The following is a 486485-nucleotide window of genomic DNA, read 5'->3' as shown; positions in this document are numbered from 1 at the left end:
GCTGTTATGTTTATACCAGGCCGATCTTGGGCTTCATTCATTGACTTTGACCCTTATTCCCCTTGAAGGTTTAATTAAGTTCAACCATTTTCTGTCAACTGTTCCAGTTTCAGTAGAATCTTTTGTTTCTGGTTCATTATAACAAATTGTTCTCTGAAATCTAGTCAGGACTTTCTCTTTATTTGTTGGGCTCTTTGAAATATTATGGCCACTATAACAATATTTTGATATACCCCTTGTAGAGTTGAGAGTCCTTCATAGTTGTATTAAAATTTGGGGTGGGAGGGGGATGTGACTTTGGGGCAGAAAGTGAACAATTTGCCCTCTTGTGAATAATCCCTGAGGTAAGATTAACCACACAAAGTAATGTACCAACACATTTGGTCCATAGGAAGCTCAAACATAATGGTCTCAGGAGGCAGTTGAGGACCCCGGCCCTGGTTTCCCTTTTCCTCTGTGCTGTTTAGGGAAAAGAAGAAGCTAACCACCTCTAATCAAACCAGTTGCCATTGAGCAACCTGGTACCCTAAACTGTTGGGAGGTTGTGTGTTATTGTAGACTGGAAGGAAATTTTGGCCAGGACAACCTGAACTTGAATCCTATTTGTATGACCTGGGCTACTTAACCTCTGGATTGTGAAGCAAGTTTAGTTGTAGAAGGGAGAGCTTGAAAAGACCATGCAGTGTTAGGACAGAGCCATGCTGACATAACCAATCAGACCTAGTTTTGAAGTGTCTGTACTGTAACTACTTACTCTTAATAGAAGTGGACTGTGAGACTGGAGGTCTTTAGCCCAGACAAGTATTTATAAACCTTTCATCGGAAAGAGTGAAAAAGGTATTTTTGTGTGGGCAAGGCCGATTTTAAGGATAATTCCTTAGATGCCAAACTCCAGTCAGCCCCCAAGGCTCTTCTGTGGGAGAGGTGCTGATTGGCAGTGGGCAGGCTACCCCTTGCGAACTTCACATCCACTGGTAGCCTTTTGTCATCTTCCAGGGCCTCCAGAACACCTTTGGGAGAAAAGGAGGGAGCTGCAAGGTGAGAGTTTTTCTATCCCCCAACCACACAACTTGGGATGACCCGTCTCTGGGATTTTTTCCCCAGTCCCGTCCTTCCCAAATACTTTGACCCTCCTTCAAGGTAGCTAACAGGTATGTGCCCTCAGGATATTTTTAATCTGGTGGCTTTTGGTACCACTCTCCATAATCCACTGAGATCCTCTGTGTAAGAATAAGGAGTGAAAGAGGCACCACTTTTGAAGCCTATGCAAGGCCCCAGCTGAGGTAGAGATGGGGAGGGGCCAGCAGTATGAGTCTGGGTCTCACAGTGCCCAATTCCAGTTCCATGGAGCCCACACAGGAGATCACCCCGTATACTTTTGGCAAGGTTCCAGGCTAAAAGCAAAGTGTTGGAGTCAGGAAATGAGAGGTGAGGGGTGTACTGGGTGGCAGCAAGTGTCTGAGGCCTCCCACCACCGCCAGTCCATCTGCTGACGTAATTCCCTTGTGAGGGAGAGGTCCATTTCAGAACAGAGCTCCTGGATGCCTCAGACCCTAGACTAAGGAAGAGAAGCTGGGGCCAGGATACTGGGTCCTTCAACAAAGGGGAACTTGCCGAGGTGCCAGCTGTGCCTTAGCTGTTCACTCTCCTAGGTCAACCTCTTCCAGCTCAGGATTGCCCTGCCCAGGGTGCTTCCAGTCCCACCTCGTCCTGCTGACTCAGTACTCCTAGTGCCCACAGGTGTCTGTCCAAAAGGACCTGCCCCGTGTCCTCTACGCCCATCTCTTGCACTGGCCCAACTTGCAGGGTAGTGAACTAAGACCAGGTTGGGGCTGCTGTTTGTAGCACCTGTGTGATCTTTACTACCTACAAAAATGTCAAGCAGATCTAGTGGTCAGGGGACCCTGAAGCATCCTGGGGGGGGGGCGGGGGCGCGTTACTTTGTGGGTCCCAGTGAAGATGGGCAGTGAGGCAACCACTGGAGCTTAAGGCCCCTTCCCTTTCTGCCTCTTCTATATCCCTCCAACCAGTTGAAGAATTCCTCCCCAACAGTGGGCAAAGGAACTTCCCTACCAGCCATGGACCCTCCAGCTCCACTCACTGCTCATTGCAGTTCCCAGAGTCTCCTTGAGGCCTGTGCCCACTTCTGCCATCCTCGATCCTTCGTGAGTGTCCCGGGTAGAGCAGAATGGGACAAAGAGAGTCAGCCTGGCTCCCGGGTCAGCCTTTCACTCATTCAGCGACCGTATGCCAAGGGCTTGCCATACAGACGCGAACAAGGCATTGTTAGGCATTGGGAGTACAGAGAAGAGATTGATGAGCTAGAATATGAAAGTCAAGGGAAAGTTTAACAGAGAAGGGGGGAAGAATATTCGAAGGAGAGGGAACGAATAAAAAGGTGCAGGGAAAGTGTGTTCAGTGGTCCTTCAAAGTAGGGTGGGAGACACAACTGACCAGATTGGGTAGCCTGGAGCCTAACTGTCTGCTAAAGACCTTGGGCTTTATGCTCTGGGTAGTGGGGAGTGATTGAGGACTTTAAGTAGGAGAGTGCCATGGGATGATTATTCAGAAGGGTGGTAGGAAGTGAAAACGGGCTAGAGGGAGGACCATGGAGACTGGGAAACTATTAGGTTAGTCTAAAACAAAACAGAGTTGGCCTGAACCTGGGCAGGCCACACCCTCAGCAGTTTCCTAGCTATCTGAAGTCTGGGATGCCTGTCAGCACAAGAGACAGGAGTCAGGGGTGGCCTGAGCAGTGGAGAAAGCACATGGCATATGCCTCTCCCTGGCCTGCTCTTGTTTGTCTCCCTAGTGTCCCCGTGTGGTGGCCCCATGATGCCTGATCTGCCACCCAACCCAGCCTCCACCACAGCTACCCACTCCCTATGACCTCATACCCTGGAAAGAGCTAAGCTTCCAGACAAGGGGCTGGCAGAGGACAGGCCTTCAGCCCCCATAAGTCCAAATGGCAGCACTTTCCTCCCCTCCTCCAGGCCCCCTGCGGCCTTGTCAGGTAGTTTCAGCTAATACCCACCCACCAGCAGTGAACAGCACCCAGACCAGCACTGTAAATGGGGCAGGCCTAAGGGTTGGCTCCTAGAAGGGAGGCAAAGGGCCCAGAGAGGCTGGGACCTGGGAGGAGACCTGGCCTGGCCTCTGTGTCCCCTCTCCTCTTCCCGTGGGCTGTCCTGTCCATCCCACTGCAACCCCAGCCCTCCCACTACCTCTCGCGCTGATTCTGCAGGCAATGTTGTTAACGAAAGCTCGGCCTCTCTGTACACCGGTGCCAAATCCAATCTCGGAGACAGAGTTTTGGGTGAAATAAAAAAGACAGCTTTACTACTTTGCCAGGCAAAGGGGACACACTGGACTTCTGCCTCAAAAAACTATGTGTCCCAACCCGGGAGGATTTTATTAGGGTCTTATATGGTTCAGAGGTGGGGGGGGGTCTCTGCCAAGATTAGGGTGTGAGCAGGACTGGCACTCCCTTAATCTCCTCTCAGGTGGTCGGTCTCCTAATCTTGATGAGCTTCTCTGGTCCCTTTAATCTTGCCTCAGGTGGTTTCTTGGCAGCTCCCCCCCACCCCTTGATTAGCAACTGTTCAAATCTGGAACTCAGGGAAGGTCATGGAGGCTGAAGTCTTTTTTTTTTTTTTTTTTTTTTTTTTGCGGTACGCGGGCCTCTCACTGTTGTAGCCTCTCCCGTTGCGGAGCACAGGCTCCGGACGCGCAGGCTCAGCGGCCATGGCTCACGGGCCCAGCCGCTCCGCGGCATGTGGGATCTTCCCGGACCGGGGCACGAACCCGTGTCCCCTGCATCGGCAGGCGGACTCTCAACCACTGCGCCACCAGGGAAGCCCGAGGGTGAAGTCTTGCCTACAAGAAATGGGGGACGAAAGGGCCTCCGTGGCTGGGAGCCCCCACAGGGCCCCACTCGGTTTCAATGTGAGAAGGGCAAGGGTGCCCAAGCCTCCAGTTCCCTGGGTTCCGGGCACCTTTAAGGACTCACCTCCAGCTCTCTCCCTCCCCACAAATACACATATAGACACAGTTGTCACAGTGGAGGCATGAGAAATGGAATATTTCCTGCCATATCAGTAAACAAATGATGTCACAGTCGTCAGCTTGCAGCCCTCCAACGTGAGCTGGTGAGCCCTGAGGAAACTCAGGGCTGAAAAGAATACCTGCCATCTAGCAGCCATCAGACTGCAGCCACTCCCTATGGTGAGCAAGGAGGAAACTCAGGATGTGAAAATACAGGATACTGGCCCCAGATAGCTGAGGTGCATATCAAAGGAATGATTTCAATGAGCCCAGAACTCCTGCATCTTCCCATACATAGAAAAGCACTAAACTCCTTAACTTGGGTTATCTGGTTTTCTTTAACCATAATCTTTTGATGTTCCCAGCTACCTGCCCTTTGTTGCAAAATATCTTTATAACCTGGCTCCCCCCTTCGCCTCCGCTGAGCAGTTCTCTCAGGGTTACTTGAGATGCTGCCTCCCAGGCTTGAAGTCCTAAAAATTCCCGCTGAATAAAACATAACTCTCAACTTTTAGGTTGTGAATAATTTTTTAAGTCCATAGGCATATCATCTCGTTTTTGACCCTGGACCTTCCCCAGGCACCACCTCCAGCCTCTTATCAGGAAATCACATCTCCAGACTCCTTATGTTCTGTCTCCAAGTTTTAGCTGGTAGTGTTAGGGTTAGAGTAGGATAATCAAACAGTTAGCTCAGAAACCCCATTAGGGGATTGTAGATAGAGAGAAAACTTCAGGGGGCTTTGGCAGACCACAGTAAGATTAATGATCACTCAAGAAATGAATGGGAAAATCCTGCAACAATGTGGGCTTACTTGACTCATAAACCAGAGCAAATCATTTAGCATCAAAGCCAGATTGGCTCGCTTAACAAAACCAAGCTAACTTGATTAGCAACAAAAGCATACAACAGGAGAATGAGACATGCCTCAAAACAATTAAACAATGGTGACTTGAGACCCACATCCTTCCCAGTGAGCTCAGTTAGTTAATGACCCACAAGACATGTTCTTTGGCCCCTAGGACATGCTCTTTGCACACAAAAAAACAATCATTATGGAAAGGGAAAGACCCTCATTGTACTGAGACCTGAAATAATTTTTCCAAAGTGCCATGGCAGTCCTGGCCTGACCATGTAGGGACAAAACTCCCCTGCCCAAACTGGAGGAGGAGTTGATGATGGAAGTGTGACACCTACTCAAGAAAGACAAAGAAGGTCTCCCCCTCCCCTCTCTTCCTTTGATTAGAAAAATGTAACCCACTAAGTACTTGGGGCAGCACAACGCTCGCCTGCCTGCTTGTTAGCCTCACAAGCATCCTATTCTAATAAATCACTTCTTATCACTTTGCCTCTCACTGAATTCTTTCTGCATTGAGACATAAAGGACCGGACCTCTTCAGAGCCCCCTGAAACACCACCTATCTGTTTCAGTAGTGCCAGTGGGAGAGGTGTTGCAGGTGACCTCTGGCTGCCCTATTCTCCTGCCTGGGTGGTCTCTCTGACCTTACCACACCCATTCTAGTGACTTGGCCAGGCAGGATGACGGCCGAGGGTGGAGACTGAGGCCCAGGATGGCTCTGGAACCTGTGATGGTGGCAGCAGTCTACCACCACTAATCCCCAGACAAGGGCCTCTTACTGTGTAGGGCAGGCAGCCCAGTAGACCTGGGGCAGCAATGGCTCCATGAGCCCTCTTTAAAGGATTCTCTTAATTCTCCATTTAGGCTTGATTTATTTAATTTCTTTACCCTTTAGTGTAAGGTGATTATCAATTTAAGATTTAAACACATCTTTGGTGTGATATTATGAGGTATAAGAAATATATATTAGGGGCTTCCCTGGTGGCACAGTGGATAAGAATCTGCCTGCCATTGCAGGGGACACAGGTTGGTTCCCTGGTCCGGGAAGACCCCACATGCCGCGGAGCAACTAAGCCTGTGCGCCACAACTACTGAGCCCGCGAGCCACAACTACTGAAGCCCACGTGCCTAGAGCCCGTGCTCCGCAACAAGAGAAGCCACCACCCGCACACCACAACAAAGAGTAGCCCCTGCTCGCTGCAACTAGAGAAAGCCCACGCGCAGCAACAAAGACCCAACACAGCCAAAAATAAATAAATAAAAATTTTTTTTAAAAAAAGGAAATATATATTTGGTCGTCAGCCCCAGTTCCTGGCCCAGAACTCCTAAAACCCTTAGACTTTCCTGTGATAAGAGCAATAAAGGTGTCTTTTGTTATGTTAATAAGGTGACTTTTGGAAAGCTCCAGGTAACCTAAGGGGGGGGGGTAGTTGCCAGGGGAATCGATCAAGTGGTTAGAGGGTTGGAAATTCCAGTCCCACCCACAGACCTCTGGGGTGGGCAGAGGGGCTGGAGATAGAGTTATGTTAATGCGGTGGTTTGGACCTCACCAAAGGATGGGAGCTGCCAGGAGAGCCAACCTTGTGATTAGATGGATGGAATTTTCAATCCCACCCCCAATCTCCATGGAGGGGAGAGGGGCTGGAGGTTGAGTTCAGTAGATGGCCAATGATTCATGCCTATGTAATGAAGACCTCACAAAAACCCAAAAGTGTTGCAGGAAGGGGGACCCCTTTCAGGGCAAGACAAGAGTGGGCTCTTGTCTTACACTGAGAAATGAATTGTCCAAGGAGACACAGGTGCTGACAAAGCAAGAGACTTTATAGGGAAAGGGTGCCCGGGCAGAGAGCAGCAGGGTAAGGGAACCCAGAACTGCTCTGCCACGTGGCTCGCAGTCTCAGGTTTTATGGTGATGCGGTTAGTTTCCGGGTTGTCTCCGGCCAATCATTCTGACTCAGGGTCCTTCCTGGTGAGGCGCGTATCTCTCAGCCAAGATGGATTCCAGCGAGAAGGATTTTGAGAGGTTGGTAGGACATATGAACTGGAGTCTCCTCTCTCCTTTTGACCTTTCCTGAATTCTTCCCGTTGGTGGGTAGCTTGTTAGTTCCGCATTCCTTACCAGGACCTCCTGTTTAAGATAATTCATGCAAGTGGTTACTACAGTGCCTGGCCAGGGCGGGTGGTTTCAGTCAGTCATTCCCCTAACAAAAGGACTGAGAGCTTACAGAGCCTCCTTGACCTTCCCTGAGTTCCAAAGTGTAGATTCAAACAGTTGCTTATCAAGGAAGGGAGGGAATGCAGAAATGAAGAAGAAGCAGTCAAAAAACAATAGTGCAGCCATAGGGCAGGATTCTGCTTCCTCCTCAAGGGATATACATAACAAAATACCTTTGAGTTCTTCTGCTGGAACAAGGCCCCCACCCAGGTGGAGGATGGTGACTTCAGGCTGAACACAAGACTCCTGGAGCACCACCCTATCACCTCACCACCAACCAATCAGAAGAGAGTCTGCACACAGCAGAAGATAACAAAGACTCTGGACCCCTCCCCAGATGATTCTCCCTTTAAAAACTTCATGGTCAAAGCAGAATCCTCGGAGTTAATCTTTGGACATGAGTCCACCATTTCCCCAGGTTGCCGGCCTCCTGAATAAAGCAAGCTTTCCATTCCTACCAGCACTTGTCTCTCCAGTGTTGGCTTTGGAGTGGCGAGCAGCCCAACCTTCGTTCAGTAACGCTAGGAGGGTGTCGTGGGAACCTCTGACTTATATCCAGTCTGTCAAAAGTACAGGTAACAACCTGGGCTAGTGATAGAGACTGGTGTCTGAAGTGGAAAGAGTGGGGGGATGGAGGGGCACTGGTGGCAGTCATAGGACGATCTTTAACCTGCTGTGGACAAAGAATGTCCTGCCTTTTCAGTAAACAAAGGATGTTGAGGCCATCAAGCCCTTAGCCACTGCAGCTGTGCGAGGGTGCACCCTGAGGGGATTCAGGATGGAGGAAAACAGGATACTGGCCCTATCCTTTGATAGTTAAGGGGTATATCAAAGGAATAATTTCAATAAGCCCAGACTCTTTCATCTTCCCATACATAGAAGAGCTCTAAATTCATTAACCTGAGATGTCTGTTTCTTTAATTAGCCATAATCTTTTGATGTTCCACTAAGTAGGGGTTTTTTGTTTGTTTTTGCAGAAACTCCTATATAGCCTGGTTCCTCCCTTACCTCTTCAGAACAGTCCCTCAGAGTTATCTGAGGAAGCTGTACCTCGGGCTTAAGTCCTCAGTAATGCCCCAAATAAAACATAATTCTCAACTTTTAGGTTGTGCTTTTTTTTTTTTTTTCCGGTATGCGGGCCTCTCACTGTTGTGGCCTCTCCCGTTGCGGAGCACAGGACGCGCAGGCTCAGCAGCCATGGCTCACGGGCCTAGCCGCTCCGCGGCATGTGGGATCTTCCCAGACCGGGGCACGAACCCATGTCCCCTGCATAGGCAGGCGGACTCTCAACCACTGCGCCACCAGGGAAGCCCTAGGTTGTGCTTTTTGTTTCTCAGTCAACACTGGAATCTGACGCAATCTCCAGTAGTGTCAGAATTGAGTTAAATTCTCGGACACCCTGCTGGTGTCTGAGAATCGCTTGTTGAAAGTGTGGGGAAACCCACACAGACATTGGCATTGGGTCAAAGAAACCGAAAGACATGGGGATAAGAGACACAGTGAAAAAACTTATCTGGAAGTCTTGGGTGAAATGAGTTCCCCCAAAATGTTCTGAAGACTTACCCTTTGGATTTTGTGTGTGAAAGCACATCCTCTAAGGGAATTTAATTTCAGGGGGGACACCAGGTCAGCAAATGGAGAAGAGAGAGGAGATGACGGAAAGCTAGACAGGAAAGATTCAAGAGGGGGACAGTCCTCCTCAGCCTCCACCTTCTGACCCCTTTGGGATAAGCAGGAGTCCTGGGGTCTGACCTGATCCTGGTCTGAGAATGAAGGATGTGGAGGCGGTAGATCCCAAGCACCAGTTAATAAAACAGCAGGGGGCTTCCCTGGTGGCGCAGTGGTTAAGACTCCGCGCTCCCAATGCAGGGGACACGGGTACAATCCCTGGTTAGGGAACTAGATCCCACATGCATGCCGCAACTAAAAGTTTGCATGCCACAACTAAGGAGCCCGCGAGCCACAACGAAGGAGCACACCTGCCGAAACTAAGACCCAGTGCAACCAAATAAATTAATTAAATAAATATTAACCAAAAAATACAGCGGGAATCTCAGGCCTCCTGGCTGCCTGCCCCTTCCCCACTCCCACCCCTACTGCTGCCCTTTCAGCTCTGCCATTGAAGCATTGTAGGGCTCCCCAGACAAAGTTCTCACCTCCCAGAAATCAGGGTAGACCAGGCAATACCCATCCCTTAACCTGGACCTGACAGGCCCGAAGAAATCTGACTCTCAGGTCCCCCTCCATAGTTAAAGCTGTCACCAGACACCATTCTGTGCCCCACTCCAAACAGGAAGGACCTTCTGACCACCCTGAGCACCCTCCTGCCACGCTCGGTCTCCACGTGGGGTGTCGGGGTGCTGCTAGCCTGCCAGGCAGAGGGCACAGTGTGGCTGTGTGCCTTCCCGCAACAGACCCCTCCCCCATCTCCTCTGCCTGCCTCCTCTTTTTTTTTTTTTAAGTTTTTTTTTTTAAATTTATATTATTTTTGGCTGGGTTGGGTCTTCATGCTGCACGCCGGCTTCCTCTAGTTGCGGCGAGCGGGGGCTACTCTTCGTTGCGGCGCGCGGGCTTCTCATTGCGGTGGTTTCTCTTGTTGCGGAACATGGGCACTAGCCACGTGGACTTCAGTGGTTGTGGCACGCAGGCTCAGTAGTTGTGGCTTGCGAGCTCTAGAGCACAGGCTCAGTAGTCGTGGTGCACGGGCTCATGTGGGATCTTCCCGGACCAGGGCTTGAACCCGTGTCCCTTGCCTTCGCAGGCAGATTCTTAACCACTGCACCACCAGGGAAGACCCTGCCTCTTCTTTATGAAAGTTGTAGTCTCCCAGGCCTCCCCTGGGTCACAAAATCCTAGCTCAAGAATTAATGAGTGAGGGAATTCCCTGGCGGTCCGGTGGTTAGAACTCTGCTTTCACTGCCGAAGACATGGGTTCAGTCCCTGTTGGGGGAACTAAGATCCCACAAGCCGCATGGCAAGGCCAAGATAAATAAATAAATAAACAGTACAACTTTAAACATTAAAAAAAAAGAAGAAGAATTAATCAGTGAAAGGATGTGAACATGTAGGGACAAAAATAACAGTTGGTCCAGGAGAACTGGTAAGAATTTATACAGTACATCAGCCATATGCTGGTCACAGAATCTTTAGTTCCTCCCTGAAGTACCTAGATAAAAGTATCTGATGCACATTTCCTGAGCTGTTTTACAGATGCTAAAACCCCCACCAAATAGAAGAAGTTAACTACTTGCTGACCATGAGCTTGCAGTCCCCAGACCAGCTGGCGCACGAGGATTGAGAATGTTAACCCCTGTGACACCACCCTATTACCTCACCATCAACCAATCAGAGAGTTATGCGCATTCTGATCACATACCCTGTGACTCCCCTCCCTCACCTTTCCCTTAAAAACTCTTCCCTGAGACCCTTCGGGGAGTTAGGGTCTTTTGAGCATGAGCCACCCTGTTCTCCTTGCATGGCCCTTGCAATAAACCTCTCGCCGCTCCAAACAATGATGTTTCAGTTTGTTTGGCCTCACTGTGCATCAGGCACACAAACTTGGGTTTGACAACAGCGGTACTGCCTGAGCCAGTGCAGCGCTCAGCACAGCACAATGCAGAGGTTTCCCGTGGACATACTCCCAGACCCACCTTCAGGTAGCCAGCAAGGCGGGGGCAAGTCAACCTAAGCACTTAGAGTCGGTTGAATTGGCAGATGCGGAACACGTGGATACGGAGGGCCTACTGTAAAAGCGACTCCTTAATAGTTTGGACAGTAATTGCTGTGGAGCAAGAAAATCTTCTTGTTTGGTTTTTCTCCCAAGATAAAAACCTGCGCAGATTTGGAGGCACTTTTGCCAGTGTTACACAGATGGTTCAAAGTTTTTAAGACTCTCAGAGTCAAGGTTTCTTTTCATTGCAAGTATGTGAATATATCTCTGTAGCTACAGTCTGTATTCAAACTACTGGAATAAAATATCTGCCAGTCAAAAAAAAAAAGGGGGGGGACCAAACTTCCCTGGTGGTCCAGTGGTTAAGAATCCGCCTTCCGATGCAGGGAACACGGGTTCGATTCCTGGTCAGGGAACTAAGATCCCACATGCAGCAGGGCAACTAAGGCCGCGCACTGCAACTAGAGAGAAGCCTGCATGCCACAATTACTGAGCCCGTGTGCCACAACTAGAGAAACCCTTGCGCTGAAACTAGAGAGAAGCCCACGCGTCACAATGAAGACCCAGGGCAGCCAAAAAAAACGGGGGTTGGGGAGCTCAGAGACAGAAGAGAGGGGGAGTTTTTATGACTTACATCTCCTTCAGCCTCTGCGGAAAAGCTAAGGACCGGAGGACTACTGCTATGTGATACTGGCACAAGCGGGGGGGGGGGGGTTTTGCACTGAGTACCTTGTGCCATGATGCCTGGAATTTGATAAGTGTTTAGAGAATGAATAATTGAACCAGCACTGGCCTTCAACCTGTTATCCAACTTCAGGGTTTCTGGAAGAGCCTTGCCCAGTCTCCCTCACCGAGGTGTCCAAGGAATCAAGAAAAGATGGATTCTAGAGTCCCTTTCAGCACTAATTTTCTCTGAGCAGGGTTATTATGTAATCTGGCTGATACGTTAGTGTGCAGGCTGACCTGGAGGGTACAGAGACTAGAGGCAAGAAGATCAGTCAGGAGGCTGGTACAATGCCCTCTTGAGATATACGAGCTAACTCAAAAAAAAAGCTAAGTCAATGTGATAAGGTGTGAAAAGGAAAGCATAAAAACAAAACACAGAGTGATTTTCTTCAGAGAATCAGCCTTTGAAGTAGGATTACTAGATAATATACTAAAAAATTATTTGTTGTTTATCTGAAATTCAAATTTACCTAGTGTCCCAGAGTTTTTTGTTTGCTCTGTTTTCTAAATTTGGCAACCCTACTTCAAACAGTTACCTGAAAGGGCTGTGGCCTAACTTGGGGGCTTCCTGTCTAGACACAGATCATAAACCTCTTTTCCAGCCAAGGCCAGCCCCTGTTCTCTGTCCCTGGCACAGGCCTCAAGGACCTGGCCCTTTTTCCTTTCCTCTTCAACATTCACACCGCTTTGCCCCGGGCTTCCTCTTCTGAAAGCCTGATTAGGAAGCAGGCCGCCGTTGCCCTAGCTACCCCCCTTCCTTGCCACTTACTCCCCAAATAAGCCCCCAGCCTCTCCTGAGAGTTTTACCTCTAATCACTAGAGGGAAAGATAGAGGGAAACAAACACAGTAAACAACAAAAACTGTACAAGGCTTTAAAAGTTGCCACAGTTGGGGTCTCAGGTTTGCAGCTGCTGACCACCACTCTCCCACAGTGATTTAAACACCTTTATTCCTGAGGACGAAACTGTCAATGAAAAAATTAATCAATAGTCAATCTAAGAAATGGAAAAAAATAAAATGGAAAATTTTATTCAAACCAACCTGAGGAGATATATATATATATTTTAACATTTATTTATTTATTTGGCTGCACCGGGTCTTCGCTGCAGCACACAGGCTCTTAGTTGCGGTATGTGGGATCTGTTTCCCTGACCAGGGATTGAACCCAGGTCCCCTGCATTGGGACCGTGGAGTCTTAACCACTGGACCACCAGGGAAGTCTCCAACCTAAGCATGATAAGCTGGAGACAGTCTTTCAGAAACTCTGAGGACTGTTCCAAAGAGCTAAGGTGGGAGGCTAGGACTTAACATGATTTTGACGAAGGGGTATGTGTAATCAAGCTCACGTCTTGGTAGACGGTGACTGCTATTCTCCAGAAATAGAGATCTTAGTTCATGGTTTAGTGCTTTTCTAAGAATGGGAAGATGCAAGAAACTGAGATCATAACATTTTCTCCTGAAAACACATAACTGAGGGCCAGTTCTGCCAGTTTTCCCAGAGCACGAAGTGCCTCATCCTGATTCTAAATTCCCTTCAGGGTGTACTGCAGGTCATTGACCACAGTGGCTAATGACTTGATTCTTATAGAACTGGCTAGTGGGCAACATTCTTTATTTTACAATCCTCTACCTTTCAGTCTTTATTTCAACCAAGGTTTGGGAGGCATTTCATGGCCAGCTTATTTCATGGTGCTAGGAATGCTCATTCCCATGTCAGGAAAGGATTTCATTGATAGGCCAATGTGCTATTACCGGACTAGGCCCTGTCAACAGTAACCAAAAGCCTCTGGACTGTGTCTTACTTGTTTGTTACGGTCTGGATAATGATTCGCTCTTGTTGTTTCTTCCTGTATCTAGAGTTACGCTATTACAATCATTGATCTTATAGAACTATACATTTGGTCAATTGTTTCAAGTTGCCTAGTCATCATTATTTTTATTGGAGGTTCAGTCACACATTTGGTAATGCAAGAAACAATTATCTTGTAAAATAGGCAGAATACAAGTAACATAGTTAGTAACATTAATGAGGTAATAAGTAAACATTTAAGCTAAGAAATTCCATTAGGTATCTTCCCCAGGTCATTTGACCTAGTCTGTCCTGCAAGCAATCTCTGTCGTTAAGGGAAATGATATATTGGTATTGTACATAAAGTTTACCAAAAATATCTGCACGTACAAGGTGAGTGGTGGGTCATCCTGATGCCTTACAGGATTGAGAAAGGAATGTTATCTTCTAAGGAGTTACATGGTTGGCGTCAGAAGAAGAAAAATTTATCTTTATGGTTGAGCTGGTATTTCTGACATTGGAGAGATCTGGTTAATGCATAATGCAGACGCACACTGCACACTAGAGGGAAGAAAAGAGGCCCAAACAGGGAGAGCTTTTTTTTTTTTTTTTACTAGACCAGCAGGGAATTCCCAAGCAGAGAACATTTTCATGTTTAAATTTTTCTTGTTTGCCTTAAAATAGGAGCTTTATTTCATCAAAGCTCAAGGCTGAACATTCTGGTGCCCATTTATTGTGAATCACTGGAACACATTAGGGCTTAAAGGACAGAGGGCTGTGCCTCTTGTTGAGAATTCAACAAGAGATGTAAACGCTCTGGAAAGCCATGAAAAACAAAAGAAAAGTAGGGAAACTTTTGTTGGTTTTTTTTGCGATACGCGGTCCTCACACTGTTGTGGCCTCTGTCGTTGCGGAGCACAGGCTCTGGACACGCAGACTCAGTGGCCATGGCTCACGGGTCCAGCCGCTCCGCGGCATGTGGGATCTTGCCGGTCCGGGCCACGAACCCGTGTGCTCTACATCGGCAAGCGGACTCTCAACCACTGCACCACCAGGGAAGCCCCAACTTTAACCATTTTTAAGTGTACAGTTCAGTGGCATTAAGTAAACTCACATTATGTAACTATCACCACTAGTAGTCTCTAGAACTTTTAAATCATCCCATACTGAAACTCTGTATCCATTAAGCAACAAGTCCCCATTTCCCCTTCCCCCCAGCCGCTGGCAACACTGTTCTTTTTTTTTTTTTTTTCTGGAAAAGTTTTATTGTGCATAGAGGGGAAGGGCTCAGTCCTTCTTGGCTGCCGTCTTCCTCATGGCGGCCAGGACATTGCTCAGCTCCTCTCTCTTCCTCTTGGCACGGATGTGTGTCCCCACCCTCTTCTTGATGAACTTGAGGGCCCACTTGTCCTTGGAGACCTTGAGCAGCTCCATGGCCCGCCGCTCATAAAGGGCAAAGCCGCACACCTCCCGGATCATGTCCCGCACAAACTTCGTGTGCTTGGTGAGGCGTCTGCGGCGGCGGCTGTGCCTCGGCTTGCTCACGTTCTTGGTCACCTTGTGGCCCGTGCTGAGGCCCACCACGGCCATGGGGTAGCGCAGAGCCATGGCTGCCGCTCCTCAATGGCTGCCGCTCCTCAATGGCTGCCACGGCGGAAGGGGCAACACTGTTCTGATCAGGAGATAGAACTACATTTTATCTCCATGAATTTGACTGTTCTACAAACCTCATACAAGCAGAATCATTAAATATTTGTCCTTCTGTGTCTGGCTTATTTCACTTAGCATAATGTCACGTTTAACGCATAGCATGTATCAGAATTTCATTCCTTCTTAAGGCTGAATAGTATTCAGATGCAGTTTTGCACATACTTTAGTGCCATTAAAAAATACACTTAAATTTAGAAATATACTATACTATGACTATCATCTGGCTTTCCCACAAAATTAACATGGGAAAGCTATGGACAACTGGGGACATAAGCATTTATTTTTCACCTTTGGAGAAAACAAAACGTACGCATCCCCAAAATGGTTCCTTCTAGCCCTTGAAATCTGGAGACTTTCAAAACCCGCCACTTCATGGTCTACAAAGAACTACAACTCCCGGTAGCTCTAGGGCCCGGCCCTTCGCCCCGCCCTGCTGGCTCCAGAAACTGCGTTTCCCAGAAATCCCAGGCCGGGGTCGGAGCTGGCACTCCCCGGGCGCTCCCTAGCGGCGCACTTCGGCGGGGTTTCAGTTCCCGGCGGCCCTCGCGGCAGGTTCCGGCCGTAAGGGCAGTTCGTGATGTCGGGAGCTGGTTCCGCCGCTGTGTCCGGGGCAGGAACCCCCGTGGCGGGGCCCGCAGGCCGCGACCTCTTCGCCGAGGGGCTCCTCGAGTTCCTGCGACCGGCTGTGCAGCAGCTTGACTCTCACGTCCACGCCGTCAGGTGCCCAAGAGGGAAGGCTGGGGCGGGACCTCTCCTCGATTTGGTTTTGTAGGGGCGGGGCCAAGAAAGGGCGGAGATAAGACGAGTTCGGCGTTTGGATGGGACTAAGAATTTGGGGAAACTGATTGGAGGCGGGGCAGACCGGCGGAGGGCCTGCCGGTGGGGGCAGAGGCTGGCTTTTCTGAGCACTTAGGAAACATAGGGGACTAGGTTTTTGAGTTCCATTAACTGACCGTGTAGGCCTTGTACCTCTTTGCAGAGAGAGCCAAGTAGAGCTCCGGGAACAAATTGACAACCTAGCTACCGGTGAGTAAGCATCCCTGTATACCCGGGATCCTACAACTCACTATAGGACCTTATGTTTTGCCAACCTCTGGGGCTGGGTTTCTGTCACTTGCTTCCAGGGCTGCCGATGGATTCCTCTTAAGTTTCTAGTGACTGTGCCCATGTGGCACAAGAGTGCTTTCCATAGCATTTACTAGCTTACTTGTTCCAAGAACGAGAAGGCCATTAGGTGTTTAGTTGCATCTTCCTTCCATTTCCCAGAACTGTGCCGTATCAATGAGGATCAGAAAGTGGCCCTGGATCTCGACCCCTATGTGAAGAAGCTCCTTAATGCCCGGCGACGAGTCGTCTTGGTTAATAACATCCTACAGAATGCCCAGGTAAAGGAATTTCCTACCAACAGTAATTCTTTGTTCTTCTAAGTCCTTAAGGTATTCTCCGATTTTCAAGGGGTGTCATGAAGTCCCCAACACAGCGAAAGTCACCGTAATTTTTAGTCTTTTTGGGGAAAGGGAGTTGTCAACTAATGCCAGCCAAAATAGAACTTACTGTTCTTATTCTTAACCCCCAATTACTCTCATTTATGTTCTTACATACCTTAGAAGACGTAACGTTGAGATGAAGCAAGCCTAAGATATTTTCCAGCCTAGTTGACAGCAAGCTCAAATCCTTTCACAGAGCAGTTAATTTGATTCCCAATCTTGTTTTGTAGGAACGGCTGAGGCGGCTAAACCACAGTGTTGCCAAGGAAACAGCCCGAAGGAGGGCAATGCTGGATTCAGGAGTTTACCCCCCTGGTTCCCCAAGCAAGTAACAGGCCAGAAGATGGGCCCATGGCCACAGAATAGCACAAATACCATTCCCCGGCTGCCTGTTTCCTCCAGGACTGCCTGTAGGTGTTGGGACATCAAAAGGGCAGCCCTGTGGTTTGTTGGAAGCACTTCAGTCTTACCCATTTATGTGGGGCCCAAAGAAACCTGTGTAGAGCAGGACTCAGGATCCCAAAGGATTTATTATGGTTCTTGCTTCCAAGAATGAGCTGAGGCCTCTACATTTTTTTTTTTTTTAAGCTCCATACTCAAGGCCCACCTCCTCTACCATCTCCGGGCCTCATTAACAAGGGAGGGGCTTCCTCTATTACGTGCGAGGTTGTTGGACCTGGGCAGAATGTCCTCTACCTGTGACTTCCAATATTCCTTTGTTTACACTAGAAAGGGCAGGCAAAGTCAAGGTGAATGACCACCTACCTTCTTTTGTTGACTGCACTGGCTTGACCACTGTAGCAGTGTTACTAAAACCATTTAATTCAATAAATGCTTAAATGGTATTCCAGTTTACTCTGGTATATGGAAAGGTTCCAAGAGTCTTCTGCATTAATTCAAATATAGATTCAAATTGAGATCTAGTGTTCACAATGAAAAAACTCAAGTATCATTTTCAATGAAGAGTTCATAAAGCAAAAAAAAGGAAGCAAAACAGCTTGCCAGATACCAAGGAAAAACAAGACCAAGAGCCCTACTAGGAAGTACTTTAATCTTTTTTCTTAGTAAAAAAAAAAATTGCAAACACTTACAGTTCACAACATTTCAACAACAAAGTACTGGTTGAGAGAGGTTTCCAGAAGCTCGGGATTCTAGAGTATTAGGGATAAAAGTTGGTACCCTGCTTCACTATAGATGGATGGCATAGGTCATAAATGGGAGACTTCTGGCTACTAAGCCAGTTTCAGAATGCAGTGGAATGACAATTCCTTCTATAGTGTCCTCTGAATCTTCCTTCCTGTCTCCCCTATCCCTCAGAAATGCCACCACATAAAGCCCAGCAGCAGTTAGCTTAGGCTCCAGTCTTCTCCTTGGGTAAGAAAGGGGGTGAAGAGACAGGGAGGTCATTCCTGAGTCTCCATGCTTTCCTCTTCCTCTCCTTGAGGTGGCTCTTCTGTATTCTCCTCCTCTTCCTCTCCTTCCTTCTTCTCTGGTGGCTTCTCATAAGCCTTTTCTGAAGGTGTCACTATCACTCCATCCCAGGTAGATATTTCAGAAGCAAGATCTAGAAGAGAAAAAAGGTGACTTCAGACAAGTAGCCCAACATACAAGTCGTGACCCACACAGTGGAAACAGTAAGACATGAGTAGTGTAGAGTTTCTTTGTAGATCACAGAGTACCGTAAAGAACCCCTGTCCCACAGTGGTCACTCACAGCTGGCATCACCCTCCTGGCCAAGGATCTTCCTAAAGCCACCATGTGAGAGGATTCGGACCAGAGTCTGAGCTGTGTAGCAGACCATATCCTGAGGCAGAGCACAGTAAGGGTAAATTAGCAATGAAAATCAAAATACCTTATTTGACTAACATTCTCATGAAAAGTGAGATAAAAACAACTTCTAATTTCAAGACCAAAGTCTGTGAGAACCCCCAAATCCCTGACCACTAAAAACCACATTCCCTTTGCCTTCTGACCAGATATTCAAGAGTGGGGCACAACAGACCATTTCAGAGCTGTCCCAATACCTGCTGTTCCAGAGTCATGACTGTGTGTACTCTGAAGTTGCCACTCTCACAGGGGTCAGTGATACCCACCGACCCTGGCAGGAAGAGTCCTGCAGCCAGAATCTGCAAGCATCGTCTGAAACATGGAGAGGTATCAGAAGAACACACAAGACAGCTTACATCCAGCCCCAAACCCAAAGCAGCATGCTATACCTGTAGGCCACATTTAGGGCCAAAGGCTGTCTGGTGGGGTTGTTCATCACAGCATAGTGCCCCTAGAAGAAAGTGAATCTGGTAGGTGTGCCATAAAGTGGCAATTCTATCTTCAAACAAAACTTTAAACCATCAAGAAGAAAACTGGTTAATGTCTAGCTAAAATTTTAACGCTGAGAAGCAGTTCTGAAATGACTGCTCGTTCAGTAATTTCTCTCCATTACCACATTAATGAAATGACAGCAGTAATGAGAAAAACAAAGGTGCAGTAATAACTACTCATTTACCTGAATACTCCAAAAGCCCAAAGAAATAATAAACATTGAATCTTTATTGGATTACTTGTCCACTAATGAGATTTCTTTGTTTTTCTTTCCCCTTTCCGCCCCTCCCCCCATTTCTTTTTAATCTGTACCAAATTTCATATTCTGGTAGGTTTCAGAGGAACTACTGTAACATAGGGAGGATCAGGAATTCCAATTGCCCTTCATTACTTACAAGTAGGTCAAGTATCCAGGGAGTGAGGGGCTCAAAGCCAGGGAAACGAATCCTCAGGTCCTTCAGCAGCCTGATGAGCACTTTAACTCTGAAGGTAAGAGGAACCAGGATTAAAAGTAATAACGGATCATGAAACAAACTAGTGAATATAACAAAAAGGAAACAAACTCACAGATATAGAGAACAAACTAGTGGTTACCAGTGGGGAGAGGGAAGAGGGGAGGGGCAAAATAGGAATAGGGGATTAAGAGGTACAAACTACTATGTATAAAATAAGCTACAAGGATATACTGTACAACATGGGGGATACAGCCAATATTTTATAAGAACTATAGATGGAGTATAACCTTTAAAAATTGTGAATTACTATGTCGTATACCTGTAACATAATACTGTACATCAACTATAACTAAAAAAAAAATAAAGTAATAAGATTTTTTACTTCCACACCTAAGGTACAGAGATGAAGCTATTTCCAGAACTATACATTCCCTCCCCTCAACCTAAGTTTGCTTACTTAAGGTAAAAATCAAAATCCAGACAGAAGATCACAGCCAAAAATGTTCTGTGAGAGGAAGTATTGGGGTGGGGGGGTGGGGTATCCTGCTGTTCAATGTAGTTAGAAGGATTAGGATATATCTTCACTCAAACAGGGAGGGACTCACGTAGACTGAGAAGCATTTTCCTCAAACCAGCGGGCATGTCGGATGGCTGCTAAGGCACTCTGCAACACCTTGATATCCACTAGAAGACAAGCATGACATCCACCAAGATGAAACATTCCCATTACTGAGCAAGCAATTCAATCCCACTGCCATAGTCCAAGAATGTGAAAGGAGGACAGGATAACAGAGTAATTCCTTAAACCACCCCCCGTGTTCCCCAGATCAGCAAGTCACCTGTCCAAAAATCACTATTCCTCCCCCAAACCAAATCTGGAAGCATGAAAGAGCCCCAATTTTCTCTGAAAGCCTACCCCCTCCATAAATATTTCCTCAGTCCTTTTTCTTAAATCGTCAAACTGCTTTCTTGGCCATGCTGGCTTTGACAATTTCACTAGCAAGCTGGTAAAAACTGTTTCCAAATTACAGAGGAAGACAGCAAAGTTTGGGGGTAAACATAGTTTGTTGCTATTCCATATGTGACCTTTTGGGACCTAAGTAAACTCAACAACACTTTATACCATGTTTTGAATTTCCCCAAATTTAACAGCAACAGAATAAAAAGACTAACAGTGGAGTTCTGGGTCCAGTTTTCGGAGATTGGGTGGCACTGTTGTAATGAGAATCTTCACTGTAGCATCAGAAGAACTGATTTCAAAGCCAGTTTCATTGGTCAGCATGGTCAAAACTGCAAAAAGAAAAATCGAAAGCTGAAACTCATATTTCCATTAGATGACCAAAGGTAAATCCAGGATGAGGGTGGGGGAACAGATAGGGTTTTTAAAGTTTATTTACTTATTTATCTTTCTGGCCGCACTGTGCGGCATGTGGGATCTTAATTCCCCGACCAAGGATGGAACCCATGCCCCCTGCATTGGGAGCTGGGTATCTTAACCACTAGACCACCAGGGAAGTCCCCTAGATCGATTTTTAAAAACACCAACAGTCCAGAATCAGAACTGAGAATACAGAGTTTAAAAGTAACGGACATCAACTGGATTTTGAACGCTGGCGAACTCTGCCCAAAACTTCCCCAACCTAAAACTCTGCATTCACTCTTCCTTCTAGCCTGACCTGACTTTGTTAAAATGACATTATAATCATAGAACTGGCTCCTGTGACCACTAAATTACATGTTCAGCAACAAACTCAAACCTTCAGAAGGATCCTGTGCCCTTAGGCTCTCCACGACCTTGTTCCCTAGTGCAGCAACGGCTTCCACTAGATTGAAACAACAAGAGATAATGAAGATTACAATTATTTATGTAGATTTTTCTATACATCTCTGCACTCTGATTTCTGCTGGAGCAAGGACAAGCAGCTGAATGAAACTTTTACAAGGGGAAGCTAACACCTGGACAGAGAAATTGGAAGGCTCAGGGAACAGGACACCTCCTCCTATATACACACACCTTTTTCCACAGCAGGGTTTCTTGTCAGTGGGACTAATGCCATATTGGCCTGGATAATTCTTTGTTTGGGGTTGGGAGGTAGCATCTGTCTTGTGTACTGCAGAATGCTTAGCAGCAACCCTGGCCTCTACTCAAAAACATTAGCCCCAAAACATCTCCAGACAATGCCAAATATCCCCTGGGGAGCAAAATCACCCCCAGTTGAGAAACACTGCCTTATAGTAACTGGCCATATTCTTTCAGATACAACACACATTAAAAAACTAAATTTCCCATTTGTCTTCCAAACAGCCTTTCTCACAAGAAATTTGGGCTTTAAAGATCCCTATGCCTCAAATCCAACTACTGTGTTCTGCTCCTAAGGCCAGAGAGAGGTACACTCACATGTTGGCAAAATCTTTAGGATCACCACCAGGTCAGCCACATTGTGTCCTGTAGTCATCGTTCCCTTTTTATATGATCCGACTTGTCGGACTTCTTCAATTTGCTGTTGGAAAAGGGATTTCAAGAAGAAAACTCAGAAGTGAGAAGACTGCCTAGTTCCCCTCAGAACTCAGTTACAACACAGCTTATTACCCGGATTTGGAAGTAGCAGAGTTCAAATCATATCCCCAAATAAGCACATGAAAAGCCTGGTTCATCATGGTTAGCTGACAGTAACGATCTAAGTCTGGTCCCCAAGATCAGCACTACAAAGGAATTCCACTGTACTTTTCTATTTTAAGAGTGGCTTTGAATAGGCATCTGCAGAAATAAGAGACAGGAGCCAAGGAAACTTCCACAAGGCTCCCCTTTCCTAGGACTAAATCATCAAAAACTCACCACTTCAAATGTCCCTGGAGCCACAATCAAATTGTCAATCACATTGTTAATTTTTGTCACCAGAGAAAGGATAGAGGCCTGAAAGACAGCAGGAAACAAAAATACCCTCAGGTGAAACACTGTAAGCAACTTCTCACCAAGCTTGAATATTTTCCCTTAATCCCTTCAACAGGAGATGAAGCAATACCTGCACGGGCTCTGAGAATATCCTGACCCTTCCAGCCTTGAATACTTTTTGATCCCAAAGATAGATTCCCCAGTAAAAATATGAATGCACATGTAATTTGTTTATATATTCACCTGGCGCTCTCCCTCTACCCACAAAGAGAAATAAGGAGAACGATTAAACTTTCTGTGGAGTTTAGGCTCTGATAACAGTAACCTCACCAGTACTTATTTACTTCTTTAGCTTTCTTTGAGGAACCTCAGGAAGGAAGCCAAAATATACCTGTTCAGCAGAGTTAGGAGCAAGGTCCTGATTCCTCTTCAGCAAGGCCTCACTGAAGGAAGTTTCATCAGGCGCTGGCTTGACCCGGGGAAAGGCCATTTCACACTAAACCAGAAATAAACAACTACATACTACTTACCAAAAATAATATACAATAGAGATTTTCTTTCCGTTGCCACAACACAAAAAAATTGAAAACAGAAAATTCTACAGCACTTATTTTTACTCCTTAAGATGTTCAAACAAGGACAGAAGCTGGAGGGAATATCCATAATTTAAGCTCCTACTACTGTTACACTAACAGATAAGCCAGAGATACCATTAACTGTTCAGAACAAAGATTATAACCATGTTACTGCCCACTGTGGCCGAGGGACTGTCTTCCCCTTCCAGCTTACACTGTTTACGTATGTAAAGCGACACACGGCTGACTCAAACCCACCCCCAACTCCACTCACTAATCCCTTTCTCTGCAACTACCACCTGACTTCATTAATAGGGAGACGCTGGGCTCAACCACAGTTGAACAATGGCTAAGGTACTCACCAAATAGAAATCAAATGGGATATGTGGCACAAAGGGCCTGAACCTAAAATACGAAAAACAATCCAAATTACTCACCACAGAAATCAAACCGATTGCGCATAATGGGGCCAAACTCATTTACCAGGAGAGCATGCAAAGAATGCTTCTAACCCACAGCTGGATCTCACAAAGGCAGGTAAGATTAGTCCACTCCAAACTCCTATTCAGATGACTGAAATGGAAACTAACAGCTGCAGAGATGCTAAAAACTGGCACTCACCCTCCTCCGGGGCCTCCTCTGGAACCAAAGCGCCCGCCGCGACCGCGGCCTCTGTCACCCCTAGAAATGCATGAATAGATTTTAACTTTGTTTTGACCTCGTTGAAGCAGTCTCCACCATACCGGCCACATGATTTCGAGTTAGCCTACCTCCATCGCTCTGCACTTCCCTTTGGAAGCCAAGCGATCCCATTCCCACTTACACTTCTCCCCCCCAATCCAAGTGCCCAGCCTCATCCCCCATGACCTCCGCCTTCTGGATAAATTAATCACATCAAACCTCACATTGAATGCTGACGGGGCTCAGTGAGCCCTACAAGAAATGCCCCATAATTGCTGGGACACTCCAACCCTAAGACTTCAGAGACTAACGTGACTGCTCATTTATTCGTTCACGTGGTAAAAGCATCAGGCATATCCTATATGTCAAGCACTTGGCACTGAGGATGCATGAGGCACGTTCCAGCCTTCTCAGTCTAGATCGGGGGGGTGGGGAGTGCCCCTCCTGGGACCTGAGGACACCCCCTCATCTGAACACCCCAGAGACCGAAGTGTCGAACCTGCCTACCCACTCCTGGGCCCCACCCCCATCCCCGGCCCGAGTTTCCCCGCCTCCTCGGGCCCCGACCTCCCCCACTCTCCCAGCCCAGGAGCTCTCAGGTTTCCGTGCAGCCCCTAGATACACGGCCCTTTCAAGTCCTCCGACTTCTTTCAGCCCAACTTCCCACAGTTTTCGGTCGAATACCCGAAACCTCTCTAGAGCACCCCACAGCCCTTACCTCATGGCGTCCTAGAGTCCGAACAATGGAGGCCACACCAACCGCCCCTTTCCTCCGAGGAGCAGACAACTGGAGAGGCGGCCTGCCGGCGTGTCCCAACAAACTCCGGCGCGATTGGCTCCCGCCGTACTCCGCCGCTTGTGCCTATTGGTTTACTTTGGTAAACCGGCTTATGAACCAATGAAAAGCGCCTACTGTGTCAGGAACTAGCCAATAAGAACGGACTTGACAGTAACGACTTTTGCAGACACTAGGGGGTGCTGTGTAAATAAATCAGGATGGGTAGCATTCAGAAAACTTTCTGTACAGTTCATGGAAAATTATTTTTCGAGGTAGCAGAGTGGCGCAGCGGAAGCGTGCTGGGCCCATAACCCAGAGGTCGATGGATCGAAACCATCCTCTGCTATCGGTGTGCTTCCTTGTTTTTCCTTCCTAGCAGTTTTAATTTTAAATTTCTTCAATAAATGTAACAGCCATACTCCTACTTTTTCCTCTCTCAAAAATGCAGGCTTTAGAAGCTGTTTTTGCCATCAGCAAGCGAAATGGAACAGGAAGGGACTTTATGTGACTGTGAACACTACACGTTTGGATGTGGTTCACAGAGGCTAGAAACTTTAGGCAGGAGAAGCGGCTTTGAGTATGTATATTGATTGAATCGGAGGGGGAAAATACTGATGGTGAGGGACTAGCAGGGAAACTGAGACAGCCTTTGCAAAGAGAGCTCAGAAAAAGAGCGCAAGGGAAGTGACAGGAGAGAAGGACCAGACCCCCTGCCATTTGCCCAGTTTCCCCTCATTTCTCTTTTCCTCACTCTACAACCTCTCTGGCGGATTTCACCCTTATACGAAGTTTCACAGCCACAGATATGGATATACTATGGTTGCATTTACATCAAGCATATTACTATGTGCTTTTCGTCCTTCTATAATCCTGTTTCTCCCCCTTCTTGCCTTGTTTTGCATTGATTACTATTTATTATTCCTTCCCTGCCTCTGTCAATTGGGAGTTACACACTCTTTTTCTACTCTTTTAGTGGTTACCCTAAAAATTACAACGTGCCTCCTTGAACTGGCAAGGTCTAATTTTATGTAATACTTTTACCCTCCTCGTGAAAAATGAAGGAATACTTTAATTCCATTTGCCACCGTCACTCCCTCCAGAACTATATATATTGTTGTGTAACTTTTTAAAGTACTATATTGATACTGATATACTAATTGTAGTATTATTTACTACAGCAAAATGCACAGATCTTAAGTCCACAGATCGATTAATTTTGAGTAATGTATTCTGCCCATCACACAGATTAACATAAAGAACATTTTTATCACCTCAAAAAATTCACTCATACCCCTTTGCCCTTCCCTTAGAGACAATCACTATTCCAATTTCTATTATCATAGATTAGTTTCGTCTATTCTTCCCATAAATGGACTCACACCCTATGTACTCTTTTTTGTCTAGCTTCTTTTGCTTGACACATTTCAAGATTCTTCCATGTTTTTGCATTTATCAGCAATTTGTTCCTTTTTATTTCGGAGTAGCATGCCATTGCATAAATATTTCACAGTTTGTTTACCCACTCTCCTGTTGATGAATTCAGGACCTCCAACTGGCTGAGACACAGGCGAGCACATCTGGGCTCTTTCCACTTTGGAGCCATTATGTATAAAGCAGCTATGACCATTTTTGTACAACATTCTTGCGGTGAGATGCAATTGTTCCTCTTGGGTAAGTGTAGGTGTATACGTTTACAGAATTTAAATTCCGTGTATATGTTCAATCCCACAAGACATTAATGCTTATTAATTAAAGCAGTGGTCGTTGAGATTTGCCATTTTTAATGCTCTTTATTCCTTCCTGTATCCCCAACACTCATCTGGAGTAATATTCCTTCCGCTTGAGAATTAGTGCCCTTCTGCTGGTGGCTAACTTTCTTGGTTTTGGTTTTTCTGAATACATCTTTATTTCACCTTTGTTTTTGAAGGACATTTTCTCTAGATATGTAATTCTAAATTGGAAGTCATTTTCTTTCAGCACATTTATAATATTATTTTACTATTTTATGGCTTCCATTTTTGCTGTGAGAAAAATGTTGTTAATCAAATGGTTGCTCCTCCGAAGGCAACCAATCCTCTTTTTTCTGCCTATTTTTAAGATTTTATATTTGGTTTAATTTCCTGCAGCTTCACTCTGATGGCTCCAGGTATGGATTTCTTTTTTTTCTAATCTTGAGATCTGCTGAACTTCTTGAATCTGTGGCTTGATGTATTTCATTTATTTTTTTAAGTTTCTCAGCCATTATCTCTTTAAATATTGCTTCTACCCTATTATTTCCCCCCCTCCTAAGCTCCAAATAAAGGTGTGTCAGACTTTCTCATGGTATCCTTTATATCTCCAACCCCCTCTTTTATATTTTTCATTCCTTTGTATCCATGCTTCATTCTGAGTGGTTTCTTCTGTCCTTTCTTCCAATTCATTACTTACTCCTCAGTTGAGTCCAACTTGCTCTTAAACTCATGAATTGGTTCTTAATTTTGGCTTTTGACTATTTCAGGTCTGGATTTTCTGTTTACTTCTGGTTTATCCTACTCCTAGGTTTCCCCTAGGAGTGCAGCCTTTCAGGATCCTAACCCTAAATAGGAAGGTGGTTTACCTAAGTAATTACCTCTGGGGACATTTGGACTCCAAATTTTGTCTCACTTGCCCCACACAGCCTATTTTCTGCCACCAATTTTGGATCAGCGAATGACTCTAGGGTAAAAGCTCTCCTATTGCTGGTCTGCTTTCCTGTCCTTTCATGCTCTCACTGTCTTTTAGTTCGTTTATTTTAAAAAGCATTTCATCTAACATTTTTAGTTGTCTGCAGCTCAGCTTGAGGATTGGACAAATTATTTAAGTCACCATTGTTGAAAGAGAAGCTCAATTACTAAGTTGGATTTCTAGTCTAGTTCTCCTGAGCTCCAGTTCCACTAATCCAATGGCCTATTGGACACCTCCACTTGGATATCTACAGGCACTTCAAAAGCAATAAACTAAAATGGTTATCTTCGCCCCGAAACCTTTCAGCTTCTTTTAGCTTCTCAACTAATGAGTCAATGTCACCTAGATTTCAGTTATTTGTATGTTCTTCCTGAATTCCAGTTGATTCTACTTAAAAAGCATCTCCCTATAGTGAACAAGACCGTATTATACATTTAAAAATTTGTTAAGAGGGTAGATCTCATGCTAGGTGTTCTTAACACACACTCACGTGCACACACACACACACAAAAGGACACAAGGAAATGTTTGGAGGTGATGGAAATGTTTATTACCTTGGTGTTGTGGTGATGTTTCATGGGCATATGCATATGTCCAAACTCATCAAATTGTATACATTAAATATGTACAGCTTATGGTATAACAATCATATCTCAATAAAACTTAAAAAAAATTTTTCCAACCTCCTATCTACCTCTATAGCCTCTGGAGCCCTCGTTATAGAACAAAGACATTATGCCTGTCCCACAAAAGCTTGCATGATCTGCCCTCTGCTGCCTTTTCTTGCCTCTCCTCCTCAGTCATTCTTACACCCATAAACCTTACATCCTAGATAGATCAGGGTTGAAAACATGCACTGCTAATGAAGCCAGTAACGCAAATGAGTGAACAGGGTGAATAGGAACCGTGATGAGCTAGACTCACTTCAAAGAAGGAATGGATACTTGGTTCCAGATTACTGTTCATGGAGAGATGCAGGACCTAGATTACCAGCTCTCCAATATTTCAAGACAAGTCAGAATTCCAAATATTCATGTGCCATCTGCTGATTTTAAAATGTGGGCAATTAAATTATATATATAATATACATATATAATATATAACATATATATATTTGAGAGAGAGAATACATGCCAGACAAAACATGCCTGCCGTCTGAAGTTGGTCCATGGGCTACTGTTTGCTCTAGACCATAAGAATATTCAAAATTCTCCTAAATATGTAGGAAACAGACTTCAGTATTCTGCTGTCTCTGCACAGAATACCTTTCTCATCCTCCTACCCTTGTTGAATTATTTCTCGTTGGAGATTTTCCTGGCCCTAATGCAAGCAAAATAGCCCTTATCTGGGCCTTTTAGCAATTTACCTATCTCTCTGTTGTAGTATTTAACTTTATGGCTATTTAACATTATGGCTATTTGTCCCAGATAGAGCTCCTCAAATGTATGGACCATACATACATGATATATATGAGATACATATATATACACACACACACACACACATATATATATAGTCTTAATCTTTATACCTTCAGCCGGTGCTTAACACGTACTAGGTCCTCTGGAAATCTGCAGTACGGAAGAAGTTTCCTGATCTTTGGTCTTGCCTAGGTACAGGCTTGCAGAGGTTGGCAGCGCAATACGGTCAACGACTTCTGCTGGCCATTAGAGGGCAGACTGATTCCACAGCTCTCCGGCCCCCAGCCCAGCCGTCAAGGGCCCCAAAATACTCTCCCCAATTTACCCCTCCGCTTGTCATTTCCAACACTGTCTCCCACCGCCCCGACAAATCCCATTTTAATAATCCTCCTCAAGACAAACACACACTCACACGCCGGCAGTGACCCTGAGATCACACCTGTTCGTTCCTCCAGCCACCCGCAAGCTCTCCCTCCCCGTTCCTACAGCCATTGGGGAACTAAAGAGTTAACTCCGCCCTTCTACCTGGTCCTTCTTCTCCGCTAATCCGCTCAATCTGTAAACCGGAGGAGGGGGTGAGATCCTAGATGGACTGGTTACGGGGCCCCTGGATTCACCTACTTTAACGCCTTTTCCAGAAACCGTCACCCTCCCGCACCACCCCGACACACATCCAAACACACACTTTTTCCTACCAAGATCCCAAACCAGCACCTCTTTCTCTCTTCCCCAGACGGAACCAGGTAGGAGGAGAGGGAAAGGTGGGGCGCAAGAGGCCCTCTGTTGTTCCCACACACTTCTCTATTCAGTTCTTCCCGACCCCGCAACAGAGCCCCTTCTACCCGTGCCGCTTCTCGGAGGAGGAAGAAGTTTTGCCACCGAGAAGCGCGAAGAGGGTCTAAAGGAAAGTGCGCAGGCTGAGACTCGGAAGAGCCCGCGACTTCGGGGCGGGGACGAAGGAGTTAAAGATCCAGGATTGGTTCTAAGGTCACGGAGTCTGGGAGGGGAAGCGGCCGGGAGGGAGGGTTCGGAGCTTGGCTTGGGTCCTCCCCAGTCCCCCCCGGACTGCCGGAGACTTGGGCCGGCCGGACGCCCCTTCTGGCACACTCCCTGGGCCAGGCGCTCACGCACACATACAAACACTCACACTCTCCTTTCCCTCCCTGGCGCCCTCTCCCATCCTTCTCCACGGAGCGCTCGCGCTCTCGTTTTCTCTCTCCTAACACACACACACATACACACAAACACACACACATACACACACACACACACGCTCTCGCTCACACTCGCGTCCTCTCGGCCCCCGCGCTCTCCTCGCACCCACCTGCTCTGCAGCGCCCTGGGCGCACCCCTCCGTCGCGCGCCCCTGGCGCTCCTGGCGCAGACTGTAACAGCTAGAAGGAGCAGCGTGCCTCGGGGTGAGCGCCCCCGCCCCGCTCGTCCTCCCTCCCACAGGGGCGCTCCTGGTGCCCAGGACTGGCCGCTGAGCCGGAGGGGACGCCAGAGGCCATGGTGGGAGCGCTTGTCCGCCTCGGTGCCCGCTGAGGCCATGCCGCGCCCCGGCTGCCCCTCCGGCGCCCGCCTGCGTCTGCTTCTGCTCCTGCCGCCGCTGCTGCTGCTCCCGGGCAGCTACGCGGGCAACCTGACGGTGGCCGTGGTGCTACCTCTGGCCAACACCTCGTACCCGTGGTCGTGGGCGCGCGTGGGACCGGCGGTGGAGCTGGCCCTGGCCCGGGTGAAGGCGCGGCCGGACCTGCTGCCGGGCTGGACAGTCCGCACGGTGCTGGGCAGCAGCGAGAGCGCGCTGGGCGTCTGCTCCGACACCGCCGCGCCCCTGGCCGCCGTGGACCTCAAGTGGGAGCACAACCCCGCGGTGTTCCTGGGCCCCGGCTGCGTGTACGCCGCCGCCCCCGTGGGCCGCTTCACTGCGCACTGGCGGGTGCCGCTGCTGACCGCCGGCGCCCCGGCTGTGGGGTTCGGGGCCAAGGACGAGTACGCGCTGACCACCCGCGCCGGGCCCAGCCATGCCAAGCTGGGCGACTTCGTGGCGGCTCTGCACCGACGGCTGGGCTGGGAGCGCCAGGCTCTAGTGCTCTACGCCTACCAGCCCCGCGACGACCAGCCCTGCTTCTTCGTGGTGGAGGGACTGTACATGCAGGTCCGCGACCGCCTCAACATCACGGTGGACCACCTGGAGTTCGCCGAGGGCGACCGCGACCACTACACCATGCTGCTGCGCACCGTGCGACGCAAAGGCCGAGGTGAGACACGGGCACACCCATCCGGCCGCTTTGCCTCCGGGCCTTCCCCGGGACATCCTCTCTCTTCTCCGGGCCAGACTTCTCCTTCCCGCGGCTCCTCATTCCTGTCTCAGCCTCCTCCGCCCTTTCCACCTCTGAGTTTCTATTTCCCTCTCTTTCTCCATGCCCCCCCCCCCCATCCAGTTCCTAGGCTCTCCTCTCTTCTCACCTCCGCACTCCCCCACCTCCTTCCCACCGGTTCCTGCGGAGTTAACGGGAGGGAGAAAATGCCTCCAGCCACCATGACACTTAGTAGGGCCCCAGCTTAGTTCCTATCCCTCATCTCTCCCCCATTTTCCTTCTCTTCCCAGCAGGCTTCTTCCCTCCTCCAACTCTCCTCCCCGTGCTCCCACACGCCCTCTCCTCTTCCAGTCCCCTTTCCAGCTGGCCCTTCTCTGCTCTCCCCCGCTCCTGACCTCACCTTGCCCACCTTTGGCTCCATTATTCCCTCTCTCCCTATCTGGGCTCCTTCCTCCTCCCTCTCCCACCGCCTCCTCCCTCCCTTCACCTTCCTCAGGCCACAGCCCAGACTGAGCCAGGAGTTCCACTTAACTACCTCAGGGTCTCTGAATTTCCTCCCCTGGGTGCCCCGGCTTCAGTTCCCCCTGCACTCCCTGACACTTAGGCTCTTCTCTCTCTCTCTGACCCCCCTTCCTCCCCAGTTGTCTACATCTGCAGCTCCCCAGACACCTTCAGAACCCTGATGCTTCTGGCCCTGGAAGCTGGCCTGAGTGGGGAGGACTATGTTTTCTTCCACCTGGACCTCTTTGGGCAAAGCCTGCAAGGAGCACATGGCCTTGCTCCCCACAGGCCCTGGGAGAGAGGGGATGGGCAGGATGTCAGTGCCCACCAGGCCTTTCAGGTGAGTGTTCAGATTGGAAGCCCAGGCTGTGGGGCTCTGGGCTGGTGGCACATTATGTCTGGGTCCTGGGTCCCTCAGTGTCTGAAAGGATTCCAGAAAAGAGGTTCTGGATGCTCATAGAGAGTTAGGTGACAAAGGGCAGGGGGCTGGGGCAAGGGGTATACAGAGGGCCAGGGGACTTCAGAACCAGGAGGCTAAAAAGATGAGAGAATGCCCTTGAGGTGGGATAATGTTCACATCTCACAGACCATCCGGACTTGGAAAAGCCATCCCAGTTCATCCCCTGCTTTGAAGCAGGCAGCACCTCGCGCAGAACATAGGGTCCAATTTGACGTTGAGCAAGTAGAGATGCAGCTCTGGGAGGTGGGCACCCAGGGTACTGGCAGGACTGGAGTCAGCACCCAGCTCTCCCCTCTCCACTGACCCCTTCCTCAGGCTGCCAAAATCATTACCTATAAAGAGCCGGATAATCCTGAGTACTTGGAATTCCTACAGAAGCTAAAACACTTGGCCCATGAGCAGTTCAACTTCACCATGGAGGATGGCCTGGTAGGAGGGGTTCCTGGGACCCTGCAGCGTGGACCTCCAGCCCCCAGTTCACAGCCCTCTGCCAGTCGCCGCCCTGCTCTCTCAGCCATCCCCGTATTCCCAGGTCTCCCCTTCTTTCCCTTCCCACTGTTCCCATATCTCTCCTGATGATGGAGGGGGGCATTGACAAATTGTTCAACCTCTGAAACTCAAATCCTTATCCGTAAAATGAGGATGCTACGTCCTGCCCTATCTGCCTAGCAGGATTCAGAAGCAGTGATACATGCGGAGCGTCTTAGAAGTAGTAAAATCTCTCTGTGCTGTGAGCGTGTTTTCTCCCATCCTCTTCCAAGCTCCCAGTGCCTCCCATTCCCCACCCCACAGCGCCCCACTCTGTGCCCTTCATACATCCCACCCCAGCCCAGCTCTGCCTGCCCCTGCAGGTGAACACCATCCCAGCGTCCTTCCACGACGGGCTCCTGCTCTATGTCCAGGCAGTGTCGGAGACTCTAGCACATGGGGGAACTGTCACCGATGGGGAGGGCATCACTCAGCGGATGTGGAACCGAAGCTTCCAAGGTCAGGCACTGGAGGTGGCAGGAATGGGCTACCTTGGGGTGCCCCAGGCAGGAAGCAGTGAGAAGCCCCTAGCCCTGCAGTGCAGGTAGTCACTTGCCCACACCAGTCTCTTCTACCTCTCTTCTTCTTTAGGCTCTTTTCCCCATGTCCCTAGTGCCATCAAGAAGTCTTCCTAAGTGCCCAGATCAAAAGATCAACAGACAGAGATGAGGCGTGGGACCCATGAAATTCCACCCTGTCAAAACACAGCCATCTTCCTCCATACCCCCAGGTGTGATGGGATACCTGAAAATGGACAGCAATGGAGATCGGGAGACCGACTTCTCCCTCTGGGATATGGATCCTGACACTGGCGCCTTCAGGGTAAGGCTGTGCCCCCAGAAGACAGTGCCAACTGGGAATGACATTTCACCCTCCCACCGCCCTGGATAAGAGAGAGCCCTGGATAAAAGAGATCCAGCCAATCTGGAGGAGCAACCAGAACGATAGGGACACACAGGTGTTATGCTTGGGGAACTCCATGTCTGAGGAGGGAGCACAGTGCTGCCCTCAGGAAACTCCATGTCTCCAAAGGCAGGCAGGATCCCCTCCCAGCGGAGACAGACTGACTCAGGGCCAAGATGAATGCACATCATCTTGCTCTATAAGTGCAACAGGAACAGGAAGGGCTTGAGACCACAGGCACCAAGGAGCAGATCATCCAGGGAAGGCTTCCTGGACGAGGGGTGCCTGGATTAGGCCTGGGAATGTGGACCGAGAACACTGCATTTTCCTGTCTCCTGTGTGCTTCAATCCAAGATTATAAACTCCCTGAGTGTAGGGCTGTGATTCTATACGGAGTTTTCTTTATAAAACCTTTAAGTCATTTTCAAGTTTGTCCCCTCTGATAACATGGGGCATGGGTATGAGGCTCTCTGTATCCAGTCACGGCAGGGACTCGTTGAATAGCTGACAGTGCAGACACAGTCCCTGGCAGCAGAGATGGGGTAGGTGGGGGGCAGGATTTCTCCCTTGGACGGGAGGCCTCACCAAGGGCCCTTGCCCACCGACCGCTCCTGCCCTCCCATAGGTTGTTCTGAACTTCAATGGAACCTCCCAAGAGCTGGTGACCGTGTCAGGGCGCAAACTGAACTGGCCTCTGGGGTATCCACCTCCTGATGTGCCCAAATGTGGTTTTGACAATGAGGACCCAGCCTGCAACCAAGGTGACTGCCCCTTGCCTTCCAAGCCTCCATTATGGAGATGCTGCCTCCTTCCTGCTCAGGGAGTCAAATACGTGCTCCTCTCCCACACTGAGGGGGTCCTGGAGAGACTCCTCCTGCCTTTTTCTTCCCTTCATCCATCATCCCAGTTCACTGATTGAATATTTTTTTAACTTTTTATTTTATTTCATTATTATATTACTTTTATTTATTTATTTACTGGCTGTGTTGGGTCTTCGTTGCTGTGCACGGGCTTCGTCTAGTTGTGGCGAGCGGGGGCTACTCTTTGTTGCGGTGTGGGGGCTTCTCATTGCGGTGGCTTCTCTTGTTGCGGAGCACGGGCTCTAGAGCGCAGGCTCAGTAGTTGTGGCCCACGGGCTTAATTGCTCCACGGCACGTGGGACCTTCCTGAATCAGGGATCAAACCCGTGTCCCCTGCATTGGCAGACGGATTCTTAACACTGCGCCACCAGGGAAGTCCCTAATTGAATATTAAAAGGTTCTTCAGGGAATTCCCTGATGGTCCAGTGGTTCGGACTCCACGCTTCCACTTCAGGGGGCCTGGGTTCGATCCCTGGTCAGGAAACTAAAGATCCCACATGCCTGTGCGGTGCAGCCAAAAAAATTTAAAAATAAAAAAAATAAAGGTTCTTCCTCTTGCTGTCCAATGTCTAACCCAAATCTCTCTCGCTGCAACTTGGACTCTCCCCTACAGACCACTTTTCCACCCTGGAGGTGCTGGCTTTGGTGGGCAGCCTCTCCCTGCTCAGCATTCTGATCATCTCCTTCTTCATATACAGGTAAGCCTTGGAATGAGGGTGGTGATTGAGGCTGGGAGACCTAAAGAACCAATAGCAGAGGAGGTGGCAGGGACCCAGAGGGAAGAGGGAGGGGTAAAGGGTCAGCACAGCAAGGCCCAGGGAGATGGGGGAGAAAAGACACTAAAAAGCCTCAGGACACCTGGAAGAGAGAAGGAGGAGGGGACAGAGGTGGAGTGGCCGGGGAGGATCCGGGAGATCCAAGAAGGAGCAGATCTGTTGGGGGCATTGTAGGGTGTGGATTCCGTTTATCCTCCCTTCCTGCTGGTACAGACCAGATGGGAAGCAGTGGACCAACACCTGTGGGGTTGGGCCTATATTCGTTGAGCAGGGATGAAGGCTCTGCTGTGTACCAAGTGCTGAACCCAGAGTGGAGGAGAGAGAGAAGGAAGCCCCACTCCTGCCTTCCAGTGGGAGGCTGACAGGAAAATGCAGGAAAAGTTAAAGACAGGGAAGCAAGGAGGGAGAGAAGGAAATCAATGCTGGTCAAGCATATACTGTGTGCCAGGCACTTCCACACACAGTTTTTCTTTTCATTCTTGTAACAATGCTTTGAAATAAATGTCGAGGTCCCCAATTTCCAAATGAGGACATTTAGACATGAACCTGAGACTCAGAGAAGTGGAGTGACTACCCCAAGGTCCCCAGTGAGGCAGAATTTCACCCAAGCCTCCTGACTGTCAACCAAGAGGATGTTAATTGCCCCACCCATCTCTTAGCAACTGCAGTGGTCCCAGGGCTCTGAGGAGAGGCTGCTGAGCACCCCCCAACCCTGGGTCAGGGGCTCAGACATGGACTTAGGTGCACGTTTCATGCCTCAGAAAGATGCAGCTGGAGAAGGAACTGGCCTCAGAGCTGTGGCGGGTGCGTTGGGAGGACCTGCAGCCCAGCAGCCTAGAGAGGCACCTCCGGAGTGCAGGCAGCCGGCTGACCCTGAGCGGGGTAAGAACTCCGGTACTGGGGGGAGGGGGCAGAGTTGGGAATGGGCGTGTGGGTAGTGCCTGATGGGTAGGGTAGAAAGCAGGCTTCTAGTCCCAGCCCTGCCTTCAATCGCTCTATGACCTTGGGCAAGTCACATTCCCTCTCTGAGACTACCGCAGGTAATGATTACATCTACAGAGCTCCCTCACAGGGCTCTTTCAAAAGTTAGAGATAGCATATGTGAAAATACATTTTATTTTATTTGTTTGTTTTTTTGTATAATCATCTGAAAGTTTCTGCATACTTTTTTTTTTAATTGGGGTATAGTTGTTTTACAATGTTGTGTTAGTTTCTACTGTACAGCGAAGTAGTAGAGTTCCCTGTGCTATACAGCATGTTCTTATTAGTTATCTATTTTATACATATCAGTGTATATATGTCAATCCCAGTCTCCCAGTTCATCCCACCCCCCACGCCCCACCCCCCTGAAAATACTTTTTTTTTTTTTTTCCGGTACTTGGGCCTCTCACTATTGTGGCCTCTCCCGTTGCGGAGCACAGGCTCCGGACGCGCAGGCTCAGACGCCATGGCTCACGGGCCCAGCCGCTCCGCGGCATGTGGGATCTTCCCAGTCCGGGGCACGAACCCATGTCCCCTGCGTCGGCAGGCGGACTCTCAACGACTGCGCCACCAGGGAAGCCCCTGAAGATACATTTTTAAAAAGTAAATAAATGAGGAAAGGATTTTATGATGTGGAATGAGAGGCAGGGCAACACAAAGATAAGGCAGGGTAGTGAAGACCAGAGCTCAAGCAACCAGGATGGAGAGCCGGGTCCATGGGCTGACCACCCCTCCTGCACTCTGTCCCTTCAGAGAGGCTCCAATTACGGCTCCCTGCTGACCACAGAGGGCCAGTTCCAAATCTTTGCCAAGACAGCATATTATAAGGTGGGTCTGGGGAAAGACCACTGGTCCTCAGGACTGGGGCAGGGCTTTCCTATGATGGAGGACTGGAGACGGTCTTAGCACAGGGGTGGGCTGTCAGGGCTGGGCCATCCCCTTACAGTGACAATCTCCATTCCTCACTCAGGGCAACCTCGTGGCTGTGAAACGTGTGAACCGTAAACGCATCGAGCTGACGCGGGAAGTCCTGTTTGAGCTGAAGCATGTAATGTGGGGAAGGAGGCAATGGCCTAGGGAAGAATCTAGGGACACAGGGGAGGTTGGCCAACAGAATGGGTTTGGAGGGACTGCAGGGTATCCTAGGAAGGGATGAGCACTGTAGCCCTGGGATGGGCCCCTGTGTGTTGTGGGTACGAGTAGGGGAATCATAGATGGGAGAAGGGCTGGAGATTTTGTAGGGGCTCCATTGGATAGGCTTAGGAAGCAGAGGGAGTAGGGAGCAGGTTCTGGGGAAGGGTTCTTTAGAACAGGAGTGGGAATCACCGGGGAAGGTCCTAGAATGTCTGCAGAGAATGCATAGGGACTTAAGGAGAGTGAGGGGTCCCCAAGGGTGGGGGCAACTTGGCAAGGAGTGAGGTCTCTGTCAGGCTCTGATGCTGGCTCTCACCTGCAGATGCGGGATGTGCAGAATGAACACCTGACCAGGTTTGTGGGGGCCTGCACTGACCCCCCTAATATCTGTATCCTCACAGAGTACTGTCCCCGTGGGAGCTTGCAGGTGAGGCAACAAGGGAGTGTCAGGACAACTAGGTCTAGCCCCGGGTCTGCCCCTGACTCAACATAAGGCCCTGGGCAAGCCTCTCCTTCTTTCTGACCTTTATTTTCCCCATCTGTAAAATGGGAGTGGGGGGAGGGTGGTGGCACTGGAGTAGATCCAAAGCTTTGTCCCGTTCTGCCAGTTTATGTCAGTGGAACCCCTGCACTCCTCCTCCTGGGGGCATGTGCAGGGTATAGGGCTGACTCTCACTGCCCAGCAGGACATCCTGGAGAATGAGAGCATCACCCTGGACTGGATGTTCCGGTACTCGCTCACCCATGACATCGTCAAGGTAGGCCCAAAAGGCCCACTGGGTGTTGGGGGAGGGGCCAGGCAGTCTTCTCCCCTGGCTGTGGTTGGTTGGAGGTCTCACTCATGCCCGAGACCCCTGCCTCTCCAAATTTCCCAGGGTATGCTGTTCCTGCACAACGGGGCCATTTGCTCTCATGGGAACCTCAAGTCATCCAACTGTGTGGTAGACGGGCGCTTCGTGCTCAAGATCACTGACTACGGGCTGGAGAGCTTCAGGGACCCGGAGCCCGAGCAAGGACACACCCTCTATGCCAGTGAGCCCCGACCTAACTCTGACCCCTACCACCACTCCCAGCACAGCCCAGTGGGGATGCTGATGCCTGGCCTATGGTGGGCTCGGGCCCACCTTTCCTGACTCCCTGCTCAATTCATCATCAGTAGAAAGCGGAGTCAGACGAAATGGTCTCAAGGCCCCTTCTAGCCCTAGCAACCCCTGTGATGTCTCCAGATCAGTCCCAGTCACATCCTCTGGGACCTTGTTTCCCCTCATCCCTTAGCTTTGGGGCCCTTCACCCTGTGACTCCTGACCTCTGACCTGCAGAAAAGTTGTGGACAGCCCCTGAGCTCCTGCGAATGGCCTCACCCCCTGCCCGGGGCTCCCAGGCTGGTGACGTGTACAGCTTTGGGATCATCCTTCAGGAGATTGCCCTGAGGAGTGGTGTCTTCCACGTGGAAGGTTTGGATCTCAGTCCCAAAGGTGAGAGGACCACGCTTTCCCCTAATGCTGCCACAGTCAACTAACCCCAGCTCCAGAGAGAGGGAACCCTGGAAATGCCACCACCCTTTGCTCCACTGCTGCCAATGACCCTGAGCATGACTAGCCCAGTTCCCTGCAGGGCTCCCCACCCCGTTTCTCAACAGGCCCCGGGCTGAACCTACCCCTCGGCCTCTCTTCCCCCACCACACAGAGATCATCGAGCGTGTGACTCGGGGTGAGCAGCCCCCCTTCCGGCCCTCCCTGGCCCTGCAGAGTCACCTGGAGGAACTGGGGCAGCTGATGCAGCGCTGCTGGGCCGAGGACCCGCAGGAGCGGCCACCCTTCCAACAGATCCGCCTGATGCTGCGCAAATTTAACAGGTCGCTGGCATTAGCCCTGAATCCCCCCAGCCTCCTCTATCCCCCACAGCGACCGCGTGCCTCACACTTGAAGTCTTATCCCTGTGGTGGCAGAGCCCACACATAGCCCCTGCATACACAGCCTGCTCCAGCCCGCCACAGCCTCGCAGCCCCCTCTGTGAATACTGTAGGACCCAGCTGGTCCCACAGTCCCCTACCTCTCATACCCCGCTCCTCCAGCGGCCCCTACTCCATCAGCCTTCAGTGGCCGCAGAGTAAATGGCCTCCCACCTCCTCCCTACACCTCTCTGCCCTCCGTGGGAGCTCCCACCCGGCCCTTTGATCCCCTTTCCCAGTGTGCCCCTGGGGGCCGGTTCCTCCAGGCACACCCCTCTGCCAGCCTGTGTGCCCTCACTCCGTTCTCGAGTGGTCCCTGTCCCTTTCTGCCTCTTCTACCTCCTTCTAAGCCACTTGTGTTCAACAAAGATGTTCAAAATAGCCAATATGTCTGAAGCTTGAAACTTGACCCTGGGGTCTCAGGGATGAATTGGACTTTCCTCCGACCCTTTTCCCCTGCCACCCCCATCCTGCTGTGCCCCCCAACCCTGACTCTCGCCAGGGACTCCACTGCAGTGGGCTGACATTAAGTCTGGGTAGGGTGAGAGCCTGGGGGAGGCGCTTCAGGGTAGGGCGTGCTGCTCCTCTCTCACCACCACCCCTTCCACCGCCCCTGTCCCCAGAGAGAACAGCAGCAACATCCTGGATAACCTGCTGTCGCGCATGGAACAGTACGCCAACAACCTGGAAGAGCTGGTGGAGGAGCGGACCCAGGCCTACCTGGAGGAGAAGCGCAAGGCGGAGGCCCTGCTCTACCAGATTCTGCCTCAGTGAGTGCCCCTGCTTGATGCTCCCGCCACCCCTGTCCCAGCCCCACCTCACCTTCTGATCCTGCACCTGTCCCTGACCCCTCAGCTCAGTGGCTGAGCAGCTGAAGCGTGGGGAGACGGTCCAGGCCGAAGCCTTTGACAGCGTCACCATCTACTTCAGCGACATTGTGGGTTTCACAGCCCTGTCGGCGGAGAGCACGCCCATGCAGGTAAGTCAGGCACAGCCCCAGGTGTCGGAGCAGCCAGGTGTGCTCGGCTTGGCACCTGCATCCCATAGGCCTGCCTTCTGGTTCCGCTTTTCCCACCCGAGCCCAGGTGGGGCCCCGGGGCCCCTTACTCCCCACCCCTTTTGGCTTCTGTTTTCTTCCAGGTGGTGACCCTGCTCAACGACCTGTACACTTGCTTTGATGCTGTCATAGACAACTTTGATGTCTACAAGGTGAGTAAAGATGGGAGGGGACAGACAGACGGATGTGGAGGGCAGAATGACATAGTCTTAAGCAGGAAGACCAAGAGACGTGGACAAAGACAGTGTCACAGGGAGGGAGGTGTCACAGGGAGACCCAGGAACAGGCAGAAAAACCGCGCGGGGGCTAGGGGATGAGCGAACACAGTGGCTGGTAGATGGGGGGTGGGGACAGGAAGGCGGTGCCCACAGTGTGGGGGCCGCACCGGGAGAAAGTTCCAGTCCTCAGGTCCGGCACCCTCTCGCGGCCCTCACAGGTGGAGACCATTGGTGACGCCTACATGGTGGTGTCCGGGCTCCCAGTGCGGAACGGGAGGCTGCACGCCCGCGAGGTGGCCCGCATGGCCCTGGCGCTGCTGGACGCGGTGCGCTCCTTCCGCATCCGCCACCGGCCCCAGGAGCAGCTGCGCTTGCGCATCGGCATCCACACAGGTGAGGCCGCCGGAGGGGCGGGGAGGGGGCTCCCACAGGCTGGAGCTGCAGATGAGGGACGAGCCGGCCGCGTCGCCACCGCTCCCCGTGCGCGCGTACACCTACACCTCTGGGCTCCCACCGACAGCAGGTCCCACCTGCTGCCTCTCCTGGAGCGCTCTAGCCCCGTCCTATGGCCACCCTCCGTTCCTCCCACCTACTTCCCTAAACTGATGGGTTTCCCTCACTGATGGGCTTCCGCTCCCTCCAGGACCCGTGTGTGCAGGTGTGGTAGGGCTGAAGATGCCCCGTTACTGTCTTTTTGGGGACACAGTAAACACGGCCTCAAGAATGGAGTCTAACGGGGAAGGTATGCTGGGTCCCCGAGGCAGGACAGGGAGGGAAGGGTGGCTGTGGCTGAGGAATGCCCTCCTGGCAGTGGGTGCCTATCCAATCCATGTTCTGTCTCCTCCCAGGCTCCCTTCTCATAAGGGTTCAACCTGGCCACATCACCTTGAATCTAATCAGAGACTCAGGTCCCAGCTGCGCCCTCTTGGCAAATGATTGAAAAGTCTTTCCAGGCCAATGTCCAGCAGTTCCCAGCTGGGAACTACCTTTAGGACCCTCTTGGGTGTGGTAAAAAGGGCTCCAGAGCAGCCCACTTGGGTGTGAATCTCAGCTCTACAACCGACTCAGCTGTGTCAGTTTGCTACACCTCCCTGAGCCTCTGTTTTCCTCACCTGGAAAATGAGAATTAAATATCTACCTCAGAAGAGTTACGTGAGAAAGTCATATAACACGACTAGCAGATAATTGTCATTCAACTTTTCTGAGCCTTAGCTGTTTATGTTTTTTTTTTTTAATTAATTAATTTATGGCTGCCTTGGGTCTTCGTTGCTGTGCGCAGGCTTTGTCTAGTTGTGGCGAGTGGAGGCTAGTCTTAGTTGCGGTGCGCGGGCTTCTCATTCTGGTGGCTTCTCTTGTTGCAGAGCAGGGACTTTAGGTGTGCGGGCTTCAGCAGTTGTGGCACGCGGGCTTCAGTAGTTGTGGTTCGCGTCCTCTAGAGTGCAGGCTCAGTAGTTGTGGCGCACAGGCTTCGTTGCTGCGCGGCATGTGGGATCTCCCCAGACCAGGGCTCGAACCCATGTCCCCTGCATTGGCGGGCAGATTCTTAACCACTGCGCCACCAGGGAAGTCCCTGTTTATCTTTAAAATGATGCCTGTCTCAGTGTTCTAAAAAACATAGCCCAAGCCCTGGAACACAGTAGGTACCAAATAAATGCTTGCTCCCACCTCTTCCCTTGGGCTTGCTTCCTGTTGATCTTCTGCCTCCTGCTGTAGTCAACACAATTCAATTCAGTAAATATTTATTGAGTAACTACTGAGTACCAGGCCTTGGAATACTAAGACGACCCAGACCAAAGCTTGCTAGGGAGTCCACGCGGACCCCAGCTAAGCCTTGTGGTGGGCAAAGGGCTTCTTGGGAGCCCAGAGGGGGTCTGGTTCAGCAGATATTCCCTGGACACTGTGTTGAGGGCGTCGAGGTGGAGAAAGCTTCTCACTGAGGTTCAGTCCTCAAGGAGCACATTCTCAGAAACCGTTTAACAGCAGAAAAGGGCCTCTGCGATGCAGACCCCAGGAGTGGTAGGGGCGAGTTCAGAGGGAGGTCAAAGAAGGGCTGTGGGGAACAGCAGTCAGGAGTCAGGAGTCTGGGCAGACCTCAGCAGATTTGGGCAGGTCTCCTCCCCGAGGCCTGGGCTCCCTCAGCCCTGAAATGAGGGTGTTGAGTTAAGGAACGATGATAGCAAACACTCGTATAGTGCCTCCTAAGGGCCAGACTCTTTTAAAATGCGTAATGAATAATGTTAAATTTAATCCTCACCAGAAAGCTTTGAGATGGGTCCTGTTGCTATCAGCATTTTGTAGAGTAGGTAACTGAGGCCCAGATAGTTTATACTACTTCCCCGAGCAAGTGTCCAAGCTGGGATTCATCCTAGGCAGAGCAGGCTCCGATGTCTGAGCTCCTGACCTCTACACTCTATTGTCTGTCTAGAGCCTGGTGATGCGCTGGAGTGCTGTCCAATAGAACTTTCTGCAGTAATGGAAATGTTCTATGCTGTGCTGTCCAATATGGTAGCCTCTGAGGCATTGCATTTTTCACTATATTTCAATTACAGTTTAAATAGCCACAGGTGACTAATGGCTTTCATGGTGGACAGCACAGTTCTAGAGTTCTTAGGGAGAGGCCTGTGTAGTCAGACACTACATGGAGGGGGTGGGACTTTGAATTAGGAGGCTTTCTGGGCCAAAGGAAGGAGGGAGAGCATGTTTCTAGCCCCACAGTCCCTGATCTCCTGCTCCCATCTCTTGCTTCTCTCATCTCCCTTCTCCTACCCAGCCCTGAAGATCCACTTGTCTTCTGAGACCAAGGCTGTCCTGGAGGAGTTTGGTGGTTTCGAGCTGGAGCTTCGAGGGGATGTAGAAATGAAGGTAAAAAAGGAAGTCCCTACCCTTACCACCCCTTAGGGTCCCCGAAGGGCTTACCCTCCCCCAGGCCCCTTCTCAAGCAGCCAACCCCACTCCCAACATTTGGGAAAGTGGATGAGTCACTCCCCACCCCAAACTCCTCTTTTTCCCTCCAGGGCAAAGGCAAAGTTCGGACCTACTGGCTACTGGGGGAGCGGGCGAGTAGCACCCGAGGCTGACCTGGCTCCCCTCCTGGCCTTCCACACCTCCCTTCCCTGTGCCAGAGGTGACAGAGAGGTGCCAGGCCTCAGCCTCGCCTGCAGTATCCCCACCATTGCCAAAGAAGTAGTTTGAACAGCTCAGATGTGCAGACCCCAGTGGAGACACCAGACATTACCTCTGAAAGTAGACTGGTATTGGGGGAGAACTTGGAGCTCACAGGACTGGACCAAAACTCACAGCCATGCCCAGGGACACACACACACACACACACACACACACACACGTAGGCACACGCACCCACTCTCCACCCTGACTCAGGCCAGGCCAGGCTGGGACGTGGATTCCTGGATCCTCCTGCCCCTCCCTGTGCCCTCTTCCCTCAACCGTGCTACACTGTGACTTTTATGGGGAGGAGGAAAAGGCAAAGGGATTATATGTGACTCAAGGGGCTGGGGGGAGTCCACATCTGGGCCTAGCCCAGATGGGCCACAAACACCACCACCCCCGTCCCCCACCACCCAACCTAGGATGCAATGCACAGGGGAGAAAGGGAAGGACAGAGGGCTGTGGGCTTGTGTGCCTTGCTTCTCCTGTGAGGGAGACCATTAAAATCTTTATTCCAGTGACAGTGTGTTTCTTGAGGGAGAGCGGGTTGCCAGAAAACACAGTCATATTCTCCATCCTGTGCTTCAAATAAGGTGTTTCTCAAGTTGGAATGCAGTATCTGAAAAAGGCTGCAGTGCCCCTTCCGTTTTGAGGAGCCAGTGTAACAGCCTGCGAATTACCCCAGCAGTGCTGGTGCTGTTGGTCTCAGGACCCATTTACTCCCTTAAAAGCTACTGAGGGCCCCAAAGAGCTTTTGTTTATGTGGGTCATATCTATCAGTATATTCTGTATTAGAAATTAAAACAAGTCTTTATTAACTCATTTAAAATAACTATAATAAATCCATCACATGTTCAGTTTTTACGGCTTTATCAAAGACAGTCTTAAGAGAAACTGGCTTTTTTTGAAGACCACAGTGACTAGTTTGGTGCTACTGCCTTCATTTATGCTAAGACACCAGCAAGTTTTAACCCCACTGTTTTCGCACCATCAGTGCAAATATCAACACAGTCAATAAGGCAAATAACATAATTAGTAGGAGTGTGAAAATTTCGTGTGTGTGTGTGTGTGTGTGTGTGTGTGTGTGTGTGTGTCTTGAGGGATCTTAGTTCCCCGACCAGGGATTGAACCCGGGGCCCCTGGCAGTGAAAGCACCGAGTCCTAACCACTGGACTGCCAGGGAATTCCCATGAACATCATTTTGACCTCATCCATCCCCTGAAAGGATCTTGGGGACCCACAGAATCTGTGGACTGCACTTTGAGAACTGCTCTATTACCCAATGCCCAGCATACAGTAGGACTATAAGGAGTGTGGACTGAGTGGGGAGTCCTGGCATCTGCCCCAGGAGGCCTGGGAGCCAAGAAGCAGGGGTGAGGTGGGAACATATGGATCCCTTTTGACCTCAGTTGAAATGTGGGAATTGTCCACCTGCCCATCCACCCCCACACCAGTGTAGACAAATGTGAGTGATAGTTTACAACGTGACTCTCAGCTGGGCTAAGGGCCCTCCTTCCCCTGCTCTAGCCACGCACCCCACCCCCTTCCTGAGCAGGCAGGCAGGAATGCGAATGCGGGGGAGAGGTGGCTGCAGCTTCACCTCCCCCATGGGGAAAGAAAGTGCCAGACATTTCTTCAGTACCATCCATCAAGTGCAGACAGGCCCCTCCTGCGACCTCCCCAAGCCTCTTACTGGAGTCCACGCCCAGCGCCCAGCGGGACTGGAGGTCGGTGTGGGCTATGGAGAGCTTGGACGTCTGCCTTCGGGACGGGGCGCCCTGATACACAAATGGTGGTCTGGAGGTGAAGAAAGGATAATTCGTTCTCCCTTTGTCTAATGACCCTTCCTGATGTCCTGTGCTCTCTTCCCACCCTTTTTGGCCTCAGTCAGATTTGATTTATTGGGAGAAGGAGCTAACATAGTCAAGTCCTCAGCTGGGGATGAATAGCTCTGGGAGGGCCTAACAGAAGGGTGGTTGCCTTGGTAACCACAGCACACCCACCTTCCTGGTGGGCCCTGGTGGCCATGTTGACTCCCAAGCCCCCATTCCTCCTCGCAGGTAGTGGCAGTCCCAGAAGGGAGTAGAAATACTAGAGAACTGTGGGACCTAAGAAGTCAGATCAGGGACTTCCCTAGTGGCACAGTGGTTAAGAATCCGCCTGCCAGTGCAGGGGACAGGGGTTCCAGCCCTAGTCCAGGAAGATCCCACATGCCGCGGAGCAACAAAGCCCGTGCGCCACAACTACTGAGCCTGCGCTCTAGAGCCCACAAGCCACAACTACTGAGCCCGCGTGCCACAACTACTGAGCCTGCGTGCCACAACTACTGAAGCCTGCGCACCTAAAGTCCATGCTCCACAACAAGAGAAGCCCGCGCACTGCAACAAAGAGTAGCCCCCCTCGCCGCAAGTAGAGAAAGCCCGCTCATGGCAACGAAGACCCAATGCAGCCAAATATAAATTAAAAAATAATAATTAAAAAAATAAGATCAGGCTGGAGGCTGGGATATCTAGAGAGACTGGGGTTTGGGGAGGGGAGACTGTAAGAGATGAGGTGGGGAAGGTGGGGAAGGTGGGGAAGGAGGGGCGGGTAGCTGATTGACTGAGGAGCCCCAGTAAGACAATTGTAGGAAATTGCCGGTCAGATCCTTCCGGGGCAGCCTGGCTCCACTGCGGGCACTTGGAGGGGAGGGGGCTGAGGGAGTGGGCGTGAGGAGAGGCCCAAGGAGTCGATGACTTCAGCAGCTCAAGAACTTTCACTGGAACTGAGGAGATTTCCTTCCGGAGGAAGGCCCCCGAAGCCAGGAAGGACTGGGAAAGCCATTACTGAGGGGAGGTGTGGGCGGCTGGGGTGGGGGGCGGTGTTCTGAGGGTAGCAGTAGCGCCCCTCCTGCTAGCCAGGGAGACGGATTTGCGCCAGAACCTCCGCCCACGTGGGAGGGGCTGTCTAGCCTCGCTGAGTGTCCCAGGCTGTCCTGCGTAGGTCTGGGAGGGTGGGGGGCAACAGGGTTTCCCTGGAGTATGATAAGAATAATAACAACAGTAATCATTGGCATTCGATTGTGCCTTGCAGTTGACAAAGGCTTTCACATACATTATCTCATCAGCCCACATGACACCATTGGAAGGGAAGGGCAGGGAGTGCAGCTGAGGTAGGAGGGCCCAGCTGTGGTCCAGCTGTGGGTAGGAGGGCCCACTGTAGAGAGTGTGCAGAGGGAACCAGCCCTGTGCAAGGCTGGAACCCAGAAAAAAAAAAAAAAAAAGCTGATAGAAGGAGACAAATATCCTCCCCCTACCCCCTCGTTTCTCTATATCAAAGAGCTTGGGTAATTTATTTATCATAACAGTACATTTAGTGATAATTTTTTTTTAATGATTTATACATTTCAGGACAGATCCATGGAATCTAATTAGCAGTGGAGGCCGGTTTGGCATCCTGAAAGTCATTTTTTCATTAAATTGCAAGAGCTGTAAAAATACAAAAATAAGTAAATTAACCATAAAGAAAAACCCTAATGCTGTCCAGGGAGATTTAATCTCATTGAGCTGGAACACAAGAAAAATTCCAGGTGAGGTGTTTACCATCAAGATGCTGATGAATTTGGATACTGGTGAGGATGATGAGGCCAAAGGAAGAGAGGAGGTGCGGGGGCAGGAACCCTGATAGTGCTAACTCCAGGTTTAGTGAGTGGGACCAGATAGGGAAAAAACCCACCCACCCAGTTCCCTATCACACATGTTGTACCAGTGAGTGGGTAGGTGGGCTGATTGCCCTTTAAGAACCTTTCCACAGCAAAGATTCCATAACCAAATACATCTGTTAATCACTGTGGTACCCCTTCTGGATGCAGCCATCCCACTGTTACTCTCTGCCTTTGGCTTTCAAATGTGGACTGCATATGGCATACCTTCACTGCTGATAATGTCCTATGATCAGGTTGGCTTATGTTTTCTCAGCCCACCAAACTCCCAGCAGGCCAGAACCAGGCCAAAATTCCACATCTCAGTATTCAGAACTGGAGTAATTTCAAACGTCTATCAAGTGAGAGGCAGTGTGATGCTGGGTAAGAGACTAACTCTGGATTCAAACCCAGCTCTGCCACCTACAATCCATGTGGCTTTGGGCAAATTTCTCAACTTCTCTAAGCCTCAGTTTTCTGCTCTAACATGGGAATGGTCATAATAAGACCTACCCCACAGGGTTGCCTGGAGGATTATAAGAGGTTTTTCCCACTACATCCTTAGAACACTGAAGGGCAGGTAGTAAGAACTAGTTGTTTACTAGTGTTATTAAGAGTCTACATTATGCAAACCATTATGCTAGATGTAAGGAGTTCCTGATGTCCAGGGAACAGTTGGAAGCAAAATGCAGCACATGATTAGACCCCTCAATGAGAGGTAAGATCTAAAAATCTTAGAAGAAAAACTAGGGGTTATGCACTCCAACCGCTTATCCAGGGCTGAAATCCTTTTAAAAACATCTGTGTAACTTCCATGTTCTATTGGAAAACTTTCAGGGACTTGGAACTAAGACCATTCTGTTTTTGAACAGCTGTAATTAGAATGTTCTTCCTGATATAAGAAGATGGAGATATTTCTATCATCAGAATTGCTTTTGAGGAAATCATCTTTGTTTATGGACAAGGAAGCATGCTCATTCTCCTTCAGCTGCCACCTAAGGAAGGCACATCTTGTTGGATGAAGGGTCCTTTGTTTTGTTTTTTTTAATTTATTTTTATTTATTTATCCTTGGCTGCATTGGGTCTTCGTTGCTGTGTGCGGGCTTTCTCTAGTTATGGCGAGCGGGGGCTGCTCAGCAGTTGTGGCACAGGGGCTCAGCTGCTCCGCAGCATGTGGGATCTTCCGGGGCCAGGGCTCGAACCCGTGTCCCCCGCATTGGCAGGCAGATTCTTAACCACTGAGCCACCAGGGAAGTCCTGGGTCCTTTGTTTTGCTGAGCCTGGAGCTGAGTTTTTATATAAATTGTGAAGCTCAGGACGAGCTTGTCTGATAAATGCACTTGTGTGACAGTTGAAAGAAGAAGCAAGGGTAGAGGTATTCCAGTAGCTGAATTGAGACTTTGCAGACCACCTATAGCTAATAGAGACTTAAAAAAAAAAAAGACTAGTGTGATGGGAATTCCCTGGCCGTCCAGTGGTTAGGACTTGGCTTCCCTGGTCGGTCGGAGAACTAGGATCCCACAAGCGCCGCCAAAAAACCCCAAAAAACAAAAACTTGTGACTTTATTGTTTTCTAGAAATGACACACACTTCTATAAAGAGGTACAGAGAAGACTGTGCCTTGTCATATGAAAAAGCCATCATGGTTAAGTGGTTAAGAATCCGCCTGACAATTAAAATTCTGCCATTGAATAGTTATTGTTAACATTTGATGAACATCATTCCAATGTGAATTAAAAATTGTTTGGGGGCGTCCCTGGTGGCTCAGTGGTTGAGAGTCCGCCTGCCGGGGCAGGGGACACGGGTTCGTGCCCTGGTCCGGGAAGATCCCACATGCCACGGAGCGGCTGGGCCTGTGAACCATGGCCGCTGAGCCTGCGCATCCGGAGCCTGTGCTCTGCAACAGGAGAGGCCACAGCAGTGAGAGGCCCGCGTACCGCAAAAAAAAAAAAAATTGTTTGATATTGGGTATTTAATACAAATTCCCTTTATGTTTATGGAAAGGCCAATCTGCCTCTTACTACCTCTTCCACTGGCCCTACCACTGCCATTCCTAGCTCTGTAAAGTCTCCTCTCTCTTCCAACAACAGCTAACCCCTCCACCGCCTCCCCCCATTTCCCCGACTCCCACCCCCGCCCCATATTGGAGCCTTAGCCATATAACATCACTAGTTTCTTTAGAGATTTCTCTAAGATCTGACTGCAAACTCTGTACCATTCTGGGTGAGCTCCTGTGGGTTCACCTGGTTCGTCAACCTCCCTTTGACAGCCTGCCTCCCTGTCAGGAGCAGAATCATCCAGGTGCAGTCTGAGGAGTACAGAGATCAGGCAACTCTCACCTCCTTGCCTCTGTCACACAATGGGCTATTGTGGAACTTGTGGTTACACATACCTCTCCCTTCCCCCACCTCCACAGTTTTTCTCACATTGCTGCTGTTAATCCAAGTCTCTCCCACCTTGTACTCTGTTAAATTTTAAAGTGAAAAATACCCATTTTACTAAAGATTTCATATAAGAGATGAAGAAGAGGAGGGTTATGTCACTAAGAGCGCAGTGTTTCTACCTAAATACTCATTAGACAGGCTTACTGTCTCCTCAGAGTCCCTCTCCAGCTGGCCCCCAGCCAGGATGGATCCAGGTTTTGTGGGGCTTGAAGTTTATACAATCTGGTAGGTCCTCTTTGAGAAAGAGAGTACAGGGCTTCCCTGGTGGTGCAGTGGTTAAGAATCCGCCTGCCATGCAGGGGACACAGGTTCGAGCCCTGGCCCGGGAAGATCCCACGTGCCGTGGAGCAGCTAAGCCCACGCACCACAGTTACTGAGCCTGTGCTTTAGAGCCCTTGAAGCCTGTGCGCCTAGAGCCCATACTCTGCAGCAAAAGAAGCCCCTGTGCACCGCAATGAAGAGTAGCCCTGACTCACCTCAACTAGAGAAAGCCCGCGCGCAGCAACAAAGACCCAATGCAGCCAAAAAAAAAAATCAATAAAATAAATAAATTAAAAATTAAAAAAAGAGAATACAAAATTAGGTATGAAATATTTAATTAGAATGTGAAGATAAATTACAACAAATTTAAAATTTTGAAAAGCTTCCAAACATACCAAAACCTAGAAAAATAACAATATCTTTTTTTTCCATTATGCTTTATTACAAGATATTGAATATAGTTCCCTGTGCTATACAGTAGAACCTTGTTATTTATCTTTTTTTTTTTTTTTTTTTTCCCGGTACGCGGGCCTCTCACTGTTGTGGCCTCTCCCATTATGGAGTATAGGCTCCGGACGCGCAGGCTCAGAGGCCATGGCTCACTGGCCTAGCCGCTCCGCGGCATGTGGGATCTTCCTGGTCCGGGGCACGAACCCGTGTTCCCTGCATCGGCAGGCGGACTCTCAACCACTGCGCCACCAGGAAAGCCCTTTTTGTTTTTTTGACTGAAGCATAGTTGACTGACAATGTTGTGTTAGTTAAGGTGTGATTTCAGCAAAGTGATTCATATATATATGAATATATATATAATATCTTTTATTCCTTTCTATATCCTTTCTATTGTTGATGGACTTTTGGATTATTTCTAGTTTTTTTTAAAAAAGACTATTTTTTAGAGTAGTTTTAGGTTCACAATTGTTTCTAGTTTTTTGCTGTAATAAATAATGCTACTGGCCACACCACTTGGCATGTGGAACTTCCCTGATCAGGGATCAAACACGCCCCGCCCCGCCCCCCCTGCAGTGGAAGCGGAGAGTCTTAACCACTGGACCACCAGGGAAGTCCTATGAACTTTCTTATACATGCCTTTTAGTGGACACATACACTAATTTCTCTTGGCTGTAAACTTAGAGTGGAACTATTATGTCCTGGGACAGGCAACTGTTTAACTTCGGTAGATACTCTTCAATGGTTTACTAAAGTGATTAGACTAATTTCCACACCATCCAGCAGTGTATGATAGTGCCAATCACTGGACATCCTCACCAACACTTGGTATTGTCAGTCTTTTCATTCTCGTAAGTGTTTAGTGGTATCTCATAAGTTTCTCTTTGAAATTTTAAAAAATTGAAGTAATTTTTAATTTACAGAACTGTTGCAAGAAGGGTACAAAGAACTTCTGTACACCCTTCAACTAGATTTACCCATTAACATTTTACCACATCTTCTTTATCATTCTCTTTCTCTCCCTTTCTATCTACCTATCTGTATACATCTATATATCTATAACATAAAGGGATAGGATTATATATATATAAGTATAAATATACATATTAATATATTATTTTAGATATGTATAAATTATATATGACATTCTCTTACATAACCATTAGTTATTTGTCAAAATCAGGAAATGTACTTCTATCTAGTCTATAGCATGTTTTCAAATTTCCAATTGTTCCAATAATGTACATTATAGAAAACATTTTTTTTTTCAGTCCAAGATCCAGTCCAAGATCACACATTACATATAGTTGTCATGTCTCGGTATTTTTTAATCTAGAAGAGTCCTTCAGTGTTAGGTCTAAATGACCTTAACATTTTGGACAGGGCAGTTATGTTTTAGAATGTCTCTCAATTTGGGTTTCTCTGATTCTTGCTTAAATCATTATTACTATAATTTTTGTCAAATGGTGATTATTTTCATTGTAGTTTTTTTAAATTATTTTTTACTGTGGTAAAATACATGCAACACAAAATTTGCCATTTTAACCATTTTTAAGTGTGTAAGTCAGTGACATTAATTACATTCACAATGTTGTATAACCATCAACATTATTCCCAAAATGTATTCATCACCTCAAAAAGAAAGTCTATAACCACTAAACAATGATTTCCCATTCCCACCTCCCCTAACCCCTGGTAACCTCTAATCTACTTTCTATTTTTATGAATTTGTCTATTGTAGATGTTTCATATAACTGGAATCATGCAATAATTATCCTTTCCTGTCTGGATTACTTCACTTAACATATTGTTTTTAAGGTTCATCCATGTTGTAACATGCATTTGCTTTGTATTTCTCTTATTACTAATGATGTTGACCATCTTTGCATGTGCTTATTGGCCATTTGTATATCTTCTTTGGGCAAACATCTATTCAAGTCCTCTGCCCATTTTCTAATTGGGTGGTTTGTTTTTTTGTTTTTGAGTTTTAGGAGTTCTTTATATATTCTGGATATTAAACCCTCATATGACATGAAAATATTTTCTCCCTTTCTATGGGTTGTCTTTTAACTTTCTCGATAATATCCTTTGATGTACAAAAGTTTTAAATTTTAATGAAGCCCAGTTTATTTCTTTTTACTTTTTTTGTTCATGCTTTTGGTATTATATCTAAGAATCCATTGCCAGATTCAATGTCATAATGCTTTTTTTTTTCTTTTTTTGGTGGGGGGCGGTACGCGGGCCTCTCACTGTTGTGGCCTCTCCCGTTGCGGAGCACAGGCTCCGGACGAGCAGGCTCAGTGGCCATGGCTCATGGGCCCAGCCGCTCCGCGGCATGTGGGATCTTCCCGGACCGGGGCACGAATCCGTGTCCCCTGCATCGGCAGGAGGACTCTCAACCACTGCGCCACCAGGGAAGCCCTTCACTAATTTTTTAATATTAATTTCAGGAACTCACATTTATCCCTGTTTGTTTTAAATCCTTTCTATTGGGTTGGCCAAAAGGCTCATTCCATTTTTTCCGTAAGATGGCTCTAGTAGCACTTAGTTGTCTTTAACTTCATTCGAAACAATTTTGTTAGATTGTATGTGACAGCTGTCATATCAGTCTGCATTTAAAAAAAGACTTATCAAAATTGGTGAATTTTTATGTAGCCATTTTAATATTGAAGATGGAAGAACAAAAGCAACATTTTCGGCATATTATGCTTTATTATTTCAAGAAAGGTAGAAACGCAACTGAAATGCAAAAAGATGTGTGCAGTATATGGAGAAGGTGCTGTGACTGATCGAACGTGTCAAAAGTGGTTTGCAAAGTTTCGTGCTGGAGATTCTCGCTGGACGATGCTCCACAATCGGGTAGACCAGTTGAAGTTGATAGCGATCAGATCGAGACATTAATTGACAACAGTCAACGTTATACCACGCGGGAGATAGCCAACATACTCAAAATATCCAAGTCAAGCCTTGAAAATCATTTGCACCATCTTGGTTATATTCATCACTTTGATGTTTGGGTCAACATAAGTTAAGCAAAAAAAACCTTCTTGACCATATTTCCGCATGCGATTTTCTACTTAAACGTAACGAAAACGTTCCGTTTTTAAAACAAATTGTGACGGGCGATGAAAAGTGGATACTGTACAAGAATGTGAAACAGAAAAGATCGTGGGGCAAGTGAAAGGAACCACCACCAACCACACCAAAGGCTGGTCTTCATCCAAAGAAGGTGATGGTGTGTATATGGTGGGATTGGAAGGGAGTCCTCCATTATGAGCTCCTTCTGGAAGATCAAACGATTAATTCCAACAAGTACTGCTCCCAGTTAGACCAACTGAAAGCAGGACTTGACAAAAAGTGTCCGGAATTAGCCAACAGAAAACGCATACTCTTCCATCAGGATAACACAAGACCGCATGTTTCTGTGATGACCAGGCAAAAACTGTTACAGCTTGGCTGGGAAGTTCTGATTCATCCACTGTATTCACCAGGCATTGCACCTTCAGATTTTCATTTATTTCAGTCTTTACAAAATTCTCTTAGTGGAAAAAATTTCAATTCCCTGGAAGACTGTAAAAGGCACTTGGAACAGTTCTTTGCTCAAAAAGATAAAAAGTTTTGGGAAGATGGAATTATGAAGCTGCCTGAAAAATGGCAGAAGTTAGTGGAACAAAACGGTGAATACATTGTTCAATAAAGTTCTTGATGAAAAATTAAAAATGTGTCTTTTATTTTTACTTAAAAACCAAAAGCACTTTTTGGCTTTTAACCCAATAGTATAAGGCCTAGGCATGTAAATAAGCACATTTTTCATTATTAAATATCTTCTTGTTCAGTTCATTCCCTAATCTCATTAACAACCTTTTCAGTGCAATCTGGCAATCCATTCTATTAGCTAGTAGTCTCAGCTTTATGTTTTTCTGTATATTTTATAAGCATGCCTTTTTAGTCTTTACCCAGATCCTTTCTTTAATTCATCATTCTGTCTGAGGTAGGGAGAAATCCTCCATTATCACAACCCAAAAGCCTCTCAGGATTATTAGGCATTGGGTTGTTTTTCTCCCTGATGGAGGAACTTTCTGCAGCACTGTGAGTCTTTTTATTTTTTCTTGATTCTAGGGCCTTATTATTGATTTGATCTTATTAATGATAACTATAGTTTCCCCTGCCTCCAAAAAAAAACTTTCTATTTGTAATCTCAATTACCTTCAACACAGGGTAGATTTTGACAAATGGAAGGTCTTTTGTTCTAGAAATCAACTAGGTGGGGGCAGGATCAGGGAAGAGCTCAATTTCTTCAGAGGAGAGGAGGAGAATATTTTGAGGTTGTTAAATAGAATAAAGTAGATTTCCATGTTTTGATTTTGGGGAAAAAATTGCCAGGATATAAATGTTAATTGAGCAAGAAGCAAGAAATTGTAAACCATGATTTTATTTTTGCTAAAAACCAAATGAAAACAACCAAAGAAATAAACTGTGGATATGTGTTTATGCATGTTTGAAAAAGTAGGGAAAGATATACAACAAATTAGTGACACTGATGACTCAAGAGAAGTAAGACTGGAGGGGTGAAAAGGAAAAAAGAAGGTTCACTTCAACTTTAATATTTGAATTGTTATGAGTTTTTATTATTGGCATTGTTTTTTTTTAAATGATAGGAAGTTAAGGTCTTGGGAGACTATATTGATTAGGTAGGGATGAGTCAGATAGGTTTACTAAGGATTTGGGAAATTTAGAAAGTGCCTGAGAGGGTAGTTTAGTAAGATTAGAGAAGTGGCAGAATGTTGAATGGATTAGAATCCATTGTAACCCCTAAAGATATACTATATATATATATACACATATATAGGCTAGAGAGGAAGAAATTCCAGAGATATTTCTTTTTTTTTTTTTAATTTTTGGCTGTGTTAGGTCTCTGTTGCTGCGTGTGGGCTTTATCTAGTTGCGTGGAGCGGGGGCTACTCTTCATTGAGGTGCGCGGGCTTATTGCGGTGGCTTCTCTTGTTGCAGAGCACGGGCTGTAGGCATGCGGGCTCCAGTACTTGTGGCACGCAGGATCAGTAGTTGTGCCTTGTGGGCTCTAGAGCGCAGGCTGGGTAGTTTTGGTGCACTGAGCTGCTCCGCGGGATGTGGGGTCTTCCCAGACCAGGGCTCCAACCCGTGTTCCCTGCATTGGCAGACAGATTCTTAACCACTGCACCACCAGGGAAGCCACCAGTGACATTTCTAAGAAAAAAATCAAACAGCCTTTAGTGACTGAATACGGGAGGAAAACAATGAATGTCAAAAACAAGCTTCCACACTGGGCTTCTGGGGGCAAATGCTGACACGATCACAGATAAGGCAGGAGGACAATATAGGGCTTCCAGAAGCCTTTCTAATAATGAATCCATGCACGATTCTAATGAATCAGCGCACGATTCTAGTACACAGGTGGGTCCATGAACTTTTTTTTTTTTTTTTTTGGCAACGTCCGGCTGATAACTGCATTTGCATGAACGCATACACTGGCTTGTGTGACGTACTCTTAGCTCCGGGAGCTGGCTGCACACCATCCGATGACACTTGCTCTGGGACTGCTTAAGGGTTAGGGCTCCACTTCCTACGAATTGATACTGAATGCACTATCAATTCGTAGCTAGCCTTCGGGTTTCCCAAAGCTACCTAGAAACAGCGCCGGGCTCCCGTACCCACCCGAGCTTCCGAATAAGTGAGGAAAAGAGGGCGGAGGCCAGCGCCGCGCACGCGCTTTAATACACGCAGGCGCAGCCTCTCTCCTTCCTGATAATCTCTCACAGCCGCCCCACCTCCGGGAAGTAGTTCCGTCCCGCCCCCCGAGTGCAAAGGAGGGATGCTATTGGGCACACCGGTTGTCCATCAGGCCGGTCTCTCTTCTGCTCAATACCATTGGCAGCCCGGGAAAAGGCCAGCGGGCCGACGTCGGCCTACCCCTTCGAGACTCAGCGCCACCGCGGAAGCCGCTATTGGCGGAGGCCAGGGACCGCAACTGCTCACTTCCGGCGCGGGCCTCCACGATTCCTCCCCCTCCCCCGCCGTCGCCCTCGGTCTTCCCACCCCCCGCCCTTCCACCATGGCCGCGTCTGTGTGGTGTAGGGAGAAGCTGGTCCTCCTATAGCGCTTACTGCCTCACCCTCACTCCTGGGGGCCGGAACCAAAGGAACCTCGCTCCCCAACCCTTGGGGCACCAGCCAGGAAGGTTTCCTACCCCATGCTTCAGGGGCAGGACTTCTCTTTCCCCCACCTCCTGAGGCAGAAACTTAGGGTTTTCGCTGCTTCTCTTAGGGTCAGAAGCCAGAAAGGGCTCCTCTTCCACTTCTTCAGGACAGAAGCCTCTCCTACCCTTCCTGTAGGGGTGCAGACCCTTACCCCAGCATACTTAAGAGCTAACGGTGTTTCCTCAGCACTGCCACTCCAGAGGCAGGACCTGGAGGCCCGTCTGCCTTGCCTTCTGCACGGGAGCGGCCCTTCGGAGAGGAGGGAGGAGTGGAGAGGCCAGGGAACCTTTCCTTCCCCTCCCCCACTTGTCCCTCTTTCCCCCCAGTCCCTGGCAATCCCCAATTCCCCCTTTCTAGGACTTCCCATCCATCCACTCCCTGGCCTTTTCCCGTCTCCCGGCTGCAGCCATGGAGTTACAGAAGGGAAAGGGGGCGGCGGCAGCAGCAGCAGCAGCAGCTGCTTCGGGAGCAGCGGGAGGTGGAGGAGGAGCGGGAGCAGGAGCCCCAGGAGGGGGGAGGCTGCTACTTGCAACCAGTTTGGATGCCAAGGATGAGTTAGAGGAGGTAGGTGTGGGGGGGTGGGGAAGGGAGTTAAGAAATGGGGTTGAGGAGGGAAACTGGAGCGAATACGGGGTGGGGGTGGGGGAGGAGGCCTTCACGTGTTTTCTAAGACAGCACAAACACTGCTACAGACTTCCTGCTTGTGAAGGAGGAAGTGTGGGCCAACTTCCTGGACGGGTCGAAACAGCAGCTACTAGTGTGAAAATGGTGGGGGGGTGTTGATGAGGAAGGGATACAGCATCCAGATCAACTGAATTTATCTTTGACATTCCTTTCCCATTACAGGCCACAGCTATTATTAATATTTACCCTGTTTCATCTTAGGTCATACATTGAGTTGAGATGTAACGTATGTATGTGTAGGTGTCTGGGGGGCTGATAGGAGCTTGCAGTAGACCGTGGACCCTTCCCGTTAGATAGTATTGACTTCATGTAGACACCATCAATTGCCGGTGATGTTAACTGGGCATTGAGAATGAGTGAGGACTTAAGGAAAAGTGAGTTGTGTTTTGTTAGGTAGTGGGGTGAGGTGCGGGGTGAATGGGACCTAGGGGACTCTCCTTCAGAACCAGATAGCACACACACAAAGGAGAGAACACATAGATGCTGAGAAAGAGGGTAGGATGAGGCGATGCAGTGGGCCTGAATGGGGATTTTAGACTACTGAATAATTGACCCGACCCTCCCCGACTTGTTCCTCTTGCCCTGTCCCTGACAATCCAGAGTTGATCATTTATCCCTTTCCACTGCTGTACATGAAAAGACATACTTAGGAATATGAGACCCAGAAGTGGGACATGATTGCTGGACTGTTTGTAAGACCTAATGCATTCAACTTAGTGGTTATCCAGGGACAGGATGAGTAAATTATTAGGCTCTGGCTCTTCACTGGCCATTTCCCTGCTTCTGACTTTGTCACTGCTCTGTATCAGATGTTAGAGGGTGGTCAAGCAGATAGGTGGAGTTCATAGTTTAAATTTGAAAAAAATGTTGGTGCAGATACAAGATGGTGGAACATACACGCAAAAAAGCTTTGTGAATCAAGGAGCGGCTGGATAGCAGCTTTGTGAATTATCCATCGCAAGTGTCTGTTCACAGACCGGCTGGCTTCCCATCATGCTTCTCCCCCATAATTCTGTGTGCATTTAGATGAATCAAAGTTTGTTTTCTGCTGTTGTTTTTATCAGCTAAGGTAGATATAATTAGGAACATAAACAATACTTCTAAAAGTAATGTATTCCCAAAATAAATACAAGTGACTTTGCCAGGATTGCCTGGTAATTTAAATTATCTGCGTTTTTAGAAATGGCCACTGTCACTGTCAAAGTATTTATTGAGCCCTGTGTTCTATCTAGCACTGAAACTCTAGAATTGTAGCAAGAAAGTCATTGACTACCTTTGATCCCTACACCAGTTGGGTAGAGGGGAAGAGACCCCAAGGGTGGCGAAACGGTTTATTCCCCACCCTGATTGCTGGAAAGGTAGTCCTGCTCTAATTTGTACCACAGCATCCTGTTCTTCTGAGTAGTGATACGTTTGCTAGTAAGCGAAATGATATGGCAGAAGGGGACCACAAAAGAGAGGAAGCATTTATTTTCTTGCTTTTTTGGACTGTCTTGAGAGTGAACTTTTAAACTGTTTCCAGAGAGAAGGGGGAGGGAGGGCCTCCTTTTTTTTCTGATATCCTTTGTGGTGTAGATGTTTCCCAGAATGTGTCGGCCTCCCCTCTTTCCTTCTTTGACCTTTGTTCTTTGCATTTGAATTTTCCAACAAGTCTTGCCACTGCTTTTAACCCCATGTATTTGGTTCCCACTAGACCAGAGTGTCTCTAAGGTCAAGACTTACTGGTTTCTTCCTCTGGGTCTCCGCACAGATCTCTGCACACGGAAGTTATCAAAACCTGGTGTTGACTGATCTCAGCTTGTTCTGGCTTGGTTATTTTCCAGTATAGGCCCACCTATTGCCCAGGAATACAGAGGCAGTAGCTTCCTGACCAGATATATACTTACTCTGTGCTGAGTCTGATAGGAAAATAGAATGAGGAAGACCCAAGGCCTGCCTTCCAGAGCTTATCATCTGAAGACTGAGTTAATACGCTCACAAGAAAGGTAAAAACAAAAACCCAGCGAGGGTAGTGAAGAGACTGGAGTCATTACAGCTGGGAGTGATGAGAAAGCCCCTTAGAGGCCTGGAGAATGAAGCACTGGTGAAGAGCATCCCAGGCAGGGACTGTGGCTTTTCTACCCAAGGGAGCATTTGTTGTATCCTTTCTTCTCTTTGGCCCTGTTCTTCTCTTTGAATGGGAATTCTTGCCCACCCCCATCCAGATTTGAGGAATGAGATGAAAATAGTGCCAAAGATTGGAGGGGTTTAAAACATGTAGCTCCTAGTTTCACAAGGCTTCAAAGCTCCCGGTCACTCCTCTGTGGAGAAGGACCCTGTCCACTTTGAAATCAGGCTAAAAGCAGAAGCTGTGGCCCAAACAAGTTAGAACTTCCTCTTAAGCTATGGACAAGTCTCAGGGTTGCATCTGGTTAGAGGTATGTCCCTTCCAGGTTTTCTCCAAGGAGTAATTCACGTCCAGTCTGTGACGATTCTCCAGGGAATGGGCTTTGAGTCATCTCTAATTTTTTTCCCCTTAAATCCTAATTTCACATAAAAGTGACTCTTGGTTGTAGAATACTTGGAACCCAGTTCGTTCAGTAGTTCTTTACTAATGTGGGTCCTTGGGGATTTTGTAGGTCAGATCATATCTTCTTTTCCTTAAGCCTTTGGATTTTAGTCCCTCAAGGCCACTGACTTCCCGTAGAGGGGCAGTATTTAATATACAGGTTTTTTTTAATTAATTATTTTTAGCTGCGTTGGTCTTCGTTGCTGCGTGCAGGCTTTCTCTAGTTGCGGCGAGCGGGGGCTACTCTTCGTTGCAGTGCGCGGGCTTCTCATTGCAGTGGCTTCTCTTGTTGTGGAGCACAGGCTCTAGGCGTGCGGGCTTCAGTAGTTGTGGCTTGCCGGCTCTAGAGCGCAGGCTCAGTAGTTGTGGCGCACGGGCTCAGTTGCTCCGCGGCATGTGGGATCTTCCTAGACCAGGGCTCAAACCCGTGTCCCCTGCATTGGTAGGCAGATTTTTTTTTTTGGAACATGTTGGGGGTAGGAGTTTATTAATTAATTAATTTATTTTTGCTGTGTTGGGTCTTCGTTTCTGTGCGAGGGCTTTCTCTAGTTGTGGCAAGCAGGGGCCACTCTTCATCGCGGTGCGCGGGCCTCTCACTATCACGGCCTCTCTTGTTGCGGAGCACAGACTCCAGATGCGCAGGCTCAGCAGTTGTGGCTCACGAGCGTAGCTGCTCCGCGGCATGTGGGATCTTCCCAGACCAGGGCTTGAACCCGTGTCCCCTGCATTAGCAGGCAGATTCTTAACCACTGAGCCACCAGGGAAGCCCAATATACAGTTTTTAACAAACTGTATGTTCACCTGGCCGAGGGAGGGGAAACTGAGAGGTTAGCAATCCTCAGACTTCAGTCTCCAGCTTCAGGTGTATACTTGCAAACTAGAAGACCTCCCCGCTTTCTACCCCCACTCCATCTACTGCGCTGTCATGGAAACCATGGTCAGGTAATTTTAGTACTAGAAAAATTATTTTAGAAGCTCCTAGAGATGGTAAATATTTACTCAGCTCTGAGGTGCCGTTGTGAAGGGCTTACTCTGAACAGAGTCATTCTGCCAGCAGTTGTTGGCAGGTGCGTGTGTGATTCCATCTTTACAAAGGGCCTCTGGAGACTGGGGGGGAGAGGGGTACTGCTGGTTGATTGTAGGGATCTGGCTTCCTGCAGCCCTCTTTGAGGGGATGTGGTCCTTCAATCATTCTGAATGATTTGTAATTAGTTCTCCCATCTCTGTTTGGGAAAGTAGTTTCTGTAGTTCAGGAAGAGCAGCATCTTTTATATACTTCTACTGCCTAGGAAGGACTGACCCTCACATTTCTTTCCTCATTGCTTTTATCCACGCCTCCAAATTCTGGACTCTCCCACTTTCTACATCCTTAGCTGGGCCTCACTGTTCCAAGAGGCCACTTTTATTTCTTGACCGGGCAGTGACCCATAGAGTTGACTCAGGCCTCTGAGTGGAGCTTAGAATATTGAGGAGGGGCCTAGAGAAACCTGGTTTAGTCCAAGGTCTCTGTGTTACATCACAGCTAGAAACTAGGCCAGCCCATAGGGCTGTGTATCCAGCTTTGCGTGAGGACCTTGGTGCAGGGTCCATCCATCAGGCCTCCTCCCCTCTCCCGTTACTCTTCTCTCATAGAAGGCAAAAGTAGGAGAGGAAGCTTTGCAGCCTGGTCAGGGACTTACCCACGTCCTGTAGTAGGAGGGCTCAGTTTTCAGGGATCTTTGAGGGCATGCCATTAGCAGTAGTGGCAGGGGGCGTTGGGGGGCTGTCTGGTCCTCATGGACTTAGTTGTGTGATCGCTGAGCTTTTTCACAGATGGAATAGAGTCTAATTCAACTGAGGCTACCTGCTAGGTGCTTTCACGTATGTTATCTTGTTTAATCCTCAGAGCAACCTTGTGATATAGGCTTTGTCTCTATTTTTCAGGTAAGAAAACCAGGGTATTATAAGTAAAGGATTAAATAAGTCTTGGTAAGTTAGGTAACTCACCTAGGTAACTTAGCCTAAGGCTTGCCAGTGGTGGAGGGACCCTCTCTTCCTTGCTTGTCAGTTGGCTCCTCAGCCAGCTGCTCTTTTGACTTCCCTCGCATCTCTGTTGATTCAACAGAGATTTCTTCCTTTTGGTAGGAAGTAATATCTAGGGTTTTAGGATGCTGTGCTGCTGCTTGCTCACCGTCTTCCTCCACTCTGAAACTGTTTGTTAACCCAGGCCGGATAAGCAAGGCCTCCCAGAGCTCCCAGCAAGAACACCCTGGATTTAGCAACTGGAGGAACTGGTCCTCCAGTCATTGATAACTATCTGAGGAGGAGAGGGATAAGATTTAAAAAGAGAAAATACAACCTGAGGTTTTTTTCCTCCCTCCCCCTATCATATAGGAGCTGGGCTAGGTAATGATGGATCTCAGAGTTCGTGGGAGAGGTGGGTTGTGAGATTTACAGCTCAGCTTTCCTGTGATCTCACAGCTCCTTTTCACAAGTACGCAGGTGCTGTTGATTAAGGCTCAGCGCGCTTATCTGACCTAATTTGGAGGATAGTCAGACCTGATGCTGGGTAGTGATGTTGTCAAACCTGGGTGGCTTTGGGCCTAATTTAGGTTGAATTTTTGTGGCTATGGGAGCTCCTTGTCTTAACACTCAGTTCTGCTTTGCTCTTAGGTAGGGACGGACGTAGGCAAACTCAGGATGATGGTCAAAGGAGAAACATGGTGGTCTTTCATTCCTAGACCTCTTTCCTGTTGCCCTTATTTGTCGGTTCTTGACAATGTGGTAGTTCTCAACAAGATGTTTTGTGATGACCTTTAGGATTGGGGGAGGTAAATTGTCTGCCTTTGTCCCTGTTTTGCTAGCATCATTATCACTGGGAATTGGTAAGTGGTTTTCTTAAACAGTTTTGGGGTTAATCCTCAAGATAAAATTTTAAAAGACTCAGGAAGTAGTTTAGGTGGTAATAATGGAGAGGCTCACTGACTTAAATGAGATACATTTTGTCAATATTTTCTCAGTGTTTAGTAGTAAATGCTTTGGAACAGGATCAGTGACTTAAGATCTCCTTAGAAGGTTGAGCACATGCTGTCTTAGAGTTAAGCCTTTGTAATTAAGAAGGGTCCTTGGATGGACTTTAATGCAGCTCTCCCCACCTTTGTTTGACTAAAGACCCAGGAAGGTTTTAGTTTGGCCTTTTGTTCTTCATTAGTCCTTTTCTTTCCTACACTCATTTTTATTTTAAAGTTTGTTTTTATCTTTTTGGAGGGACATTTCAAACATAAAAAAATAGAATAGTATAATTGCCCTGGAGCCATCACTCTGCTTCAGTACTTATCAGTACATGGCAATCTTGTCTTATCTCCCTTTAGTCTCCTCTGGATTATTTTGAAGCAAGTCCAAGCTGTATCGTTTCATCTGTAGATATTTCATATGTATGTCTGTGAGAGATGGACTTTTTTCTTTTTAACATAGCCACAGTATCATACCTAAAAACATTAACAATAATTCCTCAATGTAACAATATACTCATTGTTCAAACTGACTGTCTCATAAAATTTTTTTTTAAAGGTTTTTTCCTTAAGTTCCTCAGGTGCTTTATTGTTTGGTTTTTTTTTCCCTGTGTCATGGCTTGCGGGATCTTAGTTCCCCAACCAGGGATTGAACCTGGGCCCACAACAGTGAAAGTGCAGAGTCCTAACCACTGGACCACCAGGGAATTCCCATAAATTCTTTTTATAATTGGTTTTTCAGATCAGTAATCAAACAAGGATCACACATTTGTTGCATTCGGTTGATATATCCCTTTAATTTTTTAATAACTTTTAAAATAATTTCAAGCTTAGAGAAAAATTGTAAGACATAGAACTCTCATATACTCTTCACCCAGATTCACCAATTGTTAACATTTGCTGCATTTGCTTTTTCATTATCTCTCTATATACATGTTATTATTTTAATGTTTTGAGAGTAGGTTGCAGCTGCAGTGCCACTTAAGATTTAAATACTTCCGGGAGTATTTCCTAAGAACAAGGATCCTTTGTTACATAATACCTGTTCTATTTTTTTTTTTGCGGTACGCAGGCCTCTCGCTGTTGTGGCCTCTCCTGTTGCGGAGCGCAGGCTCAGCGGCCATGGCTCACGGGCCCAGCTGCTCTGCAGCACGTGGGATCTTCCCGGACTGGGGCACAAACCCGTGTCCCCTGCATCGGCAGGCGGACTCTCAACCACTGCGCCACCAGGGAAGCCCGATACGTTACTCTTATAGTACATATTCATATTTTACCACTTGTCCCAATTATGTCCATTATAGCAGTCCAGGATCACACATTGCATTTAGGTGTACTGTCTCTTTAATTCTTAGTCCTATCTCTGTCCCTCACCTTAAACACTTTGATAGGCCAGTTATCTTATAAATCTCTCTCAATTTGGGTTGTCAAAATTTCTTCATGATTAGACTGAGATTATTCATTTTGGGCAAGAAAACCATAGAAGTGATGTTTAGCCTTTTCAGTGCACTATATCAGAGATGCGTATGTCAGCTGTCAGTCTGTCTTGTTATTTGGGATATTAACTCTGATCACTTGGTTAAGGCGGTATCCTTCAGGATTTCCTACAGTTATTTTCTCTTTGTAATTAGTATTTTGAACCTATGTAAATATTCTCTTGTGAAAGTTTTGCCTCTGGTTTTACCATTCATTGATGATATTTGCCTGAATCAATTATTATTCCTGTCATTCCTTCTGCAGTTTTAGTTGGCATTCCACTGTAAGGAAGAGCTTTCCCTTCTTTATTTATCATGTATGTACATATCTATCTATCAGCACAGAATCATGGATTCTTATTTTATTCAAGGGGTTGAAATCGTAAGCCTCTTTTTTTTTTTGGCCACACCTCGTGGTTTGTGGGATCTTAGTTCCCCTACCAGGGATCGAACCCAGGCCCTGGCAGTGAAAGCACAGAATCCTAACCACTGGACTGCCAGGGAATTCCCTTAAGATTCTTTTAATACATGGGGTTCTCCCTCCCTGCTTTTTTCCTTGCAATTTAAATGTTAAAGAAATCAGGAAGCCTGTCATGATTTATACATTCTGGACTTTGCTGATTATATCCTCATGGTGACTTGACTTGTAAACTGGTAGTTAGGTCTAGAGACGTGATGAGATTTAAATTTTTAAAAAGCTTTATTGGGGGCCAGAAATACATCACAGGTGGTGGTATGGAGCACTCTGAATTTTTTCTCACCCCTTCACAGAGGTTGGAAAGATGTATGAGCATTGTGACATCGATGACTACTGGTGTCTCAGAGAGAGAGGCCAATGACGCCCTCAATGCCTACGTGAGTATAATACTCTCCCCGTACCCATTTCTGCTTCTTTGAAAGCTTTCAGACATGATCAAAAAGATGGAAAGAAAAAAAAAAAAAAGATGGAAAGACTTCAGTGGTTAAGAACTAGGGGGTTTAAGTTAAGGTCTTGGTTTCCTGAACCAGGCTTCCCAACTCCTCTCTTTCTTTCTTTTATTTATTTATGTACTTTTTATACAGCAGGTTCTTATTAGTTATCTATTTTATATATATTAGTGTATATATGTCAATCCCAATCTCCCAGTTCATCCCACCACCACCCACCTCTCCTCACTTTCTTTCTTAATGTGGGAATCCCATCTGTTGGAGCCTTAGGTGTCTTTGAATAACAACTTTAAAAAATAACTCATAGTTCTGTGGTGGCTTTTTTCTTTGTAAATCATTCTCACATATTTGATCTTTTACATTTCTTAATCAGTCTGTGAGGTTGAAAGGATTCAAAGTAGTACATGTAAAGGATTTAGAGTAGTTTCTGGCACATAGTGAATGTTCAGTAAATATTTCTTACTTCTTAGTAGTAATTATTCTTATTATGTCTTCACCTTACAAATATCAGGGGTTCAGTGATTTGCCCAAGGTCTTGACTTGGTAGGTGCACTTGTTAATCCATGAGTGACTCTTTGTAGCTCCCTTTCTACTAAAGGCTGTTACGGTCTGGTAAAGGTGTGGAGTAGGGTTTTGTTTTTTTTTCTCATTTTAAACACTCTTTATTTTCTGCCTCTATCCTTCATCAAGCCTTGGAGAAAGCAGTATGGGTCCATCCTTTCCCTCCACCTCTCTCCTAAAACAGATGCCCCATCACTTTTAGGAGAAGGGAATCATCAGATTTAACAGTTGATGATTCTCCTTCGCAGGTCACTCAAGAGTCCCAAATTTTCTGGGAGCAGCTGTGCTCAAGAACTTCCCTCCTGTGAGTGACAGCTAGTTTTTTTTTCCCTCATATCCCAGGTATGCAAAGGCCCCCCACAGCACGAGGAAATCTGCCTGGGCCTCTTCACGCTTGTCCTCACCGAACCTGCCCAAGCCCAGAAGGTAAGACTCCCTTCTCTGGACCCACACTCCCTTCTCAGATATGATCTGAGAATATGGTAGAACTTATGGTTTAACTGGAATAGTACCACACCCTTTGACCAGGGCTAGATCATCTTGTTCTCCAAATATAGTTGCAACTCCCTTTTTACTCAGTAAATTGGTCACTCTGACTAAAGTCCTTTCTCTTTTTCCAGATTCTGAAGCTAAAAGGCAAGAAAAGGCAGTTGTGAGAGTGAAAAAGCATTTAGAGAGTTTTAAATTGTAGACTTAGGGGCTTCCCCGGCAGTCCAGTGATTGAGACTGCCCCTTCCAATGCAGGGGGTGTGGGTTGGATCCCTGGGCCGGGAGCTGAGATCCCACATGCCTGGCAGCCAAAAAACCAAAACATAAAACAGAAGCAATATTGTAACAAATTCAATAAAGACTTAAAAAAAAAATTGTAGATTGATGAGTCAAGGCTAAAAGAGGTGGGATTTAATCCAGAGAAGAGCACAAATATAAGCAAGTCTGTTGAGAGTTCTTATCCAGAAGAGCGTGACTTGTAGTTTGCAGGTTTTATCAGTGCAGGTGAACAGAAACCAGGTTTAACATTGCAGCAAGTAGGATTTAAATTAGACAGCTTGGGAGTTCCCTGGTGGCCTAGTGGTTAGGATTCCAGGCTTTCACTGCCGTGGCCCAGGTTCCTGAAAGCCACGCAGGGCAGCCAATAGATAAATAGATAGATAGGTAGATAGATAAATAAATAAGTAAGACAGCTTAATGTTAGGTGAGGCAGTAATAATGTAGTGATTAAGAGTACACTGGAAAAAAAAAAAAAAGAGTACACTGGAGTCAGACTTCCTGAGGAATACCGTATGAAAATTAGTTTGGGGTTCTTCACAAATAGAGGAGTCTCCTTTATGTGGAATGGTTTAAGAGAAGTCCTTCCTGAGGCGAGGGACTGAGCAGGATGATCTCTTTAGATTCCATTCTTTCTATAAGAAAGGAGCAAAATCCTGTCTTTTGCCTCTCTAGATTTCCACTTTCTTTGTCCTTGAATCTTGCATGATGGTTTAGAAACATATGTCTGGTATCTGGCATTAACTGCATGGCACTGACAAGAGAAGAGCTTGGAGAGGGGGAATTCACTGTTCTCCTTGCCCCTTCCTTGAACAAAAGGAGTGTGGAAGGAAACAAACATGCTCTATGTCCAGCATTGTGTTCGGCTCTATCCAGACACATTTCATTTATTTATTTGTTTTTTCTTGGCTGCGTCTGGTCTTCATTGCAGCACACGGGATCTTCGTTGTGGTGCACGGGCTTCTCTCTAGTTGTGGCATGCGGGTTTTCTCTTCTCTAGTTGAGGTGCTCCAGCTCAGTAGTTGTGACGCGCAGGCTTAGTTGCCCTGCGGCATGTGGGATCTTAGCTCCCGGACCAGGGATCGAACCTGTGTCCCCTGCATTGGAAGGCGGATTCTTTTTTTTTTTTTTTAAATATCTTTATTGGAGTATAATTGCTTTACAATGTTGTGTTAGTTTCTGCTGCAGAACAAGTGAATCAGCTATATGTATACATATATCCCCATATCCCCTACCTCTTGCGCCTCCTTTCCACCCTCCCTATCCCACCCTCTAGGTTGTCACAAAGCATCGAGCTGATCTCCCTGTGATATGCAGCAGCTTCCCACTAGCCATCCATTTTACATTTGGTAGTGTATATATGTCAGCGCTACTCTCTCACTTCGCCCCAGCTTCCCCTTCCCTCCTGGAAGGTGGATTCTTTATCACTGGACCACCAGGGAAGTCCCAGACACATTTCATTTAATCCTCTCAAAAAGCCATGTGAAACTGGTGGCTTTGTTCTCTACCCCCAAACCACTCCCAGTGTACCTGTAAGAAACCTGGAGGTCAGACCCATTGTCGTTTGTTCAAGGAAAACCAAGGGAAAATCATTCCTAAGGACAAGGACGGATGCCCATGGTCCCCTGGCCTAGCTGTTGGAATTAACCTCAGGGGAAGGACTTACGGGCGTGGCAACCTGATGTGTTTGTACTCCTGATGCCAACTGGAGCAGGATCTGGGGTGAGGGTGGGTGGTAGGGTAGCAAGTATTCACAAGTTGGTGAATGGCCTTGGGAACCAATGCCCTTGGTTTCCGAGGCCATTTCTGGGCTGGGACATTGTTGAGTTAAATTGGCATTTCAGGGACTTCCCTGGTGGTTCAGTGGCTAAGACTTCGCCTTCCAATGCAAGGGGTGCAGGTTCGATCCCTGGTCAGGGAGTAGAGATCCCTCATGCCTCGCGGAAGCAATATTGTAACAAATTCAATAAAGACTTTAAAAATGGTTCACATCAAAAACATCTTTAAAAAAAAATTTAGCATTTCATTTTCATACTGAATTTATCATCGAGATCCTTGAAGACAAATGAATGTCTCCAATCTAGTGTTGTTAACCAGTAATGTGATCCAGCCTAGCCCCTCTATTTTAAAGAAAGTGTTGGCAAAGATGGCGGTGAAGGGTTGGGGTTAAGGTTTAGTTTTCTCTCACGTGGTGGGTTTTTATACGTACAATTAAAATCTTATTTAGTCATCTTAGTGCAAATTCATCTTGCCCGCTGGTTTTATTTGTGTTTCAGGTGAGATCTGAATCAGCTAGGGTACATCAGTAAACTTCAGTGAAGGGGGCAGGGCCCTGTAGTATTTCTAGCTCTTTGCCTGACCTGGCAGTGAGAGGCCACAGGGCTGTGCGTTATAAATGCTTATTATGTCATGAATTTGGCCATCCAGACATGACAAGGAACTAGAGCACCTTGTCTTTTTTTTGCTCTATGACAGCCCCATGAGGGTGGCCCCAGGCCCTCACCTTGGGTCTCATAGTTGGTTGATAGCTGCACCAGGATTATGTGCACATGCTGGAGGTTTCCAAGTACATCCCCTACCTAGGAGCCTTCTAGGCTGACAGGCCCCCAGGTCAGGCCTTTTCAGACAAAGGGGGTGGAGACAGGACTTAGGAGGATACAGTTTTTTTGTTGTTGTTTTTTGTTTTTTGCGGTATGCGGGCCTCTCACTGTTGTGGCCTCTCCCGTTGCGGAGCACAGGCTCCGGACGTGCAGGCTCAGCAGCCATGGCTCACAGGCCCAGCCGCTCCGCGGCATGTGGGATCTTTCCGGACCGGGGCACGAACCCGTGTCCCCTGCATCGGCAGGCGGACTCTCAACCACTGCGCCACCAGGGAAGCCCAGGAGGATACAGTTTTAGGCAAGTGAGGAACTATCAGGCACTGACTCATTCAGAGGCCTTGAGCCAGGTCAGAGTATGGTAGAAGAATCTGTGACCTCTTACTGCTTTAATCCTTCTCCCTAAAAGGGTGATTATCTTACAAAGTACTTTCTGTACTGCAAAAGTTTTAGGTAGGAGTTACTGTTGAGGACTGATCCTAATGCATTGTTTTAGGCTTCAGTTTAAAACAAGGGGAGTGGGACGTTCCTTAAAAAACTACAAATAGAACTACCATATGACCCAGCAATCCCACTACTGGGCATATACCCTGAGAAAACTATAATTCAAAAAGAGTCATGTACCAAAATGTTCATTGCAGCTCTATTTACAATAGCCCGGAGATGGAAACAACGTAAGTGTCCATCATTGGATGAATGGATCAAGAAGATGTGGCACATATATACAATGGAATATTACTCAGCCATAAAAAGAAACGAAATTGAGCTATTTGTAATGAGGTGGATAGACCTCGAGTCTGTCATACAGAGTGAAGTAAGTCAGAAAGAGAGAGACAAATACCGTATGCTAACATATATATGGAATTTAAGAAAAAAAAAGTCATGAAGAACCTAGGGGTAAAACAGGAATAAAGACACAGACCTACTAGAGAATGGACTTGAGGATATGGGGAGGGGGAAGGGTAAGCTGTGACAAAGCGAGAGAGAGGCATGGACATATATACACTATCAAACTTAAGGTAGATAGCTAGTGGGAAGCAGCCGCATAGCACAGGGAGATCAGCTCGGTGCTTTGTGACCGCCTGGAGGGGTGCGATAGGGAGGGTGGGAGGGAGGGAGACACAAGAGGGAAGAGATATGGGAACATACGTATATATATAACTGATTCATTTTGTTGTAAAGCAGAAACTAACACACCACTGTAAAGCAATTATACTCCAATAAAGATGTTAAAGAAAAAAAAAAAAGGGGGAGAGTGTTTCCTAAGGGTTTATTTGGAGTTAATTCTGTCACTGGAACAGAAACCTCAGGGTGGGTTGGAGATTCTGCTGTTCCTACATCTCCATGGCCTGAGAGGTGGGAGGTGGGGATCCTGGAGAAGGTGGTAGTGGAAACTGAGTCTTGAACACATCAGAAGCCTGCTCTGGGAAGGCATGAGCTGAGCAGCCGCTGTCAGTGCTGGCAGGCAGGTTCAAAGAGTTAGGACCAGCTCTCTGGGACTTCTTAGTAGGTGGAGCTAAACACGAGAACTTAGTTAAGGAGAGAGCAGTCAGGTATTGGTGGAGAGTGGAACATGCATGGCGTGGATCTTGTTCCAGTTCTACCTTCTTAACTTGCGTTGGCAGCTCTTGTGTTTATATTCTTTGAGTTTATTTCCTATTTGATGTCTGAACTGAATAGCTGGGAGCAGGCCTGGCTGGGGGACTGCAATGTGGTGGGAGGCTAAGTTGGAGGCCTTAGCTTCTGTGCAGCCTCTCGCTGTCAGTAGATACAGGTGATAGGAAAGGGTTTAACATTGATGCCAGGTTCCCTCTTCATCAAAGGTCAAGTCCAGGCCCTGGCAGTTCTTGGTTCATGCTTCTCTCAGCAGGCAGCTCCAGAAAGAAAGCTGGGGGCTATGAGGGCCTAGGCTGGAATATCACTACTCCCAACACAGGACAGATACGCTACCTCAGCACCATTCTGTCACCTCTCCTTTCTTTTGAGAGAATACCTCTCCTCTGTTTCCCACTGAGTTTTTTTCCCCATCTACTTATCTTCCAAGCCAGGCAGCAAACTGGCACAGAGTTTGGAGAGACAACTGCAGCATCAGGAATATGATACTCCTGGTACCATGAGCTGCCATGTGTTACCAGCAGTTGTGGTTGATAAGGTCCCAGATGGAGCATGGAATTAGGCAGACAGAATCTGCTTGCTTCATCTGACCCTGTGTCTCCTGAGGGGCTGTCCTCCTTCCCTGTCCTGGGTCTCTTCTGCATTTCTGGGATTTCTGCTTTTGTTTTGAACAGACAGGGCTCCTCTCTGTTCTCCTCTCTGCTCCTCCACTACTGATTAGTAGTGTCTCTATCTTTGGCCTGACATAGGTTTCCCTTCTGCCTCTGCTTCCCTCAATCCTCTGCCCATCCTGTCACTCACTCCTCCAGGGGAGGCTCCAGGGCTGAACCACATTTACTGACCGGCACTTGGCAGTAGGTCACTGGGTTCTCTTATCTCTTTCTTGTTCCCTTGCTTGTACTGTTGATCTCCCAGCCCTCCTTCTGCAGATGCATTCAGAAGATAATCAAATTCTCCTTTGGGTTTGAAAAGTTTATGGCACATGGGGGAATCTCTAAGTGTTCGTATTTTTATCAGATAGATTGTTTTGACTTAAGGACAATAGAGGAAGTGGAAGTAGCAATAGCTAATCTCTTAGGAGTCCCTAGACACACCAAGGCCAGGGAGCAGGGGTCTTGAGGAATATCAGCACTTCTCTTTTGAATGCTTAGGATGAACGAGTTTAGAAATGTAGTAGTCACAAAGCCACTCTAAACGCTTACCTACATCCCCAGCAGCCTCGTTTCCTTTTAGTTATTTCTTTTTTTTTTTTTTTTGCGGTACGCGGGCCTCTCACTGTTGTGGCCTCTCCCGTTGCGGAGCACAGGCTCCGGACGCGCAGGCTCAGCGGCCATGGCCCATGGGCCCAGCCGCTCCGCGGCACGTGGGATCCTCCCGGACCAGGGCGCGAACCCGCGTCCCCTGCATCGGCAGGCGGACTCTCAACCACTGCGCCACCAGGGAAGCCCCTTTTTAGTTATTTCTAATGGTGGTATGGGGTGGTTAAGAGCATGGAGGGTAGAGTTGCAGTGCTGGGACTTGAGTCTTCCTTTTATCTCTAATGTGACCTGGGGCAAATCACTTTGACCTCTCTGTGCCTGTTTCCTCATCTGTAAAAACAGAGATGTTAATAAATAGGGTGATTATGTGATTCAAATGCAATAAAGAGAATATAAAGTTTGTGCACAACGCCAGTGCATGTTCCCTATTATAATTGCTATTATCGTTGATGCTGTCCTTGCTACTGGCCTTCTAAGGTTGTGGGATACTGCCTATCTAAATTTTACCCTTTGTGCTGAGACCCGGACAGCGTAGAACTCAGCAGGCTAAGGAGATTGCTAATGAGGTCCCCTAAGATGGTCCTCCAGGAGTCTGGTCTCTGTAGAGAGACAGGGTGAGAAAAGCTCTAGCGGGAAGAGAAACAAGAGCTCTCAGAGGAAATTGGCATGCTTTCCCTCACCTCCCCCAGAGTTGGGTGTGCTTAAAACCCCTCCTTTTTTAATACTTGGCAGAAGCAAAGGGCAGCCCAGAGAAAAGTAGAAAGGTGTTTAGTTAAGGAAGTTTGGTTTGGTTCTGCCCTTTCTTTCCGGGGTCATGGTCTCTGAAGCCTCTTTCCTTAATACTCCTAGCCTTTTACTTCATCTGGCTGTGTCAATACAAGTCTAAAAATCTCTTTGAGATCCTTTCCAAGCTATTCAACCAAACCCATTCTGCAGTGACCTTTTACTGGCAGATGAAAAGCAGATGGCCTCCACCTGTTTTGCTCAGCTGGTGGCATCAAACAGTATGACGCTTCCTAAGAAGGGAGGTAGGGGACAGGGAGCCTTTCTTAGCAGGCTTTTCTGCCTTATTAGAGTAGGTCAGTCCCTTTTCCCCACCCTGTGTGACGGAGCAAGGGGTAGGCTTGGGGTGGAAGGATGGCATCCAGAGTGGAAAGTCTTTGCGTTGGTGGTACAGTGGTGAACATAGCTGCCTTCCAGAGTGGAAAGTCTTTCATTGCCACTCATATCGCATTGGTGGTATTCAAGTTGGAGAGGCCAGGGGGCAGGGGGCCCACAATGAGTGGGATCAGGAGCCTGTCCTCAGCTTGCTGGCTGCTCACAAACCTCACTTCTCACAGTGTTACCGGGACTTGGCTCTGGTGAGTCGTGACGGCATGAATATTGTCCTGAATAAAATCAACCAGATACTTATGGAGAAGTACTTGAAGTTGCAGGATACCTGCCGTACTCAGGTAAGGCCAGAAAGAAAAGAGAGATCCAGCTCAGAGACTTAACAGAATGGATCCTCTCCTAAGGGGAAGGGAAGGAGGAATCGGGGGTAACATACCACTACCTTTGTACACCTAAATTCTAATGTGATTGGATTAGCCCTTTTCTCAAATTCACAGGACTTTCTCTTCATCTGTCTTTTCCTCTCTCCTTTAGTTGGTGTGGTTGGTACGGGAACTAGTGAAGAGTGGGGTTCTGGGAGCCGATGGTGTTTGCATGACATTCATGAAGCAGATTGCCGGTGAGTTGGATGGCAAGAACGTAAAGAAGAAAGGAGAGCAGCCCAGAGCGTAAATCCAGGCAATGGAGAATGATTAAGTACCTGAGGGACTTGATTCCTGGATTGCTTAGACTCTTTCCTTTTGACCCAGGCATCTTCTGGCCACGTATGTTGCAGAAAGAAATTGAAAAATTACTGGGGGCCTTTTGAAGCAATAAGTCTTGCCTCCTTTTCCTTCCTGCCAAACTCGAGGCCTGGTATAAAATAGTTGACCTATTGTAACCAGTCCTCACTCTGGGGTTTCGTGGCATATTGGATCAGGAAGAATCTGGAAGGAATGGGGAGAGAAGTAAGGGCAAAATAATTGGTTCTCATCACACTGTACTTTCAGAAACCCAGGCATCTTCTCTGGCTCCATCTCAATGTTCTGAACACTTGGGGCCAGTTTGAGGGACGAACTGTGTCACAGAACAGACCCTGACATTTAGGTTTTGTTATCTTCTTGGCATCAGTGACATCTGTCTGAGCCACTGAATATCCAAGAGGCCTGCCCCTGCTACTTCTATCCCCAAAATTACATGTGTTTGTTTAAAAATGACCCTGCCTCTCTATCTCACCATTGCCCCTTGGTTCTTTGCTTCCTCTTCAGGATTTTGTACAACACTGATGCTCCTGTTGTGACGTGTATAAACCTTAATCTATGTGATGTGTGACTCTGTGAACATGGAATTTTTAAATTAGGACCTGGGGCAAGGCATAGCATTGTTGTACTGGCTGTTTTTATCCACTCTCCTGGTACTTTCTTCCCTGTTTGGCTTCTCCCAAATAGGGAGTCCCCACTTCTCATCCTAAGACTTTGGTCTGGCATTACTGAATGTTTAATTCAGCCCCAGGAAGTTTCATAGCAAGCACTCAAGACGGTGATACCTGGAAGCAAGAAACCCTTGGCCTGTCATGAGCCTGACACAGGATTTGGGACATCCAGTGGCTGGACCGCAGCTCTTGCTAGCCACCTGCACTTCTCAGGCCCTGTCTGAAATACCATCCTTTCTTTCCAAGCATGGGCTTTTCATATCTCCTTCCCAGACATTCCCTTTCAGGGGTCAAAGTATTCCCATTCCAACCCCCTGTCTATGGAAAAGTAGCAGTTCTGGTTTCTGGAAAAATCCCAAACTTTCCCTTCCCTTCTCTCTGGAGTCAAAGGGGGAAACTTTAAAGTGTGACAGAACAGAAGACAGTCTTTCCAGCACTCAGAACATCAGTGATGGGATAACAGTTAGGGATGGACCAGTAGGATGGTGAAGAAGTGTACTGGATTAGCTGAGTCACTAATCAGAGCCATTCTGATTCTCTGTTTTCTCCCCCTTTGATCAGGTGGGGATGTTACGGCAAAAAATATCTGGTTGGCAGAGAGTGTTCTGGATATCCTGATGGAGCAGAGGTAGAGTCTATCGTGAAGGGTGGGGCAAGAGCCAGATATGGCCTCAGTGGATGTGAGTGTGGGGAATGGGGATGCAAGGGTTGTGTGAGGACTGTTAGTGGCCCAAGAACACCTTAGGTTAGAGGGGATGAGGTGGGGGAGGGAGAGACCAGTGTATTTGTGGCAAGTGAAGGAATTAATGCCATGGTATGGCTCAGGGATGAAGGAGTGGGAAAGAAGGTCTTTGCTAAAATCTCTCGGAGCCCAGGAAAAACTCGTTTCATCTGATAAGGGTTTATTTTTGATCCAGACCTCCATGGAATGTTTATCTTTTGGGGGGAGGTGGGGGAGAATGAGCTCAGCAGAGTAGGGCCAGCCAGCCACCCAGGCCTGGTAGGTACCCCTTTTCTCCCTTCCAAGACTATCCATCCTACCCATGCCCCCCTTTTGTTGAAGTGGCACAGGCGGTGGTGGGAGTGAGGAGGCCACTGAGACCAGTGGTGCAGAGGGCATGAGGCTTTCCAGCTGATTCTTTCCCTTCCCCATCAAAGTAAAGGACCAGAAAATATGAGGGCTGTTCCATATATGAACTTGTTTGGGGGTGAGGCCTACCTCTGAGTCCTGTGGCCTCAGTCTTCCTGTTGCTTGATTTCAGAGTCTATTCTGGGAGAGGACACCAGAGTAGTCACGTGATTGAGAGGGCTGATAACCTCCATATTTCCGATGGTTTAGAAGAATGGACCTCCTCCCTTATTCACACTTGTGAAAGAGGTGGCTGTGTTCTGTGCTCTGCCGGAGCTTGCAAGCTGGGCCAGGTCTGCCGAGCAGTGCCACCTAGTGCCCTGGGCCTGGATGCGCAGCTGCAGGTGCGGCTGGCGGCACTTCTTCCGTCTTTGGTACCAGCACACAGCACATGAGATCCTAGTGGTTTCTTACCAGGTCTCTGCTTCTCTTAGGTCGCTGTACCTTCCTAACGCCCTGGGTCAGAGGGTTTCACTTTCATCTCTCTTTCTGTTCATTACCCCATCCCAGGATTCAGTTACATTCATCACTAGCAAATCTTTCTAAAAAGTGATTTTTCTCATTTTGTCCCTGGTGCCAGATACCTCCTGTTCCCATACCTTAAAGCAGAATTCCGCTCATTTGGGCAGTTAGAGTGCAGTCTTAGTGTACAGGTGTCAGATAACTGCCCTACCTTTTCTCCTGCCCTCCAAAAAACTCACATCCTTTGATGCAAGTGAGTCCCTAGAAGTTTAAAACTGTCCTCTTCCACACCTTCCCTGTCACTCCTTCCCAAGTGTTTCTAGGGCTATGGAATTAAAAGATAGCAGGTGTGGGAGGGAGACCCATCCCTGTGTCCTTGGCTGCTGCTTTCATTCTGTGAAAGGAAAAGGCCAGAGTCTCTTAATTAGGTGGCTTGAGCACTTTTCCGGAATCAGGATGTTGCCTGGTTGGATTAATTAAACTCCCTGTCTTCTTCCTCTGGTTCCCTGCCTTCCAGCAGGGATGCCAAAGCCCTTAAAAACTACTTGCTTGGGGGAGACAGCTCCCCAGTTTTGGTGCTTTGAGCCAGCATTGGAGTCTTTGTAATCTCCCCACTGTGTCTTAACACCCCTTTTCAAGCAGCAGGGAACGCACAACTCTTTCATTTCCCCCTTTCCTCAGGGAACGTCTAAAACTCCCGGGAAAATAGGTTTGCTATCCAAAATCTCGTTCTTCTTTTCAGGTTATGATTTAAGGCAGGTGACTCATTGACTGGGAGTGTGGGATCAGTGACTAGAGAGCAAGCCAGGGGAAGGTTTGTGACATGGTGGGCTGCTAATGACAAGCTGACACTGTGTGTTCTGAAATCTCCAGGGTCCTGAAAGGGTCTTGGTAATCCCCAGAGGTCCTTGGGCCACACTTTACGAACCACTGACTGAGGGACACTTCCAAACCTTTTTCTTTGTAGTCTGAGCCAGGCAGAAGCTCTGGCTTATCTCTGTCCCTTGTACCTCGACAGTGCTTGGCACACGATAGGCACTCAGTTAATGTTTGAGTGACGGAGTCAACAAACAAAATTATTTTACTGGAAGCTAAGTTCTTACGTGGTAGAGAGATTGCTTTTATTTAGCACTTAACCTTTATCGGGCACTTGTTAGAGTGGGAGGAAGTTGTCCCTACCTTAGCCAGTTAATAGTCCAAGATAGTTAACGACAGCAGGAGTGGCCAATTAAGGAACCAAAAACTTAACTCCCAGTGTTAGTCATCAAACATCTGTGAGGCACTGGAGCCAAGTGTGGGGGTGAATTGGGAGGGTCTAGACGGAGTACAGGTGCCAGTGTCTTCCCTCCCTGCAGGGAATGGGTATTGAAGAGCAGCATCCTCATTGCCATGGCTGTTTACACATACCTCCGCCTCATCGTGGACCACCATGGGACCGCCCAGCTGCAGGCCCTGCGGCAGAAGGAGGTGGACTTCTGCATCTCACTGCTTCGGGAGCGGGTGAGGACAAAAACAGTGTGGGGAAGTGAAACCCAGGATGGGACACCTCTTTCTGTTCTGTGTGGTGACCTGGGGTCAGAGGTGTTGTGTTGGAGAGATGGAGGTGGTTCAAGGTCGGTTGTTTTTTCATCACTCTAAGGCAAATGAGGATAGAAGGATGGAGAAATTAGTGTGGAGTAGCCCTGGTTCCTAGAATGCTGCCGGTTACGCTGGCATCCGAGGGATTTTCCTGGTCAGCTTCATGAACACTGTTGCACAGCACACCACAGACAGAAGCTGTCTTGTGTTCCCACTGTTAGGTTGTCTCCCCCACCTACCCACCTGGGTAATTGCCAGGATCACGTGGGATTGAGAATTGTCCACTGTCAGATCTCCCAAGGGAGACAGATGCTAGAGTTAAGCTGTCTAATGCAGTGGCCGCTAGCCACATGTGGCAATATAAATTAAAATGAATTGAAATTAGGGCCTTCCCTGGCGGTCCAGTGGTTAAGACTCTGTTCTCCCAATGCAGGGGGCGTAGTTCAATCCCTGGTCAGGGAACTAAGATCCTGCATGCCACACAGCATGGCCTAAAAAAAAAAAATTAATTGAAATTAGATAAAAATTTTAAATTCAGTTCCTTAGTTGAATTAGCCACATTTCAAGTGCTCATTAGCCGTCTGTGGCTAATGGGTATCCTTCTGGACAGCACAGATAGAAATCATTTCCATTACCATGGAATGTTCTGTTGGACCAAGCAAGTTCTGGGGTAAGATGTCTGGGGTTCAACTTGCCAGCCCTAGCCTTTTTGAGTCTTAGTATCCCTTGATCTGGAGTGAAACAATTCTCGGAGGACAGGGCAACGGATTAATGTGAAAACCAGCAGGGCTTCCGCAGTTTCCAGTAACCTCTCATCCTTGATATCAGTCCCCCACTTCAGCTATCTTCCCCTGAACAGCTTGGAGCCAACCCTTGGTTCCAGAAAAAATCGTATAACCCCTTCGACCCTCTTTCCTCCCCTGCCTAGAACATGTTGTTCCTTCCTCCCTGCAACAGGTAAACAATCCATGTTTCTATTCTCTTTCCTGTTTCCTGCCGTCCCCCCCATCTAGTTCATGGAATGTTTGATGATTGGTCGAGACCTCGTAAGACTACTTCAGAATGTTGCCAGGATACCAGAATTTGAACTGCTTTGGAAAGATATTATCCATAACCCTCAGGCCTTGAGTCCTCAGTTCACAGGTAAGCAAGGGTTGGGGCAGCCTGTCCTTGAGAGGTGGTGTCAAGAGGGCAGAGGTTGGTGGATAGGAGAGCGTTGGCAGTCAGATTGAGGAAGCTTGGGACTGGGCAGTCTCTGCCAAGCACAGCTGGGTGTAGGAACGGCAGGGCACACAGGCAGTTCAGGTGCTTCCCTCCCAGACAGCCCCTACTCGGCAGGCTCCAGCTGTCATTTAAGAGAAAGTGAGACAGAGAGCTGTGATCCTCCTCCTCCTGTCCCGGCAGCTCTTTGGCTCAAGAGGGGAGCTGATGACCGGTTTCCAGCTTCACTGAGTCTGTCAGGGGTGTCAGAGGTCAGCTTGTGAGACTGAGTCAGCAGAGGGGCTGGAATTTGTCCTGTAAGCGAAGGCTTCTCCCCAGGAGCACTCATGCCTCTGAATTCCAAGGATCCAGCTTGGCCAAAATCCTCTTTGGGGGAGGAAAAGAGTCTCTGTGTGCCTCTGCCAGCAAGGCCCTTTACATTTCCCTTCCCCTTCCCAGGGTCCTCATGGTCTAAACAGTGACTGTGCAGCTTCGCCCACCCCGCGTCCAGCACGCACGTGTGTGCGCGTACATGTGCACACATAACATTAGTGCAGTAGTCAGGAAAGGAGAAGAAAGCCCTGGTTTTACCTTATGTTGTACTGCTCTTATATTGAACGTGTATTGAGTTGTTTTGAGTGCCTGCTGTGTGCTAGGCTCATGTATGTTAACTCATTTAATCCTCAGGACACCCCTGTAAGATGGATATTTTACTTTCCATGTTTACAGGTAAAGAAAATGAGGTTCAAGGAGATTAAGTAATTTGCCCAAGGCCACACAGCTAGTAAGTGTCAGAGGCAGGATTTGGATCCAGGTCTGTCTGACTCCAGAGCTCGTGCTTATGCCACAACCCACATTGATCCCAGGACCCAGTGATGGGACGGTCAGGAGCAGGAAGAGAGGCTAGGGCTCCCCGTATTTTCCCCTAACTTTCCCACATGTTGCCACCTGGAGTGAAGTGAGTAGGGGGCTCTGGATGGCCAGTAGAAGAAAAGAATGAATATATCTTGGTCCTGGGGATGGTGGTTGGTTGGAGCAGATCATTCAGGTGCTGGTTAGAACCCCAACTTATACCTGTGCTCGACCTCTTGGTCATGTCTTAGAATTTCCCCATGAGCAAGACCACTGGCCATCAGTACCTGGCTCAGGTTGCCCACCTGCTTTCTATTCCTTCTGGTCCTCAGCCTTCTCTTTTCTCTTCCCTTGCACCCTTGGTTCAGGTATCCTACAGCTTCTTCAGTCAAGAACATCTCGAAAATTCCTAGCATGTCGTTTAACCCCAGACATGGAGACTAAGCTCCTCTTCATGACATCCCGGGTAAGCTAACCTACTGCAGCAGGAAGAGAAGCTGCAGGTGCTGGCCTAGGCTTCTTCCTTCAGCCTGTAGATGTCTTACGCTTGGTTACTGCCGGGTGGAGGGGTGGTCAAGTGTGTGATTGGGCATGGAGCTAAGAACTGGGGATACAGTGTTGAGCAAGGCTTACAATTCCAGTTCTTGTGAAGCTTTCGGTTTACCTACAGCAGTTATTAAACCAATACTTGTATACAAATAATGTAATTTACAAGTGTGAAATGTGCTATGAAAGGGTAGAGTGAGAGGCTCATTCTGGGAAATTAAACTCACGGTTCCTCTGGGTGAACCATGACCTCTCAGGAAGAGAGCTACGGCCTTTTGGTTTCCAAACATGGCTGAATTATGGCAGCATTGCTTGAGGAGCATGTTAAAAATACATCTTCCTGGGCTTCCCTGGTGGCGCAGTGGTTGAGAGTCTGCCTGCCGATGCAGGGGACACGGGTTCGTGCCCCGGTCCGGGAAGATCCCACATGCTGCGGAGCGGCTGGGCCCGTGAGCCATGGCCGCTGAGCCTGCGCGTCCGGAGCCTGTGCTCCGCAACAGGAGAGGCCACAGCATTGAGAGGCCCGTGTACTGCAAAAAAAAAAAAAAAAATACACCTTCCTGGTCTTACTCTCCCAGAGAATCTACTTGTGGAATCTGTATTTGTAACAGACTTTCCAGGCAGCAATCCCTCTGCAGCCAGTCTGGTGTTAGGGAACCACTGCTCTAGCCAACTTACGGTTTCCCAAGTCATACAGGAGAACTGTCTAGATCTGGGCTGTCGCATGTGGTAGCCACTAGCCACGTGTTGCAATTTAAATTAGTTAAAATTAAATATAATTTAAAATTCAATACCTCAGTTGGAGTAGCTACATTTTAAGCGCTCAATAGCCACCATCTAGAAAGTTGTATTGCAGAAAGTTCTATTGGACGGTGTTGGTTTAGTGTTTTTTTGCTTTTTTTTTTTAACCTTTCTGCTCTCTATTTTGGTTGAATTGGGAATAGAAGAGGAAATCTAGATCTTTCCCCTTAGGGTTGCTATTTGTATCCACTTAGAGTCTGTTTAGGGGAAGGACTTGATGCAAGGTTTGGAGAGTCTGTATGCTTTGGATAATGATCCTGTTAGGTCATTCAGCCTCAGGAAGCTTTCAGTCAGTGCTGCGGAGACAACATTTTTTTTTTTAAATCAAGGAAGATTTAAATCAGGATGTCTTCCCAAAGGCAGGGAGACTTGAGAGACAATACGAATTAATGAATAAGTTGTGGGAAGAAATTGAGGTCTAGGTCAAGCCTAGAGTTGAATGGTGCTCATTTCCCTCTGTCCAGAGACCCCACCCTCCCTTCCCAGCTTTCTTTCTAACATCCTCTTCCCCCAGGTGCGGTTTGGTCAACAAAAGCGATACCAGGATTGGTTCCAGCGCCAGTACCTGTCAACCCCAGACAGTCAGTCTCTGCGCTGTGACCTCATTCGCTACATCTGTGGGGTTGTCCACCCTTCTAATGAAGTGCTGAGTTCAGATATCTTGCCCCGGTGGGCCATCATTGGCTGGCTTCTGACTACATGCACGGTGAGGGGCTGGGCATGGGGTGGAGGCTGCTGGGTGGTGAAGGGCCCCTCTTTCCCTTGTGTCTCACACTTCCATGCTTCTTCCTGACCCTCTGGGCCACCCGACCGCTAAGGACCCTTCTTTCGCTCTCTTCTTCCTGAGTGTCTCAGCCTTTGCCCCGCCTCCCTTAGTGTCTCTAGAAGCTTACTTACACTTTTTATTTCCCATGTGGGTTTAGGGTTGAACAGTTTCGTCTATACCTTTACTGCCAATCTCCAAGCCTGGGTTTCGGAGGCATCCCTGTCTTTCCTATCAGCTTCCAGAAACCACATGTGATTATTCCTCTGAATTGTTCCTGACTCAGATTCAGGTCTTGTGTTCCTTAGACCCTCACTTCCATGCCTTTTGGCATCAGCTCTGGATACTTCCCTTCTCCAAACATAGTGAATCCGCAGTGGAGCCATTTCCTTCCCAGCGTTTCCTCCCTGTGCCCGGGGTGGGAAACTTGTTCTCTGGCATCTAGCTGCCCTCTGACCTCTTCTGACAGAGTTCCCCCTCCCCCGTCTGACTGGGTCCTTGGAATGTGCTGATTCAGATATAACAACAAGCTATGCCTAAGGGTCTTTCCTTCAGGAATGTGCCTGGGGAGCTCAGCACAGGCAGCTGCGGGGCTAGTCTGAGTGTCTCAGCTCAGGGGTGATCAGGGGACCGCCCCGCTAGGCCCAGCTGTTCTCCCTGTGGGATCAAGGATGTGTTCTACTGAATGCGTGAGAACCCAGGCCATTGGTTAGTGAGACCACAGGGTACTCACACTCATATACAGATTTGGGTGCCTTCAACCCTGTGGGGGGTTCTACCCTGTCTCACTGGAAACTGTATTTCATGGATGGAGCAGTCATGTGGGCCCTGGAATCTGCCTTGAGCTTCTGAAGGAAAGGGAGCTGGTTGATGAAACTAGCCCTCTTTTTTCTTCTTTTTTTTCCAGTCAAACGTCGCTGCCTCTAATGCCAAGCTGGCTTTGTTTTACGACTGGCTGTTCTTTAGCCCAGACAAGGATAGCATTATGAACATAGGTATGTGACCAAGACCAGGCAGCAGCACTCCCCATCCCCCAAGCCCTGCTGCCTTGTCTCAGTGATAGCGGCCATAAATCTGAGGGCAGCGTGGTGTGGAGGCAGCTTATCTGGGAGCAGTTCCGTTGTTCCTCATCACTGCTCCCTTGACCTAAAAGGAAAATTGCTTTGATGAGGCTAAGCGATCATTCCACCCGCTTCGCCCCATAGCCTTAGGCTTGGGCTTGAGTGGGGAGGGCCCAGGCAGAGGAAGAGGCTGTGCTAGCTCCTGCTTCTCTTCTCCTACTACCTCCCTCCTCCAAGCTGAATGCTGGGGACAAGAAGGGAGACGAGGGCTATGAGCTGTTTTGGGGGTTGTCTGCTTTTGGGTCTGCTCAGCAGGACGAGGGGGGCGGGGATAGACATAGCTTTCTCTGGAGCCATTCATACATATTGATACCTCATTTTATGGAGGTGGAAATAGACTGTCTGATGTGGGGGGACCCTTTAATTCCACATTCTCCAGAGCCAGCCATCCTGGTCATGCATCACTCTATGAAGCCCCACCCAGCCATCACTGCCACACTCCTGGACTTCATGTGCCGTGTAAGTGCCATAGGCCTTTTTTTCTCCCCATGCTGCCTGAGCAGAGTTAAGTGTGTGTCCCTTCTAACCTTGTAGGTCAGTGCATAGGTCTTCCCAGTGCCCCTTGACTGTGGGAGCAGAAGTGGGTCATGGCCATGGGTCCTATCTCCCAAGTTAGTGAATGCTTCTTTTCCTCATTCCCACTGTCTCCAGTTGAATCTTTCCATGTCTCCACTGGGTTTCTCAGCTTCAAGGATGATGACTCAAGGTAAAATCTGGTCTCCTTGAGGAGCAGCTAGGTTGAGTAAGAGTTTCCCATTTTAGCAGCACAGGACAATCAGGAACATTCCAGTCCTTTCTGCAGCCATACTTCCCAGTGTCTCCTGATTAAAACCAAAGCAGCTTTTTAGATCTAGTTCAGCAGAACACTCTGGATGGAAAGTCCTGTGCTCATTCGCTCCTCCTCTTCTTCCCTTCCAGATCATTCCCAACTTCTATCCACCATTGGAGGGCCATGTGCGGCAGGGTGTCTTTTCCTCACTCAATCACATTGTGGAGAAACGGGTCCTGGCGTAAGGACTTTATGTGTCTGTGGGGCAGGGAAATGGGTTGTTGTCTCATTTTTCACTAGGTCGGGCACATCCAGATACTGCTGTACCACTGCTGACCCTTTCCCTCAAGAGGTATAAAAAGTACTGGCTCCACCGCAGACTGCTAGGCATATGTCCTCTTGACTCTTAGAGGAATTTCTCTCTTGCAGAGGGCACCAAATGCCTTCCCTGTGCCCTGGTGACCCTTCCTAAGGATCTGAGTATGGCCCAATTGTCCCAGTTGGGCTTAAACCTATTTGCTTAACTCCATGTTGCGTTAGAAGTGAGGCGCTCTGATATTGACCTTCATTCATGTTCCCCATTAGGCATTTGGCTCCCCTATTTGACAACCCTAAATTGGATAAGGAGCTACGGGCCATGCTGAGGGAGAAGTTTCCTGAGTTCTGCAGTTCTCCCAGCCCACCTGTGGAAGGTACAGACCCATCCATTCCATCACCTGTTTCAAAAGAGGGATGGAGACATCCAGGGTGCTCAGACTAGAGCCCTTGTTTAGGATGTCATCCCTGTGTAGTGCTCTACCCTGTGACACTGTCCCATTCAATTTTTCTTTCCCTAGTTTTTTCTTTTATTCATTTTTGTGTCATCTTCCTTGGTTCTCCCTCTCCATCTAATCTTATCTGCTTTTCACTAAGCTCTCTTGCTCTCTTAACTCCAATTTTTTTCTCTTACTAACCTCTCCTCAGTAGGTAGAAGGGCTTCATGGAATGTGTGTTTATCTCACTTAAGCTTTGCCCATCTCTTCTCTCTTCTCAGCCCCAGGTCCTGGCCTCTGATGAGAGGCTGTCATATTGGGTCTCAAATCTTGCTTCCAGTTCCAGACACACACGCACACGCACGCGCGCACACACACACACACACACACACACACACACACACACACCCTTCCTTTTCTGTTTTGGGGTAAGGGCTTAAGCCAAGCAGAGCTTCCCAACTTAGTTTTAAATTAAAGAGCACTTGGGACTGTACCTGGTCTTATCTACTCGCTGATCCTCAGCTGAGCATAGAGGAGGCAGGTTCTGTGCTGCTCTCATTCCTAGCAAAATCCCCACCAAAAGCCCTGGAGGGTTAAGGACAAGATGCCTGTCCTTCCAGAATTCATATTCCATTTAGGTCCTGAACTCCTTTTCCTCCCACTTGTCCTTTAGTCTCCCTTTCCCAGGAGCATGGGACAGAGGAGGCCATCAAATAATGCCTTGTCTTTCTTTACTCCCAAGTCAAAATTGAGGAGCCAGTTTCCATGGAGATGGACAACCACATGTCAGACAAGGATGAGAGTTGCTATGACAACGCAGAGGCAGCCTTTAGTGATGATGAGGAGGATCTCAACAGCAAAGGTGAGGCTGGCAGCAGAGGTAGTTCAGGCTTGTGTCAATCCCGAGAGGACTGGTTGGCAGGAGCAGCCTCTCTGCAGTCTCTCTGTCATCTTTGCCTCTGAGTTAGTTTTGTTAACAGAATTCCTGGATGAGACTCCAAGGTGCAGAACCCTGCACTTGGCACTGAAGCAGGAGGGTAAAAAGGAGAAGTGGTCCCTGCCCTCTCTTGCTTCCTGAGGCTAGAACACGCACACGCTCAGGGAAGTGCTTCAGGCACTCACAGCTCTGAGTGAACGGTGCACACGAGGCGCATGTCAGGAGGGCCAGACTGTTCAGGGGGCTGTCTCTGCTTCTCGTGTCTGGGCCAAGTGAATTCTTTCCTAAATCACTCTCTTCAGGAAAGAAGAGAGAGTTTCGCTTCCACCCAATCAAGGAGACAGTGGTGGAAGAGCCAGTCGATATCACCCCTTACCTTGACCAGCTGGATGAGTCCCTGAGGGACAAAGTGCTCCAGCTTCAGAAGGGGAGGTGGGTGCCTGCCCTGCTCTCAAACTCCGGAGGTCCAGCCCTGGGCTTCTACCTGGAGCTTAGTGGGGTGGCAGAGTGGTGGGTTTGGAGGGGATGTGGTGGGGGTGTGTGGAGAGGTGGTTGAAGCTGCATGGGAGATGCCTTCTGCAGTTTGGGTTGGAGGGTGTGGGCTGGGAGGGGGCAGCCATGTTCCCCAGCATCCCAGGCTCTCACTCCAAGGTTCTGAGTAGAAGAGCCTCTGAGACCTGAAGCGCAGGACTATGGGGATTTCCCGTGTCTTTGGCCTCTGCCCAGAGAGCAGCAGATTCTGCCCTGAGGCCTCCTCAGCCACAGCCTGATTCCCACAGAGCTCCTTTGTTTTCTCTGTGCACGGGAGTGTGCTTGAGCACGCTGTTCTGGGTGTGTGTCCTGCCCTCTGCTATCATTTACGTCCCTGAGATTTCCTCTCCCTTCTGCACTGCAGTGATACAGAGGCCCAGTGTGAGGTCATGCAGGAAATCGTGGACCAGGTCCTGGAGGTGAGGAGGAACCCACCCCCTAAGGGAGGAAGCAGCCCAGCCTGCCCAGCTTAAAGCCCCGCAGGCATCTGACTGCCTCCTTCCCCTACTCTAGATGGGTCCCCCTCGGATGGGGGAGGGGCCGGCTGATCCTGGAGGGAGAAGCCGATGAGTTCAGAGGCTCTGGGTAGTGGGGGCAGTGAGGCTTGGGCCTGGGTGGTGATAGTCCCTCCTTGTCTTACCACCCAGGAAGACTTTGACTCGGAGCAGCTGTCTGTCCTCGCTTCCTGCCTACAGGAGCTCTTCAAGGGCCACTTTCGAGGGGAGGTGCTGCCCGAGGAGATCACTGAGGAGTAAGGCTCATCTTTCCTGACTACTCCCCCACCCCACCCCCACCCCTCGGCCTCAGGGAGCTAGAAGGATGACCCAAGTCCTAGAGGCACCTTGCTGAGGACTTGGGAAAAATCATCTCTTCACTTGTTTTTATTCTCACACATACTGATTCATTTAAACGAGGATTTATTTTTTGCCTGCCAAACAGTGAGCGTACTGGGGCAGTGCCCTAGCACCCCTCCTGTGCGTCCTGCTCCTGCTGCTGCACCCAGCAGCCCCAGCCTTTGCTGCTTCAGGTGGGATTGGACCCTTGCCTGGAACCGCCCTGAAGGGCAAGAATCTCACTTGCAATGACAACAACTAGATTTTGGCTCAGTGTTAAGAACCTGATTTCTCTGTAAGCAAGCCTCCGGGGCAGTGGGAAGTTTTACGTTGGTTAGGAAAGGAGCAGGCTGGCATCTAGCCTCAAGCTGGTTGTCCATAATATCTGCCTGCAAGCCACCCTTCCTCCCCTCACATGGACTCTCATATATCACCCTTCTCTTGTAGGTCCCTGGAGGAATCTGTGGGGAAGCCTCTCTACCTAATATTTAGGTAAGCCTCTCTACCTCATGTTTAGGTCCAGCTGTAGGAGATGCTGCTCTGCCATCCATCCTCCCTATCAGCACACTTATGCTTCTGTCCTGGGGTAATGGGGCTCCCTCTCCAGGAGGAGGGGTATGCAGTGGGCACAGACAGCCATGGCCCCTGAAGTGCCACAGGAGAGTCTCCCCCAGGTAAACCTGTCCTCTGTACTCCCATCTCCCACTCCAGGAACCTATGCCAGATGCAGGAAGACAACAGCAGCTTCTCTCTGCTTCTGGACCTTCTCTCTGAGCTGTATCAGAAGCAGCCCAAGATTGGCTACCACCTGCTTTACTACCTAAGGGCCAGGTGGGTGTGGTCCCCACGTTTAAGAAGGTGCTGGGAAGCATCCTGGAGAGCCTCTGTCCTACCATACCTGAGTCCCCGCCCCCTTTGCTGTCATCACCAGGGCCTTCTGTGTGTGTGTGTTAATAACAGCTTTAACGTGTATAATTCAGTGGTTTTTAGTATATTGACAAAGATGCACAACTGTTACTACTGTCTAATTTAGAACGTTGTCATCACCGCAAGAAGAAACCCCACACCCATTAGCAGTCACTTTCCCATTCTCCCTTTCACCCAGCCCATGCAACACTGATCTGCTTTTCTGTTTCTATAGATTTACTTATTCTGGATAGTTCATATAAATGGAATCATACAGTGTTTGATTTTTCATGACTGGCTTTTTTCACCTAGCCTAACGTTTTCAAGGTTTATCCCTGTTGGTAGTGTGTATCCGTACTTCATTCCTTCTTATGGCTAAATAATCCACTGTATGGATATACCACAATTTATTTACCCATTCACTTGTTGACGGACATTTGGGTTGTTTCCACTTTTTTGTCTGTTGTGAATAGAGCTGCTGTGAACATTCATGTACAGCTTTTTGCATGGACAGATGTCTTCAATTTTCCTGAGTATATAGAATTTTTGAGTCCAATGGTAACTGTTTTTAAATTTGTGAGAAACTGCCAAACTGTTTTCCAAAGTGATGCGACCATTTTATGTTCCCACCAGCAGAGTGTGAGCGTTCTGATTTCTCCACATGCACCCCAACACTTGTTGGCTTTTGACTATAGCCAGCCTAATGGGTATGAAGTGGTATCTCATCATTGTTTTGATTTGCATTTCCCTGATGGCTAATGATGTTGAGTATCTTTTCATGCGCTTATTGGCCATTTGCATATTTTCTTTGGAAAAATTTCTGTTCGAATCTCTATTTTTTAATTGGGTATTTTTCTTGTGGATTTTTAAGAGTTCTTCAAACATTCTGGATACATGTCCCTTATCAGATGTATGGTTCGCAAATATTTTCTCCCATTCCGTGGGTTGTCTGTTCAGTTTTTTGATGGTATCCTTTGAAACAGAAAAGTTTTAAATGTTGATCAAGTCCACTTTATTTTTTCTTTTGTCACTTGTGCTTTACTCCTATGTGTTTTTCTAAGAGTTGTGTAGTTTCAGTTCTTACATTTAGGCCTGTGACCCATTTTGAGTTAAGTTTTTTGTATATCGTGTGAGGTAGGAGTCTCGGGGTCTCTATGTGTTATTGCCCTCATTGCTCACAGCCCAAAGAGCAGGAGAGAAAGCTTTCTCTAACCTGACCTGAGCCCTCTCTCTCTCTTGTTCTTTACTGTCACCAGATAGTAGCTTCTTCACTAATTGTGGTTTGAGCCCTGTCTGGAACACTGGGGAAAGATGGGGAGAAAGAAGAGTGTCTCCTAATTCCCATAAGTCACCAAGTCCTTGGGGGGGAGGCAGTGGGGAGGCCATGAGAGAGATTAGCCCAGGGCATCTTGGGCAGCAAAGGGATTCTAGAGTGAGGGTCTACTTAGGAGATGTTTGAGACTGTGGGCTGGGGTCAGGCTGCTGGTTGAGGCCCAACTGGTCTTGCAGCAAAGCCGCCGCAGGGAAGATGAACCTGTACGAGTCATTTGCCCAGGCCACCCAGCTGGGCGACCTGCACACCTGCTTAATGATGGACATGAAGGCCTGCCAGGAGGACGACGTGCGACTGCTGTGCCACCTCACACCCTCCATCTACACAGAGGTCAGCACCTCTATCTGTATCCACGGGGATGGGGCAGCAGTGCCGGCGGGCTCACGGGAGACTGCATTATCTCATGGCACACGACCCTGACCCTCCTCTCCCCATCCCTGCTGGCCTCGGTAGGCCCTTTGCTCCCACACCACAGCCGTCCCCTCCTTCTACCTCTCTTTATCAACTAGAAAAATCTCTAAAACCCCCAGAATTCTTGTTGTGTGAGTTGGGGTCTGGGCCTATACACTTGTCTCCTGTGCTTTGGCCCCATCCTCTGGACCCAGGACAGGGCCCCCGACCAGATCCGTGTTCACGTATCCAAAGCCCTCTTGCCGTCTGATGGCTCACCCTCCAATCTCTCTAATGGTTCTCAAAGACCGGGGCCTCTGTAGTGGAGACTCACCTTTAATTTCCCTGGTTCACTAAGAGTCTCCTCTAGGAACTGGGACATAGGAGGAGGTATCAGCTCTTCCTCCTCTTGATGAAAGTTACCAGGAACAGGGAAATCAGGGCATAACAGGAGGAAGAGTGATGTCAGCCAAAAACTGGAGGGAGGAGGGATGCAGATGCCCAGCTCCCTCCCTAGTGAACTGGCCTCTCCAGAAGGGACCCTGCCTACCCCATACCCTGCACACTCCCCAAATATATACACTCTCTACACTTTCTCGTCTTTGGCAAGAGTTAGTATAGACTGGATTTCTTTGCTGCCAGAGATGCAAATGCTAATTCTGTCACCACTCCACAGAGAGCTAACTAACCACCATGTCCAGTCCCTTTCAGCTCTAGCTTTGTCTCTAGATGGCTCCTCATTCCTTTCCTTACACATGGCACGTGCACACACACACACACACACACACACACACACACACTGTGTGCACACACAGATTTAAAAACTTGGGTTCTTTAAGGATTAAATTCCCAGCTTCATAACTCTTGGATCTTTGTTTAGGGATTTATATTAGGACCCCATGTCTGGCTAGCCCAGCATCCCCTGAGCATGTGGTAGGGAGAGGCGATGAATTATGAGGTGAAAGCTGAGGCGTGCATTTTGGACTTATGCCCTACTTTCCCTCTTTTTCCTCCAGTTTCCAGATGAGACCTTGCGGAGTGGGGAGCTGCTGAACATGATTGTGGCTGTTATTGACTCAGCACAGGTGAACATAGAGCTGTCAACCCGAGAGGCCTGGGGAAACGGGGTTCTGCCTCCCCCTCAGCCTGCAGACAGGGAGCCTGTGTTCTCAGGCACCCTGCTCCTGGCTGCAGCTCTGTGCACCTTAGGCCCTGGGGGCTGGGAAGGAAAGCGGAGCCCCTGGGAGGCGAGCGGGGGCCATGCCAGTCCTGCTTGGAGTTCCCCTTATTGTCCACATTTTGGGGGCACTCCCGTTCTTCCGGGAAGCCGAGGGGATTGTGTTTTTAAGCTCTCAGTCTGTCTTCCCCTTGGCTCAGAATGAAAATGGTCAGACCATCTCTATTTGACCTTTCTATCATGCATAGGTCCCTACGAGGCTGTAGCTTGGCCTGTGTCCCTTCTCAGGCCTCAGCTGGGGTCCCGTTTCTGCTCCTTCTCTCTGCTCATTTGCCCCATTCATAGATGGGGAAGCGTAGCACTCAAGAGCCCTTCCTCCTTTGCTTTTTTCCTACCCGCACCTGTAATCCCGCCCCCCACGGCCCTTCCCTCAGCACAGGCTGGGATGGCTCAGAGGCCCAGACTACATCCAAATAGAGAAGCTGCCTGTTCTCCCTCCGCCATCAGGACACAAGGGGTAGTTTTTCTTAACTATTTTTGCTCCGAATAGGCCTGTGTTTACCACTGAAGCCAGTTGCTCCTTTGCCAGTCCCCTTCATCCTTCAAAGCCCCTGGCATCCGTCATGTGCCATTTCCTCCCCATTCCTTTAAGACTAGGTTTTCACTTCCTCTGGTTTTTTCCCTGAATGAGCCCTCCTGCTTCTGCTTCCATACTAGCTTCCTGGCCTCTTTTAGAACCAAATGGGTTCTGCCTTCTTCCTCTTCTCCCCCTTAGCTCCAGGAGCTGGTCTGCCATGTGATGATGGGGAACCTGGTCATGTTTCGAAAAGACTCAGTCCTCAATATACTCAGTAAGTGAGCAAAGCCCTGAGGTGCCCAGGGAGAAGAGACAGGGGTGGCAGCCCTGTGTATTTTCTAGTAACGGGAAAGCTGGTTCCGGGGCTGAGAATGAGATAGAATGTCATTCCACCCTGCCGTGTGGCCTCAGGCAATGTCTGTCTGGATCTGTTTTTTGCTCTGTGAAAGTCCCTTGGTCCTCCAGCCTCAAGGCTGATGGGACTACAGAAGCTGTATGAGAAGGCTTTGGAACTATGCTTTGTGTGAAAGGGAAAGTTTCTGTAGTCTTAGGATCACTGTCTCCACCCCTATACCATCCCTGCCAGGGGTGCTGATAGTCAGTGGATTAGCCCTGTCTGTGTGTGTGTGTGTGTGTGTATGTGAGAGAGAGAGAGAGAGAGAGAAAGAGAGAGGGAGATTGAGAATATGAATGAGGGTATCTCTTCTCTGTCTCCTCAGTCCAGAGCCTGGACTGGGAAACCTTTGAGCAGTACTGTGCCTGGCAGCTCTTCCTGGCCCACAACATCCCCCTGGAGACCATAATCCCCATCCTGCAGCACCTCAAGTACAAAGGTGAGTCGGGTTGTGGGTGTGGAACACGGCAGGGAGAGGGCACTCCCAGTCCAGCTGCTGCAAGGCTTATGCCTCTGAGCTTCTTTCTAGATGAGCCCAGATCCACCGTCCCCCTTCCCGACAAAGTGCCAAGTGCGAAAAGGCAGGCTCCCTGTCAGTCGCTTCTGCCCTTTAGGTGTATCCTGCAGGCCTCCTCTGAGCCAGGTGCTAGACGGGGGCTCAGGGGGCTCGGGATTTTAGAGGAGTGGGTTAGGGGCTTGCTCTTCCTGGTTTCTTGCTGATTATCTTTGCTCTTTGCAGTGGCTGTTGGTTGGGGGATGGGAGAGGTGCCAGGATTTCTTCCTGGAATTTTGCATTCCTCTGAACAGCCTCTCCCCTCCCCCACAGAGCACCCAGAGGCCCTGTCCTGCCTACTGCTTCAGCTCCGAAGAGAGAAGTGAGTTCCACCCTCGGAGGCTCTTGAGTCCTCAATCTCAACATACCAAGAGATGCTGCCATATAAAGGGCTCCTGTCCTGCTCCTCTGGCTGTGTTTTTTCCTATTGTTGACATCTGCTTATTCTACCCTTCCCCCAAAGTGATTTACAAATAAGCAGCTCCCTTGGGATCTGGGCTTCCTCTCGACTTTACCCCCCTGCCCACCAGGAGCTGCCCTCAGAGGTGGGGGCCGGACATCCCCGTTTCCTGCTGCCACAGCAGTTCTAATCCCCGGTGGCTCCTGCTCCCCTCCCCCGTGCTCCTGAGGCCACCACGCGGCTAATCCAAGAGGAGGAAGGGTCAGAGTAGGGGGGTCAGACACCATCCCCTCGCTCAACCTGCGGAAAGCAGGGCCAGCTGGACCCCCGTGCTCCCTGCCAGGGGTGGGGCAGAGAGGGCGAGAAGGCAGAGGCCCCTCCCTCCATCACAGGCACTTTTCCAGAAGCCCCAGATAAATGGGGCCACAGCTGTATATCTTTTCCTTCCTACCTTCTTGCCTTCCTTCCACCTTTTCTCTTCTCTTGGCTGGGAGAGTAGACACGGTCCAGCGCTTCCTAAAGGAGGCGGGAAGGTTGGAGGGCTGCGTGGGGGCTGTGGCTTCCCGCCACCTCCCCTGTACCTTCCTCGGGCTAGACACCAGGGTGGCCCACCCACCCAGTGGGGCAGGGGTTGGGGAGCACGCACACACCACACACTTGTCCTCCTACCTGCCTGGCCCACTTCCTGACTGTCCTGGGCAAAGTGCGGGAGACTTAGTGGGCCTCCCTGCCGACACATGCACGCGCACACACGCACCTTCAACTGTCACAGAAGCTGAAGAGTCTCACTTCTTGTCTCCTGGCTTCCGCAGAGGATGAAACCAGGCATTCCTTGGCCCAAAGAGAAGGAGGAGAGGGATGTGAGAGTAGGAAGCTGCCGCAAGTTGGGGGTGGTGCAGGGATGGGGAGGCCGAGGTCTGGGGAAAAAGCCAGTGGGAGAGCTCCAGGGGCTCCTGTGGCCAGCTGTGTGAGCAGGGCGCCCCGCTCCCCTCGCCCCCAGGCCCAGCGAGGAGATGGTGAAGATGGTGCTGAGCCGGCCCTGCCACCCCGATGACCAGTTCACCACCAGCATCCTGAGGCACTGGTGCATGAAGCACGACGAGCTGCTGGCTGAGCACATCAAGTCCCTGCTCATCAAGAACAACAGCCTTCCGCGCAAGAGGCAGAGGTGGGACCCTCCATGCCAGGGCTGCCCGCTGTCCACAGGCCGGCACCAGGGCCGTGCAGTTCGGTCCCTGCCTGGCTTGTGGGCGACATCTAGTGGTGTGAAGCTACCTGGCGTGCAGGACCACTGTGGCCCCTTCCCCTCCTTTCCTAGTGCCCTGTCTTTGGTCCCTGTTCCAGGCACACCTCCCTTACCCTGCCGGGCCCTCCCAGCCCTCCTATCCCCTTCTCCATATGGGCTGCCTCTGCCTTAAGGAGGGACCTCAGTGGGGGAGGGTGTCTCATTCTCCTGGAGCCGTCACCCCAAGCTCAGACTCTGGCTCTTGTGACCTCCCTGCAGCCTGAGGAGTTCCAGCAGCAAGCTGGCCCAGCTGACTCTGGAGCAGATCCTAGAGCACTTGGACAACCTGCGTCTCAACCTGACCAACACCAAGCAGAACTGTATGCTTTCTGCCCTCTCCGAGCGCATGGCACTGCCCTGGCTCACACCATCCGTGGATCCGGGTGGGGCAGCTCTCAGACACCTCACTGTTCCTCCCTCCCTGTTCTCCCTCCCTCTAGTTTTCAGCCAGACCCCAATTCTGCAGGCTCTGCAGCATGTCCAGGCGAGCTGTGACGAAGCCCACAAGATGAAGTGAGGCTCCTTGCACTTTGGGCCTTGGGAAGTAGTGGGAGAAGGCCTGGGTGAGGGTGGCCTGCTGGGGACACAAACTTAGTGACCAGCAAGACCATGGAGTTGAGAACAAATGGAGACCCTGGCATGGGGTCAGAGAAAAGGATGGGAGGATGGCCATGGGGCCAGGACCCCCACCCTCTGAGAGCCTGTTCTCTCCCTTAGGTTCAGCGATCTCTTCTCCCTGGCCGAGGAATACGAGGACTCTTCCACCAAGCCACCCAAGAGCCGGCGAAAAGCAGCTCTGTCCAGCCCCCGAAGTCGAAAGAATGCCACACAGCCCCCCAATGCTGAGGAAGAGTCAGGCTCCAGCAGTGCCTCGGTGAGACCCCTGGCCGTGCAAGCCATGCACAGGAGGAAAAGGAGAGTTGGGGTGCAGGTAGAGTTGGGGCCAGCCGCTGCCCAGGCTAGTGATTCCCTCCCCTCCATCTCTTCCAGGAGGAAGAAGACACAAAACCAAAGCCCACCAAGCGGAAACGGAAGGGGTCCTCTGCAGTGGGGTCTGACAGTGACTGAGGCCCTGTGTTCCCCATTCCACCCCCAGTTGGACTGCCCTCCCCTCCTTGGTGAATCAGAGGTTAATAGGGGCTGGGGAGATCGTAGGGGCAACACCCTGTCCCCATCCCAGAGCTCACCCTGGGAGAAGGACGAGCTGCCTCCTTCAGCGCAGCCTGAGAAGCTGCCATGCAGCCCCCCAGTCCCTCCTCCCTCCTCCCTCCTCTCTGGGGCCTCCAGCCGCATCACACTGCTGCTCCCACTGATACTGGGGTTCCCACTGAAACCAGAGGCTGTACAAAACCTGGACTGTGGTGGAAGTCTTCAGCCTCCTGCCCCCTCCCCCAGCTTCCCCCAAAAGTGTTTCAGTAGAGAAGAGAAATGGCAGAGGGGCAGCTGGCCAGAGAGGCTAGGATGAGAGTGAAAACTGTGTGGGTGCCCCTTCCAACTTCCCCCTTCAGGTCTTGATTTGCTCTGAACAGGCATTATATAGTTGCCCTCCATACGCCAGTATGAAGTGGGCATTTAATCTGTGACATGGTCAAGTCGCCTTTTCCTCTCCATGGGCCAGATGCCACAAGTGTTTGGGAAGGAACCTGAGAGGGAGGCCACAGCCCCACCTGGAGGCTTGTGCTGGCCTGAAGCTGGCACCTCAAGTCGGGCCAGAGCCCAGGGAGTCCCAGAGACATGTTCCACAGAACTGTCAAATGGTCACATTTCCTTGGTTCTTTGTTTTCTTTCTTTTTTTTGGCAGAGATAATCGCATTTTAAAAGTTGTTTTTAAATGACAATAAAACAAGCCAGAACCTCTTTTGTGCCGGAGTTGCTGCCCCCACTTACCCTGTGCCCGTGCAGGTGGTCTTGATTTAATGGGCACCCCCCCTTCACAGCTTCCCCTTCTCTCTTCCTGCCCACCTCCTTCTATGTCTGGAGCAGAAGGCTTGGCTTTACTGCCCCAACCTTTTTGCTTCTCTGCCCCCATCCTGGCTGCCACTGGCTGTGCAGGCCAGGCGCTGACCTGGCCAGGCAGAAACTGATACTGGCACCACCTCCCAAAAGGCTGTTTGTCTTTACCCATCTCTCAAGAAACCAGAGGCTTCCAAAAGCCGGTATTTGTCATACTCTGTGCTTACCAACTACTGGAGGATTAAATGCTTGGGGGTGAGGGGAGAGAGTTCAGATACCTGGGAAAAAGAACTCTCTTCCACAGTCTGGCCACTTGCCCATCCATGTGTACCAGCAGAAAAGAGCTCCTTGGCTATGCTTTTGTTCCCCTGCTGTCCTGGGAGGTTGTGAGGGGCAGGCTGAGGAGAGAGGAGTGAAGTTGGGCCGACTGCAGACAGCTCCTCCTGTTCAGCCTGCAAATTTGTCTTTTACAGAATCCAGGTTCTCCCTTCCCTCAAAGCTGCTACTCCTTCCTTTGAACGTTTCAACTCCCGGAGGCCTTTTTTCCTTCCTCGCTCGTTCCCCAGTTTTCTCTGCCGCAATTAAAACTAGGATGGAAAGCATTAGCTGGCTGGCCCCAGTTATTGTACCTTTGCCCAAGGGGAGGGGCTTCCGCCGTGGCCCCTCCAGAAATCTGGCTGTCTGGGCCTCCACCTTTCCCCTACTTCACTCTCGGCTCCCACCCCGCTGGGGTTGCTGCTGCTCCTGGCGGCTGGAGGGAGGGCATAGCTCCGGCTTTCGTGCGGGGACTTGGAGCACCATGTGGGCAAGGGGCCGAGTTCTTCAGTCTCTTTTGGGAGAGCAGTGCCACCCTCCTGTCACGGGTGAAAACGGGAAGAAAGGGAAAGATGGACTTGGATCCTAGTGCCCTGGCTCTCTGGCCGGGGGTCCAAAGTCCAGCCAGATGTCTAGACCTCCCTTGAGGAGAAAACCTAAAACGGCCCCGATCCTGGGATTAAGAGAAGGCGTGAGCACCGCCCAGGACCTGGTAGGGTGCGGGCTGCGAGTCGTCCGGGAGGGAGCGCGCCTAGGGCGGAGCGTAGCTGTGGGGAGGGCCGGGCGTGCGGGGCCGCCCCCCACTAGTACTCCTCCCGGGCCTCTGCTCTCCGCCCGTGGGGAGGGAGGTGGGGGGCTGGGTGGGAAGAGGCGAGTGCCAGCGCGCGCGCTCCCGGGAAGGAGAGGTCTAAGCACTAGAACCAGCGGCCCCAGGTTTCCAGAAGGGAGTATCTGGGCAGTCTGCGAGCGGCTGGGGCCAGACGGGGCCGAGTCGAGGAAGCGGGCACGATGGCCGCCCTCCTGCTGCTACCCCTGCTGCTGCTGCTGCCGCTGCTGCTGCTGAAGCTGCGCCTATGGCCGCAGTTGCGCTGGCTCGCGGCAGACTTGGCCTTCTCGGTGCGCGCCCTACGCTGCAAACGGGCCCTTCGAGCGCGCGCCCTGGCCGCGGCTGCCGCAGACCCGGAAGGTCCAGAGGGGGGCTGCAGCCTGGCCTGGCGCCTCGCGCAGCTGGCCCGGCAGCGCCCCACGCACACCTTTCTCATTCACGGCGCGCAACGCTTTAGCTACGCGGAGGCCGAGCGCCAGAGCAACCGGGCTGCGCGCGCCTTCTTGCGCGCGCGAGGCTGGGACGGGGGGCCCGGTGGCGGCGACAGCGGCGCGGGGGGCGCCGGGGAAGGCGAGCGGGCGGTGCACGGCGTACGAGACTCGGCGGCCGGAAGCGGAGCTGCGCGGCCCGTGCGGGAAGGGGATGGCGCGGCCCCTCTGGCACCTGGGGCCATCGTGGCGCTGTTGCTCCCCGCCTGCCCAGAGTTCCTGTGGCTCTGGTTCGGGCTGGCCAAGGCCGGCCTGCGTGTGGCCTTTGTGCCCACCGCTCTGCGCCGGGGTCCCCTACTGCACTGTCTCCGCAGCTGCGGCGCTCGCGCGCTCGTGCTGGCGCCAGGTAAGGCTGGAGCGCTCGACCGACGGGGGCGGGGCCAGCCACAGAAAGGGGCGTGTCGGAGGGGCGCAAAGAAGGAGTGGGCTGGGAAGGAGGCCAGGGGTTCGGAAAGGGTGAGGAGACGGGTCTCTGGGTTCGAGAAGGGATAAAGCTGGGTCACTGGTTTCCCAAGGATTTCCGAAGACTTGGGCTCCAGGTCCCAGACCCATGATGGCGCGTCCGTACCGTACTCTTCAGCCTCACTCGGGAGCTCTGCGAGGTGGGGGTGGGGGAACAAATGGAGTAAAGTGTGGGGAAGGCTTCTGGGTAGCGGTAGAGCTGTGGAGCTATGCTTTCCCGCCCCATCCAGAGTTCCTGGAGTCCCTGGAGCCTGACCTGCCAGCCCTGAGAGCCATGGGGCTCCACCTGTGGGCTGCAGGCTCTGAAACCCATCCTGCTGGAATCACCGATTTTCTGGCTGAGGCCTCCGCTGAAGTGGATGGGCCAGTGCCCGGGTACCTGTCTGCCCCCCAGAACATAATGGACACGTGCCTGTATATCTTCACCTCTGGCACCACAGGTGAGGGCTGGACACGATATTTACCTCCAAGAAACTGAAGACAAGGAAGGCAGGGGCCTGGGAATAGGAACTGTGACCTCCTCAGCTCGTAGTCCACTTCTCCAAAGCCCCCAGAGAGGAGGCTGATCCCAGCGGCCATATTTTCTGTCTCGCCAACCCTCCCACCCCTCTTCATTTCCCCACCTCTCCGAACTTACCACATTTCTAGGACAACCTGGCCTGCCTTCTTAGTTTCAGCCTTGCCTCTGCCACTTTCTGTGGGAAACCCAACAGGGCCAAAGCGGGAGACAAGGCTTGGAGCTCAGACCCTTCCCCTGATCTCCCGCTCCCCCCAGGCCTCCCCAAGGCTGCTCGGATCAGTCATCTGAAGGTCCTGCAATGCCAAGGATTCTACCAGCTGTGCGGCGCCCACCAGGAGGATGTGATCTACCTTGCCCTCCCACTCTACCACATGTCTGGCTCCCTGTTGGGCATCGTGGGATGCTTGGGCATTGGTCAGTCTCCCCCACCCCAACCCCCCATTCAGCCCTCCGGCAGATGTTTATGCCAGCAAACATTTATTAAGTACCTACTGTGGTGTGCTCACCTGGGGATGCTTCCTCAGTCCTTCAGGGTAGAGAATGCAGAGGAAGGAGGCAGGGCCTCCTCTCCAGGAGCTCCTAGTTCAATGCAGAAGCGTCACTTGCATAGACCTACAGGCTGAGCAACTAGGGCGGCCATGCAGTTCACAGAACTCCAGGCGCCAGGGGAGGGGAGGGCTGTGACTGTCAGCCCAGGAAGAGGCAAATGGAGAAGAGGGTTGTGGCTTGGGGGCAGGGTTCAGACGATGGACTGCTTGGGGATGGGAAGTAGGGAGAGGGCATTAACGGTGGGAAAGGATGAGGGCCAACTTGGCCTTTGGAAAGTGTGAATGTCACAGCCAGGCCTTTCCGGGGAACTACAGTACAGTGATGGCTGATGCCTGAGAAGGAGGGGGTCAGGACTCCTCACGTGACCCCCCACCCCCCAGCTCTTAACCTCACCTCCTTCCTTCCTCCTCACCCTCTCTGATTCTGGCAGGGGCCACAGTGGTGCTGAAGTCCAAGTTCTCAGCTGGTCAGTTCTGGGAGGACTGCCAGCAGCACGGGGTGACGGTGTTCCAGTACATCGGGGAATTATGCCGATACCTTGTGAACCAGCCGCCGGTGCGTGGGCACAGATCCTGGGCAGAGCCACGAAGGCAGGGAGATGGGCAGTTGGCAGGGGACACTGAAACGGTTGTCTGGGAGTTGGAGGGAGAGGAAGCAAGAAGAAAATGGAAAGGGAGGGTAAGGAGCCTGGGCTGGTAGGGTTCTGGTGCTTAGGGCACCTCAAGGAGGTCACGGTGGAAGTGGTGCAAGGAGAGTGGGAGACAGGGCTGCACCTGGGGGAGCTGGCATCTTTGTGTTGAAGCTCCTGCCCCTCCCCCCACTTGTCTCAGAGCAAGGCAGAACATGGACATAAGGTCCGGCTGGTGGTGGGCAGCGGGCTGCGACCAGACACCTGGGAGCGCTTTGTGAGGCGCTTCGGGCCCCTGCAGGTGCTGGAGACGTATGGACTGACAGAGGGCAACGTGGCCACTTTCAACTACACAGGACAGCGGGGTGCTGTGGGGCGCGCCTCCTGGCTTTACAAGGTGAGTTACAGGAGGAAACTGGAGAACCTGTGGAACGTCGGGGGGCTGCGGGGGAGGGGGCTCATGCAACTGAAATGACCCAGTGCCTGGGTCTCCCTTCCCCCAGCATGTCTTCCCCTTCTCTTTGATTCGCTATGATGTCACCACAGGGGAGCCGATTCGGAACACCCAGGGGCTCTGTGTGGCCACATCTCCAGGTTTGTGTCCAGGCGGGGTGGGTAGGGGTGGTGGAGCTGGCTGGCAGAGGAGGATTGGACTTGGAGAGTGTGGTGGGCGGCGGCCCCCTGACCCCAGTGACTCTACCAGGTGAGCCAGGGCTGCTGGTGGCCCCCGTGAACCAGCAGTCACCATTCCTGGGCTATGCTGGGGGGCCAGAGCTGGCCCGGGGAAAGCTGCTGAAGGATGTCTTCCAGCCTGGGGATGTTTTCTTCAACACTGGGGACCTGTTGGTCTGCGACGACCAAGGCTTTCTTCGCTTCCACGATCGTACTGGAGACACCTTCAGGTATCTGCCCCTAACTCTCTGATTTCTCTCCTGGGCATCCCATCTCTGTGACCCAAACCCTCTAAACCTCCACTCCCTAATCTGCCCCAACCCAGCTTCTCACCTAAGCTCTCATCTCCAACCTCCTAAACACGTCTTCCCCAAGACCTTCTGGCACCTCGCCCTCATCACTGACCTCTTTCTCTCCCCACCAATCTCATTAGGCCCTGACCCCTGACTCCCAGTTTCCAATTTCTGCTCTCTGGCAGGTGGAAGGGGGAGAATGTGGCCACGACCGAGGTGGCTGAGGCCTTGGAGGCCCTGGATTTTCTTCAGGAGGTGAACGTCTACGGAGTCACTGTGCCAGGTGCCCAGCCATGGGGCGGCGGGGACCCGGCCCACCACCCTGAAGTGGTGTTACTTGGGCGCAGGGAGCATGAGGCCTCGTGGTGGTCAGCTACCACGGCTGACCCTGCCCCCCACGCCCACCAGGGCACGAAGGCAGGGCTGGGATGGCAGCCCTGGTTCTGCGTCCCCCCCACTCTTTGGACCTTGTGCAGCTCTACGTCCGTGTTTCCGAGAACTTGCCACCTTATGCCCGGCCTCGATTCCTAAGGCTTCAGGTAACCAGCCACTCCTGCCCTGACCCTTTACCTCACCCCGTATATCTGCAGCAGTCAGTGGCTCCCAAACCCCACAAAGGGACCCCCACGTAATACATTCTGTGAAGAGAAAGAACAGTTCCTTCCCAGACACATGCTTCTCATCCCCTCCATCCTCCAGGCCTGGCCCCTTCTCTTCCCTGTCACCCCCTCCCCTAAACCCTGACCTCATCCCCCCCTTCCCCCAGACCTGCCCCTTAACGAAACTCAGGCGATTTCCCTGAGCCACTGGGGCAGAATACCCCTTCCTTCAGCCCCCTTTGACCCCTCCCCCTCCCCAGGAGTCACTGGCCACCACAGAGACCTTCAAGCAGCAGAAGGTTCGGATGGCAAAGGAGGGCTTTGACCCAAGCGCACTGTCCGACCCCCTCTACATTCTGGACCAGGCTGGGGGCGCCTACCTGCCCCTCACACCTGCCCGGTACAGTGCCCTCCTGGCCGGGGACCTTCGCATCTGAGAGCCTCCACACCAGTGTGCCTGAGGGAGGGACTTTGTGGGGTGGGGTTATTGCAGGTGTATCAGCCGCCGTCAGGGATCTCTTCTATACCAGGTTTGTAATCTTTATTTTGTAATAAATGTGGCCAGAGCCCATCTGGCTCTGTCTTTCTCATCTACAATATTCGCTTCCCTGTCTGTCTGTGGAACTGCTTTTCCCGCAGACATTTTCACCCGCCCGGAGCCACAGGCGCTCCTGCCCTGACCATGTGGCCTGAGCTCAGTGTCTGGACCTCAGTGTTTTTCCTCTCAGGTGACCCCGTGTGATCCTTGTCCTTGGAAAACCCCTGATGACTGATGTCTGTCTGTGCTTGTGGATATCCTGTCCCAGTTTCACTCCCTGAGTGCAGGGCCCCCACTGCTCTCTCTGGGGAGCCAGAGGACCCAAGGGATTGGTTCAAATGGCCGAAGTGGACAGAGGCACAAATGCTACCCCTGTGGACAGCCAAAACATCTCCACAGACTCACGTGTGGTTGGGGCCTGGGGAAGGGTCTCAACCGGGCAAAACAGAGGTTTGATTTTGGAACCTCTCTCCCCCTGGCTTTGATAAGCCAGCCAGTGAGGGGGAAGGGTGCGGCCACTCAGCCCCCAACTCAAACGTTCCCGATTTTACCCACTCTTAGTTCTATATTCCCAGAAGTAGCAGCCCAGGGTGGGGCCCCTCAGGTTCTGGGGAGACTCTGACTGAGGCCCGTCTTGGAGCAGGGCTCAGAGTGCATGTATGCATGTGGTGGCAGAGGGATGGGGGAATCAAAAGGGAAAAGTCCTGTCCTTGGCCCCTAAATGAGGCGTCAAAAAAGTTAGTCAGGGGCTTCCCTGGTGGCGCATCGGTTGAGAGTCTGCCTGCCGATGCAGGGGACGGGGGTTCATGCCCTGGTCCGGGAGGATCCCACATGCTGCGGAGCGGCTGGGCCCGTGAGCCATGGCCGCTGGGCCTGCGCGTCCGCAAAAAAAAAAAAAAAAAGTTAATCATCAGGGAGTTCCCTGGTGGTCTAGTGGTTAGGATTTGCGCTTTCACTGCTGTGGCCTGGGTTCATTCCCTGGTTGGGGAACTGAGATCCCGAAAGCTGTGTGGCCAAAAAGAAAAAGAAAAAAAGTTTTTAAATAAATAAATAAAACTATGATTCAAGATAGGTTAAAAAAAAAAAAAGTTAATCATCTAAAAGCTTGCAATGCTGAAACTGCTGCTTGTCTTAGAACTAAAACCCCTCCCCCTGTTTTAAGCTGTGGGTCCTCAAAAAATTCTACTACGTTCCCTTGGGTTATCTTTCCCCTTCCAACCCCTCTCCCCAACCTGAGAGGTCTGGGAACGCACCCCATCACCAATTTTGGGTCCTTATGGCTAACCCTTCTGTTCCAAAACATACACCTTTTCCCACCCTCCACCAACAAACCCAGTTCAGCGTCACCAACAGACTAGAGGCACACACAATCCCTGTTTCATTTGGTCGAAATCTGTGCTGTACAATATGGTAGCCGCCAGCTGCATGTGCCCAGTGAGCGCTTGAGATGTGGCTGGTCTGCAGCAAGATGTGCCGTGAGTGTGAAATGCACACCGGGTTTTAAAGACTTAGCATCAAAAATAAAATAAATTTCAGGGAATTCCCTGGCGGTCCAGTGGTTAGGACTTGGCACTCTCACTGCTGGGGCCCAGGTTCTCAATCCCTGGTTGGGGAACTAAGTTCCCGCAAGCCACTCAGCCAAAAAATAAAAGAAAAAATATTTCATTAATAATTGTTTATATTGCTTACATGTTGAAATACTATTTTGGATGTATTGGGTTAAATAAAATATATTAAGATGAATATACTTTTGTAAATTTGGCTACTAGAAAATGCAGAATTACATATCAGCCACGTTATATTTCTACTGAAAAGCGCTGGCCTAAGTCCTGTCCCCAAGTCTCCCTCTGCAAACACACAAATACTGAGTGTAATATGTCAGCTGTCCCTGTTTGATGCCTGCTTTTGTGCAGCTGCACTTTAGCAAGGACAGTGAGAGGAGGGGCTTCTGTTCCAATAGGCCGATCCAGGTGGCTGGGCCTGGCATGCTGCCCTCCAGAGTCGTAGCTCTTTGAACCAGCTTTGTCACAGAGGCTACATAACTAGTGCTAGAAATTGAGAGCTGCAAGAACACACAGTTTGGATCCGAAAGAATTAGGTTTTCCGTTTACCACAATTAAAAATAAAGTAAAATGCACTTTAAAAGAATTGTTTTCCTACCCTACCCAAAAAAAATCCAGTGAAATAAAATAAAATGGAATTATGAGAAATTTGCCAAGATCAAATAGGTTGGTCCTCAGGTGGTGAGTTCCCTTTCTGAGGAGTCTTGTCCCTGAGACTTTGGACGCTGGAGTGGGAGGGTGGTGGAATCAGAGAACTGTCTCACCCCATCCTCAGACCAAGGCAATGGTCTCAGCTTTGCGTCTGTGGATTCCCCGGGCTACTTAGGCCACGTGTCCTTGACAAATACCGGGCACTGTATTTTACCAGTGTAAAAAGGCACTGACGTAGGCAAACCACGCTGTCTTTTTACAGCCCGTGGCTAAGAATAGTTTTTATGTTTTTACATGGCTGAAGAAATCAAAAGAAGACTATTTCATGACATGTATGGGATTCAGACTTCAGAGTCCATGAGTAGTTCTATTGGAACAGGCCACGGGCATTCCTTTACATACTGTCTATGGCTGCTTCTGTACTACAGAAACAGAGTTGAGTAGTTGTGACAGAGACCATATGGCCTGAAAAGCATAAACTATTTACCGTGTGGCCCTTGACAGAAAGACTGCCCACGCCTGTTCTAGGGCCTCATCCCTACCCCGCAGCCGGGCTGCAGTTTTCCCCGCGCGCAGGGACAGGGAGTGTCAGGAGGAGCCCCCCGGCGATGCTTGGTGACCGCTCCCTGTAGGGCTTGGCAGAAAGCTCCCAGGACGGGGTGCTGCCTGAACCGATTATGTGGGGAAAGGCAGTAACGCGCCCCTAGTCCTGCTCATTCCCGAGCGCCCACGCGCTGGCAGGCTCCAGGTGGCGGCTACGCACACTTGCGGAAACCTAAGCTGGGCCGCAAGCAGGGATTGGCGCCGGCTGACTCGCCGCAGCCCACGTCCCCGCGCACGAGGGAGGCGGGGCAAGCCGGGGAATGGGAGGAGTCATCCTGCATGGGCGGGGCGAAGCCCCTCCGCGCCTTCCGACGCAGAAAGACGCCTGCGCACTGCCGCCGCCCCGAGCTCCCGGTAAAATTAAGAGAAGAACGGAGGGGCAGGGTCAAGGTAACTGAAGTTCTCCTCTTTGGGCCTCTAGGGAACAAATGCGGAAATTTTTTTTTTTTTAATTGAGCTATAATGCAAGTGCCATAAAATTCACCCATTTAAAGAGTAAAGTTGTATTCATAGAACATAGCCACTATCTAATTTAGAACATTTTCATAACCCCCGAAGAAATCCCTACCCATTAGCATTCCTCCGTCACCCAGTTTCTGGCAACCACCAGTCTGCATTCTGTCTCTATGGATTTGTCTATTCGGAACATTTCATATAAACGGAGTCATATATGTGACCTTTTGTGTACTAGTGGCTTTCACTTAGCGTAATATTTTCGAGGTAGGTTCATCCCCGTTGTGGCGTGTATCAGTACTTCTTTGCTTCTTATGGCCTAATAATATTCTCTTGGAGGTATATACCACAGTTTGTTTATCTGTTCATTAGCTGATGGAATTTGGGCTGTTTCCACTTTTTGGCTATTTGAACAGTACTGCTGTAAACATTTGTGTACAAGTTTTTGGACAAAATATTTTCAATTCTTTTGTGTGTATACCTAGAAATGGAATTGCTGGGTTTTATAGAAACTCTGTGTTTGACTTTGAGAGGAACTACCAAACTATTTTCCACAGTGGCTGCACAATTTTACATTCCCACCAGCAATGTATGAGGGTTCCAATTTTTCTACATTTAAAAAAAAATATTTATTTACTTATATATTTTGGCTGTGCCGGGTCTCAGTTGCGGCATGCGGACTCTCAGTTGCAGCATGCATGTGGGATCCAGTTCCCCGACCAGGGATGGAACCCGGGCCCCCTGCGTTGGGAGCACGGAGTCCCACTCACTGGACCACCAGGGAAGTCCCTCTACATCGTCACTAACACTTTTTATTGTCTTTTGACTGTAGCAGTCACGGTGGGTGTGATATGGTATCTTGTTGTGGTTTTGATTTGCATTTCCCTGATGGCTAATAATGTTGAACATCTTTTTATGTGCTTATTGGCCATTTGAATATTTTCTTTGGAGAAATGTCTTTCCAAATTATTTCCTTGTTTTTTAATCGTGTTATTTGCCTTTTTACTGTTGAGTTGTGAGAGGGTTTTGTTTTGTTTTTTGTTTTGTTTTTATAATGTACTGGACTCAAATTCCCTATCTCATATAAGAGTTGCAAATATTTTCTCTCATTCTGTGGTTTGTTTTTTTGCTTCCTTGATAGTGTCCTTTGAAACACAAAGATTTTACAGTTTGATGAAGTACAGGTTGTCTACTTTTTTATACAGGGAGAATATTGCAAGAGTTAGTCTTTCCCTAAGGACAAATAAAGATATAAAGATATGTTACATTTCATTTGGTAGTGTACATGTTAGTAGAATTGGTATTATTTGAAACTATGGCATATTGTATAATAATAAACATTAGGAGTCATTGTTTCCAGACCAAGAGAAAAGAAGATATAAGTATAAAAAAAAATAAGTGAAGTAAAAATCTTATAATGTCACTGAAAAAGCCTAGAAGCAACGGACAGTTTGACAACAGTGAGATCTCCCAGCACCCAGGTCCTTGGAGGAAAGGTTGGTTCCAGGTCGGCGGGAAATACTCAGGATGAGCATTGGGGCATCTTGTGCTGGAAAGCAAAGATATCAAGAAATGGGGTAACAGCAAAAGGACACCGAGCTCCCATTGCCTAAGATAGGGCAATCTGAACTGTCAAAAAGATTAATGGAGGCCCTTGAAACATTGAACATACAAAATGTAGCCATTCAGAGTGATACTAAAAGGGGCTAGGAGGATAAAAGGCTAGAGGGGGAGAGAAACATGTGGGGTAGGACACCAACTCCTTACTCTGAATACTGGCAATTAAAGGAAAGAACTAAGCGTTTGTCCCTCCTTTCCTGCATGAATTGTATTTCAGGGTTACCAAATTGTCCTAGTTGATGAGGGAAAGTTCTTTACAAAAGAACTCCAGTTAATAAGTGAGAAAGGAATTATAGAACTGGAAAATTACCATTTTGCAACCCCTAATGAAATTGAGGCAGGAAATTATCATCAATGAATAAAACTATCAGATGAAAGGCTGATGGGGAATTTTACAAGGGAGCGATCAGGTTGTCACCACCTGAAGCCACCACTCAATCTTATTTATTTATTTATTCATTCATTCATTCATTCTTGGCTGCATTGGGTCTCCGCTGCTGTGTGTGGGCTCTCTCCAGTTGCAGCGAGCGGGGGCCCCTCCTCGTAGCAGTGCACGTGCTTCTCGTTGCGGTGGCTTCTCTCATTGCAGAGCATGGGCTCCAGGCACATGGGCTTCAGTAGTTGTGGCATGCTGGCTCAGTCGTTGTGGCTCACAGGCTCTAGAGCGCAGGCTCAGTGGTTGTGGTGCACGGGCTTAGTTGCTCCGCAGCATGTGGGATCTTCCCGGACCAGGGCTCAAACCTGTGTTCCCTACACTGGCAGGCGGATTCCCAACCACTTCACCACCAGGGAAGTCCCACCACCACTCAATCTTAAAATCACTAAAAGTGGAACCACAAGGCATCACTTGCCTCCTGAAGAGATGCAGTATGCAGCACACAGCACTGCCTATAAGGTTTTCTTTCTTAGAAGTGGAGCCTGAAGCTAACCAAGCCTCCAGGGCCAATATCCATTTACAGAGGAACATATATAATAACCAAAGAAATAAAACAGATCCAGAATACAGGGACTTCTACTGGAAATTTTAAACAGTCTCTTCAACAACTCAATGATATATGAGAGAGGCGGAGTGGGGGCAGGGCTTGCCTCAATTAGATCCTTAAGACATAACCAAATGTAGCGTAGCTATGGACCTTGTTATGACTGAAAAAAAAAGAGTAAAAAGACACTTTTGAGACAATTAGGAAAATTTGATTATGGACTAGTTATTAGGTGATATTAAGAAATTATTGTTACTATCATAGGGAAGAAACTATTCTACTACAAGTTAACCACTAAAGGGATGTTGCCTATAAGCTTCGATTATACATAATGGCCCATCTCTGGGAACCCTGCCTTCCAGGAAAAGATAATTAAGCTAAAATACCTTTGATTAGCTCACAGAAAACATCCTGACCAGGCCCACCTGGGAATGGCTTCAAGAAGAGAGAAATTAACACATCCTGGAACCAGGACTTTACTCCCTCCCCCTTAGTATAAAAGAATCCTGAATTCTAATTCGGAGAAGGTGGTGCTTTGGGAAGTTAACCCGCCGTCTTCTCGGTCTGCTGGCTTTCCGAATAAAGTCACTGTTCCTTGTCCCAGCAACACATCTCTCAATTGATTGGCCTGTCGTTCGGCAAGCAGTATGAGCTTGGACTCGGTAAAAAATTTTGGTGAAACCATCTAGGACTCTTGTGCTAGGGGCCAGCCAACGCAGTTGGGGAATTTTCGGGTAAGGCCCTAGCAGCTACCAGGATCACTTGTCCTGAGGATCTTCCCCTCAAAGTTCCCCAAAATGGCACTGGCTGCCCCAGCACTTGGCAGTTGGAGCAAAGAATCAACATCCGGGAGGCGACGGGCTCAATACAGCAGGGTAAGTCGCTTGCTCTGGTGTGCAGCTGGAACTCGATTACCTCTGTTTGGGGCTTTTTTTCCTCTGGAATAAGCCAGTTTGTTTTGTATTCGAGTGGGGTACCCTGTTAGAGGAAATAATTGCTGTTTTTTTGTACCCAATTTGGATGTGGTTTGTTTGTTTCTTTGGATGCTAGCACGTGTGTGCGCCATTTGGTTTTTTTTTGTTTGCTGTTTTTTGGCTGCATTGGGTTTTCATTGCTGAGCACAGGCTTTCTCTAGTTGTGGCACACGGGCTTAGTTGCTCTGTGGCATGGGGGATCTTCCTGGAACAGGGCTTGAACCCGTGTCCCCTGCATTGGCAGGCGGATTCTTAACCACTGCGCCACCAGGGAAATCCTGCCCCTTGGGTTTTGTTTGTCTTGTATTTCTGTCTTTAAAAATTGGGGAATGTTTCAACTCTCCATAAAGAAAGTCCTCTGGGGCGCATTTTGGATAAGTGACCTGATGACAGCTATGAAGCCATGACTGAGAGGAAGATGATATTTTATTGCAACAATGTAGCCGTAGTACCTGTTAGGATCTCCACAAGGGGTTTAGGCAGGTTTACTTTGGGAGCCTGTGCACCATGTACCCTCACCTTTGCTGTGTTAATTATGTTGTTTGTGGTCTCCTGTGTTGTTGGTCTGGATCCAACAGCTCTCCGAGGCGTCACAGTCACATTACGTGGGGTTGAGTTGATGGTTCTTGTGATATGTAAAAAACCCCAAGACCAAACTTGAGGGTTTACTTAGGGTTTTCTGTTCTTTGGGGTTTTCATTTCATTTTGTTTTGGTACCATTTCTCCACTTACAGACTGATGTCAGTGGAGGAAAGGACATTCCCAGGGAGAAGAGAAAGGTTCCACTTGGTTTCTAAAATCACCAAAAGCCCCACCCCAGAACCCAGTCCGGCTGGTGGATGCCAAGGCAAAAGGTATCCTTCTAATGGTTACGGTGGCCTTTGAATGGCTCTGTACCTATTCTGTGAAGAAGTGGGGAAGAATAGTGAAATTTTCTTTGTGCAAGCATTTGTGCTGTTACATCAGGGTGAGAAAAAGTCAGACAGTTGTCACTTTATGGTAAAAGAAACCCAAGGGAAAATCTGTCATGCAGGAAGAAAAGAAAGGGAATGAGGGTGAGGGTATGTTGCTCCAACCTCCGGCCAAGCTGGCTGTCCAGCTGCTCCAGCTGTTATGCCAATATGTCCACCCTTTCCACCGCCTCCCATTCCTATCCAGCCCCAATTCCCAACGCTGGGGCTCAGGAAGCGGTCAGACTGTCTCCCCCTCCTTACAGGGCTCAGTTAGAAAATCCTGTGTTTAGTTCCTGGGGCACAGGGACCTGGTTTGGTAACACCATCTAAAAGCCGACCGGACACCCAGTTTGGGCCAAGAGCCACTCCCAGAGCAGGACAATTTTCCTTACGCAGTTATTTAGGGGATCTAAATGCAAATGGCCAGCCGGCTATGTTTCTACGGGCTTTCTCCACCTCAGACTTGTCTAATTGGTGACCCCTCTTATAGGGAGGATCCTCTAGATGAAAGGAGAATGGTCACTGGTAAGGCCAGGTAAGAAGCATACCAGCTCCACCTAGCAGACCCAAATGGTACACCTGAAGCCCACTTGGCAGTACCCACAGCTGAACCAAACTGGGACCCCAATGAGGGAGGAATGCCCTTATTAGAGCACTGCCTTAAATGCATCTTGGCAGGACTTTGAAAGGGGAACCAAAGCAAAAGAGTTTGAACAAAATTCAAGAAATTCAGCAAAAAACAAATGAATAGTTACCAGCTCTACAGACGTTACACTCTTGCAGATCCTGAGACCCCTGAAAATACTAGAATGGTAAATTTATCCTTTTCTGGGCAAAGCACCTCAGATATCAGGAGAAAGCTGCAAAAATTAGGTGGTGCTTTTTTTTTTTTCTATTTTTCGGCCGTGTGGCCATGTGGGATCTCAGTTCCCTGACCGGGGATCAAACCCATGCCCCCTGTAGTGGAAGAGCAGTGTCTTAACCACTAGACTGCCAGGGAAGTCCCTAGATGGGTTCGTTCCCAATGTACCTTCTCAGTTGGTAGCATCAACAGGGAACAATGACAGAAGAAAGAAGAGGGCAAAATGTAACACCACTTTTCTGACAGCAGCATTGGATTCCTGGAAGGCGAGTAACCCAAAGAGAGGTGAGCCACCACTGGGGAACAAACAATATGCTTACTGTAAGGAGGAAGGACATTGGAAAAAAGATTGCCCTAGGCTAAAACATAAGAAAAAGAATTAAAAATCCGGAGCCTCTCATATTGTTAGGGAACCATTGACCAAAGCCGCCTGCCTTGGTCAGGCACGATGGATGATAACAACTTGTCTCACAATAGGAGGTTCCGATAAGGAACATGGTGCTGCCCCAAAAAACTAACTGGGAGAATTCGGTAGGGGCCAAAAGTAGGGAAGAGATGCCAGTCCATAATATTATCCTGCCAACGTCCCAGGATACTTCTCACTGGAATCCATCTTGGCTGAGAGATGCGTGCCGCACGAGGAAGGACCCTGAGTCAGGCCAAACATGGGCCAAGCAAGAGGAATGGCCAGAGACAACCTGGAGACTAACCCCATCACCATAACACCGGAGACTGCGAGCCATGTGGCAGAGCAGTCCTCCTAGTTTCCCTTACCCTGTGGCTCTCCGCCCCAGCGCCCCTTCCCAATAAAGTCTCTTGCTTTGTCAGCACGTGGGTCTCCTCGGACAATTCATCTCCAAGTGTTAGACAAGCACCCACTCTCAGACCGTGGAAGGGCGTCCCCCTTCCTGCAACAATGAGGTGGAAAGAGAGAAACACCCTGATTTAATGGAGTGGCCCAGGGGCTCCCTTGGACTTGAGGCCCTATCGGACTTGAGGCGCCCAATTCCAATTTCACCACAGGAGCCCCAGGTGAAATTGACAGTGGGGAATGAGCTGATTGACTTTCTGATAAATACAGGTACAGCAGCCTCTGTGGTGAGTGCCAAAGCGGCACAGAAAACCTCTCAATCCATCCCAGTCACTGGAGTCTCCTGAGAAGTACAAAATCGTTCTTACTACCTCTAGAATGCCAACTAGGGGACCTCGATGTCCCTCACCATGGAAAAGGCAACTGGTTAGCTGGCCAAGCACAAAGAGGGCAGCAAAGGAAGGTGGTTATCAAGCCATGATAGGATCACTTCTCCCACAGATTGACTTGTCAAAATACCAGCTGGTGTATTCAGAAAAGGACAAAGAGAGGACCAAAGAGTAGGGTTTCATTCTGATCACACCTCGCCTGACTGGAAATGTAGCACACAAGGAACTGTTTTGATCCCTCAGGCCCTCTTGGACACTGTGCTGCAGCACATTCCTAATGGTACCCATTATGGGAGAGATGCCACCTTACAGAGGAGTCAAAACTATGCAATGGGGCCTAACCTACAAAAGACCAGCCAGCCAGTCACTCAGAATTGCATGATTCGTGCTAAAAATAACCCAAGGAGTGCTGTTAGACCTCCCCGGACAGGGACCCAACACAGAGAAACCTGCCCCACCAAGGACTGGCCAGTAGACTTGACTGCTTTGAGCTGCAGGAAACTTCAAACACCTGCTGGTGTTTAGACCCTGTCTCAGGATGGGTGGAAGCATATCCCATCTGGACCCCAAAAAAAAAAAAAAAAAGCCTCCAAAATGGTTAAAGCTCTCCTTAAGGAAATTATCTCCTGATTTGGATTAAATCATTACCATGAACTGGAACTACATTCATCCTGGAGACCACAATCAATAAGAAAAACCGAGAAAATGAATCCTGCCTTAAAAAGGAGCATCGCTAAAATATGTCAGGAGACTAACTTGGGATAAGGTCTTGCCAGTTGCCCTGCTACAGATCAGAGTGGCTCCCAGAAGCAGGCTTAAATTAAGCCCCTTTGAAATATTGTATGGTAGGCCATTCCAGGTGTCTGCTTGGGCAGAAGAATGTATAAATGCTCTGAAAGACCTAGCAGCTGTCAATTATGTTAGAGCTTTGGGCACTATACTGACCTCTGTTCCTGAGTTTACCTCCAACAGCTCTGCCTATCCAACTGAAGCAGCCTTACATCCTTTTCAACCCAGGGGAGACTTGAGTCCTGCTTAAAACTTGGAGAGAACAAGGGCCTGAACATCAGCTGCTTGCAAGGTGGACAGGACCACATGTCGTATTACTTACCGTGCACTCGTCTGTCGGATTAGCTGGGGTAAAGCCATGGATTCATCACACTCCGATTAAAGCAGCACCACTGTCATCAGAAAACAACCCAACTCCTGTGAGGCCTGGAGAGCAATGGGTTTGTGAACTCTTTGAAGGCTTAAGGTTGCTCTTTAAAAAAAAAAAGGTATTGAGACTGTAACTTCATTGTAGCTGGAGAAGGGTCAACCTACTTGTTTAATCTTACTCAAATGAATAGCACAGGAATCTTGTATAATTATGGCACAGTCCGAAAGTTAAAGTTAATAGGTATGTACGGGCAACTGGAACCAAAACTCCAAGTCTGACTACAAGTTAGACAACAAAGGGCTAAGGGGTTTCATCAGGTTCAAATAGTTGTCCATAAAAAAAGGAAAGAGGAATGTGCTACTGACTAAACGATTCTAATTTCCATTCCATAATCACCTCTTTGTAGGCACAGTTCAGCAGAGTAGAGTGGTCTTCCTCCCTTTTCACACAGGACTGTGGAATGGGTCGTTGACAGTGGGGAACTATAATAGGAAAGGACCTTATAATATCAATAGAATACAAAGTTAATCACTAAAGGGGTGTTGCCTATAAACTTAAATTATACATAATGGGAATCCTGCATCCCAGGTAACGAACCTTAAGGTAAAATACCTTTGTTTAGCTCACATTCCCACCTGGGAATGGCTGCAGGAAGAAATTGACATATCCCCTCCGGAGTCTGGCTGGAACCAGGACTTTCCCACTCCCCTTTTAGTATAGAACTCTAACTAGGAAGATGGTTCTTTGGGGTGCTGGTCTGCCACCTTCTCAGTCGGCAGGCTTTCTGAATGAAGTCGCTACTCCTTGTCCCAACATCTCACCCACTTGCTGCGGGGCAGGCCAACCAATCCAGAGCAGGAGGTTGAACTTGGTAACATTGCTTTTATTAGATATGATAATGCCATTACAGCTACGGAAAAAAAAAAAAGTGTTTTTCAAAAGATGCACATAAGTATATAGGTGTGGAATGAGATGTCCAGGATTTATCTGAAAATGCTTCAACAAAGAAAGGGAAGACTGAGGGAAGATGCGCCCAGCAGATGGAACAGAGAGTGCGGAGCGCCAGAGACCAGCAAGGGCCAAGGCGAGGTGGGGGCGGGTGGGCAGCGGAGGGATTGCCTGGGATCAGGTCCTGCGGAAGAAACATCCCAGGGTGGGGACAGTACCCCCAAGGGCGTGGAGAGCTCAGTAGGAGAGGGACCGTTCGTTCGGGGCGGGGCGGTGTCAGGGCACAGGCACCTTCCGTGGGCGGGAGCAACCTCCCCAGGCTTTCCGCCCAGCTCTGCGCAGGAGAGAGAAGGATGTGCACCAGAGCCGAGGGAGGTCGGGCATGGCTTTGCAAGGCTGGCTGGCTCTCCTTTCATCTTCCCTTTACCCCGTGCTGACAGGGAGTGCCACCTGCTCTGGCTTTGGGCACCCAGCGGGGATCACGTGAAGTCTCTGTCCTGGTGGAGCTCACTCTCCAGCTGGGGAGATGCACAAGAAACCCATGCAGAGGTGAAATGAGGAGTTGGTGTGACAGTGTTGGTGATAGAATATACAGGGATCCTGTAGAGTTTTCTACATGCTGTATCCAGTTACCACAGAAGTAATGGCTTCAGACAACACAGAGTTACTGTCTTAGGGCTCTGTAGTTGGACTTCAGACTTGGGTCCCACCAGGCTAAGAGCAAGGTGTTCCCAGGGCTGCATTCCTACCTGGAGGCTCCAGGGGAGAGTCCATTCCTGCCTTTTCCAGTTTCTAGCGGTCACCCGCGTTCTTCGCCTCTCTGTTCTCTTCCTCTCCAAAATGTGCAACAGCAGCTTGGCTCCCTCTCCCATCACATCACTCTGACCTTTCTCCCTCTGATTTCTGCCAGCCTCTTCCACTTCTAAGGACCCTTGTGATTACATGCACCCACCTGGGTCATCCAGGATCATCTCCTTCTCTTAAAGTCAGGTGACTAGTCACCTTAATTTCATCTTCAACCTTAACTCCCCTTTGCCATGTAACCAAACATATTCATAGGTTCAGGGATGAGGACATGCATCTCTTCAGTTAAGAGACATGGACCTCTTCATCCGCCTGCCACAGATGGGGAGACAGATGGAGATAGAGAAAGATGGAGGAAGAAAAAAGGGTATGAAAAGAGATACAGATCCTGGGTGAGAGGAGGGTTGTGGAGAGAGAGAGAAAAGAGACACCATCCCAGGTGTGCTAGAGGAGTCCTCAGAAGGATTTCGTCTGCTAGGCGGACCTTCCCAGGAAGTTGTTCCAGGAGAGCCTGCGGCTGTTCAGGGTTGGGCCAATTTTTAATTGTCAGGGAGGGAGGAAAAGAGGGCAGCTCTCAGCAGTTCAATCCTGCCAGCATTTCCTGAGCATCAAGGCTATTCGGGAGACTTCCCTGGTGGTCCAGTGGTTAAGACTCTGGGCTCCACTGCAGGGGGTGCCGGTTCGATCCCTGGTCGGGGAACTAAGATCCCGCCTGCCACACAGTGTGGCCAAAAAAAAAAAAAAAGGCTATTTGGAGCCATATTCCTGGGATAGCACCTCCCAACCTGGGGCTCAGGGGGTGTATGCAAATGTAAGTCTCCTTGGTTGGGGGTTGGGGGACGCTTTCCCCAAATTCTTAAAGGGTCCTGGGACCAACAAAGTTAACTCCTGTCTTGAGGGTTATAAAATGAAGTGCTTAGAATGTACCTGGCTGCAGCCACTTTGGAAAACAGCTTGACAGTTCCTCAAAGGGCAGAGTTACCATAGGACCCAGAAATTCCATTCCTAGGTAATGTACCTGAGAGAACTGAAAACACGTCTCCACACAAACTGTACATGAATGTTCACAGCAGCATTATTCATGATAGCCAAAAAGTGGAAACGACCCAAATGTCCATCATCTGGTGAATGGATAAACAAATGTGGTATATAGCCATACAATGGAATAGTGCTCAGCCATAAAAAGGAATGAAGTACTGATACGTGTTCACTACATGGATGAACCTTGAAAACATCATGCTAAGTGAAAGAAGCCAGACACAGAAGACCGTATGTAGTATGAGTCCACTCAGAAGAGGTGTCCAGGATAGGCAAAGACAGAAAACAGCAGAAAGTAGACAGGTGGCCTGGCAGGCGCAGGTGTGAAGGAGGGGGCAGACGGGTAGTGAATGTTAATGGACACAGCGTTTCTTTTGGAGGTGATGAAAATGTTCTAAAATATAGATTGTGGTGGTGGTTGTGCAACTCGGTAAATACCCTAAAGCCATTGAATTGTACAGATTAAATGGGTGAACTTTAAGGTATGTAAATTATCCCTCAAACTGTTCTTAAAAAGGAGGAGGAGGGGGCTTCCCTGGTGGCGCAGTGGTTGAGAGTCCGCCTGCCGATGCAGGGGACACGGGTTCGTGCCCCGGTCCGGGAGGATCCCACGTGCCGCGGAGCGGCTGGGCCCGTGAGCCACGGCCGCTGAGCCTGTGCGTCTGGAGGCTGTGCTCCGCAACGGGAGAGGCCACGGCAGTGAGGGGCCCGCGTACCGCAAAAAAAAAAAAAAAAAAAGAGGAGGAGGAGGAGTGGCTCTTGGCCCTTAAAGTATCAATACAAAGAATTTCACCTGATCATCACAACCCTGAAAGGCGGGCTTGCCCTTCCTCCCATCTTACAGGGGGCGTGTCTCAGAGGTGAGGGATACCAGCCCAAGGCAAGATGGCTGGTTAATGACAGAGCTTGGACTTGAACCCAGGTCTTCTTTATTGGTCCTTCTTTGTCCTGTGGGCCACTCTGGAGTGTGCATTAGGAGGTGACAAGGTAAGTGCAGCAGATAAGGAGACATCTTCTTAGTAGGTGCTGGAGAGGGGTTTTGACAGGAGGAAAACCAGATAGTGGGGCAAGACCAAGCGCTGCAAATGCTCACCTGAGCCACACTCTATCCTAAGCCCTTGCCTCCCTTAATCCTCCCAGTCATGGGGAGAGGTTGTTTCTATCCTGTCCACCCCCATTTTATCAATGAAGCCGGCTCAGAGAGGTAAAGTTGCCTACAAAGCACACAGCTTGTAAGTGATTTGAACCACGTCTTCCTGACCTCAGGGCCTGTGATCCTTTCCCTCTCCAGGCTGCAACTATTCAGGAGGCCACTCCAGGGAAGGGGTGAGAACCTGCATTGGAGGCTTCAGGACAGAGAGATGCAGGGCTGGGTGAGGAAGGCCCAGTGGGGAGGCTGCAGGCTCTCTTCCCACAAGGCAATCTCATTTAGGGGTAGCCCAGGCTCAGTCACCCCCCAGGACTGCGGGTCTAGGAGGAGGGGGCTGAGCTGGGAGAGGCAGTGTCGGATGAGTTGATTCTGAATGCCTGTGCAGGAGGTGGGGAGCCAGAGAGGAGGCTGAACCTGCCAGGGAGAAGGCTGAGGATGGGGCTTTGTTCTGAAGAGATGAGGGGCACAGCCTAAGCTGGGCAAAGCCAAGGAGAAAGAGTGAGGGGAAGGGGACTCGGGGAGACTGGGTCAGGGGCCAGACTGGCTGGAGCTTCTGGGGGCGGAGGCCTGGGTGCTTGTGTCCTTGTGTTCTGCCCCCACTAGATTCCCTACCCTTGCTTTTTCTCCTCATCCTTTCTCACAGACAACCCCTGCTCTCGTCTTTCCAGAAACTTTGCTTTTGAGGGGGAGGCTGCAGTTTAGAGGAGGGAGGTCCTACAGAGATAGTTAGGTCTGAACGTCAGCACCTTCCTGAGTCCCAGGCTCCTCTGGTGGAAGGGCAGTCCCCCACTTTTCGCATGTTTAGATGGTCACCCCGGCGAGGGGAGGGGCCCAGGTTTCTTCCTTCTTATCAGGATGGGGCAATGGAGGCTGGATCCCCACCTCCCCGGCCCGGAAGGCCCCACTCCATTGTCCCAACAAGAATAGAGAGGACAGCTTTGGAAAGTGACACTGTGAATGGTGAGGGGGCTGCTGGGGCCGTGACCAAACTAATGGGATGAGCTCCGTCACGCTGGGCCCGGCTCAGCGCCTGGGACGGCGACTCCTCTAGGAGAGTGGGGCTCTGCGCCCCTCCCCGGGACCCCCAGATCAGACCCCAGGCCTCCCCGTTCTGGCCCTGGACCCCCAGAGTTGGTCTTAGGGGAGCAGATGCCTCTCCCCACCCCCAGAACCTCATTCATCAGTGTTTGAGAGGGAGTGAGGGGTGGGTCTAAGGCTGGGAGAAGATTCTAGAGGCTGGGAAGGGGGCGGGCTCGACCCCCCAGTTTTGCCTTCCTCTCACCGGCCCGCAGCCCTCCCCTGTCACCGCCCCAGTTGTCTCAGTGTCTGGGTCCTGGCCCTGAGAGGAGAGGGCAGTGGGGATGGGGGGGAGGGGCTCAGGCCAGAGGCAGAGAGGGACCCGGCTCCGGGAGAGACAGAGCAGGGACAGCAGCCTCCGGCCCGGCCCCCTCAGACCCCAGGCTCCCTGCAGCAGGGCCAGAGCCCCAACAATGTGCCCCCTGAGTGTGTGGGGTGGGAATGCCTGCAGCCTGGGGCCCCCAGGCTGAAGGCAGAAGGCCAGAGCTGCCTGGGGAGCAGCCGGGGCCGAGGGGGCCAGGCCTGTGGAGACATGGGGCCAGGGCTGCTGCTGCTCCGAGACTGGGGGGTGGGGGCGGGGCCTGAGGGCAGTGGGGGGCAGTGGGCGAATGCCAGGTGGGAGAGGTGAACAGAAGGATAAGGGGGAAGACACGGGGCGGGAGAGTTGGGGGGCAAAGTGGGGGAGGAAGGTGCAGGGCGCCGAGCTGATGAGAGCAGAGGTGCTGGAACTTTGTAGGCAAGCAGGGAGGACAGGTATGTATGTACCTGTGGGCAAGAGCTGTGTAGAGGCAGAGACTGGGGGAACAGACTTTGGCTACAGTCCTGGGGCTGTGCAGTCAGGAGGGGCTGTCGGGCAGAGGGTCTTGGAGAGGCAGGGGTCGAGAGGTCTCCCCGCAGGTGTCCCGAGGGTCCCGAGGCAGCCCAAGCCCTGGGCCTGTGGGCTCTGGCCCCTCCGAGGCTGCTGTCCGCCTCCGCCCTCCGCTGGGCAGGTCCCTGCTCAGCCTCGTAGGCTGAGTTACCATATCCACGCGTGTGCGTGTAGTCAGCGTCTAAGCACCTGGGTTCGCAGCTCTGCTCGTGCATTTCTGGGTCCGGGACATTGGTGTCTGTTGCGTATTTGCGACTTTGAGTCTGTAGGGACATCTCTGTGTGACCTGTGTCTGTATCCTCTGCGAGAGTGTCTGGGATGGAGACTGTGTCTGGGTTATGGGGTAGCCTGTGAGGTTAAGCTTTGCAGTCCAAGTGTGTGTCTGTGAGTATGTGAGTGTGCTCCTTCCCTCATTCAGCGGCTGGGGTCACAGCGGTGGGAGAGGAGAGCCAGGAGTCCTGGGAAGCTGACCCTGTGGGCAGACACGCAGATGGGCGGGCGGGGGAGAGAGGGGACGACCTCATTGTCCCCCGGGGAGCACAATGCCCATGCCTGGGCCCCTGGCCTCGCCATTGTGCCCGCGCCGCCCCCTCCCCGTTGCCAGGGCCCAGCTGAAAGAGGCCATCGATCACGGCGGCCCTGCTCCTCAGACTGCAAGGCCCTCCTCCCCCCTCCTCCCTTGCTGCCCCCAGGTCCCCCCAAACTAAAGTCCTGCCTCCTCACCCCTCGCCCAGGCCGAGAGGGGCTCAAAACTGAGGGGAGGTGTTGGGCCCCAGGAGGCCGCCGCGTCCAGGCCTCGTTGGCTGTCCCTGCGGGTCGCACTGCAGGCTCTGAGCTGGCCTTCTTGCGGGAGCTGGGGGATGTGGTGGCCACACGGGAGCGCCCACTGGTGCTGCCGTGCCGGGTGGAGGGTGAGCTGCCCGTGTCCATTTCCTGGCAGCGGGATGGGCTGGTCCTGGCCAACGACAGCAGTGCCACCCTGATGCCCGACGGCTCCCTGCATCTGGCCACCCCGCCCTCCCACTGGAGCCTCCCCTCCCGCGCCCACAAGTACCACTGCGTGGCCCAGAACCGCTTTGGGCGCCTGGTGAGCCGGCGGGCCTGGGTGCAGCTGGCAAGTAAGTGACTGGGCTGCTCCTGTGTGGGCAGGGGAGACGAGAATGTGCAGGGGTACCCACAGACGGCACCCGCGGGGCACAGAATTGCCCGGGGTGGGCCTGGGCAATGCCTCCTTGGCCGTTAGACGCAGTGTGCACAGTGCCTAGGGCACCAGAAGAAAAAGTGAATATAATAATGAATATATAATAATGCGTTGTTATTTTGTAGTGCTGGATTATATTTGTCTTGATACCAGTGCAAATGTAGAACAGAATTTTAAATGTTGTAGAGGAAGGCAAAGTGCTTATGGCCCAAAGAAATCACAGACGTGAGACTGCAGGGTGCAAGTGAGGCCGTCAGCAGGGAGTGGCAGCCATGGGCACAGACGGGGAGCTGGGGCTCTGGGACAGAGTTGCTGGCGGCAGAGCTGGGGGCCAGCTCTCTATGCTCAGGTGGTCCCTGTGCCCTAGGTCTGTCACGCTTCCATCAACATCCAGAGTCCGTCGAGGTTGAGCTGGGTGGAGTCACTTCCAGTGCCTGATCCGGGAGAGTGCTGGAGCCTTCCGTTTCCTGGGAGCACAACGGCACGACCTTGAGTACTGCCAGCCACCGGCGAGCAGCAGCGAGAAGTGGTGGGGTGGCAGGCTATGGGCCACTGCACAGCCGCGGACCCCCGACTCCTGCATCCTCAGAGTGACGCTGCTGCCTCGTGGCATCCTCCACATCACCAGCGTGAGCTGGGCTGACGTGGGCACCTACCGCTGCGTGGCACACAGTGTGGCCAATACCCGCCACAGCCAGGATGCCTGGCTGATCCTGAAGGGTAAGCAAGGACCAGGGGAATCAGAGTGGGCACTGGGCAGAGAGGAGGGTGTGGGAGCTGGCACCACTGGGAGTGGGTGTGGCCGATGTTGTATGTGGCACAAAGAGTTTTGAGCGCCGACTACGTATGAGGACTGTGCTGGGTGTGGGAACATAGCAGTCAGCAGGCGGAACGGGCTCAGTCCATCGCTGGCTTCCCAGAGCTGGCAACTGAGTAGAGAGGGAGGTGCTATGGGAACCCAGGGCAGGGGCCTCTAACCCAGCCTTGGGTTGTGGGCAAGGGCTGCTCAGGGCCTCAAGAGAAAGCTATACCAAGCTGGCTGTTGAAGGGTGAGCGGAGAGAGGCAGTCCAAGGTCAGGAAGGTGAAGAGGGTGGCATTCCTGGCATTGCTTTGTGCAAAAGCACAAGGGTGAGAATAGCACAGTTCATGCAGACAGTTCCATGCTGCTGGACCACAGAATGGGCAGAATTCAGGGTAACAAAAAATTGATGTAGGAAAGGTAGGCGAGGCCCATCGTGAAAAGGAGTTTGGACTTGATCCAGAGAGCAGTGGGAGCCCTTTATGGGTTGAGCGTGGGCTCCTGTGTCTCGGCTGGGAGTGAATGCCTGCGTGCGCTTGTGTTTGTAAGTGGTGGGCTTAGATGTACATATGCGTGTGTGTGTGTGTGTGCACATTTGCATGTTTCCTCCTTGGGGTGAGGATGAAAATAGCTTTGTACCTGAGATGAAACACCCAGAACGACCCCAAATGCAGGCCATGTGGGGGTGGGAGAGTTTTGTGCCCAAAGTGAGGGTCACAGCAGAGCCCCTGAAGAGTTGGCACCTAACAGGAAACGGAGGTAAGACTGACGCCACAGCCTGAAGCTGAGAGGCCACCGGGGATGTGAAGGAAAGGTGTGCCTGAATCATCCACTAGGGGGCCCCATAGTATAGATAACAAGTGAACCTTGGGCAAGCATCAAGGCAGAATTTCACCAAAGGGTGCTTAGTTTTTAAACTGAAGACTGAAAGGGGAAGAGGGGGATCTGTTGTGTCTCTGCTCTGGAGCTGACTTAGAAACTGAAAGCAAAGGGTGGGGATCAGGGGCTCCTCCCTGAGAGCAGAGGGAAGCCTGGGTGAAGTTCCTCTGGCTTCCCACTTCCTGTTCCCATCAACCATCCGGGGCAGGAGGGCAGGGCGGGATGCCAGGCTTCCATGATGATCAGTACTCCTGGCCAAATGCCGGGCTACGGGCAGGCACAGGTTCTCCATCCTGCTGCATGTAGAGGCGGGAAAATGAATGTCCAGGAGAGCTTCAGGCAGCTGAGAAGCAGCAGGTGCCTGCTGGGCGCAGAGGATCAACCTGTAACTGAGGGTTCGTGGGTTGCCTATATTTTAAATATCAGGAAAGGAGCTGAGGTCAGTGTAGACTCTTCCCCAGGGACAGGAGCTGGGTACCGAAGCCCCAGCCATTCACTCCTAAAACACTTCCCTGGGGCAGGCCTTACCCTGGGCAGGCGCCAGGGACACAGAATTTCCCAGGTTTTCGAGGAGCTCACAGCGGCAAGAGGGGTATGCTGTCAGCTGTCCAGTGCTTCCAAGATCCAGGTTTGTGTTCCGCCTCTGCCAGTTTCTCTGATGTTGAACAAGCTACTTAACCTCTCTGACACTTGCTTTTCTCATCTGTAAACTTGGAGAAATCACTGCCTTCACAGGCTTGTAGTGAGGATTAAAGGGGACAATGCATTTGGGGCTCACAGTATAATGCCTGGCACACGGAGAGGTTCAGCCAGGGATGTGTGAAGTGTCATCACATGGACCAGCTCTACATCACTGAACGGTCTGACCAGGTGGAACATGGTCTCCTTGGCCAAGGCCAGGACATTCCAAGACAGTCCACAGCCTGAACTAGAGCTTGTGGAAGGCAAACTGAGGAGTGCCTGGTACAAAGTTGACCCTCAGTATATGATGGTGGGATGAATGGATGAATGAACGGAGAATGGGTGAAATACTGTTCTAGGCCTTGAGGCAGATTTGAAGATGTGGAAGACTTTATACCAGTCCTTGGGAAACTTTCATTTTAGAGACAAAATTTTGTATGAGTTTTTTTTTTTAATCGTGCGGCTTGTGGGATCCTAGTTCCCCAACCAGGGATCAAATCCAGGCCCCCTGCAGTGGAAGCGCAGAGTCCCAACCACTGGACCACCAGGGAATTCCCGAGGAGTTTTTTTTTTTTTTTTAAATATTTATTTATTTATTTATTTGGTTGCGCCAGGTCTCAGTTGCAGCAGGCGGGCTCATTTGCGGCTAGTGGGCTCCTTAGTTGTGGCATGCGAACTCTTGGTTGCGGTATGCATGTGGGATCTAGTTCCCTGACCAGGGATTGAACCCGGGCCTCCGGCATTGGGAGTGCAGAGTCTTAACCACAGCGCCACCAGGGAAGTCCCCAGAGGAGTTCTTAATAAGGGACATTTATGAAAAGGTTAAAGATACGTTGCAAAGTCTCATAAAATACAAAGTGGTAAAGCAAGAACGGGGGGTGACTGGATAAAGGAAAACAAAGGCTTGTTTCCCCTGTTGTTCACAGCTATTTTTTCCCAGTGTGGGAAGAGCGCCTGGCGTACGGCAGCCCCCCAGTGATGATTCGTTGAAGAACCTAAAAAAATGGGAGAGGGTGGCATAAAATGAAGACCCAAAGAGCAGTGTATTTCAAAAAACATTTGCATCCCTTCTGAGCAGTTGAGACACGCTGACTTCTCAGGGGGGCCTGGGTTTCTTTCTGAGGGAGGGGTCTGCTGCCAGTTTTGTGGGTGACTTAGGGAAGGGGACTAGGCCCCTGGGTATCCCCCCAGGGTACCCCCCTACCTGGCCAGTTCATGTTCTGACACTGCTGCAGGCCCTCCAGGGGCACCCTGTAGCGGGGCATGCTTACACCCTCTCCTCTTTCCGCCCCTCCAGTTTAACTTGGGGCCTGCTTAGTACGCCAGAGCTGCTTAGCCCTGATACAGGCAGACCTCGGAAGTATTGCAGGTTCCGTGCCAGACCACAGCAAATATCACAATAAAGCGAGTCACATAAATTTTTTGGTTTCCCAGTTCATATAAAAATCATGTTTACACTATACTATATCCTATTAAATAGCACTATGTCTAAATAAACAATGTACATACCTCATTTAAAAAATAGTTTATTGCTGAAATTGCTAACCATCATCTGATAACGCAGGATTGCCACAAACCTTCAATTTGTAAAACAAACCAAAAAAAACGCAGTATCTGCGAGGCGCAATAAAATGAGGTACACCTGTACTTACTGCCATAGGACCTTGGGCAAGTGATTTTCTTTATCTGTAAACCAGGAGTAAAATAGCACCTGCTCTGGGGTCTGGTCATTGAGGACTAGAAGGGTCCTCCGGGAGCAGAAGTTTGTCCTGGGTGCAGGGGGAGAGTGCTGCTGCCTGATCCCTCGATTTGCTATTTCCACCTCACAGTGGGATCCCCACGGCTCCTGTAGGAGCCCGAGATTCTGTCTGGACCTCAGAACCTGACGCTCACGGTACACCAAACGGCAGTGCTGGAATGCATCGCCACAGGCCACCCACGGCCACTGGTCTCCTGGAGCCGCCTGGGTGTGAAGCCACCCCGTCCCACCCCGCCTCCTGGAGCCCCCAGCACTTTGCGCTTTCGCAGCTCTGACCCCTCGTCTCCCTGTAGGTGGCCGCTCCATCGGCGTAGAGGGCATCCAAGTCCTGGGCACCGGGAACCTCATGATCTCCGATGTGTCGGTCCAGCACTTAGCCGTCTACGTCTGTGCGGCCAATCGGCCGGGAACCCGGGTCTGACGCACAGCACAGGGCGTCCTGCTCGTGCAGGGTGAGCCCCAAGGGCCAGCCAGGGAGGGTGCTGGGGTGCCCCATCCCCCCATGGGAACCTGAATGGGGAGAGGGGCAGGGGCAGGAGGAAGGTGAGAGGCCAGGCCTCATGGCGCCCTCCACCTGCCATTGCCTGCCCAGCTCCGCCCAAGTTTGTCCAGTGGCCACAATCCTTGTCCAGGCCTCCAGGCAGCAGCGCCATCTTCACCTGCATAGCCCAGGGCGTCCCCGAGCCCTGTCTGGCCTGGTTGAAGAATGGGAAGGGGCTGAGTCCTGGGGATAACATTTGGCTAACCCACAACAACAGGTACCTGAGGTACCCCCGTCTCGCCCCCTCCACCCTGCCTGACTGCCGATGTATCCTCACCTGCCCCAGGCGTCCAGCCCCACCTCCTCACAACACTCTCTACCACCCACTCAAACCCCCTGCATCCACCCCCACCCACGGGAGGCTCTGCCCTGCCTGCTCCATACAAGCAATGTCCACACAAGGTGGTGTGTCCTTTTGCTTCTGGGCAGGTCTGTGGGTCTCACCACCCAACCAGGGCAGGGGACTTGGCGGGAAGGAGCCCCCAGTGGCTACGTCTGTTTTTCCCTTAGCACACTGATGCTGGCGGGGATCTCAGCAGAGGACGAGGCCATCTACCAATGCGTGGCAGAGAACAGTGCGGGCTCCAACCAGGCCAGTACCCGCCTGGCTGTGACAGGGGACCCAGAGCCACCCCCTGCCCCCAGGGGTCTGCAGGCAATGGCTCTCTCCACCTTTGCCATTCGAGTGTTCTGGGAACCACCGCCCTACAATGGGGACGTCACTGGCTATGTGCTGCACCTCTGGCCAGTTGGAGGTGGGTGTGGGTGGGTAGACGGGAATCCCTGACCCCAGCCCACTTCTCCCCTGACTGGGGGTGTCCCTGGGCAAGTTTCTCTCACTCTTAGTGACCCCCAGACCTGTCTGGACACTGGCCGGGCCTCTGGACCTGTGGTCCTCTGGTACTTCCTTCTGCTCTTCAGTCCCTTTCTCATCCTGGCTCCGACTTCTGCAGCCCCCTTCCCTGCTCTCCTTGGAGACCCAGCTGAAGCTTTGTGCCCACTTTGTGGGGGTGGGGGATGTTTGTAGTGAGGGAGAGGGATGCTGGCTGCCAAGCTGCTCTGCTTCTCAGAGCCAGCTGGCCCGGAGCTCCAAGAGGCCGTGGGCAAAGGCACCTTTGAGCATGTCTTCTCCAGTCTGGAGCCTGACACGGTCTACTCTATCCACTTGCGGGCCTACTCAGCAGAGGGTGCCAGCCAGGACCCTGCCTCCATCCACACTTCCACCATGGGCAGCAGTGAGGGACACCCTCTCCAGCCTCGTAGAGCCCCTGGCCTCAGACAGACAGGGCTGCCAAGCAGCTCATCTCATTTCTCTGCAGCCCCTGCTGCCCTTGGCTTCTCCACCAAAGTGCTCAACGCCACCTCTGTTCAGGCCTCCTGGGAGCTGCCATCCCAGCTGGGGCCCATCCAGGGCTTCAAACTCTTTCACTGCAAGCTGCCCGCTGCCCATTTTGAGGGGCCGCTGCTCCTGGCTAGCACTGTCAGTTCCTTCCTCTACACAGATCTGGGTGAGGCCCTGAACCTTCTTGTGGCCCCTCCTCAGTGTGGTCTTGCCCCAGGCACTGAGCTTCCTGGCCCAGCCAGGCCTGTTCCCTTCACAATCTCCTGCTTCTTGCAGAGCCAGCCGCCCTCTATGAGATCAAGCTTCAGGCATTCAGGGGCAACGGGGATGGTAACAGCAGTGCCCATGTTGTCTCTTTGCGTGAAGTGCCCCTAGCCACCCCTGGTGAGTGGGGTCCCGTAGGAGGGTAGCCGGCCCGGGGTCAGAGCAGGCTCTTCCCATAGGACCTACGGCTGTCAGTCTTCAGGGAGGAGGAGGGGCCTGAGCTTTGCCTCCATCCTGGTCCTCTGACAGATGGCACTGTGTCCAGAGTCCAAGGCTGGGTGCTCTTGCAGCCAGGATGAGAAGAGCTCGCTGCCTGGGATTGTGGTGGGCATCCACGTGGGCCTTGCTGCCCTCATCGTTTGCCTCCTCCTGGGCTGGAGACATAGGTAAGGGCCAGGATGGCTATATGTGGAAAACTGCTAGGAAGACAGTCTGCACTATGGTGGCACAGGCCCAAAGAGCAAGAAAGGGCTTTTATCCCTGACTAATCTGTCTTACAAATAAGGACACTGAGGCAGAGAGGGAGGGCCAGTTCTTCTCACAGCTGTGTGGCATCAGAAGTGGGAGGAGGCCTGGTGGGCTGCAGGAAGCGGGGCAGAGAGCACTGGGGCTCCCGAGGCAGAGGGCAGGTGGCAGAAGTGGGCCAGAGCTAGATCCCTGCCATCCTGTGCACGAGGAAGGGGCCCAGCCTCTCCCCGTGGAGTATGGAACAGGATGAAAGGCTGGGACCGATGGATGCTAAGCCAGAGAGAAACCCCAGACAGGTCAGGGTGCTGACCCTCCCTATCCGGGCAGCCTCTTCTGCAGACAGCGGTCCCAAGAGTGCTGGGCAGTGCCTCAGACTGCCTCTGACAGAGCTGGGGGCTGCAGAGGCCAGGCTCCGAGTGGAGGGAAGCCGGAGGAGAAGACTGACTCATCACCCAGGTGAGGGGGATTCAGGTGAGGGGGATTGGGAAGGAGAAAGTAGTGTGCTTTGAGGCTCTGGGGCCGAAGCCTGATCACCGCCTTCCCTCTCAGGTGACCGTGGAGCAGCCGCCCTTAGCCTAGGGCCCTCCAAGTTGGCTCCCTCCCAGGTGCCACTAACTCCGGCCCCACCAAAGAATCTACATCACCTTTCCCTGCCACCCCGGAGTCAAGAAAGAACCAAAGGTCCCTAAGCCCCTCTCCGGGGAGGGTCAGGTCTGACCATAGGGCGAGAGAAGAGGTGGTGATTTCTGTTTCCCCTTCTCAAGAAATGGGGAAATCTGTGTCTTCCCCCACACACCAAATAACCTCAAACTAAACCATGTCAGGTGGGAGTTCTCTCCAACCCATTAGTCCTCCCTCAAAACCCCATCGAATATATCCTCTTGATCCAAATATGAACTACCCAAAGATATATAGCTTTAAAGCACCGCCCCCCCCCACCAAGAAGGGGACTCAGGGCAAGGGGCTCTGTCAGCAACTCCATCTTCCAACCCGAACCCCCAGTCTGAAATCTGTTTGTCTCCTCATGCCTAAGCTGGCGTCTGACCAGGGACAGGCAACCTGCATTCCTGGTGGTCTAAATAGGCAGGTGGACAAAGGGGCTGCCAAGTTCCTTGCCCCCTTGTCCCAACATGAGAAGAGTTCTGAACATCTAAGCTCACACACGCTGCTTCTCTGAGCAACCAAATGCCCATCTCCCCCTTTCCAGAACCAAAGCACTGACCCCTTTTGGGAGGCATGCCTCCTCATTTTTCTATTTTTGAAAGGAGATATTAGTTTGCGTTGAGGTTCTGGTGGCCTTGAATCCCTTGTAGAATGAGCACAGATGCTGTGGAGCACCCCACACATCTATTCCCCTCAATTCTAGGTGTCCAAAGACCACCTCTTCCCCACTCCTCCCTCTGACCTATGGCCCTCCTGGCCTCCTTGTCCCTCCTCGTCCAGCTCTACCACAAACCTAAAACCAAACCCCAGGCTCTCCGTCAATCTGCCTCCCTCCAAGGCTGTCCAGTATTGTGCCCAAAAGGGGGTAGGGTCTTGGAGGAAGGAAAACCCAGGTCTTAGGGGGACCCCAAACACTGTCTCCTCTGTGCTCTTGTAGGATGATGCTCATACCAGTGACAAGACCTCCAGCAAGGCTGGGCCCTGCCCCTCCCCAACTGCACAAGGGGCGTAAGCAGCTTTAACTAATAAATGTGGCAAGGGACCAAGAGGTTAAGAACAGCCCCAAACTTCAGGTCCCTGAGGAAGTAACATCCTCTCCTCTGGGTGGGCCTGGTCTAAGAGCTTTGTTGGAAATAAACCAAAATGGAAAAAATAAATTAGGATCTGGTTAATGTTCTGGATTGAAAGGAAAACCTGGGGAAGTGGGGGTGATGACATGGTAAGACAGAGCGGTTCCAGATCTTTCAGGGCATGTTGCACTGAGGCTGAGGAACTACATATTCTGCAGTTTGCTAAGGAAAGAACAGTGTGAGCTGTTTTAAGGTCCCCACCTGGAGAAACCAGCATGCTACAAAGGATTGTTACTGGAGTCTAGAGCAGTGTGATGAGAAGGGCCAAGGACAGCTAGGGTACACCTCTCCTTAGGACAGGATGGAGATCCAGCCTCTGGGTTAAATGCAGCCTCCTTACGGATACCTTTAGACCTTACGTCATCAGGTAATTTAAGTGGGGTCAGTGGCTTCCAGAACACTGGATCTATATAAAGGTGAGGGGAAGAAGAATACAGAAGTAAGGGCTTTAAATAATCAACACAATTGAAGAAAAGGGCACAAACTAAAGGTACCCCATTGACTGGAGGGGGTATAAGTCATAGCTAATCTCCAGATCGCCCCTAAAATTCTCCCACCAAACTGCCCCCCCCGCCCCCCATGACTAAAGCACAAGCCACAGGAAAGTTTAGAAACCATTCCTTTCTTTATTAAACATAGCTTGCAAGTGATAAATATTACAAAGTTTTTTTTCTTTTAATCCTTTCTCCAAAAATTAGCTTATTATTTGAATCTGTCACTGCTGAAATGCTCAGCAGCATCTGAAACAGATGGGAGTGTATTTGCCTTTTTGAAAACCAGTTTCTATTGGTCTTAGTTTTTTCATTTTAATTCCCAAACACAATGCAGAAAATTAGTTTGTTTTTTGTTTTTTGTTTTTTTTTAAAAAAAGGAAACTTAAAGAGTTGTGCAAAAGGGTCTTGTTCCCCTCCCACCCACCCCATTCAGAGAAGACCATTCCCCATCCCACCTCCCTGCTCCCCACCCCACCACCAATCTATCCTTCCACCTTCACCAGGGCTTCACCCACCATCCTATACCCTCTCCAGGCTTTACCAGCCAAGACCTAGAGTGTGGGAGTACTCAGCCCAGGCTGTGGGGAAATTGGGCCCCTGAAGGAGACAGCTATTCAGACAGCTGCCTTTAGGGGGTTCAGATGAGATCTGAGGGAAGGAGACAAGATGTAGACTATATCTGACCTCTCCTACCAAGAAGTGAGTAAAGTTCTGCATCCTGTAGCTCACAAAGGGTGTGAGTGACCACCAACCTGGGGTATTCAATGGTCAACCACCCTTGAGGGCAGCTGCTTGTGAGGTGGGGCTTGGGGCCTGGTCCCTGCCCTTGGATGACTAGAGACATGAAGGCAAAGATGTCACAGGTTTAACCGATGTCCTAAACATCACTCTGCTGCCTTTCCTAAACCAAAAGGAACAGTAAGGGCCTGGCAGCTCTCCAAGGGTACTGGTCACACATTTACCCACTTCAACACTAGTCACTTTGGTTTCCTCCATGGGTTTTCAGCCCAACACTTTCCTCACCTCAAGTTGTTTTGTAGGTGGGAAAGGAAGCATTTTAAACTTGGTGGCCAGATGATCTCCCCCTGTCTGCCATCACTTCACAAATAAGAAAACTGAGACCCAGAAAATTAACTCTACCAAAGGTCACATAGCAAGTTAGTAGGAAAGCTTGGGACTAAACCCCAGGTCTCCAGACTGTGCCACCACCCACCTCCCTTTGTGTTGTGGTTCTCTTTACTCTCCACAGTCCGGACTAAGAGCCTTAGCTTTTGTAGTAACCCAACCTCACCCCAATTTACAAAGATGGATATGGCTCTCCCTAGGGGAGACTTTCTTAGGATGACTTGTTAAAATCATTTCTATCATCCCATGACAATCCACCCTCAAAGGCCCATGAAACTAGCTTCTTTTTTGGGGTTGGAGGAAATCCCTTGCATAAGAAAGCTTGACACTGAATTTTGTTATATAGGTATATTGTATATATGCTGATGCAATCAGAGGAAAAAAAACAGTGCAAATACAATTACAATTCATAATAATACTTGGTTTCAATGCCCCCGGGAACTGCCCCATTCCTCGGCTACCTCCCAACCCCCAGCACTTCCCCACAGTATCAACCTAATGCTGGGGGGTAGGGAGGGTGGGCAGGTTAGGGTAGGGAGTGGGCTCTGCCAAGGCAGTGCTGGTGACCCGGAGGGACTACTCCAGGGTGGGGAGGCAAGGCACAAATTAGGGGTGGGTGGTGGGGGAGGTGGCATCTCTAAGGAGGGATGGGGTTGGGGCAGCTGCCAGTCTCAGTGTGCTGGGCCCGGCCCACTCCCCTACCCACCCTCCACAGCCCTGCCTCCCTACCCCCGCCCCTTCCCCAGAAACCCTTTTGCACGGATCATACACAAACGGGCACATTACAAAATGACATAACACAGTTTCACAATATCCATGGCTAGGGCTTTTTTTTCTCTTTTTCAGTTTTTTTTTTTTCTACACAATGTACAATTCCTTTTAAATGGATCAAGAAATAGCTTATATACACGAATGAGTCCTTGTTATAACATCTCGGCAGCAAATATCATAAGCTAATGAAGGTCTTGTTGGAGGGGAAGGGAGCCTAGGACTGGGGTGTGGGGTGTGGAGAGAAGGTTATGCCTTCTGGAGAAGTGGGGAGAAAAGGGAGTGGTTGGGGAAAAGGAACAAAAGTAAAATATCAAGAAGCATCTTTACAAAGCAGTTCTATAGCTAATTCCTTTTAAAGGGGAAAGGAAAGGTAACCAAAGCAGGAAAACATTTATCTCTGTGTCTTAAAAAAAAAATTGTCTACCATACATACATCCAAAAAATGTGGAAAAAGTACTTATTCCAGGGATGAAAGAAGTCCAGATGCTGTGGTCAAATGACAAAAAAAAAAAGAAAAAAAAAACCCAATAAGGACCTCTGTCCCTCAGTTTTACCCAAGCCTTACTGCTTATCCACCCATATCAGGCTTCTAGAGAGTAAGCCACTGTCCATAAACTACTACTACTTTTAAAGCCTCTGGGGATGGAGGAAGCCAGGCAAAACTGGTGGGATCCTCACTCTAGTATCACCCTGAGCTTCAATGCTCCAGGGGTAAAATAACTCTGAACAGAGGGTCTTTCCTCCTATCTTTAGGGCATGAGGTTTAGTGTCTATGGGGCCCAAGGCCTGGGGATGGACAGCAACAATAGACTTGGAGGGACACAAGGCAATCAGTGGTGAAAAAGTAGAGAAATGAGGAAAACAGAAGGATGAGGGAGAGGGAGGAAAGGGAGGAGGTGGAAGGCTAATACTTTACCATGATTAGGGGAACCTCACCCCTGTCACTAATCCCTGGGAAGGGTATGAAAATGGGGAGAAGAGAGGGTAAGAAATCAAACCTCAGCGATTGAGCAAAGGGTCACGGAGCTATACTAGTCAACAAGCAGCCTCTGTGTAACTGACCCTGAGGGGATAAAAACAGGGAAGACTCCATCCTCTCCCCTATCGCCTCAGCACCTTGGCAGGCACTCGACTACAGGCTTTCCTTCCCCATCATCCCCCATTCTCGACACATATTACTTCCAAGCCCCATTCAAAGGTGGCCTGGCTCCCAGGGAAGGGACTCAGCTCAGGGCAGGGACACCCCCCAGCCAGACGGTATTGCACATTCTCTGTTCCTTACTTTTAATCTCAATTGACAAACTTGGGTACCTCGTACCTCTGAGCACCTCTGAGCTGGGGGAGGGGAGACATAACAGAAATGGCACTTCATCATGGGGGCTGGGGGGGGAAGAAGCTAGACAGACATGCCACAAGGCAAGATGACTTGCAGGGAAAATATTTTTTAAAAAGCTTCCAATTTTGTGGAAGAGGGAAAAGCAAAACCAAACGATTTATCCAGTGCTTTCAAAGCACAGAGGGCAAAGGAGAGATGTAAGAATATATCTTTATATATATATATATATAATTTTAAAATAATCCCAGACCCAGTTCCACTAACCCCCCTCCCTCTCCCACCACTTACAGTCAGGGGTTCCACATTCCCCAGAAAAATACTCGAAACGACCCCATCACTACCTGTTACTAGCGTCTAGCTTCCAGATCATTTCACCACTGGGGGAGCCCAGACACAGGCTGCATCTCTGCTCCTTTATTAAGTGCTCAATGAATTTGGGGGAAGGGAGGAAAGAAAAAAAAGCCAGGAAGGCCCGTAGGGCCAGTATAATCACCCACAGTGGCTCTGGAGTATGGGGAGTAGAGGCCAGTGTGGGGGGAACTGAGCCTGATTCCAGCTCCTTCTCCCATCCCCTCCCCAAACTTTATGGGGAGGATGTGCAGTTTGTGTGTGTGTTAATTTTAAAAGTGCCTTCTTACTTTAAAAAATTATTTAATTTTAAAAATAAAAGTGGGGGATCTTCTCCAGGTTGCTTTCAAGGGTAAAATGTTAAACTCCTCTCTTCATACCTCTTTGCTGAGAGTATCCCTTCCTTGAACTCTGGCAGCTTCTACGGCTGGAGAGGCAGGTGGGCATACACTATGAGGAGAGCAGAAACCTCTACCTTTAAGGGGCTTCCCTTACCTCAAAAACAGCCTGGTCCCCTCCCCCTTCCCCCACAGTATGGGCAAATGGGATGCTAATCTCCCCAATCCCCAGAACAGCAACATTGCACAATTCAATTCATTCTCTACATTAGTAGCACTTAAGAAAAAAATAAAAACAAACAAAAAAGCAAAATTTATAGAATTCTGGGGAGAAAAAAGACAACATCTACTTGTATAGCACAAGTCCAGGATTGGTTTTGACATGAATTGTCTGGCTTTGAGCGGTTGGCTCTGCAGTTAGTGCAGCAGGGTCAGGGCAGCGCTCCAATCTGTTAGGTGCCCTCACCCTCATCTCCTGGCGCTCAGAAGGTAAAGAGACAAATGGGAAAGTCGCAACTGTTGGGAGGGAAACCCCTCTTTCTTTCTTCCTCTATTTCCTCCCTTTGACATTTCACTCACTCATGTCCATCCAATGTCCAGGACACACAGCAAAGTCAGGCTAGGAATAGCCACTCCTCTATATTACAGATGGGGCTGTGGTTACCAAGGGCAGATTAGGATTTAAAAAAAGAAAAGAAAAGAAAAGAGACAGGGATGGGGGAGAATTTTACAAAGAAAATAAGATGAAATAATTTGGGGCTAGTTGGCCTGGAATAGACTCCTGTGTCTCCACTGGGGTCAGGAGACCAATCTCATTCCCCCAGCATCCAGAAGGCCAGGACCTGGTCTCAGTCCTCCTTGGCTCAACATTATGCTCATTGTCACGCCCCTTTCTCCCCCTTCTTTATGGGTCAATTCTAGGGTGGTTAAGTTTTAAAGCTTCTCCTTCCAGGCTCTTTCCCCTCATTCTTAGAGCCCAACTTCAATACTCAACACTGCCTCCAGAACTGTGCAGCTCAGAGACACCCCAGAGCGGGTGTGCTATTCCTCCTTGTTTGATGCCACCACCTCCCCCTGACCCTGGGGTTAAGTGCATTAAAAACTTCTGCCCCTAACACTCCCAGTCATGTCCTACTTGGCAGTTGGGGACCCTACTGCAATGCTCCTATCACTTAACTGAATATCATTTGTGTTTACCAAAAAAAAAAAAAAGACGAAAGAGAAAAAAAAAAATATTGGGGGGAAAATAGAAAGGTTTAACCGTCCACTGAACAAAGGGACGACACACAACATCATTAAAAATGATAATAATAATTAAAGCATAAAAACAAACTTTAGAAACACACGTCAGAGGGCTTGGATTTCTCCCCAGGACCTCATTCTGACCTCTATCAGAGGCAAAGATCCACCTCACTGTTATAGAAAACTGAAGAGAGAAAGTGGCAGAAGAACAGATCGCAGCAGTGTGAAATAAAGAGGAGGTGGTGGGGCAGGGCGTGTGTTTTCTTGTTGATTTCTACTGTTTGTCTTCTGTTTTTCTGTTTTGTTTTCCGTGTATGGTAGGCACCAGTACAGGCACTGCATGCGACGGAAGTTGGGGGCAATGGGAGAGGAGAGGAGTAAAGGATACAAGGTTGGGGCAGTACAAGTGGAACAGGCGTTATTTCTGTCCACTGATGGACTGCGATATAGACCGGGGAGGGATCATGTCTAAAAGGTATTCCCGCTGTCGGTCTGCCAGACTGGGGGCTTTGTGTCCTCCAATACCAGTGTTCAAGTATGCAATGTTGACACCTAGACCCAGGAGACAAAAGTGGAGCGCAGGTATTAAAAGAGGAAATGACACCTTCTTCCACACTACCCTGGGGCTGCAGTGGTGGAGATGCAGAGGAAACAGAAGTTGTCTACATCTTTGCAGACTCAGTTAAGCTTTATTTCAGTAGCAACTACCCACCCTGCTCCCAAGCTTTAGGAGAGGTCTTCCCAAAACTTCAATCCTACCAGGAATAATAAACAGTTCTGATGGTACAGAAGAGTCAAAGAAAACAGTGGTGAAAGGAAAATAATCAAGACAAAGAGGGAATTACTGAATCTGCTTTGGTTTTGGGCCTGCTGACTGTAAAGAAGCATCCCTGGGTCATTCAAACTGGATCAGGACAGTTAACCCTGCTATTCTGGCCAAAAGAGATCAATAACCACATGCCCACTAAGAGGGCACACTAGACAGGACTGTGTCATTTTCACCACTAAAACCCTAGTGTACTGTGCCTAGCATGTAATATGGATTTAGCAAACCTTTGCCAAATAACAAGAGTGAAGGGAGTAGGGCCTAAAGAAAGAGCAGAAAACAAAAGAAAGAACAATTCACCTAAAGGGGCTGCTAAAGAATTGCATACTAATTAGTCAATCCCTGAGAAAAGTTCTCAGATCAACCCTTCTTACCTGGCATACCAAGGAGGCCACCTGGCACAGACAGCTGGGGTGCCTGTGCAAAGTTGGAAAGCATGGAACGGGCAGACGTGGGTATACCACGCTGGAGACTGCTTTGGGGCTGTGGAGCCTGCAATGAGGAGGAGACAAGCGATCATAACTTTACCATGATGGAAGGTGTAAGGGGGAGGTAAGGATATGGGAGTACAGAAGAGCAGTATGATTTTCGGCAGAAGAAAGGACAAATTGAGATAAATGGCTGACAAAACCTCAAGAGAAATCCTCACCTGTCGAAGCGTATGATGTCTCATTATGGTCTCTTGTTTACTGACACTGGACACAGCTGGAGCCGTAGTGGGGGAGAGTGCTGCCTGCTGCTGTAATCGCTGTTCAATTTCCTGTTGGGAGTCATCAGGTCAAGTTGGGCAGGACAGCACCCAATTTCCTAACCAGAAAACCTAGAGGTCTTCTTATCTCTAATGTTGCCAGCTAGTTGGAGGGATATGGAAAAGGCAAAAGAGTTTGGTGGGGTAGGTGAACTAAGATCTCTGGGTACAAGTAACCTACACACTTCAATGATTAGGAATCCCTCTCTCCAAGAAAGCTGGCTCTCAGAAGTTGGCTGGAGAGATCTGGGTGTTGGCGATGAGCTGCCTAATGTAATTAATTAAGGTTGATGAGTTACTAAGTTTTATTTTTCAACTCTTGTCTACCCATTTTCCAGGAGACCCATGATGCTACCCAGAGGGGTCTGATGGGTGGTGGGGTGGAAAAGAATCTGAGCTTCCCAACACATCTTCCCCACTCCAAGATATTCTCATTCTATTAATACTATATGAGAGTTCACACACTCTAGCAACCACTAATCTTCATTGGGCTACTTTATAATCTACCCTTTCCTTTGTCATTTCTTTGTCAAATATGGACTGCAGATAATTACTTCTCTCAAAGAGATTTCTAGTACAAATATAAATCCCTCTCACCAAAATCCATTTGTTTAAGGAAATGAAATCAAGAATAGAGGAATTATTTAGTACTACCAGGGAAAGCCAAGAGTCTCAAGCCTTTTGTCCCTTTCCCTTAAGCTCAGCCATATGTCATTATGCTCTAACCCAATCAGAAACAGCCAAATGGAAATGGGAAAGGCAGAATGGTAAGAAGAAAAAAAAGGGAACCCAGACCTCTAGGTTCTAGGAACTTAGATTCAGAAACCTAGATCACCTGGACTGTGGGGATCAGAGAGACAACTCCTCTAAACTAGAAAGAACTGTCTTTTGGGAAAACCAAACCTGGGCAGGTGGCTGGTGAGAAGTAGTCAGAATTCTTACCTGTTCCTGCTGTAGGGCTTTAACAAAAGCATTTTTCAGTCGGTTGGTGTGTTCTGCCTTTAGAGCCTTCTTCTGGTTGGAGGTCATACATTGCTCACATAGAATCTTACCATTCTTTTCTTGCTTCCAGTGAGGGGTGAAATCTGTGCGGCACTGGGCACAAACAAAGGGTTCAACCCGCAGGAGTGAGGCACAGCTTTTCCCTAGATGCCAACAAAAAGAATAATCAGTGGTTTCACATTTCCTCTGTATCTCCTCTGTTTCTTTTCATCAGATGATCTTTTTCCAGGAGTTTACTCTGCTGAATTAAGAAGGAGCCTCTATAATTTATAAAATACTTTTATTTCATTTGATTGCAACATCACTTCAGGGAATTAGACAGTACCATCCCCATTTACAAATGAGGAAACTAAGTCTAAGAAACATAGCTCCAAAAGACAAAACTGGGACAAGAACCCAAGTTTTCTGATTTCCTGTTACACCACACTGAGAAGAAAATGTGTGTCAATTCAGTCAAAGGGCTCCACCTAATTCCGCCAGTACTTTTGCTTCTTAGCATCTCTTTACCTCAGTCTACACTTACTCTATCATATACATTCATAATTTTTACCTATCAGTGTCTGAATTATTCACTTTGTGATCTATTTATAGCCAATACTGAGCCCTTTAGGCACTTTCCTCAGGTGTTCCCCTAAGTCCTTATGTTTAGAAATTCAGGCTTAATAACTTTTGTCAGAATAGACTGTGTGATGTTATTAATACTTTATAGTTCAGTGTTGGCTTACAGCTTTTATGTGGTCCTAGTTATCTTTATCAGTCTATTTTCTCAACTAAAAGCACTCAAACAGCAGGGACTGAATATAATAATGCAAGCACAATGCCACATAAACACTAACATTAAAAATAAGTGTTCTAGTCTTCAAATTATGCATGCATCACGCTAGACACATTTAAAAGAGCTAACGATATACTGCAAAAAACAGACAAGATATACAAAATACACAGCAAAAATATTAAGTCTAAGATACACAGACACACAAAAAGCTTTTTGATACGCTGCTCCTAAACAGTTTCCGAATCAGAGACAGGAGGTGGTTTGGCAATAGTAAAGAGAGATTATTTAATATTACACAGTACCATGCGATACTCTGCCCATATCAATCAGGTTTGACAACTTCTTGTTTAGATAAAAAGACTGACCAACAAATAGCCTTACCTTGGCTGTCGATGACACTCTGTACGACTTCTTCCAAGCCTACCATGTAGATGAACTCACTATTGGCTGCACTAGGCAGGAAATGAAGCAAGGGAGCAGGTGGTTTAGGGGGTGGAATCTCCAGGAGTGTCTTTTCCAGCTGTTTGCGAAGAGCCAATTTGGCTGCAGCCTGTGAGTTGGCAGCATCAGTCATGGCGCTGGGGCTAGGAAGTGGTGAGGACACCCTGTTCACGGTCCCTGGCTGAATATGGGAGGCAAGGTTCATATAGATGGCAGAGGATGTTGTACGCTGACAGGGAACAGAAGAACTTGACTGCTGAAACAGATTGAGTATAGGGGTCAGTGATGGTATGTGGGAGAAAGAACCAATTCTTACTTTCGTGGCAGAGAACACTATCTGATCCTAGTCTGAACTACTTAGCTTCCCCCAAGCTCAGAAAAAGACATGAGGTGTCCAACTTCACTGATAAAGGACTCTGGCATGTAAGAAAGGAGAATGATAGTGGCTACGAACTAAAACTGCTGAGAGAGAGACTTCTCTGGTGGCACAGTGGTTAAGACTCCGCGCTCCCAATGCAGGGGGCCCCGGTTCGATCCCTGGTCAGGGAACTAGATGCCACATGCATGCAGCAACTAAGGAGCCCGCCTGCTGCAACTAAGACCCAGTGCAACCAAATAAATAAATAAAAATAAAACTGCTAAGAGAAAAATAAAGATTTGGGATGCTTTGTCATACATCCTTTATGCTTCTTAGATCCCTCTATCTCTTTCTTCTAGGCAGATTTTAGCTTACTGCTGCTCTGCTGCATATAACATTTCTTCTCTACTACTAAATAATTCCTCAGTGTTTCCACTTTGGGGACCACTGTCAACCCACCAAAATTACCTTTGTTGTCCTAGAGTTTCTCAGTGTCCCAAAACTTAAAATCTGTGGTTGTTTCAACAGGGAAAGCAAATAAAAGATTTCTCTGTTTCCCCATGAGGGCTCCCTCTTACCGGTTGGTAATTGATGGCGGGATTCATATTGGGTGTTGTGGTGCGTACAAGGCCAGGCTTAGGTGGGCCCCGCTGACCCTGTAGCTGGGCTGGGTTTGGCGCAATCACACGTTGAGACATTAACATGTGTGGGAGGGTGGTATTGGTCGCTGAACGGATAACACTGTGACCCTGAAGGGGAAGAAGAGGAAAAGATATAGTCATAGCGGTAAAACGCTTCACAAAATGCCAAAGAGAAAACACTGCCTGTAATACATAGCTAAGTAGAAACACAGAAACATAGTCAGACTTGGTAATTTTGTGTAAGGATCTATGGGGATAAATCTACCATGACTATAAAACCTGATTAGTGGTTAGGAATTCCCTAGCTTCTTTGGTATAAACTATTTAACCCTCTATGGAAAAGGGCTAAGCTGGAAACCTCTGGAGAAGAAAGACTACGGTGGGAAGATTAGTTATTCATCCTTCTACTGCAGACTAAATCATGCCATTAAGGACCAAAAGGACTATCTATGGTAATAACACCTCTATCAAGGCCAGGTTCTTCTATGATCTTACAAAAGCCCCAATACAGAGACAGGATAACAGGGCCCCCTGAAACTAAGATCACACTATGGGTCACATACCTGCAATGTCCTCAAATTCTGTTCAACCCCTTGTGCCCCAGGCCGGGATGGAAGCTTGGAGAGGCCTTGCTGTCCCACATGGGCAGGAGATGGCTGAACAATAGATGCTGCATTCTGTACAACTGGAGTCTGGGAGAGAGAAGAGAAAATGAGACAGTGGAAAAGGCTAATAATCGGAGGCAGAAATTTGGTACACTTCTAGACTTTCAAAACTGCTTGTCAGTCTGAAGCTCCTGTTGACCAGGAGGGAAAATAAGAAAAACAGAATCACTGTTTTCTTGATTAAGGCCCAAGACTAAAAAAAAATCACTATTCCTAGAGACTAAAAACCATGGAACCAGAGAAGAATGAGCCACCCAGCTGAATCTACCTGGGGCAGCCCATTCTCAAACCAGTTTTTCTTTGCTTTCTGCTAGTCCCTTATTTCTCGGGCACAGTACCTTCTGGACGACATTCTCTTTCTGTAGCTGACTCTGTCTCAGTTTCTTTAACAGCACCAGTCGGGCTTCTTCCAATCTCAGCTCATCTCTCAGCTGCTTGATGAGCTGCTGCCGTTCCTCAATGCCTTTCCCCTGAGGAAACATGGAGACTATCAGCTATGGTAGCAGTTACTCAGAGTCCTTTCCTGCAAGATGATCTCTTCTTTTAGGTCCCAAACCTCCACCTTCCACAAGAAGCACAAGGGGCAATGGAATTGTTATCTTTGCGTCCCTAGCACAGTCTGGCACAGTGCCTGGTATTCAGTAGGTACTCAAAAACTGCTTACAGAGTGAAAGAAGAGACCACATATAAATGCTAATTAACCAGATTCCTGGCAAAATAGAACAGCCAAAGGGAGATATTGCTTTCCTTTAAAATAATGTTTCTCAATCTTTTAAAGCCATGTTTCCTCTAGAAATACATGAAAACTTAGGAATTCCTCCATATTCCGAGACCCAGGATAGAGTATAGAATGTATCCTTCTAGTTAAGAATTTACTTCACATGACTTGAATTATGAAGTTTTCATTTTCCAAAGAAATTATATTGAATATGCATTTTCAAACTCTCTTCTCCACTTGATTCTAACAGTTCCCTCTAAAAGGGCACACCCTTGAGGTTGAGAATCACATATGAAGAGTTTCATCAATGGGTAGTTTTTAGATCCAAAAAGTAAACACTAAAAAACCAGACATGGGACTCTCAGGGAATTAAAGAGAATAGTAGAAGCAAGAAATGGAGAAAGGAATCTTTCTTTTCTTTACCTTAAACATCTCTAGGTTGGCTGCTTTGAGTCTTTCTTCCATTCGGGAGCTGGAACGGGGACTGGAAGCCTCATTATCAGACAAAACAATGATGTCTGGGGAGGGAGTAAGCCTTCCTCGGTCTGGCTCACTAGACAAGAGAAGAAAAATTAAGGTACTTCCAACAGTGGAAGTTCATAGAAAAGTTCAGAAAACTTTTCTACACTGACCAAAGAAATCCAAGGAAACTTAAGTCTGTCCTGATTCACCCAGGGAAAGACAGAGACATCCAAATCAAAGGATAAAATAGACACCAAGATGTAAGTGACGACAAAACCTCAGCAAAAGTATTTTTCCCATCTAAATTCCTTACAGAAGATGCAGACAGAAAGACACTGACTGGCTTTAGGAATGGGAAAAAGAGATGAGTGTTTTTGTCACACTGATTTTAATCAAAATTCCAAATGTTTTCCTTATATCTCAGTCTCCTTTTGGGTTGTCTTGTTAGTTACAGAGAAGGTCAAGAAAGAAATGGTTAGCTTCACAGGGGAAGAAAGACAAAGGCAGTAGAGCCTACTTGTCCACCCCAAATACAGATGACACACTGCTAAGGAGGCAACCCATGATACTGATAACATGGTCCTGCCTGTCTGATGATTTACAAAAAAGGAGGTTACATGACAACTCCTTTGGCAGTCTATCCTGTCAAGAGTTAAGGCCAAAAGAAGGTACTGTTGTCAATGGCCTGAGAGAATGGACAGTGCTAAGTATAAATGTCTACAGCCTTCTGGAGGACTGAAACTTCAGAATTAAATACATGGGACTTGCATCTACCTGCAAGTTCTACTTAGCATCTTCCCTCAGAAAGAAACTGTCTAGAAATAACTTTGAAATCTAAATCTTCCACACTGGCTATGCCTTATGGCCAATCCTATTTATTAGACAACTCTGGTTTTGGTCTTCCTGGAGCAAGCCTTAAGAGCATCTTGTCCCTCTAAAATCATGAGAAATGGCACTCACTGCGTAAGACCTGGATAACAAGAACCCTGCAAATTCTAATTGCCGTAGGTTCCCAAGTCAGCGGCCATAACCTCTAACTCTCCTCTGATTTCTTAACTCAGAGTTATCTTCGCTGACCCTACTTCTTTGAGATTTATAGTGTATAGTCAGGAGTATGTAGGTCTAAAACAATGTGTTCTTAGATCTTATTTAAACAGGTAACTCAAACCTTTTATAACCACAGATCTTTATAGTCCTGAGAGTCTCTGACCATTTCTCAGGGCCTCTTGTCTCAGGTACTGTTGGGACTAGGATGCCTTTTGCACAAGGCACCCTGGATGGCTGGGACAGGCATTCAATTCCTCAACAGGGTAAAACTGAGTTACTAAAACAACCAAATTTAGCTGAGGAAATAAAGTAGGGAGACAGTCATAATAATGACCATCTTGGGAACTATTAAGTTTGTCTGGATCGCTCTATAACCACTGCTCACAGACACAGCAAGCTGAGAATGTAGGCTTACAGAAAAAGAAGTCACTAGAGGGAGAAAAGAACCTTCCATTCTCTAACCCCAAGTTCCTGGAGTAATGGTCAGGCCTAAATGAAGAGTTTGAATTTTTACTTATCATTTCTATATTCCCTCATGCCCCCCCTTCCCCATCCCTAACAAGAACATGGGTGAACAACTTTGAGGTCTGGTAGATTTCTACTTCTTCTACATGATTCCCCAATGCTTACATCGAGAGTCAGAACTCTTTCCATCCTGGTCCTGGCTGGATACACACCTCACAGATTATTTCTAACCTAAGGAATTCTTCCTTGCTCAAATGAGTGCCACCTACTGCTAAGGACTGTCCAGCAACAGGACAAGCAGAGACATTCCTACATGGAGATTTTGGAATTGAGCGACATTTATAAGGAAGTAGTATCTGAGAAAACCCTAAATGATATTTTATTCCCAGATATAATGAGACTCACATTAGATAGATAGCACAGGTAAGGCAAAGCCCAAGTCAAGTTTCATTCTTCAATTTTTTTTTTTTTAACTTTTGACCTGGAATTCTGGCCTCATTTATTAAGCTTTTCCGGGGACAGAAATTATTTTGCTACTTTCCCAAACACATATATGATTTACAATATTTGGTGTTCTTAAGTATGAAACCCTACCAATTAGATAATATTAAAAGCCAGACTTGCTGCTGACATCATTTTGTGACTCAGACTGGCAAATTCCCAGAAATTATAAAACTCCTAATCCTTATCCAGGTAGTAAAAACAAAACCAGAAAGAAAACTGCCACGTCTCGACAGCATTCCAAAACATAAGCAGTGTTGGTTTCATGCATATCTTATTTCACAGATATCATAACTTGCCCAACTGATGGCAAAAAAAAAAAGATATTTAGGCAATTATGGCTATCACGTCAAGAGCCCTTCCTTCTTTCTGCTTTTAAATTCCAATTCCCTCCTCCTTTTTTATCCACATCAAATAAACCATTGTTCTCCATGCTGAGCAATCTATCAGTCTAGTTCATTCTTACAATAAGCTTGAGGCTAAGTGGAAATAGCTGTCAGTATATCTGGTCTGGTGAAGGGAAGAAGAACGACAGGGGAGATAGGGCCCATTTTTTCACGCAGAATGGGGATCTAGATGGTTTACATCAAGCCTCTTTTCCTGGAGACCATTAAAAACAGTTCCCAGTTTCCAAAGAATCAAGTTTCAAAAGTTCATTCCTCTAATAAAATTAAACACACTGGTAGAGTTTTCAGGGTACTCTTTTCAATACAGAATTTATCTGTGATACACTGTTAATTCCAACAGAACTGAGATCTTATCAAAATGTGTAACAATGTTTCTATGAAAAACACATTTTCAGTTCCAATGTGCATGTAAGGAATCCACCTAACATTTCTCCTCTTCATTGTCCCCAGTGAAGTAGGATTAGTCATTTGCCCCAGAAGGTTAAGGGTGATTATGGGGCAAGTGGGTTACTCAGGTGCATTATCTCATTCACCCACTTTTCTTTTTTTCTAAAAGGATCTAAGGATTAATCTACTTTCATAATACTCTGCCGATACTATGTATAGCTCCCAAGAATTTTTCTCTTCTTCCACAACCACTAGAGAACTTACCTGAAGTTTCCTAAGGGTTTTAATGCTATTACCAAGAACAATGTTCCCCTACTGGGTGTGGTTTAAAAAAATAATTCTGGGACAATACTAATAAGTAAACATTAAAAGGTAGAGAAAGAAACCCAAGTAAGATTGTAAACCATTCCTTCCTTTTTTCTTCTTTCTGCATCAGTCCAGCTTCTTAAGGATCCTGCTTTAGATCAGTCCTAGGACAAAGTCAGCAAGGTCAACTGGAGGGCAATTGAACAGTGAAGAGTAATTCTCATGTCTATCAGGTGTTTCTGAACCATGAATAAACTGAATGTTCTTAAAACTAGGGTTGTCTATACTATGATTCATTGTTCAGGTAGACTCTAACCTCAGCCAGTTCTAGGTACCTCTTTATATTCTGTTCTCCACAGTTCCAAGTACTCAACCTTGACCAAGACCTGTGAAAACATGTGCTTGTGTGCTGTGTGTATGAAAGAGCACAAGCATGAGGGTACTCATATAAGTGAATGTGTATGCACATATGGGGCTTGGGGAATGTGGCACAAATGAAGAATGTAGAGGATTAGCACATAAAGTTCCTTGTTAACACAAGAAAAGACAGGCCCATGCTCTTTGATGTAATAAAAGCTGGGTCTCCATAATAAACACATCCCTAAAACTCTTGGGATGATCTGAAGAAAAGACTGTTCTTCCCTCCTAAAATGGCCATAAGATTAGAGTGAAAGTGTATATTAACTCGCTTCTAACTGGGGTATCAACTCTTAGTGCCTCCTTTATCCAGAAATGGCCACTTTATCTTAAGGGTAATAATTTTTGGAGGCACCTAGTTTCATCTAGAAACAAGAGGAATTCACGGTCAAGCCAGATAGCACAGGTACGTCTTCATTCAAGAAGCTTTAAGTTGAAAAACACCCTCCTCTCATTGGAAGTCATTCATTTTTCATAGGCTTAGTTTATGATGAGACCCTATCTATGGAGGCAGCTGAACCAAGCCATACCTCCGTCTAGCACTCATATCCACAGGCTCATCATTGATGTTTTCTTTGCCTGGCCTTCCAGCAGTCCTGTTGTCTCCATGAGGCCTGAGATTCCCATTGAGCTTCTCTTCATAGCCCTTGACACCACTGCCATCCTGTTTGGTGGGTAACTCATGTGGCACTTCAAGATTTGCCAAATCCTTCCGTTTGAGCAGTGCCAACATTTTCAGACGTTCCATGGCCTCATGCCCCTCCATTTTGAGTCGCTTAGCCAGGACATCATCTCGCTCATCAGCTGGGTCCAAGCTCCGCTTCAACAGATTCAGGCGAAGAGCATCCTCTGTCATTCTATCCATCCTATGGAAAGAAATATACAAGTGCTTTATCAGAATAAAGGCCCTTAAATAGTCCATAAGGAAAGAAGAATCATAGGTATATACATGGAAGGTCAACATTAAATGAGCTAACATTCTACCCTATAACTTCCTAGATGATCTATATTAAAGGAGATTTCATCTCTCAACCTCAGCAGTGAAAGTAAACTTCAAAAGCTTTCCAGTCACTGAGGCTCTTACTGTATAGATGCCTGAAACCAAATACCATGCTCACCTGGATAGTCCATTAAGAGCCTACATCTCTCAAAAAAGTAAACATTCTTTTGTGACTGGCTTTCTGTACATGCATGCTCAAAAGTCAGATGCTTTGGTTTTAATTCTCATACCAAATTCTTCTCCTGGAGAAGACTCTTTTATGAATGGGAAGTTCCTCAGGTCACTCATGCATATCTTTAATTGGCCTATATTACTGATGGAGACCAAGGGCATCTAACAGGAAGCCTCAGTTGTCTGGATACAGCGAGGGTCAGAGGGGCCCATTTATCTGCCCTCAATTCTATATAAATTCAGTATCTTGGCTTTGGTTAATGAAGAACTCAGGCTGATAAAAGGTAATATTTTCTTTACTCATACAGCAAAATTATTACAGACAAGCTAATAATCATTTGTCCTTCTCATTTTGATTTCTTACACTAACAAAATCTAGACACACAATTTCACCAGCACTTTTTAAATCCAGGGTTATCTTCCTGGTAGGAAAAAGCAATGTGACACTGGAAAGAAAAATTTTTGAGTCATCAAAACATAGCTTCAAACTGCTACTTTTACAAGGTCAAATATTTAATAAGTTACTTTACCGCCCCAAGCCTCAATTCCATCTGTAGAAGTGGGCACTTGGAAGAGGGCTCAACAAAATTTAATTCCTATACCCTCAGGATATGACTACTACACCTAAGATACAAGATCAGGCTTGATAATTCATAGATTCAAGTAGTAAGACAGAGAAGATTACCAATGTTAATTGGTGCTCTTGCAAAGAAAAACATGTATACACTTGAGACATCTTCCTTCCTGTAGTGCAGAGTAAAATAAGAGCTATCTGATTTTCTTCTAGTTATAATGAGGAAAAACAGTAACCAACAAAAGAATTTCCAGCAAGAGGAAACAGACCTTTTGGAGACCAGAGAAAAGTCAGAACTCAGATCTCTGAATTTTCAGGTAATGTTTCTTAATTCTCTTTTTTTTTTGGCGGGGGTACGCGGGCCTCTCACTGCTGTGGCCTCTCCCGTTGCAGAGGACATGCTCCGGACGCACAGGCTCAGCGGCCATGGCTCACGGGCCCAGCCGCTCTGTGGCATGTGGGATCTTCCCGGACCGGGGCATGAACCCACGTCCCCTGCATCGGCAGGCGGACTCTCAACCACTGCGCCACCAGGGAAGCCCTCTTTCTCTTTTTTAAAGAACAGTTTTGTTGAGATATAATTCACATATCATACAGTTCACCTATTTAAAGTGTATGATTAAGTGGTTTTCAGTATATTCACAGAGTTGTGCAACCATCACCACATCAGTATTAGAACATTTTCATTATCTCCTCCTTAAAAAAACCCATACCCATTAGCAGTCACTCTCTTCCCCCTTCACCTCTATTCCCCACTAATTTACTTTCTGTCTCTAAATTTGCCTATTTTGGACTTTTTTTTTAAGAGCTCTTTATTGGAGTATAATTGCTTCACAATACTGTGTTAGGTTCTGTTGTACAACAAAGCGAATCAGCCATATGCATACGTATGTCCCCATAACCCCTCCCTCTTGAGCCTCCCTCCCATCCTCCCTATCCCACCCCTCTAGGTCACTGCAAAGCACCGAGCTGATCTCCCTGTGCTATGCTGCTGCCTCCCACCAGCCAACTATTTTACATTCAGTAGTATATATACGTTGATGATACTCTCACTTCACCCCAGCTTCGCCCTCCCACCCCATGTCATCAAGTCCATTCTCTATGTCTAATTCTTTATTCCTGCCCTGCAACTAGGTTCATCAGTAACTTTTTTTTTTTAAGATTCCATATATATGTGTTAGCATACAGTATTTGTTTTTCTCTTTCTGACTTACTTCACTCTGTATGACAGACTCTAGGTCCATCCACCTCACTACAAATAACTCAATTTGGTTTCTTTTTATGGCTGAGAAATATTCCACTGTATATATGTGCCACATCTTCTTTATCCATTCATCTGTCGACGGACACTTAGGTTGCTTCCATGTCCTGGCTATTGTAAATAGAGCTGCAATGAACACTGTGGTACATGACTCTTTTTGAATTATCATTTTCTCAGGGTATATGCCCAGTGGGATTGCTGGGTCGTATGGTAGGTCTATTTTTAGTTTTTTAAGGAACCTCCATACTGTTTTCCATAGTGGTTGTATCAATTTACATTCCCACCAACAGTGTAGGAAGGTTCCCTTTTCACCACACCCTTTCCAGCATTTATTGTTTCTAGCATTTTTGATAATGGCCATTCTGACCGGCGTGAGGTGATACCTCATTGTAGTTTTGACTTGCATTTCTCTAATAATTAGTGATGTTGAGTATCTCTTCATATGCCTCTTGGCCATCTGTGTATGTCTTCCTCGGTGAAATATCTATTTAGGTCTTCCGCCCATTTTTTGGACTTTTTTTGCGGTACGCAGGCCTTTCACTGTTGTGTCTCTCCCGTTGAGGAGCACAGGCTCCGGACACGCAGGCTCAGCGGCCACGGATCACAGGCCCAGCCGCTCTGCGGCACGTGGGATCTTCCCGGACCGAGGCACGAACCCATGTCCCCTGCATCGGCAGGCGGACTCCCAACCACTGCGCCACCAGGGAAGCCCATGTTTTGTTTTTTTTTTAACATCTTTATTGGAATATAATTGCTTTACAATGGTATGTTAGTTTCTGCTTTATAACAAAGTGAATCAGCTATACATATACATATATCCCCATATCTCCTCCCTCTTGCATCTCCCTTTCACCCTCCCTATCCCACTAGCATTATGTTTTTAAGGTTCATTCATGTTGTAGCATATACCATTACTTCATTTTTTTTATGGCCTAATGATATTCCATTGTATGAATATATAATATTTTGTTTATTCATTTATCAATTTATAGACATTTGGTTTGTTTCCCTTTTTTTTTTTTTGGCCACACCATGTGGCAGGTGGGATCCTAGTTCCCCAACCAGGGATCAAACCCATGCCCCTACAGTGGAAGCACAGTTTTAACCACTGGGGCAGCCAGGGAAGTCCCCCACTTTTTACTATTATGAATAATGCTATGAACTTTATAGCATTTATACAAGTTTTTGTATGAACACATGTTTTCAATTCTCTTGGATATATAACTATGAGTAGAACTGCGGGGTCCTAAGGTAACTCTCTTTAACATCTTGAAGAACTGTTACGCTGTTTTCCAAAATGGCTGCAATGAGGGTTCCAATTTCTCCATATCCTCTTAATTCTCTTTTAACAGCTATAGATATGAAACATATTATAGCATATATAAACATTCTTTAGCTGCAGGATCCCCAAAGATTTCTTATTTTGACATGTGTTACTTCTGAAGTGGTTTACCTCTGAAAAATACCCCCAGATGGAGTGACTGGAAAGTTGAATGCTACAGAACATCAAAAGTTAAGCCCTAATTCCACAATAACAATGTCTTGGGTAATTTGATCAACACCTCATATTGAGAGTATGATTGAGAATACCATGAGGAGTTGCAGATGGTAAAAAGTCTGTCACTCAACTAATTATATACCTAGATGAAAAAAGTACTTTAGAAAAGTACACAGCAAAATATATGAGTGTATATTAACACAATACAGTGTTCTAAGTTTTGAGATAAATTATATTTATGAGCACTGAAAGTATATGACAAAATGACAAAATTCAACAACCTGGAGCTGAATGGAATTTGGGATGCCATCATTAGCTTGGCTTCTTCAACTGATAGTTATATGAATAGCTGAAATCAGTTCAAAAAATTTCCCCTTTATTATAATGACATAAATGGGTACACTGGAAGTTGGGAGAAACCAGAACCAGATATTTGAATGTCTGAGGTAAGTAATCTTTCTCAATAGATGGCTTCAGAAATCTGACCAAAATTTCGTTGCCCACTCTTGACTTTACTGGCCCAACTTTATGTACTCATAGCCATGCCTGCTTCAAAATCCAATGAAATATGGATGAATCTTGAAAACAATCATACTAAGTAAAGTCAGCCAGACACTGACTTTACTTAGTCAGAAGGACAACTATTTTATGGTTCCACTTATATAAGGTACCTAAAATAGGCATATTCATAGAGAAAAAGCAGAATAGAGTCCATCAGTGGCTGGGGGTGGAGAGAAGGTAGTAAGGAGTTATTATTTAATGGGAACATCGCATGTCTCTGCGATGAAGAAAAAGTTCTTAAATGGATAGTAGTGATGGCTGCACATTGTGAAAGTACTCAAAGCTGAACTGTACACTTTAAAATGTTTAAAATAGTAAATTTTATTTTATGTATATTTTGCCACAATAAAAAAAATCCAATGTAACAGAGACTGATTAAAAATGGGCAAAAGTGATCTTTTGGGGATGATCTAAAACTTGATTGTAGTGACAGCTGCACAACTCTATCTATCTATCTATCTATCTATCTATCTATTTATTTATTGTCTGCGCCACGAGTTATGTGGGATCTTAGTTCCCTGACCAGGGACTGAACCCACACCCCTGCACTGGAAGCGTGGAGTCTTAACCACTGGACCACCAGGGAAGTCCCTGCACATTTACTTTAAAAAAAAAAAAATCAGGGCTTCCCTGGTGGCGCAGTGGTTGAGAATCTGCCTGCCAATGCAGGGGACACGGGTTCGAGCCCTGGTCTGGGAAGATCCCACATGCCACGGAGCAGCTGGGCCCGTGAGCCACAACTACTGAGCCTGCACGTCTGGAGCCTGTGTTCCACAACAAGGGAGGCCGCGATAGTGAGAGGCCCGCGTACCGCGATGAAGAGTGGGCCCCGCTTGCCTCAACTAGAGAAAGCCCTCGCACAGAAACGAAGACCCAACACAGCCAAAAAATAAATTAATTAATTACTTTAAAAAAAAAATCACTGAATCATACACTTAAATTATACTCCAATGAAGTTGCAAAAATAATATTCAATGTAAGTTTGTCACACACAAATTCCTCTCCAAAAAGTAAAACAAAAATTCTGTAAAATGAATGTTGTATGTTGCCTTTTAATGCCTAATCCAACTTTTCTGTTTCTTCTGGGCTGCAAATAATAACTAATATTTCTTAAGTACCTACTTAAAAGTCAAACATGCTACTAGCTACTAGGCACTTTATTATGTATTCTTATTTAAATTACCTCAACAAGTTACTAAGTGGTACTATTTCTACTTTAGAGGTGGGAAAAAGTGTCAAATCAAGTACCCCAAGACTGCAAAGCTTTGGATAGTGAATCTCGAATTCCAACGCAGGTCTAGCTCACTTCAAAAATCTATTATACATTTTACAGCTATTTCAAAAAAAAAAATCTATTACACAGTACATCTCGCTACTCAGAGAGAGAGAATCTTAAGAAGCAGTGTTGTGTATTCATGTATTTGCACATGCATCTAACACATCCATTCCCCCCCAGACATTACATATATACTATGTGATAAGTTCAGGGTTAGGTACTAGGAGTAAAGGTGAAAACAGACCAGGTCACTGTCTTTAACAATTTCATTCTGATAGGAGACAGATGTGCATATAACTAAAGTACTTAGATGTTACATTTCCTCTGCCTTCCCTATATCCTGCTTTTCTTCCTCATAATGAAGAGAATTCAATTCATCCAGAGGCAAAAGTTAGAAGCCTGGAAATCATCTTTGACTTTTCCAGACTCTTAAATCTAAGTCACCAAGTCCTATCAATTCTATTATCTTCCTCTGAATGAGAAAATATGTAACACTGGTGTGTTGCTTTGGCAGCCACCTTGTGACCATGAGGGAAGGCAGCTTGCAGATAAAGCAGACACTGTGCACAGTAGAATACTGAGAGGAGAGCTAATTACACAGCTGTACCATCAGATCAAACTACTTTGAAGCTAGTCCTGTTACACAGACCAATAAATTCCTTTAATGTTTAAGCCAGTATGAACTCGGTTTTCTGTTACCTAAACTGAAAATATCCTAAAGAATAGATAACTCTGTCAGAAGTGCTGAAATGAAATCAAAGTGGAGATATCCAATAAACAGGTGGATACGAGGCACACAAAGAGAGCCAGAGTTCAGGCCAGAGCTGGAGATAAATATTTGAACAGGTAAAGGAGGTAATTGAAGTAATGTACAGGGATGAGTGAAACTGTCCAGAAAAAGAAATGAATATATACTCAGAAGGAAAAGAGCCAAGGATAGAACCTTGGGCAGTACCTACATTTAAGGATTGGCTGGTCAGAGGAAACTAAGAGAGCTAGTGGAAAACTAGGAAAGCATGACATGTCAACAAATTAAAGAAGAGTAGTTAATTGTGTCCAACAATTTACAGGAGAAAAATGTCCAGCTTTAAATTTACTGTTGACTGTTGTAAAAAACAAGAATGGCCAGATGGTGACAAAGCTTTAGATTCATGCTTGTCAAGTTTTTGACTCATTGTTAGCCCCAAATCAAAATACAGGTCTGCAGTGAAAACTTTTAGAAGATTCTGAGAGGGAAGAGGAGGGATAGAGGTGAGTAAAATGAATTAGTATCTACTGAGCTGCCTTTTATTTACTAGGCAATGTACAAGGCCCTTTATATTTATTCCCTCATTTAATCACATTAGAGAAATACTAATTTATTTTTAGTGAATTAAACTTTACAGATACAGTTGAAGCACTCTGTGTCACTTCCCCACCAAACCATTCTCTATCCTCCCTTCTTCCCTTCCCAGAGAAAGGCATTATGATGGATTTGTTATCATTCTATTACATATATATGTATCCATAAATAGTACATAGTATAGTATTTATTTATTCGTTTGTTTGTTTAGGCCACACCACACCTAAACAATTCCCTAGTTCATGTATTTTTAAAAGTAGCTCTTGGGAGACTTCCCTGGTCGTCCAGTGGCTAGGGCTCCGCGCTCCCAGTGCAGGGGACCTGGGTTTGATCCTTGGTCAGGGAACTAGATCCCACATGCTGCAGCTGGGATTCCACATGCCGCAGCTAAGAGATTCCCGCACATTGAACTAAGACCCGGCAAAGCCAAAAAAAAAAAAAAGTAGCTCTTGTATGTATCCTTTTTCATTTTGCTTTTCAATGTTTAATTTTTTAATATTTAAAATTTATCCAAGTAAATACATGAAGCACCAATTCATTTGTTTTAACTGCTGTGTAGAACTCCACAGCAAAAATATTTGATTCAGTAATCATTCTCCAATTCAACATTTAGGCACCAATATGTTGATGTTTAAACCAATGCTGTGATTTCCACTTCTGGCCAAGATTCTGTAACACAGGACAGATTTGCCCTCTCACCTGAAATAACAAAAAACCTCCAGACAAAATACATGAAACAAGGTTTTCAAGACACTGGACATCAGGCAACAAAGGATAGTGATCCCAGAGGGACAGGAAACAAATGAGGTGAGTTCTACAACTGCACTCGTTTTTGCCATAGGAGAGTTACTTCCTTTTTTTTTTTTTTTAAAAAACCCTTTTATTTATTTATTTTTTGGCCTCATGGCACGTGGGATCATAGTTCCCTGACCAGGAATGGAACCCGCACCCCCCGCAGTGGAAGCGCAGAGCCTTAACCACTGGACTGCCAGGGAACTCTGCCATAGGAGAGTTTCTAGGACATAATGTGGGGAGGGGGAAATGAGGCAGAGCCAGGCAGACTCCTGAGTTCAAGAGAGGGCGATGGGGCTTCCCTGGTGGCGCAGTGGTTGAGAGTCCGCCTGCCGATGCAGGGGACACGGGTTCGTGCCCCGGTCTGGGAAGATCCCACATGCTGCGGAGTGGCTGGGCCCGTGAGCCACGGCCGCTGAGCCTGCGCGTCATCTGGAGCCTGTGCTCCGCAACGGGAGAGGCCACAACAGTGAGAGGCCTGCGTACCGCAAAAAAAAAAAAAAAAAAAGAGTAGCTCCTGCTCGCCACAACTAGAGAAAGCCCGTGCGCAGCAACTAAGACCCAACACAGCCAAAAGAAGAATAAAGAGAAGAAAAGAAGTAACAGTCAAAATGAATAAATGATGAAAACTATAAACCTACAAATCCAAGAACTTCAACAAACCTGAAGCACAAGAAACATGATAAAAACTACACCAAGGGACGTCATAATCAAATTGCTCAAAACTACTATAAAGGGACTTCCTTAGCTGTCCAGTGGTTAAGCCTTTGCCTTCCAATGCAGGGGGTGTGGGTTTGATCCCTGGTCTGGGAGCTAAGATCCCACATGCCTCACGGCCAAAAGAACAAAACATAAAACAGAAGCAAATAAGTAGTGGTACATATATACAATAGAATATTACTCAGCCATAAAAAGGAACGAAATTGAGTCATTTGTTGAGACGTGGATGGATCTAGAGACTGTCATACAGAGTGAAGTAAGTCAGAAAGAGAAAGACAAATATCGTATATTAACGCATTTATGCGGAACCTAGAAAAATGGTACAGATGAACCGGTTTGCAGGGCAGAAGTTGAGACACAGATGTAGAGAACAAACGTTTGGACACCAAGGGGGGAAAGCCGTGGTGGGGTGGGGATGGTGGTGTGCTGAATTGGGTGATTGGGATTGACATGTATACACTGATGTGTATAAAATTGATGACTAATAAGAACCTTCAGTATAAACAAACAAAAACAATAAAAAAACAAGCAATATTGTAACAAATTCAATAAAGACTTAAAAAAAATGGTCCACATCAAAAAAAAAACATGATTACATGTAAAGATAAGGATAACATCAAATTTCTTGCTGGAAACAATGCAAAAGAGAAGACAGCAACATCCTTAAAATACTGAAAGAAAAAAATCTGACAATCTAAAATACCATACCTGTCAAAAAAATACCATTTAAAAACAAAGATGAAATAAAGACTTTTTCAGTCATTTTAAATTTCCTTTATCAATGTTCTCCTTTACAATTTATATTTATTTGTATCTTAAAAAGTTCCCCTAATTATGGTCTCAAAGCTTAGTTTGTCTGAAAACTATATACATAGTTCTACTATAGGTAAAACAGATAAGCAACAAGGATTTACTGTATAGCACAGAACTATATTCAGTATCTTATAATAAACTGTAATGCAAAATAATCTGAAAGTATATATGTAACTGAATCACTTTGCTGTACACCTGAAACACAATATTGTAAATCAACTATACTTCAATTTTTAGAAAAAGTGTTATTAACTATAGTCACCATGCTGTACATTACACCTCCATGATTTATTTTATAACTGGAAGTTTGTACCTTTTGACCACCGTCACCCATTTTTGCTCCATTTCCCCCCAGCCGCCCTGGCAACCACCAATCTGCCCTCTGTATCCATGAGTTGGGGTTTTTTGTTTTGTTTTGTTTTGTTTTGTTTACATTCAACATATAAGATCATACAGTATTTGTCTTTCTCTGTTTCACTTATTTCACTTAGCATAATGCCCTCAAGGTCCATCCATGTTGTCACAAATAGCAAGATTTCCTTCTTTTTAATGACTAAGCCACTTTGTGTGTGTGTGTATACACATATATATCACATTTTCTTTACCTATTCATCCACTGATGGACACTCAGGTTGCTTCCATGTCTTGGCTATTGTAAATACTGCCACAAAAAACATGAAGGTACATTATCTTTTCAAGTTAGTGTTTTTGTTTCCTTTAGATAAATATCCACAAGTGGAGCTGTTGGATCATATGGTAGTTCTAGTTTTAATTTTTTTGAGGAACCTCCATACTGTTTTTCAAAATGGCTGCACCAATTTACATTACCACCAACCGTGCACAAGGATTCCCACTTCCCCATCCTCGCCAACACTAACTTCTTGTCTTTTTGATAACAGCCATTCTAACAAGTGTGAGGAGATAACTCACTGTTATTTTTTTGGGGTTTTTTTGTTTTTAATTTATTTTTGGTTGTGTTGGGTCTTCGTTGCTCTGCGTGGGCTTTCTCTAGTTGCGGCGAGCGGGGGCTACTCTTCGTTGCGGCGCGCGGGCTTCTCACTGTGGTGGCTTCTCTTGTTGCGGAGCACGGGCTCTAGGCTTGTGGGCTTCAGTAGTTGTGGCATGAGGGCTCAGTAGTTGTGGCTTGTGGGCTCTAGAGCGCAGGCTCAGTAGTTGTGGCGCACGGGCTTAGTTGCTCCAAGGCATGTGGGATCTTCCTGGACCAGGGCTCGAATCCGTGTCCCCTGCATTGGCAGGCGGATTCTTAACCACTGCGTCACCAGGGAAACCCTCACTGTGGTTTTGATTTGCATTTCCTTGATGATTAGTGATGATGAACACCTTTTCATGTACCTGTTGGCCATCTGTAATGTCTTTTTTTTTTTTTGGCCGCACGTCTCAGTTCCCCAACCAGGGAAATGAACCCATGCCACAGCAGTGAAAGACCAGAATCCTAACCATTAGGCCTCCAGGGAACTTCCCCATCTGTATGTCTTCATGACCATTTATTCTTACTCTCCCCTTCACTAGTTTCTACTGATATTCCTAATTCTAACTGTATGCATGCCCTTCGGCTCAATCATGTACCTTTTCTTTATTTGCACTCACTCTCTACATAATCTCATATATTCCTATGGCTTTAAAGAGCAACTATATGCTAATTCCAAAATTTATATTCCTGGACCTCACCTCTCCTCTAAAATTCTCTTTATATATTCAACTGCCTAACTGTTATCTCCATTTGGATGTCTAACAGGCATTTTATGAACTTATGTCCAAAACTGAATTTCTGAACTCCTGGGATAAAAACTTTTTCTTCCCCTAGTGCTTCCCACCTCAGTAAACGACACCGCCATTCAACCAATTGCTTAAATCAAACTCTTTGGAGTCATTCTTGGTTTCTCTTTCTCACACCCTACATGCATTCCATCTGTAAATTCTGTCAGTACTCCTTTCCAAATATATTTCAAATCTGACATCTTATCACCACTGTCATGTTATTATTCTAGTCCAAGCTATTGTCATCTCCTGCCCAGACTATTGTAACTTTTTTAAACTCTGCTTCTGCTCTTGCCCTTCTCAGTCTATGTTCCACAGAGAAACAAGAGTGATCTTTCTAAAATTTAATTGAGATCATATCACTCCTCTGCTCAAAATGCTTTTTAATGGCATCTGTAGTGGTTTACAAACACTGTCACCCCAAATTCTTTGAAATTCCTCATATCAAGAGCTGGTGGTGGTGGTGGTGGGGAATCTGTGTCCCCTTCCCTTGAATCTAGGTGGGTTTATGACTGCTTCAACCTGTAGAGTATAGCAGAAGTGATGTTGGGTGACTTCTGCCACTGGGTTATAAAAAGCAATGCAGCTTTTGCCTTATCCTCTGGAACACTGAAGTCTGGAGACCGTTCGAACTGCTTTCTAAGAGGTACAACTACCTTGAGGCTGCCATAGTGTGAAGAAGCAAAGCCTCAGGGAGAAGTCACATGTAGACACTTCAGTTGACAGGCCTACTCTTCAAGTCATCTCAGCCCAGGGCACCAGACATGTAAGTGAATGAACCCTCAGATGATTCCAGCCCCCCACTAATACATCTTCCCCACTTCTGCATCTTCCCAGCTACAGCGCCATTCACTAGAGCAGAAACAAGCAATCACCACTGTGCCCAACCTGAATGAATTACTGACCCACAGAATCCAAGAGCGTAATAAAACAGCTGTTTTAAGTTACTAAGTTTTGGGGTAACTAACTTGTTGCACAGCAATAGTAACCAGAACAGCACTGCAAGTCTTTATCATAGCCTATAAGGCCCTACATAATCTGGCCCACTACCATCTGACTTTATATCTCCCAATACTCTCCCATAAACTCCCTTTCCAGTCAGTTTAGTCTCCTTGATCTCCCCTGATAGCCATGTGGCTTGTTCCCTTATTTCCTTCGTATCTCAGGGAGCCTTTTCCTAATGCATCTATTAGGGAAAACAAACAAACGATAAAAACACAGCACCTTTCATCATTACTCTGTCACCCCCTTATAAAACTTTATTCTTCTTCTTGGTAATTACAACTGCCTGGCCTATTATGTTTATATATGTTGGTCTGTTTCCCACCCACTAAAATATAAGCTCCTTGAGATAGTTTTTTCAGTGCCTGGCCCATAATATGTACTAGATAAATACCTGCTGAATAGAAGACCATAATCTGTACTTTTTAAGATATTCAAGATATTTTTTCAAATCTGTCTCCAAAGTACTTTTTCTTCTCAAATCTTTGTATTTAATAAATACATTTATTTTATGGACTATAGCCAATGGCTCTGTTATCTGAAGTTTTCAATTCCTGCTGCTTATTGTATCTGTGACTCTTGTTCATGGTAAATGAATTGTTTTCTTGTGCTTTTTGTCTTTTTTTTAAGAGCACCTTGTCTTCATTGGGACTTTATCTGTAGGAATCCTGTGTGGTTTGCATTGTGGACCTGTTCCTCCAGAGCAGTTTTTCACGTGCTTCTGCCAGTTACTGCAAGGATATAAAGCATTTCGAATAATTTTTTATATTTATTTCTCAGCTTGGGGATCTCAGACAAAAATAATTTAAATCCATATGAGAGTAGCCTCATACTTAAGTTTTCAGGGGAGATTCCCACCCACCCCTAGTCAGAGCCTAAGCTGAGACCAAAAAGTTTTCTTGTTTCCTTGAACTAGGGGATGGAATTTTTTATGGTCACCTCTCTTCCCTGAACATGAGCCTTTAAGGATCTTGGCTTTATAAGGGGATTCTCATCTCTACCTCTGTTCCATACAGGCCTAAACTTTGTCTATGGACTCCTCATGAGCATTAAGACCAAGGCTTTTAGGGACCTCCCTGGTGGTCCAGTGGTTAAGACTCTGCACTTCCACTGCGGGGGTCCCCGGTCGGGAACTAATATCCTGCATGCCTCGCGGTGCGGCCAAGAAAAAAAAAAAAGACCGAGTCTTTTGGTTACTGAAACTAGAAAAGCCCCCAGAACTGCCACAGCAGTAAGTCACATGCACACTGCTCATTTTCAGTTCCCTTTCATTCATGTGGTTCCTGAGAATTTTCCTTACTTCTTTCAGGCTCAGCTATGTGTTTTAAAAAAAAAAAAAAAGTTTGTTTTACAATATTTTATCCAGCATCACTAGGTGGTGTTTTGCAATGGAATTGCAAACGGTTTTAGTTATATGGTCTGCTATACTCCAGAGTCAAAACGATGGTCTGGAAGTTCAAAATTTATTTTCATAATAACTAGCTCAGTATCCTTTCAGAGCAGATAGGCCACCCAGCTTAAAATAAACAAAAACAACACCAAAGACTACTAACTGCAAAGGGAAAAACACACCTTAACAACAGAAAGATCTTGCTATCACCTTAACCCAGGGACCAAACTTGGCAGTGTAAACAGTGAGACAATCAGATATTATGTGCCTCCTGATGTGCTGCAGTATGAAGTATACAGCATCTTCCATGAGTATTTTTGCCAAAAACATATAAACTTTACACTGAAGTCCAGTTTACGGGACATACAGAGTCCGAGAACAAGCTAAATGATACCATATGGAAACAATCTAACAAATCTACAATGAAGAACATGTTGCAAATAGACTAGTCTGGTCTCTTAAAAAGTTGATATTAAAAGGGGGGCGGCAGGGCTTCCCTGGTGGCGCAGTGGTTGAGAGTCCGCCTGCCGATGCAGGGGACACGGGTTCGTGCCCTGGTCCGGGAAGATCCCACGTGCCGCGGAGCAGCTGGGCCCGTGAGCCACGGCCGCTGAGCCTGCGCGTCCGGAGAGGCCACAACAGTGAGAGGCCCGCATACCGCAAAAAAAAAAAAGGGGGGGGGGCGTCACTGCAGACTGTTCTAAATTAAGAGACACTTACAGACATACCAAATGCAAGGTATGATACTTGACTAAATCTTGGTTTAAAAAGAAAATCTACAAAAAGATATTATGAGGAACAACTGGGGAAATTTCAAATGGACTGGGTATTAGATAATATTAGGGAATTACTATTAATCTTGTTAGGTGTGATAATGGTATTGTGGTTGAATAGAAAATTGTCTTTCTTGTTTGGGGAAGCAAATTACCACAAACTTAGTGGTTTGAACAGTACAAATTTATTATCCTACAGTCTGGAAGTCGGAAGTCTGAAATGGGTCTCACTGGACCAAATTCAGGGCATCAGTCGGGACTCTTTTAATTCCTCCTGGAGTCTCTAGAGGAGTATCTATTTTTGTGCCTTTTCCAGCTAAAGACCACCTGCTTTCCTTGGCTCGTGGCCATTTCCCCATCTTCAAAGCCATCAATGTTGGGCCCACTCCTCATGTTGCCATCTTTCTCTCTTTTGCCTTTTTCCATTTTAAGGACCCATGTGATTACACTGGGCCCACCTGGATAGTCCAGAATAATATCCATATTTTAAGGTTAGCTGATTAGCAACCTTAACGCCATCTGCTGTCTTAATTTCCCTTTGCCATGAAACTGAACATATTCATTGGTTCTGGGGATTAGGCGATAGACATCTTGGGGGAACGGGCATTATTCTGCCTAACACTTCAATCTTAAGTGTTCAGAGGTAACGTCTAAAGCTTACTTTGAAATGATTCAGCAAAAATATGTATATGTTACTACCTATCAATGAGGCAAAACATTCACTGTTGACTCAAGATAGTAACATAGCTGTTCATTGTATTATTCTTCACATTTTTTCTACATATTTAAACATTTTCAAAGTTTTTAAAAATTGAAAAGTTTAAAGATTGTTTTAATTAAAAAAAAAAAAGATAAGCAGAACAGAACAGACTCCTTTTTCAAAAGGAGGCCTTTAACCTGGCTACAGAAAACAGTAATGTGGATATATTTAATACGGACAGTGTGTGACATTCAATAGAGCAGCACTATTAAGGTGAAGTGCATGTAGACTTCCCGATACTGTGGATATGGTTACCAGCTGGGTCTGTAAGGGATTAAGTTGCTCTTTACATGTAGATGACAGGGTCCCACCTGAAAAGTGAGATCATTCCGCGTTAGTTATCACGGTCCTACTAACTGCCTTGGAAAAAAGACACATCAGATGAGAAATCTGGACTCCTTATGTCTTGCTTTTATATTTAAAAAGGAACAGTAGCTTTATAATATTTTTATAAATATAACTTAAAAAATATATATAGGGGCTTCCCTGGTGGCGCAGTGGTTGAGAGTCCGCCTGCCAATGCAGGGGACACGGGTTCGTGCCCTGGCCGGGGAAGATCCCATGTGCCGCGGAGCAGCTGGGCCCGTGAGCCATGGCGGCTGAGCCTGTGCATCCGGAGCCTGTGCTCCGCAACGGGAGAGGCCACAACAGTGAGAGGCCCACGTACCACACACAAAAAATAATAAAATAAAATAATATATATATACATATATATACACACACACATAGCTCTGGCTTGCCTTTGCTACAGTGTCCTTTCATAGAACAAAGATTCCCTTTTCAACTGTAGACACTAATAAAACTCGTTGCAAGTGATAAAATTTTCATGTTAATAAAATATGTAAAGATTAATCACCAAGTCCACTATATTCATCTATTCAAGTCCAAAAAGGACTTGAATAAAAGGTAAAAAGGAAAAAAAGTGATAGAGGGAGAATTCAGACTACAGAAGTCTATGGGGTTCAGAATGGGATAATCCTAGTAAATAAATCCTTATGACAATTATAAACAGGAAGTGCTGAAACATCACCCCTTCTAACATTTTAAGAAGAGGCAATTCCTGGTTTGCTTTCTGCCACTGGGAGGCATCAATCAGCTACAGGTCTACCAAGACCTGTTCACGCCCATGTAATATTTTAAATAACTCCAAATCAGACAATCCAACAACACAGAAAGAAGGCTGGAGGAAATGAGAACCTCCATCTCAATGAAGGGATCAAGTGAAGATTTTCCTGAAATCATTCAAACAGTTCTGAAGCACCGAGTATGTACACAGTAGTAAGAAATACAAGTAATTCAAGGATGAATTCAAGGATCATACAGTAGTTGAGAAATCTGGAGATGTGTTTACCCTCAGAGAAGAAGTGACCTAGTAATAAGAGTGCTATGATATGGATGACTTCAAGAATAGAATCTAAGGGCTTCCCTGGTGGCGCAGTGGTTGAGAGTCTGCCTGTCGATGCAGGGGACACGGGTTTGTGTCCGGTCCGGGAAGATCCCACATGCGGCGGAGCGGCTGGGCCCGTGAGCCATGGCCGCTGAGCCTGCGTGTCCAGAGCCTGTGCTCCGCAACGGGAGGGGCCACAACAGTGAGAGGCCTGCGTACGGCAAAAAAAAAAAAAAGAATCGAATCTAAGTCTCAGACTAGATAGTTGACTTCTTCCCACTTCTTGCAAGATTCTTCTTGCTTCTGCCACATGAGTTACACAATGTGAGGAGGTATCCTTTCCTCTATCAATCTTATTCTTTCTCTTGTATTCCACATTTATAATAGATACCATCATTCCTTTAATCAAGTTAGAAACCCTAAAGTCATGTGAGATGACTCCTTCCTACTTCATTCAAATAATTTTTTCATAGATTCTAATATACATAATTTCCTCTATTTTAACCTCTGATATCAGGGCATATCTTACAATCAATGGCATCTAACAACTGACAGTATTTCTTCTTCCTTATTGGTTCATAAAATATTGACACATCTTAAACCAATGGCATCTTCACGTTTGCAGCAACAAGGATGGACCTAGAGATAGTAAGTCAGAGAAAGACAAATACCATATGGTATCACTTACATGTGGAATCTAAAGTATGACACAAATGAACTTATTTACAAAACAGAAAACAGACTCACAGACATAGAAAACTTATGGTTAACAAAGGGGAAAGGGGGTGGGGGAGGGAGAGATTAGGAGTTTGGGATTAGCAGATACAAACTATTATATATAAAATAGGTAGGGGCTTCCCTGGTGGCGCAGTGGTTAAGAATCCACCTGCCTATGCAGGGGACACAGGTTCGAGCCCTGGTCCGGGAAGATCCCACATGCCTTGGAGCAACTAAGCCTGTGCACCACAACTACTGAGCCCGAGTGCCACAACTACTGAGCCCGTGCACCTACAGCCTGTGCTCCGCAACAAGAGAAGTCACCACAATGAGAAGCCCATGCACCGCAACGAAGAGTAGCCCCTGCTCGCCGCAGCTAGAGAAAAGCCGTGCGCAGCAACAAAGACCCAATGCAACCAAAAATAAATAAAATTAATAAATTTTTTAAAATAAATTAATTAAATAAAATAGATAAACGAGGTCCTACTGTATAGCACAGGGAACTATATTCAATATCCTGTAATAAACCATAATGGAAAAGAATATGAAAAAGAATACATATATATGTATAACTGAATCACTCTGCTGTATACCAGAAAGTAACACAACATTGTAAATCAACTACAGTTCAATTTAAAAACAAATATCAAAGGCATCTTAGATTCCATGAAATACAATATTTATGAAATGCCTAATATTTATTATTAGCATTTTCTAGGCACTCATGGACTTAACATTCTAGTGGGGAAAAGAAACAATAAACAAATAATACGGGCAGGTAAAGCAGTGATAAGTACCTTGAAAATATTTAAGCATGAAAAGGGGATAGAGCGTCAGATCAGGGGAAGAGACTATTCTTAAAAGCACAGTTGGGGGACTTCCCTGGTGGTCCAATGGTTAAGAATCCACCTTCCTGTGCAGGGGACTCGGGTTTGATCTCTGGTCGGGGAACTAAGATCCCATATGCTTCAGGGCAACTAAGCCTGTGTGCTCTAGAGCCCAAGCACCACTAGAAAGCCTTCGTGCTACAACTACTGAGCCTGTGCGCCACAACCAGAGAGAAGCCCCCATGCCAAAACAAAGCGCTGGTGCACCACAACGAAAGATCCTGCATGCCTCCACAAAGATCCCGCGTGCTGCAACTAAGACCCAATGCAGCCAAAAAAAAAAAAAAGCACAGTTGGGAAAGTCCTATCTAAAAAGATAACATTTGAGTTAAATCCTGACTTAAGTGGAAAGTGAGCTATGCATATATATGGGAGAGAATATAACTGGTATGGAAAAAAGCAAGAATGCTGCTTGAGACAGAATGGTGCTTAGTATTATGCTAGAAACAGTAAAAAGGTAAAGATGAAGTGCCATATCCAAGAGGGAGAGTGGCAAGAAAGGAGGTAGGAGAGGTAATCCTGGGGCCAAACCAAGTATCAGGATATACCTTGAAAGAAGAGCCAACAGAAATGTTGGTGTACTGGATGTGAAGCATGAAAAAGAAGGCAGTCAAGGATGACTCCAGGGCTTTATCATCAATGATGATGCCTTTTATGAAAATGGTGAATAACGGCATGTTTAGAGTGAAAAACGAAAAGTGTATTTCTAACATGTTAAGTTTGAAATGCCTATTAGACACAATCTAGAGTTAAGAGGAAATGTTTGGCTGAGGATACATATTCAGGAGTCATAAACATACAGACAGAATTTAGTCACGGGGGTAGACAAAATCATTTAAGGAGTGAATGTAAACAGAGAGATGGTATGAGGGCTGAGCTCTGGGGTACTCCAACATTTATAAATTGAAGAAAATACCTAGCAAATAAGATTGAAGAGTGGTCTGTGAGGTAGGAAGAAAACAGGAGAGCGTGGTGTCCTGGAAGCCAAGTGCCTTTTCCCCCAACAAGTCTAAATATCTCTAAAAGACCTAAATGTCTCTGCAGTCTCTCCATTCTTTCCAACTTTCCTGCCATTCCTTAATTCAGAATATCATCTTTTCTCTCTTAATCTATAGCAAATATTTTAAAAGATCTTGTGGTCTCAGTATCTAAGGTGTCCCCCGCTTCATGTTCCATATAGCCAGTAAAGTGACCTTAAAAAAAAAAAAATCTAATCTTATCATCCCATCCTTAATATCAAACACTTCCCATTATCTACAACACTAGCACACAGGTCCCTACATCAGCTCATCCCAATTTACCTTTGCAACCTTATCTTCTACTACTCCTGCCCTCAAGTATCTCATGCGCTAGGCACACCTACATATTCTTTCTTGCTTCCAAGCTTTTCTATGTGCTATTTTCTTTCCCTAGTAAATCCTCCAACTCTTACTTTAAGACTACATAGAGACATTTATGAATAGGGTGAAATATGTCCTAGTTTGCATGGGACAGTCCCAATTTATACCTGGTGTCCCCTCCTGATGATTAACAATATTCCTTTCACCTTTAACAGTGTCTCAAAATTAGATGGTCATCCTATCTATGAAAACTTCCCTGTTCCCCTAGGCAGTTTTTTCTTCCCATGTGTTCTCAAACCATTTTGAACATGTCAGTACGTGTCTCATTATTGAATTACTTGTCCTTTTCCCTTAAAAAAAACTGTGAGCTCCCAGAGGTCAGGAACCTTATGTATTATTCATTTTCTTATCTCTTGCACCTAACCTGTTCATAAAAGGCAGTCAAAAATTCCTGTTAAAGGAACTCTATCTTCTGCAAACACTCTAAGAACAGGAGGTAGTCAGAGGAGAGAAAGGGTATGGTATTGGGCAGCAAGCCTGAGACTGGGAGCCAGTTGGGAGAAGGGGTAATCTGCTCCAGGATTAAGAGCACAGGACCCATACATGAGAAGGATAAGAAGCTTCAATTCAAAAGAGGGCCTGCCTCCAAAATGTTTCCAATCTATTAGAGAAATATGTTACGTACTTTCAAAAAGTTTTTATCTCAGGCATTACAAAGAAACATTCCAAACTTACATATTTGAAAAATATAAGTATGCTACTGGAGTTCAGAAAAAGACTGCACAAGTCTAGGAAAATGTTTATGAAGCTGGAATTTTGTCAGCTCAGCATACTGCCAACCTTATGTGACAAATATATAACTGAATAGTAAGCTCCTTGTAGTATCTCTATATCCCTAGTTGCTGAAAAAGTCCCTGAACAATAATAAATGTTCAATAAATGTTTCTGATGATTAATGTAACTTACATTAGTTTTTTTAGTTTGCAATGTACTTTTACATACATTACACTTTATATGAAGATAACATCCATATAAGATAGGCAGAGTAGTAAAACTGTCTCAGTTTTATAGATGAAGAAATCAGGCTTCCTGGGATTTGTAGAAGAGACTAGGTTTCTAGCTTGCCAGTTAACACAAACTCATCTTCATTTTCTGAAGAGCAATGCTACTCAAACTGTGGTCCACAGACTGGTGCTGGTCCATGAACTGTTTGTTATCACTCTGCAATAAGATTAAGCATAGAGGTTGCGAGTAAACATTAAGAAACTTTTATTTTAATTTGACAGAGTAATTTTATGCCTGTTGAATCTAACAATACAAAATACTGGGGTTGTATTTGGATATCTTTTTTTATCCCCCTTTTCCAGTAATTCATCTCACTATACGTACAAAAGTATTGGTCCATGCTATATTAGAAAACCAAACAAAAAAAATTTTTTTTAATTAATTAATTTATTTTTGGCAACGTTGGGTCTTCATTGCTGCGTGCGGGCTTTCTTTAGTTGCAGTGAGCGGGGGCTACTCTTCTATGTGGTTGCATGGGCTTCTCGTTGCGGTGGCTTCTCTTGCTGCGGAGCACAGGCGCTAGGCGCACGGGCTTCAGGAGTTGTGGCACGCGGGCTTCGGTAGTTGTGGCTTGCGGCCTCTAGAGCGCAGGCTCAGTAGTTGTGGCGCACAGGCCTAGCTGTTTTGTGGCATGTGGATCTTCCAAGACCAGGGATAGAACGTGTGTCCCCGGCATTGGCAGGCAGATTCTTAACCACTGCGCCACCGGGGAAGTCCCAAAATTTGTTTTTTTTGAAGGTTTGGAGAAGTATCACTAAAGAGGGTAATGTAGACCAATGTGTCACTCATGGATGGAACTCAATAAATTTAATTTTGTCATTTTTCTTTTACTTTAAATCCATGTTTCTCTAAGTATCATTTTAGACCCTACATCAGAATTACTTCAGATATGTGTTTAAAATGTATCCTCCCAGGGCCATTTCAAAGTAATGAACTGGAATTTCTCAGTGAGGAGCCAAGGAATCTGCATTTTATCATATTTTCCTGGTGATTATTATCACTCTATATAGTTGAAGAATGACTGCCTTAAACTTTCACAAAAGAAACAGGGAAGTAAGTAACCTAGGGAGTATATAATTAAATAAAGGAATAGGGGTTAGCCACATTTTTCCAACCTCCTTCAGAGCTTATCTATAACACTCCATTTTTATTTGGGCAAAGTAGAGAAAATGTAGGCTTTCCTTAGGAATATTATAAAAATAATACTTAAAAGAAGAAAACAACAAATTTTTTTTTTCATGTTTTATACCAGGGCACTAATAATAATGGGCGGTAGGAAAGAAGAGTTTTGAACAGTTGTGATCTTTCACACTGCTCTGAAAAACATGATCTCTTAGGTACATTTCATACACACATACTCAGGAGAGCCTCTTCTCAGACAAATCATTTTTTGAGTGATATATTCATCACACAAATCTGAAAACAGTTGGGGGAAAGTGCACTTCAACAGGAAGAGAAGTAACATGGTGTGTACTGGGAGCAAAGGGGCAGGGGATATAGGAGAAAGGAGAATAACATTTGAGCGAGGCTAAATATCAAAACTGTGGGCTAAGAAACACAGAAACAACACTTCATTTAATTCTCAAAACATTCCTATGAGGTCCGCATTATCCCTATCCTGTGAAAGAAGTAATTGAGACTTAGACTAAATAAACTTGTCTGGGACTTCCCTGGTGGCACAGTGGCTAAGAATCCACCTGCCAATGCAGGGGACACGGGTTGGAGCCCTGGTCTGGGAAGATCCCACATGCCACAGAACAACTAAGCCCATGCACCACAACTACTGAGCCTGCACTCTAGAGCCCGTAAGCCACAACTACTGAGCCTATGTGCCACAACTACTGAAGCCCGCGCGCCTAGAGCCCGTGCTCCACAACAAGAGAAGCCATCGCGATGAGAAGCCCGCGCACCGCAAGGAAGAGTAGCCCCCGCTCGCTGCAACTGTAACATTCTGTTCCATCAGTAAAGACTTTTATTCAATTATTGTCTGCCATAGGTACAACATATGAAAGTAGTAGCACACACACCAACTAAATATTTACCATATACACACTCTCATAATCAGACTAGTAAAACCAGAGGTATTTGAATTCAGTGGACTGTGAGGGTAACCGCACTTTGAGGAAACAAGAGCTGGGAGGTGGGCATGAAAGGGAAACAGCAGTGATCTGTAAGCTTTAGGAGAGTCTTACAAAAGTTTTTGGCTTCACAAAAATTTCTCCAGAATATCCCTCAAGGATATTCATAGCTCTGTATACTACATTACTCATAACAGAGAAGGGAGAATGTTATAAGTAGCAGCCTAGCCAGATATTTATTCCACAAAGAGTAGGTCTAATAAAATTTCTGTAATGAAAATTCTTTACTTTAAAGGGATAAACATAACCATACCAATAAATTCTATCTCAATGAAGCTTCTGCGATTAGTAGGCTCATGCCCACTACTTGCAAATGTAAGCTGAATGAATGGCCATTTGACTTCCACCAAACTGGAAGCAAATTGTACTTCCAGGTCCTGGCAAAGATCACAGAGCAATGGTTCTGTTCTGCACATCTCCAAACTACCCTAATGCAAACCAGATAGCTGAGCTCCTTCCAAGCTATCTAATGCTTCCTACTGCCAATTATTCCCAACAATTAACTCCACACTTCCCTAGGATGGAACCTCTCTATTTTAGTTCCCTAAAGGAACTTAAACACATACAAACCAAACTGCAAAACGAATTCCTCAAATGGGGGTAAAAGCCCTTAAGGAAAAACAAAATGGCTACAGAATATGTTAGATGCTACAAAGAGTAAAATTATCTCTGAATGTACCATTTTATTGGATCATCTTAGAAGTTGCTTCCATACAGTCCTAGAGGTAACAACCTCTGGAATTCAACATTTGATGCAACAGAAAAGACTGTGGCCAAGGGCTTGAGAAGAGTATGCATCAATGTGAGTATCTGAGCTCTATTAACTATTTCTCATTAAAAGGAGGTTTCGATAACAGGGAACCAAGAGAGACCACCCTTATCTCTGTATAAGACAAAAAGACACAGGACAGATCATACCCTTAAATGTTTATTATATTACAATATATCTAGCAATATTATCAACCATAGGTTAGAAATAAACCTGACACAACTATAGAAGACACTGGCAGATTACTACAAATATCACTAAAGCTGTTACAAAACATCAAGCCTACAAAGAAGGAAGCTGGGATCCAAAGAAATCACATTTCACTTTTATCAACTTTCTGCTAGTCAAGACTTACTTCTACAAATTAAAGGTGCAAAACTTACATGTATGACACAGAACTTGTCTTAAGCCATTCTTAGGTAGAATATCACGGGTCCCACTTAAATTGATCTACACTGAAAACAAAGGCACATTAACCCTTTCACCCAAATCCTGATTTATTTTTCTGACATAGTATGCATTTGGTTATTGTCTTCCTTCTTCCTCTACTAACTTATAAACACTATGGAGTGAAGGATTTGTCTACTTTGTTCACTGCTATATCCCCAGTTCTGAGATAAGTTCCTGGCACTTAAAAAAAAATCACTCAATGATTACCTGTTAAGTGAATAACTGAGCCCTTCATTTGCATGCTACTTTGGTAGTGGACAATGGAGCAAATGAGACTGAGCAAATGCTACACAATTTTAACTTCAACAGCAGAACTGATTCATTTCTGCTATTTCAGGATTATTCAGCCTTCTTACTAGATGGAGACTTTTGATGATTATTCTCTATGTAAACATCTTCCCATTTCTAAAGCAAGAAGCCTCAACCCCCATACAATATCCCCACACTATTCTAGGTGGTCAGCTAAGTTTTGGCTCCCCATTTTTCATTTGGGTTTGCAGGTCAAGGAGGCAAGGGGATATACCATGCAACTGCCACCCCCTGGGGTCACATTAGAGAAAATTATGTATCAGATACACATATATGGGTAATTAACACCAAGGCACCAAGAGCCCCTAAAATGATTTCTGTGACTAAGATTTAGAGTGGGAAAATAACAACACAGAGCATCAACAGAGAAGGACCTTAAGACCCTTACAGCAGGAGAGAACAGCTTCTCAGCTGGCTTCTTGCTGAATCAATTTATCATATAAATCTGATAAGCCTTCTTGCAGTACAATACCTTCCACTATTACTTACTACCTGGCCCCCTCTACTCTGCCCTCCTAACCAAGTTACTCTGTCCCAATCTTCCAAAAGACAGTTTCACTTCTATATATACATATACTACTCTCCTAGACTTTCCCCTGCCACACTTCTAAGTAAATTTCTGTTCTTTACCTGATAAAACATATTGCCTAGTTAATTAGTCCTATCCAAGTTTTTATTCTTCCAATGTCTTGATACTGTTGCTCACTGCCCATCAAAATTAATCCCCCCCGTCCTTCCATAGTAATGGAAATACTGGCTACCTAGCTGTTCAGCTCACTACATTTCCTAGCCTCCCTTGGTGATTGTTAGGCTAAATTCTTGCCTTGCCGATGGAATAAAGAGGAAGTGATGTGTGCTGCTTTCAGCCCAAGAACTATAAAAAGTAGGCAAACTCTTTCATGCTTTTTCCCCTTCCTGCTGGCTGCAACACAGTTTCAAGCCTGCAGACAAGGACAATACCCTAGAAGTTGATCCCCCTGATAGTGGTATCAGCATCTCTTGGGAATTTGTTGGATATACAAACTCTCGAGCCCCATTCCAAACCCATGAATCAGAAATTCTGGGGAAAGAGACTAGGGACTGTGTTTTATGTTTTAACAAGCATTCCAGGTGACTCTGATGCATGCTAAAGTATAAGAACCATTGTTCTAGGGATCAGCAGGAAAATTAGTATAAAAGAACCTGAGTTCCTGAATTACCACACAAAACAACAGAGCATCAAGAACCAATCACCTTGGGCAATTACATGAAAGAAATACTTTCTATCTTGTTTGCGCCCTTGAGTTTTTGGATCTTTGTTGCAGCTCTTAGGCATACTCTCCCAGTTCTCAAAACTTTTTGGTCTCAGGATCCCTTTAAGAGGACATTCCTAAAAATTAAGACTCCAAAGAGATTTTTTGCTTGTAGTCTATAGCTATCAATAGTCACTGTATTAGAAATTAAAACAGAATTTTAAAAATATTAGTTCATTAGGACTTCCCTGGTGGTGCAGTGGTTAAGAATCCCTGCCAATGCAGGGGACATGGGTTCAAGCCCTGGTCCAGGAAGATCTCCCACGCCGCGGAGCAACTAATCCCGCGCCACAACTACTGAAGCTCACGCGCCTAGAGCCTGTGCTCCACAAGAGAAGCCACCGCAATGAGAAGCCCGTGCACTGCAAGAAGAGTAGCCCCCACTTGCTGCAACTAGAGAAAGCCCGTGTGCAGCAACGAAGACCCAATGCAGACCAAAAAAAAATTTAAAAAACAAAAAAGAAAGCTGGATTCCCATGACTGCTGCTGCATTCAATCTGCTGTGATATGTTGTTTTAGTTGAAGTATATATATATATATATATATATATATATATATATATATATGGAGGAAAAAAACTTTTTTAGTATTTATTACTTATTTGTCTGCATCAGGTCTTAGCTGAGACACGCGGGATCTTTGCTGCTGCAATGTGGGATCTTTAATTGCAGCATGAGAACTTCTTAGTTGCGGCACGTGGGATCTAGTTCCCCGACCAGGGATCAAACCCAGGCCCCCTGCATTGGGAGTGTGCAGTCTTAGCCACTGGACCACCAGGGAAGTCCCCCCAAAAATCTGGTCTTAAACAGATGAGTAGTTAGAAAAAGAAGGGCATTTTTTAAAAATTTAAAATCTTTAATGAACTCATTATTTAAAGAAACTTTTTCAGCTTTGAAATGATTTTAAACTTACAGAAAGTTGCAACAATAGTTCAGAGAAGCCCTACATACTCTTCATCCTGCTCTCCCTAATGTTAACATCTTTTTAAAAAATTATTTTTAAAATTGAAGTATTTTAAAATTATATTTTAACTGAAGTAGAGTTGTAGTGTTGACATCTTACATAACCACAGTACAACATTACTGAAACAAAGAAATGAATATTGGTTTTTCTAAAATTTCTGTTTATTTTTGGCTCTGTTGGGTCCTTGTTGCTGTGCACTGGCTTTCTCTAGTTGCAGCAAGCAGGGGCTACTCTTGTTGCAGTGCGCAGGCTTCTCACTGCGGTGGCTTCTCTTGTTGCAGAGCACGGGCTCTAGGCGCGTGGGCTTCAGTAGTTGTGGCGCACAGGCTTGGTAGTTGTGGTTCACGGGCTCTAGAGTGCAGGCTCAGTAGTTGTGGCACATGGGCTTAGCTGCTCCACAGCATGTGGGATCTTCTTGGACCAGGGATCAAACTCGTGTCCCCTGCATTGGCAGGTGGATTCCCAACCACTGTGGCACCAGAGAAGTCCCCTGAATTGCTGATACAATACTATTAGCTATTCTACAGGCCTTATGCACATTTCACTAGTTTTCCTACTAATATCCTTTTCAGACCCAGGATACAATCCACAATCCCACATAGTATTTAGTTGTCATGTCTCTTTGGTCTCCTTTAACATGTGGCAGTTTATTAGTCTTCCTTACCTTCACATTTTTGAAGAGTACTGGCCAGTTCTTTTGTAAAATATATCTCAATTTGGGTTTGCCTGATGTTTTCACATGATTAGACTGAGTCTATGTATTTTTGACAATGTCACAAAAGTGATGTTGTGGCCTTCTCAGTGTATCATGTCAGGAAGTACATAATGTCAATATGTTGAACTATGGGTGATGTTAACTCTAATCACTTGACTGAGGTGGTGTCTGCCAGGTTTCTCCATTGAAAAATTATTATGGGGAAATACTGGAAGGTTATGCTAAATCCCATTTTGCATCAAACTTCCACCCACTAATTTTAACATCTATAGATAATTTTTCTTTGTTTTTAATATTTATTTATTTATTAGCTGTGTTGGGTCTTAGCTGTGGCACAAAGGCTCTTTCGTTGAAGTGCGGGCTCTTCCCTTCATTGCGGTGCATGGCCTTCTCTCTAATTGTGGTGTGCAGACTTAGTTGCCCCTCGGCATGTGGGATCTTAGTTCCCTGACCAGGGATCGAACGGGCCCCCCCTGCATTGCAAGACAGATTCTTAACCACTGGACCACCAGGGAAGTCCTTACAGGTAATTCTTGCCTGCAGCAATTATTACTGTAGCATTTGCCTAATGTTTCCATCATTCTTATACATTTTGAATTTTACTGGAATAAATAGCTGTCCCCTCTTCCCCATTTACTTATTCAAGTATTTATTTATAGCAGTACGGACTTGTGGATATTTATTTTATCCCATGGGTTATATAGTTCCTTACTATCATTACTTATTTTATTCTTCAAACTGTCCCAGACTTGGTCATTGGAAGCACCTTCAAGTTGACTCTCCATCTTTTTTTTTTTTTAGCATTTCATTACTTTCTGGTTACACATGATATTTCAGATTCATGTGCGTTTTTTCTCTGCCCTAGTCATTTCTCCAAGGAGCTCTGGTTCCTTTTACTGGATACTGGCACCTAGAAACCAAGAACTGGTGTCATATGTGCTTGCTGCGCTATGGTGGTGTCCTCTCAGAACAAGAAATATATGTATGTGCGTACAAACACATGTCCATGTCCATATCTGTATATGTGTATGTGTGCAAAAACATGTATACAGATTAAAACTCGTGAGTTCATACTGATACCAGAGAAAGGTATTCTAATACTCTTTTCAATTGGTCAGAATTGTGGACAACTTCATCTTTGATATACTCAAAGCTCAACACACGTGGGCAAAGGACTTGAATAGATATTTATCCAAAAAATATACTAATGGCCAAAAAGCACACGAAAAGATGCTCAACATCATTAGTCATTAGAGAAATACAAACCAAAACCACAATGAGATACCAATTCATACCTCCCAGGATGACTATAATCAAAAAGACAGAAAATAAGTGTTGGTGAGAATATGGAGAAAGTGTAATTCTAGTATACTGCTGGCAGGAATGTAAAGTGGGACATCTGCTTTGGAAAATGGTCTGGTAGTTCCTCAGAAAGTTAGAATTATCAAAAACATAGAATCATCATATGGCCCAGGAATTCCATTCATAGGTAAATAACTAAAAGAATGGAAAACAGGTATTCAGGACTTCCCTGGTGGCGTAGTGGTTAAGAATCTGCCTGCCAATGCAGGGGACACAGGTTCGATCCCTGGTCTGGGAAGATCTCACATGACACAGAGCAACTAAGCCCATGTGCCACCAACTACTGAGCCTGCACTCTAGAGCCTGTGAGCCACAACTATTGAGCCCACACGCCACAACTACTGAAGCCCATGCACCAAGAGCCCATGCTCCACAACAAGAGAAGCCACCGCAGTGAGAAGCCCACACACCACAACGAACAGTAGCGTCCCCGTCCTCCACTCACCGCAACTAGAGAAAGCCTGTGGGCAGCAACGAAGACCCAACGCAGCCAAAAATAAACAAATAAAAAATAAATTAAAAAAAAAACAGGTATTCAAACAAAAACCTGTACAAAATGTTCGCAGCAGTACTACTTACAATAGCAAAAAAGGTGGAAACCACCCCCAATGTTCACATGAATGTGAACTGATGAATGGATAAGCAAAATGTGGTATATATTATTCAGGCACAAAAATGAATGAAGTACTGATACATGCTACAACATGGATGAACCTCAAAACATGCTAAGTGAAAGAACACAGACAAAAAAAGTCACATACTGGATGGTTCCATTTATATGAAATATCCAAAATAGATAAATCCATGGAGACAGAAAGCAGACTAGTGGTTGCAAGGCGCTGGGAAATGGAGAAATGGGAAGCAACTGCTTACTGGGCACAGGTTTCCTTTTGGGGTAATGAAAATGTTCTGAAATTTGATTTAGGTAGTGGTTGCAGAACACTGTGAATGTACTAAATGCCACCGAATTATACAACTTAAAATAGTTAATTCTGTTACGTGAATTTTACCTCAATTAAAAAAAAAAAACCACAGTCGTTTCTAAAGGTTAGTTGCAAGGTGAAATTTGAAACCTTATCAATAAACTTCATACTGTTACTTTAAAATCCATTGTCTATCGTGTACTCTGAATGGCTCTTTTACCCAAGCATGATTTTTTTACATCATGCATTGATGATCTGGAAAATTCTGGTCCACTAGGTCATGCAGATTTCAAATGCTGACACAGTTCATTATAAAATATATATTTTAAAAAATCACATTTGTCAATACTACCACTAATCTCATCAGAAAAGTATTGATATTTAAGTCCTGGAAGCTGTCAAACTCATGGTTTAATTTTTATTCGAATTTTATAACTGGGCACAAATATAGTCAGTTGCTTTCCCTGAAAAATTTTAAGAATATGTCTGCCAAATACCCAAATCTAAAGATCATAGTTCACTGATTATTCTTTTTTTTTTTTTAATTTTTGTAGACTACACCGTGCAGCATGTGGGATCTTAGTTCCCCGACCAGGGATCAAACCTGTGCCCCCTGCATTGGGAGCACAGTCTTAACCACTGGACCACCAGGGAAGTCCCTAATTATTCTTTCACCAAGTAACAAGTAAAATCAATGTTCTATGAAGAAAGCAGCTAGGTAGCTTGTAGCTTGATTACACTTTTCCTTGAGACAACCATTGTAGCTCAACACGTAGCAAAAGTGCTTTGTAAGTCCTTCTCATTTTATCACACAAAATATTCAAAACCCATGTTCTGAAAGGCCAAGATTAAATAAAATTCATTTTTACTGCTTCATCAAGAACATCCTTAAGTGAAACTAGATTTTTTTTTTTTTACCTGCAAGTTTAAACTGTATGGCAATGAAGAATACAATGACTACTAGTACAGTTTGGTGCCACCGCTTTGATTCATACCAAGGCATCAGAGCAGTTTTACTCCCCACTGTTTTTGGATCATCAGTGCAAATGCCAACACAGGGAAAATGGCAAAATAATGCCTTTGTATTACTATGAAATAGCTTTCATCGCAAGACTCCCTGAAAGGGTCTCAGGGATCCACAAGAGTCCACAGATCACACTTCTATTTTTTTGTGTTGGTTTCTACTTTATAACAAAGTGAATCAGCTATACATATACATATATCCCCGAATCTCATCCCTCTTGCGTCTCCCTCCCTCCCTATCCCGCCCCTCTAGGTGGTCACAAAGCACCGAGCTGATCTCCCTGTGCTACGAGGCTGCTTCCCACTAGCTATCGATTTTACATTTAATAGTTGTATATATGTCCATGCCACTCTCTCTTTGTCCCAGCTTACCCTTCCCCCTCCCCGTGTCCTCAAGTCCATTCTCTAGTAGGTCTGCGTCTTTATTCCCGTCCTGCCCCTAGGTTCTTCATAACCTTTTTTTTTTTTTTTTTAGATTCCATATATATGTGTTAGCATACAGTATTTGTTTTTCTCTTTCTGACTTACTTTACTCTGTATGACAGACTCTAGGTCCATCCATCTCACTACAAATAACTCAATTTCGTTTCTTTTTATGGCTGAGTAATATTCCATTGTATATATGTGCCACATCTTCTTTATCCATTCATCTGTCGATGGACACTTAGGTTGCTTCCATGTCATGGCTATTGTAAATAGAGCTGCAATGAACATTGTGGTATATGACTCTTTTTGAATTATGGTTTTCTCAGGGCATATGCCCACTAGTGGGATTGCTGGGTCATATGGTAGTTCTATTTGTAGTTTTTTAAGGAACCTCCATACTGTTCTCCACAGTGGCTGTATCAATCTACATTCCCACCAACAGTGCAAGAGGGTTCCCTTTTCTCCACAACCTCTCCAGCATTTATTGTTTGTAGATTGTTTGATGATGGCCATTCTGACTGGTGTGAGGTGATACTTCACTGTAGTTTTGATTTGCATTTCTCTAATGATTAGTGATGTTGAGCATCCTTTCATGTGTTTGTTGGCAATCTGTATATCTTCTTTGGAGAAATGTCTATTTAGGTCTTTTGCCCATTTTTGGATTGGGTTGTTTGTTTTTTTGATATTGAGCTGCATGAGCTGCTTGTAAATTTTGGAGATTAATCCTTTGTCACTTGCTTCATTTGTAAATATTTTCTCCCATTCTGAGGGTTGTCTTTTCGTCTTGTTTATGGTTTCCTTTGCTGTGCAAAAGCTTTTAAGTTTCATTAGGTCCCATTTGTTTATTTTTGTTTTTATTTCCATTTCTCTAGAAGGTGGGTCAAAAAGGTAGATCACACTTCTAATACACTTGTTAGAGTAACCTACCAATTCATACTATTTTTCAGGTTTAATGCAAACTCCTTGGCAGCAAATCTCTCCTTTGTACCTCCCTTATTACCCACTACTATGAAATGCCCCAACAGACCATGTAAGCACTGTTATTGCCTAACCAATTCCAAATGGTACTTTCTTTCACCTAACTCGTATCAGCTACGTCAACGGACCTCTTCCCACTATTTCCCAGGCTAAAGAATCCCATTCCTAAAAGCCTGAAATGATTAATTCCTTCTGGTCCATTTAAATCTAGTCTATTTTAATTACTTCCTTTTGATTTCCAGAACTTGCTTTCTGGTTCACTTTTCTTAAAAAAAAAAAAAAGGACTCTTGATTTAGAACAGGAGTCTGCAAACTTTTTCTGTAAAGGGTCAGACAGTAAATATTTTAGACTTCGTGGGCTAACTTCTCAACTCTGCTGTTGTAAGCAAAAGGGTGTGGCTGTGTTCTAGTAAAACTTTATTTATAAAACCAGGCAGTAGCTGTAGTTTCTGACTCCTGATCTAGACTCTTCCGACATATATGTCAATCAACCCAGTGTAACTCAGAAGATGCCAAAAGTTTAAAAAGGATATAGTTACAGACTGACTAAAGAAACTTATAGGAACACTGAAAACAGTACACACAAACCCAATAGATAGGAATATTAGTAACAGCTGCTAACACTCAATGAGGTCTTATTATTTGCTAAGCACTGTGCTAAAGTGCTTCACAATGCATTACTTCATTTAAGCCCTTTAAAGGAGGGCTTTAATAATTTAAATAATTCTCCTTTTACAGAAGAGAAAACAGAAACAGATAAGGTCTCATAGTTTGTAAGTAGCTAAGCCTGACTCAAACACAGGTCTTTCTTACTGCACGGCCCATGTTCCTAATCATCAGACTATGCTGTCTATATTGTCGTTTTTAAAAAAATAATCCTTTTTTTAAAATAGATTTTATTTATTTATTTATTATTTATTTATTTATGGCTGTGTTGGGTCTTCATTGCCGGGCTTTCTCTAGTTGCAGCAAGCGGGGGCTGCTCTTCGTTGCGGTGTGTGGGCTTCTCATTGCGGTGGCTTCTCTCACTGCAGAGCACAGGCTCTAGGCGCGCAGGTTTCAGTATTTGTGGCTTGCGGGCTCTAGAGCGCAGCCTCAGTAGTTATGATGCACGGGATTAGTTGCTCCGCAGCATGTGGGATCTTCCCGGACCACGGCTCGAACCCATGTCCCCTGCGTTGGCTGGAGGATTCTTAACCACTGCGCCACCACGGAAGCCCCCTATTTTTAGTTTTTTAATCTAAACTGCTAAGGCAGTAATTCTAAATAAAAACAGACTGTCACTGTTTCAACAGTCTCTTCTATTTCATTGAGTTTACTGCACAAACCTTGGCTCACATCCTTGAATGGAAGAGCCTAGGTGACCTTGCCTTAGATGACACACCGTTCTCTTTAATACACAACAAGGATCATAAAGGCTCCTATGCTTAAATGAGACAAGTTAGGATGTGCTGCCTAAAAAGCTCATGAATAGGAGGTAAGCAGCCCGCTCCCACTATCACCTTATAAAAAATCAGCACAAATATATTATCTTATTATATTAATATATTTTATAATAATATATATTATAAAGAATTATAATAAATCAGCAGAAAAGTTCTGATATATATCAAAGGAAAGCTGCCAGACATTATTTAAAATATTAGAATGGGGAGATCAGCTCGGTGCTTTGTGACCACCTAGAGGGGTAGGATAGGGAGGGTGGGAGGGAGAAGAAAGAGGGAGCAGATATGGGGATATATGTATATGTATAGCTGATTCACTTTGTTATAAAGCAGAAACTAACACACCATTGTAAAGCAATTACACTCCAATAAAGATGCTAAAAAAATATATAAAACATTAGAATGAAGGAGACAGAGGTGGTTAAAGGGCATATTTTTCACACATCCTTCAAAACTACTCTTCAGTCACTCCTAAACAGTAACTAGGGCCTATGGGAATTAAGAAAAAAAAAAAAATCTGTCCATTGATAGAATATGCTAACTTATGCCTCACTGATTTTAACTACCTAACCGTAGATTATCCTTACTAATCTGCTTCCAGGTACAAAGAAAAAAGTTAAAAGTAAAAGACTGCAAAATATTTCTGAAACCTATCAGTCGAATAAGCAAGCATCCTATAGATAGAATTAAAACATAACAATACTATACATATGCACCTGCAAAATGGCTGGTTCCCATGGAGGACATTACAAATAATATTCGGTTGGCCAAAAAGTGCCTTCAGTTTTAAAGTGAAAATAAAAGACACATTTTTCATTTTCACCGAGAACTTTACTGAACAACGTATTCACCCTTTTGTTCCACTACCTTCTGCCATTTTTCAGGCAACTGCATAATTCTATCTTCCCAAAACTTTTTTTTTCAATTTTTGGCTGCATTGGGTCTTCGTTGCTGTGCGTGGGCTTTCTCTAGTTGCGGCGTGCGGGGGCTACTCTTCTGTGTGGTGCGTGGGTTTCTCATTGCGGTGGCTTCTCTTTTTGCAGAGCACGGGCTCTAGGCATAGGCTTCAGTAGTTGTGGCTTGTGGGCTCAGTAGTTGTGGCTCGCAGGCTCAGTAGTTGTGGCGCATGGGCTTACTTGCTCTGAGACATGTGAGATCTTCCTGGACCAGGAATCGAACCTGTGTCCCCTGCATTGGCAGGCAGATTCTTAACCACTGCACCACCAACGAAGTCCCCCAAAACTTTTCATCTTTTTGAGCAAAGAACTGTTCCAGGTGCCTTTTACAGTCTTCCAGGGAACTGAATTTTTTTCCATTAAGAGAATTTTGTAGGGACTTCCCTGGTAGCACAGTGGTTAAGAATCCGTCTGCCAATGCAGGGGACACGGGTTCGAGCCCTGGTCCGGGAAGATCCCACATGCCGCAGAGCAACTAAGCCCATGCACCACAACTACTGAGGCTGCACTCTAGAGCCCGCGAGCCACAACTACTGAGGCTGCGTGCCACAACTACTGAAGCCCGCATGCCTAGAGCCTGTGCTCTGCAACAAGAGAAGCCACCACAATGAGAAGCCTATGCACCACAATGAAGAGTAGCCCCCGCTCGCCGCAACTAGAGAAAGCCCACACAGCAACGAAGACCTAATGCAGCTAAAAATAAATAAATCAATCAATAAATTTAAAAAAAAAAAGAGAGAGAATTTTGTAAAGACCAAAATAAATGGAAATCCAAAGGTGCAATGTCTGGTAAATACAGTGGATGAATCCGAACTTCCCAGCCAAGCTGTAACAGTTTTTGCCTGGTCATCAAAGAAACATGTGGTCTTGCATTATCTTGATGGAAGAGTATGCGTTTTCTGTTGACTAATTCCGGACACTTTTTGTCGAGTCCTGCTTTCAGTTTGTCTAACTGGGAGCAGTACTTGTTGAAATTAATCGCTGGGTTTTCCGGAAGGAGCTCATAATAGAGGACTCCCTTCCAATCCCACCATATACACACCATCACCTTCTTTGGATGAAGACCAGCCTCTGGTGTGGTTGGTGGTGGTTCCTTTCACTTGCCCCACGATCTCTTCTGTTCCACATTCTTGTACAGTATCCACTTTTCATCGCCCATCACAATTTGTTTTAAAAATGGAACATTTTCATTACGTTTAAGTAGAGAATCGCATGTGGAAATACGGTCAAGAAAGTTTTTTTTCACTTAACTTATTTGGAACCCAAACACCAAAGCAATTAACATAACCAAGCTGGTGCAAATGACTTTCAACGCTTGATTTGGATATTTTGAGTATGTCGGCTATCTCCCGCGTGGTATAACGTTGATTGTTCTCAATTAATATCTCGATTTGATCGCTATCAACTTCAACTGGTCTATCCGACTGTGGAGCATCGTCCAGCGATAAGTCTCCAGTACGAAACTTCGCAAACCATTTTTGACACATTCGATCAGTCACAGCACCTCTCCATACACTGCACAAATCTATTTTTGCATTTCAGTTGCATTTTTACCTTTCTTGAAATAATAAAGCATAATATACTAAAAATGTTGTTTTCTTCCATTGTCAACATTAAAATGGCTACACAAAAATTCACCAATTTTGATGTCTTTTTTTAAATTCACGTTGATATGACAGCTGTCACATACAATCTAACAAAACTGTTTTGAATGAAGTTGAAGACAACTAAGTGCTACTAGAGCCATCTTACGGAAAAAACTGAGCGAACCTTTTGGCCAACCCAATAGTATAAGAGGATAATATCAACTCAAAAAGGTAATTATTACTTCCAAGAACTAGGGAATCACACAACTTGGAATGAATCTTTATCTAGCCTTTAGGTTTGAGCTAGGCTGGTCTCTGTTGCTGTTTTGTCTTTAGTATTCAACTGACAGGGGAAAAAAATCTCCCTTAATCAAAATGGACATTTGGAAGAGTGAGATCCAGCTACTTGTGGTGGGGAAATAACTGGGGGCAGCCTAGGGAATAAGCAGGCCAGCCACTCTTCTAAGTCCCAACCAGCAACCCTTAAAGAAAGTACAACTTCATATGCACCTCCTCACACTTGTATCAACACTCACATATCAAAGAGAAAAATATACACAGTATATTCAAAGATTGTTGCTTGTGAAAACATGGCAAGAACACAAATTCATGGGCCATAACATAAAGAGTCAAAAAGACTGAATTAAGGAACTTCCTCTTGACTGCAGCATGACAAACCTTATTATAGGATAAACTAGTTCAAAAGTTCTCTCTTACTCTAAACTCTCCCTACCCACTTACTGCACATCAGCATCATTACTCCAAATAGACAGGAGCAAAAATAAACTTACATAAAATGACTGTTAACAGTATGACCTTCTTTTATTCACTAACACACTTTATTTTACATTTCCACTTAACACAAGAGCTGTTTCATATATACGTTAACACACCTAAGAAGCACATAAAGAGAAATTAAGAAACTAGGAAAAAAGGCACCATGGTAAATTAGTGGTAAATTGAAATACAATTTCTAAATGAGCTCTTAACGACCAATTAAAGATACAATCACTCCAACTGAATCCCAAAATCGTAACACTTGCAATGTCTGGAAGCTTAGATCTTTCATTTTTCCTTCCTTTCACATGCTGTTTGACCTTCCCTTTGAACAATCCTAACTCTGCAGCAGATGGCAGGGGGAGACTACTGCATTTCTGTAATACACGAAATAAAACAAAAACAAGAAATAAAGAGAAAAGAGGGAGAGGACTCAAAGGAATAGCTAATAGATAGTATTTGCTCTATTACCTGGCCTTTTGCTTCTCCGTAAGAGCACCTCCCCCAGGACTTCCCTGGTGGTGCAGTGGTGAAGAATCCACCTGCCAATGCAGGGGACACAGGTTCGATCCCTGGTCTGGGAAGATCCCACATGCCGCGAAGCAACTAAGCCCGTGCGCCACAACTACTCAGCCTGTGCTCTAGAGCCTGCGAGCCACAACTACTGAAGCCCACAGGCCTAGAGCCCGTGCTCCGCAACTAGAGAAGCCACTGCAATGAGAAGCCCGCGCACCGCAACAAAGAGTAGCCCCCACTTGCTGCAACCAGAGAAAGCCCATGTGCAGCAATGAAGACCCAACGCAACCAAAAATAAATAAATAAGTTTCTAAAAGAAAAAAAAAAAAAGAGCACCTCCCCACCTCACCCCGTACCCTTGGCAATCCTGAATGATTAGAAACAGTCTGGAAAAAAAGAAAAAAGTATCTAACAAATTATAGCTGTTAAATTCAGGAGGCATTTCTCTTCTAGTCACCCCTCTTCCTCAAGCACACACACCTCCGAATCGGGGCAGGAAGAAGAGACTCAGAACAAACTGCTTCACCTCCCAGAAGAGTTATTACTATACTTCACTAGGAACAAGGTCACTACCACCTGGACAGAGAAGCCCTGTCTCATTTTGCCACAACAGAAATATGTGTTTTTTTGTTTTGTTTTTTTTAAATAAAGACAGGAAGGAAAAAAGTGTGTGTATGTATATACATCAAAAGGGTATTTTTCTTGCCCTCCCCCTGTTCCTTGTCCATCAGCACAAGTAAGCAGAGATGACGCAGACTTCCTTATATAATAGCCTGTGATTTCCTAGACTGCAGGCTTTTCCCTTTGTGTTCTGTACACACTTACACATGCGAGTGCGCGCACATTCTCATTGCTTTGCAGCCCCTGGCACGATGCCAGCACTCAGTCAGCTGGTTGACTCCATTCACAGAGCAGCATCGGAGCTGACACGGGAAGGGGGGGTGGGTAGTGAGGATAAGGGGGAGCTAGAACCATCACTGCTACAGACAAAAGAAATTTAAAAAAAGAAAAAGAAGACCTTAGCATAACATTCCTCTCACAGCTTCAGCTTGAAGAAAACTAGAATCCAGAGACCATTATAGCAAAAGGATGAAGTAGAAGGGTTGAGGATCCAAACCAAAAGGAGCTTTGTATGAGAAACAATTATCCTGCAACAAATTTTTAAAAGCAACAGTACTTATTACTTCAACCCCATCAGAAACCTCAGCGTATCACCTTCTACACATAGTGAGGAAAAGGCTGTGAAGAACTGAGTTTCTGCTTTTAGAAAAAGGGGAAATGGGCGGGGGGTGGAGCGGGCAAGACAGTTAAATGTACTTACAGGTATACATTTTTCTGCTCCCTCCTTTAGCTGCCAGGAAAGCTGGAGACAAGAAAGGGGAGGAAACAGAAAAAGGAGGAAAAAAAGGAATAAGAGATGGGTTTAGGTTTGTTTGTTTTGTTTTGTTTTTTTGGGGGGGTTCCCTTTCTCTCTTCTATCGTAAGAGAAGCTCTTTCTATTGCACAGGGGAGGCCTCATACGTGCCAGCCCCCCTGGGAGACCTGCACAAACCCGGTCTCCAAGCGGGCACTGCCCTGCCAATCACATGGCGTACTGTTATATTAAACAAAAGAAACAGGGGGATGCTTACTTTTACCCATGATGCCTAGCGGGGGCAGGAGCGGGGTGGGGGGGATAAAAACCAGCTGTAGCCGGTTTATAACCTCAGGACATGGAATTCTCTCTTAATTTTTAAAAGTCATTTGTGGTACAAAAGTCAGTCTCCCCACCCTAACTATCACCCCCATTATTCTGGACTAGTGCCAAACTTTGCCTTCATTCATGAGAGCCAGTTTCCTCTCAAATCATGATGCTTTAACTGTTTAGTTTCCAAAGCCAACATCCAAGACAGGAAATCACAGCATCAATACCAAACCCCAAATTACCAAAAAATGAAGACATATTGGCAACCAAGCTCCTTTTCTTTATCCCTTATTGCTAGTGCTAGGGAACAGACACTGATAAGACACTAGATAAATTCACTAAAGATTTTTTTCCTGAAGCTGTCTCACAGGTAGTTAGCTCATTTAGCCCTATCAATTCACACCACTCAGGGCAGTTGAATCCACATCTAACAAAAATCATATAGCAAGGTTTCACAGCTAAGTAGTCATAACAGTACATGCAAACTATAAAAATGGCTTAGGTCCTTGTAATATATATTTTACAACAATTTCTCCTAATTAACATTTTTTTTGTTTTAGAACAAATGTCTCCAATCACTTTATAAGGAGTTTGTATTTCCCAAGAGTACTGATTAGGGGTCAGAAAGCGGTGGGAAAGAAATCCAAGACAACCAAAGAGGAGGTAAGGCAGTGTAACTGTTTTGGCGGTCTACTAGCTTGAGGACCTTTACTCTAGGATCTCTGCAAGAAAATAATCTTTATAAACAGTAACAGGGAATGATGGGGGCAGGGGAGAGATTTCCTTACTTTTCAATTGATACCTCTTATCAATATATCCCCCAAATACCTGCCTCATTTGGGCCTCTGAAACTCAAATCATAACTGTACTTATTCCATCAGAATCTCTCACAAGGGACTTCCTTGGTGGTCCAGTGGGTAAGACTCCATGCTCCCAATGCAGGGGGCCCGGGTTCGATCCCTGGTCAGGGAACTAGATCCCACATGCATGCCGCAACTAAGAAGTCCGCATGCCGCAACTAAAAAAAAAAAAAAAAACCCGCATGCCGCAACTAAGACAAATAAATAAACATGTTTAAAATGCCTTAAAAAAAAAGAATCTCCTACAAAACTCTTGTTTTGCCCAAATATTAAAGCTTCTAGAGTCTAGAGAAAATAATTGACACCCTACCCAAAGATACTAATTTGTAAATAAAAGTTTTCCTGAGCAATCTAATATTAACTTCAATTTTCAGAAAAGGAATACTGAGCTAAATCTGAAATAGGTAGTATTGATCACTGGCATAAGACATTCAATAATTTACAAACTACAAAGGAAAACCCTACATCTACATCTACACCAAGCTAAGCTTCAAGTGATTGATGTTGTACCACCTCAGTCACAATAAGCTGTACTTAATAGGAGCCCATCAGAGGTCTCCAGATCTAGATACTATCATTTTAGGAGATAAAGGAAAACATGATGTCTGTGATAAATGCGGGAAAGAAAATAATCAATTTTTCTCTTAACACATTTCCACAAGAGACCAACTATGAATTTCAAACTGAAGTTCACTAGTTTCATGTTTAATCAGGGTAGGGAAGACTGTCCATCTTTTAACAATCATTCAGAGGTCATGCCCATTTAAATCCATACATTTGACTGCATTTAAACATTGGTCAGCCCGTGTGCCACAACTAGAGAGCCCGCGTGCCGCAATGAAGAGCCCGCATGCTGCAACGAAAGATCCTGCATGCTGCAGTGAAGACCCTGTATGCCGCCACAACTAAGACCTGACGCAGCCAAATAAATAAATAAATATTAAAATAAATAAATTTTTTAAAAAACACTGGTTATCAGTGTTTAAGATAACATAAAAGGGTTAGATACAGTTAAGCTGTCGGGAGTGATTACCTTTAGCAAAGAGTTAATTCTCCAACAGTGTACAGGCTAAGACAGTATACTATGTTTACTACAATGCCTGCCTTTATATTAAACTGATTAGTAGTCCAGAGGTACCAGAGATGCTCTCAAACCAACAGGTATTTTTCCTCAGATCCTCAAAAATTAACAACTATCTGGTAGCCAGTGACCCTGCTCTTTTCAGCTAAATCATCATCCTCCAAAACCAAAGGTATTTAATTGTGTAAACTGAAAACTTTAAATTTAGAAATACTCCTCGGTAAATGTTATCCAAGTTGTGATGCTCTGAAGAATATCAAATTCTTTAAGAAAAAGAAAAGATCTAACATTCACTGAGCATTTAATACACTAAATATTTATTTAATCCACGCAACAAACCAGAAAAGTGAGGTCCTTTCCCCGTTTTATAGATATGGAAACTAACTTGGTAAAATTAAGAAATTTGAATGAAGTCGGTCATTCAGCTAACTCATTCAGTAGATGCTGGCTCCAATGTCCACACTTGGTCCACTACAGCATGATGACTTCAGCATTTCTTGGCCAAAACTCAAGAGCCCAGTTCACTATGCTTGCTGTGCCAATCTCCATTCTATGCCACTGGACTAAAGAAAATATCAGCCAAATACAACTGAAGTAAAAAATACAAACTCTTTGATTTCTAATCCTAGAAGACTTCATCCAGGACTTCTTCTGAAAGGCTAATAAACATATACAATCTAGATACGTACAAAAGACATCTGATAGATAAACATCTGGGAAGGTCAAATTATAAAGGGTAATAATCATCGTGAGGAAAAAGGTGATTATCTATCAGGAAACAAGATTCAAATTAATTATAACTAAAAGCTGGAAGGTACTCCTAAAAGACAAATATGAACTTCAGAGAATCAAATACTTTTTTAAAAACCTCAGCAATATCAGAAACAAATTTACAAAAACTATTTAGTTCCCCATCTCTGCTCTTTACAAATTTTATAAGTAATTTGCTAAATTTTTTGTGCCAGTTTTTTTTTTTTTTTTTTTTGGCGGTACGCGGGCCTCTCACTGTTGTGGCCTCTCCCATTGCAGAGCACAGGCTCCGGACGCGCAGGCTCAGCGGCCATGGCTCACGGGCCTAGCCGCTCGGCGGCATGTGGGATCTTCCCAGACTGGGGCACAAACCTGTGTCCCCTGCATCGGCAGGCGGACTCTCAACCACTGTGCCACCAGGGAAGCCCTGTGCCAGTTTTGATATAATATCCTTGGGCTCAGAGAACAAATGGATCAAAATTAGAACCACTGCTAAGGTTAAAAAATAAGATCTAGTTTTTCTTTTTTTACCCCCACCCACCATAAAAATCTATTTTTTTAAAAAAGCCAACTTAAAAATTTTAACATACACCTAAGATTATTTTGTATAAAATTCACAAGCTATTTATTGGTGTCAAAAGCAAACAAAAAAACAAAACAAACAAAAACCCCCCCAAACCAAGCTAAAGTTAAAAATCCCAAGCTAAAAACCCAAGCTGCATAGCTGTTAGTCCTCTCCTGCAAACTCCTTATAGTTCTGTTTTCAGCGGGTCTAGTCTATTTGGAGAAATCAGCTCATGATTTCGAAATTACTACTATTACAGTAACAATCAGATCAAAGAAGAGTAGAACCCCATTCATATGATCAATAAGCTTCCATTTTTTCATTAAGTGTAGATAAGCTCAACTAATCAAAATGAGAAGTTAATTCTTAAGGCATGGGAGTTCTTCTCCACATATTTAGAAACAGTACATGCAATCAAGCAGTACTACAAAGAAAACCATTTTGCTGTCCCAAGCTTGATGCACAAATTGGGAATTACTTCCAGAATAATGCACTGATTTAGTCTTTAAAAACAGGTGATTTATGCTCATTAAGTAAAACAGAATAATTCCTATTTTAATGGAGAAAAAAATCAGTCTTCAATTACTTCAGAGTTATAAATTAGTGATTGATGATACTGAAGTATCTACCACTAATTGGGAGGATGTATTTATTAAAAATTTGGTTAAAGCAAATAAAAACTAACTACACTGATACAGCAGAATATGGACTGGGTCTTCTTACACAGGTACTAAAGAAAATGAGAACAAGATTTCCTGTTCTGAGATAGTATCTAAATTAAGGAGTACTGTTTTTTTTTTTTCCAAAGTAGTATTCCTCAATGTGTTCCGTCCTGGGTTTATAGGAAATAAAATTGTTGTAGAGGGAACTCACTGGTGGTCCAGCGATTAGGACTGGGTGCTTTCACTACCAGGTCCCAGGTTCAATCCCTGGTCGGGGAACTAAGATCCTGCAAGCCACGTGGTGAGGCCATAAAAAAAAAAAAATTGTAGAGACGACAAACATCTCTACTGTTCAAGTTCTGCAAATAATAAAAAGTTACTCTTATACCCTACTCTCAGTGACTTAATCAGCATATAGAAGAAGCAAATTACATCCACTATTTCATCTCTCATGAGACATAAAATGTTCCTAGACCAGTCTTTTCTATGAGGATGGTTTACCCTCCCAAGGGCACTGGGGAATTTCACTGTCTATCCCTAGGAAAAAGAAACATGAAAATCATCTAGAGCATTAAGTTAGTATTTAACAACTACAAAATAATAATTCTCTTCCAAAAAACAAAGCAACTCCAGGGGGATCCACAAGGTATCTAACTAGTATAGTCTCAGGGACTTCCCTGATGGCGCAGTGGTTAAGAATCCACCTGCCAATGCAGGGGACACAGGTTTGAGCCCTGATCCGGGAAGATCCCATGTGCCATGGAGCAACTAAGCCCGTGCGCCACAACTATTGAGCCTGCGCTCTAGAGTCCGCAAGCCACAACTACTGAGTCTGTGTGCCACAACTACTAAAGCCCACGCGCCTGGAGCCCATGCTCTGCAACAGAAGCCACCGCAATGAGAAGCCCACGCACCGCAACGAAGGGTTCCCGCCGCTCACCGCAACTAGACAAAGCCCGTGCGCAGCAACAAAGACCCAATGCAGCCATTAATTAATTAATTAATTAAATTTTAAATAAATAAATAAATAAATACTATAGTCTCAAATCCCTAACTTATTCTCATCCTTGTATCAGCAGCATGCTATTGATTCCTAGGGACCAGGCCTGAGAACATCTCCTTTCTTAATACTTGACTGCTGTTTTCATTCTCTCCTATTTGTACCTTCCCTGTACCTTTATAGGGGTGCCAAGTTCTTTTCAGACAAGTTACATTTAAATGTTCACACACATCTGACAATAAAAATGCAACTCAAGGGACTTCCCTGGCAGTCCAGTGGTTAAGACTCCACGCTTCCACTGCAGGGGGCATAGGTTCCATCCCTGGTCAGGGAACTAAGATTCCGCATGCCACGTGGCACAGCCAAAAAACTAAAATAAACAAACAGACGAACAAAAATTTCAACCCAAACATCCTAAACACCTGTCATCAACTATGTGCCACAGAGAAAAGACATGTTTTACTAGTCAAATTAACATTTTGCCATAGATTTTCTAAGCACATGGATTCTTTTTGACTAGGTATCCACCAGTGTCTCTCCCTCTCTAGTTTTCAAAGGGTAGAGCTCCTAGTCTATGAGCAGCTTTGCTTAAAGCTTCAGATATTTTACTCTGCATTAAGCTTCTCATCTTTCGCTTCTGTTGCAAAGACTGCTCTTAGCTTTATCACTAAATCACAGACAATGCCTATAATGCATATATTATATATACACACACGCGCACACGCACACGCACACACACACAGAGCTACCCTCTATATGCTCATGTTCCACTCAATCTCTGATTTTAAAAGAGCCTCCAGGAACTTCCCTGGTGGTCCAGTGGTTAAGACTGAGCTCCCAATGCAGGGGGCCTGGGTTCAGTCCCTGGTCGGGGAACTAGATCCCTGCATGCTGCAACTAAGAGCCCACATGCCGCAACTAAAAGATCCTGCACGCCACAATGAAGATCCCTCGTGCCACAACTAAGACCTGGCGCAGCCAAATAAATAGACATTAAAAAAAAAAAAAAGAGCCTCCAACAAGGAGGAATCTAAGATAAAATAAATTATCACAGCTACACGACTTCCATAAACTTTAAAAATCTATCCTCTACTTTAATAATTACCACACTGAATTCCTCTGCTCAACAGGCTATGCTAGAACTAGATCTAACTATCCATTAATGATCAGAGATGGAGAAATTGCTTTGGAATCTAACCTACTGTCCTGACTGGGCAAGTTAAGAATTCACTTCAATCTGTGACAATCTTGGTACACTTATGAGACAACCAGTTACTAGAATTTCAGGACAACCACCTCATATAACACTAATGAGATAAATGGAGGCCAACATAAAAGGAAAGATTTGGAAAGAGAAAAGTGGTAAATGTCTGATTGTCAAATTTAAATATCTTCAAAGTATGTTCTCTATATTTTCAACATTAAAATTAACAACCTCAGTAATAGTGGCACTTTGGGCCAGATAATTCTTTGTTCTAGGGTCTGTCCTGTGCACTGTAGGATGCTTACTCTGGCCTCTACACACTAGACGCCAGTAGTAGTACCACCACCACCAGTTTTGAGAACCAAAAATGTCCCCATACACAGCCAAATGTCCTGTAGAGGGCAAAATCCTTCCCAGTTAAGAACCATTAGATTAGAGTGAACACCACCAACATGATTTTACTCTCAAAGAGGTCTGTGGCTAGTGTTACCAACAACCTCAACCCTGAAGTTTAACACAAATACTATCAGAGGAAGTAAGAAAAGTAATAGTGTCAAATACCTTTAGGGGTGGGGAAGGATAATGACTAGGAGGGAGCATGAAAAAGGCTCCTGGGTGGAGGTAATCTTCTATATCTCTATCTAGGTGGTCACCTTACAAAACATTTTCTGTATTTATACTACACCTCAATTAAAAAAAAAAGTTTACCAAAAAAACCCAAAACAAAACAGAGGGACTTCCCTGGTGGCGCAGTGGTTAAGAATACGCCTGCCGGGCTTCCCTGGTGGCGCAGTGGTTGAGAGTCTGCCCGCTGATGCAGGGGACACGGGTTCGTGCCCCAGTCCGGGAAGATCCCACATGCTACGGAGCGGCTGGGCCCGTGAGCCATGGCCGCTGAGCCTGCGCGACCGGAGCCTGCGCTCCGCAACGGAAGAGGCCGCAGCAGTGAGAGGCCCGCGTACCGCAAAAAAAAAAAAGAATACACGTGCCAATGCAGGGGACATAGGTCTGATCCCTGGTCTGGGAAGATCCCACATGCCATGGAGCAACTAAGCCCGTGCACCACAACTACCGAACCTGCACTCTAGAGCCCACGAGCCACAACTACTGAGCCTGTGCGCTGCAACTACTGAAGCCTGCACGCTCTAGAGCCTGCGTGCTGCAACTACTGAAGCCTGCGTGCAACAAAGAATTATCTGGCCCAAAGTGTCACTATTACTGAGGTTGTCAATTTTAATGTTGAAAATACAGAGAGCATATTTTAAAAAGCCCATGCTCCGTAACAAGAGAGGCCACCACAATGAGAAGCCCGCACATCGCAACGAAGAATAGCCCCCGCTCGCCATAACCAGAGAAAGCCCGCACACAGCAATAAAGAACCAATGCAGCCAAAAAAATAATAATAAAATAAATAAATTAAAAAAAAAACTGATAGGCAAGAAGCTTGATAGTATTTCCTTGCTTCAGTGCTGCTAGAAATCAGGTGCAAAAGGTACAGAACCAAAACATCTGAGGAGCAGGGAGATGAGTACCTAAATATTTCTTGATGATGCAATGATTTACTCTTGAATTCAAGAGAGTTGACAGTATTCAGGTCCTTCCTTTAGCACACAGCTCCAATTACTCATTCTTTTTTACCTACAAAGCTTTCTAAGATTGATAATCACATCTGAGATTAGGGTCATATATATCCTGTTCACTGAGACTTTCATACCTTTGATTTTGGAAGTTAAGAATGGCCCTTCAGGGCTTCCCTGGTGGCACAGTGGTTGAGAGTCTGCCTGCCGATGCAGGGGACACGGGTTCGTGCCCTGGTCCGGGAGGATCCCACCTGCCGCGGAGTGGCTGGGCCCATGAGCCATGGCCGCTGAGCCAGCGCATCCGCAGCCTCTGCTCCACAGCCTCTGCTCCGCAGCAGGAGAGGCCACAACGGTGAGAGGCCCGCGTACCGCAAAAAAAAAAAAAAAAAAAGAATGGTCCTTCAAAAACCCCTCTAACAAGAAAATCTCTAAGTAGCATTAAAGAGGTCTGCATGAGATCAGGTATGAAATATATTGGCTCCTAACACTAAGACAGTTTGCTTATCCCCAAGCAAAAACCCCACTCAAACAGGAACTGGATTCTCTACTCCAACAAGTAGGGCAGATAAAAGGGATAATCTGAAACAAAAAGGAAAGTAGGAGGGATCATAAAAACTGAACAGCTTGTGAACCTGTAAGAGTGGACCGCAATATTTTCAGACCAAGAAAGCAATTCCTAATACTGACTGAAATATTAACTACAGAGAAGTTTAGAAGATCTTCCTATATCCTACTTGTACATCCATAAATTTCTTAGGAAAAAAAAATGTCATCAGACCAGATATTTTATGCTTCATTGCTTTTTATATCCAAGGCAACAGTATTAAGATCCCTTTTTGAAGGGTCTTTTAAAAAAGAAAAATTCATTAACCAAACATTTCCAGTTGAATAAAAAATACTGTAGCTATGGCTTTGAAAACTAAAACAATATCGCTTAAAACACCTTTTATAAGGAAGAAAAAATGAAGAGCACTGATTTTATTTTTCCGTTTCTTCTAATATAATGAGAGCAGAACAGTCTTATGTAACCTGGGGAGAATGTGAACAAGACAGTTACCTCAAATAGGATTACTTGACTTTTGGCGCTGAATGTCTCAGACTACCCAATGGAGTGCAAGGGAAAGATTAACGTTTCTCAGGGAAATAAGTCATGACGTTTTTACAAATAATCAAAATTACATCATGTTGCCCTGAAGTGGAAGTATCTGCATAAGAAAAATTTCTTCTGTAGGGACCTAGCACTATGTCTTTAAAAAACATCAACTATACTGCAATGGATTCGAAACACCACTACTGCTATATAGGTTAAGTTCCCAAAACTAAACACTTGGCCAAAGTTTAATACACCTAAATGTAAAAGAAGGATTACTGAAAGAGATGTCCCTACTTCAGTGACTTTGTATGTTTGCATATTCAAATATTACATTCCTTTAAAATGCTGCTGCTCTACTGAAAATTGTCGGAAATAATAAACAATAAGCTACCAAAACACCAATCCCAAAGCTCTGGTAGGTATTTAAAACTGTCAAATATCCAAGGTTATCAGGAACTTTAATAATAAGCAAGTTAAGGAGTGATTCAAAGGGGGAAAATACATTAGACTTAGACTTACTCAAGAAGATAAGACTACTACTGGGCAACCTTTTTTTTTAATTTTAAAATATTTATTTATCTATTTATTTATTTAGGTTGTGCTGGGTCTTAGCTGCAGCACGTGGGGTTGCAGCATGCGGGGTATTTGTTGTCCCATGAGGGCTCTTTAGTTGCAGCATGCGGACCTCTTAGTTGCGGCATGCAAACTCTTAGTTGCAGCACGCAAACTCTTAGTTGCAGCACACGTGTGGGATCTAGTTCCCTAACAAGGGCCCCCTGCATTGGGAGCACCGAGTCTTACTCACTGGACCACCAGGGAAGTCCCTGGGCAACCATTTTTAAAACTTCCATGAAAGTCAACATCCGGCTGACTTTTCTTTGATTTGTATGTTCTTTCAAAAAACACAATCTGGGGATAACTACCTCCAACTTATTACAAGTATTCACCAAATAGCAGCTCATCTGCCCAGTTATATCACCATTATTCTAGGAAAAGAATTCATCTATACCACAGATTGGCCTTTTTCTGTAGAGGGCCAGACAGTAAATATTTTAGGCTTTGAGGGCCTTATCCTTCTTTTTTTTGCGGTACGCGGGCCTCTCACTGTTGTGGCCTCTCCCGTTGCGGAGCACAGGCTCTGGACGCGCAGGCTCAGCAGCCATGGCTCACAGGCCCAGCCGCTCCGCGGCATGTGGGATCTTCCCGGACCGAGGCACGAACCCGTGTCCCCTGCATCGACAGGCGGACTCTCAACCACCGTGCCACCAGGGAAGCCCAGGGCCTTATCTCTGTTGTGACTATTAACTCTGATATTGTAGCAGTGTGAAAGCTGTCATCGACAATATGTAATAAGGGTGATAATTTCCAATGAAACTTTATTTATGGACACCAAAATCAGAATTTTCTATAATTTTCACATATCATGAAATATCCTTCTTTTGATTTTGTTCAACCATTTAAAACCATAAAAAGCATTCAAAATTCTTAGCTCATGGACTGGACAAAAACAAGCAGCAAGCAAAATCTGGTCTACCAGCCCTTAGTTTTGCTGACTCCTGATCTATACTTCTCATTTACCTTTTTTTAAAAATAAATTTATTTTACTTTCAGCTGTGTTGGGTCTTTGTTGCTATGCGCGGGCTCTCTCTAGTTGCGGCAAGCGGGGGCTACTCCTCATTGCAGTGTGCAGGCTTCTCAATGCGGTGGCTTCTCTTGTTGTGGAGCACTGGCTCTAGGTGCATGGGCTCAGTAGTTGTGGCTCGTGGGGTCTAGAGCACAGGCTCAATGGTTGTGGTGTATGGGCTTAGTTGCTCCGTGGCACATGGGATCTTCCCAGACCAGGGATAGAACCTGTGTCCCCTGCATTGGCAGGCGGATTCTTAACCACTGCACCAACCAGAGAAGTCCCCCTCTCATTTATTTTTTTTTCAATTTATTTATTTTATTTATTAATCTTTGGCTGCATTGGGTCTTCGTTGCTGCACGCGGGCTTTCTCTAGTTTCCGTGAGTGGGGGCTACTCTTTCTTGCGGTGCGCGGGCTTCTCATTGCAGTGGCTTCTCTTGTTGCGGAGCAGGGCTCTAGGCACGTGGGCTTCAGTAGTTGTGGATTGAGGGCTCTAGAGCGCAGGCTCAGCAGTTGTGGCGCACGGGCTTAGTTGCTCCCCGGCATGTGGGATCTTCCTGTACCAGGGCTCAAACCCATGTCCCCTGCATTGGCAGGCAGATTCTTAACCACTGCGCCACCAGGGAAGCCCTCTCATTTACTTTTATTAAACACTTCAAATTCACAAAAAAGTGTAGAGAATAATATAACAACCATTTACTTATCACACTAGCTTAAGAGATATAACATTACAAATAAAACTGAAGGTAAGGGCTTCGCTGGTGGCGCCGTGGTTGAGAGTCCGCCTGCCGATGCAGGGGACGCGGGTTCTTGCTCCGGTCCAGGAAGATCCCACATGCCACGGAGCGGCTAGGCCCGTGAGCCATGGCCACTGAGCCTGCGCGTCTGGAACCTGTGTTCCGCAACAGGAGAGGCCACAACAGTGAGAGGCCCGCGTACCGCAAAAAAAACAAAACTGAAGCTAAGTATTCCAATCCTATTTCTCTCTTCCTTTCCCCAAAGGTAACCACTACACTGAATTTGTTTGTTTTTGTTTTTTTTCTTGCGGTACACGGGTCTCTCACTGTTGTGGCCTCTCCCGTTGCGGAGCACAAGCTCCAGACGTGCAGGCTCAGCGGCCATGGCTCACGGGCCCAACCGCTCCGCGACATGTGGGATCTTCCCGGACCGGGACACGAACCCATGTCCCCTGCATCGGCAGGCGGACTCTCAACCACTGCGCCACCAGGGAAGCCCTGTGGGTTTTTTTAGTACTTTTACTTTATGTGTGCAGGTATAACTACATAAAACATATCATTTTTCAAGTTTAAAATTTTTATGGGATTATATAATATACATTTGTATATCACTTTGCAACTTACTTTTTTAACATTACCTTTGATAATTCATCCAGGTTGATACATGTAACTAGTTCATTCATCTTATATGGTATACAGAATGCCAACTATGGGATATCACAATTTAGTTTTCTACTTCCTGTTCACTCAACAAATTAATTACATAGTATATGGCAGGAATTGTTTTAGGTGCAAGGGCTACAACAGTGAATAAGGCAAAATTCTTCTCTCCATGGAGTTTACTCTGATAGACACTAGCACTTGCTCTTTACTGATATTACCTCTTTAAAAGTGAAGTCTCAAAAGTGACCCTAACCTAATTTTATCCAAAGCATAAAAGAAAGTGGAAAAAAAAAAGCCATCAATTTTACTTAGTAAATGGAAGAGAAATCCTTTCTCCTTCATTAAGGTTTGTTTAAAGATATTTCTTGCTAAGCTAAAAGAGATAAAAGAAAACTTCAAGAATAAATTTCACCCCAAATATCAAAATCTTTAAGCTTCTAACATTTTAAAATTAGAACCCAGGGCTTCCCTGGTGGTGCAGTGATTAAGAATCGCCTGCCAATGCAGGGGACACGGGTTCGAGCCCTGGTCTAGGAAGATCCCACATGCTGCGGAGCAACTAAGCCTGAGCGTCACAACGACTGAGCCTGTGCTCTAGAGCCCGCGAGCCACAACTACTGAAGCCTGTGCACCTAAAGCCCGTGCTGCACAACAAGAGAAGCCACCGCAATGAGAAGCCCACACACTGCAACGAAGAGTAGCCCCTGCTCACCGCAACTAGAGAAAGCCCACACGCAGCAACGAAGACCCAAAACAGCCAAAAATAAATAAATAAAATAAATTTATTAAAAAAAAAATGGAACCCCATTCACAGTTGCCTTCATTTAGACTTACACTACAAACAGGGAGTACTCATGATAAGACATCTGGAGCTTCCAGTTTCTGTTCCTCTTCATTTCCCAAAACCAGTGTCAAGCAATAAGGAAGATAAAGATGAGCAGTGGATCTAAATCTTTTGGTCAACAGAAGGAAATATTATAGTAATCCAAAACTTAATAGAACTGATATTAACAGGCCTAAAAGACAAGTTTTGCTCCTTGGAAATAAAATGACAGACTTCCTGAGTAGGAATTAAACAAGACATCACCACCAACAATAATAAATTAATGAAACAGTCTCCAATGCTCTTTTAATTCCAAAGGAGATGGTAACTTTGAACACATCTCATACCCTTGAATTAGTCAAATTTCCTATCACTGCTTAAGGATGTGTACGAAAACTAAGTTTGTTTCATTTTACTGCTGCCAGTAGGCCATGAATGTGGGATAAAATAAAGAATGTATGTAGGGTGATGGTACCACCAAAGGTAATCCCCTACTCTGGGCAAGTGAAGGCCTACTAATAAGTTCTAAGTTCACTAAACAAAATTTAAATCTATTGAATAGAACGAATCACTTCACCCTAAAAACAGAGAAATGCAATGAAGAAGAAGATAAATAACTGAACAATGAGCAGAAAACTAGTTGGAAAGGAAATGAGTCGTAAAAGGCATTTGGTCTTATTTGTCTTAACATCCCCATTCCCTAAAAACCATATAACCCTGCTGATTTAGCAGTGTTTGGCTTTCTGCCTCTGCCTACTGGGAGTTTAACAAGAACTCCAGTAAGGAGTTTCCATGAGAACAGTCAGCTGGGAACTATATATGCTCCTTATTCCTGAAGTCGTCCTGATTTTAAAAGATTGTGGTGACAAGAAATCAACTTGTCAAAACTTTTACATTTAGACTGACAATTGAGAGGTTTGAAGGACGTTTCAAAAAAGTAAAATTTGCTTCTAAAATGCATACTCCTCTTCCCAACAACTGGCTACAGTTACATGGCCAATAATCAAAATCCAAAGATATCTGCATTTAAGGAAGGAAATTCTAATAAGGCACAAAAGTGCTTTCAAAGGCACTTGAAGACAGTACTCATCACTGTCCAGCCACACTACTTCCCTCAAATTTAGATTTAAATTGAGTTGTTTTAGAAACTCTCATAGCCTGTTGGTGTGAATATATTAAATATAAATACAAATTATTGGAAGATAATTTAGTATCTAACAAAATTTTAAATGTGCATGCCCTTTGGTCTAGTAATTGTATGTCTAGGAATTTTACCTACAGATATACTAAAATGTATAAAGATGTATGTAAGATGTTTCACTGGAACCCTGGTTATGACAGTATTCCCACACACTGGAAACACCCTAAATGTTCCTCAGAGGGGACAGATTAAGTACAAATTAAAATATATCCATACAATGAAATATTGCACAGCCACTAAAACAATGACAAACATTGTATAATACACACATACACACGAAGAGTACAGCATAATGCTCAACAATTTTTTTTTTTTTTTTTTTGCGGCACACAGGCCTCTCACTGTTGTGGCCTCTCCCGTTGCAGAGCACAGGCTCCGGACGCACAGGCTCAGCGGCCATGGCTCACGGGCCTAGCCGCTCCGCGGCACGTGGAATTTTCCCGGACCGGGGCACGAACCTGTGTCCCCTGCATCGGCAGTCGGACTCTCAACCACTGCGCCACCAGGGAAGCCCCAATACTCAAGAATTTAAGCGTAACAGTCAAACTTCCTGATTTTGTGTCCCAGCTCTTTTACTGACTAGGTATGTGACCTTAGGCAAATCACTTAAGCTCTCTACGCCTCAGTATTTTTAATCTGTAAAATGGGAATGATGACAGCGTCTACCTTTAGAGTATTGTGAGGATTAAACAAGTTAATCAATGTGAAGTGCTTAAAATAGTGCCTGCACATAGAAAAGCCCAGTAAATGTTAGTTATTCCTAAAAACATATCCAAGGGAACTCCCTGGCGGTCCAGTGGTTAGGACTTGGAGCTTTCAGTGCCGTGGGCATGGGTTCAATCCCTGGTTGGGGAACTAAGATCCTGCAAGCCGCACAGTGCAGCCAGAAAAAACAAAAACAAAGAAACCACATATCCAAGGTATTAAATGGACATGGGCAAACAATTACAATGGCTAAAACTAAAACAACAGAAGTTGGGAAAGACACAGATAGATGGAATAAAGAGAGGTTTTGAAAATAGAATTTTCAGGATTTGGTAAGCTTAACTCACACTCTGACCCAAGTTGTAAAAGGTGCTGATATGTTGTTCCTCTTATGCTGGTTACTTAATTTATAAATACATTGTATCTAGTATTGCAGTTATTTTAATACCTGTCTTCTCTTCTGTACTATGTATCTTCTTGAGGACTGAGGCTGTATCATTTATCTTTACATACTCTACAACACCTATGTGTATGTCTTTTACACAGTAGGTGTACAATAAACACCTAATACCTACGAATGTTCATATGAATATATGAATGGTCAGGCTTTTTCAGTTCCCCACAACCAGCCGATTTAAGTGGTTACAAAGTAAACAGAGCTCCACGGAAAAGAGACCCAAGTTTTCTCTTTAACTGTCATTTTCCTAAACCAAACCAGTCTAGGAGAGAGAAAACCACCTGCGGTCTATACTCCAGGAAATGGAAAAATAACCCTGTTATCACTGATCAGGGCCTAGGATTTTCTGACATAATTTGGGATTTAGGATTACCGATGAAATTACAAAACAGACTTTATGAACTACGTAATCAGCATTCCTACAATAAGTTTAATAACCTAGCAGTACTCGAATTATGTTTACTCAATGCTGACTAAGAGAATAATAGCAATGAAAGTTATTAAAGAGCAAGACCTGCAGGCAATAGGAAAGGTATACAGCCATAAAGTCGAATATTCTTTCCCAACGAAGTTCTGGTATCCATGAAAAGATTTTCACCCTTAAAATTTTCATTTAAAGAATAAGTAAATTCTCTATATATAGATTTGAAAAAAATCTCCTATGTTATTAAATGAAAAAAAGCAAGACGTGGAAAACTATGCCATCTTTTGCGTAAAAAGAAAAACTAAAAATAAATTCACATTTGCTTGCATATATATAAAAAACTCTGAAATGATAGAAAAGAAAGGAATAACAATGATGGGGCTTAAAACTAAGCAGGTGAGGGCTTCCCTGGTGGTGCAGTGGTTGAGAGTCCGCCTGCCGATGCAGGGGACACGGGTTCGTGCCCCAGTCCGGGAAGATCCCACATGCCGCAGAGCGGCTAGGCCCGTGAGCCATGGCCGCTGAGCCTGCACGTCCGGAGCCTGTGCTCCGCAACGGGAGAGGCCACAACAGTGAGAGGTCCACATACAGCAAAAACAAACAAACAAACAAACAAAAAAACTAAGCAGGTGAGAAACAATGATGAAAAACTTTTCACTGTGTATCTTGATTTTTTTTTAAATTTGAACCAAACTTTTAACAATAAATAAAATGTTCCAACCATAACAAACAAATTCATTTACAAGAACGAAAGCTATTTGGAGTAACCTTGTTTCTAATACCATAGAGAAAAATACTGTGATCCAAGGAGCTAGGTGAAATTAAAACTCTCCATGATAGGAATCAGCTGCCATATTATAGTAACAGCATCCCATTCAGTTTAGTTTTATACTGTTTGGCCCAAAATAAAAAAGGATGTGAACAGAAAAACCCAGTCTAAAATTCTGGCATCTCAAGGGATCCCAAATAGCCAAAACAATCTTGAAAAAGAAGAGGAGTCAGAGGACTTACACCTCCTGACTTCAAAATTTACTACAAAGCTAGAGTAACTGAAACAGTGTGGTACTGGCATAAAGACAGACATACAGATGAATGGAACAGAACAGAGACTCCAGAAATAAAGCCTTGCATATATGGTCAAATGATTATCAACAAGGGTGTCAAGGCCATTCAATGGAGAAGGGACTGTCTTTTCAACAAATGGTGCTGGAAAAACTGGATATCCACATGCCAAACAATAAAACTGGACCCTTACCTTAGAGCATATACAAACATTAACTCAAAATGGATCAAAGACCTAAATGTAAGAACTAAAAGTATAAAACTCTTAGAAGGAAACAGAGGAGGAAAAAGCTCATGACATTGGAGTTGGCAAAAATTTCTTAATACAACACAAAAAATAGGCAACAAAAGAAAAAGTAAACTGGATCTCATCAAAATTAAAAATTTTGGGGACTTCCCTGGTGGTCCAGTGGTTAAGACTCCGTGCTCCCAATGCAGGGTGCCCAGGTTCGATCCCTGGTGAGGGAACTAGATCCCGCATGCCGCAACTGAAAGATTCCACATGCCGCAACTAAGACCTGGTGCAGCCAAATAAACAATTTTTTAAAAAATTAAAAATTTTTGTGCATCAAAGGACACTATCAACAGAGTAAAAGAATAACCCACAAAATGGGAGAAAACATTTGCAAATCATATATCTGATACAGGATTAATATCTAGTATAAGGAACTCCTACCACTCAACAACAAGAAAACAAACAACCCAATTAAAAAATGGGCAAGGCCTTGAATAGACACTTCTCTACAGAAGATATACGAATGACCAATAAGCACATAAAAAGATGCTCAAAATCACTAATCATTAGAGAAATGCAAATCAAAACAATGAGATACCACTCCATAGCAATTAGGATGGCTTTTATAAAAACAAAAATTAAAAAAAAAAAGAAAGAAAATAGCCAAGTGTTGGTAATAAGAACATAGAGAAATTGGGATCCTCGTACACTGCTGATGGGAATGTAAATGATATAGTCACTGTAGAAAACAGTATGACAATTCCTCAAAAAATTAAACATAGAATTGCCATATGATCCAGCAATTCCAATTCTGGGTATACACCCAAAAGAACTGAAAGCAGGGACTCAAACAGATGTCTGTACACTCATGTTCACTGCAGCATCATACACAATAGCCAAAAGGTGGAAACAACCGAAATGTCCGTTGACAGATGAACAAATAAACAAAACGCGGTAAAGTGTGTGTACACACGCACACACACACACACACACACACACAATGGAATATTAGTCAGCCTTAAAAAGGAATGAAATTCTGACACACGCTACAACATGATGAACCTTGAAGGCATTATGCTAAAATGAAATGAGCCAAACACAAAAGGACAAAAATTGTATGATTCTACTTACGTGAAGTCCTTAGAGTAGTCAAATTTACAGAGACAAAGTAGAATAGTGGTTGCCAGGGGCTAAGGGGAGGAATAACATGGAATTATTTTTTAATGGGTACAGAGTTACTATTTGCCAGGCAGAAAGAAGTTAAAGGTCTTACAACTAGTAAGCAGCAAAGTAGAAATTTGAACCTAGGACTTTCCAACTGCAGAGCTATACTTTTAAAAGTGACCAAAACTTATTCTAGTTTAACCAAAGAAGGAAAGATTTCAACTAATTATGTAAAAATACCCCCAAGATTAGTACCAATACTAGACTATTTTCTCATATCCAGACACCAGAATTAAATGTATGCACAACACCAAGAATGGTTGGTTCTGAAGGAGAACATCAGAGAGTGCAAAGTTTTTCAGAATAACCAGCAAAACCTAATGTAACACTCTAGGCAACACATGAAAGATGTGCTAAGCAGCCCCAGTAACAACAAAATTAAAATGACCACTTTCAAAGGCTTCTTCAGATAATTCTTAAAGCTATAAAACAAGGAGTAAAAATCTCACTGTTCTCCTCCAATACACCTCTGCACCATAAAAGTGCCCCTTATAGTCATCTTCACACTCTCAACCAAACTGAATCTAGAAGACAGCAAAGAAGTCACACATAACTAGAGACACTTCTAAGTTTTAATTTTTGATACAACTCTATCATATTGTATTTTACTCCCTCCTGTGAATATTATCAGGTATTCAGCCAGCCAGAATAGAAGGTTTAATCTGGAAATAGAAACTGCTCAGATTCTAACCTTGGTTATACTCTTCTGTGACATCTACCACTCTGTCTCTGACAAAACTGGGAACCTACAATTTAATACCAGATATATATCAAGACTTCGGTAGTATGAATGCAACAGTCAAAACAGTTCATTACAGATGGTACCCCTTCGTGTATAATAATTTATTAAATCTCAAAAAAAAAAATTTTACACCACTATTTAAGCTAGAGACATCTTATTCCCTTGAACCCTCAAGGGTTTTCAAAGTTGCACTTGCTATTTTTAAGATGTCTCTGTCCACTGCAAGCACAGCTGTAAAAGATCCTTTTCCAGTCACCCATACTCCTTGAAAGCTTTCAGTTCAATATTAATGCATTATACAGAACTCAACTGGGAAATAGCTCTCCAAGCAGAAGGTGAAGAGTTAAAAATGGAGGCTAATGAAAACTTAAGACTGAATCCTAGTGCAGTAAGAGACCCATATTCTGGGCTTCCCTGGTGGCGCAGTGGTTCAGAATCCGCCTGCCAACGCAGGGAACACGGGTTGGAGAGCTGGTCCAGGAAGATCCCACATGCCGCAGAGCAACTAAGCCCGTGTGCCATAACTACTGAGCCTGCGCTCTAGAGCCCGCAAGCCACAACTACTGAAGCCCGCGTGCCTAGAGCCCGTGCTCCGCAACGAGAAGCCACTGAAATGAGAAGCCCGCACACTGCAACGAAGAGTAGCCCCCGCTCGCTGCAACTAGAGAAAGCCCGCGCGCAGCAACGAAGACCCAACGCAGTCAAAATTAATAAATAAAATTAATAAATTTATATATTAAAAAAAGAGAGACCCATATTCTAGTTTCCATTCACTTGGCAGAAAATATCTGGATTTAATATACTCTTAAGAAAGCAAAACTTTCAAATTCACAATGCACTCAGACAAGGAACTCAGCAAGCATTCTTTACTAACTGAATTATAAAATGAGAAAAGAAGAGCATTAGAGTAACATAATAATTATTCATGGACACTACTACATGAGAAGAGTGTCATACTACTCATATCAGATTTCCATAGAATCTAATATAGGGTCTTCTAGCCAACCTGTCCAGGGCAGTAACAACACACATGACCAACTGCTTCAATCCATTTGATAGCAACAATCAATCTAGCCATATAAATGTTAAAGAGTGGTTAGAAAAGTGCCCCTCCCTCCAAAAGATGTTATCCTCTTGGGGAAATATTTTCAACGTTTTTCACTGGTAGCTCAACCTATTTAGTGGTGCACACCATTCAGGTAACCTTTATGCCTTTAAAGAACATAGGACAAATTTCTCAAAGTTTTGTTTTAATTTCAAGACTAATGTATCATCTTTAAAGGACCGAAAAAAATCAAAGGTATTGTTCCTTCTTGCCTCTGATCCCCAGGTCTGCCTGCATGACTCACAGAAGAGAAAGAATGGGGGGCTTTACAGATTTCTTAGTGTGATACTACCATCTTTACAGAAAGGAAGGGTTTCTTGCTCCTGGCTCAAGGGATTCTGCTCACTCACAAAGCTGAAACCTTACTCTCCTGCTTCCTAGAACGTTAGATGAAAGAAGGTGGGGGCAGCAGCTCAGTAACAGTTATCCTCCTGAGAACTCACTGAAGGTGAGGGCCAAGCTGGATGAGCTGTGCCATTTGCCTTAGAAGATTCATAAGGAAAAAAACTGCAGCCTCCGAACCAGTGAAGTTTCTAAAATATACCTAGTCTAAGGCCACCATACTAGTTCTCTGAAAAACCAGCACACTAAAGCAGTCAATTCCCTCATTCAAGAGTGACAACCCTTAAACAACAACAACAACAACAACAACCCATGAAGAACTACAGGGAAGCAGAATATCAAGGTGCAGTACTGTCTTCTCGAAGAGATGCTCTTTCATGGTCAAATAATTTCCAGAAGCTTTGCATCCTTTAGCCATTCTTTTACCACTCCTAATACACAATGTATATTTAGGCACGCAAGGCTCTGGACATTATGTTGTAAAGAAATCTGCCTTAACGCAGAATTTTTCAAAACCCTATTTGACATTATATTTTCATATAAGACCTATTAATATTGAGGAAAACTATCTTTCTTTTGTTTGTTTTGTTTTTGTAAAGGCAAAACAAAACTCTGTAAGAAGCGTTAGGAGAATGGTAAGATCACAACTTTTGGAGTCAGGCAAAGTTGTTCAAATACTGGATTCACCACTTTTATTAATTTTTGAGATTCTAGCAAAATGACAACCTCTCTGGGAATTGAGTTTTCTCATCTGTAAAGTGATCATAATATCTCCCTCACAAGAGTTACTGTAAGAATTTAAATAGCATAAAGCCTTACACAAAGAAAGTGCTCAACAAATGAGTTTATATTTACATTTTAAAAATTCCCTTCAGGGACTTCCCTGGTGGCGCAGTGGTTAAGAATCTGCCTGCCAATGCAGGGAACACGGTTCGAGCCCTGGTCCAGGAAGATCTCACATGCCGCGGAGCAACTAAGCCCATGAGCCACAACTACTGAGCCTGAGCTCTAGAGCCCACGAGCCACAACTACTGAGCCCGTGTGCCACAACTACTGAAGCCGGCACACCTAGGGCCCGTGCTCTGCAACAAGAGAAGCCACCGCGATGAGAAGCCCATGCACTGCAATGAACAGTAGCACCTGCTCGCTGCAACCAGAGAAAGCCCCCATGCAAGAAACACCCAACGCAGCCAAAAATAAATTAAATAAATAAATAATTTAAAAAATTCCCTTCAAGTTCCAAAAGTTGCAAAAATGCAATTTTTTAAAATCTGAGGGAAAAATTACAGAATCCATGACTGAAGTACTCCCTGAGAAGTGTAATTTCTCAGGATTTTGCAAACTTTTTAATCCACTGGACTGAGAAAGCCTTTAAATTTGCCACATTTAAGATGATATAGGGGGACTTCCCTGGTGGCACAGTGCATAAGACTCTGCACTCCCAATGCAGGATGTCCAAGTTCAACCTCTGGTCAAGGAACTATATCCCACATGCATGCTGCAACTGAGAGTTCAAACGCCATAACTAAGGAGCTGGCGAGCTGCAACTAAGGAGATGCCTGCCACAACTAGGACCTGGTGCAACCAAATAAATAGTATTTAAAAAAAAAAGAATGATATACAGGAACACACTACACCTACTGATAAAAATGGATATGAACAGAACACATGTTGTAGAAGAGTATTTATGGTTTCAGTGATAAAAAGGGCCTTACATGAATATAAACAAGAAAAAATGAGTTGTGAGAAAAGCTCAGCTTGTGTCAGTACATAATAACTAACAACTGTACAGTGTTTTAGCTTATCATGCATAATCTCATTTGACTGACAAAGAGACCTAGTTAAACAGATAAAGCAGCTACTGATCCTCATTTCTACGCTGAGAAAACTATGGCTTGGAGACTTCAAGTGACTCAACCAAGGTCACACAGATGATAAAAAGAACCAAGACTCCAAACTTGTTCTTCTGCTCCCAGAACATAACAAATAGGGCATCTTCTAAATGTACGCAGCATTTTCTCAACCCACAGAATTATTCATATTTTAAAATACTTTTTGGGTGACAGGCACCATGATAGGCACTGGAGACACAAAAGTAAAAAGACATGCTATCTCTTTATTTCAGAATGTTGTCAGACCACTGGGGGAGACAAGCAATATTTATAAATTACAGTGAGATCAAAGAAGAAAGCATATCTAAGTCTCTTTGGGCAAGTCAAGGAAGGCTTCCCAGAGACAGCAGCATTTGAGATGAAATTTGGTAGCTGATCTGGGAACTGAAAGAACTGTATCTGGAGGACTTCCATGGTGGCACAGTGGTTGGGAGTCAGCCCGCCAATGCAGGGGACATGGGTTTGAGCCCTGGTCCAGGAAGATCCCACATGCCACAGAGCAACTAAGCCCGTGCACCACAGCTGCTGAGCCTGCTCTCTAGAGCGTGCAAGCCACAACTACTGAGCCCGTGTGCCAAGAGCCCGTACTCTGCAACAATAGAAGCCACCGCAATGAGCAACCCACACACCGCAACGAAGAGTAGCCCCTGCTCACCGCAACTAGAGAAAGCCCGCACACAGCGATGAAGACCCAACGCAGCCAAAAATAAATAAATTTTTAAAAAAAAGAATAAAAGAACTGTATTTGCTCATGTATAAACTGTAAAGGGAGAAAAGTAAGGCTGGATAGAAAAACAAAGGTCAAGATTTACAAAGGGGCTTTGATATTATGCAGAGTACCTTTAAATGATTGGAAACTATTGAATACCTTTGAGAAGGCCAAGTAGAATAATCAGATCTCCATTAGACTATTCTGAAGAGAATATGATTGAGAGTTTAAAAGGAAACGACTAAAAACAGAACTGTAAGAGATCATGGCAATATTCCAAATAAGAGTTGCTGTGGTCCTGAATTAGGAGACCCGCAACGGAGATACAGAAAAAAGGTATAGATTCAGAAATATTTGGAAAGTAATGGATAAGGGAGAGAGAGAGAATTGACAATGATGCTCTCATTTCTGGCTTAGGTGACTCAATGAATCACAAAATGGGAATAGATGATGAAAATGCTGAGCTTGAGGTACCAATGGAATACAGAGATGGATATGTCTAGCACAAAGTAGACAACTGGAAACAGAGGGCTGGAGTTTAGGAGATGTGATAATATATGTGAATATATATGAAGATTTTTTTCCACAATCAAGTGTTATTTACCATTTCAATGGGAAGGCAATCATTTTATCATCGTTATTTGTATAATGCTTCAAAGTTCAAAAAACATTTTAATATCCTGTATCATACCACATTTCATAGTTTTGTTATAAACAAATACGAAGTTTGGAAAAGTTATTATTATTCCTATTTGATCAAGAAATAGTTATTGAGTATTAACTATATGCCAAACACTGCACTAGGCATTAAACAAAACACCAGAGTAAATCCATGCTTTCATAGACCTTCCATCATACCAGGGGAATCAATAAGCAATAAATGTAACAAATAAGTGTGTTAGAAAGCTGTAAGTGCTGTATGAAAAAGAAAGAACAGAGAAGGATTACAAGTGAGGGGTGGAAGCTAAAGGTGAAATTTTAAATAGGGGTAGGATAAAGTCTCATTGAAAAGGTGACATTTAAACAAAGGCTTGACTGAGGAAGGTAAGAAAATTAGTCATTTGTATTATCTCTGTGGGAAAAACTAGTGATTTCCCACTAGAGGGAATAACTAGTGCAAAGGTCCTGAGATAGAGTGTGGCTAATGCACTTAAGGAACAAGTCAATGTGGCTGGAATGGAGTGAGCAAAAGGGAGGATGACAGGAGATCAAAAAGAGGAGAATAGGGAGAGGCAGATCATGTAAGACCTTAGAGCCCAAGGTAAAGACTGGCTTTTACTGTGCAAGAAACGGGAGTTCAAAAATTTGGAGGCTTGGGAATTCCCTGGCGGTCTGGTGGTTAGGACTCCGTGCTTTCACTGCTGAGGGCCTGGGTTCGATCCCACAAGCCACGCGGCCAAAAAAAAAAAAAAAAAAATTTAGGAGGTTTACCCAAAATCCTGTATCAAATAAATGGTAAAGCTAGGATTTGACCCGGGATTTCTAGACTCTATGCTTGTGTTCTGCTATTCCAATTTGCCACTTATTAGCCCACAAACTCCCTCCAAGGAAGTCTGAATTTAAATATCCTCAAGAAGCTAACTTTATAACTACCTTCTAGGTTAGAGATGCACAACCTCTCCAATTAACATTTCTAATCCCTCACAACCATAATGAGAATTTACTAATCCTAAAGTCTAATCTAAATCCTAATATCCAGCCTATTTTTTGGTAGATTACAAACTCCACCTTCCCCATAAATGAGACAAGATCAAGAAAGCTTTATTAGGAGGCTTAAAGCATGACTTTCAGGTTCAAGTAACTGAATTACTTTTAAAAATGTATACTAGCCAGATGTGAAAAAAGAACAAGAGAATGGCTCAGGAATGCCAAAGTATTGTCATTTTCCTTAATAGTTTACTGTTAGTATTAATAACAACTAAGTTCACATGTAGTCAAAGAAGCTTCTGCAATTATTATGACTCTTTAAGGTCTGGGATTTGACCATTTCATACCTCAAAATTAACAAAATATGTGTCCTCATTCATCTGTTGCTTTTGGTACAAGCCAGAACTCTTGATAGCGTCTTGCCGGTTGATGGCAACTTATGGCAAACACCAGAGGATTGTGAGGGAGACATCAGACATTACTGAGATACCATCTAGAAGTATATCAGACTGGTTAAGCCCTTAATGACCCTGGGTCACTCCTTTCCTACTGAATAAACTCAAACCGTATAGGGATATTTCATATATCCATAAAAGAGAAGGTAAAAGATGGAACATGAAGAAGGAGCACTTCAAATCAAATCTACTCTTCAGAGGCTTTCATCACTACTACGCAAATATAGGAGGCTCTCTGCTTCATGGACTCTGGAGCCACCAAAATCCCCAACCAGTACCTACAGAAAAAACATCACAGGGATTACTGAAGATAAACTATATGGCTAACAGAAGCTTCCCCCCACCAAAGCCAGTTCTTTTCAACAGAAGCTGAACTTCCTTATGTATCCAATTCCCAGGATTGCTTGCTTAGCCAATGCAAGAGAACTGCAACTTCGTGTGGCACTGCCTGATAGGCTGGATTTTTCCTGAGCAAAAGGTGAACAGCTTTATGCCAGGACTAGATTTATAGTCAATCTGACTCTGTCTTTTTTTTCTTCCCCTCTAAATTGTCTCAGAAAATGCCTGGCTATTGTGCCTTAATATGTAATGAAGCAGAGCTTTAAGTACTGCAAGTGGTCTGGAGAAGAAAGTCCTTCAGTTCCAGTATGGCTCAAATCATGATTTATCGAGCAATTGTTTTAATCAACCAAAGCTGGTTTGGCTTTTCTCAATGAACTAAATGAGCATCCTGAGCTGAGTGCAGAGGGGCTACTTGTCAGCATGACTCCCAATGAGGTGGCTAACATGGAATAAGCTCCAGAGTCTAGAAACCAGGACAGCACAGCTGCTGTTCCCCTAAATATGCACCTTCAGCTTGATGGGTGGGGGAGGTAAGGAAGAAAGGAAGAATCAGTAAATTGAAACAAGAGGGACATCCCTGGTGGCACAGTGGTTAAGAAGCCGCCTGCCAATGCAGGGAACACGGGTTCGAGCCCTGGTCCAGGAAGATCCCACATGCCTTGCAGCAACTACACCCGTGCGCCACAACTACTGAGCCTGCGCTCTAGAGCCCACGAGCCACAACTACTGAGCCCACGAGCCACAACTACTGAAGCCCACATGCCTAGAGCCTGTGCTCCACAACAAGAGAAGCCACCGCAATGAGAAGCCTGCGCACTGCAACGAAGAGTAGCCCTGGCTCTGGGCAACTAGAGAAAGCCCTCGCACAGCAAGGAAGACTCAACATAGCCAAAAATAAATAAATTAAATTAAATTAAAATAACAACAGGCCTAGTTTACATACAACATACGAGATAATGCTTAATCCAGAGGTCCCAGCAGAAGATTAGGATACTATTATTGACACACTGACTCTTCTTCCACACTGCTGTTCTCTAAACAAAACCCAACCTGGAGATCTGGGTGGGGGTGGGGGGAAGGTGGGGGTGGTGGGTGGTAAGGAGAGACATTAGTCCAAAAAAGGGGAGGCAGGCAGCACACAGACTTTTGAATGTACTTTTAAGACTGAAATTCAGAACAGAATTCTCACGTTTCCCTTCCCCACCACCCTACGGCCTTACGCTAAACACGGCAGTAAAAGTTACTGCCATAACTTACATCTGAAGTGCTGATCAGGGAACCTGGTTAACGTTGTTCCTAGACAAGTATTTGAATGTAGCCTCTATTCAGACCCTACTGGGACTGCCTCTAAACAGGAAGTTAACAGACATCACACATAGGCAGGGAAGGCAAACCACAGTGTCAAAAAGATGGATTCTGCTGTCAGCTACTCATCACTCTCACCTCATCAAAAGTGTTTTCAAGTCAGGAATAGGCAGGTCAAAAGTCCATAAGCCTCACCTCTTCTCAAACTGGGTCACTCAGCCTAAAGGTCCAGCCTTCTGATTCCTGCTAATTAATACTTATCTACTTCATTCCTTACCATGATGACTACCACTGCCACTAGACTAAAAAACTATATTCCTCTTAAAACGGAATACAGTACTACCAAATCAGTACTCCCATTAACTCGTTATTTATACAGCCCATCTGCTTAAAAACCCCAAGGAAAGACTATTCTTGACCCAGCCCATTCCAAAACAGTCAGAGACTGAATATCAGTCACAAAAAAGCAGCACCATTTCCAACAGGTGTGGGCCTTCGCTCAAAATATATTGAGCCTGTCCAAAGCACCACCTTTACCAGCTCCAGCAGTAGCCTCTTTCCCAACCAAGCACCAACAGAAATGCTACTACAGGACAATACCCTACCGAGACTGCTCCAACACCAAAAATATGAATCCAAATGGTTATCTCAAGGAAGAGTTTAAATCAGTGTATCAAAGAAGGAGCAGTAAAGTTAGCACTAAACTCCCAAATAGGATAATCTCCAACATACAGACAACAACATATAGACAGCCCGCTGCTGCAAGAAAACAACCAGAAGTCATCTGTACTGGGATGGGGACTGGATGGCTGGAGAACACAGGTGAGAGAGAGAGAGACTTCTTTTCACTTTGTATCACATGCATGCATTGTCTTTTTTAAAAATAATTTTGAGAGAAAAATGTTTTAAAAACTCAAAAGCATCAGCTCTTCTCCCAACACAGATCTGTTAAACCGGCTTTTACTCCAGCTGCTGCAAGTTCAAATCTCTTTCAGTCTGGCCTGAAAGCACTACTCTTTTCCTTTGCTGAAACACACTACGTTAAGCATCTCCCTGCTCTCTTCACACGCACACAAAAGCCCTCTAAATAATCATTTATTAGAAATGAGAAAACTGGTTCTCGGAAGGCTACCTGATTCTCCAGATGACAGCAGCAGAAAAGGCTGATAGCTAGCTCAGTTAGCATCCACATGCCACCAACCCACCATCAATGCCTCCATCTCCACTTCAGGGCCAGCCCTATGAACTAACACCTTGTGTGTGGAGGGAAGTTGATGCTAGGGAAGAATCCAAGGAGGCTACCATACCTTTATGAAGGGGAAAAGTGCCTGGGCCGGCGAATGGCACCGAAAGCTCTGCACTCATAGGAGTGGCTAGCTCCTTAGAGCAGGGAGGCAAAAAGTACTCTAAGTCCGGATTTGGTTTAGTAAAAGGTAAGTTCTAGTTCCATCGACCCTCAGGCACTGAACTGGGATACAGATCCAGTGGGTCCCAGAAGCCCGGCTGAAGAAAGGGGTAGTTTAGTCCCTACAGAAGACAAGTACCCACACAGGCTTAGACAATTCCCTTCTAAGGGAGGACGAGGGAACGGTGGACGATGAAATAAAGGAGTAAGGTTCTGCGTTCCAGATCCCTTCGCCTTAAGAAAGGTAATCATCCCGTGCTTCCTTCACCCTTAAGGATCCCCCATTTGTCCCAACCGCCAGCAAACACAAGACTGAGAGCAGGGAGCGGCCCCCGCACCCTGAGGGCACCACTGGGGGTGGAGAGAGTTAAGGGGGGGCGCGCTAGAGAGGAAGGAGGGGAGCATGGCGGGCCTGAGGCACTGAGTGAAAGCGGGGAAGGCGGGGGAAACGGGGCGCGAGGGAGGGGAGAAAGAGTAAAAGGAGAAGAAATGAAGGGACACGAGCTGGGGGCGCGCGAGGCCGAAGTGAAAGACCGGGGCGCGCGCGCGGAGCGGGGGGAGGGGATGAGGTGAAGGGGGAGCGCGAGGCGGGGGCGCGCGGTGCCGGGGTGGGGGGAGGGGGACGCAAGGCGGGGGCGCGCGGGCGGGCGTCGGCTCGCGGGCGCTTCCCCTCCCCCCGCCCCTCCACCTTTCCCTTCCCCCACCTCCGCCACCACCGCCTCCTCCCAGCCTCCCTCCCTTCCTCGCTCCTCACCGCCCCCGGGCGGGCGGGCGGCCAGGCTGGCCTAGGCCAAAGCTCCTCACCTGGCGGTGGCGGTGTAACTCCCGGCTAGCTCGCCTCCCCAGGCGGCGGCGGCGGCGTCGAAAAAGGAAGAGGCTACGGCACAGTAGGTTCCGGACCCCGCTGACGGGACCGGGGGCGGGGGTGGGAGAGGGGGGCGGGCCGGACCCGGGCGGGCGGGCGGAGCAGACACTGCGGTACAGACGGGGGCAGCGGCGGCGGCGGCGGCTGCACCGGCGGCGGCGGCACCACACAAACAAGGACGCTGATTGGGCAGCTGCCAAGCGCCTCGACTCCGCCTTCCCCACACGCCACGACGCCCATTGGGCGACCTGAGCCGGCCTCCCCGCCCTCCTCTTCTCGGCCATACCAATAGGAGACAGGATGCCGGGGCTACACCCCACCCTTGAAGAGTGAGTGGCTGAAGAAGTGATGATTGGCGTACCTAAGACCCAATCGTAAACGGAGGAGGGGGATGGTCTAGCGGGGGCGCGTTAATGGGTACCTCGGCCAGTCCCAGACACATCCGGGTCTTCAGCAGCCCATTAAGTGTCGGGGGTCAAAAAATCGCTTCAGGCTGCAACTTTACCTTAGAGACGTTTTGGTCCCCAGGCAGCCGCCGTACCCCAGTATCCCAAAACCGGGATTCCCCTTTGGCCTGTTCTCATTCTTCCAATTCTAAAGATGGAGACGGGCGAACGGCGCTGGGCTCTGTGTTGGATGGTGTTTCATCCCGACAGAATCCAGAAATTTCACGATAGAAGTAGCTTGAGGCGCTCAGGCCTTGCAGTCTATTTGGGGCGTGGCCTGTCTCCATCTGCCAAAGGCCTTGAGCTTCCTGGTCTTCATTGTATCCCAGCATGGTCCTGTCGTGACTGAACCACGACAGGAGAAAAAAAGGCAGCTAGCCAAATTGCTGAGAAATTACGCCGTGCAGAGCCCTCGCAGCTCCTCTCGGGATCTCTTGGTCTGGTCAGGTTCACAGTGAGGGAAACAGCTTCCCACTCCACCGACTCCACTTAACTCAAGGCCCAACTCCTGCTAGCCTCCCTACTTCCCAAAAGCAGTTAGGCCCACCTAAACTCTCAGCGTTTCTCGAGCACTTACCACAAGTATTGTTCTTGAGCATCTGAGGATAGGGACCAAGTATCAGAGTCAGTGTGTTGAAGGAATAATAATAGCTAACGTTTTGGGAAAAGAGACTGAGGCACTGTGCTCTATATGCATCCTTATTTATTCTTTTAAGAGCTATGCGTGGGTTATTTTATTTATTCCTCATAACTCTGTGGGGTAGATGCTGTTATCCCCATTTTACAGATGAGGAAAATGAGGTACAAACCAAATGACTTGCCCAAAGTTACACATGGTAAGTGGCAGAGCTGAAATTTGAATCCAGGTAGATCAAGAAACAGGTTCAGGGGCTTCCCTGGTGGCGCAGTGGTTGGGAGTCCGCCTGCCAATGCAGGGGACACGGGTTCGTGCCCCGGTCCGGGAGGATCCCACATGCCGCGGAGCGGCTGGGCCCGTGGGCCATGGCCAATGAGTCTGCGCGTCCGGAGCCTGTGCTCCGCAACGGGAGAGGCCACGTTAGTGAGAGGCCCGCGTACCGCAAGAAAAAAAAAGGTTCAGAGAGGCTAAGGAACTTGAAAAGGTCAGACAGCTAATTAGTGACTAAGCAGTGGTTTGAACCCAGAAATAACTGGTTCCAGAAGCACTAGAATGTGTTTTTTCGAATCATTTAGAAGTCATGCTGTGCAATAGAAATGAAACTAATGAAGGACATGTCCACAAAAATACAGGTGGGCCCCTGAACACACACACATGCAGAGGCATGCCCCAATTCTAAAGTGGATAAAACACCTTCTCTTTCCAAGAACATGGTCTCTGGAGTCCAACTGTCTGGGTTTGGATCTCTTACCAGTTGTGTGATTTGGGTGCAAGTTACTTAACCTCTAGTTTCTATGCCCTACTTTCCCTATCTTTAAAATGGGAATGCTTGATGAGTACCTAGTTCATAGGGTAATGGTGAGGATTATAAAATATACATTTTAGATGTTCAGAGGGGTGCTTCCCTGGTGGCGCAGGGTAAGACCTCATGCTCCCAATGCAGGGGGCCTGGGTTCGATCCCTGGTCAGGGAACTATATCCCCCGTGCATGCTGCAACTAAGAGTTTGCATGCCACAACTAAGGAGCCCACGAGTCGCAACTAAGGAGCCCATGTGCTGCAACTAAGGAGCTCGCCTGCTGCAACTAAGACCTGGTGCAAACAAATAAATATTTTTTTTAAAAAAAGCTCAGGATAGTGCTAAGCACATAGTAAGTACTCAGTAAACATTAACTATTACGAGAATTTTCCTGACTTTTCCAGGAATTTCACCCTCTTAGTTCAAAATTCAGCTTCGATTGGTATTCTACCTGTAGTACCTGTCTTTTACCACACTGAAAATTATGTCATTTTAATTCCTTCACTGGCTCGGTTATTTCACACACGATAGAAGACCTATTATGTGACTAGATACTCTTCTATGTGCTGGGGATATACAGTAAATGGGACAAAGTCACTGCCCTCATGGAAGGTACAGCCCTCTTTCCCTAACCTGCTGCTTTGTCCATTATCAGTCCAGGGCACTCTCTGCTGTCTGAAGGGCCATTCTTCAAGGGCTGCAAGGATATGAGAAACACAGTGGTGGAAGATACTAGCCTGAGGAAGATACTAGTGAGGCCTGAGAAAATGCCTTTCAGCAAAATTAAAATCAGGCCGTGGAGGGGGAACTTTCAATCTGGAGCGATCAAGCTCCAAGACAGACAGGTAAGCAAGGCCACTGGTGTAGTAGACGTGACTTTGCCCTATGCAGGCTCTGTTTGTTCGTTTTCTTTTTGTGGCTAACATTTATTGAGTGTGTTTAGCACTTTATGTAGATTATATAATTAATCTTTGAACAACCTCCCCAATTTGCAGATGAGGAAAAACTGAGGCACAGCAGTTAAGTAACTTGTCTGATGTAATAAAATTAGTAAGTGCCAGAGACAAGATTTAACTAAAATTTGTCATACTTGAACCTACACACTCTAAAGTCAGGGAAAAGAAATGGGGCCAGGTAATTTGGACTTATCCTGCCCCTCATACAGTTCCCTAAGCCACAGGACAGAGATGTCAGATGCTGTGGTGAGTACTTTGCTATTGGAATCCGCAGGTTAAAGAATTCTGTAGTTCCACCCATCTGACTACAGGCCTGTTGAAAAATGAGCAGCATAAGCTGGGAGGCAGAGTCATCATTGGGGCATTCTAGACCAGGAAGACTGTATGCTCTATTAAGGTAGGGACTGAGCCCCAAAATTCGCTCTATAATTCCAGATGGTTCAGTGCACAGCTGGGCATGCTACACTCAACAGAAACTTATGTTTTCAGGAAGGAAGTCACTCAACTTTGCAGAAGGTTGTTGGGGATGATACAGGGAAAGTTTGACTCTAGGGAGTGAGGTCTGATCAGAACCTGGGGTGACATGAGGGTTCCCCTCTGAAGAAGGCATCTCCTAGTCCCTGGCAAAAACAGATGGCATTTCCTAAGCCCCTCCTTTGCAGCTCCTTTAGGACACTGCTCAAGTTAGGATGGGGACGCATCCTCTGGCTTGAAGGTCCCAGAATTCAGAAGTAGTATGGCTCTCTTCATCCACCGATATCCACCCCCAGGAATTTGCGCTAGAGGCTCATGTAAGTTATTTCCTCCATTGACACTCCTGCCCTCCTTCCCCAAGATATTTCTGTTTTGTTGGCTAATTCCCTTTGGTAATTGATTTTGCAGCTCTGTTAGAAGTGTTTCCTGTGTTTATTTCATTATATAGGAAAGAAAGGGAGAACTCCGAGTGGACCAAAAGGATTAGAAAAATGATGCCTGGATGCCTGGCGCCCACACGCAGTGAGCCCCTTAATCCTTGCCCCTGTCTTCCTGGTGCTGTCCCCAGGTTGAGTCCCTGGTTGGAAGAGTACTGCCTTCAACTAGAGCAACTAAGGAGGCCTAGAATGAGATCCAGGGCTCCCAGGATGCGTGAGAGCTGCCCTGTGGAGGTACTGGAGAAGTTGGGAGGGGGAAGCTGTGGGGAGAGGAAAGAAGGCAGAGATGAGCTCAGGGCCCCCAGAGAATGGAGTCTTTGTGTGGGGTACAGATGAGGGACAAGGGGCTGATTGTGTGGGAGGGCCGGAAGTACCACACAGACTGGCACCACCATAGCCAGCACCGGATTCACCCCTCTCCTGCTCCAAGAACTCCCTGTGCCCCAAGGGACCAGAACCAGACCTGGTCAGGGAAAGCAGTGCGTGCCTGAAGGCAGCAAGGGATGCAAAGGTGGAAAGGAGGATGTGCAGCCAGGAGAAAAAGTGAGGTATCCCCCACCATTATCCCAGACTCAGAGAACAGGAGGCAGAAGGAAAAAGACAGAAGCAGCTTTTACTATATTACATCCAACAAAACTTCGCAAGGAACAATCCTTATTGCACAGTCAGGGCCCTGGGTGGGTGAAGCATTCCCCAAGGTGGAGTGGACAGAAAGGATCAGGACCAGAGGGGCACCAGTTTTTCCTAAGGGGAGCCTGGGACTCCTCTAGCTCCCACCTCCTAACTTTCAAGGAGCTACAAACCACTGGACCACGTGGGCCCATTTCCCTTCTCTTTCTCACTGTCCATAAGAACCTCATAAGCAAGGGGGCTGTGGCTCCAGAATAAATAACTTAAAATAAAATACAAACACTAAGGTAGAAAAGCATGGAGAGCCTTGGGCTCCTTCGGCAACTCTAGGGAAGCGGGACCATCATTGGTGGGGAATGACATCCCTCCCTCCCATTCAGGGCAAAGGCTCAGTAGCTGTGTATCTTTCTAGTTGTTTTTTAAAACAAAAACTTATAAAATGACCAGGGCAGTGCAGATCTGTGGGTACCCTGGAGAGGAGTTCCTGGTATAGGATGAGGCGGAACAGAGATGTGCCAGCTCCCCCCAGGCCTCCTCCAACATCAACATGAGCACAGAGGGCAGGTTGGAGATAGGGGAATTGTGACTTTTGGTAACAGTGGGTCCCTCTTCCTGCTGCCCCCATTCAGAGCCTACGGCTCGGCATGCTTCCCAGCCTATTCCCAACTCCTCTATGAAAGCAACAGGGAAGCAGGTTATCTCTAGAATCCATTCTCCCTCACCTCCTCAGCCCAGGCTGGAGAAGGAAGCTTAAGGGTCCCTAGCATTCCAGAGGTGCTCCAAAATATTTTCGGCAGTCAATGGCCTTTGGGGTGGGCATCTGTGCCCGCCGCTGCCTCAGTTCCTCCTTGCCCGTGCTGCTGGCCAGCTTGTTAAAGGCGGACTTGTACTTCTTGTCGAAGGCCACTAGGAAAGAGGGTGGAGGTAGGTCAGTATATTAGGATTCCAAGCTTCCACACCTGGCCCCAGATCCCTAAACTCCTCAGCCCCCTGCCTGCTCCCTCACCTATGTCCACGTGGTCCTTGCCCAGAGCAGCCAATGTCAGGAATAAGATCTCACGGTAGATGCCCCTGGAGTGGAGGCAAAAGGGTATAAGTGAGATAAAGGGGGTATGGAGCCCAGGACAGACCAGGGACCTCTCAGATAGGAACACGATACCTCTGCAGGTGCAGGCCAGTGGGAGGGGGCCCTAGAGTTTCCAGCAGGAGCCCTATAGCCTTGTGCACCTCATTGAGACCGACATGGCGCAGCACGGACTCCAGCAATGCTAGACTAAGGGATGCAGGTACTGGGCCTGGCCATACCACCCGCTGGGGGATCTGGCCTGGGTGAAAAAAAAGAAGGTAGCCAGGATTATTGAGCCCTCTAAGTCTGGGACCTTCCCCTTCCCATCCTAGGCCAAATACCAGACTTACTGTGGACCCTCCAGAGCACATAGAGAGGTGGGCAGCTGTTGGGGTCAGGGGTCAGGACATCCCACAGCAGCCGCACCTGCACAGATGCTGGATCAGGCATTATCCAAGGAGATGGGGCCTGCGGGGAGCCAAGATAAAGGAGAGAGGCTCATGGGGTGGGAGGCAGGGGACAGGAAATGGACAGGCGTTATTCCAAGAGACAGGAACATTACAGGACATAGCCAAAGAGAAGAGAGAAAGGAACTCTTGTTCCCCGTGGGAATGCAAGCTCTATTGAGAGCAAGGACTCTGTTTTGTAATCTGCTACATCCCTAGTGCCTAAAACTCTGCCTGGAACCTAAAAGGTGCTCAATAAATATTGGTGCAGTGAATAGAGCAATAAATAGATGAACATTAACAAATTATTGTCTGGGTACCAGGCACTACACTAGGTGCCTTAACAACAGCCCTGTCTGTGGGGGTGGGGGGGCGGCACTTATGCCATTTTACAGATGAGAAATTGTAGCTCAGAGTAGTGAAGTGAAAGGGCCGGGAGTCAAACCAGGTACAACCAACTCCAAAGCCTGTGCTCCTTCTATAGCACTGAAGACACAGACGACTGAGAAACAGAGCTGGGAGATGAGGAAGCAGGGACCATATCAGGGAACTGACCTGGGGAGGTGGGGGGCCATCACAGGAGGCCAGCACCAGGCATGGCAGAATACTGGGCAGGCGTAGCCGCTGGAAATACCACAGAAGGTTCCAGAAGATGATGGGGTGAGCAGCAGGCAGCTCAGGCAACGCCAGTACCTCACTGCCCTCATTCTCTACCAGCGACTCCAGTTCCTTACGCAGCACCAGCGGGCTCAGATACGCCCATGCCCCACTCTCGACACGCCGGGAGGTACCCTGTCAGGCACAAAGTGGGAGGGCAATGGAGGGCATGTACCACAGCGCCATCCTCAGAGCCACAATTCCCACTGGGCCACCATGTCCAACAGCTTCTGGGACGTCCCTTGCCCTCAATGCCTACCTCTCCCCAGCACCACTGGGGCCACCCACAGGGCAACACACACACACACACACACACACACACACACACACACACACACACACACACACACACACACACTGCTTGTGCCCCTTTGGCCCAGCCCTTACCCCCACGTGTCCGTTGCAAAGCTGGGGCTCATCCAGGGCAAGGCAGAGCCTGCGGTCACTGAGCACAGGGCCTGGGCCCCCAGGGACAGGAGCATCTTTGCTGCCACTGGCACCAGCAGAGGCAGGCTTGGGGCTGGGGGCACTGCAGCGAGATAGCAGGAGGGTCAGCCCTCAGACCTCCACCTCCCTGCCCCACCCACAGCACTCGCCCTGCTTTGGGCACCTTGGTCGGGAATCAAAGGTCTGGACACTGAGTAGGGGCACAAAGGGGCAGGTGCAGAAGGGACAGGTTGTGTTGAGGTTGGAGTCATCAGGTGCCCAGCCAGCCATGATCTCCTCATCATACACCAGGGAATCACAGGCGCGGCACAAGGAGCAGCTAGACAGCAGGATCTGCAGGCAAGGAGACCCCAGGAAGCAGGCCCCTTTTGGCCTCTAGGCTCTGGAGCCCGTGCTCCTTCCCCAGCCCCTCTCATCTTCACATCCCAGCCCAGGCTCCTCCCACCTCCTCCCCAACCCCTGCCTTTGACAGAGTGAATGGGTGTGGTGCATGTGTGTGTTCAAGCACATCTGCGTGGAAGGGATTATCCTCACTTCCAGGGAAGGTGGCTGCAAGGATCCAGGGGTGTCACTGAGGCGCTCTGAGGAATGGCGAAGGCTCACGCTGCTGAGAGAAGATTCTGAGAGGTCCCACTCACTGCCCAGAGAGGCTGAGCTCTGCCATTACATGAGAAAGCATAGTTAGCCACACCCATGCTCCTCTTCACCCAGGATGCTGGCTTCAGCCACCCCTCAAGGCCCTCTCTGGGCACTCCTGGTTAGCAGCTCCTCCCCAGGCCTCCCGGTGCTAAAGTGTCTGGACCCTCCCCTCACTGGCTACCTCGGATGCAGTGGATCCAGGGCGCTCCCGTGGGCGCAGAAGGCTGTCCATGGGGCTGCGGCGGGTTGGGGGAGGCAGGTCAGGGGGCAGCTCAGGCGGAGGAACACGAGAGGCAGGGGAGCGGCGGGAAGGAGTGAGCAGCTGTTGGAGGCGGGCACCCAGCCCTCTTCGGGGGGTGCTGGCCTCATCCTGATGCCAGCCAGCCTTGGGTACCCGCCCACTTGGCCCTTGCAGGGTTTCAGTGGACTGGGTACTCAGGGCTGAGCCTGCGTCCCCTGGGCTGCCTCCAGGTGCCGGCTCCTCCCCGGTCAGGCTCAGGTCTGAGAGGCTTCCATCGTGCCAGGGCACAGGTGATCCCCGGGGTTCCAGTACCCCCAAGGCCTCTATCACTACAGGGCAGAAAAGAATCAGGGAAGATGGAGGCCAGTCCCTCCTCCAGGAACTGAGTAAACACAATTCCTGGCTGTACAGACTCTGGCACCACAGCCCCCACCATGGTGACAGTCCAGGCAAGATTCCCTCAGCGCCTACAGTGCCCACCACAAAGCACCACCCGTCCATCCTGGCTCTGGCCTTCCCCGCTTTCACTGGCAAGTGGTCAGGGAAGCTGACGGGGCTGAGGGTTGGGGTGTGGGACGAGGGCACTCACTGTGGGCCACGGCAGCCTCCACAGTGGGCTGTGCCCCTCGGGCACTACCCAGGCTGCCACTCTTCACCAGGCGCCCCGCAGGCGAGGCAGGGTCCCTCAGGCTTCGCCCAGCCCAGGTGGTCTGGCGCTGAAGGGGGCGGGTAGGGGAGGGGCGCTCCAGATAGGGCTCTGTAAAAGATAGAGAGGGGACTGAAAGGCAGCCAGCTAGAAACCCAGCCCCCAGTTCCGAAACAGAGCTCCTTAAGTGGACCTGGATTTATGGGGCTCCTCCCAGGCAGAACTTCACCTCTTTTGTTACCAGCCAAGTATAGTTTATCCACTCTGAGAACGCCCAGTGCCAGCCACTAGGCCAGCCCCAGCTCTCCACGCCTATCCCCCTGCCCGTGTCACCAGCCCCTACCCACCTGTCTGGGAGCCGCCTGCCTCTTGTGCTGCCGTCTCTGCCTCCTCCTCCTGCTTCTGACGCTGCCACCGCTGCCGCCGTTCTCTCAAGGGCTGGCGGAACTGAGCAGCCCCCAGGACCACGTTCCGGAGCTTGGCCCAGCGCAGGCGCCCACCCGGTGTACCAGACGGCCACTTGCCTTCCAGCACGGCCTGCCAAGCACAGTGCCCGTGAAGATGGCCTACTTCCATACCCTGGCCTCAGCCTGACGCCAACTGCCTGACCTGGAGCCCCAGGGACCACCTTCTCCTCCAGACATCCTGCCTAGGACTGTCCTGCCAATGGCTCAGCCGGGAGCAAGAGCCCAGAAGAGACAGTTGGCAGCTGCCACCCTGAGGGGTTCTAGAGGAAGCCAGAAGCAGTGGAGACAACCTGGATCCAGACTCTGCTGTTTATAAACTATGGGCTTTGAAGAAATCGGTTCATTTTTTGGGTCATTAGTTTCCTCATCTAAAAAACAGGAAATATAGGTTAGTATCATGGTTAAGGGCCTGAATTCAGGAAACATTGGCGTGCCTGTGTGCATCTCCTAACTCCCTAACTTACTCACTGTGGTACCTCGGACAAGTTACTAAGCCCCTGCAACCTCATGGCCTCATCTGTAAGATGGGGACAATAATCATTCCACTTCATGGGGCTGTGGTAAAGATAAAATGATTTGATGTGGGCTTCCCTGGTGGCGCAGTGGTTGTGAGTCTGCCTGCCGATGCAGGGGACACGGGCTCGTGCCCCGGTCTGGGAAGATCCCACATGCTGTGGAGCGGCTGGGCCCCTGAGCCATGGCCACTGAGCCTGCGCGTCTGGAGCTGTGCTCCGCAACAGGAGAGGCCACGACAGTGAGAGGCCCGCGTACCACAAAAAGAAAAAAGAAAAAAAAAAAAAAAGATTTGATGTGGAAAATGTATTTGGAACAGGGCCTGGCATATTGGCTCCCACTATTAGCTATCATCGGGAGGTAGCAGTACTCGCCCAACCTCCTTGTCAGGGGTATTGTGGGTGAAGATCAAAGCGGCCAAGTATGAGAAAACCGTCTGTAGGTGCTAAGGCACTAGAGGAGCACAATGGGTGACAATGGTGACAGGACCTTGTTGGATTGTATGGACCCAACCTCCAAGGAGAGGGGAGAGCGGCAGGTGTCAGGGAGCAGCATCCTTCCCACACACCTACCCGGCACAGGCTGCCATCCCCCCCCTCACCCCAAATTAGGTACCTTGTTATAGTAGCCGTAGGTGATGGTGTTGGGCACGATGCCTGCCCGCCGCATGTCCAGCATGACCCGCACGGACAACACAGGCTGCCCATAGTGTGAGCAGAGCTGCATCAACACCCGGTAACACACCTGGGCCAGGAGACGTGCAGGATGAGAGCGGACTCACTCCCAACCCAAATCCTCAAGTCTCAGCAAGCACCCTTCTCCAGCCTCCCCAATTCTCACAGACTTCACTGGCTCCTGGCAGCTCCTGGGCTTGCCTCAGAGCCACCTACCCTTCCTGCTGACCCTGCCACCCTGCAGTCTCTACTGCTACACCCTGAACATGTTCATTAATTCAGTGAATGTGATGGAGCTCTCAACTTGTGCCCGTGCTCCCCATCTGCTTTCCATGGTCACCAAGTTTCCCTCTCACAGCTCCCATGCCTGCACAAGCCCCTGGGACTGGGCGCAGGTGCCCACCTCGTCGGGCAGCACCACCTTGCGGCTCTCCATCTGGCGCAGCACCTGGTAAGCCGTTTGCAGTGCCCGCACCCTGGAGGGCGCCGACCGCACGTAGGCAGGCAGACACAGGAACCACAGCCCATAGCAGTGGCCCAGCAGGCACCGGGCCCAGAGTTCAGGCACAGCTGCTGACTTCTGCGCCATCCGCTGTGCGATCTTCATCTCCTAGGTAGGGCAGGGGACACACCTGGGTGAGTACAATGCCAGGGCAGGGCAGGTCTTAAAATAGTGTGGGAGAAACAGCACCCTCCCTGAGGAAGGGTCTGTGCACTGACGAGGCAGGAGAGATGCTGCACACACAGCCCAGGATCCCCAAGCAGAGATGCCTAGCTTGAGCTCGGGCAGGTGCCCTGGTTTCCCAGAGTGCTCAGAAAATGAAGATGAGGATGATGACAGTGGTAACAATAGCTAATATTTCATGTGCCAGACATAACTGAAACCTTCCAACAACCTTATGGGGTAAATACTATTATACCCATTTTACAGATGAAGAAACTGAAGCAGCAGCCCTTGGCCTGAGCCAGATGCCTCTGGGGGGCCCACCTGCGGGTTACCTGTTTGGTACGGCGAGGGGCAGGACTGCTGGGGGCACTACGGGATGGACCTGGCACAGGCAGAGCCCCGGGTTGCTCTTGAGGAGACTCAAACAGCTCAGCCCGTAGTTCGGGGAACCCATCGTAGCTGGAGGGGCAGAGAAAGGCAACATCAGGAGCAGTCGGCACTAAGTCAGCCCATGGGGCCTCACAACAAGTGAGGGGACAAGAGGCTCTCACCAGTACTGGGGGGTAGATTCATTGCCCTCTGGCGCCGGCGGCTCCTCGGGAGGTGTGATAAAGACAGTGAGCTCACTTCCTGACAGCTCCTCCAGCTCCACCAAGGGTGTTGGCTCCGGCTTCTCCTGCTCTGGGTGGACCTGGAGCAGGATGGTAAGAGAATGAGCATCTCGCAGGAAAGCATAGCCACAGGGAAGGAGGTAGTGGGTCCAGATTCCACCAAGGCCCTGGAGACAGAGCTGGGGGATGGAGTGAGGAATGGGAAGACAGTACGTCTATGAGGCCGGTCACGTATGCTGCATAGGCTGTGCCCTGTATAACTCCAGGGGCACCATCCCTGCCACAGATGAGATGTAGAGTGTTGATACCTGGGATAACAGAGACTGCCAAGAGGAGAGCAGAGGGCAAAGGGCATGAAGAGAAGGGATAATGCCCAATACCTTGTCAACACAAGAGTCAAAGAATTCCAGGGCAGCATGCCGAGCAGAGCCAAAAGAACATTCCTCAATGAACTGCGAGAACATCTGTGTGTGCAGCAGCTGGGAGTACAGCTTGTGGCTGGAGCGTTCTCGGGATTTGAGGAAGCCTGACAGATGAGAGTGGGGCAGAGAGGAAGGTTACCAGGGGTCCCTACCACAGGCACCCCCTTCCGAACCCTTTTCTCGGCTCCCTGCCAACTTGGCGTCCAAGGCCATCAAAGTCATCCCCTCTTTGGCCCCTCTGGCACCACTACACCACACGCCAAGCCGAGCAGCTCAGCTACCCCAGCACCACAGTCCCACGAAATCCCTCCCTTTTATCTGTTGGCACCTAGGACCTCAGACTGGGGAGTCTCCAAGGGAAGAGAGTTTCACCCATGGGGGCGGCTCACCACAGGCGTCACTGTGTCCCCACCAAGCCCAAGGCTTCCCAGAGGGCAGGGCCACAGCTGGTTCATCTTTGTACCCTTATCCCCTCTCCAAGCCCAGAAGAGCATACAGCTCAAAGCTGGTGCCCACAAAAACGTGTGCTGAGTGAAGGAACAAGAAACTGTGTGATTCCTCGTCCCCCCGGGCTTCCCCATGGAGCCCAGCCCCTGGCCACCCCTCCCGTGACCCCCGCCCCAAGCAGAGACAGGGCCCCTTTACCCTGCAGGAAGAAGAGGTTGTCGACATCACGAGACCCCTCAGAGGGGGCCTGGGTGAGCGGGCGTAGGAAGTCCCGGTAGCCCTTGAGCAGGCAGGCCATGAAGCGGAGGAAGGCTCCCTGGACCTCGCGCTCCAGCTGGGCCCGGCGGCCGCACACTGCCTCATAGTCTGTCAGCAGGAATTCCAGGGAGGCCTCCTCCTCGGGTCCAGTATATGCTGGGGACCAGGGCAGCCTGAGAATCAGGGCCAGCACCCGTAGGGCTTGCCTCAACCCTGCCCTTCACACAGAAGTCACTGTTGCTACCCCACCACCGGCAGGTCCTAACAGACCTGGTACCAATAGTAACTAAAAAGTTACCTTCAGGGACTTCCCTGGGGGTGCAGTGGTTAAGAATCCACCTGCCAATGCAGGGGACACGGGTTCGAGCCCTAGTCCGGGAAGATCCCACATGCCACGGAGCAACTAAGCCTGTGCGCCACAACTACTGAGCCTGCGCTCTAGAGCCCGCGAGCCACAACTACTGAAGCCCACATGCCTAGAACCCGTGCTCCACAACAAGAGAAGCCACCGCAATGAGAAGCCCATGCACCGCAACAAAGAGTAGCCCCCGCTCGCCACAACTAGAAAAAAGCCCGCACGCAGCAATGAAGACCCGATGCAGCCAAAAATAAATAAGTTAATTCATTAAAAAAAAAAAAAGAATTTACAAAAAAAAAAAGTTACCTTCAGGTAACAGTTTCAAGCCTCCCCAATGACAAGCTCAACCTCCCTGACATATTCAGGAATATTAACGTGACATTCGCTTCCGTCTTGCTTAAACTGGAATTTGAATTCCTCTCACTTCCACCAAATGAAAGCCTAACTCCTCTAACCTCCTCAGGTAAGGTCAGCTCCCCACAGGCCTCCCCAAACTGGAGGTTCAAGGTCAATGACAGTTTCCAGCCTCCCACCCCCACCCACGCTCCTCACTCTGATCCAGCTGCTGGTATAGGTTTGTCAGTGTAGTCAGCAGAACCTTGTAGGGTCTGCGGGGCAGGATCCGAGGGGAGAGGGGCTTCTTTTCCTCAGTGCTGTGAGATAAACAGAAGGAAGAAAGGGTGATGGGGCTCCTCGCCAGCCTCCTCCACGTTTTGCCTGAGGCTCCTTTTGAGCAGGTACACTGCATACACCAGCCCTCTCCTGCCCCCCACCTCGAAAACCCCTGGACAAGACCCAGCCCTCTTACTGGAAGAGTGTGTTGGTATCAAGATCAACACAGATGACATCCACAGGTGGGTCATGCAGATCGAAGTAACTGGAGTGGATACCCACAATGAAGGGCACGGGGGCGCTCAGCACGTCTGCCAGCACTAGCGGGCACAGCGGAATGTAGGGGCACTGCCAGTGCAGCGGGAAGATCATCTAAAGCATCAAGGAGTGAGCACCAGTGAGCAGGGCGTAGGGGCAGCAGGAGAGGGGGCCTTGGCCCTGGGGGGTGGTGCCTATTGAGAGAAGCTGTGGGAGTTGGGCTCCAAAGAAGAGCTCCTGACGGAAGCTGTATGTCCTGTAGGTCGTGCCCAAGGGTAAAAGGCTGAGGAACCCTCCCCAAGAAAAGAAAAGTAAGGAGAATCTAGGTAGGGACCGGGGCACCAGAAGGAACACTCTAGGCAAGGCAGTCTGGGCAGGGTAGCACTCACAGAGACGAGGGCTTCGCAGACGCTGGTGAGCAGGTCCGGCCGCAGTGAGTGGACTAGCAGTTTGTGCTCCGTGAGCACAGCCAGCAGCAGCGTGATAGCCAGCTCTGGGCCCAGGCTCTGCAGCAGCTGCAGGAAGCTGGCACCACTGCGGGCAATGCCAAGGTGGGGGAAGAGTCAGCAGGAGGCCTTTCCCTAGTCACTGGGCACAGACGCCACCTGGGCCCAGCCTGCATAGACCTCAACACCTGTGCCCATCTGCCTGGCACCTACCATGTCCTTGGTCATCAAAGCCCCCCCAACCTGGGCACATACCTGAGGGGCAGGGGTGAGGATACAGGCTGGCAGAGGAGCAGGTTGTCATAGGGAGACATCTGGGAGACAGAAGAGCCACAAGTCAGGATGGTGAAGACTAGCCCCTGGCAGTTCTCCTCCTCCCATCCAGCCCCAGCCTCAGCCTCAGCTCTCACCTGCACCAGGATGCGGGGTCTCTGTGGGGAAGGGAAGGGGACATTGTGAATGAAGTGGGAGATGTGCCTGGGGGAGAGAGGGGTCCAGTCAGAGGCAGACTCCCAGTCTACTTCATTCAGCCACATTTGCTCTTCTCCTTCACCTGTCCACAAGAACCTTACTCCTCCCTGAGATCCACCTCGAGAATGGTGTCAGCCATCAGAGCCTCCATTATGTACAGCATTTATGCAAATCAGAAAAGAGATTCCCTCTGGGCCTGCACAGCCCCTGGCCAGGACTTAGCTAGCAAGTGTAGCCTGGATTTCAGGCCCCACTCAGCCCCTCAGCCAGGGGCACTTTTGCAGTGGACCAACTCTCCAGCCACACACTACAGCCCCATCCCCACTCCTCTGCCCACCCAGGTCCCCCCACCCCCAGCTCCAGCCTAATCTCGTCCACCTCTCCTGGCCTCCCGAGATCCCCTCATAACCCTTCCCAGTGCCGGGGAAGTCTCGTGCTCACGCTTCCAGGGGCAGGCGGTGGGGGCCTGAGACGGAGTAGCGGTAGAGGAAGGTGAGGAAGGCGCGGAAGGCAGGGAAGGCAGGCCAGCGGGACAGCACAGCGATGGCACGGCGGCTGCGCACAGCTCGGCCCCCCAGTGCCCGGCCCCGCTCCACGGCGCTCAGCAGGCCCAGGGCCCGCGCTTGCCGCTCCGAGAGTCTGGTCCTCGGGAATGCCTCGTAGAACTGCAAGGCAGCACCGTACACCTGGCAGGGGCAGAGGGGCAGTCAGGCGGGCCCTGTGGAGCCCGGACCCCTGACCACACTCTGCACACCCACCTTATCACCAGCTGCACCCGTGAGCACAAAGGTGGAGAAGACGGGCACGGGGTACTTGGTCTGGGCAGGCCAGCACTCGATAGTGGCCCCCATGGGCAGGCAGAAGACGGGCACTGACTCGGGCAGCGGGAACGCCTCATTGTCCTCCTCTGGGTAGCGGCCCAGCAGCTCTGCACCCCCGGCAGAGTGGGGGTACCCAAAAGGAGTAGGGTCAATCAGACTCCAGGGGAAGGAAGCAGGGGATCCCAGAGACGGGCCAAGCGGCAAAGGGGAAGTGAGTTCTGTGGACACTGAAGGTACCAGCCAAGAGGCACCAGGGCAGAGGGACACAGAGGGTCAAGGGGTTGGAGAGACAGAGGGGCTACTCACCTGCCTCATACACCAGCGTGTTGGCCTTGGCCAGGCCCACCTTGTAGCACAGGTACACTGCTGGGCCCCACTGCCCCAGAAATGGCAAGAGACAAGCAGACACACAGCTAACAAAGGTTTCTGGGGTTCATTTTCTCCACCACCCCCACGTGGTCTTTGTCTTTATCACTCCCACTAATCCCAGTCCCCCAAGACGAGAGTCACGCCTCTGGGCCCCGCCCCGCCATTAGACGCCTTGGTCCTAGGATACCCTTTGTGCCCAGGGTCCACACCGTCACACAGAGATGGGGCAGGTCTCAGCTTCTGGCTCGGGGCCCCACTCACCATGCCAGGGTTGAGGTTGCGGGGCAATCGGCAGTAAGTATGAGGCGTGCCCTCGCCCTTGCTGGGCAGCACCAGGCAGAGGTCAGTGATGCCCAGGGCATGCAACCCTGCCCCCTCTGCTGCCCGCCGGTAAGTGAGGTAGGTGCGGGGGTGCCCAGGGCCTGGAGGGGCCAGGTTGGCTGAGTGGCTGTAGGGTGTCGTAGCTAGCACTTGGAAGCCAGGCTTGGGACGTTCCTTCCCCTCATACAACACCCTTGGCACAGAGAACAGAAAGAGATGTCAAAAGTCCAATACAGAGGAGCAAGACCCCAGTCCTGCTAGATCTGCCTACCTAGTCCTACCTACTCAGCCTAGTCAAACCCCAACACCAGGGCCCACTTCTCGCTGAACTCTGCCCTCCAAAATCCTGTGCCCCTCTTCTGCCCTTGGCTCTACTTCTTGATCAGTAACAACTCCTCAAACCTGCCATGGTTCTCAAGCTCATTAATAAATACTAAGAATAAAAGCTACCATTTATTGACTCTGTGCTAAGTCCCTTATATGGATTATCTCACTTAATCTTCTCAACCACGCTATGAGGAGGTATTATTTTCCCCAATTTACAGATGAGGGAAAAGGCTCAGAGGGGCTCAATAACCTGCCTAAGGTCACATAGCTAGCAAGTAGCAGCACTAGTATATGCACCCAAATCTGTGTGAGAACTAAGTACGCACAACTTCAGGCCCTTCTCCCTGGCCTGTAGCCCACTCCCTTCCCATTCCCATTGCACATCCCTCATCCCATACCCCTACCTCTCCCTGCCTCACCCCAGTTCTCCTCCCAGCCTCCCTTGGTGTCAGCATGGGTAGGTGCACACACCCCAGCTCAACGAGGGGGGGCCTGTCACGCCCCCTCCGGTAGCAGATGACTGGTTGAGTTCCACCCAGGAGCCCAGCACTGAGTTCCAAGGGGTGGCCCCCGGCAGAAGCCTGGATGCATGTGTAGCCCTGGGGCACCTCCTCGCCCAGGGCCCTAGCGATGACTGCCACATCTGTGATGGGCTCAGCTGGCCGGGGAGGGCGAAGGGGCCCACTGGGTTCAGGAACCCACGTTTCCTCAGGGATGGGCGCTCCGTTCCCTGCAAGCCCAGCTATCACGAAGTAATCCACCAGCCGGGGGGGCCGCTCCTCCGCCATGGCCCCCCCCTCACTCACTGCATCTGGAATGGTCAAGTGGGGGAGAGATGAAGCAAGGAAGGCTGGTGTTGCCATGGCAACCAGGGAGTTCCCCCCTCTTGCTTCCCTCCTCTTTCTAGTCCTTTCGAGGAAAAGCAGGATCAGTGGTCAGCCAATCCTAAACTCTCCCGCCTGTGACATCACCAGGCCCTCACAGCCCACCACAGCTCCTTAAAGAGACCAGGACCCTCCCTCTTGGTGGTACCAGCCCTCTTCCCAAAGAACCCAAACTCCACTCCACCACACACAGCTAACCTGGGCTCTGACATCATAGTTTCTGTGTCCTTTTTAAAGACTCCACCCCACTTCACTCCCTAACATAACAGAGATCACAGTCTTTTCTGTAATGGCCTGCAATGACATCATTCCTTCTGGCCATGACATCATGCCAACTACAGTCTTTTTATGGGTTTCTGGCCTTCCTACTCAAGTTGACAATCTAAGAACCTCATGAGCCAGCTAATGTTCTTAAAGAGCCCACTTCTAGGTTTTTGTGAGGACTCCACAAAACCCAAACTTTAAGCGTCTTTTTGCCAGACTCAAGTGTCCTTTTTTCCTAACTTAGCTCCACTATCTGACAAAAAAACCACTGCCCTCCAACCTCCAGGATCCTTAGGTATCCCCAGTTAAGTCCAAAGCAGAGTGGGAGACAGTCCCAGAAATCCCCAAGCCCTCCTCCATGAAGCCCAGAGACAGAAACAGGCCCACAACGGGTCTTCAGTAACTCTTCTCACCTGCCTTCATGGCCCAACCCCAGGGAGTAGGAGCCCCAAGGGTCCCGGGGTGCCCCAGGGTGCAGAAGCTGGGAAAGAGCTTGGTGGGTGGCTTGCAGCTGAGGACCGAAGGCGTGGGGGCCGCTTCAGAGGGGAAGGGAGGTGACTTCCTGAAACAGTGGAGGGGAAGCTGCAGCTCAGCGGAAGCCAGCCTATGGGTGTGTGAGTGTGTGTGTGCGCGCGTGTGCTGGGGGGGGGGTACCGTTGAAGGTGCCAACACAGCATCATTCCAAGTTGGAACCTTAGACTAAAGGACCCGGAGCAAGGCAGAGGAGGCTCAGCCTGGATCCAGGATGTACAATCCTACCTAACCTCCCACCCTTGCCAAGAGAAGAGGGGGCAAAGGAAGCTCAGTAGCCAAGCTGGCTCTCCTTAATCTGGCCTCTGGCCTCACACACATACACACACCAACTCCAGCTTAATTTAGTCTCTACCTCTGCGAGGTGAGGCCAGGAGTTAGCGTCAGCCTCCTGATTTAGCTCTGGGACACAGCCCTATGCCTCGTCCCGTGCTGGCGAATGGGAGGGAGCCCTATGCCCTATGCCCTATGCCCAAGGCAGCAGGCGGGAGCCATGAGGTTGAGACCAGCAGAAGAGCGAGTGGCCCCCATCGGCAGGACCTCCGCACCCGGGCCTCTCCTCACCGAGCCAGGGAAGAGTCCTGCAGAAGGCAGCCCTTTCTCCCTGGGGAACGCAAGGGGCAGGGGCGCCACTCCGGGTCGCAACGCCCACAAGCCGGGCGGCGGGAAGTTCGCGTTGGGGCAGAGGGCGCGCCGAGCGGGAGGAGGGTGAGGAAGGAGCAGGAGGGCAGAGAGGAGCGGGCGCGCAGGCGGCCGGAGACGTGACGGCAGCAGCACCGGCCGCCGCGTGACCCGAGCGGAGGGAGGGGTGCTCGAGCTCTAGGACCCGCGGGCGCAGGAGGGGTGCAGGGCGCCAGGGCACTGCTAGCTAACTCCGGGCTGCGCCCTCCCCTCCACTTTCACTTCCCCAGGAGAGAGGAACCGGAACCAGATGTGCAGCGCCGGAGAACAGCTGGGGGAGAGCCCCCGCCCCGCCGGCGCTCCCTCCCTTCCTTCCCCGCCCGCCGCCCCGCCCGGTCCAGCCCCTACCTGCCTGCCCCGCGACTCCCCCGCCGGCCGGCCCGCGGGCGGGTGGCTCGGAAGGCGGGTTGGCTGGCCGGCGGGCGGCGCGGCTACCCGGCCCCGGACATGTCGCACCCGACTCGGGCGCCGCTCCCGCCGGGGCGACGTGAAGGAAGAAGAAGCGGCCGAGGGCGCCGGGGCGCGGGGCGCCGTGAAGGGAGATCCGGGCGATCCCAGCGTCCCCGCTGCGCTGCGCCACGCGGGGACTGTGCTGCCGCGCCGCTCGCTCGCGCCGCACGGCCCTTCCGGCTCCTGCTGCGCTGGGGGCCGGGTGCTCCTCCGCGCGCCCCGCTTTCTCTGCTCCCCCCACCCCCCCTCCCCCCTCCCGGACCGCGGGCGCCGCGGCTCCCCCCAACCCCCAACCTCCCGGGCCGGCGGCCGTGACCCTGGCAGCGCCTGCCCAGCGCCCGACCGCCTGCAGCGCGACCCCTGGCGGCTGGGAGGGCCCCTTGCACCCAGGCGGCTTCTCACCAACCAACAATTGCCGCAGGACACTGACCCCTGAAGTCTGGGGCGCGCTCCCGTCCCACCCTCGGTCCTACTCAGACGTGGCTTTCCTGCCTGGGTGAAGGCCCTGAAAGCCTAGTTTGCGGAGACCCAGGTGGCTGCCCCTACTTCCAGGTTTAGGGCACACCGCATTCTCTTCCAGCCTAAGCCAGAAGCTCCGAGTTCTCTTTTCTGAAAATGACAAGTTTTGGAAAGAGGAAGAAAGGCCAGCACTGTAGGGTGTGGGAGAGCAGAAGAGGTGGGGGTAATGGAGAAGGGGCACTACTCTTCTGTGCTGCATGGGGGGAGAGAATAGAGGGCAGAAGCTCAGATGGTCAGAGGGCTAGCAACCCAAGCCAGAGAGAGGAAACCTCTTCAGAACAGGTTAGCACTCAAGCATCTGAATGAATGAGTGGAGAAGAGTGGGGAGGGTGAAGTGAATTCATGCATTGTGAGGGGGCAGGAATGAGACCTAGGAGCATGGGGTCAGAGGCTGGCCAGGTATCACTGCTAACTTCCAGGTCCTCTGGGCTTAAAGGGCCATAAAGAAGAGGGAGCCAACCTGAGACCTACCTGGCGTCAGTAGTTTTTAAATCCTCTCTCCTTAGGAGCCTTAGCACTGAGGCCAGCTACCCGGGAAAACTGGGATCATTCTACCAGAAAAATCCAGAGCCGAGAGCTCAGCCAGCAGTCACCTCTTCATCTCCTGACTCACTGCCAGGCCCTCAGGGTTGAGAAAGAGCAGTAACTTGTCCGGCCAGTCACAGCCCCTGTCCCCTGATGCTGCAGCAAGGCCCTGGACAGATGAGAGGGCCCGTGCCCCAAGAACTCCCTCGATCCCGACCTGCATCCCAAACAGCAGCCAACGACACCAAGGGTTTGATATGATTTTTTTATTAACATAATATATTTAATAAAAAATAATATTCACTCTGGCTCTCTCCTCCATTGCAAGGGGAAGAGTGGTGAGGAGGGGCTGGCACTGCCCACCCCTAGGCATCCGGACAAGCCCTGCCTCCAGGGCTCCCCTCTACCCCCTGCTTTCCAACAGGCTCTGACCTCCAGACAGACGGTTCAAAGTTACAAGTGCTTTAGGCCCTCCCTTGAGCTCCCCCAAGCCCCATCCCTTGTGCAGAATTCAGGGGCCACCTGGACAAACCCCTTGCCTTTTCTCATTCTTGGGATCCTCCGTTCATGTTAGAAAGAGGATCTGGGGGCAGAGAGTGAAGTCTCTACTGGCCAGGGGGAAGGGAGGAAAGGGACAGTGATGGGGGACAGGGCCAAGAAGAGGGATGTCGATGAGGTGCCCTCACTGCAGCCGGTCACTGCGGAACGAGTCCTCCACAGCAGGGTCAGGCAGCAGGGCACAGGGGTCACTCAGCATGTTGAGCCCCTCCAGGCCCAGAGGCTCCATGCGCAGCTCCTCCTCCAGCCCCAGCCCCAGCTCCAGCCCAGCTGCTGACACCTCAAAACCGGGCACTCCAGCCAGGGCCGCTGAAATCTCCTTAGAGAAACCGGGGGAAGGGTCTCCTGTGTGGGCAGAAGAGATGAGTGAGGACCCCATGTCTTGCGAACTCTCCCAAGACCCCCTCAGTCTCCTGCTGTGCCACCAAATGTATCACGCCCTCCTTCCATCCCCCATCACCACCCACACCTCTTACCTGTGAGGATGATGTTAGGCCCTGAGCCATGGCGGGAACAGTGGGTTAAGTTCTGGTGGTTGAGGGCATGGGGGTCCTGGGGGCCACTCACTGGCCCCTCACCGCCTAAAAATCCAGGCCCTTCGGAAAAGCCAGGGGGATCCAGCGCCAGGCTGGTTGATGGGTTCTCCATGCTGAACTGCTCCAGCTATGGACACACAGACAGGCCTTGAGAAAGTAGGCTTCAGAACAGGGTGGTCCTGCCTGCCTTTGCCTAGCTCTGCTAACACATCCTCTTTGCCCAGTAATATTCATACACCTCCCCCTACCCCACCCCGCTTCCCACCTCCACCATGGGAACAAAAGCAGAGACGGCGGGAGATGGCCACAAGCACAGCGACAGAAGTGAGCACGGGGCCCAAAGTAGGTGTGGGCACCGTACCTACTGGGACAGAGCATGCGCGTGCCAGGAAGACAACGGGTCAAAGCAGTAGTCATCAAAGAGCAAGCTGCACGGAGGTAGCTGGGGGAGAGGGGCAGGAGTCGGGGTCAAATGCAGGAAGAGAGGAGCCCCAAGTTGGCGGTACTGTGTTACCTGGGGGCAGGTAAGAAGGCTCTCCCCCACCTAGATCTCCCAGTTCAAAATGCCCCCCTCGATACCACTCAGGCTCTTTTGGCCCACTCCCAGCCCCTCCCCTGCTTCTGAGCTAGGGACCCGGGTACTCACGTTCCCCAGGCTGAAGTCACTCATCGGCCGGTGGTAAGACTGTTGCCCATGCCCACTGGGGCTGGGTGGGTACAGTGTCCCATAGTGCAGCTGCCTGCCTGGGGGCTGCCCACCGGAGGGCTGCACTGAGCAGGCCTGAGAGGGCAGCCCTGGCTGCTGCAGAGGCTTTGGGGTGGGTGGCTGGGTGGGCAGAACCAAACTTGGGGGACTGTACGGGTATGGAGGCAGCCGCTGGTCACTGGGCAGCTTACTGGTGTCCAGGGCGACGCCCTGAAGAAAAGCAAGGAGAAAGGGGGAAGCTTACCCCTCAATGTGCCCCCTGAGAGGAGCTCTTTGTCAGGGCTTCCCACCCTTTTAAGCTGCGACCATTGTCAACACAAACCCAAAAGCGTTCCATTGGGCATCGCTGGGGTGCAACTACTCTCAAAAATGCGTCTCAGGATGAAAGTGACTGAGAGAGGTTAACACAAGGATAATTTTGAATCCACTCCAGGAGTCAACTATTCCTAAACCTTGGTACTTTAACTACTGTTAGTAATCAACTACTTGTGACACACCTCACAAGGGACTGATCACACAACAGTGACCTTGAGAATGGCTGTTCTAAAGCCTTGAAGAGGCCAGAGGGACTGTGAGAGGAAGGAGGGAGGAAGGAGGGAAGCTAGGCTTTTAGTCCAAGTTCCCAGAGAGCAGAGCCCTTGCTGGCCTGACCTCAGTCTTTCCTACAGAAAAGGGGACCTGCATAAAGATGGAACATAGAACACACATTCCAGGGAAGAACAACAGAGAAAGAAAGGGAAAGTAGGGGAGAGGAGAGGGGAAGAAGAGCGTTAGGGTGAAAGAAGGGGAGCAGAGAGAACAGAAAAGGGGAGAAGTATGGGGAGGGAGGGAAGAGCTAAGAATGTTGACACTGAGGAAAAAACCCTAAACCAAGAATTTTTAGTAATGGTCCCAACTCTTCCCTAACATGCTGTGTAAACTTGGACAAGTCACTTCCCTTCTGGGCCCCAGCCTCCTCATCTGTAAGATGAAGGGACTGGGCTCCATCCTCTGACAGTCTCTGACTCTATGAAATCTATGAAAGAAGGAGAGGAGATGGGAGAGCGGATGGGACAGGATGGAGGCAGGAGAAAAAAGACAGACAAGGAAAGAAGGATCGGAACAAAAAAGAGAGAAAAGGGAAAGGACAAGCTATCATTTGTCGAGCATGCACCCGGGCTAGGCATGGTGCTGCGTACTTTCCGTATGTGATTTCCTTTGATTCTTACATTGCTGTCCTGGTTTTACAGACGAGGGTGCTGAGGCTCAAAGAAGTTAAATAACTGTCCAAGGAGACTGCTAGTAAGAGGTGGGGCCAGGATTTGAAATCAGAAAACTTAACCCCAGGGTTTGTATTCTTAAGCCAAGAGGAGACAAGGTGGCTAAGAGTGGGGCAGGCAGAGGACGGAGGAATGCAAGGGGATGGATGACAGCAGGAGTACAGGAGTTAAGAAGAGGTATTTGAGGAAAGCAGGGTGGGAGGGAGAGAACTTGGCAGGAGAAGGAAGGGAAGGGAGACAGACATGTAGGGAAGGCAGCCACGCATACCTGAGTGATGGAAGACAAGGTGGGTGACATTGTTGGCGAAAACTGTTTGGGCAGTTGCTGTTGGGACCTTCTGGCGTCGGCTGGGCCCGCGGGCAAACTCAGGGGACTGAGGGGCACACGGCGGTGGCGGGGAGAGGCCCCAGGGGTAGAAGCTGGGTAAGGGGGGGCACCCAGCACCGGAGATGAAGCAGAAGAGGAGGAAGAGGAGGAGGAGAGGGCCGGGGCGCTGAGTGAGGGGTGACCCAGGGAGGTGGTGGACAGTGCATGGCGGGCCAAGGAGGAGGCAGGCAGTGAGGGGTGACTGTGGGAGCCCTGGAGCTGGGGCTGAGGACTGCTCAGGGAAGCCTGGAGGTTGGGATTGCTTAGGGAAGACTGCAAGGATGGGTGGCTGAGAGGTGAATGAAGTCCTGTAGGCACAGACAAAAAACCAGAGATGCCAACATTACTGATGGGAACTGGGCCCCTTTCTGCCCAGAATGGGTAGCAGTGGCCAGACTATGGAAGTGGCAACACAATGTCCTCCCTACTCTGTCCCTGACAGTCAGGATGGCATTGCCCGCTTGGGGGTTGCTCTCCATCTTCTTTCTAGGAAAAGCCACACCTACCAGTTCTCACTGGCAGAAAACTGCTGTGAGGGAATCCTGGGGTACACAGGTGAAGGGCTGGTGTGGGCAGTCACAGGAGAATCCCAAGGTGCTCGAGCCTCCCACCCCTTCGTCCCTCCAGCTAGACAGCACCCCAGGGACACACAGCCAAGACAGCCACTCACCTGGTGCATCATAGCCTGGGCCCAGGCCCAGGCCCCCGCTGATGCCCAGGTGGGTCATGGTGTGGGTCAAATTGGAGGTACTGTTGCCCCCACTCAGGCTGGGGTAGACTGTCTCCTCTGGGTCCAGGGGGGTGGGCAGCGGTGGGGGAAAGTGCAGGTTGGTGAGGTCAGGTAGGGAGCCTCCCGTGTTCATGGCAGGTGGGAGGACAGGCACAGTGGCAGGCTGGTCAGGAGATGGAAAGATGCTGGGGAAGGAGAGGAAAAGATGTAAATGGGGATGGGGGGCAGTGGTCAGGGAAGGGCAGAGATCAGCCCCCACATTTCCCTTTGCTTCCCTCCTCCACCCGCTCAGCTGACCTCCGAGAGATACGTACTTAATTCCAGGGACTTCACAGGACCGAGGTCGGGAGGAGGATGAGGACAGCTGAGGAAAGAAGGAAGAAGGTGGCAAATGAGGACAGAGCTCAGTGGAGGACCCTGAAGACCCGTCCCATGGAAAGAAGAGGGACAGTGGGCCACGCCTACCTTCTTAGCATCCCATGGTTTCAGCAAATGCTTGTCATCTGGCAAGTTCTCCTCAATAGCAGGGACTTGAAAGAGAAAGACTGGTGATGAGAGGGTTGAAGAAGAAGGCAGGACAGGAAGCAGACGCAAGTGGAAGGGCTCCCACCCCCTGGCCCTGAACAAAGCTCCCAACACCAGCCCAGAGATTCTCTGGCATTCAGTACCCGCACATATCAAATGCGGTGAGGAACACATACCTTTGGAGTCCATTTCGCCATCCAGAAAACCTGCAAAGGATACGGCGGAGCTGGCTGCAGTGCCCACTTGCCTACCTGCTTCAAACAAAAGCTCCACGGCTACTCCCTCCCCTGGGACATGGCCACTTACCTCCCCGGCGGCTGGGCAGGACGCTGGGGGGTGCAGGGCCTGGATAAGTGTCCTGAGGGCTGGGGTTCATCACACTTGTGTGAAGGGCAGAGTCAGAGCTTGTCCTGTGGGGGGAAAAGAGATGAGCTGCCACCTGTGACAGTCTTCCTGGTCCTCATGCCCTGCTCAGTAGGGGAAAACACTAGCTGGGCTGGGACAGGGTGGGGTGAGAGAGCAGGGCCCCAGAAACTACAGATAAGAAGAGATGTGGCCTAAAGAAGGCAAGGGCCATCACCTGTTAAGTGCAGATGGTAGTCGAAACAACTGCCCCTTCTCTGCAGGGAAATTGCCCCAGGGCATTGTCCTGGGATGGAAAAACAAAGTGATGAGGAGGAAGGCTAGCAATGGACCAGAGGGCAGGCATGGGGGTTGGAAAGTGTGGGGCAGCCAAGAGGGCTGGGCACCCAGGATCATCATGCCTCTTTCTTTCTGGTTCTGCTGATATCTGTGATCCGTGAACCCTCTCCCCAAACAACCTAGGAGATCTGGAAATAACTCCTCTCTGCCAGGACAAGCTGAATAGGAATCCTGGAGCCCAGCCACTGTGCTGGGTGTAAGTCTTAGGGATGAGATGGACAGGGGAAGGGTTCAGAAATCTGAATGCCAGAACACTGCACCTGGCACCCACTCTTGACAGGAGGCAGCCATTTTCACCTGCCACCCTACCATTCTCCCCTCCCCCCACACACACCCCAGCTGCCATTAGTCCTGCTCTGGCTGGACTGGGAGGCTTGGCCACACGTGTCAACATGGCCAAGACTGGACTCTGACCCACCTACTCCACCTACCCCCACCCCTCCCAGCCCTGCCATTACGGGAGGAGGTACTGCTGAAAGCCTGGCCCAGCGGGCCCAAACCCAAGCCCAGCTCCCGCCAGAGACAAGTCAGAGAGTGGGCAGGAGATCCTGCCCGCCCTGGACACTGACCTCCGCCAGCTGGACTCCGGGGGAGGAGATAAGTAGGCAGGACTATAGGGAGAGCTGTCAATGTGAAGAGCACCAGTTAAGGGAAAAAGTGAGGAGGGGGTGGACGGGAGAGAGACCAGATGAGAGAAAAATAACAGAAGGCAGCAGACGAGTTGTTTCAGGAAACAAACACCTTTCTCCTCCTCTACAAGGGGCAACAATAGGGGCAAAGAATGGAAGAGAAAAAGGAGCTGGAAAATATAGGTGAATATCTAGGCAGGGTTTGGGGGAGACAGGTCTGTGGAGGTCTCTGAGACTGAAAGCTATGAACAGAAATGTGAGCAGGAGGGAAGCAAAATCCCTGTGGCATGAGACATATCACGGAGCCCTGCCTCTAGCAGCCAACAGCAAGCTGAAGTGAGGACGGTCAGAGATGGAGGACACAGTCTCAGGAGGCGCAGCTCCCTGTCACAGCAGCCAGTGCTGAAACACGCACCAAATGTCACTTTTCAGGGAACCTGGGTAAAGGAGAGCTCCCGCAGGATGGCACTGGACAACACTTCAGGTCCCTTTTCCTACCATGAGTTCCTGAGGAACCCCACCCCATTGCCCTCCAGACTCCGCAGCCCCTCAGTGAAGGATATGTGGCGGGGGTAGCGGCGAAGTGGGGACACCATTCTTCGGGGATCTCGCTGCACCCGTTCCACCAGCCCGTGGTGCCGAGTGCTCCGGGATGAATCCAAAGGGGAGTGGAGGGGGCTCTGCCAAAAGAGACAGGCAAGTCAACAGAGGGAGGTGCGTGAGAGCCTGCGCTCCCCCAGCTGGTGTCCACTCACCTGGAACTCAGCCAGGCCACAGCCAATCTGGTTCACGTTGGGCAGAGAGCCACCATAATGGGAGCTCCTTGTGTATGCCAGTCGCAGTTTTTGGGCCTGTAACTGAGACATGGAGGACAAATGGGAATGTCAGGGAGGGTCCTGAGCACTGTTCCTGTGGCCATCCTTGCCATCCCTGTCTCCAGGACATGCTACTATTGCTGCTGCTTTTAAGAGATCTGCCAGAAGAAAAGCCAGTACTGGGGAGGAGGTCCACTGAGACCTGGTGCAAACAATCTGCCCTAGCTCTTCCTCAGGCTGCCCCCATCAATGCTATCACTAATGCCTGGCATCACCCTGCCAGGTGGAGCCTGATACTCTGCTCAGGGCCTGTCCTAGTCGGCATCAGTCTAAACAGAGTCCCTGAGGGGTTGCCAGGAGCCCCTAGGCTAGTCACATGGGTTAACTCCTGGGGAAGGGTGCCTATTAGGCACCTCTGCTTTCCCTTCCAGATGTGTCCAGGACTAACTGGAAGACAAGGGAAGGGCCACAGGTGGATGCCATAGAGCCATAGCTGCCAGCCTCTTTCCTCCCCACTCTGGAGGGCAGGCACAAGCTCCTGGGCTCTGCCATTTGCCCAGCCTCAGGAAGGCTACACAGAGCCTGTACCTCCCAAACTAGAAGAACTAAGGAATGATGGCTCTTCGAACTGGAAAAACAGTGCCAAAACAAAGAAGCATTCTTCTACATAGTCCTAAAGCCCCTGAATTGGTAGGGGAGCCTGGAGAATGGGGGTGAGAAAAGCAGTAGCCCACTCCAGCCTGGCCCAGAGCTGTCTCCTTGGCCTCATCCTCACTTTGGGGAGATACGTCTGGCACCGGAGTAAGACACCACAACCCTCAGCCTGGCATGGTTTTAGTCTGCCTAAAGGTCTCATGTCCCTCTGTGAGAGGTGAGCACCTACTTCTAAGACTCAGCTACTGCCACCCCAGCCAAATGAGACCCAGGGCAGCTGATGAGTGGTTAAGATTCTAAGAGCTTCCAGGGGTCACACCGTTGTGCATAGGGCAACAACAGAATTGACTTTCTGTTCCAAGAGGTCAGTCCAGTGAGTTTAGCAGGCACTATGCTGACCTTTGGGCCACTTCAAGACTGCTACTAATATACATGATAACCCCAGTTTCCAGGAGTATAGGCCCCAAAGGCCACATCTGCCTCAAATGAGACTTCCCAGCTGGCCAGATAACAGGCTGAGCTCCAGGTCTCTAATCCCTAGCTTTAGACTCTTGGGTCCCCAGGCCCTGGACATGTATGCCCACTAGATTTTTTTATGTGCAGAAGAAAAGTTACCCAACAGGGGCAAGGTGAGTGGAGGGGACCTTTTGACAGACCAAGGCACCACAAAGAAAGAAGGCCCAGTTTTGAGCTTTTGTTTGTACCTATAAGCCCTAAGATCCCACCATTCCTCCGTTGTCAGATGGAGGTCAGCCTCTGGCCCACCTTCCTGCCTCTGCCCCCACTTTGATCAAAAGCTCCTAAAGGGGGGACAGTCCACAGTTAGATCATGGTCCTCACGGCAGCTAGAGGGGGTTATGCACACACACACACACACACACACACACACACACACGATTTGCTTCCCCACCTAACTTTCTCTGTTCTGACTCCCAAAAACTAGGACACATGGTCTCTAGAGACTTAAAAGAGTAAAAAACACAAAAAAGACTAACAGAGTCAAGGGAGACACACACAAAAATACAATCAGAGTTACAGTCATAGGCAGGTTCAATCAAAGGCAGTCAGACGAGCAGAAAGAACTTTGAAATGTGGTATTTATGTTCGGCCATCCATCACCCCTTAAATTCCTTCTAGCTCCCTGCCATAAGGGATCACTGCAATATCCTCACCTGCTGTTTTGAGAATAATGTGTCCCTAAATTAGGACTGCATACCAGCTGGGCAAACTCCCACCCCTCTCTCTCTCTGACATCCAGCCCTGGGAAGCAAGAAACCAAGATCAGGGGGCTTCAGAAGCAACGCCGCCAGGATTCCTTCTTTCTGGAACTTCCCAGGAATGAATATTCCCTACACACAGAAGACCCTCCAAGGCACCCCATAACTGACCCACAAAACAGTCATCTCTCTAGAAAGTTCAGCTAACCATCAGGTTCCACATAACCTATAGCCAACTGGTTACCCTCTTTCAAGATCCAAAGCCCTATCTCTCCTCCAAGGCGGCCAGGGCAAAATACCACCAGTCTGTGAGCAATGGACCTCACCTTCATTCACGTCAGGAAACCACAAGAAGTATTTGAAAAAGGAAGCAACGGGACGGGACGCAGGAGGGGACTTCCTGGCCCACTATACCCAGCGCTGCCGTTCAAACCACTCAAGGGGCCCTTTCCCGGAGATACTAACTGCCAAGAGTAGCACAACAGGGCAGAGGGACCAGATGAGAGGAGATCACCAACTGAGAAGAGCCAGACTAGGGCAAGCAGGCCATCCCCCAACCCCATAACCCGACATAGAATATGCTTCAGCAGAGTCCCTGAGAGAACTCAATCAGAGATGCACAAGGACCACCCACCTCCTACCTCCGCCGGGCTTCGGGGACCATCTCGTCTCTCTGTCCACTCCTGCCTCACTTTCTCAGTTCCCATTCGTTCCCAAACCCTCCAGCCTATCTGGAGTTTCGACCTCCTCCCGCAAAACCCGTCTTCCTGCCCCCCGGCCCTCCACCCGTGCCTCCCAGACGGAGGCGCCCGCTACCCCGGCCGCGTTCCGCCTCTTTCGCTGCGGCTCCCGCCCCCGCCCCGCCTCTCGGCTCCCCGTTCGAGAAGTGCTCTGCTCCGCTCCCGCTTGCCGGCGCGGCCCCTCACCCGGGTGGAGCCGATGTCCATCATCACCTCCTCGAAGGCCGCCGTCTCCTCGGCCTGACGCTGCTTCTGCAGCGCGATCTTCTCACTAAACTTGCGCGGATTGGAAGCTGAGGCCGTGGCCGAGCCGGGCCCGTTCGCCCCCGACGTCGCCATCTTCCTCCCCCGTCCCTCCCCGCCACCCTCCCAATACAAGCCACGGCCTGCGCCGCGGGCCCCGGCCCGGCTCTTCCAGCCGTAGCCGCCGCCGCCGCCGCCGCCGCCGCCGCCGCCGCCGCCGCCGCCGCCGCCGCCTCAGCAAGCACCGCGAACCCGGCCCCAGCCTAGCCCTGACCTGCTGCGCGCGGGGACCGCCGGGAATTATAGTTTGTTTACGTGACTCCTTCGCAGCCGCAGTCACGCAATACGGGAGAGGAAACGGACACCATTTCCCAGCTGCCCTGTTGACTCCGTGAACTGGGGACTTTGCTCCTCCCTCTCGGCTCCTCCCTGCGCGGGGCAAACTGGGAAGAGTAGTTCTGCATTGGTCCCGAGCCTACAAACGCGAAGGGGCGAGGGATTAAAGAGAGGAAAGGAAAAGGGAGGAAAGGGAAGGGGTGGAGACAGGGAAGGGGTGGAGACAGGGAAGGAAGCAGGAAGAGACAAGAGGAAAAATTTGGTCATCTTCAGGGAAGGGAACTAGAGGGGCCTGAATGTAAACAGTGAGATCAGGGATATTCAAACAGCCCTAAACATCTGGGAGTCAGGCCCTCTCAGACTTGCCATGTGCCCACCCCTTTCCCAAGACAAATGAATCAGATACCGTACAGATGTGTAGAAACTTGTTTTATTTGGGTAACATGTCCCAAAACAGGTCAGTTAGTAAAATAGATTCTAGAATATATGGCCCTATGCACAGCCCTCCCGCCCCAAAAAATAACCCTGGGGGCGAGCCTTCCCCTTCCCCCTTGGGATCCTCTGGTATAAAAAAGTTTTGGCATCTCAGTGTTTATCATCTAGGCACGGGGCACCATGTCCATTTTCAGTATTCCTAGGGTACAGCAGTAGTGGGGGACGGTAGCTCTGCCAACCTGCCCCCCACCCCACCTCAGCAAACATTTCTGTCCCACCCCACAATCTGGGACCAAAACAAAGAGCAAGCAGACCCCTTCCACTGAGGTGCTGGGCAGGGCTCAGTGCCATCACTTGTGCTTTGAGAAAGTGGGAGGGGATTTATTTGGCACTTTAAAAATACAGGAGTGACCAGGGCTGGAGAAGCCAGAGAAGGTACCAAAACTGGCAGGAAGATGCCATTTGGCAATAGTCCCCTGGGAGAAGGGAAGAGGAAGATAGATATGAAAGTAGGAGCTAAGAAAAGTTGGAGGGGTCCACTCCAAGTGACAGAGGGCTGAAATGGGCTAGAACCAACAGGACTGCTGACTCTGGGCCTATGCCCTCTCTATACCTCTATCCCACAGCAGCTGGGTACCCACCTCTGGCCTCCCAACTACCAGCTTGTCCCTATGTGTAGTGCCTGATCCCTGATACCAGCACTCAGTGTCTTCCCCAATACTAATGTCCCTTGATCATGTCTCTAGTGACTTGACCATCTTTTGTCCCTTGGGCCTGGGGGCCAGGCTCTTGTCTGCCCACTTCCCTCTCATTGGCCAAATAGTGCCAAAGGCTCCATCCTTACCTCCCAGAGAACTCTTTGGTCCTCAGTACCTCCCTTCCCCACTCCTTCCTATTCCCCACACACTGGGAGAGGGGGAGGAAGGTCAAGGGCACGTGATACCCAACCTCCCGTGCGTATCTTGGAGCCCCCTAGACTTGGATAAAGAGCAGGCCAGTGAGCAGGGCAAAGCCTCCTAGGAGCAGAATGACCTTGAGGATTCTCTGCTCAGAAGTGGCCAGCTCCTGGGGCAGGATTTCCAGGAAGGTGATATAGAGAAAGGTGCCAGCCGCCATGCCCTCCAGCACAGACTGAGCCAGCTGGTGCAGTGGCCCTGCTGACTCTGCCAGAGCTGCACCCAGTCCAATGCCCAGGGGTGTCATGCATGAGAAGAGGATCCCACAGCCAGCCACAACCTGTGCTCGCAGGTGGCTCTGCAGCAGCCGCAGGGATAAGCTGACTGCCAGGATACCCTTGTGGAGCAGCAAAGCCAGGCACAACTCCATGGCCCGAGCCCGGTCTCGCTGCAGCCCCACTGCCAGTCCCTCAAACACTGAATGCAGGGCCAGGGAGAAGACCAGTACACAGGCACGTAGGGCTGAGGGGGCTGCCGGGGCTCCACCTGCCTGTGGGACCTCTGGTCTGTCATTCCAGTGCTGCAGCCCACCATTCGCTGTTCCCAGCAAAGCCCTCATGTCCTCTCGAGGCGGTGGCCCCGACTGTTCCTTGTAAGCCATCGTGATCTGCTCCATCACCAGGACCAGGAAGAAGCCCATGGCCAGGATGAACTCTTGTAGGGGGAACTGGAGCTGTGGGCAAAGGGGACAGCGTGGACTTCAGGAGACAGGCCAAGAATGGGGAGGAAGAGTCAGATGCAGAGTTTAGTGGAGTCCCAGTTACACAGACCTGAGTTCCCACACACAGAGCCACTCTCAGTTACACAAAAATATAGTCACTTGGTGCCATAGATACCATACAGATTATGGTGTCACTCCCAGTGTTACATGTAGATCATGGTTTCTCAACTTTAGTACTATTAACATTTCGGATTGGATAATTCTTTGATGTAGAGGGCTGTCCTGTGCACTGTAGGATGTTTAGCAGCATCCCTAGCCTATACCCATTAGATGCCAGTTAGCAAGCCCTCCTTCCCTGAGTTGGGACAACCAAAAAGTCTCCAGACATTATCGAATGTTTTCTGGGGAGGTGGGGGTGAGGGTGGGAGGATGACAGGGGTGGGCAAAACCACCCCCAGCTGAAAGTCACTGAGGTAGATGGACACAAAGTGTCACATGTAGGCCACACATTGGCCCACTTTCCCAAATGCTCACACACAGAGCCACATACTGTCATGGGGACAATCAGGCTTACACACAGTCACACAGAGACACAAGTCACTCAGTCACAGACGAACAGTTACATTCAGTGTTACTTCTTCACTTCCTCCAACTGTCTCAGTTTTTCCAATAAGACTGTCCTATGCCTTGGACTTAATCTTCCCCACATCCTACTTCTTTGAGTTATGTAGCCTTTTGGTCAGCAACACCGGGTCCCTGGAAATTGCCTCCTACCTGTCCCAGGCCTGTAGGGACCTCTATCTCCAGCCCTTCAGGAAAGGGTGAAGGGTGAAGATGATTCTTGGAGGGCTATTAACTTCCTGGAGGCTGAAACTAGAGAAACCTTACAGATAGGTCACACACCTGGTAATAGGGTTCCTCACACTGTCACAAAGGGCACATAGGGGTCACATAGGGACTGAGAGGGTGAGAACCTATAGAAAGAGTTATGCTCTATGACTAAAAATCACAGCTCATGGGGTCACAAGCCAAGAGCCTTCCATACAGTTGTGGAGTGACACATGGACAGATCCATACAAACCACCGCTCCCAGAGGTATGTGATTGAACACCACATACAAAGGGTCACATGCAGATGACCGGGGCTCACCGTCACATGAAGGGCTGCCAGGGCCTCATCTATGGCAGCCAGGTAGTCAGGCAGCAGGTCCAGGAGACATGTGGCCAGAAAGACACCACCCGCAAAGCAGCTTACCAGACTCAGGGCTTTTTGGCGGGAGGCTGGGCAGGAGTGGAGCACAGAAGGGAATGAGCAAATGAGCCCCACTACCCAACCTAAGCAATAGTCACTCTTGCCGTCCCCTCTTAGGTCACCTTCCTTAGCCCCAGAGCCTTCCCTCCTCCAAGCGTCCATGGCAGCAGGGAAAAGGAGAGGCTTACCTGAGGCTTCAGGGTTAGCGCCGGGCCGGCGCAGCACACAGATGGGCACCAGACTGCAGATGAGAGTGAGTACCAGCAACAACACCAGGGCCCCCAACTTCACCTCCAGTCCCATGGGCACTGGGGGCTCCGAGGCTGCTGCCTCGGGGCGCCACACCAGGAGCTCTGGCTCTCCCCAGGGCCCCATGGCGGCTGTGGTAGCTCCAATGACTCTCAGACCTAGGAAGACAGGGTGAGTGGGGGAGTGGTCACAAGGGAAATATGGGGCCAAGGAAAGGGGAAGGCTGGTAAGCAGAACGCAGCTCCCTCACCCCAGCCACTCTGTGACCTTCCCTATCCCAGTGTGACTCATCCACTCCTGTACTGGGAATATCACTCTTTCCCCTCAGACTTTATCCCTTTCAAGTGACTTTTTCAAGTGACTCATTCAGGGACCTAGCAAGGGGGAAACTGAGGCATGAGGACTGTGTGGATATCTCATTACCCTTTCACGCGGAGCTCCCAGAAAACTAGAGAGCTGGGGTCCTCTAAGCAAAGGAGAAGTCAAGCCTCCTTTCCAGGAAGGAATGGATGAAGCGAAGAGGGTTCAGGAAGAGATGTCATGGGTAGCTTCGTGGACCACCTGAACAGGGAGAGCTGGGGTGCTCTCCCGCTCCCATTTCCCCAGCGCCATCCCCCCGAGAGCAGAGAGCGACCGTTTCAGGCCACAGGCTGGGATGTCGGGGCAAATGACCAAAGAGGGGCCCTAGGCGTCTGGGGTCCCGGGACGGGCTGACCCAACAACTGAGGGCGGTGTCTGGAAGTCCGGGCTCCGGGAGGCGGGGTTTGAGGCCGCCAGCGTGCCGGGAAGCTGAAGAAGAACGTGAGAGCCCGGACTCCAGCTCGTAGGCCCCGAGAAGCCTGGGCGGCCGACCCAGATCCCGCTCTCTGGGATCCCGCACTCACCTCTCGAGGGTCTCACTACAAGGCACCCGCTCTGTTCCGGCCTCCAGTCGGGAATTCCCGCCCCCTCCCCATCGTTTACCCCTCCCCCCGCAGCCGCGGCGTACCGACCCCCCCAGTAGCCAATAACAGCGCCCAGAGGGCGGGGCCATACTGGGAGTGACGTGAGCTAGGAGCAATCAGAGACCAGCAGCCAGAGCCCGGCTGAGCCGAAGACAACCGGGGCGGGGCAAGGGAAAGGAATTCGGAGAGCACCTAGGGGCTGAGGGGTTGAGGGGCTGAGGGCCTGGGACGCTGTGGTGGAGGTCTGACCAGCGAACGTGGCCGGTCAACGAAGGCTTCCGATCCTTTGAAGATTCTAAAAGAGGAAGCTAGAAACCCCGCGGTCAAGGCTGGTGCGCCATACGCAACCCCCGCATTCCCAAGTCTTCCGCCTCCCACATCTCTGAGGATATCTGCCTGGTCTTGGGCCGAAGTCTTCCTATCTCTCTTAGAAGATTCTAAGATCCCCTTCTGGGCACCTGGGCACCAAAGGGAAAGCATTCCCTTCTTAGGACTGACTTTCTTGCTTGACTCCCTCGCCAGCACCCACAAGGAAGAAAAAGGACAAGGAAGAATTGGAAAAGGGGAATAGCAAAGTGAGAGTATTTCTTGAAAAGCAACCCTTCTTGAACTACCAATGGCCGGAGCTGACTTCTCTGCACCTTCTGCCTGCAAGTGGGTAAAAAAGTGGCGGGACCCTTCTCAGAGGTTGCTGAAACCCCACTCAGTGAGGAGCTTCTCTCGGCACACTCCAGCTTATCACCCTTACCGTGCCTCGAGGCATCTGGCCAGGGTTCTCTCCAGTCTCATCTGGAACTCTCCAACTTCTCTCCCTCCAGCCCTGTGGGCCTCCTTTCTGTTTTCTGTTCTTTGAATGAACCAGGGTATTTTCGACTCTGGACCTTCACTGCTTCCTTAGCCTGGATACTCTTGGCCCACATCACTGTGCTATCCGAATCCTCTTCTAGTTTCATGGGAGGGTAGGGTGCAAAGGAGGAAAATGAAGGGGGGGGTCAGTCTATTTTTTTTTGCAAATGTGAAAAGGCCTCACCTAAAGAAGGGACATGGTGATGCCTCTGAGAAGGCTCTGGAAATGCAGGCCAGCAACTTCCTTAAGAAAAGGGAATATCAGGACTTCTTGGTGGAGGGGGTCTAGGAGAAAAGAATCATACAGGATTCTAAGATCAGGATGTAAGTGAAATGTGGTATTGGTGTCCTGTCACTTAATGAAAGTATCGTTGCTGTTCCAAGCTCTTCATTAAAAGATAAAAATTACTGGGACTTCCCTGGTGGTCCAGTGGGTAAGACTGCACATTCCCAATACAGGGGGCCCAGGTTCGATCCCTGGTCGGGGAACTAAGATCCCACATGCTGCGGGGCAACTAAGCCCACGTGCCACAACTACTGAGCCCACACGCTCTGGAGCCCACACGCTGCAACTAGAGAAGCCCATGTGCCACAACAAAAGATCCCGCCTGCCACAACTAAGACCCGACACAGCCAAATTAAAAAAAAAAAAAAAAAAAAAAAGTCCGGGGCTTCCCTGGTGGTGCAGTGGTTGAGAATCTGCCTGCCAATGCAGGGGACATGGGTTCGAGCCCTGGTCTGGGAAGATCCCACATGCCGCGGAGCAACTAGGCCTGTGAGCCACAACTACCGAGCCTGTGCATCTGGAGCTTGTACTCCGCAACAAGAGAGGCCGCGACAGTGAGAGGCCCGCACACCGTGATGAAGAGTGGCCCCCGCTCACTGCAACTAGAGAAAGCCCTCGCACAGAAACGAAGACCCAACACAGCCAAAAATAAATAAATAAATAAATATTAAAGAAAAGTCCGTATATCGCAACTAAGAAGCCCACATGCCACAACTATAAGCCCACATGACCCAGCAAAGATCCCATGTGCCGCAACTATGACCCAGCTCAGCCAAAATAAATAAATATTTTAAAATAAAAAAGATAAAAATTACTATTAGGGAAAACTCCAGATTATTCAAGGGAATAATATGCATGCACTGGTTTGTCTGTCACAAATTATGCTTTCAAGATTACTGTTAATTAGTAAATTAACAAGGAATCATGGACTGGGAGTCAGGACACTTGGGTTCTAGTCCCAGCTCTACCTTAATTGATGTGTGATCTTAGGCAAGTCATTTTCCCTCTCAGGAGCTTGATAAATCAGGTGGAAGAGGGAAGTTAGACTAGCAGATGATGCCAGAGTTTCCATCCAGTTCTAACAGAGGCTGAGAGCAGTCAGCCCTCCCTATTCACAGATGCGGAACTGCTACCACGAATACAGAGGGCTGCCTGTACTACATCATTTTACTTAAGGGACTTGAACATTTGAGGACTTTGGTGTCCGAGGGGGATCTTGGAACCTATCCCCCACAGATAAGCAGGGATGACTGTATATCTTCCACTTAATCATCTCTACACATGCAGCCTGCAGGAAGCCCTTTGAAAACTTTCTTCCTCTAGGAAAGATCTCAGCAAGGACAGCTCCGCTTTCCTTAGAGCTCTGCATGAATCTAGGAAGCCTGCTTTGTCTCCTCACTACTTGAGCAAGATGCGGGGAGATGAGCAGGAAAGCCAGAGTGGGAAAATTTGAGAAAGCCCCAGCAAGGTAGCTTCGTATAGTGCAAAGAATATGGGCTCAGGCATCCAAATCTTGGTTCAGCTACTTACAAAGTGTGAATGAAAAATGTTGCCTGCCATGTGAGTAAACAAAGGATGTTGCAGCCATCAAGCCACTACAGGCGCCTGGTAAGCCCAGAGAGAACTCAGGATGGATAGGAATGGGCTGCCCTGCTGCCAGGCCCTCAGCCACTGCAGCCACCTCCAAAGGTGTGCCCTGAGGGACTTGGGATGGGATAGAACAGGAAACTGGCCCTAGAGAGCTAAGGTGTAAATCAAAGGAATAATTTCAGTGAGCCCAAGCTCTTACATTTTCCCATACATAGAGTGCTAACTTCATTAACTTGAGATATCTGGTTTTCTTTAATTAATAATAATCCTTTGATGTTCCTAATACCTGGTCTTTGTTGCAAAAACTGCTGTATATCCTGGTTCCTCCCTTACCTCTTTGGAGCAGTCCCTTAGAGCCATCTGAGAGGCTGCCTCCCAGGCTTGAAGTCCTCAGAAAGACTGCCAAATAAAACAAAATTCTCAACTTTTAGGTTGTGCAATGTTTTTCAGTCAACAAGAGTAATCTTGAGAAAGTTACTTAACTTCTTTCTGCCAGCTGTGAGTTGTTATGAGAATTGTATGAGTAACATGAAAATACCTGACCATATATCAGTTACTTAATAAATATTATATCCTGTTCTTGTCTTCACCCTCAGCTCATTTAAATTTTCACGGGAAGAATACCAGTTTGAACTCTGGATCAACCCAAATTTTTGTGCTTTATTCACTCAGCTATCCTTTATTTGAAGTACTGATGGGGAGGCAGGCAGATGAAAAATCATACCTATATCAGTATTATCCTATATCCATTATTTTATTTAAAGTGAATTCCTGGGTCATCAGTCTCTGGACCAAGGCAAAATGCCCTGAGTTTCGGTATTACTACATTCTAGTCACGTATCTGTCTTCTCATTGGTAAAGTTAGTAAAACATTACCTGCCCTGTCTACCTCAGCGCTGTTGTGTATTAAATGAGGAACAATGCTTACAAAAAACATTTTGTAAACTATACAAATGCAGGACACATATTGCATATTGTCGTTGGTAATCATACGCAAAAAATAAGTCATTCCCAAACCAAATCCGAATGATTTTTTAACCTCTTGCAGTTTTCTAGGCCCTTGTCCCTCCGTTAGTTAACAGAGAGTCCTGTGAGTGTGCGTATATAAGTGCTGTTCTTTATCAGTAGCATAATGCATGGATTACGGATTTGGACAACCTGCGATTGCGCGACTTTCCGGCCCGCTGAGTCAAAGTGCTGTCACGTAACTTGGGTCAACAGGTTATTTACTCCCTAACACTTCGGAGTCACGTGGCAAGTGAAACCAAACCAAGCCTCAGCCCACATTCCGGAAGTTCCCCCGGCGCCCCCCCACACATACCCCACCCCTTCCCTACAGTAAGTCTTCTGGCTCTTACCCTCCCTCAGAACCAAACCCCCGCCAGACAAATAAGTGCTCCGGCCGCATTGGCCCCACTCCTTCTCTGACAGCCCGTTCCGACCAGTTACGGTGGAGCCTGCCTCGAGACGGTAATCCCATTGGCTCAATGCACTACCCCTCAAAACCTCTGGATGTCTTTAGCGTCCAATCAGACTCAAGTGTGGGAAGAGCGCCACGGGGTGGGGGAAGGGATGCCTCTGTCAGTCTTCGGTAATCCTATGGACTCTTCCCTCCTTTGTTTTCGACCCCGCCGTGGTTTCCCGCCTGTAAAACTGACGTCCAGAGGACAGGCACTCAAGCGTCCTGTGCTCCAGTCACAGCCATCTCTATCCTTCCCTGAGGAGCCAGCAAACCCTCAGGAAGATTTGCTATCGCTAGGAGAAACTGAGGCAGAAAGGGCAGGCTGCTGTTTTAAGACCGGTTTGTGCACGCTCCTCCTCTTAACCCCCTGCTCCAGCTACTGCGCCCCTATCGTGGCTCCTGGCTAGGTGCAGCCCACTTACGTAGTGTAAGGCTGGGGGCGGGGTTTGGCTAGGCAGGTCCAGGATGCGAGATCCTGGAGGAAAGAAAAGGTGTAGTGTTTGGGGCCATCAACGGGCTAGGCTGGCTTGGCAGGGCTGGGCTCTTCGGAACAGGTAATACCTAGGGGGGTGCCTGTTGGTCTGAACCAGAGAGATAAGGCCGAAGGCGAGAGCTCCGGGTGACAGGTGAGGGGGCTGCACAGGTGAGGAAGGGGGATAATGGAAGAGGGAGAGGAGCCCAGAAACTGTGGGGGGTGGGGGAGGGGGAGAGCCATCATTCTCCTTCTGCAACTGCCCCCCTTCCCCCCCCATGCCTCCCCGCAGAAGCATGGATTTCAGAACCCCTGACCTGCTGGAAATGTGGCTGGAGCCTCCAGAAGACGTCTTCTCAACAGGATCCTTCCTGGAGCTGGGACTCCATGGTCCACCTTCAGAGGTCCCAGTAACTAGGCTACAGGAACAGGGGCTGCAAGGCTGGGAGTCCAGTGGGGGCCATGGCTGTGTGAGTGTGATGAATGGTAGTGGGTGTGGGTTGAGACAACTCTGTGATAAGAAGTCCAAGAGGCTTCAGCTTCCGCTTAGAAGTCTGAAGACAGAGCCCCTAAAATAGACATGAGCTGTAACTATCCTCATGTCCAAGGACAGAAGGGACTGAAACTGAAGCATGAAGGATCTAGTTTTGACGTCAGATAGGACTTCCAGAATTCTTCCTTATCCACATATACACCCTCTTCTACTGTAGGGTCTTCAAGAGAGTGAGCCTGAAGATTTCCTGAAACTTTTCATTGATCCCAATGAAGTGTACAGCTCAGAAGCCTCTCCTGGCAGTGACAGTGGAAGCTCTGAGGATCCTCGCCATCCAGACAGTCCCCCTGCCCCCAAGCCACCCAGTTCCCCTGCCCTCTATGAGGTTGTCTATGAGGCAGGGACCCTAGAGAGGATGCAGGGGGAAGCTGGGCCAGCTGTAGGGCTCATCTCCATCCAAATAGGTCAGTGTTCTTTGTGGGAAGCGGACAATGGCCCTTCAGGCCCAGCCCTAACCCTGGGGTTAAGGGAGTTTCCCCAACCTGTGCCACTACCCAGGGCCTGCGGCCATCCATCTCCTTTCTCCCAGCCACCTATGTTTCCCTCAGATCAGTGGAGCCCACCGTTTATGGTGCCTGATGCCTGTGTGGTCAGTGAGCTGCCTCCCGATGCTCATGCCCACATCCTGCCCAGAGCAGGCCCTGTAAACTCAGTGCCTCCTGCAGCCCTGGTGAGTCCTGGGGGTCAGCTGGGTTCAGTACTCCCTGATACACAGAACTGGGGAGAAGGGGATGAGGGAGGGGAAAACTGATGCTGAACACTGTCTTTGCCCTAATTTTTGTGGCATCAGGCCTGAATGCCAGGGAGATGTGGGCAACTTTAAGAGCAGGAAAAGACAAGAGAGACAGAATCCCTTGGGGGTAAGGGGGTGATGCCTCAGTTAAGGAGAGGGTGGGCTGAGCGAATCCAGGGATAGGGTTTGGAGAAAGCCCAGACCCATGAGCATTGCCTGCTCAGCTAGGGCCATCGTCTCGGCTTTGGGTCAGGATGTGGAAATGTGACAGGCCACCTGGGAATCCAACTGGTTACTGGGCACAGAATGTAGAAGCAACTGCAACTACATTTTTTACTGGAACAATGGTTCACCAGGCACCCACTGCCCATGGTTACAGTGTAGGGGAGTAACACATCACATACCTTCCCAAGGCTAGTTGGGCTGGTTCCTGCAGCGGGGATGAGGAGGGGGTCTTGCCCAGGTCACTGTTCCTCCCTTTATCCTGAAAAGAACTCCTTGTGTGCAAAAGGCAGGGAATAGGTTCTAGCCTCCCTGAAAATCTGTGGTTGAAGCTGAGACCAGAAGCCAAGCCAAGCATCTTAGAATCTTGGGCTGAGGAATCTTAAAAAGTCTGAGGCATCTAAATTTGAGTGTGCGTCAGAAACACTGGGGAGTTTGTACTGGACCACCGGGGAAGTCCTGGTTTTGTTTTGTTTTGTTTTTGGTTTTGTCCCTGGTGGTGCAGTGGTTGAGAGTCCGCCTGCCGATGCAGGGGACACGGGTTCGTGCCCCAGTCCGGGAAGATCCCACATGCCGCGGAGCGGCTGGGCCCGTGAGCCGTGGCCGCTGAGCCTGCGCGTCGCAGCCTGTGCTCTGCAACGGGAGAGGCCACAACAGTGAGAGGCCCGTGTACCGAAAAAAAAATAATAATAATAAAATAAAATAAAACCCTCTAGGGGAATTCCCTGGCAGTCCAGTGGTTAGGACTCTGTGCTTCCACTGCAGGGGGCACGGGTTCCATCCCTGGTCAGGAACTAAGATCCCACAAGCCACACGGCACGGCCAAAAATACATACATACGTACACACATAAATACCCCTAGACCTCATTTTTAGAGATTTTGATTAGGTGGATTGGGAGGGACACCCCTCTAACGATTCACCAAATAGTCACAGAGGCAAGAAGGGAACATCAGAATAAGGCAGAGATAGAAGTGGTTTAGCTAAAAGCCAAAGACCATCAACAGGCAAAAGCAAATTCCTCTTGAGTCACAAAGTGAAGCCTAAATCGTTCAAAAAGAAGTATTAGTTAGAAAAGCAAGTTACTCAGTTGATGGGCTCACATTAACCAGACACCTGTCTATGTTCCCCACATACTTTGTTATGAGAAGTTGTTCAGTCTGGTTGCCTTTGGGGAATTCTTTGAGAGGGGACAGAACTTCAGTCTGAAAGTTAGGGCTCAGCCCCTAGGGGAGGATGGGCCATCGCCCCAGGGATCTCCTTGTGGTTGGCAGGTCATGGTAACACTGTGCCAAGCTGAAGTTAATGGCTGACAATGAATCATTTGCCTGCTGTAAGGTCAAGCAAACCCTACCTTAGTGAGTTACTCCACATCCTCTTCCAATACCCACAAGGTCTCCGCAAATGTGGACCAGAATAGGCCCTTCCTAACTTGCTGTGATTGCCAAGGTCTTAAGTCTGTGGGCAAAAATATGACAAAACCACCTTTCTCCCTTGTCAGCCTCAGGAAGTCCCTGTGGTTTAATCAACAGTCTGTCTGCATGAAGGTCCCTGCCCCTCATCTCATTTTACGGTTTGTTATTCCTCAGTGCAAATAGGAAACTCTCTCCAGGAGGCATGCAAGGGGAACAGCATGAGTACTGAAAATGGGATGACCCTCTCTCCATTCTCATCTTCTCTCGTCCCCCACCAGCTGCCCTGTCAAACCTTGTTCCTGACAGAAGAGGAGAAGCGTCTGCTGGGACAGGAAGGGGTGTCCCTACCCTCTCACCTGCCCCTCACCAAGGTAACACGCTTCCCCAAAGGGTATCGTAACCCAGCGGCTCTACCATGGCCTCTGAGGAACCAGGATAGCAGGGGAAGAGTTGAGGAGTTGGGGGAGGTTAAGGGCCCGGGACTGACACACCCTGGGCCCCCAGGCAGAGGAGAGGGTCCTCAAGAAGGTCAGGAGGAAAATCCGTAACAAGCAGTCAGCTCAGGACAGTCGGCGGCGGAAGAAAGAGTACATCGATGGACTAGAGAGCAGGTATGTTTGGACTCACATTTCTGGATTCACGACTGGGCCCCCTTCCTCACCAAGGCAGGCAAGGTCAGGGACTCATGATTACAGAGCCTTATCCTACCTTTCCACCCTTCCTAGGGTGGCTGCCTGTTCTGCACAGAACCAGGAACTACAGAAAAAAGTCCAGGAGCTGGAGAGGCACAACATGTGAGTGAAAACATAGTGCGTGTGTTGGGGTAAGGGTGCAGCACACAGGGATACCATTCTTGGGCCCTGGTTCCCAGGAGATCTAACTCTTCATTCCTCGTTTCCCAGCTCCCTGGTGACTCAGCTCCGCCAGCTGCAGATGCTTATTGTTCAAACCTCCAACAAAGCTGCCCAGACTAGCACTTGTGTTCTGGTACCATTAATCTATTTCCCATCTCCCCTGCCACCTCCTCCATCTTCTGCCAGGTTGCCATCCTGATGCCCCCACTCCATAGCCAGACCTATCTTCCCATCCCTGATGACCCCAACTGCCCCCTAGTCACTCTGCCCTCTACTCCCTTCCCTTATTGTCCCCACAGCCCAAATGTCCTCTTGCTTCTTCCCAGATCCTTCTTTTCTCCTTGGCTCTCATCATCCTGCCCAGTTTCAGCCCCTTTCAGGGCTTACCAGAAGCTGGGCCTGAGGATTACCAGCCTCATGGAGGTGAGAGGCAAGGGCAGGAAAGGACTCTGTTTTCCAGAGTAGTCAAGAAGTGGGAGGGAGGTCCTGTTCTGTCTAGGATCCCCAACCAAGGGAGCACTATTCTACTGCCCTTTTTCCTTCACCCCACAGTGATTTCCAGAAACATCCTGACTCACAAGGACATGACAGAAAATCTGGAGAATCCAGCAGTGGAGTCCAGATTGGAGGGGTCACCTGGGGCCAAGGGTGTAAATGGCTCAACAAGGACACTGCTTGAGAAGACAGGAGGGAGGGCAGGCCCCAGCAGGCACATCAGAACTGTGCTGCATGCAGATGAGATGTGAGCTGTAACACCTCCTGGCCCACTTCCCAATCACAATAAGGAATCCAGGGCTCCGCTGGCTGTGGTTCTGCTTCCTCCTGGGGTTCCCACTCAGGGCTGTTTGGCCTCAGGGGTCTGAATCACATCAGGATGCCCTAGATGTCTGTACCCCATGGCTCAGTCTGCCTATGTCAAGGGGCACCTCAAATACTTTTGTCATGTATCTGTGATTTTATTTCTTCTTTGGGGATAGGGTTGAGGGGAAACTGACATTTTGGCTGAGAAATAAATTTTTTTTGCTAAAATTGTATCCTGACAGTTTTAAGTAATAGTAGAAGAGGGAGGAAGATAGGTACCTGGTAAACTGAGGCCTAAAGTTGCCACCCCCTTTCCCTCTCTACCCCCATGACTTCCTGCCCCAAACCAAATTACGCTAGGGAAGGAAACGATTTTACTCTTTTTATTCTGCTCATTAATGATTTAGACGAGGAAGATGGGAGAAAGGGGGTGCCACCACAAGGTTCCAGAGAACCAGGGGCACGAGTCAGTTCATTCCCCTTTCTGTCTGAGGTAGGGTCTCTAAGACCCAGATGAAAGGGGAGGAGGTAGCTATATGGACTCAATTTGCTTCCGGACCTTTTCCAGCGCCTTTCTGTCCAGTTGTCGCTGACGAACAATGACAAGGCAAGCAAAGACCAAGGCCACACCTATGACAGTCCCTTCGAATTTCCAGAATAAGTGTTGTTCCATCAGAGCTGAGCGGCAGCTGAGGGCAAGAAGAAACAGTTATCCCCAGGGAAGACCAGACTGCCTCTCCCTCTAATCTCCCTCCTGTTTCATCCTCACCAAGATACATCTGAGGAGAAAAGAGGAAACCAGCGTCAGCCTTCTAAAGTGTTGACAGTACAGGGACTTCCCTGATGCCCCAGTGGTTAAGACTCCGCGCTTCCACTACAGGGAGCACAGGTTCGATCCCTGGTCGGGGAACTAAGATCCAGCATGCCACATGGTGCGGCCAAAAATAAAGATAAAGGGTTTACAGTACATTAATCCCATTCAAATATTTAATTTATTTTCTGGTGAGATAAGCAGAGCTGGTATTAACCAGTTTTAATGATGAGAAAATATGGCCAATAATATAGTGCTGAGGAGTAGAGCTGGGACTTCGGTTCAAGTAATTTGCCTCCAAATCCCCTCCCCTTTCCAATATGCCATGCTACCTCCATACAAAGAGGAAGAGGCAGGACTATCTACCTAAAGTCACAGAAGCAAAGGGGTGATCTAGGAGGATTCAAGAAGAGAAACAGCACTTGCCTTTTGAACTCGCTCCTCTTAGTTGAGCTGCATGTGATTTTCTCCACATACCCTGTGGAACCACACTCGGGGGTGGTTTTCTGCCAGGAGGAAAGGACCAAAGCACTTGTTAGGAAGGGGCAGCAGGAGAAACAGGAAGGCTGCCATTCAGAATGGGCAGGTGTCCAAGTGCTACGGCTCAGAGCTGGTAGGCAACAGAGAACTAATGAAGAGTTCTCACGGGGGTGATGAGGTGGTGGTTACAGGATGAGAAGTACATGTTACTAAGAACACTTCAGGGTCAATAGTCTACGAGAGGCAAGGGCAGGTTCCAGAACCTACTAGATTAAAAATGAACAGAACACGGTTATTAGCTGAACGTTGCCATTAACTTGGAAAGAAAAGGGCACATTTTCAGGGGCAAGACCAGTTTAGATTTGGACTCACACTGAGACTGCAAGGAAAAAAGACGAAAAGACAATGCAAAGGCATACTTAGATAGACAGTCCCTGTCTGATTCGATGTAAGAAGAAGGGGAAAGAAAACAGATACTCACAGCCTGGAAATTAGAACATGGAACACACTCTTCCGCCACCACAAATTCTTCCACCAGCCAGCACGGCAAATTTGAGGTGCTCACTAGAGAGGGAGAGAAATGCAAGCCCCAGACCTCGTTCAGAAAATATTTCTCCCCTAAGTTCTGCCCATCAACTTCCCATCACAGCTGAATGCCCTCGCTCCACGTGGTGCCGCCCTTTTCCACCTGATCTGTAGGTATATGGGAGGAGGTCAAAACAAAACAAAACAACTATAGGGGCGTCGGGTTCCCAGACCATCACCCACCTGACAGCTTCTCCTCCCGCACGGGAGCTTCTGCTTGGCTGAAGCGGGTGAGGGGGGGAAATGGGCAAAAGTCAGAAGCCGGAAAACAGGGAACCTCCCCCCACCCCACCCCCCCACCTCCACGGTCCAGGGACACAGGGGGCGGGGACGATCCGATCCTCCCGTCCCCTCCTTTTCCCTGCCCTCAGCCCCTCCTTACCAGAGCCTTAAAGTGAAAGCGCAGAGCAACCAGCAGAGGTGGCGGCCCTGGGGGAGGCCACGCCTCCCCGCGCCCGCTGGCATGGAGTGCTCAGTGTCCCACCTGTCGGGACAGAGGGACCTGCCTGACTGGCCTCCTGCCTCGGTCGGAACGCAGAGACCGCGCTTACACTGCAGTCCTCGGGGAGGTTCCAAGTCAGGGCTGCGAAATGCTGGGGTTGCCTATCAGATCAAAGGCTCTGTCAGTACGCCCCCATGGTCACGGCGAGAAAAGGCAGTACGCATTTTTCGGGTCCATGAGCTTCCTTCTTCGGACTGGTACGGTCCTCACGGAAGGCCGAGGGGGCGTAGAGCCTAGCACCTCCTCCGCTCCGCTTCCGCTCCCGGCGCGGCCATCTTGCGCGCGGAGGATCCTGGGCGCGGGCAGGTTTTCCAGAGCTAGGCCAGTCATCGGAAGAAGAGGCCCTTGGCTTGCCTGATGGGCCTCGTAGTCTTCCGCTCGCTGCTCCCTGGGAATTGGATCTCCCTGCATGTGTGCAGCGAGATGCGACCCATTGGCTCGGCGCACCGTTGCATTATGGTCCTGGTAGTCTTTTGCCGGAACCGAGAAGATGGTGGCTGTCAGGCTTGTGGTCGTTCTCGATGCTCCATGGGCTTACGCCTTTTTGCCCCTCTGGGCTACGTGAACAGCGAGACATAAAAAGGAACTATACGTCGCCCTCTCAGGACTTTCCTCCCTCTTTAAAATCCGAAGACTCACCATTAAGCATCAGGCTTTCCGATACCCCGCCCGCTTCCCGCCTCGAACGATGGTCTAGGGGAGAAGCTGGGTTGGCGGTCCAGGGATGGAGGTGAAACTGCACTTCCTCCTCCCTCCAGGGGCAGGAATACCAGAGACTCTCTGTGAATGAAGCCTTCCCCTGTCTCCGGGCTCCCACTCAGCTCTACTCAGATGTCACCTTCTTGCATGTTAATTGCTAAGTTACTCCCCAGAACCGGTCCTTTGAATAACCTCCTTAAATGTTCTCAGCTCTCCCTTGCTCCTACCTAATGCAATCAGAAGAGCGTGAGATTTGAAATCCCAAGAAGCGTTGAGTTTAGGTTCATAGGTTCAGGTGCTTATTAGCTACGTGACTTTAGGACGGTATCTGGCAGTCAATCTTCTGTGGAAAATGGAAATGCTAATGTGCATTTTCTAGGTTTATTTTTTTTTGCGAGATGCAAATGAAATGTGTATGAAAATCCTTTATTCTCTTCTAATTATATTGCCTCACATTTCTATTGTACTTTTTGAATTCAACGTTTAACTCATTTTGATCCTTTTCAGTAATCCTGAGGAATCAGAGTTGATATTATCCCTATTTGATGAATAAGCTCAGAGTGTGTCACTTGTCCAAGGGCACACAGCTAGTAGGAGAGCTGCGACCTAAGCCTAGACTTTCAACCCCCAGGCCACACATTTGTGCCTGCTTTCCCTCCCCATGGAGCCAAACCTTGACATATATCCAGAACTGCAGCGACTTGACCCACATTCTGGGTTCATGCTTTACTGTCTGGTAATGTATTAGTCACTATCCTAATTCTGCCAGAAATTTCCTCCTAGTTTTACATACATGTATGTCTGCAGCCTCTCAGACAACTGGACTATGAGTTTAGTTTTCGTAGTTGCTCAGTAGATAGATAGGAGGTATTTGAAATAAACTTCATATAAATCTAGGCACTATTAATAATCTGTATCCCACTTCTTAAGATCAAAGTACTTATCCCCATGCTTTCTTCTTTTTTTTTTTTTTTTAATTTTTTCCCATGCTTTCTTCTTAACTCTGCTCCACACTCTTCTCCCTCAGGAAGTCTTTCTAGCCTAAAGATCACAGCTACTCCCCTACCCCCACAGCCCTAAGAGCTAGCGCACTTTTGGAGATCAACAGTATATCTGGTGCTACATCCCATAAATTCTCTCTTCCCAGCAGACTAAAATCTGGCTGCTCAAGAGCAAGAACTAACAGACTGGAAAGATCACTGGGCGGGAGCTGAAAAAACAGCCACCACCTGGTGAGGGCTAAGCTTTAAGTTTGCTTGTAACTATTTGTTCCTTTAAGTTATTATTTGTCTGTATATTTCAATAGTTGTATGTTATAGAAAGTAGGATATGGGTTTTTTTCCCAGTATTTTTTAGCCATAATAAAAGTTTTGGCTGAAATACTGTATTCTGTTACTCCTTACCCAATCCCACTGTGCCTCATGACAAGCCGGAAGATTTTGTAAGATCTCACTTCCAGTAGCCGTACCAAGCAACTGAATAGGGTCTCCGTGCTGAAACTGGATTTTAAAATATCTGCTCTGGAGTATGACAAAGATGTTGGTCAGTCTTCTTCCTGGGATTCACAAAATGCAAGTCTTTCCTCATCTCTTGAGCAAATTAAACTAGCTGAGCAGTTGACTACAGAGCTCACACATAAGCCACAGGTAAGGATCATCACCCCATCGAAGCTTGGATACATAATACATTTATCAAATTATTTTCCACATTTATCAAATTATTTTCTGAGTCCTTTTCCTGGCACTGTCAGACTTTTTTCTGAGTGTTGTCTTTTACCAACAGAAACAGCAGCACACAAAAAGGCTTTGCTGATAGCTCCAGGGTTGTGCCATCCACTTCCACACTGCAGGCTTGGGGATTTCTTAAATGCCTTGAACATCATATCCATGAATAAAACTTCTAATGGTACTTTGTCTAAACCAAATCTGACATTTTCATTATCCTGATAAAAGATCAAGTCTGTGAGATAATTTTGCTGTTTAAAAATACTGTGTAGGGGCTTCCCTGGTGGCGCAGTGGTTGGGAGTCTGCCTGCCGATGTGGGGGATGCGGGTTCGTGCCCCGGTCTGGGAAGATCCCACATGCCGCGGAGCGGCTGGGCCCGTGAGCCATGGCCACTGAGCCTGCGCGTCCGGAGCCTGTGCTCCGCAGCGGGAGAGGCCAGAACAGTGAGAGGCCCGCGTACCGCAAAAAAAAAAAAAAAAAAAAAAAAAAAACCTGTAAGAGTGAAAGGGGTCTACGTATACTTAAGGGAACTCAAGTCTAAGGTTTTGGGGGTTTTTTTGGCCACACCATGCAGCATGCAGGATGTTAGTTCCCTGACCAGGGATCAAACCTGTGCCCCCTGCATTGGGAGTGGTCCCAATGGGAGTGGGAGTCTTAACCACTGTACCACCAGGGAAGTCCCAAGTCTAAGTTTCTTTTTCGTGGTTCTTTTGCATGCCAATAGTTTTGCTTCTTTGTTATTCAGTAGTTATGGGCAGTTTTTGTTAAATTTTACTAGTCCCTTTTCTAGTAAGTACCACCCAGAGGTTATATTAACTTGACCATTGTGCTTGGCACATAGTAGATGCTCAATAAATATTTATGACTAAATGAACCTCTTCTGTGTCTCATTTTCCTCACCTATAAAAGCAGATAATAATGCTTACTAGTTACTTAAAGGGATTCCTGGCAGAATCAAAGATGCTAGCAGAAATCACTGGATAAAAAATACTGGTTCTGCTATTTCCCTGAGGCTAGGGCTGTCACTCCTCTGGGGAGGCCCAAGAAAGAGTCCTGCTCTTTTAGAATCTCCTGGACAAGACTCTGCACACAAGGATCCTCTAAATCCCATGCTGGAAAGAGGATGTCCAGACCTTCAGTTTCAAAGAAACTCTGCTCCTTATTTCCCTCATCAATTAAACAGCTGGGGAAGGGAGAGCTGTAGGATTAGGCATCCCAGGAACTCAGCCAGATTCAAGCAGACCAACAACCTCAGAGAGACAAGAATTAGGTTTATGAGTAGAGAGCAATTCCGACAATGATGAAAGTTACCCAAACCAGGGACATTTGTGCAAATGGTGGCCTTTAATACTGAGAAAGACCATGCAGAGTGACAGGATAGGACCAAACCTTCAGACAGTGGTGCTGAGCCAGCCTCTCATAGGACCCTAAAGCCTGCTCCAGTAACAGAATAAATCAATTATGTATTTACATTTATATTTGCCCTGGAAACCCAGAGAAGGTCTGAGGCTTAGGGCCATCGATCCTTCCTTTCCTCCTCCCTCTCTTCCTACCTCCTTTTCACCTTCTTTCACTTTCTCAATTCTTTCCCTTCTTCTTGCCTCTCCTTCCCTCTCTAGTCTACCTCCTTCTTTTCCTCTTTCCTACTCGCTCCTTCCTTTTTTTCTTCTCCATATTCTCCCCATTCTTCCACCATCTACCCATCTCTATCCCTCCAAGCCCCACGTGCTACTTCTCCCCTGCCCGGCCCCTTAGCCCTGCCTCCCTCAGGTTCAGCCTCCAGGCTTAGGGCGGATAGGCAGAAGGGGAGTCCTCAGCCCAGGGAGCACTTGTTGGTGTTCTTCTTGTCACAAGTTTTCAGGTCAGTGCTGGGGGGCTTGTTGCTGTTTCCCTAGAGGGAGAAGGGTACAGGGGTCAGGGTGAGAATGGCTAGCTGGGATCTGGGGTCACCCTTGTGGGCAGTCTTAGCACTGCTCTCCTCGTCAGTTTTTACTCCCAACGCGCGCGTGCACAACATGCACACGCACATGCGCGCGCGCACACACACACACACACACACACTCACACTCACATGCACAGTTGTACTTAGCCCAGCAGAACCAACTCACTGATCTCCGGCCTCCTGACTTGAGTAAGATGTCCCGGGCCAGGGAACTGAAAGCCTAATGGGGAAAGTAGAGATTGATCAGAACAGGTTGGAGGGGAGGCTAAGTCTATCTTCCAATACCTCGTCTCTTTGAGGGATGAAGGATGTGGTGTGTCTCACCTCATCTACATTCATGCTGGATTTAGCACTTGTCTCGAAAAATCGGATTCCATGCTCCTGAGCCAACTGCACGGAGTGAAGCGGTAAAAAGAGAGTTGGATGAAGGGCAGCAGCCGAGTCCCTGCAATCTGGCCTCATATTGGCCCTCCTGGCCCAGTTCTAGAACATTGCCCAGCCTGCTCTTACCTTATCGGCCTGCTCCTTCTGGACCTTCCTCTTGGCCTCCATATCACACTTGTTCCCCAGTAAGAGGCGCTCTACCCCAGCCGAGGCATTCTGGGACAAGAGGTAAGAGTAAAAGTTGGGTCCTGCTCATTTTCACAGTCTCCTTCATCCTCCAGGTTCTACCCAATTCCCCTGTCTCTCTGGGAGGGTCCTCACCTCTTTGATGCTCTTCATCCAGTTCTGAATATTCTCGAAGGATTTCTCATCTGTGATGTCATATACTAGGATAATGCCCTGGGGAATGGCAGAGTTCACAATGGAGCCTTGTACCATATTCCCCTGTTTAGGCTTCCCACCGCCCTCTAAGTGACCCTGCAAATTCTATCCACAAGTCTAATCACTAGGCCACATGGGGCCTTCTGCAACCCATACTGTGCCCCTCCCCATTTTTCTCTGCCCCAACTCCTGTCCCTCTATATTCATACATTCTAGTGCCTCATGCCTCATCCCTTGTCCAGAACCACACTTCATACCATGGCTCCACGGTAATAGGCAGTAGTTATCGTCTTGAATCGCTCTTGGCCAGCTGTGTCCCTGAAGAGGTGGAATATTTCATGGGGTGGGATACAGGGAAGAGGTCTCCAAAGAGAGACTCCCACCCCCACCCCCTAAGAATTTAGCTTTTGCAACTGAAAGGAACAGAATCAGGAAACAGTAAAGGAAGAAAGGGATAAAAGACAGTTGAGCTGATACTGAGTGATGGTAAAGGCCTAAGAAACAGGTCTTTCTGTTTTATTCATTGTTTACTCTGTGCCAAGCACTGTGTATATATCATTTTATTTGTGTCATTTTATGTAATCTTCACTCTATCCTTGTGAGACATGTTTTATTGTCTCTATTTTACAAATGAGGAAACAGATTTAGAGAGGCCAAATAACTGATGAAGGTCATTCTGTACCAGAACCAGGATTGAACCACATTCTCCTCTTATCTGTTGTATCATAATGCCTCCATTAAGCCTTTTACCACTTGACACCCTTAGGGTCTCCAGCTTCCTCAGGGCAGTCAGGTCAAACCTCTACACTTGGCTTTATGGCCTCTCCACTAGATTGAGAGTCAAGTCTTAATTCTGCTATTTGCTATTTAACTGTTTAGAGCCTGTTTCCACATTATAGTTCAACAGACAATTGATCTAGCTAGACAGTTGCCAAGTTCAGAGGATGCTCCAGGTCCAGGAGAGGCAAGAGAATTACAAAAAAGCTGAAAATAGTTGAGTAAGCAGGAAGAGAGATGAAAGGACATCTGAATGAGGTGACAGAAATGGATTAGAAAATGTACTGGAAGGAGCATTGGGAAAGGGAGAGAAATGAAGCTAAAAAGAAGTGAAACACCTATAGGAGGTAAATGAGGTAGTCTGGCTTAGGAGTCCTGAGGGATTCACTCACCAGACTTGCAGTTTGATCTTTTTCCCCTCTATATCCACAGTGCGGATCTTGAAATCAATTCCTAGAGGTGGAGAGTGTACACTGAAATTGAGACATGCATATACATGCATGTAAAAGTGTGTGGTGAGAGGGACAGGAATGGAGCAGTGGCAGTGCCAGAAATTCTGCAGGGCAGGCACTTGGGAAGTAATCTTGTAGGAAGTGTAAAACTAGGGGGATTTTCTCAAAGCTGTATTTGTATAGCAAGCATATTGTTTTTACTTAGATTTTACAGGCTTTGTAGGGGAGAAGGTGATGAAAATTCTGCAAGGAGGCTTAAGGCCTCTAAGGCATTTGTATTGGGTCCGCTTAGCCATGCCAGCTGACAACTCTCTCAATTCAATCTGTCTCCCCCAAAATATTACTTTCAGATTCCTTTTTCTTTCTGTTTTCTTAGAACCCTCTACTCCCAGTTCTCCTACCTACCCTCCTGGCCCTACAGGGTAAAGAGCAAGGAAAAAGGTAACTGATGACAGTCTATGTGAATTAACTAGTAGGCCAGGCTTGGAAACAAGAAAATTTGAGGCTAAACAAGATTCCCCCAAGACTGAATTAGGAGAGAGGAGCATTTTTCTCTCCTCTTTCTAACCAGAATGTCTTGATACTCTCCTTGTCTTATTTCCCAGGCCAGAGGAGATTAAGAATGATGAGAGGGGGGCTTCCCTGGTGGCACAGTGATTAAGAATCCACCTGCCAATGCAGGGGACATGGGTTTGAGCCCTGGCCCGGGAAGATCCCACATGCCGCAGAGCAACAAAGCCCGTGCACCGCAACTACTGAGCCTGTGCTCTAGAGCCCGCGTGCCACAACTACTGAGCCCGAGTGCCACAGCTACTGAAGTCCGCGCACCTAGAGCCCATGCTCTGCAACAGGAGAAGCCACCGCAGTGAGTAGCCTGTGCACCTCAAGGAAGAGTAGCCCTGCTCGCCGCAACTAGAGAAAGGCCGTGCGCAGCAACAAAGACCCAACACAGCCGAAAATAAATAAATAAAATAAATAAATTTTTTAAAAAAATGATGAGGGGGAGGAGGGGAGACAACGTTCTTAGTGGAAACTTGTGCACCTCCCCCAAGCCTGAGGAGGCTGAGTCACCAGGCTGACTCAGAGACCCCAAAAGTCCCCTCACTCTGGCTTCCTCACCAGGCTGACTGCATATTCCTGATCACAGTCCTTGGGCCACTCTCCAGCATACCCAGCCACTCTGTTCCATCTTCCCCAACCCCTATTAAGTTGAGGGGCAGGGAGACTGCAAAGTAGATGGTAAGGTGGGAATGTAATGGGAGAGTATGCAAACTCAGTGGGACAGAAAGAGGCTGGCAGAATTGGGAGACAGATGTTCAGGGAGAGGGGATACAGGAAATGTGGAGAGTGGATCAAGAGTTCTAGGTGGATGGGGGTGGGGGAAGAGGAGCTGAGAGGGAAATAAAGAAGGGTTCATGTGGTTTTGGGGAGACAAGGGAAACAGGTGGTACCAAGAAAATAAGGGGCTGGCACAACTGAGGAGTAACCTGGAGGTCTCAGAGAGGTTAGAGGTTTGGGTACTATCCGGAGACATGTAAGGGGGATGGGTCTGAGACGGGGTTCAGGGACTGGAGTTCAGAAGCCTGACTCTAAGGGGACTTAAAAGTGGGCCACAAGTAATCCAAGAGCCTGAGGATGAGGGCATGGGGGAGTCGGGGATCTAGGGTATGGCCAGTGGGCTCACCGATGGTGGAGATGTAAGTGTTGTTGAAGTTGTCCTCTGCAAAGCGAATGATCAGACAAGTCTTGCCCACCCCTGAGTCCCCGATCAGCAGCAACTTGAAGAGGTGGTCGTAGGCTTTGGCCATGGCGGACACTGGGGGTGCCGGGAGAGGGGTGGGGAAGCGCTGTGCACGGGTAGGCGGGATTGGAGGGTTGGCAAACAGAGCAGCCCCGGAGCCCAGGCCAGGAAGTTTTCCTCCCTCTCCGCCCAGGCTCCGGGAAAAAGGAGAGGCGGCACTCCTCTGGGCCCCACCCCCTGCCCGCCCACCCCTTTCTGCTGGCCAAGGAGGCCAGCCCAGACTTCGGCTCTCTGGGCTTTCCCTTCCCAGCCAACACTGGCCTGTCTCCCTAGCCATTTCCCATAGCTTTTTGCTTACTATCGTCCCCCTTTAAAAAAAAAAAAAATTATTTATTTATTTACTTATTTTATTTTTGGCTGTGTTGGGTCTTTGTTGCTGCGCGCGGGCTTTCTCTGGTTGCAGCGAGCGGGGGCTACTCTTCGTTGCAGTGCGCGGGCTTCTCATTGCGGTGGCTTCTCTTGTTACAGGCTCTAGGCGCGTGGGCTTCCGTAGTTGTGGCACGCGGGCTCAGGAGTTGTGGCACACGGGCTTAGTTGCTCTGCGGCATGTGGGATCTCCTGGACCAGGGTTCGAACCCGTGTCCCCTTCACTGGCAGATGGATTCTTAACCACTGCGCCACCAGGGAAGCCCCCGTCCCCCCTCTTTTGACTTCACTCTTCCAGTCTGAAGCCAGAGACGCTGGGGTGATGTGAAGTAGAAGTTTAATCAAAATGACCAGGGGAAGAGGAATTTTAGACGAATTAAGGGAAAGGGAAGTTTGGGGGAATAAGGGTGAAGGCCAGGACAGCACTGGGAGTTGCCAAAAATTGGGGACTGATTTTTGGAGGGGCGACTCAGGGAAAACAGAATCCTTCTGGGGCAGTTCTAGAATTCTGGTGTTAGTGTCCCAAGCCCTTAGTTTTAGAATCCCAATTCCTTTTGAAAAAAGCGGGATGCCTGGAGTTGGTGGCTATTCGTTGAGTCAGTCTGCCCCCTGGTGGAACAGAGTGAAAATTAAAAGTAATTACACTATAGAAATCAGCACATACACACACACACACACACACACACACACACAGAGACACAGACACACACAGACACACACACACACACGCAGACTTCACCTAGATACATTCTGGAGCTTCATTTTGAACAGTCTTTCTTCTGGGACCCTGTGTGTGAATTCTCTGACATGCCAGCTCAGGAAGACAGAGATTGGGACTACAAATGTCTGGTCTCGTTCTTTTCATGAGATCTGGATCTTTTAACACAGCCCTGAGACAGTACTCCTGACACCCCACTGAACAGACTGTGAATGTGTAGCCTTGGCAACCAGGAAGCTGAAATATGGAGAACACAGCTATAAAGAAACAAATTTATCTTTGCCTTTGGAAAAAATTACTCAAAATATCTGCTTTTCTAATAGCAGATCAGTAGAATAGTTCCTGTATAAGGATAGCGTACTGGTTGTGAGAAGGCATCTCTTGTCACTTTACTTATCCTCCGTTACCTTGTGTGCAAATGTTCGTCCTTTCTCAAACACAACTATTCAATCCCCTTTTGTCCTTTATCTCACCAGCCATTATGTCTTCAAGCTGTATTACAAACCTTGAGTGTCCTCTATTTCTCGCTGGCCAAACCATCTCTCTCCAGCCCTTTAAATTACTCTTCAATGTTCATGGATTGTTCTGATAAAAATCCATCAATTCTTTTTCATTTCATTTTATTTTGTCTGGATCTGGACTCTTCATACCCAGCAATATATTTTCTTTTTCACCTCTCTAAATTGTACTTATGCTGCTGTATACGTGCTTTCACTGGAGCCTCATCTCCATAGTACTCTCCCCCTAGCTCTCTGAGCTTCTGCAACAATGCCTTCCCCACCCCCTCAATTTTGGCAGGTTCATTCGGTCTCTGGTTTTATATTCACAAGCTCTTCCCTCAGCCTAGAATTCTATTCCCCCAAACTGCTGCTTGGTTGATTCCTTGTCTTTCAGATTTCAGCTTAAATGTCACTTCCTCAGAGGTTTTTCTCACCCGTCAGTAGTGTGCTGGAACCAATCCTTAGTGGCTCATGAGAACAGATTGTGCTTATCTCTTTCCAAATCCGTGTTTAATGATATCACATTGATAGTCTGAAATTGGCCACGGTGGGAGTATTTACGCCATTGAAATTAGCAAAGACAACAAATCAGGGCTCCCCTCCCATATAGTCAGGTGTTAAACGTTTACCAGTACAGTCTTGACTAGAACTCACATCCCTTGCCCTATTCCTTTCCTTTGGAATTAAACAGGTCCCCAGATGCCATTTGGGTCATCTTCGCCCCTCCTTTATGACAAATGGACATTCTAACCCTTTGATCATTACTGTAGAAGACCATGATTTGTTCTTCATTTTTTTCTTCTCATTCCCTGTCAAGAGTGTCGATGCTGCCAAGATTAGAAATCTTGGAAAGGCGGTGCTGATGAAAGTGTGGGGGAAAGGATGTGGGAATGTAAACTGGCACAACCTTTTTGGAAGGCAGTTTAGTAGCATACTTTGGACAATTTGTTTAATGTCTCTGGACATCACTTTCCCCATCTGTAAAATGTGGATAATAATAGTATCAACCTGATGGAGTTGTTGTGACGATTAATTAACATGTGAAAAGCAGTCAGAACAATGCACAAATAAGTACTACATAAGTGAGTGATGTAATTAGTATTAGAGGGAAAGATGGAAAGGAGAGAATAAAATTTAACAATGGTTAGCCCTAGGAATAGGCTGGAGGTGCGGAAAATATGAGGACTTCCTTTTTTTATGTTTACATTTCTGAATTGTTAAAAATGGGCAAACTAAACCAATTTTAAAATAGTAAAGAAATTTAATAAGTCCCAGACATGGCTCAGTCTCGCTGTTTTCCTAAGCAGTTCCCATTGTTAAAGTGCAGCGCGAAATTTAAAAATTGTCCATTTACCCCTCAATAGAGATCAAACGCTGACCTTAAGAGAACATGCTCTCTCTCTCAACATGGCGACTCATCTATGTTCTGTCATTTAGAGACCTTCCAAAGATGGCAGTCCCCTCCTCGCCCCGCCGCCCACACACCGTGAGAGGACCTTCCCAACATGGCGGCAGAAGGCCCAGGCGTCACTTCCTGCGGGACGGCGGATTTAAGGAGCAGAATTTCCGCTTTCGCTCTTTTCCGACGGTGACGACCTGCACATGAGAACATGCCTGTGAGTTCCTTGGTGCAGGTTTCCGTGGAGATCTCGCTCTTCTGTCCGCACTCTCCCCTCACGCTGACTTCGGATCGCAGAGGTCTCTCACTTGCTCTCCGCACTTTGCAGAGGCCCGTGGGGCCTCCTGCATAGATAGGAGCGGAAAGGCGATAAGATGGCGGCCCAGCTGCGCAGACAGCAGGGGCGGCGAGGGGCGAGCTCTCCCCGGTGTGTGGCAGTGGGGGCTGTTTTCGATCATCCCGTGTTCGCCGATGGTTTCTAAATCTCTGCATTTCTGCCTCTCTTAGCTCGCAAAGGATCTCCTTCATCCCTCTCCAGAAGAGGAGAAGAGGAAACACAAGAAGAAGCGCCTGGTGCAGAGCCCCAATTCCTATTTCATGGATGTGAAATGCCCAGGTGAGGAGATAACTTGCAGTAGTGGGGAAAGCACTGGACCCCAAGGAAAAAGGTATCCTTGAAACGGTTCTGATTTCTTAAAATTTGACTGAGATGGGTAAAATTTTGCATTTCAGGAACAGTGATCCATAGTGATCTCCCTTCAAAACTTTATGTGCAGACCGTAACATCTCTTTGTGTTGAGAAACACTGGAATGTTACGTTGGGCTTCTGCTGTGGTCATTTATATACTTGTACCTGGAGACAAGGGAGTGGATACGTTGACCAGTTACTGAGCCTCTTCCCTCACCAAATAGAGGATTGTCTATATTTTAACTCTCGGATAGTTTTTTTGGATGATGGTGGTAACGCATTAACAAAAAAAATCATAGGTGGGGGCAGATAGTCCAGGTTGCTTTTAAGTTGGCTTTAATGTATACCTAGAGCCAAGTAATCGATTTAGAATAGGAAAGTAAATTTCAAGAATTTACATAACATGCTTGTTTTACAGTTAATATATGACAGCATATGTTTAAATGAATAAAGGTTTGGGGAAAATGGGGTAACTCGCTGTTTTTTCACAGGATGCTATAAAATCACCACCGTCTTTAGCCATGCACAAACAGTAGTTTTGTGTGTTGGCTGCTCTACTGTCCTCTGCCAGCCTACAGGAGGAAAAGCAAGGCTTACAGAAGGTAAATGGTTTAATTAATGTTGTGATTTTGGGGTTTGAATCTTGAGAGAGGTCATGTATAATGTAAATTATCAGGCTGTCTTGCAAAGAGAGTTGGGTTTGATAGTCTTTTTTTTTTTTTCTCTCTCTCCAAAAGCATAATTAGAAAGCACTAATCTCAGTGCTCCTGTCTAAGGCTGGGGTGGATGGGTGATAAAGGGGGCTTCATATGAACTGAAGCAGATGTTGTCTTAAAGTGAGTAGGTAGGAGCTAAAAGAGTTGAGAAAACTACAGATGTAGGTTTCCTGTGGGTATCAGGCATCATTTTGTTTTGTGGGGGTGGGACAGGGTAAGTAGGCTGCTGTCAGTTAACCTTTGGAACTTGTTCTTGCAGGGTGCTCTTTCAGACGGAAGCAGCACTAAAAGCCCCTGGAATCAAGATGAATGGGAAACCATCCGAATAAACACATTTTGGATACGTCCTGTTTATTGTCTTGTTTTACTGCTAGGAAGTTCCTACCTCACGTATTCAGGGCCAATCAGAAGAGTGGACTGTAGAGTCATTTGGGGCAAGTAAGTGGCAAATACTTAAAAAGTCCATTTGGGACATTCCTATCCGTAGGCTCATTGAATAAATCTGCAGAGCTTGGTTAAAAACTGGAATGGTATATAAATGGGGTATTTGCTTTCACTTTTATGTTTTCTTAGAATTAAGAACTGACAGTTGATCTTTAAAACGCGATCCAGCACACCACTTTAACACAAAACAGCCTAGGATCCTTTATTTACAGTTCTCAGAAGGCTTGTTTGGAGGCTTATGAGTGTAGAGGTTGGTGCTAGGCTCCTGGTCTAGGGCTAGAAATTTCCAGCCCCCTGCAGTTAAGGGGACTTGTCCAAGCAGAGGTTAGTGCCTTGTACTCCAGAGCCAATGTTGTAGCCGACGCTGCGCTGGTGGGGGTTGTGGACTCGTGAAGGGAGGGGGAGAACGTGTGGATGTGTAAGAACCTAGAAGTAAAGGAGGAAGGGAGATAGATGAAGGGTGAATAAAAGTGAATGAGGATGATACCTGAGCTTTTCAGTGATAAAGATGGTGATTCTTTACCTGGTTGTGGTGCACCTAGAGTTGGTATATAAACAACTGGAACTGTCTGTATCTTGTTTAGGAAGGCATTGTATGCTGGAAAAAGAATAAGGGAGATGTCACCAAAGAGAACTGTTTTCACTGGAGGAAGGCCTTAAGGGGACAAGTATTGCTATAAAAAAAGGCTTCAAATTAAATAATTATACTTACAGGAAATTTTTATTCAATGAATTTTAGAGGTATTCCAACTTCTGGTTGAGAGATGGGGAATGCACGTGTAGATGATAGTACGTGTTGTGTTGCTTGAATCATCTCTAGCTATGTGTTTGAGCAAAACTAGCTATAATCTAAGGTTTAGCAGTAATTTCCACTTCTGAGTGGTATTTACTGGCCACATGCAGTTCATTGCTTCCTAGTAAGTTGGGCGGGATCTTTGGTCCACTAGTGACTAGGGTTAGGGAGGCTAAATCAGTTTCAGTTGCATGTCCCAAATTAGATGTGATAAACAGCTAATTTTCATCCTCATTTAGTTTGTGAAATAAAATGAAGGCAGTTTCCAAGTCAAAAGGCCACGGTGCTGAATATAAGGACTTCTTACCTAGAAAGAGGAAAGCTGTTGGTGCCAACACCGCAAAGAGGGTAAAGAAAATCTGGTAAGAACCCATGAGCTTCTGGAGGACACGTGAATCTTCACATTGATCTACACATTGGCAGAATAAAAGAAGATTATAGTTATCCAGGACAGATGTTGCATTTAAAAACTTGTGTGGTCCTAAGAGTATCTAGCTGAAACAGTCAAAACCCAGCCCTCTAGGAAATTCTTTTGCTTCTTACCAGAGAAAAAGGGGTGAACTGAACTTAGCTCCTCTTACCTTTTTTTGGTTTTTTATCTCTCTAACAGTGAATTACAATTCTTGAGTCTCATTTCTTTTCAGCTTACAAAAGAATATTTAAATTCTTTGCCACTTTAAAATGCCTGTTACCTTTCCTGTGCACTTTAACTCCATGTGACTGCTTTCCTTCACCAAGTTTGTGATAGTCTATCACAATCAAAAGGTGATTCAAGTTCTCCTTTTAATCCCTCTAACCTGAATGAAATATTTCGTTGGATCACCAATAACCTCTTAAATGCAGGGGCTACTTGTCCATTTTTATTCAGGTACATTCTGATATGTTTATAAACTTGTCCTCAATAAAACGTCAGACTTCTGTGTTTGAAGCATGCTTGGCGCTTGCCTTTGGTTATTTCAAACTTTTCAGTGTCTAGAAATGAACTCTTCCCTGCCCCACAAAACTGCCTGAATTTAACTGGCCTTCCCAGGTAAACTGTCACCAGGGCCTTGGACCTAGTTCCTATTCTGCATCCCTTACATAGGTCCTCTACCTCTGGGCTCTTAACTGGTCTTACCTCTCACCAGACTCTGTTTCACAACTGTTGTAACAACTTCCCACTGTTTACAAACTGCTTCACTCTGAAGACTAATTTGAGGTTGCTTACTAGTAGAAACAAGACTATATTAATCCTTGATCAGGTCCCACTGTTGGGAGTCCCAATAAAACTTAGGCACGTTAATTTATAGCACCCCTTTGTTCTGGCTGCATTGAACTAATTCCTGTCTTAGTTGGGCCCTGTCTTTTTAAAATATTTGTTATGTATTTGGCTGTGCCGGGTCTTAGTTGCGGCTTGTGGGATCTTTTTAGTTGTGGCATGTGAACTCTTAGTTGCAGCATGTGGCATCTAGTTCCCTGACCAGGGTTCGAACCGAGGCCCCCTGCATTGGAAGTGTGGAGTCTTAGCCACTGTACCACCAGGGAAGTCCCTGGACCCTGTCTTAAATCTGATTTCTGCAAGTAGGGACCGTGCTTGGCACATAACAGTAGGCACACACTTGTATGAATGAGCTGAAGGTTGGATGTTTGTATCTAAAGACTCCCACCCACTCTGATCGTACTGTTACACTGCTTGTCTTTCTTATCTCTAAGAAGTGCAGGGGTTCTTAACTTTTTTTTTTGCCATGGGCAACTTCAGCAGTCTGATAAAGTCAATGGATCCCAACTCAGAATGTTTTTAAATGCAAAAGATAAAATGTAGGAATAAAGGAAACCAATTAATATCAAGAGTTGATGAAAATAGGGAAAAAACCTAATTTGTAATATACAGTTAGCAAAATGTTCAAAGGCCTAATTTGTGATACAGTAGTATGTGTGCTCTATTAATAAAAAACTTGTAGCTTTAGGTCTGATAACTACTGTAATTTTGATGTAATTTTGAAATGAAATGTTTTGAGATGTGACAGTTGGAACATGAGAACATCTATGGTTTCCCTTGGTGACAAAGTCACATATAATACCGCTGTGATTTGTTGCTTATACTCATAATCAATGGAAATGCGAACTTTCAGTTAGAGGTTAATTGAAAATAAAGATGCAATTTTTTTTCCCCATTCAAGGCATGGACACCTTGAGTTCTATCTGTGGACCTTTGTGGAGATCCATGAACTCTAGATTTAAAAAGTGCTCTCAGGGCTTCCCTGGTGGCGCAGTGGTTGAGAGTCCGCCTGCCGATGCAGGGGACACGGGTTCGTGCCCTGGTCTGGGAAGATCCCACATGCCGCGGAGCGGCTGGGCCCGTGAGCCATGGCCGCTGAGTCTGCGCGTCCAGAGCCTGTGCTCCGCAACGGGAAAGGCCACAACAGTGAGAGGCCCGCGTACCGCAAAAAAAAAAAAAAAATGCTTTCACAGAAAGGACAGATTGGAGTTGAACACTTTCTAGTTGGTGGGACCCTGAACACCAATTTTCTCAACTCTTTAAAGGGAAAAACATCTTTATAAAGTTTTAGAAAACTCTTTAGAATCATGAGAATTAAAATGCATATAAATATGCTTAGAATATTTATTGACCCGTACAGATTGGGTGCTTATAGAAGCAAAAACCTTTCTCCCATTAGATGTACTAAGGTTCAGCCTAATTCACTCCCAGTAATTAAGAGAAATACTGTTTCCCTTGAGGCATGGGCAAGTGGGAGTGACACATATAAGGAGGATGGTTCTCTCGCTTTCCTAATACCTCTTTCCGTAACGGTTCCCATCCCACCCAAACTTGACATCATTTCTAAACTGGGTAATGGTAGAATCAGGATTTGGGGAAGCTAAGTCTTGGTTCTAGGGTTACCACCATTTGCCCATTGATGCACAAAGGTTTGCTAAATACTTTTGAAGTAAGTGAAACATTTATCAAGAGGTTTAAAACACGGTAAGTAGTATACTTACGAAGCTGACAAACTGACGTAACATGTATTTAAGTATAACATCTAGCCAGTGATAAGAAAGCTACCTGAAGGTTATATTTTATAGAGTAGGCTTGGAGAATAAAGATCCATGTCCCAGCTAGTTTGAATAATGTTGGTCAAGTGGCTGAATGTTTCCCATTGACTAAATCATAATGCATTCTTTTTGCCTCTAGATTAAAAATAGGCACCCCCAATGCTCACCTGTACCACACTTGCCTTTCATAGCTCTCACTCGCACAGCCTCAATTTGACTGGTGAGCACACAGGAAATATTGATGAAAACAGGTGATGCCATCTGCTGGAGGGAAGTGAAGTTGACTACTTTTATGGGGTAGATAGCCAGACCACGTGTGAGGGAAGAGTGCCTTTGGCCAGAGACCGCTAGAACTGGGGAGCTGGGGAAGACCTTGGAGAAAAGGAGATGGAACATGCTTGAAAGAAAAGTCACTTTTGTGTCAATACATGCCAAAAATCAACATATACAGTAAGACATCTGGATTTCTAGTTCTAGCTAGCTGTCTGACAAGTCACTTTTTCTCACTTAGATGTGTTGAAGGATAAGGGAAGATGATCTGTGAGAATAATACAGCCTTCAAAAAAAGTTTTAAGCTAGCATTCTAAAATTGTTTCAAGCCAGCATTGGTGTTTTTTATATATATATATATATATATACACACACAAAAAAGTATTTGTGTTATCTTCCAGACTGACAAGGCTCTTGACCTAGAGTTTGGACTCTGGGGCCCCCCCTGGCATTGTGAAGGGGACAGATTTTCTTCATTTTGTTTAAGAATTTCCTGTGGTGAATTTTATCAAGTCATTCAGTAACTGTTCCTTTACCCTGGACTGAGAATGAAAAATCTCTTTTTCAAAACCCTGACCTGTGTTGCTTCAGTCCTTAACATACCTCTAGTTTCTCAAGAACTCTGTCCACTCCCAGTACTCTTAGCTCCCCGATGTCTTTTTTGTGGCTAAGAACCAATTCTGATTGATTGATGTAAAAGGCTGGGATAAAAGGAATGAGGATTCTTTGCATTCCATTCTTGCTATGCTCACTGACAAGCGAGGCCCAACCATAGATTGAGGTGTCAGCCGTGCTGAGGGCCTGGAGTAGCTCCTCTGACTGGGGTCGAACCTTGATTAGGCAGACATAAACCCCTGAAGAAAAGACGAAAAACTGAGCAGGAAGGTTCAGAGGCTCTATTTAGCCAACTGGATTAGGATAGGAAGGAAAAATATTTACATGCAAATTCAGAATGTGAACTCAAGTTTTGAGTATTCACTATTAGCATACTGTTGGCCACTATGGAGGAGTTTACCAAAGATGAAACAGTCCCAGGGAACCCACAGTTGAACTTAAGGATACCATTATTGGTAAATTGACATGTCAGGGAGTATTAAATAATACAGTGTAAATGGAAATTAAGGTGATATAGGATGAAGTAGTCAGAGTTGGATCAGTAAAGGGTTTTGTGGAAGAAAGGCAAGCTTTGAACATGGTTTAATCACTTCTCTATCAAACCACCTCTTGATGGCCTTATTTCTGTCAATAGTATTGTTTTTCTAGTTACCCATGCTCAACCTCAGTTGTGTTTTGACATCTATTCCTTCATTCCTATATCCAGATCTTGCTAACTCGTCCTTTGAAATGTCTCACATCTGGCCCCTCTGTTAGTATTTCTCTGTTAGTCTGGTCTAGACACTCATCAATTCATGCTTGGATTATTGCAATGTAAATTGCATTTACTAGTCTCCTTGCCTCTCATTCTTTCTTATCCATTCTGGGTACTGCCACTGTGTACTTTTTTTTTTTGTTTTGCAGTACGCGGGCCTCTCACTGTTGTGGCCTCTCCCGTTGCAGAGCACAGGCTCCAGACGCGCAGGCTCAGCGGCCATGGCTCACGGGCTTAGTTGCTCCGCGGCATGTGGGATCTTCCCGGACCGGGGCACAAACCCGTGTCCCCTGCATCGGCAGGCGGACTCTCAACCACTGCGCCACCAGGGAAGCCCTTAGCCCTGCCATTGTATACTTTAAACTTATTTTTGAAAACTTTTCCAGGGCTGTATGTTGCCTGGAATGTCCTGTTCTCTTCACATCTACCTCAGTCCTAGTCATCCTTCTAAAGGTTATTTCCTCTGTAAAACCTCACACTGACTGCCAGGTTTGATGTAGATACTCCTTTCTTTCTGGCGTCCTAGCATCCCATGTATATCTTTATTCTATAACTAATCGCCCTGTGCAATTCTAGTAAGAGTTAAAAGCCTTGTCTTACTTCGCTGTACCTCCAGGGCCTGTCCTGGTACCAGGCATTCTGTTTGGTGCTCAACGGTTTGCTGAATGAACCTTCCATCAGTGGTTTCTCATTACTCATACCATTCAAACTGCCTGACCTTGGAGTAGAAGCTCTTCCATGATACAGCATTACCTATTTACATTTGACATGAATTGTCTCATTTTAAATCAGTCGACTGATTTATTTAAAGTCCTCCCAGTGTCATGCCTGTTTCTGCTTTCCACTTGTTAATGCTGTTCTGCTTGGAATATCCTTCAGTTCAGCAACATTCAAACACTGTGCTACTAGTTGGGGATAAAAGATGAATGAGACATAATCCAAGCCCTCACAAAGATAACAGGCTAACAAAGGAGAAAGTAGTAAGTTACAATAGAAAAGCATAGTATATTATAGACATGTGTTAAAAGTTTGTTGAATGGATAGAATAAAAATGCTGACTGAGAAAGATTCCACAGTTACATAGCAGATGAAACTGGCAAGTAGAAATGCAATCCAATAAGAAAGTGACATTTGCACAAATGTGAAAACAAGGGGGAAACCAGATTCAACTGGTGGAACCCACCTTTCTCCATGCTGAAATCGGAATGGACATGAAAGACTTTACTTGCTGGAATGTCTAGTAAAGTATTACTGAACTGTACATGGCACAGCATGAGGGTCTCTGGAAGAAGTGTTGTTGTAATGGCCAAGGCCTGACTTGGGGTGCAGGATCCTAATGAGCAGAAGAGAGATAAATAGCTCTCACTAAGGGGAATTTGTAAAAGGGGAGGCTATTATATAGAGGCAGTTTGGTACTAAAAAAAACAAACAAAACAAAGGGTCAGTTCTCCTTGACTTGCTACAGCTGTCTACTTGCCAGCTCTGTTGCGTCCTACCACAATCAAGGTGAAAGAGGATTGTAAGACCCTTGCTTCTGCTAGTTTGTGACTATAATGGGGCTTCTATTATCAATATCATAGCTGCTGTCCTCTTTCAAAGGTTTTTGGAATTCATCAGTGGGAATAAGATTACACGGAAATTGGACAGTTGTTGGAAATAAAGTGCTACACTTGGGAGGTAGCTTTTAAGTCTAGGAAGGTTTGTTTTCCAAAACATACTGTTTTGCAGCATGATTCAAGTCAAAGATCTCTAGAAGTTCATTACAAGTGGTGCCTTAAACAGGAGCCACATAGCCAGCAAGAAACACTGGCACCAAGGTTGGGTCAGCTGCAATGGATGCATTTTAAATTAAATAGGAACTATGTCTTGTTAACAGGATTTTCCCCTGCACAGTTTCTTAACGGTCTTAGTTTGCTACAGCTCTTTCTCAGTTGCCAGCAGTCTAGGGACCATTCTCATCTTTTGGAGACTATCAGCAATATCAAAAGAACTGTTACATGAGGTTTCATAATAGTTGTGGTTTTAGAAAGATTCTGCTGGGGTGGGGGTGGGGGGGAATTACAGTCTCCTTGTAAAATTTAATAAGGTAGACAACAATGAGTGAATATGTTACGAAGAAACATTTAATACTTTGTAAAAGAACCTGGAGAATTTTAAAGATCAAGTGTTCTTATTTATATATACATAGTTAGATTGTATTTTTAAGATTAAATACCTACTGTGAAAAGAAAATATATTAAGTGCTTAAAATTGAAGGATAAAAAGGACAATTAGAGTTTAAATTATCTTGTTTTATAAACAGTTATATTCTGTTATATTCTGGACTTCTCTGGTTGGTTTGTGTTTTCTCGCCCCCTACCCTCTCCCCACCCCTTACCTTCCCCCTGCCCCCAAATCTGGAATTTGTTCTTTAAAAAAAGAGGAATGAAAGGATGTACATGGACTTTGGAGTGGAGCATATCCACCACTCCTGCCACTAACTGGTTGTTACCTTGTACAAATTACTTGCTCTTAGACTTAGTGTTCTCATCTTTTTTTTTTCCCGACCAGGGATTGAACCCAGGCCCTTGATGGTGAGAGCGTAGAATCCTAACCACTGGACTGCCAGGCAATTCCCAGTATTCTCATCTTTAAAATGATGATAATTACTACATGATGAGATTGTTAAATGAGATAAAAGATATAAAAATTCCTAACATAGCATTTGGAATCTATTAGAAGCTTCTTGTATTTTAGTTATCTTTCCTCCCCCTTTTTTTTGACAGTAAATCATGGCCCAATACAGAATGAAAAAAGAAAAGCACAAGGCAAATTTGCTGAGCGAATAACATTTCAGATATCATCTAGTCCAACAATTCTCAAGTCTTGGGAAGCTTTAAAAGAATTGTATCTTGGACTTCCCTGGTGGTGCAGTGGTTAAGAATCCACCTGCCAATGCAGGGGACACGGGTTCGAGCCCTGGTCCGGGAAGATCCCACATGCTGCGGAGTAACTAAGCCTTTGCGCCACAACTACTGAAGCCTGTGTGCTCCAGGGCCCGCATGCTGCAGCTACTGAAGCCCGTGCGCCTAGAGCCTGTGCTCTGCAACAAGAGAAGCCACTGCAACGAGAAGCCCGTGCACTGCAATGAAGAGTAGACCCCGCTCACCACCACTAGAGAAAGCCCATACGCAGCAACAAAGACCCAATGCAACCAAAAAAAAAAAAAAATTGTATCCTAGGCTCTATCCCAAATTTATTAAATCTGGATGGAGCCTAAGAATCTATTTTTTAAAAATTTCTTTGGATAACCTTAAAAATCAGCCATGTTTGGAAATCCTTGGTCTAGGCTACCTCCTGATCTCAGGGTTATAACTAAAAAGACAACAGTGACTAGGTTGAGCCTATTTCAAAACCTTAATCCAGTCATAATTTCTGAGGTCTCATAGTGCTCAATGATTTTTTTTTTTTTTTTTAATCATTTGGCTGCGTCGGGTCTTGGTTGCGGCATGTGGGATCTTTCCTTGCAGCTCGCGGGCTCTTCCTTACAGCACACGGGCTTCTCCCTAGTTATGGCGTGCGGGTTTTTCTCTAGCTGTGGCGCGCGGGCCTCAGAGCATGCGGGCTCCAGAGCGCGTGGGCTCTGTAGTTTGCAGCATGCAGGCTCTCTTGTTGAGGCGCAAGGGCTCAGTAGTTGTGGCTCACGGGCTTAGTTGTTCCCCAGCCAGGGATCAAACCCGCGTCCCCTGCATTGGAAGGCAGATTCTTTACCACTGGACCACCGTGGAAGTCCCTCAGTGACTTCTTTGTAAAAGTAGAATCAATTTTGAAATGAAAGAAAACTTGTATTGCTAATTCAAAGGGGCAAATGAGGGAGAATGGGAAAGGTGGGAATAATCACCCAGAACTATAAAGAGATTGCTGACCTTTAAGATTGACACCATTTCCGCCAGTGGTGATGAAGAGCTTGAACACAGTTGAATTGAGGGTATTGGTGAGATAAGTCTTAAGGTCATAAGTGAGTGTTAACCTTGATGATGCATGGATCACCACCTGTCAGCAAACCAAAGGAAAATTGGTACCTAAGTTATTAGAGAATCTGGTTCCCTTCTTCTCCATCCCTCATAACTTATTTAGCTGAAAGCAGTTTCACACAAGAGCAAATTGCCCTTCTAGTGATCACATATTTGAGAACCACAAAATTTGTTTACTTTTGAGAAGAAAATAACATTTTTTTCTAAAAGGAGGTCTTTGTGCATTATTCCTTCTGACATATATTCCCTTTGTATGATTCCCTATTAGATGTCTTTGAAGACAGTTGCAATTTCCTTTAGAAAGTTTTCTTTTTCTCTCTTTAGTTGCATATAATCTCAACTTTTCTGAAACCTCAAAGTATTGTTTCTCTCAAAATACTTGTAATGTTCTGCCTTATATTGTAGGTATTTTTATACTTGTTAAAATCCCTCCCATTAGATTCTACGTTTCAACTTAGAACCCTAACATATCTTTGTACATCCTGTATTGTGCCTTGAATATAAGGCAAGTGCTTAATGATTAGATTGAGAGAAGATGGTGATAATGGTGGCCCTTCCCCCCAAATACCTTCAACTTATTGGTTTATTTATTTATTTTTGGATTCTAACTCCTTTGGGTATCCTTGCCCTCTTTGTTTTTTTTGGCTGTGGCACACAGCATGCAGGATCTTACTTCTTAGTTCCCCAACCAGGGATCAAACCCATGCCCCCTGCAGTGGAAGCGCAGAGTCCTAACCACTGCACCACCAGGGGATTCCTCCCAAATTCTTTCAATTTAAATGCAGTGTACTGTCCAGTCTCCTCAGTACTACCATAGTTTTTTATTTTTTCATATATTCAAGGACCTTAAAACTGTAATAGGGAAGAACCTTTTGTATTCTACTACAAGTTAATCACTAAAGGGATGTTGCCTACAAGCTTAAATTATACATAAAGGCCCATCTCTGGGAACCCTGCTTCCCAGGAAATGAGCATTAAGCTAAAATACCTTTGTTTAGCTCACAGGAAACATCTTGACCAGGCCCGCCTGTGAGCGACTGCAAGGATGAAAAAATGAACACGTCCCCCCGCTGGAGGCTGATGGGAACCAGGAAGTGTTTGACTTTGCCCCCTCCCCTTTGAGTATGGATATGGAACCTGAATTCTAACTTAGGCAACATGGTTCTTTGGGGCAGGAGCCCACCACCTTCTCAATTTGCTAGCTTTCCAAATGAAGTCGTTATTCCTTGCCCCCCCCCCAACAACTTGCCTCTCAATTACTGGCTTGTCGTGCAGCGAGCAGTACGAGCTTAGACTCGGTAACTAAATCAAGTTAGTTATGTTAAGAGCTCAGTGAGGAAAGGAGTTTTGTCTTTTTCTCTTTGTATTTCCAGAGCCTAGCATAATCACTGACATATAACAGGCCTCAGTGATTGCCTACCAGTTAGTGAATAATTAAATGAGCATTTTTACGAAGTACACCAACTGAAATATGACCTTTTGACTTATCTGTAGCCTCTGACATCATAGCGCATTCTCTCCCTTGCCTTTGTGACACCTTTCTCCTTGCTTTTCTAGCACCTAGAACCTTCTCAGCCCCTTTTTCTAGTTGTCTTCTCATGCTGCCTTTCTCCTCAACCCTCTTATCTGCTCATGATACAAGTTCTCTTTGAATGTTATCCAATTTTTCCCTCTCTACCCTTAAAACTTACGCTGAAGCCACCCTGATTTATTCATTGGTCTTCAAACACAACATATACTTTTTATTTGCCTTTGTACATATATGCCTTCTCCCTTTCTTTTCTGCCAAATTCCTAATCCCAGGATTCAGTTTAAATGTCATTTGTGGAAAATTTAGCCTTAATGTCTAGGCAGAATTAGTGACTTTCTTCTGTATTTATTCTAAGAGCATTTCTGACGTGATCATTTATGTTATCATGCCATCTATATGTAATTATTTATGTTACGACTAGAGCTCTATAAAAGAAGGTACCAGATACCATGTGGGCACTTATTGGGCAATTTACTCATTTATAAAATTGGGATAATACTTTGCAGGGTTGAGAAGATTAAAAATGGTAGTTGAAAAAAAAAAAAATGGTAGTTGTACTGTATATAAAATTAAAAATGAAAAAAAATAGATGCAGAGTGCCAAGCCCATAGTAGATGCTCAAAAAATAATAGCTATTAAGAGGAATGAAAAGAGGAACAAACAGATTCTTTGGGCACAGAGGAAGGAGATGTTACATATATTTAAGGGGGAAATAGGAAAGGCTTTATAAAGCTTACCTATTCACTTGTTCACCCATCTCACCTACTCAAGGGTATCACTTAAGCAATTCTCCCTACTCCTACATCAAATTTTCCTTCTCTACTGAATCATTTCCTAAGGCATTATTTCTCCCATTTTAAAAAACAATCAACAAAACAAACTCGACTCCAGTTCCTTGAAGAGGACTGTCTCCAAGTCCTCTTTTTCAATTCTCCAATCAAACTTCCAGTCCCTTTATTCCACTGAAGCTACTCCTCAAAGTCACCAGCCTCCATATTGCAAAAAACGATCAGTCATTTCTCAGTTTTCATATTTGACCCATCAATAGCTTTCATGTGGTTGATCTCCCCCTCCCTCCTTGAAATACCTTCTTCACTTGGCTTCCCGGACACCAGGATTCCCGGGTTTTCCTCCCATTGCCCATTCTTTCTTTTTTTTAAATAAATTTTTTCTTTTCTTTAATTTTTATTTATTTATCTTTTTTTGGCTGCATTGGGTCTTCATTGCTGCATGCAGGCTTTCTCTAGCTGCAGAGAGCGGGGGCTACTCTTTGTTGCAGTGCGCAGGCTTCTCATTGCGATGGCTTCTCTTGTTGCGGAGCACAGGCTCTAGGCGCACAGGCTTCAGTAGTTGTGGTGTACGGGCTTTGTTGCTCTGCAGCATGTGGGATCTTCCCAAACCAGGTATCAAACCCATGTCCCCTACATTGGCAGGCGGATTCTTAACCACAGCGCCACCAGGGAAGTCCCATTCCCTGGTCATTCTATAAATCTTATAAATTCCTATAAATTTCTTTTGTTCCTATTCTTCTTTCAGAGCTCTTAATATTGGAGTGTCCCCAGAACTTAGTCCTTGGACCTCTTCTCTATTTACACTCATTCTCTTGATGATCTTATGGCTTTTTTTTTTTGGCTGTGTTGGGTCTTTCTTGCTGTACGTGGGCTTTCTCTAGTTGTGGCAAGTGGGGGCTACTCTTCGTTGCGGTGCATGGGCTTCTCATTGCAGTGGCTTCTCTTGTTGTAGAGCACAGGCTCTAGGCACACGGGCTTCAGTAGTTGCAGCATGTGGGCTCAGTAGTTGTGGCACTCAGGCCCTAGAGCTTGTGGTCTTCCGTAGTTGTGGCGTGTGGGCTCAGTAGTTGCAGCACACAGGCTTCCATTGCAGTGGCTTCTCTTGTTGCAGAACACGGGCTCTAGGCGCACAGGCTTCAGTAGTTGTGGCACGCAGGCTCAGTAGTTGTGGCTTGCAGGCTCTAGAGCGCAGGCTCAGTAGTTGTGGTGCATGGGCTTAGTTGCTTCTCAGCATGTGGGATCTTCCCGGACCAGGGCTCGAACCCGTGTCGCCTGCATTGGCAGGTGGATTCTTAACCACTGCACCACCAGGGGAGTCCGATCTTACGGCTTTAAATATCTATGCCAATGACTCTCAGACTTTTCTATCTAGCTACCTCAACACATCCATTTGACTGACATCTAATAGACATCCAGCTTTACATGTCCAAAACTGACCTTCTCTCCAAAACTGTTCCACCTACAGTCTTACGCATTTCAGTTGATGGCAATTCTGTCCTTTTAGTTGTTCAATCAAAAATCTTAAGTCATTCTTGATTCTTTCACACTCTACATATAGTAATCTATTGGGAAATTGTATCAACTATACCTATAAAATATATTTAGAATCTGATCAACTTTTTACCACCTCCTCTATTATCACCCTGATCCATCATACTCAGCTGCGTTACTGCAATTATAACCTCCCAACTTGTCTCTCAGCTCCTACTCTTTTTTGTTTCTTGGCTGCGTTGGGTCTTTGTTGCTGCGTGCGGGCTTTCTTTAGTTGTGGCGAGCGGGGGCTACTCTTCGTTGCGGTGCGCAGGCTTCTCATTGTGGTGGCTTCTCTTGTTGCGGAGCACAGGCTCTAGGCGCACAGGCTTCAGTAGTTGTGGCTCACGGGCTCTAGAGCGCAGGCTCAGTAGTTGTGGCACACGGGCTTAGTTGCTCTGCAGCATGTGGGATCTTCCCAGGCCAGGGATCGAACCCATTTCTCCTGCATTGGCAGGCGGATTCTTAACCACTGATCACCAGGGTAGCCCTCAGCTCCTACTCTTGCCCCTACAGTTTAGTACCAACCAGTAGCCATGGTGATATATATATATATATATATATATATATATATATGTTTAAATTAATTTTTGGCTGTGTTGGGTCTTTATTGCTGCGCGTGGGCTTTCTCTGGCAAGCGGGGGTTCCTCTTCATTATGGTGCGTGGGCTTCTCATTGCGGTGGCTTCTCTTTGTTGTGGAGCACGGGCTCTAGGCATGCAGGCTGCAGTAGTTGCAGCATGCGGGCTCAGTAGTTGTGGCTGGCGGGCTCTAGAGCACAGGATCAGTAGTTGTGGCGCATGGGCTTAGTTGCTCCATGGCATGTGGGATCTTCCCGGACCAGGGCTCGAACCCGTGTCCCCTGCATTGGCAGGAGGATTCTTAACCACTGTGCCACCAGGGACTCCCTCATGGTGATATTTTAAATTATAAATCAGACTAGTCATTCTTTTGGTTAAGAACCTTAATCACGATTTACCTTTATGTTCCAGTAAAGTTTGTTGGCTGGCTTTATATCTGATATGTGAGTGTATTTCTTTTCATAGGATGTGCTCTCTATATGCATATTCCCATATATTGAAATAGTTACTCTAGACTCTTCAACTCTTTTTTTTTTGGCCACGTCACATGGCTTGCAGGATCTTAGTTCACTGACCAGGGATTGAACCCAGGCCACGGCTGTGAAAGCCTGGAATCCTAACCACTAAGCCACCAGGGAACTCCCATGAACCCTTCAACTCATAACATTAGGTTTACCTCTCGATATGTTTTCACTAGTCCTGGAATGTCATGAAAAATTGTTGCTATTCCTGGACTCCTGGCCACTCCTACCCCAGTGACAATGTCTGTTTGTAGAATATTGTCATTAGCGGAAATCATCCACATCCCGGGTTCACCTAGGAAAAAACAAGAGAAAGCACTTGGCTGCAACCTTTGATATGATATAAATTGGTCACTCTAACCTTACTCAGAATCCAAGTCAGTAGACCATTCAAGCATACATATCCCTTCCCAGGAGGAGCACCCAGCTTTGAGGGTAACTTTGTTTTTTTTCTTTAAAAAAAAATTTTTTTGGCCACGTCACGTGGCACGTGGGATCTTAATTCCCCGACCAGGGATCGAGCCCAGGCCCCCTGCATTGGAAACGCAGGGTCTTAACCACTGGACCGCCAGGGAAGTCCCTAACATTGTTTTCTTAATGTCGGGTTCCCCTTCGTATGTCATGCCAGCAAAATAAAACAGGAACTGCTGACCTTCACAATCACAAAAGAAGCTACTTAGTTGGAGAATGTAACCGTTCTCCTTAGGAAAAAGAAAAATGCTTTTTACACATAGGAATAACACTCTGATTAAACTTTGTATAGACCCTGCTAAGGATGACTCTGCTTTGACCTACTGATTGATATCAGCAGGAAGACTGCAAGCAAGTGTCAACTGGCAGAAGAGAGGATTCGTTTACTTAGGTTTAAGTCCCAAGGTGGCAGAGGAATGTCAAATATTAGATTAGATTACTGATCCTGGCATGTGGCCCTTCTGCTTCCTCATCCAAAGTGGTATGGATTTGAGATGCCCAAAAAATTCCAGAATGGAAGACAGAGGGACAGTCCTGACAGAACCTAGGAAAAGGGAGTAAAAAAAGCCTCTGGTTCACTGACAAAAGATTAACAATCATGGTATTGTAAGCACAGTTAGCTCACTGGCCATGGATTACATGTTAGTAAGTAGTGGTTGCTTACAAGTCAACTTTTACAGGACTGGAGGATTTGACCTAGGCTGAATAGAGTTTGCTTTGTATCAAGTCCAAAATATACAGTTAATGTCCAGTATTACATCACTTTACCCAAACATATGTATCCATAGTTCCCCAAAGAGGACGCAAAGCCCAAGCCACATACCACCCCAGCCAGCCTTACTTGGATGGATTATTTGGTTGCATATACCCAGTCAGTATATACCATTTTGGGATATGCTACCTGGAAGCCTAAAGATATAACACACATTTCCTAACCCAAGACTGATTTTCTGTAACTCAGTAGTACTTCTTAGAACAGAAATGCTTTGCTGATCAAGAGTATAGTGTAGCCTGGTACAAGGCCAAACCTTCTTACAGTGATGGTATATGTAGAAGTTAGGCCTTCAGATGTGCCTCACAAAACAGTGTACACACAATTGGTTCTTAGAACTAAAGCCTTATTGCCCTTTCCTTTTATTTCATCCTTTCCTGATGTTCAGCTTAGCAGTTACCCTCCTTCAGAAGCCGGGAATGGAGGAGAAGGCACAGTACTCTACACTGCCTATATATTCAGTACACACTTGGTAAATATTACTGGCTGACCTCTAATTGGCTGGCTATGGAGAGAAATGGGCACTAAACTGAGAATTATCAGTTAACATGAAAAATAAAACACACAAAAGTATTTTCTTTCTCAGAGAGCCCCTTAGATTTTAGATAATTTGGAAAAAAAAAAAATCATCTAAGGGATGAGTTGCTTTCTAATCCTGTCAGTTGTGAGGTTGAGACAGGGAAGGTATCCAAACCATTCTGGTTGAGGAGGTGAGTACTGAAGCAGATGACATCTCCGACAAAGGTAAGCTTGGTGTCTGGCTCGATGGCGTGCTCTACAGAAACAGGAATATAATCTGCCATGCCAGGATGTCTCTGGTCCCAGAGCCTCACAAGTGTCACCCCTCTGTTCACAGCCTGAGCCATGTAAGTATAGTTCCTATTCCCTGGTCCAATAAGCAGCAGGTCATCTCTGAAAGCAGACATGAAAGGTAGAAATCTCTGAAAAGAGTCAATAGTTAGGAAACAGTTCTGGAGGCAGACCCTATCACAACATTTTATATTCAATAGCTCAAAAGTTCAGATGGAGTTCTACAATGGAGAGTAAGCAACTAGGGCCAGGGATCAGGTCTATTACATTTATATATATAGTGCCCAGCTAGGCTTTTTTAAAATCATTATTAATTAATTAATTAATTAATTTGGCTGTGCCCGGTCTTAGTTGCAGCACGTGGGATCTTTGCTGTGGCATGTGGGACCTAGTTCCCTGACCAGGGATCGAACCTGTGCCCCCTGCATTGGGAGCACAGTGTCTTAACTGGACCACCAGGGAAGTCCCTAGGCTTTTTTTTTTTAATTAAAAAAAATTGTTTTTTCAGTATGGCTTCTTCTTTTTTTTTTTTTTTTTTTTTTTAGTATGGCCTTTTGATAATACTCCAATTGGCTCCCTACAGGAGCTTTGTATGAACTAGGACTTGTCAAATTCAAAACATACTGAAGTTTTTATTCATTGAACAACTAATTCTGTTTTTTTTCCCATCTTAATGAAAGAAAGAAAGATCAGATTCCAACTGCAGGATATGAGAGGAATTTATTGGAGCTTTTAGGTAATACCAGGTTAATCAATAAGATGTCTACCACAATGTCAACATCATTCCTTTGCCTTCCATACCTGTTCAAAGCCAGATAAAGCTGGGTATTGTGTGTGTGGAATTTCTCTCCAACGCTATTGTAAAACTGAACAGTGAAGGTGAGAGACATGCCCAAGGGAAAGGCTGATAGGGTCCTTCCTTGAGCTGTGTATAGCTTGGGGTGGCTGCTCATTCGCAGGTATGTCACTGGTGCTACCTGTGGGAGACAAAACCTACTAGTACAGAGAAGGATGCATTGGAGAGGAGCTGAGACCATATTCTGAGACTTATAATCAATGATAAAAATGGTGTTCCTCTTTTGTAGGAAATAGTTAGCTCTTGATTTCAGATGACAGAGTGAAAAAGAAATATGACATAGGGAGGGAGACGCAAGAGGGAAGACATATGGGAACATGTGTTTATGTATGACTGATTCACTTTGTTATGGAGCAGAAACTAACACACCATTGTAAAGCAATTGTACCCCAATAAAGATGTTAAAAAAAAAAAAAAAAGAAATATGACAGTACAGGAAATGGCTTTTTAATTACTAAAACAGTGGAAATGTGAAAAGAAGCTGGAGCTTTTTGAGGAAAGGACTGCATTTCTTCTTATTTTGTGCCAAGTGTCAATATTTATTGTTAAATAATTGATCATTTATCAAGAATACTGTAAATTTTGTTTTCACACTGCAAGAGATAAATAAACTGTGATACAGTAAGGGAAGTCCAGGTTTGAATCCTAGCTTTATTATTTCATATCTTCATCTAATCATTCTAGGTTTCATATTTATCATCAGTTTAATAGGGCTAATAATGCCTATCTCATAGGGTTTTTGTGGTAGTTAAAAAAGATAATATACGTAAAAGGAGCAACACAGAAGCTGGAATATACTAGATTTTTAACACAAAAAACATTTTTTTGTTTGTTTTAGACTAACTTACCTCTAAGGTCTCTTCTAATTTAAAAAAAAAAAATTCTAAAAACAAAGCCTAATTTTGATAGCAATGGTTCTACGCTTCTCCCACACCAACCCTTTTGCCAAATCTGCTCAGAAGACATTCATACCAATTTGAGGCTAATCTCTTTTATAACAAGGACTGTAAAGTCCACTTTAATTTGATGGTTCATGTCAAGATTGTCCTCTTATCTTACAGTTCATTTCTGACTTCCAGAGAAGTTTCTAGTTCTTAAAAAAGGAAATCTGCCTCTTAAGGCCATGGTATTCCTTTTATTTTTTTGAGTAAGTCCCTGAACTCACCTGAACCCCAGTTACAGTTGTTTGGTTGACTCCAAAAGGTTCTATAGAAGTGACTTCCAACACAGCAGTACCTGCAATGGAACCAGCTTTCAGGAGCCCTTCACCGTCCTCCTCAATGACAGATGAATTAGGGAAACACTTGAGAACACGGGAACTCACAAAGGCGGCCCCTACCCTAGGGAATAAACGGAGCAAATGGCATCTCTTGGGGGCTCTGTTTGACAAGAAAGAAAGGAGTAGCGATTGCCAGGATTACTGTTAGCTGTACTCTGAGAAAACTGCTTGCCATTCTCCATGTTGTGTAGTTATTTTTTCCTCAGGTAAAAGTCAGCCTTTGGATTATGCTTATCTCTTTAAAAATTAAATACTATTACATATTTATCATTAAAAAATTATTTGGTTAAAAGAATTGAAAACAGGTACAGTCAGCTTTTCATATCCATCGGTTTTGCATCTGCAGATTCAACCAAGCACAGGCTGAAAATTTCAAAAAGTTCCAAAAAGCAAAATTTGAACTTGCCTTGGACTGGCAGTTATTTACATAATGTTTACATTGTATTAGGTATTATAAGTAATTTAGAAATAGTTTAAAGTATACAGGAGGATGTGCATATATGCAAATATTACACCATTTTTATAGACTGGATTTTTGCATCTGCAGATTTTGGTGGGAGTGCGAGTCCTGGAGCCAATCCCTGGTGGATACCAAGGGCCAACTGTATTCAAACAAATACTTGCACGTGAATGTTCATAGCAGCACTATCCACAATAGCTAAAAGGGGAAAACAAACCAAAGTCCACAATAGCTAAAAGGGGAAAACAAACCAAAGTCCACCAACAGATGACTGGGTAAACAATGTGTTACATTCATACAATGGAATATCATTCAGTCATGAAAAGGAATGAAGTACCAATACATGCTAACCAATACATGCTACAATGTGGATGAACCTCGAAAACATGTTAACTGCAAGAAGCCGACAGAAAAGGTCACGTATTGTATGATTTCATTTACATGAAATACACAATATTTAAATTCACAGAGACAGCTGATTAGTTGATTGCTAGGGACTGAGAGAAGGGGAGAATGGTGAGAGACTGCTTAATGGGTATGGGCCTCCTTTGGTGGTAATGAAAATGTTTTGGAACTAGAGGTGATGGTTGTATAATACTGTGTATGTACTAAACGCCAGTGAATTGTACAATTTAATTTTATGTTATATGAATTTCACTTCAACTAAAAAAAATTATTTGTGGGTTAGAAAAATCACCTTAGAAGGCAATGTTTTTTTCCATGTGCAGTGTTTCTCTGAGGGTAAAGTTGGATCCTGGCCTGTCTTCTTCTCCATTCTCCTTACCTGTTGGTATGGAGTTTGAGCTGAGAATTCATGGGCATCAGAATTTGTTCAGGTTGGCACTCTGGGTAGAAAAGTTGGAGTTTTTCAAACACCTAGAATGAGAAAATGATGTTTTCCTCATTTCCGGAAAAGACAAATGATGACCTTTACTCACAAATGGACAACTACAAATCAAGTCTGCCCAATTTCAATTTAGCCCAATGTCCCACAGTTCTGCTTTCCAAAATGGGCCAGGCATTTAAAACTTATTTAGGTAGTGTAGAATATATAACCTAATATTAGCCCTGCTTCTGACTACAAGGGACTGGGCATAGTTTACACTTACCACATCCCCTATATTACTTAGATATTAGGTATGAAATAATTTTGAAATTTCTAATTTTTTAAAATAAATTTATTTATCTTATTTATATTTGGCTGTGTTGGGTCTTTGTTGCTGTGTGCAGGCTTTCTCTACTTGTGGCTCGTGGGCTCTAGAGCTCAGGCTCAGCAGTTGTGGTGCACGGGCTCAGCTGCTCCGCGGCATGTGGGATCCTCCCGGACCAGGGCTCGAACCTGTGCCCCTGCATTGGCAGGCGGATTCTTAACCACTGCACCACAAGGGAAGTCCCATTGAAATTTCTAATTTTAGTTCTAATAACCTGAAAAGAGATTTGAGAATGAAGAACCTGTAGTATTTAATTAGCAAGGGCACTATTCTGGTCTTCTGCCTTCTGGTAAAGTGCTTTTTCCTCTACCCTCACTGAATCAGGGAACCAAAGCCAAAATAAAGGAAAGAAAAAAAAATTAGTCCCAAATTCAGAGGTAGAGAAACTTATTTGCCCCACACAAAAAACAGTTTTTCTTTGAGTTCTAAAAACAATAGGGCCATGTAGCTTTCAGCTTGAGAACATCTGTAGAAACTATTTGTACTCTCATACCTTACCAGAAGTTAGGATAGGATTTCATTCTACCTGTGAGTATAGCTAAGTGGACTGTATCATAATATCTGTGTTAGGCAGAACAAATCAGAAATTAATTCCTCTTTAGTTATTATGTGTTCATATACTGTATTCACTGCGTTGGGAGTTGAGGGGAGTGCATGTGCTGTAGTTTCTAATGTCAGTGCTCATAGAAGCAATTAGCAGGAATAACAAAGATCTAGAAACCATAAGCCTATTCCAGAGATCCCTTTAGCAATTTCTCTATCTCTATACAGACTAAGCTCTTCATGGATGGTAAGAGAATATAACTTTCTTCTCCTTGATATACAGAAACAAGATTTAGCTTTGGGACCTTACCAGGATCTGAACTTCATCAGACAGTTCCAACAAATTCCCCTCAAACTGCCCAGAGGAACTGTTCATACAGCGGACAGTGACTTTGATACTGGTCCGACCAGCTGCTTTTGTGTGGACAACCATGGCAAAGTTATTCTCTGCTGGGAGTTGTAGAAAAACCTAGACCGTAAAGGGAAGGATTAAGAAATATTCATGAATAAACACTGTGCCCTTCCCTCTTTGTTGAAAATAGCTATGTAGAAAAATTAGAGTTCCAGGCTTATCTTCCCTCCCCTTCCCTTCCCTTCCCTTCCCTTCCCTTCCCTTCCCTTCCCTTCCCTCCCCTCCCCTCCCCTCCCCTTCCTTCCTCCTTTCCTTCCCTCCCTCCTTCCTCCCTCCCTTCTTTCTTTCTCTCTCTTCCTTCATTCCTCCCTTCCTTCCTTCCTTCCTTTCTCTGCACCTTGAGGCTTGTGGGATCTTAGTTCCCCAACCAGGGATTGAACCCGAGCCCCTGCAGTGAAAGTGCCAAGTCCTAACCACTGGATCACCAGAGAATTCCCCCAGGGTTTATTTTCATATTTGTTTATTTTCATATTCCCAGAAACATAGTCACCCCTAAAGTAAACTTCTGTGTTCAGTGCTCAACTAATTCTGGAAAGACCCCTATGCAAGAATTCTTATCTTGCAAGAAGTCAATTCATTGATAGGAGAAGAATGGAAATGAAGGAAGGGGTATCCTCAGTAGGTTGAAACAGTAGAACTTGAGATGAGAGAAGTGAGGTAATCTACTCCTGGAGTTCAGAGTGGTAGCAAGGAAGGAAGAGGACAAGAAAGGGAAGCTGTTGTTTTAGGATTGTGTTAAACTAGCTGACCATTTCCTCACTTGCTTCACTCACCATTCTAGTCTAGATTGGATAAGGATTAGGCCTTGACAGATTTCTGGTAAGAGGGAAGGGAGGGCCAACACCAAGGCAAATGTTATTTAGTTATTTGTTTGTTTGTTTATCAGGTCTTAGTTGTGGCAGGCGGGCTCCTTAGTTGCGGCTCGCCAGTTCCTTAGTTATGGCATGTGAACTCTTAGTTGCAGCATGCATGTGGGATCAAGTTACTGGACCAGGGATCAAACCCAGGCCCCCTGCATTGGGAGCGCGGAGTCTTAAGCACTGCGCCACCAGGGAAGTCCCCTAAGGCAAATATTGAAGTAGGCACTTGCCTACCTTTTTGGCACTCGTTTCATGTTCTATCTCCTCTGCATTTTTGCTGTCTGGAGCGCTCAAGACCTTCCTTCACTCTCTTGACTCATACAGAGTTCCAAGTTCCAAATTCACCTTTCCCTTCTCCCCTACATAAAAATTCCCATCTCCTTTGTGCAGATTTCAATCAATTGTCTGGAAGCAAGTCTTATGCTAAAGAATGAGTGGTTTATAATTGTTTAATCCAAGTGAATTTCTAAATGGTGACACCACAGTGCAGGAAGTCTACCTTGTAGGGCATTAGAGACCTTTCTATTGAGGTCGAAGGCAGGGGAAGAAAATCTTTGTATGGCTCTCAATCATTTCTTCCGTCAGAGTGATTATTTAGATAAGAAAATTAGAGAAAGGGAGAAGTAGAATAGATGCTAAGACCTAGGTCATCCCCTCCTTTCACACAATTCCTATTTGCTATTCAAGAAAAAAAGCCAAATCCTTCTGCAGAACTCTACCAAACTAAGTACAGTTCTATCTCTCCTCAGTTCCAAGTATAACCAGGCTCTGTGCAGTCCATGACAGATAGAAGACTCAACCACTAGAGTTTCCCTAGATTACAGATCTAGGATATTTTAAGAAAATTGGAAATTTTAAATTTTTTCCAGACTTTTCTTTTTAGCTGGCTCCAGAAATGACCTAATTCTAGCTTCTGTAACCACTCTGATCTCTCTCAAGGTCTAATTCTTTGTTTTTGTGGGCACTGAGTTGTGACCTACTGGGTACCTTGGCCCCAGGTTCCTTCTTCCTAAGGTAAAGCTCAGACCTAAGTGGCTGCCACTGATCCTGGACCATCTTGGGTGGGTTCCATTAAACTGATGATCAGGTAACAACGTTGTGAAGTAGGTAAAGTTTGTAGCATCCACCTCTTTTTTTTTTTTTTCTTTTTCAGGTTTCAGAGTAAGGTTTAGTGCTATATGTATTAAAACATCAAAGCTATTTTAAAAAACATAAAGACTCATGTTGCAGTGTGGATTTCCTCAATAGCCATCCTGAGGGCTTTGGCCATTCCAGATGCAGCAGGTGAATTGGGAGGAGCCGGTACCACCAAAGGGAACCGTGGAGGAGTTTAATTAATTGTCCTTCTTAAATTTGCCATTGATATAAGGTCCAGAATCAGCTGCCAGTTGGTGGCCCACAACAGCCCCATGACACCCATGGCACCCTTCATGCTCAAGGTAGGATTCCAGTTCTTCCCCAGCTCCTAGTAGTGTGGGCCCAGGAGTGTGCTCAGCAACCACCTTTCTTTCTTTTTTTTTTTTTTTTGCGGTATGCGGGCCTCTCACTGCTGTGGCCTTTCCCGTTGCAGAGCACAGGCTCTGGACCCGCAGGCTCAGCGGCCATGGCTCACGGGCCCAGACGCTCCACGGCACGTGGGATCTTCCAGACCAGGGCACGAACCTGTGTCCCCTGCATCGGCAGGCGGACTCTCAACCACTGCGCCACCAGGGAAGCCCGCAACCACCTTTCTTAATGTCAACTGCCCATCATGCACTACAAACATGATTATTAATATAATTGTGTCTGAACATGTTGAAAGATTATATATTTAAACTTTATGTATAAATACTTTATATTCATAATGTGTTATTCATGTAACACAGTATCTGCTCACAAATACAACATTATACAACAACAAATACATCAAAGGAAGCATTGCTTTGTTGAGAGCTCTTTCCAGCAAAGTATGTTAAACATCATATAGTATTATCTGAATACTCAAATTTGGATTCTTCATATGATTTTCAGGTTTCCAGCATTCACAGAACAATTGGAAAAAGAGTAAGTAATAATCTTGTGTAGTTTAGAAGTGAGTTAGTCTAAAATTTATGATGAAATAAAATAAATTTAGTATCAAGATCCCTAAGGTAATATAATAAACAGATAAGTTTATACCTCTGAATGCCTGGGCACTAGATCCAATACGTCCCTTTTGCTCATGGACCAATGGAATGTGAGCCCAGGGTTGGCATTGCTGAAGGAGAAAGGGGTCTGGGTACTGGTCACTCCCATGACATAAACTGGCATCTGAAAATGAAGAGTGGTTTTGTGCTATACATCCTGTCCAGCTGACATTATCAAAGTAATGAACCTGGAACAGAGCCATCCTACTGACCTCAGTAGCTGTGATGAGTCGAGTTGCAGCTGCAAGGATCCTAACAGCCCTTAGCTGCACAACTTCAATCTGCACTTCATCCTGCTCAACAGGGTGGAGAGCAAGCTTAGGCTAAGAGGGAGTGTCTGTGGGGTGGATGCTTATGATAACTAGTTTGTTTGTTGTTGTTTGGGGCATTCAACAACAACAACAAACATGCCATAGATATAGGTTTTTTGTTTGTTTGTTTTTGTTTGTTTTGTATTTGTTCTTGAAACAATTCCTTAAGTATAGGGACTATGTCTTATAACAATGCCAAGTACTCTGTGGGTTTTTCACTGAAGATTACATATTTCCCATGCCTGGTTAAGAGAATACCAAATGAGGGGACTGAAAAGACTTCCCTGGGCTGTTGACACCCTCCCCATCACTATTTCTTCCTCTACCTCCCAGTGATTCCCCGATGGAGGAGTAGAAGCAGAGCAGAACGAAGAACCAATACCTGGGAAAACACAATGACTTTTCCAGTATCTTCATTTACTGTCTGGATGGTGCCATGGACCACAGCTCTGCCAACTACCTTCCCTGTAACTTGGCCCCTCCTATTAACAACAGCCACGGTCTGATTACTGATGGAGAAGTGAATGATAGATTGAGGCTGAGGGCCACCTTCAGACATTACCTGGAATGTAAACACACCAGTGAATGCCTGGACCTTGGGGAGAAGTCACATCTCCTTTCCCAACCTTTTGTCCAAATAACTCGACTTTTTCATCTTCCCCCACTTTCCAACCAGCATATGCCACATCACCTCAAATGCACATGAGATGGAAGTGCTATAAATGATCCATGGGATTCCAAGAATTAGTTCATACCATGTTTCTCATAGAACAAAGAAAATACTAATTTTCTTCTTTATCAAATCCTGTTGTACTTGGCTGAGAGTAGACAAGGGAAGGTCAACAGGTAGAGGTGTATGTGTATGTGTGTGTTGGGGTGGAGCAGAGGTGGGATTGGGAGAAAGCCTCATTTCTGGCTTTTGGATCACCTGCATCATATTAGTTGGAATCAGTGTCATTTTCTCTGGAACAAGTCTGAATGGAGGAAACACCTTGAAGGAGAAAACCAAAAGGACAACAGTGATTAACTACAGTCAGGTTCATAGTAAATGATCACGTAGCTTATTCTAAGGAAAAAAATCCTAATTATGTACAATGAAGTTATATACAAAAATGTATTTTATTTATAAATGCAAATTTTATTTATAATAGCAAAAAATTATAAATTACTTAAGTGAGAATGATTAAATAAGTTATTACGTATCCACTCACTGTAATAAAAGTGGTCATTAAGATTATATTTACACAATGAGATATCATCTCACACCAGTCAGAATGGCCATCATCAAAAAATCTAGAAACAATAAATGCTAGAGAGGGTGTGGAGAAGAGGGAACACTCTTGCACTGCTGGTGGGAATGTGAATTGGTACAGCCACTATGCAGAACAGTATGGAGGTTCCTTAAAAAACTACAAATAGAACTACCATATGACTCAGCAATCCCACTACTGGGCATATACCCTGAGAAAACCATAATTCAAAAAGAGTCATGTACCAAAATGTTCATTGCAGCTCTATTTACAATAGCCTGGAGATGGAAACAACCTACGTGTCCATCATCGGATGAATAGATAAAGAAGATGTGGCACATATATACAATGGAATATTACTCAGCCATAAAAAGAAACGAAATTGAGCTATTTGTAATGAGGTGGATGGACCTAGAGTCTGTCATACAGAGTGAAGTAAGTCAGAAAGAGAAAGACAAATACCATATGCTAACACATATATATGGAATTTAAGGAAAAAAAATGTCATGAAGAACCTAGGGGTAAGACAGGAATAAAGACACAGACCTACTTGAGAGTGGACTTGAGGATATGGGGAGCGGGAAGGGTAAGCTGTGACAAAGCGAGAGAGAGGCATGGACATATATACACTACCAAACGTTAAGGTAGATAGCTAGTGGGAAGCAGCCGCATAGCACAGGGAGATCAGCTAGGTGCTTTGTGACCGCCTGGAGGGGGGGGATAGGGAGGGTGGGTGGGAGGGAGACGCAAGAGGGAAGAGATATGGGAACATATGTATATGTATAACTGATTCACTTTGTTATGAAGCAGAAACTAACACACCATTGTAAAGCAATTATACTCCAATAAAGATGTAAAAAATAAATAAAAAAAGATTATATTTACAATTACCTTTCTTTTCTACTTTTTTTCTTTTTTTGGACATGCCTCACAGCTTGAGGGATCTTAGTTCCCGGACCAGGGATGGAACCTGCGCCCTCAGCAGTGAAAGCGCAGAGCCCTAACCACTGGAAATTTATAAAATTTATAAAGAAGACGAAGTATGAATTTTGGATGAGATAATTTCCTTACTTCAATTTGCCGAGGAGCCGATGTGAATTTTCTCCCCATCTTGTCCCTGGCAATAGCTACAAGTGTGGTTTGCCCAATAGTGATAGCTCGAAGGATATAATTTTCAGAGTATTCGTCCTGTTTCTCCATTAGCCTGCAAAGACCCACAAATTTCTAGGTGAGAAAAATTTGGTTTTAAGAGTAGACAGTTATGCATCTTTCTAAGGTGCTTAACATTTTCTGCTTTCTTTTCTTTTCTTTTTTTTTTTTTTGGCCATGTGGTGCAGCTTGTGGGATCTTAGTTCCCCGACCAGGGATTGAACCCGGGCCCACGGCCCTGAAAGCGAAGAGTCCTAATCACTGGACCACCAGGGAATTCCCAATCTTCTGCTCATATTAACTCAGCTTAGAAGGAACTACCAGAAAATAACTTCCAGAGTCAAGACAAAGTTCATAGCAATGGCAGAAGGCTCCTGAAGGGCAAAAATTTGTTCTTGGTCTCCAAAGGGATAAGAGCAATATAAACATAGACTGGCAAAACTGCAAATGCTAAATTGCCTCAGAATTCCTGTATCTTCCCTTTTGCAGAGGGCAATACCAGTGCCTCTACTTCTAGATTTTTTAAAGGTCCTCAAGTCTGAAGCACCCCCAAAGGATATCATCCAAGGAGAAGTTTCATATAATGGAAATATTAATGAGACACATGATTTTAGGCCCAAAATAAGACATCTGAGGATCTGGAAGGGGTATTTTGTAGAGAGCTGAATATGGGAAGAGAGTATGGGCTGAAAGGTACCGTTACAAAAAAAGGAAAGAAGAAAATCTGAAATAACCTAAGGGAGAGCTAACCAGGCTACCAGGAGGGATATTCTTGTGGTATTAAGCATAGGGAGAAAGAAGTATATTTTTTAAAGATTTATTTATCATTTATTTATTTTATTTTATTTATTTGTGGCTGCGTCAGGTCTTAGTTGCGGCAAACGGGATCTTCACGCTGGCTTCTCTCCAGTTGTGGCACACAGGCTCCAGAGCGCGTGGGCTCTGTAGTTTGCAGCACGCAGGCTCTCTAGCTGAAGCACACAAGCTCAGTAGTTGTGGCACATGGACTTAGTTGCCCCGCGGCATGAGGGATCTTAGTTCCCTGACCAGGGATTTAATCCACGTCCCCTGCATTGTAAGGCGAATTGGTTTTTAAAATAAATTTATTTATTTATTTATTTTTGGCTGTGTTGGGTCTTCACTGCTGCGCGCGGGCTTTCTCTAGTTGCAGCGAGAGGGGGCAACTCTTCATTGCGGTGTGTGGGCTTCTCACTGAGGTGGCTTCTCTTGTTGTGGAGCACGGGCTCTAGGTGCGCGGGCTTCAGTAGTTGTGGCGCACGGGCTTAGTTGCTTCGCGGCATGTGGGATATTCCCCGACCAGAGATAAAACCCGTGTCCCCTGCATTGGCAGGCGGATTCTTAACCACTGCACCACCAGGGAAGTCCCTAAGGCGGATTCTTTACCACTGGACCACCAGGGAAGTCCCCAAGAAAGGAGTATTGAAATGGTACTCACGTCAGGGTGACAATGGCAGAAGCCAACTGCAGTTTGAGCTCCATATTCCTGAAGTATTTATTTTGGAACGGGCGTTTGGAAGGGCCAAGAACCCTCACAGTTGCTAACACAGCTTTACCTATTTCAACCTAGTGGTTAAAAAACAAAAATTAAAAAAAATAATTTTTTAAAGGTAATTTTAGTAGAGATGTCTCATTCACCTAGGGCCGTTTAACTCTTAGAGGTGGCAAGCTCTTTTTTTCATGCTAAATGTTCCTGGTCAGACTTTGATCTAGTAAGCCTAATCTATGTGTATTCTTTTAAGTTGTTCTTTTTTTTTTTAACTTTTTTTTTTTTTTGGCCATGCCCTGTGGCACATGGGATCTTAGTACCCTGACCAGGGATCGAACCCACACCCACTGCATTGGAAGCATGGAGTCTTAAACACTGGACCACCAGGGAAGTCCCTAAGTTGTGCTTTAACACTCTATTTATCTTCATCATGTTTAGTGTTGGAATTGTGTTCTTTAAGGGCAGGTATTTCCATTAATATCATCAAAGGGCCTGGTATACACACATGGTAGCTGAGCACAGACTATATTAGGTGATGCTAACAAGTGAGAATGACGCCTGCTTCATTTAAGAGAGAAAGCAAACATCTCTCACCTTATCAATCAAATCAAGCTCCAGCTCTTGCATGTCTGACACTGTGAGGTGAGCCATTGCTGGACCCAAGAAAGCCAAACACAGGTCATAGACCTCCAAGCTGAGAAATCCTGGATGTACTGGAACTAACTAGAAGGAAGAAGATGGTAGCTGGGTAAAGAAGCAAACATGCTCCAAGCATAATCATAGCAATTATTTCCACCCAAAGTGGAAAATACAATATCTTACTTTCTTTGTGATGGGAACTCTGAGAGGTCACATTATATGTTTCAGGCATAGCACAATATGTACCCTTAAAGTGATGTTTCAGTTTGTGGCAAAATATGTACCCTTAACAAATACTAACTGATAAAGAGCAGAGTTTAAATTGATTGATTTCAAGCAGAATCCAACATACATATCCAGCTTCTTAATTATGAACAGGGAAAGGATTCAGGAAGAAAATCATGTACATTTATATGCAATCACAAGGAGGGAGAGAAAATACTGGGTGGACTGATACTTTGTTTTTCCTTCTTGTACTACAGCTCCTGCACAGCAGCATGGTTTTTCACATGCTTTGCCCATAGGGCCTCAATCTCCTCTTTTAAAAAGCAACATTATGACTACAGTAAGTTACATTCCTTTGAGCTCTTTGAAGGAAATAAATACATATGTTAATATAATATATTTTTTTATTATTACAAGTCAACTAAAAGCAAATCTCTTGGCATATTGACTATGGAGTCAGCTTAATATTTTAAGTTGCCATGTCCTGGCTGAAAATACCATATACTCAAATTATAAAGTCAATAGTATATCTAACTATCCACACAGCTCTGTGCTTTTAAATTTATAAAAATTAACCTTCTTTTAATGGAAATCTTATAATTAGATGTCTCCTACACTGTTTCCATTCAATCAGAGCCAAAAATTGCCACATATTGTAGCTAGTTACAGAAAAAAACAAACAAAAAAACCCTCTTTTTTTCTTGAAGAATCTATGATGTAGGTTAAAAAAGGAAAAAGACACAAATGTTATTTTTTGTAAAAAGTTTGAGACACCCAATAAAAATTTTCCAATCATTCTCCTAAGAATGAGCTTTGACCTGAGACCATCAGTCTGGGAATATCTCTAGAACTCACCTGGACAGAGCTTTCTGCTTCCAGGTAAGTGATGGTGGCAATGTCTTGCTCACTACTGTTGACTAAAAAATAACCAGATCCTTCCACAAGGCTAAATATTTCCTATGGAAAAATCAGACAAACAATATTCTGTTCCCTTTGGTTTATAAAAAATTCAAAGAAAGTAACTTCTACTTACCTAAGAAAGAGTATGAAATTAAAAGATTACGGTCAGTGGACAAAAGACAAAATATGACTATTAAAGTATTACTGCTAAGGATAATTATTATATATGCATTATATATGTGAATCGCTGATTTTCAACACATAAGTGAGCTTTTTTATTGTTATACTATTAATTTTAATAACCTCTCCCCTCCAATATGATTCCATTTAGCTAGACCCGTATAGCTTCTACCTTCACATCAGGGTGGTTATAGATGGTAGCATTCTCAGGCGATACTGTTACATCATCTACCAGGAGCAGCTCTACAGCTGCAGATCTGGGCAAGTTGGAAAGTTCCTAGAAATGTAATAAGAACCACAAAGGTAAATACAAACTTTTAATTCCTCAGCTCAGTGAGTGAAGATTCCAGTACTCTTTCAAGTGCCAAAGATAACAGATTCATAGAGGTGCATAGTTCTCAGATTTACATCAGTTATATAAATGACTTCTAAGGAGCCTTAAATTTCAGTTAATTAATATTTTTTATATAATAGTCTCCATTTACCTTTGGACTTTCCTTCTCTGAATAGCCCACAAAATTGACTCCAATGAGTACAGTCCCTTTTATCTGATGTACTTTAAGGATTCTTTGACCTGGAGACATGCAAAAAAGTACCCTGTGAGAAACAATAACATGTAGAATACAAAAGTGTCTCTAGAAAACCAAAAATCTGCCCTAATTTTTTCCAAATGGTGTTTTATTTCAGGGAGAAAAACAAAAACAAACCCAAAAAACAGTGAATAAGGAAATACACAAGAAACAGAAAACTGGGGTTCTATGCTGACTCTGCAATTATATTCCTATGTGACCTTGGGCAATCACTTTATTTCTCAGTTCCTTTATTAAATGAGGGGTTGGGACAGACAAAATCTAAAATTCTTTCCAGCTCTAATGGTTTGTGAGTCCAAAAATAAGCTGACAAGAGGGTATGGGAAAATTTTTGTTTGATTTAAAAATAAAAGTGAGAAATAAAGAGATTGTCCTTTGGGACTTTTCATGCTTCTAATCTGTTTTGTGTATGTAAATGTCATGTCAGTCCCTTACTCAAAAATTTTAAATGAAAAAAAAATTTTTTTTAATCGCTAACTAGTCCTTATTAGAGCAATTCAAACTACTTAAACTAGTACTTGAAGCTGTCCATAATCTGATCCTGCTTTACTCATTCATTCTTTTTTCTTTCTTTTTAATTTAACTAACATGAATGTGCCACTTTACTTAGGACAACTCTTATTTTATCCTCAACACATGATGATCATGCGTAAAACTGTAAAGCATTTTCTCATGATGTTACATTCTTTCATTTAACAAAGATTTATTAAGGGCCTAACTATATGCTAGGCACTATGACAAGTAATTAGGATACAGAGATGAAGAAGAAAACAACACAGTTCTTGCCTTCAAAGAAACCCACAGCTTAGGAGGGTGGCTGAGAGGTAAACCAACCACTGCAATACAGTGTGATAAGTACTATTATAGAAGTATGTACAGAGCACATAATACAGAATATATAAGAACACAAAGAAGGAATATTCTCCTTAGATTGGGAATATAGAGGAACAGAAAACTCCTAGATTACTAGAGGAAGATTTTAGCCTAGTGAAGATGCAAGTAAAGAGAAAATAAAACATATGCAAAGGAAAGAGGTATGACAAGCCTTTTCATGGTTAAGGATCTAAAATTGTTGAGTATGAGAAAAATGTAGAATACATGTGGGTGGTAATAAGAAGTGAAGCCAAAGAAGTAGGCAGGGGTCGGTATGTTAAGCTGCAACATATGAACTTTATCCAGAAAGACACAATGACAATGCGTGTCACTGTGGGCTTAGTTACCCTGCAGCATGTGGGATCTTAGTTCCCTGACCGGGGATTGAACCCACGTTCCCTGCATTGTAAGGCAGATTCTTTACCACTGGATCACCAGGGAAGTCCCCAGATTTGTATTTTAGAAAGATTGTTCTGGGGACTTCCGTGGTGGTCCAGTGGGCAATACTCTGTGCTCCCAATGCAGGGGGCCCGGGTTCGATCCCTGGTCAGGGAACTAGATCCTACATGCATGCCTCAACTAAGAGTTTGCATGCCACAACTAAGAGTCCACATGTTGCAACTAAAGATCCCACATGCCGCAACTAAGATCCGGAGCAGCCAAAATAAATAAATAAATAAATTTTTTTTAAAAAGAAAAGAAAGATCATTCTGGACAGTAGTATGGAGGGTGGATTAGAGGGTAGGAGAGACACATTGAGATCAGTTAGGAGGCTACTATGGTGATGTAGGATAGAGGTTATGAGGACATTAGTGATAAAGTTAGAGAGGAAGAGAGAAAACCTTTAGAAAATAAAATGGATGGTATTTGGTGATTGATTGTTACAGATATAAGGAGCATCTCTTTCTTCCCTACCACTTTTTACATTAACTGTATCATATTATTGGTATTCTGGTGTTATAGTATCATATACATATTAATATTATGTTATCATACTCTCTAGTTAAGCCCTTAAACTTGTCCTGAGTATAAACTCCCTGTGGGTAAGGGAAAGCTTAAATCTTATTTCTTTAATGTTTCTTATTGAATTGAATAGTTATCTAAATGGGAAAAGAATTTGAAACAGAACAGACACATGTATATGTATAACTAAATCACTCTGCTGTACACCTGAAACTAACACATTATTAATCAACTATACTCCGATATAAAATAAAAAGTGAGAAGAAAAGAATAGTTACCAAATACTCATACCAGAAACCTAAAAGTTACCCTTTGTGCCACTGTCTTCTTTACTTTTGGGATTGATTTGTGGTAGATTGTTATTTTTTTTTTTTTTTTTTTTTTGCGGTACGTGGGCCTCTCACTGTTGTGGCCTCTCCTGCTGCAGAGCAACAGGCTCTGGATGCACAGGCTCAGTGGCCACGGCTCACGGGCCCAGCCGCTCCACAGCACGTGGGATCTTCCCGGACCGGGGCACGAACCCGCGTCCCCTGCATCGGCAGGCGGACTCTCAACCACTGCGCCACCAGGGAAGCCCTAGATTGTTATATTAATGTCTTGTGGTGAATCATGCCTGGTGGTATCCATGCTCTTGAGTAGTCCTGGCCTACCTTGACTCTGGTTTTGGCCAGGTGACTTGCTTTGGAGAATAGGACCTCAGCAAATGTGATACAAGCAAAGGCTTGATGGGCTACTGCCCCTGAGGGCTTGTTGCCCTCTTAGAACCTCATCTTGCGCCTCTTGCCCCGTCTCTAAGTCAGTCTCACTTCACTTATTTAGTTCATTCTCTCTATTTCCTCTTTCTGCCATCTCTTCAGGTCTCAGAGTACATGCAACTTTCTTAGGGCAGTCTTCTCTGATCTAAACTAGGTTAGGTTCTCCTGTTATAAGCTCTTAATGAATCCCATATTTGCCCTTCAAAACACCTAACACAATGTAATGTTTAAAGTCCAGTTTCCCCAACTGGACTGTAAGTCTATGAGGGCAAAAGCTGTGAGTGTCTCATTTACCATTATATCTCCAAGTGCCTAACAGAGGGCTTTACATGTAGTAGCCACTCAATAAACACAGCCTAACAAATGAATAATATTTCCAAAGTTTTAGGTAAATAATAGGTAACCAATACATTTTAAAATTAATTTTGTGTTCTTGTGAGAAACGTTGGACTCTAGGCCCTAGCTTTGCAAACAAGGGAATCTACCTTTATGTTTTCTAAAAAATACGAAGATCAAAGGTGAAAGGTGAGACAGGATAAATAGACTGTCACCCACAAGGAAATATTTAGTGCAGAACCATTTAGTAGATATATGAAAGGATTCATAAATATTTACAATACCATGTAGCCGGGTCTGCCCACTGCCATCATCCTTTGCTACCATCTCCATTGAATTGTAATTTTCAAAATGAGCTAGTGTTTCATTTGAGGATTTCCATTCTAGCATCAGTGAACTGAAATTATCAAACTTTCTCCTGTGTTGATCAAACACTACCAGTTCCAGGACTGTGTCTCTCAGGCTTGATACAGGAATCTGTATTAAAATAAAAAGTAAAAAAAGAAAAGAAACAATAGTTTAAGAGGTGGTAAGATATTCCTGAAGCCAGGGATCATGTTTTCTCCCAATATTTTTTCTTTGACAGTTTTCAAAGGTACAGATATGGTATAGTGAATACCATAAAAGAATGGTAGAGTGAATACCTATATATACTTCATCTCAATCCACCATTTGCTTTCTCTATCTCTCCCTCTACTTTCATACTCTCTGTGTCCGTATTTGTATGTGTGTGTGTCTTTTTTTTTTTTTCCAAATGATTTAGGTATCATGGCACTTTACCCCTAAATATTTCAGCATGCATTTCCTAAGAATGAGTAGCAAAAACTACATTATCACACATAAGAATATTAACATTAATTCAGTGTTACATACTGTATAGTCAATATTTCAATTTCCCCAAATGTCCCCCAGAACGTCTTTTATACCTGTTTTAAATTTTTGATCTAAATTTGATCTTGACAGACTTCCCCGGTGGCGCAGTGGTTAAGAATCCACCTGCCAATGCAGGGGACATGGGTTCGTGCCCTGGTCCGGGAAGATCCCACATGCCGTGGAGCAAGTAGCCCATGAGCCACAACTACTGAGCCTGTGCTCTAGAGCCCATGTCCACGACTACTGAGCCCGCATGTCACAACTACTGAAGTCTGCATGCCTAGAGCCCGTGCTCCGCAACAAGAGAAGCCACCACAATGAGAAGCCTATGCACCACAATGAAGAGTAGCACCTACTCGCTGCAAGTAGAGAAAGCCCGCGTGCAGCAACGAAGACCCAATGCAGCCATAAATAAATAAATAAATAAATAAATAAATAAAAGAAATTGGCTGGTCTTTGTCCCCAGTTCTTGAGAAGCAACCCTAAACCCTTGGAATTTCCTGAGTGATAGGAGTGTATCTGTTATTCATGATGGACTCCTTGGATCACAGTTGAGTTTATACTTATAAGGTGACTCAGGATGGGGGCTGGTCATGCTAGAAAAACCAGCCATGTGATTATAGTGATGGGACTTTGAGCCAGGTGATACCAACCTGACCTCCAGGGAGGGGAGGGGGGTTAGAAGTCAAGTTTAAACATGTGGTCAATGATTTAATAATCATGTTTATGTAATAAAACCCCTATAAAAGTTCTGGACACCAAAACTCTGAGGACCTAAATGAAGCCTAAATGAAATAGGAAAATTCAAAATATACAAGCAAGCAAAACTGACTCAATAAGAAATAAAAAATCTGACTAGATCTGTAACAAGTAAAGAGATTGAATAAGTAATTTAAAAAAACAACACAACATCCCACAACAAAAATCCTAGGCCCAGATAGCTTCACTGGTGAATTGTACCAAATGTTTAAAGAGTAATGAATACCAATTCTTCACAAACTCTTCAAACAAGTAGAAGGGAAGTTAATACTCCCCAACTCATTCTGTGAGGCCAGTATTACTCTGATACCAAACCAAAGATACCACAAGAAAATAAAACTACAGATTAAAATCTCTTCTGAATATAGATGCAAAAATCTTCTACCAAATACTAGCAAGCTGAAGGAGTATATAAAAAGGTTTATACAGGATAAACAAGTGGAATTTATCCCAGGAATGCAGGGTTGGTTCAACACATGAAAATCAATCAATGTAACACACCATATTAATAGAATAAAAGGGAGAAAAACACACAATCATCTCAACAGATACAGAAAGAACATTGAACAAAACGTGAAACTCTTTGGTGATAAAAACATTCCACAGACTAAACTTCCTCAACCTATATAGGGCATCTATGAAAAATCCACATCCAATATCATACTTAATAGTTATAGATTGGAAGCTTTGCCCCTAAGATCAGGTATAAGATAAGATGTCTGTCCTTGCCACTTCTACTGAACATTGTGCTGGGGGTTCTAGCTAGGGAAACTAGTCAAGAAGACAAAAAGAAGGCATCCAGATTGGAAAGGGAGAAGTCTGACTGTCTCTATTTTCAGATGACATTATCTTGTGTATAGAAAACCCTAAGGATCCCACCAAAAAAACTATTAGATCTAATAAATGAGGTCAGCAGTGTTGTAAGATACAAGATTAACATGCAAAAACCAGCTGTATTTCTATACAAGAGCAACAATCTGAAAATGAAATAAATAATTATCTTTATGATAGCATCAAAAAGAATAAAATATTTAGGAATAAATCTAACAAAAGGAGTGCAAGTGTCTACTCTAAACCAGGTGTTCCCAACCCCTGGGCCACGGACCAGTACCGGTCCGCGGCCTGTTTGGAACCGGACCACACAGCAGGAGGTGAGAGGCGGGCAAGGGAGCAAAACTTCATCTGCCGCTCCCCATCGCTCACGTTACCACCTGAACCATCGCTCCCATTACTGCCTGAAACATCCCCCCACACACCCTCTCAACCCCATCTGTGGAAAAATTGTCTTCCACAAAACCAGTCCCTGGTGCCAAAAAGCTTGGGACCACTGCTCTAAACTACAAAAATTGTTGAATGAAATTAAAGAAACCCTAAATAAATGAATCAGAAGACAATATTGTTAAGATGGTAATGCTCTCCAAATGAATCTACAGATTCAATGAAATTCCTGTCAAAACCCCTGCTAGGGGCTTCCCTGGTGGCGCAGTGGTTGAGAGTCCGCCTGCCAATGCAGGGGACACGGGTTCGTGCCCCGGTCCAGGAAGATCCCACATGCCACGGAGCGGCTAGGCCCGTGAGCCATGGCCACTGAGCCTGCGCGTCCGGAGCCTGTGCTCCACAATGGGAGAGGCCACAGCATTGAGAGGCCCGCGTACTGCAATAAAACCGAAAAAACAAACAAAAAAACCCTGCTAGTTTCTTTGCAGAAATTGACAAAGGAATCCTAAAATTCATATGCAAATGCAAGGGACTCAGAATAGCCAAAACAATATTGAAAAAGAAGAATAGAGTTGGAGGACACATACTTCCCAATTTCAAAACTTACCACAAAGCTACAGTAATCAAGATAGTATGGTACTGGCATAAGGACAGACGTATGGATTAGTTGAAGAGATTTGTGAGCCCAGGAATAAATCCTCACATTTATGGTTAGTAGATTTTCAACAAGAGTGCCAAGATGATTCAAAGGAGAAGGAATAATCTTTTTAATAGATGGTGCTGGATCAACTGGATATCCACATGCAAAAGAATGAAGATGGACTCCAAATTCACACGATATACAAAAATAAACTCAAAATGGATTAGAGGCCTAAAGTAAGGACTAAAACTACAAAACTCTTAGAAGTCAAAAGCGTAAATACTCATGCCCTTGGATTAGACAATGGTTTCTTAGATATAACATCAAAAATACAAACAAAAACAACAACAGAAGTGATGAATTGGATATTGTTAAATAAAACCTTTTGTGCTTCAAAATACACCATCAAGAAAGTGAAAGTTTAAAAAAGAAAGTGAAAGTACTCGCTTCAGCAGCACATATACTAAAATTGGAATGATACAGAGAAGATTAGCATAGCCCTTGCACAAGGCTGACCTGCAAATTCGTGAAGCATTCCATATTTTTAATAGACTGGTGGTTGCCAAGGGGGAGGGGGTGGGAGATGGATGGATTGGCAGTTTGGGATTAGCAGATGCAAACTGGTATATATAGAATGGATAAACAAGAAAGCCCTACTGTATAGTACAGGGAACGATATTCAATATCCTGTGATAAACCTTAATGGAAAAGAATATGAAAAAGAATGCATATGTATGTCCAATAAAAAATTTTTAAAAAAGAATGTAGATATATGTATAACTGAGTCACTTTGCTGTACAGCAATAATTAACACAGCATTGTAAATCAAATATACTTCAATTAAAAATTGCAAAACAATCAAAAAAGAAAGTGAAAGACAATCCATAAGATGGAAGAAAAGTTTTGAAAATCACATATCTCAAAAAGACTTGTATTTAGGATACATGAAGAACTTGTATAACAATAACAAAAGATGAACAACCCATAAGATTGGAATAGACATTCTCCAAAGAAGATATACAACTGGCCAATAAGCACATGGAAAGGTGCACAATGTCATAAGTCATTGAGAAATGTAAATCAAAACCACTATAACATACCACTTCTCACACATTAGAAAGGACATAATCAAAATGACAAACATTAACAAGTATTGGCAAATGTGGAGAAATTGGAATTCTCATACGTTGGTAACAGAAATGTAAAATGAGGTAGCCATTTTGGAAAACAGCTGGAAGTTCTTCAAACAGCTAAACATAGAGTTACCATATGACCCAGCACTTCCACTCCTAAATATATACTCAAGAGAGCTGAAAATATATTCACACAAAAATCTGTACATGAATGTTCATTGTAGCATTATTCATAAGAGCCAAAAAATGGGAACCACCCATATATCTATCAACTGACAAATGGATGAACAAAATGTAGTATATCTATATAACAGAACTCAGCCTTAAAAAAATAATGCAGTAGTGATTCATTCTACAACCTGGATGAATCTTAAGAACATGCTAAATGCAAGAAGCAACATGTAAACACCACATATTGTATGATTCCATTTATATGAAGTGTCCAGAATAGGCAAATCTATAGAGAAAGAAAGTATATTAGTGGTTTTCAGGGACTTAGGGGAGGGGGAAGTGGGAAGTGACTGCTAATGGGTGTGGTGTTTCTTTTTGGGGAAATGAAGATGTTCTGAAGGTAGATGGTGGTGATGGTTGCACAACTCTGATTTGCACACTTTTTAAAATTGAAGTAGAGCTTAGTTAACAATATTACTTGTACACTTTTAAACAGGTGAATTTTATGGTATGTGAATTATACTCAAATACAAAAAAAGAAATAAATACTAAAGTATGGAGGATCATGTTTGTAACTTACTCTTAAATGGTTCCAGGAAAAAAGTTGTACTTTTCCTGGAAATTTAAATTATTTCAAATGAAAAAAAAGATATTGAATGACAATGCCATTATAGAGATAACTTCTATTCTGCTCCATCTAAGTGCTTTTTAAAAAAGTGAATAATTTATAAAGTTCAAATAATAGTATTTAATGTTGAATTTGGTTCTGAAAAAAAAATGAGTTCCTAAACTGCAACATCTCATAAGTTCTTTTATAATAAAAAGGCAGTATAGCAAGGAAGTTAATAATGTGTGCTTTGGAGTCAGATGGAAAATGCTACTTTCTAGCTTTATGACCTTGGGAAAATAACTCAACTTCTAGGATCCTCAGTTTCTTCATCTGTAAAATGGGAATAATTAATGGATTGTTCTATTCTGCAAAGGCTAAGAAATGACTTCTATTTTCCCATGCTTGTAATCACAGTTAACCTCATTTAGTGTATAGTCTGATGTTCTAGTTTCTAGGTTAGATAACTCATTTATTCCTCATTTCCTGTTGCCTACCTTCTAGCTATGCTATTGCTTATCATTATTCTTCATATGGGTTTGGAGTAGAGGTAAATCCTATAAGTTACTAATAATGCTAATAAAAGATTTAGTAGGGAAGGATACTAGCAAACCAATTTGGAAGTTATTTAGAGAGTTCTCAATTGCCTATTGTCACAGTTACAAGCTGACTATGTACCTAAGTACAACAAGCAAAGTCACTAAGTGTCACTAAGTATAGCCAACTCTAACCTAATTGAATCACCACTTCTCAGACACTATCAGAGATTGGATAACAAATAAAAGAGTTTCCTTAACTTCAATAAGACAAAAGCTACATTTCAGACCATTTATCTTAAAGCAGGTTAGAGAAAATGTAAATTAGTTGGAGACACTGTACTCACCAGTTGTTTGTTATGCTGTGGCAGAGGACATGGCTGGGCACCAGCTGGCACCTTATATACCGGAGTTACTGATATGCTGGCAGGGTGGGCACATATGAAGCGTACCTGCACAACTTCTACAGCTGGACTAGGGTTCAGGACACCTGGATGATTTCCAATTTGGAATGTCAGAATCTTTAAGAAAACACAAGGGCAAGAGATAATTGTGGGTAGACACTTGATGTCAGTTGTGCCAATCTAAACGTGTTCGAATTATTCAAATTCCAGTATAGAGTCCCTTTGGACATTATAATCAGGCAAATCCCTTAAAGACACTATAGTTCTTAATTATCTGTGCTAAGAGAAACAAGGGTATCATAGAAACAAAGGGAACATTAAAAAAATCTAACTGACCAATTACTTCAGTCTTTTCCTCCACCAAATCTTTTGTTACCAGTTGGCAAAAAGTGGAAAAACTAATTTGTGTTTCAACTCATTTCTGGTGGAAATACTAATGAATAACAATGTGAAAACAAAAAGAAGCTAGAGAGCTTCAAAAGGGGGTAATTAGGATTGAAATCACTAATAGCTAGTCATATATACAATACAGTACACTAGAGATATTAAAATGAAGCTCAATTGATTACAGCACAGTTCTTATTAAGTTAAAATCATACATGGATTCCCTGGGGGCTGGTTAGCTGGGCTATGCCTCATAGTCATACTTTAAATTCTCAATCCTGGTCAAACTGAAAACCTTTGCTACTGGTTTTGGTAGAAGCAGGGTGCAGCTATGGATAAAGCCATCACTACCTCTAAAAATAATCAAAACTAATTAAACTGATAAAGGGCAATATACTAATTACTCTTATCAACACAGATCTAACTCATTCTTCAAAATTGATAACCATAGATGACACTTTAAATTTCCCTTCCTCACATTCTTTGGAGGTGGAAAACTATATATCCTCTAGTCTAGGCAACAGGAAATGAATTATAGTGATAAAATGATTGAAATAAGCCCCCTACTACAAAAAAATCTTGAACCATTTGGTTGGTGAACTGTTAGAATTCTCAGATGAGTAAACCAAAACCTTTGGTGTACATTTAAAGAATAGTAAGCTTTAAAAAAAAAAGATCTTTTAATCAATAATTAGAATTTTCCCATCTAGTACATAAACTAAATCCATTAGAATCTGAAAAGGAATGGCTAGAAGTACAAAAGATTTGGAGTATTATTGCTAAAAGAAATGTTAGAAAAAGATCATTTCCGTACTTGTTCCCCTAAATCCAGGCACAGGACCCGATAGATGTACTGATTCTGTTTTCTCTGAGCTGGCAGCCGGACTTGTGTTATTCTAATTTTCTCTGTCTTCTCCATGCTCAGCTCCAAAAAGAATCGTGAGGGCTCCAAGATCCATGGACGAGGGCCCCCTTCAAATATCATTTCCTTTACAGAGTGCCATGTCACCAGTGCCACTTCCACAGGGTTTAGAGCCTGATGACATTTAAAGAAATTAACCCCTGATTAGTTAGAGAATTCAACAGTTTTCTAAAGTGAAAAACTGGTTATATAACTATAATGTAAATGACATTAGACTTAATTCCCAAATTAGGAAACATATGTTATGCCTCTTACTTGGAATGCTTCTCAACCTCTGTACTAATTTAGATCCCACCTATCATTCAGCCTAACTCATGTGTCAAGAGAATCCATTAATTTATGTCTAATCATTCCAGACCACAACCACGTCTGCATCCTCTAAGCTCTTATAGTAATTATCTCTACCATTAATTTGTATAATTGTTTATCCCCTAATGCTATTTAAATATGTCACATATTCATATATATACATCTAATAATTCTTGTTACACTGTCTAGTTATGTAAACTTCTTAAGAGAAAAGAGTATCTTATACCCCAAATTTTTGAAAGAATCTCTCTTCCTCAGTGGGATTTAGTACAATGCTGTGCACATAAAAAGTATTGATAAATAAGTGCATAAACATTTTTCATTTTTCTCTTTTTTAAAAAATTGAAGTATAACTGGCATATAATATTACACTTGTCTCAGGTGTGTAACATAATGATTTGATATTTTTATACACTACAAAATGGTCACCACAATAAGTCTAGGTACCATCTGTCACCATATTACATAAGAATTTTAAATGGATATTTTACTAAAGTATCAAAGAACTCCTGCCCTAAAAATATGAAAATAATACATCTATACAGTTCATTTGTTTCTCAAAGAACTCTCACCTAAGAGGTAGTCAAGACAGGTATTATTCACTCCAGTAAACAGAGGAGTTGTATCCTACTTATAGATGAGGAAACTGGTTTTTGGGGAATGAAGTATTCTCAAAGTGTAGGGGTTTTTTTGTATGGTACACAGTGTCTACAACAGTGACTAAGTGACAAAATGAAGTATAGAGTTGAAGCAATCATTCTGAAAATGTAAGCAAACCATGTTTTAATATTTCTTTCCTGAACTAGTCAATCACATTTAATATTGAATACTATTAACATTAAACATTCCTATGTCTAATGGCAGTATTCTCTTAAAAATGTATATATAATTCAATTTAACAAATATTCATTGATGGCCCACTGGTGATACAGTAATAGAAAGCCAAAATAAGGTCCTGCCTCACAGTGGAGCTAATAGTCTGGAAAAGACAGATTTGAAGTAGGTAAAGAGTATAATGAGTGTTACAAAAAAGCACAGTACAGAGTGCCAAACAAGCCTCAAATAGAAGAAATTAAACTAGTCAGAGGCTTCATGGAAGGCTTTCTGAGAAAGCAAAACTGGAGTTATTCCTTTTTCCTAGATGTATATAGTCCAAAATTAATCAGATCAACTGAATTGAAATGATGTATAAAAGGACAAATTGAGAACTATATACCATGTACCGAAACATAAGATTGATAGCAAAAGTAAAACATACATATATTTTTCAGCAGCTAAAGAAAAAGATACATGACCTAAGTACTAGGTAGAAAAAGAAAATCATCATCTTACTTCCTTTCCTTTAAGGATAGTTTTCATTCAGGGGAGATCTGATTTGTGGGACATTCAATAAATATAAAATTAGGGTAAGGATAATGATAAAACTAAGAAAAAACCTCATGAAATGACCAGGGGTTGCAGCCTAGCACTTTCACTTAATTAGGCAAGTAGGATGATTCATCCACTAAGAGAATGAGTGAAATATGCTCAAACCATATGTTTAATACTTAGGCTGCACAATGTACAATGAGGCCAACTTAAAATGCAAATATATATATATATATATATATATATTTTTTTTTTTTTTTTTTTTCGGTACGCAGGCCTCTCACTGCTGTGGCCTCTCCCGTTGCAGAGCACAGGCTCCGGACGCGCAGGCCCAACGTTCACGGCTCACAGGCCCAGCCGCTCCGTGGCGCGTGGGATCTTCCCGGACTGGGGCACAAACCCGTGTCCCCTGTATCGGCAGGTGGACTCTCAACCACTGCGCCACCAGGGAAGCCCAAAATGCAAATATTAATGAACAAGTTATCTTTTTAATATTAATAGCTTACCTTGCTTCTTTCATTGACAACTTTTTCCCTGTGGATGCCTCCTCATCCTAAGAGGCACTGAGTCAGTATTTGTCAATATGTATCAGCAAGAACTTGTAGACATCAATTTTTTTTGTTGTTTATTTTTAAAATTTTATTTTACTTTCTATTATTTTTGGCTGGGTTGGGTCTTCGTTGCTGCGTGCGGGCTTTTCTCTGGTTGCGGCGAGTGGGGGCTACTCTTCGTTGCGGTGCGCGGGCTTCTCATTGCGGTGGCTTCTCTTGTTGACGAGAACAGGCTCTAGGCGCGCGGGCTTCAGTAGTTGTGGCTCACAGGCTATAGAGCGCAGGCTCAACACTTGTGGCTCACAGGCTTAGTTGCTCTGCGGCATGTGGGATCTTCCCGGACCAGGGCTCAAACCCGTGTCCCCTGCATCAGCAGGTGGATTCTTAACCACTGTGCCACCAGGGAAGCCCCTAGACATCAATTTTAGCTCCTGAAGGACTCAAATATATAGAAAGTATGCCAGGCTCTATCTACTTTTTTTTTTTTTTTTTTTTTGCGGTACGCGGGCCTCTCACTGTTGTGGCCTCTCCTGTTGCGGAGCACAGGCTCCGGACGCACAGGCTCAGCGGCCAGGGCTCACAGGCCTAGCCGCTCCCCGGCATGTGGGATCTTCCCGGACCAGGGCACGAACCCGTGTCCCCTGCATCAGCAGGCGGACTCTCAACCACTGCGCCACCAGGGAACCCCTCTATCTACTTTTATCTTTTTATTTTTAAAATTATTTATTTACTTATTTAGGCTGCTCTTAGTTGCAGCACGCAGGATCTTCGTTGCGGCGTGCGGGATCTTCAGTTGCAGCATGTGGACTTCTTAGTTATGGCATGAATGTGGGGATCTAGTTCCCAGACCAGGGATTGAATCTGGGCCCCCTGCATTGGGAGCATGGAGTCCTACCCACTGGACCACCAGGGACGTCCCTATCTACTTTTATTTTGAACTGCCACCTGTCGTAATATCCCAATTATAATGGACCAATCCTTGGGGGCAAAAATGATGACTGTTGTGCTGAAAATTTGTAAGTATAAAGGGTAAAAGATGATTGACTTCCCTCCCTAGGGTGGAAGGTTTTCTTTCAGAGTTCTTCAAAAGAGAGTATACTAATATTCTATATCTTCTTCCAGGTGGTGTTACAAAGATACGTACATATGTGAAAATTCAAACAGTCCCTTAAGAGACTTCCCTGGTGGTCCAGTGGCTAAGACTCCGCGTTCCCAATGCAGGGGGCCCGGGTTTGATCCCTGGTCAGGGAACTAGATTCCACATGCTGCAACTAAGAGTTCGTGTGCCGCAACTAAAGATCCTGCAACTAAGACCTGGTGCAGCCAAACAAACAAAAAAAATAGTACCTTAAGATTAGTGTACTTTACTATATGTTTTTTATATCTCAGTAAAAAAGAGAAAAAAAAGAGGAAAGAAAGCAAAATATCTAAAACTTGTTGGGACTTCCCTGGTGGTCCAGTGGTAAAGAATCTGCCTTCCAGGGGCTTCCCTGGTGGCACAGTGGCTAAGAATCCGCCTGCCAATGCAGGGGACACGAGTTCGAGCCCTGGTCTGGGAAGATCCCACATGCCACAACTACTGAGCCTGCGCTCTAGAGCCCAAGAGTCACAACTGCTGAGCCCGCGTGCCACAACTACTGAAGCCCGTGCGCCCCAGAGCCCGTTCTCTGCAATAACAGAAGCCACCACGATGAGAAGCCCGCGCACCACAATGAAGAGTAGCCCCCACTCACCACAACTAGAGAAAGCCCGCACACAGCAACAAAGACCCAAGGCAGCCAAAAATAAATAAATAAATTTATTTAAAAAAAAAAAAAGAATCCGCCTTCCAATGCAGGGGACACGGGTTTGATCCCTGTTTGGGGAACTAAGATCCCACATGCCGCGGCGCAACTAAACCCGCGCGTGCCACCCGCCACAACTAGAGAGAAGCTGGCATACCACAACTAGAGAGAAGCCTGTACACTGCAACAAAGAGCCCATGTACCACAACTAAGAGCCGACACAGCCCCACCCCCAAATAAATAAATAAATAAATAATAAAACTTGCTGATACAACTTATAAATATTCCTGTGGCTGAAACATGATAGCATAAACTCCCTGATACTCAGATTTGATGAGGGAGTTGTGGGTCTAAAAACAAGAGAGTGGTAAGTAAAGAGAACATAAATATCACTGATCTTTAATAGAGATCACAGATAGGTAGGAAGCCCCCAAGTGGACATGGTGGGGTCCATGAAAAGATATGGCAGTTCTTTAGCGTGAAATATCTCACCTTTAGGGGTTCATAAGCAGCAAATGTGGCACTGCTCTCCAAATACTCTTCATATTCAGTCACACTAACTGTTACCAAAGTATGGCCCAGAGATTTGGCTGCTATATGTACACTGGAACAGTGTGTTGGTCCTGGTCTTTGAATACCTGCAAATCAAAAACCTTGACTTCAGTAGGGTAATAAGCCATCGGTCCTCAAGGAAATCAGTCTATAGAAATACAAGAATTTTAATATTTTAAAAAATTCTTAATCTCACACACTACTAGACACCAATTATTTATATTAAGTTGATATAAAATAATGTTCCTTCTATTAACAGATATATATCATGTAAGACACAGTTCTATGTATGGTGAGGATACAAATATGAGCAAAGATCCTGACCTCAAGGCATATATAGTTTAGAAGGGGAGGGTGAACATTTACATAAATTAAACTATTAGTAGAAAATGATAAGCATTATAGAAGTCTAGAAAACAGAATGATTACTTTTAGCTGGAGAGATCAAGAAAGGTTTAGATATGCAGAAGAGAGTATCTTAAGCTGACAAATAAATGAACAAAGATAGAAATATAAATGAGATACAAATGAGTATATGAAAGAGATTTATGGGAAATTTTAACTAAAGTAGTTAGTTTAGCTAGAGCCATACATGAAGCCAAAGCATGAAGCTCCAAAAAGTAGGTTGGGTTACACTGTAGAGGGCCTTTAATACTAAACTAAAAGGATTTTGGCTGTTGTCCACGGGCAGGGAGAAGCCTCTCAAATTTTTTTTTTTAATTGAATTGTATACTTTTTAAAATAATTAATTAATTAATTAATTTTTATTTTTGGCTGTTTTGGGTCTTTGTTGCTGTGCACGGGCTTTCTCTAGTTGTGGCGAGCAGGGGCTACTCTTCGTTGCGGTGCGGGGGCTTCTCATTGTGGTTGCTTCTCTTGTTGCGGAGCACAGGCTCTAGGTGCGCAGGCTTCAGTAGTCGTGGCATGTGGGCTCAGTAGTTGTGGCTTGCAGGCTCTAGAGCGCAGGCTCAGTAGTTGTGGCACACAGGCTTACTTGCTCCACGGCATGTGGGATCTTCCCGGACCAGGGCTCAAACCCGTGTCCCCTGCATTGGCAGGCAGATTCTTAACCAGCGCGCCACCAGGGAAGTCCACCTCTCAAAATTTTTGAGCAGGAAAATTAATTTTGAAATTGAGCTTCATGAAGATCTATCTGGTAGCCATGATTATCAAAGGCAAGAACAGTTAGGAGGATATCGTTAAATTCTCAGTGAGAGATAATGAGGGCCTAAAAATGGGGAGAGACAGCCTAAAAACAGAGGAGAGGTGAGAGATATTGTATAGTATAATTAACAAGGGCAAAAGAGAAGTCCAAGTTGATATCAACCTTATAGATGCATTGTGAGAATTAAATGAGTTAGTATATGAAAAGTATTCAGAACAGAGCCTAGGAAATAGAAATGCTAAACAAATGTTAGATGGTACTACTGTCATTATTATTGATGAAAAAACAATGGTGATCAGGATAAAATATGAAGTTCCACAACGGTAAATGATATTGATCCATATGGATAGTTTATTCATATTCTTTTCTTATTAAAAAGGTATTTTCTTTTTCAGAATAAATTTAATATATACAGACATTAAATGGCAATACAGTCCTCTTAGAAAGAGGTGTAGTACATATATTAAAGAAAGAAAGAACAAAAGAAAGAAAGAAGAGCTTGAGGCTGGAAAGAGAAGCCTTTAATATGACTAAAAACTGATATTGTCTGGCCACAATGAACCCTGGACATGTTATTCAATTTTTGTGCCTTTGTTTCTACATCATATTGTAACACCTAATACAGGCAGTTGACAGAATAAATAAAAGTATTATAAAGAAAGGTAATATCTAAATTTAATTTTTAATTTTTTTGGCCACACCGCGCAGTTCGTGGGATCTTAGTCCCCCGACCAGGGACTGAAACCAGGCCCTTGGCAGTGAAAGCCCAGTGTCCCTACCACTGGACCACTAGGGAATCCCCAATGTGTGAATTTAGACTGTAATTCATAGTTTCTGAATTGTTGATTGGTCCTTTAATTCAAAGACAAAGAAAGGAAAAAATAAAAAGCCTACTCTTACCTTCTTTGAGAAGAGTGAAGACTCCTTGCTTATCCATGTTCAAATCCAAGGATAAATGAGAGCAGTCTGTGAACGCGATGGCCTCTTTGGTTTCCTTATTTACATGATACATGGCAATGGGGATTTCTATAATCTGGCCAATCTCTACATCAGCATGAAATGGTAACATTTTCATTTTGTTCAGTTTCAGAACACATATCTGGAGGGGAATAAAATTAATCTTTCAAGAAAGTTATGTTAGGAAAGTCTTAGAATAAAAGAAAGCATTTCTTTTTTTTGTGGTACGCGGGCCTCTCACTGTTGTGGCCTCTCCCGTTGCGGAGCATAGGCTCCGGACGCACAGGCTCAGTGGCCATGGCTCACGGGCCCAGCTGCTCCACAACATGTGGGATCTTCCTGGACCGGGGCACGAACCCGTGTCCTCTGCATCAGCAGGTGGACTCTCAACCACTGCGCCACCAGGGAAGCCCAGAAAGCATTTCTTAAATATTTAAATATACATATACATAACATATATGTATGTTTTGTGTTTGTGTGTTAGGTGCTGAACCTGTCACTCATTTCATTCTTTAACCAATCGACCTCTCTAAAGCATCTAACACCATTCAACACGAGTCTGGCAAAATATGACCAATGCACAATTTTCTTGACTTTTGTAAGCTAAGAATGGCTTTTACATTTTTAAAGGGCTGTAAAATAAAAAGCAACGATGACAAAAAAGAAGACTATGAGATAGAGACTGTATGTGGCCTACAAATACTAACATATTTATAACTTAAAAATTTTTTTTAAATTTATTTGTTTTATTTATTTATTTTTGGCTGCATTGCTATGCTTCTTTGCTGTGTGTGGGCTTTCTCTAGGTGCGGCGAGCGGGGGCTACTCCTTGTTGCACGGTGTGGGCTTCTCATTGTGGTGGCTTGTCTTGTTGCAGAGCACGGACTCCAGTAGTTGTGGCACGTGGGCTCAGTAGTTGTGGCTCGAGGGCTCTAGAGCGCAGGCTCGGTAGTTGTGGTGCACGGGCTTAGTTGCTCCACGACATGTGGGATCTTCCCGGACCAGGGCTCAAACCCATGTCGCCTGCATTGGCAGGTGGATTCCTAACCACTGTGCCACCAGGGAAGCCCTAACATATTTACTACCTGGCCCTTTTTAACTAAAAATTTGCTGACCTCTGACATAGAGCACTTCCTCTTACTTGATATCTTTAAAAAAAATACATTTTGTTTTTGCTATAGACTGAAGGTTTGTGTCCCCCCAAATTCATATGTAGAAATCGAACACGCAAAATGATGGTATTAGGAGGTGGGGCCTTTGGGAGGTGGTTAGGTCATGAGAGTGGAGCCCTCATGAATGGGATTAATGCCCTTAAAAAAGGGACCCCCTAGAGCTCCCTAGTCCCTACTGCCATATGAGGTTAAGGCAAAAAACAGTCTTCTATGAACCAGGATGCTTTCCCTCACTATACACTGAATCTGCTGGTGCCTCGATTCTGGACTTTCCAGCCTCCAAAACTGCGAGAAATAAATTTCTGTTATGTATAAGCCACCCAGTTTATGGTATTCTGTTATAGCAGCCTGAATGGACTAATAGAGTCTTTTTTTGGTCACTTTCTATGTGTCGTTTGCTAGTTACTCTTACTCTGCCAATGTCTCTTAAAATGACACATAAATCTTACCCAGTTCCAAAACTTCAATGACCAACCATATGCTGATCACTCCAAATTTTTATCTCTAGCCCTAATCTTTCTGTTGTACTTCAGATGCCTATTTCCACTTTTAAACATTCATCTGGATGCTCCATAGGTGAACCACACTAAATGTTTGGGTTTTTTGTTTTTGTTTTTGCGGTACGTGGGCCTCTCAGTGTTGTGGCCTCTCCCGTTGCGGAGCACAGGCTCCGGACGCGCAGGCTCAGCGGCCATGGCTCACGGGCCCAGCAGCTCCGCCGCATGTGGGATCTTCCCGGACCGGGGCACGAACCCGTGTCCCCTGCATTGGCAGGCGGACTCTCAACCACTGTGCCACCAGGGAAGCCCGTTTGGGTTTTTTTTTTTTTTTTTTTGGCAGTGCGCGAGGCATGCAGGATCTTAGCTCCCCAACCAAGGATCGAACCTGTGCCCCAGTGGAAGAGCAGAGTCTTAACCATTGGACCACCAGGGTAGTCCCACACTAAATGTATCCAAAACTGAATTCATTATCTTCCTCTTATTCTTTTTCCTTTTCTTGTTTTTTTTTGGCGAGGGTAGCGGGGCACTGTGCCACATGGCTTGTGGGATCTCAGTTCCCCGAAAAGGGATTGAACCCAGGCCACGGAAGTGAAAGCGCCAAATCCTAACTACTAGACCACCAAGGAACTCCCCTTTTCTTGTGTTTTCTATCCACCAAGCTGCCAAAGCTTAATCTTTCACTTTTTCCCACCCCACTACGCATCAAATCTGATTAATCTACCTCTAAAATAACCCTGAATTTGTCCTCTTTTCTTTATTCTCAATACCATTTTGTTAGTTTAGGCTTAACTGGATACTTTGCCTTCACTTTCTTCTTTCATTCTATTCTAGTCTACTAGTATAAAGCTCCAGAAACTATCTTTCATTCCTTTTAAAAAAATATAGTTGTTGTTGTCTGGCTATAAAAATAATTAGATATCTTTCTAAACACAGGCTTTACCATATTATTATTTTTTTTAACATCTTTATTGGAGTATAATTGCTTTACAATGGTGTGTTAGTTTCTGCTTTACAACAAAGTGAATCAGTTATACATATACATATGTTCCCATATCTCTTCCCTCTTGCGTCTCCCTCCCTCCTACCCTCCCTATTCCACCCCTCTAGGTGGTCACAAACCACCTAGCTGATCTCCCTGTGCCATGCGGCTGCTTCCCACTAGCTATCCACCCTACATTTGGCAGTGTATATATATGTCCATGCCACTCTCTCACTTTGTCACAGCTTACCCTTCCCCCTCCCCATATCCTCAAGTCCATGCTTTAGTAGGTCTGTGTCTTTATTCCCGTCCTACCCCTAGGCTCTTCATGACATTTTTTTTCTTAGATTCCATATATATGTGTTAGCATACGGTATTTGTTTTTCTCCTTCTGATTTACTTCACTCTGTATGACAGACTCCAGGTCTATCCACCTCACTACAAATAACTCAATTTCGTTTCTTTTGGTGGCTAATATTCCATTGTATATATGTGCCACATCTTCTTTATCCATTCATCTGTCGATGGACACTTAGGTTGCTTCCATATCCTGGCTATTGTAAACAGAGCTGCAGTGAACATTTTGGTACATGACTCTTTGTTTTATTTTGTTTTGTTTTGTTTTGTTTTGCGGTACGCGGGCCTCTCACTGTTGTGGCCTCTCCCGTTGCGGAGCACAGGCTCCAGACGCTCAGGCTCAGCGGCCATGGCTCACGGGCCCAGCCGCTCCGTGGCATGTGGGATCCTCCCAGACCGGGGCACAAACCCATGTCCCCTGCATCGGCAGGCGGACTCCCAACCACTGCACCACCAGGGAAGCCCACTATTTTTAGTTTTTTAAGGAACCTCCATACTGTTCTCCATAGTGGCTGTAACAATTTACATTCCCACCAACAGTGCAAGAGTATTACCTTTTCTCCACACCCTCTCCAGCATTTACTGTTTCTAGATTTTTTGATGATGGCCATTCTGACCAGTGTGAGATGATATCTCATTGTAGTTTTGATTTGCATTTCTCTAATGATTAATGATGTTGAGCATTCTTTCATGTGTTTGTTGACAATCTGTATATCTTCTTTGGAGAAATGTCTATTTAGGTCTTCTGCCCATTTTTGGATTGGGTTGTTTGTTTATTTGTTATTGAGCTGCATGAGCTGCTTGTAAATTTTGGCAATTAATCCTTTGTCAGTTGCTTCATTTGCAAATATTTTCTCCCATTCTGAGGGTTGTCTTTTGGTCTTATTTATGGTTTCCTTTGCTGTGCAAAAGCTTTTAAGTTTCATTAGGTCCCATTTGTTTATTTTTGTTTTTATTTCCATTCCTCTAGGAGGTGGGTCAAAAAGGATCTTGCTGTGATTTATGTTATAGAGTGTTCTGCCTATGTTTTCCTCTAAGAGTTTGATAGTGTCTGGCCTTACATTTAGGTCTTTAATCCATTTTGAGTTTATTTTTGTGTATGGTGTTAGGGAGTGTTCTAATTTCATATTTTACATGTACCTGTCCAGTTTTCCCAGCACCACTTATTGAAGAGGATGTCTTTTTTCCACTGTATATTCTTTTTTGGTTCTTTTTTTTGGGGGGGGGGTTTGCGCTACACGGGCCTCTCACTGCTGTGGCCTCTCCTGCTGCGGAGCACAGGCTCCGGATGCGCAGGCCCAGCGGCCATGGCTCATGGGCCCAGCTGCTCCACAGCATGTGGGATCTTCCCGGACCGGGGCACGAACCCGCATCCCCTGCATCGGCAGGCAGACTCTCAACCACTGCGCCACCAGGGAAGCCCTCCACTGTATATTCTTGCCTCCTTTATCAAAAATAAGGTGACCATATGTTCATGGGTTTATCTCTGGGCTTTCTATCCTGTTCTATTGATCTATCTTTCTGTTTTTGTGCCAGTACCATACTGTCTTGATTACTGTAGCTTTGTAGTATAGTCTGAAGTCAGGGAGCCTGATTCCACTAGCTCCATTTTTCATTCTCAAGATTGCTTTGGCTATTCGGGGTCTTTTGTGTTTCCATAAAAATTGTGAAATTTTTTGTTCTAGTTCTGTAAAAAATGCCAGTGGTAGTGTGATAGGGATTGCATTGAATCTATAGATTACTTTGGGTAGTAGAGTCATTTTCACAATGTTGATTCTTCCAATCCAAGAACATGGTATATCTCTTCATCTATTTGTATAATCTTTCATTTCTTTCATCAGTGTCTTATAATTTTCTGCATACAGGTCTTTTGTCTCCTTAGGTAGGTTTATTCCTAGATATTTTATTTTTTGTTGCAGTGGTAAATGGGAGTGTTTTCTTAATTTCACTTTCAGATTTTTCATCCTTAGTGGAGAGGAATGCCAGAGATTTCTGTGCATTAATTTTGTATCCTGCTACTTTACCAAATTCATTGATTAGCTCTAGTAGTTTTCTGGTAGCATCTTTAGGATTCTCTATGTATAGTATCATGTCATCTGCAAACAGCGACAGTTTTACTTCTTCTTTTCTGATTTGGATTCCTTTTATTTCTTTTTCTTCTCTGATTGCTGTGGCTAGAACTTCCAAAACTTTTGAATAAGAGTGGTGAGAGTGGGCAACCTTGTCTTGTTCCTGATCTTAGTGGAAATGGTTTCAGTTTTTCACCATTGAGGATGATGTTGGCTGTGGGTTTGTCATATATGGCCTTTTATTATGTTGAGGAAAGTTCCCTCTATGCCTACTTTCTGCAGGGTTTTTATCATAAATGGGTGTTGAATTTTGTCGAAAGCTTTCTCTGCATCTATTGAGATGATCATATGCTTTTTCTCCTTCAATTTGTTAATATGGTGTATCACGTTGATTCATTTGCGTGTATTGAAGAATCCTTGCATTCCTGGAATAAACCCCACTTGATCATGGTGTATGATCCTTTTAATGTGCTGTTGGATTTTGTTTGCTAGTATTTTGTTGAGGATTTTTGCATCTATGTTCATCAGTGATATTGGCCTGTAGTTTTCTTTCTTTGTGTTTACCATATTATTGACCTTAGGAAAAATCTGTGTTGGCTTCCCATTGTTGACAGCAGGGGATCTTAGTTCCCTGACTAGGGATCAAACCCATGCCCCCTGCCTTGGAAGCACAGAGTCTTAACCACTGGACCACTAGGGAAGTCCTGAGGATCATTTTAAAACAACCAACTTGAAAAAGAAAAAAAAAATTTTAACGTGTTACTGTACTTAAATTTAGACAGTAATGTCTCAGAGGAGATATGAACGTTTTTTGGAGAGTTGCTTACCTTAATTTCCCCATATCGAAAAGGATTTTGTACATCTCGGGCCAAAACAGTGCTATTCCCCCTGACCTGACCAGCTGTCGTCACCACTCCTTTAGTGGTTACCATGGCCACTGTTTCATTAGAAGAGGTCCAGGTGAAATTGCCACTACCACCCTCTACCTATGAAAAAAATACACCCTTATATTTAATTAATATAGGAAGAAAATTGGAATTTAACTGAAGATGTAAAATCTGGTGAAATAAAGTTTAGGAAATAATAAAACTATACAATAAATTATTTCTGGAACATTAAGAAACTGTGATGCTATATTAAAGTAACTAAATGGGGAAGGGTAATACTAAAGGGGGATTATGTAATGGCAGTATCACAAAATGTCAAAAAAGAGCACAAGGGAGCTTGACAAAACTTTATAAAACTCACAAGGAAAGGATATATGGAAGAGAAGGAAAGTACACCAAGTATTCTTAGGATGACAGTATTCAAGAGCATGATTTGGTTGTCACCCAAAACTGAGTTATACTGCTAGGATTAGGGGGAAATAAGATTTAACATTAACCTTCAATAAATTAAGCTATCAGAGAAACTGACATTTCTTTGTGAATTCTCATTATAAGACATCATACCTGTACTTTATAACGATATAACATTCCCATGGGATGATGAGGAAATGCCAGAAAGTTGGGTGTAAGCTTGATGGGAAAATAAATCTTCACTTCTTGCTGATGTATAATTGGAAATTTTATAGGCTGAATATCTTTATTCTATAAGAGCAGGAAAAAAGGAGCAAAACAGATTTTATAAGGACTGTTCTTATGGTCCACATTCACATATAAAGCATCAGCAAAATGGTGTGTTAATAAATTACTCAACCAGTTTCTATCAATAAAAGAAAGAAAGAAACGTTCCTGTTCATTAGTGACGCACAGCTACTACAGTTCAATAATAATGAAAGGGATTTTGATAGACCTATAAGAAGTATCACAGTCATGGAAAGCAGTTTAAATTTCCTGAAATAAGAGTTTTATCAACATAGAAAGGGCAATCATAGTTTCAGAAAGAAAGATCCTTGGACATCTATCAGTTAAGTATATAAATTGTAAAGGCAAAGGAATATTACAAGCTATTCAGAAGAAAATAAAGAGAACATTTAAAGATGCTGGGGTAAGATATTCCCATCCTGCTTAAAAACAAGAGCAGGGTTTAGGGGGGTACCCATACAGGTAAAATAGGGTCCTCACACTCAACTATGTTGGCCTTTTTTCTTTGAAGGAAAACTCTACCTACCTACCTATCTATCTATTTTTTAAAGAAGCCCTGAAATATTTAGCAACTGTGTCACATCTGCAGTAATGGCTCTGATTTTCTCTTCACTCTCTTAAGATGGCTAGCTGGATGTTCTTTCAGTTTAAAAGAACATCATTGGGGCTTCCCTGGTGGCGCAGTGGTTGAGAGTCCGCCTGCCGATGCAGGGGACAAGGGTTCGTGCCCCGGTCCAGGAAGATCCCACATGCCGCGGAGAGGCTGGGCCCATGAGCCATGGCTGCTGAGCCTGCGCGTCTGGAGCCTGTACTCCTCAGCGGGAGAGGCCACAACAGTGAGAGGCCCGCGTACGGCAAAAAAAACAAAAAAGGTAATAAAAATTTTAAACGTCTGACTTCCCTGGTGGCACAGTGCTTAGGAATCCGCTTGCCAATGCAGGAGACACGGGTTCAAGCCCTGATCCAGGAAGATCCCACATGCCATGGAGCAACTAAGCCCATGCGCCACAACTACTGAGCCTGAGCTCTAGAGCCCATGAGCCACAACTACTGAGCCCACATGCCACAACTACTGAAGCTCGTGCGCCTAGAGCCCGTGCTCTGCAACAAGAGAAGCCACGATGATGAGAAGCCCAAGCACTGCAAGGAAGAATAGCCCCTGCTCACCTCAACTAGAGAAAGCCCGTGCACAGCAATGAAGACCCAACACAGCCAAAAATAAAACAAACAAATTAATTAATTAATAAAATAAAAAATAAATTGCATTATGATTGCAGAACAAGGAAATATTGTAATAAGGGCTTCTTTTAGGGTAGTCATAAAATCTTTTAGATTTCTTAGGTGGATCTTAAGTTGGGAATTCAAAGCCCTGAACTAACCATTTTCTTTCCCAAAGTTACCCAGCACACTTAGAAACAACAATCAATAAACCCTATTATATCCCAGACTTTCACTAACATGTTTTATGGCAGCAACTACCTGGTTACCAAAAGCTTTGCCTTCTACACGCACTTAACTATAGTGTCTACAGGTGATAATTTAAGTAGCTGTTTTGCTATTGCATACCATGAACTATCAATGCTCACTTCTTAATCACAAGAAACAGGATCAGTAATGCCTTTAAATCTAATAATAGAGAACCCAGAATCAACTTGGAGATGCGAGTCTCCAAGATGGCCTCCACTGATCCCCACCCCCTGGTATTCACATCCTTGTGTAGTTCCCTCTACATTGTGTCAGGAATGGTTTGAATGACCAATAGAATGTGGTAGAAGTGCTTATATTAAAAAGAAGAAAGATATAAAACCGGTGATCCACTGTAAGATTCTTCCACAATAAGAAACTTAAAAAAGAAACGCATTTTAAATCCAAAGTAAGGAAAAGAAATAGAATAACAAAGGTAAAGGCATAAATCAATGAAAGAGAAAGTAGATAAAGAACTGGAAAAAAGTCAATGAAACCAAAAGCTTGTTCTTTGTAAAAAGCAATAAAATTGATAAATGTCTAGCTGGATTCATGAAGAAAACAAGAGAAACACGAATAACCAATATCTGGAATGAAAGAGACAACATTGCTACAGATCCTACAGACATAAAAATTAATAAGGCAATATTTTGAACAACTTTATGTGATTAATTCAACAATTAGATTAAACAGAAATTCCTTCAGAGACACAACCTACCAAATTTCACTCAAGAAGAAATAACCTGTATAGTTGTATATAAATTTTAAAAATTGAATTCATAGTTTTAAACCTTCCCATACACCAATCATTAGAGGAATGTAAATTAAAATCACAGTGATATACTACTTCATACCCATTAGAATGGCTATTATCAAAAATAGAAAATAGCAAGTGTTGGTAAGAATGTGGAGAAATCACAAACCTTGTGCATTGTTGCTGGAATGTAAAATGACAGCCACTGTGGAAAACAGTATGACAATTCCTCAAAAAGTCAAATATAGAATTGCTATATGATCCAGCAATTCCAATTCTGGGTATACACCCAAAAGAATTGAAAGCAAGGATTTGACAAAATATTTGTATACCCATGTTCATAGCAGCATTATTCACAATAGACAAAAGGTGGAAACAACCCAAGTGTCTATCAATGGATAAATAATAAACAAAATGCAGTATATGCATTTAATAGAATATTATTTAGCCTTAAAAAGGAATGAAATTCTGACATGCTACATCACGGATGAACCCTAATGACATGCTAAGTGAAACAAGCCAAACACAAAAAAGACAAATATTGTATGAGTCCACCTTTTTTTTTTTTTTTTTTTGGCAGTGCTGTGTGGCTTGTGGGATCTTAGTTCCCTGACCAGGGATTGAGTCCACACCCTCAGCAGTGAAGGCGCAGAGTCCTAACCACTGGACTGCCAGGGAATTCCCTGTACGATTCCACTTATATGAGGTAACTAGATTAGTCAAATTCATAGAGAAAGAAAATAGAATGGTGGTTACCAGGGAATGGGGATGGGGTGTTCGGGGGGTGTTATTGTTTAAGGGGTAGAGAGAATCAGTCTGGAAAGATTATAAAGGTCTGGAGAGAGATGGTGGTAATGGTTGCACAACATGAATATACTTAATGCCACTGAACTGTACACCTAAAAATGGTTAAAATGGTAAATTTTATGTTATGTATATTTTATCACTATAATAATAAAAGACTTTCCATAAAAAATTCCAAGCTCAAATAGTTTCATTGTGAATTCTACCAAATATTTATGGAAGAAATAACACTAATTCTACAAAACTCTTCCAGAAAATAGAAAAGAATACTTCCCAACCCATTTTATAAAGCCAATATTATCCTAACACCCAAACCTGACAAATACATTACAATAAAAAACAGAAGGAAAAAAAAAGCTATAGGCCCTGAAAAACATATATGCAAAAGTCATTAACAGAATTTTAGCAAATTAAATCCTGTAATGTATAAGAGGATAACAAATCATAAGCAAGTGAGGTTTATCCTGAGAATGCAAGATTGGTTTAATATTAGAGAATCAATCAATGTAATTAATTCACCATATTTAAAAGACTAGAAAAGAAAAACTATATTGATCACCTCAATAGAGGCAGAAGAGCACTGACAAAATTCAGCACCAATTCGTGATGAAAATTCTCAATAAACTAGGAATAGAAAGGGACTTCTTCAACCTAAGGATGAGCATCTACACAAAATCTATAGTCAACATCATACTCAGTGGTGAAAGGGTGAATGCTTTCCACTTAAGGTCAGGAATAAGGCAAACATGTCTACTCTTAACAGTTCTATCCAGTATTGTAGTAGAGGTCCTAGCCAGTGCAGTGAGGCAAGAAAAAGAACTAAAAGGCATATTTATTGGAATGAAAAGGGTTAACTGTCTTTATTACATATAACATAACTGTATATATAGGAATTCCTAAGGAATCTACAAAAAATTACTAGAATAAGTGAATTCAGCAAGCTTTCAAGATTCAAGGTAACATACAAAAAACCACTGTATTTCTATATACTAGCATGATCAAGTAAAAGGAGAAAATTTAAAAATACATATATAGCTTAAAAACATAAAACAGGGACAAATTTAATAAAATATCTTCAAGACCTGTATGATGAAAACTATAAGACATTGCTGAAAGAAAATTTTAAAGTCCTAAATAAGTTGAAAAAATACCACGTTCATAAATCCTAATAAAAAATACCAGCAGGTGGGAGATGTCTGCAAAAGTGTCAAAGTAGGGAACTCCAAGAACCTGTCCCCCCATAGAAATGCAAAAAAAAAAAAAAAAAAAGTCAGAATTAACTTTGGAAAATACTCAAAAATACTCAAAGGTTTACAGCAACCAAATGTATGCCGAATCAAGAAAAAGGTGACTTTTTATTCATATATATAATTTTTAATTTTTATTTATTTATTTATTTTTGGCTGAGTTGGGTCTCTGTTGCTGCACGTGGGCTTTCTCTAGTTGCAGGGAGCAGGGGCTACTCTTCACTGCAGTGCACGGGCTTCTCATTGCGGTGGCTTCTCTTGTTGTAGAGCACGGGCTCTAGGTGTGTGGGCTTCAGTAGTTGTGGCACATGGGCTCAGTAGTTGTGGCTCACGGGCTCCAGAGCTCAGGCTCAGTAGCTGTGGCACATGGGCTTAGTTGCTCTGCGGCATGTGGGATCTTCCCGGACCAGGGCTCAAACCCATGTCCCTTGCATTAGCAGGCAGATTCTTAACCACTGCACCACCAGGGAAGCCCCAAGAAAAAGGTGACTTAAGGCATTAAAGAAATTATTTGTCAAACCACTAACTGCCTACAAGCTAAAGGAATTGAGATTTTATACTACAGATGACAACACAATCTTCAACAAATAGTTTAGAAAACTCACTAAACATACAAGCAACTACAACCCACATCAAGCAATAACAACACACCCAGAGGAAAGGGAAGAATGTGATTTCCAAAGTTACCACATTATACAGTTGACCTTTAAACAATGTGGGGTTTAGGAGTGCCAACCCTCTGTGCAGTCAAAATCCATGTATAACTTTACAGTCAGCCCTCCATATCCATGGTACCATATTTGCAGACCACCACGGATTATGTTGTATTGTAGTATGTATTAAAAGTGAAAAAATGTATAAGTGGAACTGTGCAATTCAAACCTATGTTGTTCAAGGGTCCACTGTAATATCAAAATGTTAGCTTTTCAACAACAAAAAAATTATAAGGTATGCAAAGAAACAAGAAAATATGGTCCATTCATAGAAAAAAAGAAATTAACACAATCGGTCTCTGAGGAAACACAGATATTGGACTTACTAAACAAAGATTTTAAATTGAAGAGCTAAAGGAAACAATGTACATCACTCCAGAAGAATGATGTTTCACCAAGTAGAGAATATCGATGAAGAGATAGAAATTATAAAAAAGGAATCAAACAGATATTCTGAAGCTAAAAGTACAATAACTGAAATGAAAACTTCACTAGAAGAACTTCACAGCAGATTTGAGCTGGCAGAAGAAAGAATCAGCAAACTTGAAGAGAGGTCCATTGAAGTTATTCAGAGTAGCAAAAAGAAAAAATAATGAAGAAAAATAACCAAGCCTTAAAGACCAGTGGAGCACATCAAGTAAATCAATATATACAAAACAGGAGTCCCAGAAGTAGGGAAAGAAAGGCACAGAAAGAATATTTGAAGAAATAATGATGAAAATGTCTCAAATTTGGGCTTCCCTGGTAGCGCAGTGGTTGAGAGTCTGCCTGCTAATGCAGGGGACACGGGTTCGAGCCCTGGTCTGGGAAGATCCCACATGCCGCGGAGCAACTGGGCCTGTGAGCCACAACTACTGAGCCTGTGCATCTGGAGCCTGTGCTCCGCAACAAGAGAGGCCATGACAGTGAGAGGCCCGCACACCACGATGAAAAGTGGCCCCCGCTTGCCACAACTAGAGAAAGCCCTTGCATAGAAACGAAGACCCAACTCAGCCAAAAATAAAAAATAAATAAATTAAAAGAAGGCTCAACATTAAAAAAAAAGTCTCAAATTTGATAAAAGACATGAACCTACAAAAATCAATTAAACACAAAAGAAGTCAGTAATAGAAGAAATTAATTACCAAAAAAAGTCACATAGAAACAAATACCAAAATAGCAGAAGTCTTTCCTTATCAGTAACTATTTTAAATGTAAATAAATTAAACTCTCCAATTAAAAGGCAGAGGTTGACAGAATGGATAAAGAAGAACATGATCCAATTATATGCTATCTGTAAGAGATTCATGTTAGATTCATGAATGAAAGTGAAAGAAGGGAAAAATATATTCCATGCAAATAATTACCAAAAGAGAGTTGGGGGAGCAGTCTATATTAATGTCAAACAAAATAGATTTTAAAAAATTGTTACAAGAGACAAAGGTCATTATAAATTGATAAAAGGGTCAATTCATCAAGACAATATAACAATTATAAACATATACCTACCTAACAAAAGAGCCCCCCCACAAAATGAAGCAAAAATGCACAAAACTGAAGGGAGAAACAGACAGTTTTACAATAGTTGAATTTTAATACCTCAGTTTCAATAATGGATAGAACAACCAGAACAAAAGATCAATATGGAAATGGAGGACTTGACCAACACTATACACCAACTAGACCTAGCAGACATATACAGAATAGTCCACCCCAAAACAACAAAATGCTCATTCTTCTCAAGTGCACGTGGAACGTTCTCCAGGATAGGCCATATGTTAAACCACAAAACAAGTCTCAATAAATTTAAAAACACTGAAATCATATGAAGTATCTTCTTCAACCAAAATGGACTAAAACTAGAATTCACATGGGGAAAACTAGACAATTCACAAATATGTGGAAATTAAACAACCCTCTAAACAACCAGTGGGTCAAAGAAGAAATCATAAGGAACATTAGGAAATTCTGAGATGAAGGAAAACAAAAATACAACATGCCAAAACTTACAGGATGCAGTGAAAGCAATGCTCAGAGGAAAACTTATAGTTGTAAACATGTGTATTAAAAAAGAAGACAGAGTTCCCTGGAGGTCCAGTAGTTAGGACTTGGTGCTTTCACTGCCGTGGCCCGGGTTCAATCCCTGGTTGGGGAACTAAGATCCTGTAAACTGGGCACAGTGTGACCAAAAAAAGAAGAAAAATCTCAAATCAATAATCTGACTGTATAGCTAAAGGAACTAGAAAAGGAAGAGCAAACTAAACGTAAAACTAGCAGAAGGAAGGACATAATAAAGATTTTTTTAGAGCAGTGATTTAAAAAACTGAGAGTAGAAAATCAGTACACAAAATCAAAAAAACCAAAATTTGGTTCTTCAAAACGATCAACAAAATTGAGTTTAGCTAGAGTGACTAAGAAAAAAATAGAGAGAATACTCAAATTACTAAAATCAGAAATGAAAGTGGGGACATTACTACCAACTTTACAGAAATAAAAAGGATTCTAAGAGAATACTATGAACAATTGTCCACCAACAAATTAGACAACCTAGATCAAATGGACAAATTCCTAGAAGCACATCAATTAAAAAAACTGACCCAGGGCTTCCCTGGTGGCACAGTGGTTGAGAGTCCGCCTGCCGATGCAGGGGACATGGGTTTGTGCCCCGGTCCGGGAAGATCCCACATGCCGCGGAGCGGCTAGGCTCGTGAGTCGTGGCCACTGAGCCTGCGCGTCCGGAGCCTGTGCTCCGCAGCGGGAGAGGGCACAGCAGTGAGAGGCCCGCGTACCAAAAAAAAACAAAAAAAAACTGACCCAGTAGAAGTAGAAAATTTGACCAGACCTATAGCAAGCAAAGAGATTGAATCGGTAATCAAAAATTTTCCAGCAAAGAAAAGCCCAGACCTAGATGGCTTCGGTTCTAAATTTTCTTTTTTCTTTCTTTCTTTTTTTTTTTTGCGGTACGCGGGCCTCTCACTGTTGTGGCCTTTCCCGTTGCGGAGCACAGGCTCCGGACGCGCAGGCTCAGTGGCCATGGCTCACTGTCCTAGCCGCACAGCGGCATGTGGGATCTTCCCGCACCGGGGCACGAACCCGTGTCCCCTGCATCGGCAGGAGGTTTCTCAACCACTACGCCACCAGGGAAGCCCCGGTTGTAAATTTTCACAAACATTTAAAGAAGAATTAACACCAATGCTTCTCAAACCTTAAAAAAAAAGAAAAAAGAAGAACAAGATGATGAAGAAAAAAAGAAAAAGGAGGGAACTCTTCCTAACTCATTCTAAGAGGCCAGCATTTGCCCTGATACCAAAATCAAAGACATCACAAAAAAAGAAAACTACAGACCAGTATACTTTAAGAATATAAATACAAAACTCCTGAAGAAAACAATGGCAAACCAAATCCAGCAGCATGTTAATAGGATTGTACACCATGACCAAGTGGGATTTTTCCCAGGAATTCAAAAGCAGTATGATATATAAACGTCAGTCAATGTAATATACCAACTAGTAGGATGAAAGAAAAAAATATGCTTAAAGACATTTGAGAAAAATCCAACGCCCTTTCACAGTAAAAACACTCAACAACCAGGAGTGGAAAAGAACTTCTTCGATATGATAAAGGCCACATATGAAAACTCCACAGCTAACATCATACTCAATGGTGAAAGAATGACAGTTTTTGCCCTAAGATCAAGAACAAGACAAGGATGCCCACTATTGCCACTTTTATTCAATATTGTACTATAAGTTCTAGCCAGAGAAATTAGGCAGGAATATGAAATAAAAGGTATCAAAATGGGAAAGGGAGGAGCAAAATCATCACTATTTGCAGGTGATATGATCTTATATATGAAAGATCCTATAGAATCCAGGAAAAATACTAGAGCTAATAAACTAATTCAGCAAAGTTGCAGCATAGCAGATCAACACATAAATATCAGTTGTACTTCTATACATTAGCAATAAACAAACTAGAAAGGTAAATTAAGAAAAAAATTCATTACAATATCATCAAAAAAGAATAAACTACTTAGGAATAAATTCAACCAAGGAGGCGCAGGACTTGTACACTGAAGACTACAAAATATTGCTTAAATAAATTAAAGACAATCTGAATAAATGGAAAGACATCCCATGTTCACGTATTGGAAGACCTAATATTGTTAAGATTGCAACCCTCTCAAAAGTGATCTACAGGGCTTCCCTGGTGGCACAGTGGTTGAGAATCCACCTGCCAATGCAGGGGACACGGGTTTGATCCCTGGTCCGGGAAGATCCCACATGCCGCAGGGCAACTAAGCCTGTGCGCCACAACTACTGAGCCTGTGCTCTAGAGCCCAAGAGCCACAACTACTGAGCCTATGTGCCCCAAGTACTGAAGCCCGCGTGCCTAGAGCCTGTGCTGTGCAACAAGAGAAGCCACCTCAATGAGAAGCTCACGCACCTCAACAAAGAGTAGCCCCCGCTCACCACAACTAGAGAGAAAAGCCCACGTGCAAAAACGAAGACCCAACACAGCCAAAAATAAATAAATAAATAAAGGAGTATGGGTGAGCTCAGATTTTAAAACATAACATTTTTTAAAAGCAGGATTGGTGGGATTGAAGAATAATTGCAGAATAGAGTCAAACTGCCAGAAATACCATAACAATGGATTTTAAAAATCACTGTGTATTAAATATTGTTAAAAAACTGGATATATTTTAATACTGAATATAGATCTATACCTGACCATAACTAATCCAAACACCATTCATTCATTTAACAAATACTTATTTGTATCAACTGTATGTTTAGTCACTCAGATGTTAGGGCAACAGCTGTGAATACAGTAGGCATAATCTTTGCCCTCAAAGTTTATAATCTGATGAAAGAAGCAAATAATAACAATAAACTACGATGAATATTTTGATCTGAGAAGTTCAGGGAGCTCTAAGAACATATGAAAGGTGAAAACATGCCTGAGGAACCAACGTTAAGCTAGCCCTGTGCATTGAGTAGGGAGAAAGCGTTGTAGACAAAAGGAATTATATTTGTTTATAAAAAATGAAAATAAAATAGAGGCAAAAAGAGACATTTTTTAGAAACTGAAAGTTCAGTATGGCTGAAACATAAGAGAGGAAGCGTGACAAGACCTGAGGCTGGAGAAGTTGTCAGGGGCCAATCATATAGAGTCACAAACTCAAACGCCTACAGGTATCAGGTAGATATTATAAACAGGTTTATTAAGCTGAATATAAAATAACAGGGAATGGCAGGAAACACAGCAGACTGAAAAGTATAGTCTAAATGTTGTAGCCACTATCTCTTCCGGCTAATCACTGTCAGATTTTCATATAATCTAGAGAATCAGAAATCTTGGATTTTATTTGAAATTTCCCAATTAAAAAGAAACTTACACACCTAAATAAAAAACAAGATTACAAACCAAGATAGTCTGCAGGCCACCAGATTGTGATCTCTGTCATAGAGGGTCCTATAAAACTACACTAAGAAGTTTAAACTTTACCGTAAAATCAATGGGAAGCCACCAAAGGAATTTAAATAGTAAATACATAATAATTTTTGTAGTTTTTGGAATATCATTCTAGCCACGGACAATATTGGAGGTCGGAATATCAGTTTAGAAGCTACTGTGAAAGTCTAGGTGAAAGACAGCAATGTCTTCTTCACCTAGTAAGAAATGGGTTTGAGAGACATTTAGAAGAACTGACATGGCATTCAATAATGTACTGAATGTAGAAGGTGAAGGAGAAGGCAGAGTCAAGGGTGACTCTTGGGATTTTGTCTTAAACAGCTGGGCAAAAGGATCACTGGAGAAAAAGTAGGTTTGGGAGAGGGAAACAAATTTGACAGACAGTTAAAAATCAGATACTTACACATTTTAGACGCATTAGAAACATTCATTCCTTATCCCTTTACCTTGTAACTCCATTTCTGTTATTATACCATAAGATAATTAACCAAAAGGAATAAGAATTATACAAAGATACACAGCTTTGCCACTTACAAAGTAAAAAAACTGTTAAAAATGCAAAAGTTCAAAGTTGGTGGCATGGTTGAACAATTGGCATATTAACCCTTTGGATTTTTAGAATAGAAAGTACTCCTATGTGGACCTGATGACACAAGGAAACGTGCACATGAAATAATTTTTTTTTTTTTTTGCGGTACGCGGGCCTCTCTCACTGTTGTGGCCTCTCGTGGAGCACAGGCTCCGGACGTGCAGGCTCAGCGGCCATGGCTCACGGGCCCAGCCGCTCCGTGGCATGTGGGATCTTCCCGGACCGGGGCACGAACCTGTGTCCCCTGCATCGGCAGGCAGATTCTCAACCACTGCGCCACCACGGAAGCCCTGAAATAATTTTTAAAGGACCTTCAAATGACATACATACACAATGACCACAAATGCAGATATATGCATTAACAGAAATTGGAACAGAAAATTTGTAGAGGTATAAACTACTAAGTGTACTGTTTATTAGTTTATTTTGTGAAAGATAAAGGTGGGATATGCCATATATGTGCTTGCAAATCAACAAGTCAGGCAAGTCTGGTCAGTGTTCTCAGGATTCAAAGACCATCCTTTTAATTCCTACCTGGTAAATGATGGAAGTCAGGGATGCATTTATCATGACCACACCATGTTTCAGGGCTTTCACTACATTGTAAGATCCATTCACAGTAGTCAGCTGCTCTTCAAAATACTCTCTTGGGAATTGGTACATAATCCTGAGATTCTGAAAATCAGCCCAAAATCAACACAAACCTGAAGACATGCTTTTTCCCTAAAGCCATCTTAATCCCAAAGCATTAAAAAAAAAAGTGTGGCTATGCATTCTGGGGCTTAAAGAAACAAAAACAAAATCTTTGCTCTCCCTCACCAAATGCTAAGTTGGAAAGATGTCATTTTAAAATGGTACTAGTTTTTGAAAGATCCATTAATGGCAAGTAATCAAAAATAGGAAGAGTCGAAGCTTATATAAATTTTAGTGTAATCTGTGCTATTCCATAAATTGACAGTTCTCAGGGGAAAAAAAAATGGACACTGGAGAGTGACTACAACACTTCACATTTAATGGTCACACTATTACTCTCACCACTATAAAACTCTGGTGACCATCTCTGAAATGAAGTTGTAAAATGAGGATTCCCTCCAAAGTGTTATCATTGGTGTCAACTTCATCTCTCTTCTATAATTCTAACCAGATTATATCTTTTACTTCTGGTTTAGCATTACTCAAGGATAGAACTATTTAATAATAATAATAATAAAGTAGTAACTTTCATTTTCAAAGGTAAAATCTGGAAGCAAAAGAAAAAAAGTCTTCCTAGCCAAAAAGATTGCCCACTCAAGGAGTTATCCTTAAAGGGGCTAGAAAAATACAAAAGAGAGACTCACATCTGAAATATAGACTTTTGTGCTGCTTTTATCAAATACTTCTACTGTAATAACATACACCTGCCCCACCTCTAGACTCCAACGATCTCCAGGTTGGACTGTGAAACCTGTACACAAATCAAGAAACAAAAGTATTAGAAGAGGCCAACATTTTTCTACAATGAATTTAAAAATACAAACTTTAAAAAGCCATTTAAAGAGCAAAACTCAATAATAGGTGGAGATGGTTTCCAAAGTAGATCCTTTAGTTGCCTCTATAAAATTGTATAATAATTTGGAGTTCCAAAGATCCTGGCTTAACTTAGCTCATCTCAGGTATAAAGGAAACACTCTCACTTATATCTGTATACAAATGCCACTCCACCCCCAAACCAACAATTTTGCTCATTTCTGATATGTCAGGCAAGATTTCAGCTGATTTCAGTCAGATTCATTGTTTCATATGGCTTAAGGACATTAGGTTTCTTTTTTCCTTGTATAAAGTCTCTTTTTCTAACCCAACGTTGTATTACATGGAGCTTCATGTTTTATAACAATGTTTCAAGATGCTTTACTCTTGCAGATAGCATTTAACCAAAACAATGTGAGAAAACATGTCAAGTAAGGTTGAATTTGAAATTAGTTAAGTCTCAAAATGAAGCACTCTAGTCTTTAATGCACTCATTTCAGTGAAATACTTTAAGCTATTCAGCTTTCTGAAAATTATTATCTAAAAATACCTAGAAATCCAGGCTCTACAACATATATGGTGCAATTTGGGAGTCCAGACAAAGATCGCATATGGACATCTTAATTTTTGCTTAAGGAAATTGTATGAGCTAGTTGGGTGAAAAGAGAAATATGAGTTACCAAAAATAAATAAATAAGTCCACAAATGAAAGCAAATAAAAATTCTATCTTTTATTATCCACTGGAAAGCAAAACTTAAATGTGTATATTCTGAGAAAAATCTGAGGGCTCAGCAATCACAGGAATCAGGTATTCTTGAATTTCAAATATGAGGAAGATGAAATGAGAGAAAAAAGATCATGCTCCATGTTTTTAATATTCATTTAGCTGTGGAACTCTTTCCTCCTGCAAAATTCTTACATAGGAGCCCATTATGGAAAGCAGGACAAAGTGGCATTGCCCTGGCTAAAGAAATGGTCAGTGGTGGATGGAGAGGGAGGGAGAGGCATGACTTGCCATCCAGCCCAGCAACTTGCCTTGGGCTCTGCAGACAGTTTTAAAAATCACTAGTTGATTTTCTATTATCTGTGGCAATTCTTTAATACCAAAATGTTTTCTCTTTGCCACCAAAGATACTTCTAGGTCACACATCATACCACCCATTATTCCCTTTTGTTAAATTTTAGCAGGAGACTTCCCTGGTTGTCCAGTGGTTAAGAATCCACCTTCCAATGCAGGGGACTCGGGTTCGAGCCCTGGTCGGGGAACTAAGATCCCACATGCCGCAGGGCAACTAAGCCTAGGTCGCCATAACTACTGAGCCCATGCGCTCTGGAGCCCCTGTGCTGCAACAAAGAGCCCGCCCTCCGCAACTAAGACCCGACGTAGCCAAAGAAGTAAATAATTTTTAAAAATTTTAGCAGAAATAAAAATTTATTCTGTTAGCCTATACACAATCTAATTAGTAACGTATTTTCCTCTCAAAAATATACTACATCCAAAAGCTAAGAAGAAATTATTTCTGCTCTGAGAAATATACTTCTGAAACGACTTAATGGAAAACACTCATTATTTCAAAGTACACTAATTTAGAAGTTCTATTAATTCAGTCATGCACTAGGCTATAGTTTAGCACTACATTATCTATAGTGATAATGAAAGCAAAATATTTAATCTATTTCAGGGATCAAACTTTTAAAGCTGTCCCAGTACTCCAAATGAGCTACTAATATACATACAATTGATATGATAATTAAAATTACTTTTTATCTATTCATTAGAGCAAATCTTTTAAACACTGTAGGCAACTCTGTGCCAATCTAGGTTTGGTTTTGCTTATGTACTGTATTCATAAAATATAAAAGCTAGAAGGAATTCAGGAGTACATCATTCCTTTCGCTTTTACAGACAAGGAAACGGATCTCGATAGGTCTCTACACCAGTTCATTCCTCCATTATCAGAATAAGATATCTTCCTTTCACCTAATCCTTCCATCTGTTCTGAATCTCATTTTCTCTTGCCCCTCAGAAATCTTACTCCATCGGCTGGCCTTCTTTTCTTCCATATCTCTGCCATCTCTCTGTTTAACTTATAGACATATTCAAGTTTCTCTTAACTTAAAAAAGTTCTCATGCCTTTTTCAAAGTTCTACCTTTTTGCCTCCTTCTTTTTAAAGCCAAGCTGTTTTTATTGAAAAAGTGATCCAAGACTTACTGGTTACTACAGTCTTTCAGTCTTTATCTTAGTCTTTATCTCTGCCTATTTCACCTGAGGAACATTCTCTTTGTAAATTCCTCACTTGGTTATCATGAAACCTCTCTCCTGGTTTTCCTACTACTTTTTTTTTTTTTAAGATTTTTTTGATGTGGAACATTTTTAAACTCTTTATTGAATTTGTTACAATATTGCTTCTGATTTATGTTTTGGTTTTTTGTCTGCGAGGCACGTGGGATCTTAGCTCCCCGACCAGGGATAGAACCCATACATACCCCCTGCACTGGAAGGTGAAGTCTTAACCACTGGACCGCCAGAGAAATCCCTCCTACTACTTTTTATATTTTATTTATTTATTTATTTATTTTGTTGTGCTGGGTCTTAGTTGTGGCAGGCGGCTCATTAGTTGTGGCATGCGAACTCTTACTTGCGGCATGCATGTGGGATCTAATTCCCTGACCAGAGATCGAACCTGGGCCCCCTGCAGTGGGAGCACGGAGTCTTATCCACTGCGCCACTAGGGAAGTCCCCTTCCTACTACTTTTTTTGTTGTTGTTAATTTTTTTTTTTAATTTTTATTTTTGGCTGTGCTGGGTCTTTGTTGTTGCACGTGGGCTTTTCTCTAGTCGTGGTGAGCAGGGGCTACTCTTCGTTGTGGTGCATGGGCTTCTCATTGCAGTGGCTTCTCTCGTTGTGGAGCATGGGCTCTAGGTGTGTGGGCTTCAGTAGTTGCAGCACACGGGCTCAGTAGTTGTGGCATGTGAGCTCCAGAGCATGCGGGCTTCAGTAGTTGTGGCTTGCGGGCTCAGCAGTTGTGGCTCTCAGGCTCTAGAGCACAGGCTCAGTTGTTCCGTGGCATGTGGGATCTTCCGGGACCAGGGCTCCAACCTGTGTCCCCTGCATTGGCAGGCAGATTCTTAACCACTGCGCCACCAGGGAAGTCCCCTCCTACTACTTTTTAAACATTCTTTCTGGGCCTCCTTAAAGTCCCTCCTCTTCCATATGAACCTTACAAGCTAACATTCCACAGTTCTGTCTTCAGCTCTCTTCTCCTCTCACTCTGTATATTCTCCCTAGGTGATTTTGTCTACAACAACAGCTTCAACTATCACCTGGCTATAAACTGATAACTTTCAAATATCTGTCTTCATCTTGAATCTTTCTCCTCCAGATGCATTTCTGCTTGGATGTCTATCCCACAGATACTTCAAGTTAACATGTGAAAAACTAAACTAGTTTCCTTTTCCCTTAAACCTGCTCCTTCTTTTATATTACCCATCTCTATGAACAACGGTACCACCAGCCACCCTAAGGCAGGTGCTGGAACAAACTATGAATAGTCACCATCCATGTCAAGAGATAAATGTAGTATATTTTAATAGTTACTACTTTGAAATAAATAATGATATGAACTGAGAATATGAAAAAAAAATCATGGTAAGTCTGCCTGGGGAATTCAGGGTAGTGCCTGACACACAGCTGGGGCTCAGTAGGTATCAAATGTCTTAGTTTACTTTGTAGGTACTATTGTATTTGTTCACAAATGTCCTAGGCACCTTAAAATGACTAGAGAACAAACAACTTTGAACCAAACCTCTCCTGAGTGTTTTAGACAAATAATATAATCAGCTAATTAACAAATACTATTCTATAAGAAATACTGTACCTTTCAAGACTGATAGGTTCTTACTCAGAGTTAAGCCTACTAAGCCCTACATAATTACTCCCTCTCCTACTCTATTACCTCTTCTACTACTTTCCCCTTATTCTCTGCACTCAGCAGCAGTGTCTTCCTTGCTCTTCTGTAAACATGCCAAACATGCTTCTGCTTCAGAACCTTTGCAATTGCTATTTCCTCTTCCTGGAGCTCTTTCACCCAGATATCTGTATGGTTCATTGCTCTGATGTGGCCTTATCAGAGAGGATTTCCCTAACTACCCTGAGTAAAATAGTCTGTATGCTTAGCACTTAGAGCAATGTTGAACATATAGTAGAAATATAACAGATATTTGCTGAATAAATTAAGTTATTTGAGATTCAAAGATTCAAAAATAGGAAATATTTCAATATCAAACACTGAGAATTTTATGAATTTCCTGAAAATTTCAGTTTTCTGAGAATTTTAATCTTTATACTGTTTTGTTTTCATTGACTGTAGTAGAGCTCTATGTATCTCTCTTTGTTCAATCTTACAGAGCAGGTTTAGTGAATTTTTTAAAATTTTATTTATTTATTTTTGGCTGCACTGGGTCTTCATTGCTGCACGTGGGCTTTCTATAGTTGTGTCGAGCGGGGGCTGCTTTTTGTTGCGGTGCACGGGCTTCTCATTGCGGTGGCTTCTCTTGCCGTGGAGCACGGGCTTTAGGCACGCAGGCTTCAGTAGTTGTGGCACACGGGCTCAGTAGTTGTGGCTTGCGGGCTCTAGAGAGCAGGCTCAGTAGATGTGGTGCCCAGGCTTAGTTGCTCCACGGCATGTGGGATCTTCCTGGACCAGGGCTCGAACCTGTGTCCCCTGCATTGGCAGGCGGATTCTTAACCACTGCACCACCAGGGAAGCCCAAGTTTAGTGAATTTTTAAAAATTACTCTCAATTTAACAAATATTAATTAAGTAGCCACTTCAGACAATACCATCTTTTCTCAATTATTCATGTGAAAATAGGAAAGAACAAATTAAATAACATTTACACAAGTTCCTCCAAACTGTTTTCCCCAGTCTCCTATTTATAATTTGATTGAGGTTGCACATACGCTCTGAAGTCAACAGGTTCCAAGTTCCAACTACTCTTCTGTACCTACCCTTTGTTAGAAATTATGACAAAAATAATTTATAGTGCTTTGTTAAAAATAGAACCTATAGAAAATAAATGTAGTAGTATTATAATCATGCTTAACTAATTATTTTACCAAGGAACATGTATAGCATGCTCAAGGAAATATAGATTGGCAGCGAAAACTTGAGCAAAAGGATACTTTTATGGATAAAGACAAGGTTAGCGTGGCCCAGTTGGACAGCAGTCACCATGGCTGTTTTCTCATCCAGTAAAGCCACTTTCCCAGGAAGAGACATATTACATGAAACTCTGTGGTTTTGCAATTCCAGTGTATAATGTTCCAGGGGAAATTTCACCTCTGTAAGACATGAAAGATACATAAATGTAACGAGGGCAGCCATTCCAACGGACAATGGTGTATTGTTGGATTATAAGAGGAAGCAGGTCTAAATAAGAGTACAATCTGCTTTTAATTTCCCTCACTACGATGAATTTCTACACGTAGCCATTTTGAGGAGAATACTATATGAGTTTATTGTTGGTATTGCTTATATTCTTAAAACTCAGTGAACTGAGAGTAGGAGGCGGGATCCTCACTAAAGTAAGTAAAGGACTAATGTTAATGGAGCAAATGCACACTTTATAAATTCAGTGGGACTTTGGGGGTCAGTAGAGTATTAAGTTTTTTAGTTAATGAACTGAGTTTCTCAATAAACACCTTTTGCAAAGATCATTCAAGTCCCTTCTGGTAAAGTTTCTTCACTTGCCCTCTAAAAGCTAGTAAACTTTTGGTTGTTGTTTTAATAGACAATTCAGATGTCTATGGGCACTGAAGCTAAGCAGCATTAGCCGGTTTAAGACATGGAGACTATCTCTGCTCAGTATTAGCTCAAGTACAGCAATTAAGGGATATAGCTAACAATGCAGGGGTTAGAGGAACTGATACCACCCCCCACTCCCTGATCACCATGCAGTTGAAAATCCGCATATTAGTCAATCCTCCGTAACCCCAGTTCTGCACTCATGCACTCAGCCAACCACGCATCGTGTAGTACTGTAGTATTTATTGAAGAAAATCCGTGTATAAGTGGACCTGCACAGTTCAAACCCATGTTGTTCAAGGGTAAACTGTACTTGATCACAAAATCTAAAGACAGAAAGAAGTATTTTGCATACATAATGTGGAGTTGCTTCTCTTGTCAGCAGAAAGGATTTGGGAAATGTTAGTCTTAGGAAAAGATAAGATATTTACCTGTCATTCTTCCCTGAACCATTTTTGCAACTCGATATTTAATATATGCTCCTACTAAGAGATAAATATCATGGGATGGTATAAGAAATATATTCTCCAAAACAAGCAGACGTATCAATGCTGCTGCCACTTTCTAAAAGAAGAAGGAAAAAAACACAAAGTTTCCATAGGCAAAATCCTCAAGGTCATCTTCCTCATTAAAGTTTACTTTTAATAAGTTTCTTCTAAAATATTTTATCAAGATTTAAAAAATGCTTTCTTAATCACAGATCATAATTTCAATTAGCCTTAAAAAGTGATCATGGGACTTCCCTGGTGGCGCAGTAGTTAAGAATCTGCCTGCCAATGCAGGGGACATGGGTTCGAGCCGTGGTCTGGGAAGATGCCACATGCTGTGGAGTAACTAAACCTGTGTGCCACAACTACTGAGTCTGTGCTCTAGAGCCCACGAGCCACAACTACTGAAGCCCGCGCACCTAGAGCCTGCACACCTAGAGCCTGTGCTCCGCAACAAGAGAAGCCACCGCGATGAGAAGCCCGAGCACTGCAAGGAAGAGTAGCCCCCGCTTGCAGCAACTAGAGAAAGCCTGTGCGCAGCAACAAAAACCAAACACAGCCAGAAACAAATAAATTAATTAATTTTTAAAAAGTGATCATGTCAGCTCGGTGCTTTGTGACCACCTAGAGGGGTGGGATAGGGAGGATGGGAGGGAGGGAGATGCAAGAGGGAAGAGATATTGGAACATATGTATATGTATAACTGATTCACTTTGTTATAAAGCAGAAACTAACACACCATTGTAAAGCAATTATACTCCAATAAGGATGTTAAAAAAAAAGTGATCATGAATATTAATACTATATTAACTTTCTAAGTCACTCAAACAAAGAATAGAAAATGACAAGCTTTCTAAAGGAGAAGAGTAGGTAAATAAAAAGGCACTATGCTAAAATGGAAAAAGGTAAGACTTAACGGTATGCCATGGAAACTCTTTTTTTTTTTTTTTTTTGCGGTACGCGGGCCTCTCACTGTTGTGGCCTCTCCCATTGCGGAGCACAGGCTCAGCGGCCATGGCTCACGGACCCAGCCGCTCCATGGCATGTGGGATCTTCCCGGACCGGGGCACGAACCCATGTCCCCTGCATCGGCAGGTGGACTCTCAACCACTGCGCCACCAGGGAAGCCCCATGGAAACTCTTTTAACCAACTTCCAGTGAACTGAATTAGATTAAGTTACTCTATATCCCTTGTTGAACGTATTGATTCTTGTGAAGGCTTACCCAATACAAGGTTAATAGGCTGCTCTCTAGATGTCCACACACCTTCCTGCCACTTGAATTAAATGCTTACCAAAATGACATTTGTTTTTCCCAACCCTGTTTATGTCAGTTGCACTTTTAATTATAATTACATTAAAAAACAATTATATGAAAAGAGTTGTTTCTATAAAAATTTAAATGTTTTGAAAAGAAGTTAAAGGTAAGCTGCTAAAATGTACTGCTATCAAATTAGGTGTAGGTGAGAAATGTAAAAGACTGGGGGAAAATCCTTGAAAAATATAGAATCCTGCACTCAAATTGTTTCACAAATGTGTAATTTTTCACTTGACCATAAAATAAAATGAAAAATGAAAAAAAAAGAAACTAGAAGCTGTAATTTATGTAAGAACCAGTATGTATATTTCTAACCAGTGAACTCACAGCCAAAGTTCTTGGACCTACACTTCAAAGCATTGGTGAATAAAATGCAGTTACATGTTTTAAGAGAAAATGTCAGTTGTAATTGGGTAATAACATGTTTAAGGAAGACAAGTTTGTAAAAAATGTTTATCCATTTCAAATGACTTTTTCAATTGGCCCAAATCATATCAGGTTAGAAGGCTTCTACTAAGAAAAACATAAAAACTATGTATTCCATAGGCAAGACTATTAAATGAAAGTTTATAGCACAAACATTTTACCTTATAGAATGGTTCAGAAATTCGAACTTTTACAACAGCAGCACCAGTTCTAATCCCAGACACCAAAATCATATCTCCTTGTTTCTCTTCCTTTTCCATCTCAGCTATATACACAGGGGGAGAATATTCTGCTTCAGAGTATTTCAAAATCCTAAAGAGATAAAATAAGGTTTGTTTCTAGTAAATTAATGAGTCTTCTTCCAAAAGGCTCTGAGAGACTTTAAACATAATCTCTTCAATGTCTATATAGTGTCAAAAGTTTTAAATTTCCACCTGGACTAGATAGAAGAAAAATACTTAATATGCTTCTGGCTAAAACTGTTGTAGGACTAAAACTTGCATTGTCTGAGAGCTATTACTTGGTACTGAAGACAAAACTTCATACTATTATCCACTCACTGTATTTCGGCATGCATAGATAGCTTGAACAATAAAACTGGCAGAAGATACACCTGACAAATAATTGTACAGTCCTGAGCTCATGAACTCTTCTGCAGTGGCTCAAATTAAACTATCATAAAGATACCTAAATCCATGCCATATGTCATTCTACCAAAGACATTTCCCCCTGATAAATTTATCTGTTCCAAAAAGTTCCAGATAGAAAGATTATCAAAGCCCACACAAATGACTGCTCTTCAGTGTGGTACCCAAAGGCATATGTCTCCTTCAAAGTCAGATGGTTATGTTTGATTTCAAGGTTACCTAATTTTGCTAGACAGTTCTTCTCTTGCTGATTCATTATCCTGGGCAATGCTCCACTCAAAAGTCATCCCTGCCAAACTACTAAAAGTATTTCCTGTAGAGCAAGCCAAAAGCAGACAAGACAGAATCACATATTCAAAAATATTCAGGTATCTTTAACAAGAAAGGGAAACCTAACTAGAAAATTATTTTTAGGCTTCTTTCATTAACAAATAGAAGCACTATCATTAATGAATTAAAACACAAATACCAGGAAGACCCCTACACGAACAATGTAAGTACTGTTGTTGTATAAGCCTTCTAAAAGTGAAAAGGACTCTGATTAAATTCTGGTTGACAAAATTATGGCACTCTTTCTGTTCCTTTCGACATAAAGGCCACCTTATAGTCTACCTCAGGGTTGACAGGTATCTCTAAATCCTGATCCCTTCAATAAAAATTTTTATATAAACTAGAGTTGAATATTTCTAATACCTTAAGTTTTCAGATTTATAAAAATCACTCTTTACTAGTTTACAAAGAAAGAAGCAATGCATTTAAATGTTCTTTTTTTTACATATTACATTAATATAGTATATTAAAAGCATGTAAAATCAGTCTCAAGAAAGATAAACTTAAAATTATAAAACTTTTTCACAGGTTTACATTTAATTTTCCTGGCCTATGGAAAGTAGACTGATCAAAACAGAGCTAAAAATAAATTCCAAAAAGTGTTCTTAATTGTTGATCTAGGGACCATTAAAACTCAGTGGCAGAATCTGGATTTTAATTAGGAAATTTTAATGAAAGTATGTAGCTAATACATCATACCATACTCAGAATTATTAATTCCTCATGTACATGAACTTCATATGAGAAAATAAATATTATTTCCAATCTACTTTTATCTCTCAAATTGCTGTTTCCAAATGCTAAACACAAAGGTGTTTATTCTATTTAATTTTGTTGAATCCTTTGACATTCTTTACCTTCAGCATCCAATGCCCTCACCATCAGTTCCAGTGGTGAATCATCTACATAGAGTTCCCGGGTTCGAGATATAATTTCAATGCTGTCTATCACATCAACCTTAACATCACAGCGCAGTTCATGGTCAGTCACTACAATGAACCCCAAAACTGAGAATTTAGTTCAACAGGTCATGAATCTTTTAAATGTCTCATACACTCAGGAGCTTATTCTAAATACTAAGAAAAAGAAAGGTTGTAACAGTTCCTTTCAACCTGTGGAAGAAAACAGCATAGCAACAAAATATAAAGGCATCTGTTTACAAAAAGAGACACTAGACAAGTGATTCCCAAATACTGATCTATAATGATGTTTTCATTCATCCATGGAAAAATAGAAAAAATAAGAATTTTAAAACAGTAATAAAATTAAATATATTCACTTCAAAGGAATATACTTTATCCTTACATTCTATATTATTTTTTAAAAATTTTGTTTATTTATTTATTTATTCATTTTTAGCTGTGTTGGGTCTTTGCTGCTGCCTGTGGGCTTTTTCTAGTTGCGGTGAGCCGGGGCTACTCTTCGCTGCTGTGCGCAGGCTTCTCATCACGGTGGCTTCTCTTGCTGCCGAGCACGGGCTCTAGGCACGCAGGCTTCAGTAGTTGTGGCACACGGGCTTAGCTGCTCCATGGCACGTGGGATCTTCCCAGACCAGGGCTCCAACCCGTGTCCCCTACATTGGCAGGAGGATTCTTAACCACTGCGCCACCAGGGAAGTCCCTGTATATTACTTTTGAAGTGTTAAAAAAAATTTTTTTTAACGAAATTATGGTAAGAGTAGATTTTAAAAATATATTTAATTAGGAAAGTAAGAGGGTGGCAACCATATGTCAGTCCTGCCTGCCAATAAATTTTTCTCTCTCACTTTCTTTCATTTTTTATTTTTCTGGACCGTGAGATTAAAAAACCTGAGAATCAGGGGCTTCCCTGGTGGCGCAGTGGTTAAGAATCCGCCTGCCAATGCAGGGGACACGGGTTGGAGCCCTGGTCCAGGAAGATCCCACATCCCGCGGAGCAACTAAGCCCGTGCGCCACAACTACTGAGCCTGCGCTCTAGAGCCCGAGCGCCACAACTACTGAAGCCTGCGTGCCTAGAGCCCGTGCTCCACAACAAGAGAAGCCACTGCAATGAGAAGCCCCTACTCGCCGCAACTAGAGAAAGCCCGTGCCCAGCAACGAAGACCCAACACAGCCAAAAAAAAAAAAAAAAGTGAGGAAGGCGACTTCCGTTGTGGTCCAGTGGTTAAGAATCTGCCTTCCAATGCAGAGGACGCGGGTTCGATCCCTGGTCGGGGAAGTACGATCCACGCGCGGTGGGGCAACTATGGCTGTGCGCAGCAACTACTGAGCCTGCACGCTCCAGAGCCCGCGCGTGCCACAACTAGAGAGAAGCCTGTGCGCCGCCACAAAGATCCAACACAGCCAAAATAAATAAATAAAATAAAGATGTTTTTAAAAAAAAGATAAGTGAGGAAGGAATGAGGGAAAGAGAAAATCACCATTAGAACTCTACAGTAATAACTGCTACAGTCAAGATTCATAGATAAATGCAAAAACTAGTGGATGAAACTTTAAAGAGAAACAGGATATATCAAAGTATCTCTCCCAAATACTTATTAGTTACTGTGGTGGTATTTAATGTATGTCCACAAATTCTTTGACACACCTCCCTCCAGGAGGTGAAGATTAATTTCTCTTCCTTTGAATGAACTGAAATTAGTGATCATTTTTAATGAACAGCATATGGAGAGAGAAAAATGGTAACTTTACAGTAGATAAACCTGATTGGCATTACCTTAACCAAGTGATCAAGGTTAAAATCACTAGTGATAAGTCATGTTGATATCATGTATCCCCTGATATAATGCAATAAGAAGGCTTCTTCACTTCTGAGGTTTTCCTTCTAAAAATCTATAACAAAAAAAGTGTCAAGGTCATGAAAGACAAAGAAAGGCTGAGAAACTGTCACAGATCAGAGGAGACTAAGGTAAGATAACAATTTAGTTTAGTAATGTGGTATCTTGGAGTGAATCCTAGAGCAGAAAAAGGACATTAGTGGAACATTAGGGGAGACTGGGTGAAGGGTATATGGGAAATCTTTGTACTATCTTTGCATCTCTTCTGTAAATCTAAAATTATTTTAAAATAAAATGTTTTAAAAATTAAATTAATCTTCTACTTGACTAACATTTAACTGAAGGGACTTCCCTGGTGGCTCAGTGGTTAAGAATCCACCTGCCAATGCAGGGGACACGGGTTTGAGCCCTGGTCTGGGAAGATCCCACATGTTGAGGAGCAACTAAGCCCGTGTGCCACAACTACTGAGCCTGTGCTCTAGAGCCTGTGAGCCACAACTACTGAAGTCCGCACGCCTAGAGCCCGTGCTCTGCAACGAGAAGCCACCACAATGAGAAGTCCACGCACCGCAACAAAGAGTGGCTCCCTCTCACCACAACTAGAGAAAGCCCGTGTGCAGCAACGAAGACCCCACACAGCCAAAAACAAATAATCACTTAATTTAAAAAAAAATTTAACTGAAGAGCAGAACCTGAAATTAAAAGAATTGAAGACCAAGATATGAGACCTATGAACAAGAATCAAGAGAAGTTGAAATCTCACAGAATCTGCTAGTAGAATATACCATTAAGGAAATCTTCCAGGGATGGCAAAGGAAGGAAAGAAGGGTGAGCTTAAATAATATACACTAGATAATCAGGCATTGGATAATATAGCATCAATAAAATGTGAAATTAAATTCTTCTGTGGAGAAATGTGAAGCAGCTGTGAACTTACATAAATAATATGAAAAACCTTGTGTACATAATGCCTATCCATCTGACTACTTCAGTAGCAGAAAGCTTTTCAATATAGGGCCATTGACCATAAAGAAAAAAAAATTACCTTGTATGATTTATAAATAAATTTAGAGTGATTAGGAGAAATATCAAACATTTAACTTACCTGTTTTTAAAGATAAAAAGAAACAAATAACTTTAGTAAATAATATAATGAATATTCTTATTTACATGTCCATATTACTTCAGGTTCATACAGTAATGAGGTAATAAAGAAAAATTTATGAGGCAGAGACGAGGAGAGGTGATCCAGGAAGAAGGAAGGAGAAAAAAATAAGAGAATGAAGCCAAGACTGAGAGAACCAAAGGGATGCAGTGCCAGAGGCAAAACAGAGGGAGCAGAAATAACAAATATTTCTGCTCTGATTCTCATATTTATCCTAGCTTCCAAATCAACTCCTCTTGATTTTATGATTACAACACACTGCAGCAAATAAGTATTTACTGAACGTTAACCACATGCTGAGCACAGTGTGAAACGTACTGATCACCCCATTCTACTCTCTCCACCGAAATCATCCAGTTGTCCAAACCCTTTCTTCATCCTCCATGTGAGCTTTTTTACCTAAAATTATACCCTCATCTCCAAACTCCTCTACCTGTTCTGTACCTAAGGTTGAAAATCTAGATATCCCACTACAAAGAGACATATTCATAGACTACCTCTGGAAGGATACAGAAAAGTGGTTGTCTCTTGGAGAAATGAGATTAGAGATTTACTTTTAACTATATAAACTTTTATATATATATATTTTTATAACCTTTTATATTCTTTAAAGATTTTACTAAAGGGAGGTAACACCTAGTCAAAACAAAACAAACAAACAATCAAAAGAAATCTGGCACTCTTACCAAATAGAATATGCCCACCTTGTCTCTCACCTCTATCCATTTTCTCTGTCATAACCACTAATTTTCTTTACTACACTATCACCAAAAACATCATAATCAAAATCCTAAGCACCTAAACACCAATGGAGTGCTTAAATCTTTTAACCCTTACAGAAGCCTCATAGTTAGTAGGCAATTCAATAAATATTTGTCAAACAAATGAACAGTTTCTCTTAAAGCATGCTCTTCCCTTTCAAAATGTCCCTTCCCCCACCTCCCATTTCACAGTACCAGTTCCCATTCAGATGAGAATGCACCTGGTAGGACACCAAGACTGCCATTCATTACTGGGAGTCTCCATCACCTATGTACACAATTGTATTAATAGCAAAATTGGGAAAGTTGATTTGAAAGATATTTAACTTTGGAATATTTACAAGTCAGATGAAACAAAGCTGAGAGCCAGATTTGACATTTTCCCTAGCAATTGTGTGAATGAATCTTTCAATATCAGAATGAATTTATGTAGTTAAGAGTAATTACATTAAAAATAGCATATGTGACAAAAGCAATGCTTTTTTTCTGACCTTGGTATCCTTCTCTATCTATTATAGCTGCACTGCATGATATGGTCCTCAAAGATTCTCATCTTTGAGATCTCATAGTTCATTGATTCTAAGACACTCATTTTTTTGACATTTTAACATCTCTGAAATTGGGATTTTATAACTGATGACATCTTAGAATTGTCAGCCAGGCAGCAGTCATGACATAGTTGTCATTGAATGCATATGTGAGAACTTTAAAAGGGCTAACATCAAACTTGCAGAATGGGTATTAGTAGTTGGAAGAAAACATGGTGAACAATGGTGGAGCACTCTTTTTCCCTTGGAACCAAATGGTTAAAGAGACAGGGTGGGAAAGGTGGTGACTCAGATGTGCTAGGAACCTTTTCAAAGCTGGAGACAAAAACAGACCAGCTCTATATAATTGCAAAGCCAACTCATGAGCCCAATACTAATACCTTTTAGCTGGTTTTGGTTTTAAGTGATTCTTTTAAGAAATGCTATGTCACTAACAGTCTTGATGGCACAAAGGACAATGTTGTGGGGATAAACACAGACACTGATGATTCCCAGTCAAAAAGTGATTCAGATGAGGCAAAATGTTAAATTTGTCTTAGGAATATTTTATCCAGTTAATTTTATTTATATTTTCCTTTTTATCAGGCATGAGAGTGATACATAATAAAAATAACCATCTAAGTCAAAGAGTTCTTCAGTAGGTATAAAGTAAGAATTCTAAGTGAAGAAAAGCATAGTTTAGTTGGCAATGTTGTTCTTTCATAGTGGTACATTAAAAATAGCTTTACAATAGATGGCATCTTCAATAATAAGAAATATGGTATACCAAACATCTTGAATTTCTCTTTAAGAATATAGTATAGATATATAACTTATCAAAATATTTAAAAGCCATACATTGGGACTTCCCTGGTGGCGAGGTGGGTGAGAATCCGCCTGCCAATGCAGGGGACATGGGTTCGATCCCTGGTCCAGGAAGATGCCACATGCCTCAAAGCAACTCAGCCCGTGCGCCACAACTACTGAGCCCCCGTGCTGAAACTACTGAAGACCGTGAGCCTAGAGCCTGTGTTCCGCAACAAGAGAAGCCACCACAGTGAGAAGCCTGCCCACCGCAACAAAGAGTAGCCCCTGCTCGACGCAACTAGAGAAAGCCCACGCACAGCAATGAAGACCCAATGCAGCCAAATATAAATAAGTGAAAAAAATAAGTAAATAAAAATAAAAGCCATACAGATATTTCTGGCCTATCAATATGACAATATCAAGTGCCAGAAATTCAGGGATACAAAGAGCCCTGCTCTGATTTTGGATACAGATAGCGTTTCTCTTTTTAAAATTTAATTTAATTAAATTAATTAATTTATTTTTTGGCTGCATTGGGTCTTCGTTGTGGCACGCGGGCTTTCTCTAGTTGCGGCGAGCGGGAGCTACTCTTCATTGTGGTGCACAGTCTTCTCATTGCAGTGGCTTCTCTTGTTGCGGAGCACAGGCTCTAGGTGCGTGGGCTTCAGTAGTTGTGGCACACGGGTCCAGTAGTTGTGGTTCACGGGCTCTAGAGCGCAGGCTCAGTAGTTGTGGCCCACGGGCTTAGTTGCTCCGCAGCATGTGTGGATCTTCCCGGAGCAGGGCTTGAACCTATGTCCCCTGCATTGGCAGGCGGATTCCCAACCACTGTGCCACAAATAGCATTTCTTAAGCTGCTCTGATCTAAAATAGACTGGTGCAGTGCTTCCCAAACTTTAGTCTGTATGAGAATCACCTGGAGAGCTTGTTCAAAATACAGATCTCTGGGTTCACTCCAGAGATTCTGATACAGCAGATCTAAGGTGGGGCCTGAGAATTTACATTTCTAACAAGCTCCCAGGTGATGCTTATGATGCAGATGCTAGATTCATAGATGACACTTTGAGAAGTACTAGTTTTTATACTGCCTTTTGCCTCACTCAAGACCAACCTCAGACCTTAACACCCAAGCTAGCTCTGATAAATAGTTCCTTCCTTTCACCACTGATTCAAACAACCAGTTTCCACTCTGTATCAGGCACCATGCCAGGGGCTGGATGTACCAAAAAAAAAAAAAAAAGAAAAAAAATCACAGAATAGGATGTCAAAATTGCAGGAATCCTTTTTTCTACCTCTTATCATTTGAAGCCAACACTGTCTCTGTTAACCATCTATAAAAGATATCAGATTATTCTATTCTTGATGAACTGTTACATAGTGTGTTTTGTCTCAACATACCTATCTCTCGAGCAAGAATAATACTGCTGAGGCGTATTGGTTGGGTAGATTCAGCAATGAGCACAGCTTTTTGGGAACATAAGGTGCCATTTTCATATAAAGGCTCAACAGTTACTGCATCATGATGGGTGGAATGCCTGCCAGAATAAAATACTTAAGAGTATGAAATAAGAATGTGGGTTAAAATTAACTTTTGGTATAACATAGATTCCTATAGTTTTTCCATGTTACACACTACCAGGTGTATTTAAATGATTCTTTAAAATAGAAACATTGCTTAGGGACACAAGATTTAAGTGGGAGAGGCTAATCAGAACATTTTCCAGTGATCCCTTGTGCCAAGTTACATTCCTCCCTCAATATTTAAAATAAGATTTTTACTTTCTTCCCTCAGTATGTAAAAATAGGATTGATGTTGTTTTTCCAAAAATGAGAGACCTGGCTTCTCACACTCTGAGGAATGAATTTCCTCTGATCCTAGAAATTGGGCTGCTGCTTTCTAAGGTGGAAATGTTGCCCAAATTATGAGGTGTGAGTCCAACTCAAAATACAATTTAAAAAATCATTAATATTTTTAGATGGATGGAAGGAATGGCTTTCAATGCTAGATTCATGCCTTCCATCATCCTCAGTCAGGAAATAAATCACACTGGACCATCATATAAGCCTGATTCCCTTGTACTTCCTCATAAAATGCGAGGTGAACTTCTTACACTCTGGACAAACCTTAGTGCTTCTCTTAAGTGATGGTAAAGGGAAATCTACTCCAGTTAGGATGAGCCCTCTGATACTTTGGAACCCACTTCCGTTAGGTTCCCTCACACCTTAGGAAACCACACCACCTATGTTTGGGTCCTCTCACACCAGAAAATCATGTCTTTCCACCCCCAGTCAGAAAGTCATCCCCCCAGAGTTGATTACCCCAAAGTTGAGTGTACACTTTGAGAGTACTCTCATATAAGGGGGGAAACATAATATAACAGGCAGATCTCATCTCCACCCAAAATACATCTTCTCATATTACGAGAATATACTTCATGGTGTCTATGCCTCAATTCATTCATCTTTAAAATGGGAATAATAATACTTCATAAGACTGTAAAAACCGAATGAGTTAACACATGCAAAGTGCTTAGTTAAGTATGCAATAATTAGTTGTGTTTTTACACTGAAAACCCCACCTTATTTAGTTTGTAGAGAACTCACAACCTAAGCCTCTCTAGCCCCTCAATAAATTTCCTCACACCTTGGGAACTTCCTCTCTAGCTGTTTACACTGAAAGTTCTTCGCATTGGGTAGCCATCAATGCCTGAGGCCTCCAACACAGGGCTTCCTTGCGCCCTGACAGCTGTTCACACAGTGACTACCCCTCCCAACACACAATAAGAAGGCCAGTCTCACACCCTAACTGCTCATATAAGGCCCCACACATAAGCTGAAGACATCCCACACAACGAGGACAGGCCACTTCAGGAGGGCTGGCCACTGCACTCCCACTGACACCCCACTCCCAGCCCCTACGGGCAAGGGGCTCTTCAGGCCGAGTGACCGCAAAGCATTCCTGTGGCGTCTTCGGTTGAGGAACCCCTCCCATTCTTCCTGGGTGGCGTTGGGGGTGCATACCCTCGTGACCCTCTACCCCTCACCAAGTGTAACAGCCCCGCTGCGCCTCCAGCAGGAAAGGAACCCGGCCTGGCTCCCGGCCAAAGGGCAATAACACCTGTGGCACGTTAAGTTTGTTGGCCAGGGTTCCAAGCAAAAAGAGAAGCAGCAACAGGAGGCGCTGCAGAGGAAAGCAAAACAGCCCGTCGCTTCGGGGCCCGGGTGATCCAACAGCCTTCATGGCAACTGCCAGCTCTCGGTTCCCGCTCAACTACAGCCGCGCCCTCAGCCCCAACGTCAGCCAATCCGCAGGCGTGACGTCATCAGGAGGTGGGCCTTCGTTCTGCGGGGAATTATGGGAATGTTTTTATGAAGCGCTCCAGCAAGCCGTTATGGAAACTTTAAGGCACATACCCAGCTACCCACTTAAAGGGCTACTTTCTTAAATATTGAGTGGCAGATTTTTTTAATAGTAAAGAACAAGCAGAGCAGTCTAAAAAAATAGTCTCTCACAGCTAAATTTCTCCTTCTGTTGCCTACTACGTTTGGCTCCTAGAGCAACTCCCTGCCCCCCCCTTTTTTTGGCAGTAATTTCCAGTCAGCATCGGCCCATACATATAAACGGAAAAAATGTTCCAGTCTCTAGTATAAACAGCTGGACGTTGTCAAGGAAGCTGTCATTTTTACTAGGAAGTCCGTTTCATGTCCAGCCTCAAGGCCAGAGTGCAGGAAATGCCAGGCACTGGCGTCTCACAGGCAGCTTAGAAAGCTATCCACTCACGCTGCCTGTCTGTTAAGCAAATACTCTGAGAGGACCTCTTGTTAAATTGTTTTCTCCAAATATCCAACAGAGTATCAGCTCGAAGCCTGTCTCAGGACGGTTTACTAAAACCACAAATGTATAGGAGTATGTAATCCGTGTCATATATTGTTGAAGTTGTTTAGGGAGCAGAGCCTAATAAATCCAGATTTATAAGAAAGAATCAATAGTTATAAAGGAAATGTATAGCTCACCCTGAAGACGCCAGTGTTAAGGTCCAGCACATAAATATTTCTAATCTTCACATTTACCCTAACAATACATATTATCTTTATTTTACAGATAATGAAACTAAATGACTGACATCAGAATACACAACTAGGGATCTGAGAGCTGAGTTCTGACCCCAGTTTTGGTCACCTTCCAAAATGTGTGCTCTACATCAAATCCTGTTGCTTCCACCCACAAAGGTCTGATTTTTACCCAAACTTCATAGCTCCTGTGTAGAAAGCCCATTTGGATTAGGAAATAAAAGCAAGCACCTCTGAGGGTTGGAGGGACTGGTTCTTTATTTCAAAAAGACATTTATCAATGTTCAGTATCAAAACAGTTACACTATTGTTTTTTCTTTCTCCCAATCGGCCCCCAAAGAGACCACACCAAAGGGGAGTACATTTTAAGCCAATTAAGCTGTAGGATGCACACCTAACTGACCTCACTGAAACCTCACCAAAAAGGGGGGACTGGGTAGGGAAAGAAACGTTAAAAGATCAGCACACTGCCAGCCCAGACTGTAGAGGGCTGTCACAGCCAGATGGGGTGACCAGTGTGCCCCAACCCCAAAGGAGCAAAGTTTCAAAATAATATAAAATTTAAAAACAATTTTGTACATAAGCTATTCAAGATTTCTCCAGCACTAACTGATACAATGCACAATGAGATGGCACTTTTATTAGAGACAGCAGCTTCAGACCCAGAAAAGGGTGATGAGATGAGTTTCATATGGCTAAATCAGTGGTAAAACATAATTTTCTTTCCTTTCTTTCAAGGAGGCGGGAGAGCAAATAAGTGGTTGCCTCAAAATAAGGGGCACATGATCCATTCTGTGAGCGGCTGGGAATAGGGGAGAGCTGGGACAAGGATTTGGTCTCAGAGGTCTCACCATCTTGATTTCATCTGGTCACTTCTGGTGGAAAAGTTGCCCAAAGATACCGTAAAGCTGAAAACCTGAACAGCGCTTTTTTTTTTTTTTTTTTTTGGCTAACTCCTTCTGGAATCACCTTTCTGGTTTGGCGGGTACTTTTTACAGAGCAATAAGGTTTCCCAAAACGGAGTCCTCTGGGCTGTTTGGCTCTCTGTAAGGCAGGCCCATACCTTTTCCCCTCCTCTACGGAGAGGGCAATATGCATTAAGCTGAAAAGTTACCTTCCAAAAGTGAGAAAGGGATTAGACTGCTGCTTCAGAACTATGGAATTATCTGGAATGTTTTACAAATGGCTGCTACATCAACAACAACAGAAAAGGTAATTACAAAATGTGTACATCACAACATGCTTTTAAAGACACTTAGCATTGTGCTCACATTCCCTTAAACGTTGTTCCCAAAGGTGCTCAGCCTCTAGCCCAAATGGAATCTCTGGGGAGAGGCAGAGACAGTTTGGCGAAAAGGACACAGGGGTGGGGGTGGGAGAGGTGGCGAAAGGAGAAAGCAGCCTTCCAGTTAAAGGTCAGCCCTCAGTTTAAAGGTCAGCTTCGGGCAGGCTGGCCTCAGCGGAGTCGGGTCAGAGGGAGGAGCAGCGGCAGGATGGGACTGGGGTGCTCTACATCTCATTCAGGTCAAGCAGAGTCTGGTCCAGCATCCTTTGTGTACAGAGGTGCTCCTCTTTGGTGCATTTCAGTTTATCTAATGGGGGTAAAGGAGAGACGTTATAAAAACTAGAAGTAAATTTCAAGGTCTACCCACTCTGAGAATTGCTCCTGTTGCAGAGAAACTGCAGACTAATAAAGCAGCTGCCTTCTCAGCCACAGAAGTGAGCTATTGCATCACTCAGTTTTGCAGGGCCTCAGGCTTGCCTACTGAAGTTACAGGTGTTACTGTACTTCTGGGGGAGGGAGCTGGGGACCTTATCAGTCATTTCCTCTCCTCCCCACACCCAACCAAGGCTTTCAGCTTTCAGTCACTGAAGGAGGTGGCCTTAAACACCAGCCATCCACTCTTCTAGTCTCTGCCCACGGGACAACACCTACTCGAAATAGCTCGCTGGAGCTTGACACATTGAGAACAAGGATGGGCATATTTCTATCAGTAGACAGCAGAACAGCAGAACCTCAACTTGAAAAGAGTACAGGAGGATCCTCATGCACTACAGGCTTTCCTCAACAAGTAGAGAGGAAAGGAATAACTAGTGGGATAAATAAAAGAACCCCCATAGCTAAGTCAGAGAATCTCAAAAGAAAACAAAGTCAAGAATACTACAAAACATCCTTGTAAGCAAACCCTTAACAGATTTTTGCAGAGCTATTCTTCAGAACTAGCCTGTGACATAGTTACTTACAATTAAACATAATACCAGGAAAAAGCAGCAAGAGGAAAAATGTCAGGAAGAAAACCGGCAGCTGAACATCACGGAGAATCAAAGCTTCCCAGCAAGTAAACCACTCACTGCTCTAGGGAGGTGGGGAAAATACCCTTCAACTCAGAGAAGGGGATGACAACGCAGACCTATTCATATCCCACACCCCTTTCTTTCCCTTCCCTTTTTTCTACCCGGTCAGAAGGGCCCATCCCTGGGCCTGCAGACGAAGCAGTTACAACATCTTGTCAAGTCAGTCCTTTTATTGTTAGAAAACATCCATGCAAGGGAACATATCCTACAGTCAGTGCACAAGTGAAAAAGCAGCAAGTAAAGGTGGAAAACAGAAAATTCTCCCAGGTTTTCTCACTATCTCTCAGGTCCCTCCCTTCATCACCCACAATCTCTTGAAAAGGGACAGAAAGACAGTATTAATCTTAACTGTTCCCACTTTACAGTGCAGTTAGGAAGTCGACACTATTCTAACTGTCCCAACTAAAAAGAAATTTGCTTAGGGCAAAATAATAACTTTTAAAAGACAATCAGCTTTTTGCTGGGGTCCAGGTCAGTGGTGTGAGCCGTAAGCTCGGTTTAATGGGCATCAGTGAGCCCTGCCCATCAGTCACACAGATCATGCAGCGTTAGCTTCAGCTCATTAGAAAGCAGGCGGTTTCGCTCAAGTTGGCTGTAGAGACGCTCTGCAGCAGCAATGGAGAGGAGAGAAAACAAGAGAAGGAGAGGAAAAAGAGGAGGAGAAAGAGAAAAAGGGAAGGTTAGTAGAGTACCAGAAGTAAATTTTGAGACTTTTAACTACCTGGTATACATAACATGTATCTGTAAGGCAGGATGGATGCGAGGAGGATTAGGTCAGTTGGTGGAAAGACCAACAGAGGAATAAAATAAAAAATGCAGACTGACAAGTTGAAAGAATGACATTTTGAGGGAGAAAAGTATCTCCTTCACCGTATTTATTCCCTGGGTTGAGAAACTGAGACAAGTGAAACACGGCAAAGGAAGGAATACACCTGGCTTATAAGAAATACATTTATAATAATCGGGGTCTGTAAGGAACCAGAGTGAATGGTTGAACATTTTTCTGTAAAAGCATTCAGTACAGTATTATGAATGGGAGACTGGGATCAATATCCCTACACTCACTCAATCCTGTACTTTCTAATGCTTCTTGTTGTAGGTGTTGGGTGACAGGCCCATCATAGTGGCACAGTGAATCAAAACCCAACTTCACCTTTTCTAAAAGAACCCCAAACCTGTCTGAGCCAACAGTGTGTCCAGCCAGCCCCAGGTAAGGTGAATTACTGGTACAAGCCAACCAAGACTATCCTGTTTCTCCAGCCTCATTGGCAGCTTGGGGGGATCATGTGATCCAGTTTTGGCCAATGAGATGTAGGGGGTAGTCTGTCAGGGGCTTCTAGAAAAACTTTAGCTTTCTTTCTTGCCTTGAACATGGATGTGATGACTAGAGTTGCAAATTTCAACCTTAAAAGAAAGGGCCGTGAGAATCACAGAAATCCCAACTATATCAGGCCACAGTTGCTCAAATCAAGACTTTTTATTATGAGAGAAAAATAAATCCCATATTTATTTAAGCTGCTATTAAGATGTTTCTTATAACCAAAAGCATTCCTGATACAAGTAATTAAGCGCTCAAATCCCCTGGCTTTATCTGGATTTTCTACTTGGAGCACATCTTAAAGAGGTGTAGAGTGGTGATCGTTTTGTAATGCATAGAAATATCAAATCACTATGTTGTGCACCAGGAACTAACGTAGTGTTGTAGGTCAATTATACTTCAACAAACAAAGCCATAGAAAAGAGATCAGAGTTGTGGTTACCAGAGGTGGGAAGTGGGGGGAGGGGGAATGGGATGAAGGTAGTCAAAAGGTATAAACTTCCAGTTATAAGATAAAGAAGTACCAGGGATGAAATGTACAACATAATATAATTAATACTGCTGTATGTTATACATGAAAGGTGTTAAGAAAGTCATCCTAAGAGTTCTCATCACAAGAAAAAAAATTTTTTTTAATAAATAAAAAAGAGGAGGTAGAGAGAATCCAAATCCATGTGACCAACACAGAGGTAATGGCAACTGGGGATGGATCTTCCTGGGTCTACTCCTAATGTCAGCCTCTGGTGTTCATAAACAAGTTTCTTTCTATGTTTTACAGTCTGTTTCAAAATGGTCTCAGGACTTCAATATGAAAAAGACTTTTCTGCCTTACATCTGTGGGCTGACTGTGGGCATTGCTCAGGTACCTTGCCTTCTGGGCTGAGGTTTTCCCAGTTCCACCTGGAAGCAGGGGGCCAGTATGTTCCCAATAATACTTGTCACTCTGTACCCAATCAAAACAGAAAGCATATATGTACAAAAAGATCCTGGGCGGAATAAACAAAAAACAAGAGTCGTATTAAGGGGCAGAATTGGAGGGAATTTTTAAAATTGCACTTCCCACTAAACCAGTATCTCAATAGGAGGAATACTGCCCCTCCCCTCCGCTAGAGGGGAATTTAGAAATGTGTAATTGTCACAATAACTGGAGGGCCCCACAGATATGTATTGGGCAGGGGACAACAAAAAATAGGATTGTTCTGTATATCCCAGAATTATCCTGGCTTAAAGGACTAAAGTTCATCATTGAGAAACACTGTACTAGTCTACACTAGTCCATGAGGCCTGGGATTCAACCTGTCTTATTCACTGGGGCAACTCTGACAAATAGTAGGGGTTCAAATTATGTTGAACTCTCATTTCTTGAACTTTCTGGTGTTATATTACATATAAAGACCATATGCAACCTGACTGATCCATAGCATCTATATCCAAGTTAGTCGGTGTGACTCCCACATCCTTGGGAAAGAAGGGTGTTATCAGGATCATATCCCTAAAAACAGCCAGTTCAATGAGGGTTTTGTTCCACTTAGGGAAGAAATAAAGAGACAGAGAAGAAGTGGGAGCATTTTATTGCCTAATTAAATCCCAGAACTTATAGTTCCTTAAGAATTGCAGAAGGTCAGAAAGATAAATGTGGTTGTTCTCTCACCTTGAACTTAGTAATAAGTAAGGTTTCTAACGCTGTTATTTCTAGTAACTAAAAATTCAGGACCAGACACTAGTTCATTAAAGTTCTTGGTTCCCTGATAAGAGTAAATGAAACAAACAAACAAAAAAACAAGCCAGAGAATCCCCATTTGATCTGATTTTCCTTTCAGGGAATAATCCCATGGATGCTACACATCCTTCACTGGTCTGAATCAGGTCAATTTCATTCTGTAACAGGAAAAGGAAAAAGGGTGCGGGTGCTTGGGGTAAAGGGAACTCTATCAGTTTTAAAGCCTCAAAGTTCAAGGAATGAGGTAGAAAAAACAGATTTTGCTCTTTTATGTTTTTTTTAAACTCCCCTCTCATGTTAAGGCTAAGGAGTATTTAATATGTGAATGGAAGAAACTGGGTGTGACTAAGACAAGGTTGCCTAACATAACAGGTCAGTTCCACCCATCAGGTAACTTGGGGTCCAATCACATTTTGTTTTATTCCTCATCCCAACAACGGTAATGAGGAAGGGAAGAATGGGCTCCAACACAACAGCCTGTGGTTCTTTCTTAGAAATTAAGATGAGGAGAGAAAGTTAAGAGATGAAGCACTTTGCTCTGATTACCAATGATGCTTCACCCCATTTCCACAGCTAGTCCTGGCTCAAGTAACATAGGATGGTTTCTATAAGGATACAAAGCATTAAACAAAAGAGTGAATTTATCATGGTACAGTATTGCAAATTTCACTCTGCTACCCTGGCTTCTTGGTCTCTATCCTTGCTCACACGAGTCATGCCATGGGGAAAGACAGGAGCTACCAGAGTATAACACCTCATTTTTCTTCTAATCTCTCTCTACTCTCTCTTCTTTCCTTTGTAAGAAGCCTTTCTCTGTACCAAAGTCAACTCCTTCTGCCTACATACTAAAACATCTAGAATTGTACTATCCAATGAATGCAGCAGCCACTAGCCACATGTGGCTAATTAAATTTAGATGAACTAAGAGTAAATGAGAATTTAGCTCCTGGGTCACACTAGCCACACTGAGTGTTCAATAGCCACATGTGGCTAGTGGCTACTATACTGGAAATCACTGCCAAAAGTTCTATTGGACTTTGTATAGACTATAGACTATACTTCGTGCCTTTATTTTCTTTCCACCAATTCACTCTTCTGTTCCTTGAAATATGGCTCCTCTCCTTGTCCTTAATGTCCAGTATATACCCTCAGATTAATAAAACATCAGTGACAATGTCCTCTTTTCAGTTATCTTCCTTCTCTATCTGAAGTTGACAATCACTGGAAATCACCCAGCCTTGAAGTTTTTAAAGTATCAAAGTTACTCGTTCTCCTTCTATCCCTCCAACCAATTCCACTTGGCTTCGTTCTCTACACAGATTTTCCTCTGCCTATGTTTTTCTTTTTATATTTGCAATTGTCTTTTAGGGTTCAAATTTACTTCCATGGCCTAAACTGCCTGCCAACCTCATGGATTCCTAAATCTCTCATATCAATTTCTCCCCCTCAAGTCTTAGGATTTTGTTTTCATCTTGGATACTTGCCAGTTTTTCAGACTTATACTCTTCTCTACTTTCCCGTGCCTCCCCAAACCAAGACCACGTGACCTCTGTACACCTTTAATACTACATTTTCCTAGGCTCCAAGTCAGTCATCCTTGACACTTCCTTCTTGCATTTAGTGACCAGGCCCTTCACAATGCCCAGGTTTAGCACCATCCCCTACTACCACTACTCTAGTTCAGATTATTATCTCTGGGAAACTGCAACAACCTAACCCAGTATTTCCTAAAGTGTGCTACAGTCACTGCTAGTGATATGTGAGAAGACTGCAGACAGTATATACATTTGTGAACTTAAAAAAAATGTATTAGCTGTATTATTTTAATGTGCATTAGAAAAAAACACTAGCACACGTCAAAACTTTTGATTTCAAATTAGAATTTTGTAGCGTAAGAACAAATCTGAAAAGAAGTAAATTAAAAAAATAATGTAGGCTGCACGTGAATATGGCAAAAGCCATCAAAAGTGGTATGCAGGGCTTCCCTGGTGGCACAGTGGTTGAGAGTCCGCCTGCCGATGCAGGGGACACGGGTTCGTGCCCCGGTCCGGGAAGATCCCACATGCCGCGGAGCGGCTAGGCCCGTGAGCCATGGCCGCTGAGCCTGCACGTCCGGAGCCTGTGCTCCACAACGGGAGAGGCCACAACAGTGAGAGGCCCGCGTACCGCAAAAAAAAAAAGTGGTATGCAAATGAATGAAATTTGGGAATCATTGTCTTAATGGATCACTTTGATAATCTGCTCTTCTAACATATTAGTAGTTGCCAAATTAACTCTTCTTATATGCTACTCAGAACATATCCTTGTTCAAAATCTCCAGTGGCACCCCCATTACCTACAAAATTAAAACTCCCCAGCCTGATACAGCACATACCTGTTCCCTACTGTAACTAAATGGTTATAGCTCTGGTGTCCTTCCCAACTCTATGCCTTTATTCTTTTGCTTCTCTTTAATGAAGATACTCAATATCCACTTTCCTTCAACCAGATTCTGGTTGTCAAAAATCCAATCTTTTGGAATCCAATAAAAATGAAGAGGAAAATTTTAACATGTTTATTAAGTACCTTTTACGTGCCTCCTACCATGAGACTTTTTTAATCATCTCCACTGCAATCAACCTCTTCCCCGTCTCTGAACTCCCACAAAACTTCATTATTTGGGGCACATATCACACATCATCTTTAGTTTTATACATATGTTCTCTCCCCTACTGGATTCTGAGCAACCTGAGAGTAGGGATGATGCCTCCGTCTTTGGTTATTTCTGTCCCCACCTTAATACCCTGTGCCTAAATTAACAATAACTTAACCTGCACCTTAATCACAAAGGCTGTGTGGCAAAAAGAAATGGTATAGACAGAAAGAAACCTGAATTTGATGAGACCCAAAGTTTTAAAGTAGGGAAAACCTCTCTACCTGGCTGTATCTGTTTAAAAGAAAGGCAAGTTTTAAATATATACTCCACTGAGAAACTGAAATACTAAGTGAACAATTCTTAGGTGCTTAGATAAGTACAACCGATGACTACACTACCCAGATTCAACTATCTCTGCTGTGTAAATTAGCGTAGGAATTTCCGAAAGGTTGATATTTAATTCTACAACATAAACTAGGAACAATCTTACTAGAAGCAATTAACCATATTTATGCATGTAATAAATTACTACCTTGTGTATAATATTTGAAATATGCATGATTTTTATTTTTCCAGTAACAGTCATTTATCACTTGTCTTATATCCCGGTAGCACATACTAGCAGGCAAATGGTAGTGAGCCTCACGTATGTAAGAAAGGTTTAAAGAAGACATAAAACTGCTGGAAATTCTACCTCTTACGTATTTTCTGTGACTTGGGATAATATAATTAGTCAATTTTAGTGGTAACATATTTGGGTTCATTGGGTATTCCAAGGATGCACCAGTTGAACCACTGGTAAAACGGTAGAGAATATATATTGGGAGGTACTTCTGTGGTCTCTCAAAGGAGGAGAACCTAAAGAGAAGACAAACATTCCAGAAGGGATGATTTAAGAACCTGGAAGTAAAGGACTTAGACGATCTTATTCAGCTTGAGTGTAAGACTAGAGCTCCTATTCTAAGGAACTTCTCCTAGTCCACCACTCTGATAGATTCAGATCAGTTGAATTTAAATGTCAAGAAAAAATAGACACACACAAAAGTGGCTTTGATTATATAAGTCAGAGGAGGGAGAGCCTACAATAGCTGCTCCCCACATTACACCCCCAAGGCTCCTTTTTAGGGACAGCAGCAGCTTTGTCAATGACACAAATGCAGGGTGGCATGAGGCTTCCGGCAGCTTAACATTTTAATTTGGGGTGAGGGGTGGAAGAGAATACATAAGTTGCTTTGTGGTCCCCCCGCCCATCCTAATGCCTTGGGGGTCAGCCAGGCTGACCCAAATGGAATCCAGAGCGAGAGTGGGGCGTTGGGTTCCCCGAGGAAAGAGGGCAGATCCAGAACAGAGCAGAAACGGTGATAATTATCTGTGTGAAAAAGTAAGGAGACTCTAGGTGAGAAGGACTAGCATCAATCTAGACAGCAATCTGGGAGAAAGGAAGAGGAGAAAAAGGAAGAGGTGGCAGTAGGAATGATAAAAGAGAGCCAGACACTACAACCTGAGTTATTTGGCTTCTTTTCAGGGTTAGTGGGAAAAAGGCAGATTAGCATCAAGGATCAGGGATCCACAGCAAACAGATAAAGTCCCCAACAACTCATTTTGGTGCTTTTTACTACCTGGCTTGCTCTGGGACTCAGCTCGATTTTTAGGTGAATTTGGTATTTTCAATCATGGGTGTTTCCTCTAAACTTTAATATCAGGGCATCATATACACCCATGAAGTCTGAGTTTTGCTGTAAGATGCTAGGGCCCAAGTCACTGGCTCTCTGGGCCCTAGTTCCTTAAATTATATGATGACATGATTCTATCTTCATCAGTAGCCCTTCTGAGACTAAATTTGAGAAACAGATAGAAAAATCCTGGTGTCATAATGAAGGGACTATGAATAAAAAATACAAAAATTACACGTAGATCAGGGTGCTACCACTGATCCAGGATTAAATGCCTCCCCAGCTTTTGCCAACAAGTAACCAGCACCAATGTTTTAAAGATAAGAGTGGAGATTCTAGTTTTCAGAAGACAAAACCAGAGCACACTATGCACAGCCTACACCCCCACCCACCCACAAGCCAAGGTCCCAGCCCCACTCTGCTGTCAGATAGTTACATAGAGGTCATGTCATTGAGGGCGTGGTCCAGCTCCTCGCTAATGGCCTTGTACTTCAGTTTCTGGGCATAGAGCTCATCTGGACAGGCACAGGAACCACAGGGAGGAATGAGGGGACAGATAAAAGGTATCAGAAGCAGATGAAGAGAGGGAATCATTAGAAATTAGGGAAAGTGTGACCATGGGTCTAATCCCACAGTTAGGAGAACATCTATCCTGGTTGCCATGACTGGCCATTTTCAGATCCACTGTCCCCAGGACCAACGGGACTTCTTGACGCCTCTAATCAACTGCAGTAAAGGTTGAGAACCTGGGCATAGTCATGACTAGAAATTCCAATCACCAATGGCACTCAAGAGGATACCACTCCCACCCAGTTAACCCAATTCTTAGCAGTGATAATGCTGAATTTAACATAGAAAAAGGAGAAAATACACATTAACATTCAGACACTTCTTTACCTACCCATCGTGACCAATATTGTTGGCCCCTTTGCTCTACAGGTTGCCTCCACAAAACTCTCCCAGAGAATATCCTGCTACCCAGAGTGTACCAAAGGAGCATATCTCAGAGTTCTCAGAGCAATACAAACTTTCCCTTGTTAGGGTAGATACAGTTGCCAAATTATGGGGGCAGGAAGTATTCAGAAAGCCCCTGGCATTGGTCAGCTCTGAGAAGTGGTCATTCCACTGCTGCATCTCTTGGTGAGGTCCCCCACAACTTGAGTGGTGAACAAGATTGCCAAGAGTAGCCATGGGGTGACATGGAGGTACATGCTATTACCAGTCTCCTCTAAGGGAAGGATGCAAATTCCAGAATATTAGGTAAAGTCTTATTACAGGAAGAGTAAGTGTAAAAATCCACTTCCAGGATTTGACCCACTTCACCTAGCTGTGGCACAGGGCAGGGCGTAGGATGCATGCCAAGTCATTACCAACTCCTTTGGTGTACAGGGAAAGAGGCTAACGGTCAAAGGGCAAGGTCATCCTCTAGATTTCTTTATTTTAATCCCTCACCCAGGCTCCATACCTTCCAAATCATCAATTGTCTTTTCCAGCTTGGCTACCGATCTCTCAGCAAACTCAGCACGGGTCTCTGCCTGGGAGAAACATGAAATCAGTCAGAATCAGAGATGAGTAAGACAGAGAAGGATCTCTACTTCTTCCACCTTCTACTTCTATACCTTTCAGAACCAAAGCCAGCTAGTCTAAGTCTACATTAATGCCTTACATGCCTCTAAATGTTTTGGGTCCTTCCTTATAATCCCCTCAGCTCACCTCCTTGAGTTTATCAGTAAGAATCTTTATCTCTTCCTCATATTTGTCTTCTTTTAGAGAGTACTGTAAGAGAAGTAGAATAAACATTTCAGAATAGAAATTACTCACACAGACAATACCCCCCCTCCTGACATTTACTTTTACACTGAACATCCTCTTGGATTTAATGTGCTGAATGATCCATGAGAAAGAGCAAGGCCGTTTTGGGACAACAGTCCTTAAAATCCATAAATCAATGTCCTTAGAGCCATGATACCCTCAGAATCCTCCAGGACCTTTATTTATTTTAAAAATTGTTTTATTTTTGGCAGAGTGGCATGCAGGATCTTAGCTCCCCGACCAGGGATCGAACCTGTGCCCCCGGAACTGGGAGCATGGAGTCTTAACCACCAGGCCACCACGGAAGTCCCCAGGACCTTTATTTTTTAAATGGACCTAAGCTTTGATCTTATTCAGATCAACCCAGGAAGGTATTCTTCCTGCCTCCAGGTTAATGAGTAGGTGTGGTGACACCCTGACGCCACATGGCTGAAAGAGTCCCACAAGAAGATAAAGACAAGTCATCTGTCTTGACTGCTCATTAGGTCTCAGATCTGATACTTTTTGTTGTCCCCTTCTGTCAGCATAGCAGTATCAGCCAGAGGAGAACATGACCCCAGTCACCTGAGACCAAGAAGTCATTTTAACTACAGCAATCAAAGTGCACAGGAATTAGCATTAAACCCAGAATCTGGAGAGAGTAGGTGGATACTTCTCACTGGATTATATAAGGAATGGGTTTCTCCAGTCTTTCATCAAGGGCAGGGCTGGGCCCAGGCCCCAAAGCCTGTCACTTTTACAAACCAGCCCCTACCTTCTCCGCCTGAGCCTCAAGAGACTTGAGGTTGTTGGTGACATTCTTCAGCTCCTCCTCCAGCTCAGAACACTTACTGTGAATATTTTAAATACCGCAGGAAAGGAAAGGGGAAGAAGAGAATAAAAAAAAAGGAGAGAGACACACAGACATGAATTGTACCTATATGTAGAGAGAGTTGGAAGGCACACTGGGGAAAAGAGAAGTTCCCAGGTAATCTGAGCAAGCATCAACCCTCCTCCCTCTACCACAGAACATGTCAGGAGCTGGACCCTCCTGGGCTGGGACTCAGAATGTTTGGATACCAATAAAGAAAACACTTGACAGAAATCACTACCAGGAACAAATCATAACTGCTACCTGGGGTGGAGGTGGGAACGGATGCCCAACCCAAATAGTCCCCAAAATCACCCAAGGGAAGGTGAGACCCTGTGGAGAGGCAGTGAAGCAATTAGGAAAGAAGAGATGAAAGATGCCAAGTAAGTGGAGAGGAATGGAGCATTCCATGAAGAGATGAAAAAGCACTCAACAAATCAACCAGTGGAGGGGAGGCAGCTGCAAAACAAAACAAAACCAAACAAAACCACACCATATGTATAACCTCTCTGTGGGTTCAATGGTTAGTACCTTTTCTTCAGCAGCACTCAGACACTTCAGGTTCTGGTCCATCAGTCTGATCTGCTCATCCATCTCTCGGCAACGGCTGTTAGTGATAGTCACAGGGATCGCACAAGCCAGGTTGTGGGGAGGGAGAAAGGTCAAAAAGGAACACAGCAAGGAAACAAGCAGCAAAATGGGAAAAAAAATTTAAAAAATCAAAAAATGGGAAGAAAACATCACCATGGTCATGATATGTCACGTCTAGGAGAGGGGAATGCAAGGGAAGCACAAATAAATATGCATCAGCACGGACTTTGTTAAACAAGGCCCAGAAGGTGCCAACAGGGGAGCAGGTCATGTCTGCCTTTGCCCTAAAGTTCCCCAGCAGCCTGGCAAAGTGGTAAAAACAGAGACAGATCTTAAGTCGGCACAGCGACTTCAATGCCTCAAGGAGAAGCAGAACCCAGTTGGGTGTGCCGGTTAACATTTCACCATTTTTTTAGGTTTCATTTTCTTCTCAATGAAGAAGCCTCATTTGTCACTTGTCACTAGTTAAGAGAGTAAGAAAGCCCAAAGCCATTCTTAAGGCTAAAAAAAAAAAAAAAAAAAAGCATTCTAGATGACTCCCACTCTCTAGGTCCTGTTTAACAAGGTTGAAGGAATGCTAGTTTATTCACATTAGTGCCCAAGCCAAAGGGGAAGGAACAGAATGGTATGGCAAGATTTGGGGAGCAAGATACTCACGACTCTGCCAGCTCAGCTCGCTCCTCTGTGCGTTCCAAGTCTCCCTCAATAATCACCAACTTACGAGCCACCTACGGGACAAGACGCAGGTACAGCTCAGTGAAGCAAAGGAGGAGCCATTTCCCTCTCATGATTCTTTTCAGAAGCCCAATATCGCTGAAGAGAGAGGGACAAGCTAAAAGCGTCTTACCTCTTCATACTTCCTATCTGCCTCTTCTGCAATGTGCTTAGCTTCTTTGAGTTGGATTTCCTGGAGTTCCATTTTTTCTTCATCTTTTAAGGCTCGGTTTTCAATAACCTTCATACCTCTGCCAGAAACAATACGGACAAATGTGGCACTGACAGCCTGGGGAGCCTGTCATCAACTCAACTCCAAGGGACCCAGAATTGCACCTTTTAAAGCACATTCCTCTCTGCTTGTCACTCAAAAAGAATTTCCATAGCACCTCCAACCTTAGTTTAATTATTTTGTTTAAAACTTTCTTATAAAAATAATACACTTATTAAAAATATTTAAGTGTATAGTCTAGCATAAAGCAAAAAGTAAGCCTCCCTAATTCTAGTCCTGCTCATCAGAAGTAATCTCTTAATTCATAATCCTTCCAGAAATGTTTTATATGCCAAAAATCTCATCTCCATTTCCCCACACCCCAAAGGAATTATACTACACACTGCTCTGCAACTGGTTTTCCTCTTTCTATAATTTGGACACTACTCTGTAATAGTACACACATAACTGTCTTATTTATTTTCACAGCTGCACTGCGTTAATGTACTCCCAACAGGGTATTTTTAATTCTGAAAGTCTTAGTTTGATCCCATCCAAGTCATCACACACCTTTGTTCTCATTTAACTCACACATGACAAGGAGCCAATTGGCTATTTTCGACAAAAAATGAGTTGGTTCAAGGACTGTGGTTCTCAACCCTGGGCACATATTAAAATTATTGGAGGAGGGAGTTCCCAGGTGGCCTAGTGGTTAGAATTCCAGGCTTTCACTGCCGGGGCCCAGGTTCAATTCCTGGTTGGGGAACTGAGATCCTGCAAGCCTCTCAGCGCGGCCCCCCACCCCCAAAAAAATTATCGGAGGAGCTTTAAAAACATTAATGCCCAGATCTCTTTTGCAATGGATTCTAACTGATCTGGGATGGGACCCAGGCATTCTGAGAGATTATATATATATATAAAATAAATTTATTTATTTATGGCTGTGTTGGGTCTTCGTTGCTACACGAGGGCTTTCTCTAGTTGCGGTGCGCGGGCTTCTCATGGCGGTGGCTTCTCTTGTTGCGGAGCACAGGCCCTAGGCACACGGACTTCAGTAGTTGTGGCATGTGGGCTCAGCAGTTGTGGCTTGCGGCCTCTAGAGCACAGGCTCAGTAGTTGTGGTGCACAGGCTTAGTTGCTCCATGGCATGTGGGATCTTCCCGGACCAGGGCTCAAACCCATGTGCCTTGCATTGGCAGGCGGATTCTTAACCACTGCGCCACCAGGGAAGTCCCTGATATATTTTTTAAACTCCCCAAAGATCCCCACCACACACTCCCATGATTCCAACAGTGCAGCCAGGGTTGAGAGCTTATTAAAACACTGATTGCTGGGCTCCACCTCAAGAGTCTCTGATTCGTAGATGAGGGGTAGAGGCTGCTGAGGATTTGAGTTTCTACCAAGTTCCCAGGTGCTGCTGGTCTGGAACCTCACTTTGAGAACTGCTATGGGTGGGTGCTGTCTAAGTGGAGGTCATCCTGGTGACCCCATTTAAGGATTATTAGGTCAATTTATAGAGAAACACCAATTATAAAAGGGTCACAGGTCCAGGTAACCCCTACTCTGTCGGTCTTCATAAGGAGAGAATATGCAGAAGGAAAGAAGATCCTATAAAAATAGGTTACGGTTTTAAAAAACGGGTTTATAAGAAACCTGTTTGATCAGAGCCATTATGAACTTCTTTTGAAATCCACACTTCATCAGGCCCCTCTACACACCTCTCACTCTCATCAGCAGCTTTCTCAGCTTCCTCCAGCTTTTGCAGGGCAGTGGCCAGGCGCTCTTGAGCGCGGTCCAGCTCCTCTTCAACCAGCTGGATCCTACGGTTCAAGGAGGCCACCTCAGCCTCAGCCTGTGTTTAAATGAAAGAATGGGAAAAGGAAGCAGAGGCATGGTGAAAAGAAACTGAACTAATTATGACACTAAGATTGGGGCTGACTACCACCATGAGGAAGCCAGAGCCTTGCAGGGTAGAACGTGACTTAACTCAGATGCACATAAGACCTAGCAGACATGATTTTATATTCTATAATATTACATGTATTTTCCTCCCTTTCCCATCAACGAATTCCCATTTGTTCCACAGGAAAAGTGTTTTCAAAACTCAGCTCCTTGCCCAGCCCAGTGTCAGTTAATACCAGTTCAAATTCCTGAACACGCTAGTGTCAGAAAAGGTAGCCAGTAAAGGGGTCCTTCTGCCTGAGCTCTGGCTTAAAGGTGTATCTCACTCTGCAGCAGCTTTCTCATAAGTGTCACACAAAGTGGAAAAATAAGAAAGGTTTCTTAAAGAGGGAATCTTGGATTATCTATTAATTTGTTGCTTAACTCAAGTTGTTAAACCTCTGATCAGCTTACCCTAACACCAGGAGGATGATTAGCTAAAAGAATAATGTTTTCCAGAAGAACCTTCCAGAACAGAAAAAGCAAAAGGATGGAATATTGGGATACCTACCTCCTACCCTTTCAACTTGCCCCCTCCTCCCACCTTTTAAAAGTTGGCTACAAGGAGCTTCTTCTGGCTAAAATTATCTGCTCTGATGGCATTATCAAAAAAACTGGGGGCAGAAGAGAATGTTTCCTTCATGCCCACCACCAACCCTCCAAATTTCTGAATTGTGACTCCTTTCTATTCCTCAAGTCATCCCTTTAGCCTAACCCTCCAGTACGGCATGACAATCCTCTCCCTGGCCTCCACCCCACAATAAAGCACAGGCTAGAGTCCAAGTAATCCCATACCTCCTCCTTGGCAATGGAATAAGAAACAAGGAAAGAAGAAGGCAGCTGCATGTGCATGAATTCTACTGGTAGAAAATCTTCCCTCCTCTGACTGCCTTTCCCCTCCCCAGACCTTTACTGGTGGCAAGTACACTGACCGCCACAACCGCACAAGAATTTAATCTGCCCTGCACACTCCCCAGTTCAGATGCTTATCCAAGTGCTTGGTAAACACGATCTCTCTTCTACAGCCCAGATTGTGCCTGAATTCTATTACCCTGATTTCCTCCTGGCAGTCAGGGGTGGGGGTAGCTAGAGAAATAATCTGGGCCACCAGCCCCTATGGGAAGGGATATAGCCCAAAACACTCCTGTTAAGAATCAGGTAATTTGGCACAAAAATTTCCAAATACAAACATGGGAGATTCGAGGCACTGCAGGGGCTGGGGCTATATAACCACTGACCTACAGGAAAAGAAAATCAAGACATCTATATAAGCTGAAATTACTAAGAAACCATTTGTGTCTCTATTCAAAATAACACAAAGACAAGTATTCTCTGGTCCTGTCTCAGGAAACCAGATGCGCCCTAAGACAACACACATTTCGCCTCACAAGCTCAAAAAGGCTGACAGGTCAAGATTATGAGAACGAGTCTGCCTATCAGCCAAGAACTATGCAACACTGCCAGTACAATGATTTATCCCACCCCGCTCCCTTCAGATGCCTAGAACTAAAGAAAAAAAAAAAAAAAGGGAACAACATCAAACCCAGATTTGAAGGAAGCTCATGAAATCTATGTCCCCACCCAGCTCACCAGAAGTTACCCAAATGAAGTAAAGATAACAGGCTACGGGGGCGGGGGTGTACAGTTTCCATGACAACAAGCTGGCTCGGGCAGTTTCTCCCACAAATCAGCATTTACAATAGAATTCTTCGCAAGGCTGAAAAGGGAGGAGGAGAAAACACATCTTGATGTCCTAACTAGAGCATGCGCACATTGAACAAGCCTGTACCAAAAACAGAACCCAGGATGGGAGTCCCAGCAAAAGCTTTGGAGACCCCGGTGGGGAGGGAAGGGAGGAGGGCAGTCACTATCCTCTTTTTTCTCCTCCCACAGAGGATCAGTTTTCTTTACAATGAAATAAAAGCTTGCAAAATCAAGATCTGTTTAATGTTTAAAGGAACAAGGGAAGACACCTACCTGACTTTTCCTTCCAGCCAGAACCTATGCACAATGCCTATCCCTTTCAGGTCAATCAAGTGGTACCAAGAGACTGAGTGGGACTAACTTCTGCAGATGAGAATGGGAAACATGGCCCTGAGAAACATTAACTTTATATGCTCTTCTGTCACCCTAGGTTTAGCATGCCTAGATGTGGTTTTGATCTTTCAGCTTGCCCACCTCTGCCCAGCTTGGAGGTACACTGTGAGGTCCTTCCTTCAACTAATAATAGGATTCTCCATTACCCAAGAAGCAAAAATCCCAAAGCCGGAGAGGGGAACACAGCAGCGATTCAGTCATATCAGAAGATGGCTGACAACAGCTTCAGCTATGAAATGAGTTTGGTTTAAATGCTACCATCCTCCACACTGAAGAGATTCCCCAAGCACACTATACCCGTCAAGGCAAGAAACGGACAGGGGACTGGTGTTCAGAGGCAGATCAGGGCCAAGGACAGAAGGGGATTAGCCTATATCTGGCATTCTGCCACTCTGGGGTTTCTCTTTTTAGACAAAAGCCACAGATGAAATGCAAAGGAAAAGAGTAATGAAAAAGTTAGGATTGAGCCCTGTGAGTAATGGACTGCCCCAGTTCACTGTGTTCACAAATATTATCTACCCAGGGAGATACTGTGTCCTTGGGGACTTTAAATTTCATCAAGGGGCAGGCAAGTTGGAAGGAAGGAAGCAGAGTTATCTGTCCCAGAGTAAACAAAGGTGGAGTCTAAGCAGAGGCACTCAGAGCAAAGGGCTATTTGGCTCTCCCCTATGAGTATGTGCTCTAGTATGAAGGTAAGAGAAAGGTACTCAGCGGGAAAGCAAACCTAAACCAAAGAAAGGTGATAAAGCCAGTTGCTTACTCCACCAGACCCTATGAACAGGAGAGAGCCACACAACAGTCAGACATTCTAACCACGGCCACCCACCCCCTGCAGATTAGGAATTTGGGAATAAGGCCACAATCGAAACTGCTAGTCAAAGCCCACTCACTCCCTCAGTAGTATTCCTAAATTTTTTACACCAGGAAAAAAAAGAGACAGAGAGAGAAATACCCGCGGAAGTTAGGAGACAGGTATTAACAACAAATAAGGTGAACTGTACACTTAAAAACGGTTAAAATGGTAAATACTTACCATTGTGTATTTTTACCACAACACACACACACACACACACACAGAGAAGGAAAAACACTGCATTTAAATATTATGTTGCAGTCTGTTTCAGTTTCGCAAAAAGTGCAAAGGAGATTCAAAATCAAAAGTGGATTTGACAAGGTGCTACATTATAAAAGGTCAATCTCCAGACCAAGAGCAGAAAAGACAGATGTATTCCAGAACTCGGTCTCTGCTTTGGACTCATCCAGCTTCCCAACAAGGGTTGGATGTTCACACAAAGCAACCAGAAAAGGAATTAAGTGACAATCCCACTAACAGCATGCGATACCATCAGGGAGTGCAGAGCTTCCAGCTCCAGGAGGGAGGAGCCTGCAAAACCCACATTCCAGAATGCCCTAAGAGGATAACAGACAGTTCAAGCACCACTCTCCTCCCTTCCCACAAGTGTGTCTCCTCAGGAGGAATTCAAAGTTCACTAGAGCAGAAAGTCGAAAGATTAGGCTCCCTCAAGCTAGAGAGTAGAAGATACCGGTTTCATAAATCTTTAACACTACTTCCCCATCTGAGGGCTTTCTCACTAGATCTCACTCAGCTCAATAAGCAAATTTGGCAGGCTCTGAGGGAGAAGCTTAAGAAACATCTGAAGCTGCTCCCTCTGCTGCCTATTACCCTAGAGTCACCAAGGGTGGGGAAAAAAGGAGTTAAATTTTCCTGCAAGAAAAATTACCAAATCCTCGGGGCAGTGGGTGAGGATCCTAGGGGGAAAACAAAATCCTGGGGGCTGTTGCTGGGGGGACAACATCATCTATCCTAGAACTATTCCTAGCATGCCCCTACTTTGAGCCTGATTCTGGAGCTCAACACATGGCTAGTTCCTTCAGGCCATCCCTGTCTTCCCCTTTAAGGGGATCTGGTCTCCAGAACAAAGGAGATGAGAAGCTGTCGCTAGTCGTAAAGAGTCACCCAGCCAGTCCATCTCACTTGAATTGATAATTAGAAGTTACGGGCATAATGAACGGAGGAAATATCCACTGAGAAATGGGTGACTGAGAAAGACAAGCTCCCAGCACTTCCATGCCCAGTTATAAAAAGAAATGACTATTCTAACAATCTTTAAGTATTAACCTGGAGAGCAGCTGTTTTCCCCCTTTCCCCCCCAAAACATTAATTCTCAGCCACTCCCTGAAGGAGCAGCCAGAAAGGGGGGGGGGAACTTACCAAGGGAAAGAACAACAAGGAATACCAATAAACCACAAGAGTTCTTTCACTAGGTCTTCAAATTTTAGCAACAGTTACTTTCCAGCCTCAAGATCCTCCAAAACCAAAACCTCAACTCAGGAGATCAGCTCCACCCAATGGACTGCGCCCTAGACCTTGGAAAATCTTATGGCTTACTAAAACTAGTCCACCACTTCTAAAGAGAAAGCAGTTTCAAGAATCACCACTCAATCCATTAACATTTTAAGTGCCAACCTTCAGCTGAACAAATATTTATTGAACTTAAATTTAAAAAAAGACACGGTAATGGGTAATTGGGAAAGTAGCAGAGTAACATCACTTCGGAACTCATTATTTTGTCTCCATCAACCATACTGCCTAGGTCAACCAGAAACTTTGACAGAAATCGGCACTCCATCAGATTCTCTACCACATACACTCGCTTATCAGCTCTGCTTGGAAGAAGTGTTCATAACCGGTTCAACTTGCACTCTTCACACTTCAGCAATAAACGCCTGAATCTGGCAGAAGTTCCTGCCTTCCAGGTCATCATAGCAAGTTCTGTTGGTTCCTACATTTGCACTAACAGAGAGAGTGAAGTACCGTCTCCTCCCCTCCTGCTTCACTACGACAGAAAGAGTGGGTTTAGCAGTTGCAAGGGCTCCCCCTAAGAGGAAAGGGCCCCAGGACGGAGGATGGGGCGGTGCTGTGGCCTCAACCTCCTCCAGGGAGGGCACCGCGCTTCCTCTCAGCCGACTGCTGCCTCATTTCCTGAGCAGGAGGAGGGAGCGGAAAAGCTGCCAGCAGGCCACGCCGGGGGCTTTCCGGCGGTTCCCACCCCTCCACTCCCCACCCTTTCACAGTAAGTTCGGCTCTGCCCCCACCCAGACCAGAGAGGAATCCACCTACTCTCACCCCTAGAGCCAGAAACCTTAAACGAGAGCACAATCCCCGCCCCCCGCCACGGGGAAGTGGGGGAGGGAGAGGCCGCTGAGCCCCTCCCCTGACCGCGCCCGACTCGGAGGGACTGAATGAATGAGCAGGGAGAAAAGAGGAGGAGGAGGAAGAAAACCACCCGCCAGTCCCAGTGAAGCTCAATTCCTTCAAAGGTCAAGCCTGCTCGCTCGAGCACCCAGTTCCCCCTCACCCGCTCGAGGTCCAAATGAAGCTAAGCCCCACCCATCCTCCGAGCTCCAACTTCATCTTCGAGTATGCTGGCCCCCTAAGGACCGTGCTCCACCGCAAAAATGGAACCCACTTCTGTCCCATCTTCTCCAGCGCCTGCCCCTCCTTCACGCGCCTCGCCCTCTCCGTACCTGTTCCCGGGCCCGCCTTTCTCCCTCCACTTCCCGCTGGAGGCGCTCGGCCCTCTCCTCTGCATCATCGGCCTGCTGCTGCAGAACCTGGATCTTGCGCTTCACCGCCTCGATGGTGGTGATCCCGGCCATGGTCCCCACCCAGCCCCTGCTTGCCTTCGGGTTCCTGCCTCCTCCGCTCGGCGTTGCAGCCACTTCTCACCCTACTTCCGCCTGCTCCGCCCTGAAATACCGGAACTCACCCACCCGCCCGGATGTGACGCCACCACTGCCGCGCCCTCCCACCGCAGGCAGGCGGGAAGGCCGTCCACCGGAGGGAGACCCGCGGCTGGGAGCGAGGGGCGGGACCTCGCTGTAGCCCTAGGCGACCGCTCCCAGCCTTTCCCTCGGGCCAGCAAAGGGGGGCGGGGTTGGGAAGAGGGAAGGCTACCATGGTAACCGGAAGGCGCGTCGTGGTTAAGCCTCTCCAGTCGCTGGGCAGGCTGCCCAATGGTTGGCCTGTGCGGCCTTTACACCCGCCGTTGACCCCTCACTCCCTCAGTGCTGATCCGCCACCACCTACCCGCTAGGGCACCCTGTGTCCTCTCCACAACATAAACACCCTACAAGCCTCTACTTCCACGCACCCCACAAATGCTCCAAACCCAGGTACTAAGAAAAGCCTAGACTTTCTGGGTCTCATCTTCAAAAGACGATGACCTCCAGCCTCCTTTTAAAGTCTGCTCAGGTAGGTTCTCTCCCATCTCCTGAAAATCAATGAAAGAAATTAATGGGGGATGAAGAGATGGGCGGGTTGACAAAGTTCTCAATCTATTTGGCATCAGTTATGAACATAAGTGTTCTATTTACAGTACTGGTCTTTTCCCCTGTTACTTTTGAGAGTCAATATGCACCAGTGATTTGCCAGCCTCTCCAAACCTTGAATGATTCAGGACTTGGTAATTAATCATCGCTTACAATTCCTTTTGTAGGAATTGGAAGATATCTTATGCCTCCATTTTGTCAGAAGGAATCCTCTATTACAGACTACTGTTACCAGATCCTTTGTGCAACAGCATGATATGAGCACCTGAAAAACTATAGTAATGTGGAACTCAGCCTCCATTCTCTGTTATAACTCACCAATTTCACACCGCTCTGCTTCCAGGTACCCCAAGGAGCTATTTATGAGTTAGAAACTGCCCCTACAGACATTGCCATGCAGGATTTTTAGGAGCACAGTAGTAAAGGGCCTTGGAGATTTTACTGTTCCCTCTTATTTCTTTGTGTTCCTGCCACCTTCTCAGTAAGTAATAGTAATAAGTCTCTCCTGTGATGCAGCTCTCTTTTCCTCTGGAGAATGAGGGTGTAGAAGAGGATTTTAAATTAAGGATCCTAATCCCCAAAAAGATTGATAGGTAAGTCAGGTGCTGCACTCAATGCCTGGTTCTGAAGATACTCCCACCAGAGGGTGTGTCTTCAACTATCTCCATTTAGAAATACTGAGCATTGAGACTATTCAGAGGAAACAGAAACAATGCAAACAATAAGTAATTTGCTTGATAGAGTTACCTGTACACTCTGATTACCCCACCCCACCCCAGGAATTGGAAAGAAAAAGCAGGGTTTGAAGCCTCAGTAAACTGCCCTGATGGCCTAAGAATTGTTACAACTCTCTTTGGAGAAACCTGATGAGAGAGACTATGGAAACAAAAATGAGACTTTGTCATCTGGGTGCTGATCAGCAGGGGGCAGTATTGCACGCACACGCACGCACACACACACACACACACACACACACACACACACACACACACAGCGCGTCCCCGCCCTTTGCCCTACTGAAGAATCAGAAGACCTCATCTTAAACAAACCAAAGGAGTGGTGAGAGCACCACTGCATTCTTGAGGCTGGTAGATTTGAACAGATAATCTTCTCTTGATCCCAGGAAACAGGTGGATTGACTCCTAATGACCTTTAAAAGCATGATGGATGGGCAGCAAGGGGCCCAGTGCTACTGCCTTCCTGGTAACCAACAATACAACAGTATATCAACAGGTGTATATGTCTGTCCTGTCCCTCTTCCCCCCATCCCTTTCACCTCCTGTCCTTAAAAAAGGGTGTTATGACTCTCATGTCCAAACTATTGCACTCTTCTTTCCCCTTATTTTACCTTCAATAGCTTCTCATTTCATCTCAGATTAAAGGAACCCTAGACATGGTTGCACAACAGTGTGAATGTTCTTACTGCCACTGACTTGTACACTTAAAAATGGTTAAAATAGCAAATTTTATGTTATGTATATATTTTCCACAATTAAAAAACAAACAAATAGGACCTTGGATGAACACAGGGAGGAAATAAGTTTAGTCTGATCTTGCCACACCCTCACCCTTTCTTTGTTCAGGGAGTCCTGGCAAATCCTACACTTTCCAAAAAGGCTTCTCAGATAACCAGAACTCACTGCGTAAACATGCAGTTATTGATTCCCTCCTCCTTCTCTTTCCCTTATATCTACATTAAAGTAATATGCTCTGTTTACTTGTTTATTAATCTCAAGGGCAAAAGCTGAGTTGTGAACTCCCTTCGTATTAGACAGAGCACCCTCCCCTCAAAGATGCATATATTATGTTGCTGCTGACTCTGACCCTTGCTTCCTACTTTTAACCTGTTGCCTCCTCCTTATTCAGCACTTTTCCCAATTCCCATAAACACCTCACTTTCCCTCTTCGACCCCTTGAGGCAGGAGTCAGCGAACTTTTTCTGTAAAGGGCCAGACAGTAAATATTTCTGATTTTGTGGGCCATAGGGTGTGGCTACCACTCCTTTGTAGGGAAAAAGCCTGTAGGCGATATGTAAATGAATGGGCATGCAATGTTCCAATAAAACTTTGTACAAAAGCAGGCTGCGGCAGGATTTACTCCACAGGTGGTAGTTTGCTGACCCCACCTTTGAGAAAAGACACCTTTCTTCCTGGGGCTTCCCTGGTGGCGCAGTGGTTAAGAGTCCACCTGCCAATGCAGGGGACACAGGTTCGAGCCCTGGTCCGGGAAGATTCCACATGCTATGGAGCAACTAAGCCCGTGCACCACAACTGCTGAGCCTGGGCTCTAGAGCCCACGAGCCACAACTACTGAAGCCTGCGCCTAGAGCCCGTGCTCTGCAACAAGAGAAGCCACTCAATGAGAGGCCCATGTACCACAACAAAGAGTAGCCCCCGCTTTCTGCAACTAGAGAAAAGCCCCCACGCAGCAACAAAGACCCAACACAGCCAAAAATAGAAAAAAAATTTTTTTAAAAACCTTTCTTCCTGTTTCCATCTTAACCCAGGACTAACAGATGTTTGCCTCTTGCCTACAACCTTCCCCTCCTATTTCTTGTTCTCCTACGTATCTCTGAGGGTACTTAATGACTGTTGGGAAAGCTAACAAGGGGGAGAGAAGTTGAATGAGTTTTTTTACTCATACTTTATGTATTTAAAAGTTTTTGGTGGATTCCTATATAAATATGAGAAGTTTCTTTCAAATGAATGTACTGAGTAGACCCTGTCTAGGTGGGGGCTGACGTGTGTGTGTATGTGTAAGGACAGATAGAATTCATCCCCAGCAAATTCCTTTATCTTCCCAATGATATGGGCATATTGTTTAGAGCCTCTATGTCGTTCTTTCGCCCCCAAGATCTCAGGTTAGACTTGTTGGCTCTTCTCATTGTTCCTGGAAACACCTCCTCAAGCCCACATACTAGCTGTTTCAGCCTAAGGACTTTCTCAGAGAGTTGTTACTCAACCTCTCACAAAATTGTTATCAACCTGACATTGTGTCAGTTTGTGAAAACTTACTCCCATGCCCGTTTATTAGAACCAGAGAAATCTATCCATCTATACCTAGAACCTAGGTTAGGCAACTCCAGTAGGTCATCAAGCATTTGCCCAAAGTCCTGGGATTAACCTGTGTTGCTCACAGTTTTGCAAGAAGGGAGAATTAATTAATAGTTTGCAGTGGCCTAAACTTTTGGAAACTATGAACATGTATAATGTATATGATATGCTTTGTGTCTCTGACCTCTGGCATGATATATTCAACAACCCTCACCACTTCCCCAGGCCCCTGAAAGTGGCAGAAAGCCAAAGAGGAGATCAGAAACCTAATAGCAAAGCGTTTGAAAGTGAGGATCCGAAAACATTTCTGAACGGCCTACTCTGTCTCTAGCTGTTTTCCGAAACCAAATGGAATTTTAAAAAACACATGTTCCTATTAACCCAGTGCTGAGAATTGACTGTATTTCCATCAATACTGGGACATTCTTTTGTTGCTGTTAAGATTCCTATGTTACTTGTTTTTGTTTTTTTTTTTTGCGGCACGCGGGCCTCTCACCGCTGTGGCCTCTCCCGCTGCGGAGCACAGGCTCCGGACGCGCAGGCTCAGCGGCCACGGCTCACGGGCCCGGCCCAGCCGCTCCGCGGCACGTGGGATCCCCCCGGACCGGGGCACGAACCCGCGTCCCCTGCATCGGCAGGCGGGCTCCCAACGACTGCGCCACCAGGGAAGCCCCCTATGTTACTTTTCTTCCAAAAATCTTTCCTGTGTCTCATTTATCTTTGTGGTTAACGTCAGGACTGAAGATGAAGGAAAGTGGGTGATTATAACATGAAGTGGAAAAGAGAATTTGTTTCATTTTCAAATGGGAAAATTCAGCCCTAGAGAAGCTGAGTAATTTAGTCAAGGTCACAGAATAAGGTCTGGTGGTGACAACTTTACCCCCTAAGTCCTTATTTCTATTATAGTGTATCATTCTAAGATTCTCTCTGCTGCCCTATAAGCAATGTTTTCTATGGCATCTCTGTGACATAAGGGTAAATGCCCACATTGGCCAAGATAAATAAACCCATATAGGGCCAGGGTCAGTGTGACCTTCTTTGTCCCACTGTGAAATCTGAGCTGGCTTTGCTGGGCAGTTGAGAGATGAGAGTTTCCCTATTAATACACATATCTACGTGCCAATCCTTGGACACAAAAGGTAAGAATGTGGCATGGGGGAGGAGGTGGGAAAAGTGATAGCAGTCTGGACTTGGAGTCCCCTCCCTTTGTCCAGGTCCGGGGAAAGATAATTCAATTCCTGGATTGGGGGTAAGAAGGTGAGACTTCTACATGTCTCAAAGAAAGTATATGCCATTACAAGGGTATGCCACCATGTGGCAAAAATGTATGTGGGTATCTATGCCTATGTTCTCTGAATCCACAAGTATATATATGTCCAAGTGTTTAGTTATTAACATGAAGATCTATGTGTGTAGATTAAACCCGTCCCCCCATTTCTGTATACTCACATCAGCTGCTTTCTTCTCTGCCAGCTCCAGCTTCTCCTGGGCATCCTTCAAAGCTTCAGAATACTTGTCCAGCTCATCCTCTGTCCCTTTCAGCTTCTTCTGCATGGCTGCCAGCTCATCTTCCAGCTATAGAAGCCCCAAGAATCACACACAAGATATATATACACAACAGTGCAGTCTCAGACCCTAGTCTCTTGAGCCCTGACAGACCTCTGAGCTCAGCCTCTATGTTATCATCCTCAGAGTGACACACTTTCTCCCTAGTCAGTTTCAGCCAACTGCCCCAGGAATTATGCTATGCCCTTCGCCTGTGACCTTGTAATCTCTGACCCTAAGATGAGCGAGCCATGCTGGGTTTTCATTAAGACACTGGGATGGTAAATATCTTACTTAGGATGTAGATGTCCATTACTCCACTTAAGGGAAAAGAGATGCTACATGCCAAGCTCCCACTTTTTCCTCTAGAAATCAGGGTTTTTTCCAAAACATGATCCACTCCCACTTAAATCCAGCAGACACACTGTGGCTCAGAAGGGGCCACCGATTTTCCCAAGGTCACACAGGCAGTCTGAGGTAAATACCCTAGATGTCCTCTGCCTATCCAGTGAGGCTGGGGAAGAAGAGGAGTCCCTCCCACCCAAAGGATGAGCTGGCACCAGTGGTCACTGCCTTTCCCATGAAAACTCTCTTCCATCTCACAAGTCTTGTTCACCAGCAGGTGAGAGAGACCAAGGCCAAGGCCTACCTGTTTACTTCTTTCTTCTGCCTGCTTCTGCTCGGCTTCAGCTTGCTCTGCCCGATCCAGAGCATTCTCCTTGTCCAACTTCAGCATCTGCATCTTTTTCTTGATGGCCTCCATCGTGACCAGTGGCTGTTGGGGAGCTCACCTGTGAACACTGGAGGACTGGAGACTAGGGTAAGAAAGAAAGGGCTGCTGGCTGAGTCACTAGCTCCCCAGACTTGAGCCTTTATTTCTGCCCATGGCTCCACCTCTTGTTCCTAATATGGTCTTTCCAGCTCCCTTCGCCCCATCATTGTTCTCAGGGGAACACAGGGTGAGACACTTTGATGGACAGACATCACCAGCAAAGAAAAATTAGGGAACAGCTGAAGCTGATTTTAGACAATGGAAAGTGGGGGGGAGGGGAAAGGTTCTCCCTGACCCTGAAACTTTCCACTCACTCTCGGCAGCTCTATGGGTATTTTAAAAGAGAAGGGAGGGGGAAGGGGAGGACATTGAAATAGAGAAGGGTACTTTGGCAATTCTAGAATGGTAGTTTTCGCCCAGAGGCTCCTAGTTGCCCTTCAGCGTCCCCCTTACTCTCACCCAGACTGTGTTGGATGCTAATCAAATTCCACTGGTTGAGTTTTACCTTTTGATTCCTGGTATTCAGGGAGCTTGAGCAACAGTGAAGAGGGGAGGCCACTCATGATCTTTGACAATTCCCCCAGATCCCCAGATCAAATTACTGTGCTATTTTGAGAGTCTCTAATTGGCAGGGAGACATCATTCCTCCCCCTTAAGAGCCACAGGGATGGAGAAAGAGGGTAGGGTTGGAATCTAGAAGGCCATCCCAGAGCTTCAAGCGGGTGGGGCCGGGGAGGAAAGCGGGGGGGATGGTCAGAGTAATCCAGATAGGATAATGTTCTCCATTTCCCCATAGTGATCTTTAAATAGAGCTTTTATAGCCACACAGACCAAGGTCTGTGTTGCTCTTCTCTTCTCCTCACCCTCTGCTCCCTTCTTAACTCTCCCCACTCATCATGATAATCGTCATCATTACCCACTCTGTTTCCCCTGGCTTAGTTCCAGGCCATGTTCATTCCACTTGGAGGCTTGCTACTGACAGGTGGCAGTTAATCCCAGACACCGGCACCATACAATCTGACAATATGCCAGGGAGAGGTGGGCACTGTTCAAGGTGACCAGAGCTAACAGGGAAAAATATAAATGGCTCTAATTAGTCATTATGTCAAGGATAGATGGGTAGTATTAATACTAGGCCCCAACAATGGGGTGACTGAAACACCCACCAGCGTAGAGGGCAAAACTGGAGTCCACTCAGGAGAGCTTCCAGTCAATAGAGGTAGATACGCAGATAGACCATCAGCTGACTCTTGAAGGAAAGCAGAAAAATGGAAGACCCCTACTGTTGCCCTTAGGGAACGGAATGAGGGAGTCCCAGGGACAGGAAGCAGTGGATAATAAGGTGGGGGGATTGAATAAGGAGGAGAAAAATACAAGGACAGGAAAAGATCAGAGCCATATCCCTTCTAGTATAAGGGAAAGGTATAGGAAGATTTGATACTCAGACTTCAGCTCTCTCCTGCTCCCACACTAGCCCTCCAGTTCAAGACTGAAATCCACATAGGTTGCAGCGACTGGTCTTCCAAAGGGGTCCTGGAGAGAAGAGATTCAGTAAAAAAGACAGGAGCCCCAGAGCCCCAGAGGTTGAGGTAGGAAAGAGTGTGATGCTAAATTGCCTACTGCTGTAAGAATATGTTTGACATTTAGTTGGTTCCTAATTAAACAACCCAATATCAAACATATCACACAGAAGCTGGCAGGAGAGTTTTGGTGGTCCTCTGCCTTCCTCCCCACTGCAAAGAAAGGACAGAGCAGAGATACCAGGCACCAAGCATGGCTAGATGGAGAGCCATCTCCTTGGGGAAGGGCACTGACCCCTTGCTCTTTGCCTCCCAAGACAGCCGGCTCTTATTCATCTTCTCTTCATGCCATCCCGGTCCCAGCTCCTCTCCTACTAGTGCCTGGCCTTCGCTGGATCACACTGGCCTAAACCAGGAAGAATATCTGGCAGGGCTCCACATCTGGGCACCTATTCTTCCCCAAAGCTCCAACACGGAGCTTCTCCCTATCATGTCACGGCCCCAGTGCCCAGAGGATCAGCAGTGTCAGCAGGTCCTCATCAACCTTGCCACCTGTTCTCAACTCCCCTCCTGTTGCCCCAAGGCTTTGCCAGAGTGGGGGTGAGGACTTGCACATCCTGCTTTCCCTTTCCAACACCCACACAAGGCTGCTGACAGCCTTTCAGCGGACACCTTCCTGGAACCCTCCTGCTCTTAAGTATGACAGATTAGTAGCCATGAGAAACTTCCAGAAGGCTTGGCTGCTTCTTCCCACCATCTTGTCCCTTCTCACCTTCTCCCCATGTCCTCCAGGCATTCTCCTTAAAGCCACCCTTGGGTGTCCAGAAGAGAAGAGTGACCTGTCTCACTAGCAGGCTCCAACCTGGGCTCCAGAGAAGAAATATGGTCTCTCCCGCCTGGCGGAATTAGAAGTAAGATTTTAGGAGATCAAAGGGAGGGAGGAAACCCCCTCTGCCAGGAAACAGCCTGCAGTCCTTGGGACTCTCCTCCTCTTCTGGGGCTTTTTACAACGCAAGCTCCTGGGCTGGCTTCTCTCATGGTCTTCCCTCACAGGGATCCAGCCTGGTGCCTGCTTTTCTGGGAGATTTTTCTTCTGAAGAGAACCAGGTCTGTTGAATGTCATGTGGCAGGCAGATTCTTCTCTCTACTGTGGCAGAAAGGAGCCCGAGTTATAGCTACACTGGTGGGGTGGGGGGCTTGGGTGGAAGTGTGGGGTGGGAGGAGGATGCTCTGCTTCAGCCCCCAGGCCTGTTCCATGTGTCCTTGTTCCCATTAGGCTGGACACCTCCACACCCCCTCAACACACACACACACACAAACACATATGCCAACTCGACAGTGCCCTTGGTCTAGATCGATAGCTTGTCCCAAGCCCCAGTCAATTCCTATTGTGTGGCTCTTACCTTCCAGAGGAAGACTAACAAATGGGCATACAAGCTCCAAGGTAGGCACCTGTGGTGTTGTCTTATGGGTTTCAGCCTGTGTGTAATTTTTACTTTCTTGACCTTCCTTTTTATCCTTAACACCCCCTCCCCCAAGTTCTAGTTCCCTTCTCTGGGAACCTTGATTGTCCTGGAGAACCACAGGCTGGAGGGAGAGAGGCTGGGAAAGGGACTAGCAGGAATTGAAAGGACTTTAGTGTTTGGGGCACTGGGGAAACAGAGGCAGAGACAGGAAACATTGACGTAGGGGATGAGTAGCTCTCTTAGGAGGAGACTGACAGGATGGCATATCCAGGCCGAAATCTCAGATTGCCTTTGATGAAAGCTTTCTAGCTCTCCTGGAAGTAACTTCTGTGTAGCCATTTCAAGCAAGACTGAGTCCTTCTGAGCCTGAGGAGTTGGGTAAGGCACCAGCCACAGAGGGAAAAGGGGCTGCGTGGGTATGATGGGGTGAACTACTCAGTTGATGTGATGAGAGCGGACAGAGTAGGCAGAGAGGATCAGAGGAGATGGGCTCCGGAGGGGGCCAGACTGCCAATACTGGAGCCAGCCTGGCACTGACAAGCCCTGGGGAGAGAGGACAAGGTCAGGGATCAAGGCAGAGGGGGCTGGGCATTCTGTGGGCCCAAATGAACAGAGGAAAGAGGAATAAAAGGGGTTGATGAGAGAGTGTGGTGGGAGGTGGGGGGGGGCAGCCAGGTAATGGAGAGGAAATAAAAAGAGAAAGACTATCACAGGGCAGGAAAACATCATTATGACTTAGCATTTATTGCATATTATATGCCACTTCTCTGCTAAGTGCTTTATTTAATCTCCACAGTGATCCAGTGGGGTAGGCGTTATCTCCATTTTACATATAAAAAACCCCCTGTGACCCAGAAAGTTAGTTACGTGCTCAAGGCCACACAGGCAGTAAGTGACAGCCAGAATTCAAACCCAGCTCTGACATGTGGAAGCCTGTTCTCCTAACGCCAGGCTATGCTGTCATATATAAGAGGCGGGGGGGCAGCTGGGAGACAGATACAAGGGAAGATAAAAGGAGTGAAGGCAAGGTGGACCCGCAGGGAATAGAGGGCGGGGGAACAGGCAGAAGGAATGGGAGACTCAGCCAGGTTTGCGGGTCAAATCCAGGACATGTGTGTGGTTTTTCTCCTATAAAACTCTCATCATACCTGTCATGATTTGGTCAACGCCTGCCTCTCTGACCAGCCTGTGAGCTCCGTGTCTTGTTTGGTGTCACAACACTTGAGTAGTTATTGACTAAAGATAAGACGGCTTGGGAAGCAGGGCTGATGGGGACTGGAGGATGAATGGATATATAGAACAGAAAGACAGGCCTGGGATGGAGAATGACATTTGAGCTGCATAAGGGGGCTGGCCAGGGGGCCAGTAGGGGACCTGTGAAGGGCTTGGTCACAGGGAAATCTCCTAAGAGGGAAGAAGGAGGATACCTATTGCGTGCCAAGCGCTGGGCTTGCTCTCTACATAATCTTATTTAATCTTCATAATGTTCCTCTGAGATGGGTATTATCCCCATTTTCAGAAGAGAAAATTGAGGCTCAGAGAAGTAACTTACACATGGTGACACAATTAAGAGGTGAAGTCAGACTTTGAACGCACACCTGACTCCATAGTGTGTGTTTTTCTCTTTATACCTTGCTGCTTCTCTGTGCTCCTCATCAGTGGGGTGTGTAGGGAAGGGAGGAAGGAGAAGCTCTGAGCTAAGATGAAAAATGCATATTGAAGGACAGAGGCAGACTTGGGGGAGGGGGGAAAGAAAAGGTGCGAGTTTTGCAGTGCAGACAGAGCCACATGGAGTTTGAGGGCAGGAAACCATCAGTGTGGAAAGGATGAGTAACCAATGAGCATGCAGATGGCAAGGTGAGGGAACAGGGAAAAGTACGTACGATGGCAATTACATCAGAGAGTGAGGGCGTGTTCCTGCACCTGTTACTGGATGCAGAGTGGGAGTCTCTCTGGCTTGAGATGTCATTTGTATGTAAAGCGGATCTTTATAAGTAAAGTTCTCTATGGCCTATAGATGCAAATGATTAATCAGTACTTTTAAGAATTTTGAATGCATTTAGATTTCACATGCTCTTTCCAGTCCCCCATAAATCCCACCATCCCTTATTCCCTTATAACTGCCGGACTCCTGAAGGCATTTGAGTCTGGAACCCCGTTATTTTGCCAAGGTGGGAATTCAGGCAGAAATCCAGATGAAAGAGACTTGTCCAAGGTCTCACAATAACTGCCAAGTCAGAACCTAAAATCCAGGCCTACTGACATCAAGCACCATAGTACCTGTGGATTAATAGCCATATTCAGAGCTATTTGTCCAAGTATATAGAAAAAATCAGTGGAAGTGAGATCAGAGAGGTGGTGAGCAAAATCCAGAAAGCTCTATTAAGATTATGGCAGCTGTGAATAAGCACTTTTGAAACAGATCAAGATTTAGGGCTGAAAGAATGAGCCAGTAGTCCAGGTTTGAACCTTTAAGAACTAGCTTTATTTGTTAAACCAAATCAGGATTCGCTTCTCACATTGTGCCTCTATCTACCTCCCCTCCCCCCACTCACATCAACACTGCATATGTCATTCTGACCACAAGGCGTCACTCTTGTTTTTACCATTGTTTCATAGATTGTTTCCCCTATAGCACCAGGGGGTTGACAGGGGCACCAGAGGTGAGAGTTGGAGCACTGTCTTGAGTCCTGGGCACATAACTAGATCCAGGTGAGTTTTGGGAAGGAAACTGAAGGTGGTGGGGCTCAAGAAATCTAGGTTAGCAGGTATGGTGAGAATGGAAGGACAATGTTTCAAATGCCATTAGAGTCTCTCCACATAAAAAGCTTTGCCCATCTGATTTAGTTCCTGTTGGTACTGCTGATGCTCCTTTTCAAACAGCTGGTGCAGGGCAGCTTGACGGACCTGGTGGGGAGGGGAGAATAGAGTGTCATGTTTGCCCTCCGTTTACCCACCTTTCTCATTCTTTCTCCCTGGTTGCTTTCCCATCACCTGTGTTCTCTTGGATCTGGACTTAGCTGTGACATAAGCTAGGCAGTAGCATAGAGGCTGAACCATTGGAGGGGAAGCCTACCCATTTTTTTTCCCCATGGGTGAAGCTCCAATGTTCAGCAAATATTTGCTGAGAACATACCATGAACCAGAAACTTTTCTAGGCACCTTGGATACAAAGATGGTGACATGACAGCAACTGGGGACTCCAGGGAGAGAGAGGTTCCAAGAGGCAGGTATTAGGCACTAAGAAGCAGTCTTACCAAGGCGAGGGGAGCAAAGACTAGACTTCAGTTTGGGACTCTGCAACTGGATGCAAAGAATCAATGAAAAGGAGCTTTGGTTTTACAGGTAAAGAGTTGCTGCTCTGGTATAACAGCAGAGACTAAGAGCTTGGGAATCCCAGTGGGCAAAGGCACAGGGCAGTAGGGGCTGAAACTTCAGGTCACCCTTGCTAGAACTCACCATCAGTAATTGCTTGTTGGCCAGTGCCAACTCCTGCACCATAGTGTCCTGCATCCTTAGGATGGCATATGGGTTTCTCCTCTGGCTTAATGTCATCTGCCACAGACAGTGAGTGTGTGAATTACGCCACCTGTCCCAGGCAGAAAGGTAGGGGTTGAATGGGTTAAAGTCAGGAGTGGAGACAAAAACGCCATCAGTGAGGCTGCTTCTTCACCAGAACTTCTGTGCCATCCTGAGAAGACTGCAAACTCCTTGAAAGGATAACTAGAACTGACTTAGAACCTAGTATATTATGTCACTCAATCATCATAATAACCATGTGTCATAGATATTAATTTTTGCATTATACAGACAAGGAAACTTTAAAGTTCAGGTGAGTTGCCCAAGGTCACTTAATGGCAGACCTGGGTATCAAATCCAATCTAAGGATTAATTCCTTCCATCATACCAGTGATACTCAGTCCTGGCTAGGTCTGAATTAAGGTTTTCTAATATATAAGAGGAATATATGTATGTCTCTCACACACACACACACACACACACACACACACACACACACACATATCCTCTGTTCAGATAATCCTGTTGACATTTTTTTAAAAAATCAAGTATTTTTTACAGATGGCTGAAAAATTAAATTGATACAGAAATAGATATTAAACAAAAAGTGAAAGCTTCATTCTTCTGCCCCAGTCCTTCTCAACAAAGTTATCAGTTTCCTGTGTATCCTTACAGAAAACTTCTCTATATCAGCAAGTGTTATCTTTTAATTTTTTTAACATGAAATCATATGTTTACATAAGCAGTATTACTTAACAATTTGGACTTTCCGTATCAGCACAAAGAGATTTACTTTGTTCTGTTTAAAGGCTGTCTAGTATTTTTGTATCATAATTTAACCAGCTACACGTTGTTTCTAGCTTTTTTATTTTCATAAACAATGCTGTCATGAATACTCATGTATGTACATTCTAGTGCTTTTGCAGGTATATGTGTGTAAATTCCTAGAAGTAGAGTTGCCAGTTCAAAGGATATGTGAATTTAAAATTTTGATAGATTTCATAAAAAAGGCTTCATAAAAAAGGCTGCATCAGGGACTTCCCTGGTGGCACAGTGGTTAAGAATCTGCCTGCCAATGCAGGGTCCACGGGTTTGTAGCCCTGGTCTGGGAAGATCCCACATGCCGTGGAGCAACTAAGCTGGTGCACCACAACTACTGAGCCTGTGCTCTAGAGCCCGCGAGCCACAAGTACCGAGCCTGTATGCCACAGCTACTGAAGCCTGTGCGCCTAGAGCCCGTGCACCGCAACAAGAGAAGCCACCACAATGAGAAGCCCATGCATTGCAATGAAGAGTATCCCCGCTCACTGCAACTAGAGAAAGCCTGCGCGCAGCAAAGAAGACCCAACGCAGCCAAAAATAAACAAACAAAATTAAAAGAAAAAAGGTTGCATCAATCTTGATTCCCACTAACACTATATGCATTCTTGTTACCTCACATCCTTGCTACCTCTGGATATAACCTATGAAACCTTAAAAAACAGGCTTATCCTATCTAATCCCAGACCATCTTAGAATCTTCTGGGTTAAGACGTGTGTTTTTTAAAAAAGCTCCCCCGGGCTTCCCTGGTGGCGCACTGGTTGAGAGTCCACCTGCACACGGGTTCGTGCCCCGGTCCGGGAAGATCCCACATGCCGCGGAGCGGCTGGGCCCGTGAGCCATGGCCGCTGAGCCTGCGCGTCCAGAGCCTGTGCTCCGCAGCGGGAGAGGCCACAACAGTGAGAGGCCCGCATACCGCAAAAACAACAACAACAACAACAAAGAAAAGAGCTCCCCAGGTGATGGAGATATACAGCCTAATCTTTTGAGTTTTCTCATTCATTCATTCAATAAATACCTACTGCATACCTACCACATGGTTAGTGCAATGCTGGGCAACAAATACTTGAATTTTCCTTAAAAAGTAAAAAAAGAAAACAACAACAACTTGCTCCAATTTTCCTTCAGAGAATGGGAAGCCAGGGACAATAACCATTGCCTACGTAGCCTAACCGAGTGGGCACTACGAGGCTGATCTCTGCTTGTGAGAACAAGGACTGCTTCTTGCCCCTCCCATACCTGTTTGCATTCTTCAGGAGCCCCTAACAAGATGGAGCAAATCTCAGAAGTGGCTTCAGGACAGGAGGGTGAAAAGGTCAATCTGAAGGCTAAGGGAAGGGATAGAAGCAGAGATTACCTGTCCACCATCTTCTTAAGTCCCGGGGCCCTTTGAAAACTCTGCAAGAAAAGGGAGTTCTGTTGATCTGCCTTGATCTCCAGTACCTCACTCAGTACCCTATCATAGTGGGAGACACATAGACCTTTCCCTTTAGAGACAGGGAGTAGCCAATTTCCTAGGGGAGGTGGGGAGAAAGTCCTACTCCTTTCAGAATGGATCAAAGGTAACATGCAGTGGTTAGTATGCAACAAATATCTGAACACCTACTATGTGCCAGACATCATCTCCCACTCCTGCTACTACCCTTCTGTTACATCTGTCCATTTCTGGTAAATTGATCTGGAAACCTCATCCAGGGAAACGCATCCAAACCAGCCCCTTTTCCAACTCTGCATACTTCTACTTTTACCATCTTTTCCACAGACATGTCTACAAACTTGCTTGATGTAGTCTTAGGAGACTGAACAGGCTCTACTTTGTTTTCAGTCACCAAGGTTTCAGTAGTCATAGCAACACTTACACCTCCAACAATGAGCCTAGGCCTAGGAGTTGATTGGTCACCTGGCCTGTTGCCCTGGAGACCTGAAGGGAATCCTCCTTCTCCAGCCTTCTATTAGTGACACAGGCAATTCTATGAGCAAGGACCACAGTCACATTTCAGGATTTCTTCTTTTGTGGTCCCAAGGAGTATCTGTATGGTTCTAGGTCCAGAGAGCATATCACATGCCTGTTTTATTAAAAGACAACTATAAAGGAATGAATCATATGCTTTATTCTTTAATTGTTCATTTTATTAAATAGTTTTATATAAAGTCAGACCAATATATTGGTCTGACCATTCCTTCACACTACCCCACACATGAGGAGGGATGGGATTATGTCAGGTGTCAAAACATTCCCTTTTCACTTTATTCATGACGGTATGGAATGAAAGTAGAAGGCAGATCCTTGCACGCCAGGGAAGTTGTGTTAATGTTTCAACACATCCTGGTTTAAGTGGAGCACCAGGGTAAGTTGTTCCACATACCACTCATGGCCTCACCCAATCTCCCCACCAGTTCCTGTATACCTTTCCCACCAATGAACTCTTAGATGTCTCAAACCCAAATGGTTCCCATTCAACTGTGTTCGAAGGGACAGATACAGAAGACAAGACACCAAGTCCCATCATCCCAACTCTCACCCTTGGGATTATTTATAGTCTGGAAAAGAACAGATGAACCATGATTAAAACCAAGTGAGGATTTTTAAGGAAGCTTTAACAGAAATATTAAGAAAAACATCTGAATTCAACTCCAGAGAAAAGTGCTACCAAGGGAAAATAAAGTCTTAACTGATGTTCTGAAACTGGCCGTAAGAGAGGGTGGGAGAATGATCTCTAGGCATGAACTCTAAGAGCTCTGAACTTAACCAGAGCTTCAGCTGATCCAGTCTGGGCTGCTGAGCCAGATTGACCTGAGGGCTGCCTGGCAAGCACACTGCAGTCTGTCTGGCTTCATCAACAGTGAGAGTTCTTCAGCTCCATCACAGAGTACTCTCCAGTGTGTTATAGTTGTCCTTAAAGCTCTTCAATTCGAGGAAGTGCTTGGCACGTTTACTCTTCTGACTGGAGGGGAGGTATGTCACCTGGATGGTTGTTGGGGAGACTTCAGGAGACTGGGTTAGGTCTTTGGCTGCTGACTGATGTTGTCGCTGAGAGCTCCCACTTCGGGCTTTGACCCTGAAGAAAACAAAGACGGCAGGTCACGGACAGAATGAGAACTAATGGAAGAAAATAATTCAAGGCTTATCCATCCTATAAATGCAGCTGTAGCCACAAATGGTCTCTGTCCTACCTTATAAACTAGTTACTAAAATCTCATCTGGTAGCCTAGAAATAGCAGAGAAGCCAATTTTCCCACTGAGTCCCTGCCTCTGACTCAACCTCTTCATTTCACTGTGCTTAAAGAAAACTTTTAATTCTGCTGATCCACCTAATGTGTGCATGCCATTAATATACTCCCAGTCCCTTGAAACAACTGAATAACAAAAAATAATATTGAAGTTAACTACTGAGCACTTACTAGGACATTAAACCTGGTGCTTTACCAACATGTAATTTACTAACATCCCACTATTCCTATAGGGTGGTATCATCCCCTTTTGCAGGTTAGGAAACTGAGGGTCCATCCAGTAAGTTGCCTGAGGTCACAAAGCTAGTAAGAGACAGACAGCTGGGATTCAAACCTAAGTTTGTCAGATTTCAGAGCCTTTACTCTTCAATATACTCATTGAAACTTTCTAGAAACTAGAGATCAAAGAAACTAAATTTTTTTTAAATTGTGGTAAAATACACGTAAAATTTACCATCTTAACCATTTTTAAATGTTTACAGTTCAGCAGTGTTAAGTACATTCACATTGTTGTGCAACCAACCTCCAGAATTCTTTTCATCTTGTAAAACAAACTCTCTGCCTATTAAACAACTCCCTATTCCCCCTTTCCTTCAGCCCCTGGCAACCACCACTCTACTTTCTGTCTCTATGAATGTGATTACTCCAGATACCTCACATAAGTGGAATCATACACTATTTGTCTTTCAAAGAAACTGAATTTTGAACAGTCCTCCTGCCTGACTTCTAGACCAAATGCTCCTTTCCACATGTTCATTTTTATTAGTTTTCTAAGTAGTTTTTACTAGAACCTTTTGTCTTTAGAACAAGGTAGTCTATTTTTAAGAACAGAGAGAAGACAGGACAGACATACCCCTTATCTTCGGAGAAAGAGCCATAATCAACACAGCAGAAAACAGATGTACTCTTTTCACGGCTGGTAACTAACTTTTTATTCTAGACTGGCTTTCCCTCTTTATTCTTTCAGTTACACGTATGCATAAACAACATAATGAAGGTTTGTTAGTACGTATATAAAATGTTCCCAGTGAGGGACTTCCCTGGTGGTGCAGTGATTGAGAATCCGCCTGCCAATGCAGAGGACACGAGTTTGATCCCTGGTCTGAGAAGATCCCTCACGCCGTGGAGCAACTAAGCCAGTGCGCCACAACTACTGAGCTTGCAGTCCAGAGCCTGAGAGCCACAACTACTGAAGCCCGCATGCTCTAGGGCCCGTGCTCCGCAACAAGAGAAGACACTGCGATGAGAAGCCCGTGCACCACAACGAAGACCCAACACAGCCAAAAAAGATAATAATAAATAAAATACATAACATAAAAAAAAAAAGAGGAATTGTGATGTGGCCATAACATAAATGGAAAAATAAAAGTTCCCAGAGAAAAATCATGATGTCTCTTCTATAACACAAGCCCTCGGCAGCTGATTCTTTAGTGACACCTTTTGTTTCAGATAGGGTTACTGATACTTTAAGTGGTAATAAAAATGGTTGGCATTTAATTCTTTTATCGAACCAAGGCACAAAAGGATGACACTGGGGCCCTGAAGAGAAGGCATCTTTGTGTGCTGAAAAACTTTATTTTATTCCCTTTATTGGTGTAATAGGTTATACCAATTCTGACATTTTACTGAGTTGGACAAAAAACAAAAACAAGAGAAAAAGAGATGCACAATAGTAGGCGAAACTTCTCTTATTAGCTTGTAGAGCAGCATCTGCTTTCCAATGTGAGCAAGAAGCTGCTCTAACAGTCTAGGATCTGACAACTCTTATGTTATCATAGATTTTGTTCACAGTGCTTTTGAAGGTCATCTCACTGTGGGAACAGTCCAGCACTACCTGTATTCTCTAACCAGCTCCCTTTGACATGTTCCCCTCCAAACTCACACTGTGGCCAGCTCACTCAGGGCCTCCTGATAGCGCAGGTACTCACTCTGGCCAAAGACCTGAAGAAAGAGGAAGGAAGAATGAGGATCTCTCAGTCTGGGGCATCCCTTTAGTTCCCTGAAGGAAAAAGTGGCCATCTGGCTTACCCCTGTCCCATAGCGGGCTGTCTCATAGCCATCCAGCAGGGTATCAATGAGGGCCTTGCGCACACCCTTGAAAGGAGTACTAGTGTTTCGAAGATCTAGCAGATAGGAGCGGAAATTCTTGCCCATTAAGGAACGGGGATGCCGGCCTTCAGCATGAAATGGGATCTCTATGGAGATAATAGAACAATGATACCCCCTTTCCCATTTGTTTAGTCTTTCTAATTAATTTCCCAAACTTACAAATAGGTCCAATGAGTGAGTTGGGGGGAAATTCTAAGAGAATTCAGAAGACCAGAGATATAGAGCTATGTCTGAGTGGTCATATGGTGGTAGCAATACAACTGTTAAACTATACCAATGACACACAATAGTGTCATTTTCCTATTTACCCTATTTACCCATAGTTTAAGATATTAACTATGTTTTGGTAGAGATAGAGCATTTTTGACAATGGTCATATGAAAAAAATTCAAGAGCATTTCTGACAATGGTCATATAGAAAAGAATTCAAGAACCATCTAAGTAGGCTTGGTGAAAAAGCAGATGCTGCCTGTCTTTTGTGGGAAAACAAGCAAAGTACCACCATCTAGTTCATGAAACTAAAGGTCTAGAAAGGACAAAACAAATCCAGATTCTTTGGAGAAAAATAACTTACATACATCATTTTCCTTAGGTAAAATAGTAACCCAGTTCTCTCAAAACTAGGAAATTCCTACCAGCCGGAGATGTGCAGAAAGGACAAATTCTAACACATAAAGTGGGTTCCTCCCTCTCTTCCCCAGGTGAGCTTTCAGGATCCGAAACGGCTGCTGAGCAGCCCTTACCAGAGGCACGGATGGCATCCAGAGCTTTCATCCTGTATAGATAGTTGTAGCAATCTGTTAAGAAAGAGACTGGTCTCAGGTATAACCCTCAAAAGATTCTCCAAACTCCAGGAAGCTTAAAGAGCCTCCCACATCTGACATATACCCAGTAACAAGGACCCACAGCTGCTGAGTCTGCCAGCAGCTATGTTTATAACTCTGAGAGCAAAGGAATTCTGCGTTTGTGAGACCCCTCACTGAGGTATCCTCCAAAAGTATGTCACATACTTTGATTTCCCTGAGTTTCCAGCTGTAGCAGTCTTGCGTCATCATCTGCAAGGAGCTGAGGTTCATATTTGATATCCTGAACCCTGGATAGTCGGATATCAATCTCCTCTTTTAAGTCCTGTTCGTGTGGAGAAAAGAATACACAGTCACTTAGCCTGTACTTTGCTTCCCATCAGTCTGGAAAAGGGGCAGAGCAGGTGAACAACTAAGACAACAGAAGCAGAGAAAATGCTCATTTGGCTAATGAAATTGCCAGGTAAGACTCAAGAATTTAATAAAGAATGGGGTTGGGTTCGCTAAGAACCTCTCCAAACTGCCTATCTCTAAGCTAGATCTTTTAACCTGCCAGAATTCCTTCAAGCTCTACACCATTATTTCTGATTTTCAACTGAAATTTTGGGGGGCGCTGAGTGGCACGCGGGATCTTAGTTCCCCCAGCAGAGATCAAACCTGCACCCGCTGCAGTGGAAGTGCAGTCTCAACCACTGGACTACCAGGGACGTTCCCTTGACAGGATTTAGAAGAATCTTGGTTAGGTGTCATAAAGAATTTCCTGAGCTGGGAAAAAATGGACATCAACTGGAAGTCATAATCTACTCTAAAAACCTATAAGATCTGTATGTGGTTTAGAAGTTTGGGAACTATCCCTACCTGGTGGACCACAGGATTTCTAGAGGCTTTCTTCTAGAGCACATTTAATTTTTTAAGTAGGTAATTCAAAAAGATAAGAAAGGTGTCACCCCCACTTACCCAGAAGCAAACACTGTTAACAGTTTCATATTCATCTATCTTAAGAGGGTTGCCAGAGTCCCAGCAAGTATTTTCTTGTGACATTTAGGAACTTCTATTGTGAAATATGTCATTCATAGAATACATTTGACATATATATACACCTTAATTACAAAATTCATTAAGATGCACACCTGTATGCACTATCCAATTTATGAACTGGAATATGACCAATGACTTGGAAGCATTGTGTGTCCACCCGATTGAATGCAACCTCCAACCTTAACTTCTCAAGTTTTATTTTTCTTTGCTGTTTTATCACATCACCCTGAGGAAGATGTTTAGCTTTGCCTGGTTTTGAACTTTATACAAATGGAAAATATATACATATATATTTTTTGGAAAAATACTTTTTGAATTGCTCTGCAACCTATCTTTTAAAGTTTTAAATAAATTTTACTGAGGTTTAATTTACACGCAATAAAATACATCCATTTTAAGTGTGTAGTCTGACAATTTTTGACAAATGAATACATCCATTCAACCACTATCCCAATCAAGATACAGAGCACTGGACTTCCCCGTTGGTGCAGTGGTTGAGAATCCGCCTGCCAATGCAGGGGACATGGGTTTGAGCCCTGGTCTGGGAAGATCCCACATGCCACGGAGCAACTAAGCCCGTGTACCACAACTACTGAGCCTGTGCTTTAGAGCCCGCGAGCCACAACTACTGAGCCCACGTGCCACAACTACTGAAGCCCGCGTGCCTAGAGCCCGTGCTTGCAACAAGAGAAGCCACTGCAATGAGAAGCCCGCACATCGCAACGAAGACCCAATGCAGTCAAAAATAAATAAATAAATAAATTTATTAAAAAAAAAAAAAAAAAGATACAGAACACTTTCATCACCCCAAAACGTTCTTCATCCCCCTTTGCAGGCAACCTCCCGCTTCATGCCCCAGGGAACACTGATGTGCTTTCTATCGATATAGTTCCTCCTGTTCTAGAATTCCATACAAATGGAATGGAATCATACAGTACGTATTCTTTTGTGAATGGCTTTCTGGCACTTTTTCACCTGGCATAGTTTTGAGATTCATTCATGTTTGTGATTTACTTTTTCCATTCAAAAGTATTTTGGAGATTCACTTGTGTTCATATACTTATCTTCAGTTTATTTTCATTCCTTATAGTGTTCCAGAATACTATTACGTTATTATATATCCATTCTCAAATGGACATTTAGAGTAACAGCTTTAAAAAAATATATATTAGAAACAATGCTGTGAGTATTCTTGTACGTGTTTTCTGGTACACATGAACAAAAATTAATTTCTCTATGGTAGGAGTGGAATTGCTGGGCTATGGATTAGGTACATTTGCAACCTTACTAGACAATACCCCAATATTTTCCAAAGCACTTTTACTAGTCTGTACTTCCACCAGCAATGGATGAGAATTTAGCCAGAACATTTTAGAGCAAAAGGAATCTTGATCTCATCTAGTCTGAGGTTGGGGGATCCTAAATAGTCAAAGGTTTGATTGGCTCATGACATACTGGAAACTAACCCTATATCCTTCTTATGGGAGGCAGCTGGCATTTGGAGAACTGGGAGAATGTGGAAGCACTGTTGAGGTTTCAGGCCACAACATCATCTTTGAGGCTTTCCATGAAATATATCAGCAAAGAACAATGAGAGGAGGGTTACAGTACTAGTTAATGAAAGGACATTGCTCTAGGAGTTTTGTGTCCTAGCTCTAGCCCTCCCACTAACCTGCTTTTCACTCAACAATGAATTATTACTATGTGTAGGCCCTGGCTCTACAGCAGTGAACATAACTGGCATGGTGTATACATTCTTACAGCTTAGAGAAGAGAGAGGCATTAAACAAATAAACATAAAAAAAAATAAACAAATAAACATAAAAGAATATTTGTAGTAAAATGCTATCTGAAAACAAAGATCTACTTTATAATGGGTCATAAGCATTCCTCTTTGTAGCAAATAGTATTTGAGGTAAGTTCTAAAGATCAAATGAGCTAGCCAAGTGAAAACCAGAGGTAGATCATTCTAGGCCACAGTGACAGCACACATAAATTCAACCAGTGTAGCTGGATCCCAGTGATCAGGGAAGAGCCATACAAAAGGAGGTTGGTAAGGACAGCAGGCAACCTTTACCCAGAAGTGTAAGGCGGAAGAAGCAGGATGGGGGTGGCAGTTGGGGGCATTAAGAGTTCTGTGGGGCATTAGAACATGTTAGGTTTGAGATGCCTATCAGACATCTAATTGGAAATGTTAGGTAGGCAATTGGATACACAAAGATGGAACTCAGGAAGGAGGAATGGGATAGAAATAAAATTTCAACAGTAGATATTTAAAGCCAAGGTAAGGAAAACAATTACCTAAGGAGAAAGTACAGACAGAGACTGCTTCGTTATTCACTTCCTGTATGTCCTCCAGTAAGCTGCTTCCTTTTCTTAGATTTCAGTTGGTAACATGAATGATAGACCTAGATGATTTATGGGGCCCTTATAAATCTAAAGTTTTGCAATGGCAACCCTTCTCACTGATCTGGGGCTAATTCTAATCACTCTAACCCCATCCTAAATCAAAAAAAAAAAAAAAAAAAAAACCCCAAACATTAAACACTGGGTAGTTTAAATTGAACTGGGAAACATCATACCATAGAGAGTTGGGAATTTTCATCCAAGTCCTTCATTCTGCAGATGCAGAAACTGAAGTCCCTGGATAAGCTACTTGCTGTGCCACGGCAGTGAGCAGGTAAGCGAAGACCCAAGATGACCTTTATTGCTCAATATACTAATATAGAATATACTAATATACACATGGGTAACTGAACAAGGAAACACGGGAATTAAGTCATTTCTAAAGGCAAAGGAAATCTCATTCTGGGCCCTAATGGATCTGGAAAACCGGGCCTATCTCATGACTTAAGGACCTACCTTGGGGGCATTGTGTCCCACAGGGACATGAGGTCCCCTTCGGGATTTCATTGCAAAGCGCATGATCTGCCTCTTCACAAAAATAAATAGCAGTACAAACACCTGTCCAAAAGATATGAAAAGTAAATAACCTAGAATTAAAAAGTTAGACCAAAAAAAGGCATGCTTTCATTTCAAATCCTTCAATTCGGCCTCTCACGAATGCTTTGGAGTATAAGCTGGGACAAAGCAAGGCCGTCAGCGATGGCGTGGACATAGACAAGCCTGTAGCGTAGAGGCTTGGGGGTCTTTATTCTAGGGTTTAGGGGGAGGGTTCTCGGCCAGGGGCGGGGCGGTCGGTGACTTATGCTCCCAGGTACTCCTGGGATAGGAATCAAAGCCCAGAAAAAGCGCAGGTGAGTGGGTGGAGAATGAGGACCGGGAACTGCTCAAGAGGAGGGTCTCTACTGGGTCAGAGGCGACAGCAGGAAATGGGGTGGGGGAATCTCCTCACCAGGCTCCCGTAGGCCATCACCAGCACGACATTCACGCCGGACAGCCAGTTACTGCCGGACGCCATGGCCTCCCCACCCCGCGCAGAACCGCTCCGGTTTACCCCGCTGCCCTGCCTCGTCAGCCCGGGCTGCGCCGAGGCAACGGCGCCTGGGTTCCCTGAAGCGCCCCGGCCATTTCCTTACGGGGAAAGACCAAGGCTGACCGGGCCTGAAAACATGGCGGACGGGGGGGGTGGTTAGGAAAGAAGAACGACGCCTTCCCGCTTCCCCCCAGCACGTGACTCGGGCACGCAATGACTACCGGGACCGACGAGTGCGGAGACGCGGAACTACGCCAGTAAGAGGAAACGGAGGCTATCCGCGCGTCACGTGGTGGAGGCGGGGCCGCCGCGGAGGAGGCGGGGCGGATGCGCGGAGCCGGAATGAGGTGTCTCGTGGCGAGGCGGCACGCGCACGCTTGCGTGCGCGTCCTTTTTCACGTCACGTGCTGGGGGACGCAGGAAGGCAAGTGGGAGGGGGAAGGCGCGAGAGCGAGCGCAAGAGGGAAAAGGAGGGAGGGGGGTGGGGAGGAGGGAACCTTATATCACGTGACAGGGGCGGCGCGGCCCGGGGTGTCAGTGTGGAGGAGACTGAGGTAAAGTTGGGAGCGCAGCGGCGTTGGCGGCGGCGGCGGTGGCGGCGGCAGCGCGGCGGGGCCGGGTATTGTCCGCGGCCCCTTTAAATCCACGATCCCCCTTTTACCCTCCCTCCTTTCTCTCCTACCCCCGCCGTATCCCCCTCCCTCGGTAGGCCCCCCCGCACCGTGTGTTCCCCACTGTACACCCCCTCCTAGTCCTGCGAGCCCTGCCCCCTCCCCCCCCCCGAGTCGGCCGCTGGAGGTTTTGTTTATGGTTGGGTTCGCGGCCTAGTGGGCCGCGCCAGAGCCGGGGCCTCGATTTGGGAGCGTGGCCGGGGCGGGGCTTGGGGCAGCCGGAGGGGGGGGGCCATGCGGCTAGAGCCTGAGAGGGGGGAGAGCGAGAAAGAGCGCGAGCGAGCTAGGCCTGGGCCCCGCCTGAGGTAGGGCTCTCTCTGTACCCTGGCCGGTGCCTGTGGAGAAGACGAGAGGGCCTCCTCCTTTTCCAACCCTCTGCGGGCCTCCTCTGATCCGGATCCGGCCTGGTTTGGGGGTGGCGGGGTGTGTGGGGGGGGAGGAAGGGCGATGGGGTGGAGCTGCCCCAAACTCCCCCATGTGGCCCTCAGTTTGGAGTGCGGAGGATTAATTTGTTCCGGGTGGGAGGTAAGGAGGCGATTGGCCCCGGGAGCTCCCGATGTGGCGCTGAGCGGGGTGAGCCTCCCATCCTCCACGCGTGGGCTTGCGTCCCCTCTCCGTTTCCAGCCTCTTTGTCAGCTCCTCTTATTACCTTTCCTTCTTGCTCACCGCTCCAGCTCTTGGAATATATTTTTTTGCTGCTGTCTTTAGCTTCCTGTCTTCCATACTGTAGTTTTGGGTACCCCAAACAATTAATGATGTTATTTGGGAAGCTGGGCCTGAAGGCCCCCATAGGGTATATTGCGCCTAAGGGACGTCATTAGAGCAGTGGGGTATGTGTTCACTCTTCTTATAATGGGACAGGAATTCCAAATTTCTTCGACCCTTCACCTTGTGGACAGTCCTTAAATTGCTTTGCAAACTGATGTCACAAACAGGAGGCCGCTCCTTTTCCACCGTTCTTGAAATGTAGCCATCTCTGGTGTAGGATGTTGTGGAAAGAAAAACACCACAGTAACAGTCCTTTTTTTTGTTGTTATTGTTACCCCTTTTGCCTTTGATTGTCCCTGATTATTAGATGGAGAAATCCTTTTTGTCTTCTCCCCAACCACTTCCACCACCCGTATTCTGCTTTGGGGATGGATGTCTGATGTGAGTTGCTGGGATGTGATGAGGGTCAGTGACAACCTGAAATACAGGAGAAGTAAAACGTTTTGGCTGTCTATGGGTTGTTAAAACTGCTTTGAGATCCTACAACCATTGTCCTTAAAGATTAGACTATCTCAGTGATTATTTCCGTCGTGAATGGGAAGTCGGGAAGTGTTGCTGTCATGTAAACTAATGATGAAAGGCCTTAAAATGTACTGTTTGGATTTTGATTTTTAAAACCCCTTGTTGCCAAATGTGTCCTAACTGGGAAGTACTCTTTTTTAAATTAGATTCAAGTTGGGGAAGGGGATGCAGGGATCATTTCCACAGAGCATCTAGGGGAATTAGTTGCTCTGTTAGAAGTAGCAAGCCTTACCCACCCCCCTTCCAGCTTCATAGTTTCTGAATTGTTTCTCAAATTAGATTGTAAGCTCCCTGAGGGCAGCAACCAAGTCATATTGCTTTTGTATTTTCTAAAGTATTGGACACATAGTAGATACTCAATAAATACTTGTTATTTATTTTTTTCTGTAAAATTTCTCTGGCTATTTTTTTAAGTAGCTGGTTTTCAGAAAACAGTCAAGGGCACTCTTGTGTTGAAATCTGTATTTGTTCCTGCACTATTCCCTTGGTCTCCAATACTTGTCACCTACTTCCCTTAAATATTTTTATGTTTTAAGAAAGAGTACTTAACAAGATTCCTCATCTCCACTGTGATAACTCTGGGTATGTGTCTCTGCTTGCTACTAAAAGGCTACTAATTCTGTGCCCTCCAGTGATCCATCCCACATCACTTACTTTTGATCTTTTGGTCAGTGTTGTTACTACCTAGGTGGTAAAATTGTCTTAGTCACACATTTCAAAGCATTTGTAAGAGAGAAGTGGAAGCTAATAGCAAGAGTGATTAGGAGGATTTTTTTTTTCCCCTTTCCTGAGTAATTGTGTGGCTTTCAAAATGACTTTTTAATGTATTTACATTGATTGGTACTGTACATGCAGTTGTCCATACAGGTAGTCCTGAAATTCATATCCACAGTGTAACTCATGCTCACAAATTGAAATCACATGATGAGTAGAAAGCAATCAATATTTGTAAGTTACAGGAGAGGCCACTCCCATGTTAGAATGTTCATCTTAGAGTCAATTATAATAAAGCCTGATATTTTTTATTTTTCTGTTTGATTTGAATCCAGGCGTACTTGGTTGAATAACACTTGTTTATTGTAAATTAAGTGTTGGAACTTGACAATAATGGCAGCCTGGGAAAATGGACTACAGTGTATCAAATAATCCTGTACTACCTATACATATTTACAGGCCTTTTTGTGCACATTTGTGTAGGGAGAAGAGGTAATGGTTAAAAATTAGCCATGAACTTTCCTTAAAAATATTTCTTGGTGACAGGGAATGTAAAACTCAATTCTTAATGACTGCATCAAACAACAAAGACCTATGTAACATATTGACCCAACTGGCTGAAGAATTTATCCACAGGGAAGTTGGCTTTCTTTGTGACCCAAGAAACAGGTGAAATTCAGTCTCCTAATATTAATCCTTGCATATTTCTTTAGAAGCCCAGCCTACCTGTCCCTCAAATCCATCAATGTCTTCTGGGCAGCTTAGAATTACCCTATATGAAGTATCATTAATGAAAAAAAATTCAGTATAGAGCAGAAAAGTATAAACTTGTCCTCTTTGGCAGGGAGTAAAACAATGCAGTGTAACCTTATTTGGAGCACTCCATCATATGATGAATGTTTTCTTTGTTTACTAAATGCAACAGCTGAGATTGCATTATAAAACAAAGTATCAATGAAGGCAACTTAAATTCAGTAGAATCTTTGCTTGTTAGAAGTGTTACTAACAAAACTGATCTGGTTTTGGGAAGGCCCTGTGTGTTCCGTGTCTCTAGAGACTCAACAAAGTCATCTTGCTGGCAATAATGTCTCAAGTTTAAAATGACTTCCCAGAAGCACTTTCTTCCAAATAAAACTCTGTGCTAGATGCTTTTGGTTTGGGACAAATTTGGGATTCTCTATATATTAAGGTGAGTGGTGGAGGGGAATTGCAATTCTGGTTTCTTGGAACTGTGAACTTAGGAAACCAACAGAAGCAGCCACAGAAGCAGCCACAAAAACAGCATGTTAGAATTATTATCCAAGGAACTGAGATTCTGGGCAAAGTCACTGGGGCTGATACGTGCCCCCACACCATACTGAGAGATAGAAACTTGAGGGAGGAAGAAAGAGGCTAGGCTTGAGCTTGTCCTTTCCCAAATGATGGAGGACACATGCAACTTACGTTTAAAAGGTTGTAAGGCAGGTAAAGCTGTTTTCAAAGGTAGGTTGAGTACAGCATTTTAAATTGTTTTTATTTGGAGTGTAGACTATTCCCCTTCCTGGAAGGCTTTTGTTTCCAGGCTTTGCTGATTATCTTTCCTTCTGTCAAAGGGACGTTGGGTATTTTCACCTATTGGAAGACTTGATTATTAACATTGTTTTGCTTACTATCAAGATAGCAAAACTTCACAAAGGCTGCATATAGGGGACTGTAACCAAATCGTGCTCATAACTTTAAAACAAACCATCACAACACATGTTTTATATATTTCTTGTTTTACAAAAATGGATAAATAGTCATAGTTCTCTAAGGAATTTATCATACTGGAAATCTGTCTTAAGAACAGGTGAATGTTGGTTTGTCTCTTTAAAGAAGTGAAAGTGGTGAAGGTGCTGATGAAAGAGAGGTTGAAAACATTTTGCCCACATTTAACATCTAAACTGTTTTTTTTTTCTTAAATCTTTCAGTATTCTACCTTGTAAATACTGTTATTTGTATATACTGTAAATGATGACGTCGGTGGGCACTAACCGAGCCCGGGGAAACTGGGAACCACCTCAAAACCAAAATCAGACACAGCACAAGCAGCGGCCCCAGGTAAAGAACCCAAGGGATATGGATCCATGGGATAGCCTTGCTGGTTGATACTGGTTTCCATCTAGTGCAGCATCATTCTGTGCTTTGGATTATTAGTTTGGGTTCGTTATTCTTATTTTCTAATCCATGCCTCTTTTCACTTGGGGCCTGATAACTGTTAATGACATGCTGTGATGCAATGGGCTTAATTTACTGCATTATGAGGCTTGGAAAGAATGGGTCCTGTGCTTTGTATCTCTAAGATAGCATTTTCCTTCATTCACCTGGGTTGTTTTAGCAATACATTTCTTATTTCCTAGACCTTGCACTTTGATATCCCTCTAGCCAATCTTTGTCTTGCCACCTTCTTCCTTTCCTTTGCTCTTTTTTCCCTAACTTGTCTTTTGTTTTCCTCTCTGGTCTCATTGAGGCCTAATCTGATTTTTCCTTTCCCATGAGGAGTTAGCATCTTTACTATGTTCCTTCAAGATTAACAGATGAGACACCCTAGAGTATTGCTCAGTTTTAAAGAGTAAATTAACCTCCTTGGCACCTGGGTGCTGAGGTTTATGAGTTCTCTCTTTTTTTTTAAGTTGGATTTAGATATGATCTTTTTTTTTTTAATAACTAGTGTGGTATTTGTTGGCAGCTAATATGAATGAATTAATTTGCATTTGTTTATGGTCAGTTAAATTGAATATGTAAGACTAGAACTTTCCTCTTATTCATTTTTCTTTCACTTCTTTTTCCAGGTGAATTTCTAGCAGAATTTTAGTACTTAATCTCAGTTGGGGCTAAAATTTCTGACATCTTATAAACATACACTGGATACTTGGAAGATATGCCGAGTGTATCCTCAGACTAAACCTTAATGATAGTCTCATCCCTAAGGAATAAAAGGGTGGCATTGGTCATTGCAGAATCAGGAACAGGGTTTACACATGACTTTGCAAATAAATGAAATTGAATTAAGGCACAGACGTTTCAAAGTGGTGCTGTGACCCCAAAGTGAAAGTCTCTTTAACTGTGAACATAGGTGAAAAAGCTCCCTGCTTTTTTAGAGATTGTAGCTTGAAATAGTCACAGCTTTACTCTTTGTTGTCATGGTGGTAGCGTTTTATTAGTTGGTCATTTGTAACAAGGAGAAGGAAATTGGGGTGGGAGATGATGAATGTTGACTATATAGATCCCTCTTATTTCTCTAAACTGTTGTCTCTTGATCACGCTTTCTTAGGCCACTGCGGAACAAATTCGACTTGCACAGATGATTTCGGACCATAATGATGCTGACTTTGAGGAAAAGGTGAAACAAGTGAGTGTATCGCTAATTTGCCATAAGCTGTGGAAAAAGACATCAAGATCAAAGCACAGTTAAATAGAATTGCTGCCTACCAGGATATTTTCCACTATAGTATTAAACGAATTATGAGTGCTTTTATTGTCTGATTGTACCCCTTTGGACAGATACCTTGTTCAAAGAGGTTTTACCTTAATTTTAATCTCTTGTTTATTGAATGACTTTGTTGATACCATTGTACAGCAGCTTCAAATAGTTGTGGCATCTAGGAAATGTGGCAAGTCATGGTATACTGGATCCTGTATGCTTCTGCATTTGATTCTCTATTAGATGCTGTATTATTCAACTGCTTTATAAATACTTTTGCCCCATCCCTAATCACAGGTTGTTAATATTTTGCTTTTGGAACTAGAGTACCAAAATTCTGCATGTTTTACTTTTTTAAGCCTGCTTCTTTCAAACTCAGCTGTGTCTTCTCCCTTTTTTCCACCTAGTTTTCTTTTGTGGGGAGTGCAGGCTTGTTCATGATGGTTGCTGATCTTTCTCTTTCAGTTGATTGATATCACAGGCAAGAACCAGGATGAATGTGTCATTGCTTTGCATGACTGCAACGGAGATGTCAACAGAGCCATCAATGTACTGCTGGAAGGAAACCCAGATACGGTAGAGTGCTAATAAAGTGTTCTAGAAAGTGGGTCCCTCATTGAGAGGCTAGTAAATTCCAGAAATAGCAAGTGGGGTAACTCACCTTAAAGCACAGTATCTTATTCTCCAAATAAAGCAAGGAACTGTCTTGGAGATTATTTACCGCAGGTTGCAAATACTTAAAATTTATGTACAATAAATAGGAGAAAACAGATAAAATCAGTTTCTTCTAGTTGGCCTGGAAATAAATTATTCATTCTAGGCTAGTGACTGTTTTCAAGATTTGGTTAGTCTGAGTTAGAGGTGCTATTTAATAGCCTTAGTTACTAATCATGGAAGATTTCTGCTCACATGTTTTATTGCTATTGAACAAAGCCGCAGACTACTGGATTCTGATTTCAGAACACTCCCACCAATATCAGCTTTACATTTCACAATACCTTTTCATCATGTGAACTTACTTCTGTTGAATTAGCAGAGAAACAAACTTTAGAGCCTGTTGACCATCCCTGGAGATGACAGGGGATATTGGAGGAACTCTTGCCCTAGAATTTAGAGTTGCTTTCACCTCCTCCTTTCCTTTCTATTTAATGAGAATCCTGTGTTTTGTTATTGTTTTATTACTGTTTCAAATTTTTAAGCCCCTTAAGAGCAGGGATTCTGCCTTACTAATTAATCTTTGGTATGTTCCTGCAGTGTTTAGTAGAGACCTTTATTATTATTTTTTTAATGAGTGTATCATTTGAAGTCATTTTTATTTACTTGGTCTTACTCAGGGGATCTTTGGTTGAAATTGATAACCAGATTTCATCCTTAGAGAGATTAACTTACTGATGTTACAGTGTCACTTTAGCTGAATGTTGGAGGTTTGTCAGTTTCCTTGAAGCAATGGGAAATAATAGTGAAAAACTATTTTTAATCATTGAATTTAAATTCGTACCTTTTTCTCTTCAAAAGTGTGGTCCTAGATTAGATTTTATATTATGGGCCTTGTTTGAAAATTACTGCCTGGATAATCAGAAAGCAGTTCTGGTTCATCTTGAGTTTACTCCAGAGTAATTGCCTCTGTATTTTCGAGGCAGTGGGGTAGAGGTAGAGGTGAATCTACTTACACTTTTAAAAAGTGTGAATTTTGGGGGGACTTTCCTGGCAGTCCAGTGGTTAAGACTCCAAGCTCCCAGTGCAGCGGGCACGGGTTTGATCCCTGGTTGAGTAACTAAGGTCCTGCATGCTGCATGGCACGGCCAAAAAAAAAAAAAGTGAATTTTTTTTTTTTTTGCACAAGTCATATTTTGTTTCACCTTCTAGCATCTCCTGCCTAGTGCTACAAGTCTGACCTTTCACAGTATCAAAAAAGAAAAAAAGGTAGAGAATGTAGGTTTATGCCACAAATAAATAAGCTACTAGTGAAACCAGTGGGAATCAATGTTGGATGTATTTGATTGGATGAGATCGTATTAGAAAACTGGCAGTGCCTCGGGAAGATTATAGTAATTCTTTTTACTTACAGAACCCATCTCGTGCCAGCAGCTGATGTATAACCATAGAGAAGAAAAAGGTGACAGGTTTCTGAAACCTATCAGGTTTTGAGACAGAGTAGCAAAAACTCGAAGAACTGTGTCGAGTCTGGTTTCCAGTGTTGCTGTTGTAGATTTAGCTACAAGGTTACTATAATTTATGAATTGAAGCTACTGTGAGCAAAAATTGACCTACCAGCTATAATGTGGAATCCGGGTGGGTTGAAAGAGTAGGCAACAAGGAGCTGCCGAGTGCTAGGCAGATACTTAATTTTTAGTAAACTATTTCTTGTGGACTTTTTAGAATATGTAGATATGCTTTTAGTATGGTTTTAAATATACTGTTTTTGAACTTAAAAATGTTTAAATTGTGGTAAAATATACTTAACAAAATAGACCAGTTTATCCATTTTAAGTATACAATTCATTGGCATTAAAGACATTGACAGTGTTGGACAACCATTACCACTATCCATTTCCAGAACTTATTCATTTCCTAATTAGAAACTGTATCCATTAAACAGTTAACTCTCCGTTTCCCAACTCCCAGGTTGGGGTAACACCTATTTTCACTACCTCGTGTAAGGTTCTGCCTGTTCTTGGTACCTCATATGAGTGGAATCAAATAATATTTGTCTTTTTGTGTCTTCGTTTAGCAAAATGTTTTCAAGGTTTATCTATATTGTGGCTTGTGTCAGAATTTCACTCCTTTTTAAGGCTGAATAATATTCCGTTGTATGTTTGCAGCACATCTCGTTTATCCACTCATCCACTGGTGGACACTTGGGATTATTTGGAAATAAGTTGTTGTAGACATCATAGTACTTTATTTCCTAAATTCTTTGGCATGTTTCCCTTAAAGGTTACTCTTTTATATGACCACAATATTATTATCAACCCTGACAAAATTAATAGTAGTTTCATACTACTATTCCATATTTTCAAAGTTATTGGATATTAGACACCTGTTGCTGAGCAACAGGGCCATTGTAGTTTGGGTTAGATGGTATCTAGGATAGTAAAGCTCTGATAGTCTTGGTGATTGAACTGGAACTTTTATTTGCACATATTTTCTGCAAAAATTTGTAAATCAATGTATTTGTGTGTTTAAAACTTCAAATTTATAGGGAATTCGCTGGTAGTTAGGACTCCACGCTTTCACTACTGAGAACCTGTGTTCAATCCCTGGTAAGGGGACTAAGATCCTGCAAGCCACACAGCAAGGCCAAAAAAAACCTTCAAATTTATAAAACTCATTTTCCTAAGGAATGAGTTTTTGCAAGACTGTTTAGCTCATTTTCCTTACTGTAAATATTCCCTCCTGCAATCTGGAATGAACTGCTTTGAGGAAGGTTGAATCGTATTGTAGCAATTCAGGATGTATAGGGGAGAACACAGTGAATAAAACCAGGAATGGAAGGCTTCCTATAGTCAGCATGTCTCAAGGCCAGGGCTGTGCTTTCCTGACTGCTATTTGGTCTTCTTTTAAATAAAGGAAATTGGTGTGTGTGAAGGGGGGTGGGTTGGGGAGTATGTATAGTTGTTTTCCTCATAAATTCTAGGTTGCTGAATTAGAGAATATACTCAAGAGTCAAATGATATTCGTTCATTCTGAATTCAGAGTTAACTTTTACAAACTTTCAGTTTTCTTTTCTGCTTTATTTGACATGGATAAGGCTATAAAAAACTGGGAGTCACTGAATCCAAAGGGAATTAGTTTTTTCAGCCCAGGAAACACACTTGACAGAAAGGTCCAGTAAGTAACTAGGTACTTTGACTACCACGCCGAGTGACTGGACTGGACAGAGATCTCGGTAACCCTTTTGGAAGTGATCCCTGCAATCCATTTGCTTATAAGCACCTCTTCTACAAAAAGGGCTTTAATTTTGCAGTGATAGGTGTAGAATTTGTTTTGAGGTTCTGTCTATACTCTCCACTTAAACAGAAATAAACTAATAGAAGTTATCTTAGATGTGGATGCTGAGAGGAGAATGGTTAACAGTTGTCCCAGCTTTTATCTCTGGTTTCCTGGTAGCAGCCTATATTGATTAGACATGAATGCTCTGCTCTTCTTTAGCATTCCTGGGAGATGGTTGGGAAGAAGAAAGGAGTCTCAGGACAGAAGGACGGTGGCCAAACGGAATCCAACGAGGAAGGCAAAGAAAATCGAGACCGGGACAGAGACTATAGTCGGCGACGTGGTGGGCCACCAAGACGGGGGAGAGGTGCCAGCCGCGGACGAGAGTGTATGCATGGGGCTTTAACAAAACCAGTTGTGGGTTAGTAATGTCTAGACTTGAGGGATGTCAGGGCTCTGTGAGGCTGGATCTAGTAACCATTATATCATCCTTATGATTTTTCTTAAAATCATCTGTTCTGAGACCTTGGCATTTCTTGCATGTAGCCTTTTCTAGCAACAGCCACCAGTTGAGCATGAAGTTACCTTGTAGCCGTTTGTAAAATTGTTTGACTAGTAACCATTCCCTAGTAACCATCATGTTCCATCCTTCCAGCTCATTTTCTCTTCTTTGTTTTTGTCTCCCCACCACCATGTATACATACCATTTATGTACATACTTTCTATTCACTTTGCTCTGGCCATCTGTGGTGTTTTGTTTTGTTTTGTTTTGTTTTGTTTTTAAATTTCAGTTCGAGGTCAGGAAAATGGATTAGATGGCACCAAGAGTGGAGGGCCTTCTGGAAGAGGCACAGAAAGAGGCAGAAGAGGTCGTGGCCGAGGCAGAGGTGATCAGTTTGTTGGCGGGATGGATATTGGGGGCAAGCTACTCTTATTAGTTTAGTAGGGGTCTACTTTATTTAAAACCAGACAAATTCACATGGACTCTGGATACCTTAATTGTTGAAGTGTCATGCAAATTCTAGAGACTACTGAGTGGGCAGTGGGAAGGAAGGTAGATGTCATTTCCTCTGCTCTTTATTGTTGCTATTATTGTATTTGCTTGAGGATCCAGCAGTTTGATCAGCAAAGGAACAACCTTGTCAATAATAATTGTCCTGCTGTGTTATATTAACTGATGTGCTACAGAGTGAGAGAAGGAATATCTGATGATGTCAACCACTTACTTTCCAAAGCTGCCTCTGTTGGCAAGGTGATTTTATATCAACTTCTAAAATATTTCTTTCTCCCTCTTTTTCTCATTCTTTAGGTGGCTCTGGTAGGCGGGGAGGAAGGTTTTCTGCTCAAGGAATGGGGTAAGTTTCATTGATCCAGTGTTAAAGTCTTTAATTTGTCCTTAAGCATTACCATAATGTTCTAGCATGGTTAATATCCTGGTATCCTGAGGATAATAGGCAGCTATAACCAAAATGTGATCAGAAAGATTGCTGGACTATTTCATCAGGTGTGTATAGGCATAGGGCTTATTTCTGGGAGATAAGCATTTACCACCTGAATTATTTTATCTCATTAATACCTGCTATTTTCTCAAAATTTTCATGTGGATTTTATTGGTGTCCTAATCCAAAAGGGATAGTGGATATAAATTAAAATTATAAAAAAAAAGATTATACCATGAAATTTTAGGTAAGCTGGTAAGTGAGCAAAAGTAGACAGCTTATAGGCTTATAGAATGGGGCCATGGTTGATCTGTACTAGGAAAGAGACAGTCAAGATTCTGATTGCCCTCCTTTTGAGTTAATTTTCACTGGTGCTGCTTAGAGCTCAGAGACTCTTTTAAGTTTTTTTTTTTTTTTTTTTCCTCCCAGAACCTTTAACCCAGCTGATTATGCAGAGCCGGCCAATACTGATGATAACTATGGCAATAATAGCGGCAATACATGGAACAACACTGGCCACTTTGAACCAGATGATGGGACGAGTGAGTGACTTTTATTAGTTTCTTGTCTCTGGGAATCTAAAGAAATAATTTTTTTGAGGATATACTTAACAAAAAAGTGGAGTAGTTTTTGGCTGCTGAGTCAGAGAGAGGAAAGGGGTGACAACTGAATTGCAGTGTACTCTCCTTCATTTACTTTGTGCCCATGGGCACATTATACATGCTGTTTCACCTGATCTTCATCACTATTTTATGAAATAGACATTATTTATCATCACTTTCCAGATGACAAGACTTAGACTGCAAGAGTGGTTATGAAATTTGTTAGAACTCAGAATTTTTTGACTCTCAAAGCTCATGCTCTTTCCATTACACCATTAGCTCCAATTGTATTTCCTAGTGTTTCTGTTTGGCTACTTAGCTTTGCCTTTTGAAAAGATATCCGGAATTAATCAAGCCACTACTTGTAAAGATGAATAGGGCCCAGAATCAAAGCCCACTGTCAGTTTATTTGTTTCTGCATACAGAGATAGGATTATCTTTTTCCCTTAATTTTTGGGAAATCTCAGTTTATGGGCAAGAAGGAAATCTGGAGACTTTCTGCCTTTCTTTGTTGGATAGTCTTCTGGGTGTGGTAGAGTATTATGGGATTCGCTTTTTTTGTTAGCTGACTTTGATGCATATTTGGGAAGTGTATATATATTTGAGGATATGTTAGGCTTGTGGGATACACCGAGATGTGTTTGGGAGTAAGAGATAACTTTTACTACTTTAAATAAGAACAGCCTCTTGGTTCCAGAGTACTTTCTTATGAGACCAGCTACCTCTTTCTGGCTGAGCCAGCACATGGAAAGCCTGAGAATTTTTTCCTCTTACAAAGTGGGGGAAGGGTTAATAGTAGAGCATGAAATAGGCTCTTTGACTCCTTATCCATTTAAATTTGCCTTACCCCCTTTCAGAAATCAGTTACCTTAATCCTGCGTCTTTAGGAAGGTCTTTGGCACAAATCACTTCTCATCTACTGCCCACAATATGCTGTACCTCAGGTCCTGAATGTTACTTGCTTGTTGTTCATCAAGCTATCTTATAAACTCATTTTTAATACAGATTTCTCATTGGTGGAGGCTAAAGTTGAGTTATTGGCAAGCTAGATATCTTTTTGAAGTCCCTTAACCATTTGGCTATGAAATATCCTTTTCTGTTTTAACTTATACTTTGGAGGCATTAGAACTGCTCTTCATTCATCTCTTGATGGCTTTGTAGAGCATTGGTAACAGTCCGAATAACAGATATGTTTCTGAGCTGTAGTTCGTTCTTGGGTATTTGGCTTTTTATCATTGGCAGAAAAGATAATAGAAGGCGAGGGATTTGTTTTTAGTTGTGGATAGAAAATTAGGCATGGAGTCCCAGTCCTAGATTGAAAGCCTTAGCTATTTTCAACAAGGATCTGGTTGGGAAAAGAGAGAGGGAAGAAAGAGGTGTGTGTTTATTTATACCGAGTAGAGAATAGCAGATTTGGGAGGCTAGACTCAGAAATTTTTGATTTGTGGCTGAATGAAAAATTATGTGAATTGCTTGTTAGTGTGAAAGTGTTGAGTATAGTTTCATGCATTCCCTTCAAGTTTCATGATTTGAACTTAAGCTTCATGCATGATCTCTTTTTGTGTTTTCATGATAGCAAATTACAAATTCCCTTTTTAATTTAAAAAGAGACTCAAATCTACCCTTAAAATATCCACAGGTACAGTGGGAATTGTGTGTTGGGGGCAAACATTCTCATTCACAAGCAAAATTTCACTGGTTGTTTTTTCTTTTCTTTTCTTTTTTGTTTCAGGACTTGATTTCATTGGGGTTGAGGGGTCAAATTATCCCCGAAAATTTGAGACTGCTCCTGGTATGATACATCCAGGCGCCTAACTGCCCCGGATATTTAATAGATTTTTATGAACTGAAATATCTGTGGATATGTCATTTTTCTGTTTTCCTGCTTTTTATTTTTCTGCTTTTTTCTCTCATATTCTGTGCCTGTTTTTCCTCCTTAAAAAAATTAGTTTAATGAATATTTAACATTTACATTGTCTGTGCTTTTTGCTGATGGAATGGAAGCCCTAATCTTTTGTTCAGAGCATTTGCACTCTTTCTGTGCCTTAACGCTTCCTCAGTGTAGTCCTTTTCCTTAGCCAAGACCATATGTCCTATATAGGAAGGTGTCAAGTAGCTGTCTACAGTCTTCCTTTCCATTCCAGATGCAGTCGCTAGAGTACAGGGGAAAAAAAATTTCTTGCATTGAGAGATAGCCTCTCAGTAGTAAATGACTTCTTAGATCACTTCCAATTCTAGGATTGTGTGTATGTGTTAACCCAGATTTTGGATTCCAGTTTAGCCAGGGTGGGATGGTTGTCAATGGGGAGGAAAAATGCCATCACTAGAGAGGGAGAGAAGAGTGTGGTTTGTAACTTGTCTAAACTGAGATTGGACTTTAGTTTGATTTGGAGAACATTGTCATTATTAAGTGGTTTGGAATTTCCCTGGCATAGTTTTAATATTGTCCTGGGAAAGGCATTGCACTGAACATATTTTTCTCTAGGAAATAGGATTTTTCATTATTAAATGTTTAAGAGAATTTCAGAGGGGTTTTGTAGGTGTTAGAATATTTCTCTTCAGTGACAGTGAAATCTGAATGCCATGCCTTCATACTTTCATTCTTGTAAGAAGTTTCCCCATTTGGAGAGAATGTTTTAAGAATTATTAAATATATACTGTTATTCTAGAGAAGAAAATAAGGCGTTTTCTGGTCCTTGCTACACAGAGGTTCCTGTTTCTTAGTGTGGTTCTTTGGTTGAAGGGAAGAATTTTAGGTCTCATAGAAACTCACCTATATTCCTTAAAAAATGCCAGGTTCCTTTTCTGAGGATATGCGTATACGTAAAGCAAAACAAGGGGAATATGCAAGGTGGTTTGATTATTTACAGACCTCTCCTACAGAAACTGTGTCCCTCCATTGTCTGTGCCATGACTTTTACAGGTCAGATTTTGTGTTTTGTATAGTTAGGACCAGTACGGTAACTATTACACATATTTTATTTTTCAATCTCATCTCGTGTCTTCTGAAAAGAACAGATCCATTGGGGTTTCTTATAGTTAAATCAAAACGATCTATAAACTTGACTTCTGCTGAGTATGCATTTTTAAATTTAATTTTATTTTTGGCTGCGTTGGGTCTTCGTTGCTGCGCGTGGGCTTTTCTCTGGTTGCAGAGAGCGGGGCCACTCTTCGTTGCGGCGCACAGGCTTCTCATTGTGGTGGCTTCTCTTGTTGTGGAGCATGGGCTTTAGGCACGTGGGCTTCAGTAGTTGTGGCACACAGGCTCAGTAGTTGTGGCACATGGGCTCTAGAGCGCAGGCTCAGTAGTTGTGTCGCACAGGCTTAGTTGCTCCATGGCATGTGGGGTCTTCCCGGATCAGGGATTGAATCCGCGTCCCCTGCATTGGCAGGCGGATTCTTAACCACTGTGCCACCAGGAAAGCCCTGAGTATGCATTTTTAAATTCAGTTCCCATAGCAGGTAGGTGTCAGTGCTCTCAGTTTGGATTTCAGGCCTTTCCTTCTTCACTGCCCTTTGACTATAATGTGGCAACCATTTGTGTTCCTCTGCCCCTGCTGCCATCTTTCTTCAGACTGCCTGCAGTATTGTCTTATACCAAATAAGTATAGCTTGCATGTTTCAGTTTAAATTGTCTGCTGCCATTTCACTGAACGGACTACTAAGTCAGAGGACTTGAAGGCCCTTAAGAGATTGCTTGGAGCATTGGGTCCATTGGAGTCTTGCTGTCTCTTGGATTTTCTCTCTCTTTCTTAATGTCTTGCTCTCTTTCCTATTACAGCTGTGTAACAAGAACTGAAAGTAGCTGTGAAATCATAATCTTATTAAAACCCTGGTTGTTCTGAGGTATCCCTTTCTAAAAAGTCTTTTCCTCCCTCTGAAGCCCAAGAATCCCTTCTGATTACTAAATTCTAGTTACACTTTTGGCTGCCAAAAGTTTAAAACGTCCGTATTTTCTGCCTGTGCTTTGTACTGGTACTTAAAATTACTTCATTGTTTTTCCTTTATTCGCAGGTGCATGGAGGACTGCAACAGAGGAGTGGGGAACTGAAGATTGGAATGAAGATGTAGGTATTCCCAGGTCATTCCTCATTAGTACGTTCTATCCCTAAGTGGTGTTTAGGGATAGAAAATGGGTATGTTTCTACCCCTCAAAATTCACCCTTAAGATTCTGACCCAAAACTTTTACATCCAAAATAGTGTTCTGAGCCAGAACATTTCACATATGTTATATGAAGGAGACTGGGCATGAACAGGACTCTGTGGAACCAGACTATGGAAAGGGCAAGTGCACTTGTGTAAGTCCAATATCTGATTGTCGGATTTATCCCAGGAAGAGATGGTGGTTGGGTAGGGCACTAGAAATGGAGTTAGGCAGGTAGTGCATTGAGTAATAGCTTCTGGTGGCACATGACTCTCCTTGGAGCAAATCAGTTATTTGGTTCACATTCAGGCATTGGTGTATGGTCCTGTAATTGGCTTAGAGGTGGGTACAGATGAGAGTTACAGTACCAAGTTCTTAAGTTTACAGTCTGGTTGACTCTGGGACCCCTTTTGTTTTTGTACTAAGAGTGCATCGTGGTGATTGTAATTGAGATGAACATGTAGGTTTGGCTATCTTCCAGATTGACTAAACTAGGAAACCTCATAGATGGGTGGCATATAGACAAGCTATATGAATTCGCTGGAGTAGTACCTGAGTAAAAGAATTTTCCTGATCCCTGGTCACAGTCAAGCTTTTGCTATGAATTACAGTTTCCCGTGATCATGGATGAACCTTCCTGTACTTGTATTTATTCAGTCAAGACAGAAGATGATAAGAGGAAATGATGTGTCAAACTGTTTTGGTTTTCAGGCCTGAATTTTAAAATTCTGGATGTATCAGCATTAGAGGGTGATTCTTTTCTCTTGTAGCAGAGCTAGACTGCTTTGTGAATACTTTCTAAGATTTGGCTTGTCAGCTTAACCACCTTTCAGAGAATGATATATTTGGGGGAGTGGATTCACTGTTTTTAGAGGGGAGATTTTAATCAAAAAGTTTTTTTAAAAAAATCAGCTTTTGGGGAATTTCCTGGTGGTCCAGTGGTTAAGGACTCCTCGCTTTCACTGCCTAGGGCCAGGGTTCAATTCCTGGTCAGGGAACTAAGATCCCAGAAGGCCAGGCAGCATGCCCCCCCCCCTCAAAAAAAATCAACTTTTGAATAGTAGGAAGATTTATTCCTTACAATTGTTTACCTAATTTTAGTGTTTTATAGTGGAGAGACTAGGTGTAACAAAGTCAGTTTTAAGGCAAAAAATGCCTTTTAAAAATATATATGTATTTATTTATTTGGTTGCACCAGGTCTTAGTTGTGGCAGGCGGGCTCCTTAGTCGTGGTTCCAGGGTTCCTTTAGTTGTGGCTCGCCGGCTCCTTAGTTGTGGCATGCGAACTCTTAGTTGTGGCATGCATGTCGGATCTAGTTCCCTGACCAGTGATCAAACCCAGGCCCCCTGCATTGGGAGCACGGAGTCTTATCCACTGCGCCACCAGGGAAGTCCCCAAAAAGTGCATGTTAAAATTATTCCTCCATATGTCGACTCATCAGCCCTTGGGCCCTTACTGCTCAAAAGCCAAGAATTAAGTTATCTGTCTTCATCTTGGCTGTGATCTTCCTTTCTTTGAGAGGAGTAGTGGAAGATAAAGTATGGTTTGGATTGAGGTAGGAGTTGGGAGCTGTAGCGGGAAAACATAAAGGGGCTTTCTCTGTTTTTCTGTCTACCATATTCACCTTCCTGTAAGTTCAGTGCCCATATTATGTGACTCCACTCGATTTTATTAGGTTTCTTGATTCTACCCTCTCTTTTGATAAAACCATTGTGCACAGATAGAAGGGGCTTGAAAGTCAGTCCATTCAGGATTCCTTAGAGTAGATAGTTCTCTCTTCAAAGAGTTTTCCCCTTTTTCTTGATGTTGAATTCCCCTTAACCTGTGCCAGGTTTCTGACTGAAACCTACCTAACACTAGGAGTGACTAATTCCTCTGTTTTCCAGCTTTCTGAGACCAAGATCTTCACTGCCTCTAATGTGTCATCAGTGCCTCTGCCTGCGGAGAATGTGACAATCACTGCTGGTCAGAGGCAAGTGTGTGGTATAATTCTGTATCTTTTCCCAAGGGTGTCTGCTAAGTTAGTTGTAAGGAAGAATGGCACTGGACCTCTACAGACTCCCATGGTGTCGGTAATAATGATAACCAAATCATATTAGGGTCCTATTAAGTTGATTGGTAGATTTGTAAGAGTTGATATTAGTAATCTACTGAATGGAAATCCATATATTACAATTTTAAAGCTAACTCTCCCCCAAACAGCCCTTTAATACATAGGTCAGCCTTGTCAGCATCATAGGTATTGATTAAAACTTAGAACTTAGAACTTGTAGTAAGTCAGGTAAAGAGAAGCTGAAAGTGGAAAGTTTTCATTTATTTCTGAATTTGCAGAACTGTTCAATAGTTTCTTCTCTTGCTTAATAATTACGGTCTTTGCTTAGCGCACTGAGCATGGTGATAATTTTTTTCCCTAGGATCTGGCTTATGAAATTTTTAGAACTTGAACATAGGTATTGGGGTCAGTAGAGGAAGATAACACTTGTCAGGGAATATTTTTATCCCCTGAAAGACTCTTGGATTATTTCTAGACCTGGGTATGATAGCTGTTGATTCAGAATGTCCTAAAGAGAAGTGCGATAGGAATAGGATGTTCAGGATGTCATTACCAGAGGTAATGTGTTTTTTGTTTTCATACATCTTTATTGGAGTATAATTGCTTCACAATGCTGTTAGTTTTTGTTGTACAACAAAGTGAATCAGCCATATTCATACATATATCCCCTCTCTCTTGAGCCTTCCTATCCCACCCCTCCAGGTCATTGCAAAGCACCGAGCTGATCTCCCTGTGCTATGCTGCTGCTTCCCAAGAGCTAGCTATTTTACATTTGGTAGTGTATATATGTTGATGCTACTCTCACTTTGCCCCAGCTTCCCCCTTCCTCTCCCCCATGTCCTCAAGTCCCTTCTCTATGTCTGTGTCTTTATTCCTGCCCTGCTACTAGGTTCATCAGTACCATTTTTTTTAGATCCCATAAATATGAGTTAGCATACGGTATTTGTGTTTCTCTCTCTGACTTCACTTTGTATGACAGACTCTAGCTCCATCCACCTCACTACAAATAACTCAATTTCGTTTCTTTTTATGGCTGAGTAATATTCCATTGTGTATATGTGCCACATCTTCTTTGTCCATTCATCTGTTGATGGACATTTAGGTTGCTTCCGTGTCCTGGCTATTATAAATAGTGCTGCAGTGAACATTGTGGTACATGTCTCTTTTTGAATTACGGTTTTCACAGGGTATATGCCCAGTAGTGGGATTGCTGGGTCATATGGTAGTTCTGTTTTTAGTTTTTTAAAGAACCTCCATACTTTTTTTTTTTTTTTTTCTATGATACCAAATATCTGTGATTTTTTTCCACACCAATTCTTCAATTCTCTGACACCAGCTGGGTGTTCTGACACTAACTCTCCAGAGTTAGCGCAGACCCAAGTTGACGGCTCAGTACCACAAGACTGCCTTTATTTACTTCAGAGGTCAGCTGCAAATGGGCCACCTGCACATTTCTGCCCAGCCGACTACAAATTTGGGAGTTCTCACAGCCCCCTGCTCAGGTTTAATAATTTTCTAGAATGACTCATATAACTCAGGAAAGAGTTTTACTTGCTGTCCCTGGTTTATTATAACCAGTACTCAGGAAGAGCCAGATGGAAGAGATGCATAGGGCATGGTATGGGGGTTGGTGGAGCACAGAGCTTCTAAGCCCTTTCTGGGTGTACTGCCCTCCTGGCACATCGATGTGTTCACCATCCCAGAAGCTCACTGAACCTCATTGTTCAAGAGTTTTTAATGAGAGTTTCATTACATAGGCATGATTGATAAAGTCACTGGTGATTGAATTCAGTCTCTAGCTCCTCTTCCTTCTCTAGAAGTGGGTGGAGTGTGGTGGGGCTGAAAGTTCCAACTCTCTAATCACTTTCTTGGTGTTTCTGGTGACCCACCGCCTTCTTGAAACTCTGTGAGGGGTCCCGCCCTGAGTTACTTTATTAGCATAAACTGTAGTTGAAAGAGACCAATTATGAAAAACAAAAGACACTCCTACTACTCAGGAAATTTGAAAAGCCCCTAGTATATATTTTCATTATATCACAAGTAACTTGAAATATTTTAAAAATTTGGGGAAAAATTCCCCAAACCCTTCTTGTTCCAAAGCTGCTTGAGGATGCCAGCATTCTAGTATGTGGTTTTATATATTAGATATTGGTAATGACAGGTATTCAGTATTAAAATCATGGGTAAAAATTTGTAAATTTTGGCCCAATTATTGAGCTGCTGTATTAAAAGTAACATTTGATGTTTCACTAAGTTAATTTCACTAAAATTAAAATATATAACATTATTAAGGTTGGCAGCCTCATTGGAGCATAGGTAGATACTGTTGTGGCTCTTACAGATCTGTTATTTTGATGAATTAAGCATTTCACGGCTTTGTGTTTCTGGGGAGTGACTTCATTTTGATCTAACCATAATCTGAGTCGGGTGTTGGGGAATGCTGGAATGTTCAGTCATTATTCATCAAGCTCCCATCTCTCCACCAGAATTGACCTTGCTGTTCTGTTGGGGAAGACACCATCTTCAATGGAGAATGATTCATCTAATCTGGATCCATCTCAGGCTCCTTCTCTTGCCCAGCCTCTGGTGTTCAGTAACTCGAAGCAGAGTGCCATATCACAGCCTGCTTCAGGGAACACGTTTTCTCATCACAGTATGGTAAGTAGGAAACATGGTGTATCCTAACCAAACTTTTCTGCAACCCCAGCACATACATACAGTAATTCCTTTCAGTGATACCCAGAGGTTTGGGGCAAGGTAAAGCATCTTCTTTTGTCTTCCTAGGCTGACTTGGGTGTAGAGATGTCGAGTTGGGTAGTAGGGGATATAGCTCTAGGAGAGGACTTAGCTTTGGACAGACTGAGTCATCTTATAAAAATGAGTTAGGAGACTTCCCTTGTGGTCCAGTGGATTAGACTCCACGCTCCCAATATACGGGGCCCGAGTTCGATCCCTGGTCGGAGAACTAGATCCCACATGCATGCCACAACTAAGAAGCCCACATGCCACAACTAAGACCCAGCGTAGCCAAAATCAATCAATCAATTAATTAATTAATTAAATGTATTTTTTTTAACGTGTAGGCTTTTTTTTTTTTTTTTTTTTTTTTTTTTTTTTTGCGGTATGCGGGCCTCTCACTGTTGTGGCCTCTCCCGTTGTGGAGCACAGGCTCCGGACGCCCAGGCTCAGCAGCCATGGCTCACGGGCCCAGCCGCTCCGCAGCATGTGGGATCCTCCCAGACCGGGGCACGAACCCGTGTCCCCTGCATCGGCAGGCGGACTCGCAACCACTGCGCCACCAGGGAAGCCCAACGTGTAGGCTTTAAAAAAAGAATGAGTTAACGTCATTTACTGAATACTTATTGTGCAAGCATTGTTCACTGTTATTCTTGAGTGAAAATCAATGACAACCAATTTTAATGCTAATTAGTATTAGTAATACTAATTAAACTTGGTTGGAAGGTTGTAGCAGTTCCCTGTCGTTTGTTTTTTGTTTTTTGGCTGCACTGTGTGGCATGTGGGATCTTAGTTCCCCAACCAAGGATTGAACCGATGCCCCCTGCGTTGGGAGCACGGAGTCTTAACCCCTGGACCACCAGGGAAGTCCAGCCAGTTCCCTTTTTCTTGATAGAGCAGAATTGTCATATGTATTCATTTAAACCAGACATTTCTGAGCTAGGCTTCTCAAAACTTGGGGTCTTCCTGAATCTGCCCGCTTATTAGCTATTTCTCCCTTTCTCTGTAAGTAGGGATAAGAGTGCTTGCTGTGCCTATCTTACAGGGCTTCAGGAAGATAAATAAGATAATGGGTAAAGTCTCCACAAATGTGGAAGTAGTGGTATTGGTTATTAACCTAGAGCACTTATGGCAAATGACTTGTTGATTCAGAATATTTTTTAAAATTCAAGGTCATCAATTATAGCAAAGTCTAAATAACTAAACAAAGATGGTCAGTAAATCCTAAAGGTACTGCTTTTTCTCTCTTCTTTCCTGTTCATTTTACTTTCCTGTTTATTTTTTGCTGGAGGGTTACTATAGTTGTAAGAGGTAAGAAACTATGTGTATGCATATACTTTTATTTTTCCAGTAGTAAGGTTAGAGTAATTCAACTGTAAAACTGCTAAGTCAGCCTCTAATCCAGAGCTGTTAGGTTTTTAAAAAAATAATTTATTTATTTTTGGCTGTGTTGGGTCTTCATCGCTGCGCACAAGCTTTCTCTCGTTGCGGCGAGCAGGCGATACTCTTTGTTGCGGTGCTCATGCTTCTCATTGCAGTGGTTTCTCTTGTTGTGGAGCACGGGCTCTAGGCGCGCGGGCTTCAGGAGTTGTGGCACAAGGGCTCAGTAGTTGTGGCTCACGGGCTTAGTTGCTCCACGGCACATGGGATCTTCCTGGACCAGGGATCGAACCGGTGTCTCCTGCATTGGTATGCGGATTCTTGACCACTGTGCCACCAGGGAAGTCCCACTCTTAGTTTTTAACTGTTGTCTTAAAATAGTTTTTTGTGTTAATAGTAATTTGGTGGTTGATATTCTGCCATGTATGAGTGGTCACAGGAGAGAAAAGGTGGCAGAGAAGGGAGAGGAGTGTTGGGACTAAAAAGGAAAAGAAGGAAGAAACAAAATGGGACAAAGGTAGTAGGAAGATGTAATGAAGATCAGAAAATAACTACCAACACCTAAGATATATGACTGGAAAATGGGTTAAGTGCTCTGTGTCACTTTTAATTGCCTTTAATGTCTGGAGTTGAAGATTTACACCTAAATCCAAATTCTCATATCAAAAATAAGTTTTCAGTATACTTCCACTTTAACATTCTGTTTAATGTGTGTCATGTGATATGTGAAACTAAACATAAGTGCTATTTTTTCTCATTACCTGCGTTAATCAGTATGCTATTTAATGTAGTTCTTTTCCATTGAGGACAGAGGTCAGAGGATTAATTTCCCTTAAAATTTAATAGATGTAAGTAATATAGGAGCCCTTCCCCATTATAATATATGAATGTTAGGTAATTTTCTATACCTTCAGTGTTTCACGCTTGCAGAATATTTGGTAATCATGCTGTGCGGGATCATCTCTCTGCCGCAATCCTGTACTTTCAACTAGATTTCCAGTGTTTTTGTACTTGTTTGTATAGTCTTGGGATACAGACTGAAGTGGAAAAAAAAGTCTTACGTTGGGTTGGACAGATGGGTTTTGTATAAGCACCGCTTAATTGAAGATCATGATGTGCTTAAGTAAGAACCTAAGAGAGACTAGACTAAATCTCCTTGGAGGTTCTTTAGAATAGTCAAGGCCACATGGTTAATCTTCTGGTCTAGGCTGGTAGTTTTACTTGGTAGTAGGGAATAGAGAGAATCCCCCAAAAGCATTAAGAGTAAATTTTGTTTTGTCATCACGATTACCCTGTAGAACTTGGATATACACAGAAAACAATAAAATCAGATTGACTCATTACTTGATCATTTAATGCAGAAGTTGAGATAGCTCCTTGACTTTGCTTCTTTGTCTCTATGCTAGTTATTAGAAACATTGAGATGAAGCTCAGTTAGTTGTTTTTGTTCCTTTTGAGCTGTTCAGTGGAAGGGGCAAAGACTTTAATGGCTGAAGTGAATTTTTTTTTTTTTTTTTTTTGCGGTACACGGGCCTCTCACTGTTGTGGCCTCTCCTGTTGCGGAGCAAAGGCTCCAGACGCGCAGGCTCAGTGGCCATGGCTCACGGGCCCAGCCGCTCTGTGGCATGTGGCATCTTCCTGGACCGGGGCACGAACCCGTGTCCCCTGCATCGGCAGGCAGACTCTCAACCACTGTGCCACCAGGGAAGCCCCTGAAGTGAAATTTTATATCACCTTCATGTTAGCTTAATAATCAAGTATTAGTTGATTTAAAAATTCAAAGGGGAGAAAACCCCTCCAGTCATTAAAGGAGTCCCTGAGAAGGAAGGAGGGGAAAGTGATGGTAATGGTATAAATTTTAATGGCTCTTTTTTTTTTTTTTTTTTTTTTTTTTTTTTGTGGTACACGGGCCTCTCACTGTTGTGGCCTCTCCCGTTGCAGAGCACAGGCTCCGGACGTGCAGGCTCAGCGGCCATGGCTCACAGGCCCAGCCGCTCTGCGGCATGTGGGATCTTCCCAGACCGGGGCACAAACCCGTGTCCCCTGCATCGGCAGGCGGACTCTCAACCACTGCGCCACCAGGGAAGCCCTGGCTCTTATTTTTTTGACTGCTTGTTATGTGCCATGCACATATTAAATGCTTTAATCTTGTTTAATCTTCCTACACCTTTATGAGGTACTACTTTTATTCCTATTTTCAGATGAGGAAAATGAGGTACAGACCAATTACAAGTAATTTTTCCACAATTATTTAACCAGGATTTGAATGTAGACAGTCTGAGTCCAGAGCTTATGCTGTAATGGACTATTCTATTTTGTGACTTTTTTTTTTAAAAATTTATTTAGTTTTTAGTTTTGGCTGTGTTGGGTCTTCATTGCTGTGCATAGGCTTTCTCCAGGTTCGGCGAGTGGGGGCTACTCTTTGTTGTGGTGCGCGGGCTTCTCACTGTGGTGGCTTCTCTTGTTGCAGAGCACGGGCTCTAGGCGCGTGGGCTTCAGTAGTTGTGGCACGCGGGCTTGGTAGTTGTGGCTCACAGGGTCTAGAGCTCAGGCTCAGTAGTTGTGCGCACAGGCTTAGTTGCTCCGCGGCATGTGGGATCTTCCTCGACCACAGCTTGAATCTGTGTCCCCTGCATTGGCAGGCGGATTCTTAACCACTGCATCACCAGGGAAGCCCCTGGACATTCTTTACTTGTCTTAACTGTACTGGCTCTTAACAGGGATAAGTGTTTTGTTTTTGTTTGTTTGTTTGTTTTTTGAGTAGTTGAACAAAGTTGCTTGGATGTGGATTCCTCTAATCTCTGTGTTGATCTACAGGTGAGCATGTTAGGGAAAGGATTTGGTGATGTCGGTGAAGCTAAAGGCAGCAGCACCACAGGCTCCCAGTTCTTGGAGCAATTCAAGACTGCTCAGGCCCTGGCTCAGTTGGCAGCTCAGCATTCTCAATCTGGAACCACCACCACCTCCTCTTGGGACATGGGCTCCACCACACAATCCCCATCGCTGGTGCAGTATGGTGAGAAATATGGAAAGTGATTTGAATTCTTTAAGCATTGGAGCATTACTGCCAGGAGGCTAGCAGGAGTAGGGGTAGAGAATGTGTTCTGAAGTGAGGAGAAGGGCAGCCAACTGGCTCTTTTCCCACAGTGATTTCCCCTGGTGAGATAGGCTTAGTTCAGAAAGCTGGGGAGTAATAATTAAATACATAAGTTGCAGCTGTATATCTCTATATCTCTTTCATCAAATTTAGCCCTGTACACATTTGCAGTCTTCTGTTGACCTGAGGATGTTTTGGGTTTTCCCTAGGTTTATCTGTAGTATTTGAAAACATCATACTGCCTTTGGGCTTTTCCATTTTAGGACCTTACACTTTAAACATGGACAATTCCTGAATTCCTTTCTTACATAGGCAGGATAATAGTTTTGATTTCATTAGGTTCTGCTTAACAAATAAAATCCAATGATTGCCACCTATAGAAATGAGATTAAATCTTAAAAGAGGACCTGTTTATATGAGTTTCTGATTCCTGGGGGCCTAGTTCATGGCTCTAGAGCAGGATAATAGCATTTTCTTGAGGTTCACGAACACCTCTGGCCTCATGCTTATTGGATTTCCTCGTGCAGATTTGAAGAACCCAAATGATTCAACAGTGCACAGCCCCTTTACAAAGCGCCAGGCTTTCACCCCATCTTCAACCATGATGGAGGTGTTCCTTCAGGAGAAGCCACCTGCCGTGGCTACCTCCACTGCTGCACCTCCACCCCCGTCTTCTCCTCTGCCAAGCAAATCCACCTCGGCTCCACAAATGTCTCCTGGGTCTTCAGACAACCAATCGTCCAGCCCTCAGCCGGCTCAGCAAAAACTGAAACAGCAGAAGAAAAAAGCCTCCTTGACTTCTAAGGTATATTTGAACTTTTAGATAGATATTATTTTAGGGCAAAGGGGTGTGGGATTTGAGAATTGAGATTGTAAGTGTGTAATTTGGAGGTTTAAAGCAGAAGTTTTTTATTAGTCTTACAGTAAGCTTATAGTAAACCATTACTTTATCTTCTTTACAGATTCCTGCTCTGGCTGTGGAGATGCCTGGCTCGGCAGATATCTCAGGGCTAAATCTGCAGTTTGGGGCGTTGCAGTTTGGGTCAGAGCCTGTCCTTTCTGATTATGAGTCCACCCCCACCACGAGCGCCTCTTCAAGCCAGGCTCCAAGTAGCCTCTATACCAGCACGGCCAGGTAGAGGAAACAGCCGTCATAAGACTTCTTTTATCAGACATTTACCAGTTTTTCTAAATCTCCTGCTGATTCCTAGAACTCTGGACAGGCCAAGCCTCTGATTGAGTGAGAGAAAAGTAGCCAATTTTAGCATTTTGTTGAGCATTTTAAAATATTGTTACTAGGTTTTTCCTAACTCTAAACAGAAATGTATCCCTTGGGCACTTCTAGAATGTCCAGGCACAGTTCCTAGAGACATGTACCCCACCTTTAACAGTACCTTGGCCTCTACCACAGCTAAAAATGTGTTTGACACTTTTAGCCCCTTGGTGTGGACTTAAGCCTACGAAGGGTGTAGCTTTGAACTCCTAGGAAGGAGGTAACATTAATACATTACACAAGTAAAAGAAACCTTTCCAGTAGAACCTTCCCTGCCTCTTCTGATAGCTATCAGGGAAGGCCATCTTAAGCAGTAGAAAACCCTGGAGGAATTTTTTTCAATCCTTAGAATTTAAAAATAGAGATGTCTTGCCCCAGCCTAGCTCTGTTGAATCATAATTGCTGTTAATGCATATGAATATTTTAAAAGTTCCTTTCAAGAGAATTTTACTTCATAGGGTTTTTGAGAGGGCCAGGAGCTCAGAATTCCTTAAAATGAACATGAGCAAAAGGTGATTTTTCCCATGTTTAGGGTTCATGTTATGATGGTATCAAAGGGACCAAGAGTAGTATATCCTTTCTACTGACTTTTAGCCTCTTTTCTAATAACAGCAGCATGTAAGGGAACAAGAAATTTTTCTCTTCCTTTAAGAGTTGAAAATGTTTTTAAACTGGATTCTTAGCTTAGATCCCTGGCTCTATAGGATGTGGAAATTCCTACTGTTCTCAGGAGAAAATTGCGGCAGTTTCTTTTATTTGTTGCTGGAATTTTTCTTTTTGATTGTAATCAACTTACACAAGTAGTGGATCTCCACTGTTTTAGTATCAGTGGATCTGCTCTATTCGTCTCTCTCAGATTTTCCTTCTCCATTCCCCACAGTGAATCTTCATCCACAATTTCATCTAACCAGAGTCAGGAGTCCGGTTATCAGAGTGGCCCAATTCAGTCGACAACCTATACCTCCCAAAATAATGCTCAGGGCCCTCTATATGAACAGAGATCCACACAGACGCGGCGGTACCCCAGCTCCATCTCTTCATCACCCCAAAAGGACTTGACTCAGGCAAAGGTATTGGCTTCATGAGCCCCTGGGCATTGGTTAGGAGAATAGTGGGCAAAATCTCTGAAATATTAGTGTTTTACTTCTTGACAAATGGTGCTAAGACACCTCTGAAGTGCTGATTGAGAAGCTGAACCACATTTTTGTGGTTGGTGAAATAAAAGTTCTCTTCACTAACCTTGGAGACTCAGAGCCAGAAGATCATTCTCTTTGCACTAAAGATTCATTCTCTTTAGTAGAATCAGTCTCAATTACCTGTTTTCTCTTCTTGGAAGATCTGATTGCCAGCCTTCTGTGGGTGCATATCAGTAGACCTCACCTTGCTATGTCTTGGCTTGGTGAGGGGGACAGCATATGCTAGAGGCAATGTGGAGTGACTGTCAGATGCAGCCAGCAGAATAGGTGGTTTGGCTGAACTGTCATACTCCCACATCCTCCCCCAGGGATCACTGGATTTGGACCTTTCCTATGTCTGTTTGGGGTTTGGGATCTCTTCAGCAGTTTGGGCATTGCCTTCTGTTGCCCTGGGTCACACAGGGTTGGTATATCTTACTATTGTTGTTTTTAAATTTTTGTTGTTTTTACTTTGTTTGGGTAGTATACATTATGTTAATCCTTTCATTGTAGAATTTCTCTGAAAGAAATTGGTTGACAGAAGTTAAGCTGAGTCAATGTGCTAACTTGACCTATTCACTTGAGTTTGTCTGTTTCTTATTCCTCTTTTTTTTTTTTACCAGAATGGCTTCAGTTCTGTGCAGGCCACACAGTTACAGACCACGCAATCTGTTGAAGGTGAGTGTTCTCCAGGCTTTTTCCTCTCAGTTGTAGTGTTTTTACTCCCCTTTAAATATTTTTGCATTTCGTAGATTGTTGTGAAAAGAGCCCTGCCTCAATGATCAAAACTTCTGGTATAGTCTCAGCTTGGTTTTTTTCTACCTTGCTGTTTAATCTCAAACTATCGTAAGTTTCAGGTTCTCTGTCTTGTAACAGTGATAATCCTCTGGGTTCTCTTTATTGGACAAATGAGATCAGTGCTGTGAAATGCTTGGAATTAAAAAAAAAGGAAAAGATTGTACCTAAATGTTAGTGGTCCATTACTAAATAACTCACACTCTTGTCTTTGGGACAGCCTAGGGCTGTCGTCACCTCTTAATAACTTCCTCTGATGAGGTGAATTCCTTTCTTTATTTCCAGGTGCTACAGGCTCTGCAGTGAAATCTGACTCACCTTCCACTTCTAGCATCCCCCCTCTCAGTGAAACGGTATCTGCAGCTTCCTTACTGACGACAACCAATCAGCACTCATCTTCCTTGGGTGGCTTGAGCCACAATGAGGAGATTCCAAATAGTACCACCACACAACACAGCAGGTGATTTGGGGTGAGGATGGAGGTTTGGGTTGGTGAGTAGTAATAACAGAGCTCTCTGGTTCTATCTTGTCCTCTCTGCCTAGCAGAGACCACATTAGCTAAGTGGGTAACCTAAAAGCTATGGGAAGTAAAGACAGAGGAGGCTTTTTTCCCTTTTTCAACACCCATTCTTGCTTTAACTGCTCACTACTCTTGGCTGGCCATTGTGTTTACCATATGATCTCAGGATCTCCTTGGTCCCATATTATGCCTTCTTTGCCTATGTTCTTCTTTTTTTTTTTCAATTGATGTATAGTTGATTTACAATGTTGTGTTAATTTCTGCTGTACAGCAAAGTGATTCAGTTATACATATTTTCTTTTTTATATTTTTTTCATTATGGTTTATCTCACAGGATATTGAATATATTTCTATGTGCTATACGGTAGGACCTTGTTCATCCATTCTATATATACTAGTTTGCATCTGCTAACCCAAAACTCCCACTCTATCCCTCCCCACCCCGCCTGCCGGCAACCACAAGTCAGTTCTCTGTGTCTGACCTGTGTTCTTTTTTTTTTTGCGGTACGTGGGCCTCTCACTGCTGTGGCCTCTCCCGTTGCGGAGCACAGGCTCAGTGGCCATGGTTCACGGACCCAGCCGCTCCGCAGCATGTGGGATCCTCCTGGACCGGGGCACGAACCCGCGTCCCCTGCATTGGCAGGCGGACTCTCAACCACTGCGCCACCAGGGAAGCCGTGGCCTGTGTTCTTGACTGAAGCTCCAGGTCAGGTAACCATAGCCCTATGGCTAATGGCAACCTCTTTTACCTTACAGCACGTTATCTACTCAGCAGAATACCCTTTCGTCATCAACATCTTCTGGGCGCACTTCGACATCCACTCTTTTGGTAAGTGTGATGCTGTAAAAGAGGAAGTATGGTCTTGTTTACACTTAAACAACTATCCAACTGTAAGAGTCTCCCAAGAAGGGAGTCTTGAAAATTTCTTCATGAGGTGGCAAAGTGATAATTCATCTGAAGTTGCAGGAAAGGAGTAAAAAGGATGTTTGAAGCCGAGAGAGGCAGAAGAATCCAGAAATATTGCAGAGCTGTGGGCCAATTCTCAAAGCCCTGGAAGTGACTTTTTTGAATATATGACTTTTTTTTTTTTTAACACTTAATTGGGTGGGACTTTGTATGCTATGATAAATTCTGTAAGAACATCCCTTTCTAACTGGTACAGCCATTTTCATTCATTGGTCTGGGGTATGGCAAACATGAGTCCTGAAAATAATCAGTTTGAGTCTGGGCATCCTATGAAAGTAGAGGCCAGATGAGAACTTTTGGCCAAAGAATTAATTTCACTGTTGTGATTTTATAACAATTTGTGGAATTAAGCTGAGATGGTAAGGAAGAAAACTAACTTCAGGAGGACCTGTTTTGGGCAAAGGTGTCTGGTTTGTCAAAAGCCTGGGGCAAGGTAATGAGGGTTAAGGCTTTCTCAGGAATCTCTCTTTCCTCAAGTGTACTATTTCAGGTTTAAATTCATTAGAACTTGTACTTCTTTCTAGCTTGTGAACTTGTCTGTTGTGCTGGCCTAGTGAAGAAGAATGTGGGAGAGAAGACTATGATATATTTTTCAGACCTAAACTATCTTTTGTCTCCTCATTGGCTAGTCAGTGTTCATTTCTAGGGAGTTTGTCCCCACTCGCTCTGTTGCCTTTCTGAACAGGGTGATAATGTGCAGTGGGTCTGTTGTTACCATCCTTACCAGATGAATGTTGGAGAATGTGTAGCCAGACAGTATTTAGTAACTTCTTCTAATTACTTTGGCAGAGAGCACCCTAGTACCCTGCCTCAGCCTTTTTAATTGAGAAGTTGGTGTGATTATAATCAACAGAAGGGATTGTCTTTCCTGACCTGTTATACTAATCACTGTTTCCTCCTCCTCTCTTCCACTGCACCGCCTTTTTGAAGCACACAAGCGTGGAGAGTGAGGCGAATCTTCATTCTTCCTCCAGCACTTTCTCCACCACATCCAGCACAGTCTCTGCACCTCCCCCAGTGGTCAGTGTCTCTTCCAGTCTCAATAGTGGCAGTAGCTTGGGCCTCAGCCTAGGCAGCAACTCTACCGTCACAGCCTCCACTCGAAGCTCAGTTGCTACAACTTCAGGTAGCCCTGCATAGAAGATGAATTGCATTCCTTTGGTATGAATGAGCAAAGTAATAGTGTGACAAGATAAAAATATAATTTCTCTTTCAGGAAAAGCTCCTCCCAACCTCCCTCCTGGGGTCCCGCCGTTGTTGCCTAATCCATATATTATGGCTCCAGGGCTGTTACATGCCTACCCGGTAAGTGAGACTGAAGGATCTTCTCCAAAAGAGGAAGGTGGTATGGCTGTTCTTTATGGCTATGGCTTCAGGTGGAAGAATATAATTAAATAATAAATGAGTGGTTGTCACATGTAAGCAAACAAGTTTTTAATCTTTGTAGTTTTGGGAAAAAATAATTTTTTAGAAAGGAAGGACTAAACCTAGACCAGGTCCTCTACTGTGTATTTTGTCGGGTGAAACACAATTTCTGGGCCTCAGAAGCCAAAGGCCAGAGTGTCTAACTGGAATCCCTTTCTGTTTCTTAGGGAATTATTTTCTCTAGTTGGATAGATTCCTAATTTCTGGGGGTCTATGCTGGCTCTGACCTAGTCAGAGTAGAGTTCCCTGACTTAGTCTGGGGCTATCTGAGAATAGGTGACTGACAGTAGTAGCCTTTTGCTCTGCTGTGTCTTGTATCAGCTTCGTGTATTCAGTACCTATTAAGATGAAGGATATTTAATAAAAAAAATTTTTTTAAACGTCTGTTTTTCAAACTTATGTTTACCAGGGGATTAGAGCGGGGGTGGGGGGGAGGGATAAATTGGAAGATTGGGATTGACATATACACACTACTGTATATAAAACAGATAACTAATAAGGACCTACCATGTAGCACAGGGAACTCTACTCAATACTCTGTAATGGCCTATATGGGAAAAGAATCTAAAAAGAGTGGATATATATGTATAACTGATCCACTTTGCTGTACACCTGAAACTAACACAACATCGTAAATCAACTATACTCCAATAAAAATTTTAAAAAAACCAAAAACTTGTTTTTGCCTTCGGAGAGTCTAGAAGAATATCATACATATGAAACATCCATTAGCACTTTTTTAATAGCTAACACACTACCTTAGTACCCAAACATTAAAGAGTAGAGTAAAATGCGAATCCTTTCTGAAGGAGATAAATTTTAAGCCATATTTTGAAGGGCAAAGGAGGCAAAGACAGGTAGAATAAAGCAGGCTATATATGTATGACTTGTGCGTACCCTACTGCTACCCAGAGGCCAGCCTAGTTGAATCACTGTGTAGCTCAAGGAAAGCTTCAAGACCTTTCATGAATCATGTAATCTCTTTGTATTTCACTTCTTTCTTAAAGAAAATGAAGGAAATAATTTATGTCCTCTTCTTCTTAAGAATGAGGATGAATGTTGATTTATCTTGTCTCTTAGCTCCTTGGTTTGCTACCGTCATGACCAGTCCTCATTAATATTGTTACATGTTTGTATCTTTCAGCCACAAGTATATGGTTATGATGACTTGCAGATGCTTCAGACAAGATTTCCATTGGTGAGTATATGGTTGTAGAGCTTAGGAAAAGAAAGTGATCTTAAAATTAATGTTTGGATTATTCCAAATGTTCAGTTGATAAGTCACAGACTTGGCTCTTTCTCAAGCCATACCTCCATACACATACTTTAAGATATATTAGAATGTACTTCGAGAGTGGTTCTAACAGAAGGTAATTTTTTTTTTTTTTAATCAGAGTTGTGACATCTTTGAAGTAAACACATTTTAACCTGTTATAAAGCTCAGAGTACTGTGGAACTCTTGGGATGCTTCCTGTATGTCTCAAACACTTTGATGAATTCCAGAAGGAAGATCTGTTTTCTCAGTAGTAGTAGACTATGAGGGATAATATTTAGAGGTTTGAGAATATTATTGGTGCTGATGGACTTGAAGTGTTTCCTGGTGGGCATACTTGTAGACCTTGCCTGACTGTCCCCATGGCCAGGCAGGGGGGACAGTGTATGTAAGAGTAATATGGAGTTTGTGCCAGTTCAAGCCAGCTTAATCAATGGCTGGATAAATTGCAGTACTCCAACATTCTCTTGCTTCTCACCCTGAATGACATGTCCTCACTTCTGGGAATGAGTGGCATTGAGTCTCTGCTCTTTTCTCTCTCTCTTTCAGGATTACTACAGCATCCCATTTCCCACACCCACCACTCCGCTGACTGGGAGGGATGGTAGCCTGGCCAGCAACCCTTATTCTGGTAGGATTGGGATAGGGAGGTTGTGTTGGCCTTGGTGGCAGAAACCTGATTAGTAGAAGGAAGGGGTCCAGTTCTCACCTTAATTAAGATCTTTGACAGAAGTACAAAATGGATGTGGTAAATCAGGGTTGGTAGATTCAGAATCCTGCTGAAGATGGGCATGTAGCAGCTTGGCTTCTCATCCCACTTTCTGTTGTCTCCCTGTGACTCCGGATGATGTGTTGACTTCTCAGCTATTCTCTAGCTTTTTCCAGGAAGTACTGTGGTTGAACTGACCTTCCTCTACTCATCTCTGCTCCTGTTCCTTACTCATGTGGCAGTCTCATTGCCTTGCTAGGCCAGGGCCTGACCTATTGTTGACCTTATTGCCCTGTCATTTTCCCTGACCTAGCATTGTTTTTCAAGTCCAGCATGGAGTTTTCCCCATGGAGGGGAAGCAGAGAAGGAAAGGAGGGGGTGGGGTGGAGAAGAGATGAAAGAAAACAGGTGGGCAGGGAAATCATACAGGAGCTTTATTCTGGGAGCTGGTTTCTGTCACAGTATTGCACAGTCATGCTAGTCCTTGACTAGCACTGTGCAGATTGTGTACTGAGCAGTGCTAAATGGAGCCGCAAAGAAATGGAATTCAAAGCATTGGACTTTAATAGTCTCTGAAGGCTCTCCTGGAATCATGTGAAACCAGAAGAGGAAATTCTGCATTGGTGTTGGGGGGTGAAAGTGGCAGATACATTTAGCCTCTCGTGTCACAGGTGACCTCACAAAGTTCGGCCGTGGGGATGCCTCCTCCCCGGCCCCGGCCACAACCTTGGCCCAGCCCCAGCAGAACCAGACACAGACTCACCATACCACGCAGCAGACATTCCTGAACCCGGCGCTGCCTCCTGGCTACAGTTACACCAGCCTGCCATACTACACAGGGGTTCCGGGCCTCCCCAGCACCTTCCAGTATGGGCCTGCTGTGTTCCCTGTAAGTACTTGGGCTTGGTCTTTACTTGTGGTGAAGAGTCCTAGCCCTGGACACTATGCTAGCTGCTTTCAAGGCTAGATGACTTTTTAATAATGAATGAAGAGGAACAGTTTCCACCTCTGGCCTCTTTCTGGCCTGGGAGAGGGAGTGGGGCTGGGATTGGGGTAAGGAATTACCCATTCGTAGAATTAGCTAAAAGGGGAATGTACAGCTTTGCTTCCCTCAGACTCTCATTCATTCCCTGAACCCATTTTGCTAAGTAAACTGTGGACAGCATACATCAGAGTGGGTAGCCATCTGAATGCCCAGTCTCTGGAGTAGGACGGGTCGGTTGAATGGTACTTTGCTGCCATTTCACTGTAGTTCTGGCCTATTGCTCTTCAGGTGGCTCCTACCTCTTCCAAGCAGCATGGTGTGAATGTCAGTGTGAATGCATCAGCCACCCCTTTCCAACAGCCAAGTGGATATGGGTCTCATGGATACAACACTGGTAAGCTCACCTTGACTCTGGCTGTCATTGGTGTCTGTGGGATGTCATTAAATGAGTTTCAGGGAGGAAGATCTGGTGCTTGAGAAAACAGGGTTGATGAGGGTGTGCTGCTGCTCCATGTATGATTGTTAATGTCTGCCTGACTTGGGTGTCTGTCTGAGCAGCACCAACAGAGGAGCTTAATACTAGAATGTGTATTCACTACTCATGACGGGAATGCCCTGGCGCACGAGTTGGCTGTTAGAATATGTTGGCTGGCCTAAACTTTGGGTGGGAAGCAGAGGGCCCCCAGATTTTACTGAGATGTCAGTGGAGGCAATTGTTAACGTTTAAGGTACTGGTAGTACAATAGGGGATATATTCACTGAATAGAAGAGTTAAATGGGTTCTTAGCTAGCATGCTGTGGTAGCTTTGGCTTAAATCTCTTTGTAGTACTGCTTTTCTCATGTGGCCCCTTTTTATCGCCTATCTAGAGGGCCTAAGATGTGGAGAGAAAGGAGTAGGGCATGAATACTCAATAGAGGGAGAGTTGGACCTTTAGGTTCCTTCATTTGTATGGCTGGTCTCTTGCAAAGTCCATTTGCACCTCTGATGGCAGGGAGGGAAATACGGGAATCCTCTGAATGGGTGCTGACCTCAAAGATATTTAGCCTATCCCCTGCTCCCGTACCTGACACCTACTCTCCATTTTTGGAGGACAGGGAGTAAGAGTCTTTGAATAAAACAATTCCATCTACTTTTTTCAGTGCCTTGTAGATGTGTATGGGGAGGAGGTGGTTGCTATTGCTTGGGGTTGGAGTTGAGGGTTGTCCTTTAAAATTCTTAGTTATGGTTACATGGTGATTCGGATGGAGCTACATCTGTGTTCTTCACCCTTGTATGGGCTCCAGGTGGTTAAAATTGCCCAAGGTTTTCAATTATTGGGAAACTGAGCTGAGCAAAAGGGCAGTAGGTCTGGGATCTAACAGGTGGAGCTTTGAACTGTGTTGTATGACTTAGAGTGGGTCAAGATTTAAACTAAAGAAATCCTGAGAGACCCCATTGAGATTTAATAATGCCCAGACTCCTTGTGCCTAGGGCCCCCCTCTCACTGAGCAGGTCCACCCTAGTCTTTGGTGGGGAGGATTATAAGCTTTTGTCTTGGAGTGGCCCTATTCCAAGAATATTAGATTTAGGTCTTAGCTGGACCAGGTTCAAGAATTTGAAGAGGTAGATGATTGGTTATAGAAGAAAATGGCATAACTGATTTTGGAAATCCTAGCTTCTTACTTCCCTTAAGATTTCAGAGACCTCCTATAACAGCCCTTTAAGAATCCCCAGTTCCCAACCCCACAGAGGGCTCTTGTCATCCCATTCCTCATCAACCTCTAAATTCATTTATTTTTATGTATTTGATTCCTTTTAGGAAGAAAATATCCACCCCCTTACAAGCATTTCTGGACGGCAGAGAGCTAATTTGGCCCAAGGCTGGGGGCTGTGTTTTGTGTGTGTGTGTAAATTTGCACTGAAGTCTTGTTTCAGAAACCAGACCACTGAGGAGAGCCTGCTGAGCTGTGGCCATGGCCTGCGTGGCTTGGGGAAATGAGTTGGTGGATACCTTCTGGGCTTTTGAACTTGCCCTTCCCCCATTTCCCTCTCCCCCATGTGTCTGACCCTGTCTTACCCATTTCGAATTCAAGCGGTGCAGCACCTCCTCCGAAGCATCAATGCACACACCTGCTGTTGCTTTTGATTTCTGGAAGGCATGTAGTTCCAACTTGTAACAAAATATTTGTAGTCTTCAATAAACTGTGGTATTTCTTTAGCTAATTCTGGCGTTCTTTCCGTGCATGTCTTTCTGGACACTAGGAGCCAATGTTGTGCTGTGGATGAAGGGTGGAGGGTGGCCTTTTCAATCAAACCCCAGCATAGCCAAAGAACTGTTAACTTTTCAGTATGGTGATTTTATTAAGGTGGGGGAGGGGAAGTGGCCTCAGTTCCCAGCCTGTTGATTGGTTAGTCAAGAAAGCTATTTGTAGAAAATGCCCGATTCGCCATACTTATTATAGCTCTTCACTTTTCCATTTAGATCTTCCCCTTGTCTCTGACATAAGCAGAGGAGAAAGGACAAAAAAGTTCGTGTCATGTCATTGTGAAAGGCTGAAGAGATGGTGTTCAGAGCTGTTGTTAGGAAAGTATCTTCCAAGGCTTAATTCCCACATCTGGTTCCCAAGGGCCAAGTGGCTGATTGAGATCAGATAAAGTCATTAGTGACCAGCTAGTTGATGACTCAGGCTGTGGAAACTGTTCTAGCCTGGAACATTGTTCTTAGTCCCTCGATGGCTTTTCAGGGATTGTGGATTATTAGTCGTTTTGCACTTGTGGGTATAGCTAAGAATGTGTGGGAGAGATTTGGTTAGACATCTCCTTGACTATGGAAATTCTCATCCCCTCTCAATCCAACTGGTACACCATCAGCCCTTCATTCATAGAGTTAACTTGGACAGTGAGAACCCTGTCCTTGGTTAATTGGAAACCCAGGTACTTCACTTTCTTTGTATTTGTTCCCAGCCCTCTGGAGTAATTTTGTACTGTGAGTGTGATCAGCTTTCCCAGGGGCTGCCATGCTGGGAGAGATTGGTTCTTGTTTCTCCTCCCGGCCATCCACATTGTGTTTGTATGATCAGCACTGCTTGGGAGTGGGGGTAACCAGGGGGTGTTGACTGTTGGAAGGAAAGCAAGAAAACTCCGTAGTCTGAGGAGATTGCTAATTACTGGTGAATGATAGGGAAACCAATGCCCATTATTTTCTAGGGTCTCAGGTGCTTACACTGAGGCCATTTAGGGCTACTACACAAAGTATTCTCTTTTTTTCAGCATTTCCAGTTGTTTCAACCAACAGGCCAATTAAGGCCTCTAGACTAGAAGCTGTTTTTTAGCTAGTCCACCCTCTGGAAAGGATGAGACCAGGTAGGGGCACATTGGAACTAAATTCCTCCCTACCACCCGGCTTGAGAGTCGGCCATTTCTCCCATTCTGTATGGGATGACCAAGTGGTGTCAGCAAGCTGTTTGAGCCTTTGCAGTAAAGATCATTGTCTCTTCTGGTTTCCCTCAAAAATGTTCCATTTATATCCTGTCACACCTTACTCTCAACCCTTCCACACAAACCTCCTCATTAGCTTAGCTTTTTCCATAAATGAACTCCTGTTCTTAAAGTTATGCCTATTACCAGTGATTTGCCAAATGGGCACCTGGGGCTTGCAAAGGGAAGGGAAAAAACTATTCCGTTAGTTCCTGTATTGTCCCCTTTTTCTTCAGTGCCTTTAAAGTGTAGAGTTGATACTTTGGAGATGGGGAAGTATTTTCTCATGCTTGGTTTCTGTAGTTGTGTTCTTTTCCTAGTTGGTGTTTGCTCCTCCCTAGAACTATCTGGACTTGTGATGTGGGAGGGTTCTCCAGGGTAAGATGCCACTTCTACTGGGAAGATTCTAAAGTGGCTGTCCAAGGTGGGCTTAGCTTTTGAAGGCTGCCTTGGTCTAGAGAGGATTTGGGTTCTGGAGTTTGAAGAGAGATTGCTGTTGAATTGTGGGTGAATGGAGAATTCCTCATTTGTGATTTGGTCAGTTTAGTGCTTCCAAAAAACTCTGAACAAAGTGCTCCTAACAGCAGAGGAGAACGATCCAAAGACATAAACTGAAATGCAAAGTTTTTCTGAGGTTTCATTTTATCTCACTTCCTGAAAACTAACAGATCTTTAGAAAGGATGCTCTAAATTCCTAGTTAAATTTGAGTTACTTTTCCTTCAGTATTGGTATACAGTTTCTCAAGTAAGTTGCTGGGTTATTTTACCTGATGGCTTTTTCCTATCCTTAACTTATTGCCCCATACCCTAGGAGGTACAGTATGTGCATTTCAGTTTAAGGAGTACAAATCAAAATGGAGAATTGTACTATTGTGGTTTCCTTAAAATTGTAGTTGGTGGTAGGGAGGTTTTCAACAGGAAACATATGCAAGTTGCTGGAGTATGGATTAGAGCTTTTAACTCATGGAAAAGCTGAAGTTGTAAACTAGAATGACAGTTGGATTTTTGTGTTCCACCTAGGCTGTAGGAGAGAGCCTACCCCTATCTACCTTCCTTACCCCTCTCTCTCCATGCTTTGGCTTAAACTGAGCAAATGGAAATTAGCCTTTGCGCCAGCTCTTTAAATCATAAGTCTGTAGCGTAGAATTGCCAAGACTCTGGGGAAGCTGGACTAAGTAAACTGAGGCTCCGAGAATGAAAGTGCTCTTGGGGGTTGAATAGGAGTGCTCCTCTAATACTTACCTTATGCTGCGGAGGCATGGATTTTGAACCCGTTCAGGAGCAGCACTGCTGAACTGAGTGGAGTTGGGGTCAGTTGATTTGAAATGGACGTTAAAAGTTTAATACAATCCTGTTGGGCTTTGGCACAGAGAAGTGTTTTGAAAACCATATGCTAGTGAGGTTTGGCTATATTCCTTAGTCCTCCCCAATACAACACACCTCCCTCTCACATAAATACTCAGTACACATCTGGAAAGGGCAGGAGAACCTAGGGAGCTTTTGTGTCGTGAACTCTTATCCCTCAGGACTGACATGAAGCTGGAAAAACAGACCAAAATTCCCTTGCAGTGCTATAGCTAGAAGGGCCACACACATCATCTCCCAGGGATGGGGCCAGGCAGCTAGCTGAGCTAATCCTCCTGTCTGTTTCCTCCTCCCCCAGGTGTATCAGTCACCTCCAGTAACACAGGCGTGCCAGATATCTCGGGTTCTGTGTACTCCAAAACCCAGGTAGGTGCCTGGCTCTGGATAGTGGAAAAAGAGATGACATAGAGGAGGTGGAGTTGGAATGATAGAAGTACAGTGAACATGGGAGTTCCCTGGCTTTCCAGTGGTTAGGACTTGGCGCTCTCATTGCCATGGCCCGGGTTCAGTCCCTGGTCGTGGAACTAAGATCCCGCAAGCTGAGTGGCGCGGCCAAAGGGGGAAAAAAAATACAGTGAACAAGAACAACACTAAGAGAGGTGTCAGGAAATCCATTCTACTAGAAAATGAGTGTCTCTAAACCTCAGTTTCTTGAAGAAGGTTAAATTTAGCCCTCTGGGAAAAAGCAAGAAAAATGTTACAGGAAGCTGCAGTGTGGTAAATTGTTGTGATATGTCATGTGATTCACTGTGCAACTGTCCTGGCCCTTTACATACCCACTCCCAACCTTTTCATAAGTTTCCGAGAGAACACATATGGAATGAAGGGAAACTAGTTCTTCCCATTCTTTTTGTAAGTATATCTATAAACAGTAGGAGAGGACACAACCCAGTAGCTAAAGTGAGGCATCTGAATTATCCACAGATTTGTATTGTGTTGCTCCCCCCAACACACACCATAAATAAGTAAAAGCTTGATGTAAAGTATTAGGAGTTATGGTGGAGTCTTTCATGGCCAAGACCATTAACACTCAAGAAACCTCAGTGTGTATTCATTTCTTTTGAAATATCCAAGGAGTTCTAATTTTTACCCAACTCCAGGGGTATCGCTATTTGTGCTAAGAGTAGTTAGCAGATTTCACTGTGTTCATGAATGATGTTAGAATTTATGAAGTGCTGTCACATCTATCCTCTCATTTGGTCCTTACAACTGAGAGGTTAATAGCATCCCTGATTCATGTTAAGAGAAAATGAGGCTGAGAGATTAATTTTCTCAGGTTCACACAGCTGTTAAAGGGTAGAGCTGAGGCTAAGACCTGAATGTCTGACTTCAGGTGCAGCATTCATTCTCTGACACCATGCTGCTTTCTGAGGGTGGGGGATCTTGGGTTCAGAAATTCTGAGGATTAGTTTGCTGATCCCTTTTACTCTCTCTCCTCCCATTCTCCTGGATAGCAGTCCTTTGAGAAACAAGGTTTTCATTCCGGTACTCCTGCTGCCTCCTTCAACTTGCCTTCAGCCCTAGGAAGTGGGGGGCCCATCAATCCGGCCACAGCTGCTGCCTACCCACCTGCCCCCTTTATGCACATTCTGACCCCCCATCAGCAACCGCACTCCCAGATCCTTCACCATCACCTGCAGCAGGATGGCCAGGTAATAGCCCTTCCCCCTCTTTCCTTTCCCTTCCTTTTCCTTCCTATACCCTAAAACTACCTCCCCTTTCCTTTTCTTACCCTTCCTCACCACCACCTTCACCCAGTCCTCCCCAGCGCCAGCCATGGGCACACAGCACATACAGACACAAGCGCACACAACACGAGTGGCCGGCAAAGGAGATGTCAGAGAAGAGGCCAGATTGAAACCTTTTTTGCCCAGTTCCTTTGGTGCCTTTCTCCTCCACCTCCTCCCATAGCACAGTTGTCCTCATCCTATCAGACCTGGGTCACACCTCCCCTCTTACCTCTCCCAGCCTTCCCCCTTCCCTGACATTATAGCTTTCCCTTCTAATGGTGGAGTTCTATTGTCAAAGTTTGTCCCTTTATTTTCCATATATCCTGGTTCTGCCTCAGCTACCATATTTGCAGATGATTCTCTGTTGCCAGCGCCAGCAGGAGGAGCAGGTAATGAAACTGAATGATGATATGCTTGAACCCACTCCTTTTCAGTCCCCATTTCACCTCCACAGTCTCAGGGAACTTGAAGAGAAAAGATTGCACGGTCACAAATCGGGATACACAAACACAAACACCTTGCTGAGCTCTCTGGCCTCCCGTTCCTCTTGTCCTCCTCTCCTCAGTGTCTTTTTCTTTCTACCCTTCCCCGACTCTTGAAACACTTGGTTACTGGAATGGAAAGGATTCTTGGGGCAGCATCTGGAGCCTGGGGCCTCAGACTGTCTCTCTTACCTTTCCTGAAATGGGCTCGCAGATGTGATGTGTGGTAGGGGTGGGGAGCCCTGGGGTGGTGCAGGTGACCTCTCCCCCTTCCTTATAGGTGGTTGCGGAGCTAGAATAAGGGCTGCCTTGCCCTCAAAGACAGATGTCCAAATTGAGGCATTCATGGGGATCAGTGAAAAGTGAAATCACCTTGTGATCACTCATCTCCAAGAGGCTATAATTCTCTCTAGAGAGTAGCCTTTCCTCGGATCAGGGGATGGTGGGTTTGGGGGGTGAGGAGAAGGTGAAATTGAAAATTGGTAGAACTGATGCACTATCTTGTCTCTCAAAGTATCCCACCCTCTTTTCATCTTTCCCTTATTTAAAGTTTTAAAGTGTTTTTTTACTTGTCAGAGGTGCTCTAACTGCTGTATAAAACAAATTTCCTGTGGTTAAGAAGTAAGCTTCAGAGTAGTTTCTAAGCAAGGGGAATGGGAGAGTAAAACAATTTCCAGATTTCCACCTGAAGATGTCATAAATTTGTCCCACTAACTAGACATCTTTTTCCTCCCCATTCACCCTCCCATTCCCCTGCAGACGGGCAGCGGGCAACGTAGCCAGACCAGCTCCATCCCGCAGAAGCCCCAGACCAACAAGTCTGCCTACAACAGCTACAGCTGGGGGGCCAACTGAGGCCCTGACTCTCTTCTCCCGGTCCCATCTTCTGAGAGGGCTTCTCAGCCTGGCAACTATGGAAACAGCATCAAAGAGAGAAAGGAATGTGGGGGGGTTCCACTGCCCCCACCCCCAGCGGCCCATCCCATGCCTCAGCTTCATGTCTGTCCCATTCCCATACCATCCCCACTCTGTTGTATGTATTATAGGATTTGTATTTTCTCCTTTTTTTTCTTCCTTTCCTCTCCTCCTCCCCCCTTGCATTCAAGATTATGAAACTTTGCTGTGGGCCCTGCCCTCCCTTCTCCTCCTCCTGTTCACCCTGGTGGTGTGTGGGTGAGGTAGGGAGGGGGGACCCCCAAATATATATCAGCCCAACAGCCCTAAGTCTCCTCCTTTATTATTAGGAAACAAAACAACAACAACAACAAAATGGCGTCATGAATATGAACAGCATTGTCAGATGAATTAGTTGAAGTGTTTTTTTTTTTTTTTTTGTACTGTGTCCTCAAATTTAATGGATTAATGTGTCTTGTATATATAAAAAGAAAACCTCTACCTTCAGCCTCTGCCCATTCTTGCTCCGTCTAGGATATCCTCAGTCTCGTCGATGACCAGCTTGATGAATAAGTATTACTGTACCAACTGGGCCTTCTCTAGCAGGCCCCGAAGGCAGTGGAATAAAATGAAATCTTCGCCCTTTAAGAACTCCTCTGACCTTAATGTGCTAGTATCTTGCCCTTGAGGGCATTCCCTTCCCCCCCTCCCCGAAGAATTACACAGTGTGGTGCCTGGAAAGAATCACTGCAAATCTTCATTTCCTCCAGATCTACAGCAGATTTTAGGCAGTGAAGGGATAGCAGATATTGGGTGGAAAGGGAAAGGGTTAAGCAGGAGTTGAAAGAAATGGCTTTGTAGAATCAAAGTGTAATTTAGATGGATCCAGGCAAATGAACTGGAAAGAAATGAGGGCAACATACACTGTTGGCTAGCAAAACTGAAGCAGTAGTTCTTACTTCTTGAATGCTTTCACTTCAAGTAGCTAATATCCAACCCCTTGAAAAGGAGTCTAGAGCAAGGCCAGGGTTGGGATGGAGGTGGGGGTACAGGGAGGGGGAGGCTTTTAAAAGTCAGTGACCCGAAAAAGGGGATACTTATAGCCCCAGATTCTCTCCCAAGACACTTCAATAGATTTCCCTTGCTCTCTTACAAAGTCTTTATCCTGGTGGTTGCAGACCCTGCCTGAAAGAATTAGGAGACTCCCGTATAGTTATGACAAAATCCTTAATAGCTGGAGAGATGGAGTTAAATCCATGCGTTCTTCTGTTTTTATCTTTTACTCAACTCTGGGGAAGTCACTACACTAGAAGAAGCTTAATGCAACATTTTGTCCATCCCTCTAATTAATATTAGACTTTATTTGTATCAGTCAAGAAACAAACTGGACGGAGGAAAGGGGCGAGGTGGGTTTAGAAGGAAGACTGGTCGTCCATGGGTTGGTGAGCCGGCGGTGAGGGTGGGTCTCGGTCCGGTTCATTTGTGCGGGTGGGCTGCCCCCTGGCGGCTGCCTCCGGTGCCATCCAGTGTCAAACCCTCGAAACACCCTGTTGGAGCGGGTTGATCGGCAGGAAGGAAAATTGACTTAGGAGGCAGGTGATCGTTGTAAAATGAAAATTCAGTACGCCCACTCCCTTCACAGGAAACAGTAAAAGAGAAAGCCTTTGGAACGTGATACGCCCGTCCGCCCTGCCCCCCCAGTCCGGCTTACGGTCGTTTTACGACAGTGTCCGATCGCAGGCTTGCTTTCCGGTAGCGTGGTCTGACGCTTCGCTCAATTTCCGTCAGCGTAGCTCTGGCTACCCACAGCTGTGGGGTTCGAAAGTTCGAGTCCCACTGCGGGAATGAGCCTCTTTGACCTCTTTCGGGGCTTTTTCGGCTTTTCTGGACTTCGGAGGTGAGAGCGGGTCCGGGCCAGAGAAGGTGGGGCGGGATCCTCTGAGGTGAGCTTGACCCCTGACACCCTATTTTTGGAAAAACATCCCTTTACCTACTCTTTCAATTCCTGCGGAGAGAACGGAAGTCAACATTGAGCGCTCACCCCGCGACAGTAACCAGGGCAGTCGTTAAGAGGAGAGGAAACAGCCGCTTAAACCTTTCTCCAGTCTGGGGTGATGCAACAGGGGCGCGGGTGGGGAAGACAATAGGGCTTTGGGGAAGAGAACAGTGAGCAAGTGAGCAGGACCTTGGGAGAGAAGGGAGGGGCTGGGGAACAGTGAAGAAAAGCCGAGCGGAAGCGTTTGGGGGAGCCGCGAGGTGAGGGCTGACTTTGATAAAAACAAAACAAACCCGATGGCCAGTCCTCTTAACCCTCACTTCAGCTTCCTAGATCGCAACTCTTGTCTCACTTTGTCACCCATTAGCTGATTTTGTGGTTTAAGTAGTGCTGAAATCTTGGTGGCCGATCTGCCTCCACCCCTAGCCACAGAGATCCCTTTTTTGGAGGGATGACTCGCGATGAAGATGAAGATGATGAGGAAGAAGAAGGAGCCATGTGGGGCCGTGGGAGCTCGAGATTTGAGGGTCCCCAGCCCCCCGAGGAATTTGGCTTCGGCTTCAGCTTCAGCCCAGGAGGAGGGATGCGTTTCCACGATAACTTCGGCTTTGATGACCTAGTACGGGATTTCAATAACATCTTCAGCGAGATGGGGGCCTGGACCTTGCCTTCCCGCCCTCCTGGTGTGTGGATGCCTCGGGGGAGAACCTGTGGTTTCTGCTGGGTCGGTGGGTGAAAAAAGGAACCTGCAGAGAGTAGTTGGGGGTTGGGAAGTGTGAGAAAACTGATGATTTCAAGGAGATTTAAAAGAGTCCAAGTCCCCAGCATCCACCTGCCACCTTTCTGCAGAACTTCCAGGTCCTGAGTCAGAGACACCTGGTGAGAGACGGCAGGAAGGACAGACGCTTCGGGACTCAATGCTTAAGTATCCAGATAGTCACCAGCCTAGGATCTTTCGTGGGGCCTTGGAGAGTGACGCAAGAACTGAATCCTCCAAACCAGCACCAGGCTGGGGCTCCCAGAGACCTTTTCATAGGGTGAGTACATCTGGGCCTGAAGTGGGAGCCTGTGGAGAAAACTGACTGCAAAGACTGGAAACCTTGTTGGAATCTTAACAGTCTTGGGCTGGAGTCCTAGGCCCTCCACTTGGTGTATTTATCTGTTTTCTGTATTAAGCTTCTTGTAGGATTTTCTTTGGGGGGAAATGTGAGTTCTGCTTTTTGTTTAAAAAAATTGGTCTAAATGATTCTTGGACAAAGCAGATTTCTTGAGGGAGGACAGATAAGTATCAGTTGAGGAATGCTTTTTGGTAGAGGGATACATAAAACAGGTAGGAAGGTGGAAGGTGGAAGTAAATAAAGCTATCCTGGCTGGGATTATTTCTGCTGAGGAAAAGTAGTTTTGGAACTTGGAAATAGTTTGGGTTCTGTGACCCCCTCAAATTTGATTGAAAGGTGTCATTTGACCTACTTTGGCTTCTTCTGCAGTTTGATGATACGTGGCCTGTGACCCCCCATTCTAGAGCCAGAGAGGACAATGGTGAGTTTGGAGGGAAAGGACATTTACCAGCCCTTTGTTCTCCCTCCCTGAAATTTCTTCCGGCTACACTTGTTCCCTTCTTTCCCTTGGACTCCTTCTTTCCTCTTTCCTCTCTCTGCCCTTCTAGATCTTGATACCCAGGTTTCCGAGGAGGGCCTTGGCCCAGTTCTGCAGCCCCAGCCCAAATCCTATTTCAAGAGCATCTCTGTGACTAAGATCACTAAGCCAGATGGGGTGAGTTGGGAGAGACGGGTAAAGGGAACTATGGTCAGAGAATGTTCTGGAAAGGGAGACCTATGTAAAGAAATCAGTTAACTCACCTTTAGTGATGTTAGGGATATGGTGGGGGCTTCTCCTTGTAGACAGTAGAGGAGCGCCGGACTGTGGTGGACAGTGAGGGCCGGAAAGAGACCACAGTAACCCATCAAGAAGCAGGTGGCTCTCCTAGAGATGGTAAGTAAAGAGTATGAATCAAAGGGATCCATTTCTTAATTCCTCGGGAAAGGGAAACCCTTAATCCTCCTACCCTTTAACATTATTATTCTCCTTTGCCCCTGTCTAGTCTCTTTCATTTAGCCTCTGTGTATCACTTTCTTCCTTAGGTCCAGAATCACCAACACCTCCATCCCTGGATGATGCCTTTTCCATCCTGGATTTGTTCCTAGGACGTTGGTTCCGGTCCCGGTAGCCTTGTTAACCCTCAGAGGCCTTTAGGTTCTTTTTGCCTCCCACCCTTTGCTCACCAGCAATGGGCTTAGTTCTCCTCCTGCCACGTCAGCACCTTGGGTGTGTGGAACAGTGAATTGGGGGTATGTCAGTATGTCACTCACCCAGACTGACCAATAAAACCTTTATTTATGCTAATTCCTTAGTCTTGGCTTTGTCATGGCTGTTCCACTTTCTCACACTATCCAGGGCTTCCCAAATTAACTTGGCCCACAAAAAATTATTTCTTAATTTTTTGCTTTACTTTCCAAAACCTGATTTTGATAAGTAAGGGTCAGGTATCTCTAGAAGATGATTTTCCTTATGAAGAGATAAGATAACTAGTGATAATTCCAGGGAAATTTCTATATGGGGATGCATTAGATTAAAAAAAAGGAAGTATGTGTATAAGTATAGAGGAAAAACTGCTTCCCTAGGTGTGGGAGCACTATGATTGGATAGTTCATGAGATAATTTGATGAAGTACATGGGCAAATATGTTTTCCTTTACTGGCTATATTTTTATTTTCTTGTATATATTAGGGAAAATATAACTAGCAAAACATTATTGGTCTCTTCAACGAGTGGTACTGGGAAAGCTGGACAGCCACATGTAAAACAAGTAGATTAGAACATTCCCTCATACCAGATAGAAAAACTCAAGTTGTAAATGTAGGGACTTCCCTGGTGGTGCAGTGGTTAAGAATCCGCCTGCCAGTGCAGGGGACATGGGTTCGGTCCCTGGTCTGGGAAGGTCCCACATGCCGTGGAGCAACTAGGCCTGTGCGCCACAACTACTGAGCCTGTGCTCTAGAGTCCGTGAGTGAGCCACAACTACTGAGCCCGCATGCTGCAACCACTGAAGCCCACGCACCTAGAGCCCATGCTCTGCAGCAAGAGAAGCCACTGCAATGAGAAGCCTGTGCACTGCAGTGAAGAGTAGTCCCCGCTTGCCACAACTAGAGAAAGCCTGCACACAGCAACGAAGACCCAACACAGCCAAAAAAAAAAAAAAAAAAGTTTTCAGGGACTTCCCGGGTGGCGCAGTGGTTAAGAATCTGCCTGCCAATGCAGGGGACACGGGTTTGATCACTGGTCCGGGAAGATCCCACATGCCGTGGAGCAACTAAGCCCGTGAGCCACAACTACTGAAGCCCACATACCCCAGACAATGAAGCCCGTGTGCCCTAGTGCCCATGCTCTGCAACAAGAGAAGCCACCACAATGAGAAGCTGCACACCTCAACGAAGAGTAGCCTCCGCTCACCGCAACTAGAGAAAGCCCGTGCACAGCAAAGAAGACCCAACGCAGCCAAAAAATAAATAAATTTTTAAAAATTATATAATGTGGATCCCACATTAACGGATCAAGTACTCTATAAGTCCTTATAGAGTGATATTAGCTGAGACCCTATGGGCAGGAAAGGCAAACCTATGCTCAGAGTAAGTGTCAATCCCAGTCAAAAGTGATGGGGAAGCTAGTGTCCTTGTCCCTAAGTGTCTGCTTCCTCTCCTCGAGAGATAGCACTGTATTAGGGACTTAGTGTTGGTATTTGTTAATGGCAGATTGCACGTTGGCCACAGCAGTGGTTAACTGAGCCGTGGTGAGTAGGAGCTCACACTGTTGGACCTGTGCATAGCCTGTATCCTACCACCAGTTACTCTACTCAGTGTATTCATTGTTCAGAAGTGGGTGGCTGATGACAGGCAGTGGCTAAGTCATTCTTCCTACTTGGTTGTTCAGTGCATCTGTGATGGATGCTTTCTGGTGGGCGTTAACGTATAATACAAAGACCTTTACACTTCAAGACTACTCCCATAGGTCCATCCTCAGACTTTCTTGTCCCTGATCTTCCACTCTGTCTTTTCAAGCGCCTGACCAAACAACCAGGCCAGTTGTGACTGTGTATGTTCTTAGCTTCTCTTTCCACGCAAAGTGGATGACCAGATGTACTGTCCAAATCTCTGTCCCCTGGGAGGATTTCCCCTCACCACTGTCTTTCAAGGCCACTCTTGATTTGTTGCAATGTGGCAGCAGTCAATTTTTGGCTTTTGCCCACAAACTGCCAACTCATGTCTGAACCAAGCTTATTCCTTCTCTGATCCCTCTTCACAAGGGATACATGTCATAGACTGAATGTGCCCCCCCTACCCATTTCATATGTTGAAACCTAACCCCCAATGTGATGGTATTTGGAGGTGGGGCCTTTGGGAAGTGATTAGGTTATGAAGGTAGAGCCCTCATGAATCAGATTAGTGCCCTTATAGAAGAGACCCCAGAGAGCTTCCCTGCTCCTTCTGCCACCTCAGGACACAGTGAGAAGACAGCTGTCTATGAACCAGAAAGTGGGCCCTCGCCAGACCCCGAATCTGCTGGCACCTTGATCTTGGAATCAGCAGCTTATAGAGCTGTGAGAGATCAATTTCTGTTGTTTATAAGCCACCCAGTCTATGGTGTTTTGTTATAGCAGCCTGAATGGACTAAGACAATCCCCAATAGGGTCATGTGAGCTGAGGGAGAGATGCCTGGTAAATGACATGAGTCTGGGCCACTTACTTTTCAGCTGGCTTGTGCCCTCTGATCCTGCTTATGCCTGAACCCAAAGATGTCACTTCCATTTTACAATGTGCTCTTGCTGGGCCCACCCTTCCTAATGACATGGAGAATTAGGCAGAGCCCAGCTTGTGATGGGCAGTTCTGGCGACTTGGTCACTTGATGAATTGTAATCAGATGCTCTGTCTCTGTTGGAGCCCAGTAGCACTGTAAGAGCTGCTTTTCAAAAGGTATGTATATCTCTGCTGCAGATGGCATGGCTTTGCTCCAGAGCCCTGTGGGTCTACATTATGATTCTCCTATTAGAGCTTGCCAAACCACACACGGTATCTTTTCCTACTACAGATACTCTAGTCTCACTGGGTCTGCTGGGTCACATGTCTGCAGAGGCCTTTTCTGCTTTGGCCCCACTCGAAGTTGACAGCCTTCAATGGTCAGAGTTGTATTCTCAAGTGTGAAATACGTCGCTCCCAAATCCTAAGTAGATTGGTGATGTGTTTTTTTCTCAGTGGTGGAAGGTAGGAGATGCAATAATCAGTCCTTTACTTCAGATTGGATATCCAGCATGTCCCAGACCACTGGACCTCTCAAAACTTTACCAAGGTGGCAGTTTCCTGAACCTTTATAGGATTGTTTCCCACCTTCTGAATACATGTTATCTTTCCAGGCCCTCCAATATACTTCCATTTCTTCCTCTTCTTATCTGATTGGCATGATGTTATATATAGAGCTGACTCTTGCACAACGCAGAGGTTAGGGCCTCTGACCATCTGCCCAGTCAAAAATCCAAGTCCCCTCCAGGGACTTCCCTGGAGGTCCAGTGGTTAAGACTTCGCCTTAGCCACTGGAGGGGGTGCGGGTTCGATCCCTGGTCAGGGAGCTAAGATCCCACATGTCTCGCAGATCCAAAAAAAAAAAAATCCAAGTATAACTTTACAGTTAGCTCTCTGTATATGTGGTTCTGCATCTTCGCATTCAACCAACTGTAGATCGTGTAGTACTGTAATACATATTTAATGAAAAAAATCCACATGTAAGTGGACCTGAGGAGTACAAACCTGTGTTGTTCAAGGGTCCATTGTATAGTGGACAAATATGATGTTCTTCAAAATGTCCAGATAGTCAAGCTCCCTTCAGATTATATTATGACAGAGGACCAGAGAGTTTACATAGTCCTGGGGTAAGACCATAAGTGTTTATCGCTAGACTTCCCACGTGGATGAAATTCCTTGGGATCCTCCTTTCTGATCTGGTTGGGATGCAAAATAACATATTCACCAGATTAATGGCTACATACTACCAACCAGAGGCTGTATTAAACTGCTCTATAAAGTTACCATTTGGGACACAACAATTGCAATTGGAGTTACTATTTGAATAATTTTACCGTAGACCACTGCCATCTGCCATGATCTATCCGGTTTTTGTAGGAGCCAAACTGATGGTATGAAAGGGACCACCTCTCTTATGTTCTCTACATCTTTGAGGGTGGCACTAATCTCTTCCATTTACCCTAGGATATGGTATTGTTTTTATTTATTATCTTGGTGTGAGGTAGTCTCAGCCCTCTAATTGGCCTTAATCACTTACTCCACAGGTCAAGAAACCAATATGAGTGTTCTGCAACTTCAAAGAATGTCCATTTCAATTATATGTTGGGGTGTCAAGGAAGTGACCACCTGGTGGATCCTTGGTCTCAGTGAATATCCTGTGAACCAGACCTGAGCCCAGGACTCCATTTATTATCTGGACCCCATATGCTCCTACTCTAACAAGGGGTCGTGGTACAGCTTTGGGTTGTCAGCTGTCAATGTTAGTTCAGATCCTTTGTCCAAAAATCCTCAAAATGTCTGAGTATTCTCCCTTTTTTCAATAATGGTCATCAATGTAAATGACTTGTTTAGGCATTTTTATTTTCTTAGCATGAGCTATCATTTTCCCCAAGCCTCCTAGAAGTGTATTCACCCCACATCCCACGGATCTTGCCAGGATTTAAATCCTAAATCCCAGGAGAGTGTTCCCTTATCAATAAATTCTTCCACATCTAACTTTATGTTCCACTTCCTTTGGTCCAGCACTCTCGGCATCCAGTTCTATGTATAACGCTACCAAACTCCCCTCGGTCTTTGAATCCCTGCATCAACCATTCATTGATGTGGATCCTATAGGAGGACACGTGACCTTGGCTGAAGCAGTTCCCTGCCACAGAAGTCACTGCCATGAGGGAAGCAGCTGAGTGCTATCAGCATCTGTTATTCCCAGCAGCTGGGGAGTGGGTGCATTAGCCCTGAAAAGGGGACCTGGGTGGAGCACTATAATATCCGCTAAAGCCAGTAAAGAAGTATTATTTCACAGAGATGTGCCCAGGACTGTGCTAGAGCCCCCAGGGTTATATAGCCCAGCTCTCAAGAACCTCATAAACTATATCAGTATTTTTAAAATCTGTATATTGTCTGTTTCCACCTACTAGAGCATCAGCTCTAAGAGGGCAGGAGCTATGTTTCGTTTACCACTGTTTCCCCAGGGTCTAGAGCTTGATTCATAGTTGAATGAATCTTAATTAGAGGCTTGAGATATGAAGAAGTAGGAAGTGGCTGTCTTAAGCAGAATAAGAGTGGCAAGCATCCAGAGAAGGGGAGGTGGAGCTCAGCGTGGGCATGAAGCCCTCATCTGGAGCCATGGCAAGAGACACAAAGACAGAGCATTCTCTAGTCAAGGTGAGACTGCATCAAAGTACAAGCATTCCTTATGTGGGTTTTATTCCTGCAGCCTGCGGTCTTCAGCCCAGTCTCTCTGGAGGCATATTGAATTTCCCAAGCATCCAAATGGTTTGGGGGAAGACTTCACGTTCCACATGAGGGGCATTGTGGAATATCAGAGGGAGAGTCAGAAGACCTGCATTTGAATTCAAACTTAGCTATTAACTAGCTGTGTGGCCTGGGGAATTCTAAGGCTCTCTCAGTATCCTCATCCGCAGAGCAGGAGCGATAGTACAATACTACTTTCCACAGCTGTCTTGAGCACCAAGAGAACTAATGTACATGAAGCAGCCTACTCCTCCCAGTTTTTCAGCGTAAGGGGAGGCTCCTCCTGGGAGGACTGGGGATGAGAGACAGAGGAGACAGAGGCTGGGCAAACTCCAGGCTCTAGTTGTGCACAGAGACTGCCCATAGACCTTCTCCCTCCCTAGCTTCCACTCATGCACAGACAGACATTAGCTGCTGTTCAGTAACTGAGATAATTGGTTTTAAAGTCTTTTCCTTATCTTTGCCCCTGACAGGCAGAAGCTGTGTAGCAGCAGTGCACCTACGCAGACAGAGGGAGTGGTAACCAGAGATAAGGTGTCCCCACCATGGCCTACACTCAGTCCCTGGCCCAAGTCAAGGACCGGCTTCAGATCCACAGCATCCTGGCCCGGCAGTGCCTGGCCAGAGTATCTGGGTGTGTTTGTGCTCACAGTAGGCAGGGTAATTGGGGGAAGGAAAGAGGGGAGGTGGGCAAAAGTTTCTGGCTCCTCCTAGCATCCTTATCTCTTCCTCCTGGTGTCCCGCTTCAACTCTCCATCATTTCTCTTTTTCCCCGCTCTTGTCCCTTTTATCCCTCTCCTACTCCCTCATTTTTATGCCTGTCCCTTTCCATCTCTTATCCTCCTCCCCTTTCTTTACTCTTTCTCTGCTTCTCCCATTTTTTCCCCTTCCCTCTTTCTGCTTTTTCTTGCTGATCTCTCAAGTCCATTCATCTCTCTTGGCCACTCCCCTCACCTTCCCAGTCTCTCTCTCCTGTTGGTCCACCAGGCTCCTTATTCTTGGTTCCCTCTTCCTCATCTTCCTTCTCTCTACCAGCTCCTCATACAGGGGACTTTGGCCCAGGCTGTCACCAGTGGAGGAACCAAAGGCAACTTCTTCATCATGTTTCTGGCTAGCTCTCTGGGTGTTAGGCTAGCCATCTACATCAGTGGTAATGTCTCAGGTAAGGAGGGTGAGGTCTGGTCATCAGACGGGGTAGGATTGTGTACTTGAGTGTGGTAATTGTGAAAAGGCAGATCCTTTGGTGACTCATAGATATTATCTCCTTGAGCTTGACCAGTGATCTGGACTGAGATATGCCTTTGGCCCAGTCCAGTCCCTTCCCTTTCTGTATCTTGCCATCCCGCTTCTTCACATTAATCCTCCACTCACATAGATGGAGATCTATGGCAAAGCATCAAGGGTGAGTACTCTCCTCTTCTGTCCCCCACCTAAGCCCTTGGGGGTTCACCTTTGCTCAGGACCTCACCTGCTCGTCCCCCAGGCACACATTGCGTCAAGTGCTGTAGTGGAAAGAGCAGACAGACCCAGGTTCAAACTTGGCTTCACTGTGTGACCTTGACAAGTTGCTTAACCTCCTTGAGCCTCAACTTCCTAATCTATATGATGGGAAGAGTAACATTTGTCTTCTTAAGAGTTGTGGGGAGAAGTAGCAGTGTTACCTGGTGACAGTGCCTGGCAGTGACACAATGGATATTGGTTTTCTTTTCTTGATCCTTGAAGGGGCCCACCTGAATCCAGCCTTCTCCCTGGTCATGTGCCTCCTGGGATGCCTCCCCTGGGCCAAGTTTCCCATTTACTCCTTGGTGCAGTTGCTATCTGCTTTCTGTGCCTCTGGAGCATAGGTGTATGCTCTCTATCATGGTAACAGAGAGAACAGGGTTGGGGACACCTGTGTGTGGGCAAGGGTGCCTTAGAGCAGTTTTGAATGAGCAAAGGTGACCCTGCAGATGCCCTACAGAACTATACAGGTGGGAACCTGACAGTGACTGGTCCCAAGGAGACAGCCTCCATCTTTGTCACCTACCCTGCCCCCTATCTGTCCCTGAGCAATGGCTTCCTGGATCAGGTAGGCATGAGGGGGTGATTTGGGAAAGCCACAACCTTTGCCCTTGTCCCCCGGGACCTCAGCCTATTGTTCAGGCTCTGGGTGGGATGTGGGGTTGCATTTATGTTTGCACCTCACCTTCCCCAGCTGCCTGTGTTGGACAAAGTCAGATGACGTGGGGTGGTAGCCTGGAGTGCTTGGGTGAGATAGGGCAGATGGAGCACCTGACAGCTGATGGGAGCCCCTCTGCCTCTGTCCACTCCAAGGTTCTGGGCACCTGGATGCTGATTGTGGGGATCTTAGCCATCCTGGACACACGGAACAAGGGAGTGCCTGCGAGTGTGGAGCCTGTGGTAGTGGGGTTGCTGATTCTGGCCATCAGGCTATCCATGGGTGCCAGCTGTGGGTTCCCAATCAACCCTGCCTGGGACCTCGACCCACGGCTTTTCACCTACGTGGCTGGCTGGGGCCCTGAAGTCTTCAGGTGAGAGACGGCCTGCCCTGGTGCTGTCCTTCCACTCATCCCTCTGCTAAAGGCTCTAAGCCTTGGTCCCCAGATCTTCCTTTTAAATAGTTCTCTTGGCCTCTTAGGACAGTGAACCTCCTCTAAGCCCAAGTTCTCCCTTTCTCTTTTGTCCCCTGCCTCCCCCTCCACTCTTTTCATTGAAACAGTGACATTTAGAGGTTGTGTTCTTGGGCACATCACATTACCTGTTTGGACATTAGTAATCTCATCAACAAAACACAGATATTCAGATAATTCCCTAAGGCAAGAGGCTGGACCAAGCTCTCCTGGAGTCTCCTCTTTAAGTGCTATGCTCTGGTGCCAAGACACCTTCTTTCTGGTGTCTATCACCCCAGGAACTGCTTTAGGGAGTTCTCTTACTACTACCGCCAGTCCTTCAGAGGGAAGCCTAAGGGACTCACCCTGATATCGCCCTTCTGATCTTCTCTTGTAGCGCTGGCAATGGCTGGTGGTAGGCCCTCTAGGGAGGGCCACACTTAGCACAGCCACACACTAGTGGCTGGTGGCTCTGCACCATCCTGAACACTCAGAGCCAGCTCAGGATTTAGAGTGTGCCCAACCTGAAGCCTCAGACTCGGAAAGTCCTGCCGCAACTCAGGTGCAGGAGAGTAAGCTGTGATTCTGACATGACAGTCCTCACCTCCCTCATGGACACTGAAGAGGGCCAGAGACCCATGCCTGGTGACAAGATGTTTGTTCTCTTTATTAGTACACCAGGCCCTGGGCAGCTTCTCCGTTTACTCATCTAGGCATCGCTTCCTCCTAAACTGGGGAGGATGCCTGGACAGGGAGAATTGAAGAGGATCAGGTAAGGGACCTAGGCTTTTCATCGCCTCCTGCCCCAGGCAGGTTTTCGGACCCTGGACTTCCAGGAACGCAGTTCCTCAAAGTAGCCGCCAGAGGGTGCGCACCCTGGAACCCGGATTGGGAAGGCTGCGGGAATCCGCAGGATCGTGGGGGCTGACCATCTAGTGCGGGGCATAACCCAGGGGACTTCCTCCAAAGCTTGGTCCCCACTGCCTGACTCCTTGCTCTCGTAACCTCAGCGCCGCCCGCCTTTCCGCTCACTGGGGCGCCTCGCAGAGATTCAGCACCCCGCAGATAGTAATTAGGGGTACGGGGAGCCGCCTCCACCAAGGGGGCGTGGTGGGGGAAAAAAGGGAGGGCCGCCGGAGGAACACAGGCATGCAAGCGCCTGGAGACTGGGAGAGCAAGCGGGAGAAACTGACGCACTGACCCAATACCTAGACATTCCGGGCTGTGTCATTGAAGGAGAGGGTGAACAGTGAGATGAGCCAGGGCGAGGAGAGAAGGCGAAGGAACAGAGGGAATGAGCGTAGGGGTAAAGAAAGCTGGTGCGGAGGAAAATTCTCGTCGTTCACCGCTCCCCTAAGTCTCTCACACATTAGCAGATAAACAGCGTTCTTCTGTTTCCTTTTTTTCCAAAAAAAAAAAAAAAATCTCAGCGCTATCTCGCCTCCAGACTTTTTTTTTTTTTTTTTTTTTTTGACCGGGGATGGATCGGAGAGTGGTTGGGACGGGGATAGCGGCCTCACACTGCGGAGGAGCAACAGAGGGGTTAAGACCCTCCCCCTGCCCCGCACAAAGATGGCGGCTCCCGCCTTCCCTCTCCCTCATCCCTCCCCAAAACCCCCTCCCGCCCCCCGCCCTCTCCCGCCACCTCCGTCACTTCCGCCCCGCCGTGGCCGAAACTGACACAAAGTAGCGGGCCGAGGCCCTGGGGGGAGAGGGGCTGCAGCTGGGGGGGCGGGAGCCCGCGGGGAGCTGAGCCGAGCGCCCCCCGCCCCAGCCCCCGGCATGGGCAGGACGTGGCCGCCGGGGCGGGCGCCGAGCGCTGAGCGCTGAGGTGAGGTTTGGCAAGGCGGGGGTAGCAGCCCAGGAGCGCGGGGCCGGGAGGGCAGGGGGAGATGCTGCTGCGGACGCGGACTCGGGACTGGAGGGGCCGGGGCGGGGGGTGTGGGCAGGGGAGGACAGGGGACAGGGAGTCGGAGCTGCGGTGAGACGGAGGAGGGGGAGTGGATGATTGGAGAGAAGATGGTGTTGGGTGCCTAAGGGTGGGGGAGATTCGGGAGGCCGTCCGCAGGATGGGAGGGTGGGGTGCTGAAGGGGCGCGTGGAGACCAGCAAAGGGGCGCGGGAGTGTGGAGGAGAAGCTTATGGAGCAGCGGAGAGGGGAGAACCGGCCAGAGTCGTGGGGGTGAGGGGAGTACCTGGGGTCCGAGGGTTTGGGTGCCTGGAGAAGGGAGTTTGGGGGTGGTAGGCGTTGTCTCTGTAAGGTGGAGGTCTCTGTGCATGAGGAAGACCAAGGGTGCAAGGCGAGGTGCTAGCTCTGGGAGTCCAGAGCTGGGGGAGAGTCCTGGGTTCTGTCCTTGGCCATGGAAAGTGGCCAGGCGTTGGTGGCAAGGGAGCCGGGGGTCTTCGATTCCATTCTCTTCTGTTTCCCTGACCTGCCCATAAATATCCCTGCCAGCTTCCTCTAAAAGAAGGGGTCAGGCTTCCTGGGTTTGGGCTGGAGGGGAGCAGGGGCCAGGCCTAGAGGAGGAGCCGTTTTCCTCCATGGAGCATTGCCTTCTTCCCAGAGCTGGCTATTTTTATCCCAAATGTGGCTGCAGAGGGGGCTGGGGCAGGGTGACGGGGCAGAGCCACGTGGCTAATGGGCCTGGGCTCAGAAAACCCAGGCTGTGTGAGACTGGGAAGGAGAAGTGAGAGAGGGTCCCTGTTCCCAGGTCTCACCCCTCCCTTTCCTTCCCTATTATGGCACCCCAGAGGGGATGAAGTCTGGGGCCAGCCAGCTTTCAGTCTCCCCAGGGTCTTAGAGGTAAAACAACTTTCCTGGTAGGTGTCCAGACTCCTGACAGCCTGTGCGGCTCCTTCATTAACTCTTTCTTTCATAGGAGTCAAACCCAGATCTTCAGGCTGATAGTGTTTCTTGATTGCCTCCCTCCCTGAGGGCGGGGCTGGCTATGGAACTTGTGATGCCCACCCTTGCATCCTCTCTTTTAACCTCTCCATGCCCCACCCTCCTATGACTCAGACCCTAGACTGGGTGGAGACCCTGGCTGGGGGCCCTGTAGGAAGGCTTGGCATCTCGAAAACGTGGATGAGGTTTTTCTTCTTCCCTTGGTTGCCAGGGTTGGGGAGGGTCAGAGAGGAAAAGGACTTCTGGCTCTAGGTATATGCCTGACTGGGGTTCAGGAAGGGAGTCCGGCTTAGTGAACGAAGAATTGGTGTGGGTGACAGGGCCTTGGCCATAGTGTGTAATTATAGAGGCTGGGCAGACAGACAATTAGTATCTCTTAGGGCTGACAGGCTGGCAGGGTGTTCCCAGGAGGCTGGAGACAGGGGAACCAAGGGGTAGGAAGGCTTTCCACCCAGACAAAGAAAGAGGAGGTGGACAAGAGGACCCAGGACCTGGCTGGCAGCTTCCTTTGAGCTAAGCTGGGATGAGGCTCTGTGACCCTGTCTTATAGGCCAGGGCTTTTACCTTTTTGCGGGAAAGGAAGGACATGGGGAGATAGAAAGAAGCAGAGGTCCATCTGACTGATGCTCCCTGAGCTTTCACCCAGTGCCAGGCTGACTGGACTAGGCTTGGGGTGAGAGAGAGAGAGATAGGGATGACTCCCCAGCAGGGTTGAAAAGACCCCTTTGCTGGCCCAGAAGGGCGGCTAACCCAGACTGAGAGGAAGTGGTTTGGGGACTGTGTGCAGGAAGTGAAGGCCAGGCCTCTAAAGTGAGCTCCCCTGGAGGAGGTGATAATGGAAGCCCCAGTAATGGGGGGGGATGGGAAGATTATAAGCTTTTTGAGAAGGGTGGGGCCTGCCCACCCTGTTTCCTGATGCTCTGCCAGGTGTTTCCTGGCTCATGTTCCCTCAACCCCACCCCTTAATGGAAATTCTGCTTTCCAGTAAACACAGGCACCCACTCACTGCCACCAGGAGGGCACATGGGGCATCCATTGTCCCTGGGATGGGTACCTTGAGAGCTGTGCCCCTCCTGTCAATATCTGGCCTCTTCTCTTTGCCCCCTTCCTTTCCTAGCAGGTCTTGGTTTTTGTAAACGGTCAGTCACCTCATGTTATCCAAGGCAGAGGCATTGGGGGAGGTGGTGGGGAAGTTCCCTCTTCTTTCTCAGGGACCTATCAGGGCAGTAAGAGCAAAGTGTTGCTGTGGAGTTAGTGGGGAAGGCTGGGGGAGGGGCAAGGTCAGAACTGGGGAAGAAAACCCTCAGGAGGAGTCTGAAAAGGGGAATGAAGGTTACCCTCAGTTTCCTGACCTCACGCATATGTCACGTTCCTGCAGGGTCTCCCATGGGATTGCTGGGACCTTGCTGGGTGAGATGGCACTGTGTGCAAAAAAGCGCCCCCCAGGTAAGACAGGCAGGAGGCGGGGTCGGGGGGAATCCCTGGGACCATCAAGAGTGGGTGTTATTATGACTCAGGGAGCAAAGGAAGAGGGACGACAGGTAATGAGCCTGAAGGAGGGTAGATTGCAGCCCCTATCCATCCTGGGGGGAGCCTTAGGAAACCGAATTCTTCGCCTTGATTCCCTAAGCTGGGTTCTTCCCCAGGAGGGTGCTGAGTGCCTGCCCTTCACCCCCAAACACATAGACTCTTATCTTGGGGCACCTGGAGCTCCTATTCTGTGGTCTGGGGAGCCCGGGGTGTTGTGTTCCCACCATCTCCTCTCCGTCCTCGCACTTCGTTTCCTCCCCTCATTCTCCCATCCAAGGCCAGGTCCTCCTTGTTTTCCTGAGGGCGGGGGAGGGGGTGGGAGGCGGTGGGATGAAAGCGGTTGCCCCGGACAACGCTGGCAGTCCCCTCACCCGCATTGGCCGGGCCGAGGGAGGCGGGACTCCGTGCTGGCTTTCGCCTACGCGGCGCGCTGGCAGGCTGCTACCCCTGCAGTCGGGGGAGCGGGCGGGGGCGGAGCCCAGGGAGTGCAAGTCGTGTCCGGGGCCACTCAGAGCGCGCTGGCGTCCGCGGGGGACATCGGGGGCGGCGGTGGCGCAGCAGAGCGCGCGGCGTCGCTGGGTGCGGGCGGCCGGGAGGATGGCCGGGGCTGCAGGTGGGGCGCGCGCCACACGGCCGGGGCTCCACTCTGAGCTGCCGCAGCTCCGGTGCCTCCCTGGGGGGCCGCCCCATCGGAGCCGCTGAGGCCGAGGACAGACCGACAGACAGCCCGCCCTTCCCCCGCTCAAACTGGGATCATGACGGTCCCCAAGGAGATGCCCGAGAAGTGGGCCCGGGCCGGGGCTCCCCCCTCCTGGAGCCGAAAGAAGCCCTCTTGGGGGACAGGTAACAGGAGGCAGCGACTGGCAGCTCTCCCGAGCCCGTAATTTACCCCCTTCCTCCCTCACATTCGCTTGTCCCCGGCCTCCCCCAGCCTTCCCTTGTCCTCTGCAGACTCAGAGATCCTGACTCCGAAGCGTTTGGTCCCTGCCTCTCCTTTTGCATGGTCTTTGGTGACTACACAGTCACTCAGCCTGAGGGGTCCCCTCTGGGGAAGTTTTGGGAGTAAAGTGACCACGCAGGGAAGGAGCACTCTGGGTAGGCAGAGGATGCTTCGGTCTGAGGTTTTTGTTACTGCAGTGTGCTCTGCAGGGGGCTTGGGAGGGGGTGAGGGAAGGCGTCTGGAATGCTGCCTTTGGCTCCAGGACCGGTTTGCATTATGTTTACTGCCTAACCAGGGTACCCCCTTTTTCAGCCTATGGTCCTGACCACGGGAGATGGGCTGGAGAACACTTCCTAGGACAGCCCCATATTCTGGGACCTGAACTTGGTGCCTGCAGTCCCAGATCTGTGGGTGTTCAGAATAGGTGTAGTTCATTTGTCACTCAGTGACAGATGTGTTTTTTAGGGGAGATATGTGCAGATGGCACAAGAAAGGTTATGGTTAGAGAGCAACTGCTTCAACTACATCCCATTCCTCCCTCTTTCATTTCTGTCTCAGTCTGCATGACCCATATCCCTGACCAGCCCCCTTCAGCTCATACTGAAGATGAGCTTTGAAATAAGATGATGTCATTGTGGGCCAGTCAGAAGCCGCTGCTGATGACATGTGACAAGCAGAGGCTTCTGTAGGGGGGACTGCACGTGGGGCTGGGATGCTGCCGCAGATCAGTTCCAGGGCACAGTGACCCTCTGTCTTGCCACCCACCCCACCCACTAGGTTAGGAGGAGGGCAGTACCGTGGCTTGATCTGCAGGGGTTTCCAGGAGAAGGAAGCTTAGTGTCTTCAGCTACTGTTCCTCTGGAGATACCCAATGCCGTTAATTCCTACAGCATTAATTAAAGGGATGGGGGAGAGAAACTGAGTGTCCCCAGTGGAAGACCTTGATGGTTGTTGGTGAGGAAAGGAGAAGGCATCTTGTCCTGAGAATGTAATACCTGCAGAGCCCAGTGGTCAGGCTGGTGGTGAGAGGTGGACTAGAGGGAAGAATTTAGTGGCACCTCAGGTGTGGTGCTAACTCCTTAAAAACTGTGTGCTGTGGAAGGAACCAAGGCCCCTCAGTGGAAAACCCATAGAGTGGGGTGGGCCTGACAAGGTGTTGGGCCAGGCCTCAGTTTGCTCCTGACTGCAGCATCATTCTGTTGCAGAAGAAGAAAGGAGGGCGCGGGCCAATGACCGAGAATACAATGAGAGATTCCAGTATGCGGTAAGTGGCTCTAGACCACCTGTGCTCTCCTCCTGAGTCAGAAAGGGGAAAGGTGCATCCCCTCTGTCCTAGGCTGGGACACAGGGCTGACTGCTGGGAGAGTGCTTGAGGGAGGGGAAGGCAGCCTCCTCGTCACTCTCCACCTGCTGTGTGCTGAATTTTTCATGGCCTTCACCTGTCAGTGAAGCAGGATACATTGACCCCGTGAGACTCTCTTCCCTCCTCCTCTTTCGCCCTCCCATACCTCTGGTCACTGGCTTTTGGGGACAGAGGTTTGGAAAGTGTGGACGGAGGAGGCAGCCTCAGTCTCATTCTGGGTTGGGGTTGGAGGCTGCCTCATTATCTTCTCTCCCACTGCCACAGAGTAACTGCATCAAGACCTCCAAGTACAATATTCTCACCTTCCTGCCTGTCAACCTCTTTGAGCAGTTCCAGGAAGTTGCCAATACCTACTTCCTGTTCCTTCTCATTCTGCAGGTAAGTGACCTGCGGTAAACCCTTTGCAACTCACAAAGCGATATAAAGTCAAGGAAGAGAAAGGTCTAGGGGAAACGAGGACGGGGCCTCGGAAGCATGCCTTCTCTTTCCTTTTTTCAGTTGATCCCACAGATCTCCTCCCTCTCCTGGTTCACCACCATTGTGCCTTTGGTTCTTGTCCTCACAATCACAGCTGTTAAAGACGCCACTGATGACTATGTGAGTTGTTTTCATTCTTATACCTTTTTCCCACCCCCCACCCCACAACTCACTTTCCTCCACCCAGCACAATTCCTCAGTGACCTTGCCATTCCTTACCTGGTCCAGCTAGATCCATGATATCTTGGCCGAGAGTAGGGAGGGGGAGTCAGGGACAGAGTAGACCTGTGAATAGGTGTAGACAAGGTAGTACCCAGCATGCTCTGCATTCCACTGATCATCTAAGTCCCTCGGAGCGGGAGAAGGTGTCTTACCTTTCTTTCCTCTCTTCAGTTCCGCCACAAGAGTGATAACCAGGTGAATAACCGTCAGTCTCAGGTGCTGATCAATGGAATGTGAGTGCCTGTTGGAGACTGAGGGCCTTGGGGAAGAAAGGGGTCCCCTGGGAACTTCTCTAGCTACTGACAGCCTCTTCTCTATCTTCTCATTGCCTCAGCCTCCAGCAAGAGCAGTGGATGAATGTCTGTGTTGGTGATATTATCAAGCTAGAAAATAACCAGTTTGTGGCGGTAAGGGACAAGGTGCCCCTCTAGGCCTGCAGTGCTCTCCCTTTACTTTGGCAGAAAGAGATGAGTCTTTCCTGATTGACTATTGCCTCTTAAACACATATGGGAGGAAACTTTCCTGAGTGGGAAGCTTCCGTGTCATATTAATATGCCTCCTTTCTAGCCATTCACATGCTTGGGACTAAGCAAACCAAGAGTGCTTAGTGGAAAGAGGGATCATCAAAGAGTCCATTGCGGGTGGAGGATTGGGTCTTTGGCCTTCTCACTAGGTTTTCTTTCTAGGCGGATCTCCTCCTCCTTTCCAGCAGTGAGCCCCATGGGCTGTGTTACATAGAGACAGCAGAACTCGATGGGTAAGTCGCATGCTCAGTGTCACACATCTCCTTCTGCCTCCTTTGGGGTAACAAGCTTGTTTTTGAAAGAGGTTCCCAGGTCTGGGCTCTGTACCTTTTGGAAAATTGATGGGTAAGAAAGCCTTTGGGGTGTGTAAAAGAATTACCTACCTAGTAATGCCTGCGGCAGGGGGGGGGGGCGGGTGGTGGTCCTCCATGGTCAGGTGCCCCCAGGTAGAATCTAGAGGAAGGGAAGGGAACCAGGCCTCAGGGACACTGTCCTTCCAGAGAGACCAACATGAAAGTACGGCAGGCGATTCCAGTCACCTCGGAATTGGGAGACATCAGTAAGCTTGCCAAGTTTGATGGTGAGTAATTTTGGAGAAGCAGCTTTCAGGTAGAGGAGGTGGGTGGGTTTGGGGGTTTAAATTGTGCCTTCTCTTTTTGGCTTCTTGTTCCTGTGATTATGCACCGCTCTGGACTTTTTTGGGTTTTGGGGGGGCAGGGGTGTCAGGAATGCCAGGTGGCTATCCTTTACTTGTGAATTGATGGTCATTTCAAGAGATCCTCATGGCTGATAGCTCCCTCCTTGCTGTACATGTTGAAATTCAGCTTATTCTTATTTCTTATTTGTCTCAGAATAATGATATATGCTCCTTCTAACAAGACAAACTATGTAGCATGTATAAGAAAAAGCCCTCCTTCCCTCCAATTCTAGTCTCCTTAGGTAGTTACGTTAACTGGCAGTTTAGTGTGTATTCATCCACACTTTTCTCTGTTTATACAGACACGTGAGCATAAATCAGTGGGATCATACTGTACTAAAATCTCTGCAACCGCCTTTCTGTACTTATTAAATTCATCATAAGTATCTTATCACGTCACTAAGTAAAGAAATTTACATCATTCTTTTTCATAACCCTATAATGTTTCATAGAATTGATGTATTGTAATTTGTTCAGCTCTCCCCTGACTATTCAGTTGTTTCCAGTCTTTTGCTCTTCAAATAATGCTTCAATAAAATTGTTTTGAGCTATGCTATCATTTTTTTTTTTTTAATTTGGCTGTGTTGGGTCTTCGTTGCTGCACGCAGGCTTTCTCTAGTTGCAGTGAGGGGGAGCTACTCTTCGTTGTGGTGCACGAGCTTCTCATTGGGGTGGGTTCTCTTGTTGTAGAGCCCAGGCGCATGGGCTTCAGTAGTTGTGGCACGTGGGCTCAGTAGTTGTGGCACGCAGGCTCAGTAGTTGTGGCGCATGGGCTTAGTTGCCCCGTGGCATGTGGGATCTTCCTGGACCAGGGCTCGAACCCGTGTCCCCTGCATTGGCAGGTGGATTCTTAACCACTGCGCCACCAGGGAAGCCCTATGCTATCATTTCTGTAGAATGAGTCCCCAAAGTGGGATTACTGGGTCTGAGGATATGTGTACTTTTAATAGGAGTTCATGCTGCTTCATTCCTTTCCCAGAAAGTTGCATCAGTTCACACTCCCACCAGCAGTGTGTGATGGGCTCACATCCTAACACCATCTCCCTGCAGCTTCTTTTTCTGTGTTGCTGTCTTGGGGTTAAGCTACAGACTGCACCTTGAACGGGGGCACTCTTGTCTTCTGTTCAGGTGAAGTGATCTGCGAACCTCCCAACAATAAGCTGGACAAATTCAGCGGAACCCTCTACTGGAAGGAGAACAAGTTCCCCCTGAGCAACCAGAACATGCTGCTGCGGGGCTGCGTGCTGCGAAACACCGAGTGGTGCTTCGGGCTGGTCATCTTCGCAGGTGAGCCTCCTAGGGCCCAAAGAAAGAAGGGCGAGAGTTGCTGCCTTCACCCTCCCGCAGGAATGTGGGAGGAGGCTGAGTGGGCCCCGGATCCAAGCTTCTCATCCAGCCAGTGTCTCTCTTCCACCCTGATGTCCTGTAGTCTGCGGACCGGGGCAGAAGCCCAGAGGCAGATTTGTTATTTGGCTTTCCCAGCCCTTCGCATTCCTTTCTAGGTCCTGACACTAAGTTGATGCAGAACAGCGGCAGGACAAAATTCAAGAGAACAAGTATTGATCGCCTAATGAATACACTGGTGCTCTGGGTAAGGCTTCCCACATGTGGTTCCTGCCTCTGCCCTTCTGGTTCTCCCTGGGCGGGTCCCTTTACTTCCATCTCTCCTCTCTGGTCAGTAGTCAGCCTTCAGGTTTTAGCTTTTAAAGCCACTGGCAGGTCAACCACTCAAAGACAGTGTTTATTTCAGGCTCTTTTTGGACTTGGAAGATGTTATTTAAAAAACCTTAGGAACGTGCATGAATCAACAACTTAAAGAAAGTTAAAACAGATCTTCCCTTCTCTGGATTCCAGTTATGATGGTGACTTAGTGTAGCATGTGACCTTCTGTTTGCTTTGCCAGGGACAAGGAGGCCTTCATGGGGATGGAGAGCGAATTAAAAGAAAAATTTCCATTTGGAGGATGGATAGCAGGGTCTTTTCCCCTGACTTCCAAGAGCAAAGGATCCCAAAGGAAAAGTTTCTGTTTTAGTTTTTGGCAATTCCTGAATCCTTCTCTTGTTTGGCTAGAAATTTGAGCTCCTTGTTGGGCTCTCCTCCCCTTCTTGTGCTCCCACTGCCTGCTGCCTGCCCCCCACACGCCAGCTTGCAAAAGCTGGGGTCAGCCTCTGGTGAGACAGTTTCCTCCCTGGCCTTGAAGGGTTTGCAGAAACCCCAGTCTGAGAGGCTATCAGGCCAAGGCTTGCATCGCCCCCGGTAGTCCTTGGGCATCAGGATGGTTCCTGCTTTGCTTCAAAGCATCCAGAGTGGAGGCAGCTTTGAAGATAGATGTCTGAAATCACGCAATGGTCTCAATTTTTTTCTTTTAAACCACCAAAACTTTCTTATGATCCTTCTTCAGGGACTCCAAGCTTTATAAGTTTTTTGACTATTAAGAAATCTACATTTATGAAGACATAATTTGTGTCTTGGTTAAAAGACTTTTTTTGGCAATCTGTATAAGATAATGAACATTACAGAAACTTGGCATTTTTTAAAAAAATATTTATTTATTTATTTATGGCTGCACTGGGTCTTAGCTGTCGCATGTGGGACCTTTAGTTGCAACATGAGAACTCTTAGTTGTGGCATGTGGGATCTAGTTCCCTGACCAGGGATTTAACCTAGGCCCCCTGCGATGGGAGCGTGGAGCCTTAGCCACTGGACCACCAGGCAAGTCCCGGCATTTTCGTTAGCTTGTAGAGGCTTAGCTCCGGTAAATGGGTGATTTCTAATAAGCTGCTTTGGTATGTTGAAAGTAGCTCACCCCCACTCTTACCATCTTTGAGGTCTCCCAAATGTTTTAGGATGTCAGAGTGGGAGCTACACAACCATTTCAGCCCTCCCAGCATACAGTTGAGAAAACATCGTGAGAGAAGGTCCACGTGATGGTCAATGACAGACTAGAACCTGTCACTAGTTCTGGGTGCTTCCCACTAGAGCATGCCACCATTTTAAAGATGCCTGAGGGGCTTCCCTGGTGGCGCAGTCGTTGAGAATCCACCTGCCAATGCAGGGGACACGGGTTAGAGCCCTGGTCCGGGAAGATCTCACATGCCACGGAGCAGCTAACCCCGCGAGCCACAACTACTGAGTCTGCGTGCCGCAGCTACTGAAGCCCACATGCCTAGAGCCCATCCTCCTCAACAAGAGAAGCCACCGCAATGAGAAGCCTGTGCACCACAATGAAGAGTAGCTCCTGCTCGCCACAAATAGAGAAAGCCTGTGCGCAGCAACGAAGACCCAACGCAGCCAAAAATAAATAAATAATAAATAAATTTATAAAAAAAAAGAAGAAAAGATGCCTGAGCTTTCAAGGGCTCAGGGTACCAGTGGTGACCTTCAGAGATGCACTTGGTTTTGAGGGCTTCCTAAGTGGCAGCTTAGCCTCTGCTTCTCATTCCTCTGCAGATTTTTGGATTTCTGGTCTGCATGGGGGTGATCCTAGCCATTGGCAATGCCATCTGGGAGCACGAGGTTGGGACACGCTTCCAGGTCTACCTGCCCTGGGATGAGGCGGTGGACAGTGCCTTCTTCTCTGGCTTCCTCTCCTTCTGGTCCTACATCATCATCCTCAACACCGTCGTGCCCATATCGCTCTATGTCAGGTATGTGCTCTCTCTGCTCTGGGGTCTCTCCAGGGAGCTCAGGTGGTCCCTTGGCAAACTTCTGTCTTCTGTGAAGATGAAATTCTCGAGAGGGAACTTGGGGTCCTCTCCTTCCTGTGCTGTGAACATTTTATATTATCTGTTTATCTTTTTGTACAAAGCAAACTTCACCACAGTTTCCTGGTGCTTTGGATTGTATTAGAATAAAAACCATATTGATTTATTCAGCACATATTTATCGCATGCAGACTTTGTGCAAAGAAGCATGCTAGGTGCTGTGGCACATACAAAGATGTATTAAGAATGGATTTCCTTCCCTCCAGGAGCTTCAGTCTAGTAGAGGGAGATAAATCTGAACATGTTATAAAACAAAATGGGAACTAGTGCTGTAACACGTTCAGTGTTACCCTTATGTGTAAAGCAAGGGGACACAGTTGATGTGTAATACAGCCTCTTCCTTCAAAAGCAGCAAACTGGTAGGGGAGGAGAGATGCAAACAGTGTAAGACACCGAGCTACCATGCATCCCACTGAGATACCACAGAGGCACAAAGTGCCATGAGGGTTGGAAGAGCATTACTCCCCACATAGTTAATCAGAGAGGACATCTTTGAAGAGGTTGCTGGTGAACTGAGCTTTGAATGGTGGCAGGGATGGGTGAAGGTGGAGCCTGGAGGAGAGGGCTGGAAACAAAGGCACAGAGATAGGGACCTTGGAATGGTTGGTCCTGGGACAGTTTGGCAGGATCATGGACTGTGAGTGGGGGGCTGTGAGACAGAGAGCTGGAAACATAAGCTTGTTCCCTATTGTGGAGGGTCCTGAATCTTTGCCAGTGGACTTTTACTTAGTAAACCATTAAAAGATTCTTAAAAAAAATCTAAAGAATGCTTTAGGAAGTGTTGGCTGGCAGTGGCGTACAGCATGAATAGGAGTAAGAGGACATCTAGGATGTTTGCAGGAAAGAGAATGTTAACAGGGAGAATGAACAGGAAGGGCGGGGGGATGCAGGAGGAAGAAAGAATGGCAAGAAGAGAGAAGATATTTTTGTATTTAGTGCCTTGCACTTGAGATAAGAGAACCTATGACTTTTTTTAATTTATCAAATTGTATACTTTATTATTATTATTATTTTGGCTGCGTGGCTTGTGAGATCCTAGTTCCCTGACGAGGGATCAAACCCAGGCCCTCGGCAGTGAAAGCGCAGAGTCCTAACCACTGGACTGCCAGGGAACTCCCAACCTGTAACATTTTTGAGGAAATGCTTTACAGAGATGCTCAGATCTCTTCCCATATGTTGTTTTTTGTTCACATAGATTCCCCAAATAGTCCTCAGATCTCCCCACTAGCCACTGAGTCCTAGTGCTGTTGACAGTGAGTAGGAGACAAGGAGTTTCTGTGCTGAGGGTGGACAGTGGACAGGGGCTTTTGAGCATTAGGAGGAGACTCAGAAGGCTTGTGGTTTAGTCCTGCCTACTCAGTAGCCACGTGACCTCAGGCAAATCCACAGTCCCTTAGGGCCTTGGTTTTCTCATGTAAAATGGGAAGAATTTTCATTTCTCATGTAAAATGGGAAGAAGTTTCATTCTCTTAATAGGGACATTTTGATATAAGATACAAAATTGGAAAATACATTTTAAAAATTAAATTACTGTATGAATAACGGCTGGTAGCATGTTCATCATTATCATCACAGCTCTGGTATTTCATTACTATTTAAAGGTTTTCTTGTTTCCAATCTGATTTTTTTTTTTTTCCACCTTTGGACTTTGCTGACTTTGTTTTGTATCCAAGTTCACTCTAAGCCTATGGTAGCTGCCTGAGAAAGTTTCTAAGTGTCATCAGGTTACAGTGTGTGTTTGCGGGGAGGGTGGAGAGGGGACGCGTGATCAGCAGAGTGGGGCAAAGGCCATTCAGGCATTTCCAGCCAGCTCATTTTTTGTGTGGTAGCTGGATCCTGACAGCAGCCTCAGTCAGGTTGGAAGCAGGGTTCCAGATGTGGCCCCATTGCTTGGCTGTGCTGGACCTAAACATGGGGCCCTTTCTGAGATGCTAACAGTCCAAATCCCAAGGGTAATGCCTAGTAGAGGATGATGCGAATACACCTTGGGATGCCGAGAGCCCCGTGCCGTTGTAAATTGGTGTTATTCCCCAGACTCTTGAGGCCCCGCTTCCTTCTGGAGTCAGCATCTCAGTTTGCCCCGCCTTCTTCCCAAACACCCCAGGTCAGGTTGTGCAGCCCAGAGCCGGGCGGAAGGAGCTCGCTCGCCTGTGTTCGGGCAGCAAGGCACGGGCTCCAGGGCCTCCTCAGTTTCCTCTCCCTGCAGGGATGTCTGTGTGCCTGTGGCACGCGCAGCACCCTCATTATTTCTTTTTCTCTTTTTTTTTTCTCTTCCTTCCCTCTTGCACTTTCTCTTGTTTTCTCTGCATGGTTTCTGTATTATTAGTCCTGAGGTAAGAACTGGTCGAGTGCCTTGTCCGCAGTCCCCTCTCCTCTGCCTGTGCCGTCTGTCCCGCCTGCCCAGGCCCTTTGCACCTTTTTTTGTCTGGAGAGCGTCAGAGGGTCAGGGTCGGGGACCCCCACCTTTAGGCTCTCCTTGCCCTCCCCCACCCAGGTGTCCTTGCCCAGGTATCCACTCCGTTCTTGTTTCTCCCCAGGCGGAGGGCCTGCAGCAAAGGCCCGTGGGGGTGGGGTCCCCCTCCCCTTCCTGCCCCCAGCCTCACCACCTGTACCCTGTGCAGCGTGGAGGTCATCCGCCTGGGCCACAGCTACTTCATCAACTGGGACAAGAAGATGTTCTGCATGAAGAAGCGGACGCCCGCGGAGGCCCGCACCACCACCCTGAACGAGGAGCTGGGCCAGGTGGAGTACATCTTCTCCGACAAGACAGGCACCCTCACCCAGAACATCATGGTCTTCAACAAGTGCTCCATCAACGGCCGCAGCTACGGTATGGCTGCGCCTCCAGGGACCGAGGGCTTGCGTCTCGCCTGAAGGATTGTGCTACTGGGGCTCCCACAATTGTCTTGATGTTTGGGTTTTACTTCTTTCCTACCTGGGTCTGTGGGACTTGAGAGGGTCTGCTCTGCGCCCCGGGTCAGGAGGTAGACACTGACAGTGCTTCCCCTCTCCTCTGCTGGTGCCCTCACCCCGATCCCAGCTCCAGGCAGTAGGGGAGCTCCTAGGCTGTTTGAAGAGAAGCCCAAGACACTGGCCCCTGGGCACCCCAGCCAGGTTGGACCTTGTCAGCCCTGCTGGAGTCTAGACTCTCCCTGTGTTGCTGTCCAGAGCCCTTGTGAGTCTCTGGAATGTGACCATGGCCTTTCCAGTGTGGCCCCACTGCAGTGGCCTTGTGGCTGAGCTGCTGGGATGGCTTGGGCAGGGTGTGTGGGGTCTTTTATGCAGAGTAAGCCCCTCTCCTAACTGATTTCTCTACTAACCCAGGCCCCATGGCCAGTGTGTGAGGCTTTGTCTGTTGTGCAGGCCTAAAGAGTGAAAGGCACCTGAAGGGGCCTGGGAGGCCTGGGGACATGGGTGTGGAATTGGAGCTGTCCTGGGGGGGGAGCTGGAGCGTGGATGGGGATGGAGAGCAGTGGGTGTCATGGCTTTCAGTCCTGGGGTTCTGAGGATCCAGGGTGCCTGCGCCTCCTGTCCTTTGAGTCAGCCGTGTGAATCTGGGTGACATTCACTCAGCGACTAGGGTTGCGGGTTCCAGATGCCTGTGGGGGTCCTGTGCTGGAGGCTTCTCCCCCTGCTCTGCGAGATCTCGAGCTCTGACGGTGCTCCTCCTTCTGTCCTGGCTGTGTGTAGGTGACGTGTTCGATGTCCTGGGCCACAAAGCTGAATTGGGAGAGGTAAGGTCCAGACCCCATGGTGATTGTCTGTGCCAGTTAAACACAGGGTGCCTGGGCAGGGTTGGTGTGGTTAGGAGTGATGTGTTGTCTGGTCAGGAAATGGAAGCTGCTTGGAGGAAATGGTGTTCTAAGGAAGAGCTGGTAGCAGAAGTGGGAATCTTGAGGTCCACAGTGGACAGGATCTTGGTGAGGACAGCTCCTCCCTGGGAGGCAGCCTCGTGACCCACCCTTTCCTGATCACACTCTTACCTGCTCCAGAGGCCTGAACCCGTCAACTTCTCCTTCAATCCTCTGGCTGACAAGAAGTTCTTATTTTGGGACCCTACCCTCTTGGAGGCTGTCAAAATGGGGGACCCACACACGCACGAGTTCTTCCGCCTCCTTTCCCTGTGTCACACCGTCATGTCAGAAGAAAAGAACGAAGGTGAGGGACTTCGCTGGAGGTCTAGTGGTTAAGCCTCCACGCTTCTAATGCAGGGGGCACGGGTTTGAGCCCTGGTCAGGGAACTAAGATCCCACATGCCGCATAGCACAGCCTTAAAAAAAAAAAAAGAGAAACGAAGGTGAGCCGAGGAGCTGGCTTGTGTTCTCCCCCACCTGACTTGTGCCTGTGGGCTCGGGCTGTAATCGGCAGTGTGGCTGCCTGGGGCTTCCTGGGCGGGACACTCGGCTGAGAATAGGGCCACTGACACCACCTGTGTTCTTCCTCCCCACCCAGGGGAGCTGTACTACAAAGCCCAGTCGCCAGATGAGGGGGCTCTGGTCACCGCAGCCAGGAACTTTGGTTTCGTATTCCGCTCTCGTACACCCAAGACCATCACTGTCCACGAGATGGGCACAGCCATCACCTACCAGCTGCTGGCCATCCTGGACTTTAACAACATCCGCAAACGGATGTCAGTCATAGGTGAGGCCGGGACGGGGGTGCAGGGGGCATTCAGGGGCAGCATGCAGACCCGGGATGGGTGAGGTGTACTGGGTGACCCTTGATGTTTTAAGGTTGGGGGGCTTCACCTGCCTGAATTCTTCTGGGACGTTCTCCCCCCCGCCCCACCCATAGTGCGGAATCCAGAGGGGAAGATCCGACTGTACTGCAAAGGGGCTGACACCATCTTGCTGGACAGACTCCACCACTCCACCCAAGAGCTCCTCAACACCACCACTGACCACCTGAATGTAGGCATGAGGAAGGGAGCCCTGTGGTTCTGCTACTCGCGGGGTGGTGGGAGGGGCTGGGGGCTGACTCTCCTGACTCCTTCTCCAGGAGTACGCGGGCGAAGGGCTGAGGACCCTGGTCCTGGCCTACAAGGATCTGGATGAAGAGTACTACGAGGAGTGGGCCGAGAGACGGCTCCAGGCCAGCCTGGCCCAGGACAGCCGGGAGGACCGGCTGGCCAGCGTCTACGAGGAGGTTGAGAGCGACATGATGGTATGGGCCGCAGAACGGGCCAAGGGTGGGCAAGGAGGGGTCGTGCCTGGACTCTCGTCCCAGGGACCCTTGTGGTATTTTCAGCTGCTGGGCGCCACGGCCATTGAGGATAAGCTTCAGCAAGGGGTTCCAGAGACCATCGCCCTCCTGACGCTGGCCAACATCAAGATCTGGGTGCTGACAGGGGACAAGCAAGGTGAGAACCAGCAGGGCCGAGGAGATTGCATCTGGACACAGCCCCGTGGAGTCCTTGCATGAGCCTGGGGCATGGGGCTGGCAAGTGCGCTGACCTTGTCAGGGGCCTGTCCAGAGCTCCTGCAATCTCTCTTGGTAGAGACGGCCGTGAACATTGGCTATTCCTGCAAGATGCTGACAGACGACATGACGGAGGTGTTCATCGTCACTGGCCACACAGTCCTGGAAGTGCGGGAGGAGCTCAGGTAAAAAGGCCCGAGGCAGGTAGATGCTCTGCAGTGTACCTGGGGGTCGGGCAGAGGTTCCCCGATTGGGCTTGAATCCCTGCTCCCGTCCTGGCAGACCACGGTCTCGTTTCCCCCTTCACAGGAAAGCCCGGGAGAAGATGATGGACTCGTCCCGCACTGTAGGCAACGGCTTCACCTACCAGGAGAAGCTTTCTTCTTCCAAGCTCACTTCTGTCCTGGAAGCCGTGGCTGGGGAGTACGCCCTGGTCATCAACGGGCACAGCCTGGTAAGTGTCGTCATCCTTCGCTTGGGCAGTATCTTTTCAGAGAGCGGCTCTTAGATCTTACCATGTTCCCATTTCCCTGGACTTCGGGGGGCTGCGGTCTTACAGGGACTTGGACGAGCTGACCCCCAGGTCTCTCCTGGAGAAGACTGGGGCTCTCTCAGCACTCTGTGTTCCCAGGCCCATGCGTTAGAGGCAGACATGGAGCTGGAGTTTCTGGAGACAGCCTGTGCCTGCAAAGCTGTCATCTGCTGCCGGGTGACCCCCTTGCAGAAGGCACAAGTGGTGGAACTGGTTAAGAAGTACAAGAAGGCTGTGACCCTTGCCATCGGGGATGGAGCCAACGATGTCAGCATGATCAAAAGTGAGTGGACTGCGTAGGTGTGGCGGCTGGGCCCTGGGGAAGGGAGAGGGGCCCAGGGAGGAATGATGGGGGAGGGGGCCAAAATGTGATGTGAGTCTGAAGGGTGTGGCTGTCTTCATCCTCTTGTCATCTCTTGTCTCTGCAGCGGCTCACATTGGTGTGGGCATCAGTGGGCAGGAAGGGATCCAGGCTGTCCTGGCCTCCGATTACTCCTTCTCCCAGTTCAAGTTCCTGCAACGCCTCCTGCTGGTGCATGGGCGCTGGTCCTACCTGCGCATGTGCAAGTTCCTCTGCTATTTCTTTTACAAGAACTTCGCTTTCACCATGGTCCACTTCTGGTTTGGCTTCTTCTGCGGCTTCTCGGCCCAGGTAGTGAGCTCCCCACTGCCCTGACTTACCAATCCTTAAGCTCCTTAAGGACAGAGATTGTATCTGTCCTGTTCATTACTTGGTCCCCTTAGGGCCTAGCTGTTGTCTGATGCATGCATTTTAAAAAATGCTTGTTGAAGAAGTGGAGAGGGAGTTCCAGAAAATTCCTTAGGCCTCCACATATGCCACGTCGGCTGTCTTCCTCCGCCTGATTTGTAGTGAAGAAAGACTGCATGTTCACTCCTCTCTCACTCCCTGTTCTCCTTCCAGACCGTCTATGACCAGTATTTCATCACCCTTTATAACATCGTGTATACCTCCCTCCCAGTCCTGGCTATGGGGGTCTTCGATCAGGTATGGGGGAGTTGGATGACCGGGCGGGCTGGGGAGAAAGACGTTGCTGCAAGGGAGCCATCTGATAGTGGTAGGCTTGTGCCCACTGCCTGTGGTCCCTGGGAAGGCAGTTCTGTGAGCTGGTCAGGGTGTGGGTGGTTCTCCCTCTCAGCCACACCTGACCTGTAACTCCCCTGGGTTGCTGAACAAAAGATGGATTGGGGGCAGCTGGCTTGAGGTCGGATATAGCTGTCGAATTTAGAAAAAAAGAGGCAGGGGGACAGAGTCTGCCCTTGGCCTTCCTGAGTTAAAGCGGCAGCTTCTGAGACTTCCTGTGCCGCTGGCCCTCCGCACACAGGATGTCCCGGAGCAGCGGAGCATGGAGTACCCTAAGCTGTACGAGCCAGGCCAGCTGAACCTCCTCTTCAACAAGCGGGAATTTTTCATCTGCATCGCCCAGGGCATCTACACATCTGTGCTCATGTTCTTCATCCCCTATGGGGCGTTTGCTGAGGCCACCCGCGATGATGGCACCCAGCTGGCTGACTACCAGTCCTTTGCGGTCACCGTGGCCACTTCGCTGGTCATCGTGGTCAGTGTGCAGGTAGGAGGCAGTCCGGGAACTGGCCTCCCCTCTGGAAGGGGTGGGGCTCCTGTCCTTGGGGTGCACTGGGCACTGCAGTTCTGTTCCTGGGAGGGGGGACTGGGTTTGTCGGGGGGGGGGGTGCTCCTTCTGCCTGTAACAACTGCTTTTCGCAGATTGGGCTGGATACCGGCTACTGGACGGCCATCAACCACTTCTTCATCTGGGGCAGCCTGGCGGTTTACTTTGCTATCCTCTTTGCCATGCACAGCAATGGGCTCTTCGACATGTTTCCAAACCAATTCCGGTTTGTGGGTGAGTGCCTGTGGCTTCCTCTTGCATCAGTGAGGAATCACAGTTGTTCTGGGACTAATGGGGTAGGTAGGCATTTATTCAACACTCTTTATGTGCCAGGTATTCTGCAGGGTGCTGTCGGGATCTAGTTGTATCCGACCCAGGCCCTGCCCTCAGAGGGTCTCCGTATCCATGAAAATGAAGAACAGCCCTGCCAGGCTACAAGGGAGGCGAAGGGGTGGCAGGCTTCATGGTCAGCAGAATGACTGTTTGTGGGGTGGTCAGGGATAGTCCCCCAGAAGAGGCTGCTGAGGGTGTAGCCAGGACTGGGGAGCCAGATTCCAAGCCAGAGAGCTGGAAGTGTGAAAAGGCTGTTTATTTCCAGGAAATAGAGAGTGCTCCAGCTAGGGTGGGACAAGAATACCCTTTGAGAAGCAGTGGAAGAGAGGCTAGAAAGGCAGGCCATTTGAGGAATCAGAATGCCAGGCTGTCAGGTGTGCACTTGACTTGCCAGGAGCCTCTCTCTTTTTTTTTTTTTTTTTTTTTTTTTTGAGGAGAGAGTGGGGAATGGCATCAAGGTACAAGGGTCATCAGCAAAGCCCTTTTGAGGAAGAGACATTGGCACAGAGAAATCTGAATAAAGGGAAGGAGTGAGCCATGTGCCTCTCTGGACAGGAACAGCCCAGGAAGAGGAAACAGTGATATGGAAGCCTTAGGTGAGGGCTTGTGGGGAGGTCGTCAGCAGCCGAGGAGCTGGGGGAGTGAAGGAAACGAGGTTGGAAGGTATGGCTGAGGCAGGAGGGCAGAGATGAGAATCAGTCCAGGTAATTAGAGCCTTTATAGGTCAAAGTAAGAACTTTGAATTTTAATCTAAATGTGATAGGAAGCCATCATCAGAGGGTTTTGAGCAGGGAAATGTCATAAACTGATTTATGCTTCTACAGGATCACTCTTACTGTTTTGTGGATAATAAAAGGTAGAGGGCAAAGGTAGAAACGGGGAGACCAGCTAGGAGGCTATAGCAGTAACCCAGGTGACAATGATGGTGGCTTGGAGTCGAGTGAAAAGTGGTGGAATCCCATAGATATTTTGGAAATGGAGCCAGCAGATTGGATGGGGGCCTGAGATGGTGGGGGTAGGAACCAGGGTGACTCCGGGGCTTTTACTTGGAGCAGCTTAGTGGGTGGTGGCATCTCCTGGGCTGGGGAAGACGTGGAGCAGATTGGGGTGGAGGAAACAGTAGTTCACTTTCAGCCGTGCGAAACCGAGGTGCCCGTTAGATGTTCAACAGAGATGTCAGGTTAAGGCAGTTAAAGAAGTAGGTCTGGGGACTTCCCTGGCGGTCCAGTGGTTATCATTTGGCGCTTGCACTGTAGGGGGTGCGGGTTCGATCCCTGGTTGGGGAACTAAGATCCTGCATGTCGTGCAGCCAAAAAAAGAAAAAAAAAAAGACAAAACAAAACAGGTCTGAAGTTGTTTTCAGAGTTTGGAGCTAGAGTCCAAGTTGGAGATAAATATTTGCAGAGCAGAGAGAAAGAGAAGCCAGGGATGACTTAGGTTTTGAGACTGGGGAAGTAGGGCTGCCAGAAAAAGAAATGGGGAACTCAGCGGGGCGGTGCTGCCCTTGCATCTGCTTTGTGACTCCCAAGGCCCCGACTCCTCTGTTCCCAGGTAATGCCCAGAACACTCTGGCCCAGCCCACCGTGTGGCTGACCATCGTGCTCACCACAGTCGTCTGCATCATGCCTGTGGTCGCCTTTCGGTTCCTCAGGCTGAACCTGAAGCCGGATCTCTCAGACACGGTGAGGGGCCAGCCTGTCTGCTTTGGGGGATGGAGCTCGTGTGTCCGAAAGCCCTTGGGCTTAAATAAGCCTGTGGCTGCAGTTTCTGTTAAGTGCGTGGACGGTTGTCCTCTGCCCTTCCTGGGTTCAGACAGCCTGGGCAGTCTTGGAGGTGCCCGTGCCTGCCCCATCCCAGGCGCTCTGGGGCCCTTCCCTGAGGTGGTGTCTGACGCTGCCACGCTGACGGAGGCTCCTTCCCTCGTGCCTCCCCCGCCAGGTCCGCTACACCCAGCTGGTGAGGAAGAAGCAGAAGGCCCAGCACCGCTGCATGAGGCGGGTGGGTCGCACGGGTTCCCGGCGCTCCGGCTACGCCTTCTCCCACCAGGAGGGCTTCGGGGAGCTCATCATGTCTGGCAAAAACATGCGGCTCAGCTCCCTGGCGCTCTCTGGCTTCACCACCCGCTCCAGCTCCAGCTGGATTGAGAGCCTGCGCAGGAAGAAGAGTGACAGCGCCAGCAGCCCCAGCGGAGGGGCCGACAAGCCCCTCAAGGGGTGACGGCTGGGACGGGGACGCCCCTTGCCGGTGATCAGCTCACGCAGGGCTGGCCGGCCACCAAGAGGACAGCATCTCGGAACTGCGGGTCCTCATTCCTTGCCCAGGTCCTCATCCCATCTCCCCTGGTAGACTCTGTCCTGCTGGTCCCACTAGGAGTGGCTGGGGCATCCCCAGCCCAGGGCCCTCCTAGCAGTTGGGAGGGTGGAGGGGGCCGGCCCCAAGGGCAGAGCGGGGGCTGACCAGCCCCAGTGGGGGATCAGATGTGGAACCAAAAACAGAAGAAAAAACTGTGAGAGATTGTGTCTGCCCCTGCCCTGCCTGGGAGCCCACAGGGAGACTGTAATCTCTGTATTTTTTTACTCCCACTCCCCAGAGGGGCCCCAGAGCCCCTGTTCCTGAATTACACAAGAATGTATCATGCCGGGAAGCCAGAGACCTGCTGGGGCCCTCGGCCCCTCACAGTGTGTGTGTCTCTCCTTGATGTGTGTTTGTGTCCAGTTTGGTTTTGTCTTTTTTATTTGGCAAGTGGAGGAGGCCTTTATATGACTTTTATGTTGTGATTGGTGTCTTAACTCTCCTGGGGAAGAGGAGGCTGGATAGATGTGGAGTGGTTGGGGAGGGGCTGGTGCCCACGAGGGACAGAGAGGCTGACCAGGGAGGGAGGTGCCTGTCAGCCACAGGGTGCGGGGAGAGTATACAGGGGTCTGCTCCTGTCTCTTTCCTCACCTTGAGAGTGAAGTGCTACCCCTCCTCAGCACACGCAACTCCTGGATTCCGTAAGTCCTGCTGGTATTGGGCTGGAGCCTAGGAAAGTGGCCCTGCCCTTCTCAGTGACCTAAAGCTGGGTGTGAAATGTAGTCCTAAGAACATTTTCTTTCATTTTAAATTTAGACCCAAGTTCACTGGCAGAGTCTGTTCTGACTTTCCTTCTCCCTCCTCGTTGGTGTTTTCCTGCGCCTGAGGTGGCCCAAAAGGGGAAGCTGAGCACCATGAGATGAGGCTAAAGGGGAGCTGACCTCTACTTCTCCCTCTGGTAAAAGAGGTCCCACCCGCTCCAGGCCAAGCACGCGGCAGGATCTGGTGGGGTCCCTGTACTGAGCGGTGGGGAAAAGCAGAGGAGGCGGCTGCCCCGTGCCTGGCTTGGTCTGGACAGCAGAGCTTCGGCTTGCCTGTCCTTCCTCTCCATCATCTACACCTAGGAAGCACTTCCCCAAATTACGTGTCTCCCAAGTTAGTTGCTACCAAACCAGTCTTGGGCAGAACTTTTTCCTTGTCTTTGGTAGTGGAGAGGGTTACTCAGGAATGGTGTGGAGCTGGGAGTGGGCTATGTGGGAGTCCCAAGGGAACTGGAGGTGGGCTGCGTTGAGGCAGGGTGGGGTGGGCAGGGGATGGGGGCGGGGAAAGCTTGACAGGGAAATTCTTTAGGCCACATGGTTTACAAACCCAACATCATGTCTGTTTGTGTGTCTCTCAAGGTGAGAGTCTGATTTTTATACCAAAGAGGAAATGATTTTTTTTCATATTTTGTTTGTCTATATTATATAAATATAAATATATAAATATATATATAAATATATATATATATATATATACAGTTATATATATATTATTTTTTTGGTTCTCTCTCGTTTTTTAGGGAGGGAGGAAAGTACCAAGTTGCAATGAGCTGTAATTAAGGAACATTCTGTATAATTTATGACACATTTCTATACTTGCAAAAATTATATCATTTTATGGATATAAGAGAAAAATGCCTTTTTATAAAATTCCAGTTTCTGAGAAGTGTGTAATTTGTCTCTTTTCTGATGTTTAACCAAGACTGGTGGTAAAAGTAAAGACAGATAGAAACTGTTTCTTAAATGGAACTGAGTGGGTAGATGTGGGCCGAAGTGGAGAAAACAGAATCTGACTGGTGCGGAAGAGCACCTCCTCTGTTTGCACACCTTCTGGTATCTGAGTTTCAGCTGGAAGATGGGGCAGTGGGCGGGACTGAGGTGGATCACAGGGACTTTGTGTTCTGCTGATGGCTGGGTGCTTAGGACCTTGACTGTTTGCTTTTCCAAACACAAGCCAAACTCTCATTCCTAACACATACCAGATAGGTGGGTATGTGTAGGCGAAAGGACCGAGTAAATATTTTGATTTTTTTTTTTTTAACCACCACCCCATGCCTTTTCCATTAGCACAGGCCTCATAGCCTCCCATCTTCCTGGCTTTTCACAGAAGTAAATATTAAGGAGCCTAAGTAGGGACTTCCCTGGTTGTCTACTGGTTGAGGTTCCACATTTCCACCGCAGGGATCCCTGGTCAGGGAACTAAGATCCCGAATGCTGTGCAGCTAAAAAAAAAAAAAAAGAAGACGACTGCAGGAAGTGAAGGTTAGCAGATAAGGCGTGCTTCTGTCTTTCAGGGAGGGAGAGGGGTGAGGAAGCCAGGCGAGCTCGTGTCCTAGGAGAGCTCAGGGCTAGTGCTGGACTCTGATGCCTGTCAACTCCCCAACCCCACCCTTTCGTCTTCTGACCTAGCCAGTCCTTCCTGTCATGGTGGCAGTCCTTCCTCTTCCTCCCTTTCTTCCTTCTCAAAAATAGAGATTTCTGGGAATTGCCTGGTGGTCCAGTGGTTAGGCCTCCTCGGTCCCACTGCAGGGGGCCCGGGTTCAATCCCTGGTCAGGGAACTAAGATCCCGCATGCCTCGCAGCGTGGCCAAAATAAATAAGTAAATAAAAATAAATAAAATACAAAAATCTGTGGTGCTTAAGCTTGGAGGAAAGACATGGAGATAAGATCAGTTTTCCTCCTGAGGAATAGTCCAGGGCAGGGATAGCCCACAGACCCCTGGGACACAAACTGGTACCTGCCTCCACACAGGAAGAACCTGTTCAGGTGCAAATCAGCCTTTTACCAGGCTCTTTCTGGAACCCTGAGCCTCAGGCAGCAAGTGGCATCTGGCCTCAATCCCCCCCACCCCCAGGACAGAGAAACAGGCCTTAATTCCTTGAGGCTGGTTAGGCTCCTAACTTTCCTGTTCCTGCCACTTTTCACCCCGAACAAAGGGCTGGCTGCTGCCCCTCACCCTGTGACAGATCCTCAGGGTCCCCACTCCCCACCCCACCCACTGCTGACCTACAAGAGAGGTTTCAGAGGACAGGCGAAGTGCTATTCAAGCATGGAGAGAATGTTCTCCCCCACTTCTCAAATGAGCAGCTGAGGTCTCCCCTCACCCAGGATCCCATTATACATATCTGAGGGGCAGGGCCTGAGTTATTTTTACTCTCATTGCCTCTTGCAGATATCTTTTCTTCCATCTCTAGATAAGCATGAGTTGGAGTCTCCTGCCGCTCAGATAACCCATTTGTTCTTGGTTTCCTACTTCCTTCCCTGCACTCACTGGGGACTTGGGCACCTGGCTTACTGTCTTCTGGTCGCTTCTCCCACCATTACCCTAGTGCCTTCTCAGAATGTGTGTCTGAGAAACCTGTGTGATGCCCTCGCTTTGTTCTCCTTCGGCCTCCTCATTTCTGAGGGCATTCACCTCCTCTCCACAAAACAGTGCACTCCCATGGGCGCCCCACTGCCATCGGGAGTGTCACCTCTGAAAGGTCATAATCCAGCATTTGTCTGTATCCTTCAGCTCCTTTGCCTTTCACCTATACTCCCAATACATACTACAAACTCCTCCTCTTCTGGTCGTGCAGCTCCTTTGTGTGGGCTCTTACTTGCTTCGCATCCCAGCCCATAGCCTGTGGTCTCGTATTAACCACTCTGCCCAGCAACACTCCGACGCTGGGTCAACATGCCGTGTCCCGTGGTGAGCTGTCCATGTGAAAGGAGGAAGCCGCGTGACCATGTTGAGTAGAGGAGCTGGGAACTCACAGACTCCCGCCTCAGCAGGCCTGTCACACAGTGAGGCAATGCTGTGCATCTCTGCTCACTTTCATTCTGCTTCCCCTCAATGACAATTCCTAACTTTCTTCTCTTTCCTCAACTCCATCCCACCATCTCCCACCCTACCTTATGCAGATGGTTCTACCTCCTACTTCACAGAGGAAAATAACTTCTTCAGCTTTCCCCATCACCTACAAGTTTCACTCTGCAGAGGCAGGGCACGCAGCCTCCATCCTCTCACCTTCCATGATCCCCCATCCATTGTCCTCTTTCTTTTTTCTTTCTTTTTTTTTTATGCGGTACGCGGGCCTCTCACTGTTGTGGCTTTTCCCGTTGTGGAGCACTGACTCTGGACGCGCAGGCTCAGCAGCCATGGCTCGCAGGCCCAGCCGCTCCGCCGCATGTGGGATCTTCCCGGACTGGGGTACGAACCTGCGTCCCCTGCATTGGCAGGCGGACTCTCAACCACTGCACCACCAGGGAAGCCCCATTGTCCTCTTTATCTTACCTTCCCCTTCCGCGCTCATGGTTCTTCCCTTTACCAAATAAGGATGCTCAGCTTTTCCCGCACTTGCCCCCTCCTCAGCCCTGTAAACTACTTAGTGATCTGTGTCCTCGTCCTCTTCCTGCACTCCCTACCATCCGGCTCCTCCTTGACCCACCCCTCGAATGCTCTCACCAAAATCGCCTTTGACTTTCATGTGGCCAAGTCCCAGGTTTGATCTTACTTGCAATCTCTTAGTATTTGACTTTGTTGACTTATTTCCTTGAAACTCTGTCATCCATTGGTTTAAAAACAAAACAAAAAAGCAAACAAACAAAACCCCTCTTGGTTTCACTCCTGCCTCTCTGGCTGCTCCTTCTCAGTCTCCTTTCCTGGAGCTCCTTCCTCTGCTCTTCCCGCCCCCCCCCCACCAGCACCATTTTGGCTCTGAGCTCTTCTGGTCAGTACAAGGTCCTTGAATGGCCCCATCCAAACCCATGGTTTACATAAGATTTGGGAGCGTCACCATGGTTCACCTCCAGATTGGACTTCTCCCTGCTCACCCCCATGCTCTAGGGCCTGTATTCAACTATCCACTGGACTTTTCTCCTTGGATGACCCACGAGCACCTCACATTCAACATGCCTCCAAATGAACATTATTCCCCCCAGCACCTGCTCCTCCTCCAGCACCCTCTATTTCAGGGAATGACACGCTATCTTCCCAGTTACCAAAGCCAGACTTGCAAGTCCTGGAGAAAACCCCATACATCTGCTCTGGTGCCACCATGTCCCAAGTTGTATATTTCATCTTCCTTGATGTTTAGCATGAAATGAATTAAACTGCAATGTCCTGAGCCACTATTTCCCAGTGATTGTGACCAACCAGATTTCTGGCCCTAAGCAGGAGCCATATAGGTTGAGATTCAAAACACAAAGACATTTTTTTCTGCCAGAAAAGCTGGATAACACTACATTCCTTGGTGCTGCAGGAGATAATGGGGAGAGACCAGAGGACTCAGGTCAGATAGGCAGGCGGCTGCAGCATCGCACCATTGCCACCCCCTCGAGTACAAAGGAGGGAGTCACTGATAAAGACCCAGGACTATGGACTGTGGTCTCTACTCAGGAGGGATCGG

The 486485-nt window shown here is 45.9% G+C and overlaps 24 protein-coding genes, 3 long non-coding RNA genes, 4 other non-coding genes and 1 pseudogene across 114 annotated transcripts; 18 read left to right on the top strand and 14 right to left on the bottom strand.

Moving 5' to 3' along the window:
- Positions 1-14535: 14535 nt before the first annotated feature.
- Positions 14536-15502, bottom strand: LOC101289533 (60S ribosomal protein L36-like). Its single transcript, XM_033414442.2, has one exon. The coding sequence runs from the start codon at positions 14908-14910 to the stop codon at positions 14590-14592; it is 321 nt and encodes a 106-aa protein (XP_033270333.1). The 5' UTR covers positions 14911-15502; the 3' UTR covers positions 14536-14589.
- Position 15503: 1 nt separating this feature from the next.
- Positions 15504-17344, top strand: SNAPIN (SNAP associated protein). The gene is made up of 4 exons (XM_004284704.3): positions 15504-15732; positions 15992-16038; positions 16279-16397; positions 16730-17344. Exons 1-4 carry the CDS (start codon positions 15590-15592, stop codon positions 16829-16831), a joined length of 411 nt encoding a protein of 136 aa, XP_004284752.1. The 5' UTR covers positions 15504-15589; the 3' UTR covers positions 16832-17344.
- A 187-nt stretch (positions 17345-17531) lies between these two features.
- On the bottom strand, positions 17532-24238 carry ILF2 (interleukin enhancer binding factor 2). Its single transcript, XM_004284702.3, has 14 exons — positions 24141-24238; positions 23363-23422; positions 23104-23146; positions 22558-22662; positions 22110-22187; positions 21672-21774; positions 21031-21096; positions 20447-20563; positions 19879-19957; positions 19214-19301; positions 18716-18777; positions 18524-18638; positions 18213-18303; positions 17532-18063 (listed from the first exon to the last, which is right to left on the bottom strand). The coding sequence occupies exons 1-14, from the start codon at positions 24143-24145 to the stop codon at positions 17903-17905; spliced, it is 1173 nt and encodes a 390-aa protein (XP_004284750.1). The 5' UTR covers positions 24146-24238; the 3' UTR covers positions 17532-17902.
- Positions 24239-24474: 236 nt separating this feature from the next.
- TRNAM-CAU (transfer RNA methionine (anticodon CAU)) lies at positions 24475-24546 on the top strand. Its single transcript has one exon. It is a non-coding gene; the product is annotated as a tRNA-Met (tRNA).
- Positions 24547-29166: 4620 nt separating this feature from the next.
- On the top strand, positions 29167-43696 carry NPR1 (natriuretic peptide receptor 1). Of its 3 annotated transcripts, none has more exons than XM_049713377.1 (22): positions 29169-30585; positions 31287-31486; positions 31922-32035; positions 32458-32593; positions 32865-32956; positions 33663-33798; positions 34511-34595; positions 35435-35555; positions 36408-36482; positions 36625-36702; positions 37111-37215; positions 37472-37546; positions 37664-37820; positions 38108-38263; positions 38475-38643; positions 39363-39509; positions 39595-39718; positions 39880-39948; positions 40233-40407; positions 40658-40756; positions 42785-42876; positions 43029-43696. In XM_049713377.1, exons 1-22 carry the CDS (start codon positions 29874-29876, stop codon positions 43089-43091), a joined length of 3180 nt encoding a protein of 1059 aa, XP_049569334.1. In that variant the 5' UTR covers positions 29169-29873; the 3' UTR covers positions 43092-43696. The 3 variants fall into 3 exon arrangements, with proteins under 3 accessions (XP_049569341.1, XP_049569334.1, XP_033270556.1); XM_033414665.2 differs by having other exon boundaries at positions 29170-30585; positions 37475-37546; XM_049713384.1 differs by lacking the exon at positions 31922-32035 and having other exon boundaries at positions 29167-30585.
- A 10727-nt stretch (positions 43697-54423) lies between these two features.
- LOC125964223 (uncharacterized) lies at positions 54424-55744 on the bottom strand. Its single transcript, XR_007476998.1, has 2 exons — positions 55536-55744; positions 54424-55236 (listed from the first exon to the last, which is right to left on the bottom strand). It is a non-coding gene; the product is annotated as an uncharacterized LOC125964223 (long non-coding RNA).
- A 328-nt stretch (positions 55745-56072) lies between these two features.
- On the top strand, positions 56073-95333 carry INTS3 (integrator complex subunit 3). Its single transcript, XM_012538595.3, has 30 exons — positions 56073-56810; positions 64712-64795; positions 65771-65854; positions 73004-73117; positions 73311-73395; positions 74749-74815; positions 77134-77278; positions 78370-78499; positions 79777-79874; positions 81270-81461; positions 82426-82513; positions 83019-83098; positions 83558-83649; positions 83994-84100; positions 84903-85022; positions 85400-85529; positions 85993-86047; positions 86276-86379; positions 86909-86953; positions 87173-87292; positions 88877-89030; positions 90107-90175; positions 91043-91118; positions 91564-91677; positions 92065-92113; positions 93192-93359; positions 93696-93796; positions 93917-93989; positions 94194-94350; positions 94467-95333. The coding sequence occupies exons 1-30, from the start codon at positions 56655-56657 to the stop codon at positions 94542-94544; spliced, it is 3135 nt and encodes a 1044-aa protein (XP_012394049.1). The 5' UTR covers positions 56073-56654; the 3' UTR covers positions 94545-95333.
- A 1144-nt stretch (positions 95334-96477) lies between these two features.
- On the top strand, positions 96478-101362 carry SLC27A3 (solute carrier family 27 member 3). 2 transcript variants are annotated; one of them, XM_033414703.2, is made up of 10 exons: positions 96478-97404; positions 97751-97960; positions 98296-98454; positions 99020-99144; positions 99519-99614; positions 99721-99811; positions 99921-100119; positions 100368-100465; positions 100591-100721; positions 101042-101362. In XM_033414703.2, the coding sequence occupies exons 1-10, from the start codon at positions 96753-96755 to the stop codon at positions 101216-101218; spliced, it is 1938 nt and encodes a 645-aa protein (XP_033270594.1). In that variant the 5' UTR covers positions 96478-96752; the 3' UTR covers positions 101219-101362. The 2 variants fall into 2 exon arrangements, with proteins under 2 accessions (XP_033270594.1, XP_004284779.2); XM_004284731.4 differs by having other exon boundaries at positions 96481-97404; positions 99420-99614.
- A 17349-nt stretch (positions 101363-118711) lies between these two features.
- LOC125964646 (immunoglobulin superfamily DCC subclass member 3-like) lies at positions 118712-119467 on the top strand. The gene has a single exon (XM_049710952.1). It carries the CDS (start codon positions 118712-118714, stop codon positions 119345-119347), a length of 636 nt encoding a protein of 211 aa, XP_049566909.1. The 3' UTR covers positions 119348-119467.
- Positions 119468-128555: 9088 nt separating this feature from the next.
- Positions 128556-212018, bottom strand: GATAD2B (GATA zinc finger domain containing 2B). Of its 7 annotated transcripts, none has more exons than XM_049703532.1 (12): positions 211889-212017; positions 201048-201106; positions 144300-144635; positions 140201-140330; positions 139398-139529; positions 138958-139086; positions 138332-138502; positions 137336-137651; positions 136120-136322; positions 135079-135189; positions 134804-134921; positions 129424-134155 (listed from the first exon to the last, which is right to left on the bottom strand). In XM_049703532.1, the coding sequence occupies exons 3-12, from the start codon at positions 144632-144634 to the stop codon at positions 134022-134024; spliced, it is 1779 nt and encodes a 592-aa protein (XP_049559489.1). In that variant the 5' UTR covers position 144635; positions 201048-201106; positions 211889-212017; the 3' UTR covers positions 129424-134021. The 7 variants fall into 7 exon arrangements, 6 of the variants coding, with proteins under 6 accessions (XP_004284747.1, XP_049559489.1, XP_033270348.1 ...); XM_033414457.2 differs by having other exon boundaries at positions 137336-137648; XM_033414460.2 differs by lacking the exon at positions 201048-201106 and adding an exon at positions 182827-182868 and having other exon boundaries at positions 211889-212009.
- LOC117198358 (uncharacterized) lies at positions 211848-216137 on the top strand. 2 transcript variants are annotated; one of them, XR_004479479.2, is made up of 4 exons: positions 211848-211971; positions 214486-214675; positions 215449-215577; positions 215709-216137. It is a non-coding gene; the product is annotated as an uncharacterized LOC117198358 (long non-coding RNA). The 2 variants fall into 2 exon arrangements; XR_004479480.2 differs by lacking the exon at positions 211848-211971 and adding an exon at positions 212142-212278.
- A 153-nt stretch (positions 216138-216290) lies between these two features.
- DENND4B (DENN domain containing 4B) lies at positions 216291-231364 on the bottom strand. 9 transcript variants are annotated; one of them, XM_033414443.2, is made up of 29 exons: positions 231220-231359; positions 230073-230221; positions 228983-229322; positions 228125-228377; positions 227801-227870; positions 227432-227601; positions 227115-227359; positions 226613-226679; positions 226458-226516; positions 226146-226290; positions 225695-225870; positions 225439-225539; positions 224469-224684; positions 223782-223927; positions 223342-223481; positions 223123-223249; positions 222527-222733; positions 222065-222193; positions 220817-221006; positions 220413-220580; positions 219761-220152; positions 219478-219600; positions 219107-219276; positions 218884-219025; positions 218395-218631; positions 217744-217861; positions 217487-217652; positions 217334-217398; positions 216291-217233 (listed from the first exon to the last, which is right to left on the bottom strand). In XM_033414443.2, exons 2-29 carry the CDS (start codon positions 230080-230082, stop codon positions 217088-217090), a joined length of 4518 nt encoding a protein of 1505 aa, XP_033270334.1. In that variant the 5' UTR covers positions 230083-230221; positions 231220-231359; the 3' UTR covers positions 216291-217087. The 9 variants fall into 9 exon arrangements, with proteins under 9 accessions (XP_033270334.1, XP_049559460.1, XP_049559464.1 ...); XM_049703503.1 differs by having other exon boundaries at positions 230073-230217; positions 231220-231338; XM_049703507.1 differs by having other exon boundaries at positions 219764-220152; positions 230073-230217; positions 231220-231338.
- On the top strand, positions 231122-232671 carry LOC117198357 (collagen alpha-1(III) chain-like). The gene is made up of 2 exons (XM_033414463.2): positions 231122-231853; positions 232347-232671. Exon 1 carries the CDS (start codon positions 231122-231124, stop codon positions 231755-231757), a length of 636 nt encoding a protein of 211 aa, XP_033270354.1. The 3' UTR covers positions 231758-231853; positions 232347-232671.
- CRTC2 (CREB regulated transcription coactivator 2) lies at positions 232617-242265 on the bottom strand. 4 transcript variants are annotated; one of them, XM_049703546.1, is made up of 14 exons: positions 241990-242265; positions 239133-239234; positions 238944-239057; positions 238318-238382; positions 237627-237695; positions 237353-237456; positions 237223-237252; positions 236987-237051; positions 236836-236885; positions 236462-236706; positions 235693-236099; positions 234106-234375; positions 233400-233586; positions 232617-233268 (listed from the first exon to the last, which is right to left on the bottom strand). In XM_049703546.1, exons 1-14 carry the CDS (start codon positions 242140-242142, stop codon positions 233048-233050), a joined length of 2082 nt encoding a protein of 693 aa, XP_049559503.1. In that variant the 5' UTR covers positions 242143-242265; the 3' UTR covers positions 232617-233047. The 4 variants fall into 4 exon arrangements, with proteins under 4 accessions (XP_049559503.1, XP_049559507.1, XP_049559508.1 ...); XM_049703550.1 differs by lacking the exon at positions 241990-242265 and adding an exon at positions 241698-241856; XM_049703551.1 differs by lacking the exon at positions 241990-242265 and adding an exon at positions 240551-240569.
- A 531-nt stretch (positions 242266-242796) lies between these two features.
- SLC39A1 (solute carrier family 39 member 1) lies at positions 242797-247648 on the bottom strand. Of its 3 annotated transcripts, none has more exons than XM_033414462.2 (4): positions 247627-247648; positions 245874-246092; positions 245584-245714; positions 242797-244446 (listed from the first exon to the last, which is right to left on the bottom strand). In XM_033414462.2, exons 2-4 carry the CDS (start codon positions 246058-246060, stop codon positions 243790-243792), a joined length of 975 nt encoding a protein of 324 aa, XP_033270353.1. In that variant the 5' UTR covers positions 246061-246092; positions 247627-247648; the 3' UTR covers positions 242797-243789. The 3 variants fall into 3 exon arrangements, with proteins under 3 accessions (XP_033270353.1, XP_004284743.1, XP_033270352.1); XM_004284695.4 differs by lacking the exon at positions 247627-247648 and adding an exon at positions 246819-246923; XM_033414461.2 differs by lacking the exon at positions 247627-247648 and adding an exon at positions 246358-246765.
- A 3279-nt stretch (positions 247649-250927) lies between these two features.
- Positions 250928-256339, top strand: CREB3L4 (cAMP responsive element binding protein 3 like 4). Of its 6 annotated transcripts, none has more exons than XM_049702708.1 (10): positions 250928-251070; positions 251265-251401; positions 251827-252004; positions 252245-252757; positions 254735-254827; positions 254961-255067; positions 255182-255250; positions 255359-255443; positions 255637-255733; positions 255863-256339. In XM_049702708.1, exons 3-10 carry the CDS (start codon positions 251831-251833, stop codon positions 256054-256056), a joined length of 1332 nt encoding a protein of 443 aa, XP_049558665.1. In that variant the 5' UTR covers positions 250928-251070; positions 251265-251401; positions 251827-251830; the 3' UTR covers positions 256057-256339. The 6 variants fall into 6 exon arrangements, with proteins under 6 accessions (XP_049558665.1, XP_033270414.1, XP_033270412.1 ...); XM_012538558.3 differs by lacking the exon at positions 250928-251070 and having other exon boundaries at positions 251136-251401; positions 252245-252491; positions 252636-252757; XM_033414523.2 differs by lacking the exon at positions 250928-251070 and having other exon boundaries at positions 251132-251401; positions 251827-251938.
- Positions 256340-256478: 139 nt separating this feature from the next.
- On the bottom strand, positions 256479-258886 carry JTB (jumping translocation breakpoint). The gene is made up of 5 exons (XM_004284694.3): positions 258370-258886; positions 258171-258208; positions 257884-257966; positions 257349-257428; positions 256479-256800 (listed from the first exon to the last, which is right to left on the bottom strand). Exons 1-5 carry the CDS (start codon positions 258450-258452, stop codon positions 256644-256646), a joined length of 441 nt encoding a protein of 146 aa, XP_004284742.2. The 5' UTR covers positions 258453-258886; the 3' UTR covers positions 256479-256643.
- Positions 258887-262238: 3352 nt separating this feature from the next.
- On the bottom strand, positions 262239-266792 carry RAB13 (RAB13, member RAS oncogene family). The gene is made up of 8 exons (XM_004284689.4): positions 266534-266792; positions 264790-264850; positions 263878-263938; positions 263561-263638; positions 263366-263455; positions 263180-263245; positions 263022-263075; positions 262239-262804 (listed from the first exon to the last, which is right to left on the bottom strand). The coding sequence occupies exons 1-8, from the start codon at positions 266655-266657 to the stop codon at positions 262727-262729; spliced, it is 612 nt and encodes a 203-aa protein (XP_004284737.1). The 5' UTR covers positions 266658-266792; the 3' UTR covers positions 262239-262726.
- A 3002-nt stretch (positions 266793-269794) lies between these two features.
- On the top strand, positions 269795-271385 carry RPS27 (ribosomal protein S27). Its single transcript, XM_004284688.3, has 4 exons — positions 269795-269850; positions 270141-270249; positions 270813-270923; positions 271297-271385. Exons 1-4 carry the CDS (start codon positions 269845-269847, stop codon positions 271323-271325), a joined length of 255 nt encoding a protein of 84 aa, XP_004284736.1. The 5' UTR covers positions 269795-269844; the 3' UTR covers positions 271326-271385.
- An 89-nt stretch (positions 271386-271474) lies between these two features.
- NUP210L (nucleoporin 210 like) lies at positions 271475-358175 on the bottom strand. Its single transcript, XM_049702706.1, has 40 exons — positions 357036-358175; positions 355390-355526; positions 348833-348964; positions 347865-347958; positions 347160-347310; positions 345199-345331; positions 344146-344304; positions 339510-339578; positions 338791-338897; positions 337988-338128; positions 326291-326428; positions 325667-325825; positions 319706-319904; positions 317581-317726; positions 312969-313190; positions 311714-311887; positions 305714-305906; positions 302398-302486; positions 302085-302189; positions 301688-301789; positions 300563-300691; positions 299918-300045; positions 298384-298516; positions 296991-297053; positions 296445-296624; positions 295964-296044; positions 295744-295875; positions 292625-292783; positions 291345-291436; positions 289987-290161; positions 288767-288942; positions 287850-288067; positions 286068-286207; positions 280852-280978; positions 278130-278279; positions 276181-276431; positions 275475-275679; positions 272582-272683; positions 272005-272079; positions 271475-271907 (listed from the first exon to the last, which is right to left on the bottom strand). Exons 1-40 carry the CDS (start codon positions 357230-357232, stop codon positions 271807-271809), a joined length of 5664 nt encoding a protein of 1887 aa, XP_049558663.1. The 5' UTR covers positions 357233-358175; the 3' UTR covers positions 271475-271806.
- On the bottom strand, positions 293038-295335 carry LOC125965669 (cytochrome b-c1 complex subunit 10-like; annotated as a pseudogene).
- Positions 298428-302972, top strand: LOC125962509 (uncharacterized). Of its 2 annotated transcripts, XR_007474021.1 has the most exons (4): positions 298428-298540; positions 301090-301172; positions 301638-301711; positions 302600-302972. It is a non-coding gene; the product is annotated as an uncharacterized LOC125962509 (long non-coding RNA). The 2 variants fall into 2 exon arrangements; XR_007474023.1 differs by lacking the exon at positions 298428-298540 and having other exon boundaries at positions 301049-301172.
- On the top strand, positions 309359-309465 carry LOC117198384 (U6 spliceosomal RNA). The gene has a single exon (XR_004479535.1). It is a non-coding gene; the product is annotated as a U6 spliceosomal RNA (small nuclear RNA).
- A 127-nt stretch (positions 358176-358302) lies between the features above and the next one.
- On the bottom strand, positions 358303-385779 carry TPM3 (tropomyosin 3). 16 transcript variants are annotated; one of them, XM_049702711.1, is made up of 10 exons: positions 385580-385778; positions 384835-384960; positions 373660-373793; positions 371864-371981; positions 371674-371744; positions 370957-371032; positions 369477-369539; positions 369229-369298; positions 368200-368278; positions 358303-359654 (listed from the first exon to the last, which is right to left on the bottom strand). In XM_049702711.1, the coding sequence occupies exons 1-10, from the start codon at positions 385691-385693 to the stop codon at positions 359651-359653; spliced, it is 855 nt and encodes a 284-aa protein (XP_049558668.1). In that variant the 5' UTR covers positions 385694-385778; the 3' UTR covers positions 358303-359650. The 16 variants fall into 16 exon arrangements, with proteins under 16 accessions (XP_049558668.1, XP_049558666.1, XP_049558673.1 ...); XM_049702712.1 differs by lacking the exons at positions 358303-359654; positions 370957-371032 and adding exons at positions 367264-367459; positions 370330-370405; XM_049702710.1 differs by lacking the exon at positions 358303-359654 and adding an exon at positions 367264-367459 and having other exon boundaries at positions 385580-385777.
- A 4374-nt stretch (positions 385780-390153) lies between these two features.
- On the bottom strand, positions 390154-394994 carry CFAP141 (cilia and flagella associated protein 141). The gene is made up of 3 exons (XM_033414593.2): positions 394385-394994; positions 392148-392277; positions 390154-391595 (listed from the first exon to the last, which is right to left on the bottom strand). Exons 1-3 carry the CDS (start codon positions 394594-394596, stop codon positions 391494-391496), a joined length of 444 nt encoding a protein of 147 aa, XP_033270484.1. The 5' UTR covers positions 394597-394994; the 3' UTR covers positions 390154-391493.
- A 141-nt stretch (positions 394995-395135) lies between these two features.
- C1H1orf43 (chromosome 1 C1orf43 homolog) lies at positions 395136-403926 on the bottom strand. Of its 3 annotated transcripts, none has more exons than XM_004284670.4 (7): positions 403564-403926; positions 403071-403172; positions 399378-399495; positions 399111-399164; positions 398287-398453; positions 398141-398199; positions 395136-396086 (listed from the first exon to the last, which is right to left on the bottom strand). In XM_004284670.4, exons 1-7 carry the CDS (start codon positions 403627-403629, stop codon positions 395891-395893), a joined length of 762 nt encoding a protein of 253 aa, XP_004284718.1. In that variant the 5' UTR covers positions 403630-403926; the 3' UTR covers positions 395136-395890. The 3 variants fall into 3 exon arrangements, with proteins under 3 accessions (XP_004284718.1, XP_004284719.1, XP_033270483.1); XM_033414592.2 differs by having other exon boundaries at positions 395950-396086; positions 398093-398199; positions 403564-403910; XM_004284671.4 differs by lacking the exon at positions 403071-403172 and having other exon boundaries at positions 395169-396086; positions 403564-403909.
- UBAP2L (ubiquitin associated protein 2 like) lies at positions 403409-446864 on the top strand. Of its 36 annotated transcripts, none has more exons than XM_033414552.2 (29): positions 404136-404263; positions 408269-408398; positions 409612-409689; positions 410227-410337; positions 413914-414115; positions 414486-414581; positions 415004-415049; positions 415563-415675; positions 417468-417527; positions 419750-419802; positions 421768-421853; positions 424421-424592; positions 428868-429066; positions 429675-429952; positions 430110-430282; positions 431301-431490; positions 432219-432273; positions 432676-432850; positions 433667-433739; positions 434808-435003; positions 435094-435182; positions 436447-436500; positions 437125-437206; positions 437956-438173; positions 438558-438663; positions 443391-443458; positions 444550-444744; positions 445161-445211; positions 446064-446699. In XM_033414552.2, exons 2-29 carry the CDS (start codon positions 408309-408311, stop codon positions 446157-446159), a joined length of 3405 nt encoding a protein of 1134 aa, XP_033270443.1. In that variant the 5' UTR covers positions 404136-404263; positions 408269-408308; the 3' UTR covers positions 446160-446699. The 36 variants fall into 36 exon arrangements, with proteins under 36 accessions (XP_049562180.1, XP_033270470.1, XP_033270468.1 ...); XM_033414551.2 differs by having other exon boundaries at positions 444547-444744; XM_033414559.2 differs by lacking the exon at positions 446064-446699 and adding an exon at positions 446733-446864 and having other exon boundaries at positions 404137-404263; positions 413914-414082; positions 444547-444744.
- On the top strand, positions 431780-431916 carry LOC117198381 (small nucleolar RNA SNORA58). Its single transcript, XR_004479532.1, has one exon. It is a non-coding gene; the product is annotated as a small nucleolar RNA SNORA58 (small nucleolar RNA).
- On the top strand, positions 436905-437040 carry LOC117198386 (small nucleolar RNA SNORA58). The gene has a single exon (XR_004479537.1). It is a non-coding gene; the product is annotated as a small nucleolar RNA SNORA58 (small nucleolar RNA).
- A 967-nt stretch (positions 446865-447831) lies between the features above and the next one.
- HAX1 (HCLS1 associated protein X-1) lies at positions 447832-450597 on the top strand. 2 transcript variants are annotated; one of them, XM_004284661.3, is made up of 7 exons: positions 447832-448095; positions 448621-448877; positions 449044-449231; positions 449682-449733; positions 449861-449967; positions 450096-450186; positions 450336-450597. In XM_004284661.3, the coding sequence occupies exons 1-7, from the start codon at positions 448043-448045 to the stop codon at positions 450419-450421; spliced, it is 834 nt and encodes a 277-aa protein (XP_004284709.2). In that variant the 5' UTR covers positions 447832-448042; the 3' UTR covers positions 450422-450597. The 2 variants fall into 2 exon arrangements, with proteins under 2 accessions (XP_004284709.2, XP_033270482.1); XM_033414591.2 differs by having other exon boundaries at positions 447995-448141.
- A 5135-nt stretch (positions 450598-455732) lies between these two features.
- Positions 455733-459968, top strand: AQP10 (aquaporin 10). The gene is given in 8 exon segments (XM_004284659.3): positions 455733-456422; positions 456424-456450; positions 456835-456961; positions 457522-457662; positions 457749-457867; positions 458113-458330; positions 458806-458822; positions 458825-459968. Coding segments are annotated over 8 exon segments (894 nt in total). The 5' UTR covers positions 455733-456344; the 3' UTR covers positions 458992-459968.
- A 200-nt stretch (positions 459969-460168) lies between these two features.
- ATP8B2 (ATPase phospholipid transporting 8B2) lies at positions 460169-482760 on the top strand. Of its 2 annotated transcripts, XM_049712250.1 has the most exons (29): positions 460169-460239; positions 462691-462758; positions 464988-465046; positions 465410-465523; positions 465644-465742; positions 466016-466077; positions 466179-466251; positions 466531-466601; positions 466869-466948; positions 468194-468352; positions 468568-468656; positions 470516-470712; positions 473451-473659; positions 473870-474004; positions 474520-474563; positions 474822-474987; positions 475282-475470; positions 475624-475739; positions 475828-475992; positions 476077-476188; positions 476327-476432; positions 476557-476701; positions 476879-477062; positions 477208-477431; positions 477702-477785; positions 478123-478368; positions 478524-478662; positions 480313-480443; positions 480700-482760. In XM_049712250.1, the coding sequence occupies exons 2-29, from the start codon at positions 462728-462730 to the stop codon at positions 480976-480978; spliced, it is 3708 nt and encodes a 1235-aa protein (XP_049568207.1). In that variant the 5' UTR covers positions 460169-460239; positions 462691-462727; the 3' UTR covers positions 480979-482760. The 2 variants fall into 2 exon arrangements, with proteins under 2 accessions (XP_049568207.1, XP_012394010.1); XM_012538556.3 differs by lacking the exon at positions 473870-474004.
- Positions 482761-486485: the final 3725 nt, after the last annotated feature.

The sequence above is a fragment of the Orcinus orca genome, chromosome 1 (genome assembly GCF_937001465.1).
Source record: "Orcinus orca chromosome 1, mOrcOrc1.1, whole genome shotgun sequence".
Classification (NCBI taxonomy): domain Eukaryota; kingdom Metazoa; phylum Chordata; class Mammalia; order Artiodactyla; family Delphinidae; genus Orcinus; species Orcinus orca.
The sequence above is the reverse complement of the archived record's forward strand: the minus strand, read 5'-3'. Positions and strand labels throughout refer to the sequence as shown.

Bases quoted from the DNA above. Each gene is read 5' to 3' on its own strand.
- SLC39A1 (XM_033414462.2), bottom strand. From the start codon at position 246,060: ATGGGGCCCTGGGGAGAGCCAGAGCTCCTGGTGTGGCGCCCCGAGGCA. The intron at 245,715-245,873 runs GTAAGCCTCTCC...ACTCCTGCCCAG, and splicing joins CGCTAACCCTGAAGCCTCAG to CCTCCCGCCAAAAAGCCCTG. The intron at 244,447-245,583 runs GTGAGCCCCGGT...CTTTGCCCACAG, and splicing joins TGGCAGCCCTTCATGTGACG to CTCCAGTTCCCCCTACAAGA.
- RPS27 (XM_004284688.3), top strand. The intron at 270,250-270,812 runs GTGAGGAGATAA...GTTTTTTCACAG, and splicing joins CATGGATGTGAAATGCCCAG to GATGCTATAAAATCACCACC. The intron at 270,924-271,296 runs GTAAATGGTTTA...TTGTTCTTGCAG, and splicing joins AAAAGCAAGGCTTACAGAAG to GGTGCTCTTTCAGACGGAAG.
- ATP8B2 (XM_049712250.1), top strand. From the start codon at position 462,728: ATGGCACTGTGTGCAAAAAAGCGCCCCCCAG. The intron at 462,759-464,987 runs GTAAGACAGGCA...ATTCTGTTGCAG, and splicing joins TGCAAAAAAGCGCCCCCCAG to AAGAAGAAAGGAGGGCGCGG. The intron at 477,786-478,122 runs GTATGGGGGAGT...CTCCGCACACAG, and splicing joins CTATGGGGGTCTTCGATCAG to GATGTCCCGGAGCAGCGGAG.
- JTB (XM_004284694.3), bottom strand. From the start codon at position 258,452: ATGCCAGCGGGCGCGGGGAGGCGTGGCCTCCCCCAGGGCCGCCACCTC. The intron at 258,209-258,369 runs GTAAGGAGGGGC...CACCCGCTTCAG, and splicing joins GCTTTCACTTTAAGGCTCTG to CCAAGCAGAAGCTCCCGTGC. The intron at 257,967-258,170 runs GTGGGTGATGGT...CTCCCTCTCTAG, and splicing joins GCGGGAGGAGAAGCTGTCAG to TGAGCACCTCAAATTTGCCG.
- NUP210L (XM_049702706.1), bottom strand. From the start codon at position 357,232: ATGAAGGCTGTTGGATCACCCGGGCCCCGAAGCGACGGGCTGTTTTGC. The intron at 311,888-312,968 runs GTACGGAAATGA...GTTTTCTTAAAG, and splicing joins GCCTGGATTTAGGGGAACAA to ATTCTGACATTCCAAATTGG. The intron at 302,190-302,397 runs GTAAATGGAGAC...TTACATTTCTAG, and splicing joins CAGAGAAGGAAAGTCCAAAG to GAACTTTCCAACTTGCCCAG.
- CFAP141 (XM_033414593.2), bottom strand. From the start codon at position 394,596: ATGTTACCTTTGATCCATTCTGAAAGGAGTAGGACTTTCTCCCCACCT. The intron at 392,278-394,384 runs GTAATCTCTGCT...TGCCTGGGACAG, and splicing joins CTTAAGAAGATGGTGGACAG to GTGGCGTAATTCACACACTC. The intron at 391,596-392,147 runs GTGAGTTCTAGC...CCTCCCCACCAG, and splicing joins CCAACAAGCAATTACTGATG to GTCCGTCAAGCTGCCCTGCA.
- ILF2 (XM_004284702.3), bottom strand. The intron at 22,188-22,557 runs GTATATTTTGGC...GCTGTCTTTCAG, and splicing joins CTCCTAACTCTGCTGAACAG to GCCTCTATCCTTTCTCTGGT. The intron at 19,302-19,878 runs GTGAGTCCCTCC...TCTTACCTTCAG, and splicing joins GAAAATGCTTCTCAGTCTAC to AGTTAAAGTGCTCATCAGGC.
- INTS3 (XM_012538595.3), top strand. From the start codon at position 56,655: ATGGAGTTACAGAAGGGAAAGGGGGCGGCGGCAGCAGCAGCAGCAGCA. The intron at 83,650-83,993 runs GTAAGGACTTTA...GTTCCCCATTAG, and splicing joins GTGGAGAAACGGGTCCTGGC to GCATTTGGCTCCCCTATTTG. The intron at 86,048-86,275 runs GTGAGGAGGAAC...CTTACCACCCAG, and splicing joins TCGTGGACCAGGTCCTGGAG to GAAGACTTTGACTCGGAGCA.
- GATAD2B (XM_049703536.1), bottom strand. The intron at 135,190-136,119 runs GTAAGAATTCTG...GACTCCCAACAG, and splicing joins AAGCCCTACAGCAGGAACAG to GAAATTGAACAGCGATTACA. The intron at 134,922-135,078 runs GTGAGGATTTCT...TCCTCATTGCAG, and splicing joins GACATCATACGCTTCGACAG to GCTCCACAGCCCCAAAGCAG.
- DENND4B (XM_033414443.2), bottom strand. The intron at 226,517-226,612 runs GTGAGAGCTGAG...TCTGTCTCCCAG, and splicing joins GACCCCGCATCCTGGTGCAG to ATGTCTCCCTATGACAACCT. The intron at 222,734-223,122 runs GTAACCCGCAGG...TGCCCTACCTAG, and splicing joins CCCCTCGCCGTACCAAACAG to GAGATGAAGATCGCACAGCG.
- LOC101289533 (XM_033414442.2), bottom strand. From the start codon at position 14,910: ATGGCTCTGCGCTACCCCATGGCCGTGGTGGGCCTCAGCACGGGCCAC.
- UBAP2L (XM_033414551.2), top strand. From the start codon at position 408,309: ATGATGACGTCGGTGGGCACTAACCGAGCCCGGGGAAACTGGGAACCA. The intron at 414,582-415,003 runs GTGATCAGTTTG...CTCATTCTTTAG, and splicing joins AGGTCGTGGCCGAGGCAGAG to GTGGCTCTGGTAGGCGGGGA. The intron at 429,953-430,109 runs GTATATTTGAAC...TCTTCTTTACAG, and splicing joins AAGCCTCCTTGACTTCTAAG to ATTCCTGCTCTGGCTGTGGA.
- LOC117198357 (XM_033414463.2), top strand. From the start codon at position 231,122: ATGTGCAGCGCCGGAGAACAGCTGGGGGAGAGCCCCCGCCCCGCCGGC.
- HAX1 (XM_004284661.3), top strand. From the start codon at position 448,043: ATGAGCCTCTTTGACCTCTTTCGGGGCTTTTTCGGCTTTTCTGGACTT. The intron at 449,734-449,860 runs GTGAGTTTGGAG...CTGCCCTTCTAG, and splicing joins TAGAGCCAGAGAGGACAATG to ATCTTGATACCCAGGTTTCC. The intron at 450,187-450,335 runs GTAAGTAAAGAG...TTTCTTCCTTAG, and splicing joins AGGTGGCTCTCCTAGAGATG to GTCCAGAATCACCAACACCT.
- NPR1 (XM_049713377.1), top strand. From the start codon at position 29,874: ATGCCGCGCCCCGGCTGCCCCTCCGGCGCCCGCCTGCGTCTGCTTCTG. The intron at 32,957-33,662 runs GTAAGGCTGTGC...GCCCTCCCATAG, and splicing joins CTGACACTGGCGCCTTCAGG to GTTGTTCTGAACTTCAATGG. The intron at 39,510-39,594 runs GTGAGTGCCCCT...CTGACCCCTCAG, and splicing joins CTCTACCAGATTCTGCCTCA to CTCAGTGGCTGAGCAGCTGA.
- CREB3L4 (XM_049702708.1), top strand. From the start codon at position 251,831: ATGGATTTCAGAACCCCTGACCTGCTGGAAATGTGGCTGGAGCCTCCA. The intron at 252,005-252,244 runs GTGAGTGTGATG...CTTCTACTGTAG, and splicing joins CCAGTGGGGGCCATGGCTGT to GGTCTTCAAGAGAGTGAGCC. The intron at 254,828-254,960 runs GTAACACGCTTC...CTGGGCCCCCAG, and splicing joins CTCACCTGCCCCTCACCAAG to GCAGAGGAGAGGGTCCTCAA.
- CRTC2 (XM_049703546.1), bottom strand. From the start codon at position 242,142: ATGGCGACGTCGGGGGCGAACGGGCCCGGCTCGGCCACGGCCTCAGCT. The intron at 238,383-238,943 runs CACATATCCTTC...ACTGGTGCTCTT, and splicing joins CACTTCGCCGCTACCCCCGC to CACATTGACAGCTCTCCCTA. The intron at 237,457-237,626 runs GTGATGGCCCTT...TTCCCCCCACAG, and splicing joins CTACCATCTGCACTTAACAG to GACAAGCTCTGACTCTGCCC.
- SLC27A3 (XM_004284731.4), top strand. From the start codon at position 96,753: ATGGCCGCCCTCCTGCTGCTACCCCTGCTGCTGCTGCTGCCGCTGCTG. The intron at 100,120-100,367 runs GTATCTGCCCCT...GCTCTCTGGCAG, and splicing joins CGTACTGGAGACACCTTCAG to GTGGAAGGGGGAGAATGTGG. The intron at 100,722-101,041 runs GTAACCAGCCAC...CCCCCTCCCCAG, and splicing joins CTCGATTCCTAAGGCTTCAG to GAGTCACTGGCCACCACAGA.
- LOC125964646 (XM_049710952.1), top strand. From the start codon at position 118,712: ATGGGCGGGCGGGGGAGAGAGGGGACGACCTCATTGTCCCCCGGGGAG.
- SNAPIN (XM_004284704.3), top strand. From the start codon at position 15,590: ATGTCGGGAGCTGGTTCCGCCGCTGTGTCCGGGGCAGGAACCCCCGTG. The intron at 15,733-15,991 runs GTGCCCAAGAGG...ACCTCTTTGCAG, and splicing joins TCTCACGTCCACGCCGTCAG to AGAGAGCCAAGTAGAGCTCC. The intron at 16,398-16,729 runs GTAAAGGAATTT...CTTGTTTTGTAG, and splicing joins ACATCCTACAGAATGCCCAG to GAACGGCTGAGGCGGCTAAA.
- C1H1orf43 (XM_004284670.4), bottom strand. From the start codon at position 403,629: ATGGCGTCCGGCAGTAACTGGCTGTCCGGCGTGAATGTCGTGCTGGTG. The intron at 399,496-403,070 runs GTAGGTCCTTAA...CCACACGAACAG, and splicing joins TGGGACACAATGCCCCCAAG to GACTTAAAAGAGGAGATTGA. The intron at 398,200-398,286 runs GTAAGCCAGATG...CTCTTTCTTCAG, and splicing joins CAGCCCGCTATGGGACAGGG to GTCTTTGGCCAGAGTGAGTA.
- TPM3 (XM_049702709.1), bottom strand. From the start codon at position 385,693: ATGGAGGCCATCAAGAAAAAGATGCAGATGCTGAAGTTGGACAAGGAG. The intron at 371,982-373,659 runs GTGTGTAGAGGG...TGTTTCTGGCAG, and splicing joins GCTGCTGATGAGAGTGAGAG to AGGTATGAAGGTTATTGAAA. The intron at 371,745-371,863 runs GTAAGACGCTTT...CTTGTCCCGTAG, and splicing joins CAGATAGGAAGTATGAAGAG to GTGGCTCGTAAGTTGGTGAT.
- RAB13 (XM_004284689.4), bottom strand. From the start codon at position 266,657: ATGGCCAAAGCCTACGACCACCTCTTCAAGTTGCTGCTGATCGGGGAC. The intron at 263,246-263,365 runs GTAAGAGCAGGC...CACTCCGTGCAG, and splicing joins AGAAGGAGCAGGCCGATAAG to TTGGCTCAGGAGCATGGAAT. The intron at 263,076-263,179 runs GTGAGACACACC...TTTCCCCATTAG, and splicing joins CCAGCATGAATGTAGATGAG to GCTTTCAGTTCCCTGGCCCG.